Source organism: Gobio gobio (assembly GCF_949357685.1).
Source record: "Gobio gobio genome assembly, chromosome: 3".
Taxonomy (NCBI): domain Eukaryota; kingdom Metazoa; phylum Chordata; class Actinopteri; order Cypriniformes; family Gobionidae; genus Gobio; species Gobio gobio.
The window spans coordinates 26,831,974-27,318,291 of record NC_137099.1 but is presented as its reverse complement, the minus strand read 5'-3'; the positions used below and the strand labels follow the sequence as shown (position 1 = coordinate 27,318,291).

Below are 486,318 nucleotides of genomic sequence, written 5' to 3'. Positions count from 1 at the left end.
GCACCTGTTAGTGGGTGGGATATATAGGCAGCAAGTGAACATTTTGTCCTCAAAGTTGATGTGTTAGAAGAAGCATAAATGGGCAAGCGAAAGGATTTGAGCGAGTTTGACAAGGGCCAAATTGTGATGGCTAGACGACTGGGTCAGAGCATCTCCAAAACTGCAGCTCTTGTGGGGTGTTCCCGGTCTGCAGTGTTCAGTATCCATCAAAAGTGGTCCAAGGAAGGAACAGTGTTGAATCAGCGACAGGGTCATGGCGGCAAAAGGCTCATTGATGCATGTGGGGAGCAAAGGCTGGTCTGTGTGGTACGATCAAACAGACGAGCTACTGTAGCTCAAATTGCTCAATAAGTTAATGCTGGTTTTGATAGAAAGGTGTCAGAATACACAGTGCATCGCAGTTTGTTGCATATGGGGCTGCATAGCCGCAGACCAGTCAGGGTGCCCATGCTGATCCCTGTCCAACGCCGAAAGAGTTTGAGGTGTTGACTTGGCCTCCAAATTCCCCAGATCTCAATCCAATCAAACATCTGTGGGATGTGCTGAACAAACAAGTCCGATCCATGGAGGCCCCACCTCGCAACTTACAGGACTTAAAGGATCTGCTGCTAACATCTTGGTGCCAGATACTACAGCACACCTTCAGGGGTCTAGTGGAGTCCATGCCTCAACAGGTCAGTGCTGTTTTGGCAACAAAAGGGGAACCTTATAATGTTATGCCTGATCGCTGTATATTTTACCATAAATGTTTTGCAGGACATTCAGCAGTACATTTTGACCATGTTTCAAAGACAAAAGAAGTAATTATGAAATTACATAATACTCTGAATGTTTTGTAGAATGGTCAGTGAGTTAGAAAAAAGTCAGTGGGTTAAAAAAAATTGCATTTAATATGAATTTAAACAATAATATTTTTTAAAGGGGTCATAGAATGACATTTTTGTACAAGTTAATATGATTCTTTAGTGTCTAAATGAAAAGTTTGTAATATACTTTAATTAAAAATTCTCATTAGTATTGTAAGAAAACACTCATTTTACCTGGTCAAAACCAGCTTAGTTTTCAGCAAGTCATTTCAGTGTATGTGACTTTAAATGATAATGAGCTTTGAATTGCACTTTGCACGGTGTACGCCCCTCCTAAGATTGATGATTGACAGCAGCGTTTCAACTTTGAATTGCCACTGTGTATGAAATGTGCTATACAAATAAACTTGCCTTGCCTTGCCTTTGCTGACCCCGCCCCCTCTGCTCTGTGGGGCGTTCGGTTCGACCCGACACAACACCACAACACACTAGGAGTTTTGCCTTGACAACATTTGAGGGTATATTTTCGAGAAATAATGGCAACGGGAGTCTCTGAGGACACATCTGAGCAACCTTATCATTTTGAACCGGAGTCGGACCAGGAACAAGATGACGAACCCATCGAAGTTCGAACAGGACGTATCTGAATGGTTGGTTAACGTCAAGTCACTTTGATCTATCTTTGTACTGGCAGAGTAGTGTAACGTTAGTTGCTATGTGTTTACTGATGTATATGTTAGTTCATTGACAGATTGATGTTATGTTATAAGATTTTTTTTTTACATTACTTCTTAATCTGTAACAGACACCGTTATAAACCATGTACAAAAGTAAGCTTAGTGTAGTGTTACCACGTTAACTTTATCACCCGAGTACACAGTTTGTAATAACAAACATAACGCGTTGTTCATTATAAACGTGGGATTATGAATTATATTGAGAACGTCATACACAGAAAGCATGCCGTAATGTAACTTACCCTGTAAACTTTAGCCTCATTCGTCGTGAAGCGTGCAAGCGATTTGCAAAGATTAATATAAAGGTTAATAAAACGTTACACTCACTTCTTCCTGAAGTGCAGCAGGAACACGATCCTTTTTTCAAGAGCAGCTTATTAGCAAAACCTGCTTTATACTGACGCTCGTTTATAAAGCAGTCTGCTGAGAAATGATTCGCGCAAACATTGACGTTGATCGGGGGGGAATATTCCCTTCTAAAACAAAACTCAGCAGCCACTGGGTCTTCAGCGGTTCGGATTTAGGAACATCAAAATGACTGCTGTGTTCGTTATTACACCCAACAACACAACACCACAATCGCTTAGACGCCATTCTGCTCCAGCGTATCAACAATGGCGGACTGATGACAGCTCGCTCAGGGCGGGTCTGTGTTGAAACGCTGCTGTCAATCATCAATCTTAGGAGGGGCGTACACCGTGTAACGTCACACGATCAGACGGCTCGATTTGAGACAGGGGGAAATATATAAGGAGATTAAAAAAAAACACTGGATGTATTTTTATCATTATAGGATGGTTGTGTACAGGCACTGCCAACACACATTTCCGTATAATCAACTTGTAAAAGTGCATGTACCATTCTATGACCCCTTTAATTTCAGTTAAATTTACATTACATTCAGTTCGCACTTAAGTTTATTCTTTAAAGCATATTATCTGTACTTTTTAAAAGTATGTGTTCCAAAGTGTTCTTATTTTTCACAAGGGTATTTTCAATCCTCTAACACCACTCCTACCCTAAACCTACTTCTCAATTATATAAAAACCACAATAGGCATAATATATGTGATAATTATTTTAACTATACTTTTACGTAGAATTCGTAAACGTTTGAATGTCTTTAAAGTTCTTCATATGTAAAATGCTTACGTTTTAGACAATGTCAATATAAATAATGCATGTTTCATGTATGTATGCTAGAATAATACTTACCGTAAAAAATATCTGTGATTACTTATAATTTCATCATTGGATAATCTATGTAATTCAGAGTCTCTGCCTAGATAACTATCACTCAAAATGAGTAGATTGTGACTACACATATGTCAAACTGACCTCTGCTGGAGAGCAACTTTTTGGGGTCAGGCAACCAGTAGGGAGGAAAATTTGGGAAGGTGGGGTATTTGGCTTTGAGGAGGCCCACAAACATTTATCATGCTAGTCATTCTGTGCACACTGGGATTCCTAGACTGACCCATGTACTCCAGTCCTTTAGCAGTCGGAATGCATTTCAACTAGGCGGTAGCCAGGTCAAGGCCAGCAAGCTTTTGATTTACACCCCAGCAGTCCACAGTTCAAATGGCCTGCTGGGCTAAGCAGTATGCTGGAGTGTGACTGACAATGGTAATGAGTGCACCGGCTCACAATGCCTAAATTAAGCAGGAAACGACCCATATGTTATGTTCTGCGGAGGGTCACAGGCTCTATACAGTATAGGTCAAGTTGTTCCAGTTCTCCCATGGTTTGCCAGAATCCAATTGGTACCTGATGCAGAATGAGGAACAAGTTTCATCTTCCCAAGGCATGCGGAGGCATCAGACCGCAGCTGGGCCGGGATTAATCACTGATGCAAATGCAGCATAGGGGTTTCGTTTGAAGTACCATGTGCGATTTTAAGCAAAAAGCTGCATTTGAAAGGAAGGACACTGTTATCGTAAGCAATTCATGGTGTACTTAATCATTAATAGCTTCTGACTTAAACGAAAAGAGAGGGTGAAACAAGGGCTTAATTTACCACATGCTCCAGAGCCCTGACTATATAGAGAGAAAATTCATTTTTTGATTGGCTACACATGCACTGTGTTACATAAGCATGGCTTAGCGACCTCACACAGAAACCCAGAACTTTCTTTGTTCCTCAATAACCAACTTCATATATTTGAGTAAGTAAATTTAGCAACAGAAACCACTGTTCAACCAATAAATCTCATGATAGAAAACAACTTTGATCATAATATGAATTTGATTTGGTTCATAAACCAGGACTCCTGCTGTAAAGTAATTTTCCATTAAGCAATGGAAAATAATTTTCATACTGAATATTTATCAACACAAAACAGATTTATTGAAAAAGAGATGGCATGAAGTTCAGCGCATTTTCACAATCACAACATTTCTCTTTATTTCTGCAAACGTGAGTTGCTCAAGTGTAGTCATGCCTGGAATCAATAAAGATACACAAAGCATTCTGTAAAAAGACTTCAGGACTGAACAGAGCCTTGGAACATGTCGTCAGACCTTTGGCTCACGTTAGCAGTGGGCAATGAACCTTGTGCTGCTGTGGGATCATGTATCAAACACCTCAGTTACAGTGTACAGTCTTTATGATGTGATACCTTGGTGCAAACAAGTCCTCAGTGGATCCCATTATGAAAATGATACAGGCTTTGACATTGCTGTTTAATGTAAGCAGTGGTACTACTAACTTTTTTTTGTCTCTTATGCTTACCAAGGCTGCATTAATTTGATCCAAAATACAGTGAAATTATTACAATTCAAAATAGCTTTATTTTTTTTTTAAATACATTTTCAAATATAATTTATCCCTGTGATCTCAGAATTTTGCTGCCGAATTTTCAGCAGTAATTACTTATTCTTCAGTGGCACATGATCCTTCAAAAATCATTCTAATATGCTGATTTATTATGCTGCGATTTCATGTGCTTCAGTCACAGTCATTTTCTTTTTCCCTTTAGATTTGCTTTGAGTACGCAATCTTTCAGACTGATATTTTTGTTGTTGTTGTTGTTGGTTTGTTGCATCTAAAGGCAAATATCCATCAGTGTTGCATTTAACTGAACTAATTTCCTTGAATCGAAGTTATAAGAACAATATATGTGAGCCTAAATCCACAAATGCTTTGAATCATAGCACACAATAATTATGGAGTGAATAATATTCTTCCTATGCAGCCTGAACTAAGTTTCTGAATGGTTGAAACCAGATGTCTGAAAGAGAAAAACAAAATATTTGCTTTCATTCAATTTACAGGTGAATGATTCTAAATAAATATAAAATAGATGGGTGGGTGAATGGTGCAAATTCAGATTGTCATAGACAATCATACTTATATACCATTAACAACCTTGTAGCTCACAAAATAGGTCTGTATTTAACAGGTTATAAGTTATCGCTAAAAATTTATTCTCTAATTCATTCTTATTTGAATTACTACTTTTTTTCAGCAGCATATAGAGGGTTAAATCTGTTTTGTTCCAGCCTGCACTAAAATGCTGGTGGTGAACATACTGTTTTCCTGCCAAAATTATAGAAAATCACATGGCACTGAACAAAACCACAACTTAATAGTGTGAATGCTGCCTTGTAACATTTGTTTCCAATAGTTTGATAAGCTGAAAAGAATGATATATAATCTATTTAAATTTTTTTGTGTGATTCAGAACTAAAGGACCTTTCCAAGTCACAGCTAGAGCAAAACCACAAGATATTTGTTGTCCGAATCATCCAGTTTTTTTCCTTCGGTCTTGACTATGTCTTGCATATGACATACAGTACAGTATATAGTTGCAGACATGGGTCAGATAATATCTTTTTGTTATGTCATCTTATACAGACCAACACTTTCATATTTTTTCTGTCAGCTCAGTCCAGCATGTTCAAGCCATAATTCATTTTAATAGGTCACATGAAAATGTGTCCTTGACAGACAAAAAAAGGCATTTCAATCCAGACCTCTTTTTATAACTCATCCAGGACTAGTTCCTTGGCCATTGGGTGGATTTTTTTCTTTTCTTTTTTTTCTTTGCATGGATTGACTGAGAAGAGAGAGAGAAAAGTTGGAGAGTTTCATAATAAAACTGTCTGATATTTGCACAGCTTGTAACCAGTGGAATGTCAAATACTAATATTAAAAGTGTACATAAGAAGCCTAATTCCTCTCTAGTTTGTAGGTATGAAATAGATACACTTCAGATTATATTGTCAGTTTTAATATAGTGCAGGCATGACAGTTTTGGAGTTTAATAAGATTTTATTGTATTTTCTTAAACAACTGTAAAGCATAAAACACATCTGGCTGGCCGGGAAATGCAGTAAGACAAGCCAGCTTTCAATCAGACAGTGAGATCATTAACCAAATACAGATCACACACACATAAACGGACACAAACGTTCACACACACAAACACAGGCTACCAGTCGCCACTATACCTCTGAGTAATATAAAGGACATTCTAACACAGTACTAACACAAATATAAATCATTTACGTTTTGACTATATATTTAAAGACTAATTTAGGTTGATCTTTTGTGAATTTGTTACAGTGTAAATTAACACTATAGTTAACTTAAAAAAAAAATATTTTACTACATTTTTTATTTTATTTACTAAAGACACGCAGTGAAATATTAGCACTGAAAAGGTGTGGACAAGGTTGTTAATGGTATATAAGTATGATTGTCTATAACAATCTGAATTTGCACCATTCACCCATCCATCCATTTTCTTCATAAATTGAATGAAAGCAAATATTTTGTTTTTCTCTTTCAGACATCTGGTTTCAACCATTCAGAAACTTGGTTCAGGCTGTGTAGGAAGCATATTATTCACTCCGTAATTATTGTGTGCTATGATTCAAAGCATTTGTTGATTTAGGCTCACATATATTGTTCTTATAACTTAGATTCAAGGAAATTAGTTCAATTAAATGCAACATTGATGGATATTTGGTCATTATGGAAATGATGGAAACTGCGTCTGTGTTCTTGACTTTTTTTCAGGTGTTTTAATCACTTCCATGGTGTGTATAAAATCAAGTTCCTAGGCATGCAGACTGCTTCTACAAACATTTGTGAAAGAATGGGTCGCTATAAGGAGCTCAGTGAATTCAAGCGGGGTACCTTGATAGGTATCCACCTGTGCAATACGGTTAACGTTAGTGGTATTACAACAAAGTGGAAGCAATTGGGAACAACAGTAACTCAGCCACGAAGTGGTAGGTCACATAAAATCACAGAGCGGGGTGCGTAGAATTCGCCAAATTTCTACATCGATAGCTACAGAACTCCAAACTTAGTGTGGCCTTCAGTTTAGCTCAAGAACAGTGCGTAGAGAGCTTCATGAAATGGGTTTCCATGGCCGAGCAGTTGCATCCAAGCCTTACATCACCAAATGCAATGCAAAGCATTGGTTGCAGTGGTGTACAGCATGCCGCCACTGGACTCTAGAGCAGTGGAGACGTGTTCTCTGGAGTGACGGATCACACTTCTCTGTCTGGCAATCCGATGGACGAGTCTGGGTTGGGAGGTTGCCAGGAGATTGTGCCAAGTGTAAAGTTGGGTGGAGGGGGGTTTATGGTTGAGGGGTTGTTTTTCAGGGGTTGGGCCTGGCCCATTAGTAGGGTTGGGTACCGAAACCCGGTGCCATCTATATAATCGGTAAGTAACCGGACTGAATCAGAACGCAGATTTAGGTGCCATTTAAGTTCAAACGTGCTTTCACGCTTTGACTGGCACGAGGCAGAGACAGACTCCTCAGCGCCCTTCACATATCACAACTTTTCAGTGTTTTCAACCACATAATGTTTATTTTAGGTTTCAGACATTTAAATGCACATAAGTGCTAGCAAAAAATACACACTGATGTTTATGGAAGCGGCAATCCTTACAGACAGTTATAATTTGACTACGTGTTTTATTCACATCAGATACACATTATATACTATATAGTTTTCTTCTAGAATTCTTCTCCCAGTTCAGCAGTGGTCACTTACTTTCATGCATTTAGTGAGACGAGGATGAATATACGTGTTATAAATCTGTCAGATCTGATTCTCTGAGGCGCAAACTAACATGGCGGCGCCCATCGCGCATTATAGATCAACTAACACACATTCACTTACACATATTTGAAAATCAGAATATCAGATAGTTTGTGATATAGTGTGTGAATATTCTGAATAAAAAAGAAAAAACTAAATAAACCCGATACAGCTGAGCTGTCATACAGCATATTGCGGCTGCTGTGTGTCATGTGAGAAGCATGACGCGTCACCATGGAAATAATAAGGCTAGGGTAGGCTCCAACCCTACCCTTCTGTTCTAAAATATTTAGCCAGAGAATATGGTCATATTTCAAAATAAAGCTGAACCTTGAAGCTGGTTTGTAGCATACCGAGAATACAGACTACTTTGCTGTTATTAGTACTGTAGTGTAACTGTTATTTAGTGTTAAATTAGGCCTATTGTAGTTGGGTTAGGTGGCTTAGGTTTTACTGTGAATTTGTTAAAGTAAATTTTGTTTTGTATTTATTTATATTTATATACTTAAGTATACTTTAAACTTTTAATAAATGTTTCTATTTAAATAATTTAAAAAAATAAAAATAAAAAGCCATTCTTTAATGTCATCCACCTCTTTTTTTTTTTTTTTTTTTGTATCGGTTCAGGCACCATTTAGGCACCGGTACCGTTTTAAAAGTATCGGTTTTGCACCGGTATCGAGAAAAAAACCAAACAATACCCAACCCTACCCATTAGTTCCAGTGAAAGAAACTCTTCAGCATTCAGCATACCTAGACATTTTGGACAATTTCATGCTCCCAACTTTGTGGGAACAGTTTGTGGATGGCCCCTTCCTGTTCCAACATGACTGCGCACCAGTGCACAAAGCAAGGTCCATAAAGACATGGATGAGCGAGTTTAGTGTGGAGGAACTTGACTGGCCTGCACAGAGTCCTGACCTCAACCTGATAGAACACCTTTAGGATGAATTAGAGCAGAGACTGCGAGCCAAGCCTTCTCATCCAAAATCAGTGTCTGACCTCACAAATGCTCTTCTAGAAGAATGGTCAAAAATTCCCATAAACACACTCCTAAACCTTGTGGAAAGCCTTCCCAGAAGAGTTGAAGCTGTTATAACAGCAAAGGGCCAACTCCATATTAAACCCAACGGATTAAGAATGGGATGTCATTAAATTTCATGTGCATTTAAAGGCAGGCGTCCCAAAACTTTTGACAATATAGTGTAGCTACCACCATAGGCAGCGTGTGTAAGGCTTGGCAAGGCTTGAGACTAGCGTGGAATTTTTTCACCACTGACTGCTGCTGCTTCTGATTGCTTTTAGAGGGAAGAACTGCCTAAAACAGTTGGTCTAGGATTAGTTTTCTCCGTAATAATAGCATATCGGCAGAACATAATTGGTATTTGCACTCTTGAGAGCGCCAAAGGTTTCTATTTATAACGTTTTGCAGCGTTAAGCAATGTAGCCAATCACAAACATATCAATTGATTTCTTGAATGCAATGGCCAATCAGATGTGTTTAAATTAGAATCCACTCACTGCTCAAAAATGCAGGAGTTTTAGTGCTCAGTTCTGCACGCTTGCAAATCCTCTTGTTATAAGTTATAACTTCTAACAAACAAAGTTTAGAAATTATGGCTAAATAAGAGATTTGTTGTGCAGTCCGCTTCAATGATTATAGCAGAACTTTGTGAAATCACGATGAACTGAGGTGACAGCTTTTTAGTGATTATAAAGAGAGCGCTCTTTGCATGCTTGCTACACTGTCAAAAAAAAGAGTACAAAATTGTACCTTTTAAGGTACAAGTGTCCGTCACCGGGGGGGGGGGGGTACCCTTAAGGGTACATTTTTGTACCTCTAAGTCACTGTAGGCAAGTTCGGTCTTAGAGAGCTGATGTCCTGCAGAGTTTAGCTCCAACCCTACCACAGTATAACTCATGGCTCCCAGCATGCATTTCAGCATTAAGTATGTCACCATTGTTTAGATTCATATGCTGATTCTTGATTCAAAAAACACAAACTCACATAAAAATCTAAGAGTCAAACTGCCCAACTAAAGAAAACACTCATCACCACAATGGTGACCAAATATTTTCAATAAAACCAACTAAACCTTTGTTAATTCTCAATAAGAGCTTCTATAGATGTCTTTCAGGGTTGGAGTCAAACTCTGCAGGACAGCGACTCACTAGGACCGAACTTGCCTGCCAATGGTTTAATTGTACCCTAAGGACCAATTGTGTACCTTTAAAGGTACAGTTATACGTTTTGTTCTTCAAGGAACAAAATTGTACCTCCACTGTACCTTTTTTTCTGAGAGTGTAGGCAATATATAGTCCATTCAGAATCTTAAAGGGGTCCTATAATGCCCTCTTTTACAATAGTAAAATAAGTCTCTGATGTCCCCAGAGTGTATGTGTAACACCCATGGACTCTTTATGTTTGCTTTTTGTCCTGTCATGTGTTGTGTTCTGTTCATTTGCCCTCATTGTGTGTTATTAGTTAACTATTTACACCTGTTTCTGTTCTCCCTGAACCTTTTAGAACTTAATTTGTCTGTTTACTGCAACCACCCGTGACAGTATGTGAAGTTTTAGAGATTTTTTTGTTTGTTTTTTTAATCGTTTTTATTGATTAAAAAGTCTTTGAAATTTCACATTTTACAAGAACTAAAACCAGTGTGATGCAAGAAAAGATATATTTGATCAATATTTATGAGGATTTTTATTTGAGCATATCATTGTATGAAATGTATTAGAACATACAATATGAGAATTACCAGTAGGGCCTATGAACTCGATTGACTAAAGTGAATTTAATTAAATTTCTTTGCTCAAACAGTCTAAGTTTATGAAACCTACACATTCTTTTTCTAACAAAACATCAATAATACTCTGAAAAGTTTTAAAGAAATATATTCATTTTATTTGCATAAAATTGTACTTTCAGGAGAACAAAGATGGCAAACACAGGCCCTGTCCCAAATGGACCCTTCCTTCGAGTCCACACATTCATGATGCTGCTTTGAATGATGGGTAGAAGTCTGCGCTTGGCAAAAGTATGCATCAAGGTTGCATATCAGCCACTAAAGGGTTGCTTCTATAAACCTTCTATAAACTAAAATGACAAAGGGGACACCCTATACGGTCTTGTGGACTTAATGGACACACGCATGTGGTGGCCATTGTAAATCCACAAGACCGCAAGTGCACATGAAGTGTGTCATTTGGTACAGGGCCAAAGATGATAATCTCCTTTTTGACATACTGCCCAAATATACTAAGTTTAGTTAGTCAGAGGTTAGTCAGAGAAAAATCCTTCTGGATAAAGAAAAAAAAAATAAGAAATTGCCCTGCTCCATACGCCTGCATGCTGTGGGACTTCAAGCCACTGCAAAATCATTCATCATGCCTTGTCAAAATAATCAAACAGCCACTTTAACTCAAACACTTCAACATGCAGCAGCAGCTTGATGAAAGCAAGTTTCATTATGTGCAGCACTTGACTAGCAATGATACAGAAGAGAAAAAGGGTGACCTTTTGATAGCACTTAGCATGAACATTGATTACAAAACACTGCACAAGATTAGAGGAAAATGTCCCGTGGATCAAAAGTAATTTTACTACTTCAGTCTGGCCCACAAGTTCTGAAACTGCAATGAACTTTTACGTTTTTAATAGATCTTGTCACACTCTACTCATCTACAACCTTAATTCATCACAGAGTGGAGCAATGTAGCCTGCATTTTTTGCTGGTTTAAAGTGTTTTTGCATAATAGCAAAATTACAGAAACAATGTTTATTTTCTGCTTGCCAAGATGTAAAACCACCCCACTGCAAACATTGTAACATTTTTCATCTATTTTACATATTTCATTTAGTAGAGAATCGTTTATTTTCTAAATTTCTTTGATTACAACCTTGTCTGTTATTTTATGTTCCAGAGAGCGTGTGGCATTCCTTCTTTCTTGATACAGCTGGTTCCACATAGATTTCTATCTTTTTACCTCCACTTTTGTTAAAGATATTTTTTTTAAATCTGTAAATCACTCAACTTTCACGTTAAAACAATATAATCTAGAGCATAATATCAGATTAAAAGCTTTGTCCATATATCAATTTGATTAATGTAGTCCCAACAGTCCTGTCTACAGCAACAAAACCAAACACAACATCTATTCAGCAATACATCTTTTAAATGACCATGCAATGATGAATATACTCATATTGCATGCCCTGTGTAGTGTGGCTTTGGTTTAAAGACATCACAGTCATTGAAAAAAATGCAGAACAAATAAATGTGTGCACATGTGTGAGACAGTAGGTGGGGGTTACTGAGTGTCTGTTTTGCCTCATGTATCACCAGGTCGTTTGGCTGATGCCTGTAAACCCTTTTTTGCCACCAGGCAAACTCTTATGGATGCCAGGCTTTATTTACCCACAAAGCGATTCTCTGGAATGCCCTGGGTCACACTGGGTCACATTGCAGCCCATGTAACCCTCTATATGTAGTGGATGATTTTGTTGAACTTTGACATTTGCTATTCCAGACTATTCTATGAAATACTTTCTTGTATTAGCCCAGGAAACAGTAGTTAAGGGAGGAACTGCTACACATCCTTCATTTTAATAGAGAACTCCTGTATTCCTCTTATATTGTTCTGCAAAGTCTTTGTTGACGTTACATTTCTGATTTACCTACAAAGAGCAGATCTCAAGTAAAACAACTGGAACACAGGCAACCACAAAGACACTTCATGACATTGAAGCCTCACAGGTGAGAGGTCACAGGCATTTGTGCATTGCATGTCTTACACTAAACATTCTGACAATTTTACTGTGATATGAGTTGGCAAAGATCATTTTATAAAGATAAAGATTTTTGGTGAATATTTACTATAGGATTACATGCGTTAGCATTAGTTAATTCAATTGTTAACATAAAAATAGCAATGAACAATATTTTTTAGCATACAGTGTATATAAACAGTAACATTAACTTTACGGTTAAACAAAAACAAACTCGGCCAAATCTGGTTGCCAGAAATTCAGTAAAATTGGAGCCTGTATATTTTACAACTTATAACTTATGTGTCATTAAGGTATACTTTTCATTTACCAGTCTACTTTAACAATACCAACCTAATCAGTCTACCTGAATTGTTACCTTAAAATGTAGAGATAACCACCACGTGGGTAGAAAATCTAATGATGAATTTATTGAGTTCATCGCAATGGCCTGTCCACAAAATGGTTGTATATAGATTGAGTCAAACTCCATCAGAGTAATACACAATACTAAAATAATTCAAATAAAAATTCACTTAAAAAAACAAAAACAGAAAATGTAACACAAAACACCCTAATAGATTACTTATGACAAAAATAAGAAGAATTTTTGAATATAAAATGCAACCATATTTTGATCCTTTTACTGTTTTTCACTGTAAATAATCTGGTTTAAAAAAAAATGCAGTAAAATGATACATGATGCAATGTTAAACTATTTACAAATTTTCACTGTACAGTAAATGATAAGGTAACTAACCAATTTAACAGGTTTTAACTGTAGGGGGGGGGGGGGGGGGGGGGGGTTCTCTGAAAAATTACAAACAGCGTATGACCAGACATAAATTAACCATTGAACAATATTAGATGAACATTAGCATAGATTACCGGTAATACATGTTATAAAAAGTTGATGTTTTTCTACAGGTGCACTGTATGCTATTTAAACTTGAATACTGAAATCTCAGCTATTTTGAAGAGAAGCTAAATGTATTAATCTGTGTATGTTTGGGTCAAGAACAAATAGTTGGTAGCATGGTATTTGAGCATGGTTTTATACTTCACTAGCTTAATAAGACTTTGATTTACAGATTTGACTTCTGAAAGAAATGACTAGAACCTTGAGCATACAATTATTCTCATATAGGCACATTCACTCACAAATGCAGACAAAGTCTTCCAACATTACATAGTCATTCAGTCTATACTTCCATTGGTTACATGCTGACTCAATTACCTCCCAGTTCTCTGTATGTGTTGTTGAGGGGTATTTTTGAATTACGGCATGTAAGCAAAATCTCTATGACTACATGGAACTTAAGTTACATTAATACGTTTGCAGTGTGATTGAATTCTTCAGCTCAAGCTGTGCAGAACCGAGACTGACACTAACAAGCTTGTTAGGGCTGCAGCTTATTTCTCTCTCTAAACTGCCCTTTTCCTTCCCAGCAGGGGAGACCCAGTCCACATGAGTGCTAATGCCCTCTTCTGAATCTTTAGACCTCAAATCCCCCACTATAAAAAAAGAAAGAAAAATCTAGTTTAAAACACATTCCACATTGTTAGAAAAGTCATCTTTGTATTTATTTTGGTTTCATATAGTTAATGACTAAAAATGTCAGGTAGTGTCAAAAGTAAAAAGTTATAACACTTAAAGTTATAATATTGGTAGCACTTTATTTTACAGTCCCGTTCCGCATGTACATACAATGTGCTTATTACACTAACAGAGTAGTACTAACCCTGAACCCATACCCAAACCTAACCTTAACCCATTTAGTTATCTAATATTACTGGGGACTTTCTTACTCCATGGACAAATGGTCTGGGCTGCCTTTCCCAAATGCATAAACCTGCGAAGATTCAGGGGTCTAGTGGAGTCCATGCCTCAACGGGTCAGGGCGGTTTTGGCAGCAAAAGGGGGACCAACACAATATTAGGTGCTCATATTAGAACGTGTTGTACAAATCAGCTGTACATGGTAAATTAAGCTTAGTTTACTGCAGTTAAAGAATGGAGTATAATTGGAGTAAACCTGCAGAAATTCTAGAGCAGTTGTTTCAACTTATGTTTTTCATTTAAATCAACAATTATGTTTGTTCAATCAACAGAAAATCTAGTGCAGTTGTTTCAACATATGTTTTTGAGTTAAAACAACAATTATACTTGTTCACTTTCAGTCTAGTTGAGGACAAGAATACTAGTTAAAATGTCTTGTTGTCTGGACAATCTATTTATCTCTACAGAAAAAAACACGTTGAAATAACTGAATCGCAAAAATATTTTTTACAGTGGCATTGCCACCATTGCTCTCTATGATCAACTTAGCTCACGATGCTTTTGAGAAATGCAGCCCTGATATTTTATATATCTTGGTAGACAAACATTTTCAAATATTAATAGGTGAATATGTTTTGTTAAAATATTTTTTTCTGAAAATAATAAAGCAAGTGTGGAATGTTATTTTGTAATAATATATATATATATATATATATATATATATATATATATATATATATATATATATATATATATATATATATATATATATATATATATTACGGAGCCCCGCACATGAAGTGCAAGAAAAAAAAGTAAATTGTGCGCACAATTTATTAATTCGTTCCCTTGATTTATAAATCATGTGACGATTTACTACTTCGTTCCCTCGACTTGCTAAACCGTCCACGCGATTTACAAATTTGACCCCTCGATGTATAAATCGTGTGCACGATTTAGCCTACTAGTTTTTTTCCTGCATGTCATATAAGTGGCTCCATAGTATTCAATTCCTTGCATGTGTGAATATCATATATGTGTCATATCACTGACCCAAGTATCTTCTTCTGGTCTTTGGAAAATAACAAATTCCCCTTTTTGATGATCTCAGACATTTGAAGATATCACTGTGACCTTACTACAACTTAGTTTTACAAAGTAAAAACAGATTTATCTCACCGGAAATTTTGACTCTTTTACCCCAAGCTAGACCGAATATTCATTTCAAAGAAACAATTATGTGAAAAATGTGCACTTGTGACATTATGATTGCTGTGTGCCCTTTGGGAAACAAAATATTTAATAACAACTGCTGGCAGCATTTAAAGTTTGAATGAGCCAACATACCGTCCTGTTATTTGACCAAAAAGGAAAAGTACTTTAATGTCAAGAAATAAATGCGCAGAAGAACTGAACTTACACTAGAAGATGTTTAACTATCAAAGGCCTCTTGGTTTCTTGCCAGAGAGTACATCCATCCATTCTCCAAACCGATTTATCCTCTGAAGGGTCACAGGCAGAGATACATTTTCTAATTATTTATGACAGTGCCTGACATGTAAATCTCGATTTTAAAAAAATGTATTAGAGAAATAGTGAGGGGTAATGCAGTTGGAGATTGAGGAAAGAAAGAAAGAGAGAGGCACATAGTTTAAGAGAGGTACAGATGTAAGATGCTGAACTATACTGCAAGCTGGATCTCATTTTCTCATGGGCACATTAATGAGAACCTGCTGTCAGCTATGAAGGCTGAAGGTGAAGGTTATATCCCAAAACTGGTCTGATGACAGCTTTTAACCCTGCACTGCACCCTTATGAGAAAAACAACTGACCAGGGAAATACATACAATTCATGCTACACATATGAAAATAAAATGTCATAATTGTTTTTAATCTAAAACTATGTATTTAAAAATATCATGTCTGATGGTTGCAACTGTGTTAAGGCATACTTTGTTTATTAAAACATACTCAATCTTTAATTTTTTTTTCAATCTTTTTGGATTGTTCCTTTTGGAGAAAAACTAGCGACCTGATTACAATGCTACACTTCAACTATTACATCACAGGTACATTTTTTTAATTAGTTGTTCATTAGAAGTTAATAATCTCTGTCTGTTAAGCATAGGCCTGGTTTCACAGACAGGGTTTAGATTAAGCCAGGATTAGGCCTTAGTTCAATTAGGACATTTAAGTAGCTTTTATAAACCTGGTTGCATCTTGAGACAAAACAATGGCACATTTGACCTATTTTAAGATATGTATTATAAGTTGCGTTCAGTTAAAACAGTTAAAACATGCATTCTAGTCTGGGACTAGGCTTAAGCCTTGTCTGTGAAACCAGGGGTATAACTTTTAAATAGTTTAGGATAGTTAATATAGTTTTTCTTAGCATTCCTTCTACAGAACACAAAATAAGATATTTTGAAAAAGGCTGAAAAACAATTTTGGTGACCATCAAGTTTCATTGTATGGACAAAACAAAAACAACAACTAATAACTACAAAAAAATGTTTTTTAATAACATATTTCACACCTCAAAATATGCTAATTATCTTCTACAGAAGAAAGAAGTCATACAGGTTTGGAACATCATGAGGGTGAGTACTGTCAATGATGAACAACTCTTTGTCAAACCAACATTCCAAGTTTGTCATGACAAACATGAATGTATATTCTAGCTTCATGCTGTCTTTTTTTATCAACACTTGAATGTGGGGTTTTCAGCAACACTGATATTTAAATTGATATAAACCAGTTTTTAAGCTGTCTGACACAAGTTTAAGTTAAAGCAGTTGATGTTAGACTGTTCAACGGCTGAAGAAGAAAAAATCCACTGTCTGTAATACCCATGAAATGAGACTCTGATTGATGCAAGCTTTAGAAGACACTATCTGGTATCTAATCAATATTAGTAACCCCTCCACTCTGGCTAGACAGACGAATATTGACACATACACAAGCACAACAAAAGGGCAAACGGAGGACACAGATCTCCTACAGAGCAAAACTTGTCTTATCGTCATAGACACCAAGGGCTATCACTTTACAGCTAGAAACAAGCCTTTAACTGACTACTTCTTCCCAGCAGGATCCCAAAGATGGGAAACCCCAGCAGCTAACCTGTATTTAATGGGGGCCTCTGACCCTATGACCTTTAGAAGCCTTAGGGGAATTTCTCCATGAGGACTTCAGGAGATACCCAGTAAACCCGGTGACAAGAAAGATACAAAAAAATTCACCATGTGCCTTAACATTACAACATAATGTAACATATAGCGCTTTGTAAATGATCCACATGACACATTTGCCTTCAAAAATGTTCTTTAAAGAAAAGCTCAAACCAGAACAGAATGACAAAGCATATAGCCTATTGGCCTCCGTCATTCTCTTCACAATGCAAGTCTCGGGAAAACCCCAAACATGGGTCTTAAGGTAACATACGCCCATGCTATTATAATACACTCTTAAAAATATATTTTTTTATTGGCATCTCTGGTTCCATGAAGAACCTTAAACATCCATGGACCCATTCTATTCCACAAAAGGTTCTTTATACACTCTTAAAAAGGATAAAAAAGATTTTTGCATTGATAGAATTTAGATTTTTTTCTTAGTGTAGAACATTTTAATAATCTAAAGAACCTTTTTCTACTTTAAAAACCTTTTGAACCTTTGTCTTCACCTAATGAATGTTGTGGTTCAGATTTGTCCCCGTCAACTTTAAGCTTCCCTTAACTCTAGAAGGACGAGGGGTGGGAGGCTGTCTTGAGATGAGAAAGGGTTTGTTTGTGTGACCCACTCAGTGGCTTAAAACTGGACCGTACAGAGTGATGAATGATGCAGGAACCAGATCTATTGCAGGAGTTCAGTTTCACTCAACAGCTCTCTCTCTCCCTCACTCGCTCTCATTTTCTCCATCATTCTCATTCTCACTTCACACACATGCACACACATATATAGATGACAAATGTTAGCCATATTGTATAAACTTATGAACTTCTGATATTGTGCCTTAATGATGACAGATGACCGTGAGCGTGAAAAGGGTAAAGACCACAGCATTATTCACCAAAGTATATGAATTATGCATTAACCGAATGAAAGCCTTACAGCAACTCATAAATCAAGTGATCACGTTAAAAAAAAGAGAATGGATATCTTACATATTTTCGTATAAAATATTGTCATAGTAATATGACTGTGCAAGTGCTTTATCATTTCAAGTCATTTAAATAAGTCTATAAATCCTAACAATCTGCATTCATTGCACTTGAGCGTTATCTTAAAAATAGGTTATTTATTGTTTCTATAACATCGCTGCGGAAAAATATAACTTTTGTAATCTTTTTTTAGGGTTACTTCTTATGAACTAGAAGTACAAAAACAAGTATAATTTAGGGTAAAAAGGTGTTATTTTTAGGGCTGTCAAAGGTAATTTAAGATTAAAATAAAGCTAATATTAATTAAACATGTTTACCGTTAATTTAACGCACATGAAATGCCATTTTTGACATTATTACTGTTTCATTCTCCTTTCTAAAGACAAAAATCATGAGATTAATCATTAAACTTAAGTATACTAAAATCAATGTATGTATACTTGTAACTGTACTATTGCAGTCAGTAATTCAATACTTCTTGGGACTAAATTGCCACTTTTTAGTTAATAAAGTATATTGTCAAATGCACATTAAGTTTAACAGAAGTAAACCTTGAGTACACAACTACTTAATAGGCTACTAAAGTTATTTTCTCAAGTTTTGTATTGAAATTTGCAACTATATGGTGAAGTGAATTCTAGGTGTAAATCTAGCCCTCTTTTTTTAATATAGCTTAATCAAAAGGTTAAGTAGGGCCTAAAAGTATAGGTCAAATACTTAAGACTTTTCAGTAAACTGGTCAGCATAAAACAAGAAGAAGTTGTATAATTTTGTTAAGTATAGGCTATAATCTGAAAAGTATAGGCCTACATATAAAGTACAAATCTTAGGCCCTAGCTACTGTTAGTTTGAAAGAAGAAGATTTTTACGCAATTACGCAATTGAAAAGCATAATCTTTTTTGTAAGGGTATTTGGGTCCGTTTTGAACGTTCAAAGAAAGTCTCGGCGTGCAACTAAACGGGAAAAGCGCAAAAACTGTGGACATCTGAGCGCCTTCTCTCGCTCCGCCCAGACGTTCCTATGAGAACAGGTTGGCAGAGAAGAGAATTCAGTTATCCATAACTCCTCGTCAGACGCGTGTTCTGTCTCCGCACAACTGAAACAAAGATGCGCGCGTATCTGGCACTGCTGGTTACGCTTGCCGTGCCTGGATATCTGGATGCGCTTCACGGATTATACGCCTTCGATCATCAGCCCGAGCTCTTTCAGAAAAAGAGCAACTGCAAACCCATACCTACAAACCTGCTCCTGTGCCATGACATCGAGTACACGGACATGCGTCTGCCTAACCTGCTCGGACACGAAACCATGAACGAGGTTCTGCAACAGGCTTCCTCCTGGACCCCTCTGGTGCAGAAACAGTGTCATCCGGACACCAAGAAGTTTCTCTGCTCTCTGTTCGCTCCGGTGTGTCTGGATGATCTGGACGAGCCGATTCAGCCGTGCAGGTCGCTGTGTGAGAGCGTGAAGAGCGGCTGCGCTCCAGTGATGGCCGCTTTTGGGTTTCCTTGGCCGGACATGCTGGACTGCAGTCGCTTCCCTCTGGATAATGACCTGTGCATACCACCTGCTGGTGCAGATGCTTTAGTGCCAGTTACCAAGGAAGGTAGGAAAGTTTATTAAGTCACTTTTTAGATGCATGTTCACCCTTTACCTTCATTGCTATGTTGATCTTTCTTTTTCTTTTTTTACCCAGTTCCAAAGGTGTGTGATGCCTGCAAAGAAAAGCCTGATAATGACAATGAAATTGTGGACAGCCTGTGCAAAAATGACTTTGGTAAGGCTACAGTATGTTTTATGTTTGCTTTAAGCATCTGAATTAATGTAGTAGTATCTCTTCTTTAAAAATAAAGGTTCCTTGTTACCAAAATGGGTTATACAGCCTAAAGCCATATGAGGAACTTTAAAGGCATGGTTCAGCCAAAAATGAAGTTCTACTCACCCTCATGTCCAAACCTGTATGACTATCTTTCTTTTTTTTTTTTTTTGGCCGAACACAAATGAAGATATTTTGTGCAATATTTCAACTCTTTTTTTCCCCCATACAATGAATGTAACACAGGGTCACACTGGATGTGACTGTATGGGGAAGAAAATAAAAACGGGCAGAATTTTTCATAATACCTTCTTTTGTGTTCCACAAAAAAACGAAATGCATAATAAGAGTATTTTCATCACTGGGTGAACTAACATTAACTATCACTATTCCACAAGGGACGTTTTGTTTTCTTGTTTTTTTTAAAACCATCTGGTGCTTTAAAGAGCCCAATACACTAACTTGAGGAACCTATAATGTAAAAAAAAACCTGCTTAAACCAGCATAGGCTGGCTTACTGTTCTTCGCTAGCTTAAGATGGATTCTCAGCCGTCTTACTCTTCAGTAGACTATAGAGTGAAAATTATCTGCAAAGAATCATTGAGGAACATTTATTTTTAAGGGTTTTTTATATAGATTTAGTTTACCCTGAATTTAAGCAGTTGTTTATATCCATTGCCCTCAACCTTCAATCCTATTCACTCACTAGCTTTAAAGATCAAAGTCAAGGAGATCTCCTACATGAATGGCGACACCAAGATCATTCCAGAAACCAAGAGCAAGACTATCTACAAGCTGAATGGTGGAGTCACTGAGCGTGACCTCAGGAAGACAGTGCTTTGGCTGAAAGATGGTCTTCAGTGTGTGTGCGACGAAATGAATGACATCAACGCTGCTTATCTGGTAATGGGCCAGAAGATGGACGGACATTTAGTCATCACGTCACTGAAGCGCTGGCAGAAGGGTCAGCGGGAGTTTAAGAGAATTTCTCGCAGTATTCGCAAACTTCAGTGCTAGGATTGTTCACTGATCAGAGCACTCAAAGAATCTTGACAATGAAGACCTGTAACAGTCACATTATAGATAGATGCAAAAGTTCATTCAAAACACTAATGTCTGCTTTCCCAGTGCCATTTTGAGAACTGACCATTCAGTTCTCCGGATTAAGGGAGGTGGAGCTGTCAGATGTAACTGTCAAAAAGTACTTTGCATAGATTCAGCACAGTTCCAACTTTTCATTTCCCCTCATGACTCAATTTACTTTACCCGTCGTATTTACTATCCACAATACTCACTTGCAGAACAATTTCCAGAGAGATGTTTTATATCTTCTAGACTCAGTTTTCAAAGTTATTATTTTAGAATTGGCTGAGAAGAATGAGATGCTACATTATATGGGCAAAAGTATGTGGAAACCCCCTTCTAATTATCAAGTTTGGCTATTCCATTAATTCCAGTGAAAACAAACTTATATAATTAGATTGTTCACCCAAAAACCCTCATGTCGTTCCAAATCCATGTCCAAGATTTTTGTTTATCTTCGAACCACAAATGAAGATTTTTTTTCATGAACCCTAAGAGATTGCTGTCCCTCCATTGAACGTCCATTCATCCACAATTTTGATGCTTCAAAAAGTTTAATCATGCTTTACATGAGCAGATTTAATTTAGGCTTTTATTCACAAGCATTGATCAACGCACGTGCATAGAACACAACAAATAATATGGTAAACTTGGAAGCTCAACAGTACTTGCTTGTCGCACAAGAACAAACCTCACTGGGTTCCGTTTACCGTATTTGATTAGCTCTATGCATGTGCATTGATCACTGTTTGTATGTGAAAAAAGCCTAAATTAAAAGCGCTGTATGTAATTTATTGGCTGTACTAAAGCACAGAAATACCATAATATGTTTGCAGAGATTTATTAAGTTAACTTATGCTAAGTTCACATACTTGTTTCTCTGAAAAACTATGCTACAGCCAGTTATTCTACTTTGAAACATGCCTTCCGTTTCAGAATGTCTGTGTGATTCTGCCCATTCCCAATTTACCCAATAGTATTTCGACTCCCCGGGTTGTCATTTGGCGGAGAACACAGCGTATTGTAGCCACGGAATCCAGCAAACATAGGTCAGAGATCGCAGATTCTACCCAAACTTACAGTGTAAGGCTCGATTGCCTTCCATTGTCCATTGCGCTAATTCTTTTTGTGTGACTGCAGTACCGCTTTCAACCACTAGCTGTCAATATTACATACTGTACCTTTAAATCTGTTCATCATATAAAGCCATTGTGTCTCTTTAGAAGACTTGGAATTTACTGCTCGATTCATATGGATTTCTTTTTACGATGCCCTTATGAGCGTTTTGAAGCATCAAAATATTGGTTTAATAGACTTGAAATGGAGTGACAGGAAAGAAAAGTCTCGACAGAATTTTCCTTTTTGGGTGAACTATCCCTGTAATGCTGCATCATACTTTGTCATTCCAGACAATTTCCAAATTACAGTACCCATTTGCACAAAGCAATGTCCATATTAGAATTGATTTACTGAGTCAGCACAAAGCCTAGTCATGAACCTTATTGAAAATCTTTATGATAACCTTTGTTGCAACTACGTTAAAATCCACAGAATGCCATTGTATGTCATTGCAAGTAATTGTCCTCACTGAAATTACTGGAATAACCAGACACATTAATTAGAAAGAGTTGATCATATATTTTGCAAATGTGTAGTGTATGTGAGATGTTGAAATGGTAGTGAAGATTTTAAGGCCATACGATGAAATGCATGTCATTGCATGTAGCCAGTAGTATAATCATATCCCAAGCAATTTTGTTGGGTGTAGTTCATGTTTCCCTCAAATATGGTTAAGAAACTTTTTTTTTAGCATGGATTACATGGAATCTGCCAACAGTTAGTTTTGCTACAAGTACTTTTAAGAGCACAATGAGATAGCTGGCTCTATTCTCAATGTTTAAAAATATCATATGTGACGCTAGTCTCACGAGCATGATCATGTATGTTAATGTGAATGTTTTTATTTCTCCCCAGACAGTTATGAGAAGGCCAACAAATGCATTATTTCTTTAGCCCAGTGTTTTTGTCTCCTTTCTACTTGAGCCTGAATACTGCACTGTTCCTATGTTACGCCTTTTGAATTTTAATCAACAATTTTATACACATAGCCTAATATTGGGTTATTTCTTTTCTGTTTCAGTTATATTAATAATGTTGTACTGTATGGGTCTGTTTCTTGTTATGCTCACAAAGTTGTTTGCTGTTTTGTTTTAGCTTATGAATACCCAGTATTAGAGTCACATGTTGATAAAACCACAGAGACATGCTTTTCTCTCGGTCTCAGTGCTCATTTAGAGCAAAGTTGATCATTTGTACTTTATGTACAGAAGTTGGTAAGTAAATTCTTCTCATGGTATAATATCCAAACTTTTGTCATACTCTGTAAATATACAGGTTTTTATGTTTGTACATATTTTCAACACCTGTAGCATTTTACTTGTTCGTCACAGTAGCAATATGTTGTCATTTCATTAGTGTTAAGTGCATTTATTAACACCCACCGTCATGTAATGTAATTTGATCATTGATGATTTGTATCATTGATGATTTGTATCATTTTTCTTCGGCTGTCACACAATACAAAATAAGAGCAAATAAATTTAAGAAAAGAAAATCATACGTGGCTTTTTTATACCTAAAGTTTTTTAACATTATGCATATGAAGATTGTTTGATTTTAGATTAAACGTTTACTGCTAATACACTAACAAGACCACTAACTTTAAAACAGAACTTCAGTTAGTTGCAGGTATTTGTGGTCTTTTAGTGACCCCTAGTGATGGCACTGAATTCAGAAATGCTTTATAAGTAAATATGACTTTTAAGTAAACAGATAAGTAAATAGATACTTTTGTCTGTCTTTTTCATGATAAATCTCATGATTTTGGTCTTTAGAAAGGAGAATGAAACAATAATGTGTTATGTGCGTTAAAGTAACGTTTAATAAATTATAATTAATTAATAATAACTTTATTTTAAATTTAACAAGTTAACTTTGAAAGCCCCAAATAAAATACCTTAATTTTAAAACCTCCAGGGCAGAGATGCTCAAACATTTTTCAGCCCTGGGCCAAAACGAATTGTTGCATTATTTATCAAACTATTAAATCTCGCATTTTAACAGTAAAATTATGAATAAAATTAAAATTAAATGATCGCTAAATTTCAAACAAAACTGTTTAAAAAAAGGATGAATTAAAAATAAAGATGCTTCGTTGTTTTTTTTTGTTGTTTTTTTCTCCCATCTTTTGAAATGGCATTCCGGGCAAGACCAAAGATGGCAGTAATTCACGCAACTTTGCCCCACCACGGATAGTATTTGCCCCACAAAAAAAGTCTACCATTTGGTACACAGTTAACATACATTTTGCTTTATGTATATGATAGCCTATTTCCCACATAAAATAAGAATTCTAATTATATTATCCATTTCCAATAAACCGGTATCACAATCCATAAACAAGATTAGGCTATATCACAGTGACAAACATGTAAAATATCTAAAAAAGAAAACTTGGGACCAAAATAATTTGGTCTGTTACAACTGAAAAATAAATGCAATATGTTTCTGTTTCCTCTTTACAAAAAAATGGTGAAAACCCTTATTTAAACTTACACAAAAAAAATATTAGCTTACAAGGATAATATATGTTTATTATTTTAAAGAGAGTTTCTTTGACTTTATTAGGAATTACATATTTATATCTGACCACAGATTCTAAAAACAAATAGAATGATAATCCAGTTTCCACTTCAACATTGCATTAGGTAAAGGGTAAAACACTTTTTTCTTTCTGGTTTGGACTTGTCTGCCCTAGAGTAGACTGTGGGCTTTTGTACATTTCAGACATACCCTGCCATCTAGTGGCTGAAATGTTCTATATACATACTTGCGTTGCGCTTAAAAACACTGTAGATATTCCACAATAAATAGGCTGATTTTATAAGAAAAATAGTGTCAATTTACCAAGGAAGCAGATTTTACAAGACACCCAATATTGTGATTTTCATATTGTGACATAATGTGATCATTGAGGAGACCACACTGCTCATATCATTTCGTTTATACTAGTCATCAGTTTAACCACCACACCATTTGGACTAAATGTAAAGTCAATTAAGCTTAAAAAACTTAAACAAAAATCAAAAATGTTGCATACTGTCAAAAAAGTTACGTAGTTGACGTAGCCTACTAAAATAATTAAAATACTAAATTAAATTTAAATAAATATTAAAGATAACTATAAATATAAAAACTAATAGGCACATAGGCCTAACAAAATAATAATATATAAATAAATATATATTTAATAAATATATATTATTTATTATTATAATTTTTTTTAAATAGGCCTACATAAAAAGACACATTTAAAATATGAATAAATAGTGTATAAATAATAATAACAACAACAACAATAATAATAATAATAATAATAATAATAATAATAATAATAATAATAAAATATATAATGATAAAATATGGTTCTGATTTATATTTGAGTTGTTTCTATAGTAGTAACTGTACGATGTATTGTTAATCGGTGTTGGCATTGTTGTTTTGACCGCTAGGAGACAGACATGCTGTGGCTCTAGTATATCTACTGACACACACGTCCTCTTCCGGGTGTGTTTGAAAAGACTTTCACTGAGCTGTGGAGGGACTCGCTGTGTATCGAATGATACACACAGCAACTCAAACTCAAGCCAAGATCATTTTTATGAAACGAGCTGTGCGACAGGAAAGAGAACAGTTGTAATCGGTGTGCAGGTGAGTGAACAGAATCAACTGTTGCATCGGTGCTCATGTATGTATGTATGTATGATGGCAGGCATGATGGCTTCAGTTTGCAGGGTTGATCCCTTGCCTTCTCTGCCACGGGAAAAAGTGACTTAAGGAAATTCAGTATGCTATACTGTCTACTTGTTTTATATTCGGTTCTGATCATTTCACGCCTTAGATCAGGAAAGCGTAGATGGGGCTTAAAAACTGAATGTCAACTATATTAATTGTATCAAATATGTTCATGATTAATAAAGGAAGCATCATTGATATAAAAACGACATTGAGAATACGAGGGAACGTTTATTGCGTTTTGTAATACATAACTCGACTGAAGTGCTTCAGGCAAAGGAAGTAACTCAATCGCAACTTTGTGACGTGCGGGTTCAACAATGAAGCAACAGTGAGAGATTGAATTCCAGGAAGGAATAAGACAATGTAATTAAACAACAACAACAACTTGTGTTTAAAAAGCGGATGGTTTTAAATATACAACTTGTTTTGCTCTTGGTCTGCAAGTGTTGTGCCGTTGCTTGGCATTGGAAAGCAGAAAAGCGTTTACGTGTCCACGACGCGAAATAACGAATCCTACTATGGCAAAGGAATTATTCATGAATATTAATAACGTCATGTGACTGAGCGGTCCAATGAAGAGTTAAAACTAGCGTGACCTAAGTAAAATATTCCAATGCGAAGCCTTTGCCGTGATAGGTTTCTTAATTTCTTGTCCATCTTATTTTCTGAAGGAACAGTTCATGCAGTTGTCTGTGGCCTACTTTTACCCTCCTTCTGTAAAACTAAATTGATGCTTAAACATTAAAAAATATTTTATTTCAAATTCAGTTATTGAATGAGTAAATTATCACAAATTAAACACTTATGGTTAATACGAAAATTAACCATGGTTTTATTATATTAAAAAAGTAGTAGGCTAACCATGTTTTTTGGCAGATTGATTAGCATTTGTATAACCCCAGTTTTAATACAAATACAATGGTTGAAGGTAAGGTTAATGTTGCAAAACCATGGTTAATTCACGTAAGGATGGTTAAACAATTTTCAAAACTAGGACACATTTTCATTGCATGCAATAAACTCACAAAATTGGACTTACTGTAAATGACACTGTTGAGGCAGCATTATAATAGTATGTAGTTGCTTTTAGTATGACTTTTTTTATATTGTTTGCTGGATATGAAAATATGTAGACAAGACATCAATAATTAAAGGATATTTGAGCCTTGGTTTGTAGAAAACATCAACATGTGTAACTGGAGCGTCATTATACAAACCTTTAACCTAATTTTCTTTAACCTAACTCAACTCTTACTGATACATGATCATCATGGGAGAGTCTCTGTGTGCACACACATGGATACATACATTTAATTATTCATTCAGATCCGCATAGCTTCTCATGAAAGAGTTTGGCTAATTGGCTAAGTTTAGTCTGCTTTTTAAGTAACTGTAATCCATAAAGTGTCTTTTTGGTTAGCTGATGCATTTGTTTCCTGATTGCCTGAGTTTGTATTTCTTTGTTTAAAGGAATGCAGGTAGCAGTCTGAAGTTTATAAGAAGCACTGTATTTGGCTTTCTGTCAAAAAAAAAACATTAACTAAAAGGCAATTGAACTAACAGGTGTTGACTTCTAATAATCACAGTTGGTTTGTACTTAAAGTACTTGTTTATTCCGTGATGTATAATGCCAGAATCCCTTCCTGAAACATCAGCCTCTGGAGAATTCTAACATTTACTTGAATTCAGCACATGAAGGAAGAAAACTTGGTCAGTTGCTCACATGTTTGTTTACTTTCAGGAATGTCAGAAGCTAGTTTTGACTCTGAGAAGAATGCCTCGCAGGATAATCTATCGGACCCTAAAGAACAGGGCCTCCAAAATACTGCTGAACCTCTGAGCCAATCAGAGGCCAGAAAAAACAGCCTGGATGAAACACACATGACTGAAATTGACATCAGTGAGAACAAGGAAGTTGGAAACCATTATACACTTAGGGAGGATTGTAATGAAGAAGAGGATTCTCAGGCCCACAGTAAAACTAGTGGAATCATTCAGGATAATCCTGATTCTGAAACAACGAGCAGTGTGGCGACAGAAGCTGAAGTGAAGGTGACCGTAATGATACCATGAGACCTGTAGCTTTGCTTATGCTTAATCTTGCTCATACATGTTTCTGTGATTTCAGGCATGAAATTATAAGTGTAAAATATAATTTAAAAAAAAGTGAATTTAGAAGAACTGGACCTTTGCCTGAATGCTACAGCATTATGAAGCATATTTCTCTTCTTCTACTGTATGTCTTTGTGAGGTGTCCTTTATTCCTTTATGCGGGTGATGGTGCATTTCTTTAGCCTATTCCGGTCAATTTTGTTTGGTTGTTGCTGTTATTATTGCATTTATTTTACTTCGTGCTCTTTAGTTTACAGACTTACAATTTTGTCATTGCAATGCATTGTGGTGATGTGATGCACTTTACACACTTTTTAGAAGAGTGAGTGAGGGAGTGAGGGAGTGAGGTACGTCTATATAATATAATATATGTATATTTACTTCAAAAAGTCATTCTAGTTTGTGTATTTCTAAACAGGATAGTATAGAACCCATTCAACCATTACTGGTCATCAGCCATAACAAAAAATTATCAACTTAATCCGTAACATAATTTTAATGTTGTGCATCCCTATTTTGTATTAGTCCAGTGTCAGTGAACCGATCTTAGCTAGTTCATTCCTCTAAATGTAACCATAATAAATTTACAGTGGAAACCTAGCAGAGAAGGAGCGCTATTATTGATCTTCTGAAATAGTACAGCATCTCCGGATCCAAAAAGAAGTAAAACAAAGATGTGTGTAAACCGTTTAGTTGATTATGCACAAGTAAGCTAAGTGATCATTATACATTCAACAGCATATAAATTAAAACTAACGTTAGTGTAATTTCACCGATTTTCAATCTGCTTTGTATTGATTCAATGACAGGTAGTATATATTAATGAACAATATTTACTCGTTCTCAGTCTTACATGGACTGAGAAATTCATGTTTATTTGTCACTAAAAGTCAGCCAGATGACGCAAAACGCTCAAGGGCTTTCGTGAAAACTACAGATTATACTTCCGCATTTTTATATCCCCGCCAACGGACAGTCAGATCGACAGAGAGCTATTAACAGAACAGTTGTTGTAAGCTTTATAACTGATAATTGTATCGTACTTGGTCTACTCTTTAAACAGCATTATGGTAAAAATTGAAAATTATGGCAACCGCGCTCTTACCTGTACGTAATATTGTTTTGCTTCGGAGGTTGAGCGGAACTGACAGAACGGTAGTTTCTTTCAGTTTTTCCCCTCTGTTTGTCCTAAAACACTTTGTTCGTGGTCGTCCAGTTTGAAATGTTGACTACAAACACTGAGGTTTTTCAGATTTTCCTATGCGGCTTTCTTTCCGTATTTACGATTCTTTGCACCCTTTAGCCATGCACAACCTACAACATGCTGGATCCTTCACTGGAAACTGAAAGTAACTTGTGACTAAAAGTTTGCTAAGCAGCATTTCGTATTAAAGCAAGGCAGTATTTGACTCTGGTAGGCTCATCCATAGCAGACTGGTGCAAGTAGACTTGGACGGCAACATGCCCAGTGCATTATGGGTGTTTTGTTTTCCACTTATTTATCAAAATATAGCCTTTTTTCTTTGTTTTCTCTAGTCAGGTAACACTGATTTAAAAATATAAAATAAATCCACCTTTTTTTATTGAAAACACATTTTGTCAGCAGTGCAATTACACTTTAACAAATTAAATGTTGAACCCACAAACTAGGTGCTGGTTACTGTATGATGATTGAAATTGTGAAATGGCCTTAAAATTACTAAATAAACAGCAAAATGTTACATTTTCGAATAAATGTATTTAATGCACGCTTCATGATTGTTTCTGGCAACACTGCCATCTGCGGTACACCCTTAGCATGTTTGCCAGGGTTTAAAGCGCCAATTGCAAGTAACAATCGGTGCTGAAACTCCCCAGTCGCACTGTAACGTTTTTTATGAATTTTAACAAAGCATGGTTGTGAGAATGTGATGTGGCTTAGTATCATCATCAAATCACAACAGTTGTGATGTAATTATATTAATAAGTAGTCTTGCGCACTTCATTTTCGATTCACAATTTCAATTCTCATTAAATCTACTCTGCAAGTTATGGTATCTTGTTGGGGCAGTCGTGGCCTAATGGTTAGAGAGTCAAACTGGTAACCTGAAGGCTGCGGGTTCGATTGTCAAATAACTGAGGTGCCCTTGAGCAAGGCACCCAATCCCCAATTGCTCCCTGGGTGCCGCAATGAATGGTTGTCCACTGCTTCAGGTGTGTGTGTCCACAGTTTGCAGTGTGTGTTCACTACTCACTGCTCCCTCCTAATGTATATACTTGGATGGGTTAAACGCAGAGGACAAATTCCGAGTCATGTCACTTTTTTTTTTCTCTTTAGCTAATCACATGCCTGATTACTTCACTTTTATCTGTCAGCATGATTGAAATAGTTCTTCCGTTTGTCCTGATAAGGAAATGTTAAATGACTCATTCTGATAACTGGAAGGTTTGCTTCGAGCATTTATTAGACCTATGTCCGATCAGCTTGCTGTTGTTTCTGTAGCTCTCGTTGTTAATGTCTCTAAGCAACTGAACTCCAGGGGACTCTTCTGCTGGGCTTCACTGAGGCACTGCTCATCAATGGTGCTTTAATCATCAAATGTGATGATGACAAACCCTGTAGCGTTTGGAAATAGGGGCTTCTAGAGTTGTGACTGCAGAAGACAATCCAGATTTGAATAGCTTATAGAGTTTCTTAAAGAAACCAGTGAGAACCACAGTTGTCATTTGATTCATCTTAGAGAATTTATAGTCGCTGACCTCCTGGCCTGATGGCATCAGATGGCTTTGAAAGATTCATGCGCTGTTATTGGACACTGTGTGCTGTTTTCACTGGCCAGACAAACAAGCGATCAGTCTTAAAGATTCAAATCACTGAGCCTTTCCGCAGGACACAAACCGTAATAGCTTTTTTGTAGTTACACATTAAGCCACATGCAAGGACACTGGAAAATTCATACCATATTTAAATAAGGTGTTATGTTGCATAAATTACAAAACTGGAAAATTCATACCATATTTAAATAAGGCGTTATGTTGCATAAATTACAAAACCAAATAGTGACAGCAAACTGTATTTTGCATTTGTAATTTACTTTTATTTGCAAATGTAGCTAAAGTAATGATTGTTTTTAAATTTTAATGATTGTTTGTAGTAGGGAGGTAAATCTGTAATATATCTGTATCAGCCAATTTCCATATTGGATATTTAATTGTCTAATGACAATTATTTCCACCACATACCCTCTTTCCAAAATAGACATGATTAGTTTGACTGATATTTATTGTACCAGATATTCAGTACTTTATCTGTTATCAGTTATCTTCTTACTCTTCCACAGTATAACATGAGGCGGTTCACTCATCACGGTCTCCATTTAAGGGTGCGCCGATCAGGATATTTGGAGCCGATTACCAATCATTAGATGCAGTATTGGCCAATACAATACAGGATACAGATCACCGAAACAAATAATACTATTCTTAACAACAATGCATTTTAAATATAAAAAATTAAGAGAGGAGAATGAATTGACAACTCTTTATTTCTTGGCAAGCAACATTACCTCACTTGGAGGTGATTAGGAACAACTTGGAGCTTAACAAATATAGCATTTCTGTAAAATAAATAAATAATTGACAATTACCATCGCACACCTGTTGGTAATAGATAGGTGCTTGGGAAAGAAGATAAAAAAAAATCTCAATCTCAAACGCTAAAGGAAATCCCGCACATTATCAATACTTGCAAAAGATATCTCAACTTTTAATAAAAGTTGACCACTTCCGGAGATAATCAAAAATGCGTTCGACTGGATTGCTTTTATAGTGTTGTAGAACACTTATGTGGTCAAATGTGTATGAACAACCACAAAAGACCACATACTCTCGCCTACTGACCTATTACTTAAAATTTATGGGAAGCATGACAAGATTTAAACTTCATGCTTGGTAATTTTTTGTCTTCAAACCAAACTTGGGACAATGTTCTCTCACCATTCCTGATTTCTAACACGCACCCACTGACCAAGTTCAGCTGGTCTTGCGGGTGTCAGAGCAGAAACGGAAGCTGCTGCTCTCGGTATGTTTTTCCGTTTTCTCTGGGCTTTCATATGTAAATTGCGCGATCTGAAAAGGCCAACATACATTTACTCGCCCATGGACCATCCCCTTGAAGAAATCAGGACAAAAGAGACACCAGGTGTAAACCGGAATGCGTTTCCTCGTCTACTTGTTAACAGGGCCTTATTCTCCACTCTCACTCATGCACCCTGTCAATGGTCATTTGTCGGATCGGGTCTGGTCGCTATAGCTTGTGTATTTATTTTGAGTGATTGGATTGTTGTGCGTCTCAAATGTGTCTTCTCATGTCTTTTTCAGTAAAAGTGCATGAAGTGACCAAGTGTCCTTGGAAGCTTTTCTGTCTAGCTTGTCATGTAAAAAAGGCCTGTGGTCTTACTGTAATGCAGTGGACTTCAACTTTTTATCAGAGCGTTTAAAGACTATCCACAAAGCTCATTAACAATCTTCTTAGCCACTTGGCACAACTTTCTAATGCAATGTCACGCAGGCTTTATCTTGTTAATGAGTTTTCGCTTACTATCTCTCTCACATTTTCTCGTCATTGTACAGAGGAGTTAAGTCGGGTTAGAATTTATTTATTTATTTGGTAACACTTTACTATAAGGTTTCATTTGTTGACATTAGTTAACTACATTAGGTTAACATGAACTAACAATGAAAAATACTTTTAAAGCATTTATTAATCACAGTTGATGTTAATTTTAACATTTACTGGTACCAGTACATTACTAAAAACAAAAGTTGTATCAGTTAATATTATTTAATGGACCTGAGGCAACATGAACTAACAATGAACAGTTCTATTTTTATTAAATAACATAAACAAAGATTAATACTATAACATTTGCCTATTGTTACTTAATGTTAGTTAATGCATTAAACAATGTTAACCAATGTAACCTATGTAACTGTCACTCACTTGCCGTTTTTGATTTTAGATTATTTTTATTTCGCTTGTCATTCAAATGCAGATAGGAGCTGAATTTTTCAGGTTATCCTGGGCTATCCTGTTTAGCCTATGCTTAACTCCACCATCCGTCACGTGTGTGTGTGTGGATGGGTTGCGGGAGAATAAAACATGGGACGTGGGACACCAGCAAAATAGAAATATCTAAAAATAAAACATCTAGAAACAAATACATTGTTATTCATCTATTGCACAAAACCAACAAGAACAACTATACCTAACAAGAATAGGCAGAGTTTCTAACGTGTTTGCTGCATTGTGCAATGTAGCCAATGTGTTTATTTCTAGAACGCAATGTCCAATTAGATGCATTTAAGATAGAATCTACTCACCGCTCAACATCAGAGTTTTTGCTCAGTGCTGAATCATGTAGACCTATGCTGAAAAATCCTCTGATTATAGCAAAGAGAGTGTAGACATTATTGGAGATTCATTGTGCAGTCATTTTCATTGATAATGGATCTCTCTAACTGAGATTTTTAGTAATTATGAAGGTAGCTCACTTTGCGCGCATTCTGCCACGCAAAATCATGCACGCTTTTGCTTTTACGTTTACATTAAATTACTTGAAACAGTGTCATGGACGTACAGGGGAAAAAAAATCTATTTATACTTTTATGCGGGCGGGACAAAACATGAATGTTGCGACTGGGAGCGGGAGAAGGTAACACATTTTTGCGGAAAAATCCGTCCCGCGCAGGTCTCTATGAAGGATCACTTGAGTTTTTGTATGTCTAGAGCACATGCGCTACTGTTCGGCTATTACTCTGACATGGACACATGCTTAATAGGGCCTACGTACTTCTCTGTGAAAACAACCTTTTTTAGAGTGTGAACGGTTGTGTTTTTCTGTACTAAAAAAAGTAATTCATCCAATTATTGATATGTGACTGACCCAAAGAGTGGAAACATGTCCACATTTCATTCTGTTAGAAACAATAAGACACAGTGGTATTAGTGGAAGTGCTGGTGGTGACTAGCTTTACAGCATGTATTGCTCAAAGTTAGTGATGCCATGGTTACTGTAGCTTTTAGGTCAATTAAATTGGTATAGTGCAGACAGTCTTTTATCCCCCAAGAAAATGCAGTAAAATATTGTGAAGTGTTATTATATTTTATAATTAGTTGTGTGTAACGGTACACAAAACTGACGGTTCGGTACGGGTTCAGTACAGCAGTTGGCTTTTTATTTATTTTTATTGGTTTACTGAAAAAAACATGTAAACTTCACATTAGGCAATTTTGCAATAACTTCTAAATCTAATTATAAAATAGTTTTTTCTCCAATTCGTTGTTGAAATAGTCATTTATACACAGTGTCTGTCATTTTCATGACAGGTTTATTTAAACTAGTGGTGGGCAAAGATTAATTTTTTTAATCTAGATTAATCTCACTGTAATCTTGGAATTAATCTAGATTAAAATGGCTCATTTGAATTCTGCCGAAGGCATTCAGAATATGTGTGCTCGTAAGTGATCGTTTGTCTTTTTGTAGTTTGAATAATAAATAACTTCAGTCCCTTTAAGACCTGACGCACGCACGGATCCCAAACACTGTTCCTGTGAGTTGGTTACGACTGTGTTTATGTTAAAACTCACCAAGATGGGCATTGAGATATTTTTTGAGTGTATTTGACCATTAATAAGGTGGAAAAGGAGCTAATTTTTGCACTTGTATGTCAGAGGCGGCTTTATTACGGTATGTGTGTGTGTGCATTTCAGATGCGAGCGCGAAATTTGCGGGAATTAGTAGAATTAACGTTATGTGCAATCCCGCTCAATTCAGACCGGTCATACACAAAACTAACACGCTGTCATGAAGAATTATACAGCAGAACACCCGTTCGCAATGTTCAGAGAGTTAAACAGACTGAATGAGAGGAGGCGGGTGCGTGTCAACTCGCTGTCGGTCGGAGAGGAGAGTGCAGCTGGAATCGATACTATAGAAAATGAGTATTGTATCGCTTCAGATATTTCAGTATCGATACATAGCGAAATAGCGATATTTTTGACAACACTAGTAGGCATACACACAGGTTCGAAGACTCGTTCTCTCGCCCCCTACAGTGCAATTCGGCTAGGTATACATCCGCGCTAAAATATCAAGGTGGAAGTCATCATAGCTTGCGTAGTATAGACCCAGCTCCCAACCCAACTTTGAGAATAGATTAACGGCGATATTTTTTTATCGCCCGATAAGAGTCTCACGTTAACACAGCACATTAACGCCGATAACGGCCCACCACTAATTCAAACATGCATGAAATAATCAAGACATCAGTTTAAGTAGAATAATGAATATATAGGCTAATATGTCATATATTTAGTGAAAGAGTTGTTTTCTCTAGTGATCTAACAGCTGTGGATACTGAATGACTTCTGAGGTAAATGTGATGCTACATGACATTGTTTAGTTTACAAGCAGTTATATTGAGGTCTTTCCGCCGTTGAAACACTGATTGAGCGATTACACCACATATGATACGTGACAGTAAGTTGTAATGTATCCTCAACATACCTTCAGATGTTCATTCATGTTTATTCTTAAAGGTCCCATGGCATGAAATTTTCATTTTATGAGGTATTTCAACATTAATATGAGTTCCCCTAGCCTGAATATTGTCCCCAAGTGGATAGAAATGTTGATCGGTGTAAAACCGAGTTCTGGCTGTCTTTCTCTGCCTTTGAGAAAATGACAGGCCAGACTAGCCAATCCTGAAGTCTCCTGCTTTGACGTCCAAGCAGGAACGGTTTCCTCCCTTTCCCCCGCCCAGAGAATCTGGCACGCCCATGCAAACACTCGAGATCATTAACGTTACTTGTGAACGAGTGAACACTGGCAGTTTCTCAGTGTTTGGATGTACAAATGAAAACAGAAGTCTTTCTTCAGTTCCTTCTGATCTGTGATCATTGATTTCTTATGTGTAGCTAATTATTTATTATTTGTGGACATGCAGCGGCTTCTCTCTCTCCCGACAGAACGGTGTTTTCGTGTTTTCTATCTTGTGAGTCAGTGTTTTTGTACGTCCTCGACACGTCTATCTGTTCTTAAATGTGCATACAGTCGGGAGTTTCTGCTCAACATCAGCAGAGCCACATCTTTAGAGATAAACTTCAAACACGCCGAAGCTCGGCCTCCAACATCCCCGACCCCCAGTACTGCATCTGGCCCACAGCGGAGGCACCAAACGCGGCGTGAGATTAAGCAGAAGGAGGGTAAGCGTTAGGGTATCCGGCTAGGCTAGCCAGCTTTCCCCACAATAAACTGGATTACATTCGATTACAGCTGTTGTGTCTTTGTTTGCGCTGTGTAACGTCACTCAATGCGCGTCAATGACGCTATTCATATGATTGGAACATATCTAGAAATAATGCTATATTCAACACTTACTAACTCGTTCATCTCGCTGTAATGGTACATTGCATGTGTTACAAAGTTGGTAGAATAATGATGAAGAGGACTCGGTGTGACTGGGACTCGTGTTTATTCAGAACTCTCAGATACAAACACAATAAACTCGCGCTGACTGACAGCGCTCTCATAACGCAGTAGTTACTATAAATAACTTTGTTAGCAATCGCTTCGTCTCCGTGATGTCCGGTTCGCGAACGAATCATTCTTTTGAATCGGTTCTTTTTAGTGAACCGAACCAGTTCACCAAATCGGACTGAATCGTTCTAAACGGTTCGCGTCTCGAGTCAGCGCTGATCCATAATTTACTAAAGTTACTAACTTTCTGACATGAGTGACAGCCCCTCCGACTAGAAATAAACTAATAACCTGAAGTATATGCTAGTAACTACAACAGTTCACCCTGAACTGAGACATGCTGAGAGAACTGATGAGAAGTGAACACAGGTCCATCCGTCTCTCTGGCAGACTCGTGCCTGCTCGTGCCTCGTTAAACCACGCCCCCTCCGCTCATTTAAAATGCAAAGATGTCAGCCAATCACAACAGTGGGCGTTTTTACTGAAGTCTCACAGCAGACACGCCTCTTGAAGCAGGGCATTCAGCCACAGGGCAAACAGCAGTATAGAAAAAATGCCTTTTATTTCTAAATTATGACATTTTATGATGTAAAAATCATACTAATAATATAAGTACACCTCAGGAAACACTATAAAATAATAGAAAAATGCCATGCCATGGGACCTTTAAGGAAGAGATGACCGATCGCCTTCACAGATGATCGCGGTCGCGCGGCCACTTGAACAGTGATCAGTCACGCCACAGTAAAGAGTGTCAAAACGGCATTTATCGTTTGGTTTCATGATGAAATGGACTGAATACTTAATATGTTCGTGTGGGAACTCGGATTGAAGTGTGTTCCGCTTAAAACAAGCCTGTTAACTGTTAAAGATTGCATTCTGAACGGTTTGGTACATGCGGTGGAGAGGAGAGAAAGTGATCGAGCCATTTCAAATGATGGGGATTATTAGGAGGCCATGATTGATCAGGGGTCACGCTGGGGTTTCACCTCTACTCATTTACGAGATGTGCCATGGGATTTTTAATGACAACAGAGAGTCACAACCTCATTTTAACATCTTATCCAAAGGACGGTGCTTGTTACAGTATGTCCCCGTCACTATTGTGGGGCATTAGGACCACCACAGAGCACCCCCTGCAGGCCTCACTAACAGCACTTCTAACATCAACCTAGTTTTCCCAGGAGGTCTCCCATCCAGGTACTAACCCAGGCTCAACCTTGCTTGACTTCAGTGGGCAACCAGTTTTGGGCAACAGGGGGAAAAGGCTGTGATGAGTTTCTTATTCACTAATAGTTCTATTGCCCTGTTGCCGTTTAATAGTTATACCAAAGCAGCAGCTGACCTAATTCATTTTGTTCTTTATAGCTGTATTTTCTTTGCTTATGGTGGTGCGGTTATAGCTTCACAAGCCCTGACAAGCCACGGTTGTGCAAAGCTTTCTGGTGGTGGAAGCGCTCTGCATTTTAACTCTCAGCTTGACAGATTTAATGTTGTTTTCATGTCTTAGTAATTGTGTGTGTGTGTAATGTGTATTGAAGGTGGCTATGGCAGAGGAGGCCCACAGAAGCCCAGCTGCTCAAATCTCAGTCACCAGAAACGGAGAAGCAGACAAAAGTCACGAAGAAGGGTTTCAGAGGGTAAGACATCCTGCATAGAGCTAAACCCATAATGCACCACTGGAATTTTTGTTTAGTTTTTTGGTCCTGAACAGATGTCAACTAACAATGGCACCATTTGAGTGTTTAGGCTGTTGAATGTTGAATGAATGTTTCCAAAGTACTATGTACTGATGACACATAATGACAATGACTTAAGTTGTCTCATGACTGTAGTTATGTTCTTAATTATTGAAAAGGATGAACAGACTATTATATTGTTACATATAGATCAGCAGTTACATTTTACAATAAGGTTTCATTTGTTAGCATTAGTTAACTACATAATTTAACATACGAACTAACAATGAACAATACTTCTACAGCATTTATTAATCTTAGTCGTTGTTAATCTCTAAATTTCCTAATACATTACGATCAAAAGTTGTATATATGTTATTGTTTATTACAAATCAATGCAGCGATGCTCTGATTCTAGAACCAACCAAGGAGAGGGTTTGAACCGTTGTTGCTATTATTGTATGTTATGGATTATGTTGGTTTTCCCAGCCCCACCTCCAGTTCCATGTATCCGGGTTAGCATTTACTCTGAGCTTGACTTCTTTCTATTAGCTCATAAAAGTGTGCCAGCATCCCAGCCAAGTGTGTCATTTCTATAGCAACAGTCTATATACTCTTACTGACTTTTGTTTTCACACTTAAAACTGTGAGGAACAATTCAACAACAGCTAAGAAGTTGATAAGCTTGCTTATGGAAATTGTCTTCAGTGTGGGCTAATACAATGCTATATCAGAAATATGTACAATAACAAGTGCAGAAAAAATATCATTACGATGTCCAGAAATCAATTTCAATTGTGCATTGGGTTTAATTTATGAACATAGAACTCGCTTTTTTTTACGTGAATACATTTATAGATCTGCAAAATTTGCTTGTGTATCCTAATCGCCTATGGTAGAACTTTTGTTAGGCTTGTCAGAGAGGTTCTGGGTTCTAATCCGCCCTCCGTGTAGTGTTTTATTTTTCTCATCAAAACCAAATTGTTTCAATCAGTGAATGTTCATCAGTGATTGTATATCAAGAGCAGATTTTGTTTTGTGATTTCACCGGAACGAATAGAGAGTCTCCGCAACCGCATTAAGCAATAGATTGAAGCACTCGTCTGTGTGCAGACTGTGCATGAGCGCCAAGAGAACACTGTATCCGCACAATGGATAACAGCGGCAACAAGCACTTAGTTCGATTTTTTTTTAAAAACACATTTCAGCACCATTTAACAAACAAACAAAATGAATGCACTCCTAGTTAATTGGAGATGTTTTATTTGTATTAGGTACTATATCTGTGCCACAAGATGTTTAAAAAAAGTGGTGGGGACAATATCGCCCCTGGCAAAAAGTGGTGGGGACATGTCCCACCTGTCCCACCAGCAAATTACACCTATGAGTACTAGTCAGGTGAAAGCACATATCATTTTGATTTGAATTATAAGAGCATACTTGTTGCTATAAAAGGAGGGAAGAAGTGCTTCCAATCATTGTGTTCTTGTGTTAGCAATAGTTACCTATAAAGAAAGATGTTTAGCCATTGCTTTCATCAAAAAGGCCTTGCATACAAGGAAATTGCTGCAAAGATCAAGAACTTGCATCTGCAAACAGTGAGGTGAAGTCTTTTGGGCAAATATCAAGGACAGACTGAAATTCTGTAGAAGTACAAGGATTGGACTGCAGAAGACCGTTGCAAAGTTATTTTCTCTGATGAAGCCCCCTTCCGACTGTTTGAGACATCTGAAAAATCAATTGTCTGGAGAAGAAAAGGTGAACCCTTCCATGAGTCCTGTGTCCAGTGAAGCATCCTGAAACCATCCATGTGTGAGGTTTCTTTTCATACAAGGGAGTCACTCACAATTCTGCCCGAAAACACTGCCATGAATACGTGTTAATGGTATCAACACGTTTTGCAAGAGCAACTTCTCCCAGCGATCCAGGAGCAATTTGGTGATGATCTGTGCATTTTCCAGCATGATGGAGCATTATGTCACAAAGCAAGAGTTATACTGAAGTAGCTCAGAGATTATTACATTGAAATTTTGGATCCATGACCAGGCAATTCCCCAGATCTTAATCTAATAGAGAAGCTGTGGTCAATCCTCGAAAGGCGAGTGGACAAGCAGAAGCCCACAAATTATGATCAACTCCGAGCACTAAAAAGGCTAGAATGGATCGCCATCAGTCAGGTTTTGGCCCAGAAGCTGATATCCAGGAGGCATGCCTGATGGGCCAAATCCTGACTGATGACGATCCAGAGGTTATGAAGAAAAAGGGTCAAAACTGTAAATCTTGACACAGCCTTTAAAACTATGGAATGCTTATCATGTGAAGAAGAAAAAGAAGAATCTACAAATACTGAAGTGAAACAAAATTTATGTCAGTGTCTAAACTTTTGGCCATGACATTATGTATGGAACCTGTTTCACAAGTAATTTTGAAAGATGCCTTGCACCACTTTTAACCATGTTATAATAATGCATTTGGTGTTGCCAAATGCATACAATGTGAAACAATGGTTCTAGAACGAAACGACGAGTTGTTTAGCAACAGACAGCCAGTCATAAATTAATTAGTGCTTCCTTCATTAAATATTCATGAACTTTGTAGTCACAGAAACTTTCTCACACACACACACACACACACACACATTTTATTTAGTTTCAGTGTCTGGGGGGGAAAAAAAACATTTTGATGTAAAAGAGAGACCTCATAATTAGTTATATATTTGTGCATTTAGGGTGACTTAAAGCACACAGAGCAAATTTGCTTGGCCACATTTTCCTGATATGATGCCCATTGCACATTGTATTTGTCTAATTTGTTATTGACCTCATAAATATGCAAATAAGAACACTAACCATGAGTTTACAGTGTTTAGACCATTTTAAGAGTGAATATTTGTTTTTGTTTTGTCTTTGTTTTTTGCGATGAAATAAGTAACTTGAAATTTCGACAGATAAAACTGAAATGGAAAAAATGGAAGAAAACGCACTGTACTCTGAAAATGCTTTGTTGTGATATCTTTCTTGAATGTCATTTAATTTTTTTCTTTCTTGTTTGTTGTTCTCTTTCATTTCTCTCAAGGATGTGCCACATAATATCTCCTCTGGACCAATCATGTCACACTCCCACAATTCAACTGAAAACTATGCAATGTCTGAGGGAGTGGTCCAAGTTGGTCCATACACAGGTATAGCACTAAGCATGCTTTGAACATGAATATAATTTGCTTTTGTCCTTCTCACAAATACAAACAGTGACTCAGCATGCTACAGCTGACTAGTTTGCTTGCGCACAAATGTATGCGTTCACAATTTGCTCCGAGATGGACAAAATGTTAATCATTCCTCTCATTGTATTAAATGAAATCAGGCTTGTTATTCTTCAGTCATTAGGTTCAATATCTTCTCACTATCCGGTTAATCTAATTTAAACCATTTGTTTGCCTCTGTTTCTCTTTGTGTGTTGTGGAGAGAGGGAGAATTTGAATTTGAAAAGAAAGGTGTTCCTGTCTCATTACAGAGTCGTCTGTGATCTTCTTTTTTCTTTTTTTTCATCTGCTTCACCCTTTCATTATTTCATGCTCGTCTGCTATGTGAATTAATGTGTGGGACAGAAACCTGGCAACCTGTCATTAGCCGGGTGTAATTGCTGACCACCCCTTTTTATTATTCCTGTATATTTCCCTTGTCACTTGTTAGCTTAGAAGGGTATAGAGCTTGTTTCATCTCCTTGCTGCAGTATCACCAACTGGCAATGAAATCAGTTTGAAACATTTTATTTAAAGGGGCCATATTATGAAGTTTTGTATCATTTCAGATTTTCCCAAAGTGTTCATTTTGTCAGGTATTTTTTTATTATTTAGTCTTAGTCTTAGCCCTGTGTCAAAAGTACTTTTTAGTTTTGATCATATTTAGTCAACACTGTCCTGTTTCTTTTTAGTCGACATAGGCCTGGTTTCACAGACAGTGCTTAGATTAAGCCAGGATTAAACCTTAGTTCAATTAGGACATTTAAGTAGCTTTTATAAATGTGCCTTAGAAAAAAAAACATTACTGGTGTGCAGAGACAAAACAATGGCACCGACATATTTTTAGATATGTCAGTGCAAGTTGCTTTCAGTTAAAACAGCTCTTAGTCTGGGACTAAGTTTAAGCCTGGTCTGTGAAACTGGGGGTAAATGTCTGAGCATTTTAGACTAGTTTTAGTCAATGAAAACTTAATTGACATTTTCATCATTCTGCATAATGGTAAAATTGATAATGCCGATTATTTTGCTCAAAATTATAATGAATAGAAATGTATTTTTACATTTCATTAGAATTATTGCACTTCACCTATAAGCACAAATCAAGAGAATATCAACTCTTACGCATGGTTTATTTTACCTCATCTAGTTTCCTGGTTTATTATTGGCTATTTATCATATAGGCCAACTGGTAAAACAAGAAACTTCACTCAAAAATTGAAACAGTGAAATTCCTAGTAATTTTACGTTAATGTTTTTCTATTAAAACAACAGTATTGTGTTAGAGATTGCATAAGTGCATTTATTCAGCAACCACAATCGCAAATATAGTCAAGAGAGCCATGTTTGGATTTATCACAGTGAAGGTTTGATCGCAGGTTTTGTCGCGGCAAACAGACCAACTCAATGACAATTTAATTTAAGCAGAAAATCCCAAATGGAAATCGCTAAACTGCAGCTTACTTGTCGGGAATTTTCATATCATCAGGGCTTCTTCCACATTGTAGAGAGAAAGTGTGCACATGGTTGCCAGATTGCAAATAATAAGTAAAACACTGGGTAGAAAACGTGTTCTTTTAACAGCTCTGATTGGGGATTGACATTTTTTAAATCTGGCAATATGCATGAAAGCTTGTAGCGGCTTCTGTAATGCTTTGTCTACTCCTTTTGTTCAACAAAAACAAATTGTGACAAAAACTAAGTTTTTTTAATTTTATTTTTTAGCTACATTACATAGTCTCATATTTTTTGTCAGCCATATTGCGTGTTGATATAGTCACAGTTATCGTTTAATGATGTTGGTCTCGTCTCGTTATCATAAACGAATATTTGTCATAGATTTCAACTAAATTAACACTAGGTGATACTGTATCTTTAAGACATCCTTTTTTTTCTATTTAAATATATTTTAATGTGTAATTTATTCCTGTAATGGCAAAGGTTTAAATATCAGCATTACTCTAGTCTTCAATGTCACATAATCTTTCAGGATTTATCCCTCTGTCCCTTTTCTCTTTTGTAATATCTCATATATCTCTCTTCTTTTACAATCTTTCAGCAAATGTCCAGCTTGCTCACTCTCTATGAGTGTCTACGCCCCCTGTTGGTGATTGGCTAAGAGATTTGTGATGCTCACTGGATCAGTCAGACCCACTTTGTTTTTTCTCCTGCCAGGATTATGTACAAACACAAATTTTTTTTTTCAGCACACACAACCGACATCTAGAAAATGTTCACAAAATTGTTAAGGTCAGGTGTGCCGCACAAGTCCTGAAAAGTGAAGCCAAAGCATTTCAATCGCCCTCTGGTGGCTGGCAGCAGTATAGGTTTTGAACCCAGCCCTCTCCATGTCATCGAATGGGACGAGAGCCAAACTAGTTCTCATCTCACAGACCTATGTTCAATAGGTTTGGTTTTAGTTCGTTCTTTTGGGGGGTATAAGAGTGGCCTTGATGCCACGGTTCCACCTCAGGATCACTACTGTGCAGACTCAGGCTCCAAACAACGTTATCGGCAATGACCATTACTGGGATGTTTTGGCTTCATTTTCCAACAGTGGAAGGAAAAGGAGACACGCTGTCCATCTTTTCTTACAGTCAATGATTTAGGTTTTGATTTAAATTTTCAATAGCGTTTCTCAGAAATCGCTTAATGCATCCTTCCTGAATAAAATATTTTTCTTTCCAAAGAAAAACTTACTGACCCTATACTTTTGAATGGTAGTGTAAATGTGGGTGGTCAGTTTAATGCGCTAGTAGTTGTGATACTATATCCATGCTCTGATTGACCTGTTTTTGCAGCATACTTTCCATGGACATTTCCCCCTCAGTGGCTGTATTTTACAAGTATTTTTTATATAAATTATAAAAATTCATCACTGACCATTTTTAGGGTCGCCATTCCAGGCCACCACACCTACAGTTGTCCCCAGTCCTGCAGCAGCCAGCCGGCTAGCTCGCAGCATCAGCGATAGTCAGGTGGAGACACAGAAAGGTACCACATACTGTAACAGACGACGTCACGCATGGATCTCCATTCCTTCTGCAATCTATCCCTTACTAATGCCGCACTGTCAGTTTCAGACTGTACCATCAAATACTTTATTCTAGTAGATTCCAATGATGTCTGTTGAAATGTTCAATCTTCAAGTGATTTAAAATTGACATCACTTCCTGCTTTTGAAAGGTGTCTTGCAGCATTGGTAGTGCATTAGATTGGCAATGTTTAAATTTATGATTGTGTTCTTTGAAACTCTGTGATCTCCAAGCCTGTTCTCTTCCTTCTTGTTTCTTCCATGTTTAATAGGCTGACCACCCTGTAACCTTTTGCCTTCCTGACTGATCCCGAAAGATAATCAATAATTTCCTATTTTTCAGGACTTTAATGCAAAACAATGCACTGCTTTTGTCGATTCCCACCCTCTCTGCCACCTTCTGATGTTTTCAAAGAGACTATTTTGTCTTGTATTAGTCTTGTGCATGTTTCTCTAGGTTTTTTGTATTATTTATATACTATTTTAGTTTTTATTAATATTTAGACTTACCATTTAATTTTATATTTTCACTTTTCACTTTAATTTAAGTAATTACATTTTTTACAAAATTGCTATTGCCATTTTATTCATTTTTTTATATTTCTTAAGTTTTTATTTATTTGTATTTCAGCTTTAGTTTGTTTTATATCAGTTATATTCTAATTTTCACTTAGTTTAAGTTTGTCATCCTAATATATATATAATATATATATAACTTTTTTCAGCTTTATTTCAAATAACAAAAGTTTTTTTTTATTAGTTTTAGTTTGTTTTTTAGTCTTTTATGTCAAATGCATAATTATCTTGAATGTAAATGTTGGAGTTTTCTCTACAGACTTTAGACTTTACAGAGTCATTTTAGCACATCAGATGACATATTTTGGGGTTAATCATTTATGCCAGTGAGTCAAAATAAGAGTAGAGGGGTAATAACGTACAGTAATCGCTGTCATCAGTAAACAGATGTCATTCTGTCATCAGGTGCTTTGGGAGAGCAGCAGATGGGTGGAGCAGTGGTCCTTGCTGATGACATGAAGAGTCCTGCTATAGAGAAACTGGAGCTGGTGAGGAAGTGGAGCATCAACACTTACAAAGTGAGTGATTCCTACAATACTTAGGGTTTCCGCTGGGTCTTAAAATAAAAATTTTAGGCCTTAAAAAGTCTTAAATTCTCTGAAGTATTGAGTTCTAGGTCTTAAATAATTTTAAACAGGTCTTAATTTTCCTACTTCCATGTAACGCTACCTCTAATGTTCATTGAAATGCTCCCGCAGCGCTTAAGAATGTTTTTTTTAATCCTGGGTGTTGGAGTTCTTTCTTTCGCTAGTCCAAATATAATTTGCTGTATTACTACTACAAATGAGACCAACATGCATCTTGTATTGCAGCCAATCAGCTTTTGTCTTTCGGAGTCAGAGTCTCTTTCGGATTGTACCACAGACACATAACAGATTTTATTCTTCAGCTAATAGTCTTCCAGCTTTTCGCATTTCCACGATTACTGAATACAACGAAAAACCAACGATGCATTTTTTGAGATCCTGCATAATTTGTAATTTCACTGCGAAATAATGCCAAGATACCAAAATAAACAAGATTTATGCACTTTGTTTATTCTATGTCATGTGTGACTATTGTGAATCTAACATAATACATAATACAGTAAATGTGGTATCCTAATTATGAAAAAAAACAAAAAAAAAAACACGTTTCTTTCTTTCCAGAAATTACCACCACAAATTCAGTAATTTTGAAAAAAAAATATCCTGGTGGGATTGAGCTATGGGAAAAGTGCAAGTTTATTGATAAATGTTTATCGATTTGTTAAATTTTAATACATTTATTTACTTTGCAAGTAATTTTGTGACTGCATTTCCTTTAAAGGTCTTAAATTTCATTCATAATGGTCTTAAAATGTCTTAAAGTCTTAAATTAGAAACCCTGAATACTGGTTATGAAGGCACCTGTGTTCAGTTAAAATGTCTCAAGAATCCATGTCAAAAATGTCTGGGTTTGAGGTAATTGGATTATTTTTGTAAAACAGTTATGTAGTGCATAGCACTTTGGAGTTGTGGTCTGTATGAGTTGAAAGTATGTGTGATACAATTTTAATCCAACTCAGTCCTGTTCCCCACTATTCTCTCCATCATTTCGTGTCCCTGTCCACATTAATAAATAAAAAAACAAGACTGTCAAAATGTGGAAGGGTTTCTATATCTCTCCTGTGCCCATTGTAGTCTTTTGTAGCCTTGTAAATATTTTTCTGTTCTATTTCCACTTTAATTAACAGATTTTGTATCGTATACCCTTTCCCACAGTGCACCAAGCAAATTCTATCAGAGAAGTTAGGTCGGGGCTCCCGTACGGTTGATCTGGAGCTGGAGGCTCAGATCGAGGTTCTTCGTGACAACAAACGCAAGTACGAGCATGTTGTCAAACTGGCGCAGACGCTGTGCACTCAGCTGGCGCAGATGCTGCAGACGCAAAGACAGCTAGGTGATGCGTTCGCTGATCTTAGTCTCAAGACACCCGAGCTACATGCAAGTATAAAAACTATGTTCCATCTAATGTTGTATCTGCTACAGCCTCTTGACTATTATATAAAATGTCATCAGAATCAGTTGAGTTTTCATTAAAACATTTATCATAAGCATCTTTATAGGCTTTTAGTTGTTCTAATTACATATTTTTTCGCAGTGGAAAGTGAGTTTGCTAAATAAATTTGAAAGTTTATATAGATTTATAAGTTTTGAAACATGCACACACATTTGAACCGTGTTTTCACACTTGGTTTGTGTCAGTGGTCTCAACCAATAATCTCAGACCATCTCACAAATGTTTTTAAAAAAAAAAATTTTAATGGTAAACCGTAGTATTTAAAAAATAAAATAAAAATAAAAAAAAAACAGCAGTGCTCACTTTTAGGCTCTCAAACTTGTTACAGTAACACTTTAGTATGGGGAACAATTCTCACTTTTAACTAGTTGCTGATTAGCTTGCATATTGGCTGTTTATTAGTACTTATAAAGCACATATTAATGCTTTATTCTGCATGACCATATTCTACACTCCTTAATATCCTACCAATATCCTACCCAATACCTAAACTCAAACGATACAACTACCTTACTAACTATTAATAAGTAGTAAATTAGGCAAAAGTCGTAGTTAACAGTGAAAATGTGTTCCCCATACTAAAGTGTTACCCTTATTATTACATATCTTTAGGTCATGTGATACACAAAAAATTTAATTATTCTACTAGGTAGTAAAAAAAAAACTGCTCATCATAGAATAAAGCTTTTAGCTAATGTAGCATATAATTTATACATCCATACAAATACATAACTAAATATCCTGTACCTATTTTAAAGATGCGTCCAAACCTGGCTACATGAATAACTAATTAAAACAAAAATTTATTAAATTTAAATATACGTACAGCTCTGGTCTGTTTTAAACCAGCACTTTACCATCAATGTAAAATATACTGATTTAAACTAATTATTCTGTGTGTGTGTCTATATGAGATATATGCAATAGCCACACAGTTAAAAACAAACAATCATCCCATGATTGTGACATTTGGTTTGAATCACTATAATCTGACACACTTGCATCTCTGAAAACTACATAGATTTTCAGCTGTTTTATTTATAAGAAGCTTGCTATTCTGACAGTATAATTGGATGCCTTCCTAAGGTATAATTTATTAATGGACTGTTTTAGATATTCTTTGGCATTGCCAGAACCACCACAAATATTAAATGCTTTATGACTAGACTAACCAAACGAGCATTGATCACTTGAGGAGTAACATTTCGTTTGAAAAGTTCCATTGCTTTTTCTGTGGGGTTTCACTGTCTGTCTAGCTGTCTGTCTGTTTTTGTGTTTGTATTTTACTGGCGGCAAATACGCATTTAGTCTCAGTGTGTTTTATTTATGTTTTTCAGGAGGAATTTGGCTACAATGCTGAAACCCAAAAACTCCTGGCGAAAAATGGAGAAACCCTGTTAGGAGCTATCAACTTCTTCATCGCCAGTGTTAAAACTCTAGTGGATAAAACTATAGAGGACACCTTGATCAACATTAAGCAATATGAAGCAGCGAGGTCTGAATATATCTTTCTAAACCACTCTATACTACTTTTATATTAATATATTGAGCAAAACATCCTCATTCTGCAAGGCATGTGTTTTTTTTTTGGCAGGATTGAGTATGATGCATATCGCACAGATTTAGAGGAGCTGAATCTGGGTCCACGGGATGCCAACACACTCCCCAAGATTGAGCTGTCTCAGCAACAGTTCCAGATCCATCGTGAAAAATATGAAAAGATGCGCAATGACGTCTCGGTCAAACTTAAGTTTCTGGAGGAAAACAAGGTATGTGAAATGTATCTTTTGAACTCAGCGGCATGTAAATAATGTATTTGTCTTTTGTATATCTTAATAGTTTATATAATATAATGAATGATACATTATGTTAACATGGTGGCTTATTCTGTATGTTTGGTGCTTTTTTTTTTGCGCTATATTGACCAAATTGAAAGATTAATAGAAATTGCCAAACATTGACCAAACATGACTGCTGAAATGAGTTTTTCCAAACACTGATACTTCCTTCTTCTCTGCACTGTCTAGCTGGATTGTTCTGTACATACAGTGCTAATGTTAGCAAAGTTCAGTGTCTGTACATTTAAAGCTCCTATTTGTAAATGTGATGCTGATGTTTGTGATCTTTCAAAAAACTAACTCTGAACAAGAGAGTTTAGTTAGATCAAACTCTGAAACAACTTTCATTTTTGGCTGATCTAACTAAACTCTCTTGTTCAATGTCCTGGGTCACTTGGAAACAATGCATCACATTACAGAAGTAAAATATGTTGCAAAGGCCCTTTCAAGCTGACTATTTCCTGTTGGAAAACAAAGATTAACTAAAATTAAGGCACCTTTATTATTCAGTTGCTGTCAAATAAACACAAAAATGGCCGGTTAGCAGTGGATTTTTTTCAATACCCCTAAATTTTTTTTATTGTTGAAACATAATTAAAATAGTTAATTATATTAAAGGCACAGTATGTACGATTTTGGGATTTAAAATATCCAAAAACCAATAGAACAGTGTTATATATTTTGTTGACTTGTGTACTTACATTATCCCAAATGTTTCCAAGAATGTTTAAATCCAGAGAAATAAGTGATTTTAAACAGGACACGGACCATGTCTGTGCTCACATATCAATGACATCATACTCGATTTCCGGTTTTATTTTGTAGAAACCATGGAAACACCAAAGATACTTTAATGTGTTATGTTTTATTAGACAGGTGAGCAATTATTTGGATACATTTATAGACAGAAAACAAATCATTGTACAGTAAAACAGCATTTTCTCCGTCATACAATATGTTTTAAATCAATTGTATGCCATTTAGCAACACAAGCCATCCAGCATTTATTAATATGATATTCTAATATCGATTTAGCTGACTGCAGTGTGCAACAAAAGTATCATAGCAGCCATGGAGCGAACGCACAGTAATGTAATGTTATAACATAATTTTCAACACACTCAAATGTATCTTGTATGATAAAGCAGTGCTGCGTTACCCCACATACGCTGGACCGGAAGAAGCGGAAATGGCGACTGTGGCATAATAAAAGTTCCGCTGCTGTCGTTCCATTAGCCATCTCTTCATCTACCTCATTCAGCTCCCATAGCACTCAGCCCTCCTTATATATATACAGTATATATATATTTATAATGATATAGCCTGACAAGCCAGACCTCACCATTGGCAGGGCTCAATCCGAGGGGCGGGACAAACAGTTGTCTTTTCAAATTCCCTCTGCACGCAATTGGATAGTGACCAGAGAGTAACGTGAAGTGAAGCTAGTTGATGGATTAAACGTTCGCCGTATCCGGTCGGCAAAACTCTGAACACATCTTCCTTTCTTAAGAATGACTTCAGTGGCGTTCTTTGTTCTTTTCTCAAATAGCTTAACTCAAAGAAAAGCTTAACTCAAAGTCGCGGCCAAAGCCGATTCGAAAGACTGCTGTTCGCCAGCTTCTTTGCTTACGAGTAGCACGTGGAACCGCCGCAACTCTGCCGTGACATGCCGTCGTTATGTTAAGCCCGCCCACCGACTGTACACATGATGTGATTGGCCTGACCAGAGTTTGGTTTTTCCAGCTCGCAGGTCAACCAAGAGTTGCTAGACTATCACGGCAGATTAGATTTGCTGCCGCTAGGGTGCGTCTAGATTTCTAGGCTATATATAATATATTATATTTACAAAAAATTTTCACAAACGCCTGTTTCACACATACTCCGTTTGCAGTGCGTATTCGGTGCATATTTTTTTCCGTTCCCATGTTAACGGATTACAGCTTTCACACTGCACGCGGATGCTGTCCGTCAGTCTGTTCCAGGTGCGGTGCGTCTGTAGCAGTGCGGCGATCGTTTCCGTACCGAGTCTAAGTGACAGCACATTGTTCGCATTAAAGTAAACATGTACTGACGTGAAAATCTAGTAATTTTACCACAGATGCATATAATTTAAAATATACTCTTTTTCAAAGTCAACACATGGCTTTTTTTTCTCGGGTAAAGCGAGGAAACGACACCTTACCTGGCATTTAGGTAAAAAACTTGAAATAATGGATAGCACTCGTACGTTCTTGGAGGTAGAAAAACAAAGATCTTTATGACCTGCTTTTAAAAGGGTTTAAAAACGAAAGAAAAGACGAGTCTGCTGTTTTTGTATAGCCTATTGTAAGTTTTTAATTTAAAATGTTTATAGGCTATAACCTATGTTTAAATGTTTTGCCACTTGTGTGAGCTAAATCTAAAGTAGCCTACTATATAAATATGAAGTAATGAATTGAATTAAACGTTGTTTAAATGTAGGCTACTACGTTAAAACATGACATCTATGAAAGTGTAAACAAAGAGAATTGCAATTCTGACAAGCCATGTTCAGTAATAACCTTTGGATTTGAAATAAATAAATAATAATGAGTAAATGCTGTGTTTGTGGTCTATAACCGCGGATCAGTTGCGCGCTGCAAACGCAGCATATTTGAAAGCACAACAGCGCGTGCTGCTCCTGCACCGCATACGCACTGCAGACAGAGTATGTGTGAAACGGGCGTAACACTTTTTGATGTTTTGGCTAATAGTAAGTTAACAGAGTTTTATTTCTAATAACAATAAGGGCCTACATTATAAATTTACAGTTTTTCTTGGTGTTCCTGTTAAATTTTGAGAAAAATTGCATCCTTGATAGAATTGATCTAAAAAATACTGATGGTTTTTTTTTTTCTTCCCCTTTTCAGTACTTTGAGATATGAATTACATTCTCATGGTGTGTGTCACTGAGAGTTTTCATTCCCTTTTCCTCAGGTGAAGGTTTTACACAACCAGCTGATTCTCTTCCATAACGCCATCGCAGCGTACTTTGCAGGCAACCAACAGCAGCTGGAACAGACCCTTAAACAGTTCCACATCAAACTAAAGTTACCAGGAGGAGAAAACCCTTCTTGGCTGGAGGAGCACTGATTGAGTTAGGCGGTATGATCCAGAGCGGAGGGCAGAGTACAGCATACCTAAATATGTGCACTCCTAAAGGAAACCAAACCACCCCCCCAAAAAAAGCAAAAATGTTTGTATCACTCCATTCCCTTTTTACTCCTTTCAGGACACTAAAACCTGTCAATAAATTTCTAAGACAGGAAACCATTTTGATAAAAGAGAGAAATATTTATCTCCTCTCTTTGTCCTTGTTATTTCTAACTTTACACTTGAAGTTTAGTTTTTAAATAAATGATTTTTCTTCTGTCAGAGAGTTTGCACTCCCTTGCACAACAAAAAAAAAAAACAATCTTGTTGTTTTTGAATCAAGTTACCAGCACTTTATGGTATACAAAATACAGACAAATGAACAGGAAGCAGAAAGAAATGAGGCACCCTGTAAATGTTGTAGAGCCTTTAATGTCGTTTTTCCACAAAGATGATTCAAAATCAAATTGATCTTGGAATAAAAAGCATATGAGACCAGTCTGAGACATAATTCTAGACCTGTCTTTTCACCCTTTTCTAGACCTCACTCGGTCCACCTCTTCTAACCATGCTGATGTAACTGCATTGTTATATTGTCATCAAGTACAATGGCATACATTTCCACACTGCTGCCTTCAAGGGCATGTTGAACTAAAAGGTTGGCCATTTTAGTTCAAACTTGAACTTTTGCTATGACGCATTTTACTGTTCTCACAATTAAAATTAAAAAGGGCAGGATAATATGAGGTTATTATAAATGTTCAATATTTGGCTTTTTATCTTTAAAGTTCACTACATTTTAAAGTGAATTTTTTTTGTACATCCCATGGGAAGGGGATAGGGCTTCATTTCTGACTTGATGTGCCTTGCTCTTTGACAATCATCAATTTTAATCATCTTCAGTGTTGTCAGGAGTTGTGAAAAACAAATATACTCTCAGTGCTATCCTACAGACTATAGAATGGACCAAAAAACACAGCCATGTGTGCAGCCCTGGATAATCACATATGCACATACGTAGACCAGAAACCTTTATTTAACTTGACATTTACAATCTGTGCTATCTTTCTTATTTAGTTTCATTTTTAAACAATCTCTCTTTGCATTCCGTTTGATTAATAACTTGGCCAGGAAACTATTTTGTACAAAATGTAAACCAAATTCATTTTTTGACATGACATACCATGTCAGCTGCCTCAGCTGTTTATATCTGTTTGGGTTTTGTTATATATATATATATATATATATATATATATATATATATTACACACACACACACATGTTGAAGAAAGAGTTTTTCTAAATAATTCCCTTCTGATTATTGTAGTAAGGGCCAAATAAATGTAACTCATAATACATAAGTATAACATTTGGTCAAATTAGATTAACCCAGTACCAACTAACCTGGAAAAGCCTTAGATTTGGACATTTAAAGAAATCCTGCCATGTGTGTAGCTGGGGGGAAATCAGAGGAAATTAACGTAGAACAAATTAATATAAAAATAGACAAAATACGGATGCCAAATGGAATAGAATGTTATGTTTTATTTCTAGCCTGAATACGAAATTATGTAATTGTTTATTCTTGGAGACTTTAAACATCCTCACACCTGGTTTTTACCTGGTCTTGCCTCCTTTCATTTGAGGAACTATCTTTAGTTTATGTGTGACTTTTCAGTTCTGTCTTAACAGCAGACAGATAACGATGTACAGTAAACATATGAGAACTGACTGACATGCATAGACGCAGCTATATATTTGTAAAATCATGTATTTTACTTTGGATATAAAGAATTTTGCTGTGTGCGTTTTTTGAGGTTTTGTTGATAAATAATGGATTGGGTGTTTAAGGGCAAATTTCTGAATGTTGAATCATGGGAGACAATAAAACTTTTAATAAAACAAGCCTTGTGTATGAATCTTCTTTTTTAACGCTTTTTTTCTATTTACACCCTTTCTGGTTTAATTAAAACATTCTTTGGCTTGTAACAGTTTCAGTTCACAGGATACATTATGACAAAATTTCTTATAAAGAGAGGACTGCATTCTGCCTACAGAGGGCACTGTTGCCTTTCTTAGTAGCTCACCTAGCGTTTTCATTGACTTTCTGCTAGCATTAGAGAATAACTTAGCCCCCATTTGCCCAAAACAATATTCAAAGGTCATCCTATCTAAGCTGCTTTGCACCTGTGCACTTCTGTTGTAATAAAAAAAATCTCAAGAATATAATGTCAGTTCAATGGTGTACATCTTTATTTTCTGTTTTCCTATGAGAAACAAGATTGTTAATCTTAAAACTGGGGCACCCCTGGAAGTTTGCCAAGGCCAGCTAGTGGGCCCTGCCCCCCTGGCTGAGAACCACTGGAATAACTTTCTATATATATTATTTATACACATTAATGATTATGATGCTCTGAATGGGAAGACTTTTAAGTGAGGGAAATGGTGCCGTGTGGTACAGTGTGTCCATCAGCACACATGAGAATCTATCCTCAAGTAGGTCTGCCCACACTCATAAAAACAAAAATTGTAAAAATGTTTACCTTTAGGGGTACAACAGTTTGTCGCTGGGGCAGTACCTACTCTTAAAAGGACATCTCTGTACCCTATTCACCCTTAAAAGGTGCATATTAGTACCTTAGAGTAGCACCTTAAGGGAATCTTATAGGTAAAAAAAAAGTACAAATGTGTCTTTTTAAGGGTACTGCCCAAGTGACAAACTGTTGTACCCCTAAATATACAATTTGTGCACATTCTTTCAAAAAAAAAATCCAAATTTTATTTAAGCATAACACCACACCAGATAATGTAACACACATTATAATGATAATATATTTAATAAACTAATGTTACTCATTCTGTGTAACTACAAAACATTTGACACATGCACATTTATTGTAATGCCTTGCCAGACCAATCCCATCATCTGTAAGTTATTCACATGAATCGAGGATCCACGGATACGGATTTTCATATGAAGAAATAAAAAAAAGCTAAATGTATGCATATCATTACATCGCTGCCACTGGATTCGGGGAAAATTATTTGTGCTCATACAGCAATTTGATAATATTGAATACATTTCAGTAAATAGTTCTAAACTTACCCTCAACTTACTGTTTGTATCTAGATAATTGGCCCATCATCTCTATGGTTGCCAATTGCCTGCATGTGTTTAATAAACAGCCAGCGATGCCGTATGTCAATATTAATATTTATATATGAGCAGTAGGCTATTATGTTACACTCGTCACCAGCGAGTGACATACGTCACATTTGAGCGGTCCCAAAGATTCACCTGAGCCAGTCTCAGCGCGCGCTGCTCATGCGCGGTATCGCGGCCATAGAGATCGCGGCACACACTCAAGCGCATGCGTAGTGTGTCCTCTGGCTGTAATACACTGCATCTTGGAGCGTCGCTGCAGCGCTGGGCGCGCAGAATGTCGGTGATACCGACACACACTTACCTACCCTCGGATACACGCACCTGCCGCAACAGAAAAAAAACTACTACATCTTTTCTTTTGATTGTACAGGGTAAGTTCTTTAACGCAGTTTAATGTACATGTTTAGATAAATACATTTCGTTTTGCTTTATACTCTTTTGTTGCTGAATGGTTTGTTTCTTCTACCGATGTCCTGTAGACTATGCGTATGCAATTCATTCATAGACCGAGTGAACGGGTTTATTCCGAAAATCATAATTGTAATATCATCCTCGTTATTCTCGCATAGAGGTTGGCTACAGGCAAATATTCCTGCTTTATTATGACACAACAGTAAAGGTTATTGTAATCATCTAATTGTATGTATCTATATATATAAATATATATATATATATATATATATATATATATATATATATATATATATATATATATATATATATATATATATATATATATATATAGCCTATATATATATATATATATATATATATATATATATATATATATATATATATATATATATATATATATATATATATATATATATATATATATATATATATATTGTGTCATAAAGTAGGAATATTTGCCTAATATGTGCGACCATGCGAGATCACGAGGAGAATATTAAAGTTATGCTTATGCTATAAATGTTACGAGTAGTGACTGACAGCTGTATTCGTTTATTGATTCTGCAATTTCGTCCGTCATTCTCTCAGTCTCCCCTTTGGGTATAATCGATCCATCCTGTGTTTCCGTCTCATTAACACTCAGGTTTTATTCTGTAGCCTTTCGTGTGATCGCTGTCACGCCATAGGACGCATCACCAAAGATCACAGTATTTCTGGTGTAACCTCGCTGATCCAATGAGTCAGTCAGCTCTTCTGTAATCTGAACATGTTGTTCAGACTTTAATAAGAAAAGTATACCACGGTTCCTGCTCAAAAGCCTTCAGTGCCTCTTTTATTTAACCCTTTTGTGCCTGGAACATGGTCTGTAAACATTACATCATCTGAAATCTGTCATAGTCACAGTACAAACGTGTAGGCTAATAACAGGAGAACTGTAAGTACAAATGTATACATTTGAAGATTTTTTGCTGCTTATCAGCTTTTCTTATGCCCCGCAGAGACCCTTGGGGCTGTTACTAGTGCTTTTGTGCTGCTGTGTCACAGATTGTGATGTGCTTTATTGTAATCCTCTGAAGCCAGCTTCCTTAGTGACCCATCCCATTTCTCATGGTGAGATGAATTGGAGACAATCCATTCAGGAGTTCTGGAACAAAGCTTAGGGAAAAGTTTTCCCTCAGGGTGAGGTCAACGGGGGAGGGTGGTTGTCTGTTGTCACATTACCACGGTAACACACCCTAAAAGTAGTGGAACTCCATTGGTGCAAACCCACCCCCCCCCCCACCCCACCCAAAGTACTGGCTTGACTGATTACCGTGGTAACACGTGATTGCGAATTTGTGGATTGTTTTGGGTTCTTACAGTGTAGCTATTGTAGTACTTCTTAAACGTAATTTATTTTAATTAGTTACCAAGTTGTATTTTATTTCAGCTTAATTTAAATTCACAAAAAATATTTGTATTAGTTTTAGTTAACAACAAAAATGCCGTCATGGCAGTTCCAGTTGTTGTTTGACTTAATCTGTCGCAACACTTCTAATGGTCTCTAAAGGGACTAAATTCAGCGGTAAGCCTAGCTCTTTCATTTGCACACGTAAACATCAGGTGTTTGGACTTCAGCTTCCCCTCCCTCCTTCTGTCACCATGGCCACCAAAGTGCATCCTGTCGTCCCACTGGCTGATTCACTTCCTTGTATAAAATGGCTAGAAAAACATTAGAAATGTAGTATTTCCTATTTATTTCTGTTGCTCTATATTAAATAACTAAATATATGTAATTATGCTGCATATCAAGATGTATTAGGATTGTTTTGGTGTTCTCAGAGGTTTGATTTACACCAGTGTGCTCTCTTTGTATGCACATGATGAGCCCATTTATATTGCGGTCATTTCACTGTCTTCTATTACTAGCTATTCCTATGGGGAATAAATCATTTAGTGGAGTTTGTAGTGGCTGTGGGAGACAGAAAATCTTGTCTGTTTGTGGTCAAAGGGCAAGTCAGACCAAGTGTGTGACTGTAATATGAGCATGCATGTGCTTTGCTAGTCCTCTCTAGTAATCAAATTGGGTCCATTTTAGCACGTGTGTGTATGTATGTGAGAGATTACAAACTAAACACTCATTCAGTTCACATTAGAGTGAAGCAGGTGAAGAATTAGTATAAATGGCCACCAGTCAATATGCAGCATCAGTGATTGACAGTGAGGACCATGTAGTGCAGACTCAGTCAGTGCACTTTTAAAGTCCTTGTCCCATGCAGACAGGATGATCTTCATGGCTCAAAAAAAAAAGAACCTGTATGCACATTCTGGGTTTCCAAGAAACGTAAAGAACACATTAAAATGTCCTTCTCATATCGCATTTGTTCTGACGGATGCTTTGGATTCATGCAGTGTGTGATGTACAGAAATTGTTGTACTTTATTAATTCGATCGTTCTGGAACTTTGCTTCATTGAGCTCTAGCATTCCTTTGTCTACTAAAGAGTTCTTAAAGCTCTTTAATTTCCCTGAGTTCTGTCTGATTATGTTCTGTGTACTTGTTAGGTGGTCTTTGTTGCTGCTTTATTTGCCTTCTCTAATGGCCCTTTGCGATCAATTGAGATCACTATAGGCTTTGAGAAGAAAGCTTTCTCATGCTGGATGCCTACCACCTCCCAGCAGCACTGCTTGAGTTAAAATATCAGTTTTTACATTTGTGCAATTATCCCCCGTTTTCTCAGACAAGGCTTAAACTAGTCCCAGACTAAAATGCATGTTTGAGCTGTTTTTACTGAAAGCAACTTGCACTGACATATCTTAAAATATGTTACCGCCATTGTTTGTCTCAAGATGCACACCAGTAATGTTTTCTTTTTCTAAGGCACATTTATAAAAGCTACTTAAATGTCCTAATTGAACTAAGGTTTAATCCTGGCTTATTCTATACCCTGTCTGTGAAACCAGGCCCTTATGTATTTATAATATTATTACCCAGATGGCTGGATGTCCTGTTTTAAGGGATTTTATTTATGTGTTTATTTTCTCCTGAACTTCTATTGAATGTGTTTCATATCTGATTCCCTCTTCATTTTATCTCCTCTCTTCATTCTCATATCTTCCTCTCAATCTGTATTTGGGTCAAGCCTCACCCCACCCCCCCAGCTGTGGTTAAATATGATAAGCAGAAGATTCATTATAGCCACCAGCGGAGAAATCACGGTGTTATTACGCTAAGAAAAAAAAACATTTAATTTGTTACATTGAGCATTGTTATTTCACCTATCCTGTAAAGAATTCGATCAAGAGAGGTTTATGATCAAAGAAACACTGCATACACTACATCTTGAGCTCAAAATTGTATATTATGGTGCTACCAGTGTTTATGTGGTTCTGAACAGTATGCTTATTACCAGAACAAACCCAGGTGAAAAATGCATTATAGTATATTTGTATTGTACTAAAAACATACTCAAGTACATTTTTAATGCATTTATAGTACATATTTTTCACTTGGGAAATCACAACCAATTTACAATTGTGTACTGAATAGTTGCATTGTTACGTAGTTTTTAAAAAATGCTTACACACTAAAAGTGGTACTTGAGGCCCACTCATTGAAAGCATTCACTCCATACTATATACCTAATCTTCAGACCAAGTCTGCAAAACTGCAAGCACATTATATGCTTTACACTCAGTTTGCAAAAATTGTAAAACAAACGCTAAACACAGTTTTCGACATTAGACCCATCATTTAAAACAGCTCTTGTTTCATTAAGAAAACACTGCCATTTTAACGCCACAATCATTTCCAGAATACCTACACGCAATGATCATGTGTGAAAACACTTATACTAAATTGATCAGTTAGAAATCAAAACTCAATGTTTTCAGAAAGAAATACATTTTTGACCCTTGCATTTCTGTTTATTTTGTAAATATATACTGAATATGCATACAAGTCACTTTTATTTCTGTTTATGTTTCAAAGCAGCTTCCCAATAGTAACACATTCAAATTCTGCTGTAAAGCAGCTCTAAAAGGGCCAATAGTCATTCAGTGTCGATCCAGTTCAGTTCAATAACTGTAAAGATTATCAATTGTACATACATACTGTATATACAGTGTATTTGTGCAAATACCTGTACATGTGTGCATATATAGTGCACATTTTGTCATACGTTTAGTTCTGCATGTATATGGCTAATAATCAACAAGTGTTTGCTCTTGCAATAGATGTGTGATGTTTTGCATGTTGTGTGCGTGTTTTGTGGTTTTGTGTGTAGAGTTTAGAGAAAAGGAGCCATGGTTTGAGGAGTGTTGTGTAAGCAATTTTAAAAAACTGTGAGTGTGTGTGTGTGTGTGGTCCTGGTAATCACCTACGTTATGGGGACAAAATGGATGACAATACCAGAAATCATTGACCTTGTGGGGACATTTTTTGGTCCCCATGAGGAAAACAGCTTATAAATCTGTGATGGGTAGGTTTAGGATTAGGGTATTTTTCACAGATCTGTCCCACATTGTGAAAATTAGCATCAGCTATAAACTCTATATGCTGCGCATCAGTTACAGGATTTGTATTGTAACTATGTTTGACTGGATTGTCCCTGTTAAATAAATAAATAACGCAGGAGGATGAGTAAATATCTGAGCACAGACCAACACCTCGCATATAAAATAAGGCTGATTCTGTAGTGACCTCATAAAAAGAATTAGCCTAAAAAAGTCGTATCAGTGCTCAACAATAAGGAGATTTTGAACTAGATGTTTTTCATGTGACAGAAATACTGATGAAAAAAATTTATAGAATTTAAATTCAAATATAAAATATTTCTGTTTTTCATCAAATCTTGTTACTTTACAAAATATTACTACGTTTTTAATTTACAATAGTTAAGCAGCTAGAAAAGTACATTAAAGCTATATTTATTTATTTTTAAATCTGGGGGAGAAAAAGAAGTAAAAAAAACATGAACTTGACTTATAGATGCTTTCAAAATATCTGCCAGTTATAACATTAAGGGTGTGTTCACTTGTGGCATGTTTGGTTCGGTTAAAATGAACCCTGGTGCGATTGTTCTGTTAGTGCGGTTCATTTGAATAAGCGTGAACGCTGCCATCTGAACCCTGATGCGCACCAAACAAGCGAACCGAGACCCCTGAAAAGATGGCTCTCGGTCTGCTTCCAAACAAACTCTGTTGCGGTTCGGATGAAATATGAACGCAACATGGACCAAAGACATGTAAACAAATCAAAATGCGATGTCACAAGATGCAACCCTAAAAAGGACAGAATGCTTGAGTATCCCTGGTTTATCTCATCGTAGTCACAATGTTGTCCATTACAGTTTAGAACAGGTGTCAGAACCACGTCTCCTTGCAGCAGATCTTTATTTGTGTATGCAACAGAGAAATTCCTTGTGCTATTTTGACTCTTTTACACATTTTATAAGCTCTTCATGAGTTCTCAACTGGTAGAAATACCATCACATGTACGCACGTATAAAAAGTGCATTTAGCCAGCACACAGCATTGGATATTCGGTAAGTTCCACCGAAAAATGTACATCCTAAAAGCGATTTTTGTTGTTGTTTTGTATCTTTTGCTTCGTTGGTAAAAATTACAGGGTGAACGCTATGCAAATGAGGACTAAACGTATCATTATCTTTTCTGGTCCAGACCAAAAGAACCAAGAACCAAGAACTACAAGTGTAAACATATTCTAAGTTGGTGGTATTTTTATTAGCAAAATTTGCAACAACAATATTCAATTTAAAAACAGTTTAATAGTATAGATAAATGTGGCCCCAGCTGCTGACTGGTACAGTAGTTTAATGACCCCTCATATTTTACACATACATGAAATTGCATATTTTACACTATTATAAAATCCTTTGTGATTATAACAACCTGAAGATGTGCAGGAAAGTAAAGAGAGAGCTTGAAGCAAGGTGTGACAGCTGGTAAAATAGATGATAAAAGCAGCCACACATTCACTGTAATATTTCCTCAATAAAATAAAGATGGTCTTTCTGGATATTTCCTACCCTAAATCTTAGAAAACTGCTGTATGCATTTTAGAATTAGTGAGTTGTCATTTTCACAACACAAGATTCGCACCTGCTGGATCACCTGCTGATGATCACATGGTCTGGCTGCTAAAGATGACGATTACCCTTTAATTAGCCTTTCTAAATCATCAGCTTTCAACAGCTTTAAACCATCATCATCAACCAACACAAAGCAGGGTGATTTTTAAGGACCCTGTGGGTGCTTGGACTTTGATATATGGCAGATTTACCGAGATACACTTGCACAAGCACCATTAAGACATTAATTCTTGAATCTCCTTAAGTATTTCTTAATCTCTGTGTGTTTCCTCAAAGGTTCTTTGTTTTTGGTGCTGTTCATTGCTCCCAAATATTCCACTGGAGGTATTAGATAATCTGTGTATGGGTTGTTGCCTCTGGCCTCATTACCCAGACACACTGGAAATCAATCTATGACCAGAGCGATTCAAACTGCGGTATCAATTGAATCAGGTAACAGGGTAAGACTTTGTCTGAAGAGTTGTGATAGGGTAGAAGATGTACCATTTGTCTGTGTTTGTGCGTAGACAGACCCAAGGGCAAGAATGTCTACTGTTATGTTATCTGAAAATGAATATGAATGCACTTTTGTGCGTCTGCTTCCTCTGAGGGTCTTCTGAAGGATCACAGCCACTAACTACCCTTCAGTATCACAATACTTCACTGAAAAAAAAAAAATTGGTCTTAAAATGTTGACAATAATACACTGATCAGGCATAACATTATGATCTATTATTGTGTTGGTCCCCCTTTTGCTACCAAAACAGCCCTGACCCGTCAAGGCATGGACTCCACTAGACCCCTGAAGGTGTGCTGTGGTATCTGGCACTAAGATTTTAGCAGCAGATCCTTTAAGTCCTGTAAGTTGCGAGTTGGGGCCTCCATGGATCGGACTTGATTGATTAGCATATCCCACAGATGCTCTATTGGATTGAGATCTGGGTTGATTTAGAGGTCAAGTCCTCACCTCAAACTCGTTGTTGTGCTCCTCAAACCATTCCTGAACCATTTTTGCTTTGTGGCAGGGCACATTATCCTGCTGAAAGAGGCCACAGCCACCAGGGAATACCGTTTCCATGAAAGGCTGTACATGGTCTGCAACAATGCTTAGTTAGCTGGTACGTGTCAAAGTAACATCCACATAGATGCCAGGACCGAAGGTTTCCCAGCAGAACATTGCCCAAAGCATCACACTGCCTCTGCCGGCTTGCCTTCTTCCCATAGTGCATCCTGGTGCCATGTGTTCCCCAGGTAAGAAACACACACACCCGGCCATCCATGTGATGTAAAAGAAAACGTGGACCACTTTTGATAGATACTGACCACTGCAGACCGGGAACACCCCACAAGAGCTGCAGTTTTGGAGATGCTCTGACCCAGTCGTCTAGCCATCACAATTTGGCCCTTGTCAAACTCACTCAAATCCTTACGCTTGCCCATTTTTCCTGCTTCTAAAACATCAATTTTGAGGACAAAATGTTCACTTGCTGCCTAATATATCCCACCCACTAACAGGTGCCGTGATGAAGAGATAATCATTGTTATTCACTTCACCTGTCAGTGGTCATAATTTTATGCCTGGTCGGTGTATATATACACTTTAGGTCAAACCAGGGGCCCTTAACATCAGCCGAACCCCTTAGATGTAAACTATTTACTTTAAATTTCCACTGAGACTTAAATTTAAATAACACATTCACATGTTCACAGTTCTTTGTTGTTGATAATAATATAATTATACACAATAATTAGTTGTTGTAGTAATAGTGCTAGTAGTAGTGGCCGTAGTAGTATGTTTTAACTCAAAGTATATTGTAAGAATGAATACATAAATATATTACTATTGTAAATTCCAATTGTACTGTAAAATAATATGAATATTTGATAATTATAATAATTTCACTCTGAAACATGCAGTGCATCACACTAAGTACATTATTTAGATGTTACATTAAAAAAATCATTATTTAATATTATTAGATTTTCATCAACTCACAAACTCTCGTTTGGGAAAACCTGGGTTAAATCTTAAACACATACCTCAGGTCTTTAGTGACCCAGGACATCATTCACTCCTCATTTATTTTTCAAAATTAGACATCTACCTTCATAGTATTCCAATCCATTTATTATAAACTATACAACAAGAAAAAATGATAAAAGAATGCCTTTTTTCCCATTCGTCATTTTTTTTTCTGCACAACAATAATTGAATCTTTGATGACTGAATAAGTGCAATTCACCTTTATTCCACAAGGTGGCAATGTCTGATAAACAATGATGAAGTGACACTTCACTCATAGTTACCGCAGGCAGAAAACAAAAGAATAGGAAGTATCATCAGCAAAACTTGAAATGGCTCAGTGATTTACTGCAGAGCAAGTACTGAACGCAATCAGATATTAGTATCACTGTCACTTGATGATGGATCTGGTAAAGAAGCTGTCAGTGGTCAAAATATTGAAGATGTTGAAAATGCATTTTTAGAATATGTTTTAGATCACAAATATGAGGCAGATGCTGAATGTTCTGGGAAATGAGCTCTGACGAAAACAGTAATGATGGTATAAAACATCTGCTCAAACTGAACCATTCCAAGCTCCTAAAGGTAACAAAATATGCTTTATTGTATTCTTCTAATATCAGGAGAGTTTTATATTATCACAACAGGTAGAGATCCATCCGTGTTAGATATCCAGGTTGCTAAAGTAAGTACTCAAATATGTACAATTGGCGGAACATTCATGAATTTAAGGGTTAAACCAACTAAACTAAATGTAAGGGGTTGATCAGGCAGAGATTGCTCCTTAAGATGTTTACTGTGTTGAACAGAGCCTTTGAACCAGAATAGAATGAGTTTTCTTCTTGGCAAATTTGGTATTCAAATCAAGTTCAAATTTAAGCATTTAACCTCCATTACGTTTATTAAATGATTTTGTGCCGCCATCATTTCTAAACTAAGACTAATCACTAACAAACAAACAATGAGATGTGTTAGGAGATTTTCTCAAAAGGAGGTCAGATCAGATTAATTTGCTAGACAGCCAAGCATGTGAACAGATGTCTAATGGTCTCGGTACAGTGTGTTTGTTTATTAACACTGTCCCATTTTTTCTAAATGTGCTCAAATATCCATGTCTGGAGCAATCAGATTTGTGATGAGGTAGTTTTTAAATCATAGTCCAGGAGTCCAGCTCCCAGTTCTGATTAGAAAGAGGCTTAGACGGAAAAACAGCCTCTTTTTTATCAGTAAAAGTACTGAAGTATTCTGCTGTCTAAATCTGTGATGGATCATGGCAGGCTGCATGCTTTATGTATAAAAATAAATAAATAAATACAGAACAAGGACATGCTTCGTTGTTTAAATATGCTTAAATACATTTTATTTGTGGCATAATGTGGGAAATCATACCACTCCAAAATGAGGTAAAAATTCAGGATTGGCAGCAGGCACAACAACATTAAATGATGTCACATATGTTTATGTTGTGTGAGAGAGAAAAACGTGAATCAAAGTACAGTACAAAACTTTCACGCATCAGAAAGTACAAAAATACATTGAAAAAGTAATCCAAATGAATCTAGCAGTGTCCTGAAGAGACACTATTGCTTTATATGAACAGATTTATTTAGACTTTTGTTCATATATAAACACTGATCAGTGAACACAGAGGTCATCAAATGATATATGAAAGCTCAACCCTGCTTGCTTGATGCGCGACAACAGTGACGTTTGTTGAGATTTGAGATGCCATGCTTTAGGCTTTACCATTTGGATTTAAAACATAGAATCTCAACTCTCAAATTAAATCTGTTCATGTAAAGCGATCTTGTCTCTTCAGGACACCGCTAGATTCATTTGGATTACTTTTTTAATGTCTTTTTGTATTTTTTGATGTATGAAAGTTTTGGTTGTTTTGACATTCAATGCATGAACATACAAAAATACCATAATTCCTGTTCAAGATTAATGATAGTAATATAACAGATTTTGATGACATATTTTGTGTGTGTGGGGGGGGGGGGGGGGGGGGGGGGATGGTGCTGCACATTGGTGGTGGTTGAGGAGATTCCCCCCTTCCATGTAAAGTGCTTTGAGTGCCTAGAAAAGCGCTATGTAAATGTAACAAATAATAATAATAATTATTATTATTATTATTATTATAGTGTCAGATTTAACTTAAAATGATTGTTACTTTAATGTGCCCTCAAATGGGTTTTCAAATTATAAATGTGATGTTTGTAAATGTGATGGTTATAATCGTTAACAGATTTGCTGCTGTGTATCTGGGTGCGTTGCTGTACACTGTCGCTGACATTGCAGCAAAGACACCACTGAGGTGAGGAAGAATGTGTTACAGAGTGTTAACCCTGTACTCTCTTCCCTAGCCAACATAGTACATGTTCATTTAGGATCTGGACACACATATATATCTATATTTGGTAACACTTTAGTTTAGGGTTCAATTCTCACTATTAACTAGTTGCTTATTAGCATGCATATTACTAGGATATTGGTTGTTTATTAGTACTTTAAAGCAAATATTAATGCCTTATTCTGCATCCTTTAATCCTATCTCATAGCTAAACTTAACTACCTTACTATTAATAAGCAGTAATTAGAGGTTTATTAAGATAAATGTTGTAGTTAATAGTTAGTTAATAGTTAGAATTGGTTCCTAATCTAAAGTGTGTCCATATTTGAATTGTATATTAAACAGCTGTAGATACTAAAATAAAGTGAGATGTTAGAACATCATACAGCATAACCCTTCTGAAGAAGATGCCTTAAAAGGAAAAACACACCCACTTTTACACATTAATTAATTATACATAGTAGCTGGTGCCTAACTCAGCTGAACCAGCATGGAAACAGAGTCTTCCTGTGACGTCAATTGTCTTTTAATAAATAAAAACCTAGAGGATCGAATGAGACCCTGTTAACAGGTTGCAGTATGATGAGCTCTGGTTTACAGCTCTTGGTGTCTTATTATCTGTTTCTAGAACATCTTTCACCACAGCTGTGCAAACCAATAACAACTGACCTTTTTGGGGTTCAGTTGCATCAACGTTGTTATATTAACATCTTCTGACTTTTGTCTTACACACCTCAGCATTAAAGTTGGTGTGAAATGGAAGTTGCTGAAGTCCTTTCAATAGGGAAATTGTTACGTATATCCGAGTGAAACGGCTTCTTGAACAAGAAAAAATGTAGGGCAGAACTTGATTTTGTACATCAGGAATTAATTTTAAACAGGAATTAAAAAAACAGGTTGTCCCAGTTTTCAGAGGGATATCAGATTGTGTACATGTTTTTATTGTACTTACCCTGTAGTTACACGAAACAAGAGGGGAACAAACCACTTTAATTTACAGCCCACAGATTCATACTTACCCTGTAACTACACAAAACAAGAGGGGTACAAACACCACTATTAATTTACAGCCCGCAGATTCATACTTACCCTGTAACCAGTCCTTCAAGAAAAAAATGCAGATTTTTTTTGTGATTTTTGCGGGCAAAAATCCTTGATTTTGCGGCACGTTTTCTTAAAAAATGCGATGGAATATGCGGGATATTTATGCAATTTTATGAGATGAAATTGTGGAAACTTGCAAAAACTGTGGTTTGATGAAAAAGAGAAAAAACAAGTGATTCCCCCAACACCCTGTTCTCACTAGGCTACTACCTTAATCTAAAGAGTCATTTCTTATTACTTCCTATGATAAGCAAGCATACTACACCACAGAAAGTGCTTGGAATATTTAAGTTCTCATCTTGTTTTATTTCAGACCTTAATAAACACATGGCTCAAACTTAAAAAACATTGATGAGTCAAACAAGTTCTGTAGCTTTACAAAAGGAATATGCTACAACTTGAATATGAATGTAAAAATTAATAAATAAAATATATATACAAAAATGTGTGCTTCCTGTTTTACAGAGGTAGCCATACAAAACAGACACCTGTTAAAATAAGTGCTTCCTATGCACAAAGTGCAATCTCTTACTGTAACGTTAATTTACATACTACAAATATAGCCTACTTACAACTGTAAGGTTTTTGAGTATGATTTAACCCACTGGTAAAAAAAGCGCAATCTTACAACTGTAAAGTTGTATCAACTCCTGAATGTCATGTAACACACCGGGAACTGCTTTGCGCTGTCTTTTGCACTTATTTTTGTTGGCAAAAGAGAATGATTTGCGTGCTTCATCATGGTTTCATCGCGGGGTTTGCAGCTTTTCAATTGTGTTCACGCTGCATAATTACGTCACTTCATAACATTCCCATGGCAATAAGGGGAAATGGCTGCTCTTGTGTGAAGTAAATGCAACATTTTTAAACTTTCTGCTAAGATATATGACTTTTTTGCAACAAAAATGCGGGGATTATGAAATCATGCAAGCCCCGCATTTTTTGCGTGCGGAAATCAGCAATGTATGTGGCGAAAGTGCACCGTATTTGAAAAAAATGCGACCCCCGCATAAATATGTGGACTTTAGCTAATTATGCATTGAATTATGCGATCACATAATTGCGTTTTTCTGGAGGGACTGTGTAACTACACAAAACAAGAGGGGAACAAACACCACTTTTAATTTACAGCCTGCAGATTCATACTTACCCTGTAACTACACGAAACAAGAGGGGTACAAACACCACTTTAATTTACAGCCCGCAGATTCATACTTACCCTGTAACTACACAAAACAAGAGGGGAACAAACACCACTTTAATTTACAGCCCGCAGATTCATACTTACCCTGTAACTACACAAAACAAGAGGGGTACAAACACCACTTTAATTTACAGCCTGCAGATTCATACTTACCCTGTAACTACACGAAACAAGAGGGGTACAAACACCACTTTAATTTACAGCCCGCAGATTCATACTTACCCTGTAACTACACGAAACAAGAGGGGTACAAACACCACTTTAATTTACAGCCCGCAGATTCATACTTACCCTGTAACTACACAAAACAAGAGGGGAACAAACACCACTTTTAATTTACAGCCCGCAGATTCATACTTACCCTGTAACTACACGAAACAAGAGGGGAACAAACACCACTTTAATTTACAGCCCGCAGATTCATACTTACCCTGTAACTACACAAAACAAGAGGGGAACAAACACCACTTTAATTTACAGCCCGCAGATTCATACTTACCCTGTAACTACACGAAACAAGAGAGGAACAAACACCACTTTAATTTACAGCCCACAGATTCATATTTACCCTGTAACTACATGGAATAACAAGCACCACTTACCCTGTAACTGGATAATTACCCCTTAATTAAAAAATCAGAGTGTCTATTCACACTAAGTGCAAATAACGTGCCTTGTTGGCAAGTGCTATTCGCACTAGCTCCACTAACAATACCTGGTTGGGCCAAACAAGATTTAAAAAAGCACTTGGATTTCAACATTGTCAGTGGCGAAATCAGTAAAGAGTATGGCTAATGGATCTTGATTTTGACGCGATTGAAATGGGTTCGAATCTGCCTTTTGCAGAGTTTTTTCTTATCTCTTTTCTCATCACAAATCACACCAGCAAAAAATGGATTTACTTTCAATAAAAATTACGAAAATATTCTAAAAGTGGAAATAAAGTGCCTAACGAAATGTTTAATAATAATAAAAGCATTTACTATTTACACATATTGCAAAGAACTGCTACTTTTATATGGTGTAAATAGAATATATCAACTTGGTATGCTATTTCACTTAGTAAATAGCATCTACAGCTATTTGCACTTAGTGTAAATATCATCTGCTAAGAAAATATGTTATTTTCACTTAGTGTAAATAGAATCTAGTTGCTATTAACACTTGGTGCAAATAGCCGCTGCCTTAAAAAAATACTTACAGTAATAATTTGTGAATTTTCCTGATAGTTACCCCTTTATTCACCAAATATTATATATTGTTCCTTTATACCTACACATACTTACTTTATAGTTACACTATAATTACCGAAAGTTACCCTGTAAATTCTCTTTACTTACGCAGTACTTTCCGGGCTGTAATCTAAAGCGTTACCCAGATTCCCGATAAGACTGTTCAGTCTGACTCAAAAGTGCTGTGGCCTCTCCCAGCAGACGGCAGTATGTCACTCCTGACAGTAGGACGAAAGACAAAAATCAATGCCATTTACTATGTTCACTCGATGTCTGTGATACAGAGACACCTGCATGACAAGACCTGAGCCATACGATCGTCTTGATACTATAATGTGCTGATCAATGTTAGCTGCCTAACAAGGCTCTTGTAAATTAAATATATCAAAATAATAGAAAATAAGCCATATCTTTTGTTTTCTTCTTCTTTGGTTGCATATCTTTGCAAATATCTGTGTGAAATACCTGCTTTTTTTGGATTGGTTGTTGCCTGGTCTCCTTGGCAACCGTCTTTGAAGGCTGTTTGATGTCAGCTGTTTTGCATATTCAAATAACAGATGTGGCACAAGTGAATCACCAGTATGAAAACTATTGTAATTATGCCATTCACTATTTAATGGCTAAACATTTACCAATATTTATTATATAAAATATTATACAAATTGATAGTGCAGCTCCTTTAAAATGTAAAATGAGAGAACAATGTTTAGATAATTTATACCTTGAGCAACGTTGTTGTACAGTGTTCGTAATGATTTTTCACACATTGTACTTAATTTTTTTTTTAAGGTGCATTCAGTAGTTCTTTAGCTAGATAACTCTATCATCTCTTCTATCACTCTTTTTTTTTAGTAAAATACACTGATAATACAAGTGAGTTTTAGAGAGCAGTTCACGTAATTATTAATTCCTATACCTGTCCAACAAAAAAGAAGCAACTTGAGTGTTTATTACTGTTTATGACCCGAACCATACACTTAAAGGGTTAGTTCACCCAAAAATGACATTTCTTCCATTAATGACTCACCCCAATGTTGTTCCACACCCGTAAGACCTCCGTTCATCCTCGGAACACAGTTTAAGATATTTTAGATTTAGTCCGAGGGCTTTCAGTCCTTTGAATGTAAGTGTATGCACACTTTGCTGTCCACGTCCAGAAAGGTAATGAAAACATCATCAAAGTAGTCCATATGTGACATCATTTGGTTAGTTAGACTCTTTTGAAGCATCGACAATACATTTTGGTCCAAAAATAACAAAAACTAAGACTTCATTAAGCATTGTCTTCTTTCCGGTGCAATAGCAGATACCAGATAACACGTCACAGCGTCTTACGTCAGCAGTGTCACTGTGGCGTCGTGAACGCGGATTCAAACTAAACCGGAGGAGAAGACAATGCTTAATAAAGTCTTAGTTTTTGTTATTTTTGGACCAAAATGTATTGTCATTAATGGAAGAAATTTCATTTTTGGGTGAACTAACCCTTTAAAACACGTGCTATAGAAATATTATTAGTACAGTCTTCATTTCATGTAAGTGTCCATTCATGTGACGCTTATTTCTTAATGTGTACAACTTTTTAGATTAGCACCAAACTACTGTAAGCCACATGTTATGTAACTACAATATAATTAATGTTATGTAAAGGTAATTGTGAGTTCTGCCAAATTATTTTGCCACGAGACGTACAAATCCCTTGAAAGTGCCTTGTGTGCGTTTTCATTAGTGAAGATTTGATTCATCTGTCAAGATCATTTTTACAAATATCAGGCTGGCCCCAGTGCCTTAAGCCGAACAATAGCATTTGGCATTTTCCTACTGGGGCCTTTCCTTGAGTGTACAGCCACATCTCTTTTGATGTCTGTTACTTTCTCATTTCCTCTGTTTTTTGGTTCCAAGTTCATTCGCTTGACTGCACCTCAGTAATTTTGATTTTGTATATGTGTGTGTGTGTGTGTGTGTGTGTGTTTTGTCCTTCCTGCAGCTCCAAGGGTTTGACCTCTGACCACACCACAGTGGGCGAAAGCTTGGACGTAACAGCTTGGCATTATGGGACTAGGTAGAAAAAGTGAAGACAAAATATATGAGAATGTCAAGACATTGGCCTAAGAAGATTGCGAAACACCATCATCCCTCATTATTGTCAGAGCCATGAGTCAGTCGACAGTTTTGTAAAAAAGGATCAGTTCTAAATTTGTTGCACTAATTTCTAATTAAGGATGAACGCTGCACATATTCTGCTTGAAGAAAAACTCCTTATTTACACGGCTGTTAGTTGTATTAGCGACTATGAATGAGAGAGACCTTGGGACTCCAACAGACACCACCTAGAATCAAACAAGGAGGCTGTCCCGATTTGTTTGGTGTTTTATAAAAGGGTCTTGTGGAAACGGGGTGAAAATTCCCCTCACAGCCTGCCCCTCTGGGACTGGTGTCATTGCTAATGTAATGCTTGTCATGGCCAGTGTGACTGCTGCGGAGGAGTCGGCAAGCGACTGTACTACACCAATAGTAAATCCACTGCCATTTGAACCTTCTACAAATGACCATAGCCATGGACATGACAGCACTTCCTGCCCTCCAGCAGTACCTCCACCACCGCCTCCACCTCCTCCACCACCACCCCAGGCACCAGGCCATCAACATGCTTCACGTAAGAAACGACGGGTACGGAGCTTCTTTTGGAAAACCATTCCAGAGGAGAAGGTTCGGGGTAAACCTAATATTTGGACTCTAGCAGTGAGACAGCAGCAGTATCAGATTGACGTAAGGACAGTGGAGGAGCTGTTCGGCCAGCAGGAGGAAGTTCGAACCCAGACAAGCAGTGGACAGCCTCGTCTTGGGAGATCCAGAGGTTCTTTTAAAGAGAGCAAGGATGAGGTAAGGCAACCTGAGTAGAACTGAATCATTGCTTGGAATATCTGCAGTTAAAACTTGTTAGACAGTGTCATTTATCTTGTCTCTCTCTACACAATATGCAAATGTTTTGCGCTCCAATGCAGCAGTAGTGAGACTTCCTATTTCAATTAAATTTATTTTTAAATGTGAATGAATGGCATGCCTTGTGTTAAGATTGCCCAAGATTGAATTTTAGCAAATACTGCCAGATATTAGAGATGCTTTAATATGGATATAATTGCTAAATACTAATTAAGTAACCTATACATTATCCAATAGTACATATACATACACTGTGCAGTGTAAAAAAAAACATATATTGTAATTTATGGTCAAAAAAAAAAAAAAGTGCTAATGTTAATATACCAAATTACTACAATCGTTTTTTTACCTGTACTGTCAACGCCCTTAAAAAAACAGGTGGTAAAAACAAAACCAAATGAATCAATGTTCATCACAAGTAGTTTTTGCACAAGCTGGTGTAAATACTATAGAAGGTGCACACAGTCATACACACAAATACTAAACACCATCATGGTAACACACGACACCTAAATAATGCAATAAACATTAATTTAACAACATTACAATGGCAGAAAACTATCTTCTCCCACAATCATGTAGCAAATGTTGGCCTACAATGAAAATCATACACATATATGGCCAACTTTCTTTTATAAAAGTATAATGATAAATACTTTCACAAATAAATAGTAAATAAGCATGCCATGGATTAAAAAAAACGTACAAACTTTAAGTAAACATTTGATGTTATTTGTGTTTAACAATAAAAATGACTACTAGACATAATTTGGGCCCCATGATCATTTGGCTATAATTTATTGGCTTAATTTTTATTTTACCTACACTGCAACAAAAAAAAATCAGGTCTCTAATTTTTTTTTTTTTTGGAAAATCTAAATTTTTTAGTTGGCCAAATTGAATTTCTGTGAATTAAATTGCTTCAATTCACAGAAATTCAATTTGGCCAACTGAAAAATTTTGATGTGATCGGTCACTAGAAAATTTTCAATTGGAGACCTGAATTTTTTTTACAGTGTATGATCCGATACCGATATCATCTCTACCAGATACCCGGGTTTGAGATTCTTCTTTCATTTTCACTGCCCTCTAAAGAGCTTCAGCTATAGTTTTTTTTTCATCTATTTGTGGTATTTGGAAGTCAGAGTAATTGATCCAGTTATTCTGTGGAAAGAATTCTAGGAAAAATTTACATCTCTGAACTATTTGCATTGTTCAGTGGTGTAAAGTACATCTACTACATCTACTAGGCCTGCTAGAGTAACTTTATTAAGTTACTTTACCGGATGTGTGGTCCTAGCACACATACATTTTTGTAAGTTTGCACAGACACTGAAATATAATTATATATTTTACAATATCTGAATTGACAACATGTAAAACATAAAAAAATTATCTACTGTATAAATAACTTTTAGGTTCATACTATAATATAAATTTTAGTGTATTTAATCCATAAGATTACTATGTTCAAGTTACATCACATTTTTAATGCTTTGGCATTATAACAGTTTATATCACTATTGTGTTTTTGATATTGTTAAGAAGTGTTTAGGTTTATGGGTGGGTTAGGGGCTTAAAAATATAAAATAGTAAAATGCTATAATATAAAAGTAGTAATAGGAAAAGTAATACTTGTTAATGTTTTAAATAAATCCAAATTGTCCTTTTCAGTTTATATTCATGTAAACATTTTGTACAAATACCTACAAAAAAACGGATTATTTTATATGATGTTTATATGTTTGTGTGTTAAATTTGTTAATAATTTCCTATCATGTAGGAAGCTGGGGATTTTCTTACTGATAAGACATTTTATTACATGTGTGCAACTCAATTTTCCACCTCGACAAAAAACAAACATGTCGCTATCCAAAGCATATGCTCCCGTGAGCTTGTCGTTTTGTGTCTAAGCGACCAGCTGTGTTTTTGTGTTGTTTTGTGTGGTTGCTGCTGGTCTTGGTAGCTTTGTAATTATCCACTAAGGCACCAAGTGTACCTGTGCAGATCTAATGAAGCTTTTTTTATTGTCTGTCTGAGGTGCCGTGGACCATGCGTGTGGCCTCGTTTGTAATTTCAGACACTGTCCTGCTAGGCCTTTGTCACAAATTGCATGTATCACACACATGGGTCATGTAAATGTGTGTGCTAGAGAGAGTGACAGATTGTGTGTCTGTATAGTTGCCACTAAAATGGCTGTGTCATGTTAGTTAGTTAGTTAGTTAATGATCTCATGGGCCAAAATGAGTCATCATGCTACTGAGGCTTTCCTGGTGCTGATGTTGTGTTAATGAAAATAACAAGTATAGCATTGTGTTAAGACTTTCAGTCATTTTCAAAACACAAATTAAGATATTTGTAATCAAACCTGAGAGATTTCTGCCCCTCCTCTTAGGGTTTATTAAAAATATCTTCATTATGTTTCAAAGATAGACGAAAGTCTTAAGGGCTTGAAATGACACGAGGGTGAATAAATGATGGCAGAATTTTCATTTTGGGGTGAACTAACCCTTTAAGATTCATACAAATAAATATTAATAACATGTCTAGAAACTGGAAAGAGATTAATTCCTGTTTTGCTTAGTTGGATTGATGTTAAGCTATTTTTTAAAGCACTTTATATTAATCTAAGAAACTGCCTGTCTTTCTCATATCATAAAAACCTATTTAAGGGGAACCAGTGGCAGTCCAGGTATGGCACACTTAAAAACACAACTTCTATAAAATGTAAGACATATGTCTAGTGGTTTTCATTTAGTGTGCCCTTGATATTAACTGTCTGCTTCTTTCTAATTAAAATTTGGAACCAAATGAACACTGTTTTACTATAAATAATAATAATAATAATGTTGAATCTTATCGACATATATTTCTTTTAAAAGTTGTTAACTTTCATGTTTCATTCAAGTCTGGTTTATTTGCTCTCAAGGCTTTCATTTTGGCAATATAGTTTAAAGGGATAGGTCACCCAAAAAGGATTCAATTTAGCCCATGAATTAGCCCAAGATTTACTCACCCTCAAGTCATCCTAGGTGTATATGACATTCCTCTTTCAGACGAATAGAATTGTCTTAAATAGTTATATAAAAAAAATGTCCTGGCTCTTCCAAGCTTTATAATGGCAGGGAAAGGGAAGTTGTTTTGAAGTCCATACAAGTGGGGGTTAATAAAGGCCTTCTGAAGCAAAGTGATGCATTTGTGTAAGTAAAATATCCATATTTAAAACTTTATAAAATAAAAAAACTAGCTTCCAGCGGACCGCTGTACACATCGATTTACGGCGAAAGAGTAAACCCTTGACCATTGAACCCTTGGTGCATGCGTATTCACGAATGCGGAAGCGCAGAGATAGCAAAACAAAACATCGGTCATGAATTAGAAGTCTAAAACGAGAATTTTTCAACAGAAATGCCGGAGGATTTCAATATAAGAGAAGAGGGGCTTGAGTTTGTTGCCCAGCCCTATCCGCGAGAGGTGTCAAAGCTTGCAATGCTCCTATACATCGCGTCGGGATACTCTTTTGCCGTTATTTTAGTTTATAAAGTTTTAAATATGGATATTTTTCTTACAAAAACGCATTGCTTCACTTCAGAAGGCCTTTATTAACCCCCGGGAGCCGTGTGGAGAACTTTTATGATGGATACATGCACTTTTATGGACTTTAAAACAGAACTACCCTTTCACTGCCATTATAAAGCTTGGAAGAGCCAGGACATTTTTTAATATAACTCCGATTGTATTCGTCTGAAAGAAGAATCATATACAAGAGTCATATACACCTAGGATGACTTGAGGGTGAGTAAATCATGGGATAATTTTCATTCTTGGGTGAACTATCCCTTTAAATTTAAATAATAGTTTCAATTTTGATATGCCCCACCTCATCTAAATCTGTAGAAATGCTGTCACACCCTCTTCATTTTCAGTTCCCCAGTGTCTCATTCTGTTTGACTGGACTGATTACATTTTTACATGTAAAATTCTGCCACTAGCAAATAGTTTTTTTTAGTTAACATTAGTTAATGCATTAGTTAACATGAACCAACCATGAACAACACCTCTGTTCAGCATTAGTTAATCTTTGTTAACGTTAGTTCATAAAAAATACAGCTGTTCATGCACTGTAAAAAAATTAAGGCCTCTCCAATTCAAAATTTTCTAGTGAGCGATCACATCTAAATTTTTCAATTGGCCAAATTGAATTTCTGTGAATTGAATTTTATCCATTGTGGCAACAGTCTGTTAACATGGGCTCAATTAGAAATAATATGTTGAGCCAATGGAAAAATTTAATTTACCAACACTGTAAAAAATGTCAGGCCTCTCCAATTTAAAATTTTCTAGTGACCGATCACATCTAAATTTTTCAATTTGGCCAACTAAAAAATGTAGATGTGATCGGTCACTAGAAAATTTAAAATTGGAGAAATGTTTTACAGTGAAACTGTGAGGTTGGTCCAATTAAATATTTTAAATTGTAGTAACAATTGTTTATTTCTCACTGTCCCAAAAGACAAAAATGACTAAAAACATAAATATATTAATCAAAATAGAACACAGACAACAGGGTTGACATTTTATCACATTACTTTATTTACAAGTCAATTCCAACACAGGATATTTGGTGAAAATACATTATTTTCAATAAGGAAAAACTCTGAATACATTCAAGAAGTCTTCTGCATTAACAGGATGTCTTGGTGAAGAAAACGCGGCACTGCAAGCTAAAAACCTGCAAATAAAAATAAAAACTAACATTAATGACAAAGCTCACCTGCATCACATCTGGCAAGAGACAGAACAGAAGTTACTTCATAATGAGGATGAGACGAATGAATACACATAAGAAAATCACGAGCTTGACGTGTTTGATATTAAAAGGCATTAACTCAAGCCCTGAAAGAGGCCGACGCCAAACGCACCGTATAACAGGCGCATGCCGCACATATCACACAAATGACTTAATTTACTTATTACCTATTATTTTATACATATAAGACATGAGGAAAATAAAACTATTGGCTATCATTAGATAATGATGTGGTAAACGAGAACACACTCATGAAACCAATGAATGCATGAACTCGTGTGATTAGGCCTATACAAAATGTCTTTTAAACTTCATACCTGGTCATAAAGCAAAACTCTGGAGAATAATGTCAGTGCTCAAAACTCACCAACGTCTTGTGACGGTGAATATCTATATTCTCTTGGAAATGTTTGTTTCGGTCTTCAGTTCAGCAACGGCTGGTTTGGCTCTGCAGCGCGCTCGCGCTCCCGCGCTCCGCATTTGAAATCTCCGCATGAACGGTTTTGCGCATGCGTATACAGTTTTTCGGACGTAGGACTTGTTCGTCCAACATGGATTTTTCACTTCGACTTCATAGATTGACTGAGCACAATTAAATATGTTCGGTGAATATACAATTTTAATTTTGAGTGAAGACCTTAAGCTATGATTAGTACAATGCAATTTTTTGCATGGGGATAATTATTTGGAAGTCATTTATTGGGCCAATATGTAATGATCAATTTTCACAATTTTTCCCCCCCAAATTTTTTTACAGTGTGGTTTGTTCATGTTAGTTCACAGTCCATTAACTAATGTTAACAAGATTTTAATAATGCATTAGTAAATTAACAATTAAAAATTAACATTAACAAAGATAAATAAATGCTTTATAAGTGCAGTTCATTTTTAGTTCATGTTAACTAATGTAGTTAACTAATGAACCTTATTGTAAAATGTTACCTTTTAACCTAATCTTGCACCATCAAAAATACTAGTTCTATTTATTTCAAAGTTGCATTCAAATTAACTTGCCACAGCAATCTCAAGGCCCAACATTTGAATGGGAACAATCCTTCTGGTCAGAACACACACAGCCTGTCCTTTGTGTATCTTTCCATCCGTTTTAATTAACCTCTCTATTCCTCTGTTCTCCCAGATCAGCATCTTGGACTCCAAGAGAGGAATGAATGTTGGAATTTTCCTCAAACAGTTTAAGAAGTAAGTTGCTAAGCGTCATCATGTGTAAACCTTTTATGCGTGTGCTCCAGCACAGAAATAGGATCTGGTGGTCAAGGGAAACCCGATGCTCTTGTGTGAAGATCAATAGCTTTCAGGTTCTGATTGATACTTGAGAGTTCACATGAGGATGCTGTATACATTCACTGTGAAAAGTACAGATAAAGAAAGACACAAGGTATGTTGTCGTTACTCAACGGACAACTAGACCAGAATAAAAGCATACAACAAGATAAGTTTACGTCAGACCTGTTGCAAGGTGAAATGGGCAATGGAAGGTGGATGTGTCCTGTGTAAACAGGGTTTTTGTTTATTTTTAAACAGGTATTTCAACATCCTCAAAGACTATAAATGATTATGAAAAAGACAATGTTTTCATGCGTAATCAGATTATATTGTATTTATGTTTGTCTGTGATGTTTGTGTGTATTCTGTGTATGTGAGTGGTCATGGACAGTAGGGCTGATCAGACACTGTGAGTCAAGTCACTCATGCAGGAGACAAGGTTACAATTAGTCCCAGACTTCCAGCATACATTTTTCATGTAAAGATGAATGCATTAAAAAAAGAAGCAATGTAATGATCATGTTTGCGCAAAGTTTTCACACATTTTTTTTTATTTAATATTCATATTTGACTGGGGATGGATATATAGATATACAGATAGATATATAGAGAGACAGACAGACACTTGTATGTAATTCAGAATTAGTGTGATTTCTGTTACATGCCCCTAACCTTACATTATGCTCAATTAAAATAAGGACATAGTAATTAGACACCTAATATGGAGTGGCACCCAAAATACCTGCACTGTATAAATATATTCATAACTCACAATGTCACTTGATAAAGGTTTGTATTTCCATCTTTCTGTAAAGCATACAATGACAAGGGTCCGACAAGGGTTCATCTCATCTACTGAGCTGATCAGACACAGCCAAAAATTGATTTGTCTGTTTTGTACTGTTTTTCTCCCTCAGGCCCAGTCATGAAATAGTAGAAGACATCCGTCTGGGCAACATTAAGCAGTATGGAACTGAACCGCTGAAAGAACTGCTCAAACTACTACCAGAAGCAGAAGAGGTGAGAACTCTGGCTATATTCACACTGTCAGTTTTTGGAATCAACAACCGCATTTACTTACAGGTGCGAGTCTTGAAATGTCCTGGTCACACAGCAACGTACAGTAGCACCTTGAATACTGTCTGTATGAACGTGTGATGGGAGTCAAGCCTGTATTCTCTTACCAGTAACCATAGTAACAGTGATCAAAGTAATATCAAACATGGCAACATCCACAAAACTGAAAAGCCTCATTACTTTTAAAACAACATGAGTTCAAATGGAGCCACCGCAGCCAAGTTAATTTGTCAAATCTTCATTCAAGGAACACGCCGACTTTTTGGGACTTTAGCTTATTCGCCGTATCCCCCAGAGTTAGATAAGTCCATACATACCATTCTCATCTCCATGCGTGCCACAACTCTGTCTGACGCACCCACTGCTAGCCTAGCTTAGCACAAAGAGTGAAGGTAAATGGCTCCAGCTAGCCTAATGCTCAAGTGATAAAATAACGCCAACATTTTCCTATTTACATGTGATGTGTATAGTTACATTGTGTACTAAGAACGATGCAGACATCCCAAGTCTCCCGGAAGTCTCCCGCATATTTATAGCGGCTCCCTGATGCCCGCAAATTTGTTAAATTCTCCCGCAATCTGGAGCGAGCGAGCAAGAGCGCGCATGCGAGACACAAACTGTGCACGCGCGCACGTCAGAGAGGGAGAGAGAGCGAGATACCTTGCGTGTGTGTGCTAGTGTGCACCTAATGAAGCGCATGTAAGACGGAGAAAATTCCTGATTGGCCTGTTTCGGTAAGTCAACCAATCAATTGTCAGTGTGGGCGGGCTTTTATCTCTTCTCCCGAACCGAATTAATCAGTTCAGTGTATCTAGAAACTGGAGCGCCATGGCAGAGGAAGAGTGCCCCAAAAAACGAAAGTATAAACATAATGACAATCTTGCACGCTGTACAGTTTGTAACTGACATGTTATGGTTGAGTTAAACAGGTTTAATTTCATGTGCATATTTTTTCAGGTCGGCTAGTTGCCAAGGCTACATGAAAACAACAAACTCCTTAGACCTGTTTAAAGTTGCAATGAAATATAAATAAAAGCAGGAGAGATACCTCCCTGAAATTACTTTTTTCAGGTTGGGATGTCTGACGATGGAAAATGAAAAGTTGCAATTTTATAGACCGATATGGCTAGGAACTATTCTCTCATTCCTGCGTAATGATCAAGTAACTTTGCTGCCGTACCATGGGTCAGCAGGCGCAATGAAATAACACAGCGCCTGAAAATAGTCCCCAGCACGCTCTCTGTGCAAGCAGGATGTCACGTTGGTTATGTTGACGGAAGTAAGCCTATTTTCAGGTGCTGCGTAATATCACTGCGCCGCTGCACCCATGGTACGGCAGCAAAGTTCCTTGATCATTACACAGGAATGAGAGAATAGTCCCAAGCCATACTGGTCTAGAGAATTGCAACTTTTCATTTTCTGTCGGTCTTGGTACACGACGTAACTATACACATCACAACATGTTAATAGGAAAATGTTGGCGTTATTTTGTCACTTATTGAGCAGTAGGCTAGATGGAGCCATTTAGCTAGTACCAAAAAGTCGGCGTGTTCCTTTAACCGACAGCAAATTAACTTTGAGTGCAAGGTGATGGCAAATTTAATCTATATTATAAAAAAGAAAAAACATTTCCTTGTACAATTAATCCAATCTACCGATAAATAAAAAAATGGTTCAAATACATTGTGAATTCCTAGTAAAAATGCTTTGTGTTTGCTCTGATATTTGAATGTGAATGTAAATCACTTAACTTATCTTCACTAGGTGAAGAGATTGAGGGAATTCAAGGGAGACCCAAATAAGCTGACACTGGCTGATTCTTTCATGTTCCTGCTGATTCAAGTGCCACGGTAAGAGATGCACAAGATCGGTCTTATCGATCAGATACAAATATACATTTTCATAATACCTAACCACATCATGTAAAAAAGGCATGTCAGCTATGATTGTGTGTTCACTTGTAAAGCTTCGAAGTGCGTATTGAGGCTATGGTACTTCAGGAAGAGTTCCTCCCGTCCTGTGCAGTCATGAGTCGTGATATTAACATTGTGCGTCAGGCTACAGAAGGTAAGAACAAACTAGACTACTCTTTGGAGGTTCTGAAGTTGTGTTAATTTTTACTTTAACCCTCTGGTGCTCTTCGTTTAGGGGTTGCATTGGTTGTCTTCCCGGTCATAAGTGACCGGACACCTAAAAATTAAACTTCCTCCACCTCAGTAAAACCAATGCAATTTTTTTTTCTTCAATAATATTTTTTCGTTTTAATTTTGTATTTTGAGATGATTTGATGGTATTTTTTTAATATTTATGCAATAATTATGGTCTATTTTTGCCATTGAAAATATTTTTTTGTAATTTACATTTTTATTTTATTTTATTATTGCAGTATTTCAGGTTAAAATAGAGACTAGGCCTTCAAAATAAATTTTTTTGAAGGCAGATTAGCGCCCTCTTTTGGAATTATTTAAGAAATCATGCAACCATGGGTGTAACCACTAGAGGTCTCTATGGAGAGGCTTGATAATTCCCTAGTTCTCTTTTGAACACATTTAAAGGTCCCGTTCTTCGTGTGTTTTTGAAGCTTTGATTGTGTTTACAGTGTGCAATATAACATGTGTTCATGTTTCGCGTGTAAAAAAACACAGTATTTTTCACACTATTTACTTATCTGTATACCGCTGTTTACACTGTCCTAAAAACGGCTGGTGATTTCCTTGTGCTATGAAGTCCTTCCTTCAGAAACACGTAACGAGTTCTGATTGTGCAAGCGGTTCCTGTGCTGTGATTCGACCACAGCTTAGCGCACGTGAAAGTGGTTCCTGTGTTGTAATTTGCCAGCAGCTTAGCGCACGTTGGAAAGGTCACGCCTCTTAACGGAGAGATGTATGCGTTCAATAATCTCTACAGCGTCCCTGGGAAAGCCAAACAAAGGTGATTTGACTCCTGGATGAAAATAACAGCGTCTCGATGACATGGCGATAAACACACTCAACGCAACAGTTCCTTTTCTCCACGCGACCGTCCGCTTCTCCACGTGGGGCAGCAACAAGACCACGCCCCCTTTTTTGCGTTTCTTTGTGGGCGGAGGTTAGTCTGTTCTACTGCTCTACTGACGTAATTAAAGAAGGAAGTACCAGGATGTAGTCCAAGCCAGCCGTTCGCTGTAGGCTTTGAAAGGGAACTTCTGTTAAATAAAATATCTCGCTTGGCATTGAACTTTGAGCTTTATAATTTTACAGGTATTATTTATGCTCTAACAGCAACATTACACACTAACTAAAGTTTGAACAATGGAATCGCGAAGAAGGGGACCTTTAATGTTTTTTTTTTTGATGGATTTGAATATATATTTAAAAAATCTCAAAGACTATTTATTATAAAGTTTTAGATTTTTTTGTTTTTGTTAGAAATATAGATTTTTTTCTGTGAATTTGTGTTTTAGCAGATTTCCCTTTCATTTCGTATGGTGGTCATTTTTGACCGAGTGGGAGTATTTTATTACGACCACTTAGCATGCTCGAATCATGCCCTACATTTTTTTTGTGTTTACATACCTAATGCTAGAAAAGTCACCAAGTTTCATTTCATTCTGATGAAGCTGTGATTTTTTAAAATTCCAAATGTGGTTCATAGGTTCAGTTTTTCATAGGTGTGTGTGTGTGTGTGTGTGTGTGTGTGTGTGTGTGTGTGTGTGTGTGTGTGTGTGTGTGTGTGTGTGTGTGTGTGTGTGTGTGTGTGTGTGTGTGTGTGTGTGTGTGTGTGTGTGTGTGTGTGTGTGTGTGTGTGTGTGTGTGTGTGTGTGTGTGTGTGTGTGTGTGTGTGTGTGTGTGTGAGTGGATGTGTCAATATCACACTCTTGATGTTTTAGAGTGTCACCCCATTACTGCTGTGTACTTTTTTCAGCATTGTGGCCGATTTGTAGATTGTACACACACAAATTCTGTGAATTTTTGTGTTTTTTTTTCAGATTTCCCATTAATTTCCTATGGGGGTCATTTTTGACTGAAGAGCACAAGTGGGAGTATTTTTTTATGACCACTTAGCATGCTCAAATCATGCCCCCAATTTTTTTGTGTGTCTACATACCTAATGCATTTCAAAATTTTCCGGTCAGAAATGACCGAAGAGCACCAGAGGGTTAATTTGGAGCAATAATTGTATTTTTTGTCAGAACATTTTGAGGGGACATTCATTCTGATTTTGACCTCTGTGGACCATAGGTTATGGGACTTTGGATGCGAAGTCATTTTTGAATGATCTAATAATGCTCTCTCTCTCTTTTGTGCACAAACTCCACAAACCATATAATTTGATGCATCGTTCCACCACTTCAGTGTTAATTTCGTTGACGAATAATTTGTCATAATTTTCGTCAACAACCTTTTTTCACTGACGAAAACTAAATATAAACTAGTGTTGGATGACAAAAACTATGATGAAAATCAACTGTCATTTTCGTCAACAAATAAAAACGAGACAAAAAATGTTAGGAAGGGACGATTAGGGAAGAGATCCAGTCAGAACTGATGTCCTGTGTAACAGATGCGCACATTTGATTTGAACGTGCTGATCTAACCGCTGGGAAACACGGCGCTGTTGCATGCTCTACAGGCTCACGAAACCCCAATACAGCGCTCCAGAGCGGCTCACAATCAATGAATAGCGCATGTTTATGCCAGGCAATTGTTTATGAACTAATGCTGATGAATAATGACAATGCTCACTTTACGATGTTTATATAGTAATATGTTTTAGACGGTTGTAACAACGCATATTTTATTTCTCTCATCTGAACTTGAATGAGCAGCTGCAACTGCAATAGTAAGGCGAGATTTCAAAATAAGAGTCAATGTGTATTTCGAGCTTGTTTATAATTAAAAGTCACGCATTATATATTCGTTTTTGGTTACACAATAAACTGTATTTAATTGAATTCCCATTTAATTCATAGTCAGGAGGAAAGATCAGTATTTGACACATATTCAATAAAGTATCAGGGTTATAATAGTTAACTAAAACCATTAAAAAAAATCTTCTTTACTTGAAATTAAATAAATGTTAACTGAAATTTAAAAAATAAATAAACTTATTTGAAGCTTTAGCTTAACCTGATATGGCCTAAAACAAAACAAATGATGTCAAAATGTCAGTTCAAGTGACAGTCGGTTATGTAATGCTTAAATGCTTAATGTATTACAATTTATCTAAACTCATTAGATTTTAGGAGACTAAATCTACTGTAGATTTAGTCGACTAAAATCGTATAATATTTAGACTAAAACTAGACTAAAACTAAAAACAATTCAGGTGACTAAAATATGACTAAAACTAAATGGCATTTTAGTCAAAAGACTATGACTAAAACTAAATCAAAATTCGCTGTCAAAATTAACACTGCACCACTTTCAAAGGGTCTGCTGTCAAGTATGAACCTATAAACAGTATAGTGAACTCAATTCTGAGTTGAGTGCATTTTGCTGAGTAATTTTCTATCACTCAGCTGTGCCGCAGAACATGACATCACTAAGTGCAACATGTTCCTGGATCAACATCTTCGTTGATCCTGGGACAACGTTCCAATTAACCAATCAGATTTGAGAGACAAGTTTACAGTTTACGTCAAGTTTAGGCTTAGAACCAGGGTTAGGTGCTTCTACATCAGTGTTATTCACCTATAATTTCCCTCTGGTTTTATGGATAACTTATGGGTAGGGTTAGGTTTAGGGATAGGGATATGGTTAGGATAAAAATTTCATAATATAAAAAAATATAGCACTAACATCATTACATTACTTATATTAATCCTGCATTAACTAATCCTTGCAGTACATCATAAACTACAATAGGTATACTATCAGCAATTTTTAAAATTGAAATGTAGCATTGAGTCTTTAGATTTAAATTTCTTAGACTGTAGACAGCAGGAAGGATAGTAATAGCATTTAGAGTGTTATGTAGTTTAACAAATGGTCTGTGGTTATTCAGTTTCTATTGATTATTCCACAGAACTAATGACTTGTGAAGAGCTCCATGCCATTCTACACTTAGTTCTCCAAGCGGGAAATATCATGAATGCAGTAAGTCTCTCTCTGTCTTCAACATTTTTTTCAGTTTATTGTCTTGCCAGTGTTCCCCATCCCTTACCCCTCATCTGTTCCTTTTTTGTGGACATTTCCCCCTAGTCCTCTTTTCACCTTTGCTCTTTCCTTTCAACTGTTCCTCTCCAAAACATTCTCTGACATTTTTAAATCAGGATGGGTGGTTGGCTTTTACAGCATTGACCAGACATTGACTGATGTTATCTGTGTTCCTAGGGTGGCTATGCAGGCAATGCTGTGGGCTTCAAACTGTCCTCGCTTCTCTCTCTGGCTGACACGAAGGCCAACAAGCCTGGCATGAACCTGCTTCATTTTGTGGCACTAGTGAGTAGGATAGAACCAGATGCACTGTAGCTTTCTCCAGATTTACTGAACAAAAATGTTTGTAAATGTGTTAGGAACCAGCCATACTAATAACAACAACATTTTTAAACTGATTTGATTTGCATTTTTCTTTAACTTTTCTCACGAAGGAAGCACAGAAAAAGGATGAGGCCCTTTTGAAGTTTCCAGAGAAGCTAACACATGTTCAGAGTGCAACCAGGTAACAGCAATATTAGTTTCTCAAAACTCAAAACACTTCTCCCATTAATAATTTCATTTATTTTATGAAACGTTTAGAAAATCTCAAATCGAGTTTTATTAATCCTGTATTGACTAATGGAATAATTCTGTAAAGGTCTGGCTACGAGACCATAGCAATATCAACTGGTTTAGCAACTAGTGCTAATACTTTTCACTTTTTCTTAGAAATGTAGTCATTATTTACCTTGAATTTGCAACAGGTCTCACCTTTCTATGATCCCTTGCTCAATCTTTCTCTCACTTATTTTGATTTTTATTATTGTAGAATTTCAGTAGAAAATATAGAAGGAGAGTTTTCCTCTCTCTATGTAAAAACACGTTCCTTGGAAGAGAAGATTCAGGATGACGATGAGCTGCAAAAGCTGCTGGATCAATTTTTGCAGGTAAATGAATCATTCCCCAAATTAGAATTCCATAGTAAGTATGTTTTTTGTACTAAAGGTTAGGTTTTTTTTATATTTCTATTGTCTTTATATTGTCATCTTGTTTTGCCATAATGATTTGATAAACTTTTTTTATGCCAATAAGAATGACTGACCTGCTTTCCTCTTATTTGTTAGAGCTCTGCACAGGCCCTACAGGACATTAAACATTGCAGACTGGACTTGCGCAAAAAGGGCAATGCCCTCATTGACTTCTTCTGTGAAGACAAAGACACCTTCAAACTGGATGAGTGCTTCAGAATCTTCCAAGACTTCTGTCTAAAGTTTAAAAAAGCTGTAAAGGTACATATCATATTCAATAACATGCAAAAATAAAAATAAAAAAACACAGTAAAGAAAATATTATAAGATAAAATAATTAAGAGTTTATCTGTCAATACATTAAATGAGAAGTTCACTTGAATTACTCACCCTCAAGCCATCCTAGGTGTATATGACTTTCTTCTTTCTGATGAACACAATCAAAGTTATATTAATAAATATCCTGATGCTTCCCAGCTTTACAATGGCAGTGACGGAACGGAGTCCATTGAGTTTGAATCTCAAAAAAGTGCATCCATCCCTCATAAACGTACTCCACACAGCTCCGGGGGGTTAATAGAGGCCTTCTGAAGCGAATCGATGGGGTTTTGTAAGAAAAATATCCATATTTAACACTTTCTGCATACGTTGAATACTGAAGGCAGTCTGCCAGAAAATAGATATTTTACTTTAGATAATTAAGTTTTAAATATGGATATTTTTTTCTTACAAAACCCCATCGATTCTCTTGAGAAAGCCTTTATTAAACCCCCGTAGCTGCGTGGAGTACATTTATGAGGGATGAGGGATGGATGCACTTTTTTGAGCTTCAAACTCAATGGACCTAGCTTGGAAGCGTCAGGATATGTATTAATATAACTCTGATTGTGTTCATCAGAAATAAGTCAAGTCAAGTCAACTTTATTTATATAGCACTTTTTACAATGCAGATTGTTTCAAAGCAGCTTCACAGTGTTAAACAGGAAAATAATGCAACAGAATCTGATTCGGCTGTACAGCCGCTCTAGAGAAAACGGTGATTTCATCTAGCTCATTTCAATTATCATAAAGTGACAATGTGGGCAGATCAGTAATTTAGTTGATGTATTTAATTTAGTTTAGTAATTAAATTTATTTGGATATTTAGTTGAAAATGTAGTGTCCCCAACTGAAGAAAGAAGTTAATATACACCTAGGATGGCTTGAGGGTGAGTAAATCATGGGGTAATTTTCATTTTAAAGTAAACTACTCCTTTAAAGCATTTAAGAATCATGTTACAGATCATATATCAGTGAACACCCTCATTTAGTGATCTCTTGTCCACTCTGCTGCAGGACAACCTGGACAGGGACCTGAAGGAGGAAGTTAGACAGCGACGTTTACGGGAACTAGAGGAGAAACGGTGTGCCTGGGGTGCAGCTAATTCTGAGACAGGTGATAGTGGGGGGTTTGGTCGCAGCAGCAGTGAAAATGATGTTGACATCCTAACCAAAGAAGGCCTCCTAGACTTCCTGCTTCAATCAAGACCTCAAAGCCCCCACAGTCCTTTGGGGCGCTCGGCTAGTGCCCGCCGTTACCAGCACACCTCTAGTGACCGCAACCTTCGTGGCTATATGGAGAAGATCTCTGGGTCTTCAGCAAGCGACTATGCCAAATTCAGCAGCCTGCCACGTTCAGGCAGGAACCATCAAAGAAAGACCATGGCATGGCTTGTCTCACAGGATAATAGGGAGCTGGGTCCACAGAGTCAGGTTTGCCAAGAGAATTTAGCAGCTTCACCAAAGGCTGAGACAGAACCCATCAGTCCTTTAGCTAGATACTCAAGTTTTGGCTATAACATGAACACTGATCCCTACAATAATAATAATAATAATTATACTACTCTCTCGGAAGGTGGAGTTACACCTCGATTAAGTAACTCAAAGAATGTTTATCAGGGGACATCTGGTCATGGTGTTGGACACATGAGTGTTTGTGTGGAGAAACACAAACTAGTTTCTGGCCTTCAACCCTTTGAGATAACCAGCCAGATCAATAATAACAGTAATGTTGCTTTTGACAACCAGTGTGAAGTGTTTGTAACAAGTCTGGAAAGAGAAGAAGACCCTCCCAAAGCATTTGTCCTTGATACTCCCCCATCTAGTAGGAGTTCTGAGGAAAGACCTAAGCCAGAAAAAGTATGGAATGACAAAATTATCTCATCACAGAAAGAGGAAGCGGACACAAGCACCTTTTCCTCAACAACTTGTGACACCCCATTGCCCCTTGATCCCTCTGTGTCCAGTAAGAAACCCATGTTGTATGCCATGGACTGCACTGAAACGGATTGTTCCATTGTATTGGACTGTTCTGAGATTGAGAGTTCTTCTATCATGAAAGAAGGTTCTGGACCACAGGATGCCAACTATCCAAAAGTAGTTCAGGACACCAATTCTCTTTCCTCCAATTTTGAGTCCACTGATAGTCACTTTGTGTCCATATCAAGCGATGAACCACTTGTAGGAAGGTTTTATCAAGCATGTCCAGAATCAATCAGTCCATCTGTAAATACTGAAGAGGCAGAGACAGATAGCTGTGACACAGCTGAAGGGCGAAGAGTTGGCGAGAAAGCAGTCCAGACCTGTATCCCCAAAACACTTGTCAAAACCAAGACCAAAGGGATTGCTCATACCAGTCGTCCTACAAGAACCCTCACATCAACTGAGACTCAGAACATGCGCAAAGTGGTGCCAATTACAAGGCAGAATCGATCTAGTAGCAGCATGAAGAAAGTGGAAAAACCTCCTGGACATGAGAGCATAGAACCCAGACGTCCACTTCGTGACCAAAGCATGCCAGCCAGGAGAGGCGAGAGACAAGGTAGACCTGCAAGACATTCAAGCCTTCCTCCAGAGGATCCCAGGGCACAAAGAGGAGTGACACCAAGCAACTCTCGGTGGGCAAGGGACTCGACTCAACACAGACCCTCCATCAAAAAAACAAACGTCAAACCTGTTCGTATCATTTCAAAACCAGCACCAGAGGAAAAGATGTGTCGTTCTACAATGCGCGCCTTGGCCCAATCTCAAGCCCAGACACAAGGTACCTCTGAAGTAGGTACACCTGACAGTCCCAACAACACCCTAAAAAGTTCTACGCCTTTACCAAGCTTTGCTCGCAACACTGTGGCATCTTCTTCCAGATCTAAAAAAGACATGCCCTCATCAGCCGTAACAGGAACACCATCAAAGAGCTTATCAAGAACTAGCTCTCAAAAATCGCCCGTCAGTAGAGCGGACTCTGTCAGTAGCGGACCTTTGCCAAGGAGTGAGGATAAACTAGGGGGGTCTATTAGGAGGGTTCAAAGTGTAAGGGCTTCCAGTCGGAGCAGTGACACACCTCCTCCACAGTCTGGACGAGAGCACTCCCTCAAAAGTAGCAGTTTTTCTGAGAGATCCACACAAATTAAAGACTCCATTGCGAGCAGGACCAACAAACCTACATGGAAGTAGAATGGACATATTATATAGTGGCTTAAAAAACTATTTGACAAGGAAGATCAAACTTTTTCTGCACATATTAAAGTTACTAAAGAGGCACAGAAGCCTCTTAAATTATTCTGAATGTATCTACGGCCTTTGAAATGTAGCTGAAGTTGTGTCACTAGATGCTCAGCAAGAGTTTTAATAATAACGTGAGCTACTGTCACCATTTGACAGCACATTTAGTAGCACTTCCACATCCACACAAGGATGGTTTTGATGGCCTTTTTCTTACATATACTTGACACATCATCAACTGTCACAGAAAACACAATCACAAATTGTACTTAGTGTTAGAGTTAACCCTATATTTTATAATCTATATTAATTCTACAAAGACTATGTGAGCTGTTCTCACAAATTGCTGCAGACAAATAAAATAGAAGACGATTTGTGACAACTTGCTTTATTTTACTGTAGCCTATATAGTAAAAGTAATGTAAATGTGATACTGTTTACTAGGGTAACATTTCCATTAAAAACTTCATGAACACTTAACGATTCATCCACATTTCACTTAACTGTTTTCTGTGCATGATGACAAATCACACTGAAGACTGTTTGATGAATATGAATGTTATCCAAATACACCTTAGTGTAGCTGATGCAATGAGTACTACAGCTAGTAGTTCGAAGATGCCTCTCCAGTGATGTTTTTGGAAATGATCAAAATCTTTGCTGCCCAGCTGCTCGTTTTCAATTTGCCTTTTTCATGCAGGGTACATGCCGCTGTACACTGTCTTGCTGCTGATGACACTGTATTTGTGACGTTTCTGTGAATATGCTGATAGCTCTTTCTTTTTAAAGCCATACTGTTAACCGGGAGTGGCAAAAACTGGTGCTAGAGGAAAGGCTGGGAAGTTTCAGTTCGGCCCAAACTTTTGAGAAAGCACATACACTGTATGCATCAAATGTTCTCACAGTATCTGCTTGAAATTAAGTTGACAGGTAGTCAAAAAAAAAAGTGTTTACATTACAAAAACATGTGTTGCTTAAAACAAACAAATCAGTGTTAGAATAAACAGTAACACTTTTACAGTACAGGTTCTAAACATTAATTCAATAATAAGCATGAAATAATATTTTTACTTCATTTGTTAATTTAGGTTCATATTAATTTCTATATATATATACTAATACATTTGTAGTTATTACAAATGTAAAATTAACATTAGTAAATGTTTTATGAACAAACATGAATTAACAATGAACAATAGTACATTATTAATAAATTAACATGAACCTATATACTAATACATGCTATAAAAGCTGCTGTTCATTGCTAGTATTAGAGACCTAATGCATTGACTAATTAGTTCAATTTGGTTTAACACATTGAACCGTATTGTAAAAGTGTTACTGGTTCCGCATAATTAGTGGTGATACAGTGGTAAAAGCTCTGCAATATGAACTAGACACCAGTACTTGGTGTACTTTTACCCTTCTGCTATGTGTTTACTCCTTTTTAAGCAACCACCATGTTGGTGAGGGCATAAATGATATACTCAAAATAGAATATGGTTATGTAAAATATTATTATAAATACAAAAATAAATATGTATGAATAGGTAAACACTAATAGATAGTTGTCAGCTAATGAAGTCAATACTGATTTCAGAGCATGGTAACAAAAAAAATAGCCTAAAATCCTGATTTCTACCTCTAGAATCATATTTGCCACCTCTGGTTCTTATATCCTGATGGCTCCCTCATCAAGTGAATCATTGGCTTTTCACAATGATTCTGCAGGTGTACCTCAGTTTCAAGGTCTTTTTATGTTCTTGGAAAGGTTTATGTATTGACATATCTGTATTTAGCACTGATTGGTTAACATGCTTTAGAATATATCCATGGCAACATGGTGAAGTCTGACACAATGGAATCATTGTTCCAGCTGTAGATAAAACTAGCAAAATTGGAGCAAAATCACTTTAAGCTATAACTTTAAAATAAAAATGAAAGTTACATTTGTCCAGTCAGACAGTTGGGCTTATATGTCAATGTGTATATTTTATTGATATTGCTTGAATTTTCTATTTTGAATGTCCTTTCCTCTGTGATTGTAGAATATACAATCAATATAAGCTAATCAATAAAATACATGTGAAAAAGATCCGTTTACCAACTGTGAATTACAATGATGTGTTCTTTTTGTTAAACTTCTGTGAGAAACTTTAGCTAGCCATGATTTGTTTTTGACAATGGTCGCTTTTTAGTCGAACCACACCCAATGTTTAGTCGTGTGGGTGTGTGAGAGCGAGAAAGAGATGCAAATTAAGTACAGTAAGGAAAACAATAAGACGGAACCTGGCTATAAACCACACAGATAACAGCAACTTTATCACAAAACGACAAAAAAAAGCACTCTTTTTAGTCTTTATTTTTTTTACACGTTACCGGCGCTTGACACACCCTTGTAGCGCAGGACAAAATCTCTTTTTTTATCCTACCTTTTTTACGTGTTGTCTACTAGAATGCCACCTGCTGTTGATTCTGTGAAGGAGCATAAACAGTACTGGGTAATGCTGGCGTGAGATCCTTTTCCCACCGCCTGACTTTTATGGTGGTCTCTATTCTAGCTCTAAGTTCCTATGGTGATGCTGTTCCAGTGGAGAACAATTTACCCTTAAAGGCGTTTTTATTTGTATCACTCTAAATATCAAACTACAATTTAACTAAGTGAAATCACCTCTGTCCATGGCACTTAAAGGGATAGTTCACCTAAAAAATACTTTTTTTATTACTCTACCTCATGTCATTCCAAAATTGTATGACTGCAGAACACAAAGGAAGATATTTTTTTAAGAATGTTGGAAACCAAAAATGTTTGTCTTCCATTGTATGAACATCATTTCTCAAAATATATTATTTTGTGCTCCACAGAAGAAAGAAGTAAAACAGTTTTGTAATAACAAGGGTGAGTAAATTATGACCGATTTTAAGACTTTTTTAATAAAAAAATATTTAACATTACATAGATGGAATTACACTGCTTTTGCATATCATCAGAGTTCTTATCAAATAAATGAATCAATTCAGGAAGCTAAATACTTTATACAGAGGTTAACGTAGATAATTGTAAATAATCATTCTGTATGTTGAATATCATACATGTTTGTCACACTATGAGGCTTGCTGATATGATTGGTTTGAGCTTGAACCTGGACAATACAATAATACAGTTCCTGGGTTAACAATAGTTAAGTTAATAAATGGTCAGTCCAGTTTACTTAACTACATGGATGATGCATATACATAGAATTTGTGTTTGAATAAGAAACTGTTTGTCTGTGAGGAAATCTTATAGATAAACAGATACAATGCTTGTGCTACAGCAACTAGCTTGCTGCACATTTCTGCGGTCAGACCAGACCAACTTGTTTAGATGAGAATATGGGAGCATGTTACTAGCAATGGCAAGGATATAGGATCAATTCTCAGAGAATATGCAATGGCAAAAATTAAAAGCCCACTTTCCCAGTCTTTTTGGATAAAAGCCAAATGTGCAAATGTAGCCTGAGAGTGTTCAATTGTTTCTGCACTGCTAAAGTAAGGTGTAATCATAGCACCTAATGAATCCAGAGAGACCAATAGTTTTATTCAAGAAATCAGAAAAAAAACACTGTCCTTCGGCAGTGATCTATTGCTAAAAGATGGCAATGCAAAAGAATTTGGCATAAGCTGTGATAGTTTAAGTTATTATTTACAGGACACCGAGTTGACTGTCCCCAAATAACAAGGTGTATATAAGAAAAAAAGAGTAATATAATCTTAGACAGCTACTGATACAGTACAACTAAGCTCCAGCAGGAGGAGCCACAGCATAAGACAATCAAAATGATTCAACCAAACCATAAACGACTAGAAATTGTGGAAACAGTCCTGCACCAAACTGCAACTGAAGTAAAAGTTGACACTGGGCCAAAATGCAATATAAAAGGGGGGATAATAACTTTATGGTGGAATCAAAATGAATGGCATCATCATCATCGAAAGACATGGAACTCAGGAACATGATGAAAATCTGAAAAAGTGCTCAACCCAGCACTGGTCATGAGAAGAATTGGACATTGTTGACAACTATTTCAAAGTGTTGTATTCTGACATAATGTGTGGAGAACTAAAGTGAAAGAGTAAACAAGCTGTATGAAGTTCCACTCCTCTTGTGTGCTTCATTATTAATAACTCCTGATAGACACCACAAGGAGGTCAACCTCAAGAAGGCATCTTAACATCTTTAGTGAAGGCCTAAAAGCAGATCTCTTCAAAATTACAGTTGTCTCACCCTGACATAAAAAAAAAAAAACATACTCATTGTACAAGAGGTTTAGTCAAGTAGGCTACAGTATGAATTGCATTATTAATAGTTTTTTTGTTTTCTTTCTTTCTTTCTTTCTTTCTATAAATAGGGCAAAAAGGAGCAAAATTGGCACTCTTGGCATTCCTCAATGAATCCGTGTTTTTGCACATTGTGTAAATGATTTAATGATTCACTCGTGAACATTCCCAATTGGTTGACAGCTTATTTTGGAAGCTGCAAACATGTGAAGTGATACAAACAGCACCAAACAAAAATGTGTTGTTCTCAGAACATTCAAAAGTCCAGTTTTTTAAAATGTTTTAAAAACTTTTTTCCCCCCCTGTCTTGGTTATGTGAACGTTAGAGAAAACATTAAGGGAATGTTAAATGTTATAATTTTGCAAACATTATGGGAACATTGCATTTGAATGTTCTCTCGCTGAACCATCTGAAACAAGTACACAGCTAACAGAACCTTCTCAGCTAACATTCTGGCAACGTTCTCTTAAAGTTAAGAACAAACGTTTTCCAGTAACCATAATAAAACATTTCATAACTTTCATAATGTTCTCAAAACATTAGCACAACATTGTTCATTAAATGTTTTACTTTGACGTTCTTCTAATGTTTTTAAATGTTACTACTTTTTTCAGAACGTTCAGGGAACATTCATAAGCAACGTTCCCATAATGTATTCATAATGATAAAATGGTTGATGTTCATGTCACAAAATCCACTGAAGGCAAGTTACAGTAAGATCCCATGTGCAGTTTATTAACCATGAACTAAACTTGTACAGAAAAATAAACTTACCAACAGCTGGTTTCACAAACAAAGCTAGACAAAAGACGATAGAGGGTATGCACGTGACGTCACCGTGAGTGGCAAAAAGACTGAGTGGAACTGTTTTTTTTAGCGTGAATGTCGCACAAAACACAGCTAAAATGGGAAAGAGCTTTGAGATAGATGTGACAAGAAATCTGAGGTAGGCCTTTATTTTTACAGACTGCCAAAAGCTTCAGAAAAGAGAAGCAAATTGATCACTGCAATTCAAAGAAACAACTGGATACAGGCAGCGAAACGTGGATTTGCAGTTATCGTTTTGTGTCAGTATTTAGAATTTTGGGGTAAATTTATACCCTATATATTGTATTGTTATATATTGTATTGACAACTCATCAGTTCAATATTTATGTTATATTCTGCATTATTGGGTGTTTTTAAATAAGCACTGACAAAAACTATTTAAGGGCTGGACGAAATGATGATGTGGCGGAGGGGGCGTGGTTTTGCGAGGTCTGCAGCGGGAGAGAGAGGGCAGAACCGAGCGGTGAGTAAGTTGGTCAAGTGCAGATCACAAACACCTGTGTCTCATTGCAGTAATTGGCGTGGAGAGACCGCATAAAAGCCGCTGCGGGACGAGAGAGAGGGAGAGAGAGACACGCACAACTGGGACTCGAGAGAGAAGGACACACGAAGAGAGGACCTGCCCAAACCGACGATTGATACGTAGAAAGAGAGTTTATGCTGAACGTTTATGTTGTGCGACGTGCACACCCTGTTTGTTTATTGAGCAACAAGAATAAAAAGAGTACTCACGAGTCCCAGTACGCCGACCCCGTCTTCTTCCTTCCTACACCCACAAGAGCCAACATTATACTGGTGCAGAAAGCCGGGAAGGGAGAAGATCGCCGCCGCCATGCAGACCCTGCCAAAGACGCCACTTGCGGACCTCGTCACCTTGCTTGCCGGTCTTCACCAGGAGCAACACCAAAACCTGCTGGCCATGAGGGAGGAGCAACAGAAGCATTTCAAAGCTCTCCTTCACGCCCAGCATTAAGACCGGGAGCTGTTCTGGAGCTGGATTGGCCAGGAGATTCGGCCCGTCCCCCCTCACATCACCGACTCGGCCGCCGCCCTGCACCTCTCGAAGATGGGCCCGGAGGATGATCCGGAGGCATTCATCGACCTCTTTGAGAGGTCCGCTGAGTCCCGGGGATGGCCGAAGGCGGACTGGCCGATGCGGCTCCTGCCGCTGTAATCTGGGGAGACGCAGGTAGCCGCCCACCAACTGCCAGTCCAAAATCTCCTGGCTTACGACGATCTCAAGCACGCGATTTTACAGCGGGTTGGCCGGAGCCCAGAAAAACATCGGCAGCAGTTCCGCACCCTGACCCTGGATGACTCCGGCCGACCCTTCGCCTTTGCGCACCAGCTCCGGGACTCCTGCCACAAGGGGCTGATGGCCGACGGAAGCGACGTCGAGGTCATCATCGATCGTATGGTACTGGAGCAGTTCGTTGCGCGGCTTCCTCGAAAGACCGCACAGTGGGTCCAGTGCCACCGCCCGACGTCGCTGACCAAGGCCATCCAGTTGGCGGAGGATCAGATGGTGGCGTGCCACGGGGTCGGCGAACCCCTTCCATCTGCTTCTCTCTCTCTCTCTACCCTCTTCTTCCCCCGCCCCCTTTGTCTCCAAGCCTGTCCCCTTTCCTAGGTCCCGTGGCAGCTTGACACCCAGGCGGAGGACCCCCCACGGTGGAGGATGGGCGGAGCCAGTGATCCACCGGCACCTCCCCGGCCGGCGCCGAGGGGAGGCGCTATGCTGCTGGATCCCTACCCTTCTCCCTCCGCACCCGCACTCTCTCCATGCCAACCTGCCGACCTACTTCCGGCCACTAGGGGGGCGGGAAGGTCTGGGCCGGCTTGTTGGCGCTGCGGGGATCCGGGCCATTTTATTGACCGCTGTCCGGTCATGGAGGTCGGGACGCTGGTCCGGGTCCCTGGCGTGCTGGATGTCCTTAGGGAGGTTTGGGAGGACGGACCTTCCGCGAGTAAAAATGAAATTCAGTATGTCCTGGACCTGAGAACAAAACTCCACACTTTGGGACGGTTATCAATGGAGAATTTGTTACAGGCTCAGGACAGACAAAAACAGCTGTACAACAGAGGGGCTAGGTTACGTCAATTTGCACCGGGAGATAAAGTGCTTGTGTTACTCCCTACCTCTAGCTGTAAATTGCTTGCAGAGTGGCAAGGGCCCTTTGAGGTCACACGGCGAGTTGGGGACCTCAACTATGAGGTCGTGCGATCAGACAGGGATGGGGCACGTCAAATATACCACCTCAACCTGTTAAAAAAGTGGTCGAGGTGGAGTCAGTGATGCTGGCGACGGTGGTGAGCGGAGAGGAGGATCTCGGGCCAGAGGCGGTTCAAAAATCCCAATCTCTCGCTCTGGCCCCGGGCGGGGATCACCTTTCGCCGTCCCAGCTCACTGACGTAAAGACATTACAGGCGGAGTTTGCCGACGTGTTTTCGCCCCTACCTGGTCGCACTGACCTTATTCAGCACCACGTTGAGACCGAGCCGGACGTGGTGGTTCGCAGTCGGCCCTACCGGTTACCTGAACACAAGAAAAAAGTAGTTCAGACTGAATTAGAGGCCATGTTAGAGATGGGGGTAATAGAAGAGTCCAGCAGTGACTGGGCGAGCCCAATAGTTTTGGTTCCAAAGCCTGACGGCTCGGTCCGGTTCTGTGTGGACTACCGAAAGGTAAACGCGGTGTCAAAGTTTGATGCGTATCCAATGCCAAGGGTTGACGAACTGCTTGATCGGCTAGGGACCGCTCGATTTTATTCGACACTGGACTTAACTAAGGGTTATTGGCAGATCCTCCTGTCTCCAATGTCCAAAGAAAAAATCGCCTTCACCACGCCGTTCGGATTGCACCAATTTGTCACCCTTCCACCCACCGCTGCCTACCTAGATGACATCATCATCTACAGCGCGGACTGGCAGCGGCATATGCAGCACTTGCGGGCTGTCCTGAAGTCGCTGAGAAGGGCGGGGCTCACGGCCAACCCAAAGAAGTGTGCGGTTGGGCGGGTGGAGGTAAGGTATCTGGGCTTCCACTTGGGTCATGGTCAGGTGCATCCCCAAATTGATAAGACCGCAGCAGTTGCAACCTGTCCAAGACCTAAGACCAAAAAAGAGGTCAGACAGTTCCTGGGGCAAGCGGGATATTACAGAAGGTTTGTGCCTAATTATTCGGACCTCGCTAGCCCGCTGACTGATCAGACTAAAAAGGAGGTTCCAGATACGGTTCAGTGGACGGAGCGGTGCCAGCAGGCCTTCACCCAGATAAAGGCTGCTCTGTGTGGTGGGCCGCTCCTTCAGGCTCCTAACTTTTCTCTCCCTTTTTCTCTGCAGACTGACGCCTCGGACAGAGGGCTGGGCGCAGTCCTGTCCCAGGAGGTGGAGGGTGAAGAGCAGCCGGTGCTGTACATTAGTCGTAAGCTCTCTAAGAGAGAGACTATGTACAGCACCATAGAGAAGGAGTGTTTGGCCATCAGGTGGGCCATTCTCACCCTTCGCTACTACCTCCTGGGGCTGGAGTTCACCCTCTGTTCGGACCACGCCCCCTTGCAGTGGCTCCACCACATGAAGGATACCAACGTGCGGATCACCCGTTGGTATCTAGCTTTACAGCCTTTTAAGTTCAAGGTGATCCACAGGCCGGGTGCACAGATCGCGGTGGCTGACTTCCTCTCCAGGAGGGGGGGGGGGGGGGGGGGGGGGTTGCAGGCCGGATGGCTCCCCGTCCTGAGTCGAGCGGTGGGGGTATGTGGCGGAGGGGGCGTGGTTTTGCGAGGTCTGCAGCGGGAGAGAGAGGGCGGAACCGAGCGGTGAGTAAGTTGGTCAAGTGCAGATCACAAACACCTGTGTCTCATTGCAGTAATTGGCGTGGAGAGACCGCATAAAAGCCGCTGCGGGACGAGAGAGAGGGAGAGAGAGACACGCACAACTGGGACTCGAGAGAGAAGGACACACGCAGAGATGGACCTGCCCAAACCGACGATTGATACGTAGAAAGAGAGTTTATGCTGAACGTTTATGTTGTGCGACGTGCACACCCTGTTTGTTTATTGAGCAACAAGAATAAAAAGAGTACTCACGAGTCCCAGTACGCCGACCCCGTCTTCTTCCTTCCTACACCCATAAGAGCCAACATTACAGATGATATATTACAATTATATAAGTGATCACCAAGGTTTAAACCTACCTATATTGTATATAACGCGTTCACAGGCAAATTTGCTTTATGTTCCATAAACAATGTATAACTAACGTTTTAGTGCTAATGTTTTGATAACATTATTAAAGGTTCTTTAATAGAATCTTCTAGAAGCGGATTTGTGAGGTCAGGCACTGATGTTGGATGAAGGCCTGGCTCGCAGTCTCTGCTCTAATTCATCCCAAAGTTGTTCTATCAGGTTGAGGTCAAGACTCTGTGCCAAAACTCACTCATCCATGTCTTTATGGACCTTGCTTTGCGCACTGGTGTGCAGTCATGTTGGAACAGGAAGGGGCCATCCCCAAACTGTTCCCACAAATTTGGGGTCATGAGAATGTCCAAAATATCTTGGTATGCTGAAGCATTAAGAGTTCCTTTCACTGGAACTAAGGGGCCAAGCCCAACCCCTGAAAAACAACCCCACACCATAATCCCCCCTCCACCAAACTTTACACTTGGCACAATGCAGTCAGGCAAGTACCGTTCTCTTGGCAATCGCCAAACCCAGACTCATTCATCGGACTGTCAGACAGAGAAGCGTGATTCGTCACTCCAGAGAACACGTCTCCACTGCTCTAGAATCCAGGGACGGGGTGCTTTACACCACTGGCTTGGATGCAGCTGCTTGGCCATGGAAACCCATTCCATGAAGCTCTCTACGCACTGTTCTTGAGCTAATCTGAAGGCCACTTGAAGTTTGGAGGTCTGTAGCTATTGACTCTGCAGAAAGTTGCCGACTTATGCGCACTGTGCACCTCAGCATGCGCTGACCCCGCTCTGTGATTTTACGTGGCCACTTTGTTGCTGAGTTGCTGTTGTTTCCAATTGCTTCCACTTTGTTTTAATACCACTAACAGTTGACCGTGGAATATTTAGTAGTGAGGAAATTTCACAAATTGAATTATTGCACAGGTGGCAACCTATCACGGTACCACATTTGAATTCACTGAGCTGATTTGGAGGGGTGTCCCAATACTTTTGGCAATATAGTGTATGCTTTGGTCCTCTTACTGTGAAAGCTGGTTGGGTTATCTTGCCTTAGAAATCAAGTTAAGAATTTACTATTCTATTAATATTCTATTAATATTACTCTGCAAAAAAGGTAGGCCTTATCTATGATTTATTTATATTTTACGCCCTCCACACAAACAGATAAATAATTCATAAAATTGGTCTTATATGAAGCATCCTAGTGAGACTCTGCAAGAAGACATGTTCACTTTGAGTGCTGTAGGCAGTGTGAATAATTATTCTCTCAACAAGACGGTTATAATTCAATGCAGAAAGGACTCTTAGGACTGCAGGGTATCTAAACGTAAGTTTTGTACATTTCTAATGCATGCCCTGCTCATGTTATCATTTTAAAGATGCATGAAAATGTTCCTCTCACAGATGTCATCCATCACATCTGCAAAGGTACAGCTTATTTGCTTGTCCTTCTTTAAATTATATGTAAATCTGTACTATGATTTAAATTAATCAGTTGATAAAGTGCACTTATTTTGTTCATGTTTTACATTGTATTTAAATTTAAAAAAATCCCTGCATCTAATTACATCTGTAAGTTATTTGAATAATTACACATAATTACACTGTTGACCCTATATCTACTTCCTAACCAACCCTTAAAAGTAACCATGCCATGAAATCTGCTACTAAACTTAACTGTATCTCACCTTAATAGCAGAAAGTATTGTGTATAACACAAAAGGCACTTACCCAATTTTGAGTTAAATGTATGTTCAAATGTTAAATGTATATAAACCCATGTACATGTAAGGCCTATTATTGTCTTTGATGCTTGTCTGGACAACTTTGGTGTTTATGTCTTAAATAGATTCAACGAGAAGGAAGGTCAGCTAAACAAAAATAATTGAACCTCTCACACTCAGTTATGGATGTAGATTTCTCTGATTATAACAATGTTGCTAAGTGTTTGATTCAGAGTGTAAAATAATTAATATACAATTAAAAGTTATAGTATATGAAAAAAATACGGTTGCAAACCTGGATATTTATTCATAAATTATATTCAGCTTGGTTTAAATACTGCCTGATAACTGAGAGACTAAAAATAACTGGTAAAAAACAAACAAACATGCCCATCACAATCTGTTTAAAAATTGAATGGACAGAAAGAGCTTTTTTTTGTTGCGCATTACATCGCTCTCCTAGTGTTTCTACCATTCAGCTAGAGACATAATGTTGTATAGCACTGATCATCTCTAAAGTCAGTCTTGCTTTACTTCTTATTTGTATTCTACTTTACAAAATAAATTAGACCACTTGTGTTTTCTTTGTTGTTTGTCAGTATTATGCTGAAAGATGTTGATTGAAGAAATACTGAACTGGGCTTTATTATTAGATACAAAATTACAAACACACTTTTGACCTCTTGACCTTCACCACCCTGTACTTAGGTACATTCTTGGAATACTGGCTTAAATTCTTAAAGGTGCCGTGAGTAATATTTATGAGGATCTATTGACAGAAATGCAATATAATATACATAATTATGTTTTGAGTGGTGTATAAAGACCTTAGTAAGTAAGTAAGTAAGCTTTATTTCTATAGCACTTTTCACAGACATAAAGGTCACAAAGTGCTTCACAAAATTAAAATATACACATAAAAGATTTAAACAAACACATAACATACAAATATACATATATACACGAAAACATACAAAACCATAATTGCTAATTAAATGCTTGTCTAAAAAGATGCGTCTTAAGGTGTTTTTTTCAAACACTTCTTACATAATGAACCGTTATGTTTTTATTACCTAAAGGATTAGTTTACCTCAAAACGAAAATTTCCTGATAATTGACTCACCCCCACCTCATCCAAGATGTTCATGTCTTTCTTTCTTCAGTCGAAAATAAATTATGTTTTCTGATGAAAATATTCCAGGATTTTTCTTCACATAATGCATTTCAATTGCAACTAACAGGTTGAAGGTCAAACTTAGTGCACTTTCAAAGGGCTTCGAATGGCTTCAGAGGCTCTGCATGATCCCAGCTGAGGAATAGGGTCTTAACCACCTGTCATTTTCTAAAAAAAAAGGAAACATTTATATACTTTTTAACCTCAAATGCGCGACTTCGATGTTGTTATTCTTCAATGCATATGACGTCATTACCTCGGAAAGGTCACGCATGGGACGCACGTGGAAGTACCGTCCCAGTGTTAAAACAAACGTGCAAAGACTAAATGAAATGCCCTTAACAAAAATAAAGGTAAAACAACGATGTCGGACCATTTTAAAGTTAGAGGAGAACATGAGATGGAGTTTTTCGGCACTGGGTCAGTACTTCCACCTACGCCACGGACGTGACCTTTCGGACGTGGTGACGTCATACACAGTGAAGAACAACAACACAGAAGTCGCGCATTTGAGGTTAAAATGGCGATGGTTTCGCTAGATAAGACCCTATTCTTCGCCTGGGATCGTGCAGAGCCCTCTGAAGCCCTTCGAAGCCCTTTGAAAGTGCATTGAGTTGGACCTTCAACCTGTTGGTTGCAATGAAATGCATTATATGAAGAAAAATCCTGGAATGCTTTCTTCAGAAAACGTAATTTCTTTTCGACTGAAGAAAGAAAGACATGAACATCTTGGATGAGATGGGGGTGAGTAAATTATCAGGAAATTTTCATTTTGAGGTGAACTAATCCTTTAAAATAAGCCATTTCTATCTACATACACCACAGGTCCCCTTACAGTGATGTCGCCATTTTGCGCTGTCATATTTCTAAAGTATGGACAAACTGCTTTACAGAGCGCTAGCTACTCTCTGCTGACGACATCTGTGTCCTGTGTCGGCCACTGTAGCTTCTCAATGTGCTTTGAAAGGGAGGGGTGTAGAACCACTAGATGCCGCTAAAATGTAATGCACCTTTAAAGGAATGCAAAAGGCCCTCCTCTGGTCTGTAACTTTTTTTTGTCTTTGTTATTAACACTGCTGGGTACTAAAGCTATGTCCAGCGTATGGTCAGTGTTTACAAGTTCAGATCAGAATTTTCTGATTAATTGTTTATTTAGAGAATCATAAACAATAGTATATGAGAAACAAACTATTATCTACTATTTTTAGGGATTTATTTTTATCTTCAATCATTGGTGCCAGGACAGATTTCCTCTAATTGTTTTCATGTTCCACACATAGCCTTGCGAGAATAAACTGATTCATCATTCTATCAGTACATCTCTTTTACTGCCCCAAGTCACTTTTCACACAATATTACCAGAGGACAAACAAGTCGTATACTGTATTTATTCCTTTAGCGCACAATTTTAACCAAAGCGACGTACAAAATATAGTGGCAAATGTACAAGTAAAAGTGCAATGTATCTTTTCAAATATGTTGTTTTTTTTTTTTTTACAGTAAAGTTCATCTTGTTAGGGTTTGATGAAAGGAAATCACTCCATTTTACTGTTAGATTGAAATATAAGTCCAAAAAGCCTCTGAAAATGTGTTAGTGTCATAAGTTATGTGATAATAAAATATACAAGGTATCATTTCTTCATAGGTGTAATTGTGCTGAATGAAGGACGAACAACTAAAGTATTAGAGTATTAGTACATTAGTTGACCAGTCATGCAGTTGCAGTTGTTCATGTATTTGAGAGATAGAGAAATACTAGGCCTATATCTTATAAAATATGGTCTAGAGGTGAGGTGGTTGAATAGGTGTCAAAAATGTCAGTCTTTGTGAAAGAAGAGAATAACAACAGATTGCTGAGAGCAGCGGCTGGTTGTGGAGTATAGAGAACTTGTTGCTGCTGGCCGCCAGCTTATTAGTGGCAACATACCAAAGCTATCAGCTGTCAGAGAGGTATAGGAAGGAAATCCAGATGGATGTTAATGTAGCAGTTGAGTGCCAATCTCAGAGGAAAGAGGACAGCAACGTGTCTAGCTTCTCAAAGTTACCCGTTAGCCAAGAGGACGAAAAATGATAAAGTGAATTTTAGGACAGTGGATTTCCATATGTTGGAAATGGGCAAACTTTTTTAGGTGAAGAGTAGCAGAAGTACAAACCTCTTCTCTTTAATTGTTCAACTCCAGGTTCTCCAGTCGGCAAAGTTGTACCACTAGATGGCATAATAGCTGTTAGTCTTGTTTGTACAGGACTGAAGTCAGATATTGTTGAAAAGTTAGCTTTACATTATGTTAATGTTTTCCCATGACCCTTCTTGCCATATTTTCCATTGTGTGCTTAAACAGTGGCATGCAGACGAGTCAAGCAGAGAAAGAATCAGAAACCAGTATCAGAAATAATCAAAATCAGTTTCATTGATTAAATTGCCTGCAAAGTATGGACTCAGTAGTATAATAACACCAATAGTAAAAAAAAAACTTACAAAAAAACACTAAACTAAAGCCATTACAACTCTTTGTCTAAAAGCTCCATTTAAATGTTTACAGCTTGAGTTAAACAAACAGCATCTTAATATAATTTTCTAATAATAATACAAAACATCTCCAGCATATGAACTTGTTTTATTAACGCAGGCCTATCTGATCACTTAACACTAGTTAAACAGAGAAAATCAAGTTTTCTTACTTATTTTAGCATTACACCAGGCAAAACAGCATCAACGAGTTCTTTTCAAATGATTTTATTTTTGAGCCAATCAGTTTAAAATAATTAATATTTAATGAGCTAGATAGAAGGTCACAGATTCCTTTGCAAACTGTTAAACTCAAGAGAAACGTAGGCTACTTTGACCATGGTTGTAAAAATACATTTCTATGCATTTTTATTAGGCTACATATGAAGCTATTCATTAGTATTACAGTCTTCTTAGTACAATCTTATGTCAACGATCTGCAGTTTGTCACATTTAATCATTTAATATATATTTTCAGTAGTATGGGTAGGCATTTTCTGATTTCACGATTTGTTCAAAAGACTGCCAATTTGTTTATTTGTTTGCATCATCTCTGGAAAGTCAAAAGTCAATAGCATAGTTCTTTAGTTTTGCATAAAATCAAATCATAATCAAACATTTTTAGGCCTAGTGTACGAACTACATGGCCTATGGGTGTGAATAGCAAGCTACATTTACAAGTGAATTGAAGTGTGTTAGCAATTGAGGAAAACAAAATAGGCTATGTTTACAATTTATTTTAATTAAAAAAACGTATTTATCGTATTTAACGTATTTTAGGCCTATCGTTTTTACAAATGAGAACGACCCCAAAAGGAGGGTTAGGAGATTTAGCTCACTTCTGGATACAACACACACACACACACACACACACACACACACACACACACACACACACACACACACACACACACACACACACACACACACACACACACACACACACACACACACACACACACACACACACACACACACACACACACACACACACACACACACACACACACACACACACACACACACACACACACACACACACACACACACACACACACACCTGAACTAACTGTTAAATCCTCTCATCTCATCCCTGCTGCTTGGTCAGTGAGAGTTTAACCACAAACCTCGCAAACCCCTTCACATTCCCCGCCCTCATTTAAAATAGACATTTGCGATTGGCCACAAGTCACGGCTAGTGAAGGTAACCCCGCCCTTATATTCACCAAAGCGTTTCCGATTGGTCACTTTCTACGGCTCCTCACTTTGGCTTTTGACAGTAGCTGACAGCACAGTGAGTTTGTTATTCGTGACTCACGCTTCATCAAGACAAAGATGAGTGGGCAGACAGAGACAATCTGACGGTTTTATTTTTCTGGAATTAATCGGCTTGAGCAGGAGTGCAGACATGGAGAACGCGTAAGTATTTTTAGTCATAGAGAGTGAACAGAAGGCGCATAGAGAGAGAGGCATTTTCCCAACGTTGTGTTGCTTTAATCTGCTATCTGCGATGCCAGCAACATGTGCATTTATAATTACATGATCTATGGCTGTGAATTTTAACAGACTTGCAACAGACTTCTATAACTTTGTATGGCACAGCGACAACCTGTTTTATTTGTTTCAGTGATTTATGAGCGTTTTTTCCCCCATTTTATAAAAGACATAACAAGAAAACATACTGTCGGTTCGTACAAGTTGTAAGTTTCTGGTGATATGCACTACATTATAAATATATACAAACTTCAGTTTTTATATTTTAAATAATGAACAGGGACTTTATGATTAAAATATGTTGTTATCAACCGAAGCTAAAGCAAGTTCAGATGGTTCGGGTCACGTGAATATTCACCTGTCTGAGTAGGCTACTGACATTTTCATAAATCTCACAATTAGGCTTACCATGTATCACTATTTACATTTATTCATTTAGAAGATGGTTTTATTGAGGTTTATTCACAAGTGATGAATTGTACCATACCCATATTTCCGATTCTGAATATTATACACAAGCCATTTTCTTTTTGTGGTAATTCATTGTAACGTGACAGCCCTGCTCCCTTCCTGCATGTCTGGAAAGAGTTTATCTACACATGCAGACTGTGCACTGACGCCTATTCAAGGAAAATATGCCACTCCGATATAAGAAGAAGTGTGTGTATGAGAGAGAGAGAGAGAGAGAGAGAGAAGAGAGAGAGAGAGAGAGAGAGAGAGAGAGAGAGAGAGAGAGAGAGAGAGAGAGAGAGAGAGAGAGAGAGAGAGAGAGAGAGAGAGAGAGAGAGAGAGAGAGAGAGAGAGAGAGTTCTGTAATGTTAATCTTTTCGACAGTTAGACAGACCTTGGTGGTGCTCCCTGCTCCCGGATTGTAAATCAGTCTGTGCATTTGCAATTGAATGATCACTGTAATGTAAGGATGCTGCCGCACACACACACACACACACACACACACACACACACATCATAGTTGTAATAGCAGTTTTCTGTAACACCGCACTATTCCAAGCCAGCAGTTTGTCTGAATTAACACATAGTTTCAGACAAGCATTATGAATTACTGTTTGTCTTAACCAAAATTACACTGTGATAAGAAATGCAGACTATAAACAAGATCATTTTGACTTCTTGGGCCGTGAAGCACACACACTGAAGCAGATGGGCCTCCTCAGGAAGCTGATTGGCGCAGTGTCCTGGTTTGCATACAGGAAGGCAGTGGCTCATGATATTTATAGTGGCAGAATGCTGTCTATAATTTTAACACTGAAAGAAAGAATTAACCCTTCAAAATTTTGATCATAGTGTATGCACCTGCTGTTCGCAACCTATATGGTTATTTATTTATTTATTTTCTTTCTTTATTTTCTTTTGTTTTGGTTGAACATAAAAGGAGACATTTGGAAAAATGCCCTTGCTGTTCGTTCCCATACAACTTGAACTATTATGGATAGTGATTTATACTACTTGATCCAAAAAAGGATTTGGTGTAGAAAAGATTAATGTTAAGTTATTATAAATCTGCTACAATATATCACACATGCAAAATGTTAAGTGATGTTACTGTACAGTTTCCTGCACATCTCTTCCTCTCATCATGTTATCTAGTGTGCTGCACTCATAGCTGTATGCAAATAAAGTTCTGTTCACTATTCTATCATGATTTAAATTGACACTTTAGCAGTTTTTAAGTATAGTTTCGGTATACTTATTTTTAGTATGTAGAGTATACAAATTGGTGTTTCTGGACAAAATGTACTAGACTTACCAATCTGTTTAAATGGAATTTTAAAGGGATAGTTCACCCAAAAATGAACAACTATTGACTAGTCAATGGTTGCTCTATCTGCTTGGTTACAAACATTCTTCAAAATATCTTCTTTTGTGTTCAGCAGAACAAAGAAACTCATACAGGTTTGGAACAACTTGAGGGTGAGTAAATTATGACAGAATTTTCATTTTTGGGTGAACTATCCCTTTAAGGCATGTAGATTGTTGCTGAGGTCAAATAGGTTTTATGTCCATTAGTTAAAACAGAGGAGTATTTGCACAAGTATTGTGACAGTTCACAAATTTGCCGGAACCTTATAAGAAAGATTTAAAGAAGGATTCTCAATTCAAGTTATTAAAATTGTCATCTACACTCCCCTAAAGGATTATTAGGAACACCTGTTCAATTTCTCATTAATGCAATTATCTAATCAACCAATCACATGGCAGTTGCTTCAATGCATTTAGGGGTGTGGTCCTGGTCAAGACAATCTCCTGAACTCCAAACTGAATGCCAGAATGGGAAATACAGGTGATTTACGCAATTTTTAGCGTGACATGGCTGTTGGTGCCAGACGGGCAGGTCTGAGTATTTCACAATCTGCTCAGTTACTGGAATTTTCACGCACAACCATTTCTAGGGTTTACAAAGAATGGTGTGAAAAGGGAAAAACATCCAGTATGCGGCAGTCCTGTGCGCGAAAATGCCTTGTTGATGCTAGAGGTCAGAGGAGAATGGGCCGACTGATTCAAGCTGATAGAAGAGCAACTTTGACTGAAATAACCACTTGTTACAACCGAGGTATGCAGCAAAGCATTTGTGAAGCCACAACACGCACAACCTTGAGGCGGATGGGCTACAACAGCAGAAGACCCCATCGAGTACCACTCATCTCCACTACAAATAGGAAAAAGAGGCTACAATTTGCACAAGCTCACCAAAATTGGACAGTTGAAGACTGGAAAAATGTTGCCTGGTCTGATGAGTCTCGATTTCTGTTGAGACATTCAGATGGTAGAGTCAGAATTTGGCGTAGACAGAATGAGAACATGGATCCATCATGCCTTGTTACCACTGTGCAGGCTGGTGGTGGTGGTGTAATGGTGTGGGGGATGTTTTCTTGGCACACTTTAGGCCCCTTAGTGGCAATTGGGCATCGTTTAAATGCCACGGCCTACCTGAGCATTGTTTCTGACCATGTCCATCCCTTTATGACCACCATGTACCCATCCTCTGATGGCTACTTCCAGCAGGATAATGCACCATGTCACAAAGCTCGAATCATTTCAAATTAGTTTCTTGAACATGACAATGAGTTCACTGCACTAAAATGGCCCCCACAGTCACCAGATCTCAACCCAATAGAGCATCTTTGGGATGTGGTGGAACGGGAGCTTCGTGCCCTGGATGTGCATCCCACAAATCTCCATCAACTGCAAGATGCTATCCTATCATTATGGGCCAACATTTCTAAAGAATGCTTTCAGCACCTTGTTGAATCAATGCCACGTAGAATTAAGGCAGTTCTGAAGGCGAAAGGGGGTCAAACACAGTATTAGTATGGTGTTCCTAATAATCCTTTAGGTGAGTGTACACTACAGTACTGTACATTTGAATAGTTTATCAGTATTATGTAGGTAACTCAAATCTCTTAAGACTAAGAGTTACGTGTACTTAACCAGCAAACATTGGTCCGACGACAACGTCATGTCGCTGGCCAAAAAGAGTCGCGGTAGGATGGCATAAATCGGTAAAATTATGTAATAATGAACATTTCCTAAAAATGCATTCAGATACGTCCGTTCAACTTTCATTTTGGAACTATTTTTCAACCATGACGGAACGTGTCGGAGGGACGCCTCTTCAACGGTCTCAAACGTCCAAATGTTTGCTGGCTGGATTTGGTATAAATTAGTGCTGTCAGTTAAACGCGTTATTAACGACGTTAACGCAAACCTATTTTAACGGCGTCAATTTTTTTATCGCGAGATTAACGTTCTTTTTGGTCTAACAAACTTTGTAGTTTTTTCACATGCTGTTGCAGCAACTAGTAACGTTAGAAAAACTACAACACCACTCCGGATGTAGCTAGACCGGAAACAAAACATCAGGCACGCTGCGGCTGCCCACACTTGTTTGGGCCATTAAAAGAGTAGACGTGGATGGCAAGCGTGAGACGCCGAAATGAGAAACGTATTATGCCATGGTTTAACTCAGGGGTCTTCAACTAAAAGTGCTTGTCTTGAGCGCTGCTTTCTGCTCTGATGGTGCATTCACACCGGACGCGAATGAAGCGTTTTGCGCGAGTGATTTAAGTCAATGCAAAGACGCAAATAGACATTCTGCGGCGCGAATTAAGCGGCGTGCATGTCGCGTCATTCGCGTCCGGTGCACCTGCATGCTTGACCGCGCGTCTGGGTCTGAACGCAACAGTGAGCATTGCAACGTTAACTGTTTCATTAGCCTACGTCAAAAGGCTTCGCGGTCCGGATTTGGACCGGAGTCCGCTAGTTGGCGACCCCTGGTTTAACTGCACTATAGGCGGAGTCCTAGTTTACCTTGCATGTGCACTTTGTAATTTTATTTTGTATCACCCTGTTTTGATCCCTTAGAAAGGGCTGTTGAAGGGGCTGTTTGTGCAACAAAGTATTTTTTTCACCCTTTTATTGATGGACAGTGTTACATTGTGTGAGCGATTATTTGCTCCAAGTGTGAATGACTGCTTCAAGTGAGAATGTTGGTGTGAAATCGAACACTACAGTATGCCAATGTTGTTTTCAATAAAACAAACATTTGAACAAAGCAAGCCGATCCACTTTTCTATGTTGATAAGAGCATTAAAATAAGAAAAAATAATGGGACAAAAAGAAATCAAGGGACATTTAGAATAAATAAAAATGTGCGATTAATTGTGATTAATTGTGAGTTAACTATGGCATTAATGCGATTAATCACGATTAAATATTTTAATCGTTTGACAGCACTAGTATAAATCAATATAGTGTAGGCATATAGTGAAACTGACAAATATTACAGTGTATTGACCCGATCTGTCTACCCACTGCCCTCATGCTGAAATCATAGACTCAAAGGTTGTTGAATGATGCATCAACACTGTAGGGTCATCTCGTTGTCTTTTAGGCTTTTAAGAAATAGGAATTTAGCTAACCTGAATAAATAAAATTGCCATTCCTCTTAAGATAGGTATGGTAGGATGAATGAGCAGAATATACTGTTTTACTATTGCTTTGCCTTTGTGGTTTCTCTTGTGTTCTTTGTGGGATGTCACACATGCCCTGGTTTAAAGCCCTGATGAGATGATTAGTGCTGCTGATGAAAGTGGTGGGGGAGGGGTATGGAGTCAAAATAGGGCCACATATATCTGCAAAATAACACAATGTTTTGCAAACAAAAAATATGTTTTGCAAAAAAAAAAAAAAAAAATTGCAAAAAAAATAGAATATTGAGAAAAAAATGCTTTTTTGCAAGTAAAAAAATAATAATTGCAAAAAAAAAGTTACCACTGAGAGAAAAAATAAAGTTTAGCAAAGTAAAACTTGCAGCATTGACTTTGCATCACCTTTGCGCCGCTCCTTTAAATCCGCGTTTCCGTCATCCGTGCCTCTGCGGCGCAAGCTTTCCTTTGCGCTTCATTTTTCTTTGCGCCTCGCTTTGTGTCCCTGATTTGACGTGGGGGAGGGGTCAAGAGGTTGGGGTGTGTACAAGGGACGAAGACGCGTCCTTCTCGTTACGTCATCAGCGCGAGCCCCAGACCGTATGGATCTCGAGACCTCTGTGTGTCATTCTGCTGCATATCATCTAGCTGTCTTTGAACACAAGAATATATTGGGCATGATTAATTGCATACATTTTTTTAATCATGTGTTTTTTTTTAATTAATGAGTTAAATTGACAGCTCTACTTGTAACACTTTACCCCAACACTGATGATGTGTCAGACAGATTCAAGAAATGATTCCTGATGTAGTTTGGTTAGTTAACATAGCTGAGAGCTGCATGCATGCAACTTGGGTATTTATAACCCTTACACCAGAATGCTAGACATCGATGGATCATCCTCTGCATAGAAAGTGAATGAGATTGGGCAAATTAATTGAGACAGCGAGAGATCAGCACAGTTGCTCAGCCTCAAGGGCGAGTGGCCAAATTTAAGTCAGATTGTATTGATTGACGTAACGAGAAGGACGCGCCTTCGTCCCTTGTACACACCCATGTACACACCCCAACCTCTTGACCCCTCCCCCACGTCAAATCAGGGACACAAAGCGAGGCGCAAAGAAAAATGAAGCGCAAAGGAAAGCTTGCGCCGCAGAGGCACGGATGACGGAAACGCGGATTTAAAGGAGCGGCGCAAAGGTGTTGCAAAGTCAATGCTGCAAGTTTTACTTTGCTAAACTTTATTTTTCTCTCAGTGGTAACTTTTCTTTTGCAATTATTATTTTTTTACTTGCAAAAAAGCATTTTTTTCTCAATATTCTATTTTTTTTTTTGCAAAATTATTATTTTTTTTTGCAAAACTTTTTTTTTTTGCAAAACATATTTTTTTTTTGCAAAACATTGTGTTATTTTGCAGATATATGTGGCCCTATTTTGACTCCATAGAGGGGCCGTGTAAAAAGTCGACCCTGTGTGACATGGATGGTGATGGGCTGTGAATGTATGGCAAAGGTCACACATGTCTATATGCTGTCTACTGTATGTGTGCACCTAATTTTCCTTTTATATTTTTTGCTCACTGAAGTACTTTTAGTTGTGTGTTATGTATGTGTATATTTATTTATATATTTATTTATATTTCCATTGCATTCATTTGCAAATAGTCCTGCAGTGTGACAAATTGATTTTTAAAAGTTCAAATATTTCATGTAGCTTTTAATTAATATGAAGTCATAAAAGCTGCAGACTAATTAGTTATAAATATTGCAATGCAATCGATGAATCGCGATTAATCACATCCAGAAAAAAAGTTTGTGTTTACATGATATATGTGTGTGTACTGTGTATAATTATTATTTATATATACACACTCATTTATGTATTTAAGAAATATTTGCATGTATATATTGTATATATTTTAGTGCTGGGCAATCAATTAATCGTGATTAATCACATCCAAAATAAAAGTTTGTGTTTACATAATATATGTGTGTGTACTGTGTATAATAATCATGTATATATAAATACACACACATGCATGTATATATTTAAGAAATATTTGCATGTATATACTGTATATATATTTAAATAATTTATCTTATACATAAATTTAAATATTTCATAAATAAATATAACATATTTTTCTTAAATATATACATGCATGTGTGTGTATTTATATATACATAATTATTATAAACAGCACACACACATATATTATGTAAACACAACATTTTATTAAATTGGATACGATTAATCGATTGTCCAGCACTAGCTATAAATGAATATATCTACTATGCACCAAAATTTTACTAAAACACAGAAGTCGGAAAGAATGTTTATTTAATAATCAACTGATTTATTGAGTTGTGCAAACAGTGAAAATGTACTGTTTTCACTTATGTAAGTGAAAAATCTAGCCACTACCATATGATTTATGTTCAGCCCAAATTGCTTGTTTCTCCATTGAATCTTTCCCTGGCCTGTATAAAAGGGTTGAATCGCTCTCTTTTTTACTGCCAGTATGCGCTTTCATAATAGTATGATCTATCTTGTTTTTTCTGATAGAAACAGATAGATAGACAGACAGACTGATGGATGGTTAGATACATAGATAGATAAGTGCTTGCACTAATGTACACAGCAGTGGTGTAGTGTAGTGCAGTGCATATTGTGCATTCGTACTGTAACATGTTTCTTACCATACAGTACATCGAAATTGACAGTTGACCTTTTCCCAGGCATTGATACAGCAGTTTGCTCCCTTCTGTCATCCCACCTCTTTCAGAGGCCTCAGGGCTGCTTCTTTGACCTCTCTGATCAACCTTTACAAAGTCATTGATTGGTTCCTCTCCCTTGCTGTCTATCCTGCTGTATACTAACAAACTGCAAATGCTCACATCAAATACTTTCTACATACAATATGTTGAACTGTAGTGGTTATACTGCAAAAATTATTAATTGGTTTTGAATATGTAGTTTAGATGTTGTTACTTTACACAAAAATCAAAGTTGAAAGTCTGTAAGTAGGCTTCAGAGCTGGTGAGGGCAGCAGAATGGTGAATGCTCCTATTATTGATTGTTAAGGAAGATGAATAAGAGCCAAACACATGTTTGAAACAAAATATTTAGCAAAGACACTTACAGTAAAGCACAATTACCAGTCAAATACCTGATTTCATATCTGTATAAGTATGGCCTTACTCAAATCCCTAGCTGTAAGAAGTGAAATAGGTTTAGTTTTCACTTCTAAAACACAGAGCTTTGTTTTTGCTTCTATTGTTTTTGGACTGATGTGGTCAAGGTCTTGGTCATCACCATGGTCACTGCTCAGTACTATTGTGTGAATCCAATGTGGTCAATTGCCAAAGGCGGGTCATAAACAAAACAGCTGAGTTCAGTATCTGGAAAGCCCTTTGATGGGCTGGACTGTTTAGAACATCATCATAGCAGAGCTGAACTGTATGTTGAACAGATGGCGGTAATGCTTTGTTATAGCTGTGTTCTGAAGAAAACTAGGATTTCTCTCAGTAAGAGAGTGAGTAAACCCAACAATGAAAGTTCTGTTTAAAGCAATGCATATTATAATGTGAAATATTGTACTGTCTTGATAATGATTTGTCATGATTAACTTTGCTTTTGCTTTGATTATGAAGGTTTATGGTCAATGATGCTAAACTATCAAAAAAGGTGTTGCTGTTAGAGGATTTATGCATTTAATATTATTTTGAGTGATTGGAAAATTAGAGCCATTGTAGATTATAAAACAGTATATGAATTTGTCTTTCCTTTTATGCTTCTGTTTTCTTAATTATCACACTGTACCTGATTGCTTGTTTGTATACAAACTTAGGTTGTTACAATAGCAGCATTTTAAAAGTGGAAATGCTAACAATTTCGACACCACAAAACTAGTTATGTAATGAGTTAAACATGTATAGTTAACCCAAAATGGTATAATGGTCAAATGGTCATAATTTACTCAGCCTGATGTCGTTCCAAACCCATAAGACTTTCATTCATCCTCAAAAGATATAATTTATGTACATTGACAGTCCATGCAACCAAAACTTTGATGCTTCAGAAAGTTTATAAAGAGATTCGTAAAAGTCATCCATATGAATCGAGTGGTTTAATCATGATAATTTTTATATGATGAATCGATTCAATTTAAGATTCTATTCACATATAAACATTGATCAACACACATACTGTACATAGAGCACATCAATTATGGTAAATGGAAGCTCAGACGTGTTTGATGAAAAAGCAGATTAATTTTGTCTGCATTTAAGGTAGGCCTTAGATTGATGCAATGTTTTTCATTTTTGCAATCTTTTTTATTATTATTATTGTGTGAAACAAAGCTGTTTTTTCCCATACATTAAAAAGTGAATGGTGGCCACATCTGTTACTGGTCCACATCCACTTTCATTGTATGAAAAAAATGGCTTGGACATTCTGCTAAATATCTCTCTTTGTTTTTCACAAAATAAAAACAAATAAAAATATATATAAAGGTTTGGAATGATGTGAGGTTTTATTGATTCATTTATTAATTTTACATCAATTTGATCTGGTTTTGATCACATCTCTAAATTAAAACAATTAAACAAATTCAAATTCATAAAGCTTTGGAACTGTACACATGTTTATTTAGTTGTGAGGTTTTTCAGTCCCACAGCATCCCTCTTATTCTGACTGCCTTACGTGAGTCAGCACTAATGATGCATGCTGACAAAAGCAGCTGTATCTCATTGGCTTGAGCTTTCTCATGCTCTCTCTCTCTCACACACACACACACACACACACACACACACACACTCGTTTGCCTCTGCATCATTGTTCAATCTAATCTCCTAATGCCCTATTGGCTGAGAAACAGACTAACATTGGCGGCATCTGCACCTTCATCCCCTCTAAGTCTCAGAATTACATCACAATCCCACAATGCTTTGCAAAGAGTACTGCAGTGAGTTAGCATTTAGAGAGAGTGAGTGAGAGTGAGAGGTAAAAGGGAGGGAGGGAAAGTGAATGTTTACATGGTGAATTTATGAATGACGTAGAGCGTGCACGAAAGAAAGGTGTGGCCTGATTAAAGATCCAGAGAGAGCGAGAGACCAGTAATCCTTCTCCTCATGTGCTAGTTTGAAATGAGCTGTCATCTCTTTTCTGGCTTAGCTGCGCTCAGATTTCCTCTCTGCTCAGCGCAGACGTGAAACGCAGCATTGCTGGGTATCAACATGTGGGATGGTGCCTTGAGAACAGCTGGTTGATGGTAGGTTTCAGTGGAGCTCTTTCTGATACTGTTGATGCTCCATTGATTCTCTTGCTTCTGATAATACTCAACGACATGATGTTTGGGCACTGCTATGTTGGCCAGAATGTAGGCTTCTTCTTTTGTTCTTATACAGTAATGCTTTATTATTGCTAATTTGTTTGTGGAAAAATGTATATCTTCATAGATTATATATATTTAGGGTAATCTGTTCTTGATACATCTTTATGGTTGGCATAAGGACTACAGTAACTGCATTATGTTGTGACTTCTGGTGCTGTTAGTCTGGTGTGTAGTGTTAGCTTAAAAAAGATGTTTATTTATAGGGGTAAATTCCTGTTGTTATTCAGTCTGGTATTAAAATCAGATGTCATCTTTATCATGCACTCTTTGATGTGACAGAGGAATTCTGCACAAGGCTTGCTTATATAAATATTATGTAACAGACCCGAGCAGGGATGGTGTGCGGAAAATGACAGGGGCTTTAAGAGTCTAGGAAATGTGTTTGTTTTAGAGTTGTCTGACTATTGTAATATATACCTACACTGGTTAATGACTTGTAAACATAGACACTTATTGTTAAAATAAATAGAAATATAAGAAGTTTAAATGTGGGACCTAAACTAGATATGTAGACCAAGCCAACACATATGGCATGAGGCTGCTTTCGGTGAATGAAGGAGAATCTTGGCTAAAATGGTTATGTGAGTCTGATGGATTGGGATACATGCATAAAGTTAGGGGTCTACACATTTGTTTCCTTGAAAGTGAACCCCAGCAAATGATTAGTTTGTCAACTTAATACAAAATAATTATGTGTGAAAAAGAAATAGGCTTTTATTTAAGCCTTTACCAAAAAGAATGCAACTGTTTTAACTTTACAATGTTAAAAAAAAATTGACATTTTTAAGTTACATATTGAAATACATGATTAAAAAAAATGATATTGAAATGCATGATTGCTGAAGCATTTATCACGGTATACAATATTATCACGATATTTAAATAAGTTGCACAAAAAAGAGTTGTCATACTAAAGCAGGTTTAATAACTGAAAGCCAGTGATTATAGTTTATATAGTTATAAATATTAATATTTTTCTTACAAAAATGCATCACTTCACTTCATAAACACCCTGGAGCCGTATTGATTATGGATGGATGTGCTTTTTTGCGCTTCAAAATCGAAGGTAACATTCACTCCCATTGTAAAGCTTGTATTGGCTGAAAGAAGAAAGTCTTAGGATGGCTTGAGGGTGAGTAATGGGATGATTTTTGGGTGAATTAACCCTTCAACCGACAACAGCTTTAATATTGGGGTAGAAGCAGAGCATTTGATTTGCATGTAGAACACAAAACTGACGGGAGAAGCTCCAGTGGAGAAAAGTGACTGGATCTAGAACCTTCAGATGACACACAGCTCATATCTCAGTCGCTGTAAGTTACCGAAACCAAACATGATAACCCGCAACACACAGCACAGAGTGTCTCTTGCACTGTATGAGGTGACAGACAATTTGTTGTCCAGTCTGGTTTTGTCACAGCGCATTTACGGGTACAAGTTCGGTTATAGAATGCAATTGTCACCATATTGTGTGTGAACGTAATCGTATTAAGGACTCAAATAGTAGTCGTTCAACTAACGGTTCGGGTCATATTGCGGTTTTTGAATCACGGATCGAATATTTTTTTGGGTCACCAAATTTTTTTTTATATAAAGATAAATACAATGTAACAAAATTACAAATAAAGTAAGGTAAAGTAAGGCTCTGTTTTCAGGTACAGAAATGTAATAATTAGGCCTAAAAGTAAACTAACACTATAGATAAATTAAATATAGATTAATATTTGTTCTTCGGTAAGCTGTGTTTTGTTGTTTGATTAACATTAATGACAGACAGCAGCAGGTATTTATGCTGTCACTTTAAGACCTAACACATAGATCCTGTATAATGATACACATCCGATTTCTTTCTCAACTGTTTACGTTCACTTAAGAGTTAAGACATATCTGATGCTATTTTGGCATCATTTTGTGTGTCTGTGACCGCTCATGTGCAAAGAGATGCAAAAAAGGAATCAGTTTGTTGTTCTGAAACGCCCCTCTCTGTGGCTGTACGCACAGATAACAGCGCGTGAGTACAAAATGTATTCCTCTTTCGCATCTTCTTACATTGGAATGGTTTTAAATCGCTTAAATGTGTAAATAGGCACGACAAAATGTGCAAAAGATAAACTTGTACTCTATGATGGTTAAACTTTGCAATTAAACCGCAAACCAGTGTGGGGCCTGGTCCGAATGGATCATGGATCAACTATGATCCTTTAACCCCTATCAAATACTGGACTGACAACCGTATTCTGCTGCTGTGTAAACATGGCCCATGTTTTTTTCAGCATCTTCCACCATGAGCTGATTTGACACCACGTCAAGTTAAAAATAGTTCACCAATTTACATCAATGTCAGTTCCCTTTCAGTAGGTCACGTTCGACGACGAATTGGGATCACTTCAGAGAGCCCCTATCAGCTTCAAGATATAGAGAACAGGCCAATGGGCCATTGGTGTGCGAGATTTGCATCTTGCGCTCCGCCCCACGCCGCGGGTATAAACCGGAAGCTAGAGCAGCGCACTTTTGTCATTCACTTCGGAGCCGAACGGCATTATTTCGAAGAGTTCAAGACTACTCAGCAAGTATTGAGAGTTATATTACAGAGAACAACGAGGACGCTCGTGCTGGCGTGACGGCACATCACAGCGCGAACCGCGTGCTCACCGCTACAAGCAGCAAACAACTGCTGTTCTCACAGCACTGCAAATTTCGTTGTGTTGTTGGTACGGTGAGGGCGTTTTCCAGTGAGTACAGGCGCAGGCTGCACTATCCCTGTGTCCTGTGTCTCCTCTGGGAGCTCCGGACGGTGATGGACCTCGTCCTACGGGTGACGAAAGTCACCGCCCGTTCCCTCGGTCAGGTGATGTCCACTCTCGCAGTCTGGCTCAACCTGGCCGACATGAGGGAGACCGATAAATATCGGTTCCTGGACTCCCCCATCTCCATCTCTCGAGATCTTTGCCCAGCAGTTCTCGGCCGCCCAGAAGCAGACGGAGGCGATTAAACATTCACACAAGCGGCCTTCCCACACTCGCATACCCCCTCAGCGGAAGCAGGTAAGTGTTGCACAGCGCACTCAGACCCCACTTCGGGCCACTCCCACGCCGTCCGAGTCGGGTCCCTGCATGCCGCTACGCTCCAGGTACGTCGGTAAATCTCAATATCTCGAAGCTGATAGGGGCTCTCTGAAGTGATCCCAATTCGTCTGTGACGTACGTCTCCGTTCCCTCCTTCAGGGAACGAGGGTTACCATACGTAACCGAGACGTTTTAAAACAATGAACACAACAGGTCAATATACATTTGCATAGATATTAGGGTTCACTATCTGTATGTTTCTATCTATGTTTTATTTGCAACAGTGTATGGGAGTTAATCCACTTCTGCTGTGTTCCGTTTAGCTGCTTTTAATTGAAGATATTTGTCCTATGTGAACGCCCCCTTATGCTCTGGTTCAGATATTCAAGGCCTCCTTAATGTTGCTATGGTGATATGGTCTCAGTGAAGCTCTTTTCCAGTAGAACGAGGGGGTGGATGCCCTTGAGGGATCCAGCACTGTGGCTGTGTCCTGCTTCTCTCAGTCTCACTGATCTACAGTATTTGTGACATGCCCTACATTGCAAGCTAATCTGCACTTCTTGTGAATCATATCTAATGTTTCTATTTAGTTTTTGGCCGTTTTCTCATAAGTTGCTTGTTACATCTCTAATGCCACTGTCCCACTGGCCATTTTTCCAGTTGTGATATGTGCAGTTGTATGATATGTACAGTATAGCACCTTGTTATACACAGTCAGGAACACCTCAAGGTCTGACAGATGCTCCCACAATTTACTCTTATTCATGTTATCAATTTACTCTTGATGTTTATGGCGTGTCAGGTTTATGATAAAATGGGCATTGATGATGTGTAAATGTTGGGTTCATGTGTATTCATGCGTTCAAAGGCAGTCATCTGTCTCATGTCAGACTTTTGCAGAAGTACAGAACAAACTGTTTGCTGCTTAGTTTCAACTGTGGAAAAAGTTGTTTGTGTTACTAATATTTATATACTATTGTAGTAATTTATTTTTTATTTAAATTTTTTACTTATGTGCTCTTGTCATTTCCATTAATATATTATATTTTAATATGGTTATAATTACTGTAATTTTTATTTCCATCTTAGTCATTTTTATTACCTCAACCCTCATTACCAATGACTTTGCAAAAATTTGGCAAACTTAGTGTTGGATTTAGGAACTGGTCAGAAATGGTTTACATGTAACATGAAGCTCACACTATAGCTATGCTTAAAAAGACAGTGTTATTGATTTCAAGAAGAGCTTAAGATCATCAGGATCAAAGAAGAGTGTCAGAGGCAGAGCAAAAGGGAAAACACTTTGCCTTAAAGAAAAGAAAGAGGATACTCTACACAGGAAATGATAGCAATTACAGAACAAATGGGTTTGAGTGCAACCATGCTGGTATTGTGGTAATCTGAAGCATTTTAATCTTAGAGCATAACATTTCCATTTCCCTCATCACTAAGGGGAAGACTGGATAAGACAAGCTGTTCGCTTGTCTTTAAGAGTACATTTTAGTACTTTAAAACCTTTTTTTTATCACTGTATTTGTTTTCATGATAAGGTATGGTATTAATGTGAATGAATTTTCACCAAAAAGCTTTTTTTTATTTATATATACTAACAACCATCTATACACAATGAGAAGATGATGCTTTGCTAAACTGTAGACTTGAATAGATTTCCCAATATGTAAGAGATTTGTTTTTCACTCCAGTATCCAGTGCAGACAAACCCATCAATTTTCTCTTTATGAGCTTCCATATCCCACATCAGAGCTTCATTTTCAGTATGTTATGTAGATATTGTCCAGAAGCCTGTATTTAGAGTTTGACTTTCACTGAGCACATTGTGGTGAGTGGATTGACGCACAGATGCATGATTCTGCTCTGCTCAGCAGTGAGGACATCTGGCCTGTTCTGCTTGGCTTTCTGCATTGTGTGCATTAAAACAGACAGCTTTTAAAAGCCTAATGAAATATTTACTGCTATGGCTGTTTCCGTTTTGATAACATCTTAGGAGTACTGTAGAATGCATCTCTTAAAAATAAAAATAGATATTTACAAAACTGGTGAATGCCTCCAATCTACACTGCAACAAGATAACCAAGACTTGTTAAAGGTGTCCTTAAAATGCATTTTTTTGCCTTGATTTTTACTATGTAAAAAAGAAACAGCCAAAAAAAGAGAGAAAAAAAGAATGATAACATTAAACATTTATTAAAAATAAAAAATTCAGTCATAACCTGAGCTTGGGTCTTGTGTACGCATGTAGGATTGGTACCATACTGGTCGTTGATTAAGCTCAGTTCCAAGTCGTCTAAAGGCCTGCACGCACCGGGACGAATATCGCGCGCGCTTATCGCCAGCGTTTTTCGTGACGTTTTTCGACGCGTCTTGAGTGTTCACACCCAAGCGATTTCCACTGGCGATGCGCCGAGTGAACATGATCATTCAGTAGATAGCGCTCCTGGTACACAAGGTGGTGCTGCGGCACTTAACACTTCTGACACTCGCTTGTCACTCAGAAGAAGAAGAGAAACGGTATTTACGTGCTTGCCAAAACCAAAGACATATTATGTCTATGGCCAAAACCATTCACACACACTTTTTGCTAACTGGCAAGCAGCATTAGCAGTTCATCTTCTTCTTTGTCTACTTACTACTTCTTCGTCGTATCAATGCGTGCTTGGCAAGACGTTTTGTGCTTGAGCGCCACTAAGTCGTGTTTTACTGTCACTTCAGCAGCTCCAGGCACGTGAACAAAAGCGCCGATCTCATTGGTCGACCAGTTTTTAATGCGCCGAGTCAAAATAAAAAAACGAACCCGAGGCTTTTTTTTTTTAAATGACGCTTTTACGCCTGCCGTTTTTCACGTCGGTGTGCACACTCACATTGGCGGCCTTTCTGTAGTCACGAGACGTTAAACGTCGGCGATAAACATGTGCGAAAATCGTCCTAGTGTGAACAAGCCTTAAAGGTAGTGTAGGTAAGATCTGGTTAAAAAACTTTTTTTCCAAATTTGTTTAAACTTTCTTTATATATCAATACATAATTAAAAAGTAAGTACTCTGAAAAAGAAAGTATAAAAATTGAGTGTCTGTAGACCTCTCACGACTGTTTTAAAGACTCATTATTTCCATTCACTCCACCTTCTCCCTTCTGGGCTCTTTCCAAAGCCACGCCCCCAAAACACATGAATGCGCTACGCCGACCACGATCAGCTCAGCTGAAAGACGCATTATTTACCTGAGACGAGCGGAGAAGAAGGAGCGGAGTGCATGTAGTGAATGTCCGAATCACATGTAATAAAAAATCTAACTTTATCATTATGAATATAAACAAATAAGATGTATTTTAGTACTCACTATCAAGCTAGAATAACGATACTGGTAAATTTTAAAATACACACACAACACAGTGTCTACAACACACACAGATACAAGATAAAAACATCAGTAAACATAGGTACAGAATATAAAAACAAACCAAAGGCGGAAATAAACGTGCAGGTAAAGTTCCCGGTGAACATGGTAAAAGAGTTTAGACAGAGGGTAGTAGCTAAAGCTGACTTAGTTCTAAAAAAAGTTCCTGGATGCGGTGTACTAGCTTTTACACAAGCATTTTGTTATCTAAAGTTACATTTTGCGAAATTCAACACGACAGCGATCAACTTGAGCTAAGCATATTGAGTATTTATCATTTCTACTAATGACTCGCTAAGTGTATAACATTGTAACTTTATGCTAAGTAATGTTATGTTAGCTATATTAGGCAGCTACGTGTGCTAGTGAGACATGCTTCATGAAAACATAAACCAAAAAAATGTATAATCAAAATGAAAGATTACCTGTCCAGCAGAAATACAGCCTCTTGAACTCCTCAAATCAAACGGGTGCGCCAGGGTTGCCAGGTTTTCACAACAAAATCCCCCCAATTGCTACTCAAAACTAGCCCAAAACAAGCCCAATCGTGTTTCTCCGGTAAAAATCGCATTTGGGGGGTAAAATATGTGTCTTTTTTGTAGGCCTGCCTGCTACAATTCGCAAATCCCGGGGCAAAATATCACATAATTGGGGTCGCTTCAACCCGCGGACATGAAAAACAGCCCGCGGAAACAGTGTTGAAGTAGCCCGACTTGGCAAACCTGGGGTGTGCGCATTTGGGCAGATCCTTTAGCAAAAGCGGTGGTAGCCATGGTAGCGAGAGAGAGTGACAGGCGCCCAAGCCAATCACTTGTTTCGTCCCGGACGAAAATAATGAGCGGTGTTTATTGCAGATTAAAAAGTCTTGAGTCACTCGATTTTTATACTCTCTTTTTCAGAGTACTTACATTTTAATTATGTATTGACATATAAAGAAAGTTTAAACAAATTTGGACAAAAGTGTTTTAGATCATTCTTACCTACCCTACCTTAAGACATCGCTGGATAAGCCCGGTTTCAAGTCGTCACTGGTTAAGCCCAGTTCCAAGTCGTCACTGGTTAAGCCCAGTTCCAAGTTGTCACTGGTTAAGCCAAGTCCTCGCTGGTTAAGCCCATCTCCAAGTCATCTTTGTTGTCCAACACCAAGTCTAAGTCATTGCTGGATAAGCCCAGTTCAAAGTTGTCCAAGTCGTAGCGGTTAAGCCCAGCTCCTAGTCATGGCTGGTTAAGCCCATCTCCAAGTTGGCTTTGTTGTCCAACACCAAACAACATATTTGATCTTAGAGCGTGCCTACACTGCAATCCATGCCAACGCTCATTGTTGGGCAAGCTACTCTGAAACAAGCTACTCGTAAATTAAAGTAGTTAAGTTACATTCAAGTTACATTAAGTTATATTCAAGCTACCCTTCTGAAAAGGTAGTTAGTTACACTACAAGTTACTACATTGAAACTACTTTTTTTTTCCCTTTACTTTTTACAAAGACATTGTTACAAATAACTGAATAATTGTCAATGAAGAATGTTATTAAAATATTTGGGTTTAAAACATAATGCAATGCAATTATGATTTCAACGAGTATGGGGTGAATTCAGGTTAATTGGGACACTTTTTTCCCAGTCATTTCAATTGCAAAAATTGTCTGAATCATTTTACATAGTAAACTATCCGATACACACAATACTCAAATATAGCCTATATCTCAAACTGGCTGTCAAAGTGCAAAATTGCTACAAATTTAACATCAGTGCAAGAACAAAATGTATGCAACTTGAATGAAATACTCAGGAGTCAGGATTAGTCAAATGCATGTTAAACTCACAGCACATGATGGAGCACGCAGAATTTTGAATTTGTGTTTGAAATAGAATTTTTTTATTGTTTCATTTAAAAGTCGACATTTCAAGCTTTCTATTCACACATTTCTTAGGTCTGCGAGACAAGTAGCCAATACGCTGTGTTTCGGTTAATTTATGAGATGCGCTCCAGTACACGTGCAATGCAAGTGATCGCGCTGTAGGCACTTTTCCTTGTCAGGGTACAACAGGGTTCTGGAAATCTAAGCTATTCTTGCAGTTTGAGATTCTAAATGAAAGGATTTGGACGATGACTGGTGCTCGTTTATATGTGAATTACATTTAACTAGGGGTCTTTTACAAGAGGAGAACTGAAACCATTTAGCTGCACGCAAGTTCAAGATAATTTGTGATTCATAGAGTTCACATCTGAAAGAGGGATACGTGTGTTTTCTGTGCATACATTCAATCTATGAATTACACGCTGTACGCACATTTGAGAAATTATCGTAAGATCATCGCCTTGGCTCTTCCGCTCCACCTTAGTCGGTCATCTCTAGTATGCTATCACTCTGTGTGTTGATTAAAATTCTTTGTTATTAATTTGTTCTGTCATGCATTTTTCATCTTGGATTTCGCTCACGCAACCCCTGACGGTTGTCATGTAAGGTTCATTTAAAGTTAATATTTAAAACTAATAATAAAATAACACTGTTAAATAATTTTTTTTGCAAATCTCAAAATTAATAGGCCTTCATTTTTCATACTGTACATTTCAGTTGCAATGACAAAAATTACTTAAAAAATGTTTTCTTTAATTTTCATATTTGAGCATGATTATAATTATTATTAATTTTCTTGTTTATTCACTAATTACTTACTACACAAAATAGTGACGAATTTACTATACTATCAGCCATAACATTGAAAATAATTGCTGGCTTTTTATTGGCTTAATTATTTCATATTGGCAGATTTGGCACATCCCTAATCTTGTGTGTGAATCAATATGTCTTATTACATTTTAAACATATATGAAAACGTTACATTTATTTAATCCAAATTAGCAACAACAACAAAACTAAAAAACACAAGCGATCATAAGGAGCTTATAATGCAGTGCTGCAATATCCAGAGTTAACCAGTAAACATTTCGTTTAATATTGTGCTGTATCTGTGACATTTGCACTCAGATCAGGTCACTGTCCACTGTCAGTTATGGGTGATGTTTTACCCTTTAAATTATTAATTTGATCCATTTGTCCTCTTACACAAGTCATGACAGCATGCTTTAATTTTTACTCTACCTTGTAATGGTGAAAGCTCAAGATTTCTTGAGGACTGGAATTTCAGTGTTGTGACGTGATATTCGCTGCACCTAGCATCCTATTTGTGTTAATTAATGCAGTGTTTTTTCACAAGATATAAACAGCTATATCATGTGTGCCTTCTCACAGGAAAACAATATCTTATCTGTTATTTTTTCATTTATTTATTTTAACTCCTTTACCCTCTCCCCAGGGCCCAGGCTGAAGAAGTGTGGGAGGTCTTTGATAGAGTGTTAGGATGGCCACTGAAGCTTCAACCCTCCCAAGTCCTGTGGTGCGTCAGATCAACAAACAGTTCCTGATTTGCAGTATCTGTCTGGATCGCTACAACAATCCCAAGGTCCTTCCCTGCCTTCACACCTTCTGTGAAAGGTACTTAATTTCTGATATTCCATTATTCAGTTGCTTATAAATACATTAATGGCAAAAGTGTAATTACACTGTATTCAGCACAAACTGGGCTACCATAATATGTGAGCAACATGTATGCACATGCTTGTATTTTTGAGAGAAAAATGTTTATGCACGGTTTTTGAAAAAACAAAAAACTTTTTTTTTAAATGAAGGTCTCAAAACACACAATAGATATGTGTTCACAAGACTTTTGACTCCATTTTGTATTTCCATAGAGTTTTTTCTTTATACTGATGTGAGAATCATTGAGCCTACTCATTCACATAAAACAATACACTGATTTAAAATTTGTAAGACAGTTTCTCTTCACAAAGCCAATATGCGAGGAGGCGTGATATCTATTGAATAATAATGAGATAGCACCTGAGATAACAAAGGACATAATAGCCCGCATTAATGAGCTGCATAATGAATGAGCTTCAGGTAGGCCTATGTGACAGAGCAACAGAGCCAAGGAAATATATTTTTTTGTAGTTTATTTTATTTGGAATGTAGTCAACAAAGGCCTATTATATTTTAAATCATCAAAAGATTTGACTACACTGCAAAAAACAGAAAATGAATAGGGTGACCCTTACGAAAATAAACCATGGTTTTACTACAATAAAACCATGATTAATTTTCGTAAGGGGATAAGTGCTATTCTTGATTGGTCAGGTGCTGCTGGAAAAGATGTGTTTTTAGATGTTTCTTGAAAATGGCTACAGACTCGGCCGCTCGAATTGAGATAGGCAGGTCATTCCAGCAGGGGGTGCTCTACCTGTGGTCTGTGTGGGTCCTAACGTCCCAGTATAGTGATGGGGACACTATACTGTAACAAACACCGTCCTTCGGATGAGACGTTAAACCGAGGACCTGACTCTCTGTGATCATTAAAATTCCCATGGCATTTCTCGTAAAAGAGTAGGGGTGTAACCCCGGTGTCCTGGACAAATTCCCTCCATTGGCCCTTACCAATCATGGCCTCCTAATAATCCCCTTCCATTGAATTGGCTCTATCACCCTCTCTCCTCTCCACCTATAGCTGGTGTGTGGTGAGCGCACTGACGCTGTTGTACTGTGGCTGCCGTCGCATCATCCAAGCGGATGCTGCACACTGGTGGTGGTTGAGGAGAGACCCCTGACATAGTTGTTCAGTGCTTTGGGTGTACAGTAGTACATATGAAAGCGCTAAATAAATGCCTCATTCATTCATTCATTTATTCAAACAGCCCCCTCGAGGACTGATCGTGTATGATCCTAGCCCAGTCAAATAACACATATATCATGTGTGTCATCAGGTATCAAATAATGCTGACACAGATGAACACACTTCCAAAGGACTTAGCGCTAGTGCTTGCCATAGTTGCCTAATTTAGACACGTCCAAACAAACAGACTCCTGAAGACAAGAAAGAGGATGACGTATTTCACAGGTGCCCTTTTATACTCATGGTCGCACCAGTAGTGACTTCATAGGCTGCCGCCTGCCAATGTCAAGTTCATTGTCGTGTTGAGACTCATGTTTCAGACACAGGTCATGCCGCAGGTATTCCCCATAGCGCCCTCTAGGGGACACAGTGCGAGTTCCCTTTCGAAAGAGAACTCAATCACTCCCATTTTAAATGTGTAAAGTACATTGGAAGTGTTTACAGAGTTTTTGACACATCGCAATGCTATGATTTTATTTGTTGTCTTTAAACAACTTTTTTATTTAAGCCAACTTGTGATGGTTCTGGTGTTTGGCCAGCTAAGAGAAGATTTGTCGCTGAAAATTGTATCGTACTTTGTCTGCTCTTTAAACCGCATTATGGTAAAAATGGAACACTTTGGCAACTGCTTTCTTACCTGTACATGACGGCATTTTGCTTTGAGAGTTTGGTGGAACTGATGGAACGGCGGTTTCTTTCAGTTTTTCCCTTCCGTTTGGCCTAAAACACTGTGTTCGTTATCATCCAGTTTGAAATGTTGACTACAAACTTTTTTTTTCAGATTTTCCGTTGTGGTGTTCTCCATATTTACGATTCTTTGCAACCTTAAGCCACAGCCTACAACGCACTGGATCCTTCACTGGAAACCAACTCACTCTCGCTAAACGTTTACTCTTTGGATTTTGCCACTCAGAAACAATATAAGTCAACATTGTGACCAAAAGTTTGCTGAGAGGCATTTTCTACTAAAGTATATAACTCTAGTAAAACCTATCCAATAGGAGCAGACTGAGAGTGGCCTTGAATGGCAACATTTCCAGTGCATTATGAGTGTTGAAGATTTCCTACCTGTTTTGCAAAAGAGAAGACAACAGCCTTATTTCTCTGTTTTCTTTAGTCAGGAAGCACCGATTTCATTTTTTTTTCACCTTTCAACTGCATAGGCAGCCAAGTTTTATTGAAAGCCCATTTGCCAGTGGTGAAGTACCCCTTTAAAGCTGAGTGGTTTGTGGTTATTCAATATTCAGAAATCCTTAAAATTCTATAATATTACCATGAAGAGCCAACATTATGCAAAATTAACTGAAAGCTGAATAGGAAAACCGACACATTTGTAAATGCATAAACAAATGCACAAGTGTGAAATACTGGTCCAAACATAATATTAGTATTGGCCATAAAGTGTCACTGTTCCATCTATCATCAGAAAGGAGTAACAAAAATGAGAAAGAGGGAGAAAGATTTTAGAAAAGAGGGATGGGATAACAAACAATGCCTTGCTTTCTGTTCAATCCATTTCTGTTTCAGAACTTTAATCAGAGTCTGAACTGTGAGGAGTATAGTGTACTTTTAAAGTTTTCTAAGCCGTTTGGTTTTGGTGTTTGTTTAGTCAAGCACTGATACTTTTTACTAAAGCTTGTATACTTACATAAGAAATTAGATCTGCTTTAAAAACTAGAATTTCCTATGGTTAATACATTTTAAATTGATACAATATGCATTATATTTCCTGGCTTTATGGCTGTTGTAAATTTATGAGCCAGCAGAAGGTGCTGTTGTCGATACTCAAAGGCTTTGAATTTTTTCCGGTACAATCAGGGAAAAGCTTCAGAGCTTCATGAGGCTTTATTTCCACCAGTGTTGCCCAATTGGGCAGTTTTGAATTTAATTGTGTGTGTAAAAATTGGTTTGGCCTGGTTTGGGGTCAGTTTGGCGATTTTCAAACATCTAAATGTTATAGACTAACAAAACTCAAACTCAAGTGTTCATCTACTCCATAAAATCAATCATAAAATGACATTACTAAACACACACACCCACTGCAGACTAGGCTGAGATTGGCATTGTTGTTGAATGGCACACACATTTAGTCAAACAAGAGCAACAGCAGACAGACTTGATGATTCATGAGTGACAGGCTTTTAACGTGATATAAGGAGTCTGATTTTGATTCCTTAGAATAGAATTCGTAGCTGTATATTCAATTGATCGCTATGCCAAAGTGGCATAAATATACAGTAAGTTGTAGCTACAGTAAAGAATGGGAGAGTGACTCAACTCTAAAAACATGGATTACACCTGTGCTGGGAAATGACTCGAAGGCTCTTTGTAAATATAACTGTAATTCTGAAAGCACAGTTGAATGACTTAATTGCAATTGAATATGGGGTGACACTGGCCTGACCAGGACATCTGCAACTTTTAAATTATCCTGCACTCCAGTATACTCGTCCCAGACAGCTGAAAGAGGTTTTAATCAATGATTAATCAGTTTTGACTCTGAAAAGTTCTGCATTTTGTTCTACAATGTGTACTTCAAGACTTACTAGTTATGTTTGAAGTTAAAGAGCAGGGTTTTTTTTTGAGAGCTATTGGGCTGGAAATCATCGACCCGATCTGGCTACACTGATTTCCACTACCAGAGAAGCAACTCACACAACATCAGAAGGGAAAGGTACACAGCATCAGTGTTATATACTTCTCTTATATTTCCTAAGAAGTACACAGGAGACATGAGTAAATGTCACGTAACATAGGAGGGTGTAAGGGAACACAGAAAGATCCATTCTCATTTTGTAAAAACACCACAATCGGTATACAGGAGGTCCTGCAGTATATAAAATTGAAGCTGCATCTCCCCATATCACTGTGCTATGTGGCATTTCCACTCAGCAGTACAATTCCTCTGGTTGGCCAATCAAGACAGGGGAGTGACCGGTAGCCATTATTGCTGACACTTGATGGCTACCAGACTTGTCCAGAGAAGGACAACAAAAGGGAAACAAACAAGCAGGAAGACACAAGAAATAACAGAGAAATATATCCTGGGAAATGCTGTAACATACATACAAACTTTGATATCAAGATAAATATTGTAAGCATTTTCTCTTGTTTTAAAAATATATAAACATGAATTTTGCTGTGCAAACTATGCACAATTGCATGTTGTTGTTGTTGCTTAATTTTATTTGCATTTAGCATTATATAGGATATTTACAAAATAAGTGTCAAGTAGTTGTTTTTATTTTGTTTTAATTTGTCTTATAGAAATCAGATCTGATATTTTTCAAATGATACTTTGTGTTAATATTATTCCACTTCATTCCACTTCAATATTATATTGTTGTAATTGAACATTTATCATTAGTTCTTTTAAGGCGGTTTGGCTAACCTTCAAGCATTTACGTTATACTCCACTAGGTTATTGCATGTTGGAGTTTAAAGTCACCATGAAATCATAACTGACATTTAAAAAATTTTATGGAATGTTGCAGTGTTTATTATTAATGATTTATTTGGTGCATCATTTTTTTTATTTTTTAAATGTGCCCCCTCGCAATGACATTTCTGATGTGAGGGCTGAGCAATAAAGTTATCCAATAGCCAGATGTGTCAGTCCTCCCCTCCAGCAACCCAGCACTCATATGAAGATATAAAATGTGTGTGGCCGCACTACTGCGCAATAGTGTGTGGCGTAACACGACTGTGACATTTAGTTTGCAATGTCACTTTTTACAGTCTAGTTGATTCCCAATGGACAAAATCAATTCCTGCCCTGCATTTTCTTCTTGTTCGATAAGCCGTTTCAAGAGAAGTTGGTCACAATTTCCATTTTGTGCTGACAAAAAACTCTTTTCCCTCCCTATTCTAGCTTATGCTACCCTAAGCAATGTCCAAAGCTTAGTATTTCAAGCACTTTTTGTGATTTTTCACCTCTTCATGATGGATCGCTTTCTGTATTCCTCAGTTGTAAGTCGCTTTGGATAAAAGCGTCTGCTAAATGAATAAATGTAAAGAGAAGTTGGTCGCAATTTCCATTTTGTGCTGACTTTGAAGGGGATTGACACTCATCTATTGGACAACTTATTGTTCAGTCCTCGTGCCAGTATACACATAATCAGAGATGTTATTGTGAGGAGGCGTGTGATCCATGATAAATCATTAATAATACTGCAATATTCCATAAAAAAACAAGAATTGTCAATTTAGATTTTATGGTGACTTTAATATGCACAATTATTAGTTTTAGAAACACTATATGAATGTCTTTCTGGTGAGAGCCAGTTACTGCCACATGTCATTTCAATAACCTGTTCCTATTGCTCCAGGTGTCTGCAGAACTACATTCCCGCCCACAGTCTGACTCTGTCTTGCCCCGTGTGCCGTCAGACCTCCATCCTGCCGGAGAAGGGTGTGGCGGCACTTCAGAGTAATTTTTTCATCACCAACCTGATGGAGGTACTAAAGAGGGGCCCAGACATTAACCTCAGTGAGGACTGCACAGACGCTATTAATGGAGTGGCCTCTGGACAACCACTCTCCTGTCCCAATCATGGAGGAAATGTAAGACTTACACAACAGCACAGGATAATTAAATCTCTAATTTACAGAAGCCTGCTTGTGTGGTATGTTAGGATTATTTTTCTCCTGGCAAGTTGCATTCTGTGCATTTTTGAATGTGAAATTGCTCGGGGAGTATATGTAAACATATAATATAATATAATATAATATATAAGAGCATTCATATTTAGTATGATATTAATTTGTCCCTCTCTTTTCATCAGGTAATGGAGTTCTACTGTCCACCATGCGAGACAGCCATGTGTGAGGAGTGTACTAGCGGCGAACACGCAGAACACGCCACCGTCCCACTCAAGGATGTTCTAGAACAGCACAAAGCCTCGCTACAGGAGCAGCTGGATGCTGTCAAAAACAGGCATGAAACATACGCTTACGTACACCTTGCACATGTAACATTGCTACAGAATTTTTAGTTGCATTATTTTCTGTTTTAGTCTTATTTTAAATAAGGCTGATTACGTGGTATGAAGACAAGCAAATTAATGCACAGTAACATCCTGTGAATTAGTCGTTTCACCTATTACACCAAATATGTCATCCAGGGAGGCCTGTTTTATTAGATAATATAAAGTACATTATGTATATAGAAATTATGTATATACATAATTCATATATACACCGATCAGGCATAACAGTATGACCACTGACAGATGAAGTGAATACCACTGATTATCTCTTCATCACGGCACCTGTTAGTGGGTGGAATGTATTATGCAGCATGTGAACATTTTGTCCTCAAAGAGCGCGTTTGACAAGGGCCAAATTGTGATGGCTAGAAGACTGGGTCAGTGCATCTCCAAAACTGCAGCTCTTGTGGGTTGTTCCCGGTCTACAGTGTTCAGTATCTATCAAAAGTGGTACAAGGAAGGAACCGTGGTAAACTGGCAACAGGGTCATGGGCGGCCAAGGCTCATTCATGCACGTGGGGAGCGAAGGCTGGCCTGTGTGGTCCGATCAAAAAGACGAGCTACTGTAGCTCAAGTTGCTCAAGAAGTTAATGCTGGTTCTGATATAAAGGTGTCAGAATACACAGTGCATGGCAGTTGCGTAAGGGGCTGCATAGCCGCAGAACAGTCAGGGTGCCCATGCTGATCCCTGTCCACCGCCACAATCGCCAACAGTGGGTTCTATTTCAATATTTTTGAATGTGTCATTTATTCCTGTGATGCAAAGCTGAATTTTAAGCATCATTACTCTTAAAAACCGCTGCTTGAACATACAAACCATGGTGATGGGAACAAACAAAAGCTTTCAATTACAGACAAATAACTTAAATCACTAAAGGACAATAAATTCATTAGCTCACTATCAGAGAGCTCCATGAACTGAACTAAGTGTGTCAGATACGAGAGACTTACAAAAGGCAGACCAGTGGGACCGAAAACCACAAGAATAGTTTGTTATTAAAATTATTGAAATGTTTAAAAACAATGTTCCTCAAAGAAAGACAGGAAGAGATTTGGATATTTCACATTCAACAGTGCATAACATAATTAAAAGATTCAAGGAATCTGGAGGAATTTCAGTGCGTAACGGACAAGGGTGCAAGCCTAAGCTGAACATCTCCGGTTACGTATTTAACCTAGGTTCCCTGAGAACAGGGAACGAGACGCTGCGTCAGCTTGACGCTACGGGAACGCCCTCGGCGTGACAGGTGTCTGAGCTACAATCGAATCACATCAGTCCTACTGACCGGCGACAGCCGATGACGTCATCCAGATGCGACCAGGAAGTATAAAAGGGCGCCTCTGCCAACATGACACCGCCCTTCGTCTTCAGGGACTGTTTGGCAGGCAAACCCTGAGGCATGGCAAAGCGACGCAGCGTCTCGTTCCCTGTTCTCAGGGAACCTAGGTTACATACGTAACCGGAGACGTTCCCTTTCGAAAGGGAACTCGCGCTGCGTCAGCTTGACGCTACGGGGAACGAAATACCAACGCCGCCATGCCGAGGGGAGTGCATGCCCACTGGCAGTGACAACTGTCAGAACAAGCAAATTCAACTGAAATGCCTGAACCACCCCCCCCCCCCCTCTGGTCACAGAGGCTGTCAGTGACAGCATTCCCTTCGGTCATAGCCCAAGCTATAAGCCTGAGTAGGAAGCTTCGAACACTTAGAGAAGTTCTACCCAGGCCGCTCAAAGGCCTGGATCCAACCCATTCGAAAGAAGGGGGCTCCTTTAAGGGAATGTGGCTAGGGGGCCCTAGGGCGCCCCAGCCAGCCACTACTGCCACCAAGGAGGCCTAGCTTGGTGCCTCTTTTTTTAACGGGCGCTTCAGCCGGGCCATCCCTGTCTGTTTGATAACAGAGCCTCTGGGTACTCGCCTCTTGGAGAGGCATCCAGTCCAAGGGACTGCAGAATGGCAATGTCCTCCTCAGACTGGATCTCAGAGACGGGAATCCTGGAGTGCAGTACTCCGCATAGCACTTTCTACCCTTGCCAGCGAGCGGAGTTAATCTGCTCGATCCTAGGATCTACTGAGCTATTATCAGATAGAAACACTCAGGAGGCCAGACTGGCCTAAGAACTGATCTAATTGGGAGGCCACCCTAGGGGCCTACGACCACCCGATCAGGCCCAGGCAGCTTCGGCTCACATATGACCCTCCGAAAGGAGGGGAGCTTAAAGGGGGCTGCCCGGTAGGTAAACCAGGTTGCAGGCTGAAATCCCCTCCTTGGGGACCAAGTAGCAGAAGCGACACTAGTCGCGCCAGGGTAAGACCTTACCAGATGCTGCCGGCTAAGGGCCAGATCACTGATAGCAAGTCACCACTGGCTGTCAGCGTTACGCCAGTTAGCAGTCCTCATACTGAGAACCAAAGACCCGTTAGGGAGGCCTAGTGAGGCCCATTGTATAATAGGAATATATGCCAGAGAAGCCTGAGAAATCAGGCTCAGGAACTCGCTTAGAGGGAGGCCTAGTGAGGCCTACTACCTGATCGCAGTTGAAGCCGACTGTCAAGGTAGCTGAAAAACGGAAACTCTTTTTCTCAGGGAGGCCTAATGGAGGCCTACTACCTGATAGTCAAGCTACAACAGTTAACCGAGCATCCTGACTCGGGAAGTAACCCTCAGGGAGGCCTTGTGAGGCCTACTACCTGATAGCAAGCTTTGCTAACTGCCTGAGCATCTGGCTCAGGAACTCATCCTCAGGGGGGCCCTGTGAGGCCTACTACCTGATAGCAAGCCCTTAGGGCCTGTTTAGCGAGCCTTAGGGGAGGTTTTAGTGCTTAGGCCTACCGTCTGGTAGCAAACTAAGCCAGCTGCCCGAGCACCTCTGACTCGGGAACTCACCCTTGGGGAGGCCTGTTGAAGCCTACCACCCGATAACAGGCTTTTTAGGGAGGCCTGTAGAGGCCTACTACCTGACAGCAAGCATTGCTAGTTCCCCGAGCATCCTAACTCAGGAACTCGCCCTCAAGGGAGGCCTAGTGAGGCCTACTACCTGATAACGGGCCTGCAGGGAGGCCCAGCCTGCTACCTGCAGGCGACTCGTGCTAACTGTTTCTCATTTTGATGGTCCAGGAGCCCAGAAACATGCCCTCAGGGAGGCCTGGTGAGGCCTACTACCTTATGCTAAGAGTTGGATAGGCCTAGTAAGGCCTACAACTTGATAACGGGCCCTCAGAGGGGCCCAGCCTTACAATCAGTCTACAGGGAGGCCTAGTGCGGCCTACTACCCAGCAGCAGCCTAGCAATTTGTGTGCTAGCTGGCACGGCGACTGGCAAACAGGAGCCCTCATTCAGGGAGGCCCGGCGGGGCCTGCTACCTTACGACCAGTCTTCAGGGAGGCCTAGTGCGGCCTACTACCTAGCAGCAGCCTAGCAGTTTGTGTGCTAGCTGGTACGGCGACTGGCAAACAGGAGCCCTCATTCAGGGAGGCCCGGCGGGGCCTGCTACCTTACGACCAGTCTTCAGGGAGGCCTAGTGCGGCCTACTACCTAGCAGCAGCGTAGCAGTTTGTGTGCTAGCTGGCACGGGGACTGGCAAACAGGAGCCCTCCTTCAGGGAGGCCTGGTGAGGCTTACTACCTGCCAACGGTTCATCACAACCCACCAAGTGACTGAGCCCAAGCCTGCGCCCTCATGGGAGGCCTGGTGAGGCCTGCTACCTCATGCCAAGTCTTCAGGGAGGCCTGGTGCGGCCTACCACCCATCAACAGCTTAGCAGCCCATGCTAGCTGACACAGCGACTGGCGAATGGGAGCCTCCCTTCAGGGAGGCCCGATGGGCCTACCACCTCACAGCAGGCCTGCAGGGACGGCTTCCTGGTGGCAGGAGTGAAAAACTGGCTGTTATAACCTTGGGCTGACAGTAGCTTCCTCTGCTGGCTGAAAAAAATTAACATCCAACTGCTAACTAGGGTTATTAGTTGGGAAATTCTGCTACTTGAAGCCGACGTCGTTGGGGAGCAGTATATACCGCAATACACATGGGGCCGAACATTGCAGAGGCCTACCAAAGCTGACTACCTATTTTCCAGGTTGCAGCTAATAAAATTGCCAAACTCCCCAACCGTCGGGACTCACTCGCAAGGAGGCCTGTCTCTGAGGCCTACTACCTGATCTGGAGTCTACTGCCAAGACTGCCCCAGCTGGCTACTCACAGCCAGCTGGTCCTGCAATCCATCCCAGCCTAGCTGGGTGACCCATCCTGGAGGCCTCCAATTCCTTCTGGAGCCAACTGTACAATGGTGCAGTCTTATCGGCAGTGCCTACAAGCACTGGAACCTAATCACATTGTCCATAGCAGGGTACTCGGCAAACCAAACGCCCTGTACCCCCTAAGCGGGGGGAGTACCACATACGCCACCCACCTCATGAAGGTCCTAGCTTAAATAGCGGCCTACCATACCGTGCGAGGGCATAAGCCATAGCAATGCTCTGGCTACAAGGGAGCTCACGACCAAACCTACATAAACCAAAAAAGGTTGCGAAGTGCTGCTCGACCCAAGCCATGGGTGAGGCAGAATGATACAGAGCTAGGATGGAGGTACTCAAATCTACCCTGCCTTGTCAGGGGAGTACTATCAACTGGCCAGGGCATATACAGGAAGGGCCAGCGCCTGCCAAAAAACTGGCGGCTTCTAGAAACTAGCTCTGGAAGGCCGGGCTGAGCTATGCATACGGAATTTTCGTATCTGCATGAAAAACGCCTCAACCCTGCCCCACGACTACTGGCTAAGTCGCTATCAATTCTGCACAGCACCAACCTGCATTACTATAAAAAAAAACAGAACGCAGGTAAGGGGGCGGGCCTTGGCTGGACTACTCTACATAAGAGGAGGCTACGTTAGGGACAATAATAATGCTAGATTCAAAAATTTGGAACAGCTACCCAGAGAGCAAACGCTTCTTGGCGTGCACCTCCGTAATCCCTAGAAAGCCTAGGCCAATCTAGATCTGTACCCGAGGTCCAAAAAGGGCCGCTACTATTGCACCGTGCAAAAAGGGGCACTCGGGTAGAAGTGCCAGTCATTAAATAGATCTGGCTCTAGATCTAACTGTAGTTCTAGCATGGTCTGATCCTGAATTCTCCGGAAATTTACACTGAGAGAAGATACAGACCACCTTACCCTGAGGCGGCTACCAGTTAGCAGCTTAAGAGAAGGCTAGGCATTTTTTCCTCCTAGTATTAACACAAAAACCCCCTTTTTTAATTTTTTTTATATATAACCGCTACACACCCGCAGGAAATGAGCGGTATTCCCAGCGCTAATTCTAACGCATCTTTATTGCCTTTTAGGTTTGGGAATAAAAAGGGCTGTACAGCTCTCAACGCATGTACCATATATAGTGTTCGCTGGCTTCCACTAGCAATACTGGCTTATTTGTACAGGGCTTAAGCAACTGTTTTTTGTTAAAATAACATTTTATCGTTCTAGCCAACCCAACAGGGGAACTACAGGCCCTTTTAAAACTTGTATCCCGCGATCCCCGAAGCCCTCAACAGGTAGCGTAAGCTTACAGAAAATATGTAATAATTTCCCTTATAGGGGACTTACCCGCTCGCCTGCGGCACGCCATGATATCCAACCACAAGCTTTATTCCCACATGAATGCTTAGGTGTACTACTACCACGGGGCTGAGGGGGCGCACTCACCAACCTGGCAGGCCGTCAGAGTCTGACGTAGCTCTTTCTCCGCTCATCATGGGCCCGCCCAGCCTGGTGTTAAAGCGCCTGGGGAGAAAAAACTAGGAAAAGGACGCCCTCCTTACTCAACGCACCCTTGGGGGAGGAGACTTGTCCCAGCGTGGTCTTCTTCGCTGGAACCGGCCTTGCCCGGCATCCTTCCTATTCCTAGTGCGGGAGTCCCGCCTCTTCTGCGCCCTACTCCGCCACTGAGGGGGCGCACGAGAGGCGACACTGGCTCGCTGGTCCTGTTGCTGACCCTCGTGCCGCGATGGACCAGGGCCTCCCGCCTGCCTGGGCATGCATGATCTGAATGCCGCTGAGCGCGCCCTCGCCTCCCTGAACCTTCCCACCACCGCCTCGACGGAGGTGCCAAAGAGCTCAGAGGGCGAAACCGGGGCATCGAGGAGAAAGGCTTTCTCTTTCGCCCCGATGTCCGCAAGGTTCAGCCACAGATGTCTCTCCGTAGCTACCATAGCCGCCATCGCATGCCCGATGGCGACTGCTGTCTGCTTGGAAGCACGGAGAGCCAGATCTGTGGTGAGGCAGAGCTCAGCCATCACGTCAGGGGGTAAGCCCTCCCCCTGTTCGAGATCCTTCAGCAAGTCGGCCTGGTATGCCTTCAGCACCGCGGTGGTATGTAGTGCTGCAGCGGCCTGACCTGCTGACGTGTATGCCCTGCCGTTTAAGCGCGAGGTGTTTTTCAGCGCTTTAGACGGCAGGGTGGGAGTTCTCAGTGTCGATGGCCTCCCTGACGCGAGATAGTTCGCAAACGTCTCGTCAATCGGAGGCATCGACACATACCCAGACTCAGCCGATCCTTCAACATCAGCGAAGTTTCCACGCTGATGCCGAATTATCCGGGCCGAGTATGGGTTCCTCCATGCCCCCGAGATCTGGTCGTGCAGATCGGGGAGGAATGGAAGGCTCCCCAGAGGTGAAGGGTTATGACCGGAGTGAAAGCGATCATCCAAGCGACCGGGACGCTTGGGTTCTCTCCTAGCGCGCTGCCAGTGTAACTCCAGCCTGTTGGCGGCGCGCTCCATAACCTCCAACAACTCTGCATACACGGGGCAAGATGGCTGAGAGGGTTCGGCCCCAACTGATTCATCACCACCCTGCCCAGCCATCCTCTGCTCGAATGGAAGAGCATCAGCTGACGAGGAGGAAAGATCCGACTCCTCCCCCGTCAGCCGCCCCTCACGACCTGGCTGGTCGTCTGTGAGGATTACACCCTCCTCCAGACGACGAGCCAAGTCCATCTGGGAACCCCAAGACTTCCGTCGCCGCTCAGCCTCGGCGTGAGCGGGACCGTCCCCAGAAGCTGGCCCCTCTTCCCTCGAGAAGAGGGCCAGGCGAGACTGGAGCGTTCGGATGGGGAAACGCTCGCAGTTCGCGCAAGAGGCTCCCTCGAGAACCTCCCGCGTGTGCTCTTCCCCCAGGCAGTACACACAGAGATTGTGCGTGTCCTCAGGCGTCAGATACCTGGGTCACGGATCCGCGCACTTTCTAAAGTGCCGGGTTTTCTGTGAGCACTTCATCTTACTAATGCGATTCTTTTTCTTGTAACACCAGACAGAACAGTCACTGAAGACGAAGAAGCGGTGTCATGTTGGCAGAGGCGCCCTTTTATACTTCCTGGTCGCATCTGGATGACGTCATCGGCTGTCGCCGGTCAGTAGGACTGATGTGATTCGATTGTAGCTCAGACACCTGTCAAGCCGAGGGCGTTCCCGTAGCGTCAAGCTGACGCAGCGCGAGTTCCCTTTCGAAAGTGAACAACCATGATCTCCGATCCCTCAGGCGGCACTGCATCAAGAATCGTCATTCATCTTTGAGCGATATCACCACATGGGCTCAGGACTACTTTGGCAAACCTTTGTCAAGTACCACAATACGTAGTTACATCCACAAATGCCAGTTAAAACTGTACTCTGCCAAAAGGAAGCCCTATGTTAACAGTGTCCAGAAGCGTCGTCGACTTCTCTGGGCTCGGAGGCATCTGGGATGGACCATCACACAGTGGAAACGTGTACTGTGGTCAGATGAATCAGTATTTGAGGTATTTTTTGGGAGGAATGGACGCCGTGTGCTCCGGACCAAAGGAGAAAAGGATCGTCCAGACTGTTACCAGCAACAAGTCCAAAAGCCAGGGTCTGTCATGGTATGGGGTTGTGTCAGTGCCCTTGGCAAAGGTAACTTGCACTTCTGTGAAGGCACCATTAATGCTGAAAAGTACATAGAGATTTTGGAGCATAATATGCTGCCTTCAAGAAGACATCTTTTCCAGGGACGTCCATGCATATTTCAACAAGACAATGCAAAACCACATTCTGCACACATTACAAAGTCCTGGCTGCGGAGGAAGAGGGTACGGGTACTTGACTGGCCTGCCTGCAGTCCCGACCTGTCTCCAATAGAGAAAGTGTGGCGCATTTTGAAGCGCAAAATGCGACAACGAAGACCCTGTACTGTTGCCCACCTTAAGACTTGTTTGCAGGAAGAATCGGACAAAATTACACCTGAAACACTTCATCACCTGGTGTCTTCAGTCCCTAAACGTCTTTTAAGTGTTGTGAAAAGGAATGGCAACATTACAAAGTGGTAAATGCTTTACTGTCCCAACTTTTTTTTAAATGTGTTGCAGGTATGAATGACAGGAAAGGATGCAAATTTACAAATGACATGAAGTTGACCAGACAAAACATGAAATATTTTTTGTTCATATTGTCTGCAATGAAATGCAAGTCAAAGTAAATTTAGAAATCACTTCTTTTTTTTTTTTTGCGATTTCCATACTGTCCCAACTTTTTCTGATTTGGGGTTGTAAAATAAGTAACTTCTTTTCTTTAGACTGCCAGAAATTGACTCTGCACTGGAGGTTCTGTCTGAGATTTTGCTGCAGCTGAGCAATCAGAAGAGTTCAATAGAAGAAGTGATTCATGCTACTTTTGAAGAACTTCAGAAGACCCTCAACGTACGGAAGAGTGTTCTGCTGATGGAGCTGGAGGTCAACTATGGACTCAAACAGAAGGCTAGTACACTTATATAGAGGCTATCATTTTTAAAATGACATCATTGGTTCTTACCATCATATCTTTCCAACATTTGTTTTGTTTTAAATGTTAAAACAATGTTAAAATTGCCTTAAAGGCTGATATACTCCTGGCAAAGTTCTTTTACATTCTTCGCTTAGAGGTAAAAAGAAGTTTGAAATACATGAGCAGCACTATATTGTTACCAAACATCCCGATGCGTCCATGCGAAATTACCAAAAACAATTATGTTTTAAAATGTTTAATTGTTTTGCTTCATAGCAGGGGGATGACACTCTGTGACTTGTGTCGCATTAGCTATGTGAACACAGAAAAAAAATCATGGACATGATTAGGATATGTTAAAGGGTCAACTTCACGGTCAAAAATGGTACTCAGGAAATTAATGGGAAATATGAAATTAATGGTAAAAATCTTTTAGTGATAAAAACTACAAATCAGTCACTGCAGAAAAAAAATGCACAGCAATGAATGAGTGACACTTTAAAATATCAAGAGCAAAATAGGCATACACACACACACACACACACACACACACACACACACACACACACACACACACACACACACACACACACACAGACAGAGAAATTAACCAGTAAGACTGCATCCGAGTAAGACTGCATTTATTGAATTAAACAGAATAAAATACCAATGAATTGCAAAATATTTGTATAAACTAAATTATCACTGTCAATTCCTTATTTTGTTCGATTTTTTAATTATCAAATACTGAGTATAATTTTAATAACAAAAATGCTTTCCATATGTCCCTTTCTAACAAAATGTTAATGTTTGATTTAGTCATAATGAAAAATCTGTTACTTATCTAACAAAAAATATCTAAACCTTGACAAAAAGGAGTTTTTAGAATGTCTTAATATATATATAAATGCAAAAACTAATAATTAAGAAATTATGTCTAAAAAAACGAACGGGAATCCAATCCATTTTTTAACACCTCCGGATGACACTATTCTCACTTTAAAAAAGGATTTTAAAGGCCTTCACTCTATTTTAACGTGAAATATTGCATTTATTGAAACACACACACACACACACACAATTTATATATATATATATATATTTCTTTTAATCCATAATATATGGAAAAAATTGCTCATCAAAATGTTATAAATATGTATATATAGTGTATTTATTACATAATTACCATGGACCAATGGTTGTTTGAAGGTGTTTATTAGCCAGAGCTATCTTATCTAGAAGGTTCACTTTGGACAGCTGTTAAGAACTGAAACAAACAACAAGCAAACTGTGTTTTGGTCTGATCTTGAAGTATATTGTTCAATGCAGTATCAGAATATTTCTTCATTTACATTATCACCATATTCAATTGAGATTGACTATTTTACATACCTGCCTCTTTCTTATTAAGTGGGCAGATCTCGATCCAAATAAGCTGACGAGTAGGATAGACTTGTTTATTCTCTGCACTGTTATTTTGCACCCATGCAAGATCTTGGCTCTTCCCATTTCAGTCACACTTGCTGTGGTGGATGATTAAACAAATGAATAACTCTGCCCATGCTTCAGTGTGGGTCTGACATCAGTCCTGGCAGCTGGCAGTGCGTCACATGGGAATGATTAATCTGGAAGAACCAGACCAACTACAGTGTCAGCCTTTAAACACAACGTAAACAAAGGCAGCACAGCTAGTCGCTAGCAGGAACAGATAGTTTGGGGCATTGTAATGGAAGAGGACTGTGATAAACAAGTTGAGGTGAGGTAATTCTGAATTCAAATTTTTGTGGAGTTTACTTTAGTTTTAGAATCAAAATGTGTCAAGTTTTTCCTCATTTGATATTCTTCTATGACTGAACATGATGGCTTTATCAAAGCATGGATCTGTTAGCATTGAGTACATTTGGTCCTTGTCATGTTAGTCTGACTGAATCACCAGACCTTTTTTCTTTTATATAATGGCTTCATAAGTACCAGATTTGGTAAATGATTACCTGTTGTGCATGTCAGGAATTGATGTTCATTTAGAGGTGACTTTTATGTTGTCCAGTACATGCTTGTAGCACTGATTAACTGCTAACATTTGTTTGTTTACGCAGACATTGGGGTCCACAAGTGAAACTGATTTGTAGTTTTGCCCCAATTTTGCATATTTGACAGCACATATTTGATTTTACAAAACCTAAGTACAAAACATTATGATCATGTTGTCCGGCGTGATGATGTGCGAATGTTCCAGAGAGCCTCTTGTGCTTTAATGGAAGCAAAAACATCCGGTCTTCAGTACAAAGGAGTTAAGATGATCACACAGTTGTTGCATTTGATTAGTGATCTAGTAATAGTGCAGATTAAATATTTCCTCTTATTCCGTCTATCCTTTACATTTTCTAAATCAGACTTTCAATGTGGACTCAGACTTTTGGACCCCACTCTATGTGCAATTCATATGGTTTGTGTTGCTGTGTCTGTGTGGCTGCAGATCTAAATATATGCCATTGTGAACAAACTTTTTAGGCTCAGTTGGATTCAGGAACGCTTATTTGTAGGGTGTTGGGCCATTGAATGTGTATTATTGTACATTTATGTGTATGAATATATATTTGTATGTCATTGCAGGTGTTGCAAGCTCAGCTGGAGTCGTTGCTGCAGGGGCAGGAGGGCATATGCAGCAGCTGCAGTTTCACAGAGCAGGCTCTTAATCACGGCTCGGAAGCTGAGGTCCTATTGGTCAAGAAGCAGATGAGCGAGCGTCTTGATGAGCTGGCCAGTCAGGAGCTCCCACTTCGGCCAGAGGAGAACAACCAGCTGGACTTCTTGGTCGAGACCGATGGTCTTCGCAAATCCATCCACAATCTTGGTGCTATAGTAACCACCAATGCTGTAGCCGCAGAGACTGTTGCCACCGGTGAAGGCCTGAGGCACTGCATCGTGGGGCAGCTAACCTCTGTGACCATAACAACAAAAGACAGAGACGGTGGACTGTGCCGGACAGGAAATGCTCTGCTCATAGCTGATCTTTCTGCCCCTGATGGCACCATAGTAGGGGAAGGCGAAGTCACAGATCATAAAAATGGCACTTATGAGTTTGTATACAGGGTCCCGTGTGAGGGCCGCTTTACGCTCTCGCTGAAGCTCTATGATCAGCATATTAAAGGCAGCCCATTCAGCATACGTGCCAACAAAATGACAGACATCTCCCTGACTTCAGACGGAGGCAAGAAACGTCTCAAATCTCCAGGAAGCAGCCATGTGAAACAGCGTGCCATCAAGCGCCCTGCCAGCATGTACAGCACCGGCAAACGGAAAGAAAACCCAATTGAAGATGACCTCATGTTCCGAATCGGTATGATGAGCACACTTTCCTTTTGTCTGAATCCTGTCCTAACAAATTGCATAAGAAATGAACACTACTACAGTCAGGTCACTGTAAAACGAGATTGATTTTATTAGCATAAACTAGTTTGATTAAAGTGTAAAGAGGAGCAAAAGTAAAAAAAGATGACACAATGTAACCTTCACTCACTCTCTTATGCTGAGAAAAGTATCTCTTTGTTATAGAGCAATAGCTTTGAAATTCCCAGATGGAAATTTGTATCTAATGATTAGTGTGTGTCCATATATTATAAATCTATACTCTTAAGAAACAATTAAATTTCCAAAATTGGCAGATGATGAACAATAAAAAAGTATCATCAGTTCTGGATGAATGTCCTTAGGAAGACAAAATTACAATAATCCAGCATTTATTTCATCCTGAATGAAAAATGTAATGTTTATCCATATTTTATGCATTCATCATCCATATTTTATTGTATTTTTGTCCCAAAGGAACAAAAGGCAGAAATAAGGGTGAGTTCACCAATCTGCAGGGAGTTGCTGCTTCTTCTGTTGGCAAGGTCCTGATAGCAGACAGTAACAATCAGTGTGTTCAGGTATAAAATTCTACACCTATCTCTTTTTACTACCATTCTGTTGGTTGCTTGATGCCTTTTTCATTTAAATGAAAGAAACATTTAAATTAGCAAGGAAGTAAGTGTCTAACTTTGTTTTTTTAAGATGTAAATTGTTATATTTGTAGATATTTTCAAATGATGGACAATTTAAGAGTCGCTTTGGAGTGAGGGGCCGATCACCAGGACAACTTCAACGGCCAACTGGTGTCGCTGTGCACCCCAATGGTGACATCATCATTGCTGACTATGATAACAAATGGGTCAGCATTTTCTCCTGTGATGGCAAGTTTAAGGTATCTGCATCTGCTTTTTATTAAATTAGTTTTATTAAAGAAAATGGTAACTTTTAAGAATGTATGGTAAATAGATTTTTACCAAATACTTGTTAGTATCAGAAATATTTGCTATTGTCATGTTTTTTATAAATACACATAAAAAAGGAAAAAATTTCAATTGAATTTTGACACTTTCTTCTGTCTTTTTTCAGACTAAAATTGGCTCAGGGAAGCTCATGGGTCCTAAGGGTGTATCGGTTGATAGAAATGGCCACATCATTGTGGTTGACAATAAATCTTGCTGCGTCTTCATTTTCCAGCCCAATGGGAAACTGGTCTCCAAGTTTGGCAACCGAGGCAACAGTGACAAGCAATTTGCAGGTACTTACCTTGGTTACATATTTGCACGTATTCAGCCTTCACATGCTATCCTAATTATTAGAAGTTTCCTAGTCAGAAATTGGACATGAATGGCCTCATAATTAAAGCTAATTTTGATTTCTAAGTTTAAGAATTGGGCAGGCCACAAACTTTAAACATGGCAAAGGAGAGAACCAATGCTGTGACTGCTAAGTTTTATTCGTTTTTCCCATAACATCTATATAGCTTTATTTTGCCATTATAGCCATTTGATGCATATTGTATGTATTTTGCACAGTGAAAATAGCATTTATTTGAAAGAAATCCCAGAATCTAGATAGCATGGTGAATGTATACAATAGCGTAGGTAATGGTTATGTGGTGATGATGCTACATTTATACATTTTAGCTTTAATAAGATTTCAATAATAGGCAAGAATGAACTTGGCATCTTCCACGATTCCTATTCGTTCTGACAAAACAGCACTTTAACACAGTCATAATTACTACTTCAGAAGTATGAATTTGAAAATTTCAGATAACACATGAAGGCAGCATTGTTACGTCCATGTGCTTGCTGAAATTGCTTCAGCCTTCAGCTCAGTATCTAAAATATCTCAGTATCTACAGTATCTAAAACGGTGTTTTCACTAGCTATTTTTTCAACCATAAGGAGAAGCCACGTATCATAAATGTTATGGTGATTATGTAACCAAGCACTTTTATGGGACACTTAATGACAAAAAAAGAATGGGAGACATTTCATCAAAACTAACAGTGACTATTATTGAGTAGACCAATGGGATGAGGGGTTTAGTTTACCAAAACTCTTTTTCTTTCCTTTCCATAGGTCCACACTTTGCAGCAGTGAATCAAAATAATGAAATCATTGTGACGGATTTTCATAATCATTCTGTAAAGGTAAAATATCGTATTAAAAATATTGGAATGTAAACTAATAATATACACCGATCAGGCATAACATTATGACATGTGAAGTGAATAACACTGATTATCTCTTCATCACGGCACCTGTTGGTGTGATATATTAGGCAGCAATTGAACTTTTTGTCCTCAAAGTTGATGTGTTAGAAGCAGGAAAAATGGGCAAGTGAAAGGATTTGAGCGATTTTGACAAGGGCCAAATTGTGATGACTAGACTACTGGGTCAGACCTTCTCCAAAACTGAGCTCTTGTGGGGTGTTCCCGGTCTGCAGTATCTATCAAAAGTGGTCCAAGGAAGGAACAGTGGTGAAGCGGTGACAGGGTCATGGGTCGCCAAGGCTCATTGATGCATTTGGGGAGTGAAGGCTGGCCCATGTGGTCCGATCAAACAGACGAGCTACTGTAGCTCAAATTGCTTAAGAAGTTAATGCTGGTTTTGATAGAAAGGTGTCAGAATACACAGTGCATCGCAGTTTGTTGCGTATGGGGCTGCATAGCCGCAGAACAGTCATGTGCCATGCTGACCTCGGTCCACTGCCGAAAGCACCAACAGTGGGCACGTGTACACTTTTTTATGGAAACGGTATTCCCTGGTGGCTGTGGCCTCTTTCCGCAGGATAATGTGCCCTGCCACAAAGTAAAAATGGTTAAGGAATGGTTTGAGGAGCACAACAACGAGATTGAGGTGTTGATTTGGCCTCCAAATTCCCCAGATCTCAATCCAATCGAGCATCTCTGGGATGTGCTGAACAAACAAGGCCCCACCTTGCAACTTTCAGGAGTTAAAGGATCTGCTGCTAACATCTTGGTGCCAGATACCACAGCACACCTTCAGGGGTCTAGTGGAGTCCATGCCTCAACGGGTCAGGGCTGTTTTGGCAGCAAAAGGGGGACCAACATAATATTAGGACATAGTGTTATGTCCATTAGGTCATAATGTTATGCATGATCTGTGTATTGTCATGTCATATTCCTCAAATGGGCTGTCTAAATTAAGTTAGCCGCCATTGTGGTTACTTTTTGAAAAACAGCTCCCTCATACCTGTTAAAATTAATTCAAAAACATAATTCTTTTTAAATATTGATGTGTTAATGCAGATTGTGTCATCAAATTGCAGGTGTTCAGTCCAGAAGGGGAGTTTCTACTGAAGTTTGGGTCGAATGGCGAAGGAAATGGGCAGTTTAATGCACCGACAGGTGTGGCGGTAGATGCCAATGGCAATATTATAGTGGCTGACTGGGGCAACAGCAGGATACAGGTAACACAGGCTTAGACCACCTGAATATTTCACAAAATATTTGTGATTGATTCACCTAAGACTTTTTATTGGGGCCACCAAAGTAAACACATTAGCTTGTGAGATTATTTAAATATGCTGAACACTTTGATGACTGGCTGTACACACATATTTTAGTCATGTAAGGTAAAAGATTGTAGATTTAACATCTTTATATCATCCATCTCCATCTGTGGGACTCCAGGTGTTTGACAGCAGTGGATCCTTCTTGTCCTATATCAACACCTCCGCAGACCCTCTGTATGGCCCGCAAGGACTGGCTCTCACCTCTGATGGCCATGTTGTGGTGGCAGACTCTGGGAACCACTGTTTCAAAGTATACCGTTATCTACAATAGCACCTATTCCTTAAAGCTGTTGCCCTCGTGCCAAATGGGACCCTCATATTGCATAGAAATTGTCGTCGTAGCCTTGTTTGTGACACCCTCACCTTGTAGAGAACTACAAACTGAAGGAAATGAGATTCTGTTCCATGATCATAAAAGTCTGCAAACCTAAAAACATTGGTTTTGCGATTCAAAGGAAGTTCACCCAAAAATATAAATTGTCTTTCACTCTTTTTACCTTATGTTGATCTAAATCCATATTCATTTCTTTTTTTCCATTGAACATGAAAGGGACATTTTAAATAATACATAGGCCATTCTTGTGTGCTTTAGTGAATTGCAACCATAAAAATGTGCTCTTTATTCCAAGCCATACAAAAAAAGCTCAGAGGAACGGACAAATTTGCTATTCATTGAAAATCATCCATTCCACTGTAATCCATTCCATTTTTGGGCTCTATGGAACAAAGTCACGATGATTTGGAACAACACAAGGGTAAATAAATGATAACAGAAATACAATTTTTGATTGAAACTTGCCCTTTAAGAACGAAACTATATAGATTTAGGTTATGCTGTTCTTCACTTTTGACTCAAAAACTGCTATACATTAGCAGTTCATGTTTCTACTGCGTGAATCTGAATGTTCTTGTTTCAACACTCAGCTGATTAAAAAGGGAACTCTTCAAAGAATTGGCATGTATAAGAATGCAAGTGATGTGATTCCAAACTGCTATTCAATTTTATATATCTACACATTAAACAAAACACAAATAATCCACTATGGTGTGCCAGTATCAGCAATATTTGGCTGGATCTATGTTTAAAAGAGATGTCAAGAATATTTATATTTATAACTTATACCACAATATATGTGCTTCTCTGATCATGACTGTGATGTGCACAACTGTGGTTGGTACAGTGTTTGTATAATGTAATTACTGTACATCTCTGTAATCACTTTAACCCATAATATGCAAGAAACAAATCACTTGATGTTTAGATAACCAAAAACGACATTTTTAATATCACGGCACTGTTTAAAAATCTGCCATTTCATTTGTAAAAGATGCTAATTCATTCATCTTGTTAATTCGTGCCATTCAGAGAATTGATTAGAAAAAAATCAGTGATGTATCACATGCGAAATTCACCAAAAACATGTATAGTGCTAATATAATGGGGCCCTGGTTAAACGCTTATCAGAAGACATGCATTAATTAGTGATCATGTGTTGTGAGAGTAGTTATTTTGTGTTGTTGACAAATCATGTTCATACTCTATGCTTAAACTGAAAAAGTGCCCTGGATTCTTTTCAAGTGTACTCATGCCAAACAGATAAATGCAGAAAGTAAATCTTCCTTGTCTCACTGTATGTCTGTTTTCCTGTACAGTTCTGTTGTCATACACATGGAACTAGTGCTGCTTGTTTGCACAAAAAATACACTATATATATCACACATTCCAAAATGTTTCTCTCCCACAAATACCCACAAACCAAATTTTTGTAGCAATAAAGCTTGAACCTTGAAAACTCCTTTGCTGTATTAACTTTATGCTTTTTTGGCATAAAACACCAATTATGCTTTTGCATGCATGCATTGCATGCTTTTGAGCAACATATTCAGTTGACCAGTGTTATATTGTTATTTTTGCAAAGCACATGAATAAACATTGTATTATTTGAGTTGTTCTGAATATATAGAACCTCAGATGGAAACAGAAGATGCAAGGTTACACATTATTTCGATGGTCCACTTTGCAACTATGTCAACTAACTCTCATTAGAGTATTAGTTGAGTTTTAGTAGACTATTAGGGGTACAGCTTGGGTTAGTAGAATCAGTTGACATGCAGTTGCAGCGGTACTTATAATTACTAGACTGTCTAAAGTGGACCATCGAAATAAAGTATTACCCATCATAAACAAATTAACTTTTATGAGTATTTAGAACTTTCAGGGCATGGGCACTCAGGGCACTCATGTCAGAAAGTTAGTAACTTTAGTAAATTATGGATCAGCGCTGACTCGAGACGCGAACCGTTTAGAACGATTCAGTCCGATTTGGTGAACTGGTTCGGTTCACTAAAAAGAACCGATTCAAAAGAATGATTCGTTCGCGAACCGGACATCACGGAGACGAAGCGATTGCTAACAAAGTTATTTATAGTAACTACTGAGTTATGAGAGCGCTGTCAGTCAGCGCGAGTTTATTGTGTTTGTATCTGAGAGTTCTGAATAAACACGAGTCCCAGTCACACCGAGTCCTCTTCATCATTATTCTACCAACTTTGTAACACATGCAATGTACCATTACAGCGAGATGAACGAGTTAGTAAGTGTTGAGTAAAGCATTATTTCTAGATATGTTCCAATCATATGAATAGCGTCATTGACGCGCATTGAGTAACGTTACACAGCGCAAACAAAGACACAACAGCTGTAATCGAATGTAACGTTAATCCAGTTTATTGTGGGGAAAGCTGGCTAGCCTAGCCGGATACCCTCACGCTTACCCCCCTTCTGCTTAATCTCACGCCGCGTTTGGTGCCTCCGCTGTGGGCCAGATGCAGTACTGGGGGTCGGGGATGTTGGAGGCCGAGCTTCGGCGTGCGTGAAGTTTATCTCTAAAGATGTGACTGCTGATGTTAAACAGAAAAGACTGTATGCACATTTTAGAACAGATAGACGCGACAAGGACGTACAAAAACACTGACACACAAGATAGAAAACACGAAAACACCGTTCTGTCGGGAGAGAGAGAAGCCGCTGCGTGTCCACAAATAATAAATAATTAGCTACACATAAGAAATCAATGATCACAGATCAGAAGGAACTGAAGAAAGACTTCTGTTTTCATTTGTACATCCAAACACTGAGAAACTGCCAGTGTTCACTCGTTCACAAGTAACGTTAATGAGTGTTTGCATGGGCGTGCCAGATTCTCTGGGTGGAGGAAAGGGAGGTAACCGTTCCTGCTTGGACGTCAAACCAGGAGACTTCAGGATTGGCTCGTCTGGCCTGTCATTTTCTCAAAGGCAGAGAGAGACAGCCAGAACTCGGGTTTACACCAATCAACATTTCTATCCACTTGGGGACAATATTCAGGCTAGGGGAACTCATATTAATGTTGAAATACCTCATAAAATGAAAATGTCATGCCATGGGACCTTTAAATTATAGCATTTCTTCCTTTCACTGTCATGATCTGAGTAGCATGTTAGAGTATTTAAACAATTGTTATTATTAAGTTAAGTTAAATCTTACAGTAATTCACAACACAGAGTCAAATACAAAACTTTTTTTTTTATTTTCAATGTTCAAACTTGCAAAACATCTAGAAAAATATACAACAAAATGCTGAACCTTACCACAACAACAAACATAAAAGAAAGAAGAATATTCACATTTTCCCCCATTAGAGATAAAAGCACATTCTTTTTTTCCTCGTTATTCAAAAGCACCGTTTCCTCACATATCCCCACAGTAGCCTGAATCGTTGGAGAGCTGAGAGTTGGAGCTCCGGTTTGAAGAGGAGTTCCATATGTCCAAATTCATGTGTGGTCCAAAGGGATTGAAGCTGGAGTACTGTTTTCCCGGGCAGGCGCCGCCTGGTTCACGGCTGAAGGGTGCAACGGGTGTGACAGGTGAGATGGGCGAATGGGGTGAGACAGGAGCGGAGCGCTCTGGGTGGAAGTGGTTCTGGTAAGGCTCGATTTGAGGTGTCCAGATAGAGCCAAATAGACTTGACATGGGTGACAGACTTCTGGTTCCTGAAAAGTATGGCTGGAAAAGAAAGATAAGGGAAAATTGCAAGTCTTTGAGAAATGAATGAATGAAGAGCTATTTATATAATGCATTTTCAAATGTACTACTGTACACAAAGTGCTTTACAATCATATCAGAGGTTTTCTCCTCAACCATCACCAGTGTGCAGCATCCACATGTATGATGTGACGGCAGCCACAGAACAACGGCGCCAATGCGCTCACCACACACCGGCTATAGGTGGTGAGGAGAGAAAGTGATCGAGCCATTTCAAAGGATGGGGATTATTAGGAGGCCATGATCGATCAGGGCCAACAGAGGGAATTTGGCCAGGACACCGGGGTTACACCTCTACTCCTTTATGAGACTTGCCAAGGGATTTTTAATGACAACAGACAGAGAGTCGCGACCTCGGTTTGACGTCTCATCCCAAGGACAGTGCTTGTTACAGTATGTCCCCGTCACTATAGTGGGGCATTAGCACCCACACAGACCACAAGTCACATGTATCAAAAGGTGGTTGAGCTGCAAGTTTTAAGAGATAAAGTGTCATTTACTAGTTTAAATGTTAACATGAGACTATCTCTTACAACTTTGCAGCTCAACTGTCTTATGATACACTGTTCGCAGCTGCACGCGCTCTCTTTCTGATAACGCAGTGTACATTTTTATTTAATACGGTCCTTTGAGCTGCATGTTTCAGACAGTGAACCAGTGAATCACTTACACGTGAGCAGCTCATGATATGTCGTTTTTAGCGACTCAGTTCACAGTGAAACGCAGCAAACGCCATCTCTGCATGGTTCCAATCCTGAGTGGCGACGTCACTAACCACATCCTACCAGCACGGTTCAGCACGTGCTGAGATTTCCGGACCAAGAACAGTTTGTTATTCGTGCCGTGCCAAATCAAGCTTTAGTGGAAATATAACTGAAACTTACCGCTCAGTCCGACAGTGGAAAAGCGGATTTTGATTACAGTCAAAATTAAATTAACTTAGATACTGTTTAAATTAAATGCCTTTAATTGTGGCATTTTTTGCCTACGGTACTGAAAATGGTATTAAGACGAGACACTACAGGCAAAAACATAGTTTTTCACGCATTGGTCAATTTTGAGATTTTGGCCTACTTGACTTTTCATAGTGTTGTTTCAGACTGGAGGAAAGAAAACATCCAAAATACACTTTTAAGCATTTATTTTATTGCACTTTATCTATTTGCATTTTCTCATGCATCTCCACTTCAGTAGCACTTGCACCAAACGTTAGAGTTTTATTGCTATCTATATTCTGAACATTAGCAGAGAGGTTTGTATACCCGTATATATCACGTACCTGACTATAAACGACATTTACAACATGTCAACAAAATTAAACGAATTTTGTGCCTGGCTATAGCAATTTAGTTCGGATTTCTATTCTGAAAATGTATGTAAATTAGTGCATATTTAATTAGTCAAGGCCTCATTTGCATATGAAAACACAACATTTCAGAAATGTAATCAATCAACTAGGGAAGTATGGGAATATCAGTTACATTTTTCCTAATTCATCTGGTTTGATTTGCCTCAAATATCAATATATTTCAAAAGTATTGTTTCAAAGTAAGAAATTCCACTATTGTGACAACACCACTGCCGTATAAATTATTTTTTTGAAAGTGCTTGACAAAAACAAACACTTGTTTAAATCTCACCTTGCTGCCCACACAACTGCCAGTGTCCCATGTGGAGTTCATGTCATGAGCTCCATTCTCTCCCCAGACTGGCTGATGGCTTTGGGTCATGGTTTGGCTTTCATGGCATGGGAATGCATTTTGGTAATTGCCGTTACCTTCACGGACAAAACAAAGAAAATGGTCACATCCTTCGGTAACTACGTACTACAGTGAGAAATTTCTCATAGGTGTCAGGAAACCCCTCACCTGTTGGCATGTAGTTCGTCTGATCACTATAGGGATACTGACTGGTACACTGGCTGTTCATGTTGTTCCACGGGAAGCTTCATAATATCAACAAATAAGCATTTGTATTTATCAGTGGATGGACATGAATGAAGTCAAAAATAAAATACAAAAGAACTAAAAGCCTGAGACATACCCGTCATATCCTGATGAGGGACTCTGAGGGACAAACGGAAGGGATTCGGTCATGTTGTACCTGAATCCATTGGTCAGGGGAACGGAGGCGGCTGACCATGTCTCTTCAATCACATTAGAGCCAATTACATCTGTGGAAACCAAAATGCAAAATCATATAAATAAAATGTAAGATCATACACTTAACCGGAACGATCCTCTCTATAAATGTAACATGTGAATGTCCCTCACCGATGTTCTTTTCCACACCTGCAGCTACATCAGCGAAGCTGTGAGGGAGTACAGGGTCAGGACAGACTTCTGGGCTTTGGCATGGTTCCCTGACGTATAGATTGTTCATGCTGTGTACAAATGTATAAATAGATTGTCAATCACTTTTAGATTTCCCTAAATCACTTAAGTAAAAAAAAAAACATGTATTAGTTATTTTACCTTTGGGTTTTGTAGGTATAGTTCATGTAACATTCCCGATCTTTTGGATATGGGTTGTACTGGATGTTGTCCCCTAAAAAAACAAACACCAAAAAGCAATTTGGATTAAAATGTCATTCATAACGATTTCCCTTCAGCAGCTGCATTCACACCATGTCATAATTACCGTAGGCTCGAGATGACAATACGTGACGTTCTATTCGGAGCTGTTCACATCCTCGGACTGGGAATTATGCGTTTCTATAGCACCACAATAAACAGCCATATTTTTTTCAGCGTGCATGTTAACCAATGAGTGCATTCACACCAGGACCAGGAGCATCATGTGAGCATCAAGCAGGAGTGTCGCATGAGCAGCAGTGAAGCGGGGGTTTCGGTGCAGAGTCTATTTTTGCTGCGCTGCTGACGCTCAATTAAAGTGAAAGCACACTTTTGATGGACAAAACAAATATGATTTCCCACTAAAAGTGCTCAAAATGCACAGAATAAGCATGTCTAGTGTGTAATAACAAGAACTGGAGTATGTCAGAAAAGAAAATACAAGATTTACCCATTTAAACTTGTTTTTAATTATACAGTTTGGGTGAAAGTATGGTGTATTATAAAAAAAACTACAGTACTAGCCATAAAACAAGCCATAAAATATGATATATAAACTTTATTTTAGATTATTGTGTAATACACAGGCAGGTAGGCCTATAGGCACTACCCAAATCAAACCCATAGAGTCTTGTAAACATATTAAAGTATGACTGAAACGACATGATCGGAGCGGTTTTCTTAGTTGTGTTTTTTGTTTACCATTTATATGCAAATCTTGCACACACCCTATATGTTAACAAACTTTCAAGACTATCAAGTTTATAAATGACCAACTTATATAAAACAAATTTATAGGCTAGTTGTCTTTGTAAAGAAATGCTCACTTCTATGTAGTCTAGCTTTGGAGCCGCTGCATTAACGCTGTACAAACGCTTCCAGCGTGAATACTCTCGTGCGTCTGCAGGTGCAGTGATGGCGCAGATGTGAAGCTGACGCGAAGCTCAAACTTGCGAGTGAAACGGTTGTCAATGCCTAAATGAATTTACAGCGGTCACGTGGTACAAGTAGCTCTCAGAAAATTCTCATTTTACAAGCTCCACGAGAACATGAACACGTTTTACAAGTAGAAATCTCGAAATTATGGTAATTTTAACTTGCCGTGAATGCACATTTAGTACAAAAGTGTGTAAGTGCAAGTGTGTGATCTCTTACTCCTGCAGGGGTGTCTGTTGGGGTCTCTTTCTCCCTCTATGCTGCTGGCACTGCTCCAGCTACCCCAGGAGCCTCGGCTGGCTCTTACACTGCCTGATGAACTGCTTGAATCAGAGCCCGACTCCCACTGCAAACGTCGCTCTGGACACTTGCGCCTCGGTCTGACTAAACACGTGCCTGTGTTTGTGTAAAAAGAAACTGATTATCAAAACGGATGTGGAGAGTTACCTCAGGTCAGTTCACACACACACTGAAGACTTGAAAAAAAAAAAAAAAAAAAAAAAAAATTATATATATATATATTATATATATATATATTATATATATATTATATATATATATATTATATATATATATATATATATATATATATATATATATATATATATATATATATATATATATATATATATATATATATATATAAATTGAAAACAGTTATTTTAAATTGTAATGATATTTCACAATATTACTGTTTTGCTGTATTTTTGATCAAATAAATGCAGCCTGAGGGAGCATAAGAGACTTCTTTCAAAAACATTTACAAAACTTTTAATCATTTAAAACCATTTAATTTTGTCTTCAACAACCATAGTAACATTAGGATGTTCAGGGACACTGGTATGATGTAATTCACACATACAGCAGTGAGACAGGAACTGCTGTACATCACTTCCCTACCATTGTGTTTGAGAGGGCTGTCTGGGTTGGCTCCTATTTTAGGTAGTTCAGGTTTCATGTTTCGGGTTCTAGTAGCGTTGCGTGGAGGTTCTCTCTCACTCTCTGTTATCATGACAACACTGTTTTCAGGAAGTCTGTTGGATTGCCAGAATGAAAGAAAATAAATATACCATAATAAACAAATACAGTAGTAGTAACATCTTATAAATATCTTATGTGTTTTATTTAAGTTTCTTTATCAGCTTCACAGGCTACTTCACAGAAGATACAGACTCAACATTCAATAAATACAAACATTTTAATAAAAACATCAACAACAAAAAAAAGTGTACTGGTAATACAAATTGGGACCCACTTTATATCAGGTGGCCTTAACTACTATGTACTAACATTTAAATTGATAATTTAATACAATGCACTTATTGTGTACATACATGTTTTTACATTGTACTTACATTTTTAAAATTACCTGCATGTAATTACATCTGTAATAATTTCTGTAGTTACATTTATAATTACACTGTTGAAAATTCCCTTAGACCTAACCCTACCCTTATACTTACCCATACCACCACACCTGTCCCTAACTTTACCCGTATCCCACCTCAATATCAGTGTTTTGCAATACAATATGAACACAATAAGTACATTGTACAAATTTTTTGTAAGTAAGGCCACCTAATATAAAAGTGGGACCAAAAATTGGAAATATTTCTGGATCCATCTTACAAGTCCTTCAAAGTTTCTTCTGATAAAAATAGTTCTGTCATGACATAAAAAATCAGGCAAGCCAAAAATATATGTTTACCAGTAAAGAGAGAGCTACAATATTGGCATTTTGATGTCGTCATATTAGACTTATTTTTTTGATTTGGGTGATTTAATATGTTTTAATTCTCATGTTTCAAAACATCATTTGGTAGCACTTTACAATAAGGTACCTTTAGTTAAAGTTAATGAATTAACGAACAATGAGAAATACAGTTGTTAAAGTATTAATTAATCTTTGTTAACATTAGTTATTCAAAATAAAGCTGTTAACATTAGTTAATGAACCTGAACTGACATGAACTAACGATGAACTGACGATGCAACTTTTGATTTGAATAATGTATTAATAAATGCCGAAATTAACATGAACTAAGATTAATATGGGATTTAGAAGGCAAGGCAAGTTTATGTGTATAGCACATTTCATACACAGTGGCAAATCAAAGTGCTTTACACAGAAATGGAATTAAAATATTCGTGAGAACTATTTTTCATTTTAACAAATGGAACTATTGTAAAGTGTCTTATTGCAGTCAATAATTGGTTTAAAAAGCTAAAAATCCAATGAATCATGATGTTTTAATGTAGTGCGTTTATAATAACGGAAACATAGTGTGTCAATGTTCTTTTGCGCAGGGGGGGAAATTGCTGAATCAAAATCCAGTGAAACACGATTTAAATCAATCTGCTGTCAAGATTTAAAGCTCATCTGTGCACTACACAGACACGTACCCAGGAATGAGCTCAGCTGCCTTTCTGCGACTCCTGCCTGTGTTTTTCTTTGCTTTGGTGTAGGTGGCAGACACTCCAAGTTCTGCATCTTTCTCCGGTCTCTTCTTCTGACTGCCGCCTCTTTCTATCTTCTGAGGGAGGGGCACAAACAATTCATTTTTCTTAGTGAGGTTTAAAAGAAAGAACTGCAATACTGGGAACCTTTTGTTAAAATGTAAAATCTGCACAGACAGATTTTAGCAGGGTAAAACCAAAGGTGATGCTCTTGTGCTGTATTATGGCTCTTACCTCTTCATCTACATTAATGCTTTTTTCAGCATTGATTTTTCTTTTACACTCCTCGTTTTCCATCACTTCATCTGTGACGTTTTCAGGTAATCCAGGAAGTGTTTCCATAGGAAACATATCAGCTGGCAAAGCCTTGTCATCCATGGATTCTCTAAAGTGCTTTTTCTTCTCAGCAGGGAGAAGGGTTTCGTCTAGAATATCATTATTATTGTTGTTGTTATTACAAACTTCTGGGTCAGACTCAAAGGTGTGGTCTCTATCTTCATCGGTTGAAGGGTTGCAAAAGTCCGAGGTAGCAGAAACACTAGCGGCGGCAGTTGCAGGGCTATTTTTATATTTACTGTAGAGGAACGACACCTTGGTCTGCTTTTTTGGAGGCTGGGAAGAACCTCCAGAACTTTTCTTGGATGAGGACTGTGACCGAATCGTCCCATTGGCCACAGCTGGAGATCCCCTCCCCTTGCCTTTGTCAGAGGGGTGGCTTGTGTCAGTGTAGTTCTTGCAGCTGCCTTTTCCTCTACTAAACAAACAAACAAACAAACAATTTAAAAATGGCTTCAACGCACACAATTGGCTATATTAAACAGCTAACAAGAATCAAACAAATTTTTTTTAAATATATTGCAATTTGACCTGTGATATGATCATCGTAACATTACATATTGCTGCTTGTATTTCCATGTAAAAAAAAGAAAAGAAAAAGAGACAAAAACCACATAGAAATATTATGTGCAAAAACCACAGACAAACAAGCAATGCCTTTTTAAATAATAATAATAATAATATTTTTTATAGCAGCACTGACCGTAAACTAAATCGCTGTAAAACATTTTATTGTGTGGGATTTCCCTTTTATTTGGATTATTTGTGGAGCCCTGATAACAAAGGTTGATGGTGACTCACCTGATACCATTTGAGGAGCTGTGGTTGACACTGCTATTTTCACGAGGTACAGAGTTGTGATTGCTACGTGGACTTGGTGCGGAGAAGTCGCTCAGAATGTGCTGAGCTTGATGGAAAGCCATCAGACACACACCAGCTAGAGAGGAACTGCAGAGAGAACATGTTTGATATTAATGCATAGAATCCACTTCAGGTTGCATGCACATGGCAGCATTTCATGTAGTTTAAGTATGTATATAGGCTGCTAACCAGGTGAAGACCAGTGTGATGACCCAGAAGGACTCCTCCCAGCTGGGTCCTGGTACCACCTGAGCACACAGGGGCAGCATGTGGTGAGGCAGAGTCACATTGAGGGTGAAGTGGAAAATGGAGCCACGCTCTGTTACCAGAGTCAAGTCTCTGATCACCCACGAAGACGTGAAGTCTGGAGTAAATCTAGAGAGATACAGAGAGAACGATTGAGACAGGGAAAAAATAAATTGACTAGACAAGAAAAAAAAACATTGAGAAAAAAGGATGATGGGGTTTACGGTGTAATAGAGGGGTGCAGGATAACGTATTTTTGTAGGCCAAAACCCAGAACCGAGTTAGCATTTTAGCACTTCTGGTTTTAGTTAATTGCCTAAAATAAGGTGTTTTCACTTTTTTTCCTATGATATAAAATTCATATGTAATACCTTCCTGTGATTTTTTTTTAAGTCATAAGTCGAACAGGTAAACTCATCTACTGAGCCTCGTTGTGCTTATAATCATGCTCCATTATAACTATTATAACAAAAATATAAATGTTTTTAAAACAAAACTGAAAGAGTTGTCAGAAGCTTAGTGGTGAAGTTGAAGTCATGTGACCACAGTGTATTTCATTTATAGCCTACATTTAGTTTTTGACTTCTGCCGATTGCATTTACACTTAAATTCATAAAAGTTGGGTTAATTTGTGAAGATTATCACGATGAACAAATGTGTAAGAATCATTAGATTTTGTTAGGTCACAGACCTTATTAGACTAGCTTCCAGTATGGTCTACAAAATACATCATCCCTGCCCTACTCTATATAAAAATAGGCAGATGGATTAAAGGGATAGTCCACCCAAAAATTACATTTCGGTCATAATTTACTCACCCTCAAAACCTGTATGACTTTCTTTCTTCTGTGGAACATAAAAGAAGGTATTTTGAAGAATGCTGATAACCAAACAGTTTTGGTACCCATTGACTTCCATTGTATGGACAAAAAATACAATAAAATTCAATGTGAACGGAAACAGTTTGGTTACCGAGAACGAAATGCAGGTTTGAGATGACATGAGGGTGAGGACATCATGACCAAATTTTTATTTTGGGGTTGAAATATTTTGGGGTTGGAATATCTCTTTAAAAAAACAAGCAGGAAAAAAAAAAGAAAAGCAGACAAAAAGGCAGAGAAATGTCAGCCAAACTGAATATTAAAATTAATTCTCTTCAATTATGAAAAAGCATCATTAGATGCTACTAAACACTTATGTATTTCTGTGATCTAAAGTTAATGAAAAAGTTTAAGGCAATAAGAGCGGTAATTAGCAAGAAAAGGGGAACCTAAAATGGGCTTTGGGGCCATCACGTTGTCTCTGATCAGTCAAGTACTTTGGGTCAAAATAATATATTTTCAATTCGTCACTGTATTTTCAATACAACTCCCAGACAGCTTCTCAAACAGCATATACACGATATCACAAAGATTACTTTTGATGTGAATGCAGGTACATGAAAGATATGACATTATCTATGTTTCCATACAATTGGAATATTGCATAAAACATTGGCGAAATAAAGTTTTCATCCAGTGAGTCGAAGAGAAAAAAAATCATAAATATCACTAAGAAAATCGGAAGTTGATGCAGTAGAAGACAGAGAAGCCACTGTATATAACAAATTTTATATATTAAAAAATATTAGGTCTCATTTTGAAGGTTGCATCATCCGGAGGTCGCATTCATCATTAAGGCAGCTTCATTTCAGTAAACTGACGACTACATTCCAAAGTCAAAGAAATTGTAAAAATGTACGCCTCACTAGGAATAATGCTCAATTTCATAATGTTTTTTTTCTGAAATGAGACATCCTTTATGACACATGCAGCCTCTGGAAGACGCAGCCTTCAGAATAAGACGCAGCTTGCGTTTCATGGGAAAAGTAGAAATCTATATAATACCTATAGAAAGCTATCATTTACCAATCCCATTCAATGACAGTGGCTCTGCTGATATAACAACGTAATATTGCCAAAAAATTGGTTGCTTGCAAAAATGTATTTAAACTGAATACCCTGTTTTTTTTATGGTCGTCAATTCAAGCAAGGCGAGGTATGGTTACAGAATCTACCAACAGCACTAAACAGACGCAGAACATAGGATACAAAATGTTTACGGTCCTAAAGTTATTTGTAAAACTTATTTTATATAATCTCGAAAAACATTCACGACAAAGGGAACGCATAAGATCTGCACTATGCTTAGACACTGATACTGAATAGTTTCACATTAGCACCCTAAGACTTACGCAATGGTGATTTCTGAGGATGAGTTGTAGTCCACTCTGAAGGCTCTGCAGTGCTGCACCTCAAATCCATAACCCTGACATTTATATCCATTAATGTTCATAGATACTACAGTCAACGGCAACTCGCCAGCATTCTCCACTTTAAAGCTTTTCTGGATGGCAAACAAAGGCTTACTTGATCGTAAACCTATGAAAAGACAAGAAAGAGAATAAAAATGCAGTTAATGCATTTTGTATCATTGTTTCCCCTTTCGTTATTATTTAGCTGTCTTTTAACACATATAACAACTTTCTACTTTCAATTGAGCATATTTCATTGACTTCTGTTTACAGTAGCCATCATTTTGTTTATTAATAATTTATGGCCATGTATAACCATAATATAGAAGATATATGTGGTTCTGCAAGTAATTCACATTAAAAGTCATTAATGTGGTTAAACAGCTGGAGTTCTAACGTGCACCTAAAGAGACATGGTGGAAAAAAATATGAGATGGGAGGAAAAAATATTTAGAATCTTTTGCTTTTCCCTCTAGAAACTAGAAAAAAAAAGTTTAAGAATATCTAGTGCTGGGCAGTATACCAGTTCATACGAATACGGTTTCTGCGCAGAGCGCCGTGATGAGATTAACAACGTTCCCCACATGAATCATAGGCTATAGCACATATACATAATATATATATATATATATATATATATATATATATATATATATATATATATATATATATATATATATATATATATATATATACACATAGACAATTCAAAGAAGAATGGGCAAACATTTTATTGCTTTATTCTTTCTGTGTTAAACTGACGTGAGTCATCTGTTCAGAGACTGTAGTGCTCTTATTTGAACTGAAAATATCCTTAGATTTTTTAAATGTTCCTTTGCGTTGCTCCCTTTTTTTGGCAGTTTGTTGTTATATAGGGTTAGATTTTTTTAAATGCTTATGGTGCCCTCTCTCTGTGGTCATATTTTAATATTCATGTGCCTGTAATGAGTCTGTTGCAGGTCTGTGTTTTATTGGTTGTTGTCTCCCCACAGCATCATTTTATGGGGCTTTGCAAAACTGTGTTAACTCTAGTGTGTAATTGTTCTACAATATTCACTCATCATGACAGTAAAATAGGGCTTTCTAGTCAATCTACTGCAGTATTTCCTCTCTCAATTAGTAGAACATGTGGTTAACAGAACACCTGGTCATGCATGGGGGGAAAAAATACAGTCATATACTGCGAAACCGATATAATTTAGAAAAATACTGTGGTATAAATCTTTGGTCATATCGCCCAGCACTAAGAATATCTTGGTAATTCAATGTAACCAAAATCACTGAGAACAATTAATTTGAAAACAATCACTATTTATAACAGTCCTAATGTACTTATCACCAAACAATCAGAAGGGACATGTTAGGAGTAGCTCAACTGTCTCTCACCATCTCTGCACTCCATGAGATTAGACTGGGGCACGTTGAAGCGCAGTGAGGCTGCCGGCCCCGGAAGCTTCCCTCCCACCCTCAGGAGCTCCTTTGCCCCAAATCCATTAACCAGAACCATGTCAAACACGGTCAGGTTGTTCCTGTTAAAAGAACAGATAAAGCCACAATTACTGTATGATAACATCAAGCAAAAATACTAAAAGAAGGGGGGAAAAGAAACAAGACAAAAAATGTCAATAGTGTAACAATGCACAGCTCACACAGAAGTCCCAAGAAACTACAGATGAAACTGTATGAAAATTTCATATCACAATTTTAGAGACCAAAATAATCATGGTTATCAATTTCATTGTATTGCATTGTATCAACTTTTTGGTTTTCAACAATAGTATATATAGTACTAGAATGTACATTTCCTGAAGAAAATGTGAGTGGTGCTTGCAGTGGCAAAACTCTGCACTCGTTGCTAGGGTGTTTCTAGGCAGTTGCTAAGGTGTTTTGGGTGGTTGCAAGGCGGTTGCTAGGATGTTCTGGATGGTTGCTATGGTGTTGCTAGGTACTTGGTAGATATCTTTTTTGCATCGCTTCGCTTCAGAAGGCCTTTATTAACCGTGTGGATTACATTTATAATGTATTGATGCACTTTTATGGACTTAAAAACAGAAACAGCCATTCACTGCTATTATAAAGCTTGGAAGAGCCAGGACTATTTAAATAGAAAATCTGTCGGATTTACATCACGTAAATTCATCCTCGTCTCACGAAAATACAAGAAAGTAAGTGACCGCTGCTGAACTGGGAGAAGAATAGAGTAAACTATATAGTATATAATGTGTATCTGATATGAATAAAACACGTGGTCAAATAATAATTATACATGTTATTGCCGCTTCCATAGACACATCAGTGTGTATTTTTTGCTAGTAATTATGTGCATTTAAATGTCTGAAACCTAAAATAAATAGTAGGTGGTTGAAAACACTGAAAAGTTGTGATATGTGACGAGCGCTGAGTGCGTCGGTCTCTGGCTCGGTGCCAGCAAAAGCACGTTTGAATTTAAGTGGCACTGAAATGAGGCACCGAAATCTGCGTTCTGATTCGGTCTGGTTACATACCGGTTATATGGCACCGGGTTTCGGTACCCAACCCTACATTTCACAGAGCAACTGTAAATGTGACCACACTGCGGCGAGAAGCAGGGCGGGGCCGAGAGCCAAAGCCGCTTTTCTACCGTCCGACCAAACGGTTCCCATTGCGCAACCATTCCATTCCATGCCGATCCAAGCCAGCTTGTACGGTTCTGGTTTCATTTTCCACAGTGGGGCTGATAACGGAGCTCTTTGGAATGTAATAAAAAAGCGAGGGTTGTTGCCTTGGTAACACAACGGTTTACTGATGATATGAAATGTACATAACGACGCATTATGGAGGATGATCAGATATTTCTTTTAATTTGATTATTAATTTGTGTTTACGTTGCTCAAATAGAGCACTTAGCCAGCTACAGAGAAACTGGTAACCAGGCAACACACAAATGACCAATCCTGAGTGGCGACGTCACTTCACGGATTCTACCAGCACAATTCAGCAGGTTAGACAACTGCGCAGAGAATTCCGGGCTAAGAACGGTTTGTAATTGTGCCGTGCCGCACCAGACTCAAGTGGAAACATCAAGTTATGAATCATTTTCCCGGACTTTTCCAAGCATATTTTTTTTCAACCATGCAGTCCTGTACATAGCAACATCCCGACAAAAAGCTAAACTTTTTTCATTAATCCATTAAACAGATTTGAGATAAGTAAACCAAACCAAAGTCATGTAAATATCTCAGTTACAAGTCATTTGGGGCAGAGAAGTACCTGATCAGGAGAAGTGAGGTAACAGGCTTGTGTTCTGTGGGTTGGTACGCCACAGAAACAGTCCTCGACTCCCACGGCTGAAGGAGGAATCTCAGCACACTGCCTCGCTCACTTTCCTGTTTGCAAAAATATAACCAGACACTATAACCAGAGTTACCACAAGACACACTTACTATACAATGTACACTTAATAGTACTTAATAATGCTATTCAAAAGATCATGACCTCACCTTATGGTTAGCAGCCAACAGCAGAAACTCTGTTGTAGTAATATTCACGGACAGCGGGCTAATATTAAACCTAAAACATATACATACATGATGTGAATTGAAATAAAGCTGAAATAAAATATAAATATTTAATGAAAAACTTAAGTGAAAATGTATTATGTTTTGGCATGTAAAAGCCTATAGACTTTAACAGATGTAATGTTATTAGATTTCATTTTATATAAAAGGACACTGTACTGTAATTAAGGTTTTATAGGAGTGTGCGTGTTTACAGTATATACCATTTGGTCAGCATGTCCAGGGCTTCAAGCGGTACTGGGTATGAGGAGAGGGTTCTGATCTCCACAGAAACCACAGAACCCGTAGGGTTTTTCAGAGTGAAATTCTTCACCTAAAATAAAAAGTGCAACAATCTTATGGTCCAAATAATAGTCTTGCTAAAATCAAATTCATGATTTAAATAATAGTTCACATGATGATAATAACTGCATGTGATGCATAAAAAGTTGATTTCCATTTGAAGATTCTTATTAAAAGATACTCCTTTTGTGTTTCACAGAAAAACCTGTGGGTAAAGTTCAGATCAAAAGATCATTATTAGTGCTTTGCATACCTTACTATCATTGACAGGTGTGGCCCCAAAGTCCAGGGGTGAAGAGTGGTCTGCAGGAAGTCTGGGCCACCTGAACAACACACACGCGCACGCACACGCACACACACAAACATAAATATTTACTTCATAAAGCAGTATTTGCATTTAGGCATACAAAATGGATAGTTTAAATGGGCAACAAAATTAATGTACAGTATTTGTCTTCATAGGTATATCTATATTTGAGCACATCTGCATGTTTACCTGCAAGAGAGCTCTTTGCTACAGTGCCAATGGCCACAGAGTGCAGAGGCCAGGCTGCTGTCCACTCTCCAGAGAGATGAGGATGATTCTGGGTGAAGGGATCGCTGCCACTCGACACGTCCTGCACAGGAGGATATTCCATAGTTTTAGACTGTAGCATACTAGTTTGTGCATGTTTTGTGTGTATGAAGTTGTTCTCAATCATTTCAATCCATGTATAATACAAGGTTACTGTAAGTGACTATACAGTAGTCTAGAACAGTGAGTGGTCCTCAACCAGGAGGCCTCAACAAACTTCCAATAGGGCCTCAAGACTTAAAAAGACCTTTACCCTCATGTCATCCTAGGTGTATATGACATTCTTCTTTCAGACAAATACAATCAGAGTTATATTAAAAAAGTCCCGGCTCCACCAAGCTTCATAATAGCAGTGGATGGCTGTTTCTGTTTTGAAGTCCATTAATATGATCTATCCATCATAAAAGTGTTCCACATGGCTCCGGGGGGTTAATAAAGGCCTTCTGAAGTGAAGTGATGCGTTTGTGTAAGAAAATCCATATCCATATTTAAAACTTTATAAACTGTAATCTCTAACTTCCGCTAACTGTCGCACGTGCGTTCACGAGAGACTGGCGTTCCAGCGTATATGACGTAGGATGCAGGCGTAGCGTAAGTTCCGGTGATGAACACGGAAGTGCAGAGGATAGAGCAAAACAAAACTTGGTTCTCGCAAGAACTAGCATATTCTCACCGGAGCTTGGAAGAGCCAGGACATTATTTTTTTAATATAACTCAGATTGCTTTCATATGTCATATACATCTAGGATGACTTGAGGGTGAGTAAATCAAGGGAAAACTAATTTTTGGGGGAACTATCCCTTTAAAAAATGATTTACGGGTATGTTTGCACGACACTGCTTTGGGGGCCTGAAAAACAAGCTTTTGAAAATGGGTTTCAAAGCACAAGGTTTTGAAAACGATGCCTTTACCGTCTCCATGTAAACAACAAAAATCTTATTCTGTGAAAACTGTGACATCATGCGCATGCGTATTACGTGTTCGCGGGGTGTTTCTTGACAAAGTGACATTCCAACTACTTGCATAGAATGCATAATACAGCCGCCGTAGTTATTTTCACAGATCTGTGAGAACGGGGATTGTTTTGACAATGTTGTAATCTGTTTTTAGTACATCGTTGTCATGTAAACATAACCTAAAACAAGACAAAGCAAGCATTAAAATAAGCTAAAACAACAAAAAAAATCGAAATATTTCTTACTTAAATTTACCCCCTCAACTATTTGTTTCCTTTGTAACTGTTCCCACAGTCTTGTGTGGTATATGTGGTATAGATATATGTGGTAGCCCAATTTAAAAATTCCATGGGCATTTTATAATGAATAAATATTTTACTATTTATGTCTAAATTATATAACAAAATATACATTTAACAAAATCTTTATCCTTAATCCTTATCACAGAATCAGGTTTTTTTTTGTTGTTTACATGGAGACAGTAAAGGCATTGTTTTCAAAATCTTGCACTTTAAAACCCGTTTTCAAAAGCTTGCCTTTCCAGGTCCCCAAAACGCTGTAGTCGTGTAAATGAACAGCCAAAACACATAATACGTTTTCCGTCATGATAGACTGGAAGTCATGTAAATTCACTTGGTAAAAAGCATGGGAACTTTGAGGAACATTCAGCTGCTAAAACTGGCGAAAACGTGAAATATAATTATTTGATTTACTTAGAAAAATACTTAAATGTGTGCAGTTGTGTTTGTCTCACCTGCTTTGGACATATGAAGAGGACAGAGCCGTTCACACTCCACAGCAGCCTCAAACGTAACATCTCCCTGCTGAGGAAAGGAAGTGATCAATTCAGACAATAGGAGCAAAGAAGATTGGCAAACGAAAGTAATTTATAAATATGACCGCAAGTAAGATCATGCAGCATAAGCATGTATTCTCTTTATCGAAACCATCATCAGGTTTCTGTCAACACAGCAAGAACCTTATCTCTCTGTTTGGAAGCATGTTTTTTCTTATTTAAGTGTGTTCATGCTGATGTAGTGAAGCTTTACCTTTGAGGCAGAAGAATCTGTCTGGAGGTGAAGCTCCAATGGGACCCCCACACTGGTTGCTATAGTAATTGTGGTTCTGAGGTTGATGGGTAAAGATTTGCTGAGTAGCCGAAGAGACAGAAGCTTCCAGCTACCAGGGCTCACTTCCAGGGACTTTGTAAAATGTACAATCTATAAGATGGGAAAATGTACATCTTAATAAAACGGCAAGGTCAATTTTTTTTGACATATCCTATTTTTGTGAGCTTGATTTCTGTGTAATATTCAAATTAATGAGTTTAATCTACCCTTTAATGTGTATTTTAAGCGCTACACTGATTAGCTGATTATAGTTCTGCCACTAGTTGACATCTTGGGTCTTTTTTGACTAGTCTTAGATCACATGATCAGTTGCACTTGGTTCCAAACAAGGCGATAGTATGAGAAAAACACCTCTTTCCACAAACAGTTAGCTTTGCATAATATCCCTCAATATTTGGAAGTGAATATAAAGTCACTGACCCACCAATTTCTCAATCCCTCTATTTCCCAGCAGAATAAGCAGAACTAACACAATTTAGTCTCCAAGTGTCCTGCAATCCATTCTGCTCTAAAGGCATGTGGTCACTGCACATTTCAGTCTCTGGTGTTAAGGTGAGCATTACCTTAAAGAGTTTATGCTGGGAAAGTGAGATGTTAGTGATTCTGAAGGTGAAGGGGAAGGGGTTGGACAACCAGAGCTCGACATGCTCTGAGCCCCTCTGCTTCTGTCTGACCTGAACTAAAGAACTCAGCTCAGCGTCCGACCATCTGAAACACACATAGAGAAACAACATGACTAGAGCTTGAGAAGAACTGCATCAAAAAGCATGAACACAGCATTTACTGTCACAGAGGTGAAGGGAGTACACACAGCCATTCAAAAGTTTGGGGTTGGTAAGACTTTTAAATGTCTTTGAAATGTTTTCCAAGGCTGCAAAATTACAGTCAAGACAGTAGTATTGTGAAATATTATGAAAATGTATAATATTGCCATTTATTATGACTATTTCTATTTTAATATATTCTAAAATGTAATTATTTATTCCTGTGAAGGCAAAGCTGAATATTCAGAATCATTACTCCAGTCTTCAGTGTCACATGATCCTACAGAAATCATTCTAATATGAGGATTTAGTGCCCAGGTAACATTTATCATTTTTATCAATGTTAAAATGTTAAATAGAAATCTTTTATGAAAGTCTTTATGGTCATTTTTTTTATCAGTTTAATGCATCCTTGTAGAATACAAGTATTAATTTACTTCAAATAAATAAATAAATTAAAATCTTACTGACCCCAAACTTTTGAATGGTAGTGTACATATGCAATACCATCATTAAAACTAGCAAAACAATATGGTGCTAGTTTTATAGTTTAAAATAAGCGTAATTCTGGGCCAAAATGTATATAAATGTATTTCACTTTAGATAATGCAACTGATTAAAGCATTAATTTAATTTACAGCAAATACGCTGTTAATATAGAAATCTTTACCTGTGTGTGCTTTCCAGCAGTGGATATAAATTCACCGTTTTGTTTGCTAATATCTGCAGGCCGAACTGACTCTTACACCTTTTACTTTTAGCTGACAAAGAGCCTTTAAAAAAATAAAAGGAAAAGACAAGTAAATAAACATGGCTAACATCATAGCATGTCCAGTGTGAACTATCATAATACACATGAGAATTTTAGGCTGAAGGTAAAGTACTGACGTCTACAGAAAAGTGAAGCCACTTGAGTGAAGTTAGTAGAGGAAGGATTGAGAAGCACTTCAGTGAGTTCTACGCTGCTGTCTGTTCTTGACAAGAGCTGGATCTCCTTAAAAAGACACAAGACATGTCATGCAACATGATCCACATGTTTATACATTTTATCTGATTGTATGCTAAATTAACCACAACAGAACAATGTTATCCTCTGCACACATACCTTAACAAAGAGCTTTTTATCCCCTGAGTTCAACATGAACACTCCTATTTTGGGATCTGCTGTGGATTAAAAATAGTTAGTTATAAAATATACCTGTACATTCTTGGAAAAGAGAATATACATTAGCAAAGCCACAAGGTGGCGCTGTGATACCAAGGAAAGTTATTTTTTGGGCGGTGGTGGCTAAGCAAATGACAACAACATTTTCAAATCCAGGTAGTAGGTGTAACCCAAGATCTAGGAAGTTATGGTTCCCTTCTGTCCTATTAGCTATGCTTAAATGACACTTTTCAGGGTGGTATTTTTCTTGACAATTTTATTTATTTATTTAATCACTAAAAATATTCACAAATCATTCTAAATTATTTAAATGTATTAAAAGTTATCAAGTGATCATGCATCAGATCCTTAACGAAGCAAAAATATTTCTATATTTAATCATGGGAAGTTAAATGGAGTTAATGCTCAGATCTAACAGTTTATTGAAGAGTACAAATAGGTTAATGGTTTGGCAGAGATAAAATTTATGACAAGGAGATATCGTTTTTGCCACATCTGTGGTATAAACGAAAAAACTGACTCGTTGAATGCAGAAACAAGGTGCTTTGAATCGTGGCCACATTATCACCTCAGAGTGTGCATTCATATTCAATAATTCAATGGTATGTTACTATATAAAACAGGGTGTAAACTAAAAAGCATATTTTTAGTGGTAAGTACAATAATGCATAAAACTGCATGCCATAAATTCAAATGCATATACACTAGCACTCAAAAGTTTGGGGTCAGTAAGAGATTTATTTGTTGTTTTTGAAAGAAGTCCCTTATGCTCACCCAGGCTGCATATATTTGATAAAAAATTAAGTAAAACCAATAATATTGTTTAATATTATCACAATTGACTGTTTTCTATTTTAATATATATTTAAATTAATTGATTGAGAATGGCAATCAATTTTCAGCATCATTACTCAAGTCTTCAGTGTTACATGATAATTCAGAAATAATTCTAAAATGCTGATTTGGTGCTAAAGAAAGACTTATTATTATCAATGTTGTGCTGCTTAATATTTTTGGGAAACTATAATAAAAAAAAATCAAGATTCTTTAATGAACAGGAAGTTCAAAAGCACAGAATTTATTTAAAAACAGAAATGTTTTGTAACATAGTAAATGCCATTAGTCATTTTCATTTTTTCTGAATATAAGTATTAATATTTTTTAAATCATTCTGACTTTTGAATTCATTGTATTAGAAATCGCTACACTAATATAAACTGGGACAGTAGTGTGTTTGCATTGACAAAGCATCAGTATCATACATTGACTGATCCTAAATCAGCCCCTAGAACATTTAAAGATCAGTCTCCTTGTCTCTTGTGAGCCGTTTAGCATCTAATAAGATCAGCGGTTAAATCAGATCACCATCCATTAATGCAATGGTGCTGTAAAGCAGGACCACTGATCCTTGTTAAAGGTGTAATCAGTAAAAAAAGTTTAGATGTAAAGTAGTTAATAATAAGTCGGACAACTACAGTTATAATGTACAATTACAAGCAGCTTTATTCTACACAGAGTGGGTTCCCCATCATGGGGGTGGCCATGTTGAGATCACATGACCAGGCATTTAAATATTTGGTAAACACGATTTCCTCACACTATTGGCATGAATATTTCTCTCACACAATGACATATGTAAGGAACATACAGGCGGAGAGTAGTTGAAAAAAATCAGTTTTTCCCATGACACATTTGTCTGGCTGACCTTACTGTAAAGAGATAAAAAGGTGAGCAATATGATGCATATATGTCTGCCTCAACTGTTTGTTTACATTGAATCTGTTGTATTAACTAAATCAATTATACACCCACTATAGTTATGTAGAGTGTGATATTTTTGTGCCTTCTCTTAAACAGAAAAAAAAAAAAACGTATTGCTGTGGTTCTTAAGGGTGTTATGACATTTTTACAGCCTTTGTGTGCAGTTTTATGATCTTGCCTAGGGCCCCACAAACCCACAGGTGAGATGCATCAGTCCAAACAGAAGAGTGTGAGTGGAAAAGCATTAAAAATCAAGCTGACCTCACATGAGGAGCGTGAAAACACAATGGACACAGTGGCCACACCACTAAATGCCCATAGACACCATACATGTGTTTGAACTCAATCCAAGAATTTCCATTTTAGTGATGTGTGTGGAATGAGAATGATAACAAAAATGCTGATAGGTGTCAAAAATAAAGTCAAACACCACTGGGGTAAATAAATAAAAGCCAATTTAAATATCACTAGGATGAGTCAAAAATCATGTCAAGTACGTCAAGTGTCTGCAGCAGACAACAAATATGGGTTTAGAATGCAAAAGCACCAAATGGAAAATTAAAAAAAATATATGGATAAAAGTACAAATTGACATACAGACAGCATCTTCTGGTGATGGGAGGACCAGCAGCACCACAATATTCTCCAGGATGTATGGCTTGAGTTTGTCCAGGTGGGTTGGCCTTTCCACTCTTTCAGAAAGACTGATCTGAAGTGCAATTCTGCCCTCTTCAGATACTAAACACCAACCCTGTGAGGAAAGAAAGATATTTCATCAACATGCTACACACTCGTCAACACAAAATTACAAGAATGCAAAGCGTTACAACTAAACAAGACCTGCCCTGTCTGAACATTCACTCACCAGATAACTTGCAAACCAATGCACCTAAAGCTGTCATCTCACTACATGATTTTAGGAGGAAGCGTCATTAAAAAGAATTATATTTCGGTGTGCATGTTTTCTTTGAGTGGATTGCTGTTAACAGCCCTATCAACACCCTACTGAAATGTATTCCGACATGTGGTTCCAGAACTTTTCCCTCCTGCATTCAAACTTACAATGGGAAATTCATGGTGATGTTGTTTCTGTGTACAACACGGTAATGCTAAAAATAGTAAATTAAAAATACATTTATTCTGGCCTTGATGCAACAGCAACAACAACGATGGAGGATATCAGTCGGACGTGAGCTTTTGTTACTTTCTGGATATTTTCTTGGTTTTATGCTGCTAACAATGGAGCTGAAAAGATGATTTGCATTCAGTTCCTGATTCTTTCTCTGTTATTCACTGATGCTTAGTACAGTCTGTCCATGAGCTCAAAGTTTTACGTAACAGCAGTGGCTCGGAGCATGTGACCAAATGCACAAATCTTATTGGTTGGTCAGTTTACTTTGCAGAAATTAGAACACCTCTCCATGAAAAAATATTGCATTGATGCCATTCAAATGTTTTGAGTCTGAACACACATATTAAAGGGTTAGTTCACCCAAAAATGAAAACTTCTGTCATTAATTACTTACCCTCATGTCGCTCGACACCCGTAAGACCTTTGTTCATCTTCGGAACACAAATTAAGATATTTTTGGAGGCCTTTCTGAGCCATCGGATTTCAACAAAAATATCTTAATTTGTGTTCCGAAGATGAACAAAGGTCTTACGGGTGTCGAACGACATGAGGGTAAGTAATTAATGACAGAATTTTCATTCATTTAACCCTTTAACCTGTCATCCAGGCGTTAAAAAAACTCCCCGAAAATGGGATTGCTTCACACATTAACAGTGTACAGTCAAGAACTAAGCTTAATACTTAGCTGAAAGATCAAGTTCAAATCACGTAATGACATACCTTTTCTCAATAAGAATATTTTAAAATTCATACCTGGGGCTGATTGTAGAACATTTTTGGTAAACTGCAGTCAAGCAGTAGACCTAAAATTGTTATATTAGAAGCATCTTCCTGCAGGGGCAAAAGAAAAAGAACATTCAAATTCATCAGTTTCAAATTTACAAGCTTTATTCAGACTAAATTAAATAACCGCAAAAAATAAGCCAGTTACATTATTTAAAGGTCCCATGGCATGGCATTTTTCTATTATTTTATAGTGTTTCCTGAGGTGTACTTATATTGTTAGTATGATTTTTACATCATAAAATGTCATAATTTAGAAATAAAAGGCATTTTTTCTATACTGCTGTTTGCCCTGTGGCTAAATGCCCTGCTTCAAGAGGCGTGTCTGCTGTGAGACTTCAGTAAAAACGCCCACTGTTGTGATTGGCTGACATCTTTGCATTTTAAATGAGCGGAGGGGGCGTGGTTTAATTAGGTCTACGACGCACGAGCTGCTGCCAGAGAGACGGATGGACCGGAGTTCACTTCACATCAGTTCTGTCAGTCTCAGTTCAGTGAACTGTTATAGTTACTGGAATATACTTAAGGTTATTAGTTTATTTCTAGTCGGAGGGGCTGTCACTCATGTCAGAAAGTTAGTAACTTTAGTAAATTATGGATCAGCGCTGACTCGAGACGCGAACCGTTTAGAACGATTCAGTCCGATTTGGTGAACTGGTTCGGTTCATTAAAAAGAACCGATTCAAAAGAATGATTCGTTCACGAACCGGACATCACGGAGATGGAGCGATTGCTAACAAAGTTATTTATAGTAACTACTGAGTTGTGAGAGCGCTGTCTATCAGCGCGAGTTTATTGTGTTTGTATCTGAGAGTTCTGAATAAACACGAGTCCCAGTCACGCCGACTTCATCATTATTCTACCAACTTTGTAACACATGCAATGTACCATTACAGCTGTCGAGATGAACGAGTTAGTAAGTGTTGATTAAAGCAGTATTTCTAGATATTTTCCAATTATATGAAAAGCGTCAGTGACGCGCATCGAGTAACTTACACAGCGCAAACAAAGACACAACAGCAGTAATTGAATGTAATCCAGCTTATTGTGGGGAAAGCTGGCTAGCCTAGCCCAGATACCCTCACGTTTACCCCCGTCTGCTTAATCTCGCGCCGCGTATGGTGCCTCCGCTGTGGGCCAGATGCAGTACTGGGGGTCGGGGATGTTGAAGGCCGAGCTTCGGCGTGTGTGAGGTTTATCTCTAAAGATGCTGCTGTACAGTCTAGTACAGACTACTCTGCTGATGTTGAGCAGAAACGACTGTATGCACATTTAAGAACAGATAGACGCGACGAGGACGTACAAAAACACTGACTCACAAGATAGAAAACACGAAAACACCGTTCTGTCGGGAGAGAGAGAAGCCACAGTGTGTGCAAGAATAATAAATAATTAGCTTCACATAAGAAATCAATGATCACAGATCAGAAGGAACTGAAGAAAGACTTCTGTTTTCATTTGTCCATCCAAACACTGAGAAACTGCCAGCTTTCACTCGTTCACAAGTAACGTTAATGATCTCGCGAGCGTTTGCATGGGCGTGCCAGATTCTCTGGGCGGAGGAAAGGGAGGTAACCGCTCCTGCTTGGACGTCAAACCAGGAGACTTCAGGATTGGCTAGTCTGGCCTGTCATTTTCTCAAAGGCAGAGAAAGACAGCCAGAACTCGGTTTTACACAGATCAACATTTCTATCCACTTGGGGACAATATTCAGGCTAGGGGAACTCATATTAATGTTGAAATACCTCATAAAATGAAAATTTCATGCCATGGGACCTTTAAGATAAGACTCTTTCATCTGTAGCAACTTAGAATACACTTTAAGACACAAGCATAGCTCTGGATGTGTGGTAGTTTCAATAGTGAACAAACAAAGTTTCTTAAAATGTAGAGGATTCTAAATAAGGAACTGAATACATCTTTAGGGGCCCAGTGCAGCTTTTTTGTTCATTCTTTACGTGTTCTCCATTAAAGACACTTAACTTTCACTTCCTTGACCTCTTCAGGCAACATGAATAATTCAATACATTCAAGACCATCAGTCAATAATGAGACAGGCCTCTTTAAAAGACAGGTAGTCACCTCTGCCTACCAAGTGCTACTGAGTATACATTCAAAATCTAGTGGATTACCAAGTGATTTTTCAACAGTTTTTCAGTATTAAATTTATACTTTAAACAGTATCAATTTAAGTGACTTCAATTTAAGAGATTTGAATGCGGGAGGTGTATGTGACTGCATCTGTGAACATTAAACCAATCACCAAAAAACTGTAACTGTCATTTACTCACCATCATTCATAACAAACCAGCACGACCTTCACAAAAGAAGATGCAGAATCCAAATATGACAACAAAGTTCTAATAAAGCAACATAAAAGTAGTCTGCTGTATATTATTTGTGTGCCATATTCAAAGTCTTCAGAAGACTGACATTTAAATTGTTATTAGCTGAAAATCTCATTTGTGCAGTTGCATATTCAAATATGCTGTGCTGGTTACACGAGAACCACAAACCTGGCACACCGCGTCTTCATAAACAAATGAGATTTAAGAGCTAATGCTGATGAGAAGATGTAAAAGTTTTATTTTCATTTTTTTTCTTTTTTCTCCTTTTTGAATATGGCAGCCTCCGCCAATCATCATTACTTTTACTGTATGGAAATGAGCGCCTTGGAGATTCTGCTAAACTTCTTTTGTGTCACACGGAAGAAAGAAATCCATACGAGTTTGGAAAGACATGAGAGTAAATAAATGATGACACAGCAAACTATATTTTAACAGCAAGTAGCTCGAGGGGGCTTATCCCTGTAAAAAGTTCATGCGTATTTTACAAAAACTACAGCAAGACACTGATTGTCCATGGTGAAACATCATGGCACTACAATATGACAGCGAATCTGTGTGAAATGTCAGAGGAACCGGTTTAATTGAGCACCCTTCTTCCAGGAGAGTCAAGATTTGAGCAGTTGTCGATCGGTGAAACATCCCCTACTGTTATCAAGTTGTTTTGAGTTGGTAAATTCAACACATACTAGAGTATCTTGACACTTAGTTAAATTACAAGTGAACAGCAGGTTTACATCATCTCTACTCAAGAATTTATCTGGTCAATAATCTGGTCACTTTTAGCTAATCAGGTAGAACCAACGGCTTGAATCGCACTACACATGATCACATTAAGCCTGAAAGTCAAGAGAAGTGTGCGGCAGGTTTGCTCCTGGTATCAAGAGCTTTGAGGAAAGGATGGGGGTCATTTTTCCCACCAGATAAGTCAGCTGGATCTCAAGAGGAATAGCCACTTATATTCAGTTGTCATTCAGTATGAGACACTGCAGTGGCTTCATCCAAACAGAGCTCAAATTAAATATGGCCGCTACAACAGGAGCGCGTCTATATTTAAACTTGTTTATGAAAGCCAAGACCCAGCAGAACACCTATACGAGATAAAACAGACTACATCTACCTCTGCCAAACCATCAACACTGAGAAGAAACATACAGTGGTCTTGTGATGCAGGTTTAATAGTGATATATAGTTAGTTACATAAATCAACCATGCAGCAATTACTATATTTTAGTTAGTTAGTGTCGCAAGTTTTGACAGTTCTGGGGTACATGTATCTGCAGTTGTATAAAAGATGGGTAAAGTATTATGTTTATACAACATTAAATGCATTTAATAAAAATAAAACAAATTGCCAAACCCAACTCATTCACAATTGTCTTGGAACATAACTGAAATGTAACGTCTATCTTGCAAGATAGACAATTTGATTTTCATTATTATTTTTTATTAAAGTTCTAAAAGACTTCTTAACTTGAGTGATGCATGTTTAAAACGCCATGTCATGCACAAGATGCTGCAAAAGACGCAAATGCAATAGTCAAATTAATGTTTACAGACAAAAAGAATGGAAAAGCAGTAGAATGCAAACGTGTTCCGTGTGAACAGCCCCATATGCAGTCATTTTTGCTTTCTGTGCTGGCCATAAGAAAAGAATCAACACAAGAGAGAGACTGCAGTCAAGTGGGTTTGGTTGGGTGTCTCTGCTGTTTAGGCTTTTTTTTCCATGTATGATGACCTGAATATGTGTGTGTGTGTGTGTGTGTGTGTGTGTGTGTGTGTGTGTGTGTGTGTGTGTGTGTGTGTGTGTGTGTGTGTGTGTGTGTGTGTGTGTGTGTGTGTGTGTGTGTGTGTGTGTGTGAGTTAATGGCTCTGACAGTAATAGGAGACAGGAGCACTCAGCTGTCGCTGGACCTCATATGTCATCCAGCACAAAGGAAAGTAAACTAAAAAAAACATCTGCACGTGTAAGCTCACAACTAAGCAAACAGTATATCCACATGCATGATGCTTACCTGAGTTTGTGTTAGATTAATGCTTTGTATGTGGGGAAATATCAGAATGCTATCTTTTCTTTGGACGTCCTTGACTGATCGCCCATGGACGCCAACCCCAAAAACCTAGGAGAGAGAAAGAGACAACACACATTTCATGATATAAGAATACCGTCATAAATACATACGTGTGAGTTTCTGTTCCTAAATATTTTAAAAACTTTTAATAAAAAGGTTTGTTTAAATGCTTGAATTATTGAAACTTTTTTACTTTTCTGACCTGTATTTACTTTGTTTCATTCCAAAATAGGAACTACATTGCTATAATGTTGCTTTTTCTTCTTGGTTCAGTTCACTTTCACAAGGCAACATTTTAAAACAGATCAAAATGTGTTATATGAATAGTTCACACAAAAATGTTAATTTCCTGATTATTTACTAACCTAAAGGCCATTTAAAATATATTGACTTTCATTCCTCAGCTGAAGAAAAATTAAGGTTTTGGAGGAAAACGTTCCAGAATCTTTCTTTTTAGATTAGATTAGATTCAACTTATTGAATGGTGCCCAACGTAGACAAATCCATATTTACACAGCATTAAAGGGCTCCACACGACCCCAGCCGATGAATAGGGGTCTTTTCTAGTGAAACAATCAGTCATTTTCAGAAATTAAATTTTTTTAAATAATTTTTAACTACAAATGCTCCAGCTCGTTCACAACCTCTCTTGTGATGTGAGCACGTTGGGAAGCTCAAGCATGCAAGAATTCTTTACAAGTGTGGAGAATGGTGATTGCTCTGTATTAGTAATGGCTTCAATTTATTGTTAGAAATGATCCGTTCGTGTATCCTGGATGTAAACTCTCTCCATCTTAGATGGCCTTGGGGTGAGTAAATAATCAGGAAATTGTCTTTTTGGGGTGAACTACTCCTTTAAAGTCATATGTCAGCAAATAAGTGATTGGATTACATTCACACTAAATCAAATGGTTCCAGAGGTTACTAGAAATTGGAGTGTTATGGTGTGGATCAAATTAGATGTGAAAACTAAACATAATGCTAAAAAATACTTTTATTTCAAATAAATACTGTTCTTTTGAACATTCTACTCAAAGAGTATAAAAAAGCATCACTGTTTTTACAAATATATTAATCAGCCACTAGAAAAATACTTCTTCCTGTGATTTTGCCATCACAGGAAGAAATTACATTTTAAAACATATAGAAAATATATATATATTTTTTTTTTACAAAATTACTTTACTGTATTTTTGATCAAATAAATGTAGATTTCTTTCAAAACCATTTAAAAAAAAAATCTTACCAACCCCAAACTTTTGAACAGTAGTATAATAAAGATTTAGTAAGCGTTTCAAAACTTTTGAATAGTAGGATAAGCTGCATTTCAATAGAGTTTTGTTCATACGTGAAGTATGAACGCCATGGTGTTATAGCTTCTATCATATCACCAGGAATTTATTCATAATGAAAACATGACTACAGAAGACATTTGGAATGTATGCAACATGACCTGAATACTAATATATATGCCAGTGCAGATTGCTTTGGTGACTATTTGTTTGATGACAGTCATAAAGCATCACACTATTCTGGTTATTTCAAAGGAATCTGCACCATCAAGCTTGTTGCTCATCACTATGTACTAATACATAACTGCCATACATTTCCAGAATGATCCAGTGTGACCTTGACCTCGATCTCAAATATTATGTCATATGCCCAAAATGATTGGCTGAAACGTGCACTTTGGTTGAGGGAGGGAAAAAAAAACAAACATTCTTAAGTGCTCACTATGGGAATACCATTTACAACTGTCATTCTGCTGCCAAGCTAAATAAACCTCTTTAAAATGTGAATACCGTATATATGCCATATGTGCCCCTAAGTAAAATTGTGATGTGTACATGAAACCTCTAAAAAGTGTAAAAGTGACTCTGTAATGCTATAGTTCTATACAACTTGCCTGGTATGATATCACCCCATGGTTTGATGTGTTAATAAATAAAGAGATTTCTTCATTGCCCTCCACTGTGGGGAGGAAAATTATTTTAAAAGATGTTGTCCCTCTGGGTGGAATTACCTGTAACACAAAAGAAAATACAATCTACAAGAAACGTAACGACAAGAAACACTGGATTACACATACAGTATATGGGACAATGAGACTGTTTAAATTCATGTAGAGGAAGAGGGAGAGCAGACCAAATGTGAAATGGAGTGCATACTTACCCTTCTGTGGAAGGAAGGCATGTGAAAATGTCTGCTGGATGTAAACACAGAGAGCAGAGAGACTGGGAACTCTGGGCTGGGATTGTGGATATTTACGGTTTCAGCTCTTGGCAGCCCCACCGGCCTGCAGAATGACAGATCCACATGTTAAAGAGAGAAATACTGCATTATAGACTCCAAAATCACATTCACCAGAATGTTTCGGTTAAAGCGTGTCACTGTGAACACAACCATTGTGAAACAGAAAAGCTGATCTAAATGACTGATACGTCAGGGAATGTTATGCTTATATGAACATTCTTGCCTTGAAGCAGAACTTTGTTCAAAAAGAGATAATTTATGCAAGTCTCCAGACAGAAACGGCTGACTCTCACAGCGCACGCTTCCCTAAAGCATCAAAATGAGAACGGTTCAACTGTGTTACAACACTTGAGTAAAGATGAAAGTAAATGTCATTCAAAGCCACACACATCTATTAAAAGACTTGAGTTGACCTTTCAAAGCTGATTCTAACCACAGAAAGCTTAGCAGCTCGGCTCTTTATGTTATGATGTTCCTGTGGTCAAAGGCCAGCTTCAGAAGAGGTGTGTGAATATCAGCATGTGAAACACGGAGGCCAATAAAAACGCCTTAAGATCCAGATCAGACCAGCAATGAATCTTAAGCGTTCATAAGTGTTCACACTACATCTATAGTTACCAAAACTCAACAATAGAACTCAAAAACATTAGACTCATTTAAAAAAAAACGCAATTTAACCTATAATAGTGATTTCTGCAAACAAAACATTTAGTCTGAAACAAAAAGTTTTGGACGAGTAACATTTAATAGCCACTTTTCCAATTAAACATTTTGACTATTTCAGAGTTTATCTCATGCACACAACATGGATAAGCTACAACAGAGAAAGATGTCAACCGTGACAAAAAAAATGAAGAGTGGAAATACATAAAATTTGTTCTAATAAAATATCAAGAAGGGGAAGAACAGTTGCTAAAGAAATTAACTACGGCTGTTTTAATGTATCACATGATAATGATATCCTGAACAGCATATCAAGAACAGATTACACAGTCACTCAAATGTAATTACCAAAACAGTATTTTCGGTTTGTAGCTAAAAGAAAACTTTTCGGTAAAAATAATTTGGTTACACTTTATTTCAAGGTGTCTTTGTTACACTGTAATTATACATTTAAGTACTTAGTAATATTAATTAATTACATGTACTTACTATTGGGTTAGGATTAGGTTTGGTTCAGGGTTAGTTGCATGTAATTATGCATCATTTATAGATATTACTTTATTAATTACATGTAACATATGTAACAATGACACTATAAAATAAAGTGTTACCAAAAATTAATTTTGCCGCATCACCGAAAAATTTAATTCTTATTCAATTTATAATATAACAATGGCATAACTTAGAAATGTAATGGCTTAAACAACAACAACGATAATATAAATAGTAATAATAATAATATAAACAATCATATTGTTATTTTTAATGTATGACATAAAATATAAATACAAGATATTATTATTATTGTTGTAGTTGTTTTATGATCATTTAGTTATTATTGCATAAATAATAAGAAATTAAAACAATAAAAAATGGATGTGCATATCGGTTTTAAGTCATACAAAATATAGTTCGCAATAGCTTGCAAGAGGTTCCCAAAATTGAAATCCAATATAACTTATAATTATGTAACAATGCCTGAGAAATGCCATTCCAAGTCTAAGCGGTTGTCTCTGTGTCTGTGTCCTAATGGAAGCGGCGATGGGAGTATGAGGGGTGTGTGTGAGTGTGTTTAAGGCAGATAATAAGACGTAGATGGTGGTGCAGAAGCACTGATGAAATTAGCAACCAGACGAAACAAGGGCACGTTTGTTTCTCCCTCTCTCTCTCTCTCCTGCAGAAAGGTTATGCAGTAGTTGGTGTTGCATCATTGCAGGAACAAGTATTGGGGAAAAAAGGCGTAGGCTATTACCTACCTGTAAATACATGTGCAAAGAAACATTATTATGCAATACACCTCTATGTATCTAGAGCAGCTAGTGTCAAAATATCTGCCCAAAAGTGGCCAATCTTTAGGCTTTAATTCTGTATAAATGTTTTATAATATACACATTACATGTATATGGGGCAATAAGATATTATATAAATATCATATGGTATTTGTATGTTATTTAACAAACTTTTTATAATATAACAAATATTGTTTTTTTGTTTTGTTTAGTTTTTTTGGTATATAGAAGACCACTTAATCCAGTCATCCAATCATCGTTATATTGTTTTTCTCTTTTATTTGCATTTGTGGCCTTGAGAAAATTCTGAGGGTAACTACTTTCAGCCTGTAATGTTTGGATAAGGTTACTGATTAAATATTGAATAACATTTTTTTAAATAACCTTCCCATCTCTAGTCACTCGCATTTACAATATTTGTATTGCGCTTGAAAACTAAAGAATCATGAATCAAATGGATCCACTGTCAACAAAGATTTACAGCCCTACAAAACATAAAGCTGTCAGGTTTTTTATAAATATTTAAGAGACACTGTGTATTTTTGAACATATATTGTTTGAAGATTCCCCAACCTCAAAAGTGTTTATTTTGTTTCTTTCTATTATGTTATTGTTTGATAATCATGTAATCAATATAATGCATAATATTAAAAGAACATGAAACTAGCTAAGAGCGAAGATGTAGAAAGGAGAATAATATGATATATGAAATTTAACAGTTCCTACCATACCTTGTCTTACACAAGTAATGATACCCTTTTTTGACATCACTTATTATATTGTCTGTGCACTCCTTTCTCTGTTGCACTACTTATTATTGACATGTATGCACATGCTCGAAGCATTTCAAGTTTTACAACAATACACACTTCTTGTTAGGATGAGTCATTTCTTCATTAAAAACATTGTTCAGATTATAAAAATAGTAAAACCTTAGTTATGCCCAGGCGAAAACACTTGACACCTTGACAGTTCATAAGGAAAATATTGGTAATTAAAATTCTTTGCATTTGAGGAAAAGTTGCACATTCATTTTTCATGTGCCATGACTTGTGTGTGTGTGTGTGTTTACTTCTAATACTTTAAAGCTCGATGCAGCAATGACATGAAATTACATGCCCGTGACCTTATTTGAAGCATTTAATATAAAAATTCTTTGGAAACTTAACTTTTTATTTATTACATTTTTATAAATGTTTACACAGAAATAATATTCACTTCTGCAAAATGACTTCACTAAGGCAAAAACAAAAACATTTTTTTTTAGTTTTCAATGTAAATAAGCATTTTCATTAACAAGTATTATCAATTGTATTTATTAGTTGTTGCAGATCTAAAATCACACCAATAATATTTTGCGCACACAGCTGTGAATACTGGCTCTGTGTTGTCCTAATGAAAGGTCACAACCTCCAGTAATTCTTCCACCAAATGGGACTATCAGCATTGGAACATCTACAACTTTCCAACTCTAGCTATTTCTTAAGGTAAAATCAGTGCAGTAGAGTCCAACCTCTGCCACTGTTCTTCCATCAGAAGAAAATAAACTCCAGCCATATTTGGTCATCCTGTCTGCAGAGTTCAGCCACAAGCCAAGTTCAGCTTTAAAATAGAGCAGACTTCAAAATACCCATTAGACTGTGGCAAGTTGAATATTAACAAATAAAAAAAAAAATTCAATCCTTGATTTCTAAATATAAAACTATATATGTTTATAGCAATGCAATTACAATGGAAGTCTAGAAGGCAACCGCTAGTACAAACTGTCGCATGGTTTTGAAAGTTTAACCAATACTAAAATTCTTATAAATTACAGCCAATATTTCTACACATCATAATAAACATACAGATTAATAATCTTTGTATTATATAAAGCTGTTTAGTTATATTTCACCCAAAACATGCCTTTTACGATGAGGCAAGTCTGGATAAATATGAATGAATATTTTCCTGTGAAATAGTCTTATTTTAAACAGCATGCATGTTCCCCTGCAATCTTTTCACATCTGTAATGGCATTTCACTCCACTTACAGAGTAGATCTCATATAAAGTTTATATGTTTTTGCTACATTCATTGCCAGTGAATGTTCAAATGCATAATTGTATGCACATGCTCCGTAAAGAAAAAAAACAAAACGCACTTTTTGGTCAAAATGACAATCTGGTAATTCAGTACTATTAATTAAACAACAACACTGACAAAAAAGCCTTCCACATTTCAACGTTTAAAAAAGTTTAGCCTAAGGCTACGTCTACATTAATCCGGATAGATTTGAAAACTGAGTTTTCGTTTCAAAACGCTCTCCATCCACACAAGCGTTTTCCAAAAGTTTCTCATCCACACTGAAACGTCAGTACACACCAAATTCAACTTACTGCGCATGCGTAAAACCTCAAAAAGCTCACTGACATGATACAGACATCATAAAGTTATCATACAATTCTTCTGGCAGGATCATTTTATTTAGCAAAATATCTCACCATTCACTGATGCGTCCAGGTCGCACTCGGTCAACCATTATTATGTTTGGTCTAAAACGCAACTCCACTCGTGTTTTGCCACAGGACAGCAAATGCAAGTACATTTTCTGTCATCCTTGCAGGACTGTGATATGAAGTGTGCAAAGTAACATATTTTAGCAACTGTGTGAAAGTGAATTTTTTTTTCAAATGTATCCGCTTTGGAGAGCATCGTTTTCAGAGCATAGTTAATTATATGCTAAAGCCCGCCCGCACGTTGACAGGATTGGTTACAAGGCAGTTTGTGACGCAAGAAACACCAGTGATTTTAAACTGTGTTTTTGAGACTGTCTTTGGTTCACTGCAGTTTTGAGAAAATACTCAGCATTCATAAGTGTTGACTTATGAATATGCACATGTTTTTTTCTTAAAGCATATTAAACACCACAAACACATACAAACAACATAAAAAACCTGATTTTCACCAGAGGGGGGCATTAAATAAAAAAATATCCATTTAATATGGTATGGTTTGAAAAAATGGAAATATATTTCCTGGCATTGCCATTACTTACTAAAAAATTGTATAAGCCTATTATGGACAAAGTGTGTGCTGATATTTGTGGGTAAAATGTATAAACTGTAAAACTCTTACTGTAGACCGAAGTCCAGTGTGGGCGGCCGAAACTGGAGCCGTCTCCCACTCTCTTGCACATAAAACGAGGAGCTGAGGAGGAGAAAAGTAAGAAATGTGAATGTCATGCAGATTGATGCTTTTTACATGAAAGAGTGTTTTAAAAAAAATACAAAGCAAGAGAATCAAAACCATCAGGAAGGCTTAAGAGCTACTCTCTGGGGAAGGAGGGAAAACTTTGTATGATATGCTGAAAAGTGGTGACATGAACAAATCAAAACAATATGACTATGCAGCCAATATAGTATTATACTATGTAACCAAGCATTCAAGATAACTGCAGATCTCATGATGCAAAAACATTATTCAAATTAGCATTGAAAACTAATTTTGTTGTTTGTTTGTTTTTTTGCCTGGGCGAACATTTCACTACTTCGACAAAACAAAAGTGAATTTACTTTTCACACAATGTCATCGTTTCACATGCATGAAAGTTAATAAACCACAAACAGAGCATAGTTTGTTGGCAGTCTCAGGGAGTGACTTCATTCCTCCTGAGAAACACTCGTACTGCATTTACAACACATGAGAATAGTATGCTTTAGTATGAGCATTAGAGAAAGATAGAGAAAAGCTAAATGAACATCCATCAGCTATCAAGACAACACAAAACACAAACTCCAAAGTGAGCTATCATAAATAACAAACACCAGAGAAATTTAATGAAAAATACAACACAAGTGTGGCAAAAGGGTGACAGGAAACTAAAAACAACAGGAAGCTAAAGTGGACAGCAGGGCAAAGCAGACCAAATTATCAACACCTTTGTTTATACTTTCCTAATGCTTAATAAATTGCCCGTTTCTCTGAAAACACCTACTAATGCAGGTGAACAGGGAAAACAAAAAGAACTATGATGTTGTTCTGAGAAGTTTTGTTGTTGAGTTTTGATGAAGCTGAACAAGTTTTGGTACTGCGTGATGATAAACGTCCTTGTGTTTAGTGAAATGAAAAAGTGTCAAATTTAATTTTCCGATTAATTGCGCTGTAGATTCTTAAAATCCCAAATCTCTAAAAACAGATAAAACTCTTTACATTCGATTTTCATGAAAACGCATCCCAGAGAACGATCTACTCGGTAACCATGTGTTAATTACCCCTAGGTTCATTTTTCACCGGAGTTGTCCTTTAACTTCAGGGGTTGTGTAAAATAAATATATTTAATACATAGAAGTTTTTTGTCTATGTATATACACTGCCCGGCTATTTAAAGGAACACGCCGACTTTTTGGGACTTTAGCTTCACCGTATCCCCCAGAGTTAGAGAAGTCCATACATACCATTCTCATCTCCGTCGTGCCATAACTTCTGTCTGACGCACCCACCGCTAGCCTAGCTTAGCACAAAGACTGGAGGTAAACGGCTCCATCTAGCCTACTGCTTAATAAGTGACAAAAAATGGTAACATTTTCCTATTTACATGTTGTGATGTGTATAGTTACATTGTGTACTGAGACCGACAGAAAATGAAAAGTTGCGATTTTCTAGACCAGTATGGCTAGGAACTATACTCTCATTCCTGCGTAGCAATCAAGGCACGTTTTGCCGTACCATGGGTGCAGCGGCACAATGATATTACACAGCGCCTGAAAATAGTCCCCATCACGCTCTCTGTGCAAGCAGGTTGTCACGTTGGTTATGTTGATGGAAGTTAGCCTATTTTCAGGTGCTGAGTGATATCATTTATGTTTTAATCTAAAAATCGTTTATATTGTGCCTTTAAGATTCTATGATTTGATCCTTTTTGCAGTGATTATCATGTTTCTTTCTATTATGTGTGAAAATGATTCCTCATGCTCCCTCTCAACCATTTTTTAACAATTTGAGCCTGATGAATATTGACAGTCATCCTGGAATATGGCCATGATGTGTCTTCCTACATGGTTGTTTAAGATCTGAAAAGCTATACACTCGTCCATCAATTAGGGTTGGAAGAAGTGCTGCCAAACATATAACATGCTAGAAACATCGACTTTTAAGCAGTTGCCTATTTTAATCCAAACAGCTTTTTTTTGGCCAGGCAGAGTATGTAGACAGTACATTTACATATTTTCCCAAATATTTTAACTGCAGATGTCACTGCTTTCAAATATTATCATGATGTCCAAATTTAGACGGCTCCCTGTATCAGCATTTCTTCACTGCAGAATCTTTAGCACCATGGCAAAATAAATAATTACATTCATATTTCATCTTAGTTATGAATGAGAGTTCACGGTCTGTTATTAAAATAATGCTATATGAAATTTGTTTTTGTCCTTGAAGGCTGCATGCAAAAAACAAAATAAATCCAGTGTAGTGTGATTCACAAACAAATGACTCATGATTGCTTGTAGTGAATTAACAACACCACAAGCTGAGAAACCGGATTCCTGAAACTAATGACTCTTCTGAGCTGGTTCTTTTAATGAATACTTCAAAAGGACAAATTACACAAATATAATCAAAGCAAATAAAAAAAGCAAATGAATCAAAAGCTTGATTCTGTGATCTATGACTCAGCTTGTTCGCTGGCTTCCATATGCTGTGTTTTCTGCCAACTAGTGATGTTGAAATACTATTGGGTAAACTTGCGTTATCGCACAGACCAAAACAAAAACAGACATTCCGACACGGAACGCACATTTCAAAGTAAAATAACTGGATGTATCATTAGTTTTCAGAGAAACGAGTGTGTGAACTCAGCATGTTTCCTAAATATCTGCAAACATATTATGGTATTTTTATGCTTTAGTACAGTCAAAAACGTACCTACAGCACCCTTAAAGCCACACGTCTCAAAGCAATAATAGCTCATCTTGAGGAACTGTGCAAATATCTATCATAACCAGCTTGAAATAACTATACATAATCTCATTTGTTTTATTAATAAAATGCCAGACCCATCTTTTATTTAATTATTGTTTTTAATGTTCAAAAACTGAAGCGCTAGGGGGTTCTGGTGAGTGAACAGACCATCTGATGAGTCGTGGGGCAAACCCTCCTCTCAACACACTGGCAGTGGCTTGTCCGAGCTTTCAACAGATGTGATCTTTGACATGAAGACGCACATATCAGTGGCCTTCATAAGTGATTACCAAAAGAAAGAGGAGAACTCTAGTTATGAATCACTTCTGTACCAGTTCCAGGAAAGAACATATGAAACAAACCAACAATACTTGTATGTAGCATCAGAGCCTCAGAGAGCTTGTTTATAACTCTGAACAGCTTTCAAAGTTCTCCATAAAAGGCAAATGAACAAAGTAAATCAAACCTGGAGAACCTGGAAGAGCATCAAATATGGACTGATTTATAAAAAATAAAAAGCAAAATAAAAAAAAGAAAGGTCACAGGTTCCTGGGCCTCATATACTGGCCATCATCACACTGGTAAAACATGTCCACATTATTAACCTTTATGGCAGTCACCTTAATCTAAATTCTCGATTACACAGAACTCAAGTCGCTCAACTATAACTGAGTGAGTGTATAATAGACACTGGGTAGATCTGATACCGGATCCAAAAGTTCATCAGCCGGCCGTGTTATCAAATGGCAGCTGACGGGTGGTGAGAGCAGCTATAGAACCCCTCAAAACATTCCACGATCCTGTCAAGAAATGTCATGTTGTACCCTGAACATATTACCTGGAGGTAAAACATAAACACTGTGCACTGGCTCGAAGAGTGAGTAAAGATTCACTGAATCACCACACAGCAACAAAACATTTTTTTGCAGATAATCAACTATCAAGTGTACTGATTTCTAACCTGTGGGTACATGCATCCGGTCTATGCTGAAACAGGAACTACAGAGTAAGAGTTTCAAGTGAGCTTATTTCTTCAGTTGTGTGTATGAAAGGCACTTTGCTAGTTGTCATGCCACTCTGTTATGGTTGGGAACTAAGAAACTGTTATTATTCAGAATCACTTCCGTTTTTTAACAATACCAGAATTCGTTAACTGTTCTCGTACAATAAGAGTAAAAAACAGAGCGCAACCCATGTAGTCTGAATCCTGAACAAATGACTCTTATGAATCAGTTATTTTTAGTGAATCAAACACATACAGTTAACAACTTTAATCTGCTAGTTGTTGACATGTAGTTTGAAGGGGTCATGGACCTCAGTTTATTTTATAATGTTCTCTAAGGTCCACTTATAATGTTATCCAGATTTTTACATAAAAAACATCCTAATTAAAGGGGTGGTAAACCACGATTTCACTATTCTAACTTTAGCTAGCGTGTAATGTTGCTGCTTGAGCATAAACAACATCCGCAAAGTTACAACGTTCAAAGTTTAAAGCAAAGGGAGATATTTGCTTTTAAAGAAATCAGTTTCTAAGGACTACAGCAAACGGCCAGCAGGCGACTACAGACATTCCTCCAGGGTTGGTGACATCAACAGGCTCAATATTTACATAAACCCCTCCTCCGAGAATATTAAATAAGGGGGGGTGAGGCCATTTTGCTGGAGTGTTGTTGCCGCGATGCCAAGGAAACGCTGTTATTTTCATCCGGATTGCAGGGCTGGGGTACTTGCTTTGTTCAGCCTTCCTTGTGGGACGGTGGTGCGTTGCAGAGCGTTTAACATACAGCATGTTATATGCACGTGTGTGTTTGAGACAGAGGGAAACAGGCCGCGGGGCTCCCGCTGCACATCTCACTGAGGAAAACTTCCACCATCTTCGCGAGTTCAATGCCGGATTTGAACAACGTCAGCTGCGTGAGACAAACACTGCCAGTGTGTGGATGCACGACGCACGCACTGCACATTTCACGGAGGAAAACTTCCACCATCTTCGCGAGTTCAATGCCGAATTTGCACAATATCATCTGCGTGAGACAAACACTGCCAGTGCGTGGATGCACGACGCGCGCGCTGCACATTTAATGGAGGAAAACTTCCACCATCTTCGCGAGTTCAATGCAGGATATGCACAACGGCTTGTCCTGAAAGCTGGATTTACAAACAGAAGCGGTTTACGGGCCACAACCTGTAAGTCTGATTTATTTTTCATCGATGTGTTTTCCTGTAATAGGTTGTAGCAAGGAAGTAAACAGATGACAATGCTGTTCTGCAAACCAGTCTGTTAAATGCTCATTCATACTTAACGTTATCCGACGAACACCTAACATTACAAACACTAATGTTAAAATCTCAACAGCGAACTTGGCATTAGTGTAAATGATTCTTTGATTAGAGCTTTTATGTATTGTTTATCTACAGGCTTGCTAAACATGGTTCTGTGTGTGATTTGGCTAACTTACTAGTAAAGCCAGTGTTTAGTGTTCGTTTTGGGTTAGTTCTTGCGACAGATATTTGGCTATAATCTAATTTATAATCTATAATATAAATTCTAAAAATACAAAAGTAAAAGTGCCATTCAGTAGCGATCACTATAGATCTGCAGTCTTTACTCTTGAGGACTGAACAGGTTCTGCTCGATCATCTTCACTAAAATGTTCTGGGTCTGATTCGGGCTCAGATTGGTATGGTTTTATTGACGCCATTGTTTCTAATACTGACCAAAGCACAGTCTACCGGTAAAGGTAAGGGCCGTGACGTTTCCGACAAACGTGCACTAAGCGGTTAGCGAATCACAACACACTGGGCCAGCTAACCAATCAGAGCCCATCGCGTATTTTTGAGGGACTGGCTTCATACAACCCAGAAAGCATCAGACCGTTTTACAAGGAGGGACAGAGCAGTGTAGAATAAAGGTAAAATATATGAAAAATAATTATCTTTTTTTTTAAATGAAGCATGAACACATTTTACATTGCACCCCACAAACACAATCAAGCCTTCAAAAGAATGTGTTTTACCACCCCTTTAAGAAGTAATAGGCTATTTTCTATCCTGTTTTTACCCTCTCTTTCGAACACTCAGTTTTGATGGCTGTGCATCGCATTCAAGACTTGGAAGCAAACGCCCACTGCTATGATTGGGTAATAGTTTTGCATATTAAAGTAATTTTCAACGTCCCTACCATTACACGTGTGAAATTGTTTTGAAAACTTCAGATGTTCAAAAATCTTTCGTTACATAGTTGAAACAACTGTTAAAAATTTGTGTATTACATTGTGTAGCAAATAAAGTTTAAGTACTTGGAGTTACCACAGTTAGAGTTGACAAATGGTAACTTGCGGTCTTTCAGTGACACATGGTAACATTGTTACTCACACTTGTGTGTTTACATTACTGATGGATCCAATATAGTCAGCACAGCATCATCTTTTATTTTCAGTCTTTCTAAAAAGCCTGCACTGGGGTCTTGTTTAAAAACTAATCCGCAGTAAAATAAAGTGAACAACCATACAGTGTCTTACTGACGCGATCTGGAACTTTGTTAAAAATACATTTCTTAATGTTAGGATCACAAGGATGGAAATGCAAAGACAAATTTTCCCCACAACTTGGCACTTAAAAAATGTCTTGTAAGCATCTCTATCATTTGTTGCTGGAGTAAACCAGTGCCTCGTATTTACTACTACATGACATGCGTGAACCGGTGGGCGGGGCAAAAGAGGCAGTGATGTAGAAGTAGATCTGCTTCTGCAGAGGTGGCCTTTTGTCGCACTATTATGTAACAATGTGACAAAATCTGAAGTGAGTCATCTTGGGAGTTTGGTTTCAATAACTGTATTTGGACTAACAAAGAAGTTTTGAGTTCTGAAACTTAAAGGATATTTTTATAGTACAATGACCGCTTGTATGTCAAAAGATTGGTAAGGTTTTGTAATGTTTGTGAAAGAAGTCTCTTCTGCTCACCAAGGCTGCATTTATTTGATCAAAATACAGTAAAAACAGCAACACAGAAAAATATTACAAAATAACAGGTTTTTATTTTTATTATTATTATTTGATAGGGGTGTAACGGTACACAAAACTGACGGTTCGGTACGTACCTCGGTTTTGAAGTCACGGTTCGGTACGGATTCGGTACAGCAGTTTTACAAAATTGCTTTTTATTCATTTTTATTCAACAGTGGTTTAATGAAAAAAATGGTGTCTGTCCTTAAATGAATTCAGTTATAACTAAAAGTTTCTTAAAGATAATGCTGTAAACTATATAGGGAGCCCTTACTTGCATATTGCTATTAAAGATTAACAACAGAGCCCAAACTATTAGCCTAAATTCAGTCGCTATTTATTTTTAGATATAATAATCAACACTCGCTTCACATAAGACAGTTTTTGCATTAACTTCTAAATCTAATTATTATTATTTTTTCTCCAATTCGTTGTTGAAATATAATCATTTAGTGGCTGTAATTTTCATGACAGGTTTATTTAAACATACATTAAACAAGACATCACTAACAGGCTAAGTAGTAGGCTATATAATGAAAATAGGCTAATAAAATGAATATATAGGCTAATATAGTGCATGTATTCAGTGAAAGAGTTAATCTCTCTAGTGAACTCAGCTGTGGACACTGAATGACTTCTGAGGTAAACGAATTCTACACGACATTGTTTACAAGCTGTTTTATTGTCTTTCCGCAGTTGAATTTCGTGATAAAATGGACTGAATACTCAATATGTTCATATGGGGACTCGGATTGAAGTGTGTTCCGCGTTTTAAACAAGCCGACTGTTAACTGTTAAAGACTGCATTCATAACCGTTCGGTACACGCGCGCACCGTACCGAAAGCCCTGGACCGAAACGGTTCAATACGAATACGTGTACCGTTACACCCCTATTATTTGAATACATTTTTAAATGTACTTATTCCTGTGATGGCAACGCTGAATGATCAGCATCACTTCAGTCTTCTCTTCAGTGTCACATGCTCCTTCGGAAATCATTCTAATATGATGACTTGGTGCACAAGAAACATCTTGTTGAAACAGTTATAATGCTTTATATTTTTATGGAAACTATTCATTCTTTGAATAGAAAGCTCAAAAGAACAATGTTTTGAAATAGAAATCTTGCTAAATAAAAGTATTATTATTTTAAATGTGCTTGACATCTCATCACACACACATACACAACTTTGCTGGCAGTAGCATCACTTCCCATCACAAAAGAAAAAAGTTGATGTTTGAAATAGAACTGCTCATTTCCTGCGTGTGCTGAAACAGGAAGTTGTAGGTAATTTGAATAATGCTGGGGGTAGGCGTGTACAAATGACATTTAGTAACTGATCGGAGTTCAACTTTGTTTTAATGTCTTAAGCTGTTTGTACTGTAGATCAGTGTACATAATGTGGTCTGCTCGAAGAGTCTGGTGATGAATGAAAGGGGGAGGGGCCGAAAATGCTCTCCACATCCAATAACTATTAAAAAAAACAATGTGCATCAAATGAGTAGAATTTTTCAATACCCAAGAATTAATGGCATTTTTATATCCATCTGAATGAAACGCACATTTTCATGATGATTTTAAAAGATAAAACTTACATAACATGCCTTCCCTGAACAATGGAAATGCATGCCGTTTTTTAAATCCTTTAAATAGCAAGAAAAACGCTGTACTACTATCAGCAGTGTGTATCTAGCATTCTCAGCTGGAGTTTGTTTTGCAAATAAAATGTATGTTCAATTGGATTCTTTTCTTTTCTCTTTATGCTTCAGCAGTGTGTTTTTGGTTATTTATTGTCCCATGAAGTGCAGACATGTGTCTGCTGATATTTTTACGTACATTGGTCAAGGTGCATCTGTAAATGTCCACAAAACTATTTCAGCAGTTTATGAAAGCAAATGAAAAACAGAATAAATGGAAATCTGCTGCTTCCAATCCTCTACAACAGTGGATCTCATTACATTTATTTGAAACACTTTTGATGGACTCTAGCCTGGTGGTTTGTCATATCTAACAGGACTCAACACTTTCAAGGGAAGCAATAGATTTCAACCAAAATTCAGTGGGGATCATAAGAACGGTCCTTTCAAATGGCAAAATCCACAGACTAATATAAACAAAAAGAACATTATCAGCTCTGTTTTCAATAGATCTAATGGATTTAGATTTGGCACGACTTTGTGATAGGTGACCACGGTTACTGGTTGCTACACAACAGAGGTTCACATGACAGAAGCAACAAACACACAAGCAATAAATGTGTTGCTACTAATTGGTCAACGTGACATAGTTGCCAAAACTAACACAGACACACAATCATCCCTCTACAATTCAATAGAGGATAATGGTGGCTAATTTGTTTTGGATTTTGTTCTTTTTTTCCCCAAGTGAAATACAGATACACAACAACACAAGCACACTGCCCTAAATATTAGTGTGTATGATCAAAAGAAGAAACATTGTGGAATGTTTTAGGCTTAATGGAATGTAGTTGATGCCAGGAGCTGAAGCTATTTGTGGTGTTGGCAGAGGGCAAAGGAAGGGATGAGAGGGCGTATCACAGCAGGAGGTGTGAAAATTAGCACTAGCAACCACAGAGAGAGAGAGAGAGAGAGAGAGAGAGAGAGAGAGAGAGAGAGAGAGAGAGAGAGCTGCAGAACATGCTCTACACTATGGCTTCACATTTCTGCTATTATGCCACATTTACGAATGAGTTCTGGGGTCCACTCAGTCAGACAGACTGCTCTAGATGGGACAAACACCCCATAGAATCTCTCCATGCAGAATTCTGGAGAAACATTATAAGGGGTTGTTAGAATTGGCCTCTAAAGTTATTCTGGATTCAGTACAAGTTAAGCTTAACACCGTGTCCTAACTACACGCGACGTGATGCCGCGACACGTGATAAAAGCTATCTTTTCTTTGTTAATAAGAGTTTTTGTTGCAACCAGCCGCGACGGTGACACACAATGATTCTATTTTAGAAACGGTTTCTATTTCTGAGATGGGATAACAACAAACAAAACATGGCAATGATAATCTCAGGTAGTGTTTATGTTCTTTATTTAATGTTAAAAGCGTGTAAGGTGACTTTGAATATCATTTAGTTTACCTTTACGTAGGCGTATTAAAAGCAACAATGGATAATTCACCTCAGATCTTAAAATATTAAACAAATGGAAACAAGAACGTTCAAACTGTGAACAAACAAGTATATTTATGACAAAGATTGTTTTAGTAACTCAGTATGTATTTTAGTAATGTTTAAATGGTGTAATATTTGTGAATTTGACTATGTAGGCTACTTATCCATTTCCTTGCGAGTGCCGCCAAGATTAATCTCTGGTGCAGTGTACATGCCGCGAGAGCCCGCCCACACGCTGTTTTGTCGCATCTCGTAGTAGCATCGCATCTTGTAGTCGCGTCGCATCTTGTGTGGACAGACAAGTTGCTTGTCGCTGGAATCTTATCGCGTCGCATGTAGTTAAGACACGGTGTAAGGGTCTTGGTTTAAAGGCACAACGAAATGGAAGTAGCAACCAATCTTATTCTTTTTATCGTAACATACATTCAAGTATAACGGATTGTCGTAAAAAAAGAAAAAAAAGAAAAGAAAAGTAGGGCAGGGACTTGGTTCTATGCGTCAGTTGTTGATTGGATTTTGAGACGTGGGTGTTGCACTCAAAAGTGTAGGCAGATGAACGTGAGCTTGACCAGTTGACCAGCCATCACTTGTTTTTTGGCCGATCTCTGTTCCAGACTTGCACACAAAACTGCATTGCATTCATTTACCAAACTGTCATTTGTGGAAATATTACGAAGTCTGTAAAAATGACGTTAACAAAGGCAGGACACGCTGAAGATGGACGCAAAGAGGAGAGCACAGACTGTACCAGTCACAACAAGCTCACTGTTTGTGATGCTTGAAATATTGGAAGAAAAATATAAATATTGAATTGGGGGTGGGTGTTTATTAGGGGTGTAACGGTACACAAAACTGACGGGTTCAGTACGTACCTCGGTTTTGAAGTCATGGTTCGGTACGGGTTCAGTACAGCAGTTTTACAAAATGGCTTTTTATTTATTTTTTATTAAACTGTGGTTTACTGAAAAAATTGTGTCTGTCCTTAAATTAATTGAATTATAACTAAAAGTTTCTTAAAGATAATGCTGTAAACTATATAGGGAGCCCTTACTTGCACATTATTACATTAATATTAAAGGTTAACAACAGAGCCTAAACTATGAGCCTATATTCAGCTGATATTCATGTTTAGTTATAGGATAATCAACACTCAAATAACACATTGTGTGCAAACATGTAAACTTCACATAAGGCAGTTTTTGCATTAACTCCTAAATCTAATTATGCAATTATGTTGTTGAAATATAATCTTAGTGACTGTCATGACAGATTTATCTAAACATAGCATTAAATAATCAAGACATCACTAACAGGTTAAGTAGAATTAATATATATATATATATATTAGGGGGGGCACGGATCACAAAACCCACGGTTCGGTTCGTATCACGGTTTTAAGGTCACGGTTTTCGGTTCTGTATGGTTCTTGTTGTTGTTTTTTCTTTGAATTGTTAACACTCCAGAAATGTACTTCACCATATGACATATAGCTTAATTATCCACAATTTAGGATACAGTATTAAAAAATTGTTATATCATGCAGAAGTGGTTCCTAACTGGCTGTCTCCTGCTTAAACTGTCTACCGAGTCCGACACATTGGCATAACATTTTTATGTTATAGGGACAGAGTGGAACACGGTCGCATTTGCAGCAGATATGCTGCCCATCATAAATCAAAGCATGAGACAGACAGGGGTTGGACGAGAACACCGAAAAATGTGACAGAATGGACAATATTCGTCTGTATTTGCAATACACGAGCCGCGGTTAAGCTGCGCGAGACAAACGCTGCCAGTGTGTGAATGCACAACATATGAACATCGCATGTATGCGTGTATTTCTGTTGCTCTTTGCACTGTTTATTTTCTGTTCAGTAACGCTGTTGTTAGTGGAGTGTTTTGCAAACTGCCCCATGTGTGCGTGGGATCGACGATGCTGATAATAAACCCCTGTGAAATATCAGATAGGGCCTACGTGAGTTTTGCTTAAACTTAGCTACAACCATTCAGGCCAGCTATCCGGCCTCTCTGTGTACGAGCGTTACAAACACATTATCAAGGCACGAAATAGCTACATATGCTCCCAAAATGTATTCTCTGCAACCTCAAAATTCGCACAGCACAAATCGACCGATGTTATAGTTAGATAGGACAGCGCTACTGCAGCACGCATCGCCGCACACGATCAGCTGAATATCTCTTCAGCAAACTGACGCAAATTAAAGTAAAAGTTGCAGACGCTCAATACACAATCATTATCATCATTAAAGGTAAAGAAACTAATTGATCAGTTCTTATGCCACTCTCTCATTTCGCGGTCCTTGAATTAACTGTTGATCAATAAAATGTTGGTGATGTGAACTCCTATACTTGATGATGTGAACAGGCATATAGCGTGGGAATTGAAGATTGGATTTATATCCGTTTTGTGGAGACACATTTATGTGGCCAAGTGTAAATGGAATGGTTATAAATCAGATAAATATCTGATCTGTAAAAACATGTGGAAGTGGACCAGCCTAATAGGCAAAGCAAGATCACTCTTTGGGAAGCTTGAACTATAGGAAGAAAAATATAGATATTGAATTGGGGAGGGGGGGTTACATGAATGTATCCCTGAACAAAACTGACTGTTTTCAGAATAGTTTCTATGGCATTTTACAGCGGTCCCCAAATAAACGCTTGTTTTCCATAAGCACCTCCTACTGTCAGAGAGTGAATTAGCATTTTTATTCAGTCCATCTGTTTTTGTTTTGTGCAGGTGTGTCTTATGTTACAATTTCACAAAACTAAAGTCAGAGCATTCTGTATTTACTCTAAGTCTTGAAATTATGCAATAATTTAAATAAAAAACAACTGCTCATGCTACATATGTGTATCTTTGTTTGGATCGTAATTAAAATGCAGTGGTTGGCTCACATTTCAAATGGCAATTTTTTTTAAGGTCAGTTTGGCCTGTTATAGAGCAAATAAACAACAAATTAATTTGCTTAAATAAAGAAAAAAAAAACGACAGATGGTCTCGGAAATAAAAAAACCTCTGAATCGGCCATGAAAAATCTATAGGTAGATCTTGCCTTTCATCAAGGCTGAGGTCAGGGATCTTTGGCTTGAAAAGGTTGGTGACCACTGATCTAGGCAATAGGTATCGGAATCAGACAATTTGCTTGTGTCTTGAATCGGCCATGTCTTTTGACTTGAAACGGTGAGCATTTTAACATTTACGAATTGGTCCCATTCACTTCCACACCAAGTGCTTTACTGTACCTCTAATGATTGCTTTTTTCAGTTCAAATTAATTTGTGATAGTAAACTGGACAAAAAAAAACGAATTGGGCAGATTTTATTATACAAATTCCAAAAATATTTTATGGACATATGTCTGATCAAGTGCAACATCAAGCTCCTAAAACTCGGGATGTGTATGAGAAACTGACTAGCTGAGGTTAGGCACAAGTGTGGCAGTATTTTATTTTATTGCACATAACTCTTTTTAAATCACCTTTTTCTTTAATTTTGGATTCATTGATTTAATTCATTATTATTTCATAGATTTATGTAATGCCTGAGTGCCTTATTAACCCGTTCCTGTCTTTCTCTACATTTAAAAATGAACAATATAGACCATAAAGAGCAGTCATTGCCGTGTGCAGTCATTGTGCCATGACTTCCTCCAACCAAGAATGTTTTATGCAATAAATAACAAATGTTCTCACATGAGCTAGACTCCATTTACTTGTGGGATAATGATAAGCATGGTGTAACATCCTGAAAGCACTGCTGGAAGAGCTAAAATGTTCTAAGATTTGAAATAGTGTACAAACAGTGTAAACGCAATCAAGAATGATCTACAATTAGGCAAGAATACTTCCAGTTACATTACACAAGATATGAAAACAACAGACCATCTAATGTCCATTAAATCATACTTCTCACACAATCATTTTAAATCTTGATGTGGATCTGTTCGCCAAAAAAACAATATTCAAATATTTTGTAAATCTTTAATCCAAAAACTGAGATTAAATGTTGTAATTAAAAACATTGCTTGCTTCCTATAATTCTCTGACAAAACTGCCAACCTTATTTTGTATTAATCTGTAATGGACTCCATTACTGGTGGTAGTGTGTGACTCTCTGATGTTAGAACCATTGTTTCCTGAAATCCTTTTTGTGCAGAAGGACTAGGACTTTCCCAAAATATGTTTCATACATACTAAATAACAGATGGTCTCATTTACCTCATGAGAAAAAAAAAAGAACAGACTCGAGAAAGAAATGTAAAGGTTTAAAAGACGAGTTCTGGGAATTAAAATAGTAAAATTAAGCTGTCAATGTGTTTGAAAATCATTTAATATTAAATTGTTATATCAACTATATCATCTTTCAATCAAATCCAAAGCGATGTAGTCAAGTGCTTGGTATCTTTGCTTTCAAAAGGGACTTCATAATAAAGAATAATGTTTTTTATATAAGCAGATAAAACAATCCATAAATAAACAATTAAAACATTTTAAAGCTACTCAAATCCATGTGTCCTCGATATACCTCAGATAACCCATAACACGGTCTCTTTCTCTGCATGCTGTAGATAGTCAATAATCTGCAATACACAGACAGATGCCGTCACAGCCCCCTGCCAATAGATTCAGAAGCGCAAGGCCAAAGTTCAAAGAGCAAACTCTGAACACCAGTAGAATAACATACTCTTCCAATACCACACACATGGAATAAGATTTTTTTTTCTCATGAAAATGATCCATTGCAGATATTTATTACAATGCAATCAATCAATGCTCTGCTATTGGTGCAATGCATGTGGAATAGCTTCTCAGGCCTTACAGTTTTCTGTCCTATGCAGATTCTCTTGCTTAACACTGCATTAATACTATCATAAGTCCAAAGCCCTTACAAGCTCAATGCCTGCTAATGTAAAATTTTTAGAGAGTTATACATTACAAGATAGCCTCCACATGACCACTATGTTTAGGGTGTACTTGTTTTTGGGGGGTGTACTTGTAAAAGAAAACATTTAGAAACATATGTAGAATAACCTTATTGGCCTTATTTAAAAGATCTGAGGGCATGTTCTGAAGCGCATGGCACAGGTGCACTTAGGGCGTGTCCGAATCCACTTCATCCAAAACCGGTCGGCACGCCAGGCACATGGTGCAAAAGGGTTGTAACTCGTCTCTTAATGAGTCATGGGTGTGTTTTGGGCATAACGTGCAATAAACCAATCTCCCATTCCCTTTAAAAGCCAGTTGCGCTTGCACCATGACGGATTCGCTATTTACATGGCGGATTTTGCGAGGGGAATGACTGAACGCTTCTCCAGAGAGGAATCCTTTTATTTTCAATATTTAAACATGTTTGTGTGCTGCTGCGCGTCCCTGTATGTGTAATAAGCATAGTGTTCGTTGTCCTATAGGCGCATATTACTAAAGCTCCCTTTAAATTACAAAAAATACTGCGCTATTGACTTTTGACCAACAAAAACCTGGTCTATGTTGCAGTCGTAGTCACAGTTTCAGTTGCTTCAAAATAGCAACACGCCAACAATGCACCTGAACACACCTTTTCAGACCAGCGGGCTGAAACTAGCAAAAAAACACTTGCATCGCGCCTGGCGTCGCATTGTATGATATGGCCCTATGAGTTTTTGACTTTTGTCTAGTGCACAAGTAGTGTGGTCAAACGATTTCACTTCTCTGTTCGGACAACCCACTAGCACTGTTCTGCTTGCCTGCAAAAGAATGTTACACTACTCCCATGAAATTACCAAAAGCATGCTGCATACATATATAATGAGCATTCTGTTGCGCTTCAAAGTAACAGATTCTGTGCCTTGGAATTAAAATGGTATTAACTAATTTCACCACACCCCCTTATTTGTTGTGTTTTTTAAATACCTTGGCTAACCTGATAATGCTGATGCAGCTACCAATAAGTGTGTAGAAGTATTCTCAGTTCTGTTTAACACATTGCCAACCTTTTAACTATAATTAAATACTCATAGTCATAACCGTAAATCCATAAATTTTCCCCATACCTGCAAGGTCATGAAAGATGAAAAGGGCGATCCAAGCCCACATAATAGACTGTAAAAACAAATATACATTTTTAGATTGTATTTTCATATATTAGTTTGCCATAATTAAATTTGTATTATCATTCATTATGTTTATTTATGTATTATTATAACATGAGTAGTATGACTATGCTATGCTATTCTTTATGCACTGTTGCAGGACGCTTGACAAATTTCATTTAAATTTGGCAGTTTGTGCTCATTCAAGAACAAAATTCTGACCTATCAGAGTGAAAGTCTCTGCTTCCTTGTTTTGAAGCCCAGAGTCTTTATTTAAAATGCAAAGTTTCCATTTGAAATGGAATAAATAAAACTAAAATAAAAAATTATGGATAATTGAGATTATTTTCTGCATTGAATATTTCGTTTGTTTGTTTTTACAAGCATTCAACATAGGCGTGTTCAATATCCATGTTACAGCAAGGGTATGAAACTGCACTTTGCTGTTGATACAGGAAGTGAGCCTTGTTGATGCTGTTGTGTTAAAAGCAGCCATTGTGCTTGGTGATAGACCCTGATTAGGACTTAACCACAGAGCATGCTGTTACCCATAGTCAACAATGAAAAGACAATGTGAACTATGAAACATCTGCTACAGACAGATAGCAGAATGAGATCTACAGAGTTGGGGACTGGTAGCATGAGAGGATGTGGCAAAGACAATGAAGTGAAAAAAAAGTTCCTAAAAGAGAGTGTGAGTGAAATTTGCATGCACAACCGCAGATGTTTTTAGTCTTCTTTGAATATAGTCAAATACACAAATTATCCACAGTTTATGATGGCAATAACTATCAAAATAAATACAGCTGGCTTGGAGTCCACACATCATGTTTTTCATACATTTAACAAACTCATTTCTTATCCTGCAGAATTCAAACCACCAATACATTAGCTGGACTTCCATCCATTTTTTTATGCAAATGTTTGGATATTGCAGAAATACATGTTGGATAGAAACATCAAGATCCAAATACTACTTCCAAAATTGATACTTAGCCAAATGTATATGCTTAGTTGTATATCCTGTTTATTCTGTAAGAACACATGCGCATGAACTACAATGGAAACGCATCAATCCCAAAAATGTCCTAGATGAGCGTCAAAAAATACTTTTATCTATTATTTATAGTATTTATACTATTATCTCCCACCTCTCATCAGCATATCAATGAAAGCCAATTACTTTTCCTGATGTATGTAGAGGTATGTAGAAGCATATCCAAGAAAAACAACAGAGGACCTGTTACAGAGCCTTGTGACACTCCATACTTCACCTGTGCTGTGTCACAGTTCCTTACTTACACAAACAAAATGGTGGCAGTCGACCAATATCTTTTTTTGTTATATGTTTTTTTTTTTTTTTTGCATGTATGGCTTTATTATAATAGGACAGCAGAAACAGTGTCAGGAAGTAGCAGGAGAGAAGGAAACGTGATCGGGAATGGACCACAAGCCAGGACTCAAACTCACCCAAAGCGAGTCAACTCATTCCACCAAAGTGCTCCCTATTTGTCTTAAACAACTTAAAGGGTTAGTTCACCCAAAAATGAAAATTCTGTCATAAATTACTTACCCTCATGTCGTTCCACACCCGTAAGACCTCCGTTCATCTTCGGAACACAAATGAAGATATTTTTGTTGAAATCCGATGGCTCAGAAAGGCCTCCATTGGCAGTCATGCAACTTGCACTCACAAGACCCATAAAAGGTACTAAAGTCGTCGTTACAAAGTCCATCTCACTGCAGTGGTTCTACAATAATTTTATGAAGCGACGACAATAGTTTTTGTGCGCAAAAAAAAAATCTAAATAACGACTTTATTCAACATGTCCTTGTATTCCATTTGGGCCTCTGCCGCGAACTCACGAAGCACCACGACGCATGCGCGAGAATATGACGGAGCGCCAGCGTTTGGGAATCCATGAAATGCACACTTTAGTCCCATTTTGAGCATTACGCCAAGACCGATCAATGTAGAATTCAACAGCTTAGATACGGCGCGTCTTCCTCTGCTTGTAAACAAAGCTCCTTTCTTCCGAGTCATGTGTCAGAACGGCGGCTCTATTCTCGCACATGCGTCGTGGTGCTTCATGAGTTCACGGCAGAGACCCAAACGGAAAACAAGGACATGGTGAATAAAGTCGTTATTTTCATATTTTTTTTGCGCACAAAAACTATTGACGTCGCTTCATAAAATTATTTCAGAACCACTGTAGTTAGATGGACTTTGTAACGACGTCTTTAGTACCTTTTATGGGTCTTGTGAGTGCAAGTGACTGCCAATGGAGGCCTTTCTGAGCCATCAGATTTCAACAAAAATATCTTCATTTGTGTTCCGAAGATGAACGGAGGTCTTACGAACGACATGAGTGTAACTAACCCTTTAATGAAAATAACTTTGGATAAATGCGTCTGCTAAATGAGAAAATGTAAATACATATGTCCACAAATGCCAATGTAATTCTCAAATCTGTTGTGAGAATGAGAATGTTGTGATCTATGTTGTCAAAGGCAGCACTAATCTTTAACTCTTTCCCCGCACAAATAGGGGCACTAATACGCAACTTCTGAATGAGTACAGAATCTCCAGATCAAAACAGATGAAGAAGACGCCAAAAAACAAGCGATCGCATGTAAGCAGATGCATATGTAAAATAACGTGATCATCAACATTAAACATCATATAAATCAAAACTATCTAATGTTACTGAATGAAATGTCGACCCAGGACGAGCTATAGGACTGTGCAAGCATTAGGGGTGTTGATGGACTCGATCTACTCCGTCTGTGTTTGATGATTGCTCTGAATCTGATCTGGATGTAGGCCTACCATTACAGTTTTGTGAAAATTATCAAAAACCCTGGCGGTGGCTGGCAACTTTTTTTTTTTAAACGCTGGCAGGGAAAGAGTTAAATGGTACAATAAAAGAGATGCAAGAGTGGTCAGATGATATAAGAAAACACAGCTGTAAACAATGTGTTTAGGCTTGTTCTAACATTTATATTTTTCCATAGACTTCACTGGCATTTTGTTTACATACTGTGCTCTTATTCATATTGCTATTGAAATGTAGTTAATAAAACAGTGTGTGTTGATCTTAGGTCATGCCAGTCACATGAATGCAAATGTAGAGTAAACAGAAAGCTGCTGTTCTCTAAGGCTTAGTTTTTGCCATGCACTGTTGAAACAAACCAGCCCTGCCTTCAAATAAATGTTTAGGGGATATACACAATAGACCACCAGAAACTTGTATGAGATACTAAAAAGGCAAAGTTTGTCCTTCAAGTTTTGGACATGAGAATTTAATACACTGTTATATACAACAAATTGTGGGTTTACAACAACATTATTGTATTAACAATACCTGAAGAGAAGTTATCAAAACAAAAATGCAAATAGGCGACTCTAGGAAAGTCTCAAAGGGATTGTGGTTAAGAGAAATTCTCACCTCTCCTCTCGAGGAACATTCTCACTGTGCTGCTCCTCTGCCTGGAAGGAAAAAATATATATTTTTACATTCAGTAGATTACATAACAGCATATTACATAGGTACAGTTACAGAGGTTTAGAGTAAAATGTTTGGGTTGCACTTCATTTTACAGTATGTGTACTTAAAGTTTACTTGCCTAAGAAAGTACTGGTAAAGATAAGGTAACTACATGGGTTGAGGTTCACTTTTTATCACCCAAAAAAAAATAAAAATAAAAATAAAAATACAGTTAAGCAGCACAACTGTTTTCAAATTGATAATAAGAAATGAGCAAATCAGCATATTAGAATGATTCTGAAGGACTATGTGACACTCAAAGGGTTAGTTCACCCAAAAAGGAAAATTATCCCATGATTTACTCACCCTCAAGTCATCCTAGGTGTATATGACATTCTTCTTTCAGACAAATACAATTTAGAGTTATTAAAAATGTCCTGGCTCTTGAAAGCTTTATAATGGCATTGAATGGTTGTGTCGTTTTTGAAGTCCATAAAAGTGCATCTATCCATCATATAACAGCTCCACACAGCTCTGGGGGTTAATAAAGGCCTTCTGAAGCGAAGTGGCGCGTTTGTGTAAGAAAAATATCCATATTTAAAACTGTATAGACTAAAATAACTTGCGATAAGTCGACTTGCACTAAAAGAGTAACCCCTGACACGATGTATAGGAGCATTGCACGCTTTGACGCCTCTCGTGGATAGGGCTGGGCAACCCCTCTTCTCTTATATCGAAATCCTCTGCCATTTCTCGTTTTAGACTTCTAATTCATGATCGGTGTTTTGTTTTGCTCTATCCTCTGCGCTTCTGCGCTTGTCAATACGCATGCGTCAAGGGTTACTCTTTTAGCGCAAGTCGACTTGCGTACTGCTGACCGCCGGAAGCTAGTTTTTTTAGTCTATAAAGTTTTAAATATGGATATTTTTCTTACACAAATGCGCCACTTCGTACATGTGTGGAGCAGTTATATGATGGATAGATGCACTTTTAAGGACTTCAAAAACAACACAACCATTCACTGCCATTATAAAGCTTTGAAAAGCCAGGACATTTTTCAGGGTATCTGCAGGTTTCACCAAGTCAAATTTAAGACTTTAAGATCCCGCGGGTACCCTGTTTTTAATATAACTCTGATTGTATTCATCTGAAAGAAGAATGCCATATACACCTACGATGACTTGAGGGTGAGTAAATCATGGGCTAATTTTCTTTTTTTGGTGAACTAACCCTTTAAGACTGGCATCACAACAATACATAACATTTTAAAATGTAATATATTCAAATAGAAAAAAAGTTATTTAAATTGTAATATTTTACCATATTACTGTATTTTTTAATATGTGAGAAATATATGTATTACATTCCTTAACTTTAGCATTGCAAGTAAAAGAAACCTGCAAATTCAGAGTACAAATATACTTGAGCTGAGCTTATTTTGAAAGCAACACTACTGAAATGGAACACTGTACGATTTCAACACATACAACCATACTATTGCATGAACTGCCTGTAGCACATCATAGGCAATTTACTGAAATAGCCATCTTACTGAGAGCCTTGAAACCATGACTGACGAGTGTCTCTGCGCTCAGTTACAACAGGGTATCCATAGGAACTAACTATAGCCCTCCAGGCATACAATAGATGTATATAGGGGCCACTTGGTTGCCTGGTGTCAGATGACTAAGTACACATTTTACAATGATAGGATGAATCTTGGCTAGAAAACATGCAGTGAATCTGTAGAATCTGTAGTAAATGCAGCATCCATCCATCATCGGGTGAGGGTGGTTCTCTTTAAATGGAATGCTGCAGGTCTACTCAATCACACTTGACATCTATATTGACTAAATGAATCAAAGTCTATTTATGGGTCTGCTTTTAACCGGTTGTCAAGTAGATAATTTGTTTCTTAAATAGAAAGCTGTGTGCGCATTTGACCTTAAATTATTATTATTATTTATTTTGTTCAAGTCCTGATATCACAATCCAGATTATTCATGAATGAGCAAATCATATGAATCTCATTTAACACATGCTAGTCATGCTAGAACAAACCTAAAACACAATCCAGCATGGTATTATTAAATCTAAACACAACATATTTTAAAACTAAAATAAAGCACATTTCCTTAAATAAAAACAGCTCAACAATATTTTAGAAAAATATTATTTTATATGCTATTAATAACATGGACTTCCTCTGATATAGACCCTAAGGGAAATACAGTTACCCTATTGAACTTCAGAATAATTCAGTCACACTGTAACCCACTTTCTTATGACTTTCCTGTACTGTTATTTTGCAGTTATATAATGAACCACAGCAGCATTAAACAGCAAGATCATTTAAATATTCCCCTGATGCCGACTAGAAGAACTAAAAAACTCAACCAATCTAATGATGTTTTTTTTTAACACGTCTATTTTTAACATGTCTACATAGTTTTTATATATCATTTTTTATTTCAGTTTTAGTTATTTTAGTACTAGTGGTGCAATGGATAACAAAACTCACGGTTTGGATCCTATTACGGTTTTTGAGTCACAGATTTCGCCTCAGCAAAAAGTTCAAACAATTTAAGACAAGTGAACAGTCAGTAAAACAATAAGAACAAATACACTAATTACAAGCATAGATAAATACAATATAACCAAGTTAGCAAGGTCTAATTGAAGTATTCATCTTTGTAGTTAGACGCACTGTAAAAACAAATTGGGGGGAAAAATTGTGAAAATTGTACTAAACATAGCTTAAGGTCTTCAATTAAAATTAAAATTGTATATTCACCGAACATATTTAATTGTGTTCAGTAGGGATGCGACAATACACTTAGTCCACGGTTCAATACATACCTCGGTTTTTAACCACAGTTTTCGGTTCGGTTCTGATGGCTTGTCACATCAGTTTTTTGCTATTCTATTCTTAGGCGACAGGAACAGCAAGAGGTTAAGGAGAAAAAAAAGACAATTTTTTTTTTTTTACAATACTCTTTCTTTATTTTACTTAAAAGAATTGAAAAACCTTACTTAAACTTAAAACTTTACTTTACACATTCCAAGTGTATTGTATAATATAAAATACATAAAGATTTACACTGACAGCTCAGAGCTGTACAGCAGCATATAAGTATGAAATTGAATGAATAAATGTAAAAATAAAACGCTACATAAACTTCACTATAAAATATACACTGATTCTTATTAAAGCTACTGTGTAAAAGTTTTTCAGTCAAGAGCAGTGAGTGATTTTCTCTTTGTCTTTTGTTGTTGTGTTAACATTAAAGGGATAGTTCATTCAAAAATGAAAATTCTGTCATCGAGAAATGAATACAGGTTTGGAACAACATTAGAGTGAGTAAATAATGACATCATTTTAGAAGTGAACTGTCCCTTTAAGGACCGCGTGTTCACTAGGTTGTCCTGCTGTCAATTTAAGACCTGCGTGCATCTAATATACAGACACATGCCGATTTTACTTTCACTTTAGACATAACCGACTGTGTTTATGTTAACCTTGTGTGTATTTGATAGTATTAGCGCAGTAAGACTACTTAGATCCGGTAATCACGTGTTTGGCAGGCGTTTAGTGCACACGCTCGGAAAAGCGCATGTTAAAACCGCGCACGCGAATGAGCCGGCAAGGCTTTAAAACGCATGCAAATAATGAACTTTCTTGACTGTGAATAACTATAGTGTTCCGTGAGTATAACTCTACCACTAACGTTTGATGTGAATGTATGTCGCGTTGTTCAGTATTGGGATTGAGGCAAATTATAGAATTTGTCGAAAAATAATTAATTCAATGCAAAACCAAGAATACCGCAATTCACAACCCCGTATTGAACCGTGAAGAGAATTATTGAGAATTGTGGCATCCCTAGTGTTCAGTCAATCTATGAAGTCTAAGTGAAAAATCCATGTTGGATGAACAAGTCCTACGTCCGAAAAACTGTATACGCATGCGCAAAATGTGCTTGAGGAAAACCGTTCGTGTGGAGATTTCAAATGCGGAGCGCGGGAGTGCGAGCGGACTGCAGAGCCAAACCAGCCGGAGTTGAAGACCGAAACAAACATTCCCAAGAGAATATTGATATTCACCGTCACAAGACGTTGGTGAGTATTGAGCACTGAATTATTCTCCAGAATTTTGCTTCATGAACAGGTATGAAGTTTAAAAGACATTTTGTATAATCATGAGTTCATGCATTCATTGGTTTCATGAGTGTGTTCTCGGTTACCACATAATTATCTAATGGTAGCCAATAGTTTTATTTTCCTCATGTCTTGTATGTATAAAATAATAGGTAATAAGTAAATTAAGTAATTTGTGTGATATATGTGCCATGCGACCGCGTCAGCCTTTCTCAGGGCTTATTGCCTTTTAATATCAAACACGTCAAGCTTGTGATTTTCTTATTCGTCCATTCATTTGTCTCATCCTCATTATATAATGAAGTAACGTCTGTTCTGTCACTTGCCAGATGTGATGCAGGGGAACTTTGTCCTTAATGTTAGTTTTTATTTGCAGGTTTTTAGCTTGCAGGGCCACGTTTTCTTCACCACATTAAGACATCCTGTTATGCAGAAGACTTCTTGAATATTCAGAGTTTTTCCTTATTGAAAATAATGTATTTTCACCAAATATCCTGAGTTGGAATTGACTTGTAAATAAAGTAATGTGATAAAATGTCAAACCTGTTGTCTGTGTTCATTTTGCTTAATATATTTATGTTTTTAGTCATTTTGGTCTTTTGGGACAGTGAGAAATAAGCAATTGTTACTACAATTTAAAATATTTAATTGGACCAACCTCACAGTTTCACTATAAAACATTTCTCCAATTTAAACTTTTCTAGTGACTGGTCACATCTACAATTTTTAGTTGGCCAAATTGAATTTCTGTGAATTACATGGTATCAATTCACAGAAATTCAATTTGGCCAACTGAAAAATTTAGATGTGATCGGTCACTAGAACATTTTAAATTGGAGAGGCCTGAATTTTTTTACAGTGTTGGTAAATTACATTTTTCCATTGGCTCAACATATTTCTAATTGAGCCCATGCTAACAGACTGTTGCCACAATGAATAAAATTCAATTCACAGAAATTCAGTTTGGCCAATTGAAAAATGTAGATGTGATCAGTCACTTGAAAATTTTGAATTGGAGAGGCCTTACATTTTTTACAGTGCAGTATTTATAGGTTGCTGTCACTTTAAGACAGAATGCACAGATCCAATATAAATGATACACATCCGTTTTCTTTGTGTTTACGTACACTAAAGACAAAACCAACTGTGTTTACGTGAATACTAGCCAAGACAAGCATTTTGACATTATTGGATGTATGTGTCCGTTCAAATGCAAGAAGACACAAAACAGGAATCAATTCGCTAGAACACGCCACTCTGTATGCGTGAGCAAGTACCAAATTTAATTATTTTTCACTTTTATTCCCCTGTTCAGTACATCAAGTTAAACTAAATGAAAATGATAAATGTTGAAACTAGCTGAAGTAATAGTATATTCCCATGCTGCATTACTTCTGGTTTGTCTTTGAACCTTTGCTGACACATTTAGTTTCATTATGACATTTACATGTGGCATAAAATATGCTTACTACATATTGTTACTACCTACAAAAAAAATTGTAAGTGTTACATTTCTGGGTTTAATCGTCTATTACTAAAGACCAGTATCCCCAGTGCCAATACTGGTACTGATGTCTTTATTAAATTGATTTTTTTCTCAATTTCTGGGGATTAATTGTTAATTATAACAATTCAACACCAACATTTTACAATACAGTGAAATTTAAAAATAAACAAATTACAAGCAATAAGACAAAAGAAAACTAAATTCAGTTGTTTTTCACAACTTATCACGCTTAACTTTTTTTAAACATCAAACGTGTCCGCTCTTTATTGTCTCATTCATGCATTTCAACACTCTAAAGTGTCAATAGTTCTGTGCTACGTGTATATTTGCATACATATCCTGATATATACACTGATCAGGCATAACACGATGCACTATGACCAGGTGAAGTGAATAACACTGATTATCTCTTCATCACTAGGGGTGCACCGATCCGATATTAGGATCGGATATCGGCCGCGATACTGACAAAATAGCTGGATCGGGGATCGGAAAAATTAACAGATCCACAAGCCGATCCAGGTGTTTTTTTCCGTCGCAGCAGAACCTACGTCATTCGTCAGCTTCACGTGTGTCGCATGCTAGAAGGGAGCGAGCCAGAGAGTCGGCTGTGTGGAGGAGATATTTCACGCTTGCCACGCCAACTAGTTCGTCGCTGTTTCGAGGGTATTACTGCAAAGTCAGGGTCTTTCCTGCATTGACATTTTTTTGACGGCCAAAGCCTAATTTGATGAGTTATTGTGATTTACGAGTGATGTAGAACAGATGCTGCGCTTGTGACTGAGTGACAGAGAGACCGATCTGAGAGCTCCTCCCCCGCGCGCGCTCTCTGGGTCTTCAAAATAATCAGTGTTCGCTCTCATATTTCACATATTAATCCAAATCAAAAGCTCGGAAGACCGAAACCATGTTGCACGTGACACATTCGGACAATTTTGTCCTTGAATTATCACTGGGTGTGAATTGCGCTCAAAAAACATTGACTCTTCTCTGACCAGCTGACATAAAGCATACTTTCAATAAGCGGGAGACAAATTATAACCAGTTATGAAGTGTTTTCTGTGTGTTGACATCTTTCGCGATGTTCTAACAGACGGGATTCGCACACAACGCGTCTGCTAATGTCCGATTCGTGACCTAATGACTCCTTTGAACCGAATCATTTTAACGACTGGCCAGAACAACTGATCTGTCCAACACTGAACTCATGAACTCAGTTTATTAATTTACTCAGAACGCAACTGAAATGAGAACACAAGTGTGCTTACCCATTTTAGCAAGAGTGGGTAGTAAGAATTATTTTTAATTATCAACAGTATTTCATCTTATTTCTGTTGACAATGTGTAGTAAAATAAATAGGCCTAGCCTACAATCATTTAATCTGGAGTGAGGTGAAACCAGAACAAAGTTGTTATTAGCTAGCTGAAAATTTTTATTAAATTGCATATGGTAGAAAATTTGACTATTTGTTAATTTGTAATGCTACTTTTTAATATTGATATGATTATATACCAAAACAATTATCTGTAGTGTAAAAAATGTTTGGTAACTGTCAGATTACTATTGTATGTTTGACCAATACACTGTTTTTTGTTTCCACTGCTACATTTTATTTATTTAAAGAAGTTAGATTACATTCTATTTTAGATTTGAATGCACAATTGTTTTTTAAATAAATAAGAATTCAACACCTTACATACATCTGTTATTTTGTCTTAGTTATGTTTAGTTAGTAAAGTCTGGTGCCTTTAGTCTCTTCAAGGAAGGTATAAGGTGGAAGATATACAGTTTATTATTAATTCAACAATATATCGGATCGGTATCGGGTATCGACAGATACACAAAGCCCAGGCTTCGGTATCGGTATCGGGACTGAAAAAGTCGGATCGGTGCACCCCTATTCATCACGGCACCTGTGAGTGGGTGGGATATATTAGGGAGCAAGTGAACATTTTGTCCTCAAAGTTGATGTGTTAGAAGCAGGAAAAATTAGCAAGCGTAAAAATTTGAGCGAGTTTGACAAGGGACAAATTGTAATGGCTAAACGACATTCAGGGTCAGAGCCTCTCCACAACTGCAGCTCTTGTGGGGTGTTCCCGCCCAGTCTGCAGTGGACAGTTTCTATCAAAAATGGTCCAAGGAAGGAACAGTGGTGAACCGGCGACAGGGTTATGGGCAGCCAAGGCTCATTGATGCACGTGGGGAGCAAAGGCTGGCCTGTGTGGTCCGATCAAACAGACGAACTACAGTAGCTCAAATTGCTCAAGAAGTTAATGCTGGTTCTGATAGAACAGTGTCAGAATACACAGTGCATCGCAGTTTGTTGCGTAAGGGGCTGCATATCCGCAGACCAGTCAGGTGCCCATGCTGACCCCTGTCCACCGCCGAAAGCACCAACAGTGGGCACGTGAGCATCAGAACTGGACCAGAGCAATGGAAGAAGGTGGCCTGGTCTGATGAATCACGTTTCCTTTTACATCATGTGGATGGCGGTGCGTGTACGTGGCTTACCTGGGGAACACATGGCACCAGGATGCACTATGGGAATAAGGCCATCTGGCGGAGGCTGTGAGATGCTTTGGGCAATGTTCTGCTGGGAAACCTTGGGTCCTGCCATCCATGTGGATGTTACTTTGATATGTACAACCTACCTAAGCATTGTTGCAGACCATGTACACCCTTTCATGGAAACGGTATTCCCTGGTGGCTGTGGCCTCTTTCAGCAGGATAATGCGCCCTGCCACAAAGCAAAAATGGTTCAGGAATGGTTTGAGGAGCACAACAACGAGATTGAGGTGTTGAATTGGCCTCCAAATTCCCCAGATCTCAATCCAATCGAGCATCTGTGGGATGTGTTGAACAAACTAGTCCGATCCATGGAGGCCCCACCTAGCAATTTACAGGACTTAAAGGATCTGCTCTTAACATCTTGGTGCCAGATACTACAGCACACCTTCAGGGGTCTAGTGGAGTCCATGCCTCGATGGGTCAGGGCTGTTTTGGCAGCAAAAGAGGGACCAACACAATATTAGTTATGCCTGATTGGTGTATACATGATATACAGAAAAATCTCTAACGATAGATCGTTTATGCTGTCACCTCGAGATATATATTTATATATATATATATATATATATAAAAAAACGTAAAGTCACCCATAGGATTCTGATGAGTAGTTTTGAAGCGTAAAGTTTGGACGAGATGGCCGTTGCCATCTTGGCAGCACGTCATCACGCGTCACTCCCGGATAACAGAAAATGGGCAAAAAGGCAGGACGTGGGCGGAGCTGAAGTGACGTGATGACTAACAGACAGCAGATAAATGGTTATCCACCTGTCACTCGAAGTGGCCACGCCCTTAATTATGCAGAACTTTAATGCTTTATATAATGTAAACGAATGGGTTATAAAATAATTCACCCCCCTCACAGTTGTCATGAAGGGCAAAAACATGTTTTAATCTGCTGTAAAGTTGGGCATTTTAACATGGGGCTCAATGAGATTCTGCTCCCTTCTGGAGCCTGTCCCTAGCAGCCAGTTGATGAATTGCAGTTTAAGTAACTCCCGTATTGGCTTCAAGAGAAACTGCCGCATTATATATATATATATATATATGAATGTTAAAAAGACAGCACTGTATAAAATTAAATACAGATTCATCTTTATTAAAGCTACAAAAGTTATTGAGTCAACAGTGATTTTCTCTTTTTTTGTTCTTTGATTTACATTAATGACATTGACATAATCTTTTACTTATTTTTAGAGAAAATACGTTTTAGGAAATATATTTTTCATATAAAATTTTTAAATAGTATTTTTGTGAATTTTTCATAACCAAAAACCCACATTTCTCTACCTTTTTTTCACTTCAGCAATAATCTGCCAAGTGTCTTCTTTAAAAAGAGACCAAACTTAAGTCAGTGCTCTAAACAAAGCATTCAAGATTTATGACAGTTTGAATTGGACATTTCATTTTCAGGTCTATGCTCAAAAAAGTAAATAATTGGATTATAACTAATACATAAATATAATTTGGTACCATAAAATCCCCTAAAAATAAAACATATTAAATAAAAAAAACAAATTAAAACACAGTACATCCATTTCATTTTTGTAATTTTTCACTGCCACACAAGGAACACCAGACTGTGCTTACGAGGATATTCTGCTAAACATAATTTTTACATAATTGTGTGCGTTTTTGTCCATTCAAGCATGAGAAGATGCAAAAGAGAACTCAAATCAGTACTGGGACACTTTTTGAGAAGTGGGTTTGGGTGTGCATGCATTTCACAATGCAGATTTAGCATCTTATTACATTTAAATGGTTTAAAAAGCACCTAGATGACTGTTGGAATAGGCCTACATGTGGACCATCTCTCGCTTTGCAGAGCTGGTGAGTGGAACCATATAGTCTGATCATACTGTAACACTGTAGGATGCCATGGAAAAAACTTATTTTGCTTTAATTATGTTACATATATTTAACATGTTAAATATTAATCACAGACATGAACATGCTCTTTTTGACACAGTCCTACTACATATAAATATTTAATACAGATTTATATGATAACACTGCATCCACCTCCACTACTGTCAAAGCCAACAAACTAAGCCCCTTTAAACAAACGGAGAACTATAAATGGAATTTTCCATCCCCTTTGATTGTAGCCATTCTCAAGCCATAAGACAGGTCGCTTGCGTAACTGTTAACCACTAAAATGGCAAATTGTTTGTCAACCTCTGAAGCAGCAGCAGTCTCTGTGCATGTTTGTGTGGCTTTAGCTTCCTGCCCCAAAAGGAAACATGAAAAAAAAGAATTTTTCAGACTTTAATCAGTCTCGTGTGCCTGATCGTGATCAACAACAAAAAAATCCACCACCACTAAAAACGGCACACCTTTATAACTGTGCCAGGTGTTGGGCTCAAATGCCAATGACACCATGTTTTGCATCGCTCTATGAGCAATATGTTAATTCAAATAAATATTTAATCATACAATCTATGCATTACCTCTTCTGCACGTTATTCTGTCGTGTTTTTCTATAAATATGTTATTTTATTCAGTGTGACCTATCATATTATTATTCTCTGTGGGCTGGAAGCATCTTATAGCAAATGCAAATCTGTGTGAGATCATACTTGGCAATAAAACTCTTAATTTCTAATAACTTTTAGTCACAGGGAGGGAAGGGAGGGAGTTTTTATTAATATTTTGAATGGGTTTTTAACTGTATATTTTCCATTTTAATTTTAAGTTTTAGCAACTAACTATAATAAGCCTGCCTCAAACTCACATAAGGCTTGTTATTAGATTAACAGACAAAACATTTAGCATTCCATGAGGTCAAACAAAGGTCATGACAATGCAAAGACATCAGGTATTTAAAGGGATAATTCACTGAAAAAAGAATTCCCTCCTTTCCTCAGTTCTAAAAATGTATGCCTTTCTTTTTATCAGTGAAACACAAAAGACAATGTGAAGAAGAATGTTAGGAACTCAGTCTTTTCTCAGTCTGCCATACAATGCAAGAGAAAGGTGACAGAGCCTTTCATTCTGCCTAGCATCACCTATTGTGTTCCACTGAAGAAAGAAAGTCATACAGGTTTGGAACACTCATTTCATTTTTGGTTGACATTTCCCTCTAAAGGGACAGTTCACCCAAAAAATGAAAATCGTGTCATCATTTACTCACCCTCAAGAAGATATTTTGAGAAATACAATGGAAGTCAATAGTCACCAAAACAGTTTGGTTAAAGGGGTCATAACGTCCGTGTTGTTTACATTATATGCACTTTTGCGCAGACTGCCAAAAAAACACAAACATTTGATGCAGTTTTACTCCCTGCCTGCTGTTTCGGCTCATGACCGGGATCTTTTATCGCTGGGACCGCTCCATTTTTCAGTTTCAAACGATCTGCAAATCCAGCGTCGAACTGGGCCTTGTTTATAAAACATTTGTCACCGAAATGCCGAAACAAACACATTTGCAGAACTCCGTTGCTGCTCCGGAAAAACAAACTGCGTACTGTTCCCGTAACACTGGATTCTTTGGGGAGCTGAACAAGGTTATCTTTCCCTCACAACCAAAGACACACTTCTTTAGTGATATTGTTGATTTCGTGGTCTAAAAACTAAATTACAGCGCTGCCGACGGCTTCCATAACCCGAACAAAGCTCGTTGTTGGGTGCGCACGCGCACTTCCGACAGAAGTGCCCATACCAGGAATTGCGCTCTATATGATGTCATACAGGGCAATACTCGGAAAAAAAACTTTCCGAAACTTATTCGAATCCTGTAGGAGTGTATTTGGCACAGAAATGCTCTGCCATACATCCAATTTTGGCCATGTTTAGCATGAGAATCCAACTCTTTAACAGTGTAAATAACTTATTTATTTATAATAACCCCCCTCTCCCTTTAAAAACATTCTTCAATGAATAGTGTTTCGCAGGGGGAAAAAGTAAGTCATATAGACATGAAGGTGAGTAAATAATGGAATTTTAATTTCTGAGTGAACTATACCTTTAAGAATCCTTTTAATACTTTAACAATCACATTATAGATTTTTTAATATATATGCTGCTTGGAATTAATGCCTGCTTGTTATTTGAGACGAAAACATGAGACCGTGTAAAAATGTCATTATTCTGTTCTTTCAGGATCCTCGAGTCCTTCCAGAGGGAGGGCATCCCTGTTCCCGCCTCCAGTCCACATGGAAACGCATTTTACCAAGCTATATAAACAATCACACCCTGCCCATATAAGCACTGCAAAAACCAATACACACTAAATCATACTGAAATATCCACATTAAAAGAAAAAAGTTATTTCGATTTTTTTTCGTGCCACCTTTGCAAATGTAACAGCAGCACATTGCACCCCGTCTCGCACGTGCCGAGTCTCGGCTCACAATGAAGTGAAGTTGCACTGTAATAAAAACGTCCAGCTTATGACGTCATATTTGTTTTAACCAGCTCACATACCTGCGATGGCATGAAGAAGTCTGCGTCCTCAGCCTGCCAAACTTCAACCACGCTGGACATCTGAGTCAGAGCTTCAAGAAGACAGAATGACAAACATATAGATCATAAAGCGAGCAGATCAACAGCAAACACCAGGCCGTTTCTTGCCTCTACACAAAAATACAGGAAATCAGAAAATGACAGTAGTGTTTGCCTTATCATGCGTTATCTAACGGTAATATGTTTGGTTTGCAGTAGTTGAACAGTAAGCAGTAAATGAACTGGCGTGTACGTATGACAAAGGCGTGCAATTGAACGGACAAGCTATTTTAGTCCAGAGCTCACACCATGACAACAATCCACATACATGCAGCTGGAAACACATTTAAATGTGCAATAATACTGTTAGCTCTTTTGCGAACATCGGATATACGCTCAGTTCCCATAGACTGCGGTGAATAACAGCTGTATGAAGCTAACGTTATATGAGCTTTGTAGCATAATGCATTAACACAGGAAATCGAACATAACCAATAACTGGCCAAAAACGCTTCAACCGTCTTTCTTCAGATTTGAATCAAAATATAAATCCGTATGCAGATAGATAGACGAATGAAACCCCGTACAAAATAGATCGGATTTTAGGCAAATACAGTGAATACTGTGCCGTTTTAGCATAACGAGTGCACTTGAATACTTGTCAAATCAGCCCTCGGCAGTTCCTCCGACATTTTCACACTCGCCTTGCATTCGTGAACTAACGGAATAAGACGAATCTGTCTCCCTCACCTTGAAACTGAGCTCCCCCGTGTTGAATGTACGGTAATAACAGCTGTAGAAGTCGCAGAAGGACATTAATCCATGTTTTTCTGTGTGTGAAGTCCCTTTGGCTCGCCATGCTGGCTGTGCTGAGCTCCCTGGCTTCACTTCTTTCTCTTTCTCTCACACCCTCCCTCCTTTCTCAGCAGTACCTATCTGAGAGTGAGTGTCGCCCACTACAGCCAGACAAGCCATCTACACTGCGAGCGACGCAGCCATCTACAACAACACTGTGCTGCAAGCGTGCGATGCATTCTGTTTGGTCGCGTCGCTAGCAGGGTAACTTAGATGGGGAGAGATGGTACACTTACTGCTGTAATCAGATGCCATATTTCTATAATATTCACAAATAAATGGAAGAACATTAACCCTCGAGATACCTAATATTTTGGTAATTGAAAAAGAAATAGGACAAGATATATATTAAATATTATATATCACATATCTCAAATGTATATAAGCCAATTTCCACCACATAAGAAACACATTATGACTTAAAAAGTCATTTACGATATGCAAATTCGAAAGTCATAATTAATTAATTAATATACTTAAACTTAATATGTAGACAATGTTAATAACATATGCTACGTCATAATTTTTTTAGATAATTTTCACAAAAGTTGTGTCATAATGACTTTTATTTAATAATTAAGATTTACCAAAACATGGTATTTCTTATATTTGAACCATTCCTTACAAGTACACAGAAATATACAAACACACAAAGCATCATCGCAGGTGCAGATCGACACCTAAATACCATGCACCTTGGTTTGATAAACCTGCTGTTTAAATGTCCTCGATTATGGATTAACAAAACTCGTTTTGAATTATAAACCATTAAAACGTCTGATTATATATTTGTCATTGGAGGGGGGAAAAAACTTGACGAAAATGAATATATATATATATATATATGTGTGTGTGTGTGTGTGTCTGTGTGATGCGTTTAAGTGCAGTTATGATGTTGCAAATTTATATGACATTAAAGTAATTAAAAATACACATATTACAATGTGCTTATACATGTACATTTATTAGCCATTTTTCATATTTACAAAAATGTGCACTGTGAAAAAGTAGCCACAAATAAAACAAAATTGCTAACAAAAAAAGTGACATGAACATGTGAATACTTTATAAAGAAACATGCATTCTTTTGCTATTCAGAATTGTTTCCCATAAACAATTATACCCTCCTTTAAACTAACTCTAACCTGTGATTCATTCCTTAAATCGACATGCACATTAATTCATTATCCTAGCTCCATCTGTGAAGCTCAGTTTCTCTTTCAACAGGTGTCCAAACAGTCAGTTTGGTTATAGGGTGCATCTCAGAGCAGCCAAGGGTTAACACAACACCTTCTCCACTTACACACCGGGGGCATTTTCACCATCGTTTATCCTTTTATGCTGACAAATCAATCTTGAAGTTTGCCTTGGACTAGACAAGGTTCAAATTTCAAGGGTGGGGCACTCCTGAGAATTTACACCACACGCTTCACAATGTAGATAGCTCACAGCCTTGTGTCGAACATGCAGAACTGAGAACAAACTGTACAACCGATGTAAGAGAATAAAGCTTATTGATTGTGCAGTGTTGAACAAATCAAACAATCACAAAATCCAAGAGGCTGTGAATTTTTGGTCAATTAATATAGTCAAAGTCCTCTGGTATTCCAAAAGCTTTGTCCAAGCGGTTGTTCTCGAAGCCAAACTTCTTCTTTGCCCAGGATTTGATTGCAAAAACATTATCTGGAAAAGAATGATTGTGAAAAATGACACACAGATGACACAAAAACCAATTCAGATAAATTATGAATAATATTCATCTTAGTCATTGTGCAACAAACTCAGAAATTGCATTTCTAATGGACCCTTTTCACACACGGTGATGACGTATTTAATATTTTAATTGGTAAAAAATGTAATATGCATTTATAAGGCTATACTTTGTGTTCTATTACCTTGGCAGTAAATAACAAAATTAATTAATGCTGCTGAGAGGGTGTTTATAATACAACGGATGACATCTCTCTTCTGACTGCTGGAATCAATTTCAATATTTTTCCCTCTTTTGTAAAGTCATGGAAATGCTATCATGGATTTTTTATCTTGCTATTGGAGCAAATGTAAACACACAAAATATATTTGCTATATTTATCATCTCTCATTTACTTCTATAGAAGTTTACGCAATTATGACTTCCGATTCTGACAACCCTGAAAATGTGAAAAGGGTCCAATGTGCAAACAGCAAGACAGTTAAGTGTAATTATACATTTGAAGAGAACAGGCACTGATTTTTCCTTTTAATGTTGCTCCCACTATTTGAAAGGCTCATGATTCAGCTAAAATCACATATTGCATTAAATCTACTGACATTATCAGGTTTGTTTTACGAATAAGGTAACAGTGAATCATCATCTCCGCATACAAACCATTCCATCGATGAGCTCATTCAGTAAATGTGTTTGCGCTTCCCTAGTGTAGAGTGTACATTGTGATTGACTCTTGGCTGAAATCTGATCTATTAAATGTAAACAGAACATTAAACCCTTCCCATTAAGCATGTCTGCTGTTTTCCCGAACATGCCTGCACCAAAAATGTTCGAACACTGCTCATCTGAGACCACTTTTGTAGTTACGTTTGCAGAGTGCATAAAGGAATTTCCATCCTGAAGTTAAGTGGTGTGCATGTCTGTGTCTGCTGCATTCCAGAAAAATCATGCCTGGGAATAACCAAGGGTTTGTACTGCACAGCATGAGTCAGGAGTTAGAAAAACATACAAGTTCATTTTACTCAGCCACAAAAGACTGGAACTTTGGCCAATGGCATCAAAGTCAACAACACTTCTGCATCACCTAGGGCTGCAACAACTAGTCATAATAATCTATAACAACTATAGATAATCAATAATGAAAATCATTAAAAGTCAACGTGTAATTCACTTATTTTATGAGAGTAGTAATTGTAAAGGGATAACGGTGTGTAATTGAATATAAATGTAAGACGTTTCTACAGGAAAATAGAAATGACAGTAACAGTTCCTGTGTCCATAGCGTATGTGTGTTCCTGCAGAACATTCCTCTTATCTGTTAGCATTGAGTTTGTGTTTTTGTTTTTCTTTAATATAAGTTTAATGTAAGGATTTAAACTGTCCTTTTGCGTAGTAACTATTTAGGCTATAGCACAGATATACCCTTACGAAAATTAACCATGGTTCTATTAGATAGTAAAACCACGTTTTTTTGCCATATTGATTACTATTTGTATAACACAATAACACACAAATACCATAGTTAAACTATGGATTGAAGCAAAACTATGGTTAATTTGTGGTTACCATGGAATCGCTACAATAACCCTGTTTTATTTGTTGATTTATTTATTATTATTTGTTTGTTTTATTCGTTGTAAAACCATGATTAATTTTTGTAAGGTATATTCATGTATGTTTTCATAGCACTCAGCTGACACGTTTGTTTGAAGGACAGCATTGTCAGTAAAAAAAATGGCTCTTTTATCCGATTAATCAAAAAAATAAATCGGCCAACTAATTGATTATCAAAATAATCATTAGCTGCAGCCCTAGCATCACCTTTGCAATCATTTCATGTGCAGACACACAAGATGTTCAGTCATATTTTTCAAAACACTGCACGTGAAAGAACAGCCTGAAACAACTATGTGCTAGAATAATAGATACTGTATGTGCAGATAAAAGATAATGTAAGGCTGGACTGATCTGAAAAAACTGGATTGTCAGGCTTGTCTGTGGCCTACATTTCAGAACCTTCTGTGGACACATCACAGGACTTGACATTAGGTGTGAGGCATGCAAATGACTTACCTGTCCACCTGGACACGGCCTCTTTTGCTGTAATGTTGGCCTTACCTAGAAAAATTATGAATATGTAAGCAAGGCCATATTCTGCAGGTTACATTGTGAAGTTCAGGGTTTAATTTTTTTCTTTTAATCGTTGTTGTTTTTTTTTTATTAAAAATTATAAAATATTATGCAGTCAATATTTTATAATGTCATATTCATACAGTAGCTGGGTTTCCATCCAAACGTGAAGTTAATCTTTTTAAAGTTTGCAAAAAAGAGAAAAAAACTAAAACAAATGTGAATTAGGTGCATCAAGTTGTTCGTGCAGATGACAGTGGTTTTGGTAACCTAGTAACCAACAGTAAATAAAACACCATAAGCAGCGGATGCAGCCGATTAGTCATGTTGGTCAAAATGTATTTGGCAAAAGCGTTTCCATCTCCCATTATTCACATTAACTCTTTTTTGCACACGTCAAAAACCACTCAAGTGAGTGTAAAAAATTTTTTGCGAATTAAGTTTTTTTTTTTTTTTTCAATCATTGCCATAAAAATTCATGGACAGTCTCTCGCGTATGGTGGAGTTCGGAGAGAAATAAAATGCACGGAAATTAATTAAATGCATATGAATGCAATTCACAAGCGCATATTGAACCGTGGATGTCGTACCAAACGGTTCAATATTATATTGAGAATTGTGGCATCCCTAGTATATATTAATTTGAACATCAACATTTAATAAAAACCTATTTTTAGTTGACAAGAATAAAATGTGTTAAAAAAAAGCAGAACTCCAGACTGCGACTAAAACTGTCGCATTTGCGACCAAAAATATTAATTTGCGTGTAATATTTTTGCAGCGATCGCCACTGGCGACTATATGAATTTACATGTTGTGGTTAAAAATTGCATGCCTTTTTACCAGCTTGTTCTGTGATGAGTAGCCCATAACATTTTTTGTCTTGCTGACATAATGAGACTACGCGCAGCAAAGTTGCAGTGGAAAAAAAACGAGCAAGCGGCAAAATACTCACAGTTTTCAAAGCCCTATATGTAAATGGGTTTATTTGTTATACAATGTTGTGAATTTTTTTGTGCTTTTGTTATTCACTGTCCGTGTTGTAGTGCATACATACAAAAAAAAGTGTATTCACAATGTGACTACCACATTCTGATTAGCATGTAACTCAAGTTCACGTGCATTTGCATCATTTCGTGCATCGTTTTTTATATTACGCTTATGTTGTGTTTATGCTTGTGTGATTAGATTGTTTTATATAATCATATTCTTTCTTGATTTTGTTTTTTGTTGTTTTCATCAACAGTATTTTTAATTAATACTAAATTATCTCAACATACTTTTTGTCTTGTCTTCATTATCATTGGCAACATAAAAACACTTCAATAACAGACGTGTAAGTCAGTAAATTCGTGGATGACATTTACAACATCTTATCTGCTAGATGCAGTTAGTGCCTTGTTAAAACGCAACTTTGCAGATCCTACGTGTGATGTGAAACTGAACAACTCAAAGTCCAGCAGATGGTTGTGCATCACGCTTGCAAGTCTCTCTTCCATTGAGTCCATAGATTTTCTGCTAAGACAGTTAGCAGACCCACTTTGATATGTAATCCATCATACTGAATGTGCTGCCCAGACCACTTCAATTTCAGAGCTAGATTAACAAATGCTCAAAAGCCATTCCCAGGCTTTGGGTCAAATCCAATCTGGAAAAAGGCAGATCAATCTGCAGTCTTAATGCCTTGTGTTCTCCCTGTGCATACTGACTTGACAGGAGCAGATGCATGACACTGCAGAGACACAGGGCAATATAACAGGTCAGGTGGTGAATGTAAACAAATACAAGGGTTTAAATAAATAAAAGAGTTCTCCAAAGTCACAACACTGGGGATAGAATGAATCTTTTCAATAGACAAGAACACGAGGGTTGGGAACGGTAAATAAGAACCACCTCCATTTAAAAAAAAATTATAATACTGTAATTGACCAATGCATTAAAGGTTCTGGAATGTGCATTCTTCTGGGATGCAGACTTAACACTATAATATAATGCACTCTTGCACTGACAATGTTTCCTGGACTACTATTCCGTTGAACTACAACACAGCTACTATATAAAGCAGCAACGTACAGAAAATGAATCCAGTGCATCCAAAACCGAGCACAACAGTCCTATTGCTAAAACAATGACTCTTATGAGCTGGTTTATTTTACTGAATCAAAACCATACAGCACAACCAGTCCAGTCTGATTCTCGAACTAATGACTCTTATGACCCAGGTCATTTCAATGTAGTCAGTTTTTCAAATGAATAACTCCTAAAAGTTGTTTTTTAAATTAATCAAAACCATAGAGTGCACCAAATCTATTTGATTTATTTATTTATTAACAAAATGCACTCATCATTTAGCAATTGAACAGAATTGTTTTTTTCTCAATAGTACTAAAAGAAGTTCAGGATTTATAATCTGAATATCATGCTTGTTATTCAATGAAAGGCACCAATACATTTGCTTTTATTAGCACATCCACAAAGTGTAATGACAGTGCTGCCATGTTCAGCACCCCAGAATTAACCAGAGTTTACTGTAGCCCTCAAGGCACAATCTCAGCAGCACTCTGGTACTGACTTAACATCCCCTGGGTGATCCAACTGGGACTCATACCAGTACCTTTTGATAACTGGCGTGGAGCTCTTGTTCACTAAAGTGAAGAAAACAAACCCTTCAAGATAAATTAAGTTGCCCTTGAATATGAAGGACTGTAAAAATCTAAACCTTGATAGGGTGATCAGCACTTATAATCACCCTGAAGGAGTTTATTTTGTGATAATGACCAACCAGTGTTGGGCAGTAGCAGGCTAAGTAGCAACACTACTAGCTCAACTACATGTTTCAGTAGCTTGTCAGTAGCTCATTTACTTTTAGTAGCGGTGTAGCGCGACCAAAAGCTACATTCAGTTTTGGGTTCTGACGAGAACGAGCCTGTAATGAGCGAAGCGGAGCGGTGTGATGCTCAGCTCAATAATCCGCTCTATGCCAGCGCGCTCCACTCACTGCTCACCGGTAAAACGACGTTCGCTCAAATCATTAAATTTCTCTGTACTGTAGCCTACTATACTAGTTGTAGCCATTAAACAATGTATTTTGTTTCATATTTCTCTTTAAATATTATAATGTTATTTTTAAATTTCATCTAGGCTATATTGATTACGAAAAGTGCAAAGATCCGAGGGGTTCAGAAATGATTTTGACCACTTCATTAAGTTTTGTAGAAAGCCTTTCTTTAAAGTGAATTTTGTTTTGTATAAATTGTATGTTAATTTTAATCAATGTTTCATCAGCTAATTGCCTGGATTTAATCAATAAGAAGCAAATAGGCTATAGCGGAAAATAATCGTGACATGGAGGCGCCGGAACGATCACTTGCATTGCTCTTGAACATGTCTCATAAATAAACTCAGCAGGCTACTTGTCTCACAGACAGAGTAATATGTGTATAGAAAGCTTGAAATGTAAATTCGAAACGAAAAGAAATAGTTAAGCAAAGCGCACTGTTCACATGAGTAGCTCATGACTGGCGTCTCATAGTGGTTCTGTTCAAAATACTGCACTTCATCACTGCATGAGTTTAACATGCAGTTTTAGACTAATCCTGACACCTCTTTGAAATCATAATTACATGGCATTATGTTGCTTGAAACCCCAAATATTATAACATTCTTCATTAACAATTATTCAATTATTTGTAACAATGTCATAGTAAAAAAAAAAAGAAGTAGTTTCAATGTAGCTCAGGGGCTGACTTACCATAAGGCAAAGGTAGGCGACTTCCTGGGGCCCCCGAAAGCCAAGGGCCCCCTAAAATGCTTTTTATATACAATATGCGTTCAGCGTGGATGCACAAGCGGTTGCTGTGGTGTTCATTACCACGACAACCGCTTTTGTGTCCGCGTTGAACGTGCATCTTATAGAAAGTGTAGGGCCATATGATTTCTGCGATTCCGAAAACGAACGCAGACGCGCAATTTCGTTTACTACTGCAGCACGCGTGACACTCGCCTTCACAATTCATTCACACAGAGACATAAAACAGAATTCATATTTAAATAGCATTTTTGCCGTTTAATATTCACATACACTAGTAGACCATATCGCGATTTGATTGAAGGGATTGACGGCCCCCATATCACTAAATCCGCCCCTGATGTAGCTAGCTACTTTTTGATAGTAACTTGTAGTGTAGCTAACTACTTAAAAGTAGCTTGTAAAGCTACAGTCTCAGAGTAGCTTGCCCAACACTGTGACTTACTATATGGCTACTTAAATAAATAAATCAATATGAAATATTGATGGAATACTGAATACTCTACTATGTGAGCAAAATAAGAGAGATCGCTGAATGTCCAGAGACAATGAGCAAAATCTCAGCGTTCCATCATCAGCATAAAAGGGCATTGCCCCAGTGACAAGCTGTTGTACCCCTAAAGGTACAATTTTGACTCCCTCTTTCTCTGTGCGTACGTAGAACGTTCGCCAACCAATCAGATTCAAGCATCCAACAGCCCAATAGTATTATTATAAATATTTGACCCCTGAATGCTAGAAGCCAATCAGAATCAAGCATTCTACAATGCTCTGAAATAAGATGGATATAATTTACTGGTAGATAACGGCTCACCCCAAGGTGTTATAAAACACACCCTAATTCATTTGTCTGTCATGTGAGCAGTTCTGCTTCCCACCGAACATCCTATCTAGCAACACAACAAAAAGCAGGTTGAGACAAGCCATGACTGAATTAATTAAAAAAAGACCAACCTTTAAGCAACCTTTTACAGCCACATTAACCATGACGAACACATTACTAGCACTAGTGCATGTATTCTAAATGGGGATCATGAACCCTATACCAAATAAATACAAATGTTTTGTCTGTTGCCTGTTGATTTGAGTGAGATATGTGCTCTGTGCACTTCTGTTAAACATATTTCAGAAAATCCCACCACGGAGAGACACAATAGTTCAGACTGTCTGTAAGCCAATTCTAAATGTGATTAAAATATAGACATAACAACAAATCCCTGGAGGCAGAAAAAGCATTGAGTATTTCTGCAGGGACCACTGACATTTTCACAACATTTAAAGTGGAGGGAGACTGCATGGATGGGGTGATGAACGCAGTGGATGATGTAAAGAGAGGTTACAAATGATGTTTTTTCTCAAGAGACGTGAGTCATTATCTCCACCAGCGCCTGCGAGAGATGATTATTCATGGCTGATCGGAAGACTGCCTGGAGAGGATCACAGAACATTCAGAGCTGGATTTGGTTGGAAATGCGCGATAGGTCAGGAATATTATAACAAGGCATTGAACATTTGTGTAGAACTTTAGCTATGTGTTGGTTGCAGGGTATCTATAGAATTTAAAATCAAATTTAAGACTTTTTAATACCTGCACAAATAAAATTAATACCACATGTATTAATATACAATATACATCTATTCCTATCACATGAAAGGCTGTAGTGATGAGCATTGAGTACACAGGCAGTCTGTTGATCGCGTGAATGCAGTGATCTCCTCATTGCAACGCATTTTCTCTCACAAAATGCTTTCACCACAACTAACAGCAAACACAATATTGATATGAATACAGTAAGAGCTTTGTGCAGCATAACAGCGTCATTCATTATAACGGCAGTTTGGGCAAGTGTGCAGACACACTCGCGACGTGTGATCGACAGCTCCGGACATTATAAAGAGTGTTCTTTGATCGCTCTCTGTAGTTTAATCACATAAAAAACGGATTTGTTTTATGCTACTAACAGAAACGATCGTTTTAGTCACTGGCTTGATTCACTGATGCATTACGCTTAGGCCATCAAGACAGTGATCATTAAACGATCTAGAAAGAAAGTCTGTGTGAACTTGAATGATTAGCTACACATCAGAAATCACTGATCACAGATCAGGCATTAATAAACACTGTTACTCACTGTTTGTCGCGTTGCTGTCAAATCCATATCGTAAAGTCTGTTTGTAAAGCCTGTGCTGACATAAACTGAATCCATTTTCTCCGAATGCTCTGGGCGGGCAAAGCGGAGGAAGGGGGAGGTAACCTTTCCTGGTATGACGTCATTACAGGAAAATTCCAGATCAGCTCGTCTGAGCTCTCATTTTCTCAAAGGCAGAGAAAGACAGCCAGAACTCTGTTTACACCCATCAAAGTTTCTAGCCACTTGGGGATCATATACAGGCTAGGGGAACTAATATTAATGTTAAAAAACCTCATTAAATGAAATTTTCATGCCACGGGACCTTTAAAGAAAGGTAAATAGATTAAATAAATATACACTCACCAAAAGAATTATTAGGAGCACCTGTTCAATTTCTCATTAATGCAATTATCTAATCAACCAATCACATGGCAGTTGCTTCAATGCATTTAGGGGTGTGGTCCTGGTCAAGAATCTCAACAATCTCCTGAACTCCAAACTGAATGTCAGAATGGGAAAGAAAGGTGATTTAAGCAATTTTGAGCGTGGCATGGTTGTTGGTGCCAGACGGGCCAGTCTGAGTATTTCACAATCTGCTCAGTTACTGGGATTTTCACGCACAACCATTTCTAGGGTTTACAAAGAATGGTGTGAAAAGGGAAAAACATCCAGTATGCGGCAGTCCTGTGGGCGAAAATGCCTTGATGCTAGAGGTCAGAGGAGAATGGGCCGACTGATTCAAGCTGATAGAAGAGCAACTTTGACTGAAATAACCACTCATTACAACCGAGGTATGCAGCAAAGCATTTGTGAAGCCACAACACGCACAACCTTGAGGCGGATGGGCTACAACAGCAGAAGACCCCACCGGGTACCACTCATCTCCACTACAAATAGGAAAAAGAGGCTACAATTTGCACGAGCTCACCAAAATTGGACAGTTGAAGACTGGAAAAATGTTTCCTAGTCTGATGAGTCTCGATTTCTGTTGAGACATTCAGATAGTAGAGTCAGAATTTGGCGTAAACAGAATGAGAACATGGATCCATCATGCCTTGTTACCACTGTGCAGGCTGGTGGTGTAATGGTGTGGGGGATGTTTTCTTGGCACACTTTAGGCCCGTTAGTGCCAATTGGGCATCGTCTAAATGCCACGGCCTACCTGAGCATTGTTTCTGACCATGTCCATCCCTTTATGACCACCATGTACCCATCCTCTGATGGCTACTTCCAGCAGGATAATGCACCATGTCACAAAGCTCAAATAATTTCAAATTGGTTTCTTGAACATGACAATGAGTTCACTGCACTAAAATGGCACCCACAGACACCAGATCTCAACCCAATAGAGCATCTTTGGGATTGTGGTGGAACGGGAGCTTCGTGCCCTGGATGTGCATCCCACAAATCTCCATCAACTGCAAGATGCTATCCTGTCATTATGAGCCAACATTTCTAAAGAATGCTTTCAACACCTTGATTATATATTATATATATATATATTACATATATATACATATATATATATATATACATATACATATATACACATTAGGGATGCCACAATTCTCAATATAATATTTTTTCGGTTTTGCATTTAATTATTTTTCAACAAATTCTATCATTTGCCTCCATCCCAATATACTGAACAACACGACATCCATTCACATCACACGTTACTGTGCGTTCACACCGCCGCCGGCGAGAGCGTCAAACTTCGCTCTGGCCGCCCTGCCATCGACGCTGTAGAAAGATTTGTGGACGCGCTGCCGCTCTGACGTAGATCGAATGCTTGGTCTTTTTTGAAACGGCATTTAAAGGGGCTGCAAAGCAAACATTCATGTTGACCGGCATTTGTGCTTACTGACCACAAGTAGGGTATAACCGTATAATATAACCTCATGAAATCATTTAAATGTGAAAGTTTAAAAAAAGCAGATCGATGGAAAGAACTTAACAATTATAGTTACATGTTTGCTAACGAAATAAACCAATTAAAAGCCATTTGTGTGGTGGATAAATAATGTTGCACGTCTTCTTATCAAACCCGCCGCACCAGCAGTGATCAACCTCCTCTATTTTGCTTGGGAACTAATGTGGTAGGAACCGAAGTTTACAGCACTGCGTTCTCTAGAATCATCTCAAGCGGAGCACTACTACATTCCCATTGGTTGCCACCGGCTGCCGTCATTTCTCGATGACAGAATTTTCATTTTTGAGTGAACTATCCCTTTAATGTTAATACAACAACAAAAGACAAAGAGAAAATCACTTGCTGCTCTTGACTGAAAAACTTTAATACAGTAGCTTTAATAAGAATCAGTGTATATTTTAAAGTGAAGTCTATGTAGCGTTTTATTTTTACATTTATTCATTCAATTTCATACTTAAATGCTGCTGTACAGCTCTGAGCTGCCAGTGTGAATCTTTATGTATATATAGGCTATATATTTATTTTATATTATACTATACACTAGGAATGTGTACAAGGTTTTTTTTTTTTAAGTAAAGTTTTAAGTTTAAGTAAGGTTTTTCAAGTCTTTTAAGTAAAATAAAGAAAGAGTATTGCAATAAAAAAATAGTATTTCTTTCTCCTTAACCTCTTGCCGTTCCTGTCGCTTAAGAATCCCTAATATACATACATATATATGCATATATATACATACATACACTGATCAGGCATAATATTATGACCACTGACTGGTGAAGTGAATATATATATTTAAAGTGTTTGCTTGAAGGCAAGGTACAGATCAGGATGGAACCATTTTGTCTCAAGGAAAAACCCTGTGTTAGTTTGTCTCTGGGGCAAGTCTTTTTCTGTACCAGCATACAGCTTGAAACAAAGCACTTTGAAACAAACCAGCTATTTTAGACTGCATGTGAGCATGCAACACTGAAAATCAATATTTTTGTGCATCTCCATCTGGATGGTGAAATGTGAACTATATAGCTCCTCTGTGCTAATTTTCAGGATTATTTATACATTATTTATATGCTATTATAGTTTTTGTTAATATTTTAAATTACCTTGTATTTTTTATATTTTCTGTTTTCATTTTTTATTTTAGTTTAATTTCTGTAATTTGTATTATTATTAATATTTTTTTAATATTTCTAAATAGAAGGGCTGCCCCCTTAATAGACTAACCGTTAGTTAGTTAAAAATCTTTAGTCGAGGGCAGCCCTACTAAATAGTATTCATGTATTTTTTATTTCAGTTTTAGTTTTATTTCCGTAATTTTAGTATTTAACCCTCTGGTGCTCTTCGGTCATTTCTGACCGGAAAATTTTCTGTTTTGAAATGTTAAAAATCACAGCTTCATCGGAATGATATGAAACTTGGTGACTTTTCTTGCATTAGGTATGTTAACACAAAAAAATTGGGGTCATGATTCGAGCATGCTAATTGGTTGTAAAAAAAAAAGTAGCGTTCATTGTCTTCTGTCATAAATGACCGACCATTGGAAATGAATGGGAAATCAGCAAAAACACAAATTCTCAGAATATTTGTTTGTACAATCTACAAATCGGCCACAATGCTGAAAAAAAGTACACAGCAGTAAAGGGGTGACACTCTAAAACATCAAGAGTGTGATATTGACACATCCACTCACACGCACACACACTTATACACTAGGGATGTGACGGTGAGGAAATTTTCCCACCGGTTAATTGATGTGTGACAACACCGGTAATACCGGTATCACCGGCGGAGGCTTTTAAATCACTAATTCTATCTAACCGAAAGTAACATGCACACGACTGCTCTGAACTGAAAACGCGCCAGTGCGCACACACCGTGAATGACAGCTCGTCTGTAAATGCGCGCTCTGTGAGGCCATGGGCGCGTCTCAATCAGTTCCCTAGTTCAGTAGTCAGGGCACTGATCAAGCATTGATCAGTCTATGATTGAGATGCACGCCATGAATGCACACTGTTAGTTCGTCAGTAAAGCCTCGTTTATACTCGACGCGCCCGCACGAGCGCGAGGGTGCGCGCGGCAAAAATAAATCCGCGCAGCAGCTGAAGTAAACAATGCGCGCTCTGTGCGGCCGTGCACATTTTACTTTCGGTTTTTAATTAGCGCCAATTCGGCTGCGGGTTGCTTGAATTGTGGGTTCATTAGCCTATTATTTTTAATGAAAAACACAACAACAAAACAAATGACAAACTCCCTTAAATAGGCGCTTTTACGTTTCGCTTTGAAACCAAATCTTCCGCGATCATCTCAGTCAGCTCCTCACTCTTAAATCTGATGAATGACTCCTGCCGAGACTCACGGTCGGATCCTGCTTTATTAAGCAGACACGTTCAGTTTTTATTTGTATTGTCTGTTCTCTAACTGAACTAAATTATTTTATTACTATAAAAAAAAATCAAAAAGACGGTTGGCGGTGCCACGGTGGGCAAGTGATGTAACCGGTGTTGAGTCTGGACACCGGTAACACCGACTATCGTAGCAAGCCTATTATACACACACACACACACACACACACACACACACACACACACACACACACACACACACACACACACACACACACACACACACACACACACACACACACACACACACACACACACACACACACACACACACACACACACACACACACACACACACACACACACACACACACACACACACACACACACACACACACACACACACACACACACACACACACACACACACACACACACACACACACACACACACACACACACACACACACACACACCTATGAAAAGCTGAACCTATGAACCATATTTGGAATTTTTTTAAATCACAGCTTCATCAGAATGATATGAAACAAATAAAAACAATACTCCCACTTGTGCTCTTCGGTCAAAAATTACACTATAGGAAATAAATGGGAAATCTTCAAAAACACAAATTCACAGAAAAAAATCTATATTTCTAACAAACAAAAAAAATATCTAAAACTTTATAATAATAAGTCTTTGAGATTTTTTAAATATATATTCAAATCCATCAAAAAAAAATCATTAAATGTGTTCAAAACAGAACTAGGGAATTATCAAGCCTCTCCATAGAGACCTCTAGTAATTACACCCATGGTTGCATGATTTCTCAAATAATTCCAAAAGAGGGCGCTAATCTAGGGCCTAGTCTCTATTTTAACCTGAAATACTGCAATAATAATAAAAAAGAAATGTGTATAATTTTCAATGGCAAAAATAGACCATACTTATTGCATAAATATTAAAAATACCATCAAATCATCTCAAAATACAAAATTAAAAAGAAAAAATATTATTGAAGAAAAATAAATTGCATTGGTTTTACTGGGGTGGAGGAAGTTACATTTTTAGGTGTCCTGTCACTTATGACCGGGAAGACAACCAACGCAACCCCTAAACGAAGAGCACCAGAGGGTTAAACTTATTTCAGTTAGTTGCCAAGGCAACATTTCTAATTTTCCAAATCTAATTATATATATTTTATTTCAGATTTATTTCAATTAACAAAAATGTTAAATGACACAACTGCTGATTTCTTAAGTTTCATCCATGCTTAATATTCAGGATATAACTATTACTCACGGATCTCCTCCACCACCTCTGGATCACATTCTTTGTACTTCTCCAGTTCAAGCTTCAGATGATCTTTCTGACTTTTCAATGCAGTGAGCTCCTTCAGGAGATCCTCTCTCTCATCCTAAACACACACAAAATCAGTAGTCAGACAAAGCCCACAAACATTACATATGTATAGTAATCTAGTTCAAAGAGACAGAGCTGAACGCACATTAACTTCACGTCCCACTTTGGCTTTGTCAACTGCTTGCTGAAGGGCTTTTTTGCGCTGATTTCCCTCTTCATGCTACTCAGACAAAAAAAAAAATCAATACAATACACTTCTGCAAAAAAGTATTTCCCTCAGAACAGAATGTTTTACATCTAAATTAATAGTATGATAGCATAAAGCAAACAAAAATAAGCAGATTCTGATAACAAAAATCAGAGGTGGAAAGAGTAACAAAATATTCTACTCAAGTAAAAGTACTATTACTTCAATAAAATTGTACTTAGGTACAAGTAAAAGTACCAGTCTAAAAATGTACTCAAGTAAAAGTAAAAAGTAGTTCATTAATGTACTCAGAGTAAAAGAGTTACTTTTTTTTAACAGCGGGGTGCGAGACTCTCCCGTGTAGGGTTGTAATAGAATGAGATTTTCACGATATGAAAACATCAGTTTCACAGCATCACGGTATTAATTATTTAATAAATAAACTGTATTATTAAATTATGGTTAATATTATCTCCAGTTAAAATGGGCATTAAATTAATGAAAACTTTTTCTGGGGGTTGAACAAATGCTTTATTCCAACAAACTTGAAACCATTTGTTGGTTTTGTTTATTAAAATTTCAATAAAACATGTCTGAACTAAATTAAATAAATTATTATTAATTAGATTAACAACTTTAAGAATAATAGAGTCCTATGAAATTTTTCTTTTTATGATTTTTATACAAATATATTACCAAAACGGTGGTAATCAAACAAAATGTTATATTAAATAGGTTATCTTTGGCGATTAGGGCATCAGGGACATGCACACTTACGCACCATTTAAAAAAAAATATAGCAATACAAACAATGTAGAACAGCTTGTTTACAGCGTGCGTCTCCCTCAGACTACAAACGAAGCTCTGTCGCACCAGATAACACGTCACAGCGTCTTACGTCAGCAGTGTCACTGTGGCGTCGTGAACGCGGATTCAAACAAAGCCGGAAGAGAAGACAATGCTTAATAAAGTCTTAGTTTTTGTTATTTTTGGACCAAAATGTATTGTCGACGCTTCAAAAGAGTCCAACTAACCAAATGATGTCACATAAGGACTACTTTGATGATGTTTTCATTACCTTTCTGGACGTGGACAGCAAAGTGTGCATACACTTACATTCAAAGGACTGAAAGCCCTCGGACTAAATCTAAAATATCTTAAACTGTGTTACGAGGATGAACGGAGGTCTTACGGGTGTGGAACAACATTGGGGTGAGTCATTAATGGAAGAAATTTCATGTTTGGGTGAACTAACCCTTTAAGTTATAAGCGTACCTTTATCTGCACAGAGGGATGGTGTTCCCGAAAATGTTCTATGTGTTTCCTCCTTTGCATCAACATTTTTTTGCTAATTTGATATCCTCTAGGAAAACACCCGGCAATTTTTTGTCTATATCCACAGTATTTCCATACTATCCAGGGGTTCACAACGGCGTTTCGCTTTCAGCTGGGTCTGACGTCTGTCTTGTCCGTCCGTCTCCATCTTTTTGTGATTTTTGCGTGTTCGTTCTCCCGCCCTTCAATTCAATGCAGTCGTTTCCGGATCGCGATTTTCATCCCTTTGTATCATTTATTTTTACCCAGTAACGGATGTGGTTTAAAATGTAGCGAAGTACAATACTTAAAACAAAACATACTTAAGTAAAAGTAAAATTACAGATTTTTAAAACTACTTAAAAAAGGAGAAGTACACAGAAAAACTACTCAATTACAGTAACGCGAGTAAATGTAATTCGTTACTTTCCACCTCTGACAAAAAAAAGCAGATATGTACATTAGGTTTCTTTGTTGGTTTCATTGTATTATTTTAGTGTCATGTGTTACCCTGATGATGTTTTGACCCTGTGCACTGTCTATAAATGTGTTAGGGATAGAATATGTGTGTTAGGGATAGAATACCGCCATCTGTAGGTTTGTGGAAAAACTTTAGGAATTATAGTTAAAGAGAAAGAGAGTGCAATGACCACATTATCCAATAGAGGTCCATAGGGAAGTTATGCAAAAGTTAAGCTGCCTTTCATCTTTCTTTTATTTGCCCTTTTCCCTCTCTTTCTCATGATTGTTCCATGTTGCATTTGTGCTCTAGTATTTGTCCTTCATTTATGTATGGAATTTTTTCAGATTTATGCCAGTTTTGTTGATTTTATTTGCCAGTTTCTATAAAAATGCTCTCTGTTGCAGTCATACACATGTGTGTGTTTGTGTGTGTGTGTGTGTGTGTGTGTGCGTGTGTGTATGAGACAGAAAGTTCGTTCCACTTTGTGTTTATGCTCTAGGACCAGATCTTGATATAAATGTAGACATTTTCAGATTTATACTGGATTTAGTTGATTTTTTTTTACAAACAAAGTAAAAAAAAAAGCATTTTTTACATTTTCCCATTCATTGCCAAAATCCAAAAAAATGCTCCAGACACCTGTGTTTGTGTTTGTGTGTGTGTGCGTGTGAGTGAACATGCTTGTTCCATATTGCATTTGTGCTCTAGTATTAGTACTTCATTCATGTATGAAAATCTTTCAGATTTATGCCAGTTTTGTTGATTTTATTTGCCAGTTTCTATAAAAATGCTCTCTGTTGCAGTCACACACATGTGTGTGTTTGTGTGTGTGTGTGTGTGTGTGCGTGTGTGTATGAGACAGAAAGTTCGTTCTACTTTGTGTTTATGCTCTAGGACCAGACCTTGATATAAATGTGGAAATTTTCAGATTTATACTGGATTTAGTAAAAAAAAATTGACAAAAAAAGTGAAAAAAATGTATTTTTTACACTTTCCCATTCATTTTCAATGTGGGGTCAATCTGACCCCGAGGGACTTAAACGGTAAAAAAATTTTTACACACCTTTAGAACAACCAAATCAAGCCCATATTTTTTGTGCATGTTTAGATAGATTATTTAGGAAAAGTCACCGAGTCTCATGGCCCTGAGATGAAGGGAACATTTTTAAAAAATGGAGGAAAAGTCCAGTGGGGTCAGCTGGACCCCAAGGGACGATTAAGGGTTAAATTAACTCTGATTCATCATGTGGCTCTCTGTTGTTGGTTGGTTGGTTGGTGATTTAATGCCATATCAGCTTCCTTATATATAAGGGTTGCAAAGACTAGTTGACTTTAATGCTCTGCCATGACGCTTTAAGCTTGATGTCGACTAGTCGCTGGTCACAGCAGGATAAGAAATCTTTGAAGTCCAGTTTTTTACCATGTTTCCAAACAGTTAAAATGACAAATAAATGCATAGTCCGAGAGCGCTCTACAAGATATGTTTGATAATACCATCTGGATGCTCAAAATTTATCGGGAGAATGCATGTTTTAAACATCCTATTGTAAACGCAAGTTAATCTCTGTTCTAAACTTATGCATGCTGCATTGTAACGCACACACATACAATGCACATCATGCACAGGTTGCGCGCAAGCAGAATCATTCAGTAGCACAGAAATGTTTTATCAACACTTTTCTGTGATTTATCAACAAAACAGCTTAGAAAGTGAAAAGTTCTAGCATATATTTCTTAGTAACAAAAACCCACAGCTTCACTATTAGTAAAGAGACGCTGCCAGGTAGAATGAATTCACACGCAATAGCTCTCTCACTAATGCATTCCTAGAAATGTAATCTTTACTGTGCTACTTTATCTGTATCTGATTTAGAACGAGCAAAAATCTGCAGGAAATATAACCACCCAAAGACAAAATAGCAGCAAAAAAATAAGCTGTTATGTATGAGCAATAGCCTTATGGGCAGCAATGTGTCATATAATATGCCATAGTTGTGCAGAAGGTAACCCACGTTCGAGTCTCGGCTTGAGGTTCAGGCTTATTAATGCGACTAGTCGACTCGACTTTCATCACATAAATGTCGACTTCTAATGTCAACCCCTAATACACATACACTATATTGCCAAAAATATTAGAATACCCCTCCAAATCATAGAAATCATGTGTTCCAATCACTTCAGGTGTTCCAATCACTTCCATGGCCACAGGTGTATAAAATCAAGCACCTAGGCATGCAGACTGCTTCTACTTACTGAAGAGTTAATAGCTACAGACCTGAAGACTTTGTATGGCCATTAGATTAGCTCAAGAACAGTGTGTAGAGTCTCATGGAACGGATTTCCATGGCAGAGCAGCTGCACCAAGTGTAATGCAAAGTGTTGGATGCAGATGTGTAAAGCACGCCACCACTGGACTCTAGAGCAGTGGAGACGTGTTCTCTGGAGTGACGAATCACGCTTCTCTGTCTGGCAATCCGATGGACGAGTCTGGGTTTGGCGGTTGCCAGGAGAATGTTACTTGCCTGACTGCATTGTGCCAAGTGTAAAGTTTGATGGAGGGCGGATTATGGTGTGGGGTTGTTTTTCAGGGGTTGGGCTTGGCCCCTTAGTTCCAGTGAAAGGAACTCTTAATGCTTCAGAATATTTAATGCTCCCAACTTTGTGGGAACAGTTTGTGGATGGCCTCTTCCTGTTCCAACATGACTGTGCACCAGTGCACAATGCAAGGACCATAAAGACATGGATGAGCGAGTTTAGTGTGGAGGAACTTGACTGGCCTGCACAGAGTCCTGACCTCAACCCGATAGAACACCTTTAGGATGAACTAGAGCGGAGACTGCGAGCCAAGCCTTCTCGTCCAACATTGTGCCTGACCTCACAAATGCGCTTCTAGAAGAATGGTCAAAAATTCCCATAAACACACTCCTAAACCTTGTGGAAAGTCTTCCCAGAAGAGTTGAATCTGTTATAAAGCAAAGGGTGGGCCAACTCCATATTAAACCCTAAGGATTAAGAATTGGATGTCATTAAAGTTCATGTGCATGTAAAGGCAGGCATTTCAAAACTTTTGGCAATATAGTGTATATAATTAAGACTCAACTTCTACCCACATTAGAGTTAATTTCATACAGTTTGTTGTTCGTACACTGATCCCATTCATTTTGCCATTTGTTGAAAAACGCATCACCTGTATTGTGATCAGTTATTAGTACATTTTAAGGTTAGAAGATTTTCGTAGAAATCAAGTAGATTGGTATATTAAAATAATATATAATTGAAATATTTATTTTATGTTCAGGGTTTTTTCCTGCATTGAAAATATTTGGCAGCCTCCAAAGATTATTTAATGTTACAATTCCTGCTGTTCTGCAGTACCCGCTGATAGCCAGCTGCTTTAAAAATGCTTGGGTAAGTGTTTGTGTAAGCGCTCTGTTAAGAGCTTCAACGGTTTCTATTTACAAAGTGTTTTTGCAGCGTTGAGGTTTGTAGCCAACACTGCACAGTGTACATGTCAAATAGCAGAAATGTAGCAGTGCAGATTAATGAGAGTCAGATATCAGAAAGAGATGCCCTTACTTGTTTCTCCAGTTCCTCTAATCTGCGTTTACGTGCATGCAGGGCTTTACTGGGGAATGCCCAGTAATAGTTGGAGGTGCCCACCCTCTCTGTGTCCACCATGTTATCATCCACCAGACTCTGCAACACCTCTTTCACTGACATGGGAGCTAAAGAAAAAAATAACTGTCACTTGCCCTTTCAGGCCAGTGCTGCATTGCCACTGAAAGTTTGAGACAATTTGACTGTCTCTTTTGACTGTTCATTTACGTTTAAAACTTGCAAACACAAGCATTTGGTTTTCTGTGGTGTTCTCAAGATCATGGCAAAATTACAAAATTTGCTGATTTGTCTCAAAGAAAAAAAGGATAACATGGATGATTTTGTCAAAATCAGTTCTGTTTTGCATCATATAACTGTATCAGGGATGGAAATTAGCACCCGCCACCAGCCAAATGCAGGTGATTTTGTGTTGTAGCGGGTAAACTCGCTTCACCTACCAGCCACCGTGGTGGGTAAATAATAATAGCATAGCCTACTGTTTCACCTGGACGGCAGACACTTTTAGGAGGCACACCTTCAAAAAAATGTCGCGTTACAAATCAAATTCACAATAAGTAGTAGAGCAGTTAATTTGCGCGTAGTTGCGTTTTAGCGGCTTTATTGCCATAGTGGCGGATAGGGTTGCCACCCGTCCCGTAAAATACGGAATCGTCCCGTATTTACAAGCAAAATGACGCGTTCCGTATCAAACCAATACGGGACGCGATTTGTCCCGTATTTTACACAGGTCCACACATAGTTCAATAAACACATACGGATTTTGCAGTGTGGAGAATACTGATAGCAAATATAAACAAATCAATTTCACAATAAGTAGTACAGGAGCTCATTTGTGCGTGATTGCGGGCTTTGTTGCCATAGCGGCGGAGTCTCGAGAACATGCGCTGTGCCGTGTGCAGTGTGCCTGAAAACTTGCGCGGTTTTTTAAAAAACATGTCGAGCTCGTGTCGCGTCCACCGTTTGAACGCAAGAGGATCTCCAGATATAGAACTGAATTAATATCAAAAAGGTATCAATGGGTCTGTCCAGTAACTCATGATGAACCTCAGGCCAACTGCACACTTTATGAGAAGCATTTCAGTGTCTCAGACTGACTGACTTTGGTGACAGACCGGTCTATGTGACACACACATCCGTGCTTCTAAAGGTAGGCCTATAGTTTTTTTTAATGGATAACATATTACTATAATATTCCAATACATTATCAGAGCTTGGCAGACAGAATTATTATTTTTTAGACAGGTTAATTAATAGATTATAGCCTAATAAATGTTATTATTAATTTATAATTTAGCTAGGCTATATCATACATAATAAATAATCCTGTCTTATAAAGTTTATGACATTTAAAAAATATTTAGATAAAAATGGGACAAATAATTACACGATAATATAGTCATAATTTAAGTAAATTATTCAAAGAAAATAAACATTTTTAAAATTCAAAAAAGTGATTAGGCCTACTGGTTCAGAATGACGGCTTAAAGGGACAGTTCACCCAAAAATGAAAATTCTGTCATCATTTATTCACCCTCAAGTTGTTCCAAACATGTATACATTTCTTTGTTATGTTGAACACATAGGAAGATTACTGTGGAAGTCAATGGTGCCCCCAAAGCAGCCTGGTACAAACTTTCTTCAAAATATCTTCTTTTGTGTACAGCAGAACAAAGAAACTCATACAGGTTTGGACATCATGAGGCGTCATAAGTGCACCAAATAGGCTAAGAGTTCTTTAGAATTAAATAAAATAATCAAATGTAAAATAATATAGCATGCATGTGTTCTGTTGCAAGTTCATGTCCTTGATCTTATGTTTTCTTATGGTTTATTATTGAGCTGTCAAGTTGTTAAGGTTGAAATAATCATTTCATGACGTATTCTTTATTTCTGTCCTTTATGCAATTGTTTTTTAGGCTATTTTTTTCCAGGGGGGGGGGGGGGGGGGTCGACGTGTCGTGAATGGGTGTCCCTTATTTTGCCACACTGAAGGTGGCAACCCTAGTGGCGGAGTCTCGAGAACATGCGCTGAAAACTTGCGCGGTTTTTTAAAAACATATCAAGCTTGCGTCGTGTCCACCGTTTGAACGCAAGAGGATCTCCAGATATAGGGCTGAATAGAAAAAAAATTATCAATGGGTCTGCCCAGTAACCCGTGATGAACCTCAGGCGAACTGCACACTTTGCAGAGAAGCATTTCAGTGTCTCAGACTGACTGACTTAAAGCAGCAGCGGTGACAGACACATCCGTGCTTATGGATAATATATTTATATAATATACCATACATTATCAGAGCTTGGCAGACAGAATTATTATATATTTTTAGACAGGTTAATTAATAGATTATAGCCTATTTAATGTTATTATTAACGTATCATTTTAATCATACATAATAAATAATCCTGCCATTTAAAGTTTGACATTTATTAAAAGAATATTTAGATAAAAATGGGACAAATAATTACATAATAATATAGTCATAATTTAAGTAAATTAATAAAAAATGAATCAATTTTGAATTTCAGAATTGTCAAAAAAGTGATTACTGGTTCAGAATGACTGCTTAAAGAGACAGTTCACCCAAAAATGAAAATTCTGTCATCATTTTCTCACCCTCAAGTTGTTCCAAAACATGTATTTCTTTGTTATGTTGAACACATTGGAAGATTCATTCCTACTACGGAAGTCAATGGTGCCCCCAAAGCAGCCTGGTTACAGTTTTCTTCAAAATATCTTCTTTTGTGTTCAGCAGAACAAAGAAACTCATACAGGTTTGGAACATCATGAGGGAGAGTAAATGACAGAATGTTTTAGTTTTGGGTAAACTATCCCTTTAGAGTGCACCAAATAGGCTACTAAAGAGTTCTTTAGAAATAAATTAAATAATCAAATGTAAAATAATACAAATTTTATATTTTATATTGTCGTGAATGGGTGTCTCTTATTTTGCCACACTGAAGGTGGCAACCCTAGTATGTCGTCAACACGCTTCAAAAGATGCCAAAACTAATAGTTTCATTGTTGGGACTAAAAACCTAAAACTGGAAGCCATAAAAGACCACGAATCATCCAAATGCCACATCCATTAATCTGCCCAACTCATTTAATGAAATGTATATCAGTTCATGGCTTGTGTGTGTATAAGAGAGAAAGAGAAAATGTCAGTATTTCATTGAGACTTGAGATTAAATAAACTGCTTAAGTATTGTAGAGCTTGTAGTATTAATTTTCACATGCAGTTACACATTGTCGGTTAAAAACAAGAAAGTAGCAGGTAAAAACATTGAGTGGCTGGTAGATTTTGAAATCACAAAAAACAAAAAAGTTAATTTCCATCCCTGAACTGTATAATAATACAATAAAGCTGTATAATGTCTTGCATTTTCCTACTGCTGGTTTCATTGTCCTGATGTGAATAGTTTTTTTTAATCCTTTTTTGGGTAATTGCCTGAAATACGGTCTGTGGTTAACACAAGCTCGATATTTTCATGCTTTATTCTACGACATAAAATACATCAGTAATCCACCTCTTTCATACGCCCCATGACGCTTTGCATTAATTATGGGAATAACTTCCTTTCAACTGTAAACAATTTAGGGCTGGGTATTGACACAAATTTCATGATTCGATTTGATTTCTATTCTCAAGCTTTCGATTTGATTCCGATTTCGATTCGATATCGATTATTTTATTTAAATATATCAGATAGAGTACATGGCAAATTTTCGAGGGAAAAAAAAAAAATATCTCAACTAATGCTGTAAACTATGCATAGACAGCAATTTAATTAACACTTTCCAGGCCCAGAAAGGTAGTAGAAACAATGTTAAAATAGTCCATGTGACTCCAGTGGTTCAACCTTAATTTTATGAAGCGACAAGAATACTTTTTGTGCGAAAAAATAAACAAAACTAACGACTTTATTCAACAATTTCGTTCTAGCCTGTGTCAGTTTCTGAGTCAAGTTGAACCACTGTACTCGCTAGGGCTGTCACTTTACGTTCGAAAATCGATTGCACAATCGATCGGACCAACCAACACAAGTTTCGAAAACGAAAATAGGGCATCGATTTTAACCAAATATGTACACTATTATTTTTGAACGAATTAAACAAATAAAAAAGGACCCGTGGAGGCAGAGCCATGCAGCTCGAAATCAAACAGGGGAAAGACGGCCTTAACAGCAATGGGGGATCTGTTTGGTGACATCTACACAAGGGGCTACGAAAGAGTGAATGACGTCGAAAGCGACCTCTTACAGGAGATGTTGATTTATGAAAAGGAACCACCTTTGCCAGCTGACAGCGACCCGCTTTTGTGGTGGAAGATTGGCAGTTCCAAATACCCCCACCTTGCGCAGCTGGCAATGAAGTACCTGAGTGTCCCTGGGACATTAGTGCGGTCGGAGCGTGTCTTCTCAACAGCTGGGCATATAGTGAATAAAAAACGCTCTGCTCTGGACCCCGAAAATGTTGATAGACTTGTTTTCCTGTCCAATAATTTGTAATAGAGCCTTATTTGCACGTTTCATCAGTAACGCCCGCATAGTGTCGGTTACGTTCAATTAAAAAAAACACATGGCCTGTTCGCAAGCTAAGTTCATTCAAAGTTTCATTTTGAACGGTTGAATAATTTCGTTAAATTATCATCCACACGAACTTCACATTCAGTGTAGGCTAGTAAATTTTTAAGCTTTATTTTCAACCTCTTTTCATGGGCTACATTTTGTTGTTGTTGTTGTTGTTGTTGTGGAATGTATAATCGTAAACACAGCCATGTTAAAGCCTGTAGCTAATGTTTTTCTTTGACGTTATGGCAGTCCACTCTGCTCCCAGAATGTTGCACTCCTGTTTGTCATTGTGCACAAAATAAATCATCAGAAATATTGCTGACTTGTGCGTCTCAAGCGCCCTCTTTACTTTTATCCTAATGCCCGTTAGTTGTCCGTGGATTGGCGTAGGCTATATTTAGCGTTGAAAATGAAAACGTCATTTAAAATCGATTTTAGAATCGATTCAATGAACACTTGTGTCTCAAAAATCGAACAGGATTTTTTTTCAAAATTGACAGCCCTAGTACTCGCATGGACTATTTTAACGATGTCTTTACTACCTTTCTGGGCCTTTAAAGTGTTAATTATATTGCAGTCTATGGAGGGATCAGAGAGCTCTCCGATTTTATCAACAATATCTTCATTTGTGTTCCGAAGATGAACGAAGGTCTTACGGGTGTGGAACGACATGAGGGTGAGTAATTAATGACAGAATTTTCATATTTGGGTGAACTAACCATTTAAATATTGAAGAACATAAAAAATTATAATGAATATGTAATGTGGTGCATATATTTATCAAAATGCTATCCTCATTTTCTGTTTATGGTCACTGGATATGGTTTTTCTGAGGTAAATGTGACATTACGTGACATTGTTTACAAGCTGTTTTATTGACGTCTTTCTGCAGTTGAAGCGTTGACTGATTGAGCGTTTACATGTGATGTGATATGGATTTCGGTAAGTTGTACACTATGTTTTAACATACCATAATATGTACATTTATGTTCATTTCTCGCTGTAACTGGTATTAAAGCGGATAAAATGATCACTTCACGTGGGCTCCGCACTGCCGCTTTTCTTGAACTGGGCGCTACTGTGATCTGCCACATTAAACAGCGACAAAACTGTATTTCTTTTGTGAATTTCATAATAAAATGGTCGTAATTTGAAATCTGAGACTTTGTTTCATATCAAAAGTAACAATGCGCAAAGATTATTGCGATTTATTGGATGGGAGGCGTGGTACAATATTCTGTTCATTCATGAACTGAAAACAGGATGACTAATCATTCTTGGGATTTAAGAATCGATATCTGTTCGTAAAAATGAGAATCGATTCAAATCGAGAAATCTATATATTTTACCCAGCCGTAAAACAAACAGCAAAAGGTTTGCTCTATGAACGCAATAATAAGAATTTTTAAAAACATTGAGAAGACATTATTCAACTTACCCTAAAACCATTGAACATTAAAACAACATTTAAAGTGTAAAAGCATTTTACTACAATTATTACAACAGACCATGAATAACCCCCGATTATTTCCACAGCAATATTACGGACATGTTATCACTGTAGTAATATATGTATGTCTGTATTATATAACGTGTTGACTTAATCAAAAATGTTGATTAGCTGGAACATTGAGAATATTTCAATGTGATTTCCATCATTTTGACAGTCAACAAATTAGGGCTGGGTAAAAAAATATCGATTTCTCTATTTTAATCGATTCTCACTTTTACAAAACAATATCGATTCTTAAATCCCAAGAATCGATTAGTCATCCTGTTTTCAGTTAATGAATGAAATAAACATTGTAGCGCACCTCCCATCCAATAAATCGCTATAATCTACAAATTACAAATTAGGTCTATTTTTTACGAAATTCAAAAGCATAAATACCGCTTTGGCGCTGTGGCGCGAGAACGCTCTCCCGCAGCTCAGCTCAAGAGAACCAGCAGCGTGGAATGCACATGAACTGATCTTCTCTTCCGCCTTAATCCCAGTTACAGCGCGAAGTAAACATGAATAAGCATCTGAAAGTGTGTTAAAAGATACAGGATAACTTACTGAAATCCGTATCATGCCACATGAAATAGCTCAAGTTCCAACCGCAGAAAGACTTAAGTAAAATGGCAAATAAGTAAACAATGTCGTGTAACGTCACATTTACCCCAGAAAAACCATATCCAGTGTCCATAAACTCATTAGTAAGTTTTAATCAGGTAGAAAAAAAAAACTCTAGAGAGGAGCATTTTGATAATTATATGCACCACATTATTCATTGTCATTTTTAATGTTCTTCAATTTAATGCATGTAGCCTATGAATAAATCTGGCAAGTTTTTATGACAGCCAAATGTTTATATTTCATAAAACTAATTGGAGTATAAATATGATTATGTAATTGCAAAGTTAATATTATAACTATTATTATTTTATTAAAAAAAACATAATTTAGTGTAATTTAAGTGTTTGTATACAAATCAGTTCATTTTTTACCTTCAATATTAGTAGGCTAATGTAGTACAACTGACTCCCATAGTTTACAACATAGTTCAGAGATTTGTTTTCCTTGAGAAAATTGGCCATGTAAGTTATTGTACCTGCTTTATATCTAAAGTAATCAATATTGAATTGAATCTAATCGAAAATCGAATTGAAAGCTTGTGAATCGAAATCGAATCGAATTGTGAAATTTCTGCCCTACAACAAATATTGTATTATATTATATTCCAGTAACACTGCTAAAAGAAATTAGAAGTGAAAAGGGGAGACAATAACATTTTAAATCATCCATATGAAAACAAACCTGGAAAGAGATGTGAGGATTTGGGGAGAAAAAACAAGAGATTCATTCCAGTAAATTATTAATGAGATATCATAAATTAAAATGGGAGGGTAGACCACAAATGCACAGTATATTTTGTCCTTTTCATACTGTTACAGAAGAATACAAAGGGGAATAAAAGGAAATAATCAGGAGGAAAAGAATGCAGTGTATGAAAAAAGCTTGCCATAGATATTCATGTTGAAAATAGTCTGAAAATAGAGGCTAAATAAATCAATTTTACAGCTCATTCAGTCAAACAGATAAGGATTATTTGTTAGCACAACCTTAAGATTAGAAATGATTTGTTTCAGTCTCTTTGGCTGCGTTCACACTGCAGGCTGAAACGACCCAATTCCGATTTTTTTGCCCTTATGCGACCTGTATCTGATCTTTTCATGACAGTCTGAACGACACAGATCCGATCTTTTCAAATGCGACCCAGGCCACTTGGGTATGTGGTCCAAATCCGATACATATCCGATCTTTTGAAATGCGTCTTCAGTCTGAACTGCCAGGTCACATGTATCCGACCCGCACGTCGTTGATGCGCGACAAACGTCATCATTGTAACTCCAGTTCCTTACTCCAGTCCAGTGGTGGCGGTAATGCACAAGAAATAGTTGCTAACCGCCAATAAAAGAAGAAGTATGCACCTGTTGCTAGCCAATACACTCCAACGCGTTTCTGCACTGTTATGGGCCGGCGCAGACGTGTCTCTTCCCGTGACAAAGTTAGTTGAAGGCGCTCGCAAACATAATTGAAGGTGGATCTGGTCATTCTGAAGTTACTGACGAATTCGGTATCAGTAAAGCCACTCACATCAGTATCCCACCACTCCTGGCTGCGGCTCCACACACACACGTTTCTCTGTACCGACGTTGCTACCACTGCTCCACAAAACGCCATGGCCAAAAACCTTGCTCTCCTCCTCTTTTTTAATTTTCTTCTTAACATGAGAAAGTTGTAATGGTGCTGGCTCCGTTGCGAAAATAACTTTAATAAAGCTAAACGAACTCCAATGCTGACACCCATATTTGGCTACTTCCATAAACAACAAGTGACGTCGTTGACCGTTGAGTACTCTTCTGCGCATGCGGGTCACTTCTGGGTCATTTCACGTTCACACAGGAGATCACAAAAGGTCGCATTTAATTGGAAATGTGAACGGCCTTGCAAAAAAAAAAATCGCATTTTTTCAAAAAATCGGAATTGAGCTTTAAGCCCTGCAGTGTGAACACAGCCTTTGACTGGAACTTCCTAAACCAAAAGTGCCTCCCATAATCAAAAACAGTATATTCATTTGGAAAAAGGTGGATACTGTGTTGTTGTTTTTTTGGTTCTTGAGGACATTAAATTCCTGCATCCCAATTCGCCTACTTATACTACGACCTAAAAGTATGTACTCTTTTTGTAAAGAAAAATTACACACTTTTGAGGGTGTAGCAGAAGAGTATGCAAGCTTTGGGACATACTACTTTGTCATCTTTAACGGACTCTGTCGCTTAGTTACTGTACATGCATCCCGTCACCGTTTAAACTGCCCTGTCAATCATCGTCACAGTTAAAATCCTCCACATTCAATTTAATTTCCTACCATATCGGAGAGAAATGTAGCCGCACGTTGATCTGCCATTCGTGGGTCTTTAATGCAGAGACTCCTCATGTGTTTGCAGCTTAAATATATTGATGCATTTAAAAGTTAATGGCCAAACGAATCATTACAAAAGTTCACAATGCTGCTGCAGGTGAAATATAATGTGGATAACATTGAATAAATATCTTTTCGTCAGGTTAAATACTCATAATTGATCACAAACCCCTTTATCTAAACCTATCTAGTTCTAATCGAATCCTCATCCAACTCGCAATGGGTTGTGGGCAATATCAGCCGTTAGAGTGTGCGTCAATCTGCACTAGGAATTCTGAACGGAAATAGTAGACCACCCGGGTATCTTTGGAATACTCTTTTCAACATACTACGATTTGGGACATACTAATTCTATTTTCGAATACTATTTAGTATGGATAGTATGCGAATTGGGACGCAGCAATAGTCACCACGGCGAATAGATAAACTCATCTACTCACTAGTTAAATTTTACACCCTCTGTTTTTATACTCACACTCAAGCAACTCAGACTAAGGAATTTTTTTTAATAAAGACTAAATGAGTAGTGAGAAGCTTAATGGTGATGATGCTGAAGTTGAGTGACAATGGTGTTTTTTTTACTTGTGGTGATTGTATTCAGGCTTCAAAATTCATAAAAGTTGAGTTCATTTGTGAAGATTAATGAACAAAATGTGCTGTGTAAGAATCATAAACTTTTGTTGGATACAGAGCTTATTTTCTGCAATAATCCAAAAGCCAAAGAAAAAAAAACAGGGTGATGCTAAACTTCCAGATTGGCTTAAAAAATGTGCCATCAGCAGTCTACTATTTAAAATGGCAAAGGAGACAAACCGTTTTTAATGGATGTCAATGGATGCTCTGCAAACAGCAATTGACATTGTAAAACACAAAATAGACTATTATTTTGTGCATCCATTGACATCCATTAAAAACGGTTTGTCTCCTTTGCAATGTCCCACTGCATTACCCTGGATGTTTGCCTTAAAGAGGCTCTGGTATTTGTTTGTGCTGATTAACAGCCCTTTTCTTATTTTAAAAGTTATACCACTTTATTTTATTATTAGCATTTAATTCAAGAAGATTTCAGCAGCATTGCAAGGTGCTTCTAAAACTCTAATACAGAACTTTTCCTGAATTTCAGGTCAACTGGCCTGCCTTCCTGGGCATTTCTACAACTAGGTTGGCGCCTCCTGTGGAAATCCTCTGCTTTCAACCCAAATCAAACATACAAGAATAATTTTTGATGATTACCATTACATACGTTCTAAACAAATGTGCAGGGTCAATTTGAGCTCCCTCAATCTGTGACATGGACTTTCAGTGTCAGGAACATAAACTAAATATTATTACAGGTTGATAAAACTTACTGATTCCTTTGGATTTGGGGGCAATTTTTTCTATATCTTTCAGTTGAAACACATCTTTCTGGAAGGAGGAAAAATAATCTTAATTAATATCATCTTCCAAAGTTTGAGAATCATCAGACAAGTGTGTTAGACATGAACACAATCACATATTTAGAACCTTAATGAATTCATATTCAAACAAGAATGTGAAATCGTGACTACTTACGGTTTCAAAAAATATTTCCATCATACGACTTCTTTTCTCTTCCAAGCTGAGTCCTTTCTTTTTAGACTGTGGAGTATAAAACATAAAGCCTTTGTATCAATAAAGTGAACATAACAACAAAAATAATTCAGCTGTCATTACTGAATAGCTGTGCGGTTTTTATTTGTTATTAACCCTTTCAGTATCATATCTTTGAGAAAAATAAAATAAAATGTTTCTGACACGAGTGGAACTAGAGGTGGAAAATTCGGACTTATTTCTGTTAATTGATTCTTTCAGACAGTTTGTTTCAAAGAATTGGTTCAAAAACGGATTTATTTCAAAGCAGCTTTTACGTCTCAAAGTTATTATGTGCTCCAGAATGTTCAGCACCATTTGTTGAACTGTCATCAAAACTCAAGTCTTAAAATATTTTAGGGGGGCTTTCAGGAATCAGGATGAAGGCTGACTTTAATAGCATTTGATTTTCAGTTTTCATAAGCATGATAGTTTAAAAAAAGATTGCCGAAGTACAAAATAATAAATAATTAATTAAAAACTAACCTCATCCTACTGTTAAAGAAACATATTTTTCATATATATAATGACTTAACGTACTAGTCTGAACTCAGAAGACTTTTTTTTTAAATATGTTTTGTAATATCATAAATTTGATGTAAAATAGCTTCCTAGCGATCTGAATGCTCAGTCATCATCGCATTTGGCTTCGTATTACAATATTAACGTTACATATTAAAACATGAATTAATTATAACGTTATACATTTTCGTCCAACAGCGTTAACATTCATCAAAAACTAACTTAACCTCGATGCAACTGCCCAAATACAACCCTCTATTTTGGCGGTCATAAAAACATTTTGACACATTTATTCACAGTTCAACGACGTACCTTAACGTTAACTAGGTTGATATAGTTAACGTTAATAGTTAGGTTGTTATAGATCTCAACACAATCTAGAAATATTCGACCTGTTTAACACAATTCTGCAAACCTTACTGCAGTTTATTCATATAAGCGACTTTCTCTAAACAATATGCGAAGTAATACTATAATTAAATGCAAGAACTTAAGCTCTTACCATGTTTGACACTTCCACAGCTTGAGTTTGGCGCGAGTTGTGAAGGAAAACTCACTGCGCGTGCGTGTTCCTTGAGTGTATAACTGCGCATGTGCGTTAGACCATTTTTGATCTGAGGAGGACATGGTGGTAGATTCGCAAAAAGTATAATGTAGTTTGTACTGAAAATATTACCCATTTAGTTAACTCTATATAAATTCTCTCTTATTCATTTAATTACTGCGTTGCCATGACTTTATGTGTGTCTCATGCACAAACAACATCAGGTTTTATGATTTAAGAGAGTGTTGTCTAAAGTAGGCTAGGATCAGTGGAAAAGTAAAAGGTCCCAAAGTATTTATATTTTGCTTCTCTATGTTTGCAAGGCTTTCCAGGATGTTGGGCAGAGCTAGCCTTATATGATACTGCCCCTCTTCATCAAGTAGGCTATTTAATTGCAGCACAATCTTGTTTTGTTATTATTAGTACAGAATATTCATGGATTTTTGAAGAGTCTTAATATCCATGACTCAGTCCTTAGCCATAAGAAAGTTACTAAGAACATTTGCCTGAGCAAATACATATTATGAAAGAGCCTGAAACTAAATAATAAGCTACGGGTCAGTGAAACAGAAAATGTTGATGTTAGCCTGGACATCAAACTGAATGTTTTCATATGTAAATGGTATGTATTCATTTTGTAACTCTACTACCCCCTCCACATGACAGCTTGATCCCTCCTAAATGACATCAAAACACGATGTTGTGCAAGTTGAGGCCTTTTTTCCACCTTTTTTACTTGAAACGGGCCTCACAAAAGAAGGGGCTTCTGCCCCGTCACCTGCTGTGCACCCTGTTTAGGGTTTAGAAAGGTAGATAACTTATTTCAACATTTTGTAATAATCAGTTATTTCTGGCATCATGTTTGACATCTAAATGCTAAAAAAAAACTATATTCATACTGTAGTCACAGTTCTTTTTGTAATTCAATTTGGATAAGTGCTAAGAGAGTTCATAACTGTTTTGACCAAGACAGATGTAGCAGTGTAGACTCAAACTCTTTACAGTCTCTTCCTACTTCAGTCTGTTTAAAGTCTTGCGTTTAAAGCTGCCTCTGTTTACTCAGCTCTTTTGGCACTTCTCTTTTTTTTCTCTGGTTTTTGGTTAGGTCACATACCATATATGCAGGAATGTGTTTTCACAGCTAACTGAGGAACAGCTTGGCTTGTGGTAACAAGCTCACTGTTTGATTGCATCACATCCGAGGGAGAGAACGAAAGGGTGGTGTTTTTTTTTTCGTAGGTAGGTGAATCAGGTCTGAAAGAGGAAGCAGGATGTCATGAAGGCGTGTTAGCCACCAGTCACTATGCAATGAGTCTGTGTCTGTGTCTCTGTCTACCATTAGTGTGGGCCAGTGCTTCCACCGAGGACTCTGGGAAATGAATCTGATACTATTCCTACTTTTGGCATTGACAGCTAGCCGGACTGGACTTGGTAGGTACTCACGGTAGTAGATCATTTTTCTTTATGTAGAATCCTATCTCTCTCTCTCTTTCTCTTTCCATTTTCCCCCATTCATCTAAAGTAACTCTCCTCTGTCCTGTCTGCTCTCTTCGTCAGGGTTCTCAGAAATCATTTTACACTGTAATTGGCCCCTAGGCAACACAACACTTGTGAAGTCATGTGGACATTAAGGGTGCATTCAAATGATCTGTCGTATCTACCACAATGGACGAGGATAAAGTTGAGGACAGGATGGTCACAGAACATTATAACTAGTTCTCTGACTCATTTTGTTGCTCTTGGTTTCATGCAAAGCACAAAACAGCTCGTCTTTGTGGACGAACAAAGATAACGTTGATTCAGGACAATTGTATCTTCCTCGTGGTTTATGGCATTCGTTTCCTTGTAACTGATTATTTGTTTCCTCCTTTTTACCTCAAAGTTCTCTTGTAGCTGAATGTGAATTTTGATATTAAGATTAGCATATGTTGTATTTAAGATGAAGTTGATAACAGTTTTACATATTAACATTATTTAATTTAATAGCTTTGAAATAAACAATATTGTGAATGTTGGCGAATGTTAGTCTCTACATATTAGCGTCTAAATATTTGAGATCTTTAAACATTTAATGAAATATATATATATAGAATTATAGGTGATATAATGCTATTCCATGTTCTTTCATTAAACATAAGTTAATGTTTAATGAATGAACATGAATTAACAATGTATACACATAGTTTTATGTTTTATATTATCATATGAATTATATGTACACTGTTTTTAGAAGAAGTCTGTTCTGCTGACCAAGGTTGCATTTATTTTATTAAAAATAAAAAATAAATATTGTGAAATATTTTTAAAATGTAAAATAACTGTTTTCTATTTGAATATTTTTTATAATGTAATTTTATTAAAATTGCTGAATTTTCAGCATCATTACTCCAGTCTTCAGTGTCACATGATCCTTTAGAAATCATTTTAATATGATGATTTGCTGCTCAAGAAACATTTATGATAATTATCAATGTTGAAAACAGTAAAACATTCAAAAGAACAACATTTATTTTAAATAGAATCTTTTGTAACATTATAAATGTCTTTATTGTCACTTTTGATCAATTTAATGCATTCTTGCTGAATAAATGTATTAATTTCTTTAAGTCCACCCCAAAAAATCTCACTTTTGAACGGTAGTGCAATGTTACAAAAGCTTTCTATTTCAGATAAGTACTGTTCTTTTCAACTTTCTATTCATCAAAGAATCCTAAAAAAAAGTTTTCAACATTGATAATAATCATAAATGTTTCTTGAGCAGCAAATCATCATATTGATTGGCATGACAGGAATAAATTAAATTTTAAAATGCATTCAAATAGAAAACAGTTGTTTTACATTTTAATATTATTTCACAATATTACTGTTTTTGTTGTTTTTTTTTAAATAAAAGCAGCCTTGCTGAGCATAAGAGACTGCTTCTAAAAAGATAAAAAAATCTGCAGTGTATAGGCCTATTTAAATGATTTTGTACCTAAACGTTTTTGTACCTGTCCGTTAACAGAAACTTAAGTGCTGTTTATTTAAAAATCCTTTTTAAAAGAAAGAAAAAAAAATCATGGATGAATTTCATGAGGAAGTACAAGGAACGTTTCTAATCTCTCAGGTAAATTGAGAGACTGATGCTAAGATAACAGCTTTCTTCTGAACTTCAACAAGTTTAAACTAATCCTCAGTGTAAAAATCAAATGAAGGTTCTTTACAGTCAGTTCTTAAATGTGTAAAGTAATTTAGTTTTATGTCATTACAGTTCAGTGTGAAGAAGACAAAGAAGAGACGGAGGCAGATATTGTCTCAGAAGATGCATGTGAGTGCTTTAGAACACCTCTTTTGTATTTTATTTTATGCGATTTGATGCAGACAAGCTTTAGTCCTGAATGGTTCATGTTCCAAGCTTATTTGTAGACATCTACTTTCTTGTGGCAATATTTTGTATGCCTGCCACAGTTGTCTAGAATGGGTTTATCCATCTAAGTATGAGCACTCACTTCCTCTCATAAATTAATCTGATCTGTTTACATTTAACAGTTGTAGTAACTCCCAAAGCAGAAGGTGAAAAAGACCCAGGTAAGAATTGGTGGTAATTACATTTGACACATCAGTATATGTGATGTAAAGGTATTTATATATTGTCATGTACAAAAAAAACAACAACACATTTATAATGTATACACTACTGTTCAAATGTTTGGGGTCAGTAAGATTTTTTTTTTTGTGAAAGAGATTAATACTTTTATTCAGCAAGGATGGATCAAAAGCGACAGTAACGACATGTAACAAAAAAATTATAATAATTATAATTTTAAAATCAATTAAGCAACACAACTTTTTTCATCATTGATAATAATCATAAATGTTTCTTGAGCAGCAAATCATTGTATTAGAATGATTTCTGAAAGGATCATGTGACACCGAGTAATGATGCTGTAAATTCAGCTTTGCCATCACACAAATTAATTTGCATTTTAAAATATATTAACATTGAAAACAGTTATTTTAAATTGTAATAATATTTCACAATATTACTGTTTTTACTGTACTTTTGTCAAATAAATGCAGCCTTGGTTAACATAAGAGATTTCTTTCAAAAACATTGCATTTTTACAAAAACATCCCCCAAACTTTTGAACATTAATGTATGTTTCAAAATAATGTTAATGTTAATATAATAGCCTTTTTATTTTCACTCTACTAAAGCCAATTATTAAAATATTATCTAGAAAATGTATTAAGCATATTTTTTTTTTCCTAAAGTAGCCTACTGTTCGATATAGAAAACCTGAAAAGAATCAGTTGCTGTTCAGATTTATTTGTAATGATCTTTTCACAATAAATATTGTTCTGAAGCATTTTGTTGCCATAAAATTTCGTATATATATCAGCCATTTCGTAAAATCTTTTCCTTTTCTCTCAAATTTTGTGAACCCTTTGTGGTCGACAGTTTGGAAACCTCTAAGCTAAATTAACTGTAAAAAGAATTTACTGGTAAATTTAAAGTAAAAGTACTGGCATCAAAAGCTGTTTATTGTGTAATTCAACAGTGTAAATATAGCTGTACTATGTAGCAAATATTAGGCCTATTGTGTAGTTCATAAGCCATATAAGTCATACATAATATGTATAATGTTTTAAGTGTTGATGTTTGTATTTTCACGATTCATTTATTTCTTTATAGAGAATCGGGATGTGGAAGGATCTGGAGATGGGAAGAGCCGGGGTACGCATTGCACTTTTCACATGCTTGACCTCAAACTGAAATAAGCAATTCAAACTTTATCTGATCTTATGCAATTGCAGCTAACTCGGTTAACTCGGATTTAGACTCCACACCAAACAGTGATGTTAATAATGAGGAAAAAAAGCCGACTACTAAGACTGATACAGACGCAGACACAGACACAAAGGATCTCATCTTGCCCTTCATCATACCCCTGCTTCTCACACTTGTCATCGTCGCTGTGATCGTGTGTGTAGTCATGATGTACCGCAGGGGAAGAAAAGTTGCTGGTATGTCAGGATGCATTCAAACAAATGCATACGCAAATAACCAGCTAAATGCATCAGTTACAGGGTGTTTACATGTGTTTCCATATTTAGGCTGAAAGACACAAATATTAACACTTCAGTGTAGATGAAACTGAATGGTGAATATGATAACGGTATGTTAGGAATAAATATGAATGGACGCACAGTAGTTTAAACCCACTGGGAGGCATTTGTAAACTCCAGATTCATTTCACAAATAAAAAATGTGGACACTCAATAATTACATTTTTAATTACATTTTTGCAACATAGTTTTTAACATCCATCACTCTGAGACTAAAAAAGTGTTCCTTACACTTCTCCTTACATTTTTACAGTTTGCTAGAAGTTCCTTTGAAGGCTACTGAAATTGAAGTCTTATAAATTAAGAACATTTCTGTGTAATGTTTAACTATTTTGTCATCTTTTTTTATGAAGGCACAAAAAAAGATCCTTATTTGGATCAAGAAGACCATGAAAAGGTGCCAATGTAAGTATACATTTTAAGAGCATCTTATATTTCTTTAAAACCTAATGCTGAAAATAATTAATTGGTTTGATAGAGCCAACTCAAGTTAAACAAACTAGTTCAAACATATTAACTTTTATGATTATTTATAACTTTCTTTTGTTTTCTCAATTTTAAGTAATCTGAATTGTTTCACTGTTTTGAGTTTTATGAACTAGTTTCTTTTCATTTAGACTTAAATTTAACTGAAACTGGGCTGCGATGGAATTTCTATTTCCCAGCATGCTTTGCCATGACACTCAAAAGGGAGAGAATGCTAAAATGAAGTGTTATATAATGTTTTTTTGTGCAAGATTAATGTTAAGTGGGAGATTTAGTTGTGTTTAATGTTTTGCTATGTTAGTTTAGAAGAGTTTGTTATGTTGGTTTTTTTTGGGGGGGATAGGTTAACATCGTGACGAGTGGAGCATGAGCTTATTTTATTTTGAACATGAGCTTATTTTGAGAACAGATATACAGTGTGTTATATTGCTGTACTCATTCAGCAAGTGCTATGCTATGCTAATGCTATCAAAGCATTGTTACCAATTAGCAAGGTAGCATTTATTGAATTCGCTAGTTAAAGCTAGCCAAGTTTCCATTACTAAAAATATTTAAGTTGATTATTTTAAGTTAAATGTATGAATTGTATGAGTAAATACAAATCTGCAAGTTCTGCTTACTTAAACTTTAAACTTAAATTTTAGTTGTTTGGTTAATATGTTGCTTAGTCCCTTTTATGATCAGAGTGAATCTGCAAAACTGGATGTTATCAGACCTTGAGCACAAAATCATAAAAAAAAAAAATATTGGATAATTATTCATTTAAGACCATGTACTCATTATTTATTTTCAATAATTTAGAAATTAAATTTTGATAACTACCAATAATAATTGAATTGGTTTTTACAGTCATATTTCCCTGTGTCTTTATTTAGTCATTTATTTATTAATCCCAATTATTTAGTATTCGCCTGAAATGCACGTATTTTGAACCACGTACTTTGAAAAATTCAAGTTTCGACATTCACAGTGAACATTAACAGAATCCCTGTACTATATAATATACACAATATTCACACTAATACATTTATTTACCCCTTGTATGTCAATTAAAAAAAGTTACTCTGAGGTCCTTAGAGGACAAAAATGTCATAAAAATGTGAAGCTTTTTAAAGTTAAAATTTGAAGCAATAAAAGTTTTTTGAATATAAAATATATATTTTATATATAAATATATAAAATATTTTATTGAACATGTTGAATTCTAAAACTGCTAAATATAATAAATAAGTTGTGTTCCAAATTTGAGATTGATATCTCAAAAAATTAGCTTTCAGTAAGATTTTGTTTGGGTGCATTACCAAATTTTCCCCTTTCAATGCCAGCAAAGCTCTGCTGGTACACTGTGGTTGGATTTTTGATTTGCAGTGCAGTAGTTTTTCTCTCTTAAATACTGCAAGCACGCACACACACAATTGTTTTTACTACACACATACAAACCACACTCTGACATCCATATACCAAAACACCCACACAATTATAGCGGCATAATTTATCTAATTGGCTCTATAATATGCAGGAGCAGAAAACAGTGATAAAGAGAGTATTTGCTTTATAGGCCAAACCTGAGAAAATGGCACCATCTTGTAAAATGTTTTTTTATTATTATTTTGAAGCCTTGTTAACAGAAGGAAAGCCTATTAACAAAGATTGTATCATTTTATGGTTAAATTGCCCTGGGATTAAAAAATTGGGGACTTTTTGGTCCTTAAAGGCACAATATGTAAGATTATAGCATTAAAATATCCAAAAACCACTAGAACAATGTTACATATTTTGTTGACTTGTGTACTTACATTATCCCAAATGTTTCCAATAATGTTTATATCCAGAGAAATAATTTTAACCAGGATATTGTGCATCGCCTGTCAATGACATCATACCCGCGCGTTACTCTCGGTTTTATTTTCTACAACCCCAAATCAGAAAAAGTTGGGACAGTATGGAAAACGCAAAAAAAAAAAAGAAGTGATTTCTAAATTTACTTTGACTTGTATTTCATTGCAGACAATATGAACACAAAATATTTCATGTTTTGTTTGGTCAACTTCATGTCATTTGTAAATATGCATCCTTTCCTGTCATTCAGACCTGCAACACATTTCAAAAAAAGTTGGGACAGGAGCAATTTAGGGCTAGTAATGAGGTAAAATTGTTAAATAATGATGTGATTTGAAACAGGTGATGTCAACAGGTGATTGTAATTATGATTTGGTACAAAAGCAGCATCCAAGAAAGGTCTAATCCTTTAGGAGCAAAGATGGGCCGAGGATCGCCAGTTTGCCAACAAATACGTGAGAAAATTATTTAAATGTTTAAAAACAATGTTCCTCAAAGAAAGATAGGAAGAGATTTGGATATTTCACATTCAACAGTGCATAACATAATTAAAAGATTCAAGGAATCTGGAAGAATTTCAGTGCGTAAAGGACAAGGGCGCAAGCCTAAGCTGAACAACCGTGATCTCCGATCCCTCAGGCGGCACTGCATCAAGAATCGTCATTCATCTATAAGCGATATCACCACATGGGCTCAGGACTACTTTGGCAAACCTTTGTCAAGTACCACAATATGTAGTTACATCCACAAATGCCAGTTAAAACTGTACTGTGCCAAAAGGAAGCCCTATGTTAACAGTGTCCAGAAGCGCCGTCGACTTCTCTGGGCTCGGAGGCATCTGGGATGGACCATCACACAGTGGAAACGTGTACTGTGGTCAGATGAATCAGTATTTCAGGTATTTTTTGGGAGGAATGGACGCCGTGTGCTCCGGACCAAAGAAGAAAAGGATCATCCAGACTGTTACCAGCAACAAGTCCAAAAGCCAGGGTCTGTCATGGTATGGGGTTGTGTCAGTGCCCTTGGCAAAGGTAACTTGCACTTCTGTGAAAGCACCATTAATGCTGAAAAGTACATAGAGATTTTGGAGCATAATATGCTGCCTTCAAGAAGACAAATTTTCCAGGGACGTCCATGCATATTTCAACAAGACAATGCAAAACCACATTCTGCACACATTACCTGGCTGCGGAGCGCAAAATGCGACAACGAAGACCCCGTACTGTTGCCCACCTTAAGACTTGTTTGCAGGGAGAATGGGACAAAATTACAACTGAAACACTTCATCACTTGGTGTCTTCAGTCCCTAAACGTCTTTTAAGTGTTGTGAAAAGGAATGGCAACATTACAAAGTGATAAATGCTTTACTGTCCCAACTTTTTTTGAAATGTGTTGCAGGTCTGAATGACAGGAAAGGATGCATATTTACAAATGACATGAAGTTGACCAGACAAAACATGAAATATTTTTTGTTCATATTGTCTGCAATGAAATTCAAGTCAAAGTAAATTTAGAAATCACTTCTTTTTTTTTTATTTGCGTTTTCCATACTGTCCCAACTTTTTCTGATTTGGGGTTGTAGAAACCATGGAAACACAAAAGACGCTTTAATATATTGTGTCTTTTATTAGACAGGTGAGCAACTGTTTGGATACATTCATCAACATAAAACTAATCTAAATTAATTATATAGCTCAACAGTTAGTCTTATTGTTTGAATTCATGTTTATTCAGAACTCTCAGATACAAACACAATAAACTCGCGCTGACTGACAGCGCTCTCACAACTCAGTAGTTACTATAAATAACTTTGTTAGCAATCGCTCCGTCTCCGTGATGTCCGGTTCGCGAACGAATCATTCTTTTGAATCGGTCCTTTTTAGTGAACCGAACCAGTTCACCAAATCGGACTGAATCGTTCTAAACGGTTCGCGTCTCTAGTCAGCGCTGATCCATCATTTACTAAAGTTACTAACTTTCTGACATGAGTGACAGTCCCTCCGACTAGAAATAGACTAATAACCTGAAGTATATGCTGTAACTACAACAGTTCGCTGAACTGAGACTGACAGAACTGATGTGAAGTGAACTCCGGTCCATCCGTCTCTCTGGCAGCAGCTCGTGCCTGTTAGACCTCGTTAAACCACGCCCCCTCCGCTCATTTCAAATGCAAAGATGTCAGCCAATCACAACAGTGGGCGTTTTTACTGAAGTCTCACAGCAGACACGCCTCTTGAAATAGGGCATTCAGCCACAGGGCAAACATCAATATTGAAAAAATGCCTTTTATTTCTAAATTATGACATTTTATGATGTAAAAATCATACTAACAATATAAGTACACCTCAGGAAACATTATAAAATAATAGAAAAATGCCATGCCATGGGACCTTTGAGGTCTTGAGGAACTATTTTGTGTACCTAGTGCAAAATAGATTTATTAAAAAGGAAATGAGGTTGAAATAGTAAAATTCCAATAAAAATACACACCTGCGCCAAAAGTTATGGAGTTGGCTTTAACACAGACAAAATTATCAAAAAAACGAAACTGAAAAAGACAAAAATGTCTATAAGGTCGCACAAGGGTTAGTGACTGTTGTGATTTGGCAATTCAGACTGTTCACATATATTCATAATGGGACAAAATGATGTTCCACAAAAGCTGTTCATGGTTAGTTGGTTCCTCTTTAAAGATCAAAAATCTGCCACAGGCCCACAGCAGACAAGAACAACTTCCTCATAATAAACAGCCCTCAAACGCACGTGTTGTTCTCTTCTTGTTCCCAGGCCCATGTTTGATGATGATATCCCATCAGTGATGGAGCTGGAAATGGAAGATCTAGAAAACTGGATATCAAAAGGTGACCACTAAAACATCTAACATCCTCTGACTCTGAGTCATGGTCCATATCTGTGCCTCTGCATGTCTCAGATATTGCACATTTATAGTGATTAATCCAAACCACAGGTGCTGGAGAGAATCACAATCTGGTGTTCTAATAAACATACATGATTGTTTCAAAATTAAAGCTAAAGGTCCTTTACTGACACTTAATTTGAACTTGAATTTCAACATGCTTCAGTTTTACTGAATTCAGTAAGTTTGTGCTTTGACCAGCAGGGGGAGCAATTGCATTAGAAACATTCAAATGCTCACAGAAACTTCCTCAGCTGCATGAAAGTTGCTCTTTAGGCAGTTTTCTGAAACGTATTCACACTTAAACAACACATTTTTCTTCCACCAGAACTTCAAAATTAAGGTTCAAAACGTCCTTCATATATATAGAAGTATGTATTTATTGAAGTTGTTTGTATTGTGAACAATGCTGTTAAAGTGTGTGAAGTGCTGTAGTTGTTTAAATGTATGATCTATTTCTATATGATAAGATGAATAAGTAGTGGAACATGCTTTGTTTAATGCTTTTAACATAAAGAATCTGTGTTTTTTCATCGTTTGCTTGCAGATGGAGGCAAGAAAGTGGACACAGGCCAAATATAATGAATAGCTTTTCAGTGAGTACACTAGACTTTTTATTCCCTCCTTTATGCAAGATGTAGTCCAAACCTGGGAAAGCTACACAATTTCTAGAACAAAGTCAGAGCATATTCACAGTACAGTATTGGCTTGGACAGCTGTCTAGCGGTTAGTAACAGGAAAGCCATTGTACTAGCTTGCAAATATTTAATTTTCAGGGGAGATCTGTGACAGATGTTGTGCATTACTTGATTATTTACATTCACACATCATATTTCACTGCATTTCAGATTATTTCCAAGTAATGAAGAAGAGTCACATAAATGGTCGTAATAACATTTCAAAAACGTACAGTATATGCAAAATACACAGCAGCCGTTGGGTTCATCAGTAACATGAAACTTTGCCTTTTCTTTTGGGCGTTGAGGAGGGTTTTTTCCAAAGACATTTGAAAAATAATGGGGGTCCGCAAAGCTGGACATGGTAAAACTCTGCCCATTTTTATGTGAAACACAGAGCAGTGGTGCAAGACAAAGCATGAAGAAATGTGTTTGCGTGTGTCACACCCTGTAATGTAATGTGTAAGGTATCATTTCCTGGAACTGTGAAATGACATAAGGTTACCTCTTACTTTACTTTCCAGTGGAATGCCCCTGTACACAACAGCATGTCAACTTTTTCCTGTTTATTAACTTTCCCGTTTATTACGACTGCAAATTTTGCCCAAAATGTGATTATTTTGTCTTGTAGAACATTTACAGTTTGAGCTGTGATAATATGATAAACATCTCTAATGGCTGCCTCTTAAATCTCCAGGGGAAAAAACAAAAAGACAATTGAAACAGGACACGCAAAAACTGCAAACTAACAAACAATAGCTTTTGTCTACAAATTAATGTTTTGTCTACGTTCTGCTGCCACTAGAAATGGTTGCTCTTTCAGATTTCGTTAACACTTTACAATAAGATCTCATTTGTTAACATATTAATGCATTAACTAACAATGAGCAACATCGTCATATAGTGTTTATTACCTTTAATGTTAGTTAATAAAAAGGTTTATTTTCATGTTAGTTCACGGTGCTTTAACTAATGTTAACAGATTTGACTTTGGATCTTAAAAATGTATTAGTAAATGTTGAGATTAATCAATGCCGTAGAAGTATTGTTCATTGTAAATGTAGTTGCTTACAAATAATACCTTATTGTAAAGTGTTACTCGGATTTCTTTCAGTCACAATAAAGTGAACAGAGTAAAAAAAAAATATGGTAACACTCTATTTTGATGGTCCATTTTAAACATTTTACAAACTATATAGATAACTTTGCAACTACATGTCAACTACCAGTCATTAGAGTATTAGTAGACTGTCTGCTTAATAACTGCTAACACTTTATTTTGATGCTCCCCAACAGACATTCTACTATAAATCTGAACCCTAACTTCTATCTATCTATCTATCTATCTATCTATCTATCTATCTATCTATCTATCTATCTATCTATCTATCTATCTATCTATCTATCTATCTATCTATCTATCTATCTATCTATCTATCTATCTATCTATCTATCTATCTATCTATCTATCTATCTATCTCTATCTATCTATCTATCTATCTATCCACACACATACATACATACAGGTGCTGGTCATATAGAATATCATCAAAAAGTTTATTTATTTCACTAATTCCATTCAAAAAGTGAAACTTGTATATTATATTCATTCATTACACACAGACTGATATATTTCAAATGTTTATTTCTTTTAATTATGATGATTATAACTAACAACTAAGGAAAATCCCAAATTCAGTGTCTCATCAAATTAGAATATTACTTAAGACCAATACAAAGAAAGGATTTTTAGAAATCTTGGCCAACTGAAAAGTATGAACATGAAAAGTATGAGCATGTACAGCACTCAATACTTAGTTGGGGCTACTTTTGCCTGAATTACTGCAGCAATGCGGCGTGGCATGGAGTCGATCAGTCTGTGGCACTGCTCAGGTGTTATGAGAGCCCAGGTTGCTCTGATAGTGGCCTTCAGCTCTTCTGCATTGTTGGGTCTGGCATATCGCATCTTCCTTTTCACAATACCCCATAGATTTTCCATGGGGTAAAGGTCAGGCGAGTTTGCTGGCCAATTAAGAACAGGGATACCATGGTCCTTAAACCAGGTACTGGTTGCTTTGGCACTGTGTGCAGGTGCCAAGTCCTGTTGGAAAATGAAATCTGCATCTCTATAAAGTTGGTCAGCAGTAGGAAGCATGAAGTGCTCTTAAACTTCCTGGTATATGGCTGCGTTGACCTTGGACCTCAGAAAACACACTGGACCAACACCAGCAGATGACATGGCACCCCAAACCATCACTGGTTTCCAAAGGAAATGCTAAATTTACTTTCATCAGAGAACATAACTTTGGACCACTTTTTTTCTTTAGCACAGGCGAGACGCTTCTGACGCTGTCTGTTGTTCAAGAGTGGCTTGACACAATAAATGCGACAGCTGAAACCCATGTCTTGCATACGTCTGTGTGTAGTGGTTCTTGAAGCACTGACTCCAGCTCCAGTCCACTTTTTGTGAATCTCCCCCACATTTTTGAATGGGTTTTGTTTCACGATCCTCTCCAGGGTGCGGTTATCACTATTGCTTGAACACTTTTTTCTACCACATCTTTTCCTTCCCTTCGACTCTCTATCAATGTGATTGGACACAGAGCTCTGTGAACAGCCAGCCTTTTTTGCAATGACCTTTTGTGTCTTGCCCTCCTTGTTCAAGGTGTCAATTGTCGTCTTTTGGACAACTGTCAAGTCAGCAGTCTTCCCCATGATTGTGTAGCCTACAGAACTAGACTGAGAGATGATTTAAAGGCCTTTGCAGGTGTTCTGAGTTAATTAGCTGATTAGAGTGTGGCACCAGGTGTCTTCAATATTGAACCTTTTCACAATATTCAAATTTTCTGAGATACTGAATTTGGGATTTTCCTTAGTTGTCTGTTATAATCATCAAAATTAAAAGAAATAAACAATTGAAATATATCAGTCTGTGTGTAATGAATGAATATAATATACAAGTTTCCCTTTTTGAATGGAATTAGTGAAATAAATCAACTTTTTGATGATATTCTAATTATATGACCAACACCTGTATGTGTAGTCTACTACTCTAATGAGAGTCAGATAACATGTAGTTGTAAAGTTACTTATATAGCAGAATGTCTAAAGTGGACCATCAAAATAAAGTGTAACCAAAAAAATAAATTTGTATTTGGATATTGAACTCATTAAACCCTTTTAAGTCCACTTAAGTTGTGACCCTAACCCTAACCCTAACCCTAGTTCACATTCACACTGTTTTTGGAATAAATGTGAATATAATAATATTATTATGATCCTTCAGACATTTCTGATTATCAATGTTGAATTTTTGTGGAAACCATGACACGTTTTTTTCAGGATTCTTTGATGAATGGAAAGTTCAAAAGAACAGCATTTGACACAATCCAGAATTAAATGATTTAATTAAGTCATTAAAAACTAATAATAGTATATATACTGTGGCATGAATTCATTTCATGTTTGTGCATCCCAACTGCTTTGTGAAGTGAAATGACACAATTTTTTCTTTTCTAAACAAACACTGAAAAGTCAAGACACGAATACACTTTTAGTGATACATTGACTCTTGTCAAGTGGCTAGATTGTCAAATAGGTTTGAAGTGGCACTAACAGAATAATAAACAGCAGCATTGTCTGTTGACCTCCAGATAATCAGCACAGAGGTGCGAGCGGCTCTTACACAAGCACCCAACGACATTCATTTGCTTACTAATGCAGACACAAACACAGACTATGTCCTTCTGTCAAGTTTGTTTTGATGAGGCTGCGTACGAGGAACAGAATAGCCGTGCCTGCTGACTTTTGACCCCCGGGTCGGTGCTGCCAGCATCGACATCTGGTAGTCATTACAGCAGGCATGCGTGGAAGCACGGCTCAGACCGGGCCAGAAATGAGGAGGGCCTCTTTTTTTCCCCTCTTGCGTACTCTCTGTCTCGCTCTCCCTGGGAACACCAGAGGGTCAGAGTCCACAAGCCAGGAATGTAAGCTTACGTCATGCAGACTGTGTTTTTCCCAGGATCGGATTGGTATCATAGCGCTATGGGGGAGCAAGCTACACAAAGGCTAGGTGATGTCAAGAATGACAAATTAATGTTTATATAAACATAAACGGATAATATCTGAGGCCACATCAGCAGAAGTATGGACTGCTCTGTTTATGCTGCATTGAGTTTAAAAGGAAACTAATCTGATCTTGAAACTGAAATTCTTTGCAGTTTTATGTCTTAAAGTCACCATGAGATCAAAATTGACAATTCTTTTTTATAATGGAATATTGCAGTATTTATTATAAATGATTCATCCGTGCACATTATTATTTTTTTTTATTAAAAAGACTCTTGCAGCGACATCTCTTCTTGGATGACGTGTGCACCGGTGCAAGGGCGGTACAACCTGTCAATCACATGACATCACAGGAATAGCAAACCACAACCATTCAACAATACAATCAATTCTCGATGGACAAAATCAAGTCCCGCCCTACATTTTTTTTCTCAAGAATCCGTTTCACTCGGATATACGTCAAAATAGGGACAATCGCAACTTCCATTTCATGCCGACTTTAAATGGAATAATATAGCGTTGTTGAAGACTCTACAACACACAAATGTACAACAGTCTATAGATTTGTCCACAAATGTCCACAGCAACATAGTCAGCGTAGTTTGGTACATATTTGCATTAATATTTTTTTCCCTCACTTGTTTTACAGGTACCTGCTGTGGACCTGATGCTGTTTTCAGCAGCATCCTCATGTGTCCAATGTTGCACAGTTTACATATTGAGGTATACTTTTGAGGTACATTTGGATCCTTATAAGGGAAATGCTTTAAGGGCATGCATAATGTTATAACTTTATTTTAAAAAAATATTTGTAAAATACTAAAGATTGTCGTGTGAAGAACATTGCCGTTTGAATGAATCAAAAATAGTGCTGTTAAAGCAATTCATTGCGATTAATCGCATCTAACATAAAAGTTTGTGTATATATATATATATCATATATATATATATGTATGAGTGTGTGTGTGTGTGTGTGTATGTGTGTAATATATATATATATATATACACACACACACAAGACCCTGGACCCAAAACCAGTCATAAGGGTCAATTTTTTTAATGACCCTTATTTATTCATCACCTGAAAGCTTTCCATTGATGTATGGTTTGTTAGGATATGACAATATTTGGTTGAGATACATACACAAAGAAATAAAATCGCCTTTAAAGTTGTCCAAATGAAGTCCTTAGCAAGGCATATTACTTCTACTAAATACATTTTTTATATATTTACAGTAGGAAATGTACTAAATATCTTCTTGGAACATGATCTTTACTTAATATCCTAATGATTTTTGGCATAAAAGAAAAATGGATAATTTTGACCCATACAATGTATTGTTGGCTACTGCCACAAATACACCCGTGCAACTTATGACTGTTTTTGGGGTCCAGGTTCACATTTTATATATTTACAAACTTTCATGTTAAATGCGATTAATCACGATTAATGGATTTGACTAAAAAAATGTAATAAACACAAATGTTTTTCTGTCTGTTGCACTGAACGGGATACAACAGTTCTACTGGAAGCTGATATGATCCTCTGTGTACTTTTGATATTGATATTTTCACCACTTTTGATGGAATACAAACATTGATAAACAATTTAGTTTTTTCATCGTGTAATAATGCTTCGCCACAGAATTTCAGATATAAAGACGCATTTCATCATTCCATTTAAATTAGACATTATCATTTTAACCTTTGTAAATTTCATTACATTTGTTTTTGTATTCTTTTTGTACATTTTTCAGTATTGCAGGTGTGTGTTTACAATTTATATATTGCCATATCATTAATTCTTGAGAAAACACCAACACATTTCCTGCTATGTTTATATATTAAAAGAGGAACTAACTGTTATTATTGTTCTTGCCTGAGTTCATGTGTGTTTTTCTCATTACATACTGCTGATAAGATTTTTTATGTTTTTGAGAGAAGTCTCTTATGCTCATCATGGCAGCAGTAAAACCAGCAATACTGTGAAATGTTACAATTTAAAATAACTGTTTTTTATTTGAATATATTTAAAAATGTAATTCATTTCTGTGATTTAAAAACTGAATTCAGTGTCACATGATCCTTCAGAGATCATTCTAATATGCTGATGATTTGGTGCAAACATTTGGTGTAACATTTCCTATTTTTATCACAGTATAAAGTTGTGCTGCTTAAAATGTTTGTCAAAAACATGATTCATTTGTTCCATGATTTTTTGATCAATAGAAAGCTCAAAAGAACAACAATTATTTGAAATAGTTTTTTATTCATGTACCATTTTACCCATAATACTGCATCTAAATAAGTTGGTAATTTCAGTCCACTATAGTAAAAACACTTTATTCATCTAAATAAACCATAATCTTATCCACATGAGCAAAAAGACCATATTTCATGCTGCACTTATTCAATAAAGTGGACTCTTTTTTTGTACATAGCTGCCTTCTACTGAGTGCATTCTCTAATGCCAAAGGTCTGCTGGAATACTATGGGAATATGAAAGAACATTGTTTACCTTTGAGTGAAACCTTTTACCTTTTAGGCAAGAGCAGTCGTGCTGTCATGTGGTCCAGCAGAACCGTTGCACTTCAGTGTAACAGTGGTGGAAAACAACACCAGATGGAACTCATTAGATTGTTCCTTTTCCAGTCCTGTCTGATCTGTTTGGATTTAAAACCCTGTTGATCAGGGTAATGCGTGCAGATACATGAAGGTTTTGAATGTGTTGACCTGTAGGCTACTCGTGCATTAATGATTACAGATTGCTCTGTTAGTTGTTATTATCCATCTAAAACAGTTGAACTTATATTTGTTGTGCTCTTAGATTGTAGGGTTCTTGGCAGCTTATCTGTGCATTCTGTTTACACTGTCAGGCTGTTTTTGTTGTTGTTGTTTTTTTACTGCTGCATGAGCTAGGCTATGTAAAGTATTTTCTCTGACAGATTCTCTTTTGAAAAATGCACAAACAACATAACAATAGAAACAATGTAAATTAATAAGGTGATAAAAAATATTATTTAAAATATAATATTGATTAATAATAATAACTTTTTAAAACCTAGAAAAAAAGGATGACGTTAAAAAAATAAACATTTAAATACTGTATTTTCTGTTGAAATTCCTTTTAGCTTGACCACTGCAGCATCTGTTCCATGCTCCTCATTCTTTAGCGCATCGGTTTCTGGTAGATTAAGAACAGTGAAGCAAACAACAAAGATTCATCTTAATAATGCCTTAATCGTCAAGAAATAAAAACGTAATTAAATAATAAAACCTAAAACAGGACAATTATGGACATCTCAATATATTAATTTTTGGCACAATTAAGAGTTATTTATTAACAACAAAATGTCAAAATAATCAACAGTCAATTTTCAATAAGAACTTGCCATGGAAGCTTCAACACATCAGAACCAGACAATTTATACAGTAGAAAAGAAATGCAGGCCTATATGCTGCTATGTTCTGTATCTTTAGAAATGCAATTACAGAAGTTACAAGGAACATTTTCTAAATTGTGTTCTAAAACATTTAACAGTATTTTCATGAAATATATTAGCCTACGGGTAGCAAGTTTTGATTATAAGATGTCTTATTTGTTAGTGCACTAAGAGAAAAGAACTAGCTGCAGTATTTTTTTAAAGGAACATCTCATTGTTATTTTTTACCAGAAGGTACTGCTTTTATAACAGTGAAGGATGACCGGCAAACCGTGTTTTAAAGTGAAACCACTGTTCTCTAAAATGTTTTTCGGCCTCCACCAGTCCGCACTCCACAGGCATGGGTAACGTAATTACGTTTTATTTAAGCGACACGGATCGCGAGCGTTGGTGACGTTCCTGGACGACACGGTGACGCCATCATTGGTGGACAGGGAGTCGTACAGGAATCGGTTGGATAAAGGCGATCGCGCTTTAACAGAGAAGCATCGGAGTCGTGTGCCGTATCCCTAGCGTTCTTCAGATCGGCCACATACTAGTCCAGGGGGATTTTAGTTTTTGCAGAAGATAAATAATTCATAAAAGCTCTCCCTGGTTCATGGATTAGAAGGGTCCGCGTAACGCTCCGACTTTATTTCATCGGATGGAAATGTTTGGTTTGTGCTTGTAAAACTTCAACTCGTTTTCAGAGGATCGTTTCATCTTTCTTTCGGGCTAACCGGAGAGGAGAAGAGGAGAGACCGGTGACCGTAACTGGACTCTGGATAGGATATCTGGGGGAACTTACTGTCCTTCTATACACAGGAGATTTTTTTCTTCGTCTTTCCATCAGTTTCCAGGGTAAATACACGCATCTGTCTAATAAAACATCTTGTTTAAACACACAGTGTTTTGCAGAAACGCAAACTTGACCATGCCAGTCTGATATTGTAGGAGTAAAGAGCCATGTGATCAGCTTCAATACCAACATCATCCAGTTATTGGACATATGAAGCTGATTGCGTGGTCCTTTCTCGTGTGAATATACGTTACTATTTAAAAATGTACCGCTGCTTATGATATGCTTATGTCCATAATGCCTATCTGATGTATAGAAGCAGGTTGCATGGTATTTAAAACTTCAGTGTTTCACTGATAACAGAAATCACTCGCATAGACTATTCCGCAACTGTTGTTATTGCAGGTAAACTATTTTAACCCAAGATATAGGACACATTAAATACACAGTGTTTAGTTGAGTTTTGTAGCTGCATAAAACAAACATAATACAGGGAAAACTTAAGAAACTGCCATTTTGCTTTTACACTGTTTTGCTTGTTTGTTGTTGTGCTCATATATTGATTTGACACGCACTTCAGATTCTTATAAATGGGTCAATTTTCTCTTGTTTGATGAAAATGTAACTTCACAGCAGATAAAAACGCTGTTGTTGCCCTCTAAATGCATTGGATGGATTTCTACAACGTTTATACATAACGTTATACGAGATCGGTTGTCGTTTTAGATTAGAAACGATCACTAAACTCATAAGTATTAGTTGTATTAATTCTGTTTTTCTCTCGTTTCGCTGCTGTTTAGCCGGTTAGCGACAGGAGGTTTAACGTTAGCTTAAGCTAACACTATTAGCACACACATAGCTGGACAATCGAAAGACAAGCTGGTTAATAAATATGTTCATCCGTTTGTCCAATGTAATGACATTTTTAATACAAATTGCTCTATTTTGTGCCCGTGTCACCAATGGCAGCTGGAACATCTGATAGCGGTTAACCTAGCACGTTAGCTTAGCAAGCTAACAATCGACGTTCAGCCTTTGCCATCGCCGCCTCCATTAAGGGCTTTAAATCCACGTGAAGTACCCGCCAAGATCCGTACAGAGTTTTCTCTTTTTAATAGGCCTTTCGGGAAATATTAACCGGGTTGGCACGTTGTGAGTGTGAAAATATTAATTTGTACAGATTTATGGGTAGCGCGTGCACGGTGCGAGACAAGCACATGTTAGCACCGACTACAGCCGATGCAAGTTTGTCAAATGATAGTTTTATCTCTCTTAAACTCTTCAAGAAGTTTGTCTAACAGCGTACACAAAATGATAACAATCACATAACTCTTAATCCATCTCTGCAACCTCAGGGGATTGAACAAGTGAAAACAACTACACTATATGAACACATGGCTATACAAAACGTCTTTTGCACTTATAGGCAAATGCTTTCCTTTTATAATAACTTATAAACCTAGGAGTTTGGGGCTCCTATTTAAGCCCAGAGTCTTGCGTTTGAAAGTTTCAGCATCATCTGTAATATTATGTAACTTGTTTTACAGGGTTTGTAATGCCATCTATTGCTCCATGTGTTTATGTAATATCTGTTGTCAAATAAAGTTTTGCTTGGAAGGAGGAGGGAGGGAGGTTTCTCCAGAGAACAGACAGAGGTCAGTTTGCAAGTTTATAAACAGTCTCTAAGCAATGTGCCTCTAGTTTTAATAGTTGTTGTCACCTGTTGTAAAGTTAAAGCATCAGTACGGTGATGCACAGACCTTTGGGTTTGCTAGATTTGGTTTTTGAGTTGATTAATTTTGTAGGTCACTCTGGGATACAATGGAAAGGGTTTGATAAAATTGGAAGGAAGGGGAGAGAGAAAAAAAGCAGGAAATACAGAGGATAGTGTGCAAGCTCTTTCGTCCTTTCACACCCTTTCCACAACATCCATTTCCCCTTGAGAAACGCCAGAATCACCCTCCTGCACTAAAGGAATGGGTGAAGTGCTATCTGTCTATGCTAATATTTTGAGTTCTTTCACACTGTGGCCTTTACACTTAAAGAATCAGACAAGGTGTAGTCGTTTTTGTGTCTCCAGTATGGATCTTTGTGACTTGCTGAATGCTCTTAATGTTTTGACAAGACACAAAGAGAGCATACAAGAAGGCATGACCAGATTGGGAGATGAGAGAAAGGAACCGGGTCATCTGATGAGTGGCTCTTTGAACAGAATATTATTATTTTTTTCAGGCCAGGCAATTCTTAATGGCACTCAGCTAAAATCAGAGCAGGTCTGCTGTGTGGTTTTGATTTAAAGATAGTCTTGGTTAAAAGGGTTGCGGCAATCAGCAGCCTTTCACTGCAGACTCCCTTTGTATTCTCTGGACTCCTCCAGGTGTTCACTAACAGTGAGTTTTCTTGAAGTGCACTCGCATTCTGCTTCTCCTGTGATGGAAGATGATTGATTCTGTTGCTCAGTTGAAAGGCCTGCTATTTGTTCATACATTTGAGAGTAAAAGGGCTTATCCAAGTCTTCTAATACTGGGAAATCTTCTTGTATATCTGCTGATAAATCAGCTCTTTTAATTCACTTAGCTGTGGATTTCGGCTTAAGGCAAGTGCATACAAGACAAGCATGGATAGCTTTGCTTATTTCTGCTGATTTGGAACACCTCTTCTTCATTTGTTTATTACACAATTGTAATAACATGGCTTAGCTGGTTACTCCTCATCTACAAGTGACAGTGCAGACAGTATGTCAGCCCACCAAGAATAAGTATAGATGCAACTGTAATGTTAACTATATTAGTTTCCATACAAACGGATGATGTTCTGTGTATTAAAAAGTGTGCATATGTTGTATTCCACTTTAAATTCTCAATCCGTTTACATTTTGTGGATCCTGATTGGCTGTCAATGTTTTTATCTTTCATCAGCTGGAATTAGCCAACAATATTATGACGGCGTGTTGCTTTTTTTGTGTTATACTTCTGTGCATTCTCACAGTATTAGTGATTATTGCAACTTTATAGATCTAGTTCTTGGTGTGAACATTTAACACATTTGCATATTTACCATAATCAAAAATCGTTTACACATTACAATAAGTTTCCATTAGTTAACATTGTACGTTTATTTGATTAAAAAATACAACTGTTGAGTGTTAGTTTAACATTGTCTGGTGTGGTCTATTAAATATTAACAGACACAAAAAAATCGGTAATGTTAACAAATAAGACCTTATTTTTGAAATGAAAGGACTTTTTGGAAACACTTTACTATGTTTTTGTAGATGTTGAAATTAACTAAGATGAATAAATGCTTTAGTTTAGGCAAGGCAAGTTTATTTGTATAGCACATTTCATACACAGTGGCAATTCAAAGTGCTTTACACAGAAATGAAATAAAAATATTCATAAGTGAATTAAAACAGTTATAATAGGAATGAAAAGAAATAAAAAATAAAGTTGAAAACCCCTATCTGTGGTGGATGAAAGTTTAGAGGTTACTTCTCATTATCAATTCATGCTAACAAATTGAACTTTATAGTAAGTGTTACCCAAAAATCAGTGCAGAAAATAATAATAAAAAAGGTTGCAGATTTCTCATTACCTTTTATTCAGATATCCCAGGATACTCTCTGTGGACTCGTATAGGGAAACGTGTGAAGAGGTGTGGGGGAAAAGTCCAGGTGGTTCGTGTCTAGTCAGACTCGGACCTAATAGGTATTGAGGAGGAACGGTGTGGCTGTTTTTTGGCTGAGCTTCAAGATGCACCACGGTTGCAAATTCTGCTGTTACATCTTGCCCCGCAGCACTGATTTAGTTTGTTCATTGTCTTAAAGGGATGGTTCACTCAAAAATGAAAATTCTGTTGTTTACTCACCCTCATGCTTTCAAACTAAACACTTTTTTTTTTCTTCTTCTGTGGAATATAACAGATGATTATATATTGAAGAATGTTGGTTCCATTGTATTGACAGAAAAGGCTGCAACACAGAAGAAATAAAGTGATACGGGTTTGAAAGGACATGAGGGTGAGCAAATGTTGACACAATTATCAGTTTTTGTCCCTTTAATCTTTGTGCTCTCGAAACCATATCCAAAACTCATAAGGTAATCTTTTCACTTGTGCTGGGGAATAAAAAAGGCCATGGTCATGTGACTGTTATGTCTTCTGCTTTACCGGAGGTGTGAGTTGCCAGGGAGTGATGCTGCTTTTTCATGTTCTCTCACAGCAATCAGACACAAGCAGAGGATGGGGATTCTTTCAGGAGGGAATTCTACAGGGAGTTTGGTGAAATCAGTTCTCAAACGCTCATGCTTTGAATTAGCACTTGTCGTCTACGACATCCTCTCATATGACCATTAAATTTGTCCAATGAAAATGCTAAATAAAGTTTTCTTTTTTCCTGCCAGACCCCTCCCCTCTTTTTTTTGGGTAACACTTTGTAATAAGGTTTCATTTAACATTAGTTACTAACAATGAACAACACTTTAATCTTAGTTGATATAAATGTCTATATTTAGGGAAAAAAAACGCTGTAAAAATAAATTTCTCATAGTTAGTTATTTAATGCATTAACTAATGTTAACCAAGCGTCCCGCACACGTCCTGAAAAGTGAAGCCAAAGCGTCTCGATCGCCCCTCAGATGGTTGGTCCCAGTATACCTCATAAACCCCGACCTCTACATGTATTCTAACGGGACGCGAGGCAAACTAAACAATGAAATTGTACTTCAAATCATTTCTTTCCAAAGCTGGTTTCTGTCATTTAAGGTAGTTTTTATCACACTGATGTAAGTGCAATTGTTCGTTTTTTTATTTGGTTATTTATTTGATGCTATAAAAAACAGGGAAGTGACTAGAGATGCTCCGATCAGCATTTTTGGGTCCGATTACCGATCACCAAGATCATGATCTGCCGATCACAGAATGGCAGGGGAATGGCAATCTTTTATCTATAATCTTGCAGAGTTTGCACCATTTGTAGAAATGAAACAAACTCTAAATGAACTGAGTCAAGATCTTGAAGAACCACCAAGTGTTTATTTTAGAAAATGAGATAACTTAAGGCTACTGTAGACCATCTTTCCCAAATACATGTATATAATAAATGTATATAATTATCTCACCTAAATATTTGATCATGCAGTGCATTTTTGTTTTTAAAATCAATTTTTCAGGTAGGTCTAACATTAGTATTGAGGTAAGAAATACTAAAGACATTTAATAAGAAATCAAATGTAAATTAATATTGGTCTTCCCTGAATAAATTAAATTAGATTAATCCTTACACTTAAGGTTGCAAAAGTTAGTCATTCAAGAGCAGTGAGTGTCATAAAGGTTCATCAAACAGCACAAGACAAAGAGAAACTCAGAGACAGCAGCAGTTTATTCAACTGCTGTCACTTCAAGAGCGAACACGGATACATGCAGTTGCACAAACGTTCACTCGCGAGTCACGACGGGGTTTACGTGCATACTCGTCAAGACGGTCATTTAGTACATACATTTGTGTGTATCTGACCATTTCAGCGCAATTTGTACTCGCAAGCTGTTTGTGTGTGTGTGTGTGTGTAGACCGTGCGAGTGCTGAGCGGTTTGAACACTGGCAAGACTTAAAAATAAATGCAAATGATAAACTTTAGTGACGATGCGACACTGCCTCGATTGTGCAAAGTGGCAAATCCTGTGTCAACTGTGCAGCTCGATTTTAGTGCACATGCGATGCGCTGATGTGAAGCCATTTGAGCATTTTGAAAGGGAGACAGAGCGCGCGCACGCGGTGATTCACACGCGCTTTTTGTGAACTTACGTCCCACAGAAAGCTTTCAAATTACTGCGTAAGTTATTTAATATAGAAATATGAATTGTACCTCACCTTCAGCATTACAATTGTTTTACCCGCGCTGGAAAGAGAATGAGACGGTGTCGCTGCATATCATGCCCTCGCTCTCACGGCAGGTGCGGGTTTTATGTGTCATCAGCATGAGATCGGCCTTTTTGGAGACCGCCGATCAATCATCCCAAAGTGATTATCGACCGATCGATATCGGTCGCCGATCAATCGGAGCACCCCTAGAAGTGACGTCATGATTGACACCACCTTTGAGTGAAGTTGTCACTGAGTCAGGGCCGGATTAACAATTTCCTGTGCCCTGGGCAACAAGACTCAAGGGCCCCCCTGCCCCTGCCCCAAAGCATCAATCGCAAAGTCGCTATCACCAAGAGCATATAGCCTATACTTCTATACTAACAAATCAGGCTTCTGCAATGCTCAGTGGCGATGTATGTAATAGCCTCCGTATAAAGTGCATTCAAGAGACAGAACACTAATGATGCACTAATGTTTAACATAACTTTTTACAATGAATCTTTCACAGAACTTGGTGGCTGCTACAGAGTAATTATTAAAAGTTTCAATATAGCCAATCAATTATATTTTGACTGCAACAGTGAAATAAAGCAGACCGCTAGTGAAGCCTTAACTTAAAACCAGAGATTTTTTATTTCTAAAATGCTACAATGTGAAATTGTGGCTATTTTTTGAATATGTTTCACAATGTCGACTAATTTCAATTCATTTTCTCTTTTAAATTTTCTTTTAGCGCTCCTGTTTAAATTTCAGACAGTGTTGACTGATTGGGTCGACGATTTCAAGCCCAAAAGCTCACTAAAACCCACCCAATTCAAGAAAAAAAAAAAACGCCCAAAATTTGAACTGCCAAAATAATGTTATATAATTTTATTGCCATGTCAATCAAGGCTAATTAGCACAATTTTATCTCCTTAAAACTAAATAATGTTAAAATAAAATTAAAATAAAAAACATTTATCAGGAAAATGGATCAAAACAGGGCATTTAAAAACAGTCATGCATGACTAATGGTGCGTTCACACCGGACGCGTTTCGCGCGAGTGATTTACATGTTAAGTCAATGCAGAGACGCGAAATGGCATTCTGCGGCGCGATTCGTGCGATTGAGGCGGCGAGAAGGACGCGACTTGAGCGTTTTGAACGCGCGAAACGCGCGAAACGCTCAAGTTGAAAAATCTGAACTTTGGCGGATATTTCGCGCCGCGTTAACCAATCAGGAGCTTGCTCTAGTAGTGACAACAATGAAGAGAAAATCTGTATATTGATATCTGGTTCAGACAATATGATTATCACTGTGATAACATTAAATTACATGAAACACAACCCAGTCTCTTTTTGTTAAATGCAAGTTTATGTATGATCAATAATACAAAAGTATCAGTAATGTATAACAAGCTATACATGAAACAAAGCAACAATGCAGTCAAACATTCAAAGTCAGTGCTAGTAGGCTAACGTTACAACTGCAACGTACAGTTATAGCCTAAAAATATAAAGTAATGAAACTTATCTTTGCCCTCAGCCTAAACGATTTGCCAGGGAACAAATTATAGATCCATGAGACCAAAGATCGGCCGTTACAAGACGAATTATAGCTCGAGACACACCACAGAGACATCAGAGCCAGCGGGAGACGGCAGAAGGACTGGCCGAGGAAAGGTTGCCCTCGCCGGCTTTCACGTGCGCTGAGCGCGCTGTCCGCTGGAGCTCACAGCTCCGACAACGGCAGATAAAATGTTCAAATAGGCACTGTTTATGTAAATAAACCACAGATTTGAGCTTTAAACAACTACATTATCGACTGAAAAAGTCTTAAAATTACGTTTTGTCACACATTAACAGTAGATATGAACAAAAAAAAAGACATGTAAACACAGCCCATGTCAGCCATTTCTCAACGAGACGAGCTGCTGGCGGAAGCCCCGCCCATGACGCGAATTCGCATCTGTTGTGCAGTGAATGTCACACGCGATTCGCGCGAGTAAACTCAAAATGTACACGCGTCCACCTTCGCGCGATTAGCGCGAATTATTCGCGCGAATCGCGTCCGGTGTGAACGCCACATAAAATGTCCAAGTGGAAACGGTCAAAATCACGAAATTAACCGATGATTTTAACCCATGGAAAAACACATGCATCATTTTCAAATGTCAACAGTAAGAATAAACTAATTTAAGTGCAAAAAGTGCCCAATATAATCGGAATAAACAACGTAATTAGCAGGCATTACGCACACTTTACTGCACACACCACAGCCAAAATGTGTCATTCACTGATACTGTACAATAAAAAATTAACAACAATAATGCGTTTACCTTAGTGCTTTAACTTCAGACAGAACTACAGTAACGTTATGTCTTTCGTGAAGTACATATTTATAGAACATAACGCAGAACTTAACACAGTCAAAATGGATTAATCGTTGATTCAAACCTCTTTCAGCAGCTGTTGGGACAGCGCAGTCTGGACGGGTTAAAAGGTGCAGATGTCCTGATCAGGCCAGTGTGCACACGATGATGGACAGGACTCATGTGGCGTTCACACCGGACGCGATTCGCGCGAATAATTCGCGCTAATCGCGCGAAGGTGGACGCGTGTACATTTTGAGTTTACTCGCGCGAATCGCGCGTGACATTCACTGCACAACAGATGCGAATTCGCGTCATGGGCGGGGCTTCCGCCAGCAGCTCGTCTCGTTGAGAAATGGCTGACATGGGCTGTCTTTTTTTTGTTAATATCTACTGTGAATGTATGACAACGTAGTTTTAAGACTTTTTCAGTCGATAATGTAGTTGTTTAAAGCTCAAATCTGTGGTTTATTTACATAAACAGTGCCTATTTGAAGATTTTATCTGCCGTTGTCGGAGCTGTGAGCTCCAGCAGACAGCGGCGCTCAGCGCACGTGAAAGCCGACGAGGGCAACCTTTCCTCGGCCAGTCCTTCTGCCGTCTACCGCTGGCTCTGATGTCTCTGTGGTGTGTCTCGAGCTATAATTCGTCTTGTAACGGCCGATCTTTGGTCTCATGGATCTATAATTTGTTCCCTGGCAAATCGTTTAGGCTGAGGGCAAAGATAAGTTTCATTACTTTATATTTTTAGGCTATAACTGTACGTTGCAGTTGTAACGTTAGCCTACTAGCACTGACTTTGAATGTTTGACTGCATTGTTTGCTTTATTTCATGTATAGCTTGTTATACATTACTTATACTTTTGTATTATTGATCATACATAAACTTGCATTTAACAAAAAGAGACTGGGTTGTGTTTCATGTCATTTAATGTTATCACAGTGATAATCATATTGTCTGAACCAGATATAGAACCAATATACAGATTTTCTCCTCATTGTTGTCACTACTAGAGCAAGCTCCTGATTGGTTAACGCGGCGCGAAATATCCGCCAAAGTTCAGATTTTTCGAATCGCGCGTTCAAAACGCTCAATTCGCGTCCTTCGCGCCGCCTCAATCGCGCGAATCTCTCCGCCTCAATCGCGCCGCAGAATGCCATTTCGCGTCTCTGCATTGACTTAACATGTAAATCACTCGCGCGAATCGCGTCCGGTGTGAACGCACCATCAGGAGTCATATACTATTTAAATTCAATCATTCAACTGTGCTCTTGGAGTTAGTTATATGTAAGAGTCTTTGAGTCACAGGTGTAATCCACGTTTTAATGGTGCGTTCACACCGGACTCGATTTGCGCGAGTGATTTACATGTTAGGTCAATGCAGAGACGCAAAATGGCATTCTGCGGCGCGATTGAGGCGGCGAGAAGGACGCGACTTGAGCGTTTTGAACGCGCGAAACGCTCAAGTTGAAAAATCTGAACTTTGGCGGATATTTCGCGCCGCGTTAACCAATCAGGAGCTTGCTCTAGTAGTGACAACAATGAGGAGAAAATCTGTATATTAATATCTGGTTCAGACAATATGATTATCACTGTGATAACATGAAATGACATGAAACAACCCAGTCTGTTTTTGTTAAATGCAAGTTTATGTATGATCAATAATACAAAAGTATAAGTAATGTATAACAAGCTATACATGAAATAAAGCAAACAATGCAGTCAAACATTCAAAGTCAGTGCTAGTAGGCTAACGTTACAACTGCAACTTACAGTCAGTTCCATGGTTTAACCCACTGGACCACCATTTCACTCACCAGCTTAGGTCTCTCCAGCGCTGAAAAGCTTTCCTAATATTAACACGGGTCTTAAAGCTCTTTCCTGATCATAATCCTTCATTTTCCAGTGATATTCTTATTGATTTCTCTTTTGTAATGTCTCTCAGCCATCTCTCTTTCAGCAGTCTTTCTTCAAATCTCCCTCTTGCTCACTAATGCTCCACGTCATACTAATGCTGATTGGCTACAGTGTCAGTCCGACCAACTTTAAAACAGCGTTTTTTTCAAATATCAAATTGATTTCAAATAAACTTAATGTTTTAGGTAGGGATGTGCAAAACTACATATTTTAATTGGCCATTTAGTGGGTTGTCTGAAGAACTTGTCAAAGAAGGCTTGTTAAATTGTGCTGTCATGTCCATCCGCTCCCGATTGGACATGTGCTTTGTGCCTTAAGAAACATTCCTTTAGTAGCGTAACTAACAGACTTTCAGCAGATAAATGGGCTAAATATCTATAACCTGCAGCCTCAGTACTGGCTCCAGTCTAGATTGAAGCAAAACTTCCTATGTGCATCCCGGACGCAGAACAATGTGCTTTAATGTAACCTAATTGAATGTCTTAATGTATTGTTAAAGGTGATGAATTTAATTTTGTACGCAACCTTTCTAAAACCAACCATAACAGTAAGCGTGTGAAAACAGCTGCTTAAATTATTTTTGGTTTTGTTGTTGTTTAGCTGGCTAGCAACTAATTCCGTTAGCACACCCACAGGACAGTCAAACTTATGCTTTTTCTTTTCTTTAGTTTATACTGATCGAGTTGACTAGCCAGTAATTGACTAGTTGGTTGTTGATTGATTAGTTGACTACCCTGGCCTGTGTTTAGTTTAAAGTAAAAGTGTGCTTTTAAGAGCTCTGGACACAAACACTTGCCTTGTCAAACACTGGTCTTTTGGTTGTCTAAAGCATTGTGAAATATTCACAGAGAGAAATATTGATGTTAGTATAATGAAACCGCGCATGACTGATCATTTTTCTTCTTGACTCTTATGTTCCTATAATTGTAGCCAAAACAAAGTTCGGTAGAAAATCAAAACAAGACACTGCAGACTAAAGCTTAATTTCTCCACAGATGTCTCTTTAATTCCTTTGGCGACATTTGGAGAGATTATTTTTGCTCTTTTATATCTCTGTTTTTTATGTCGTGGGTGTGTGCCCTTGCTGTATGGGTGGTGAATTCCTGTGTTGTTCTGTGAATCTCACTTGTGAACATAGCCTCCCTGCCCCACTTCTGATGAATTATGGAGTGTTTATCTGCTTTGCTGTAATGAGATCTTTACTTTCTTAATAACTTTTCTTCAGACTTTTCTTCAGTCTCCATTGGGTCTTTGCAGACTGAGAAATTTATGGCACCTCATTCTTTTTTAGGTTTTGCATGCCTCTAAAGTTGCAGCACTCTCTGTTTTCAAGAAAATTAGGCTTCATTTGTTGAGGAAACAGTACTTTGAGTGCTATTAATAGTGTCGACTCTGTGAACAATGATGATGCATTATCTCCCTTATTCCACCTGTTGCTGTGCCAGAAGTCTTTTGAGCATCGACACCATTTACCTGCTGTGTGAAGTTGTTTTAAACACGCTGGTGATGAAAGGGTGGGAGGGTGTTTCTTCGCTTTCACTGTTCATAGTTAATATCTCTTTCCTGTATGTGCAGGTTTGTCACAGCAGGCCAATCATGTGACTAGAATCACTTGACTGATTCCATCCTCTATTCAAACCCCACAGATGACTAAAGCTGTTCGTCCAGTCTCACAAAACATCTATGATGGCTGTGAAGAAATTGGGAAATCGGATTTGTCTTGTTCTGTAGTGATGATCTCCTCTAAAAACTTCATCCAGGAAGAGCTTGTCTTGTCACAGGTAATCTGTGAATATAGATGTAATCCTCACACCTGGTCTTATCTCACTCCACTGCTCTTTTCATTAGATCTCTTCAAGCATTTAACGCTGAAGTGTGTAGTTTCAAATGGAATTGGGTTAATGACATGATGTTCTATTTTAGGGATGCACAAACCCCCCCCCCCCCCCCCCCTAAGGAAAGTATTTATTTGCTCTAAAACAGGCCACACTGGCCTTAAAGGTGCACGATGTAAAAAAAAAAAATCAGTAAATTATCCAAAAACCACTAGGCCAGTGTTACATATTTTGTTCAGTTGAGTACTTACAATATCCCAAATGTTTCCAACTATTTGTAAATCCTGAGATCCGATCGAGACGCGGAGGCTTCAGTTTCTGAGAGGAGTACTACAGGCTTGAGTGCAGACCACAAGTCCCAAGATTCCGCGCTCAAACGTGGTGTCATCAAACTACGCCTTTGTTTTAAATAGGCGACCTCGAGTGGACGGAAAAGTTACATAGTTCAGCTTTGAACAAAAGTTTAATTTGAAATTGGAGGCAACCACTGAATTTAATCACAGTCCAAAGAACAGTTAGCCTGAAAAATAAATAAATAAGTAGATTGTATAATTAAGATGTATAAGGAAGAAAGAATGGTCTGACTGATTTTAGTTAAGTAAAATTATGCTACATAAGACACCTATAAAAACAGCTGACATACTGAACGAAAATGCAAATTCACTCTCTGACAGTAGGTGGTGCTTATGGACAGGGTTCACGCGGGGTCTTAAGTCTTAAAATGTCTTAAATTTCAAAATCTAAATTTTAGGCCTTAAAAAGTCTTAAATTCTCTGAAGTATTGAGTTCTAGGTCTTTAAACAGGTCTAGTTTTAAACAGGTCTTAAATTATCCTACGTCCATGTAACGCTACCTCTAATGCTCATTGAAATGCTCCCGCAGCGCTTTTGTGTGTGTGTTTATTCCGGGCTGTTGTAGTTCTTTCTTTCGCTAGTCCAACTGTAGTTCGCTGTATTACAACTACAAATGAGACCAGTATGCATCTTACATTGCAGCCAATCAGCTTTCATGTTATTGGCGCGGGTCTCTTTCGGATTGTACCACAGACGCATCAAACTGATTTTATTCTTCAGCTTCAGTTCTTCCAGTTCACGCGATCGTGAAAGCGAAGGTGAACCTTTCTCACCTGCCATCTTGCATAATGACCAAATAAAAGTATGATACGTCCGATAGCACTAAAAAGAGTTAATAAAAGCGATGTAAACCACAAACTCAATTCGGTAGACACACAATGTCAGAATGGCTGTGGATTTTGTGCACGCGTTTGCCGCCTGTCAGTTTGCACAAGTGTACCGAATGTGTCTATTTCTAGGCTTACTCTTAAACTATCATACACACATTAATATCCCTATGTTCTGTCTTGACTCTTGAGTAAAAAAGTTTGGGACGTGTGATCTCCCCATTACTGTAGTTCTTAAAGTGAAAGCATACTAATATAGCCCATACCCGATCCTGTCTGTGTGTTAATGTTAAACAAACAACAACAACAGGGAAAAAACGGTACTTCAACTTAAAGCACTGTTTGTATCCGTATCTTTAGGTTGTATTTATTTGGCCTATTGTAATTGGTTAATAAGTTCTTATTTTATTAATGACCGTTTACTTGAGAACTTTTTACTTATATTAAGCCTTTGCTTACTTGTAAGATTTTGGTCATATTTCCCACCCTAAGCGATAATGTGATTAAAGCTAGATAGCACACCACTGGACCACTTTTTTGGTAATACCAAACAAGATTCATGCATTTTGTTTGTTTTATTGTCATGTGTGATTATTGTGCATCTAATTTGGTAAATGTGGCATCCTATGAAAAAAACAACAAAACTGGAAATGACCACCACAAAATCAGTAATTTTTATCTCAGAAGGAGGAAATTATATATATATATAGATATCGATATCGATGCTCCGATCAGCATTTTTGGGGCCGATTACGGATCACCAAGATCATGATCTGCCGACTGCCGATCACAGAATGGCAGGGTAATGGCAATCTTTTATCTATAATCTTGCAGAATTTTGTATAGAAATGAAACAAACTCTAAATGAACTGAGTCAAGATCTTGAAGAACCACCAAGTGTTTATTTTAGAAAATGAGATAACTTAAGGCTACTGTAGACCATCTTTCCCAAATAAATGTATATAATAAATGTATATAATTATCTCACCTAAATATTTGATCATGCAGTGCATTTTTGTTTTTAAAATCAATTTTTCAGGTAGGTCTAACATTAGTATTGAGGTAAGAAATACTAAAGACATTTAATAAGAAATCAAACGTAAATTAATATTGGTCTTCCCTGAATAAATTAAATTAGATTAATCCTTACACTTAAGGTTGCAAAAGTTAGTCATTCAAGAGCAGTGAGTGTCATAAAGGTTCATCAAACAGCACAAGACAAAGAGAAACTCAGAGACAGCAGCAGTTTATTCAACTGCTGTCTCTTTAAGAGCGAACACGGATACGGTTACATGCAGTTGCACAAACGTTCACTCGCGAGTCACGACGGGGTTTACGTTCATACTCGTCAAGACAGTAATTTAGTACATACATTTGTGTGTATCTGACCATTTCAGCGCAATTTGTACTCGCAAGCTTTTTGTGTGTGTGTGTGTAGACCGTGCGAGTGCTGAGCGGTTTGAACTCTGGCAAGACTTAAAAATAAATGCAAATGATAAACTTTAGTGACGATGCGACACTGCCTCGATTGTGCAAAGTGGCAAATCCTGTGTCAACTGAGCAGCTCGATTTTAGTGCACATGCGATGCGCTGATGTGAAGCCATTTGAGCATTTTGAAAGGGAGACAGAGCGTGCGCACGCTGTGATTCACGCGCGCTGTTTGTGAACTTGCGTCCCACAGAACGTTTTCAAATTACTGCGTAAGTTATTTAATATAGAAATATGAATTGTACCTCACCTTCAGTATTATAATTATTTTACCCGCGCTGGAAAGAGAATGAGACGGTGTCGCTGCATATCATGCCCTCGCTCTCACGGCAGGTGCGGGCTTTGTGTCATCAGCATGAGATCGGCCTTTTTGGAGACCGCCGATCAATCATCCCAAAGTGATTATCGACCGATCGAGATCGGTTGCCGATCAATCGGAGCACCCCTAATATATATATATTATATATATATATAGTGAAATCCTGAGATTGAGCTATGAGGAAGTGCAAGTTTACTAATACTTTGTTCTAATTTGAATAAATTAATTTGCTTTGCAAGTAATTTTTTGATTCTGCATTTCCTTTGTACATTTTTTTTTATTGAGTGATATAGGTCTTAAATTTAATTCCTAATGGTCTTAAAAAGGTCTTAAAGTCTTAAATTTTGCTTGGTGAAACCTGCAGAAACCCTGTATGAAACAACAGTTAAATAGCATTCCTCTGTTACTGCTGTAAACAAAGCAGTGCTGTGCTTATAAACAGGCATTATACGGAGGTAAGAAGAAAAGATAATGGCATCTCAACTTGTTTGAAGTCCGTTCCTTTTAGAGATGCATTAATATAAACCCCCTCCCCCAATTACATTTTGGGAAATGATTGCAATGCACTTTGTGCACAAGTCCGGAATAGAGATAGACGGAAATAAAACGAGAAAACAATTGTGTGTTTTGTCCAGACTGATCTCATGAAATAGCGTATGTATGACACGCCAATTCGCTATGCCATTTTGGCGTGCTATCAAGACGCATAATCGCTTTTTTAGCGTGTTCATCAACGCCGTTTCATTCTATCCCTCTACACTGCTCCTACCCCTAAACCTACCCATCACACACACACACACACACACACACACACACACACACACACACACTGCCCCTGCCCCTGCCCCTAAACCTACCCATCACAAGAAACATTCAGCATTTTTACATTTTAAAAAAAGCATCATTTATTATGTTTATAAATTCATTTACATACACGCGGAATCACACGGCGGACACATACACGCGGAATCACACGCCGTACACATACACGCGGAATCACACGCCGTACACATACACGCGGAATCACACGCCGTACACATACACGCGGAATCACACGGCGTACACATACACGCGGAGATGATGTTCGCTTCGGCATACACATACACGCGGAATCACACGCCGTACACATACACGCGGAGATGATGTTCGCTTCGGCATACACATACACGCGGAATCACACGGCGTACACATACACGCGGAGATGATGTTCGCTTCGGCATACACATACACGCGGAATCACACGGCGTAGACATACACGCGGATAGCTCAAAATGCGTACAGATAACACGCCATTTGGCTTTAGAAAGTGGCGTGTATGTTTATGCAAAGTCATGATGTCATGTTGGTTTTGTCACACAAACCAGCTGGTACCAATTTATGGCTGGTTGACCGGTGCATCTCTACTCTTATTTTTTTACTCTATTTTTTAGGGATGGGGCCGATCCGATCCAGTATCGGTATCGGGACCGATACCAGCGTAATTCACGTATCGGATTTTCCCGATCCAACCTGCAGAGAAATCCGATATCCATGAGCCATGTCTGTGCTTTAACGTTGTCTGCTGAAATAACTCCAAAAGTGATTCCCGTCAGCTTGTCTGCTAGCTGGCTGCTAACTATGGAATGGATTTCCTGAACGGAGGCGCGGCTCAATGAGACCATAGAATGAGACGCCCCCGCTCAGGAAATCCATTCCGCAGTTTGCAGCCAGATAGCAGGATAGCATTGAGCAGCATTGTGGCTAGCCAACATGTCAGCTGTGTGGAAATACTTCACACTGGAAACACAGCAGAGCGAAACAATGTTTGCAAAACTGTAATTCACGGAGGTGGAAGCTCCTTCGCGTCATACAACACAACGAACGCAATCAAACATTTAAAAAAGCAGACAAGTTCAGACAAGACTAGGTTAATTTTTAAGAGATAATAATCAGGGTTTAATATTAACAATCGCCATCTGCGGGTGTATTTCGGCTGTGGCTTGTAACGCTCACAACAAGGCACTTAGAACTTATTATGGTCTTCTCAAAAGCCATCTGTTATAATCGCGTTGCGCATTATAACCAATCACACGGGTTTCTATTGAGTTTATGAATATGATAATCAGAGGCGTTCAGATTAGCGGAGTTTTATTCAGAGCGCGCCACTCTCACTCACTGAAATCTACACTCAAAGCAGAGATGTGTGTGCGATGCACGCAGGAGATTCACTCATCATACAGTGATTGACAGTTTTTGTTCTATTTCAGCACCGAAAATAGTTTCAAACAAACACAGCAGAACCATAGCGCATCTAATATGAGTATGACTGGCATAAAGTTGGCTTGACGTTCGCGAAATTAGGGGCTGTCTCTAAAGTTACATAAAACCCGTTTCTAACTTAAATGGCATTTGAAGAGAATGACTTGCAGTCATAAAACTGACTGTAACGTGTTCATCTAGGTGTCCGGTATGATGCACACCTTTTGGATTTTTGATATTTAATCAAATAAACTGTCAAATCATATGAAAATATATGCTTTATTTCACTAGGATACTGTTTGGGCTCTTACACAAAATATGCTAGATTTAAATGTGTCATAGCTGATAGAAAACTGTAAATATATTCTCAAGCAATATTCTCATCAGAGATAATATTAGAGATATAATATTAGAGATTTATGCATTATGCGTTGCCATTGACGACGGCCATTATAAGGAAGGAAATCCCACAGAATCTAGCTTAAAGTGCTTAGAGCTGCTTGATTTATTTGTTGTTTGTTGATTTTCAAATATAAAACTTGTTGAAATGTTTTAAGTGTCTGCATCTGGTCTTTTTGAACACTTTCATCTTATTTGAACAAAACCGTGATAATATTGATAACCGTGAAAATTTGGGTCACTATAATTGTGATGTGAAATTTCCATACCATTTCATCCCTAATACGTACATATCATACTTGCCTGTTGAGAGGAGTTTATTTCAGCATCATATAAAATCAACAATAATGATGATGATAATAATAATATTAAAGCAAACACAGCTCTGGTATCGGAATAGTATCGTTATCGACCGATATTCAAATTCAGGTATCGGGATCGGAAGTGAAAAAATGTGGATCGGTGCATCCCTATTATTTTTTTATCTTAAGGATATTCTTAAGGAATTCTCTCATTTGTGACCCTGTCTGTGAAAACCCAGCTAAAGTAATTTTTTTGTCATTCGCTGTTTTATACATAAAATCATCCTACATAATGTAAAGAACATTCTGTGAAAATATAACCTTGATATCTTTAATATTGACTGAGTAAGATCATGTAAAAAGTTAGCTGAATTTCGGCCTCAGAAAATCATGATTTTGAGAAATTCCAATTTTAAAATCAAGCTTATTTTTGAAATTGTAAAACATTTTAACCATTATTATTCTGATAATGTGCCATATACCACATTAAAGCTAAGATTCTCCCATTTTCAGTGATATAGGACACATTTATGGGAAAATTCTTAGTTTTGTAAAACAAGTCTATTTATTATGATGTGCATGTCCAAATAGCGTGAAACATTGAAACGAATGGGGGCACCACAAGAGCTTGATTTACCAAGTCAGTTCACTCTAATGATTGGTAGGCTATAACTTTATTAGTAAAATGAAATCTCAGTAGAAAATGTCATTAATAGGCCTATATATATACATTAATATATAAAACATCCATAGAAAATCTCACTGTGTAACATTTAGAGTAAATCCAGGACTAGGCCTAATGCCCTATAACAAGTTAACAGGTCAGTCTCAAACTTTGTGCAGATAGTTAGTCAAAACTGTGAATCTTCACTTGTCTCACAATTCGATTAGATTATGATTCATTAGGATTTTTTCATGGCTCATTGTGCTTAACAAATCTTTTAGCCTACATGAAGCACGTCCTGCACTTTATGTTCTCATTCATACATGTTCTATTCGTGATTACAAACCGAAACCAAAACATCAGACTCAAGAGCATTGCTTCCGAAGGACACACACAACTTTTTTATATTAATATATAATACGGGTTCTTTATTTAGCCTACAAAAAACAGTAGGCCTATATCAATCATTATTAATTAAACTATCAGCTGTTCTGTTCCTTGCGCTTCACTTGCCGCGGCCGCCCTGTCAGAGAGCGAATTCATAAACTCAGCGCATCAGCATCAAAAAACCAAACTATTTAGACACTTAGCAGCCATTAAATGTCTTTAAAATAAGATGGATGTATAGGCAGATGGTGGAGTTAGGAAACAAATAAACTGTTCCTGAAATGTTTCGGTGATGGCACAAAGAAATCCACACAGAAATCGGAACCCGGCTTAAGTCGCCGTTTTCTTGCCTTTCCCAAAACTGATCTGATCCTTGGTCGTGCGGATTGATATTATGGTCTGTTTACACTTTGTAATTGTAAAAAATAAGTTTCTGAACCGAATGATATAAGAATCAGCAGTTGTTTCTGCGTCGAAAGTAAACATTAAATCAATATTTTTAGAAGCCCACGTCCGGTATTTTTTGGTGCAAAATAATAAAACGTATAGGGATGGGCAACAGTGGTCGAGTAATCGAGTACTCGAACGTGACAGCGATCATCGATCATGAGAACGATGATCGCCCTGAAAAAATATTTGTCTCTTTTTTTTTTTATTGGTTATTGAGTCGTTTTGCGCGGTACCGGAGGTCTGATTGGTTAGCGTTATACAACACGCTTCCTCCTGACCGCGGCGAAATAAAGTGAAACTGAGGCGTGCACTGCAGTGATGTCTGGAATCGATCATTGAATGGTTAGTGCAAGATGTGCAGCGCCAATCTGTCATAGCCTACATAGCATTTTAATGAGAACACGATGGAAATTAGAATGCTGTAAATGATCTGTGCTCAGTTCCCCGTGTATCAGCTGATCCACAGAGAAACTAGCGAGAACACTCAGACTAGCGCGTGAAGTTCATGTGCGCATTCGTGTCCTTTTCTGCAGATGCACGTTGTAAGATTACTTTTATGTTGTCTATATCTGATTAATCTAATATAAAAAGCGTTTGGTTGAGCTTAATAAGCTAGCAAAGCGCTGCCGTTATACCGGCTGTTGTTCATTCTCTTCAGTTTCAGCTCAAACGCATATTTCAAGATTCAAGATTCAAGAGTTTTATTTGTCACATACACAGTTATATACACAATATACAACTGGCAGTGAAATGTAAACAGGTCCGCTCCATGGACAGTGCAAATAACAGTTACAAGAAATTAAATAGAAATAGAATAAAATTAGAATAAAAAGTATTAACATAAGTAGAATTATAAATAAATCAAGTAAAAGATAAAAATAGGAAATAAGATAAAAATAAAAATATAAAAAATATGTGGATATGATAAGTGAGATAAACTGTAGACTTAAAAATAAGTGGTTAACATAAAATATATAATATGTATATATAAAGAAGTATAATGTGCAAGGTTTATTACAGGTTGTTACGCAGTAACAATAGGGACGTAAAGTGCAGTGCAATTGCAGTATGTGGATGTTAATGTTAAAAGACTGTATGTTTATGTGTGTGCGGGGGTGAAGTGAGTCACGTGACTGAGTTCAGGAGTCTGATGGCCTGGGGGAAGAAACTCCTCCTGAGTCTTTCAGTCTTTGCCATCAGGCTACGGAAGCGCTTACCAGATGGCAGCAGGGTGAAGTGAGAGTTTGCAGGGTGATTAATGTCTCTGATGATTTTAGTAGCTCTACCTCTGCAGCGTTTGGTGTAGATGTCCTGCAGAGACGGGAGAGCTGAGCCTGAGATGCGCTCGGATAAGCGCACCACTCTTTGCAGGGCTTTGCAGTCGTGACTGGTGCTGTTCCCGTACCACGCTGTGATGCACTGAGTCAGGACACTTTCTATCGCCCCTCGATAGAAAGTTTTTAGGATGGCTGGTGAAACCCTGAATTTCCTCAGCTGGCGCAGGTGGTACAGTCTTTGCCTGGCTTTTTTCACCTGTGTCTGGATGTGTGTAGTCCAGGTCAGATCCTCGGAGATGTTCACACCCGGCATTGTAAGCGGTGGTGCGCGAGTTTACTGCAGTGCGAATTGAACTGTCCACCCACGGTTTCTGATTAGGGAAGGACGTTATAGTTATTGTTTGTGTGGCTTGCTCTGTCAGTGTGTTGATAAAGCAGAGCGCCACTTCTGTGAACTCGCTGACGTCTTCAGAACTCGCGCGGAACATGTCCCAGTCGACGTCATCAAGAGCTGCCTGTAGCGTGATCTCTGAATGGGATGACCAGCGTTTGACTTCCCTCCTCACCGGGGGCTCTTGAACGAGCCTTTGTTTATATTCCGGTGTGAGGAAAATGGCGGCATGGTCCGATTTGCCAAAAGCTGGCTGTGAACGAGCTTTGTAGGCGTTCTTAAACGGAGAGTAGCAATGATCCAGTGTGTTTGCTCCTCGTGTGGGACAGGAGACATGCTGGTGAAAGTTTGGCAATACTTTCTTTAGGTTTGCTTTGTTAAAATCACCCGCGACGATGAAAGCAGCGTCGGGGTGTTTGTTTATGAAGCCGCTGGTCACATCATGGAGGGCAGATAAAGCCAGCCCCGTGTCTGCTTGTGGTGGAATATAAACGGCAGTAGCGATGACCGAGGAAAACTCCCTCGGCAGGTAGAAAGGCCGGCACATGAGAGTTAAATGTTCCAAGTGAGGCGAGCAGGATCGCGAAAGAATGGAGATGTTCCTAGGATCGCACCATTTCTTGTTTATCATGAAACACACTCCACCGCCTTTAGATTTCCCGGCCTCGGCTGTTCTGTCCATCCGAAAAACAGAGAAGTTCTCGGACGGCGTCACGGCTGTATCCGGGACCGCTGGCGTGAGCCATGTTTCGGATAGACAATAGATGTTGCAGTCTCTCATGTCCCGTTGAAAACTTATCCTGGCTCTAAGATCGTCCATCTTATTCTCCAAGGATTGGACATTTGCGAGCAAAATGCTCGGGAGAGGAGGACTGAATGCTCTTTTTCTCAGTCTGTTGCGGATCCCAGCGCGTTTCCCGCGGTGTTTTTTGAATCTTCGCCGTCGACTCGAGTGGCCATTGTTCAACTCGGCGTCCCGGCGAATCTCAGATGGAAGATTGGAGAAAGTGTCCTGAAACAGGTCAGTGTAGCGGTAACCAATTTCCAGAAGTGTTTTGCTGTCGTAACCGATCAAAGTAGATGATCTGTTGGAAAAAATAGAGAGTAAAAGAGAGTAGAATAATAAATAAAAGCAAAGTCTTAGCGGAGCGACCTGAACGGCGACCGAGCACGGCGGCGCCATCTTGTCAACCTTTCATGCTCGACATGATGGTTTAGAGACAGTCATATTCTTTTTAGATCGGCAATTTCTTTCTCAGAATCATTGATATTAATAACCATTTTCATAACAGTTTTCATTATCTCAATGACGGACAAGCCCCGCCCCCTGCACATGCCCCGCCCCCGAGTACTCGAGTACTCGTTTTTGAGACCTATCGATGATCGAAATGAGAAATTGTCAAAAATGCCCGTCCCTAAAAACGTAGCGTCAATAAAATCATTAATTTCAGTATTTATAATATTATAAATGAAAAATTGAGTACTGCATCTCAAAGCCCTTATATAATCTATCAAAGCCCTTGTATAATCATTGTATAATCATTTACAGCAATAAACACAAATTGCCTGTTTTGGTCATTTTTATGGCTATGACTACTTTGACGCTCAATATCTCCTAATTAGATTATGCGACTTTAGCCGGGGTTTCACAGACGGGGTCACATTTATTCAACCTCATGCCATCCCACATGTATATGACTTTTTTCAGATGAACATCATCACAGATTTTTAGAAAAATAATCCATATAGAGTTCATAAAATGCAAGTGTTCTATGGGATGCTTCAAAAACCAATGAAAACATTGGTAATCCATAAGGGTGCTCATATCAATTGGGCTCATTTCTTTCCTTCATATCGGGTCACTTTCACTCCTTCTTAAAAGCCCAAACTTAACATCCAAATCAGTGTTGTAAAATGCAGTCCACTGTTGCTAAACTGCCTGGTTTGGTGAGTATTAGCTTAAACCCAATCGGTTATGTTATAAGTGAGCATAAACAGTTGGGAAATAAATTGCTTGTGTAACAGTATATTGGATCCATGCATTTTGGTCTTAAAGTGATAGCGGCCTGAGCCTAATACACTTGCTGCCCACTGTGTCTTTTAAAGGGATAGTTCACCAAAAATTCGTCAAGCCCTCAAGTTGTTCCGAACCAGTATGAATATGTTTCTTCTGTTGAACACAAAAGAAGATATTTAGAAGAATCAGGGTAACCAAATTAATTTCCATAGTATTTATTTTCCTCCATACTATGGAAGTCAATGGGGATCATTAACTCTTTGGTTAGGATAGGAGAAAGCATTTTAAACATCTCAAATTATACTCTAAAGTTTAGAATATTTCTACCTCCCTCGAATCCATCCTTACCTACGGCCCAATTCCAGCTTTGCTCTGGCCCTCAGAGATTGTATGTGCAGAGCTTCTGGACACTGTAAGCAAGGGCAGTGTCAATAATTCAAAGCTTTGCCATCCAGCCCTTGGCTCTGATTTGCATAAAGGAGATCATAGGAAGCTGGGAGAACATTACACCATTTGCTGGATGTAGTGGTACATGTAGTGAAATCCTCCTTTACCAGCTTTACCCGCTGAAGCATCCTGCTAGCCTGCCAGCTGCATCACACATTTACATTTTGCTTTCCATGTGGTCTGGAAAAATAATATTTCTCTTTGGTTTTCAGGTGCTACACCTTTTGAAATTTTTTTTTTGATTGAGTGTTTTATTTGAACATGTAAAATAAATAAATAACAATAACTGGAAGAGAATATGTATGTACCTAAATCATACATTCCTACATACTTACAATATAATAAAAAATATTTATATATTTATATATGTTTTATTAAGCACATTTTCAAGATTCAGTGCTATATTTAAAAAAAAAAAAAGAAAAGTTTTCCAGTATCCATTTGAAAAACTATCGGTTGATTAATCGGCAAGTACAGTCCAACCTAGTTATCGGTATCGGTAAAATCCACTATCAGTCGACCTCCTAGTTTTTAATAATTTCATTATTAAAACTATATTCATGTGAATGGGGAATCGTTTTGACAATATTGTTGTCTATATGTGAAAAAACGATTCCTTTTTTAGTGCACCATTTTCATGTAAATGGACCCTAAGGACGGAGAATAGGCTAATCACTTGTTCTCTGGCAAAAGAAACGCAGCTCATTTTTATTTATTTTTTATTTTATTTTAACCCACAAGCAAAGCACAAAAAAATTGTATCCCTTTCAGCACCTTTAGTGTCTGAATTCCCTCACTTGTTTTCATTCACTACTTTTAAGTGGGCTATATTAGTGGACCAATGTAGGGAATAGTGATTTGAGGGTATAGGGGCCGATTTTGAGCACCGCTCTAGTGATCCTGAGGACCTTTTATTAGCTGGTCCAGGTGTGTGTACCTGTTAATTGGTGTTGAAGCTGATGCAGTCAAGTTCATTATTGCGACATAACACATTCAAGCCTGAAACATAACGTGGCCTCAACAAAATAAAATAATTATATTATGAACAATAAACCCAAATAACTACATCTGAATTCAAAATAATGATTAAAATGCATCACTTTCTTATAGATGGTATCACAACAAAATCTTTTTGTTAAATAAAGCAAACCGTGAAAATTGAGTGGTTAACTTTACACCGTTCTTTACAGACATGCTTTCCACATATCTTGTATAAATTATAGAGATATTCAATATTATAGATCAGTGTTTCCACAATGTTTCCAAAAAAACACACCTCTTCCTGCATAAAGCTGTGTTCAGTTTGTTTATTTTCAGCTATATTATTTGGCAACTTGGAGTTTACAACTTGTCTGGAACGCATGATCAGTGGAACACTTTGAGATCGGAAATGGGAATTTTCTACTTGAGTTCCCCATTACTGACAGCTGGAAATTAGACTTGCCTGCTCTTTCATAGCGGAGAGATTTCACCCAAAAATAACATTGTCTTTTACTCACACACATGTCATTCCAGGCAATGCGTGCATCATTTTCTTCTGTGTAACACAAAGGAAGATAATTTCCATACAATGCAAGTCAGTGGGGTCCAGTGTTGTTAGGACCCTAATCCCTTTCAGTGTATTGACAACAACAATTCTACATTCTTCAAAATAACTTTTTTTGTGTTCTGCAGAAGAGAAGGTCATACAGACTTGGAATGATATGAGTGAGTGAAATGTTTTGGGTGAACGATCTCTAAGTTAGAGTAGATGTAAAACTGTAGAATATGAAAACAGTAGTAGATTGCAACAGATTGATTTAATTCTTGTTCTTCAGTGGAACTAACATTTCTCAGATGTTGCATTATTGAATTAAAGTAGCTTACCTGTCGATTCTGGATAATGTCTGCTTGTGTATATTTTGATTTGTGAATACTTTGGAAAGTGTTCAAGCATTACAGAAGAGCTTTTTCTCTGTCCATGCATGCTGCTGTATCCACTCTCTCTCAAAATATAAAAGGATTACCTCCACCAGGGTCTTTTGCTTTAGCTCTCAATATGGCCTGTGAGAGGTTGTGAAAGGGTAGCCCTCTGCATTGTCTTGGGCTCTTTGTGTCCTCTGTGTCTTGGTGGTTTCACCCTGGGACCCAACAGCTGCCCTGCCCCCCACCAACTCCCCCGAACATCAGCACAGGGAAAAAAAAAAACTAGTTCCTTCGCTTGGCCCTGTATTCCATGAGACCAAGTGCTTTCACAATACTTTACATGAACTATGATCAACAAATGTGAGATTTATCAGTTTTACATTGGTTTTGGACTACAAAAGAATTATCAGGACTCCTTGTCCATTTCAGGAAAAAGTCTGCATTCGTTTAAGTGCCCTTTCACATGGCATGGCTGCTTTTGATTACCATACGAAAAAATGCAAATATTATCATAGAAGTGCAGTTGTTATAAAAATGCTAGATATCAAGAAAGTGTATCAAGAAAGTGTATTTTATATAGTGAAAATGTTTTTGATTTTTAAAACCGGAAAAATAAAGGTAAAAGGCACACCGTATTGATGCAAATACTTTAGCTTTTACTTTAGTTTTAATAATATAGATGCGTTTTAGGATGTTGATGGTAAATGAGAGGGTATTATAGCCTGTTTGCCTTTCCGTTGCTAATAACATAAAAGCAAGCGCTATATTTTTTCACAAACCGTTTACTTTCTTTGTTTAACAGGTCTATATAATGATGTATTCGATATGATTGTTTAACAGAGGCCGTAAACTAATGAAGACAGAAGAATGTGAGCGCTGTGTGATCAGTCGCTGCTGTTCTCAGGCACTGGCTTTTTCAGCGCCACCCGTCAAAATAAAAGTCTGGCACGCTGTCAAAACACATCGGCCAATCAGAAAAACTGATAAAAAACAGAAAAACGGCAGTTCAATACGCGCTTGTGAGTTGCTTTTTTTCCGGTTTTGCATTTAATTAAGTATTTTTCTACAAATTCTATAATTTGCCTCCATCCCAATATACTGAACAACGCGACATCCATTCACATCACACTTTAGTGGTAGAGTTATACTCACGGAACACTATAGTTATTCACAATCACGAAAGTTCATTATTTGCATGCGTTTTAAAGCCTTGCCGGTTTCATTCACGTGCGCGGTTTTAACATGCGCCTTTCAGAGCGTGTGCACTAAACGCCTGTCAAACACGTGATTACCGGATCTAAGTAGTCTTACTGCGCTAATACTGTCAAATACACACATGGTTAACATAAACACAGTCGGTTATGTCTAAAGTGAAAGTAAAATCGCATGCGTGTCTGTATATTAGATGCACGCAGGTCTTAAATTGACAACAGGGCAGTGAACACGCGGTCCTTAAAGGGACAGTTCACCTCTAAAATGATGTCATTATTTACTCACTCTAATATTGTTCCAAACCTGTATTCATTTCTCGGTTACAGAATTTTCATTTTTGAGTGAACTATCCCTTTAATGTTAATACAACAACAAAAGACTAAGAGAAAATCACTCACTGCTCTTGACTGAAAAACGAATACAGTAGCCAAGAATCAGTGTATATTTTATAGTGAAGTCTATGTAGTGTTTTATTTTTACATTCATTCATTCAATTTCATACTTAAATGCTGCTGTACAGCTTTGAGCTGCCAGTGTAAATCTCTATATATATTTATTTTATATTGTCCAATACACTAGGAATGTGGACAAGGGTTTTTTTAAAGTAAAGTTTTAAGTTTAAGTAAGGTTTTTCAATTCTTTTTTTAGTAAAATAAAGAAAGAGTATTGCAATTAAAAAATTGTCTTTTTTCTTTTTAACCTCTTGCTGTTCCTGTCGCTTAAGAATAGAATAACAAAAAATGTATGTGACAAGCCATCAGAACCAAACCGAACCGAAAACCGTGGTTAAAAACCGAGGTATGTATTGAACCGTGGAGTAAATGTATTGTTGCATCCCTATTTACCCAACATTTAAATATAAATGTGTGTGTATATAAATATATATATATATCGATTGACAAAGCTTTCAGTAGAATTAGGAATTGACAGTGGGCTTGTTTGGCCAAGTGGATCAGCTGATGCAGATCATAACTGTTTGATATGTTTTAGAACAGAAAACAGCTTCACAACTTTACTTTGAATAGTTGTAAACACAACGGCGGTTTCCAGGCAGACCTTTCAAGAACCCAACACACACGTCTTCTGCAAATTCTGTAGAATACAACCAATCAGATGACGACTTCAAAACTACTGAAGTGTTTCCCATTTTGTGTGCCTTATGCGTCAGACGTTCAGCCAGTGGTCAGTGGGTGTGACGTCTGAGGCTGAGACTAGGTAATCATTGGCTGAGCTTTGAGTGGTCTGCAATTGAAAATGGAAACCGTTGAAGCTGTATGAACTTTGAGTGATGCTTGGGTAACTCTAGCTGATGTTTCGTTCCATAGGGTTTAACACATTGTGGAACATCATTATAAGAAATAAGGCCTTTAGAGTGAGCTGTCTTAGTTCTCTTATGCCAACTCTTCTGTCTTTTGGTTCTCTGAGGAAGAACTTACACCCCCATCTCCTGCCCAACACAATCTTTATACACACACACACACTGACTGCTGTGATGCAGGACACTTCTTTCAGAAGAAGGGGGCCCCAGTAAAGGGCTGTTTCCATGGTAACACCTGGCTGTATGAATGGATCTTTGGGGAATCGTGGTCAGTGGCATCCCAGCATCCTCCACTGGCACTGCAGGATGATTCCGATTCAATCAAGCAACCATCTGCAACACACTTGCCTTGTAAACTCTTTTGGGTCTCTAAAGATGTGTTCACACTTGGCATGTTTGGTTCGATTTATGTGTTATACTGTTAGTGCGGTTCATTTGAATAAGTGTGAACACTGCCATCTGAACCCTGGTGTGCACCAAACAAACTCGTGCAGTTCGGAAGAAATATGAACGCAACATGGGCCAAAGACATGTAAACGGGACATTGTCACAAGATGCGACCTTAAAAAGGACCGAATGCTCAAACATTCCTGTTTTTTCTTGTCATAGTCGCAATTCGCAGACATCAGAACTGCGACTCCTCGCAGCAGATCTTCATTTGTGTGTGTGCTGTTTTGACTACTTTACACATTTTATAGACACTTCACGAGTTCTCAGCTAGTCAAAATACCATCAGACTACACGCATACAACGAGTGCATTTAGGCCAGCGCACAGCATTGTTTTGAATGTTTAATTTCCGTCGCAAAATACAGGGGGTTTCAAAAATTTCAAAATGTCAACCATTGCACAAATTACAAATGGTTTAGTGAGTCATTGAAACTCTATTCCCCACCCTTTCAAGTGGTAAGCGTTTCATTCATGGGGGGTTGGTGGTTGCAGATATATTGTGATTTCAAATCGGGTCCATCTTTTTGAACCGCGCTGTATACATAATAAATGCCGACCAATCATGTCCCTATGCCTTTAGGTTTGGTGTCAAAATGCCACTGTGAACGGCAAGTGGACCAGGAGTGTAAATATTTATTTATTTAGTTCGTTCCGGACCAAAAAAACCAAGCAAGTGTGTGGACACACCCTAACTGTATTTCAAACTTTGGATGTTTGCTGTCATTCTGAGAAGTTTTCAAGAATGTTCCTCTCCTTGAAGCCAAAGCCTGTTATGCTTTTTAAGTAATAAACTCGCATGTGCCAAATCTTGCATAATTTAGAATTCTTGAAGGAGCCTTTTGCCTTTAGCACAGTTCTCAGAGCTCATGTGAAACAACCTTTCACTGGTTTGGAGGAACTTCATCTTTTGGATTCCAACTTTCCTTGAATAAACAGATAGTCCAAAAAACAGTTTTTCCTAAAAATTCACCCCTAGAGGTGCTTCTCTGTCCATCGATTTCTCTGAACGTCTGCTTTTTCGTTGGCCTACATTCACATCATCTTTCTACCCTGTTGACACTGAATTATTTACTGTGTGCATCAGAATTCTCAGGTGCTGGAGATCAGACTGCATGTGTGTCACTACAGAAAGGACAGGCCCATCAAACCTTTTGTTGCGTGTAGCCACATGCAGCCCTCTTTTTGCACCAGGAATCTTGTTCCTCAGTCTCTGTCATCAGGAACAGAAGTTGCAGTGCTTGTCTCTAAGGATTAGGGCTTGTTGTATAGAGTAAGTTTTGTCAATTTAGTACTTGTACATGGTTGAAGAAATCATGTCTCGTAATATAGGGGCTTTGTCTTTCAAAGTAATTCATACTGCAACATTTTACAACACCAAACTCCTCCTTGACCATTTATTAAAATATTATCCAGACCATTTATTAAATGTTTTAATGTTTATTTAAAAAAAAAAGTGAAATGTAAAAAAACCCCCAATGTTTATCAACTACACATTACTGTACTGACTGAACAATCAGTCAGTAAACAATCAGAAGTTGATATAAAGCAGCACTAGGGAACTTTTCAACCTTTTATAATATATTTTCAAACCTCTTGTGATGATACATCGACTTACAATAGGTTGAATGACACGCCTGCCATAGCCTGACGGGGTCTATATCGTTTTTAATCGTACTTTTAAACTTTGGGTTTCGGGTAGTAACCCGAGAAAAAAAAGAACTACACAATTCGACTGCTTTACGGCATATACGTCACTTCCACCACCACCCCCACTTCCTTAAATTCGGACGTGCGAGCCCAACTATCATTTGTTTGCCGAATGTTATAGTCATGGCCGAAGCAGCACAGAAAAATAAGAAAGCAAAGGTTTTGTCGGAGGAAAGCAAAAAGAGGAAACGAGAAAGTGATCGGATTAAAGGCAGGATGAGGATCAACATTGGCCCAGCGTTTGCTCGTTGGCGTGAGCTGAAGGAGGAGGGGCTACATTCTTGCAAGAAAATACATAAGACGTACAAAATCATATTTTAGGATACCTAACATGTCTGTGATATTGGTTTATTTGTCTTGCCTCAAGCTTTAATGCAAATCAATTTTTCAAATTTGCAGATTCATCTATGGTAGCTTGATATTACAATATTGACGATATATGGTTATTACCTACCACTCAAACATTGAATTGAAGTAATATAGATTCTGTAAAACGGGAACCAATAGACTAGGCTACTATAATGACGCTGGCTTGTAAACGTGAGCATTGCGATCATTTGGCGTTTGAAAAAAATAAAACCCATGAAATTATATTCATATGACATGCTGAAACATATGCCACTGTACCTGGGATGAAGACATTTCACACGCGATGCAAGCAGAACCATCTATGAGCAGAACACCTGCATGTGAACTCCTGCAGTGTTCAGGGCTATCATGGTTGTCATGTCAACAAATGCACGTGCGATGCATCCACTGATGTAGAATGACAGTTTACGACCGTAGTAGAGGACAATACTGTTTCCCAACTGTAGGGGGACCCCGAGAGCAAAACCTACCTAGTGCTGCTTTAATAAACGCTCTGATTCATTGAAGTACTGATTTAAACTGGACTAATTCTATGAAGGAATCGTCACGCTGATTTAAACTGATTAAGCCTGAGTTCTTATGTCTTTTTGAACAATTAATTTGCTCATGAATTAGACTAAACTGGCCATGTTATGGATTTTTTTTTGTGCACTGCTTGCATGGACAGCTCTATAGGAATACATGTTTTCTTGTTGTCTTTTTAGGTTACATACTTTTCTTGTTGTCACATTCATTTCCGACTGCAAACTCAAATTCACAACTGGGTAAAAATCTGATATCTTTTGGCATGGTACTGTAGAAATATTAACTGCTTTATTGCCATGAACATTTAACAGGACCGGCTACAACACCTGCACCATGATTAGCAACTTGACCCACTCTGATGATAACCAGCATGAACTACTTTGGCTTATGAAAATTAGCCAATCATAATACGGATTGTTTTACATATCACACTCTCAAAAATAAAGGTTCCAAAAGAGAGGTTTTCGCAGTGAAGCAATAGAGCAATTCTAAGTTCTTCAAAGAATCTTTCAGTGAAGTTTTTTTTTTTTTATTAGTGTGAAAATTTTTATAATCTAAATAACTTTCCACTATAAAGAACTTTTGCGCTATGGAAAGCTTTCATGGATGTTAAAGATGGAACCATCAATGCCAATAAAGAACTTTTTTACTTGTATTACTTCGTAATAAAATAAATAAATTTCACCTTAATGTCAATTATGTTGGATATTGGATATTTGGCTTCTCAAGTTCTGTCAAGGGAAGTTATTCTAACACTACGTTGTGATAACTAATTGCAACAGTCATTTTTTCCAGTGTAGAAGTCTTAAAGGTGAACTTCAGTGTAAGAATTGAATGCCACATGTAGAATAAGCCCCCTTTAAAGCGCTCTCCATGTGTTGGGTCCATATGTCTGAGGAGATGTGGCTGTATGCGGAGTAATGGGCATCTGGTGGCTCACTCAGACTGACTTAAGGACTATTAGTGAAGATAATCCTATAGAGACAGGGAGTTTATCCACAAAGCCCTACAGAAAGACAGTCACATTCTCCCTCTCACTTTCTGTCTTCATGTTTTGTGGTTTATTTTTCCATTTTTTGTAGTTTATTAGCATGGCAAAGAAGTTGCCTTTTGATGTTTTTGATAAATATTAAATCGTATTTGAAATGGGAATACAGCATATTTGTCCTTGTTTCATAGTAGTCATCTGTTGTCCACGTAGCACACGCATCCATTTAATTTTGACAGTGAAAACCGCAGTTAACTTTTATTATTACTATTTGTTACTATTGTTAACACATCATCCTGTGTCATTAGACAAGTCACGTGATTCAGATTTGTCAATCATGGCCTTCAGCAGTCACATTTTTGGGATTGCTACTCCAAATATCTCAGGTTGACTTGCAGATATATACATTTTATTTTGTATTGTTGCAGCATTTTTTTATTTCTGTGATAGACAGAAATCAAACACAAGCAAAACTGACTGATCATGTTTATTAGGGGTGTAACGGTACACAAAACTGACGGTTCGGTACGTACCTCGGTTTTGAAGTCACGGTTCGGTACGAGTTCGGTACAGCAGTTTTACAAAATTGCTTTTTATTTATTTTTATTAAACAGTGGTTTACTGAAAAAGAAAAAGTGTCTGTCCTTGAATGAATTAAATTATAACTAAAAGTTTATTGAAGATATTTCTGTAAACTATATAGGGAGCCCTTACTTGCACATTAATATTAAAGGTTAACAACAGAGCCCAAACTATTAGCCTAAATTTAGTTGCTATTTATTTTTAGGTATGATAATCACTCAAATAACACATTGTATGCAAACATGTACACTTCACATAAGGCAGTTTTTGCATTAACTTCTAAATCTAATTATACATTTTTCTCCAATTCATTGTTGAAATTTAATCATCTATAGCCTACACAGCATGAAATAATCAAGACATCACTAACAGGTTCAGTAGAATATAATGAATATAACGGCTAATATAGAGCATATTTAGTGAAAGAGTTGATTTCTCTAGTGAATAAAATTCTGTGGACACTGAATAAACTGCCTGAGGTAAATGTGATGCTAACGTTACATGACATTGTTTAGTTCACAAGCAGTTATATTGATGTCTTTCCGCCGTTGAAACACTGATTTAGCGATTACACCACATATAAACATGACAGTAATGTAATGTATCCTCAGTATACCTTCAGATGGTCATTCATGTTTATTCTTTAGGAAGAGATGATCGATCGTCTTCCCAGATGATCGCGTTCATGGCCGCTTGAACTGTGATCAGTGATCAGTCACGCCACATAGAGCGTCCAAACGGCATTTATCGTTTGAATTTCGTGATAAAATGGACTGAATACTCAATATGTTCGTGTGGGAACTCGGATTGAAGTGTGTTCCGCGCTTTAAACAAGCCGAACGTAAAATGTTAAAGACTGCATTCATAACCGTTCGGTACACGCGCACACCGTACCGAAAGCCCTGTACCGAAACGGTTCAATACGAATACGTGTACCATTACACCCCTATTAATTATATTATTTATTATATTATATTAATTATATTATATAGTTCATCTGCATAGATACAGAAAAAAAAAACCTGAAAAAAAGGCTTTTTTAAACTCTTTTTGAGCACAAAACATCCTTTTAGTACTAAGAGAAAGACTTGAACTCTTTACAAGAACAGGTACAAACTTCTTTCAGTAACAAAGTGAACAGTTAAAAAAAAAAAAATCTGCTTCATAGGCCAAATTCTCACTCATATTGAATGGGTCAAAACAGTGAGAAAATATATTTAAAAATAATATTTAATATATACTTAAATATATTTATTGAATAACAATATTAAACAAAAACCAGAAATATTAATACTATTTTACTGTAAAATAGAAAATCAAGTATTTAATAAAAATAATTTGGTACAACCTGTAAAATTACAAAAGTGATATTAACAATACTGTTTAATTTATTCATTTTCAAAATGTTTAAACATCAACCTTTTATTTTGGTGGATTTTTAACAAATAAATGTATGCACTGCCCCAGTTTCAGAAAGAAGTAATTGAGTAATAAGCGGGATAATATGCTAAAAAATCATCTGTTAGCCATGCAAACAAATAGTCAAATCTTGCTTAAAAACATGGTTACCATGGTGCATCTAGTAAGGCATATGGGTCAAAGACGAGACGTCACAATTTTGGTGTCCGCATCAAATTATGTTTACAAAAGTCATTTTATATACATAAAAAACATGTTAAATGCAAGTAAACTGTCTACTTTACTATTTCAAATAACTTTTGTCAAAATAAAATGTCAACATTTAGGGGAAATAATGTTCCAAAGTGTAAAATTGTCATTCAGCGTAATGGTCCGGACTTTGATTTTGCCATTACATCTTTAAATAAATGTATAAAATAACAAGTAAAAAAATATATTTGTTTTCTTGGCATTTTCAAATATGTGTTGGCTGTGTTATATTAAAAGGACTATGTCTTACTTATTTTTTTAAGTATTTAAATAACCAGGGGACTTTTGTCCCGAAAATCCAGTTTGTAAGAGATCATTCAGTGTAACAGGATCAAGAAGCCATTCTGAAATCATATAAAAAACAGATAGTCATTCGACAGTCTGTGACATCATCAAAAGGCCCCCTGAAGACCATGTGGTGCTGCAGAAAAGTGAATTCATTGCTTTTAAATATTTGATAATTCCACCTTTTCATGGTGTGGTATCCTAAGTTACAAAACCGCACGTCATTCAGTGAAATGCCAAAAAAACATTTATATTTAGAATTTTTTTAAAATAAGTAGATGTTGTGAATAATTGTGATTAACTTTACTGGTCAAGCTCACTTTTTGATATAGATGGCCAGCTTATGGCCTGCAATATAAGCTGAAGTAGAAGTTTCGTCATTTAGGGTAATGCTTTTTTCATTCAGTGTAACCGATACATTTATGTAAAAAATTAAACAATATACTTATTCTAACCTGTAATCATTCAAATATATGAAATAATGTGATCATACAAAATGTTTTATTATATTTTAAATGCTTTTCACTTCCTTACAAAAACTTCTTGCTGGCAAATAGGTAAACCTAGTGGTTTGAAGGATAGTGGCAAAGTATAAAGATTTAAAAATTCTTTTAATATGCCATCAAATGATTCCTGTTTTAAATATGCCTAATAAGATTTTCTGATACATAAATATTGTTACACTGAATGACATTTTAGTGGGTGTCTTCTGTAAATCATGGTAAAAAATGTGTGATAGTCATTATTTTTTGCTAAAGAAAATATAAAATTAAACAGGACACATTCTAATGTACAGGAAAAAACTAAATTTAAAGCTGTATTACACATTTATTTTTTTGATGCTTGAAAAACCCTGTTTCGTCTTTGACCCATATGTATTTTGCTATTTTTACCTTTAATTATATCTGTCTGCCACCCTTTGAATGCAGACAATAACAATCATCCTTTCCCATTCATCCTCTTGAATACGGTCGCAACAGATGCTTGATTGTTGAAATACAGCACATACTGTAGACAGTCTTCCTTTTTTTTCCCCCCCAGAAGCCATAGGCAAAACCACTCTCTAATGTATTTGTGGCATCGTTTTTTTTTTTTTTCCTCTCTTTTAAACCATGAATCAAATTGGTGTTTGCCTAGCTGGAGAGTTGCCCTTGGGATATATGCTAACTGGCATCTTTGTGTTCCTGTATGTGCCATATGTGTGTGCGTCTGTGTGTGCCTACATTTACTTAACCAGCCTGTTTCCTCTCGCCTGTAGTCTGTGGCTCAGCACATCAAAGGCTGTCTCTCTGCAGAGCCTGAGATAACAGCGTAGCATAAACCCTGCTGCTCCGCTAAGCTTTTCCAGAGTCTTTCCACTGCCCTCGGGCGCACCCACTACCTCTTTTGTCTGCCTGAAGCCTTGGGAAAGATGTGCGTGTGTGCAATGGTGTTTGGCTGGCTGCGCACCAAAGGTAGTGTTTGTGTGGTGCCGGCGTTTGCCAATATTTCCTCCGTCTTATCCAACGAGAGGCATGTGCGTGAGGGCACGTGTCTGTTTGTTTGCTGACCTACCAATCCTCTGTTGTCCTCTCCGTCTGGATAGCTGTTGTTCATTCTGTAAGCCAGATTGCTTTGCTGTCTTTTGCTCATGTATATACAGAAGCTGTTTCTTAGCCTAGTGAGTTGCCGGCTTGGGTTTTTGGGCATCATAAGAACATTATTTTGTTTGGCACTACAAATAATGTGCCTATGATGCCTAAAATGCTGTTTAGTGGGAACGTCAAAGGTTCTGATTTTATTTTACTTTTATGTTATTTTAAAATGTTCAGGCTCCGTTGGAGTGTTAGAAGTTGGGTAAAAACTAGATTCCGATCTTGTGGGTGCTTTAGCCACTCATGGAAAAACACACATTTAATATTAAACAATCAAATTGATTGAGATTTTCTGATTGGTGTATGTCACATTTTGTGTCCTTGCGGGTTGTGATACACAGTTATACAGTTCTATTAAGCGTTACAACATAACCCACCGGCAGAACGATCAATCGGCGCATATGGCTCTGTGCATATGAATGAATTTGAGTTTTAATGTAGCCAAGAGAGATTTTCTATCTAATTTGTATTACTATAAATTATTTATGAATAACTGTATAATGACATATGGGCTTTTCTCAGATTTCCACAATTATTATTATTATTATTGTAAATCTTAATTTTTTTAGTTTTTTCTTAATTTAAAAAAAATGTAATGCACATTGTAAACCTGAATACGTTGGCAAAAAAAAAAAAAAAATGATTGCCTCATTTTTTTAAAGTTAAGACATTTTCAGATTAAGCAGAACTGGCAATTTTTTTTGTAATCATACATTTTAATTGCTCTGAAGTAAGAGTCAGATAATTCATACATTTAACTTACAAATATCACGTAATCTCATTTTTAGTAGTGAACTTGTCTAGCTTTAACTAGCTAATTCAGTAAATGCCACCTTGCTAATTGTTACACAATGCTTTTGTAGCATTAGTAGCACTTGCTGAATGAGGACAGCAATATAATACATTTAGCATATCTGTTCTCAAACTAAGTCCCCATGATGGTAACCCTAAACCAACATAACTGAAACTCTTCTAAACTAGCATTACAAAACATTAAACACTACTAAATCTCCCACTTAACAAAAAAAAAAACAATATAACACTTAATTTTGGTATTTACTGTCCCTTTTGAGTGTCATGGCAAAGCATGCTGGGATATAGATATCCTAGCCCAGTTTGTTAAATTTAAGTTGGCCTAAATAAAAAACACGTTCATAAAATACAAAACAACGAAACAATTCAGATTTTTTAAAATGTGTCAGTTTTGAGAAAAAGAAAGTTCTAAATATTCATAAAAAGTTAATGTGTTTGAACTAATTTGTTTTATTTGAGTTGGCTCTACTCAAACTAATTAATTTTCAGGGTTTATGGTGTACTTTTTCATAACACTATACTTTATATTACTTTTTGTGTTAAATTGCAGAAACCTAGTTAATGCTGCTGCTTGAGTGTTTCTAATATAACGGCTGAGGGAGTGACGGCAAATTTAACATTTCTCCCTTCTGACCAATGTCAATATCTCTATACTACTTTTTTAAGGTCATAGAAATGCTTTCTTTTTTTTTTTGCTATTGGACCAAATGGAAATGCAAAACTAATACCTGCTCTCCCGTTCACTAGTATGGAACTATGATCTATGGAACTACTAAGTATGACACCATCTGCTTCTGAGAACCCAGGAAATGTGAAAAGGGTCTGTTGATTATCTAGAATTGAGAAGTTATGGTATTGCTTCACACTACTTAGATTGTTGTATCGTAACAACCTTGTCTAGGTAGGGAGATCACTCGTTTTTGAGACACGGTCACTGTCTCTAGCACAATAGTTTTCCAATATTTAGCGGAGAGTGCATTTCACTACTAGTGTTCTTTTAAAAGTGAATGTAAGGAGCTTTTTGGTATGTTAATGGCTGAACTTCCCCCACACACCTCTTTGTTCATGGATCCATTATGTTTTGCTGATCTTTTTCCCTCGTGAGCTCTGGCCAGTGTCTTATCCTTCAGTCCTGTTGGTCATTGTGAGGGGGAACTCTGGGGAAGTCTATATGTGGCTTGGTAGGAGAGGAGACTCATGTCCACCTTGCTTTTAAGTGCAGCACCTTCACAGCGTCTCTCAATGTTACAGTTTACTCAATGCAACAAGTGCACTGTTTGTTCACCACTGGATGCCATTATTAAAATCTGGGGATTCGCTTTCTTGAAGTTCAGATGTTTGAAATGTATGTTGACAGGAGAAATATTGCTAAAAAATCTTCAGTCCTTTTAATGTCTACATTTTTGAGGGAAATTATTATTCAGTGGGAAATGTTAGCTTGGATTTTACCCATTGCATTTTTATTGATTGGAATCATGTTAGGCTATAGTGTTATTGTTTAATATTTTCCACACCAGCTTACATAAACGTTTCAGCAGTGGAAAAAGTTATGAAAGATTAAACTTTTGTATTGTGCTCTAAAAATGTGCAAAATTGGACCATGGACATTTGTTAATGCAATAAGTTTTGATTTTGTTTCTTTATGTAATGTACAGGTCGTTTCATGTGTTAGACTGAATATGAAGCTTGACTATGAAGTTTTGTCCATCAGAACACTTTCAGATAAGAAATCTGTCACTAGCTGCATTTACTGGCACCCTAATAATCTGATTGTATTAGGGCTACTAACACAGTCGGAATAAAAAAAGTCACGTGTAACTAGGGCTGTGCCAGTGTATATGACATTCTTCTTTCAGACGAATACAATCAGAGTTATATTAAAGTCCTGGCTAATCCAAGAATTATAATGGCAGTGAATTGTTGTCTCATTTATGAAGTCCATAAAAGTGCATCTATCCATCATATAACTGCTTCACACGGCTCCGGGGGGTTAATAAAGGCCTTCTGATGCGAAGTGGCGTGTTTGTGTAAGAATATCCATCTTGGAAGAGCCAGGACTTTTTAAAATATAATTCCGATTTTATTCATCTGAAAGAAGAATGTCATATACACCTAGGATGACTTGAGGGTAGGGATGTGACGGTGAGGAAATTTTCCCACCGGTTTATTGATGTGTGACAACACCGGTAATACCGGTATCACCGGCGGAGGCTTTTAAATCACTAATTCTATCTAACCGAAAGTAACATGCACACGACCGCTCTGAACTGAAAACGCGCCAGTGCGCACACACGTGAATGACAGCTCGTCTGTAAATGTGCGCTCTGTGAGGCCATGGGTGTTTCTCAATCAGTTCCCTAGTTCAGTAGTCAGGGCACTGATCAAGCATTGATCAGTCTATGATTGAGATGCACGCCATGAATGAATAACAGTTCGTCCCCTTGTTTATACTCGACGCGCCCGCACGAGCGCGAGGGTGCGCGCGGCAAAAAATAAATGCGCGGAGCGCGGAGGCTCGCGCTGCGGAGCCAGGCCAAAGTAAACAATGCGCGCTCTGTGCGGCCGTGCACATTTTACTTTCAGTTTTGAATTAGCGCCAATTCGGCTGCGGGTTGCTTGAATTGTGGGTTCATTAGCCTATTAGTTTTAATGAAAAACAAAACAACAAAACAAATGACAAACTCCCTTAAATAGGCTTCTTTCATTACGTTTCGCTTTGAAACCAAATCTTGCGCGATCATCTCAGTCAGCTCCTCACTCTTAAATCTGATGAATGACTCCTGCCGCTGCCGAGACTCACGGTCGCGTATCTGCTTTATTAAAAATTATTATTATTATTATATTACTGAATTTATTATTCAGTTTTTATTTGTATTGTCTGTTCTCTAACTGAACTAAATTATTTTATTACTATAAAAAAATCAAAAAGACGGTGGGCGGTGCCACGGTGGGCAAGTGATGTAACCGGTGTTGAGTCTGGAGACCGGTAACACCGGCAACACCGACTATCGTAGCAAGCCTACTTGAGGGTGAGTGAATCATGGGCCAATTTTCCTTTTTGGGTGAATTAACCCTTTAAGATTTAATTTGGATTGTAAGGGGTGGTTTTGATTTCATGAATACTTCAATGTTTTTGTCAGTCTAGACCAGTGGTTCTCAAATGGGGGTACGTGAAGGCACTCCAGGGGGTACGGGAGATTTTAAAATATACATATATTTAAAAAGTAACATCCATGCAAAAATCCTTTAAAAATAATTATTTAATAAATATTTCAGGAAAATATAAGTTCATAAAATTAATTTTATATTCAGTTTAGGGATGCTCATTTTGGTTAATTTTCCTGACCAATAACCGCCGCTCATTATCTGAATATTAGCCATTAACTGATTTGATTATTATTTTGAATTGGCATTAAATAAAAATGCAATTGACGAGTGTCTGTGACCCGTTAAAAAGACACTTTTTTTTTTCACGTGTATATTCTACCGTACAATTGCAAACCGCAGCATAAAGAACAGATCAACAACAACAGAACCTGCTGGATTCACACATTAACAGAATAAAATATAAATAAAAAACATAAAATAAATAGGCCTATGAGCCTCTGATGACTGCGCGTGCCTTGTCCAGCAGCGGGAAGAACATGCGTGACAATGTTTACTTTAGTAAACTTTACCAAAAGCACACTACTTTCACACTGCTTTCACGGGGGGTACATCACTGAAAAAATGTTCAGAACCACTGCTCTAGACTGTGTGTTTACACAGAACTTCTCTCGTGGAGATAATAATTACAGTTCTGTGGATTAATTTAGATGTGTATTAGTGAAATAAAGGTTATATAGTAGATGTTAATATAATTTAAGGAGTTTTAAATGTGTGGATCTTTTTTAAAAACTGCATACGGTGGCCATGCTGGAGCATTTCCTGATCATCAACCCGGTGAGTGAATTGCACTATGAACGCAACTTCACTAGACTAATGATGAGCATAGACAACAGAGAGAGAATTAAATTCAGCGCTTATATTTCCAACATATTCATTCATCAATGTTTTATTTAATGTATGTAAAGTTACGACTTTATTGGGACAGAAAAGATTACGGGACTTCTTGAGTTTGTCTCTATTTTTGTAGCGCCAAGTTTAAACTACATGTCATTTATGTAACTCATTTGTGCATTAATGACCTTTGAACACCATTGTTGACTCATCTCCCCTGAGACGCAATGCGCAATTCCATTTATCAGTGAATCCGATATTTTCAAACCAATATCTGATTATGGGAAAATGCTTCCATACCGGGATAAATATTGGTAAAACCGATTATCGGTCGATCTCTACAAAAATCAATTCCGATTTGAAGCTTGTGGAATATAAACGCGCACATCAACCTGATAACTTTATTCAGCTTTCATGTAAACACGGTTACTATGTTATCTGTGTAAACGTAGCTACTGATTTTTCATTTGATGCCATATCATTTTTCATGAAGCAGAATGAAAACATTTCCGGATCGCACACCCATGGTCCTCTGGCGCACTCTTATTTCTAACTAGATAAGAAACACCTGTACGTACTCCACGGTTACCATGGCAACCAGGCCGCCAACACTTGATGTGCTCTTGATTTCCTGTGGGACTTCACTGCTTTTTAATCAACATGGGAATCTGTGGTACCTTTGCTTCCTCTGGGAAAATGGTCTGATTACACAGGAGAAACACTGGAGAGGTAGTAAAGTGCCATTTTATTTTGAGCAAATCCACTGGTTCAGGGCATTCTCGGTTAATTTTTGTTCAGTTGAAATCTCAATTATAATATGCAGGCTTTTTTTTAATTTTATTTATTTTAGTCCATTACTCCAGGTTTCCAATTCAATTGAACACTCAAATTAGACCTTCATGGTTGAGTTTGTTGCTTGATGTTATTTGATTTTCTGTGAAATTATTCAACAGTGACATTTAACATTTACTTTTATTTTCAATCTATTGAATATTTAGTCTTGTAGCTTCAGGTTGGCATGGGAAGTACTTGAGTGTATCTCTTCATCTGCTCAGAGTTTGGGTTGCTTATGTCCATTTGGGAATGCAATATACGCAGACCATTTTAGTAAACTTGTAATGAGAACTTGTCAACAAGAGAAGGGCTTCCTGTGGGTAGAAAGGATTTATTTTTTGTATGCTGTTTTGTAGATCAGTGCATCCTGTTACTAATGCAAAACTTCTTGACATTTTCGATATATCACTTGATAGAAACTAGCCAAAATAGACAAATGAGCTGATTGTACAAAACCATGAGCAAAACTATGTGAGGTATCTGAAAATGCATCCCAGACTAATAAATACAGGTTATAAATTCCATGCAATCAGAATAAACATGGCTTTGTGTAGTGTATTTATTAGCTGTTGAAATGTGCTAGCTAAATGTATTTCAGTTTGTACAATAAACAATTGCATTGTCAGTATAAAATCTAGGTCCTGTAGCAAAACCAGTTGAGAACCACTGCCATAAATCACTTCAAACATCTTTAATGTAGAGCCTACCCCAGTTTCATCTTCACTATCATAAATTATGCATTGCTAAGTAACAATGTATAATGTTTAGAGTGTCCCAATCAGACTTTCAGGAACAAACAAAATTGCTTTGGTGTCAGGTGCAGATGCTTGTGCTTTCAGAGGCTAATATCTAAGTGGTGGCCATCAGCCCGACTTGGGCAGGCTTCAATCCCAACAGGCCGCTCTAGGTCCAAGATCAGTGATGAAAAGATTTGATTGGGCTTGACCACAGGATGTGGAGAAACTCAGTGAGATTCTCTAAACTGTCTGTTTACATTAAAGCAAGAATTTAATGAGGCATTTGGTGCATGTCTACATAATAATTGTTTGCCATTGTATGGTTCCTCTCCTCTGGATCAGCTGATCTCTGGTGCATTTGCTGAGTATACAACCAGAATCAAAGTCAAGTCCCTTTCACTCGGTGGCCACCTTTTGAAATTCCTCTTGGGTCATGCAAGTTCATCTCCTTGAATGGGGAAACCTCAAATTCTCCAAAGCTGTTCACCAAGTTTGATTAACTTCCATATTTGAAATCACCAATGAAATCTGACAACCACTGTCTCATAAATGTTTATTAATGGGGTTCTTCAGCGCTGGGAAGATGAACGTGTATTTAAACTGGGTCATTTATGTAGTAGAAATGCAAAATTATTTTTTAATTTGGTGCCTTCTAGACTGAGAAAAGACAGAATTTATTTTTTTCTCATGTGGATGAAAGACAACAACTCCCAGAATGCACTTGCTTTGCTGCCCAACGAGGCCACGGCCACTGGTTATCACTTGCCCACCATGACACCGCCCCCACCGTTGTTTTGATTTTCATAGTAATAAAATAATTTTGTTTAGTTAGAGAATAAACATTACAATTAAAAACTGAACGTGTCTTTTCAATAAAGTGTGAGTGAGCCGAATGAAAGTCACGGAACCGACGCAGCAGGAGTCAGATTTCATTCATCACGAGAGCGATGAGCTGAGCAGAGCTGAGGTAAACACGGCAGACATTCACGTGTCCAGTCTGGCGCATTTTCAGATCATGCCTAAATTCATTTTAGGGCTGTCATTTTTTAGAAAAATCTAATTCAAACGGATATTAAATATCAAGCAATGTATTTGAATATATTCGAATATCTACGAGCGTCCCAAACCCCATATGCGTTTGCACGTGACAAAAACCTGTTAAAACCTGTGTTTAGACCTGTGTTCTCCCGACCCGCACCCGTATCCGACACAGTTAGGATGTTTTTCACCCGTTTCAGCAATATTCGCGGGTACCCTGCATGGCACTTTAAAAACCGGATAGTTTATTTATAGTTCGATTACGGATATTTCACGTAATGTTCGAATGCATATTCGAATATCGAATAAAAAGTGACAGCCCTAATTCATTGAAAAGTTGAAACACTCACTTTGCTCCGCACTGCTCCAAGCCGTGCGGCCATGCGCATTTACATTCGGTGAGAGATCCCACCCCTATGGGCGGGTTGATAACATGTGGAACTAGCTCCTACTACTGGCTGTAGTCTCTAGCCTCTGGCCAAAAAATTCCTCCGATGACGCAAAATGACGATATTTGCGCCATCGGAGGATTTTTTTAAATGCATAATTCTCTCGTCCCAGGGGGAAAGTACGATAATTCAAATATACTACCGGGTTTCTACTGATACAAAGCTTAATGCTAATCGCTGAAGTAACCCTTTAAAAGCTCAAATCATAACAAAAAAACCTGCATTTTTCAGGCTGGACCAGTCAATGCGCATGCGCAGTCATAAGCGTGCATCTCAGAACACTGACTGTTTCTATAGAACCGGAGCTTCTAACAGCAGCTGCAGTGACGCACTGACTTTATCAATTGGCGATTGACTCTCTCGCTTAGAAGGCGGACTTATTCCGCCATATTGTGTGTTGCACTTTCTTCCATTCATAGTAATACAAGTGCAGCGTCTTTGTATACCTAAAGTCTTTGGCAGCACTCAGAACAGCAGATGAGAGTTCAGTTGAATGAATGCAAGTATTAGTTGTACATCAGACATCAGGTTAGTGTCTAGACCGCAGACAGTAGGGTTTGCAGTGTCTATTCCCACAGTTCTCAGGACCAAATTGGACAATGAGCACCAGTGTGTGTCCAGTGATCTGGGGAGGGTTCTCAAAAAGCTTTTCGTCTGACCGTTCTACCTTTCCTCAGAGCACTGAAAGAAACCCCTGTTCTCCTGTAGAGTGGGAGAGAGACGGACAGATTCAGAGGAGACTGTCTGACTTTGAAAGGTGCTTCGTCAGGAAATGAGTGTCTTAAGATTAAGACCGACACCGAGAGCGACAGCAAAAACATCTCTGTTCTGATACCTAGTGAAATGCCCTGCGGTCCACCCACTTCAAGTTGTCTAAGTTTGGAGGCATTCTGTCCTTTATTGGACAGATGTACACTAGCGCCATTGTACAATGTGTATGTGTTTAAACGCAAAAGTACTGTATACTCTGTTTTTTGGTACCGGGAGTTAATGGGAGGTGCCGGTACACTAGAATCACTCCCATGTACTGTGAACAGCAAAACAGACTTGCCGTTTGATTTTTTTTTTATTTTAAATTTTTTTAGACTGTTTATAGTCAGGTAAACAACATGTACATTATGTCACCGTTCGTTCATCAAATCTGTGGAAGCATGTGGCCAGTTCGCCTGGCCGAGAACAGGCTCTGGCTCCAGAACATGAACTATTCTGGTGGAAAAAGGCTATCAGTGTGTTGAACTCAAGAACCGTATCAGTCCAATTTGTGAATCTTGCATACCAGCTTTGTGAACTAAACCAACAGATTCATTCAAAAAGTTTGATTCAAAAGAACTATTGTTTCACAAACTGTACAACACTACTTCTCTCATTATTTGTATGATTCTTTCATGGTGTTTTTAATCTTTTTTTTTTAGTTTTTTTGTCTTCAAGTGAAGTACAAATAATACAATGACATGAGAGTGAGTAAACACAATTTTCATTACTGGATGAACATAAAACTGCTATTGCAGAGTCACTTCTTTAGATCAACTGTTTGGAGCAAATGGGGCAATTTCCCAGCAATCAGCCCTGGAATTTGCTCAAGCTTTCCTCCATGTTACCTTTATTATTTATTTGAGCAAATATCTGAGAACTCTTCCATCGCTTTCCTTTCCCTCATCATTGGCTCTCTTTTTATGTGCTTATTGCTTCATTCAGCCTAGCTCACTTGCAAGATGCTTTAAACTCAGAAGACACTGTCTTGAATTTCAGCCACTGAAATTGCTGTCCCACACCAAGGTGGAAATGTAATCTAGCAACACCCCCCCCCCCCCCACACCACCACCACCACCACCACCCTTCACTCCCTCCTTCTTCACTTAGAGTTTCAGGAGAATTGATGACTAGCTGTTGATGGATTTAAGGACAATGGAGGCTTTCCATTTTGCGAATGGCACTGAGCTGTACTCTGGGATTACCTCTGTGCATGCTGCCAGTCATGGCCACAATATACAACTACATTGTAGTTCAAACAATGTTTCATGGGCTCTACTCTTTTTTTAGTTTCTCATGGCTGTAGATTTGTAGAGATTTTAAGGGATAACTGTTGTGTTGTGGTTCTCAAATGAAATATGTTAGTCTAATGAATGTGGGTCACTAAAAAATTATATGCAAAAACATTTTACATAGCATTGTTAGAGTCATGACTTTTGTAGTCCTTAAAGTGCCCCTATTATGCTGTTTTAACTGTTCCTAATTACATTTTCTCATAATATACTTTGCACATCACCTCATTTTTCAATGATTCTCAAACGACTCATCGGATGAATCAGTCTTTCTAAATCCTTCCTTTCTGTGAGCTACTCTGCTCTGATTGGCCAGATGGCCCAGTCTGTTGTGATTGGTCTACCGCTTACAGCACTTGTCGGAAGCTAAACGTCCTTTACCATAACTGAACTTCATCTCCGGAGGCTGAAGTTAAGTACACGCTGTAAAGATAGTAATGATGACATTTCCAGTATCAATCCGAGCGCGAGTCTTATTATGAAACACTGGAAGAACTAGCTATTTAACCCAAACCTCCATTGCAAGGATGACTTGAGCAGGACATTTCTTAGTTAAACGCTACTCATTTTGAGGTACATTTGAGATTTTGCAACTGTAATTCCTCACCATCAGCATTAACAAGTGCGTGTCCATCAACAAACCAACATGTATATTTCTAATTTATTGTGGTGCACATGCAGGAACTGTATCAATAGCCCCTAGGCCTGTCACGATAACAAATTTTGCTGGATGATAAATTGGCCAAGAAATCATTGCGATAAACAATATTGTCGTTCTGAGACCATTTTCATCTAAAATAATGATAATGGCATAGGGCTGTACGATTAATCGAAAAATAACCGAAACCGACATTCAGAACCTCTAACCGACGTGTTTTTCCCATGTCGGTTATTTCGGTTTTCACGTGACTCCGCCCCGTCAGTCACATCAAGTGCAGTTTGAAGGCACACAGAGATGCAGGAGCAGTTATCTGTGTTTATAGATACCCAGAATCACTATAGTAACTGCATGTTTTACACAGTTTATACAGGTCAGTTAATTGCTGTTCTTATAGCCTACACACACACACACACACACACACACAGACTGCGCGCGCAAGCCCCGAAGCCGCTTTCACTTTCGTGCTCATAAAGTTTGTCAAGTAAATGTGTTTAAAGGCTTGCCAGTTTCAACATTTTAAAGCGATTGTGAACTATTCAAAAACAACAATACGGAAAACTTCTCCGTTCAGTGTTCAGCTTTTTTCAGTGACACAGAGAGCCGAGCCGTGTCGTGTCTCTGAAAACGCGCGCGCCCTGAAGGCAGACCTCTTTCACCTGTGTGCTCACAAAGCTTTGTCATTTGTATGTGGTTTAAGCCCTGCCAGTTTGAACATTAAAGCGAGTTTCAACCATCAGATGTGTATTATGTTGAACTAATGCCTGATATATTTTGACAAACGAACACTCGTTTGTGACAGAAGCTGTGACTAAAGTCACTAAAGTAGCTTAGAAACTCAACCGTTATAGGCATACATTTTAATACCTAGAAGTAAGTACAAACCACAGCTTCATAATGAATAGAGACAGTAAGAGTAATTCACACACACAATCACTCTCTCATTAATGCATTCAAATAAATGTAATGTAGGCCTACAGTGTTAATTTATCTGTATCTGATGTACAACAAACAGAAATCTGCTCCATAGACAATAACTGCTGAAAGTGAACCGTTTCCTTCAAGTATTTTAAAATCACAATGCACTTTTTAATTAGAAAAAGCTTAGACGCATTTACATGTATAAGAGCGTGATCATATAATGTAACACTCGGCAAACATTTATATAAAAATGGACGCTGAAAATTATCGCGATTGGAAAAATCGAGCTAATTTTTTTAATTGTGCGATTAATTGATTTATTGACTATCGCGACAGGCCTACAGAACGCGCTGACACAAGAAGTCTACTTTGGGCCAATCATAAAGACTTCTGAAGATGACAAAAGTACTCTGCGCTGTTTACAGTAAGTTTTTTTTTATTGTTTTTCTATTTAAAAAAGATATTGTCAAATTGAACCGATGGTGAAACTAAAGCATTTCTCTTCATGCGGGCGGATGAAGACAAATGCGCAGTGTTTAGAAATAATTTCTGATGACTGACGTCACAGAATTTACTGGTAGTTTGCTGTTGATGGGTGAATGGTTTCTTACCGGTAAAAAGCCAGAATGCTGTTGCTTGTGTGAACAGCATATTTGTGTATTTACCGGTAAAGTCATTCTGGTAATTTACCGGTATTGCTGTGTGAAAGGGGCTAATAACAGCGCATAACCGGGCACTAACATGAATGACTGATGTAACATTAAAGTTTGTAAAACAAATCTTGCTCCATCCTTTATCTTTACTCAAAATGTACTCATTCATAGGCACAGCTTTAGGTAATAATGGCCCACAGATCCATTAGACGTAAAAATGTGGGTTAGCCAGAAACTTGAACAACATAACACGCGAAACGAAATATTTTGAACACCTGGTAGAAAATTTATACATTAATCATATTCATATTTACATGTTGTGATTTAGAGTGTTTTGCTTTCATTTGTCATCTCCTTTGACATGATTTTGCTCAGCAGTAGCTCTGTTTTATGACTGGTAGCAACCAGCGTTACAGTGCTAATCTGTCACCTATGTGACAACCAGATAGTTACTAGCACTGGATTTGCTATATTATCATGTGTACAGTCTTGACATGATATTTGTATTTCATTTTTTAAATATCATAATACCGTTGTTGTGACATTCCTAATTTAAATTGTTCTTGAAATAGGGTTTTAAAAATCCTATTAAAACAAAATAAATATAAAATGGTATTTCAGAGAACTTGGCACATGCATTTAGATTTTTTTTCATAATTTTTTCCCCATATTTTTTTATCTGGGCACTTATATCATTGACCCGTGTTGGTGTCAAGGTGTATCGTATCTATTATTAAGTGCAGGCGTTTGCTACAGTGCACCTGGTTCCTTTTTGCCCACAGTCTGCACAGGGAAAACAGACGGCAGAGTCTGTTTATTCATTTTCTCAGATCTAATGAAGACAAATGGCTTTTTGCGACTGCTGGCCCATCTGGATGGCGATCATCTCAGAGGAGGGAGATGATAAGATTACATGGAGAATAAGAGACACGCACTTTCCCCCATCTTCCCCAGCCTTTTCCTCCCGTTTCTGAACAGATATGCTGTTCAGACCGTTTGGGTTTGTTTTACCTCTTCATGTCTTGCTCTCATCAGTCTGATAGAATGGATGAAAATTCTCTATGACAGAGATGTGTGGGGCACTTACAATAACGGTACAGTGGTAAAAGCATCTGAACCTCTCCCAACCGTACAGCCATATGTTTAGCAGACTTTTTTCCTCAATGGGCTCTTTCTAGTCTCGTCTGGCTCTGGCTTGAAATAAGAGATGGTCCAATGGAAATGGTACATGTTATCTGCTCAGTCTATTACTTAATGCACTTCTGTGGCCTGTTAACTCTGATCTTGAGGTAGATATTTCCTTGATAACCTCAACCAGCCCTTTCTAGGAAGAGGCAGTTAATGAAATGTGATTGGTTAGATGTTTATGTCCTTTGAGGTCTGACATTGGCTCTTGAATATACAGTTTCAGATGTTGTCATGGGTTTTTTTTTCCAAAATATATTTTATCTCGGTGTTTGACAGCTTGCATGTGTCCCTTTCTGCATTGTCAGGGAAGGCTTTGCTATTGAAATAGCTCGTTTTGACACTGGTCAGTGTTTAGTCTTAATGCAGAATCTTGCTAGCCGGCCTCGAAACAACTCTATCGATTCATTTGGACAACAAACCTCATGATGGACTGTTTCTTTTGTTGATGTACTGAGGGATTCTGTGGAGTGCATAGAATTATGTACTGTATATACATTGAATTATGACTGATTATATTATTAGAATTTCACCACAAGGGAGAAGTTGTATCATCTTTGGAATTCCTCCCTCCCTCTTTTGTCTCTCTCACTTTGTTCCACATTTTTTCTCTGTAACTGGAGTAGACACTCGCTGGCCCAACCCAACGCTATCTGAACCTGAACGCACTGTAACCTGAGCCTAGCCGTGGATCTCTGTGGTGGGCCTCACGGTGGAGCTGTGCCATGGGCCACATTGCTTGACTTTATATCATTACACATACTGTCAGGTTTGGCCTGCTCCTAATAAAAGCTCCCCTACTGTGCTGATTTCAGATCAGGTACTCCGCCCTACCCCAACCCAACTGTCTTATGAGAAAAACATGTCCTGGCTGCCTTGAACCAGAGTACCAACACCTCTATGAAGAGGAGCAGGACGGGCGGAGGAAGCAAGAGTGCATTCCTTCTATGATTTATGAATGCTGTTCTCCTCTCGCTCCTTCTGATTCACTTCCAGGTGCACACGTGCCAGCACTCCTCCTGTGCTTCTGATCGGAGAACAAGTTTGCTCTAGATCTGTACAGTGACACATTGTCAGACAGATTATATTGTGTGTGTTCTTGTTTCTAATTCTTGTAATGGAATTTTGCTTTGCTCTGTTGTTGTTTTATGTCTTGCTGTATGATGTTATTTCCTAGTGTAATTAAAAAGCATTAGTGCTTGTAAGTGCAATTTGTCTTGGTCTACTGGCAGGTTTTTACATTCGTTTTAAACATAATTTTTTGTGCAGGTATTTACATTTCTTGTTTCAGAAAAAAACATGTACAGATTAAGAAATATGGTAGTGTTTTTTTTCTTTTCTTCCCCCCTCTGGTATATAGTGAAGTATTGTTCTTCACTTTTTTTTCTGTAGAAGACATGCTTTTGATCTGTGTGGTCTCCAGATGTTGCGTCCAAGTCTTGGCCCACTGTCTCAAAGCCTACTGTGTTGTAATTCAACATGCTATTTAGGAATTTTAAAACAAAATTCCCACCAAACAAAATGAATGTTAACTTTCCTAGCTAATACTATAATTTATTATTATATTATACTTTTGCCCTCTCAATTAGCTTTACTAAAGAAAAAACTAAAACTGTTGCTGTAGCTACTCACAACTTGGCTTCCCTAACTCACAAGTAGCTTCCCTAACACTCCACATGGCTTATCGGATCTTAGTGGATCAAATTCTCAGCTATCCAAGCCAAGACTTGACACCCTGTTTAATACTTTGTGCATCCATGTATGTCCTGTATATCAACTTGATATAAGAGCTCCCCCCTCCCCCCAAAAAGGACTATGAGAACACGTCCGACGAAGAAACCCTGTGCTACAGATTTCATACATTTACAGGAACACTTTGACAATCCTTTTCCCATCCCTCTGCTGCACTCGCACTACCTGCTAAGGGTTTGTTAGAGTGAAAGAATAATGTCAAATAAAGAGTTGGTTATACAGAGTGTGAAACCGATAGTGAGGGGGCTGAATTCTGGAAACCTTATTATAATGAATGACATAACAATAATTTCATGAAATTGACCTTGTTGTGGAGCCTTTGTACTTGAACTTGAGTCTTGAATTTGATTCCATACATTGATGAAATTCCTTTAAACTGGCACACAAATGCGCTTTGAGACCCAGATCCTGTCATCACATCTGGATATTTAAATTTTTTTATTTCGGTTTTTGGTAGAGAGAGGTGTGAACTCTTCTCTGGAGAGGAGTGCAGTATCAAATGTACTTGACCCAGACACCAAGTGTTGCTTTCTCTTCGAGAACCCCAGCTGGGGTGGCAAGGTTGTGATTTTGTTTAGCACTTATTGCTGCTCTTGCACATCTAGACTACTTTGGCTGGGAATATTCCTTATAGACCTGTACATTTCAGGGAAGTTAATTCTCAAGTTACATGTGGGAGTCCCACTCCTTAACAGTTGAAAACAATCATACTTACAAAAGAGTGCAGGTCATGTTCTGCACCATGCATTTCGATGGTAGCATTTGATTTTTTTTCTTTTATATTTAGGAATGCACTATTACATTTTTCATGTGAACTGACAGTAAAAAAAAAAAAAAAAAAAAATATATATATATATATATATATATATATATATATATATATATATATATATATATTATAATATAATATAATATAATATAATATAATATAATATAATATAATATAATATAATATAATATAATATAATATATAATATAATATATAATATAATATATAATATAATATAATATATAATATAATATATAATATAATATATAATATAATATAATATATAATATAATATATAATATAATATAATATAATATAATATAATATAATATAATATAATATAATATAATATAATATAATATAATATAATATAATATAATATAATATAATATAATATAATATAATAATGTATAATATGTAATATGTATATATGTGTGTATATATATATATATATATACACATATATACATATATACACAAAATTGCATAGAATAGTGCAGATTACCTGTAATGGGGGACGCATAGAATAGTGCAGATTACCTGTAATGGGGGACATTTAGAGGTTGGCAGAATGATTATCCTGTTTTGGTGTTGTCTTTTTTTGTCATACCTGAATATACCGGTAAAAATTCTCCCCACGATAAGAATTCGTCTTCCCGTGATTAATAACGTTAAAGCCTAGTTGATGACGTGACCTATTCGCAGCTCACGTGCAGAACGAAAACAACAATTGCGGAAGCTGCGGAGGAGTTTATCGCTAAACAAGGAGCTACATCTACAATCTGGAACCTACAGATATATTTTCACTCGCTGAGCACTTGGACTGAGCGCTTGAGAGACTCGCTCTTTTTAAGCGATCGGTAAAGTTCGCTATTTCAGTTCATCTCAATGAATGCAGTAGGGCTGTAATCTCCAAGTCGATTAATCGATTATTAGTCGATACGTTCTGGCTTGACCAAAATTCTGATTGGTTGATTTTTTTTTTTTTTTTTTTTGCCGCGTTCATTTCATCAGTTTTGCCGCGTTCATTTCATCAGTTTTGCCGCGGTCATTTAATTAGTTTTGGTGGAAAGGTGGAAAGCACTAATTGCTAATGGGGGTGTTTTCAGAGCACCCCTTTTTCACAGGTAACAGTCTGTCTTCAGAACACCCCCCTTGTTTTCACTTCTTTTGGATTAGCCCAACCCACTGGAGAAGAGAGACAGATTTAAGTAGGCTACTTTGCTGTATAGGTCTATTATTTTTTTTAATTGTGAGCATTTTCCTAGTCAGTCCTCTTCTACCATGTCAACAAACATACGACAAACATGTCATATCACCTAAAAACGGTAAGCTAACTTGTCTGTGTTAGGTTGACCCATCTGTTTTGAGTTGCCCCATCCCTTTTATTACTGTGCAAACTGCAAATTTATTTCTAGTATTATTTATTGGATTTGGGCACTTTATTATTTTATTTTTTATTTGGAGCCTAATGCGCGATGCACTGTTTGTATTAGTTTTGAGCCTATGCTTTATTTTTCAGTTATGCACTTTATTTCATTTCTGCTCTTGATCTGGGTTGTTTAATAAATATTCCTTTTTTATTAAAGTGGACGTGCCTTTTGTGTTTAAGAGTAAAAGCTTTAAGTTAATAGTCTATTCGTGTCTGAGCCGCGAAGCTGAGCTGAGCTCCTGTTCGAGCTGCACAGAGCGGCTGAAATGATAGTGTCTGTCAGTAAATATAATACATATGACAAAAACAATTGTCTAAATTATGTTGCATGTTTTTCCGAAAATATAGTACTATATGGCGCAGGTGCATGTGATGCAACGCTGTCAGGGCCGACAGACTCGTGTGTCACTCATTTCAGTGAAAAATAATCAGGTCAAAAACGATTTAATATACTGCAAACAGCCTACTAGTTTTTTATGTTTATTTATAATTCACTTAGGCAGACAACAAGGCCACCAAGTACTGCGCACAGTGCGCAGCTAATTAATTTAACGTTTTTTTCCCTAACTTAATTTTTAATCGATTTTTAGTCTCAAATTTCAGTACTTCAGTCGACCAAGATTTTATTTGGTTGATTACAGCCCTAGAATGCAGAATGTATTTGACGCACAGTAACACTAGTGTGAGGCACCTGACTGAGAGCGCTCCGTGTTTCTCACACACTCAAAGAGAGTGAGAGGCGAGAGAGTCTTATACCACGCAGAATTGACATGCTACATGTAAACAATATTCTTTGTTGTATTTTTCTGTTAAATAATGGCGTTCATTTGGAATTGTTCAGCCATTATGAACAAGAAACTAATGCGCAAACAGCAATTTCATTGGCTGCCGCTCACCTATTTTGATTTCAGCAAACCGGCACGAGCGAACGCACACAACGTGATTTAATATTCATAAACCCAGCAGCTCATCAATCCTTAGTGCCGTCTGTATTCTTATTAGTAGTATAATTCGTAGCATTATCATATCAGTAGTATTGTTCTTTTTTTTTTTTACAGAAACACTGAATGACCAACAATGTCTTAAGCACCACTACCAGCCCTAAGTTCAGTTAAAATGAAAAATATACATTCAAACGTTTTCATTCGCACATGATTACCAAGTTTGAGTTCAAATTACTTAAATTCTATCATTAAATCATTATTGGCATTTTTTTTTTGTAATATGAAGGTGGGATTATTATATTCATATTATATGATATATCATATTTTTGTAATATGAAGTTGGGATTATTACTTTTGCGGTTTGCACTATTTTTGCCACTGTTTGCTCCATGAGGAATATGAATACAGAATCTGTGTTTACATTTCAAACTAGTCATTGATTTTGAGTTAATATTGTTTGTATTACTGTGTGGTGTTTTTCAGCACAGTTGCACTATTTAAACATTACCTGCTCTTTTTTATAGAAGAAAAGTATATCTGCAACTTTTCCTTTTCTGTTAAGGCTTTTTATAGGAGCCTATTTGATGATGTACGCTTTACTTCAGATCATTGTTTGTGTTTCTGAGTCTATCAAGAATGCATACAGCTCTCACTTGTATCCAAAAACTTGGGGAATGGTACTAAATTTATATTGTCATTAATATCATTATCACAATAAATGATATATAGTCCATATCGCCCATCCCTACTGAGAAATACATTTTTCCTTAAGCTTTTGACATAAGAGGTCATCATACTATAAGAATATCCTGTAAGTATTTCAAAACTGAAAACTTCCCTGTCCTTGCTTTTAATCAGCACTTTTCACGATTAGTTAACCTTGAGAGCTATAATGGTAAAAACATGTTAAAAGTTTTAGAAAGAATTACACGTTAATACTTAGCTATTTTATATGCTAAGATGTCAGCCAATCACTGCAGTGGGCGTTTTACTTTGAAATCTCACAGAAGACCCGCCTCTTCAAACAGAGCGTTCAAATCAGAGGGCTAAAATCAGGGTAGGAAAATTGCCTTTTATATCTAAATTATGACACATTTTTGATGTAAAAATAATACTAACATTTTATAATTGCTCCCCAGGAAACATTTATATAAACAAAACATTGCAGTTCATGTTCCCCTTTAATGTTATTCCATTATTTTACTGGTACATATTTTATTCCCTTTTGTTTTCCTTGTCTGTGTTTACTCAGCTGCATGTTTACTCCTAGTAATGATGGAACTTCTAATGAGCTCAAAAGGATTTCTGAATAGCACACGTATTCGCACACTTGCACCCTCTTGCATTCATGTGCTTGTTTCTCTAAATGAGCCTAGTGTTTGTTGGAGGTTACCGTATTTGCAGAACAGATCACCACCAGGTGCATATCAGTTAGTCAGCATCAAGTCTGACTGCATTACATGTTAAAAAAAACTTTCAGTATCCGTGGGAAATTACTTTGACGTAACCGCTTGGCTTTGTCGACTGGGCATTATTGTCCAGAATGTTTTATGAATTTATTTATTTTAATGCATAAAGTGTTGTATTCTGGCAGTGCTATCTTTGTATGCAATGTGATTTTTAATTTCTGAAACCATGTCTTTTTTTAAATGGGATGGGAAAGACAGATTATAGTGGAGTTAAAAAGTAGGTACACTGATTTGTTTATGATATTCATTTTAATATAAATACTTCAAAGGCATCCATGACATTGGAGATACAGAAAACAATCTTTTTAAAAAAAATTGTTTATTTCTGTTCAACTGTGAGAAGTGTGTGTTGTTCAACTTTCGTCTACATTCAAGGTAAGATGTTTAGCATCTAAAACTAGCCTTTTGTAACTCCTTGTGATTCTCCAGGTGACTTCCATCTGGGGTTGTCAGGAGACCCTGTCGGCCCATATCTCGAAAATCTCAGGTACCACAAATGTATTTCCTCAGTAGAGGTTTTCTCAATAATGTTGACAGCTCATGTTCTCAGTGTACAGCAATGATAGTGTGCTAAACTGCTCTCTGCAAGTAGTTGGAAAGAGTATTACATAGCTGCTTTCAAAGAACATGACCCTCCTTTGCCCTTTGTTTTAGAGTGTGCATGGGAACATAACATTACATCACTGGCCCAAGATTAGATGGGTGCAGTGTCACCACTGGAGGGTTCTGTTTCCCTCTTTGATTAATGTTGGCAAAACTCTCGCTGCGTGTAAGAAAGTGACAATGTTTCAGCCAATTTGAAATATAATTTGCTGTCACAGCAAGAGTCAGTTGTTAGGGCCTTGCAGGCTAATGTAACAACAGCATGCCTTTTATTTTAATGAATTGGCTTGGCTTTACTCAGTTTTTGCTGTGCATATAGGCCACGTTCACACAGCTGCAGAATGCGGTGGTCAGTGCTGTATATGATTCCTTAATACAGTTATGTTCACACACACAGTTTGGTTATTTATGAGAGTTACAACTGCATTCTATAACCTGTACATTTTTAGGACTCTCAACTGCTTTCTCAGAATACCCGCGCTGTGTGAATGCAACCAGACTGGACAAGTTGTCTGTCACTTCATACTGGGCGAGAGTGCCACTCTGGTGTACAAATGCATATTTTCATGTGTAGTTTTGGTAACTTGCAGTGACAGAGATGTGTCATCTAAAGGTTTTAGATCCAGTCTATCTGACTGTTCTCCACCGGAGTTTCTCCCATCAGTTTTGTGTTCTACGTGTGACTCAAATGCTCTGCTCTCCGTCCAGATATAAAAGCTGCTGTTGGTTATGGACCGATTAACTAGCGGCTCGATTGGACTCTTGTTGTATCGAAAGTGATAATAAGAATTTTCAGTTTTGTGTAGGTCATCATCTTTGATATTACTTGGTCGCTGGTAAGAGAATACAGGCTTGACTCCCATTGCACGTTCATACAGACTATACGCTTCTGTAAGTTTCTGTTTGAATGGGACATTGAGACTCACACCTGTTAGTAAATGAAATTGTCAATCCCAAAAACTGATACACGTAGTGTGAACATAGCCATAATCTTGGATGAGAAGTGAATCTTGACATGTCCCGTGTTTGCACCTCTACTTTTTGTTTGTTTAGAAAGCCTTTAAATGGATTTGTGATTTATTCTTTGGAATTGTGTCTCTAGATTAATAATTTGCAGTGAAAGTGACGCGTAATAAAGAGAGTGGGTCAGTTTTAAATTTCATGTACACTTTATTTAGCTGTGAGCTATGTTCAGAATCAGCTAAGCTTTTCATGTGTATGAGCTCCACTGTCACGCTTAAAGGATTAGTTCACTTCAAAATGAACGTTTCCTAATAATTTACTTCACCCCCATGCCATCCAAGATGTTTTTTACATGTCTGGACAGTGGCTTCTCTTATATGGCAAGTCTGAATCATTTGGAATTTTAAACTGATTCACAGATTATTCTAAAGTCTATGAGATTGTTTACTTGAGTTTTTATTAAAAATTCCTCCCTCAAATAAAGCACTATTTATGGCTCAAATTTTTCATCCATCTTATACACACTATATACATTTTGATTTAAAAAGAGCCATGCATATTTATTTCTTTTTTTGCAAATAATTAAGTGATTTTTCTTGTAAATCGTTAATTGCGTTCAAACTAATATCAAATTTGTAAAGTTAGAACTCATGTGGATATTGATTTGGCAGCTGTACTGTACTGTTTTGGCTGTTATCCAAAGACTGTTCTTTTGTTTGTGTCTCATCTAATATTCATCACTCTTGCCCAATGCTGTCTCAACCCCCCTGTTGTTGATTTTTCTTAAAAGTTCTTGAGAAAAATCCCGGTAAATTGCTTTAGTTTCAAAATGAGATGCCTCTGTTTCTAGTTGCCTGTAGATGTCCACATATCCAGTATTGCTGTGCTTGAGGTGTGCCCCCCCCCCCTCCCCCCTTGGTGTCTTTGTCATGTATTAAGCCAGCAGGAAGTTGCCTGCCCTCATATTACCTCTGGGATCAGAGTGAAAGTTGTTGGAATTCGGGTATGAAAACATTTCTTTTGGTGTAAGTTACAATGAATGGTGTGTATGAGCTGGTTTCCTCTCGGTGGCCCCTGCATTCTCTGGTCACGCCTATTGTGTGTTATCGAACAGCATCATGGAGTGCATTTCAGGTCATTCTTATTTTCTGTGTAGTTTGGATGTATGCATGTTCATTCCGATATCTCCTATAGAGTGCTAATATATTTTTGTTGGCCAAAACCCGGAAACGAGCATTTTAGCACTTTCGATTCCGTCATCCTAAAGCCAGTGTTTGTTTTTTGTTGTTGCTTGAAATAAGGTCTGTGGTTAACAAAAGCTCAAGATATTTTCAGGTTTTCATGTCTATGACATAAAATCACTAATACCCCCTTTTATAAGAATCATAAACTTTTGTCCAGAAGCCAGTAGACACATCCTTTTGAGTTTTTGTTTTGGGAACCAGGGTGACGCTTGCTTCTGGGTTGGCCTACAAAAAAAAACTTCTTCACTGCAGAAGTCTATATCAGTGCTGTCAAAATGCCTAATGTTTGACTGGAAAGGAAATGTCTCTTGGTTGTTAAAAAACAAGTATGATATACCATGCCAAACTATTTGATTGAATACACACTCAGGCATTTAAAGTGAAACTTGGCTTCCACTTAAGATTTAAAGCTTTAACGGGATAGTTCACCCAAAAACGACAATTCTGTCATTATTTACTCACCCTCAAGTTGTATGAGGTTCTTTGTTCTGTTGAACACAAAAGAAGATATCTTGAAGAATATGGGTAACCAAACAGCTGACGGTAGCCATTGGCTGCCATTTGTATTTTTTTCCATACTATGGAAGTCAAAGGATACCGTGAACTTTTTGGATACAAACTTGAGCAACTTTGGAAAAACTTGAGGGTAAGTAAATGATAACACAATTTTCCTTTTTGGGTGAACTATCCCTTTAATAACAAAACTCCATTGAGTCAGCTGGAAAATCTCAGTGTTTGCACAGCGTGTTAAACTTATGATTTTTGATTGTTTTTGGCTAGAGATCTAGTTTAGATCTAAACTCTTAAACGGTTTAGTGTCAAAATGAGCATAATTCCATCCGAAATGTGATTTCCACTGCCATGAATTTAGGTGACTGGTGGCAATGTGATGTGGTTGTGTTCAGTGACTTTGTGTCTAAAATTATGGAAATGACTACTACAGGGCATCAGACAATGCTAACTAACTAACTAACTAACTAACTAACTAACTAACTAACTAACTAACTAACTAACTAACTAACTAACTAACTAGCTAGCTAGCTAACTAGCTAGCTAACTAACAATGCTAACTAATAATGCTAACTAATAATGCTAACTAACTAACTAATAATGCTAACTAACTAACTGCCACCAAGTTACAGATTTCACTATTTCATTCGTCTCTCCTTACATGCATTGATGTAAAAAGTGATTCATGGAAAACTCTATCAGACATTGTCACCATTCTGAGTGAGATTCTTCAATGTTGACACTAGTTCAAACTTATCATATACTATATTAGGCCCTGTTGTAAATTTTGTATACAAACATTTCCCAGCAGAATGTTTAAGTCGTAATGTACTGGAAGTAGCAACCGATCTTTTCTTTCTATTGTGATGTACAGCCGAGTGGAAGTAATTATTAAAAAAAGAAAACAACGTGGCGTAGTTGTTGATTGGACGGAAGCAGATGTGAATGTGAGCTTTCCGGTGATTTGTAAGAGGTGGAGTTTACGCAAGCAAAAGGATTGGATAAATTCAGCATATGTCACCAATTTACAAAGTAAAAAAAAAAAAAATTCCACATACATGGATTAAACCTTCATAATATGATCAATGCATGAGGAAAATGTGTTTTTCTATTTCATGTTGACTTTTTAATAGTAGCAATCAAAAAAATATTTATTTATTTATTTATTTTACCAACAATTACTTATTTATCTAATTTTCTTGAGCTATGGTAAATTGAGCAGCCCATCAATAATGTTAGTATATCCAGTAGTTACCTTTAGCCTACCTAAAACCTATAGACCTATAGGTTTTTATTTGAGAATGATGAGTAACAGCACTTTCTAGTCTTTTTTTTCTCAGAGATTGTGTACTAGAAATGAGGTATCTCGTTTTTCTATAACACTATTATTTTTTAGTGGGATTTTTGGATAAAATCTATGGGTTTGTTTGTTTGTCCTTTATAAGAGCAAGAGGAATTGAGATGGTCTTTAATACATTCTTTCTCTTATTCACAGAGGTCAGAGGTGGAGAACCACATTTTAAGGACTCTCAGCTGCCATATACGTGTGAATCGTAAGTACTGTAGTACAAATTTTACCTTCTGTTACTAAAGAAAAACCTGCAGAAAAACCTGCATTCAGAACTTCACTACCGTTCAAAAGTTTAGGGTTGGTAAGACTTTCTTTGTTACTGTAAGCCTCTTATACTCGCCAAGGCTGAATTTATTTGATCAAAATTGAATTCAGAAATATTTTGATTTGCAAATTTAAAACAACCATTTTCTATTTTAATATATGTTAAGATTAATTAATACTGCCGTCTTCAGTGTCACGTGATCCTTCAGAAATCATTCTAATTTGCTGATTTGCTGCTCAAGAAACATTACTTATCAATGTTGAAAACAGTTGCAACTGTGATGCATATTTTATGCGATGCAGACATGGATGGTTCTGAATCGATTCACAAATGTCAAAAAAATAGTTTTTCTAAATGTTAATAACGTAATGTTGACGGAACGCAAAAGGCGCAACTCTGAAGCGCGGGAAGTGCAGCGCCTGGACCGTCTGTGGTGTGCATATAACAGAGATGCATGATGGCTGAGCGAGAAATCCGACCGGCACCCTCTGCATTAAAAGCTAGCGTATGGAAGCACTTTCGCTTCTATGAAGTTAAAGGGGAAAATGACCTGGACAAGAGCCACACTATATGCAACTTGTGTCAAACTAAACTAAAATATTTTCGAAACACGACAAACATTAGAAACCATATTACATGTTTCCAACGCTCGGTTGTACCGGTAGTTGCTGCCAACCAGAGGACCACAAATGTTATGGTCAAGGATTTGCGTCCGTATTCTCTGCAGATTTTAATTTAGTGTTCAGGGGCCTCATTTATAAACGTTGCGTACGCACAAAAGAAGGCGTACACCGCTCTCTACGCAATAATTGGTATTTATAAAAAGCAAACTTGACGGGAAAATGTGCGGTCCTTCACGCAAGCTCTGACCCAGGCGTACGCACAAAAACGGGTGAAATGAGAAATGGCGACACCGTCGGCAGATGGAAGAAACACGTGAAAGTGTGTGAAACCGTAGACCGTTGTGTAAAAGAAATGGCAATACTGCCTCTCATAAATAACATGAAGACTTCACAAAGCAAGTCTTACAATTAACAGCCTACACGCGAACACCCGTTTGATCGATCTGTAGTGTAAAACAAACAAAATCAAACGAAAATTACAACAGAAATGCAAATTAACACATATTTGCAAAAAGAAATGTGAAATATGTTCTGCAATAATATTGGCATGTTAAGCAATTCATCCTCATAAATAATATGGTAAACAGAACGAAATAATCTACAAAACGGATATTCTTGTCAATGTGTCCGTCTGGCAGAGCAGATATAGATGCAATTAGATAGACAGACAGATAGATAGATAATTAGGGAGATATATAGATAGATAGATAAATAGATAGATAGATGTATTAATTGTCCACTGGGGAAAGTTGTTTTCATAGTAAAAATGTATTCATCAGCTACGAATCATGGTATTCATGCATATGCATTTAGTTTGTTTTATTTTTGATAAAATAACATATGACGTATGTCTCAACCATTCAGAAAACTGCAAGAAATTACATTTGCACTGAACTATTTCCCATTTCCACGTTGATAATAGGTATAGGGATTAATAGGGATTCCCCAATAATTGCCGCCAGTCTCTCATCAAAAGGGGTCAACTCCGGTGTCCCCTTTTCTCCCACCCGTGGCAGACACACTCTGGCGATGGAACGCTAGATGCTTTTTTTGCCTCGACTTTGATTTCCGATCATTTCTTTTTTTATTTCGTCCACGGTCCGAGGTTGTGAGGCTACAGCATTTATGGCATCTGCAACCTTTTGCCACTCAAGTCAAGTGCCTTTTTGGCATTAGTAATGCCCACAATGTGCCCTCCAAACAACATTTTTCTCCTCTTTTCCTCCTCGCTAACGATAACTTCTACGTCACATTGAGTTAAGTTTTTTTTTATTTCCTCTCTGTGTTTGTCATGATTTTGCAATCGATGAATATTAACTTGTGGGCGTTTCACAGACTATTTATGGGCAACTATGGGCGTGACATGAAGCCGCAAAAGCTGCGCTACATTTAGAATTGATTGTGATTTATGAAAACTGCGTAGGATGTGCGTGCGCACGGTTTTATAAATCCGAATATTTCTGTGCGTACGTACGTCCTATGTTTCATCCGTACGCCACTTCTGACGCAAATCCTTTGCAAAGTTTTATAAATGAGGCCCCAGATGTTAATTTCATAAAAACTGTTTTTGATTGTGCCATACAGCATTTAGTTTTATGTCATAAGTCTTAGACTCTATTATTTATTTGTGTATAAGAGCAGCTGTATGGTACTAGTTATTCAAAATATGCTGAAGTCCACAATAATTACTTTTGTTTGAGAGCAGGATGGTACAGAATTCAATATTTTTGTATAAAAGCTGTGATTTTGGTACAGCAAAAGGTTTATTTTATTGTCTCAAGGATTATATTGCTCGTTGCACATAACAGAAGGGTGTTGGTTATTACTTTATGTTAAAATATGCTGAAGTCTGTAATAATTTACTACAAGTATGCTGCTACAGACACTTTTCCTGTTGGTTCTTTGCAATGTTGGGACATATTCTGGCAAATGTAACCTTCCTGACCTGTTGACTGGTAAAATCAGTTCCATTTGTTTTATTAGTAAAAGATATTGGAAGTAAATTCATCATGGGTCATTACAAATACTTTGCTTTAAAAGTACCAAGTGAGAAAAGAAAAAAAATCTGTATAGAAAAAAAGATGCATCGATAATCGTTCTATCATCGCGTCGCAGCCCTCTGAATCGTAATCTAATCGAATTGAGGTGCCTAGAGATTCCCACCCCGAATATGTTATTACAGTATTGATGAATTGAAAGTTAAAATAAATGTCTTTTTATAATTTGATCAATTTACTCTGCATCCTTGCTGAATAAAAGTATTTAATTTTCTAAAAAAACAAACAAACAATTCGTATAAATTTTTTGAGTACTTGTAGTGTATATTGATATTATTTTATTAATATTTGGTTTTGTTTGAGCTTATGGGCAGTTTGGTCGCAATTAGACACTCTCAGCAAGTAGTGGTGGAGATTTTGATTCATCCCAGTGAATCAAATCTTGATTCGTTCACGGATTCCTTCAGTGATTTTGATGCATCTTAATTTAGCTTGTGCTTTGAATTAAGTCAATTGAGCTTTGTTTTATTTGTTTATATTTGTTTATATCATAAAAATTAGTTTCCTTGTTGGTTCTAAACCATTACCAAATACCTGTGCTATTTAAACCTTTTTGTGCAGCACCATAACGTTTGCTACAAATGTTTTTGTTGAGACGAGCAGTCCATTCAGAACACTTGCCACCGTTTGTTGTCTTCTCCCGGATGTGATGGCTGTACCATTCACAGGATGAAAGACAGAAGGAAAAAAATAAAGGTGGAGAACCACCCAGCCCCCCATTGTCCTTGGTGTTGAAGCAAGGAAGTGAACTTTCACACTTCCCCTATGTCGGTTAAGTCTCACTGTGTACAGCCCTGAAACACTAAAGAGGGATTTTTGTGCAACTTTATGTTCAAGGGTACATGTTTGTTTTTGTGTGTCTGCATTCGCTTGGGGGGTGTTGTGTGCTTGGCCGGTCTTGCAGCTGGTTAATAATGTATGTCTCGTCACGCTTTTGTGAATTAAAGGTAAACTGATATGGTGCAGAGGGGGGCAGCTCTTTCATTGATGAATTTTTAAAGAGCTGCACTGCTAGAGGCCACTGGGCTGTTTATAATACCTTGCTTTAAAAAGATGTGTTGAGCTGAGAGAGAGTCTGCGATAAATTGTAAGAGAAGCGACAGGGGTAGAAAGAGGCTGACGGCCCCTAATATGAAATGTTATATATCAGTGATGAATTATACATGAGCTCTGAATGCAGTGTGAGCTGCGCAATATGATTTGATAAGGTTTTTTTTTCTGTTCTTTTTTTTTCTTTTGATAAAATCTGCAGTCAGGACAAATGGACTAAAAGAGTGTGAGTCTCAGGGTGATTCCAGCGCATAGTATGGGCTAATCCAATGTGAAAAGGCAACATTAAATCCAAATTTACCCTGTGCTTTCTAAATAAATGTTGCAGGTCTTACTGTTTATGGTTTATCTGTGCCCATTTTAAATATTAAACTGTCATCATTTACTCACGCCCAAGATGTTCCAAACCTGTATGAATTTCTTTCTTCAGCTGAACACAAAAGATATTTTGAAGAATGTCACTAACCAAACATTTTTTCCCCCCAAAATATGGATGTCAATGGGGTTCATCAACTGTTCGGCTACCCATATTCTTCAAAATATTATCTTGTGTTCAGCAGAAGAAAGAAATTCATACAAGTTTGGAACAACTTGAGAGGGTTAGTAAATGATGACATAATTTGTGCTATTTTTAATATGCTGCATATCTACAGGGAGTGCAGAATTATTAGGCACGTTGATTTTCTGATCATATTTTTTTTCCAGGCACATTTGACCAATTCCAAACCACAGTAATCCTAATAACTACTATTGATTTAGTATTTAATAATGTATAAGTGATATATAATTGTTCATGAAGGCTGGAAATGAAAATCACCTTATATTCAGGTGTGCAGAATTATTAGGCATGTTTTCTTTTACAGATAAATTGAGCCAAAAAAGAGATTTAACTCAGACTGAAAAGTCAAAAAGTATTAAATGCCCATGAGAAGGATGCAATACTAATGCAATACTAGACATTGCAGTTAAGGCGTGACCATTGGACAGTGAAATGCTCGTTGGGTCAGCAGGGTCAGACAAAAACATGTGGCGGAGAAAAGACACCTGTTAACTGCAAAAGAATTAAGAATTAAGGTGAAGAATTAAGGGTGAAACCATCAGGAACCCTTTAGTCTCCAGCGCCACCATTTTCCAGAGCTGCAACCTACCTGGAGTCTCCAGAAGTGCAAGGTGTCAGGATCTCAGAGACTTCAGTTAGGTAAAGAATCCTAAAAAATGACCCCCACTAGATAAGAATCACAAGCTGAAGTGTTGTAAAATACATGAAGAAGGTTTTTTTATAGGCTTTATGGACAGATAGGTTGAGAATGACTCTTGAAGGACCAGCACCACATCCTCTAGTACCACTGTTTGAAGAATTCATCTTCCAGAATCTGGCAGTACGTTTTGGGAGTTCATTTTTAGTCCATCTCTGCAAAACGGACTTCAGGATGGACTAAAATGAACTCCCAAAACGTACTGCCAGATTCTGGAAGATGAATTCTTCAAACAGTGGTACTAGAGGATGTGGTGCTGGTCCTTCAAGAGTCACTCTCAACCTATAAAACCTATAAAGCCTATAAAAAAACCTTCTTCATGTATTTTACAACACTTCAGCTTGTGATTCTTATCTAGTGGGGGTCATTTTTTAGGATTCTTTACCTAACTGAAGTCTCTGAGATCCTGACACCTTGCACTTCTGGAGACTCCAGGTAGGTTGCAGCTCTGGAAAATGGTGGCGCTGGAGACTAAAGGGTTCCTGATGGTTTCACCCTTAATTCTTCACCTTAATTCTTAATTCTTTTGCAGTTAACAGGTGTCTTTTCTTCACCACCTGTTTTTGTCAGATCCTGCTGACCCAACGAGCATTTCACTGTCCAATGGTCACGCCTTAACTGCAATGTCTAGTATTGCATTAGTATTGCATCCTTCTCATGGGCATTTAATACTTTTTGACTTTTCAGTCTGAGTTAAATCTCTTTTTTGGCTCAATTTATCTGTAAAAGAAAACATGCCTAATAATTCTGCACACCTGAATATAAGGTAATTTTCATTTCCAGCCTTCATGAACAATTATATATCACTTATACATTATTAAATACTAAATCAATAGTAGTTATTAGGATTACTGTGGTTTGGAATTGGTCAAATGTGCTTGGAAAAAAAATATGATCAGAAAATCAACGTGCCTAATAATTCTGCACTCCCTGTATATGCATTTGGGTTGTTGACATGACATGGCATTTTCATTGTCACACAAGATACACATTTATATAATTTGTATTTTCGTCATTTAAAATGCAATAAATGGTTAAACATTTATTTGTCTTGCATGGACCTGTTGATATAAAAACTGCTTTATTAGATCTTTGACATTTTTGAGCCAAATCTCAAAATTGTCCTATGGTGATTTGTCTCAAGCATGGTTCAATAAATTACAACTTTTATCAATTTAAAAAGCGTACAAATGTTAATGAATACCTCAGGCACAATTTTACAAGTGTCTATCAGTAAATGGGGAATTTTTTTTTTGTCCATATACAGTCCAACCAAAATGTATTCAGACACCTTCATCATTTTCTCACATTATCACAGTTTATTCGCTATAGTAATACATTCGCTATGGTAATAAAATATGACAAGAACTTAGTTAAACTGTGTCAGAACAAATTCATCTTGATAATGTCAGATAACTTTGATAGAAAGGTATGTAATGGATTACAATAAACCAATCAGATGTCAAATTTAAGTACACAATGAGAATACCAATTTAGGTCAACCAATTACCAAGCAATGCTTAATTTTGTTCAGTCTGTGGTGTAAAAGGTTGCATTAGCAATTATAGAAAAAACACTTAAGCAAAACATGGTCAGGTCAAAGTGTCTGAATAATTGTGGTCCCAAATGTGTACCTTTTTTTGGTAATTTGTTAGGTATAATGTGTCAGTTTACTCTATTTTACTATCCTCACTTACATAAATGAACTATAGGGTCCTGCACCCTATAGTAAAAAATTATATCTGGTGTCTGAATAATTTTTTGACTGTATTTCTAAAAGCATATGAACTTGATACATTTTGTCACTGAAAACCATGTCCTCCGGTGTGACACCATATCCTGATTTTAAATTGGGCAATTCCACTGACAGGTTTAATTAGCTGAAGGACCCCATTCAAGGTCATGTTACTGAAGCCCATGATATGCACATGTCAAATTAACTTTTTTGCGACACCCCTATATTCTTAATTGTTGCTAAATCACACCATAAACATATTTCAGTAAAAGTTAGTGACCCCTTAAATGTTCTCAGACTTCACACTACGTTTTTCTTCAAAAGTTGTTTAACAAAAAAAAATTTTTTTTACTGCATTTGTGTCAACTACCCATGTGTATTCTATGCATATCATAGCCATACTTGTTATCAATATATTTAGACGTGTACATACATTTGCTGATACATACTGTATTTTATATTACAACCCCAAATCAGAAAAAGTTGGGACAGTATGGAAAACGCAAATAAAAAAAAAAGAAGTGATTTCTAAATTTACTTTGACTTGTATTTCATTGCAGACAATATGAACACAAAATATTTCATGTTTTGTCTGGTCGACTTCATGTCATTTGTAAATATGCATCCTTTCCTGTCATTCAGACCTGCAACACATTTAAAAAAAAGTTGGGACAGAAGCAATTTAGGGCTAGTAATGAGGTAAAATGGTTGAATAATGATGTGATTTGAAACAGGTGATGTCAACAGGTGATTTGTAATTATGATTTGGTACAAAAGCAGCATCCAAGAAAGGTCTAATCCTTTAGGAGCAAAGATGGGCCGAGGATCGCCAGTTTGCCAACAAATACGTGAGAAAATTATTGAAATGTTTAAAAACAATGTTCCTCAAAGAAAGATAGGAAGATATTTGGATATTTCACATTCAACAGTGCATAACATAATTAAAAGATTCAAGGAATCTGGAGGAATTTCAGTGCGTAAAGGACAAGGGCGCAAGCCTAAGCTGAACAACCGCGATCTCCGATCCCTCAGGCGGCACTGCATCAAGAATCGTCATTCATCTATAAGCGATATCACCACATGGGCTCAGGACTACTTTGGCAAACCTTTGTCAAGTACCACAATACGTAGTTACATCCACAAATGCCAGTTAAAACTGTACTGTGCCAAAAGGAAGCCCTATGTTAACAGTGTCCAGAAGCGCCGTCGACTTCTCTGGGCTCGGAGGCATCTGGGATGGACCATCACACAGTGGAAACGTGTACTGTGGTCAGATGAATCAGTATTTCAGGTATTTTTTGGGAGGAATGGACGCCGTGTGCTCCGGACCAAAGAAGAAAAGGATCATCCAGACTGTTACCAGCAACAAGTCCAAAGGCCAGGGTCTGTCATGGTATGGGGTTGTGTCAGTGCCCTTGGCAAAGGTAACTTGCACTTCTGTGAAGGCACCATTAATGCTGAAAAGTACATAGAGATTTTGGAGCATAATATGCTGCCTTCAAGAAGACATCTTTTCCAGGGAGGTCCATGCATATTTCAACAAGACAATGCAAAACCACATTCTGCACACATTACAAAGTCCTGGTTGCGGAGGAAGAGGGTACGGGTACTTGACTGGCCTGCCTGCAGTCCCGACCTGTCTCCAATAGAGAATGTGTGGCGCATTTTGAAGCGCAAAATGCAACAACGAAGACCTCGTTGCACGAAGTACTGTTGCCCACCTTAAGACTTGTTTGCAGGAAGAATGGGACAAAATTACACCTGAAACACTTCATCACCTGGTGTCTTCAGTCCCTAAACGTCTTTTAAGTGTTGTGAAAAGGAATGGCAACATTACAAAGTGGTAAATGCTTTACTGTCCCAACTTTTTTTGAAATGTGTTGCAGGTCTGAATGACAGGAAAGGATGCATATTTACAAATGACATGAAGTTGACCAGACAAAACATGAAATATTTTGTGTTCATATTGTCTGCAATGAAATACAAGTCAAAGTAAATTTAGAAATCACTTCTTTTCTTTTTTATTTGCGTTTTCCATACTGTTCCAACTTTTTCTGATTTGGGGTTGTATGTTAATAAAGCGACCATACATATTTAGGAAATGATCACATGCCTGTCATGTTTATGACAAATATATCTTCTGTTTGGAAAAGAATCTTAGTTGTTCTCTAGCTATACTTAACTAAAAAGTACAAATTCTTAAACTCCTTGAATTCAAGATAGAATGTGTATGATATATTTGATCAATCAGGAACTAAAAGAAATTTTCAACATGCATATATATTTCAACAAGCATGTATATAATCAACTTCTATAGAAAGCATGTCACTTTCAAGCAAAGCTTCTTGCTCAGTTTACATTAAAAACAGTTTTATTTAGGAAATCTAAAGATCACTGCCTTTGAGATTCTGTCAGCAGTGGGTGTTCCATTATGGTCTTGTTTGATCAGTTATTCTTTTACATAAATATGTTATGAATGGTATGAAAAGATGCTGTTTTGTCTTGTGGAAACGTCTTTAGCGATATCAAAACCCATCCAGATTGTCTTGAATCAGTTACATAACTGCTAACACTGACCAGAGTCTCCATTGTGCAGTCTGACTGTCAAACTCTAAACCTCTGCAGTGTTTCCCTTTCATTTAGTCTGTTCTTCTATTCATTCCTCTTTAATAATTCAAGCTTTCTCTGTGTGGTTCACAGGAGAAGCCACTGACGGCAGCCATTTAGTCTGCACGATTCCATCGTGCTTCAGTCCAACTGTCCATTTTTAAACAGCTTTAACCCCTACACCACACCACCTCACTTGTTAGTCCAGCTTTGACCCATTTGTGGGTCAGTGGGTGCCATCATGAGTCTGACATGGCTGAGGTTTCTGTTGTGTTTGTAGTCCCAGTCGTTCTGACATCAGCTTGTCTACATCCTTTGTTCTCATCTTGGCTTACAGCAGTCAAGTCTTCAGGGGTTTTTCAAATGAGTTCATTTCTCAGGGTCTTTACAGTATGTGATGCAAGATGCATGTAATTTGAATTTAAGGTGCAAAAACAAAATGCATGGCCATTAATCTTCATGAATTTATCTGGTAGAGAGGAGTGAAGACTTAAACTCTAGGGTGAAATTCTCAGATACACTTGTTTCTCAAATTTTCTCAACTCTTAAGAAGCAAAAATTGTAAAAATATCATCTTTATTCCACAAATGCTGTCAATTGAGCAAAACTCGTACTGAACCTGGAATGTTCTTTTAAGGCACAATAGGAATGTTCTGACACCGCAGCTATTTTTAGATCTAAAAATACCCAACAATGCTTTCTAGTTCACTAAATTTCTCCCCCCCCCCCAGTCCATTGAAAAATGCCCAGTTTTTCTCCGGTCAGTATTCTCATTCACGTTTCGGAAGTGCTGCTTGAAAACAGGAAATACATTCAGTGAACAGCAGTTAGCCCACCCTGCCCGGTTGTTGTGGTGACAGGAAGCTATGATTTCAAGCTGGAGCGCTTATGCAGGGCATTGTTACCTTGGTTACAACGTGATTAGTTCAGAGCCCCACTAGAGGGCAGTATATACAGATACATACAGGTCCATGGACAGAGTTTGCCTCTGTAAGCAATACTGTGTTAAAATCCTTCATATACTTTATTATTGCTGTACTCATACTTATTCTTGTCACCACTTTTATTCAGATAATTCTCCCATGCACTGCATAACATCCAGACTCCATTAAAACTGGACTGATCATTTTTAATCTTATTATTGTTTCATAAACGTTCTACTACTTTTTAAAAAGTAAATATTTCATGTTTTATATTTTTATATAGTTGTGTTTGTCAAATTATGTCAAATTATATACAGTAGTGGCCAAAAGTGATATTCGGTATATAAGGAAAATTAAAAATGTTATGTTTTATAAGAATTTGAAATATGAGGGAAGAACAAAATACTAAACTTGGTTAAGGTATTTATCTGACAAAATTGGAAAATTACAGCTACATGTTTTATTTTACTATGTAAAAATATGCACAGGAAAAAATAAACATTGTAACTGATCAACAACAAAATCAGTTATAGGTTGTTTTTTTTTTTTGCATGTATTCCCAATTTCTTTATATGACAGCCTGGACAAAAATTAGGTATGACAAAATGTGGCATTTATTGCGTTATCACAAATAAAACGTTTAACTCAAAGGCAAAGCACAACTATGCAATATGTTTACAAAATCTTTAACTTTTTTTAAATCATTTTTTTTCACACAGTATTTGAAAAAAGGCTGAAGGTGTTGTGTATTCATATTTAGTATACATTACATATTTACATTATATTTGTTCTATATAGTATATACTGTACATATTTATTTATTAAGCTCAATAAGGCTGGATTTAGTTGTGAAAAATATTGTGAAACATTACAATTTATAATAAGTTTTATATTTTAATGTAATTTATTCCTGTGGTGGCAAATCCAGTATTTTTTGTTTTAAACTAGCCGTTCCAGTCTTCAGTGTCACATAATGAGCCTTCAGAAGTTTATTATTATTCATATTGAAAAGTTGTTGCTTTTCGGGAAGCCACTTTTTTTAATAGATTGTTCAAAAGAATTTCAGTCAGTTAAATTATATTTGTATAGCTCATTTCACAATAAACTTTAATAATGTTAATGTTTATAGTATCTTAAAATATTTATGCCTTTAGTCACATAAACATCTTTTGTAACTGTATAAATGTCTTCACTGTGTCTGAATTCATGTATTAATTTCTTCTGAAAAAAATTACTGCCCTCAAATTGTTGAACGTCAGTGTATTTTTGTTAATTTATAGCATTAGGTTGTGTCCCGAGCACATTTACTCATCATGCTCTCACGATCTCTTGCTTCACTTGCTCCCTCTACATTTGTTCTTTACTATGACAGCTATTGTATTTTTAAAATTAAACCATATAACACAAGGAAGAATGTTGATATTAAGCATATTATACCAAAATAGTTCCAAGCATGGTCAACTGTTGCATGTCTGAGCAACACTGTAGTGTAGTTTCGCTACTGAATGAAACCGTTTTAAATGAATCAATGATCACTTATTGTCAACTACAGACATGACTATGTACTGTAGGAAGTAACTGAAACCCCATTTTTACATTCAGTTATATTCACAGTTACATACAGTATTTCATTTTATTCCAGTGAGGCAGTGTATTTTTATTTTAAACCCTTTTTTCTTTCTCATTGTTTTAGTCGTAACTTATTTACCTGCCACCTAATATTCTGAAACATTGTTGCCTTCTGTGATGCTCTGAAATCGATCAACCTTCTAATGACTGTAAACCCGTTTAACTTTAATCCTCATTAACTGGCAGTGTGCAGTCGTAGATGAGCGAGCAGTGGAGACGTTAATGAAATACCTATCTGTAACAAACTTAATGAGGAAAGGAGAATATTGAACGTTGTGTTCTAAGGTATCACTACTTTTTAATGGAAGGGATGCAATTAGTATTGCAATCAGTATTATTCCCCAGGCCTCAACATGTATTGGAAAAGCTGGCTCAACTTTGAGGGAACCTTTTAAACTTAAGTGAAACTTTATTAAGCACTGAATAATTTTCACAATTGAGAGAGGCTGATGTTTTGTTTTGCATATAAATTACTTTGTATGAATGATCACCTCTTCTGAAATCACACATGATTTTGCTGTGTTGTTAGGAGCACGAGGCCATGAATCTTCATACAGGCTTGTGATTGAGTCTCAGTTCGTGCAGGTGTTCTGATGAGTCACATTGGCCGCAACATATTGGCACGGTCTGTCTAATAAATGGCAGGTAATGATCCCCCCTCTGCTCTTGGCACTCTCTTGCTGTTGAGTCGCCACAAACCACTCATTTTGATGTTGGCACTAGCAGGTGTGCTTTCATGCCAGCCAGAATACCAGCTGACTGTTAGACTGAAGCCACCCATTCATGCAATTTTGGCACAAGTTATTAATCAAGGGAAATCATATCACGGAAGGTTAGAGGCTCATTTTGTTAGAAAAGGAATTTGTCTGTGGCTTTCTTTGCAACTATGATTTTCTTTGCCGGGCAATCCTTAAACTAGGAATTTGCATAACTACATAAATCAAAATCTTCTAGCCTGTAGGTGGCTTAAACAACTAGTCGATTTACCAATCTTTACTTTTGTTCATCTTCGGAACACAATTTGAATGAAATCGGAGCGATTTGTTTCTTCATTGATTGTCTATTTACCCAAAATTTTCATGAGATCTTAAAAGAAATCCATATGAAAAGAACAGTTTAATCCAAGTTTTCTGAAGGGACTCGGTTGCTTTATATGATGAACAGATTTAATGTAGGCTTAAATTTACATGAATGAACATTTAATCTGTGAACATGCATGGATCACTCAAATATGGAAAAGAAAAGCACAACCGTACTTGCTTGATGCATGAGAACAAACCTCATTGGAACATTGTATGGGTTTGGAAAAACATGAGGGAGAGTAATTGATAACAGAATTTTCATTTTTGGTTGAACACTCCCTTTGAACTGGCTTTAAAAAAAAAAAGTATACTGTTGTCTGAGGTCAACTTATGACGTTTGCGTGGTTTTTACATTCAAAACCATCATAATAAGTAATAGGCTATTTTCTTCCCTGGTTTTGAGGCGCTCTCATGGAACACTCTGTTTTTATGGGCGTGCTACACTGAAGACTTGGAAGTAAATGCCCACAGCTATGATTGGATAAGCTTTGCATATTATAATGAGCTCCGTCTCCCCTGTGAGTACACGTGAGGAATTGTTTTGAAAGCGTGTGGGAAAACGGCTACCAGAATTATTCTTCCCACAGGGCTAGCAAAATGTCTTTATCAAACAAACACAATGATTTATCTCTCATCCACCTGCAATTACCTGAATGCACCTGAATGGGGTTCCGGAAAAAATGTCGTTTGGGGGGTAAAATGTGTTTTTTTTTTTCTTTTCTTTTTTTTCGTCAGGGTTGCCTGCTAAAATTCTCATTCTTGGGTCTAAATATCACATAATTTGGGTCGCTTCAACCTGCGGACAAGGAAAAACATGGCAACACTGTGCAGTTGAGTTCTGTTGACATTTGACAACTAACGTTATGTGTCGCTCTGTTGCTGTGATTGGTTGTAGGTCTATCCAATTCGGTTGAAACACGCCCCATAATCACAGCCCAACGGAGCAGCATCAGATTCATATTCTGACTAGAATTGAGTATAACAATGTTAGGCTATGCATTCATAATATTGGAATCTGAATGAAGCTTATGCAGCATGTTTATTGCTTGGAAGTTGGATCCGGTTTAGCTCCATGTAGCCCTACGTTATTTATCTATAACATGTCATGCACAAATCGGTGGGTGAGGCTACAGAATCAGGCGTTCGTCTTCAGTTAAGGCAGTGTTTCACAACACTCTGACGTCACAGGGAGGCACATTCCCAGATCAAGAGTTTTGTCTGAGCCAGCTGTCAATAAAAGCTTTTCTTTGACTAACAAGGAAGTTTTCAGCTGTGAAACTTACAGGATATTCTTATATTACATGACCTTTTATATTTCAAAAGATCAAGGGAAAGTTGAATCCCTTAATTCATGACCCCTTTAAGCACAGAATAATTAGGCTGCTTTTGGGTTCAATTGACCCCGTTCAGACTGAATTCATAGGGAAAGTTAACAAATAGAGCACACTTGTGTTCAAAAACAGCTGGACGAAGAGGAATCAGTAATATTATTGATTTAACTGCACTGACGCTATTGATGAGAACACAATTTGAACTGAATTGTGCTGGATAATGACACTATTGCCTTGTAGAGCTGCTTAATTTGAACTGGCTGTAATTGAACAAGTCATTCGTGATTGTGGAATTTTACAACTAACACTTTTTAAAAATTATTTTAACACAATTTTGTATTAATGTAAAGCTGCTTTGAAAAAATAGGTATTGTATAAAGTGCTATATAAATACATTTGACTTTGCTAGAACTTTGCTGATGTTCTCCTTGGTCACACATTTTTTGCATACAAACTTTCGCAGAGTTTCTAAACGAGTGGTTCCATATTTCCCCGCCCATGACTGGTGGAGATCTGCTATATTAGCATAGATTCCGCCCTGAGTGAGCCACATTAGTCCGCCATTTCGGTTTCTTCACTAGCAGCTGGAGATGTCTGTGGCAAATGATTATTATTATTATTATATATATATTTTTTTAAAGGTTCTGTTATTGGAAGTACCAACGAACATAAGAGTCTCCTGGCATCTGAGCCACTGAGGACACCGTGGTTGAATGTAATTTATGAAGGAAATGTGCCAAAGTCATTAAAGTGTTTTATATGGTTTTTTTTAAAAAAGGTGAAATTTCCAAATAAATTTTAACCAGAAAAATCGGTTACACCCCTACCCCCCAAATTGTACAGCCCTATGTACCCTATGTATTATTATGCTCTTACATTGTCATTATTTTGGTGACATTAAATGCTCATAACATGACGTAATATAGTTTATCGCAATCACTTCTGGGACTTTTTATCATCCGATAACAGAAGTGACAGACGTATTACTGTGTACCTTTTATTTTTAACATACAGGCTTATACGTTAGTAATCCTCACTAATAGGCATGTCATAAAGGCAAGACTAATAGGTCTTGGTAATTTAACAGATAACTAGTTGATCATCAAGGCTTTTTCCCATTTTGAATTTACTCTGCAGCATACTAATCCGTGTCAATGTATCCACGTACAGCCTTTTCCTTTGCTGTGTTCAATTCACGTCGAAAATTTGGATTTATTAAAACCCCTCCAGGTTGTTTGAAAATCAAGTGGTGTCTGTTTTAAATTGACCTTGCGCGTCCGTTTTATAAAATACTTTTTTCCCTTCATATTCTGAACACTAGCCATAGCTGTCTAAAGGTCATTTGAAGTGGTTTTCGTTGAATGTATAATCACCCAACATAACTTTTATCTGGCCAGTTGCCTCTGCACATGGTCTATTGCTTTTGTTCGCCAATAGTCTTGAGTGTTGGGATATCAGGCACTGCCACATTCCTGATTACAGGAAATTGATAACTCTCACCTGAAACAATGACTGTTGTTTAGGTAAAACAATGGTTTAATGTTTTGGGAGAAGTTGCTACCTTCTTCCTGGGTTTCCTGATATGATTCAAGCTAAATGACTCTGTGGTATGTTTTAGTTTTTTTTTTTACTCCTGACAGCCTTTTGGTCTTATGCTATATTAAAGAAGTGGAAAAATTGTCTAGTTGCTTTCTTATAACTAGACCTGGATCTATTGGCAAATACTACTAGTAGACATTTTTAGTAAGAATATCTGGAATAAACTGTACAGTTACTAGTTTATTAGTGTTTTTTTTTGGGCCAAGGATCACTATTACAGTTGTGTATACTTGTCCTATTCAAGTTTTTATTCCTATTTATTAAACGTTGGTGCATAACTAGTCTCATATTGTGTATCTACATGTCCAAGCATTCAGTCCTCATCAAGAGATTAAACAGTCAAAATAACATAGACTTGCGTTAAAGAGAGGACACAAGCCATATCTTTGAGGATTGACAATTTTGACTTGGGCCAATAAGAAACTCAGAACATCCTAACACCCACCAACAACACCTTAAAGGGGTCATGACACGAGAAATCAAATCTTCTTTCATATTTTGACAAATAATATCCCCCCCTGTCCTGAATTGCGTTTTTAGATTTTATGTTCGTTCAGAGCATTTGACTGCAGATTTTGTAAATGAGGCACCGTGTAATGGACAGTTTGCAAAGAAACTGTTTTGACAGATAGAGCAGCCAACTGTATTTGATTTGACAGCAGGTACATCGTAAATCGTAAATAAAAAATTTCATAATCCTTTGTTTTATATGGATAATGTTTTCAAAACACTTACTCGCGTGCTATAGTGAGGGAGGGTTGATATTTTTTTCCAATGTAATGACGTTAGCCAATCATATCAGTGGCCGTTTACCCTTGAAACGGCATCTGTTCTCTTCATGATGTGTATCTTGAAGGAGGGTAAGACTAAATATCCCTCCACAGCTGATTGCAAACTGGCATTCAGATCTGCCTCCATTTAGTTAGTATTTAATTCACCAGGACGAAATCAAGTCCCACTCTACATTTTTTTCCTGTTCCGTAAACGGTTTCACTTGGATATATGTCACAATAGGGAAGAAAAGGCAATCACAACTTTCCATTTTATGCCGATTTAAAAGGAGCCACCCCTTAAAGGTCCCATGGCATGGCATTTTTCTATTATTTTATAATGTTTCCTGAGGTGTACTTATATTGTTAGTATGATTTTTACATCATAAAATGTCATAATTTAGAAATAAAAGGCATTTTTTCTATACTGCTGTTTGCCCTGTGGCTGAATGCCCTGTTTCAAGAGGCGTGTCTGCTGTGAGACTTCAGTAAAAACGCCCACTGTTGTGATTGGCTGACATCTTTGCATTTGAAATGAGCGGAGGGGGCGTGGTTTAACGAGGTCTACGACGCACAAGCTGCTGCCAGAGAGACGGATGGACCTGAGTTCACTTCACATCAGTTCTCAGCATGTCTCAGTTCAGTGAACTGTTATAGTTACTAGAATATACTTCAGGTTATTAGTTTATTTCTAGTCGGAGGGGCTGTCACTTATGTCAGAAAGTTAGTAACTTTAGTAAATTATGGATCAGCGCTGACTCGAGACACGAACCGTTTAGAACGATTCAGTCCGATTTGGTGAACTGGTTCGGTTCACTAAAAAGAACCGATTCAAAAGAATGATTCGTTCGCGAACCGGACATCACGGAGACGGAGCGCTTGCTAACAAAGTTATTTATAGTAACTACTGAGTTATGAGAGCGCTGTCTAAACACGAGTCCCAGTCACGCCGAGTCCGTCTTCATCATTATTCTACCAACTTTGTAACACATGCAATGTACCATTACAGCGAGATGAACGAGTTAGTAAGTGTTGATTATAGCATTATTTTTTAGATATGTTCCAATCATATGAAAAGCGTCAGTGACGCGCATTGAGTACACAGCGCAAACAAAGACACAACAGCAGTATTTGAATGTAATCCAGTTTATTGTGGGGATAGCTGGCTAGCCTAGCCAGATACCCTCACGCTTACCCCCCTTCTGCTTAATCTAACGCCGCGTTTGGTGCCTCCGCTGTGGGCCAGATGCAGTACTGGGGGTCGGGGATGTTGAAGGCCGACCGGTCAGTGCAGCCCGAGCCTCGGCGTGCGTGAGGTTTGTCTCTAAAGAGATGTGAGTCTGCCGATGTTGAGCAGAAACTCATGACTGTATGCACATTGTAGAACAGATAGACGCGACGAGGACGTACAAAAACACTGACTCACAAGATAGAAAACACAAAAACACCGCTCTGTCGGGAGAGAGAGAAGCCGCAGTGTGTGCACGAATAATAAATAATTAGCTACACATAAGAAATCACTGATCACAGATCAGAAGGAACTGAAAAAAGACTTCTGTTTTCATTTGTACATCCAAACACTGAGAAACTGCCAGCGTTCACTCGTTCACAAGCCATGATCTCTCGAGCGCTTGCATGGGCGTGCCAGATTCTCTGGGCGGAGGAAAGGGAGGTAACCGTTCCTGCTTGGACGTCAAACCAGGAGACTTCAGGATTGGCTCGTCTGGCCTGTCATTTTCTCAAAGGCAGAGAAAGACAGCCAGAACTCTGTTTTACACCAATCAACATTTCTATCCACTTGGGGACAATATTCAGGCTAGGTGAACTCATATTAATGTTGAAATGCCTCATAAAATGAAAATTTCATGCCATGGGACCTTTAAAAATGGGTCATTTCTGACAGAGGGTTAAAATATATTTTTCTGAATATTATTTTGGGTAAATAACTTTAACAACATCATGAAATTATTTTATTATGAATTATTTTAAAACATCCGTTTCGTGACCCTTTTTAGATTGTTGCGAACAATTTTTGCACATGCAAGCACCAATCAAATTTTCACCAGGAAGTGTAAAAATCTAGTAGTAGCTTTCTCTAGTAGATCACTTTTTTTCTTTTTCTTTTTAAATTGTCCCATTTGCTTTTCCAACTACCTTTTTTCTTTCACAAAGCCCTTTCACCCTTCCTTTTACATGTTTATAGAGAAATCTGAATGTCTCTTCCTACCCCTCTCTGTCTGTCTCTGTGAAATCCACACTCTTAGACCTTGGATCGCACCGGATCGATGTGAAAGCAGGGAGCTGACACAGTGAAAAGCAATATTCATAAATAATGTACATAGAACACAGCATGATCTTTTAACTCTTCTCAGTCCTTGCAGGCAAACTATTGGCCATCACATCTGTAAACTGTTAATCTAGAACTGAGACACTTGTTTAGTCACGATGAATGTAGCGATAGATCTTTTCTTCCATGCTTATATACATAACGGATTATCATAAAAGGAAAAAAAAATGCAGGTTGGGAACTTGGTTCTTGATTGGACATGGAAGATGTGCACTGCACTAAAAAGTGGAGGTAGATGAACGTAAACGTGCAAGGGCGGGGTTTAAGCTGACTAAATGATTTTGTCTGGATTTTAATGAATTTTTATTTCATGCACTTCAAAGTGATCCTTTGATCCTATTTGAGACTGTATTTGCTGCAATGACCTCTCACACATACTGTACACTGCTACTCTAATGAAGCATAACATAATGGCCTCTAAAGTGAATTATTGTCAGGCAGTCATGACTTGTACACATGAGTGATGGTGTTGTTCAGATAATATTGTTCGTTTGTTTAAAACTATTTTTTTTTTTTTACTTTTATGAAATATAAACACGAAGATTGGCCAATCAGAGATAATCAACATTGAATCAACTTGAGAATAGAATTGCTGACTAACTTTGCAAGGTTTTATCCAATCTCTTAACTCTTATGACTATGTACGATAAACCTGTGCATGATACTTCAAGGGTACTAATGGGACTTGTCATGACTATCATGTTTACACAGAGAAATCTCCAGCCACAAGAATTGCATTGGTAATGTATGACATCCATCCTTTGAAAACCACTTAAAAGACAATTTAAACATCTTAACAGCTCAAATAACAGACACTTGTTTGGAAGTATTAATGTTAATGCTTTAACAAAAATATAAGTTCCACATTTAGGCTTTTAAACCCCCAGAATGACTTTCCTCATTGACTTCAATTTTAAGTGCATTAGAAGTCTAAATTATTTTCTGTGGCAATCAAAAGCATGTTAGAGATGCTGTTGTTACAGTTGTACTTTTATTGAACCCTTAGAACACATTTAAATGTTGCTTTCTCTTTTAAAATGCTACAACTGTTTTCATAGGTGAGGTAAGGGTTTTTCAGCTTGATTATTGCATTGTCCTATAAAAAATGTGCTGGAAGCTGCACATCTTTGATATCATTATGCCGACGAGAAGAAGCCCCACTGTTGAGACTTTCTTTCTCTTTTTGTTTTATCTCTGATTGTGTCATGGTTGGGAGAATGAATGAGTTTCTGTCTATGTTGCTGGGCTTTGTTGATTTGGTCCATTTACTCTGGCACAGGGCTAAAGATTCCACCGAGAATACACTGAGTGTAATGAATCACAATGTCAAGACTTCTTATAGTGAAGCCCCATGTTTCTGTCAGTGAGGAGTTTCACTTCAGAACACAATTTTGGTGGAATAAGCAAGGTTGTAACAGGTGTTAGAAAGAAGTTGAAACGGGTTGCAAGAAAGAGAATGCAGGCCTAATCATAAGTGCAGTGCAATAAAGTGACAACTAATTTGCCCCAAACCATTAGCGCCACGCTTTCAGTTACTAAAAAAAATCACACCTGAATGCAAAATTCACTGGAAGTTGTTAGCACCTTGATGCAATAACTGCAGTTCATTTCCAGGCTGGTGGAGCCGTGGACCTCCATGTCCTCTGCACGCTTGGTTGATTGCACCTGACTTCCTGAATACTGAGCAGAAAGACAGTCTCTTGCTGTGACCACATCTTATCATGGAAGCAGCTGGTGTCGACTGAAAAATTGAATCTCGATTCAACACGTTTCCCTACAGAACCAGTACAGACTTGTCCAAGGTGGCAGTCAGACTTCATGAGTCTGTTGGGTCACTTTGCAAAATAAAGCTGTTGTGTTCGTTCTCACAATCCAAGACCGGCTCTGTTTGAATCTTTAGGGTCTTAACCGTTTGATCCCATCACGTATACCTGTAAGGCGCATGCCCTTTTTGATATTGGTTATGATGAAATGTGATTCGTCCTGATTATGCTTCTATTTATAGTTTTCTGGCTGGTTGCCTGGAGCTTCATGTTTTGCCCACCTCTGAGACACCACGGTGCCTTGCAATATCTTCCCTCTCCGTTCCATCAGCCAATGGTGTGATCCCTACTGTGGAATCTCTTTATCATCCTTCATATAATTTGCTGATGAGTCAGGCAATTTGCATATCTCCCACAAGGCCCAAGGGAGCCCAGTCTGTTCGCTAATCAGGTTGGATGCGTGAGATTACGTGAGGGAGCTCAACACTTTGAGAGAAAAGGTTAGGATGGAGACGGACTGTCATGATGCGTTTGGGCTAAAAATGGTTTGCTCAGGCAGAATTGCCTTCATTTCGTTTTGCCCACAGCCTCTCGGCACCTTTATCGGTGTTATTTCTTCCCCAGTTTCCTAAATTGACTGAGCGATCATGCCTCTAGCAAAATGTTGATGTTGATCTCTTTAATTGACCTTTTGCTGCAATGTTATTTGTAATTTCAGTCATTTCTTTCATAATTCATCTCTTTCATAACCCCACCTATAGTAGGTGATTGAGACATTGAAAACTTTGTTCAGGATCAAGGTAAAGACATTTCTGGCAATTTGGTTAGGAAACAAATCTCAATAAGAAGGGTAGCTGTAACTGCATTAAAACTCTGGCCATATTTGGAATGAAAACCTTGCATACTGCATAGTTTATGTACTGTATACTTTAATCAGTTTTAAAACAAAATAGAATTTAAACCTGAAACACAAACATAAATGTATCTCTTTTAAGTGTAATCCAGTTTTTTTTCTTTTAATAATTGTTGGCTGTCCACTCAAATAATGAGTCATGAAAGAAGTTATGCAATCTGATATTGCTTCCAGTCCATTCATCAGACTGAAAATGAGAAGTTGAGGACATTGCATTGTTAAATATAATATTCTGCAAAGGGTATGCTTGATGGTATACTGCACTACAAATGGAGTAGATCATGTTACATTGTGTACAAATTCTGCATACTGTAGAAAGTAGTCTGGTGCTGTGCTATTCTGAACACACTACAAATCCAGATGCATCAGACGCTGGTTTGTAACTGGAGGCAGTCCGGCTGCCGAGATGAGCGTGAGGAGGAGAGACAGAGGGAGGGGCTTCCAGAGCTGCTGTTCATCGAGATGCTAGGAAGAGCGGACTGTGTCAGAACGAGGGAGGGGGTGGGAGAGAGAAGGAAGAGATGCAGCTTCATCACAAGCAGCTGAGGGAAGTATAGGGAGGGTAAGCTTGGCCTGTTTGAGAGCGGTACTCTCTGACTACCTGCTCCGAAGCCATCTGAGGATCACCACCCACCTGCGGGAACAACCGCATCTTCAGGCTCTATGTTACAGGCATGGACAAGCTTTCGGCACTTGCAGGAGCTCCACAGGTATCTTCCCCCATACTGAACAACTAAAGACTGATGGGATGAAGACTTGATATGAACAACATTGTCCTAAGGTGAACTCTCACAGGGTAGTCTTCTTGACTGTTCAGATGTCCCAAGAACTCTTTCTAGAAATCAGGTGAGAGGCTGTAGACCTGTGACTTCTTTGGCTCTGGCGAAACTTTACTTTCCATGGCAGTTTTCTTCCTGGAACTGCAGATCGCTCTTTTGACGCAACCACTTGTGACTCGAGCTCTGCTCCCAGTCTGTCACCTAAGCTGACAGTACGCTCCTTTAAAGTGAAGGCCGTTGACTGCTGAGAACCTCTTCCATCAGGACTTGTCATCAGTCTTCTCTTTCAACTTTTTTTTTTTGGTTTCTGATGAGCAAGTCAATGTGCGGTTGTGGCTGCAGCATCATCTCATCACTGATGAAGAGGCTGGGCCGCTCTACTTGTTGCTCAGACCTGCTGTCGTGCAGCCACACTTCTGAGCACCTGCAGCGCCTGGCTACTGGCTGCCCACCTCAGCACAAGGTAACCTACAACTGAAAGCAAAACTTGTAGTTCTGTAGCGGAAATGTTTGAAATATGCTGCAAGAATTCTTGGTGTCTTGTTGTAGACTAGTTGCAAAAGTTATGAATGGAGTAGATGCCATTTTTGATGAACACCAGGCTATGATGAAGGATAAATGTACTTGTTTGTTTAATGGGTTGTACTGTTTTTTTTTTTACCTTGGTGTCGATAGTTCAAGTAATGGAAATGAGAAAATTCCAAAAACTTTCTAGTGGACACAAAGGGTTGAGAGAATTTAAGGTGACCTTGAACAATCAGACAACCTTTCATTCCACTGCCCGAACAGACCATATGTTTAATATTTCCAGCCTTATTTTCATTAGTCAACCCAGACTAAGTTTTATAAATAATGGTCAGTTGGTCCATCTTTTTTTGCATTTTCAACTAGTTGTCACATAGTTGTTCTCTGAGAAAGGATCTGTTAGCAGTCTCTTGATGAAGATTTCAGTTTGTCTGGATCAGCACAGCAGGACTGACCTTGCAGTAGTGTCTCCATTGTTATTTTGCCATTAGAGGGACTGGGGAGACCATGCAAGTGCACTGCAGTAATTGATTTTGTAATGGAACTAGGTGATTTAATGGCTGTCCTGCTACCTTGACAACCATAGAGCTGTCTTTGAACAGACATGTATTCTTAATGGACATCTGTTAAAGGCTGTCTGCAGCTGATTTTTCGCTCCCTGCTTTTGAAGAGAGTTTTTCGCAATAGAAAAGTGGCATATGAGTTCATGGACCCTCATGTGGCCTATAGTCAATATGGCCTGCTCTGATTGTTGAGCAGTACTGACAGTATTTAAAGGCCCTGGATTTCAAAAAGCTCTGGCTCTGAGACATTCACTTTGCACATCATCGATCTGATGCATCATGGGAAAATATGTATTCATTTATTTATTCAATGTTTATTTAAAACATTAGATAAAATGCTATGAAGGGAAAAAGCTTTTTTTAAATTATTTTTTGACTTGCCTTTTATATAATCTGCTGTGTTGAGAGTATGGGAAATGGTATATTACAAGATTAACTTATTTTGTCAGTTATTTGGTCTCTCCTCCACAATAGGCACAATCATTTAATTTTTCAGGTAAAGACAATTGATCCAAAATTTATTATTAGAGAAATAAACTTTTTTAAAGTGAAGTGCTTGCAGATTTTAAGCATTGGCACCATACAGCACATTTAGTCACCTGTTCTTCCTTGTAATGATAAAAACTCCAGAAAAAGGAGTGTTCTAAAAAAACGCTGATTGGAAAGCTGAAAAAGGATGATTTGCTTTCACGCCATTTGTCTTCCTCTCTGTGGCTTTCTGATTGCTATGTAGGCAGGTAGTGGTTTTCTCTCTCTGAGTGAGACGTTTCTCCCTCATCCTGGGTAAGCCTCGTCTTGAAGGATTGGGTTACCTCTTTTCAAACTAGACCGAATCCTTTCATGGCTCTGGTATTGATTAATACCTTCCTCGATGAAACGTAGACTCAAGGGCACAAAGGAGACATTAGTCTTGTATTTATAGAATTACCAGGCTGAATGCGTCCTAGACTCTGCTATTGCTCCCTATGACTGCTGCAAAAGTATAATTACTAGAGATTAGAATCCTCTTTAATATCACACATTAACACAGGACGACATGATAAAACTAATTGCTTAGCTGGCAGGAAGTTTTATTCAGACTCAGCCTTGTGAGTTGTCATTTTGACATTAGGCTAATTTGATAGCTAAATTAGATGAGCTTTTTACGGTCACTTTTTTTGACTGGGTTTGCATGGTTTTTGTCTTGCACATAGACTATAAATTAGACTAGTTTGTTTTTCTCGCCCAACAATATACCAATAAAGGCTGCCCCCTAATAGTTAACTAAATTTTACACGATTAATCGTTAAAAGATCGCAATATTGGTTCAAACACCCACGAGATCTTATTCCTAAATGAGCACGATTCGGCTATGTCTTTTTATGCCCGTTTTACATCGCAAGCGTTAGCGGAGCGTGAACAACGCGCGTTTTGCCGCTGTCCATGTTAATGAATGAGAGGGTCAGCTCTCGTGCTGCTCACGCTCCGCTGGTGGTGTGAAATTGTTTAAACCAGGGGTTCTCAACCCTGGTCCTCGAGGGCCACTGTCTTGCTGAGTTTAGCTCCAACCTTGATCAAACTCACCTGCCTGTAGCTTTCTAGTAATCCTGAAGAGCTTAATTAGCTTGTTCAGGTGTCCTTGATTAGGGTTGGAGCTAAACTCTGCAGGACAGTGGCATTCAAGGACCAGGGTTGAGAATGCCTGGTTTAAACCAAAGACTTTAGGGACTTTGGCTAACCTTTTGAAAGTACAATCGTCACACACTGCAACATTCAAATCTGCGTTGCGCTGGCATTGATCCAGAGAGAGCAGCTGCCATAAATGAAGGCTACAGTATGAAGCAGCTTCACAGCTTTTTAACCACACATTGTCGTTATTTGTGTTACAAACATTTAAATAACGGGATAAATGTGTACTGGGATAAATAATCTTTTGAAAGTATTTTGACATTGTATGTATTGTTTTGCCTATCGTTACGCCAGGAGGTGCCAGCAAGTGAGTGTTTAAAAAGAGTTGGTCGTTGAATCATAATTCACAAACGCTGATTCAACCAATAACGAAACAAGTCTTGATGAATGAGACATTGACTCCATTCAAATTATTTATTAATTCGTTCAAATGAATCTTTTAAATAGACTAAAGCAATGACCATTTTGTCAGAACCTCTAGTTTTCATGTATTTTTTTCTTTTTTTCTTTATCTTCTTTTCTTCAGACTCGTGGGAGAATCGCGATCTCCATTTTACACAAAAGAAATTGTGCAGCTCTAACCAGTCGGATAGTCACTAAAAAAAACTCCACAGGAATTTATGTCACTCAGTGATTGTTAAAGGGATCATGAAGAGAAATAAACTTTTCATTCAGCCTTTGATAAATATAAAAGTTTGTCGTGATATAAGAATATCCTGTAAGTTTCTGAGCTGAAAACGTCCTTGTTAGTCACAGAAAAAATTTTATTGACACCAGGCCCAACAAACGCTCAATCTCAGAATGTGCCAACCTGTGACGTCAGAGTGTGGTGAAACACCACCTCAACAGAAGTACACCTGATTCTGTAGCCCTGCCCACTGACTCGTGCAAGAACTGTAATATAAAGAACATGGGCCTTTGTAGAGCTAAACGGATCGCGCTACCGAGCAATAAACATGCCGAAGATAGCTATATATTGCACTGTGCCTGGTTGTGAAAGAACGCAGTCGGTGCAAAAGCTTCCTTCGGATTCTAATATTATGAATGCATGGTTGAACTTTATTTTTAATGAAGATCCAGCTCACGTGGGTAAGACATTGCACGTTTGTTCCTTCATTTCACCACGGATTTGTTTGTAAACAAGAGACTGGATTTTCAGACATGATGAGAACATGAATGAATGAAGCAACATACTTATACGAGAATTATTATTAACACTTACTAGAATTGCGTTGTTACAGATCATTTGATATCTATTAATTATGTGTATGTGTCTAACTGAACATAACTTAGCATGCTGTCACAGGCTGAATAATCCTTTATTTAAGGTATTGTTTGTTCATTGTGCTGCGTTTCGTGATCAGACTAGAACATGTATGGGCCAAGGCTCGCAAAGCCCAACGTCCCGGGGCTATGTGTTTTCCAGACGGGCTACCAAAACGTAAGCTTGTCGGCAGGTTGGTGAATCTTAAATAGTAAAACAACATTCCTTTCTTTTAGAGATGCACTGATTGATCGGCCAGGGATCGGAATTGGAATTATGGATGACTAGCCAAACGCAAAAACTGTCACTTCATGAGAATTTACCGTTTCATTTGAGAAAACTGTCATATCATGAACACAGACACTTAAGGGCAACGGCAACCCGTCTTCACGGCAACCCGTCAAAATAAAAGTTTGGTTTAAAAACATTTAAATTGACAGAATATATTGGGCTACTGTTGTAGCCTACAGTAGATTTAGCGCCGGCTCTATGTAATAATAATACATCTCTACTACTAATAATAATTATGCTTAAATGGTTGATTATTTTTCACTTATAAACAATGTTTACTTTTAAACAGCATACAGCCTTTAATTGTTTGTGTATTATTTACTTATAATCAGGGCCTGAAATTAACTTTTTTGATTTAAAAATCCACCCACAGTGACTTTTTACCATCCACTTTTTTTTCCCTCCTGTACATTAAGCCTGTTCACGTGCTTGTCCGGATTTTTGTGTGTGTTGTAAATATAATTTATTCTGAAGAAATATTCTCAACAGTGTTCAATCAGCTTTGACATATTTAAATTTGCATATCTTTGATATTTGTACCTTTTATTAAGAACATTTTTTTTCCCATAATCTTATCAAATATAGGCTATGCTTTTAGCTTATCTATAAATTAAATTAGAATAATAAGACACTGTAGGGCTGTTACCAATCAAATAAAATAATTTACACTGAAAAATTACTGCATTAAAATTTTTTATGAGATTGTTTTAAATATTTTTGAATATACAAATAAGAAAAGTTGGAAAGAATGTTTAAACATGAAAGTAAACCACCAGTAGGTGGCAGCAGGTGACCATCTTAATGAGTGAGTCATTGAGTCGATTCCTTCAAACGGCTGATTCATTCAAGAATGAGGTAGTCGTTTATGAATAGGTCATTGAATCTTTGATACAAACGATTCGTTAAAAAAGCGCTGAATCATTTAGTAAAATGTTAATTTCTCCTCGAGAGGCTGCGCGAGCGTCAACAGCGCAACATTGTTACCGTCAGTTTATTAGGCTATTATCCACTATCGATCGCCACTTACGCTAAATTAATGCAGAATCATTCTTACATTTTGTTGATTCCCTAGTTTTTTGTTATTGACGTTTTAATCTGTCTGGTAAAATTCTCTTTCACTTGCCCCTTCAGAAATCCACTTGTCCCACAAACATTGTTCTTGTTCTCATGTGTACTCACGGGGGAGATGGAGCTCATTATAATATGCAAAGCTTATCCAATCATAGCTGTGGGCATTTACTTCCAAGTATTCAGTGCGGCGCACCCATAAAAACTGAGCGTTCCATGAGAGAGGCTCAAAACCAGGGTAGAAAATGGTTTTACTCACTTACTTATTCATTATGATGTTTTTGAATGTAAAAGCCACGCGAACGTCATTAGTTGACCTCAGACAACAGTATAACATTTTTTGAAAAGCTAGAAATGTGCGCTAATATTAGGCGCATATATCTAAGTACTTCTGTTGAGTTTGGGAGCTAAATTTGTACCACACTTACAAGTTTAACTTAACTTCCACCTCCATGCCATCAGAGCACATCTTCTCAAAGGCTGGCTTCATTGTAAGCAAGACATGGAGCTCACCTCTTCCTGACAACATGGACAAACTCGTGTCCATTTCTCATAATATGAGAAGACTGAGACTGGAGGGGAAAAAAGAGTGACTGTGAGTCAGGTATAGCCTAATTGTCCATATTGTTGTAGTGTTTTCTGCTATATTTTTAAAGAGAGCTTTGTGTGTGCTGGAGTGCTAAATTTATATTTTAAGTGCTCATTATTATGGTTTATTTTTCAACTAATCCACTAATGGCTTAAATGAATATCGACTAGGAAAGTCGGTAGCACTTTATTTTACAGTCCTGTTCCCTAAGTACATACTATGTATTTACAATAACTGGGTAATACCTAGGTACCAACCCTTAACCTTAACCCATGTAGTTACCTTATATTACCAGGACTTTCTTACTAGGGATGAATGGTATGAAAATTTCATATCACGATTATAGTGACCCAAATTATCACGATTATCAATATTATCACGATTTTGTTCAAATGAGATGAAAGTGTTCAAAAAGAACGGGTGCACACACTGAAAACATTTCATACGTTTTATATTTCAAAATCAACAAACAACAAATAAAACAAGCAGCTCTCTGCCCTCTTTTTTTTTTTTGAAGCAAGATTCTATTCTGTGGCATTGCCTTCCTTATAATGGCTGTCGCCCTTCAAGATACTTCTAATCAGTTGATGGATGGTTGCAGTCAGTTTTAAATTTGTTGCCTTAGGGAGAGGGATTTTTATACATGCCACACACCACCTGGAAGTACTTATAGGGTTAGTTGACTCAAAAAATAAAATTTTCATAATTTACTCACCCTCATGTTAATTCAAACCTAACCTAAACCAACTTTTGTTTATCTTTGAAACACGAGATGAAGATATTTTTAATGAAACTTAAGAGTTCTGGCTCTGTATTAATTAGCGTACATACTTCAGACCACATCAAATATGGTAAGCAGAGAACAAACCTCATTGGTACTTGTAAATAAAGCGTGCACGTTTGAGCTTCCATTTACCATGGTTATGCGTTGATCAAAGTTTCTGTGTATAAAAGCCTACAACAAATCTGTTCATAATATAAAACCATCGTGTCTCCTCAGAAGACTTGGATTGTGTTTTGAAAATGAACAAAAGTCTTACATGATTAGGTGAACTATCCTTTCAAATTTTCTATTAATCAAGAATGTAAATCCGTTCTTTAAACATAGATTTAACACATTTCACATTTGAGTTTCAAATTTTATCCAAGTTTTTCTTTTGGACATGTGGAATAATAAGAGTCTAAAGGATTTTCTTAAAGCCATATGTATCCTTGTGCACTCCTAAACATTGACAAATTTCACTTATGTAGTTTTAGTCTCTTTTTATTCTGGGAAATGGACCAAAAGTATTGACTCATCCCCGTTCTTCGATCGCATAAGAGTTAAATGCTGTTTAATTGGATGAAAATCTGTCTAGTGCAGGATGAGTCATGCATATTTTTGGTTGGTTTTCCCAGAAGAGAGAGGCTGTAAATTTGAAATCTGCTAAAAGTGAATTCTAATCTTTTTGAAGTACACTAACATTTAGATGGCTTGATTGCTAACATGAGATAAAAGCCACAAACGTTTGATTTCATGGGATATTTAATGAATTGTGATGCTCATAGTCTGGTGCTCCATTTGTGACCACATGATTCCCACTGGTTTGTTCTCTCCATCTAGGTCTCATTTATTTCCTGTATCAGTAAATGCAAAGTAGAATAGTTCTATGAAAATCCTTAGCTATAAAGTTGATCCAACGCCAGCATGTTCTGTGAAACAGATTTCTGTCTGCTTGGCTGTCTGCCTGTTCTGTTGGAGAGGTACTCTGGATTATCAATGGTACTAAGGCTTGCGTTTCAATCCTGACAGAGCCAGCATAGACTAACCCTTTGCAGTACTTCAACTGCACATCTGTGTCTTTTGTTCCGGGATATCAGAGCTTGGTGCTATGGTCTGCCAAAGCCATACAGACGCATCCACAACAGCATATGGTTGCTGGCTGGGCACATATTGCTTAAGTACTTAAATACAAAAAAGGCCTGGCTCTAGACACGGGCTCTTTGGCTAAGTGACTGGTGCAAGCTTTTAGTCAATACCACTGTCCATTTTTTGCCTGTGCAAAAATGTGAAAAGTAATGCTTTAGTCAATGTACAAGCTATATGTAGGTGAGACAAATCGTGATGTTGCACTCTGCTGAACACTCAAGGCTGTCTGGGATGGTTTCAGATCCTTAGGTAATATTAATGTTTTAAACACATATGATTAATTATTATTTATTCGTTTTCTGAGTAGGTTCAACTTGCTTGCTTTTTTAAAGTGCAGTGCAGTTGTAAATATTTGTGTTGACTGCTCATAGGTTGTATGGGCCAGTCGGAATTGTTCATTGCATTCGAGTGCATGTCGTAGCTGAACAGTGAATTGATTTGGAGACAGGAGCACTTCAGGGATTGCTTCAAATCTCTCAAGTTTTTTAGCCTGACGTCGTCATACTCAATTCTAGTCAGAATATGAGTCTGATGCTGCTCCGTTGGGCTGTGATTATGGGGCGTGTTTCAACCGAACCAGGAAAGACCTCAATTGGATAGACCTACAACCAATCAGAGCAACGGAGCGACGCATAACGTTAGTTGTCAAATGTCAACAGAACTCAACTGCACTGTGTTGCCAAGTCCGCGAGTTGAAGCGACCCCAATTATGTGATATACAGACCCAGGAATGCGATTTGTAGCTGCCAGCCCTGCCAACATAACACATATTTTACCCCCCTAATGCCTTTTTTTCCCGGAGAACCCCCCCTGGAAAGCTATTGGGCTTGTTTTTGGCTTGTTTTGAGGAACGTTAGCAATTGGGCGGGTTTTGTTGTAAAAACTTGGCAACCCTGCTGCACGCACGCTGGAATAAGTAGCCTAACGTTAGAAGAAAAAGATGAGTGTAAACGATCTTTGCCGGTGTTGTAAAAAAGAATTTAAGGATACACAGAGTACTTACCAACACAATCATCATTTCTGAGAGAAATAGTAAAGGTGAATGCATATATGAACAAGTTCTCCGTTTAGGATTAGAACAAACTCAACCCAAGCGCCTTTGATGACGTAGATGATTACGTTACTGTTGATCATCTGTCCATCATCGTCTAAAGCCCGCCCTGACAATTTCATTGGTCCGAACAGTTTCTGTTCGGGCATAATTACTTCTCTATGGATCAAGTCCAGACCGAACTGCCCGAGTAAAAATGTTGTGGGTGGGGCTAAGTTCGGCTGGCATCCAGGCTACACGTTTTTATCTGCAATATGCTCATTACCAGTGGAATTTTGGAAGGAGTCATGGTAGGATGTGCCTTCTCCAAAAATATTGGTTGTGGAAAAAAAAAAAAGTAAAAAAGTAAAACAAGATGTTATGATATATGTCTAATAGCATATCTTTTCACTCCCTTTAATTGGACGGCAACATTGATGGTCACCTGACAATGTGGAGCTTTTATGTAACTGATTGATGACCCTACCGTCCCTTGGGCCACAAACTATCATGGTTAAAACAAGAGAAATCGATTTGGATTGAGTATGTCTGTTTGAGATTTTCACTACAACTATTCAGCAACACTTTAGCTTGCTTTCAGGTTTAAATTAACCAAAAGCATTTCAGGGAACCATTTTAATGGATCAATCTGCTCATTTAAGTAAACCAGATCTGAGAGAGCATTTTTTGACGACCTTTTTGCTTGGATAAAAGCTGCATCTGCCACCATTACATTGATTTTTAGATAGAAAATGATACATTTGTTCTTATGCCAATTCATGTACTTAAACATTATTGGTTTAAAAACAAAATCCAATTACAAACAAATTTGTAAAAATTACAAAAAAGTTTGTTCCCTTTGCCAATTCATGTACTGAAACATTATTGGTTTAAAAACAAAATCCTATTACAAACAAATTTGTACAAATTACAAAAAAAGTTTTGTCCTCCTTTGCCTTGTGTACTGTGTAAACATCATGATCCTGCAAAGCCATATTTGTCTTTGCCTCATTTACATTTTTTCTTGAACATTTATTTTTGAAGTAACTGAAATCTTGAGAAGCTTGTTGCTTTCTCTTCATGATTTACAGATTAAAATTCGCATGGGCTGTCAGCTCATTTTTAATAGCAGTCTGAGCCCGACAGACAGGTGAACATGATCTGCACACATTGCCTGTGGGACACAAACAAATTTATTGCACTGAATTCCTTTGTTGCTGTGAATGGCGTCCTACACAGTTAATGACACTTTCTTTGTGTGTCTGAGAGGTTTTTCTGCTGACTGTGAAAACTGACTGTGCTTTTGGGACAACTAAAATTACATAGACAGTAAGAAGAGTAAGGCCTTTGAAAACATAAGGGTTGGAACAATATTGAAGTTTGGTTGAGACGTATAAGCAAATAATATATATGTTTTTTAAAACTTCCTAAAAGTTAAAATCAGTAGTTTTATATTATACAAGTGGATTTAGGCATTGCATTTTACATGGTAAATATAATTTTTACAGCTCTGCTACTAGGGCTGCCCCCAGACTAAAGATTTTTCAAGTGACTGGTAAACATCTCACAATGTTGCACATTTATCAGAATTAGAAATGTTTTGGCTTTATTGCCAAGTGTGCTTGCATAGACAATGAATTTACCTGAAGCTTGTAGTGCACACATATAAATATAATGAGACACATGATAACATTTAAGAATAACAAATATAAAAAAGTATAGAGACACAGATAGGTTTAGTCAGAATAAACATTTGCAGGTAATGAACATATTTTAAAAAGTATTGTGAATAATAATATGAATTAATGGGACTAAATTAATTTTACAAGGATATTTCACAAAAAGTGGCGCATTGCACTTGGAAGGCATGTAACTGTTCAAGAAGGAAATATCTTGTGGGAAGAAACTGTTCCTATGCCTAGAATGTTCTTGTGCCTAGTGATCTGAGGCATCGTCTGGACCGCAACAGTTCAAATAAGATTTTACCTGTCCTCTTTCTCACCCTGGAAGATTACAGGTCCTGGAGGGGGGGCAAGGGAGCATCAATAATCCTCTCAGAAGTCTGGACTTCTCGGTTGTAATCTCCTGATGACTAATTTGGTTGCTGATCCAAACCAGACAGTTATTGAAGTGCTTCGGACAGACTCAATGGAACTGTAGAACAGTGTCAACCGCTCCTGTGGCAGGTTGAACTTCCTCAGCTGGTGAAGGAAGTACGACCTCTGCTGAACCTTTTTCACAATGTCAAAAAAGTCCGAGCCACGGCTTTCAACCGGCCAGACTGGGCTAATAGCCTCGGATCTGTAGCACCGAACCCAAAACCACGCTGCTTTTCCATCCGTCGGGCCAGAAGCTCCGCAGCGCTTCACTAAAAACCGTTTACTTAAAGATTAAAACTCCATGCATCGTTGTTTTACCACAGTTTTACAATAATAAGTGGCACATTGTCAATATTGATACATTGTCAAGATTGCACATTAGTCCCACAGAAATAGTGGCATTTTATTTCACAGAAGAAAGAGGACACATGTACAATTACAAAGAGACGAGACGTACTGACAGATAAAAGAAATACACAATTGCGATAGCCTATATGATTTGTCTGATTTCTTCAAGCGTTCGTATTTACCATGTTTACTATAGTAATGGTTAGCATGTGTAGTCTTTTGAATTTGCATAAAATATTTCTGCCTTATACGGGCAAAAACCCTGGCCATTGGCCCCGAGGAGAGACCCGATCAAGCTCCGGAAGTGACAGTGGAAACGCAACTTGCCCTGGCACGCACTAGCACGCCTGCATTTGGCCCAACATTGGAAACACGGCTTATATGATTGTCCCACTTCAGGTCCTTAGAGATGGTAGTGTCCAGGAGCCTGAATGACTCCACTGCTGACACAGTGCTGGCCATCATAGTGAGTGGGGGAAGTGCTAGGGTGTTTCTCCTAAAATCCACTGTCCAAAGTCCACTTTGAGCATGTTCAGCTCCAGGTTATGATATGACCAACTGACTAATTATAATTTGGTTGACTAAGCCTCTTCTCGTCGACTAACGTTTTGTCGAGTTTTGGGGGGCAGCCCTATATGGCACATTTACATCCACTGAGCAGTTGAATATGTGGAATCAATTGTCACTAAACTCACCACATCACTGCTCCATCTAGCCAATTTTCCAGCCAGTAGCTCTTTTTGCAGTGACCTTGTCCTCTTTATATGAATGAGGACTGCTTTCCCCTCAGGGCCGTGAGTCATTCTACCACAGTAGAGCTGTTTACACCTGTGTGTCTCTGTCCTTTAGCTGATTTTACCTCTCCATTCTATGATGCCTGGAGTCGAGGTGGTGGACATGGACAAAAGAATAACATTTTTGTTTGTGTGGAAAGGTCTCGGGTATTAGCCTTATGAGATTTTTGGATCGTAAAATCTTTTGATGTTCTAATAAAGTAAATGTTATGAGATGTGGCACCTTTCAGTTGCATTAAGGTGACATCTGGAATAGCAGCTTAAGCCGGTTAAATACTATTGATGACAGCTGGTATTTAATGAACCAAAAGAAATCTAAAATATGTTCTTTTAATAAAGAACATTGTGCTTCCTCTCCTTCCTTTCTTCTTTCCTACTTCCTGCCATACATAGGATGGCTGATGGCCAATATAATGCTGATTATATAATACACAAGTTTCATTGATTGAAATAGAGATGTAAACAAACTTGCACAAATGAAAGCATTTTACATTCAATCACTGGCTAAAAAAAACACTCTAAGGAATTCAAATCTGATGAAGGAGAGAGTAAATGAATCCGAAAGTGCATACTAGGTACATTTGCTGAGAAGCGAACGTGTGTGTGTAGTATGATTACAATCCAGATGTACTACATGTCATTTTGTCACGTTCATGTGACTTACAGCATCCATTGCGTTGCTTTTGTGCCAATCACAAATCTTCTCCAGTGGGAATCTTCTCATGGGGAAAAATAAAGTGTCCATTTGGTTTCATGATTCACAGTCTCGGCAGAAGTAGTTGGTCATCCATGTATTTTTGGCTGTTGTTTTATGAGTACTAGGGCTGTGAGCGATATTGAAAAAAATTGCGATATGCGATCTGCTTGTTAAATAATGCGATATGCGATACGATATTGCTTAAATCTATTTCTTTCCCCAACTGATATCGTTCACCTAAAGCATAACCGATTGTGTTTGCATGAATAGTCATCAGAACAGCCATTTTGACATAACTGTTTGTGTATTTGACAGTTTGAGTGTGTAACAAGACATGGAAAAAAGAACGGCTTGTGCGCACGTTTCGGTGTGTGTGTCAGACAGCGCGAGACTGCAAGTTGTTTCTTGCAAGTTTCTGAGTTTAATAACTCTTTTTAACGTCAAGCAAGTCACATAAGTAACAGTTGTGTGCCCAGTCTATTCTCTGCTATGCGTCGACCTAAAACGTACTCTTTTCACAATGTTGAAGTAGCCTTTTAAAATCATTCAGATATTGCGTACCCTTGTGATATGCATATCGCGATATGTACATTTCGATATATTGTGCAGCCCTAATGAGTACTATGATTTTGGACATTTCACAGAATGTTTTTTCGACTGTTTTTATAGTAGGGAAGTTTGCGTATTCAGATGCAGGGAAAGCCTTAATCGACTAAGCGCACATCACCTCATCACCTAAATATTATACAGTTAATTGACATCATATTTCAGTCTATCACTATTCCTTACTTCCTACTTCATTTAGTCTCTTCCTTCCTTAATAAACATATTACAGTAGCACAGAGCACAAATCTCTTTAATGCCAATGTGTAAGGTTTCTATATATGGAAATATATTGAGTCTTTTCCAGTATGACGCTCAAGCAGTTCAGCTATTCATTGCTTGTCGATGGATAGTCTTTTCAGCCTGTTCTGCTTGGCCACTCAAGGTCACAAAAACGGTTTTATTCTCTCAAACCATTTTTCTCGAACAAACCAATCCCCCATTGTTCCTGTAGCTAAACTACAACCTTTAGAAGTACCAACTGATGCTTCTAATAAGGGTTTTCAGCAGGACATCTGTTTAACAGCACAGGGTGCAGATATTTACCCACATTTCTGTTCATCTTTTGTTCTTGTGTATCTTTCAAATGGGCTTTTGCCAATTATTCTGCTGCTAACGGCACAAGGGGAATTGGTGCAGTTTTGAGTGAATGAGTAATTTCTGATGGTGATGGGTTTTTCCTTTTATTTGGCTTGGTTCTTATCATAAAGAGCCATCCAGGTACTTTTGAGGTTAATAAAAAATAACCCTCTGTTTTCCTGTTCATTCATAATGTTTCCTGTAACTGAGGTGTCCAAGAGGAGATGACAGTCGGGCAGATTTGTAGGAAATGACATTGTAAAACCAATAATACCGCTACTCTCTCCTCCTCCCTTTCACCTCCTTTGAAAACGTTCTCTCTGAGAGGATGTGCCAAAACCCATTTTGGCATCACCTTCCACTCAGCCCCTTTAGATGTAGATAAATGACCTGCTGCTGAAGTGTATACAGTGGTAATAACTAAAGAAATGATGCACCTCACTCCCTTATCAGACTGCTCGCCTACGCCAGGCTGGCTGCATTCCCCGGGCGGGAGCCAAGCCAAATGCTTCTCTTTAAGGCAATGCTTCCATTTTTCCACATCAGAGTGCATGTCTGGAAAGCAATACTTATAAGCCTTCTGGAGTTTTCCCTGTGTCATCGCATAAACCGCGCTGGATTCATCAGTCATGTAAATGCTTTTGATGCAAGAATTTGATGAATTTGTTAGACTTGTTTGTTTCAAGTCCTTCTCTAGTTCCCTTGGATTACACTTACCACTGAGTTCAAACCAAGCACTTTGGGTTATTTTGCGGTGGTGAAAATACCAAGCCTGAATCATTCGGATATTTTCCCAAGTGATTTGAGGGTCAATGACAAATGAGTGTCAACAGTAAAAAAATAAAAGCGCTTTTAAAAATCAAGTAAAAAAAAAACAAAAAAAAAAAAACATGAAGCAAGTTCGTAGAAATGAACTCTTTATATTTTATGTTGGTTTCATGTGGTTTAAAAAAAAAAAAAAACTTTTATACTGTTTTCAAAATGTCATGTGATGTAATCATATAAAAGTATAACACATTGTCTTACATGAATACATGAGTGTACATACTCATTAATTCCCTAAGAAATACTATGCTAAACTATAATACTTTTTCTTTATTTTGTTGTCTGCTGCTTGCTCACGATGCTCAAGTTCATGTGGTTTCTGATTGGATGTTTTGATTATTCATTAGCTGGGGGGAAAAAATATTCCTTTTCTCTAATTTCTATATAATTTTTTTTCTTAATTTCCTCCACACCCTCATATATATCAATTTATTTGAATTCAGTGTATTAAAGTCATTCTAAATATAAATAACATTTTCAGTATAAATAAGTAAATACATTAGATTTTGTCCACCTGAACAAAAAAAACCAAAACAGAACAAAATGAAGATCCTGTCATTGACCTTGGAATATCTAATAATGCTTTATTACTTGGATGTCTTTAAACATGTGTCTAGTTTTTCTAAAGTATACTCCGGCTGTCTGTGCCCTGTCCACATGACGTAATTTGCGAGTGACTTGAGCACTTGAAAACAAACTCCACTAGATAGTGCGCATGTGCTGAACACTTCTTTCACACTCACGGCCGAGGGAGCATACTTTGAAAGGCTTGTGCGCCCAACTGTGTGCAAGATGGAGCGGAACGCGGAAAACAAAATATACCCGGACCTTTGGTGGTCTTCAGCATCCTACTTTACTACTGATGACAGAATATAGACTTATTCATCTTCAAAAATGCAGGAACTTACGGCAAGAGGAGACGGGAGCTGCATTCTGTGCGAAGCGTATTAAACCAAATTACTGTTGTTACGGCAGTTTTCATACACTTTAACAGTCTCGCCTTCAATGCAAATGAGGCTTAATGTAATCGTGTGTGTGTTGCCAGTTAGATTGCAGTAGTGTCACTTGATCACACACTGGTTCAGTTGTGCAGTCTAACAGCACTAATTGTGTTCTGTGTCTAATGCAGTTGCACGAATAGACCAGCATGCAGGACATGAATACTAACAGGAAGCCCAGCACCTTCAAGACACAGAACAGCCCATTTTACCAGGCGCTTTGTGCTTGGACTGGCATGCATCTAACACTTTGCTAAGTAATTGCTTTTTAGCATGTTGATAAACTAACCAGGTTTCAGTTTGATCCCCAAAGGATGGATGGGTTTTCTTATAGAGCTCACCTTGTTCAGCCTCTGTGGGAAGGGAAATTGAAATGTCTATTTGAAGTTCATTGCCACATAATTATTTTCCAATTAGATCTGTGCTGATTGTGCTCTGAACTTCTCGGTTATAAAGGAAAGGATTCGGTAATCAAAAGCTCATCTAATCAGATGCTTTAAACCATTTTAAATTGCCCTGAGATCCCTCTGCCTTCATATATATGCTGTGATTAGACCTAAATTCAGACCTCTGAGAGAAGTAAATGCATAGATCCGATGGATGAAGGATATAGCAGTAATGGATGCTTGCGTTAAAGAACAGGGACAAGGTTTAGCAGGTTAGAATGGTTCTGTTAGCCCCTGCTGGTAGATGCTGTAACTAGACCATCTGGGATTTGGATTCCTGAAAGATTTAATCTTTTTGTTTTGTTTGTTTGAGTTGGATCTTTGTAGTGAACCAAAAATGTACAGTGAGAATTATTGAATTTCTCATAATTTGCCAACAGACTTGTAAGGGCAATAAATACTATAAAGGCTTGTTGGCACTAACAATGGTAACTAGAAAGATAACGATAACTATAACTATATTTGCATCCACATCAACAGATAACGTTCTGTTTATTATAAGCGCACGGTGCAGTTATGTCATCTGCCGCTCGGGTGGATTCTAATTGGCTGGCTATGTCATTCATCAGCTGGAATAAAACATTCTGAAAGTGATTCTAACAATGCCATGTCTGTGTTGCTATCATTATAGTTGTGGGGTGGACAGTGGACTTCCCTATTCTCATAAAATTATCGAAATAATTATATGAATTATTCTTCTATAGTTATCATTACTTTATAAGATTGACAATTTTATAGTAATGTACATTAATGAATTAACAAGAACATGGCCACTTGTTACAAAAATAAACACTGAGAATTTAGTGTTAATCATGTCCTTTAGTTCAAAGGTACCCTCTTCATGGTACCCTATATGCTTTTTTAATATTGTTTATTTTTATGAAAACAATAATATCATGCAGTCAGTCAGCCTCTCATCTCTTATTGTCTCGGCCCATCTGTGTGCATGCTCCATTATCTTAATCAGGTCTCTATCAAACTCACATCCTCTCACACTCCTGGTTGATTACACAACACATCCCTGCTTTCACTCATACCGTTATCTATCATTTTACTGGCCTCTCTTTCTGCACAAGGTTTAATGAGGACCCCCCCACCCCCCCCCCCCCCCCCCACACACACACACACACACTCTCATAGTCATTTTTCTTAATTTTTTTTACTTGCCCAGCTAACATTTCAGTAGTCCTAAAACCATCAAAAAATGTAAGACTGAAGACATGGTACCGGGCAAATAACAGCTCTGCCAATGAGCCAGAAACTCACTCACACTGGTGTGCCATCATACTGTAACATGATATTATTGTGTACGTCCTGCTGCAGGCATGTGGTATAGTCTGGATTTTAAACCCTTGTACATGAACTGCGCTTATTTGGCAGTGATGCCCTCTGCTGGCTTTTTATTGTCATCAGTGATTGTATTTGATCTGTTGAATCAGCTATTGTAGTGTCTATTATCTAAATTCTACTTGACTAATGAATCCGTGTTAAACAAGACTTTTTGTCTAGACTGTCCGTTTCGACAATTGCGAATTGTGATTGGTTTGTAGTCTTCCTCCACATAGCTGTGTATAAAATCCTGTTCTAATTGACTGAGATAAAATACAGTTTGGAGTCAAACAATTTTTATTTTTGTTTTTGAGAAAAGGCTCACCAAGGCTGCCAAAATGATTTGATGAAAAATACAGTAAAAAAAAAACAATAATATTGTGAAGTATTATTGCAATTTAAGATGATAATTTGTTTTCTGTTCTGATATTTTTTAAAATGCAATTTATTCATGTGATAGCTGCCATTACCCCAGTCTTCAGTCCAGTCGCATGATCCTTTAGAAATCATTCTGATTTGGTGCTCAAGAAACATTTCTTTAAAATGCAAGTTGAAACTGAATAGAACAGCAGTATAAAAGCAAATAAAAATAAAAGTATTAGTATATTTAAAAAATATATATCTTTTGAATGGTAGTTCGTTTGTGTATTATTGTACAATACATTTATGCAAACATGCATGTTTTAACATTAGTCGATTATATTTTGGCATTAACTAAAAAATTAAGTTTTTTTTAATGAAGACAGTAGAATTGAAATGGAACAGTAAAAACAGAAACTTGAATGACTGAATGAAACTGAATGTTTGTTTGCATGTGTTGAAGTGATACTGTTGCCGTGGTTTCCAGGCCAAACCAAGCCTAGTAAATGATCAGCTGCCAAGCAGGAGAGGTGCCCATTGTTTGAGGGTTCCTCATATTGCATGGATGCAAATATCTATTGTTTTATTTCACAGGCATGAATAAAAGAATGAGTTAACTACTTTCAGCACGCTCTGGATGCAAACCGGAGAATGGCGTTTCTTTTTTTGTATAACCAGCCCAAACACATGCCTTATTTAGCCTTTTTATGTTGATTTCATGGTGATTTAAAAAAATGTTTTGTCTCCATCTCTCTTTCAGAATGCCAAGTCCTTGTCCTCCTCAGACAGCCTAGCGAAGGTGCAGGAGGTAGCAAGCTGGCTTTTGGAAATGAACCAGGATCTGCTGTCGGGGGGCAGCGGCAGCAGGGCGGCCCAGCAGCAGAGGCCGGGGGCAGGTAACAGCACCTCCGGCCGCACACCTCAGCCCCAGGCGGAGCACGTCAACCAGGTGCTGGAGGAGCAGGAGCAGGAGGCGCAACAACAGAGAAGAGAACCGGCCGAGGAGGAAGAGGGCAGACGAGAGCGGCCGAGGGAAGGAGAGGAGGAGCCATGGCCTTCCGGAGGCGAACCAGTGGAGGAAGGACGGAGGAGTGAGGTGAACGGAGCAGAGAAGGGCGCCCAGTGGATGTGGGAGCAGCGGCGGCGGCGAAGACGGCATCGCGAGGACGACGATGAGAACGAGGAAGAGGAGAATAATAATGGCGGAAGGGATGGACAGGTCGGGGCAGGACTTCGTTCAGAGGAAGACGACGACCGGCCGGAGGAAGAGGACCATGGCGACGAGGAGGACATGGACCAGGACAGCGATGAGTTTGAATTTGAGCATTCAGAAGAGAGTGGGAGGGAAGAGGAGGAGGAGGCTGACGAGGAGGAGGAAGGAGAGGATGGCCTCCACTCTCCCTCTCTCAGGACCAGTATGTCGGACCCTAATGATAACACGGACCAGTCCTCTGGACGACTGCACCAAAGCTCACCCTCGGTCTTCAAGAAAAAGGTAAGCGACCGAAGTTCACTTTTCCAATTGGTTATTACAAGTTCAAATATTTTTCTGATTAAGTTGAATGTAGTGAGATGTATCTAATGCGGGCAGATGATAATGTTCTTGAGTCAGGGCTTCTGCAATCATGGTGTTTGTTTCCCTCTACTGGTCGCTTTTGGCTTTACAGCAGATAAACAATCATCTTGTTGGGAGAATTGATTTTATGACGTGTGAACTGACATTCATAACCCGAACATCACATCCCTGACTAAATAAAGGGATATGCTTTAAAACAAAAGGCTGGTTTGCGATATGTCAAAATATTATCTTGTATTGAATGTGCTCAGGCGCATCTGGATTAGCTTGATGGTTTTCATTTGAAAAGTAAATTGCTATTTTTGTTCTCACATTCTTGGATTACTTGGGTGATTTCCCTTTTTTCCCCCAGCCGAACACCTGTAACATAAAAAAAACCATGAGATTTTAAGTTAATATTTCAAGACATTCCTATATTCATGGTTTTCTGATGTCAGTTAATGGTCACATTGACATGCAAGTAAACAAATACAATATTTAATCTTTAAGTGTTTTATTTTATTTTAAAATTATTTATCTACAGTACAAGGCAGCACAATTTAGTCCAAAAATGATATTATGATTTTGTCGTATCAGTTCAAATCGCAATATAAACATTTAATCTCATAACAAAACATCACTTGTAGCTGCTAAAACATCCTGGCAATTTTTTTTTATTTTTTATAAAACATTCTTTATTGCTTTTAAAAATATATATATATATATATTTAACTAATTATAAAATGATGAGATTTGAATATAAGAATAATTTTGGTAATTTTCAAAAGGTTTTTATTTTTATTTAGCTTTTATTTTGGTGGAAAACTGAGGGAAGACATTGTAAGTCTGTAATTTGTTGACAAGTTTAAATGCGCGGTGAACCCGGTGTACATTGCATTCCCAAATGCAAGTTATAAGCGACATGCAAAGAACATGCGTGTTTGTGTGGAGCAGCGTTTACTGTAAACCGAGCCGCTAGGAAACACTGAGAACACCGGATCATGAGCTGCTTGCGTGTAAATGAACAGCTCATTAGACTAAATCGCATTTTGGTTATTACACTAAACCATATTGTGATATTTCAATTTTATTCAGGTTACTTGTGCAGCCCTTTTTATTTATTTTAATTTTAATATAATTTTAATATTTTAAAATAATTCGCTTTTCGTCAACTCTCTCAACCCCCTGCAGTTCCCTCACAAAGCAGTGGCTTTAAAACTTTTTTGTCAGCCGAACCCCTTTGACCAAAATAATTTACTTGAAGTACCCCCTGAGATTTGAAGTATATATTTCAATAATTGAATGCCATATTTGCATGTTTACTTCAAAAACATGTATTATTTTGTAAATAAGTTTTATTTAGATTTTTTAGATTTTAATATTTAGGCCATTTGTTTAATTTTTAATGATTTAAAGTGATAGTTCACCCAAAAATGAAAATTCTGTCATTAATTACTCACCCTCATGTCGTTCGACACCCGTAAGACCTCCGTTCATATTCGGAACACAAATGAAGATATTTTTGTTGAAAGCTGATGGCTGAGAAAGGCTTCAGATAGGCCTCCATTGGCATTCAGTACATTTACACTCCCAAGACCCATAAAAGGCACTTAAAACGTTGTTACAAAGTCCATCTCACCACAGTGACTCTACAATAATTTTACGATGCGACGACAATAGTTTTTGTGCGCAAAAAAAAAAATCAAAATAACACCTTTATCCAACTTGTTATTGTCTTCCGTGTGTGCCTCCACGACGCATGGTCTTGCAGGTGTCGAACGACATGAGGGTGAGTAATTAGTGACAGAATTTTCATTTTTGGGTGAACTAACCCTTTAATTATTTAATGCATTGACATTAACTTACTAACCCCCTGCAATTCCCTTGTGAACCCTCAGGGGTTCCCGAACCCCCTTTTGGGAAACCCAGAGTTAAAGAAATGATTGTTAAAAATTAAAATCTTGCCATGTACTCACCCTCATGGTATTCCAGATATCATCTGGGTCAGATTGGCTACTTTATAGTGTTCTGTTGAAAAAGTTCTGAGGTTTTAAACAGCAGGCTTGTATTATGCAGCAAGCTGTCTGTTATTACTTGTCGTTGACCTCCAATGGAAAGTGTTTTTGACTCTTTGACTAGACTGGTTGTTCCTATATGCTTAAAGTTTGAACATAATGTAAAATTCAACATCTGTATGGAGACGTGTTTTGATGTTTATTGGGTCAGACGCAAGTAACCTATGAATCCAGTCTGGTCAAAAAGAACGTCGCAGACATAGAGACTGACTGTCCAGCCAATGGTTGTCATTCTGCAATCACCATAATTAATGATGCATGTGTCTGGATCTGAGACGTCTGGCCCAGTTTTTTTGGCCGCAGTGGTTGATCATCAAATGTAAACATCCAAGGCCATAAACATTCACTCCAGTAGTGTGTGTGTGTGTGTGTGTGTGTGTGTGTGTGTGTGTGTGTTTTGGCAAGCCATGTTGTATACACAAGCAGTTTCATTCAAACGTTGTGGATTTTATTAGTCAGCTTGAATCAAAATAGAGAGATTGGGTCTGTTTTTGAGCAAAGAGCAAATGCAAATGAGCGGAGATAGAGAAGAGCGAGGGGAGGGAATGCAAGAGCGAACAGACCCTCCTCATCCTCATGATGTAGACACGCTTGTCATCGCACTGACAGAAGGCGACCCGCAAATCCTTACACCGTTTGTTTCTGTGACTGAGCGAAGTCTCTCTGAGCTGCCATGGGGAATCGCAGTATGAAGAAGGTCGCACTGTTACTGGTGAGTGAATCTCCAGAGAACATCTTATCACATCTGTGTGCGGAGAGTGTCTCATCCGGCTTTTGAAAGCCCTGTGTTTTGGATGAGAACACTGTTTATCTGATTGAGGCAGTCACAGCAGGGTTGAAGTTCGCAGAACAGTGATGTTCTGGAGTGTGCCTTTTCAAAAGGACGTCAACGTTTTGTCAAGGGTTTTTTTTTTTTGTACAACATTGGTTCATTCTAGTGAGCTGCCTGTATAGTAGGGATGGGGTCAAAATGGTCGACTAGCTGTCCTTGCTAAGTATTAGATTGTATTAGAACTGTTTTTTTTGCTTAGTTTTTATTTTTGTAGTGGTGATTTAATTAGCCTGTTGACAGTATGCTGTGCTCTAGCTGGAAGCACATTGGATTTCGAACTGGTCTCTGGTCACACTATGACCAGACTGCTATGGTCTCTACAGAAAAGTTTGGAGAGAAAATGTTATAATAATAATAATAATTCACAATCTCATTTGAAATACTTGTCGGAAATATTGAGACTAAGCAAATATTTGATTATTTTATATTTATAGTTTATTATTGACAATCTTTAATATCTTCAGGTAAAGTCAATTCGCTGTTATATGGTTCAGAGTTCATATTTTTACTGAATTAACATTTAGTTGATAACAGTGTTTGAGATTGTGTTGAGCTGTGTGTGCATCTCATTGCAACTGTTGGATATTAGGGTAATATGTTTTCCTTTAGTATTAAGAGGCAAATCATTCTCATATGTAGTGGGCTTTGAAAATCAAACAAAGGTAAAAGAACAAGGTTTATCTTGCATTTTGAAATGTTAAACAATCTTTAGTTGCCTTGACAAGAATTGTTGAATTATTTTAAAAGCCTGTTGCTCATTAGATGAACAAAAGGATAGAAGTTGTCAGTTAACAAGTTGATTGTAATAGTTTTTTTTTTTTACAGTGAGCCTAATTATTCAGGGCTGCCTTAAAGGCAATTAGTTGACTAGTCAACCAACTGATTAGTAATTTATTTTGAAGTAATTGTGAATATTAACATCGGTAACACTTTAGTTTAGGGTCAAATTCTCACTATTAAATAGTTGCTTATTAGAATGCATATTACAAGGATATTGGATGTTTATACTTATAAAGTACATATTAATGCCTTATTCTGCATGGCCATATTCTACATCCCTTAATCCTACCACTAAACTTAACCACAACAAGAACTATCTTACTAACTAATAATAACCAGTAAATTAGGAGTTTATTGAGGCAAAAGTCATAGTTAATAGTTAATAGTGAGATTTGCACCCTAAACTAAAGTGTGACCAAAACATCATTACTGTATTTTTTGGTCTAGTGTGACTTAGGCCATATTTACATTACATTTTCCAGGTCACCCAATTCCGGTTTTCCCTCCCATGTGGCACAGATTGGATATGACCTACGAATGTCTAAGCAGGAAAAAAGCACATGGATATCGGATATGGGTCACTTTTAAAAGATGTAAGCTGGTCATCAAACAAATCTGATTATAGTCAGCAAATCAGAATTGGGCATCAAGACCTGTAGTGTAAAGGCGGCCTTATTGACTCAATAGTACAGAGCACGTCTGTGGCTGGTGTCCTACTCCTCTTGGCTAGATCAAGATTTCAAATGTCAATAGGAATGCTGAACCTTTGTAAAAGAGGTCATTATAAAATATTTTCCTTGAGAAAATGTTGTTCCAGACCAGTGTGTGGGAATTATGCATTCAGGGCTTTTCATAGTATGCTAATGTTGAGCTCTTGAAAAGGCTGTGATAGAAGTAACTGGGTTTTAATGTCAAATTTGTATTCAAGAGCAATATCCTGTAACTGATAGTGTTTGCATTAAGCTCAGTAATGATTGAATTCCCTCATGCAGTGTTAGAGAACAGACAAAAGAAGTGAAACACAGTACTTCTGCAGCATTTTCTCATCTGACGTCAGAGTCTTGACCTCAAGGTTGAATTTAGCAGCTCCACACAAACAAACTTTTAATGGTAGGAGGTTGAAACCTGACCTTTTCTTGCCTTGTTTGGTTACTGATTAGCCACATTTTCACAGATCCCTAGACTGCCTATTTAAATTTGGGGTTGTCACTCTGAAAAACTCCCAAGAGTTGTAAAATAAATGTTTAAATACTGTGTAAAATCACAGATGTTAGTTAGATTAGATGTTAGTTAGATGTTAGTTGAATAGATTCCAATTAATCAATATCCACATTTAATTTCAATGTAAAAAACAAACAAACCGTAGTTTTGTTTTTAAGCACAGACTTGATTTGTTTTGGTAGTTCAGTAATAAAAATAGCTGTAAAAGCTTGTCTTTAACAAGTGACTTTGCATTTTGGAAATTGCTTAGCTGGTTAGAAAATGTTTCTGAGCACCTGTGTTGAAATGTCTGCCTTACTGAGTGCTTTAAAATGTTTGCCATTCCTTTTGACAGATGTAGACATGCTCCAAAATTAAATAAAACTTTTTAAAATGCCAGGGAATGGTGAAGGAATTTAATGACCTTGTTTTTTTATTTATTTATATATATATACATACAACTATTATTATTATTTTTTACTACTGACTTTGGGTTCACAATGCTCACTCCTGTCTTGTGATTCCCCCCTAACTATCTGCTCAAAGTTTATGGACTTTTTGTGCTTTAGAGAAATGGTTAATTATGCAGAAAGCTGGTGAGTGCCAGTTGTTCCCTTGTGTTCGTTCATGGTTTATGTAATATATAAGGTGTAATTAACTCAAGGATGTTATGTGAACCGTGAGCCTCTTCAGATCTGTGCTGAACCCTAGCCATGGGTTTTATGGATTCAAACAGACTATTGAATCAGGCAGTGTATAAACAATCTGAAAAATGAACAAGCTGTAAGAAAATGCCCAAAAGGCATTCCTTAAATTAGGTCATTAAATAAACATGAGCTAATTAGAAATATATATTTTCCCATACCGCCCCACAACTTTTTTCCTCTCCTTTTTCGAGAATCTGGTATCATTGGGACTAAATTGATGATTTTAAAGTCTGCAACACTATAGATGCAGTTTAATTTCAGTATGGTTAAAACAAGCTGCTTTCACTCAATTTTTCTCTTTAAAGTCATTGCCGTCTGAGACTAATTAAGGGAATTTTAACGACAGCCGATTAATTGGGTTTGAATCATACAACCCTCTGAAGTTCTTGCAGTGTCATTTTAGGTCACAATCCTGCACTGTAACTACTTCTACGACAGCAGTCTGATGACAAACAGATAGGAATACAGCAATTGATGTGGGTTTGTGAGAGAAGAAGAGACATTCAGTTAAAAAAAATTGTTAGCTTGTCTACACAATATCGAGTCATATAGACTGGCAGTGGCATGAAGAAATACACACTTGGCTAAAGGCGGTACAGTTGTTTGAAGACCCGCATCGGACAACCACATTAAGAGTGCCAAGTGTATTTAAACAGCCTGTGTGGGTTCACAGATGGTCTTCAAAAAAGGGAAGATGAAATGGACATGTTGTGTCTGGTTAGTTGATGTTAAGCCTGTGTTGTCGTCAAGTGGAGTAAGAGGCAGGCCTAATCACTCTCTGATTTCAAAAAGCTATTGCGGCATCAAAAGCTCTACTTTCCTTTTTTTTATCTCGTCTCAGTCTTGTGTTTACAGAGGCATGAAACACTTGCTGCCCTCCTGTATGTTCAGAACCACTCAAGAGCTGTGTACATGGTGTTTACTGTGTCATTTACACTGGAGAAGTCATGTTAGATTTACTTGATTTAATTTATTTGCAGGTGTTTCTGGATATTTCTGCAGTCTTTGGCATTGAATTCTGAGATTGGGAATTGGGAAAATGACTGCAGTTATTGTCAGCTTTGACATCAGAAATGGCCTAAAACTAGGCAATTAGCTATCAAAGACAACATAACATCTAAAGTGACCCTATTTACTTTAATTTCCAAGTGTTCATCGTCTAATAATACCATAGCCTACTTTTCCTGATCCAATCGTAACCCAGTGGATAAAATGATGTCCTACTCTTCATTATTTCCTGCTGTTATTGTTGAATATGCAAATATTAATGTTTATTTGCATTTTGGGAAGATGAAATGGACATGTTGTGTCTGGGGCAGTCGTGGCCTGGTTAGAGAGTCGGACTTGTAACCCGAAGGTTGCGGGTTCGAGTCTCAGGTCTGGCAGGAATTGTCGGTGGGAGGAGTGAATAACCAGCGCTCTCCTCCACCCTCAATACCGCGACTGAGGTGAGACCCTTGAGCAAGGCACCGAACCCCCAACTGCTCCCTGGGTGCCGCAGCAATATGGCTGCCCACTGCTCTGGGTGTGTGTTCATGGTGTGTGTGTGTTCACTACTGTGTGTGTGCACTTGGATGGGTTAAATGCAGAGCACAAATTCACACGTCACTTCACTTTTTTTTCCACTTAAAAATTTAGTCATGTGCTTCATTTGGATGGTGTACTGCCTGTGGTTTGAGGGGCAAGTAGTGAAGAGAGGGGTAAATTGTGCCCTTTTAATCTAGTATACACATTTGTTGTTTGACCATATCATTTAAAAGGGGACTGTCCCATTTTTTCACCCATTTTCACCTTTATACTAGTTTATAGTGATAGTAAGCTTTGCCTTCAAATGCAGGAAATACTTTTACAAAATGTACATTCTACAAAAGTACAAAATGTTAATACAACTACTAATACAAATTGTTTTCATATTCTAAATATTAATCGGTTTTCTTGGATAATTTATAAAATAATGATAAAAATAGTTTGAATGACATTGTGCTTTTTTATGGTCATTTTTATTTGAAATATTAATCATTCACCATCTCCTGATTCATATTACACCTTGACCTGACACCTCTCATACCCATTTTTTTTAACCTTATATTAAAATTTTAAAATGTAGTTTTAAAATTCTAAATTTAGATGATAGAAATGAACATCATACCATATAATTTTGTGTATTAGCATTACATAATTTCTACTTGAGGACAGCTTAAGTGTAAAGTGTCACATCTTACCCTGCCCTCTATATGACAAGAGTAACGTGTAGATTTCAGTTAGGTAGGCCAAGAAGCACAAACACCCACTTTCTCCTCGTCCCCAGGTGAGAGCAGGAAAGCACTGGCACTTTCCCGCTCTGGGATCATCTGACTGGCACCATCTGTCAGGCTCGGAGCCTGAAGCAGCTACATCACAGGAAGAGCGCTCTGAATGTTTCATACGCACATCTCATTATGTATGCCCTTTCTTGGGACACAACACCAAACAGTCATATGGCACAGCTCTGTCTGTACCACTGTCTGCTTTACAGCGGTATGTTTTTGTAGCGTGAAACTAAGAGAGTAAGATCAAACTTGTGTAGACATGTGTGTCTCCAATTCTTGATCTGGGTCAGTACAACACATATAGATTAGTCCTTTATTCTTATTTTAACAGTGAACTCTAAAGCTTGTATATACGGTACTTTCTTATACTTGCTTCTGTACTTACTAGTAAACCAGTTAGACGTTAAATTTTGGTCGTTGTGTCAATGCTGGGTGGGTGTCCATTCTGTGCTATTTGTTTGCTTTTAAATTGTTAAACTATTTACATATGCATCAGACTGATTTCTTTGGCTGTTGCATTGTGCTTCAGGTGCTTCAACATTTGGCAACATTGAACTTTTCAGCTTTAGGATGGTGTGTCAAGGTAAAAATAGCTTGTTTTAAAAATGGGTCTCAAACGTGCTTAAAAACGCATCTCAAGACCTCTGTGTTCTGTTCCGTTGAGTTATATCCCTCTATCTGGCTGTTTGAAAGGAAAAACACGTCTTTTCTGAACACTCCAATCCTCTGGGGTATTGAGTTCTGCCCTGGACTGAAAGTCAATGTTAAAGCAACAGTGACTACGTTTACATGGACAGCAGTAATCTAATTATTGACCTTATTCTGAATAAGACCATATTCTGATTAAGGTGTTTACATGAGTTGCTTTTAGAATATTCCGTTCATGTTCCCGTTTTACATGTTATAGAACATAGCTCGATTTATGGCACGTTATTACGTCCCGATGCCACACTACGCTGTCCAACGTCCAATCGTAGCGGGTCTGTTAAAATTCAATGGGCTCAGACAACCCGCTGTAACTTTACCTGCGGGTGTTGCCGTTGGACAGTGTTACTTTAAAAACAAGTGATTTTTATTTTAATATATATAGAAATTGTGGCATCCCTAATATATATAAATAAATAAATAAATAAATAAATAAATAAATAAATAAATAAATAAATAAATAAATAAATAAATAAATAAATAAATAAATAAATAAATAAATAAATAAATAAATAAATAAATAAATAAATAATTAGGGATGCCACAATTCTCAATATAATATTGAACCGTTCGGTATGGCATTCATGGTTCAATATGCGCGTGTGAATTGTGTTTTTTTTCGGGTTTGCATTTAATTCATTATTTTTCTACAAATTCTATTATTTGCCTCCATCCCAATATACTGAACAACGTGTGACATCAGGCTGCATTCACATCACACTTTAGTGGTAGAGTTATACTCACGGAACACTATAGTTATTCACAATCACGAAAGTTCATTATTTGCATGTGTTTTAAAGCCTTGCCGTTGCCGGTTTCATTCACGTGCTTATGCACGGTTTTAACATGCGCTTTTCCGAGCGTGTGCACTAAACGCCTGTCAAACAAATGATTACTGGACTAAGTAGTCTTACTGCGCTAATACTGTCATATACACACAAGGTTAACATGAACACAGTCGGTTATGTCTAAAGAGAAAGTAAAATCAGCGTGTGTCGGTATATTAGATGCACGCACAGTGACAGCAGCGCAGCCTATAGTGAACACGCTGTCCTTAAAGGGACAGTTCACCTCTAAAATGATGTCATTATTTACTGACTCCAATATTGTTCCAAACCTGTATTCATTTCTCAATGACAGAATTTTCTTTTTTGAGTGAACTATCCCTTTAATGTTAATACAACAACAAAAGACAAAGAGAAAATCACTCACTGCTCTTTACTGAAAAACTTTAATACAGTAGAATCAATGTATATTTTATTCTTTTTTTAAGTCTATGTAGTGTTTTATTTTTACATTTATTCATTCATTTTCATACTTAAATGCTGCTGTACTGCTCGGAACTGCCAGTGTAAAGGCCTGTTCACACCGGGACGATTTTCGCACGCGTTTATCGCCGACGTTTAACGCCTCGGGACTAAACAATGGGCGCCAATGTGAGTGTTCACACCGACGCGCAAAACGCCAGGCGTAAAAGCGTCATTTTAAAAAAAACGCCTCGGGTTCGTTTTTTTATTTTGACGCGGCGCGTAAAAAACTGTCCGACCAATGAGATCGGCGCTTTTGTTCACGTGCCTGGAGCTGCTGAAGTGACAGTAAAACACGACTTGGTGGCGCTCAAGCACAAAACAGTCTTGCCGAGCACGCATTGATACGACGAAGAAGTAGTAAGTAGACAAAGAAGAAGATGAACTGCTAATGCTGCTTGCCAGTTAGCAAAAAGTGTGTGAATGGTTTTGTCCATACACATAATATATCTGTGGTTTTGGCAAGCATGTAAATACTGTCTCTCTTCTCCTTCTGTGTGACAAGCGAGTGTCAGAGGCTTAAAGTGCCGCAGCACCATCTTGTGTACCGGGAGCGCATCTACTGAATCTGCACGTTCACTCGGCGCAGCGCCAGTGAAAATCGCTTGGGTGTGAACACTCAAGACGCGCCGAAAAACGGCACGAAAAACGCTGGCGATAAGCGCGCGCGATATTCGTCCCGGTGTGTACAGGCCTTTAATCTTTATATATTTATTTTATATGATACAATACACTAGGAATGCGTACAAGGTTTTTTTTTTTTTAAAGTAAAGTTTTAAGTTTAAGTAAGGTTTTTCAATTCTTTTAAGTAAAATAAAGAAAGAGCATTGCAATAAAAAAGTCTTTTTTCTCCTTAACCTCTTGCTGTTCCTGTCGATTAAGAATATAATAGCAAAAAACTGATGTGACAAGCCATCAGAACCGAACCAAAAACCATGGTTAAAAACCGAGGTATGTATTGAACCATGGACTATATATATATATATATATATATATACACACACACACACACACACACACACACACACACACACACACACACACACACACACACACACACACACACACACACACACACACACACACACACACACACACACACACACATACGTGTATATATATATATGTATATATATATATATATATATATATATATATATATATATGTATATATATGTGTACTATATGTACTATAAGTATATTTGTATTTTGTAACAAGCTATGAAAATGACAATGTTGCTGGGACTCCAAGGTAGCATTTTGCCTACCTGGCTAAATGGGGAAACTGGTTCTCTTTGCCATTCCATGATGCTTGAGCGATTGCCCAAGTCACGTGACATGCACTTGGAAGACAAAAGTTAGTGTATGCTTAGTAAATAATATTATTATAATAATATTTAGTAAAAATACAGCTCTTATTAGTTGTTAAAAGTGTACTAATTACTATTTAATGTAATGTCAAGGAAGAAAAAAAAAAGCCCTCCGATAATGCGACTAAAATAGGCATACTCCACATGTCTTAATTCGATTTGCTTTTACTTCGAGTATGACTTTAACCGGATTAAGGTAATTAGAAATCACTGTTTACATGGTAGCTTCTTAATCAGAGTATTGTCTTAATCAGGTTAATATCGGCGTATTGTCGTCCATGTAAATGTGCATAATTACTGAATATACCGACCACTTATGATTTTAAGAACAGTCAAGTCAAAAGTTTTTATATTTTTGTTAATTTTATAAAAAATCCTCTAAGTCATGAAAAAAAAAGAAACACTGTTGAAAGAGATATCTGAGATATTGCTAAAGAGGAAAAGGTCAGAGGAATATAATTGGAAGAAGAATTGTTACAATCAGGCAAGAATTATGACCCAAGTTAATATTAGAAAAACATTCTAGAGCTGGAGCACTGGCTGTAGTCATTGCCTGTGTGTGTTGCATAGTGTGTTTGTTATTTCAGGGGTGGAGTAATGAAGGGAGGGTGTGTTTGTTTGGGTGTCGATTTCAAATAGTCAACGGTGTTTCCCAGAAATCACTTGCTGCACCTTTTTAATATATATATATATATATTTTTTTTTAAATCAATACAGCCCATTAAAGTTTTATAACAAATTATAAAATGGTACAGAATAAAGCCATTGAGTTATAGTGTAGATTTTTGGTAGTTCTTTTATATGAATCTCAAATCAAAAGTTATCATTGCATTGAGTTTCATTGATCAGGAATGCTCAGGAATGCTAACTGTGTGGATGTGACTTATGTGGCAGCAGGGCTCATTAATTTAACCTGTTCCTGCACACGCATGTGTAGGCGGACTGTCACACTGTCAGGGAAGCTGCGTTTGTCTCGTTGGCATGTCGTGAGGTACAGGCGTCGTATGTAGAGCTGTGAATTACCGCCGTGGGTGTGTGTGGTTTAAGACACATCATTGAGAGCTGACATGGTGTCATGAAAGCTTCTGCGCTGAGCTCCAAGAATCACATGCTAAACATGTTCGTGAAAACAAGCATTTTGTGAGGTTCATGCTTTCTTATAGTTTCACATTTTCAGATGAAAATGTTTTCAAATGTACTTGTATTTAGTTTTTATGGATATATTTCTACTACTCTGTTTACATATCAGTTGAAGGACTAACAAGACATTACCATATTTCAGATTTACATTTGAAGTTAACAAGTTCTTTTTGGAAGGAAGCTACATCTGTATCTTTGTGATCAGTATCTGTAATCTCACTGGCATCACATGTCATATTGCCATTATGGGATGTTTTCTCCTACACAAGTACACAGGTGAGATTCTATCATGTAATGAATACTGCAAATCACTAAAAATTTTTTTATTTTGGTTAATTTTATTTCTGTTTGCAAATGATGTGAAGCATGTATTGTTCTCTGAGTCCACCTTCATGGTCTTACGCTGTGGAGAAGCCCCAAAGAGGCTTAAAGGCACAATATGTAAGATTTTTAGATTAAAATATCCAAAAACCTCTAGAACAGTGTTATATATTGTGTTGACTTGTGTACTTGCGTTATCCCAGATGTTTCCAAGAAAATCCAGAGAAATAAGCCCTTTTTGTTTTTACCAGGACACAGACCGTGTCCGTGCTCGCCTATCAATGACATCATACCTGCGTAGGTATTTTATTTCCTAGAATAATTTATTTCGTAGAAACCATGGAAACACCAGAGACGCTTTAATATGTTTTATTAGACAAACTGTTTGGATACATTTATAGACAGAAAACGAATCATTGTTATATAGCTTAACATGATTAGTCTTATTGTTTGAATCTCGTTTTCTTGATTTACCTCGAGTACCATGTTTTACCATGACTAAAATCGATCTAGCTTACTGCAGTGTGCAACAGGTGTCTCATAGTAGCCGCCGAGTGAACGCACAGAGTAACGTTAGTACATAATTTTCTACATGCTCAAATGTATCTAATCTGATCAACAGCGCTGCATTACCCCACTTACGTTTGACCGGAAGAGGTGACAGTGGCATAATAAAAGTTCCGCTGCTCTCCAGCTGTGTGTTGCTCTCGTCTCTCATTCGCAATCGCTCCATGTTGTGCTCCCACAATACTCATCCCTGCTCTGCTTCATACTACAGAAACGTTAATAATCTCATCCATGAACATGATTTCTGCCTGAGTCCCGTCCCAATACTTTTTCACCGGCTGTGAGGTGAAGATGACAATCTCTGCGTCATCCAGCTACGCCTTTGTTTTGAATAGGCGACCTCTAGCGGCGAAAAAGTACATCTTTAACTCCCGGATGGTTGCATGCCCAGAGTGAAGCATGGGGGTGGATTCTGGAGGACCCATGCGCACCTAATGGTTCAAACATTGTACCATAAATTAACGTATTTATTGAAAGTTTATTGAGAAGTACTTAATTTCAAGTAAATTAATTGGGTCTAATACACACAATTGACATGTGACAGAAACTTCCATTTCACTTACCATGACTAGCACTAGAATACACTAGACTAGAACTAGCACACAGGCAGTGGTAGACACCTGTTCTCTGGGAAACTGTTGGGTGAAGCGGAGTCAAAGGTCATGTGAAGCCTCTTCACAGTTGTCTCTCTTGTGCACTAATGAGATTGAAGGAATTTCTCCTTCATACTGAGCTGTTTTTTGTTTTGTTTTTCGAGGTAGGTTTTCACTGAGGATGCTCACAAAATTGGTAAATATTTCAAGTGAGGTATCATTTTACCACTGTCCAGAATGTTGTTCTCTTGCTGTTGTTCTCTTGCTGTGTCTAAACGTCATAGAGTGAAGTGTTCAGTGTTGAAAGTCTGTGTGGGTCTGTCATTATGTGCTCAATAGGGTTGTTTAATTCTTCTGGAATCTGGATGAAGGTTGGTAGCACCATTCATATTTATGGCTTTGATCGTTTGACTTCTGTTGAGCAGTTTTCAGGCTAGCGCACTGATTCATGTACTCTAAACTCTTCTTCAAGGATCTGAGTGTCATTCACCAGACAGAACTGAAGGAAACTAACACAAGGTTTACACACCCACAGCCTCATGCATCTATAATCTCTGATGTCTTGCTTGAATATTTGGCTTTTTTTATATTCAGTATTTATATATCAGGAGTGCTCTGACATTGTCTGGATGGGCAGATGACTCCTTCCTCTCTACCTTACCTCTGTTTCCTGTGAGGTGGAACTTTCTTGTGAGGGCCCTTCAAAATGTTGCCTGGCAACCTTCATTATCAGCCCACCCATCTGCTCAAAGAGTCACTGGAGTGTAAAAGTTAGATGATGAACAGGTGAAGAGTGACTGGATGCTGTTGCAATGAGGAAACTTGTGCTACATTTTTTTGGATAACAAATTGAGGCAGGCTCACCTGTTTTACTTAGTATTTTACATTTTATGTCACCGAACTAAGAGAATTCAATGCCTGACATGCTACTGCATTTCTAAATCAAGGTCTTTTATTTGGAATAATTTTCTATTAAAATTTTCCATTTGTTTTGCATTTTCATGCAGTTCAACTCTTAATCACATGAGGCCGCCAAAGACCCAATTTCAATTTGAGTTTTGCCTTGATTATCTGATTCTACATCAGGTATTTCAAGTGAAGATGCAGTATATTGAGATGCATGAAACTGTGAAAACTTTCCTGGGAGAAGCCGCAATAGCAGCTATGCAGCTACAATCCCAGGCCTCTTGGTTAATTTGCTATTTCAAGGTTCGAACCAGCTGTGGCAACATTCTCAGATGTCAGAGCTCTTTCTCATTACATTCACACTGCAGCTGAATGTGGACCAGATTTAGATTTTTCTCATCGTGTGATGCACTGTTTTTCAACTGCAAAAATTCAAACTTTCTATGTAAAGAATCTTAAGAATCATGTGACACTGAAGATTGAAGACGACCCTTTGCCATTACATTTTACATCATTTTTTTCATATAACATTTTACAGTGTATTGAACTATTAAACTAAATGGTAACGTTAATCTAAATGGCAATATTTCACAATATTACTGTTTTTACTGTATCTTTGAGTTTCTCCTTGTCGGTCTCAGTCTTCCGGGTTCTACGTCAGAACGCCAGCTCACCATTGGCTGACACTTTTCACGTGAGCGCTGCAATAATGAGCTGGCGTTCTGTCGTAGAACCCAGAAGCGGGTTCTACAGCAGAGCAAAATGCTCTTCTCTAGGGTGATTTTTTTTTTCAATGGCAATGGAAATGGCAACCGGAATGAATCGCCCACAGGGCTTGCAAAATGTCTTTATCAAACAATGTTATTTTTTTTTATTACTTGGCCCGCTCGATTTGTGAATATAACCGCGAACCATGCACGCACACGCGCACATGCACGCGCTTGCGCCCTTCAAATATCAAGTCAAGAGAGTGAACGATGCACATCAAGCAGGCAGGCCGGGCTTACGTTTTGGTAGCCCATCTGAAAAACATATAGCCCCGAGATGTTGGGCTTTACGAGCACTGGCCCATACATGTCCGAGTCTGATCCCAAATCGCAATGAACCAACAACACCACAAATAAAGGATTCTTCAGCCTTTGACAGCGTGCGAAGGTATGTTCAGTTAGACACGTACACATAATCAATATGATCTGTAACAATGCACTACTATCACATAAAAAAAAAAGTGAAATGTCTTCCCCACGTGAGCTGGATCTTCATTAAAAATAAAGTTCATCCATTCATTCATAATATTGGAATCTGAATGAAGCTTATGTTGTATGTTTGCTGCTTAGAAGTTTGATGCGGTAGCTCTATGTAGGCCTATATCATCTCAGGCACGGGTCAGTGGGTACAGAATTAGACGTTGTTCTTTTTCTGTTGAGGTGGTGTTTCACCACACGATGACGTCAAGGTGTGGCATATTCTGAGATCAATCGTTTGCTGGGCTTGGTGTCAATAAAAGCTTTTCTTTGACTAACAAGGAAGTTTTCAGCTCTGAAGCTTACAGGATATTCTTATATTACCATGACCTTTTATATAAAAGCTCAAGGGAAAGTTGATTTCTCAATTCATAACCTTTTTAAGTGACTGTATAGTCTACAAGCTGTTTTATTGTGGTCTCTTCCCTGTTGTAACACTGAGCGATTACATGGATTACAGGATTCATTTCGATAAAGTATAATGTATTTTTCAACTTCTGATGTTCACCCATGTTTATTTCATGCTATAACTAGTAGTAAAGAGGAGATAAGATGATTGGTTCATGCATGCTCTATCCGTGTTGTCGCTTAAACTGAGGTGGCTACTGTGATCTGTCACGCCGTATTTAAGAGCAGCAAAACAGTATTTGTTGTTTGAATTTCTTAATAAAATCGACAGATTTTGAAGTTGACCTTGCTTCATATTAAAAGCACAAAGCTACAACTATACAAGAGAGCACTAAGCTTTTTGTGATTATTGGATGGCAGGCGCACTACAAATGTTTAGTAAAGTTTTGTTCACACACTGACGGAAAACAGCACAGACTAAAATATTTTCGATTTAGGAAACCATATCATTATCGATTTAAAATCAAGAAATTAATATTGTCAATCCAGAGCTAGTGTCCACACAGCTGACATGTGTATCTTATCCACATTGTGTGCACGAAAATAGACGCTTGGCCCTAAAACCGTAAATGGATATTTTGGCCGAAAAATGTCATATTTTGGTGCATCCCTAATTTGAATATATGCAAATAAATGCAGCCTGAGTTGAACATAAGGAACTTTCAAAAACATTAAACTCTTTCCAACCCCAAACTTTCGGTCTCATTCAGACAACTGTTTCAGTGCTTTCCTAAATGTTTAAAGATTAAATTATATCAAATCAGCTTTTTTGCTTCCTTAACTCATAATAAATCAACTGTTATCAGCATCATAAACTTTGCCTTAATTTTTCCTAATGAACATGCCACCACAAAGTTTTACACATGGTCAGTTGAGGAGAATCACCAGTTCAGAGCAGTTTCTGATATGATAAAAAAAAAAAAAAAGATTAGAGCAGATTTTTTTTTGCCAGGTGTGAACAGTCTGAGACCTGACACAACCTAAAAGTGATTCAACAGAAAGGTTCACAAAAAGGTTCAACAGTCATATCCAGATCCAAACCTTAAACTTTTCAAGAATAAAGCAGAACTTAATTTGGGTTTGATTTTTGTTAAACTACTTTCTGTGCTCTTAATAAAACTGTGGAAAGAAAATTTGATTCAAATCCTGCTCAAACAAAATGACGGTTTTATGAACAACCAAGTGTTCAAATGCCCTTGCAAACTGTCCATGTGGAAAACTCTTGTGTTAGAGCTTCACCGGAGGATTGCCTTTTGTTCAAAATGTGCTATTGTCATAACTTTGTCCCTAAAGAACCTTTTGAAGAACTTTTTCCTCAAGCAGCTTAAGCATAAATGATTCATGAGCATTTGAAATTTTAATCGCTCATTCGGTTGTTTTACTCTCAAATGAGTCGACTGCAGTTTTTGGCTTGGTCTGGGTGTGAACACTTACTATAGCTATATACTGTATGTAGTGTCATTCTCACACACAATAGTTTATGATATTTTATTATTCCGTTTTGGTGCTGTAGATGAAGAACGTGTGCTGTATTTCTTTTGTCTCTGTAAAAGAGCAATTTTGTATTTCTATTTTTTATATTTCGTAGCTGGACTTTATTAGTAGAATGTATGTGGATAGCTTACTGCAAAATTATTTTATTGTCCACCAATTAAACTAAAATAGATTTATATTTTCATGATGTCACCCAAATTCCCCTCAACTCAACATGCATATCCTCACTTGATGTCATCATCAGTGGTTTTTATTTTCAGACTGCGAGTGTATCGTGGTGAAGTTGAGAGTAGATCTTATTAATTTAACCCACATGTATATGGTGGGCTGTCACACTGTCAGGGTAGCGACGTTTGCGTCTGTCATGAGTCTGGGGCTGTATAGGTGTCATGTGAAGTGCTGTGAATTACTGTCTGCCGGAATGTTGGTTCATCAGGGCAGCGACGGGAAACCGGTAACACTTTAGTTTGGGGACCAATTATCATTAACTAGTTGACAATTAGCTTGCATATTACTAGCATATTGGCTGTTTATTAGTACTTATAAAGTACATGTAATGCCTTATTCTGCATGACCATTCTACATCCCTTAATCCTACCCTATACTTAACCATGACGACGACAACTACCTTATTAACAATTAATAAGCAGTAAATTACGGGTTTTTTGAGGCAAAAGTCATAGTTAATAGTGAACGTGTTCCCAAACTAAAGTGTGACTGGGATTTGTGTGTGTGTGTGTTAATGTACTTTTTGCAAGTGTATGGAAAATTGGGTCTTTTCACGTGGTCTGCTTTTCAAGACCCCTGTGACCTTAAGAAATGCCTCATGTCCTCGCTTCAGGAGACTGAAGGGAAAGTGTGTCAGAACATGTGTGTCTGTCTGTCTCCTTGACTGTAGGTCTAATAGAAAAGTGAAAAAGGCTAAGACTAGCCCTCATGTATTTTCTATCTTTTGTGGAATGCAAAATATTTGAAGAATATATCTGTGTCCATATAATGAAAGTTAGTGGGGTCTGACAATGTCGTAAAGGTAGCATAAAAGTAATGCATACAGCGCCATTGATTTTTATCTTGGTTCAAAGTGATTAAAGTGATGACAAATTATATAATTGGTAGTTGATCAATGGTTAAATCAAATATGGTGTCATGTCAGTAGCATCAAACCATGTAATTCACTTCAAGTTACATGACATTCAAGAACCAGTGAGATTTTCAGATGTTGATCTATTGAATAAAAGCAGCCAATTACAATTCCCTTGTTGTACAGCCTACCGAAGTTAATGAAAAGTTAATGATGATGATAATCAAGTTGTACCAGCTGCGCATGTTCAGTGCTGTTTGCGAGTGTCACATGCAGGTGGTAACCTACAGCTACTGCAATGGGATTCAAGCAGCTGTATCTTGTTTAAGGCAACCAAAAAACATTTTTAGAACAGCAGCGGAAATGTAAAAGTAGGATATATAAACTTTAATATAGGCCTATCCTTTTATTGAAACTGGTGCTTTGCTGTGTAAAGAGACATTTTGAAACGTTTCACCCGCTGGTACTTTCGCTTTTGGTGTAGAGACCCTTGTGATAAATAAATGTGTTGTATTTATGATAATCCGCGCAGATTTCAGTTGATAATAAATAATAAACGCGCGATAAGTCGCAAAAGATAACTGAATTACTGCCCTGATCGGTGATCTACCCTGATCGGTGATCTGCCCTGAACGGTGATCTGCCCTGAACGGTGATCGGCCGATCAGTCTCACGTGTCTCCGATTTTGAGCCGATCCGTCTACATGCGGTTGTGAGCACAAGCACGAGCGCGGCCGCGACGCTGACGTCACAGCCACGCTCGCGCTCACAGCCACATGCAAACACTAGAAGACACTAATTATGCCATTTGTAAAACTTGTAAGGTTAAAATAAACCGTGGGGGGACCACCAGGAAAGCGCACAACACAACAAAGCTAATTAGACACTTAAAACTCCATCACCCTGCGGAACTGCCCAGTTTGAAGAAGGTAATGTTAGTAAAGCCAGAGCTCAGTGCCAGCCACAGGTCAGCAGCCTCTCCTGTCTTTCCTTGGTATAAGCAGCGAAAAGACCAAAGCAATTACAAAGAAATGATGGACTTCGTGGCGCTGGGTGACCAGCCGAACGCATAAACCGTCACTTCATGAGAATTTATTTTTGTCATATCATGAACACAGACACTCAAGGGCAACGGCAACTCGTCAAAATAAATAAAAGTTTGGTTTAAAAAAAAAATTAATTGACAGAATATATTGGGCTACTGTTGTAGCCTACACTAGATTTAGCGCCGGCTCTATGTAATAATAATACATCTATACTACTTATAATAATTATGCCTAGATGGTTGATTATTTTTCACTTGATCTTTTTTTTTATAAACAATTTTTACTTTTAAACAGCATACAGCCTTTAAATGTTTGTAGTATTTACTTATAATGATTATCATCATAAATAATAAACTTAATACATAATTTTGTTTTTAAATGGTTAAATAATAAAAAATAAAAAAAAATATATATATATATATAAACATTTAGCTGTGGTACCGAAATTGGTACCGAGTACTGTAAAAATTATGGTATTGGTACCAATTACTGGAATTTTGGTACCGTGACATCCCTAGCTGGCAACATTTATTACCCAAATTACTGAACTATTATTTGGAGGAGTCTTTTGACTTTTGTAAGACAAGTAAAAAAGAAAAAAAGATAAATTTATAATGTTTTGTTTCATAAAGCAACTGATTTTCAGTTATTTCTACTTCTTTCCAGGCACAGAACTCTTATTTTTTGAGAGTTGTTTAAGTGAGAGAAGATCCTGTTGTAATGTTTAATAATTTATTTTAGAATAAAAATAAAATTTTGCTGTGGATTTTTATTTGTATATGCTGTCAATTATAGTTCTTAGAAAGAAAATCGGAATCGGCAAAAATCGATATCGGCCGATCTCATTAACGAAAAATCGGAATCGGCCAAGAAAATTGCAATCTGGTGCATCTCTAGATTTGGCCGTTGTTTATTTTCAATTTTCATTTTAATTTGTTTTAGTGTGCATTTGTCATTTGTATTACGTATTAAAAAAAAATCTGTTTAGCTTTAATTTATTCCAGTTTCAGTATTAATTTTAATTATTTCATTTTTATTTTATCTTTTATTTATAAATTTTGCAAACAACGTGACTCTTGTTGATCTCCTTAGTGGTTTCTTTATAGTGGAAGCCAAAATGGGTTCACACTTCAGCTCTGGCAGGAGCCGGAGTAATTGTATCGTCTTGTGAGCTGGGTTTGCTAATGCTAACGCTAGTGATGCACCCTTTTGCTTCTCTGCATCACAGCTAGTTTACGTTCGGAGATAACACTATCATCGTGCGGTCAGGTTTAAATCGAACACAAATCCACAGAGACAAATCTTGGATGTAAACAGATAAACAAATATCAATACAGTGTTTTTGAGAATCGATACAGTAGGTCAAACATATCACAATATTCATGTGTATCGATATTTTCTTACACCCCTAGTAATTTCTAGGTAAAATATTATGGTAATGTGGGAAGTAAAAAACTTTTTTTCTTAGATTTGGGTTTTATTTTCTAAAAAGTAGCCTGTGTTTTCCTTTTGTGGGAAGTTTGAAAAACAGTTTGATCTGTTTTGATCTCTTTAATGAAAATTCCGATTTTCTTCCTTTCCAGACACTAGTTTCTTCCCCCAACAGCCCTATAGAGACTATATTTAAAAAGCGACGGGCATGCAGAATAAAGGATTCCTCCTAACAGAAGGCTGTGCCTGACATTCTGCAGGAGCCAGGGTTAAATCCCTTGCATTTTTGGCATTCCCAGCAATTACCTTGTGCCAGTCATGCTAACGGGCCGAGGCTCAGCAGTGCACATACGGCACATAGTTGTGCGCCATGAGATTAGGTGAAGGCTTATGTGGGTCTGTATAAAGTGAGAAGACAAAAGCTTTTGGGTTTCCAGGGTAGGGCTAAAAATGAGATCTGCCCTCTCGGTCAGTTTGACTCTAGTAAAACCTGTGTCTCTGGATCATAGAACCGCTTTATATTCCACAAATGTACATTTGTACTAGAGAAATTGAGATCCTAGAACTGAATTGAGACCATTGATGTGTATCTATCTAGTTTTACACAAACCCTACTTTACGATCTCAAACCCTAAATGTACTTTTCTCCAATCAACCCTTGAAGTGGACTTGGATGTGGACACTCTCTAAAAAATACTGGGCTGTTTCAACCCATGTTTGGGTCAAATATGCAAACCCAAATGTTGGTTTAAATTTTTGAATATATTTTTTACACCCAATGGTTGTTGTTTTTTTCTATATTTGACCCGAACATGGGTTGAAACAACCCAGCATTTTTTATGTAGTATTCATTACAGTATAAAAAGTAACGTAGTTTTGTTTGTTTACAGCAATATTTACAGTTTGCTTTTCCCAGTGGTGGTGAAGGTGATGTGATCTTCAGCATAGACAAATCTGACAGACTCCTACTCAACCGTCATTATGGGTTGCATGATGTAACAAACAAACATAGATGGCAACACCATGAACGAATGACTGTTATGATTGGTTCTCTTAATGAATAATTCAAAACGTCAAACTGTAAAGTTATTCATTCATATCATTCAGATGAATTTTTCACTGAATTAGTAAGAGCAGCTCCTGAACTGGAAGTTATTACTTTCCACAAAGTGTTGTGTAGGCAAGGATTGTGAAACCTAAATCATGTTGTTACTGACTGCTAATGTGACTTTATATTATGAAGGGTGGATTTAGGCACCCCAGCTGCTTAACATAATTCTGTTGGAAACACTGATTTACAAGCCTTTAAAATTTTCATAGTTGTCAGATACCATATGGAGCACGACTGCTGTCAGTCTACTGATGTCCATTTTAGAACAGTGACTCTTAGACGGTTAAAAAGGCTGTTTAAATGTGTGCTCTTCTGTATGCTCATCCTTCTTTTATTAGACATGCTGATTTAAACTTAGTTAGTAATTCTGTCTGTCTATTCATAATGTAATATTTCACAATGTTGGCAGTCAGTTAGCCTATAATGTTCTTTTTGTCCGTACTCAAGTGGAAGTTATCATCTAATCAAACTTAGTGTTTTACTCTAAAGGTTGAGATGTAAAGTAATATGTCTATCTCTGAGGGTACATTGCTCCATGTTGAGCTAGGGGAGTAGATTCCTATGCTTGTGTGCTTGGATGGGGGCAGTCCAGTGCAGGACAGCTGCTCCAGGGCCCAACAGACTCACTCATGACATCAGACCCTCGGATATTTTAAAAGGGGGCACAATCCAGGGCAGCGGACTTGGTGTGGACACTTAGAGCTGTTGTGTCTTTTAACTCAAAAACATTCTAGTAAGTTGGCTTCTTGGAAAATTCAGTGATTCAGCCACTGACGAGAGTCCCACAAATTTGCCTTTTCTGGGATATGACCTACTAGCCCTGGGTTGGCAATGCTGCGGCATTGCCCCATTCCCCGTTTCTCGTCATCCAGCACGAGGAAAAAGATGACCAAGTCCTCGGGCAAGGAGAAGGCTCCCCAGGCTCTCCCGGAGAGCCTGGCACTGGATCTGGCTGACCCCAAGGAGGTCACCAAGGAGCCTATACCCCCACAGAAAGTCCTCAAGATCTTCAGCATCAACATCATAGCTCAAAGTCTGCCCTTCTGTCGCAGACGGGTGAGTCCCAGGAGTCTACACACGACTATGCCCTAAAGCATGCCTATTTTAATGCCCTTTGCTTTGGTCAGATTATTTACTTTACTACATTGTTGAATATTTATTGTATTGTCGGGATGTTTACTTGCGTGCGTAAATGAATAGATGTATTTCTGGTCAAAAATGTCTATTTCTTATCACATTTGCGGTGACGCAAGTCTGTGCTGGGTATTTTAATTATGATTTTAAAACCATACTTTTTTGCTTTAAGCATTTGGATCTTGAAAAATACCGGTTTATACCCATTCTTTACTAGAACATATATATTTACTTGACACCTTCAGTTTATGTATGCAAGATTTTGTAACCATTCCCCAGGAAATTTCAGTCATAGTGTTGTGCTCTCTGGTGCTGTTTAAATTGCATCAGCAACTGGGATTGTGAGTCATCGTTCAACCTTCAGCCTCCCTGTCGTTCTTAAACCAACAATAGCAGTAATTGCTTGGGCACACTCAGGAGACCCAATATAGCAGCGCCGGTTTGAGCATGTCATACTGCTACATTGATGTCATTTTAGTGCTGCTTTTTTAGAAGTTACATGTATTATTCAGCAAAGTTGCTCAGGGACATTGACAAAAGGGTGTGCTTTAGTAAAAAAACATTTAGGTAATCATATTGACCAAGACAGATAAGGGAGTTTAAAAAGAAAGTTCTTTATACTCGTTTATCTGAATCGTCTTGTTTTTTGCTGCATGTTCAAAAGAAAATTGTCCATTCTTGTTTGCATAGCTTATTTCTCATGATTTCTTTAGTCGCCACTAAGATCCCATCCGGTGACCTTAAAGAGACTTGCCTGGGAGTTCCTATTTTTAACCCTGCCCAGATCCAGAGAAAATGTATTGATTGGCTAGGAAAGCAGCTGCTCACTGATCTACGGAACGTCCCACCAATCCCATAATACAGCGACACGTGTGCTGCATAGTCAAAGCGGGAGCGGCCGGAAAGACACTATACATGACAACTCTTTTCATGGAGAACTCATTGCAATGTAACACCTCGCCAACTGGCTTAATATTCGACCTTCCGGAATCGGCCATTTTGTTAAAAAATAAGGGCATTAGGGTACAGCAAACAAACATGGTTGTGTCCTCGTGGGTCGGCTGAAGATAACAAGGAAAGTCATTTTCCTCATCACTAACTCAGAATTTGAGAAATTTCTTTTTATAGACATTTCCATATATGGCAGCCTCTATTGTAGTCTTAGGTGTCTAATGTCACTGGCTTTTGCATTTAGCTTCAAGTTATTACCGTTATTACAGATGCTCTCAACCTTAAGCATCCTTTATCTGGAATTTGTCAGAGTAATGAAGAGTTAAATGAAGGAAGGCCCTTGGAATGATGGATATGTGGAGAAAGTGTCTTGAAATGTGCTATCGTTAAAAGGTTTGGTGTCAGTGAGTTCTTTATTTATTATTTTATTCAGTAAGGATGCGTTCAATTGATCAAAAGTAACAGTATAGACATTTAATGATTACAAACTATTTCCATTTCAAATAATTGTTGTTCGTTTGATCTTTCTATTCATATTCATTTCCATATAAATATAAGTAGAAATGTTTCTGGATGACCAAATCGGCATATTAGAATGATTTCTGAAAGATCATTTGACACTGAAGACTGGAGCAATGATGCTGAAAACTCAGCTTTGCCATCACAATAATAAATTACATTTCAAAATAAATATTAAAAATGTACTTTATTTTCAAATGTAATAATTCACATTGTTAGTCTTTTACTGGATTTTTGATTAAAGAAATGCAGCCTTGGTGAGCATAAGTGAGGGGGTCCCTCGAAAGGGAGTCATTATATTTGGAGGTCTCTGACAAACATTTTGAAAACCCTGAGAATACTGAATCTAGTTGTATATCAATTGTCCATGGTAAACCTATTCATTTAAAAAAACTACAAGTGAGCGAAAAACACTATCTCTTACCCAAGGCATTTATAATGAAACCTGGCCCTATTAGCCATCACATTGTTCAGTACTTAATTTCTCACCCACCACCTGTGTTCTCAAAAGACTGTGGATGTGGTGGGAACCAACCAAATGATAGCACAGGGAGAAAACCAAATAAAATGGTCTATATCACTAATGTGCACATGTTCCTTCCAGAAGATTAACTTCCTCAAAAATTCCTCTTGAGGCTTGTCTTTGTTCTTGGTGAGCGGCCTTCAGAATTAATGCTGTCCCTTCACTTTCTACTTTCCTTGTAAAATCAGGCCTCCACTGAGACTGCAGAGTCTCTTAAATCGAAAGGAGGAAGAGAAAAGAGCAAAAATAGATCTCTCAACCTCAACACCACAAAACAGGCATCCCCATGCCTAACCAAATGAGCAGCTGGTTTAGACACCACCTTGCAGAAGTGACTTGAGATCCACCAGCTGGCCCCAGTGAATGAAATTGCTTGAATTTTCTCGTGGTCCCCATAGGCCAATATAAGATCCCTGAAACTCCGTTCAGCAGGTTCTGCAGAGTCCACTGAGCATAAAGAAACTGCTTATTTTATCATTGTAGAGAGGAAATAACAAAAATGTCCCACAGAGAGGAAACTTGGGTTGAAAATATTTTTTTGTTCATATCCAAATATTCTGTAAAACCTTGTATGGACTTCGTTTCATGGCAAAAGACAAAAAAAAGTTCACTCAGTTTAACTTTTTTATCCCTTACTCTTACTCTTATGTCATCTCAGAGACCCTCTAATAAATATGGCAGCCGAGTTTCCAATGAAGACATGCTGAGGAGACAAAAAACATGTATTTTCCCAGGCCTGGTATAGAAGACAGCTCTTTCCGAAAAGACCCCCAGGAAATGAACTTGTTTTCACGCCAGAGCACTTGGGTGCGTATTGCTTTTCTGTTCCGGATCTGCTTTGACATTTGGGTAAAATGATCTGGTCCTGCCCATCGATGCTATGCCACTGCCATGGTCACCATCAAGAGCCATTTGCTACTTGAGCTCTTACCTTTGGCCTGTAAGTCTCACTATGCCAGTTTCCTTAAAGAGATAGTTCATCCAAAAATGAAAATGATCATTTATTGACTCCAAACTCATTTTTTAAAAGAGGAATACAAAAGGAGAATTGAAGAATCTTTATGCAGCTTTTTCCATATTTCCATGTTTCTCAAGCTCCATATCCTAAGTTTTCCAAAGTTTTCTGAAGCCATATGATGTTAATTAGAGTTTATTAAATTCTCCATAGCTCTCAAATTAAATATTGCATTAACTTCGACAAATGACATTTTTTTTCATGAAATGCACGAACCAGGGATAATTTGTTGTGAAAAATTCCAACATTTTCAGTCAGAATTAATCATCCTTCCACTGTAAATAAAACACTGTACAGGTTTGAAATGACACAGGTGAGTAAGTAATGACTTCAATTTTTGGATCAACTGTCCCTTTAACTTCCTTAACCCATTCAAGCACTGGGGTTTGTTAATGCTGGTGTGGGTAATAAAGAATTTGAAAAATTGTGGATAAAAGTTTTCTTACAATGGAGTCATAGTGCTCTGGATTCTCAATGACAACATGAAACGGTTGTTTTAATTAGCAACTTTTTTTAAAAGAGTACATTTTCAAAAAAAAGCATCTTGTCTACGGTTGATTGCCAGAGCTCTGTACTTTAAAGTCTCTTTAAACAGTCTCCTTTATGTTCTGATTGTGCAAGAATTTCTGTGTGCTTTTAAAGTGAGCCATGTGCTAACAATCTCACACACAAGAGCCCGGCAGCTCATACAAACAAATTTAAGTGTGGTAAATGCTACATGCTGCACACTTCAGGCTTCTTTTAAGCTCTGGCTTTGAGGATTGTCAGTGTACTAGGATTTGTTTTGAAGTGTTTGTTTCTATGCACTGTGATAAGTTCATGGGCTTTATTTTAGATGGAGACAAGATGGTGCTTGTCTTCATGCATGTGTAAGCTGAGGGGCAATGGTCTCATGAATCATGTTGGATCAAGAGGCAGATGTGTCTCATTTGGAAAATCCACAACCTTCCTTTTTTCAAGATGTATCAATAAAATGGATCACAACATTTTGATGCTCCTATTTTATCACCAGATTACTTGCCGAGTTGTGCACAGACTCAGCTTGCATTCTGTAGTGCTGCCTTTACAGGAGATCATTTATCATTTCCTATACCTGCTCTGTGTTTTGTGTTGTCAGTCTTTTCTAAGCAGTTAAGCAAATTACATAGTTGATGTGCTATTGTACTATTGTACAAAGTACTAGTAAGTTATTTAAAGTGTCTTATTTGTTTTTTATTCCACTTTATATTCTTCTGCAGAACACGAGGACACTAAAAATATCTGGTTTGGTGAATTCAGTGCATTAGCAGTATACATTGTGATTTGCTGATCATTTTAAAGGTTCACCAAACAGTTTGTAAAAACAAACAAAAATACTTTTTTTTTTTTTTTTTTTGGTTGGTTGGTTGAATTGTTCCTTTAACTAGGACAGGATATAGTATTCGGTCACTCTGGGTAAATTTAGTACATTTGGTGGGAATTCCTGGGGTATAATTTATAACAAAATGAAAAATTTACCTTAGAGATGTAGATTGTTGCACAGTGATTTCAAGTTAATAAATCAATCCTTTTATGAATGGCTAATTTAAATTTCTTGTCTGATTCTCTAAAAGGAATCAGATTCTACAACTCTATTTTAGAACAGAGAAAGATTTCAGGGGCACAGCCTCTCTTTAAGTAAACAGTCTGTTATTGTGCTGTGGGCATAGAAAATCAACCCGAGGCTCATTCCCACTTCATGCCGGTCTGAAAAGGGCAAAAGTAGTGTTCACATTTATTGAATCTCTAGCCATTCTATCTTGGCATGATATCAAGTGAAAATGGTTTTACCTATGACTTTTCTTCACCTAGTTGTGCATGGGCACTGTTTGAGTATCCAGTCAGCTGATGTGTCCTCCCGCCCTTCTGTGCCAGCTCCTATGGGAGGAAGATGATGGGATTGCATTGCCCTTGAGCTCCAAATAACGCTGGGTGAAGGCATCTGCCCAAAGCTATTCTGAGCAGGTCCATTCCAGCACCGGACAGACAAACAGAAAGTGTTAGGCAAAGAGTATTGCGGCATTCTCCGTATGGGAAGGCTGGACTCCCACCAACAAGCATTAAGGGATGTCAGCTAATCTGTCCCATGTTGTCAATATTATTTTGTTTGTGTAGCTTTGTGTGGAAAAAATGTAGATGTCCACACATTTGTCGAGTCATGACAGCACACAGAAGCTGAACTACTACTGAAGCTGAAGGTAAGTGGTGTATACGGTGTCATTGGTGCAAGCCCAGCTGGCGCATGATAGCCGCAAAGCCACAAAGAACTGCTGACAATGCTTCTCAATTTGCCCTTTGACGATTTTGGGCCACCCTCGGTACCAAAAGCTCCTTCAATTCAAAAAAAAGAAGAGGAAAAAAAACCTGCTGAACTCAGACAGCAACTTTTACCATGTGTTTGAAGACCTCCCACCTGCTGCAAGGCTGCCAAGAGGTGCTGACATTTCTTGCAGAGCTGGCAGTGCGGGTGAGAGGCTTTCTCCTGGCCCCTGGAATGTGTCACAAGCTCCCACCATGTACCGAGAGCCAGGGGCCGTAACTGAAGATGGGGCTGCTCCGTTTAAAACACTCATGCGTTTTAATATCCGGGACCATTGCATTAATGAATATTTGTGCTAAACATGCTTTGTCAGCAGTGCACATTGTTGCTGTTAACAGCTTGTAATCTGAGTCTGGTTATCAGGATATCTTGAGAGGTGGTAGTTGATTACTTTACAATAGCAGGTCAAGCAGCAGTTACCCTGGAACAACGTTCCTCAATGGATGACCTGACCTGACCTGATCAAACCTCAAATAAACTTTTTTTATTTGATTTTTTTATTATGCTTATTGTTGTGATGTTATCCATCCTGTTAATCTATCACTGACACGTGCTTTAAAAAAAAAAAACTTTTAAGGAATAATTAACCCAAAAATTAAATTTGTCAACATTTGCTCACGCTCATGTTGTTCCAAACTTTTCTGACTTTCTTCTTCAGAAGATATTTTGAAAAAGGTGGTTAACCAAACAGTTTTGGTTACCATTGGCTTCCATTGGTGTTGGACATTTTTTTTTTTTTTTTTTTTGCAATTTTCTTTAATTCTGAAGATCTCGATTAGCTTGCTCAGGTGTCTTTGATTAAAGTTTGCAGGCCAGTGATCCTCAACAGATGGATTTGAGGAACCCTGGCATATAACCAAATAACAGCAACTTCATTGAGGCCACTTACATAATCCTAATCTTCATCAAGTAAGATCAATTTTGCCCATTTATCACTGCCAAATACAGCTGTCTTGACATGTGCCTAAGTGAATAGGATGTGTCTTTTTGAACTGGAGCAGACTGGGAGTTAAGCCCAGAACCTGGCTAAACACCATGTCTGGTCTTCATTGCTAGTTCTTTGGGAACATTTCTCACCTTTCACTCCCTCCACCCTTCTCCATCACTCTATCCTCCCTACCCATGGCTACTTGGCTCATCTGCGGTCCAGCAGCAGTCAGTTGGCCATGGTGTAACTGACGCAGCTGTCTACATGGTTCATTTAATTTGGGCATAAAGCCGTATGCCACTGCTTGTGTGGTCCAGCCTAGATTGCCCTCTAGTTTGAGAGAGAGAGACAGAGAGGGCGAGAGAGAGACGGGCAAGCTCTCTGAATTTAGTGAAAAAACAGAGACAGATTTATAGCAGACACTGGATCTGGGAGGCGTTGCATACCCACTACGTGCCCCACTGATGACTGAACATGTGTAGCAAGCCTTTCAAACTGACCTCTATTTCAGTCCCATGATTTAGTCTCCAAGTCTTGCTCAAAACAGTGTTGTTGTCAGTGTGACACCACCACTGAGTTCATCCATTATCATATGACTCTTGCTTTATGGCATCCTTGCTTTGTTTTAGTTCCTCAAGAAAGTTGTTGCAGTCATTGAAAAATGTGTTTGAAATGTCAATTTGGACTTGTCATTGTCTTGAACTGGCAAACAGTACAATGCACATGCAACATCACACTATCCTCCATATGCACAGACACTAGAGCGATTAAGAGGTCCTTCAACATGCTCGGCCCTTGCTTGGTTTTTATGTGGCCCTTTTCTAGCCTTATTGTTTGAGTTTGGAGAATGGATAATTAGGGCCGAGCTTCGATGGTGTGAGAGACACACACACACACACACACACACACACACACACACACACACACACACACACACACAGCATCATACATTATTATCAGTTTAAAATTATATTTGTGTATGACTAGTCTGTACTATTTCTTTACAACAAAACGCTTTGCAGGTCCATCATCTCTAGTCACAGATCATAACTGTAAAGCCTATAATATAAAGCTATTAATTTTCCATCCAAATAAATAAAATACAATTCTTGTGTGGCTGATTAAATATATTTAAATTAATTAAAGTTCTTACCATGACAACTTCCTCTGGAAGGTTAACTAGGATTTGCTGGCCACTGCAGTTGCCACAAAGGACTGAATGGCTTCGCTCGCACCTTTCTCCGCCACCATTACTGAACGACAACTCAAACTAGCGCACAACATCATTCTCAGCCACTCCCTCTGTTCACTGATTGGCCGGAGGAAACCAGCGGATATATATACTGCAAACCCAGACGACATACTGAAGGATAATGAAAATTGAACAGAAGTACGTTAGGAGAGTGGAGCCAGGCTAGGGCTTACCCCCCTCTCTCACGGGTATTTTCACAATGATTGCCCGGAAAGAATCCGACTCAACTGTCGACAACGGCAGCATGTCCTCAACTCTATATTTAGTTATAAGAGTTTGCGGTGGAGAAAAATCTAGTTTTGGTTGCTTTGATGTCGTGGCTCTGTCTCCTCCTTTGGAGCTCATGTTATCGCCTGTGTTCTTAGACATTCATTTTGTGGCGGCATGTGAGGTGCTTCATTAGATTAGAATTACTTGCCACCGACGTGGAGAGACTCTTTCTTCCTGGGCATAAGTTGCACATTACATAAACATTCTTGCCTTTTACCTCAATGAGGGAAAAGTAGTGCTTATACTTCCAGTTTGCGAAAGCTACCTTTTGAAGTCGTTGGACTTGCCATTGCTCTGACTCCTCCTGGTCTTGTGTGTGTGTTTGTGTGTGTGTTTGTGTGTGTGTTTGTGTGTTTGTGTTTGTGTGTGTGTTTGTGTTTGTGTGTGTGTTTGTGTTTGTGTTTGTGTTTGTGTGTGTGTGTGTGTGTGTGTGTGTGTGTGTGTGTGTGTGTGTGTACCCGCACTTACTCTACCTAAGCCAATCATCATTATTTGTGGTTGTCTCCCACCCACCAATCATCTTCAGTTATGTGTCCCAAACAACACGCGCACACGAACCAGAGAAAAAAACAGGGGAAACGGTTACAGGGGAAACCAGTAATTCCTTTGATTTTACTTGTTACTGAAAATGTAACGCAGTTTATTTATAATGCCATTATTCCCATCACTGGTCCTCAACTGGTGACTCATGTCGGTGTTATTTTTTTCTTTGTATCAATATTATGATAGTATTTTCTTTAATTTCAGTGATTCTAGTCTGATGAACTTATCTATCATGACTGCATTTAGTAGAAGTGAAGTTGCTGCGTTCATGTTGAGTTAGTTGCCCAGCTCAGGAAACTTGACTCGGATTCCTAGATTGATCAAGAACGCGTATCATGTGGGTGATGGAGCGCTGGCATTCTCTACGCCTATTTATAAAACCTGTATATTAGTCTGCACATCCGATAAAACATGCACCACCACCCCTACCTGATGGTTGAAGGTTTATAGGTATAATAATTTAGTGTCCAAGAATGCTGGATGATAATGTATCATGCTTAGTCCTTTTTCCTACTTGATTCTGATTCCATTAGTGGGATCTTACTGGCTATATGTACATGCTCACCTTTTGTTTCAATCAGAATTCATTCATTCAGATTGATGAATCCGAACGTAGTGTTTACGTGAATGATAAATAGAGCTTGTGTTGTGCGTGTTTATAAGTCACAAGCTTCTAATCCAATTTTTTTTTTTTTTTTGACGTGGACACTGCAGGAATATACAGTTTCCCGCTGTTTGTAAATACTATGCTTAATTATGCTTAATAACACACATTTTTGACATTTTATATATTTAACAAAAACTGCAGCTTGTTTTGCTTGTCATACATTACATCATTGCACATGTACAGTCCTTTCCAGTTACGGTTTTCAATCCGATCAAGTGTTTCCATATTCTCCCGATCGAATCGATTAATGTGTTTACATGAAGGCTTTTCAGTCCTATTGAGCCGTCAATCTGATTACTAATGGATGATTTGGTTGCATGTAAACGTAGCCACTGAGTTGAGATGCTGAATAAACGGTTTGGCAGTATGTGCACGAATGTAACCCATTGACAAGCCTGGTTATTAATAGGTTCCTAGCATTACCAACCTCACTGGAGCGTTGCACAGTAATCTTTCCATTTCAAGCCGATCACAACCAATCATTTCAAGGGCCTTGGTCTTAAGAGGTGCGTCACTTCAGCAGCACAGCACAGCATCTTTCCTTACAGAAGGTTTTGTTTTTATGCAATATACTGTAAATCTTAACACTTATTAACTGTTTACCAAACATCTTACCAAATACCTTGTGTTTTCACGGCAATTGCAATGCATTTACATGGATGGAAGTTTGAAAAAGGGAGGAAAGTGTTGTTTATCAGGTTTTATGCTAATGAAAAGCTACTAGGCATCCTCTGTTTTCATCTTTTCACATATCAGCATTCCCTGTTGTATGGACGCTGAAATTAATCTAGGATTAGATTTACCACAAGTAAGTGCTTTTCCTATAGCAGAAGTGTATTTCATGTACATGAAAAAATTGTAGCCATAATCTTTGAAAGATATTCTACTTGCAAATACTTTAATTATTTGTATCTATTGCCTATCACTTTAGATTAAGAATGTTGAACAAAATAAATAATTGATATCAAGTAGGCCTACTAAGATGTGCTGCAAAATATTTAGTAATATGAATACATTTGAGTTAACTTTATTTTCCAAGTCAGGTCACTGAATATAAACGTTCAAGTTGTTGTGTTGTATAACCATGTTGAGTTAAATATTCATGACTTGCTCATCCAGCACATTTCGAGAACCCTTTTACTGCTGACTTGACTTTAGGAGACCAGACTTGCTCAGTCCGCAGATTACATACGTGTCAAGTGATCCATGCTTTTAATATGATAATAAGACTGTAGAGAGATGTTACACAGCCTACTTAGTGATTCGGTCAGTAGGCAAGGTTATGTTTTATCTTTATGTAACATCTCTTTATATGCATTAAGCAGCTCAAAATGTACAGGTTTTTCAGTTTTTGTGCATAAGGGGACATTAAGACATCCGGTGCTAGATCACATGTAATATCAGTATGATCAGTGACATGCATTGGATTTTTTGGTAAGAGATGCACTAGGAGTTATTGGCCATTGTTACGAACCCTTCTGTTAAAAGTGGCTACGTAAGGGTTTCACAACATAAAGAAGGACACGTGAAACATGAGTACACTGCCTTAACATTTATTATACTCACGAACATATAGAAACTCACGAAACACGTATCACAGACACAAAAACATACTTCACTTCAAATAATATGAAGGTAACAAATCTTAACAGGACGAACAGCAAAGTAAGTTAACTAAATCAAAAGAAAACGGAAAAAGCTTGTTTGCTGGTTCTCCTCTCTCCTGCCATGCTCCGCTTCAGTGCCGTTGTTATAGTGGATCCAAAACGACTCCAACGAGGTGCAGGTGTGTAATGACACACAGGTGCGGACCTAATAATGAGCTCAGACACAGAGAAAAAAAAACAGAGTCATGACGTCATTACAAGGAGAAGAAAACACGAGACACAAACCGTAACACTCCCCCACTTAAAGAAAGAACCAGTCCTCTTTTTTAGACAGGTTCTGGATGGAGCGAACAGTAAAAGCAACCAAGAACATAGTTACAATAATACAAACTTATACACCTACGTATATGAAATTATACATTTACCCTAGCCCCGAGAAAGGGCATCTGCCATGATGTTTTCAGTTCCCTTCTTGTGGTTGATCTCCAGATTATAACATTGAGCCATTAGCGCCCAGCGCATCAAACGTTGGTTATGATTGTACATTTTATTTAAAAAAACCAACGGATTATGGTCCGTGTAGACGATGACAGGAGTAGAGCTGTATCCAACGTATACCTCAAAATGCTGCAAAGCAAGCAACATAGCTAGAGTCTCTTTTTCGATAGTAGAATAGTTCAACTGGTGACGGTTGAATTTAGCTGAAAAATAAGATACTGGATGGGAGATTCCATCAGCACCTCTCTGAAGGAGAACGGCTCCAACTCCGGTCGCGCTGGCGTCTACCTCAAGCTTGAACGGACAAGCTAGGTCAGGAGCAGACAACACCGGAGCACTGCAAAGGAGAGACTTCGCACACTCAAAGGCACTTTGACATTCATTAGTCCAATTAAAAACAATTTTAGAGCTGCACATCTTCGTTAAGGGAGCGACTACAGTAGAAAAATTTCTACAAAAACACCTATAATAGCCAGCCATACCCAAAAATCGTCGCAACTCTCTCCTCGTAGAGGGCACAGGATATGCAAGAATAGCGGTCACTTTTGCGTCGACCGGACGTACTTGACCGTTTCCAACCTGTTTCCCCAAGTAGGTAACGGAGGCTTTCGCAAAATCGCATTTAGTCAAATTTAAAGTCAAAGAGGCGGCTGTTAATCGGTCAAAGACATTGTGCAAGGTAGAGATGTGCTCAGTCCACGAAGAAGAATAAATAACGACATCATCAAGATAAATATTACAGTTTGGAACATCACCCAAAACTGTAGACATCAACCTTTGAAAGGTAGCGGGCGCGTTTCGAAGCCCGAACGCCATACGCGTATACTGAAGAAAAGAATCGGGAGTCACAAATGCGGAGATCTTAGAAGCACGTTCAGTTAATGGCACCTGCCAATAGCCTTTCAAAAGATCTAATTTCGTAATGTACCGGGCAGTGCCAAGGTTGTCAATACAATCCTCTATTCGAGGCAACGGAAAGGCATCCGGCACAGTGACAGAATTCACCTTGCGAAAATCAGTACAGAAACGGAATGAACCGTCAGCTTTGGGTACTAAAATGCACGGTGAACTCCACGGGCTATTACTCTTCTTGGCGAAACCATTTGTAACCAGATAGTTCACTTCACATTTCATGATCTCCCGTTTACCTACTGGTGAACGATACGCATGCTGTTTTATGGGGAGTGCGTTACCTACCTCAATGTCATGTTCAATGACAGAGGTACCAGTCGGAACATCACCGAACAAGTTAGGATACTCTTCTATTAAGTAAATCACATCCTGACGCTGGTCGCTAGATAAATAAGACAAATGAGATGATAAAACTTTTAAAATCTCTGAATTATTTAGAGGACCACCACTGAACATCTCCGTTGACATTTTCAACCCATCATCTACATCTTCAGCACCCCTGGTACTGGACAGCAAAGATACTCGTTCCACATTTAACACCGGCTGTACCTGACTCTGGGACAAATCAGTCCCCTCAGTCTTCAAAGTTCGAGCTACATATCGTTTCAGCATATTTACATGACACAAACGTGTCTTCCGTCGTCGTTCTGGGGTGAGGACTATATAATCAGTGTCACTCAGCTTACTCTTAATTACATAAGGACCTGCAAATCGCGCAGCCAACGCAGAACCAGGTAAAGGAAGCAACACTAGTACTTGTTCTCCAGGTGTGAAATTACGCACAACCGCGCTCTTGTCGAAATGACACTTCATTTTCTTCTGCGAAAGAGCAAGAGCTTCTTTCGCTACAGCACAAGCATTTCGCAATCGTTCACGGGTACGAGAAACGAAATCAAGCACATTATGTTTCTCAGTCACACCAGTGGAGAAAAATTCATCTTTCAGTACTTTTAAAGGACCCCGTACATTATGTCCAAAAACCAACTCCGACGGACTAAAACCAAGTGACTCTTGTCGCGCCTCACGCAGTGCAAATAAAACCAAAGGGACTCCCTCATCCCACTCATTCCCTGCCTCCAGGCAATATTTTCGCAAACTGGACTTCAGCGTCTGATGCCATCTCTCCAGTGCGCCCTGCGATTCAGGATGGTAGGCACTGGATGTGACATGTGACACGCTCAAACCTTTCAACACATTTTGGAACATTTTTGACAAGAAATTAGTTCCTTGATCGGTTTGCACAGTTCTCGGCAATCCGAATGTCGTGAAAAATTTGATTAGAGCCTTAGTAACGCTTTTGGCAGTTATATTTCGCAACGGAATTGCTTCTGGAAACCGTGTGACAGCGCACATAATTGTCAAAATGTACTGAGAACCGGATTTAGTTCGCGGCAGCGGACCGACGCAATCTACCAAGACGCGTTCAAACGGTTCACCTACAGCCGGAATAGGACGAAGTGGAGCAGATGGCACAATCTGATTGGGCTTTCCTACTACTTGGCAGACATGACAAGACTTACAATATCGAGACACATCAGCTTTCAACCCAGGCCAAAAGAAATGCTGGAGCACCCGATGGAAAGTCTTATTTATACCAAGGTGACCAGACCAAGGATGATCATGGGCCAAGCTTAAAATATGCTGTCGAAATTTCGAGGGTACCACAATCTGATGGACCACGTTCCAATCATCCGAATTCTCATTATTCGATACTCGAGCATTCCAGCTACGCATTAACACCGTGTTGTTCCAATAGAACTGATGATTAAACGCAGGTGACTTTGTGCCAGCACTTAAACGACATTTCTCCAACGTATGATCACTTTTCTGTGCTGCAGTAAGAACATCGCACGAAACAGGCAAAAATACGTCAGGATCGGGACGAACAGATTTTTGGATCGAATTAACATCCCCATGCTCTGCCACAGCATTTTTCTCAAAAATCTCTGCAAAAATAGACTCACCTAAATTCACTTCATTCTCCTTACCGAGATTTTTCGCCTGAGCGCGTGTCGTAACTGCACTTAAAGCAAAAATATTTGGGAAATGTTGTGTGAGCGCATCTGATTGTTGATCAGTAACTGGGATTTTGGTAACATGCACAACTGGCATCACTCTTCCTCCAGCGAGATCATTTCCCATAATAAAGTCGATACCTTTCACAGGTAGGGAAGAACGAGCTGCTACATTAAAACATCCAGAAACTAATTCAGACGTCACCCAGACGCGATGAAGAGGGACAGTGATGAAGCCCATTTCTATACCCTGCACAATAGTGCTAGTATCACATTCAGAGCTTGCACAAAAAGGCAAAGTGTCAGACAATATAAAAGACTGAGATCCTCCCGTATCACGCAAGATCTTCACAGCTTTCTGATCCTTAACACAACCAGTCAATGATACATAACCGTCAAACACGAAAGGCTGAAAACACTCATCAGGAACTACTGACATCATGGTCTGTGGAGACACACTTTTTACTAAAACTGAACCGCGAGGTTGAGCTGAAAAATCCTGACGTTCATGCTTTCGTTTTAAAATTCGACACTCAGCAATAATATGTCCGACCTTGTGACAATAGCCACACTCTTTACGCATATTCGGGCTAGATGGACTAGGCCTGTCTTTAAAGTTAGAAGAATTAACTTCATTCTCTCTTTGTGAAGTGTATCCTAAATCACTTGCACGCTTTACAAACACAGGTTTATGAATGAGTGCATACTCGTCTGCTAAGACAGCTGCTTGCTGCACAGTAGTAACCTTTTGTTCGTTTACATATAAAGCAGTACGCTCAGGAACGCAATTCTTAAACTCTTCAATGAGCAAAAGTTCACACAAAGATTGATAATCCGCGACTTTACACGCCTTTATCCATCGATCAAAAAGTATACCCTTCTCACGGGCAAATTCGACATACGTCTGAGAAGCGGATTTTTTCGTTGAGCGAAAACGTTGTCGGTAATGTTCAGGTACTAACTCATAGGCGCGGAGAATCGCATTTTTTACGATCTCATATTGAACACTTTCCTCCAACGGAAGAGAGGCACAAACTTCTTGTGCTTTCCCTGTTAACTTGCATTGTAACATTAATGACCAGACCTCTGTTGGCCACTTCAAAGCAGATGCTATTCTTTCAAATGCCTGAAAATAAGCTTCAACCTCTTTCTCCCGAAAAGGTGGAACAATTACAACATTTTTCGCTACATTAAACGAAGTCGAATGATCAAAAGAATCCGTTAACACAGGTAAAGAGCTAACTATAGGTATCGCAGGAATATTTGGCACTAATGCAGCAGCTTCAACCTCAGAACTAGGTCTATTTTCGCAAGCAATTCTAGATCTTTCTGCGTCATCTCGACCAGACTCTAACTCTAACTTGCGCATTTTAATTTTCATCTCTGCATCAATACGGTGCATTTCAAGCTGATGCTGCAACTCATCCTTCCGTGCTTGAGCTCGGTCTTGCGCCTCAAGCTGTAAACGAGCTAAACGTACTTTTAAACGCAAATCTCCTTGATGTACAGGCGATTCATCGGTAGAGAGGGATAAAGGTTCAAATTTAGGCAAAGAAAGAGGTGGTAGTCCTACCTTCGCCCCTTCACCGGGACCCGGCGTAACTGGATTGCCTACAAGAGAACGCAGTGAGGTAGAAGAATGCAGTGGGAGTTGCTCCTCATCCAGAACAGCTGCAACTGCTTCTGCTGATTCAGGAACATCCTCCACTAAAGACAACACCCCAACATTAATTAACCCAGTTAACAAACAAGCTTTCAAGTCTTTCTTAAGCAATGTTTTAGAAACAGGTATTTCAAAGTGTCGAGCAATAAGGAACAACTCGTCCTTTCTACATGTTTCCAACACTGCAATACTAGGTTGATTTACAAACTCATTTAAATCAAACGTCGCCATAATAAATTGATGAGCAAAAAACAAACATAATAAATCAGTAGGCTACGAACGACTCCGGACCTAAACCTACCTAACCGAGACCTAACTAAGACCTCTCTAGTCTTCAGAGGGTACCAGTTAAGAGGCAAGCCTCTCCCCCGGAATACCTCCAAAAACAACAAACTAAAACAATAAAGAAAACAATAAATAGCAAACCGTAGTGAGAACCGGCGCTAAGCACGGCCCCCCTGGTTTACTCTAACTACCCGGAGATCGCGCCCAGCACCACTAACTTTATCTGCTCATCAAAAACAATTACCGTAATCTGTTATCTCGACGAGCCCCCAATTTATGTTACGAACCCTTCTGTTAAAAGTGGCTACGTAAGGGTTTCACAACATAAAGAAGGACACGTGAAACATGAGTACACTGCCTTAACATTTATTATACTCACGAACATATAGAAACTCACGAAACACGTATCACAGACACAAAAACATACTTCACTTCAAATAATATGAAGGTAACAAATCTTAACAGGACGAACAGCAAAGTAAGTTAACTAAATCAAAAGAAAACGGAAAAAGCTTGTTTGCTGGTTCTCCTCTCTCCTGCCATGCTCCGCTTCAGTGCCGTTGTTATAGTGGATCCAAAACGACTCCAACGAGGTGCAGGTGTGTAATGACACACAGGTGCGGACCTAATAATGAGCTCAGACACAGAGAAAAAAAAACAGAGTCATGACGTCATTACAAGGAGAAGAAAACACGAGACACAAACCGTAACAGCCATAAATGACATTTTCAGTTTTTAGCTGAAAGAGAAAAATTGAAAATTATGCCGCCCAGCCCCTCAGTGTTCAGCGCTCAGGTTTCACTCTTGCGCTATCCGTTATCGCTGCACGGTCTGACGTTCCACGCAATATCCCGCTGTGTCTGTGCGCAGAGTGCTGTTGCCCACGGCCCAAGCAACGCTTCACTACCACTCTTCGGAAAAGCGAAGTCCCCTCAAATAACGCGGCGACATGAAATTTCGTAGTAGTAGTAGTCGTAGTCGCAGGCCCGTCGCGACAAGGCAGGCAAACCAAGCAATTGCTTGGGGCCCCGAGCTGGCCTGGGGCCCCAAGACAACGACAGGTTAAGAATAAAATGAAACGACAAACTGTGTGAGCGCCCCATTGATAGTCAATGCAGTAAGTGCAATGACACTGTTATCGGGATCCCCCTTAAGGGCCCCCTCTCAGTAGTCGCTGACAGCAGCCAGCCAACCACGCGATCTCTGCTGCGGCAAAATACAAAACCTCCTCGGATTTGAAGCGGAATTTTATGCTTCAGGAAGCCAGAAAAGGAAAAAGAGAAAGGAAGAGGAGGATAAGAAAAAACAAGATAGTGGTATGTGATAAATTACACTGGATAAAATAGCTCTACTTGTCTTGTACAAAAATGGTGTTTGCAGCAGGTAGGCTAGCAAAAATATGTTTATGTTAGCTATCGTTACCTGCCTGACGGCAAATGCTGCTTGTAACGAACACTCAGTGCAACTTTTTTTTCGAACAGACGGAATGACATGAGATCGCTATAGCTTTGTAATAGGTTTTGATGAAAGTGGCATAGCATGCTATACTAACTATTAATAGTTAATATAGCATGCTATATTAACAATTATTATAAACATTATTTAACCAGAAAGGCAGAGGAACATTATTTTTTTCATAGCTTTTTCATATCTTAATGTGCTAGTGTCGGGATATACGGTAGTGACAGTTTGCAAATATGACATTATTTTTATGAGTTACCAATGGATCTTGAACAATTACTTTATTCTGTGGCAAGTTTTACACTGTTACATTTTGAAGTACAGTATCAGGACAACCCACATGTTTTACTGGTACTGTTTACATGTTTTACTGGTACTGCCCACATGTTTTACTGGTACTGTTTATTAACTATTCAACAAGGTATTATAGTCATCTGTTGCAACTTTATAATAACCATCCAGATAATGTTTATAGACAGTTTACAAACCAACTAGTAACCCTTAAGTATTCCCAAAGTGTTAGGAATATCTGGTCCGTCTATTTATGTAAATGTAATGTTTATAGATGTTTAAAAAATGGTTACTTAAAGGTTTACAATTTTTTTTTTAATGATACAGTGGTGTTTTTTGCTAATGTTTTCCAATTTTATGCACAGTATATGCAACAACAGTGTTTGCACTGTAAACCTTTTTATTTATAATAAGTGTGGGTGAACTTAAACTGTATGGCTATGCTGTGGTTCCTGTAGGCTTTGCGTGTGTGTGCGGGTGGGGGGTGCTCCATGTCCATTTTGTTTGGGGCCCCCACATTTCTTCAAACGGCCCTGCGTAGTCGTAGTAGTAGTAGTAGTAGTAGTAGTAGTAGTAGTAGTAGTAGTAGTAGTAGTAGTAGTAGTAGTAGTAGTAGTAGTAGTAGTAGTAGTAGTAGTAGTAGTAGTAGTAGTAGTAGTAGTAGTAGTAGTAGTAGTATACTTGTTTCTGTTTTCAATAGCCCTGCTGTTCTGTAACATGGTGTGGTATTAGCCGTGCTGGTCAACGCTGGTAAAATGACGCTACCTTGTCGTTCACTGATCTGCTCCCTGCTACGCTCTGCTCACATGCTCTCATAATAATAGCTTTGTAGGACTAAACATTATTTGGATAATTGGTCAAAAATAAATGTTAAATGTGATTGTTGCATAGAACTGAAAAAAATATATATATATTGATATTTAAAATTAATATATTTGCTGTCCATTTTAGTGTTACTTTCAATTAGAATGTGCTTATTTTATTGGTTTGGCTTGTAATTATTATTTTAATTCAGTTTCATTAAAAGGATGATTGAATTTCATTAAATGTCTAATAGTAATACAATTTCATATATATATATATATATATATATATATATATATATATATATATATATATATATATATATATATATATATATATATATATATAAGCTTGTTTAAAACAAATCATTTTTATATATATATATATACATATATAAACAAATTTATATATATATAAAATATAATTTATTCAATTTGTTGAACAATTATCAATTTGTTCATTTATGGGAGACATGGCTTAATCGGTCCTTTTCGCCCACTGAAACCTGATCAATGGATGGGTACTAGCTGCCTTTATGGGTCAATGATTCTAGGCAGCTTGTTGATGAAAAAAGTTGAACATATTGAGCAAAGACCTGCATTTATACACAAACTGAGTGCCAGCAGCAACTTGCTTCAAATCGCAAAGGTTAGCTTTGCCGTTCCCTTGTCTTGCATCTGCAGGTAGTGTTGATTTTAATGTCTAACAAAAAGCAGCTAGAGTTATATTGAAAGATCATTGTTTTTTTAGCTATAATGTGTAGGCCGTCTAGACGTATGCCGTTGTGTCTCAGTAACGGCATTGTGAGTGCAAGTCTTTATACCAAATTAAGCACCAATCCCCATCATTTTACTTCCCTAGTACAAAGTCTGGTCTTTACAGTGTGCAAATATTTCCCAAGAACTTCGAAAGTATCTGGTCTCAGATGATTTGTGCAATGCAGAGCAAAGCAAGAACACAGTGTCCTTAGACAAAAAATATATATATATTTCAATTGCGGTTGCCTTTGCAGATGAACATGAAGTTAGTCGCATTTGCATTTTCTTGCTATGTAATTGTTTTTTTTATGAGACTCTCTTGGGCTGATCTCTGAAGATCAATCATGAGGGATGACTTTGAGGTCTTTTGATTCTTGTGTTTAGTCTTATAGTCAGTCCCTTGTTCCTGATCTTCATCTCAGACAGTCTCTTTAGGCCCACATTACTCCCTACTCACCTCCTCTATCCTCAAAGAACACTGTGTTAGATTGAAGATGGATTTGAAAGTGTATGATATTGTGACAAATGTATCTTAATGCTTGTGCTTTGGGGCTCTGTTAATAAGCACAGCTGGGTTTAGTATATATAAAAGCATGCAAATGGCAAAATTGGTCAATCCTAAAGGACAAAGGAGGCGGGTGGATTCTTTAAAGCTTCTCAGATGAAGAAAACAAACATGTATATCACGAAAGTATGTATTAGATTGCAGATTTTATTGTTGCAAGGCACTTGGGTTTACTCCGTCTCTAATCTTGTTGGCTTCTAAGGTCAGAGAGGAACGGCTTGTGTGAGTGTTCAGAGATCAGAAGTGTGGAATTGGCAGACTTTGGCCGTTCTCAGTGCTTGGAATAATGTCAGGAGCACAGTATGTCTTCTCCAGGGTGGCAGAAGTGACTTCAGGCCAGATAACTGCTGTCTCAACCTCCTGTCTCTCTTGGAGGACATTAGTTCACTGAAAAGATCAGCTCCATTGGTGTTCTTTTCATTTTGTGCTTGTTTGCTGTTTGGAGACCTTGTGATATTTGTTCTGTACTAGTTTTTTAATCGCAGTTCTGCAAGTTTCTTTATTACTTTTATGATTCAATGACAGATAAAAAAGACAATATTTTGTTTAAAACATGTATCAAGCTCTTCGAAATTAGTTTTTTTTTAATATTAATGTTGGTTTCATATAGTTTTGAAAAAGTTTATACACATTTTCAAGAAAAGTTAACATTTAATCACCATATAAACTGTGAATTTAATAGTGCAATAACAAATTTCTGTACAGTTTGAATACGTGTCCGTTTTATTTATTTATTTATTTTACAAAATATTTTTCAAGGTAAAACATTTTTGCTAACAAAATGTATCAATTAATATTTTTTTATTTCTTGGAGAGATAAATTTTTTTATATATTATAATATTTTAATATTACTATTTTAAGTGATCTTGATGCACAGTCATGAGGATCTGCAGGGTTCCTCTCTACCATGTCAGACCGCCCCCTTTTTGTTTCTTTGTTTCTTGCATGTTTCTCCTTGTTAGTTGTACCACATGACTGATTTGGCAGACAAATGTTTTGGAAAAGTATTGTTCTAATAGAAAGATAATCATGTTTTTTTTTAAATTAAAATATCGAGGTTATCATAGCAGAACTCTGTTGAAGTCAGTGTGCACTATGTATGAGTTTGTGTTCAGTCATGATTTTACGTGTCATTATTTTTCATCAACTGATTAATGGGTAAATTTATTGTGGTGTTTATGAGGGACTAAAAGCAGTTTCTTTCACACTTGGCATACTTTTCCTGCCTCCTGTTCCATTTATATTAATGTTGTGTCAAACACCTTGTGTTTTAGTTTGCTAATTAAACTCCTTATGGAGTCTCCCGGGGTGTTTGTGTTTAAGTGGCCCATATCCGCACCCAGAGAAACACATTTTACTGCATTAGTCTCCCATCAGCATGCACAGACGCCCTGGCCTTTTGTTTATCCTGCTCTCCCCTGTTGATTTACATCCCTATCTGTCTTCATTCTGATGGAAGGGCTGCAGAGATTCGGAATACTGATTCACTGATTCAGAATGCGCCATCTGTGCCACTGATTATTAAAAGTGGTCAGTTTTTTTTTTTTATGAAGAATAATGCTTTCTGTGTAGATAACATTTGATGCATGCTGATTTTTTTATGGTGTACTTGCGTTCTAGATGTCACCAAGTTCAAAGGTGAATTGAGTGTGGTAAATTCTAATTTGTGCTACAGTGAAAGCATAACCCTTGCTAATCTAGTGATGTAATTGTTTTTTTTTTTTTTTTTTTTCTATGTTCACCCTCCACTTCTGATGTCATCGCTGGATTGGCTCATGGTAGGTAAGCAGAATCTTTTCTAATAAAAAGCCATACTTCAATGCACTACATACATTTCCCAGAGCAGTCAACACAGCTCTTATCTTAGAAGTGCAGTTTACTCTTGTGCACTATCTGTTGGTGAACAGCAGGTGGCAGTGTGGTCTAGCAGCTGATGTTTTCATTGAGATTGGCAGCTCACTACTATAACCTCTCTAAATGCTCCCATAATGATCGATCTAGCCATTGCTGTTCATTGATGCTGTTTTTTCTCACTATTTTAAATCTATCACAATTGTTCCACACTTGTTGATCACACTGTTAAATTAAATTGAGTGATGCCACTGGTCATGGTTGACCATCAGGTCAGAAGTTTTCTAGTTCTGAGAAGTGAAAGACATGTTTTTAATAATAATAAATATGCAAAAATTGTGCCTTTAGGGCTACAACAGCTCGTCATTGGGGCAGGACCTTAAAGGGACAAGCTTATTCCTTATACTAAAAGTTTCTAAAATATTCATAGTAGTACCTTAAGGCTGGAATACACTACATGGTTTTTGCCCAGATTTGCAGTCTGGAAAAGTCAATGATAGTTTCTGAAAATCAGAGGCAATCTGCAGATTTTGGCCAATCTGAGTTTCAGATTTTTAGTAGCGTATGATGGAAAGAGTTTTAAATCTTCAGACTATGATTCCATCCAGTCTGAGGATATCAAACATGATATTTTGAGCACACTATTGGATCACAAGCTTCTGTGTTTGTGTTCACAACAACGACTTCAAAGTCTGGTAGTTTGTGATCCTCAGTTGTTTACTGTATGATGTTCAGTTGTACAAAGACATCAAGTTTATGATGCCCAGTATTTTCAAATCTATTCAGATTTTAAAAGTAGTGAATTCAAGCTGTTACTGATACATTTTGCTACTCTATTGTTCTAATATCAGCATTGTGGGGGTAGATAAGGTACAAAGTTTTCTATTTAAGGGTATTGCCCCAGTGATGAGCTGTTGTTCAGTTTTTGCAAAAAAAATTCTAACACTGTAATGAATCAGATCATGAAATGGTTAATTTTATGATGGAAAACTGGGTTCCCTTTGGCATTTCCCTAACAAGCGTTTCATTGTTAATCTTGCCAAACTCATTGGTAAGAGTTTTTTCTGGATGTTAGTCACTGTGGTTGTTCCGTCACTACCAAATTTGAGAGATACAGACTTTCTGAAGAACATCTTTCAGACTTTAGCAATTGGTCAGTCTTGGCTTTTGGTTGAAGAACGCAGTGGTCAATTTATGTAGTCATGGCTTGAAATAACGTTACTGTGACTCTATGGAACTCACATAGTCTAGATAAGATAACACGCGTAGGTTCTTCGGGTGCATAGTGAAGGCGCTTGAGCTCAGGCATGCTGGCTGTTCTTGGCTTTGAATAAGGGTGCCATTGTTGGCATGGTAGAATTGTTCTGCCATGCACCGTGGAGGTGGCTGGAGTGTTGTGTTAACCTTGGGCTGTGAGTCACTGATCCAAGGCCAGGGAGCGATCAGATAACTGAATTTTCCTGCAGCGCACTTTGTGACAGCACAGTGGGCGCACTGTATTTTGGAACCCCCTGCAGCCTCTCCAATAGTTCAGACTAAGCAAGCTGAGTGGCCGACACGTGTCATGGGGGCATAAGTCATTGCCAGCGGAGGGGTGGTTGAGATGAGGGACCTTGGGAAGCCTGGCAGTGTATCAAAAGCACTGTGTCTTTACAAGATGTTGGTTAAATCCCCTTTCTGCCTGAATTTCTTTCTATTAGTTAATTTTTAAGGCTATTTTCAGCTACATCCTGTTAGAGAAGTTTTTTGTAGTAAAATAGAGGTCTATGACGCAAATACCAGCCTGTGAAACGGGGCTTGTCAATCCACAATAGTACCCAGAGTCTAACTCAGCAGACCATAAAAAGAAACGAACCTTAATGAATTAGCATCAGAACCAGCCAAATTGAATGGGAAAGTTGCGTTTAAGAGCTGTAAAGCATTTTAATGTTCTCTTACTTATAAAAGCTTTGCTTTTCCATTTTATCAGCCTGAAACAGAGCCGCAGAAGCCTTTTTTGTCAAGGCTAAGCTAAGATCCAGAATGTGGCGAACACTTTCTTGTCTCTCTTTTTCCATTCACATTCCTTTTCTATTCACGGTGATTAAATGGAGCCTTGTCTTGTGATGAGCTAAACAACAAAATTATTTAATGGCAGTAAAATGTCATTTGTTTACTCTGTGTACAAGTTGCAACCTACCAGCCCACATGAAATCCAGTTTGGAGTCAAAAGCTGCTTACTAATACATAAATATTTAATTGAAGATTATTTTTGAGATTCTGTCGTGGAATTAGTTTGGATCATTATCACGACTAATCAAGGGAGTAGGGATGGAAACCAGTTAAAAACCAGTTCATTTCTTTAACATATCCAAACGTCATTTGTTTCTGGTAGTTAACGTTTTTTGTACATGCGTTTTGTACACAAAAACAAACACCCAGCCATTATAGTCCAATTACCGAGCAAATGACTATTGATTGATTAAATATAAGTACAGCCAGTGTAGTCCAGCCGATTCATGAGCAAATGACTGCAGATGTGCAGATCCATTTACTGAATCAAAAACATACAACATGACCATAGTAATCCGATTCCTTAACGAATGAATTTTGTGAACTGGTTCTTTTCAGGGAATCTAATTCATACAGATTGATCAGTCCAAATATTTAACACATTCAAAAAATTTTACAAATTACTTTTGGTTTTCCAAATATTTCTTCCTCTAAAAGAATTGTTGTACTGGTGTGATCAAATCAAGTAACACTTCAGATCTGGAAAGTTGCTGTGTCATTGTTGTAGTTACATTTTCCTCTTCCCTTGTACCATTCTATGTCAGTGGAGATTGTGTTTGTGAGGTTGAATTTCTTCAAACTCTGTGACAAACCAACCAAGGACATTCATCTTCAAATCCAGTTGCTATAGCAGCAGACAGGCTTATTTTCCTCTGATCCGTTTAGATTTCATATAGCTGCATGTTTTAAAATGTCATTTTTGGGCTTTAAAAAATGCCCCCCCCCCCCCCCCCCCCTCATTGGTGTAGTAGTGCCCACAAAGCTAGCACCTTCTCAGTATCGTCCAATGTCAGAGCAACCACAACTGCATACTTGACCTCTAGCCACCAGTTATGGAGTTCATTGCCGCATTCCCTCCTGTTAGAGAAAATCAGCCCAACTGTTGTCAGTGTTAGGACAGTGTAGAGTCTGCCAGTTATCCGGTCTTTCCCTTCCCTCAGACGCTTGGGCGTTCCGGCTGAGCGCACATCACAGGAATCTCAATGAGAAACAGGTGGACTTCAAACGCTGATCTCTTGAGACGTTTAATGCGTTCTAGCAGAGAATTTACACCGTTTACTGTGGACCTTTTGAAAGCCCTAAAATAAGGGGCAAAAAAATGTCCACTTGTAACTTAAGTTAAAACAAATAATCATCTCCTCATGGTGCAAGTCAACCTTATTTTCTATTCATCTCAAGAACCATCTTCGTTCAAAGTGTCATCACATCGCCCGTCAGACGTGCTATAAACCACCCACCAGCATATTCACATCTGCTCTTTATTAAGTGGTTGTCTGAAAACCGCCCATTTAATAACAATACATCTCGAGTTTAGACCAACTCCTACTATACAGCTGTTTTGGATATTTCTGCTGTTTTAGCAATCACTCTTCTGAACTGTCAATTTGCATATTTACTTTAAAAAGCATAAAAATACGCACACAATATAAACAAATTGCACATTTATGTATTTGATATCTAAAGGCCATTATGGTCTGCAGAAGGAAGAGGTTTTGCTTGAGCAGTGTGGGGTAATTTGTGCAGTCTGCATTTAGCTCCTTCCTGTTTGATCACTGTTGTCTCTTATTTAGGTGCTTGTCTAATTTAACAAGCATGCTGTGTTCTACAAAGCAAAAGAAATTTGAAACTAAATTAAATCCTGATGAATTTGTCAATGTGTACTGCACTTTTCTCTGAGGGTCTTGAGTTACTTTTAAATTGTCAGTCTAATAGCCTTAACAAAGACATTGCAGTACTGTGGTCAATATCAAGTCAACCATACAATGAGGATATCTCATTGTATAAAAAAAAGAGAAAATCAAGGACAACCACCTATAGTGTGTTGGAGGCATGTTGGGGTTTACATAAAATAATTTTTAATTTCAACACTTATCCAGTCCTTTGCAAAACATGATGCTGGGAACTAGAAATCCACTTCCCAATTTCAAGTCCATTTCATTATTACAATATTACAATTTACTATTATATTATTATTATTATTATTATTATTATTATTATTTCAATCAATTAACACATACATTTGAGTTTAAATTACACACAATATTAAGTTGTAATGATCAACATTGTCAACAGAGCTCAACAAAATAATGTTTGCAACTTAAAATGTTTATTTAAATCAATAAATTAGAATTTTTAACTTGCAACCATGCATTTATGTATGTTGTGGCAACAGGTGCCCTGAAATAAATTTTATAGCGCAAGCCTGCCAGGATGCATTAAATTGATCAAAAGTGACATTTGACATAAGTGACATAATTTGTGTTTATAAAATTCTCAAATACATGCTGTTCTATTGAACTTTCTATTCTAACAATCCTGAAAATAATGTATGACACTTTCCACAGAAATATGAAGCAGCACAGCTGTTTTAAACATTGATAATAAGATGTTTCTTGAGCACCAAATAATCATTTTATAATGATTTCTAAAGGATTATGTGACCCTGATGCACTGTAAACCTCAACGCTCAAAATAATGAATTGGTTTGAGTAGGGCAAACTCAAATTAAACATTAGTTCAATCAAATTAAACTTTTTCTTTTGAGTTCATGAAACTGACACATGTTATGTAATCTGGACTTAAGGATTGTCTAAAAATATTTGCACCACCTGTGAACTGTACTTTGGCTTAACAGACCTGGGATCAGCTTTTGGATCCTCATTATTAGAGGTCAAAACTGCATAATAGCTTCTCTTTAACCTCTCTGAGACTTGAGGTCAGCAAGATGATAACGAATCTTATTATTTGATGCATAAGGGACTTCCTTTTCTTGATTTGATTACCTCGCTGTCTGAGCATAATCATGCTTTAAATAAACCTCTGATGTGATTATCCAGCTCTCATTACCAACATCATTATCCTTCATGCTTGTTTAAGATATCCTGAGTGAAAGATCTGCTTATATGTTATACAAAAAAGCATTGAACATCTTAATTTCAGACAGTCCTGATTACAGCTGCTCATGATAGTCTTGCTAACTCGGCTTGATCCAGGCTTAATCACCAATACCTCTAACCTTTTTCATATGAGGCAGCTTCTACAGCTCTGAAGTCGGTTATTTGCAAGAGTATATTTACTTTAAGGGTGCACCAAATCGATATCTTGATTGGTATTGGCACCTGTGCCGACTATCTTTTACATGGTGTTTTTTTACTGACAAGCTCTAAAGAGCTTGACCATAAAATGACTATATGGTAATACGGATGAACTGAATTATTCAAAAGTGACAGCAAAGACTTACAATGCATTATTACAAAATATTTCGATTTGAAATAAATGTTAATTTGAACGTCCTATTCGTAAAAAATTCTGGAAAAAAAGTAGGTTCTTTTGAGCAGCACAACTGTTTTCATCTGATGAGAAAGAATGACTTCTGAATGATCATATGACACTGAAGACTGGAGTAATTGCTCCCTTAGAATTCATATTTGCCTTCACATACAGGAATACAGGAATTTCAAAGAATTAGTTTTTTTTGTACGATATTACTGAGCCTTGGTGAGCAAAAGATCTTACCAACCCCAAACTTTGGAAAAGAAGCATGTGGTTTTTTAAAAGAATTTTTTGTTATTTCTATAGGACTGGGTTATATACTGGGTTATATGAGAAATATACTACATTGTTCATTCATATTTGTTTAGAATACATTAATGTGTAGTAATGTATTAGTATGTGTAAAAAAAAAACAAAAAAAAAGATTAGCCTGATAAATGCTATGAAAGTATTATTAATTGTGATAAACATAGACATAGTTCTAAAAATCGTTAGGAATAAGAATAGCAGAGTTCACACCACAGCTTTAACGATAGCTATACAGAGAAATTATATCGTTGGAATCACTTTCAGAATGATTTTATCCAGCTAATGAACGATAAACACATTGACGGCCAATCAGAATCCATCAAAGAGCTCAAGCATTTAGTGACATACAAGCACACGCTTACCACTTGTCTACCACTTGTGTGGACGCTAATATAGTTATCGTTCTTGGTGAGAACAGGCCTTAATGCATGTTAATGAATTATCCCTTATTCAGCCTTAAGTGTTGCCTATTCTAAACTGATCAAAAAGCAAAAACGCCAGTTAAGTGTTGGGAAAGAAAAAGTGGTGCCAATCAGCCTAAATATGTGCCATTTCTCTAAATAAACATCTCTCATTCATACTTCTGGGCACATCTGAGGAATGGCGTCCTGAGGATGTCCACAGGTCTGTTTGTATTGAATGTCTGGCATGTGGTCAGGTATCTGTTGTAATTCCTGCTGTGTGTCTGATGGACTCAAACCTCTGTGGAGCGAGAGAGTCATCCTGAGGCTACCCAGAGCCTTGTCTGCTTTCCAACCAGCTGTGCAGTCCATCTAGCTCAATGTCCCTGTTCGTGTATCTCTTTTCATATGTGTTCATGTCTTACTCATGAGGCCACCCTGGTGTAGGCTTATGAGGGCTGCTGAGGTGATATTAAAGGGATAGTACACCCAAAAATGAAAATTCTGTCATCATTTACTCATATACTAGTTCCAAGCCCATAAGACTTCCATTCATCTTCGAAACACAAATTCAGATATTTTTAATGAATTCTGAGAGATGTCTGTCCCTCTTTTGATAGTCTGTTCACCCAAAACGCAAGACGTTTCAAAATGTTCATAAGAACATTGATAAAGAAATTTGAATGCTCTATGTACATTCGCCGATGAATGTTTGTATGTGAATAAAAGGCTAAATTAAACCTGTTCATCATAAAAAGGCTTTCCTCAGAAGACTTTAAACCGTTTGATTCATATGGTTTTCTTTTGCAACCTCTTAATGAACATTTTGAAGCGTCAGAGTTTTGGTTGAATAGACTTTCAATTAAGGGTCAGAAATCTCTATTATATTTTCCAATCTAATATATAATCTATAATATCTAATATCTGTTCTGAAGATGAGCAAAAGTCATGGGTTACGCAAACAGGGTGAGTAATCATTTTTGGGGGAACTATCCCTTTAAGAACAACTGTCTTTGTGGAGGCTGTGAATACGTTATCTTTCGTCTCTCCACTTTCGATGCCGTAGTGTCACAGACATTGGCCTGATAATATTTATCTGTGCACACTTTTTGGAACAAAGTGCACTTGAGTGGAATGAGAGTGCATTGATAACACTAACAAGAGCGACACTAACATGAGCTCATCTAGGCCTTTTCTTCATCACGCTGTCATTTTCTGTTAGCTTCTGCGACCCGCAATGGATGTTTTGTCTCTTAAAACAAGCCCCCATCACTTGATACGGCACAACAAAGCCTAATCCCGTTTGATGAATAAACACTCGTACGCAAACACCTCAACCAGGGTTGTTACCGGTGTGTTGCTGAAAGCTCGGCATCCCTAGGGTCATTTCCCCTGTCAGAACCCGCTGAGAAACACCGCCTCAGATTCTTCGTTCAGATATTAGCTTTGACAGAGTAAACAGGAAGTGCACATGTGCACACGCTCTTAGTCACGCACAAACAGGCTTGGATGTGTAAACAGACCTTGAGCATCCTAATCCCGTAAATTTGAGTGCTGGTGAGAAGAATCCTCTAGAGATGCTGTTTTATTTAAATGTGTAGCACACACGCATGTGGGTTAGCCGAGCCCGAGATATGCTCGCATCAAGAGACATGGGATCTCTTTGGCACCTGGTTTTCAATCAACAATCCCACATCAGTCTCGTTCAAAAGGGCTATTTTAGTATCACTGTTCTTAGGCCGTTAAACTTCCAGCTTGGTATAAACAGTTGAGGTAACCGGTAAACACGGCAGAGAAACTCATGCTTTGACCTGCCAGTCATCTCCTGACAAAAGTTGTTGTTCAGTTTGGAATGTTTTCAGACATCGGGTGACACCGTAGGAGTGAATATACTTTTAGAGCTTTTCGGAGTTGCCTAATATGTGGAAGAGGGGAGAATGATTTATTGGTTTATATCTGTCAGGTCCAAATTTAATGAGATGTCAAAATTTTTTTTTCTTTATAAAGGATCTTTAAAAAATCGTACTGCTCTCATCATTAGGCATCATTAGAAGGGGGACTTCCATCATTTGTGAGTGCAGACATTCCAGACAAACTTGTTTAACAAGATGGATGCTTGTGTACAATGCTCATCAATTAGGACACTTGGGCTACACTCTTCAATGAATACTTTTATTCAACAAGGGTGCCCTTATTTGTCAAAAAAAATTGTACGGTTACAACTAAAACATTAAGCAGCACAACTTTTCAATAAGAAATCGAAAATAAGAAATGTTACTTGAAGTAGCAAATCAGCATATTCTGCATCTTGTCCACCGAGCGGTACACCATTTTTGTCCTTTCCATTGTCAGAATTTGTGAATAGTACCCAAATTCCAAACCATACCGTACCATTTTTTTGGGACCTGTCCATTGGGGAACTTGGTACAGTAGCCTGATACTAAAGGGTGGAGCTAGACTCACTGCAGAATGTTGATTGGTTGACAGAGAATCTTCACTTGCGCATACTACACGGGGAATGACAACACGAGGCGCTATTTTTTTTTAAAATACATTTGGACCACAATACCTTTTCTTCTTGTGACAAACAACCACATGCCAAGAAGCAAGAACAAGATCAGCTTTATGTCCCCAATTGTTGTCACATTCTTCTTTGCGTGAGAATGTCATTGATCGCTACTTCAAGTAAGGGTCCTTTTGGTGGTGGAAACGGAAGCCAGATCAGGTTCCAAATCGTACTGTACTGTCCTGTGCTGTTCTGTACTGTTCTGTACTGCTCAGTGGAAACGAATGAAAATGAAGACTTCTGAAAATTCTGCTTTGCCGTCACAGGATTAAATATTTCAAAATATATTGAAATCGAAACACTTTATTTTAAATACAATTTCACAATATATTTATATTTCACAATATTACTGTTTTTACTGTATTTTAAATAATAATAATAAATGCAGCCTTGGTGAGCATAAGAAACGACTTAAAAAACTTTTTTAAGAAAATGACAATTTACCTTTAAGAAGTACTTAATAATAAACAGTCTTATTGTAGAAGTTGGATGCTTTTGAAAAGATTTAGCTAGACTGCGAAGGATTAAGGTTCTTTACTAATTAAAACTTCAGAGGAGAAGATCTCTGGAGGCCAGACCGAAACTCAACTTAAGTCACTCTGCCTCAAAGTTTTGTCTTCTCAAAGTCATAGAAACTCATTCTTGCATATGGGGTGTTCTGGTTGGTATTCTACCCATGAGGATTTACCACTTTATTGTAATGATTTAGGTCAGGGGTGCCCAATGCTTTTCCTTGAGAGATCAGTTTCAACCCTGCTCCAACACACTTCTCTTTAATTAAGTGTTTCTGAAGGTCTTATTTAGCTGGTTCAGGTGCGTTTGATTACATTGGAGCCGAACTTTGCAGGAAGGTAGATCATAGTTCATATTACATTTATCTTTATTTGTTTAGTTAGGTCAGAAGTTTAATCTGTGGATTGAGTGACAGATAAGATTACCATGTCTTTTGCATTTTTCATCTATAGGAAAACCTCAGTCTCTTTTCGTTGTGCATAGTATTTACAGCCTCCTTTTAGAGTCTTTCCAACTGTTCAGTTCAGTGTTCTTTTCCTAATAAATGCACACTGAGTGCTGCCTCCCCCAAGTATTATCATGCCATTGTGTTTTTTCTTCCAGTTGCCCTCTTGAAAAATCAGGATATTAAAATGCATGTTATCTGGCTGCATCATAATTTGGCCGGATGGCCGGAAACCATGTGGCTGTTTGTGTCCCTACATTTCCACAACGGTTATTAACACACATCAGCACACAGTGAATCAGAGACAGATGGCTGGCCAATAGAAATAAATGAGGGCTGAGGGAGGGTGTAATTAAAAAAAGAAAAAATACTCTAATTATAAGTAGCATTTCCACCCTCGATACACAAATTGGATGGTGATTTTTTTTTTTTTTTTTTTTTTTGTTCCTGGAAGTTTTTATAAGCCTTATTACCAATTCAGGACTGCCTGCTTCATCATGCAACTGTTAAAGTAATTAAAATAGATATTGTTTCCATGATATTCGTCACAAGCTTTAAGAATTTTTGTACCTAAATGTTAGAAGATTTACAAGAGGAAATCTACACATATGGCTAATTTTAGTGCTTAAAGGTATCAGGTCTTAACAGTAATCATGGACCAATGTGCTGCATTGCATCGCCACTCACAATTTTACATTCATTGAGCTTATACAATATTTGTATTTATTTTGTCAACAAGATAATGTTATCTGCTTGGCTGACATAGAATTTTTTTTTGTCCAAGTAAACTTGTTGATAGTCTTGGAAGCATCAGTGAATGAAAAGAAGAAACTGAACAGCTGCACATCAGTAATATTCAGCATAGTATTCCAGTAGAAGTGTTGTGAATTTGAGTTACATTTTTAAAGCTGTATAATTACTTTTGTATAAACATTTTTTTTTTTTTAAAGTATAAAAATCCTAATAAACCTTACAAAGAAAAACTTTTCATGGTAATATAAATGTTGAGTAAATATTAAATATAAATGGCAAAAAAAATTATTTTTGTATTATATTTTATAGAAACTGGGATAATAATGATAGACAGTAATGATGTTTATTTTTTTTTAGTTTAAAGGGTTAGTTCTAACAAAAATGAAAATTCTACCACTTACTCACCCTTGTGTTGTTTCAAAAACGTTTTTTCATCTACACAAAGCAACACATATATATAAAGCACATCAAATATAGTAAATGGGAGCTCAAACAAATGAGATTTGTTCTTGCCCGTCAGGCACGTATAGAACTTCCTTTTTACCTTATTTGATGTGCTCTATGCCTAAATCAATGTCGATGTCCATTCAGAAATCTTGAATTAAATCGCTGAATTTGAGGTCTTTATGTACATTTTGATGCCTGAACATGTTGATTTACCCAGAATTTCATTAGATGGACAACAAATGCTAATTGTCTTATGGCGTTGAAGCAACATGAGGGTATGTAATTGATGACAGTATTGTCATTTTGCATGAACTGTCCCTTTAAATACTTTTAACAATCATATTCTTAACTGACTTCTAAATCCACTTTTTTTTAACGGTTTAATGATTTTCTCATCTGTCACAATCTTTGTATTATATGTAATTAATTTGATTAAATTGATTGACAGCCCTAAGTGGTACCTAAGTGTTGATTCAGTGTCTTAATGACAATCACAATACCGTATAGCAGTTTGCATTTCATTTTCCCCATCACCTCTAATACATATTCATAAAAGTCCTAGAGTTTACTCACGAGTGGACAGAAGGAGAGCACTACAACCCTCCGGTTGGCCAGACCTCTCCGTGTTGCCTGGCAACCATGCACCGATAGAGGGAGGTGGACAGCGTCCTTCTCGCTGCCGCCCACCGCCAGTGGCTATGGAGTGAGTGAGATCTGCTGCCCGCTCTCTCTCTCTCTGCTCATCAGAGTTTTACCGACAATGAGTGAAGGACGCAGCCAGCCTCTTCAGCAAGAAACATATGCTACGGTCCAATCAATAGAGCAGCGTAACCTTAGTGGTATGTGTGCTACATGTTAGATCTCACACCAACACGTTCCAGCAGATGAGTATCACAAGTAGCAGAGGAGTGGGCGGTCGGCTTCGTACTTTTTAGGATTTCTCTCGTTCAGAAATTTGTACTGCTCGTTCAGAGATGTGTACCCTCTGTTGTTGAGCACTTTAGGGTGCACGTATCCTGTTATAATACAATGCCCCAGGGCTGCTTATTTACAACCTTGTTAAATATCACTGCTTGTGCATCGAGAGAGAGAGAGAGGCAAGCGAGATGGAAAACAAGCTCACCGACAGAGGGTTTTCCATCTTTCAGACACAATGTCTTTAGAGGGAGGAAACTTGGTGTTTTTCAGGCCTCTTGTGTCCGGTTCGTAGCATTCAGGTTGTTTTTATTTCTCCCTTTCAGGGGGCCGTCTGTGTTAGAGGGCTTATTTGTTTCCTGAATGACTAATCTGCCAAGTTCATGCCTGAAGCAACGCTGCTGAGAGAGCCGTTGTTCTGAGCGCTGCCAGGGCGGGCCATGTAATGGTGCAGCCCAAGCTCTCTAATTTCCATACAGCTGTCCTGGTGGGCAGGTCTCAGTGCAGATATGCCAACACAAGGGAAAAGCTGTTACCTTTCATGTACATACACACTAACATGCTACACTGTACATAAAGGCTAATCGACACTTAGAAGTTAAAGCCAAAGCTTCGATTAAGAGATTGTGGGGACATCCATTGTAGATGAGCACCAAATAAAACTAATTTCAAGATATCATTTACAATCTACACTCTAAATCGACTGTGTCTGATGCTGAAGTGGATTGTAACCAAAGATGGAAATTCTGGCATCATCCTTCAAGTTGTTCCAAACAAGTATTACTAACTTTCTTCCACTGAACAAAAAAGGAGCAATTTTGAATGATGTACTGGTCTTTTTCTATACTATTACAACAAATGGGGACAGGAGCTTTCAAGAAAAACAAGTGAAAGTTCATGCGTCATAAGTCTTTAGAAGTTGTATGATGAGTATTGTTTGAGAAATGAATCATAATTTATGTCACTATTCACTAGCGATGCAAGAAACCATTTTTTCAGAACCGATCCGATGCCAAAAATTCTGAGTATCTACCGATACCAATCTGATACCAGCACAGTTTTGTTTAAAAAATCAATGTAGAATTTCTATACCTCAGTGTGTTGAACTGATAATCAATCTTTTGTGTGTTAAACACAATCTACTAAATACAGACAACTTCATTATAAACAAAACTTAATTAATGGATAATTCAGCAGCAAAAGAAACAATCTTGAGTGCACAATTGTATAAAATCTTTTACGATGTCTTCATGTACATTTTGAAGCTTGAAAATGTTGATTACCTAGACTTTCTATAGATAAAAAAACGAATGCTATTTACAAATATTTGTGTTGCAGATATGACCAAAAGTCGTATGCATTTGAAGTGACAAGGGCGAGTAGATAAAAAAAATCTGAAATCGACCCTATACCCTTATATAATGTACTGTTTGAGGGGACAGACATTTTTAGTGGTTAACGAAACCGTAGTGGACATTATCGAGTGCACTCATTCAGTCGCATGATGCACCTCAATAACAAGTGTAAAACCAATATTGTCAAATAACAAGTGTTGCACCAAATTAATCCCCACTTCTTGCTAGGAGTTCACAGCAATTCTTAGGTGTCTGAATTCACTCATTCATTTTCATTCACTCCTTCAGTGGACTGTATTAGTGCAGTAAAGTAGGGAATAGTGGATGAAATTGTAGAGGTCGATTTTGGAAGCAGCCACTGATTCTGTCAGAGTAGTTTAGTTCAGGTTGTGTGAACCAGATCAGCCAATTCATTGTTAAGATCTGATCTGAAAGCATGATTTGTTTGTGTTCCAAGATAGTAAATCATATGTTTAACTTAAAGGGGCACTTCAGCGCTGGGAAGATGAAAGTGTATTTAAACTGGGTCATTTATGTAGTAGAAATGTGAAATTATTTTTGAATTTGGTGCCTTCTAGACTGAGAAAAGACAGAAAAATGATTTTTGTCTCATATGGATGAAAGACAACAACTCCCAGAATGCACTTGCTTCGCTGCCCTACGAGGCCACTCCCTACACCGCCCCCAGCGTCGCTTTGATCTTCATAATAATACAATAATTTTGTTTAGTTAGAGAATAAACTACTATTAAAAACGGAACGTGTCTTTCAATAAAGTGTGAGTGGGCCGAATGAAAGTCACAGGACAAACGCAGCTGCAGGAGTCCGATTTCATTTATTATGAGAGGCAAGTAAGAGCTGAGGTAAGCGCAGCATTCATTCACAGCGAGCGTCCAGTCTGGCGCGTTTTCTGATCGCATATGAGCTAAACTTTCATAGGGTGCCCGAGGTCGAGCCGTGCACATTTACATTGTGCGTGAGATCTCTCCGCTGTGGGCGGGTTGAAAACATGCAGAACAGCTCCCTCTACTGGCTATAGTTTTTAGGCTCTGGCCAAAAAAATCCTCAGATGTCGCAAAATGACGATATTTGCGTCATCGGAGGATTCTTTCCAGAAATAAAACGCATAATTCTCTCGTCTCAGGGGGATATATCAGGGGGAAAAGTACCATAATTCAAATATACTACGGGGTTTCTACTGATACAAAGCCTAAAGGCCTGTTCACACCGGGACGATTTTCGCGTGCGTTTATCGCTGACGTTTAACGCCTCGTGACTAAACAAAGGGCGCCAATGTGAGTGTGCACACCGACGCGCAAAACGCCAGGCGTAAAAGCGTCATTTAAAAAAAACGCGTTAAAAACTATGAGATCAGCGCTTTTGTTCACGTGCATGGAGCTGCTGAAGTGACAGTAAAACGGTCTTGCCGAGCACACACTGATACTACGAAGTAGTAAGTAGACAAAGAAGAAGATTAGCGGCTAATGCTGCTTGCCAGTTAGCAAAAAGTGTGTGAATGGTTTTGGCCATAGACATATGTCTTTGGTTTTGGCAAGCACGTAAATACTGGGTGCATTCCATTCGACAGGGTCCCTACGCACTGTTCACTGCTCCCTACTCCCTGAGCATGGTATATCAGGTGAAGTGGACTTCGCGGACAATAATCGCTCATTTGGAACGCCCTGCAACGTCATCAAAGAAAGGCAACGACAGGGTGCAGATTATGATATAGCCTAACATAAATTAATATTGTAATTTACTTTACTTTCAAATTGAAAACCATATAATAAGCATATACATTTACAAAACATTGTCCATTAGTTTACTTATAACCTGTATTGACTATGAACAGATTTGAAGCTGCACTTGTCATTCAATATGAAAATACTTTGATTTGGTTAACTATGTATAAATGTAGGCTATTCTTAATCAATGGTCTTTGTAGCGGTCTCATCTCGTGCGCTTTCTTCAAGTGCAGCTGCACAGTAAACATTCCTGAGGTAAATAAAGTAAAATATAAAAATGACAGCCCTCAGGTGCTTCTCAACACTTTTAATTTGTTTACATATTCATAAAATATAATTTACAAATGTAACAGTTATTGCCATAACCATTCATAAATACTCTAGTTTTTATAATAACTATGAATATTCAAATGCATTTGTAAACTCCTCAATCGCAGAGCTGTTTAAAAACTCTTCCAACCAACGGCTCTGCACCATCATTAGTTCAGACAGGTGATGCACGCGACGCGCAAAGACATTTGGGTGATTTTCACTCTCTACTTCCTGTGAAGTGATGTATCGATGTTCCCTTCTTCCCTGCGCCGTTCGCAGTACCCTTCGGACTGAACATGTTCGCTCCCTTTGGATTGGAATCTCACTTAAGATGGCGGAATACCCTCTGAAGTCCACTTCGCAGTCCACTTGCGGTCGAATGGAACGCACCCACTGTCTCTCTTCTTCTTCTGTGTGACAAGCGAGTGTCAGAAGTGTTAAGTGCCGCAGCACCACCTTGTGTACCGGGAGCGCTATCTACTGAATTTGCACGTTCAATCGGCGCATCACCAGTGAAATTCGCTTGGGTGTGAACACTCAAGACGCGCCGAAAAACGTCACGAAAAACGCTGGTGATAAGCGCGCGCGATATTCGTCCCGGTGTGTGCAGGCCTTAATGCTCCATCACTGAAGTTACCCTTTAATAAGTTACATTTTTAGGTGGTTTTTTTTTTTTTTTTATGTTTCAGTTTAGAATTTTTCCTTTTATATTCTGAGTGTTCATGATTGATTTAGCAAGGCATGGGTTCATGAACAAGCCCATTGATTCAACTCTTATCTACCCGGCCCACGACAGAGGTGTGGAACAGTGATTATAAAATGAGAATATGCAAATGGTTGTGAAGCTGAGATATCAGCCTCAGTGTTATAGAAGATTTATCTCCTTTCATTCAGTGGCTCCTACCTGGCTGTTTTTAAAACCGAATCTGTCCAGTGATCACTGGAAAAAGCAGTGTGGCTTTGGTATGAAAATTCAAGGAATACTCCTACGGAAAATTGACTGCCGTTGTGGTATGAAAGCAAGACGAGCAGTCGACAGAGCGTCTATTTTTGGGAAGATGTTCTAACCTCTCCTTTCTGGCTCCCTGGATCATGTAGTGTCTTATCCTCCAGAGGAGGATGGCCAGCTGGCGTGAAAGATGTTCACTCTTTGTGGCGAGGCTGATGGAAGGAAGGGAAGTCATGTTTGTGCGGAATCTATCTTCAGTAGAGCAGCTCTGTACACTGTGCCAGTGCATGCTTGAGTCTTTCTATACACACGTTTATTGACACTTCTTGCCCTGTTGGACTTTAATCATCAACTCCGTATCCAAAACCAAACTGAGACAGGAGTGGGAGAAAGAAAGCTTGAGTAGCTGGTGCATAGACTGCGTCACTGATCTAGCATCTCTCATCACTTAAAGCACCACGTTCAGTTTGCATTTCTCAGCATGTGCTGTAGAGGGGTGCGGCCGGCCCAACACAAACTCCTTAATCAGCATCTCTAATTCAGGCCTGCTGCAGGCTGCCAGCGTCAATGTGAGTGCAATTCTGGTGTTTTATAGTGTCACATAGGTAGATGTTCAAAATGTATGAAATTCTGGTTGATGAAAAACTTAATTTGTAATATTTTAATAATTTTAATTGATCTCAAATAATGATGATAAAATTATCATGATTTACACTGAGGAAGCAATTTAAAAACTGAAAGAAAAAAAAATCAAGGTTCTATTGACAAAAAAACTCACATGCACACACATTTATATTAAATAGACATATAAATAACTATTAAATAGTATTTAAAGTTATGAGCATTTAAACGAAACCCAATAATCAAGATTAAATAATGAGATCCTTTTCTATCTGCTAATTTTCATCTCACCTTCTGTGAGTGGCAGCTTGTGGTTATTCAGATATTATGAATAGTCAATTAAAGTTATCCATCCTTAAGGGAACATGGATCTTTTTTTCAATTTAAATTCATAACGTTTCTCAATTTGTCTCCTGAATGATAGCGTGCAGTACTTATAGGCCTTCTCTTGGATGAAAAGAAACGTTTGTCGTTAAGGTCATGGTTTTGTCACCATTCCAGTTCTTTTAATCATTAGATGTTATTCATTTAAGAATAATGTTTTTTTGTGCATCTAAAACTAAATGTTTCATTTTTAAATGAAAGAATCTTCTGTGTAAATGCCTTGCCTCACCACTAGGTTAATACACTTTGACATGAAGTATCATTAGGAGAGGTTTTATTTTTAGCAGATGCTGGAGTGTGCTCTCAGAGGGCCCGGGCAGAGATTTGAGCAGAGACTTTTAGGATACTCTGTGTCATAGCTTCTTCCATGGGATAAATATATGACTCTATAACCTGTGGCCTTAACTTTCGCTCTTTTTTTTCTTCTTCTTCTTCTTCAGTTAAGTAGAATCTGAGATGCGTTTCATTATCTATTTTACCTGTATAGTTCTAACTTCCCCAGCAGTACACAAACATGTCAACTGTTACTTTACCAAATCCTCAGAATAAGCTTATTGAGAAAACCCAGAATAATTTAGGACTTCAGATTTCCCAATTGTATTCTAAAACATACACTTTTAATTCCAATTTTAATCAATTTGATTCATTTGAGAATTTGAATGTCAAAAGGCCTGTTTCAGTTTTTCCATAATTGTCTGATTGCGACAGTGGTTATCTTGCATTGTGACTGGTTTCACATTATTTACCATATGAATTTTTACAAATATTTGTGTACATTACATATTGACATACATGAAACAACAAAGATGTAAAAAAAAAAAAAAAAAAAAAGTAATTGTTTTGGTAAATGTACATAAACATGTTGTCAGTCAGTAAAAGAGAATACAATTATTGGTGATGAGCTCTATTATTGAATTATGAAATTGTTACTCTGTTATGAATTTGTTAGATTATTTCTTGCTGTGTGAAGACATGACAGAGAGAGGAGACCGCCACAATTGGTTTGCATTCAAGTCACGATTTTTCAAGACCTCAGCAAACTGACCCAAGACAATGGAAGTAGTTCATTATATCCCAGCTCTCACTCAAAATGGCCATTTGTGTTTATTCTGGTCTCTTTTTGTCAGCAGACTATAGAAAACTTGAGCTCATACCTACATTCCTCAGTTGGTTTTTGAATGCCACCACTACAAAGGAACTTTTAGAAACTACAAGACATGGTAAAAGCCCAATTACTGAATAAACAGAGACTTGCACCTTTAATGAGCAAAATATTCCTTTATTTCATTTATAGTTGGAACTCAAAACGGTGTTAAACAGTAGAGCCCGACCGATATATCGGCGGGCCGATATTATCGGCCGATATTAGGCTTTTTCCAAACTATCGGTATCGGCATTTATGATGGCCGATAAATGAATATTTTTTTAAAAATAAAAAACCGGACGAAACACCGCTCAAACACATTGAGTGTTGGCGTTTCATAGTTTGTCCACCAGAGGGCGCTCTACAACATGCCGGCTGGCAACACCACCAGCTGATCCAGCAGAGTCATGCTGAGCTTCAGCGCTCTGAGCGCTGCATTCACAACACAGATCATCCGCGAAATGCATGTAAGTTGGCAACGAGACATACATTGCTTGAATTGAATAACAGTAAAAAGAACATCCCCATCAGTTCTCTTAACTCAAATAACATGACACAATTTGTAACTGCCAAGTCCAGTTTTGCTGTTACATGTAAGCCAAGAGAGCTGGTAATTACGCTAGGTTACAGTTGACTGACTTATTTTACCTCGGACAATGTGACTGAATAAAATGTATTTCTTTAATAGTCTGACAGTTTGACATCATGAGACGTATCATCTCTCCCCTGCCCGTTATTTTGAAAAAGTATACATATTTCTAAATTATAACTTATCATAGACGCTAACCACAAAGCTAGCTAATGCCATGGCTATCAGTGGGAGACCGCTAACATTAATGCGCCTTGAAAAACACAACAAACTTATTCTGCCTGAATAAAGTAATGATTACTGTATTTATAACTAGTATATTTGTAGTTCCAGTCTCTGCATTGTAAATCGTAAGTTAGGCTCGTGAAGAGTGAACGAAAGTGCGTGACTTCGTTCAGACGCCGCATTAACGAGTCAAATAATGGATTACACGAGTCATCATCAGTAACGTTAGTAGATTTTAGAAGGCAGGCAGCAAATGATGATTGAAAATGGTTTGTGGTAGCTTGATGGATAGAATTAAAAGTGCATGTAAAGGGATAAGCAAGTTGACATTGTAATTATAAGGTGGCTCATATTTATACTGTATATAGTTTATGTTTTGCTGTTGTTGTTATTTATCAGAACTTCTAGAACTTAACTGAATATTTTTTTTTCCAGTCTTGCTAAAAGTTATATTTATAAAGCTTACCACATCTATTAATACTGGTAACTTTGATTTTTTGTTTTTGTTAGCCTATTGTGTTTTCGTCCAAACGACTTTAAGTTTCATATCTTAAGTTTGTATTTTTATACATTTTATTTATCAGAACTTTAATATATTTTATGTTCCTCTGTTCTGTTGTAACAATAAAACAAACAAGTTTATTTTTAAACTGCATTATCATATTATTTTAGAGAGGCTGAGGGATCATGAATAACTACAAATAACTGATGTATAAGGGAAATCTGTTTGTGTTTTTTTACGCGTTTCTGTTATTTTATTTTTTTATTTTTAATATATATCGGCTGATATATCGGAATATCGGATTTTTAAGTGACCAAATATTTGTATCGGTATCGGCCTTAAAAATCCTTTATCGGTCGGGCTCTATTAAACAGTGCGGGCATTGCGGTCTTCCAACGCTCTGTGTGGTCTATCTAGACGAGTGTTTCTCAGAGCTGTTGGATTCATGGGAGAGGAGGTTGATGGGGCAGTTCTGGTGAAGTCATGCGTGTTAACAGGGATACATAACCACGATTCCCCATGGCCGGCCGTTTAGAACACGAGGTGGCACGCAGTTCCTCTCCAACCCAAGACTCATTAAGAATACATGAGCACTTAACGTTCTGCTGCCACTGCCAGACATCTATTATTGATGACTGGCAGATTGCTCCCTTGAATAATATAGGACTCTTTTGTGTTGTTTTGGACCATGAAGCCTGTCTGTGGAGGTGTTAATGCGGGGAAAATCTTGACCCGTTCGACTTTGCGGAGAGAACTCTTGCACCCTCTTTGCTTCTTGTTACTTTTCTGAGATCATTAAAAAGAAAAAGTTATCTAACTGGTTTTCTCCAAACGATGTAGAACTTCTCGTTTAATTGTGGTTTAGTAGTGTTTTTTCTCTCTCTCCAACATTATATGTAACAAACTGTCTATCCTGGGTGGTTTAAGGGACTGTGTAGATGGATATCACAACAGTCTTAATTAGTGAATTTCCATGCCTGTGGTCCAGCTGTTTCCTTGAGCATAAAATTCAGCAGAAATTATAATCAAGTACCAAAAACACCCTGAAGGAGGGTATGATGGAGCTTTTTTCCATTTGCTTTTTTCCTCTCTTTATTTTTTTTTTTAAGTCTCAGAGGCCCACATTGCCCTCTTTCCCCATCCTCTCTAAACCTGGTTTATGCAAGGGTCCATGTGCAATTGACGCCTCTGAGGCGCTTATAGAAGTGTGCATTGCTTCTCCAAGGCTGTTTTTGTGTGATAATGCACGTCTGAATTTGTCACTTCACACTTGAGTTAGGACAAATTTTGTTGGACAAATTCAAAGGAAGGTTGGTCAAGTAGCTGAGTCTGTACTTTTGAGGCAGTGTAATGCACCAAGCTAGTGAAATTACCTTTTGCAACCTCTTTAGGAAGACGCATGAGAATTTGTCCTGAACCTTCTGTACAATTAACCTTCCCCACCAGCGTTTTTGAAAAGCTTTGCCAAATATTTGTTCAAGTTTTGGTCAAGTTTGTTCAATATGGCCCCCAGAATATTTTGTTGTATGATTATCTGAACATGCAATATATAAAAAGAACAGACCCCAAACGTTTTATTCTAGCTTCAAGGTAAGAAATCTGCATTTTTGTCAATACTACAGTACGTCTGGATCGGATTCAGAACGATGATCAAAACTTAGATGGAGTAGATAAAGTTCATAGACACCCCTAAAGCTTGCACAGTCCTGGGTCAGCATTTCATTCAGTAACACTAGGCAGTTTTTATTTATATGCTGTTTAATGTTGATGATCGTTTTATTTTACTTATGCATCTGCTTATATCGCTTGTTTCTGCTTCTTCACATGTCTTTTCGTCTGGAGATTCAGTACTCTTTCAGAAGATGCATAAAAGCGCCCCCTACCATATAACAGTTAAAAAACATGGAAAGCTGGAAAAATACTGACAATGGCTGGGGAAGCGTTGTCTCATAAATGACAAACATTTCCATCAATGGTGGGGAAGTGTTAATGAAATTATCCAAAAAATATATTCGGCTTGCTGCGGTCATTGATACACGGTGTTACTATTACATTACTTTCCCACTGCTACACCACCCCCACTGTTGTTTTGCTTTTTTATAGAAATAAAAACCATTTGGTATAGTTGGACAATGTACGCAATGTTTCTACTCTGCTCCATACAGTACGAGCTGCAGAGTTGCAGCACAGTTCAGGATTCAGATTTCACTTATCACAGGATGAGAGGAAGGTAAGATGACTGACTAGACGATGGTAGAGTATTTGGTGCGCAGCATATCCTGAGCGACAAACATCTTATCTTGTAAAAGGTGCAGTCAGTACCACTGCTCCCTATACACAAAGTACACATGATTGCAAATTCGCCATTGAAAAGTAAGTGCGCGTTCAAAAGCTATTTTAAAACATCGCATATTGATAGCGGCTCACTGATGCCCACAAATGATATACAACATCTCTCTCTCCCCACAGTGTTGTCAGTAATACCGGTGTTGTCGCAAGTCTATTTACCGGCTTGAAATTTGAAATCATCCCTACAATATATAGGATTTCAAATGGCTTTAATTTAATTTTTTTTAAATTAATAAGTCTTTATTATCAGCATATTTTCATCCTGCTTTTTTCCTCAGTGCCTCATTATGTCTCTTTGTTCGCTACATTGTGTTCCTCCCTCACCTAAGCCATCACCTGTGGTATTAGTTTGGGAGAGCCTGCTCTTGTCCTTTTGCAGTACACACTGACAGCAGGAGCTGAGAGGATTGTGTCTCTGCTCAGGACTGACTGCTCACTCAACCCTCTGGAGATGTAACCAAACACTTGATATCATCCCGTTAGCGGCTGTCACTCTTTGTCCTACAGGGCCTGACTAAGAGTAATTACTTCATCACACTCTCACATCTTGACCCAGAGTTGTGGGTCTCTCTTATATCTCAAGGGAGAGTGGTTTGTGCCTCTGTGCCTCAAGTGATTAATCTTGCTCCATATTCAAACCTTGTATAATTAAGTCCTGGATGTACAATTCAATTAAATAGTTTGCACCTTTCAGATACCAGCTTTCCTAGCAGGTTACACCGATTTTGAACATGCGCTTTCTGACTTTGAGTTGTTTTTCTGAAAACTGTTTGAGATAACGGAGTGAGCGAGAGCTCCTCCAACCCCTCAGGCCTGTCCTTAGGCTCATGCTTATGTTTACTCTTGCTGTTTGCGTGTGGTTAGCGTTTCAAACTTTTCCCACAGGCACAGCTCCATAATTGAGCTAAATCTGATCCTCACTGTTATTTTGAAGTCTGGTACGCTTGAATGAGGACATTGTAATGGGTTTTGTTTGTTGGTAAATGTTTTTATGAACTGATTTAAGCTCTGACAGCTGTCCAGAACTAAATTGACTAGACTTGAGTTAGTAGAACACCATTTTGTCAATATTTGTCCAACCAACCAGAGCAAGAACTTGGTTCTATTCAAAAATAAAAAGTAGAAAATAATCACGATCACCATAATATTCCTCTGTTTTAATCGCTTGATGTTTAAAGTTGCACTGTCTTTCACTTAACATCCGAGACAGGCCAGCCTTACTGTTGTGTTACATCATCTCGCTTCAACTGACACACCATCCAAAACAAAAATTCAAGAACTGTTTTTCTTTGCCATGGTGTTTTTTTTTCTTCTTCTGAAAGACAGCAACCAGTAGTACATTTAGCTATGATTGATTTTTACAGGTATTTTTCCATTCTTCATTCTTCAAAAGCCGCTGTTCTTGTGAAAAGCACCTCATGGTTGAAGTTTGACACTGATATCTGATCAGCTTTGATGCTGTTTTCTTGTGGAGGAGTAAGATTTGAAGAGGTGAAACAGGTTCAGAATCAGCATCAGCATACATGGATATGAAAGAGCTGCAATTGTGGTTTAACCGCATGGTTAAGATCCTCCCTCAGCGCAGAAAACTATGTATTATACCAGCCCGACTGGAGTGTCTGGAACAGGAGCTGGTGTAAGAGGAAACACCTTATGACAGCTGCAACAAGACTGAACATGCCCTGTGCAGTAAAGCAGTTTACGTGGTTCAAGCTAAAGGTCTACATTAAGATGAAACACTTACTGCAAGAGGTACACACATATCAAAACATGGATTTGAATGTCATTTACCTCAGTATCACCCTGACTGCCAGAATTGTTTTTCATGTCAGTTGTGAAGTGTGGCTGCTGCTACATTCTGTCAATTTGACTCTTACAACTAAAGTCTTGGCTGCAATGTGTATTGTATAATCTGATATAAACACTTGTTGATTTTGCACAGTGTACCATGGGTTTTACCTAAGATGTGCTGAGGGTTGGTACTTGAAAGGTTGCTTATTCCAGACAAACAATCACCAATGAACCATCACTGTTGCACCATTAAGGCTCTTGGTATAAATTTGTTCTTGAAGTTAAATTTGGTCTAGTGACTACCTACTTAAGAATGCATCTCACATGGGATGATTTCCCTGTAAATGACTGGGCAAACATCTTTGGCAAGTTTTGAACACTTGTTCCACCTGCATTCCTTCCGCATGAAAGCATCTCTGACTCACCTGTGGAGGCCATATATCACGTTAAAACGTGCAGTATAGAGCACAGGCTGTTTACCGTTCAGATCCTAAGATTAATTTCCTGAAATTCTAGCTTCTCCAGACATTTGCTCCATCAATTTTTCCACTGTTCTAACTCTAGAATATTACTTTAAATGCACGTAATCCATCACAAGAGTTTCCTTTAGAGAAGACAAAGTGCAACCAAAGTGCAAGGAATGTGCTAACAGAATGATATTTCACCTTCATCATCATCATAGAGCGAGCTGGAAATCTGTAGGATAGAGGTTAGAACTTGTAGCTGCTATAGGGGGGTATTTATTTTTTTCTTTTTAGCTGTGAGCGTGGAGCTGTTTGGTTCACACAGAGGTTTCAAGACCACAGCGGTCTCTCACCCCACAGACTTCATGTCTCCTTTCTTCAGTTTTAGATGCATTCATGAGAGTACAAAACATTGTTAGTGGAGCTCCAGGACTGTAATCTTGGTCTATTTTTATCTGTTAGTGGTAATCATCATCTTCTACAGTGTTAGTTGACCTTCCATCGCCGACTACTTTCTCATTTAGTTGCAGTCACGGATTCTAAAAAACGGTCGCTTCTCAAGTGTGTCGCCACAAAAACAAACAGCCCACAAAAGGTCAGCTTTTAATGAGACTTTTATTTTTGAATAAGGAAGATGGTCAGAGATGTTATATCCGGACTTGTCTGCAGTATCTGCACCATGTGACTCAAAGTGGGAAGAAAATCTTCAGTCAAAATATACACAACTGCAGTGGCACTAGGCACTCGGTTTACAAATCGCACATGCTCTGAGCAGACCCTAGGCAACTGTCTTCAGATAAAACATCAAACTTTATTCATTATGTGGAGTTTCCCTGTCATGCATTGACATTTCTTCACTAATTGTGTTGGCTACAAGATACTTGCCTCTCTGGCTTTGGCAATTCAAAGTTTCACATCCTTGGCTTAGTTTCAGAGTAATGGTAAGTAATACAATTTGGTCTTTAAACTTCATTCAAAAAGGAAAAAAGTTAGACTTTCATAGTGTTTCCAGAGGACATTGCCGGTTGCTCTTCACATGTCTCTTTCTTCACGTTACTTACGTTTAACACACTTTGAGGGGCCTGAAAATCATATGAAACCAGATCAGGGCAAATACTTTCTGTGGGAATCTGCTATGTTAAAGGTCACTGCACCTTTGAAGAATCCTGTCTTTCACTGCAACACAGAGGGTCAAAAGTGGAGCTTTTAACAGTTTGTTCTTTCATGTTGTGCTGGACTGACTGCTGGCCTCCTGTTATGGTTCACTTCAAGCTATCGGGTGGGGTTAACTTATCATATCTGCTCACTGAATTACTATAAGGTCAGCACCTCAGTTTTGTCACATTGAGGTTCTCTAGAACAGGGTGTCCAATCTTGCTCCTGGAGGGCCAGTGTCCTGCAGAGTTTAGCTCCAACATGCCCCAACTAGTCTGCTTGGAAGTTTCTAGTGACCCTGAAGGCCGTTCTTAGTTCATTCAGATGTGTTTAATTAGAATTTGAGCAAAATTTTGCAGGATAGAGGCCCTCCAAGAGCTGGATCGCACACTCCCTCTCTAGAATCAAAACCTGTCGCTGTGTAAGGTAATGCTTTAGGCTCCCTTCTCTGTCTGTCTTAAAGAATGCTGACAAACCAGTCTGTGACCAGTCAGTAACAGTTGCTATTACTGAAATCAAGGAGAGCTTCACTTCACAAACAGCTGGAAAAATAAAGCTGTAGCCACTGTCCCCACTAATTACACAACATTACCACTACAGGCAGGGTAAAATTACAGTCCCCATATAGGAAAACAACACCTGGAAGTTTTTTGTAGTTCTCCTTTCTGGTGTTTTAAAAGGATTGACCACAGCCTCCCTTTAGAAACTAAAGGACATTTATTTTTCCTTAAGACTACAGTTCTGCTGTTGATAGTAGATGCGGAACAGCTCTTTGTGGCTTAGCAGAAAATGGCTTATACCTTCTCTGTTGCTAACAAACAAAAATCTCTATTTAGATTTTATTGCATGATAAACCACATATGAGTCAGTATGTTTGCAAAGAATTTATGATGAGATAAGATTAGTGTAAAGGTCAGTGAGCATGTATGCTTGTATATTTTAGTTCTTGGAGCAAATTATACATTTGCATGTATGACTCCAGAAACTTAATTGATTCTGCCTTTGTAGGGTGCACATGACATACGAAATGGCACCGTGCTAATTGAGAGAAACCTGTGCATTAGACCATGATAATATTGTCCCATCTCTCATAAAGGAATTGAAGAGTTAAGAGACTCAAGCCCATTTGTATTCATTCTGATTGTAGTCATTTTAAAATTGTACGATGTTGCAGTTTCTGGATCCTATTTAAAGAATATTTTGTAATATTTATTACATTGCATTTGTGTTTACAACTCCATCTGAGGTTAATTGATTTTTGTAAAATCATATAAGCCAATCCCCTCTACTCTTCTGTGCTTTGCACACATCTGATTTAATTTACCCAGCATTGTTGTTCATCCAATTCCTAAATTGGACAGTGACCCTACATCATCTCTGTGTATCATTCCATCTCATCATTCACCCACCCATGATGTTGCCTGAGCGTCATTCTGCATGACCCAATCAAACGTGATGGATCAGGGTCTTATTGTCAAGTTGGAGGCTAAATACCCGGGTCAGGAGCAGATGGTGTCATTGTGCTTCGTAGGATGTGGCAGTCCGCAGGCGAATTCATTAACCTCAATGTCATCTGGCCGATTGGAATGTACATTTGCTCGCTTTGTACCGGTTGCCCATTCATGGGGAGGACACTGCCTGTCCTCCATTTTCTTTTCAAAAAGGGAAAATACAAAATGTGATGTTTGAGAATGCTTTGACACTTTAGTGTTTTATTTCAAGTTTCTTAAAACTGAAATAACTTGTTCATGAGTTTTAATTTAATTTTGAATGATTCAGGGTCATCACAGGGTAATTTTTTTTTATTTTTTATTAAACATGTTCCTGTTGGGTTGACATTTTTTTGTCCCACCCTACATTTTTCTGTCCTTTGGTGCACCACATGATTCATTTTTATGTTTACAAAATTAATATAAAATTATGCCAAACCACCCAAACAGGTTTTCTTTTCAAGAATGTCATTCTTTTTCTACATTTTTCTCATTGTGATATAAGGATTATTGTACCTCTCTGACTTTATATCCCACAATTAATTCAATTTAATAGATCCAGGCAAAGAATTAGCATTGTCATGGACAAATCTACTAGCTGTTTTCGCATTCACATATTTTCACATGCTATCCTCCTGTTTGCAGCATGTCCTTAGCGTCCTGCTTGGTTTGTGATAGTGTCTTAAGAAATTAAAATTTTCTTGGAACCTGCATTGCTGCTTCACTAAAACAATATAACATATTTGTGGGCCATCTATCATGTCTCTGACAGGGGTTGTTGCTTTAAGCATATTTATATCATTCTGAAATCCATGAAATTGGGAGATAACAAAATAGGCTTTACAACCCTAGCGTTCCCAGGAAAGCACCTGTTTTTTTTTTCAGTTGCATGTCAGGGAAAGCCTCTCGCCATGGAGTTGGTTAATTTTCCTCTGTGAACGCGGAGAGGTCAGAGCCTCTTCAGAAGACACGGGCAGGACTTTCTCACATGCCATACATTCCTATCCGCTGTGTAAAGTTTAGGAGGGTTTTTGTCTGCAAGGCAAGAGAAAGGGCTTTATACACACAAACTCCCAGTCCTGTGACCCCCTCCTAACCTACATACACTCCAGTTTGTTTAGGGATTGCCATGGTGATATTCTAACAGCCGTAAAATGAGTCATCATCACACCTGTGTCTTATATTAATTCCAACAAAAAACTAAGTTTGCCATTTGTAAAGGACAGAGATGTTACCAAGTTTATCTTGATACATTTCATATCTTTTCGTGCAGACTTTGTTGCCAAGGTTATTGCCGTAACGGCCCCTTATAGCTGCTCACTCGCTCTCCAGTTTCATTGGCTTCAGGACACAGATTCATTGGAACTTGTGCAAGATGAAGGATTTTTCTTAGCAATTCATCAACAAATTGCTTGGAAACTTTTGACAGGTGCAATTTTGTCCCTAAAGCTGCATGGTCACAGTAACTCAGTCCTCTCCCTGCACAACAGCATCACTGCACCTGATAGGATTAATTCTATTTTTATTTGTTTTTAACCCCCTAAACGCATACCTTGGGTCTTTAGTGACCTGGGACGTCATTCACTACCCTCCTTCTCATTCATTTTTTAATGTTAGACATCAACCTTCTCAGTATGAATTGATTATAAACAATATAACAATATATTTTTTGTAAAAATTGTAGTCTCGCTAATGACCCGAGGTGTGTAACAGTCTAAGTATATTTTTTTCTACACAACAATAATTGAATCTTTGATGACTGAATAAGTGCAATTCACCTTTATTCCACAAGGTGTCAATGTCTGATACACAATGATGAAGTGACACTATTCACACTCATATTTACCGCAGGCAGAAAACAAAAGAATAGGAAGTATCATCAGCAAAACTTTAAATGGCTCAGCGATTTTCTGCAGAGCAAGTACTGAACACAATCAGATATTAGTGTCACTGTCACTTGATGATGGATCTTGTGAAGAAGCTGTCAGCAATCAAAATATAGATTATTGAAGATGTTGACTGAACTGAAACTGAACTCTTCCTAGCTCCAAAAGGTAACAAAAATATGCTTTATTTTTTTCTTCTCTAATTGTTACACTAATTTCAGGTTGTTTATACCATCGGGTCACTTAAGTACGAATATGTAATGATGATTGGCGAAACATTCATGCATTTAAGGGTTAAGTCCGAAGAGAACAAACCAAGGGACCTGTTCTAACCATGCATTTGTTTTGTAAAAGGTTTAAGCTCACAAGATTTGTTTTCCAGTATTTGCCTTTTTTCAAGCATAATCTCACCCCTCGCAATGCTGAACAACCGCACACGTTGTAAATAAAATTCATTAATACGATTTTGTACACCTTCACTTTCATTATCAGGATGAGGCAACAGTGTTGTACTCTAAATGTGTTTCTCTGAGAATCCGTCTCAGTGGGGCAGATTAGGATGTTGATTAGAAAGTGGTTGCTAAAACTGCTAACTCAACTAACAACATGGTTACTTGTAGCCTTAACTCAGTTTGGTGTTATTTGGAGCACCTAGCCCTTGGCGGTCAATAGAAGGTACTTGATGCCATGCTGATTGTTTCGCAAGTAGATGCTCTATTAATCCTGTGCTGTTTCCTTTGTAATGAATGTCAAGCAAATGGCAGAGATCACATTTGCTCACACTTTCTTGATACAGTCCCTTTTTCATTTGCCTTGATTAGGTTTTAATGAGCATTGTTACACCAACCACAGTCCCTTGAGATTTTTTTAGTCTGGCTTCATCACACTTGCCGGTTTGTTTGATCTGAACCCTTTTTGGGGAAGTGTAATGAAATGGTTAGGGTTGAAGCATGACAACCTCTGATTAGTTTAACATGACTGTTCTGAGCACCAGTGCTGATAGATGGAAGATGCTGCCTGTTACCTGTGAACAAACTTTGGTGTGTTTGTGTTCTTAAGGTTCAGTGACTGTTCTCAGTTTGTCAGTGATGCAATGGATCTGTCTCAGTTGTAGATTGGTTTACTTTTACTGAAAATGCATTGTATAGGAAGATTAGACTTGTTAAAGGAACACTTTTTGGGACTTTAGCCTATTCACCGTATCCCCCAGAGTTAGATAAGTCCATTCTCATCTCCAAGCGTGCCATAACTCTGTCTGACGCACCCACCGCTAGCCTAGCTTAGCACAAAGACTGGAGGTAAACTGTTCCAGCTAGCCTACTGCTCAATAAGTGACAAAATAACGCCAACATTTGCGGCCCAATGATATTACACAGCGCCTGAAATAGGCTTACTTCCGTCAACATAACCAACGTGACAACCTGCTTGCACAGAGAGCGGGATGGGGACTATTTTCAGGCGCTGTGTAATATCATTGCGCCGATGCACCCATGGTCCGGCAGCAAAGTTCCTTGAATACTACGCAGGAATGAGAGTATAGTTCCTAGCCATACTGGTCTAGAAAATCGCAACTTTTTATTTCTCGTCGGTCTTAGTACACGATGTAACTATACACATCACAACATGTAAATAGAATGTCACTTATTGAGCAGTAGGCTAGCAGGAGCCGTTTACCTCCAATCTTTGTGCTAAGCTTAGGCTAGCAGTGGGTGCGTCAGACAGAAGTTGTGGCACGCATGGAATGAGAATGGTATGTATGGACTTATCTAACTCTGGGGGATACGGCGAATAAGCTAAAGTCCCAAAAAGTCGGCGTGTTCCTTTAATCAGTAATTAATTGGTTAACAAAAACAACTTAAATTGGACATAATGTCTGTACAATAAGTCAGAGGTAACTTAAGTCGTACTAAACACGTTTGGGTAAAGGTCATATGCTATTAAATAGTGATATCTGAATTTGTGTCATGAAAATGTAATTATGAGTGCTAAAGAACACAAGCATTTCTCATGGCTCTCTAACCCTAACCCTAACCCTGTTCTCAAAGGCAGTCAGGGTTTGTTCAGTATAGGAATCACTGAGGTGTCTGTTGGACATGCCTCGGCTTGTTCTGTGAGTCACAGGAACAAAACAGACAACAAGCAGTCACCTCTGTTTGTCACCTCTGTTATCTTTTCTTTGAACTGTTCATAATATCTTGAAATCTAAACAGGAGAGTACCCACAGGCGGGTATCTGATTTCTAGAGAACCTTTTTTTCCTCACATGGTTGTTAGTACGGTGTAACAGCAACATGGTTTCCATAGTTTGCGTAAGTTAGTCATTACAATAACTATCATTAACTAACAATCCGCAATACATCTGTTACAGTATGCATATATCTTTGTTAACATTAGTTTGTTAAAATGCTGATGTTAATTGTTAGTTCATTTTTAGCTCAGGTCCATTAAATATTAACTTTTGATTTTAATAATTTATTAGCTAATGGTAACATTCACTAAGATTAATCGAAGTTTTAGAAGTATTTTTATTGTTACTTCACGTTAATGTAGTTAACAAATGGAACCTTACTGTAAAGGGTTAGAGTTGCCAGAGTTTATTTGCAAGACATTTTTGTTCTGGTTATGGTTCTGATCCTCTCCACATCTAAACAGCACACCTGTGGAGTTTAGTGTAGATATTATTTGAAACATTTAATGTAGTTTTTTTTTTAAACAACCCTTGTGTGTCTGTATACGCTTGGGCGATCTTTAATCATGCAGTCCACACAAAACCACCCCGAGTGCAAATACACCTGCTCAGTCTGACGGAAATAACAAGAGGAGGCGGCAGGGAATCGTCTTCAGCGGCTGAGGGCGGGCTAGATCCGCAACAAGTGGAAGGTGTGCACCACCCGGTTTCGGTTGAATATAATCTCAGGCTCTTCCACTTTCGTCCTCTGGCTGCATGTACATGTTCACTGAGCTGCACCACTCACTTCCTCTTCTGCAGAAACCTGTCATCTGATCCCTGTGTATAGCCAGTGTATTCTCCTGAGAGCTAGCAATTCATTCAGTCCATTTTTGTTTCTAATAACATAATACAATTTATTACAGGCTCTCTTGAATAGTTGAATCAATTTTGTCAATTGCAGCAGATATCAAATATTATGAGTAATGACAGTTGTCCAGGGCAAAGCTGTATAACTGTCCGCTCGTTTGGGAAATTTGTTTCTTACATAGCCGTGTTCTGCCTCTACAAGTAAGTTAATAAATGAATTTCAGCTCAAATCAATATTTTATGTCCATTTATTTAAGCAGCCGTGTAATAAGCAGGATAATGTACCGGCAGCCAGTCATTATCACAAAATAAACACCAAGATTTCAGGACGAGGCTGAGAATTTCAATGACAACCTGTTCCCATGTACACTCAAAAAAAAAAAGGTTCTATATGGCACCAAAAATGGTTCTTGGCTCGTAATCATAGGGGAACCTTTTTTTAGTGCTATATAGCGCTTCAGTGGTTCTTCACCGGTTCTTTGACTAAGGTGCTATATAGCACCTCTGAAGAACCACTGAAGCACCAAAATTGGTGCTATATAGCACTAAAAAAGGTTCCCCTATGATTACGAGCCAAGAACCATTTTTGGTGCCCATATAGAACCTTTTTTTTTTTTTTTTATAGAGTGTAGTAAATCCAGTATTTCGTGTTGATTTCAGAAGCAGCATTGTAATATGGGATAATATACAGCAGAATAAGCTTCAAAGTGATTCCAAACTCTCTTCATTTTGACAGGGTCCTGATCAGGGTTTATTTATTTATTTATTTATTTTAAACCCTCTCCATCAGTGTTTAAACCTGTTTTTTCTGTCATAAGATGTGACGTAATTAAATGATGTATTTTATATAAATGTCTGATAAAATATATGGTAGGCCTATGTGTTAGGTTATATAGACTTTTAAAATTGAAATATAATGTAGGCTAATATAACTTTAAAAAATCTCAAACCAATGTAATTAGTATAAAGTCCAGCTTTTTGTGTTGGAAGAGGGGAGTTCTCTGAAGAGGGCAGGGTCTCTCTCTCTCTCTCTCTCTCTCTCTCTCTCTCTCTCTCTCTCTCTCTCTCTCTCTCTCTCTCTCTCTCTCTCTCTCTCTCTCTCTCTCTCTCTCTCTCTCTCTCTCTCTCTCTCTCTCTCTCTCTCTCTCTCTCTCTCTCTCTCTCTCTCTCTCTCTCTCTCTCTCTCTCTCTCTCTCTCTCTCTCTCTCTCCTCCCCTCCCGTTTCTCTCCTTCTGCTCGCTCAGTCAGTCCGCTCAGAGGACGGTCAAAGAGACAGACGGGCGGGTCGTTGGATTCCTCCTTTCGGCTTCATATGCATCCGTCCGTGGATGAGTATGTCCCTGTCGGATCTATCCGGGATTAATAGAGCCCTTATCGCGCAGATATATTTCCATAAATTCTTTATCGACTCTCAGTGAATCACAGCCGGATTATCTTCATCACCATCACCATGGGTTTCTACGGCACTTTAAAGATGATCTTCTATAAAGTGAGTAAACGCCGTTATTCGTGTTGGATGCACTGCGGCTTTTATATCGACACGGCCATCCGCCTTCTCTCAGGGGGCTCGCTTTAATGCCGCGACGCGTCAGGAACGCTCCATTATAAATCAAAGAAGCGTGTACACTGCAAGCGCACTATGTCGATTCGTACTGCGCGATGTGTAATATTCTAATACGAGGTGCGCGCGTGTAATGTACACAGCTTTGTTGATTATAATGTCAGCGTTCGGGTTTGTCGCGTCGCGCTCTGACCGCGTACACGGGGTAGATCCGTGCTCGTCTTTAAGGGTGCGTCGGTGAAATATGCGACTGTTCTTACGGCCACTGCGGAAAAATCTCCAGCTGACATAGAGAATCACCTTCCTCGATATTCATTCACTTGAACAATGTACTTTTAAGTCTCCTTTTATAAGAAGCTCATATGTAGAAATGGATGGGATGGGGTGGGTTTGGAGAACATAGGCTCCATCACTATTTCTAAACCATCTGCCCATCCTAACACACACACTGCACCTGCGCTCCCTACATCATACATAGGCTACATATCTATCCATCCCTCATACTACATCTTTAGAAGCGCTGCATCATTCTTAGCCTTACTTGTACATCTGATTTATTAGATCTTCTACAAGAGTTACATGCTTATTGATGTATAATTGACTCATATTTGATAGTTCAAATGAGTATGATGCGATTGTATTTCTGATACTCGTCTTCCTGCACCATTCAGAGTAAACCTGTTGGTAATATTGTTTTATGTAGCTTGATATGCAGCAGAACCCCCACTTGGGCACCTTTGCTGTGTGGTGATATGTGAATGATTTTTTTTAAGGGAGTCGTGTCAGCTTCTGCGCTGCCTGTTGAAGGGTGTGTATCCTCCACTGGCTGGCGGCAACAGACCACCCTACAGTGATTGGGTCACTGTGTCATTGCTTTTGACGGAGGAAACCGAGCCACATCTGGCACAAAGCGTACACTTTATGATTTTAAATTTGAGTGAAACGGATGTTTTAAATCAGAGAGCTTATCAGAAGCTTTCAGCCTCTGCAGTTTTCAGAGTGTCCTCTGATCTGAACAACATTTAAGTAAACTGCAGTGACGTTGACGGATACTCCCGGCAATCTCGTTGATTGTTTGGTTTTTAAAAAAAACGATACTCATTAAGGAGGTTTGATGGTGTTAGATGGGCAAAATGTGAAAATATGCTCATGATGCTCAGTTGCTAACATTCTCATTTCTTTTTTGATCCATCATTTTTTGATTGTTATGGTTACACTTGTGAACTATAGCACACTTTTATAGTATAAAATGCAAGAATTTCAGCTTTATACACAGTCATGACCAATCTAAGCAGTTCCTAAAATAAAGAGCTAGGTCATTCATTCATAAATCACAGGATTTATTCACTAAAACAGGTTATTTGCCAAGACTGCACCGGTTTCCATGAACACAAGCATTCCTGTTAACCACAGACCAAGCCATTTTTGCTCTGTGGTGTCAGACACAGAGAATGATTACACAGTGACTCATCTAAAATCAGATGGCTCTCACTGTGAACCCTAGAGAAAAGCGACAGTCTAATCCACTCGGTGAAATGAATGTATAAATAAGCAAATTAATGCTTTCACTTTTCAACTTTATTTTGTGTTAAGTGCTTTTTACCAAGTAGGCTTGACAGGTTTAGGTATTAGTAGTGATTAGCAAACGTGGCATTCCCTGCGTGTTTTGTGTTTACGTATTTTCATGGAGTAACCCGAGAGTGTCTTGACACTTTCGAACACACACCGGCTCTTAAGCAGTTACAGACGTCCACTTTCATACGTCTTCAGAGTCATGCCATCTTTTTACTATCTTCATTCATGCATGTTCGCTCACATCCTATCTGTCGATTTTGGTCTTGATGTTGCATTTCATGGACGTTTCTGCAGTACCCCCCCCCCCCCCCCCCCCCATTTACTGTGAATCTCGCAGCATGTGGTCTCTTCTGAAATCCAGACAGAGCTTCATTATCGGACACACACCCTTTTCAGCTCATCCTCACAAGTGTATTGAACACCTGACTCATCTGACATTCAGTTGCAGCAAATGTGATCACGCGAATGCTTTATTGGTTTCATGTAAATATCAGATCAAGGAATGGCAGTTTTACTGTAAACCAAAACTCTCAAGATGTAAACTGTATGATGATCTTAAAGCAGGAATGTCTGTGGTCATCTCAACACCATGAAATGTCATGAATGTTTTAAGCATAGAAATGCACTGATTGTACTGATTATATATTTGGCTGATAGGGGTGTAACAATATATCATATCACAATATATCACAATAAATTCAGCAATATGTATTGTGGATATAATGAAATGAAAATTACTGATATAAAAAAAAGAATTGGGTCAGTACTACATAACTACTGTATATAATGTTGAATATAATGTATAATAATGCAATGGGGTAATATTTGTGGGTCCTGATAATGCCAAATGTTTCCAGTAAAAAGTGTCCTACATTATTTTAGATATATCTAGTCAGTGACAGAGTGCAAGCATATTCATCTAGAATTATTCTCAGTTTCAGAGTCATGAATGTTTTTATTCTGGTGTCACCAGTGTCCTCTGCATTGGGTTACCAGCACCAAGCCTTTTCATTTCCACCCCAATTACCAAATTTAGCATTTTAATCAACAGTACATTCTTTGTTAACTTTTCCCCATATGTCTTTGAGTATTGCAGTAATATCGTATTGTGAGTTCATTATCGTGATATGTATCGAATCGTGACCTGAGAATATTGTTACACCCCTAGCTGATAGCCATACATAAGTAATTATTTTAAAGTGATTGCAATAAATGGCAGATGTTTTGTTAATATAAACAAAAAATTAATTACTGGAATCAATGGTTTTAAATGTTACATGTAGGCTTCAAATCATGTAATACAGTATGAAAATGTAATATTCATTTTGATATTTGCTGAATATTACATTTATCATTGTTACAAACAATAGTAGTAATAATAGTCTATTATGCTCACCAAAGCTGCATCTATTAGATCAGAATATTAGATGCATCTATTAGCTCAGAAATACAGTTGTGAAATATTTTATTATCAATGATCAGTTTTGAAAACTGGGCTCTTAATATATTTGCGAAAACATGATACATTTTTTTCAAGATTAGAATGTTCAGATGAAAATAATTTATTTGAATCAATTTAATGCATCCTTGATGGATAATAAAATCTCATTTAAATGTTTTGTCATTGCCAACAATATAGAGTTTATAGAATCTTTTTTTATAGACTTTTTTCCCATAGTAATTAGCATATTGTTGCGCATGTAAACAGACTGACTGTTGTTTTAGTCATTTCGGACCTGTTATTTGCTAGTGGCATGGTACATAACAACATTGTATATGTACTGTATGTACTTACACAAGTAGTGACAGTCTTCACTCATCACTCTTAATTTCTTCTCACATCCTTAATGACTCTCAAACCCTTGGCATAGCACAATTACTCATAATTTAGTCTATCACTGAGCTCCTCCTGAAAGTGAACTGCACAGATTCACTGGCAGCTCTGTACCCTCCTAAAATAGTTTTATTCAAATGTGCTTTAATACCTCATTGTGTTGAGGACACTGAACCCTTGTTTTTCCAGAGTAGATGCTCCGTAGCCAGGCACCAACTATGCAGCAAAACCAGGGCCATTTCAGCCTGTGCGGGGGGTGGGTGACATAGAAAGAGACAGTGAAGCATAGGGTTAGTCTTTTTTTCCCTTTTAAGCCCATATAAATTTAGGCTGTTGTGGAAGCACAGCCTGTCACGCCCACACAGATGTGTGTTTGTGTGTATGTGCCCCCCTTTCCAACTCCTCTGAGGGGTGTGCACATTTATCCCATACACCTCTTTGAAGACTCACATGACAAGCGTTAGCATCAGCTGTCAGACTTTCTTTTCTGTGCCATGTCACTATAAAGTGGACATGACCTTCCTTCCTCTGGCCTACATTTGGTGGCGAGGGAACTAGCACAATACCCAACACACACTCTAGTACAAAACCCAGGCTCTCTCTGTAACCTCTTAACATAGGAAGGAACGCAGGTGGCATTTAGTAGCATGATGTGGTTTTAAACAGGTCGATGAATGTTCCCTCTCATTACTGTCAAATTGCCTTGGTGGCTGTTGCTGTCATTGTTGTGCTGCCCTCTACAAACCCAAACTAACCAGCACCCCTCCTTCTCTTTGTTGCAGATGAAGAGAAAGTTGGACCATGGCCCTGAGGTTCGACCTTTCCCTTCAGGAAAAAAACCCTGTCCAAGGTAAAACTCTCACCACCTTGACCTTACCTGAAATTTGCTGAATGTTTTTGCCTGTGTTGCATTAAACCTTTAGTGAGCATGCCTACCAAATAGTACAGTAACAGGAAGACATAATTGTTTATATGAGATATCGGTAACAAGGTTTCTTTAGTTAGCATTAGTTAACTACTTTATTTAACATGAATTAGTAATGAACAAGACTTCTACAGCATTTCTTCATCTAAATTAATGTTAGTTTCAACATTTACTAATACATTAAAATCAAAAGTTGCGTTTAACACCATTTAATTCACTGTGAACTAACATTAACAAACAATGAACAACTGTATCTTTATTAATTAATATTAACAAAGATTAATAAATACTGTAACAAATGTTTTGTTCATTGTTAGCTCATGTTAGTTTAGTTACTAATGAAACCTTATTGTAAAGTGTTACTGATATATCTATCTCTATTATTTTTCTTCTATTTATATATATATTGAGAAAGGACACATTAAATGGATTACAAGTGACAATAAAGACATTTACTACGTTACAAAATATTTATATTTCAAACAAATGTTGTTCTTTTGAACTTTGTTCATTGAAGAATCCTGAAAAACAAAAACAAGTAGCACAGTCTTTTCAACATTGATAATAAGAAATGTTACTTGAGCACCAAATCAGCACATTAGAATGATTTATGAAAGATCATGTGACACGATAGATTGGAATAATGTTTGCTTAAAATTTTGCTTTGCCATCACAGAAATAAATGACCTAAACGCATTTAGTTTTGCTGCTTTGCAAGAGCTAATATATACATCAGGAAATGCAAATCTAGCTTTTATTTGCTCTCGCTAATGGTTCAGATAAGACACACAGTCACTCTAAAACCGCTTAAACATGGAATCACCACCTGAGAGTTTCCTTATTCGGCAAACCCAAGCTCAGCAGTCAGCTCTGACAAGTATTCATGCCTTTTGGTGTTCTCCTGGTTTATACTAGAATAGTACACGACCAACCAGGCTGCAGTTGCGCGCTGGGTAATTGAAGCATCTTGGCATCTCGGTCTCAAATCCCATTAAATATGAATCCATAATGAAACAGACCTCACTACGTGCTCGCCCGTACGCTTCCCGCTCTCCTCATCCGTTCGTTTCTTGCACCGGAGAAAGTATCCGTAGATGAGCAGAATGCAAGGAAGGACTGCTGAATTGTCTTTTTGGTGTTAGTGTAGGGCCCCAGAGACATAGAAGTGCAGAAAGGACTGCTGACATGGGACAACTCTGTGTCCCTTCCTCACCACAAGTGGAAAAATGAATGTGCTTTAGTTCTTAATAGCTTGCATATATTATGCTTTTGTGCACAGCTTTACATAGACTCTATCCTAATGAAATGAAACGAGAAAGGGTTTCCATGAATGAAACCAAGATAAACATTTGACTGAATCGGTTTGGAGCAGGTGGTTGAATGAAATCATGCCAACTGATTGAATTCTGAGGCCGAGGTAAATGTCCATGTTGTCTAATGTTGGACCACAACTGTGGCTCAAGTGGACTGTAGTGCTCCTCTGGCACCGATTCAGTCCACACTAACCACTTGGGTTTTGGCTGTAATTCTCACACTATTGTTCTGAAATAAAGCCTCAGAATTTCATAATAGCTTCATCCCCAGTACATGCAGTGAACATTTTTTTTTTAAATCTTCTTCCATAAACTACGGGCTTGCACTGTATCAATGTTACATTACTGCTATATAGATGTCTCATGTCAGAGTAAATTGTTAGAAATTCTTCACCAGAATGCCTTTTACAAATATTTTGTAGAATTATTCCGTGTGTTTTAAGGTGTCTTTTTCCCGCTCATGAAGTCTAATTAGTTTTCCTCTCTTTTTATCCTTCTCTCCTGAACCCTCACTGAACAGTCCCACAGGTCTGCCGTACCCAGCCACCCCCACCACGTTTGGGGGCTTGCCAGCGGTCAATGGGCAGGGTCGACAGAGACGGCGTATCACATCTATCCAGCCCCCCACGGGCCTGCAGGAGTGGCTCCGCACCTTTCAGGTGAGTTCATCCAAACAATTTGAGTCTGTTTGTTTTATTATTATTATTATTATTATTATTAACAATTTTCTGCCAATTATTATGGTTCCTTAGCCTACCTGTAGCCTGTTTATGGTTGCTGGTGAACATTCTATAGATTTCAACAAGCATTAATAAAGAATTTAACTCACATATGTGCATATATTAGCAATTTTATGGCATATATATGTGTGGGTCATTGACAAATAAAGCTTCAAAAAAGTGTTTTTTTATTTATTTTTTATCAAAACTAATATAATGCGTATTTTGAATCATTAAAGGTCCCATGGCATGGCATTTTTCTATTCTTTTATAATGTTTCCTGAGGTGTACTTATATTGTTAGTATGATTTTTACATCATAAAATGTCATAATTTAGAAATAAAAGGCATTTTTTCTATACTGCTGTTTGCCCTGTGGCTGAATGCCCTGCTTCAAGAGGCGTGTCTGCTGTGAGACTTCAGTAAAAACGCCCACTGTTGTGATTGGCTGACATCTTTGCATTTGAAATGAGCGGAGGGGGTGTGGTTTAACGAGGTCTACGACGCACGAGCTGCTGCCAGAGAGACGGATGGACCTGAGTTCACTTCACATCAGTTCTCAGCATGTCTCAGTTCAGTGTACTGTTGTAGTTACTAGGATATACTTCAGGTTATTAGTCTATTTCTAGTCGGAGGGGCTGTCACTCATGTCAGAAAGTTAGTAACTTTAGTAAATTATGGATCAGCGCTGACTCGAGACGCGAACCGTTTAGAACGATTCAGTCCGATTTGGTGAACTGGTTCGGTTCACTAAAAAGAACCAGTTCAAAAGAATGATTCGTTCGCGAACCGAACATCACGGAGACTGAGCGATTGCTAGCAAAGTTATTTATAGTAACTACTGAGTTATGAGAGCGCTGTCAGTCAGCGCAAGTTTATTGTGTTTGTATCTGAGAGTTCTGAATAAACACGAGTCCCAGTCACGCCGAGTCCGTCTTCATCATTATTCTACCTAACTTTGTAAACTTTGTTAACTTTGTAACACATGCAAAGTATCATTACAGCGAGATGAACGAGTTAGGAAGTGTTGATTATAGCATTATTTTTAGATATGTTCCAATCATATGAAAAGCGTCAGTGACGCGCATTGAGTACACAGCGCAAACAAAGACACAACAGCAGTAATCGAATGTAATCCAGTTTATTGTGGGGATAGCTGGCTAGCCCGGTTATGCTCACGCTTACCCCCCTTTTGGGCTTAATCTCGCGCCGCGTTTGGTGTCTCCACTGTGGGCCAGATGCAGTACTGGGGGTCGGGGATGTTGAAGGCCGACCGGTCAGTGCAGCCCGAGCCTCGGCGTGTGTGAGGTTTGTCTCTAAAGAGATGTGAGTCTGCCGATGTTGAGCAGAAACTCATGACTGTATGCACATTGTAGAACAGATAGACGCGACGAGGACGTACAAAAACACTGACTCACAAGATAGAAAACACAAAAACACCGTTCTGTCGGGAGAGAGAGAAGCCGCAGTGTGTGCACGAATAATAAATAATTAGCTACACATAAGAAATCACTGATCACAGATCAGAAGGAACTGAAAAAAGACTTCTGTTTTCATTTGTACATCCAAACACTGAGAAACTGCCAGCATTCACTCATTCACAAGCCATGATCTCTCGAGCGTTTGCATGGGCGTGCCAGATTCTCTGGGTGGAGGAAAGGGAGGAAACCGTTCCTGTGTGGATGTCAAAACAAGAGACTTCAGGATTGGTTCGTCTGGCCTGTCATTTTCTCAAAGGCAGAGAAAGACAGCCAGAACTCGGTTTTACACCAATCAACATTTCTATCCACTTGGGGACAATATTCAGGCTAGGGGAACTCATATTAATGTTGAAATACCTCATAAAATTTACATTTCATGCCATGGGACCTTTAACAATGTTTAAAAAAGTTTAAGTTGTTAAGTAACATTTCAAAGTATTTAAATTCACTTTGACTTTTTATGTCAAGCGGTACAACCAAATAGTTGTATGTGTATATACTGTAGTTGTACCACCTGACATAGAAAGTGTTCCAACCTACCCATACATGAAATTATCAGTTTTTACCAGTATTTGAGAGAGGTCTACAAACCTTTTCACTCTGCAATACGGATCAGTTGGGGTCCTTTAGATGATGCATTATCATGTTTACTGTTATTACCTTGTCAATTCATAATGAAAGAGCCATGTTTGCAGTTTGAGAGTACATTTGATAGTACAAATTGCTGGACAAAAGTATTTAAATTACCTTAACTGCTTTAAACAGCTGATATTTATAAAACTGTTTATATGAAAGTTTTCAAACCGAAAATGATGCCATTAGTATTTTTTATTAAGACACCATTTTAAATGGTTTTCTCATTTGTTTGGACAGTTTGAATAAGGTTTAAGATAACAAAACTTAAAATATGCATTATTTAAATGTACTAAAAATGTATTAAAACTACATAGGTTTTATATAATAAATTGATATGTCAAGAATTTTTCAAATTATTTTGAAAGAAAACAAGGCACTTGGACACACAAATATATCTGACCCGGATATATAATCAGAATTTAGATTGTTTTAATAAATTTTTTTATGAGCAACATGTTGCTACAGAGCCCTGCATGTGAAATGCATGTAAAACTTTGTTCTCATGATAATTAATTTGTTCCGAGGGAATGAGTTAAGTTGTAGGAATGAATTGTCAATTCGTGGCTATGATATCCTGCTTTTTCCCCCTGCATGTCAACTAAATTATAATAAAGAAATTAGTTAGTACAGCGTGGAAATTAGGGCATTTTTTTTAACTTAAAACCTGTCCCTGAATATATTTGTGGTACTCTGGGGGCTCTGTACTGTACCTTGATAACATGCGCTAAGAAACTTTTTCTGCTGTCTGGTTTTCACGGTAATTACTATTGCTGGTACTAAGATCTGGCAGAATCTAAATGAGATATTTAAGGACATGCGGTCATTATGAGTTTGCAACTGTTTATATCTTATCCATCTTACTAGAACAACAATTCAAGCCTCAACAGAAAGCAGAAGCTCCACCTCAGTCTGTGTTTGCTCTGCCTTACAGATAATTACAGGCTTGATCAGTCCTCGGGCTTAACGAAGCTGCTCTGGCATGAAATAGCAGATACCTGTGTTGACTGAAAGGATGAAGAAGCTTTCATCTAATGCTAAAAGTTTTGTCCAAGATATGTTCTTGCTTCTGAATAAATTGAGTCATGCTGGATTTCCGTTTACTTAAAAAAATCCTTTAATAATAATTGTGCAGTTGGGAATGTTCACGTAATTCTTCATGACGTCAAAGGCAAGGGTGTCTCAGGAGAGAATCGATAGTTTTGTGTAACATCCTCTCAATTGTGGTCTGTCTAGGCGGTTATGCAGTGGCTTCAGAAATGGTTTTGCTTGTTTGCTCAGTCAGTGCTTGAATTGAGTTACTTGTTTCTGTCCTGAGTTATTGTAAGGTTTATATCTGGAGGTGCAAATGACACGCCGTATCCCTATGAGTCAGCAGCTTCAGTATTGTTTACGTGATTCACATTAAATGTCTTACATCTGCATTCTACAGTGCAAGCCTGTGGGGATATATCTTAGTAGCATTAGAATTGCAACCTTTGGAGTCCTGACAGTCATGGAAAACCAATTTTAAATGTTTTTTTTTTTTTTTGAATTCATTAATTAGTTTTTCCCTGTTAGTTTTGCTAGGGAAGAAAAAGTTATAATATACACCGGTGGTTCCCAACCTTTTTTCCAGGAGACCCCTTTTTTAAATAATAAATCCTTAATGATCCCCCACCCCAAACACACTAGCTGGCATACATTTTATTTACTGACAGGGTTTAGCGCTTATAAATCCATGCTGCATGTTGTGCCTGCATGAGTCTGTTGCTAACTTTGCTTAATGCTGGTCAGTATTTACTGTTTTTTACTGAGTTTTCTGAGTTTTTCAAATCCTGATAATCAAATAAGCTTTTAATGATGATTAAAATATTACTAACCATTATACTATCCATCGGGATCATGGTTTATCGTCATACCGGTAATCGTTTCATCCCTACTTTTAACGCTTAAACTAGAGTGAGCATGGTGACCCCATGTAAATCTTTAGCGACCCCCAGGTTGGGAAAAAATTATTTTTCAAAAGTTTGCGGGGATTCTGTGAATAGAAAATAATGTAGAACAGCCTTTATTTTAAATTTTAAAAAAAATAAAATTTATAACATTTTAAATGTCTTTACTGTCACTTTTGATCAATTTAGTGTGTCCTTGTTGAATAGCCTGTGTTAATTTTCCCAAAAAATATAATAAAAAATTATTTATACCCCATACATTAATTACCAAAAATATTATTATAGAATTAAGCTGAAATTGCGCTTTGTAAATTAAAGGATTTTTAAAAATTCTTACCAGGTGATAGCAAATATTGTTGAAAACTCATGGAAAATCATTGATAAAGTTTGGGAAGCCTGTATCTCAAGATTAGTCTAATTAGTTGGCTTCAATTAAAGACAATTGAGCATTTAGATCAGATTTTTGCTCAACTGTTTAATGGTATCTCATTAGCTTGATCTGCTAAAAGTGTCAGTTATGCTTGCATAAACACATATAGACATAAACCAGCCTGTGACAACAATGCATGTGTGCGCTTCAGCACTAAATTCCCGGTGCTTTACCTCCCCACAGTCCTCTTCTGTACATCCCTCTTCCATCATAAGCATCCCTGAGCAATCCTCCTCCCTCATTTGATGCGCTTCAGAGCGGAATGACTTTGGCACAATCTCTCTGGTGCAGCACGAACTCACTGAGAGCGAATTAAGTTCTGAACACCATGAGATCAGCGAAACATTTTATTCAACGGGATCAAGTTGACCGCAGCTTAATATGGAGAGAACGAACCCTGGGAAGTTTCCAACAGCCCCAAGACATGAAGTCTGTTCCATTTGACTCACAGGAACCTTCATAGTTCTGTTCATACCAGAAGTTACCATTTCAGGGAATGGTTTGCTGCAGTATAGCCAGTAAAAAAAGCACTGCCAGCTCTAATTGAAAGCTCTAAATGTAAACGTGCACATATTCTTTATATGTTCTTGGTCACATGTGCTGACGTGTGTGTTACAGAGCTGGAGTGGCCCAGAGAAGCTGCTTGCGCTGGATGAGTTGATTGACAGCTGTGAGCCCACGCAGGTGAAACACATGATGCAGGTGATCGAACCACAGTTTCAAAGAGACTTCATCTCACTGCTGCCCAGAGAGGTAAATATTACCCCAAAATCACTCATCAAATGCCTGGTTTCACAAACAGGGCTTAGATTAAGCCAGGAATTAGACCATTACTGGTGTGCATCTTGAGACAAAACCATGATGAATTTAAGATATGGCAGTGCAAGTTGCTTTCAATTAAAACAGCTCAGACAAGCATTTTAGTCTGGGACTAGTTTAAGCCTTGTCTGTGAAACCGGGGGTTTGTGTTCAGAAATGTTCTTAAATGCTTAAATTTTCTCAGAATGACTAGTTAATAAAAACAAAACACTGATGTCCCTTAATTTTAATGTAATGCGGTCTTCAGGTTTCTGGCTCTTATATTTGATGGTGGTTCTGGAGATTAGTTGACAGACATGTCCTCTCTTACTCCTCGCAATTCTCTCAGCCTCTGTTCAAGAATATAGAGAGGAAACTACCTTCCCCCCCACCTTTCTCTGCTCTTTCTTTCTTTAACGGCAACCTGCTCTCCTTTCATCCTCTCTTCTTCCTGTCGCTGTTTCAGCTTGCCTTTCTTGTTCTCCATCACCTGTCATCTTGTCTCCCTCTTTCCCGGCTTTCCTCCCCGTCAAGGTTGTTTTTCTTCTGTGTCAGTGCAATAATATGCAGGGTGTGTCTGTCTGCCTGATTGAGGCAGATTGTGGAAAAAGCTCCTAGGCTAATACTGTACACACAGTGGAATCTCAGGCTGCAGCCTTTCTGATTGATTGCATAAGGAATGGTGGGACTGTTTGGACATGCTCTGTGTTCACTGAGATCTTAACAAAATGGCAGCACACTTGACAATGGGAGAACAGAAAAAAAAGAAAAGAAAACAAGCTCTGATTAATCCACTACTGTGATTGTGAAGACCTTGGTCATTTAATGGGGTTAAAATGGCAAAATATATATATATTTTTTCTTTTTACTTCAAAAAAATGCATTTATTTTTATTGAGTATTGGAGCAACATAATTGTAGTCTACTCTTTCTCTAACCACATTCCCCACCCTCTCCTGATGTCTCACTCTTTGTCTGTCTTGTGTTGTAGTTGGCCTTACACGTATTGTCATTTCTGGAGCCAAAGGATCTGCTTCAGGCGGCTCAGACGTGTCGTTACTGGCGCATTCTAGCAGAGGACAACCTGCTCTGGAGAGAAAAATGCAAAGAAGACGGTGATTTCACTGCTCTCCACAAACTTTGGAAATTCTTCCATCAACCACACATTTATTAAGTGGTTGTCTGATTGATGCTGTTATAATAGTAGAATCATGCATTGAATCAGTGTTCACTAACATAGAAAACATCTGTTTTACAGGTATTGATGAGCCCTTGCACATAAAGAGAAGGAAGGTTATGAAGCCAGGGTTCACACACAGTCCCTGGAAGAGTGCCTACATCAGACAACACAGAATAGACACCAACTGGAGGAGAGGAGACCTCAAATCACCTAAGGTATTGTGTTCACTTTTATTCTCACTCTTAAGGCCAAATTATTCTTCACTTTTTAAGCGTATGCAAGGGTCAGCGTACTTTGTACGCACAGGTTGCACATGCGCATTTAATGTTTTTGCAGTATTTACATAGTTTGTAACTCATTGCAGAGATTGCTTAAAAACTGTGCATGCGTTGAAAGCCTGTTTACGCGTACAAGTCAAAAGTAGTATACTTTGCAAGGCTGTGCGCATACGCTCACGTACGCGTAAAAAATGAAGTATACTTTCGGCTTTACTTCACGGGTACATTCCTGATAGTGTCCTGCAAAGTGGACTTCACTGGATATACACCCAAGTGTCTAAAAAGGCACTGCAAATGGCACAAGAAACAAGTGTACATCAATACATTACAGGAAATGTAAAAAAAAATTGTATTTTATAAATATATTATTTTAACTAGTGCTGGGCAATCAATTAATCTGAAAGTGAAAAAGAATGAAAGTTTGTGTTTGTGTTTATAAAATAAACTATATATATATGTGGGCGGCAGTGGCTCAGTGGTTCATGTAGGTTGTCTACAAACCGGAAGGTTGGTGGTTCGATCCCCGGTTCCACCTGACCAAGTGTCGAGGTGTCCATGAGCAAGACACCTAACCCCAGCTGCTCCCAACGAGCTGGATGGCGCCTTACATGGCTGACACCGCCGTCGGTGTATGAATGCGTGTGTGAATGGGTGAATGTGAGGCAAAATGTAAAGCGCTTTGGATGGCCGTAGGTCTGTTAAAAGCGCTATATAAATGCAGTCCATTTACCATATATATATATGGTAAATGGACTGCATTTATATAGCGCTTTTAACAGACCTATATATATATACGTATATATATATATATATATACAGTATATACATCCAAATATTTCTTAAATATATACATGGAGTGTGTATTTATATATATATATACATAATAATTATACACAAGACACGCATATGTAAACACAAACTTTTATTTTGGATGCGATTAATCACGTTTAATCACGATTAATCGATTGCCCAGCACTAATACAAACTACCGTTCAATAGTTTGGCATTAGTACGGGGTTTTTTATTTTTATGTATACTTTCATTCTGCAGGGATGCAATAAATGTATCAAAGTTTAAATGAATGCTGATCATTTCTAATCCTGAAAACAATGCATCATGGTTTGCAGCATAATGAGAAATGTTTCTTGAGCACCAAATCAGCATATTAGAATGATTTCTGATCATGTGACTGAAGTAATGATACGGAAAATTCCGCTTTGCCTTCATAGAATAGGAATAAATTACATCGTAAATTGATTTATTTGAAATTATATTCAAATAGAAAACAGTTATTTTAAATTGTAATATTTCACAGTATTGCCGTTTTTACAGTGTTTATGATCAAAAAAATGGAGCCCTAGTGAGCAGAAAAGATGCTTTTGCTTCTGTCCCCTTTTTTACTATAATCATTTTTTCTAGTTCCTTGTTACTGTAAGGCATAATATTAAATCACTTTTATCACTTAGTCAGATTTGGCACTCAAACTGATTTTTACTGCTTTAAGTCTTTGTTGCAAATCTAATTTAGAATTCCTTTTAGGAGACACCCATCAGCCTGTCACCTGGGGCTCAGTCCTGGAACAGATATGAGTGGAAATGTTTAAAGAAAACATCTGCACTAGCCTGTAAAGAGCTACTTAAAAATCCTCTTTAAGGCACAGTGGGTGCAAAAAAATTTTTTTAGGTTTTAAGTGTACACACGTGTGCTCAGCTGCATCAGAACAACAGAAGCAGTTATTTACCTGACGCGTTTGCTACCATGGTGACCATTAACCTGTCGGTTTTGTTCATCTATGTCAAGTTGAAAGCTGCTTTGCCATTTGCCACTTGCCACATCAGCAGTTTCACATCATTCTCACACATCACTGAAATACTGGCATTTCTGTTCATTTTGTAATTAATCTTCTCTTTCTTTCCTGTGCCTTTCCTCTCCAGGTGTTGAAAGGCCATGACGATCATGTCATCACCTGTCTCCAGTTTTGTGGAAATCGCATAGTGAGCGGCTCAGATGACAACACGCTCAAAGTGTGGTCTGCTGTTACTGGAAAGGTAAGGTTTTATTTATTTAGCTTCAAAGGTAAATGCATTATTGTATTTAAATGCATACATTTTAAATTTAAAGTGTTTAATGTTTTTTTATTTTTTTATTAAAGAAATGAACTATAGTATATTCTGTTAAATATCAGCTGTAGGAATGGTAATTGATTCTGCTGCAGCAGGTGATTCTGATTAAAATGAAGCTAAGTTTCATCAACCTAACTTAAGGCCACAGTCACACTAGACTTTGACCATTCTAAATTTCTACGGACACCGCAATGGTTGTAATATGACAACTTTCTTAAAAACATAATTCAACATAATACATCCAAAATTTAAGTTTGCGATTTTAATTAATCTAAAGGGTTCTAGAGTAACATATTAATCTTCTATTAGTCACATGTCTTCACAAGATATGAATTTGCAGGGTTATCAGTTAAAATGATTGGCTTTTAGTTCCCCTATCAGTATTAATGATGATCATTTAATTTTCTCAGTTAACACTGAATAATCAATTGATCACTGATTAAGAAACTCTTTTTGCAATTTTCCACAAAGTTTGGTGGCTTTGCATTTTCAAAATGCTTTCAGATATTTGAAGTGTACATGTACATACATGTGCAGCGGACTCCTCTCATTCTCTTCATCTTCTCACTCTCTCTCTCATGGGAGGTTTGTTTTCATTGAGCATCCTTGTACAACAGCACTTACTGCCATCTCAATTCATCCAGAAAACCTGCACATGAGCATCTTCATCACTTATTCACGTGAGAATGTGTGAACAGTCATGTTCTATTGGACACTGAGATGATCACTAGCTGCAAACAGTGATCCCTGTCTTTCTGGTGGACTGTCTCTCTCTCTTTCTCACCTGCTTTCTTTTCCATTCCCTTCCTCCTGCATTTTAAGGATTAATCGCGCTAGCTGATGCTGTGACATGGTCCTTGTGCTGCAAGTTTATAGCAGTTGTAAAATAACGTGTGTGTGTGTGTGTGCGCGCGGTTCACTCATCATGCAGCGCTGCCCTTTCTATTCCGACCTCCATTTTCATCTAGAGTCTAATGAAATCTCTCCTTTCGATGTTCAATATCATAACAGATACTAACATGTGCGTTATCCTCATTTGTTAGATTTTTCCATCTTCCATCCTCCACGTGACTCTCGCCTAGTCTGCTTTTCACGGAAGAGGATCTCAAATCATTCCCAAGGTTATCAGCCTTCAAGCTTCTGTAATCAAATCTAGCGTGCATTGATTGGCTCTTGTCTTATCACAGCGGAGATGTGATTGGTGCAGCAGCAACATGCTGTCTGATGAGAGACATCATCGTAGCAGATGGCAGATGCGCCATGATTAGGGTCATCGCCGCATATATGGCAGGCTGCCTTTTTGTTCCCATCATGCAGTTCTGTTTGCGGAGCTGTCAAAAAAAAGAAGCACCAGCTTGAAATTGCTTGTAAAGCTTGGATCAACTTCTGTTACCCAGAAATATATCCAAATTCTTTCAAAAAAGGCTAAAACAGGCATTCCAATCAGAGAGTGAGCATAGTTTGTATATGTATGTGTGTCTATAAATTTATAAAACCGTTCTAAAAACATTCGTATTGTACGTGTTCAGTTGGCCCGCGGTGGAAAACAATGTCATTATGTATTTGTAGTGCCAACATAAATCTACAAAAAAAAAATTATAAGATGGCAGAAGTAATCTTAAACGCAAAGATCCAATATTGCAATAAATACCTAATATCAGCCAATAAATTCAACAGCTAAAGTAAATTAAATTCAGTATTTAAATTATTATAATTTTAAATTGCAGGTATCAGCCGATAACGTGATGCCAGTATATTGTGCATCTCTAATATAAAGGAGATTATAGCCATGTGAATAGTGTCTCAAGTCTGATGCAATGCTTTAGAGAGTCCCGTGGCACTGGCTGTGGCCAATTAAACAGGAAATGCTGTGTCCTTTGAAGCGCCTGTCAGAGGAAGTAGAACAGTGAAGCAGGAGACAATGGGATTTAGTGCGACTTCTTCCCTTCAACTATACTCTTTCCTACTCTCTCTTTACTTCTGCAGTTTACTCAACTGTAAACTAAGTCTTTTTGAGTACACAATATACATTCTTTTTGTGTTTTTAAAAAAAAAGAGCATTTTTGCACTTTTGGGGTCTGCAGTCCTGATGCCTTGGCCACAGCCATAAATGTTATTTCGGCTGTGTATTCCACTCTGAATCTATGGATGTGGCCCCCCTCCCCTCTGTTTCGTTGCTCTGTTCTTCTGTTTCTGGTTCTCTTACAGTCTCTGTCTTTTTGACCTTGGGTCTGTTTACTTTTTCCTCTCGTTACACTTCAGTTCACCATTTAAGTGCTGTAAACCTCAGGAGCTCATGCAAGGCAGATACTCACCCTCCGAGACCAAAACCTTCTCGGGTTGGGATCGATAGCAGATCTAGACAAATAGGCTCCTTTGGGTCATGGGTCCCAAATTTCTACATCACCAACCCCCATATACACACGTACTCAGACAAACACTATGAACACAATTTTTTTTTCCAGTTTGACCTCTATTTTGTCTAAAGAATGAAAGTATGTGCTTTCTCTTTGTGTTGTGGTTGGATGTGTCATTGTCCAAATTTCTCTCCGTTCTTTGTTTGCTTTGCTCTGATATTGTCTGAGGATAAAGCCGGCCAAAGAATGTCATAGCGAGAGAATAGTTGGAATTCCTTTGCACACAAGTGCTCTTTTCTCATTAAACACCCTTCATCAGCCCATTTTGAGTTTATCGACTAAAACAGAAAATTTCCATTCACTTGTTTTTCACAAGCAAAAAAGAAAAGAAAAAAGTCAGTCCAAATGGCCATTTTGCTGCAGTCCATCTGTTGGAAGCAGCAGGTTTCTTTCTGTTTAGGTAAAAGGTGCCCTTCACTGCTGATCTGAGAGCAGATTAACAGCTTTTCCCATTACAGATAATGTTTATTGAGGGTTGGCAACACCACCACTATGGGCTGGTTCCCGCTTTCTGTAGAAGTGATTCATGAAAAAAAAAAAAAAAACTTGGATTGGAAAGGATATGAAATACTGGTTGCTAAAAGTAGTTTTTCAATCAAGGATATAATATTTATCAGTTAGAGACATGCAGTCTTGGCTAAGGTTATGATTCATTTACAGATGAGCCATACATAAACAAATAATTATGCAAAACCTCCACTGTTTTATTTACATGTCTTTTTGAATGATTCGTTTATAGTATGTTATTGGTCAATTTGACCCATTTCGGTTTTTATTAGTCAAATATTGGTTAAAACAGGTTGACTTTTTCTCATTTAAGGAACACGCTCATTGAACACTGTGTTGTGGAATGTGTACAAAATTTCTTTGCGGTTCAGTTTGACCCACATATTTCATTGTTAAAGGCAGCCTCTAGAGCTGGATTTTTTTTATTTATTGAAAGGGTAGTTGAGAAACTGAAATAAAACCCATTTACATATATGCATTTGGCTGTAAAAATGTAATATAGAGTTTATGAAAAAATTTTAAAGATTCCCCATGTTTTACATTGTGATTTGTGATGAATTTTATTGAATCGCACCATAATGATTGTACCCAGATTTTTAACCCAATACCAGAATTTGCCCATAAGAGCCATGTTTTAATGAACCACGCTTGTGAGAACAATTCACTAGACATGGTTTCTTGCCATTATGTAGTTGCTACATGTCTATTTTTAGCTGAATCAAGAACGCTGCCTAGGAACCACTGGCATAACTACTTTAGTATACTGGTTGACACATTTATACTGGTATTTTATTGATTTATACACAACCCCTAGCAACATTAGCCCAACATAAAAAATAAGTAGATGTCTGAGCAACGCCTGATATGAATGGTAGATAAAGATCTGATAGGCGTGCCATGGATTACAGACCATCTTCACCCGCACTTGCATGATAATGCTATTACTGGACCCCTTCCATAGTAAATGAATGGGCCTCATGCTGTGTGTAATAGGAAAGTGATTTTGAGGGAAGATTAGGCTCTAACACAGCATCCTGCTCATTTGAATGTGTGCCACGCTTGAGGATGTATACAGCACGATAAGCGTCTGATGAGGGATGAAATGTGACAGAAACATAAGCAAACAGATGAGCTGCTTTGGATTAAGATCAAGATAAGTACAGGGGCTTCTATGGACTTTGGTTTTATTGTTGTCTCCCTGGCATGACCAACAAAACAAGCTACAGTACATTGCGAGTCCGATTACCTGGTAAATAGATGAGACATTTTATCGATTACACCTTCACAGATTATATGTAGCGCTCTCTCTCCATCTCACTGGGAGCTGTCGGACTCGTCCACACTCTCCCTGAGTTGAGAAGGATTCATCCTAAAACTTCAGAGACGATCACCAGCACTCTGAAGCAATGTACGTTTCCTCTATGCCAGCTGTACGAACATGCCTGACATCTAGCAGCTTTAAAATGCCTATGGAATATTCCTCATATAGTGACAGTGACACTTGGCCAACATCTCTCTCTTCTGTCACGTCACAACCAGCCCAGGGCTAAGACGTATTTAATCTGGCTTCTCTGAGATGTGTCGACAGGATATACCCACAGCTCTTTTCACCTGTTCAGGGATGAGTGGAATGGAAAGTTTTGGTGACCACAAAAGATTATGTGGATGCCTTGAAAATAAGACCTAAAAAAATACTAAAAGGCTTTTCACACTGTGCTTAGAGCAGCATTTCTCACTTGTAATTTTGAAAGAAAAGCCTGACCTGGATAGCCCCGATTTTCAAAAGGCCTGGGAAAATCTGAAATGAATAAAATCATAGAGAAATCATGGACAATTCTGTAGTCATTAGAAATATTCCTTTTTTTTTTTTTTTTTTTTTTAAGTGTCTCTTTAAGATTAAATATTAAAAAATGATAAAAAAAATTTGAGATATGCAGTCTTGCATATTCGTTAGGATTAATTTAGAGGTGACTAGTATTAGAAAAATATCAAACTGATTCAGAAAGTGCCTGGCCTAGAAAAGTTATGGACGTCAATAAAATCCTAAAAGATCTTGGAGAAGTCATGGAAAATTCTGTAGTCAATAGAAATGTGTTTGTTATACTTTCTCTATATATACATAAATATGTCTTAAATAATTTAAATTGATTTATCTGAAAATGTGGAAACCCTGTAAACACTGCAAAACTTTGCTGGAAAGTTACAGCAAAATATTTGGAAACAAATAACTGGTCATAAACATCCTCAGTTCTTGCCTCATTAAAATTTCATGAGCATTTTGTACTATTTAGTTTCAGCACCTGAGGGGAAAAAATAATGTCGAACAGCGACGACAAATGTGTTAACTGGAATAAACCAGCAGCGGTATTATGTTTGTACTATATTTCAGAAGATTAAAGACGCCAAAGCAGATTTGTCACAATTTCCACAGACGAATCAACTATTAAAGCATTTACTTGCATGCTATCACCTCATGAATATGAAAATAAGAACATTAATCCGGTCTTTACAAATGTACAGTGTGGTATTTCAAAACGTTCCCAGGGTAAAGTATGAACTGTGCAGGTGAAACCCTGGCTTTAGATTGACAAATTGACAAAACCCGAAAGCCCTTGAGACCGTTTATGCAATGTGTTGAAAGCAGCTGCCGCTGGAGGTCACCTTTCGTGGAGATGTTTACGGTAGCGCGGGAGGCCTGGGTGTGACAGGACGTACTGTAGAGAGGAGTGAGGAGGTCACAGGGAGAGTATGAGCATATGCATCTGCTTCTCTCACTGTGAAAACAGCCCTCCAGCCTCCATCCTCCTGTTTACTTCTTGCTTTCATCACATCTTTCACTCATCCTAAAGCCTTTGGCTCCGTTTCACGCTCTCTCCTTTCGTTTTCGCTGCTTTATTAATTTCCTGCGACTCTCCTCCCCCTCTCTCGCTTCAGCCATGACTCAGACTGCACCTTTGGCTGACCACCAACTCCTTAACATGCAGACTGCAGCACTCCTGCCCAAACCATCCACCCACCCCTGCATCAGAGAAACAAACACACCCAAGCCGGAGATTACCTTCATATGCTGATCTTGCAAATGATATATTAGAAGATGTTCTTGAATAAGCTTAAACCTCTGCTCGGTTGAGGCCTGATGGTCTTAACAGCCCTACAAAAGATTTTGAAATGGGGTTTTATGGTAGCTGTAGATCCAGTAGATAATTAGCTCCGTCCCATTCATATTTAATGAGGTTAAATGCTTCTAACCCAGTGTTATTTTATATATTAGTACAGTATTTACTAATGCTGAATTAGCTTTTTATTTTAGGTTTTCACTTTCATTTATTTGACTAGTTTTGATTTTGTCATTTTTAATGCTTTCAGAATAAGTAATTTTAGTACTTCAACTTATTTTCAGTTGCTAATTTTGGTTTGTCTTTCATCTATTTATATTTTATTTTATTTCAGTTGTACTCCAGTTAATGAAAACTTTAGTTTGACAATAACACTGATCTAATGACCTTTTGAATAGTCAGTCTTTCCCAGAAAGCTTGGAACTGATGTAATATGGTGGTGGTGACCGCATTGCTAGGTTTTGTATGCAAAGACTCTGTTTACCCTTCTGTTTATGCAAACAGCCATCAGCTATTTATTGGCCCTAGAAGAGGTTTTGTGCTCACGAGAACCGTACCATGGTTATGGCACACTATAATTTCCTCTGTTTACCTTGTATACCCTCCTTTAACTCTTTTACAAAGCCAAGGCTCAACAGCTGAACTGTGTTAAACAGACAGATGTTCTTCAAACTCCAGTTCCCACAAACCATTGTAGTCTGTGGTTTGATGATGAAAAGCCTTAATAATAGTGCTCTTCCAGATTGGACAGGACTTTTTTAGTATGGAAATAGGGTTAGCAATGAAAACAGCTGCTCTAAACAGTCGGCTCACCATCTGAAACACAGAATGTGTGTGCCAATCGTGACCATTCAGGGATACGGTGGGTTTTGAACACAAGAACGAGGGTGTTGAAATAGGACCCGCTTCAGTCCGACAAGGGAATTGTGGATTTTTTGGAAGGAGACTAAACAAAATAAGCACTGGCACTTTACCACCCTAGCCACAATTTGCACGGTATCTTCTTCCCTAAGATTAGATGTGGACTGTAAAATGAGTGGAATTTGGAAGGGGTTACTCAAATGGATTTAAACCTCGATCCTTGGCTTCAAACGTTTCCCACCAGCCACTCAAACGGAATGCTAATCTCAATGCCTCGTGGGTGCCACAGACTTGCTCTTTTATGGTTTTTCAACGGGCAGATAAACAGACACCTAAGCCATTTGGTTTCAAAGGTCCTCTCACAGACACAGCCTGAGCAAGCTGTAATCGCCTGAGAACACGGTCTGAAAGCTCTCCGTGCTCACCGGCATTATTTAAACCACCCCAACATTCCATGGGAAAGATCCATCGCCTTAGTAACACATACTCATTATGGAACACAACGCCTCATGCATAATGCAGTAAGAAGTACATTAATATTCATGATTTAGCCTCCCTCCTTTTTCTCTCTGGCGTGTTATGGACACTACAGATGTGAGTGGAGTAGCTTTTGATCATAAGATAAGAAATTGGCTTTGGGCACGTTTTAACACTGGGATTGTTCAGAGACGACATCCCTGTCGTTTCTCCAGTTCCCTATGAAGAGACATTCTGCTTTTAACCCCTTCGTTTTATCATCCCCTTTGTCATTTTTGCAGGTACAGTAATGGTTTGAAATGCTTGTTAATTGGTTTGATTTCCTCAGTAGTTGCTCTTTTGTTCCATCAATTGCCACATACGGCGATGGAACAAAGCAAGACGATTAAAACGCTCGAAAGCCTTCGGTGTCGTGGAGGTTGGTCATCACTTCTAAAGATTAATGATGCATTGCGGTTGATCATGAATCGAGATGGAGACAGAAATAGGAGCAGCTGCATTATGAATTAAAGGCCTTGAGGTCCTCCTTTTTCACATCTCCTGGGTTTATCACTCCCGCTTTTATTGGTCATGGTTCAGAGGTTACGCCTTTGACACTTGCAAAGCTTTCCGCTCGCCTCATAACATAACAGAATGACCATAGGCACCTTTGATTCCATGTTTGCCTGAGAAATTAAATTGAATTCGGTTTAATTATATTTCAAGGAAATGGTCCTTAGCATTGTGGATTATTCAAAGGGATTTCTCTCATCATGCTGATCGATATCTAATATATTATATGAAATAAAGGGTGTTTCTTTTTCCATTAAATCCTGCTGAAGCTTCCTGCTTCAAATGGACTGTAGAGTTATTTATATTTATTTATATTATATGTTGATCATTTCTTGGGTAAAGGTCAAAGTGATGGAGTGCTTAAAATTAGTGCAGTCATTTGGTAATTCATTTGCAATTTAAATTCATTTGATTTACACTTGTATTCCTTCTCTCTTTGTCGCCAGTGTTTGCGGACGTTAGTCGGCCACACCGGTGGGGTCTGGTCCTCTCAGATGCGAGACAACATCATTATCAGTGGCTCCACAGACCGAACGCTAAAGGTCTGGAATGCAGAGACGGGAGAATGTATCCACACGCTGTATGGTCATACCTCAACAGTGCGCTGTATGCACTTGCATGAGAAAAGGTAACAACTACCACCTCCCAAAGGGCACTTTATATCCAGAATGCATATAGATTACTTCACTGAAGGTATTATTACAGTAAAGGCAGTAATATTTTCTATTTTTAATATATTTTAATCATTCTTATATGCTAAAACCTTTCTTATCAATGATCAATCAATCGTTTTTTCCAGTTTAGTTTGTGGCCCATCTTGTGGTCATATGACCGAATAAGTTGGATTAAATAATATAAAGGGTGATTCCCAGCAAAGGGGTAAATTATTTTGCTTTTAACGTATTAAACTGAATTTATTAATATATTTATATGAATTAAATACTTAATTAGATATATTATCCAAAAAAAAAAAAGTGCATGATTAATACATTTGGATTGCACTCTTAGCACAATTTTTTTTTAATAAATATAAAAAATATATATATAATTAATGTTAAAATTTGTTATTAAAAACATGTAATATTTGAATATTGATATGAATTGAATTGAAACATTGCTGGTGAAAAAAATAAATTGTAAGTGAAACACTGATGTAGAGTATCAGCTTTGGATAAACTACCATGCATGAGTTCATTTTCTTTCAAGTGTTATATAAAGAAAAATATATTATATAATACTTCTTTAAAGAGAATTCCCTTCAATAGCTTGTTAAACCGCACATTTCCCATCTGATTTCAGCTGTACACAATACACATTACTTGCATACATGCTTCTTTATGCTCTTTTGTGAACTACACAATTGCTCGCATGACAATATTCTCTGTTTTCAAAGCCTTTGGGCCAACTGGTGTGCATATTTTCCCTTTGTGTCAAGCTTGATTGCTTATTTTGTTTAGTGACCTCAGGCTTCATTCAGCAACAACAATAGTAGTTTCTCTGTTACTCTTTGCTTCACCAGCACCCATTTTAATGTTCATTTTGTTTGTTTTAAAATATATATATATCAAACTCATGTCCTAGGGGTCTGGTTTTATAAGCAAATAATGTTTTCCCTTTGATTTATGTAATGCTATAAGCTTATACATCCCTTGAAGGTACAAGCAATTGACTGTCATAGACTTCTGAATTAATGCCTGATTAAATTCTGCCATAAGTTGAAAAAGGAATCATTTCAACATTATTATGTGAAACTTTTAATGGAAGCACACACTTTATGATGTTGAAAAGTAAACCAGTTTTTTTTTCTCTCTCAGGGTGGTGAGTGGTTCTCGGGACGCCACGCTGCGGGTTTGGGACATAGAGACGGGTCAGTGTTTGCACGTCCTCATGGGTCACGTGGCAGCCGTTCGCTGCGTACAGTATGACGGCCGTAGGGTGGTCAGCGGGGCCTATGACTTCATGGTAAAAGTGTGGGATCCTGAAACCGAGACCTGCCTACACACACTCCAGGGTCACACCAACAGAGTCTACTCCCTACAGGTAAACATAGGCATTTACCTACACCTGACATACGTGCCCTGACTCTATCGCTCAACCACTTCACCTGCCTCTCAGAGGTCATATTAATGGCTGATGGATTTATAGTCTTTTAAAGAAAGAAAAAGAATCAAGCCATCTCCTCAAAGAAAAAAAAAAGTATTTCGGGTCATTGCTACAGTAATTTTTTGAGCAGCAAGGCAAGAGATCTTTACAGCCAAATCATTGCTCACTGCTCTAAAGGAACATGGGTTAAAGAGATATTTGACCTGAATAAGAAGCACTATATTCTGTCTATTCTCTTGAAAAGAGTTTCATGACCTACTGCTAACTGTGTTGGAAGTTTACCTGAGCCACACACCTTCAGTGACTCAGTATTATTTAATCATGAGTGCTATTAGGTGTAACCACAATAGGATCTGCAAAAATGGTTCAAGCACAATTATGTTTATTATTATATTTCATTTTGGTTCATAGTACAGGGTCAGGCTGCTTCTGCCAAATCAAAGTCATGTGGTGCAACCAACAAGAAGACACATTGAAAATTCAAATAGCAGATCATTTGTCCTTTTTATGGCATGGCAAGGTCATTATAAATGTCACGTTCTACAACCCCACAAAAAAAACTTTTTTTACCATAACATTTTTTAATGATTAATGTGTGCACTTAAGGTGTAAGGAAATCTTTAGATTTTTTTTTTTAAATGTTACACTGCATGACGATTCTTAAATTATTAATCTATTGTAAAACAACATTACTGCATTATTATTATTATTTTGTTATTTGTATCTTGGATTTGTCTTTGACCCAGCAACTGTGGGACAAAGCATTTGGGCTGTAGTCCCTACTAATCTGCATTTGTCCTCATTTGTTCATATATCCATCATTTGAAGAGCTTTGCAGTAATTACATAAAAAATAATCAAACATAGTGCCATTTAATGCAGTAACAATGGAATGGAAAATATCTGGAATTCACCCTCGTTCTGCATCTCATTGTGAAATGAATCAAATCCCTGCCCTGCTCAATACAGCTTTTATTGAATTGTTCTTGGGTTTTATTCTAGACACAGAATAAGCCGAATGACTACTCTGGGTGTTTAGCCACAGTCGTTTTCTAACATAATGTAATTTATTAATTACTGAACAATGATTTATTTAATCCCTTTCTTTCTACAGTTTGACGGCATCCATGTAGTGAGCGGTTCGTTGGACACATCAATTCGGGTGTGGGATGTAGAGACAGGAAACTGTATTCACACGCTCACAGGTCATCAGTCTCTCACCAGCGGCATGGAGCTCAAGGATAATATCCTTGTCTCTGGAAACGCAGACTCCACCGTCAAGATCTGGGACATCAAGACCGGCCAGTGCCTACAGACACTGCAAGGTGAGCAGAGAGAGAAGGATTGATCGCAACTCACTCAAAGGAATAGTTCACCTAATAATGACAATGACAGATCAGTGACTTAAAGGGATAGTTCACCCTAGAATCAAAATTAATTCATAAATTACTCACCCTTTCTTTAATACCATATGCCCTTCTTTCTTTTATGGACGACAAAAGGAGAATTTTTATTTTTTTTCCTACTTGGCTCGTCCATATAATGGTAGTGAATAGTGGATCGCATCAAGCGCTTTAAAAAAAGACGCAAAAAAATATCACAGAATGATCCCATGTGATGCATAACGTATATACCAAGTGTTCTGAGGGTATACAATATAAAATTGAATGGTTTATTAAACGAAAATACTGACCTTGACCGTTGGTCTTCAGTGCACAGCTACTGAACTAAGGGAAAAGACTAAATCAATCAAAGTAAAGGGAATCAGTACGTACAATTATTAATATTAAAGATGAACGAGAAACAGCAAGTGCTTTTTGCCATCGTGGCTATTTATCTGCAGCAAAAGCACAAGCACAAGCACTGAGCCCGAATGGATTTATTAACCCAGATAGACCAGAGTCGACACAGCAAGTATTCCCTTTGTTGCTGCGTGTCGCTGGCAGTGTGAACATAGCTTTATTTTTGTATGGATCATTGCCGTATTTATTATAAAAGATTTATCTGTAAACATTATTTTATTTTTAAATGAATGCACCCTTTTAATCTTTAATCAAAATGACATCTCTTCTCTAATGACATGCGTGAGGGCGTGACAATAATCCCTTTCCTCCAACAACCTGTCACTCACATGAGCAATTTGCAGCAATTAGCAAACGACAACGATCCAATCAATTTCTGATGTAAAAAATGAGATCCCATCCTAATTTGTTTTTTCTAGTTCGATAAGCCATTTTACTTTGGTAAATGGTACAATAGGGAATAAAATCAGCTTGCAATGTGTGTTTCATGCCGACTTAAAACGCAGCATTATTCTGCAAAGTCATTCATGTTAATCCGACAACAAAACATAGCTTTAACAAAGATTAATTTAGATTTACTTCATACAGTGAACACTATAGTGTTATTTTACATTTAGGGTTAATCATTACGTGTATGTACCTGAATAGACTACAGTTAGACCTTACTTTATTTGTATCTTTGTTATACCATATTTATCCTTGCTTGTAATTTGTGTATTTGATCTTGGCTTGTACCTTGGCTAGTATTTTTTGTTAAAGTTAGTATCATTAAAATTATTGAATTTCATTAAAACATTTTATCAAATTATACAGAAGTAAGATAATTTCAAATAAATAAATAAAATAAGATTTTCAGTTTTGTTTTTTGGCCAAATATGTATTTTTATATCATTCCCAGCCTCTCTTAGAATCTTGAGCCTTAAATCTTTTTGAAGGGTGGGGAATAGATGTCATGATGAAAGAATTGGAGGGGGTTGTGGTGATCTTGTTGGGGGTGCCCAGAGGGCAAGACAGAGGGAGATGGACCATATATCAGTTTGTAGGTCATTTAATTAGGTCATTGAGCATTTCCTGTTATCACGTAATGACTCTCGTTTGACACAGAAACACACATTTGACCCCAGACAAGATGCTCAACTCAACGACGGAGCTTTGAAATGCGAATGCTCATAATACACAGAGTCACTCATTAAAGGAAAAGGGTCTATTGTGTCACTCTGTGTAGTGTCTTGCACATCAATAGAGAGCGGCCATCTCATTTACATTCACACAGTTGACTTAAGCGCTCTATTAATGGGTATTCATGAACAAATTCATGCCTTTGAAATGGAAATTTTAGTTTTCATTCACTCATGAACTTCAGTCTGTCTTTGTTCTCAGGTCTAGATGTTTGATAACATGATTTTCAGTATTTGACTGTGGATTGCCTGTGATGTTGCTGTGATAGCTCACCACACCCCTCTGCAGTAACAGGAGCCAGTGTAGCACATCTCTTTTTTTGCTCTATATGCCTCGCTGACAGCAGTCTAAGCACTTTTGTTTAGACTCGCATGTTCCTTGGCCTATCAGAAAGACTGGCTCAATTCAATACCTCAAGGGCATAGAATCAAAGCCATTTATGCCACAGTATTTCCCGTAACCATAGTTACACATCTTCTCTCCGCTCTATCCATTGTGGCAAGTAGCTGCATTTCGCTTTCCTGTCTATCGATGCTTTCAGCGTTGCGATGTGTGTGATGAGCCTCTACATCTGGAATACCTTGTGGAAAAATACACAAATAATATACTTTAAAAGAATATACCCAAGTGCAAATTGAATGTAATGTTTTCCACACTTAAATGCATGCTATTTGGAGTAAAATGAAAATGTATTTGTTGAAATTTATATTAATGCAATTATTTGAACTTAAGAGTGCTTCTTTGGTCAATTTAGGTCGGACTCGAGCATATAATTATGCAATTTCATAATTCTGTTGTTTTTGAAATATGATTAAAGTGTAATGCTGTATATACTTGTAAGCATTTACGGTAACTAAAATATACTTTCATGTGATTTCTATTGAATCTTATGTCATGTACATCTAGTACGTTTCAAATATATTAACATTAAATGTAATATTGAATAAAACGCTGCAGTTAAGATGTTTATCAAGCACTTTAAATGTGCTTTAGTATGTTAGATACCAAATAAATATATTTTGTCATGCTTTAAAATGTATTTATTTATTAAATTTATTTAAAATGTATTGATTTATAACAGAGGTTCTCAGCTCTTTCCTGCAGACTTTAGACTCTATTTTAAACAAAAAACAATTGTGATTCTCAATTTCTCCAGAATTGTGCAGCTCGAATTACTAAGTGTACTTTTTATTTTTTTTATTTATTGTTTGCCCACAGTATAAAGTTAACATTAACATTATCACAACACACAACATAAAGTTCTATTCATGTTACAGGGTGTACAAAACCTAAAAAACAGGAAGTCCAATTTTTTTTTATTTTTATAATAAACCAACAACAGCCACAGATAAGCAGTTACATTGATTTAGAGCATCCTTTAAAAAGGAAATCAAAGGGAATTAGCAGAGATGAACAGAAGTCTGATATGCATGTTAAGGGAGTTCCTTTATATATTCCCAAAGGGGGGAGTCCATATCAGACAGAATTGATCAGATTTGTTTATGTTTGTCGTAGATAAGCTTTTCAAGTGGTAACCATGTTGCAATCTGTGGTGTCCACATTTTAAGGGATTGAGCCTGTGATGCAGACCAAAGTAGCAAAATGCATTTTTTAGCTAAGTATACCAGATAGCTGTATTGCATCTTTTTTTTTTATTTTAACAAAGTGTACTTTTGAGTGTACTTAAGTGTGTTAAGAAACAATCAAAGTGAAAGTGTACTCCAAGTACACTTGAGTGGCCTTTTTTCAGTAATATTGTATCATCTGCAAGTTTTTTTTTTTTTAATATACTTTTAAAGATTTGACTACAAGTGTACATTAAATACAATTAAATGTACTACTTTTTCTCAATGAACGTCAACTCCTAACTTATCTTTTCTTTCTTTTATATCGTTCTCAGGTCCCCACAAGCATCAGAGTGCAGTAACATGCTTGCAGTTCAACAAGAATTTTGTCATCACCAGCTCTGATGACGGTACGGTGAAGTTGTGGGACCTTCGGACAGGCGAGTTCATCCGCAACCTGGTCACACTGGAGAGCGGAGGCAGCGGCGGTGTGGTCTGGCGCATCCGTGCCTCCAATACCAAACTCGTTTGCGCGGTGGGCAGCCGTAATGGCACGGAGGAAACCAAGCTCCTGGTGCTGGACTTCGATGTGGACATGAAGTGAAGGGGGGTGAACTTAAAGGGGACTTGTTTGGAAATGGGGAGGGGGGGGAGAGCAACCTGCCCCGGGTCTTTCCGCGCCAGGACCGATCGCTCACTTCATGGCATCTCAACCTCCCCAATAAGTTGCCGCCAACATCCCTCCCCGTTGTGCCACGGTCCACGACTGCCGCCACAGTTCCGTTCACCTTCCGAAGGGGGGAGGGGTGGGGGCAGACGCTCATGCACCGCAGCATTCTGGGAAGGAAACTGACAAAGAGGACTTGGGAAGACTGGACTGTCCCTTTTCCTACCACTCAAGGCGACCTCGCACAGAGACTTGTTCGCTCAAGCCTGACTGAAATTCATACCCATATGTACAAACGTTATTTTTTTGATCAAAACAGTCGACACTGTATACATAAAAACCCTAACGCATCAACACGGACACAGAGTGATAAATAGTGTATACAAATTAAATTTTAATGGAGAAAGATGAGATTTGAAGAGCTTTGTACTGCGGGAGCGATTCGAGAAAGAGAGACAAAGGAAGCCAATTTTGTCAGTCCTCATCAACCTCAGCACACGCCAAATATCCCTTTCTTCCTCGCACGTTATTTTCTTTTGTATCCGTTTTTTTTTTTTGTGATTTGTTCCCCACAACTTTTTTTTGGTTTTCGCATCAACAGCTGTGAATTACAAGTTTTGTGCTTTCTTTTCAAGTTCAGCATTTTTTGTTCACTTCCTGCCTACTGTTGCAAACAACAGGTCTCAGTATTAAGCTAAACCCACTCTGCTGGTTCACACATTTTTGAGGTTTTCTTTTGTAGTGTTTTTTTTTTTTTTTTTTTTTTTTTTTTTTTTGTAATCCATAAGCAGTGCCTCTCTGGATCGGAGATGACCTGCATTTATTGTTTTTCAACCAGTCTGCTCTCATTAGTTCATCAGTGCTGGTGCTCTGTGAGAAATGGGAATGTTTTCCCATAAGCTCCTGGGAATATGTCCCCCCCCCCACCTTTTTTTCCCCCCAGTGCTGTCCATCCCAGTGGCCAAACTGGATTTTATGCTGCTAGACACACAGAAAAATAAGGTGGAACTTTAACTGGCTGTGACGTTTTAGTCCCAGACGAAATTCTAAACAAAAGTTACTTGTAGAGTTTGAACTTATAAAAACGACACAAACAAACGTACCAACAAAAGCAAGATATCGACATAACAGCTTCTCTTTTTTTTGCCACTGAAACTTGAGCCAAATGTGCCTCTACGAGGCGTAGAGGAGGGAGAATGTCTGACAAAGAGACGGGTTTGTCTGCTGAGATGAAACGACGGACGAGTAGAAACTATTTTGCGCGTTTGTGAGCATGACTGGGTGTGCGTGCGGGTGTGTGTTTGAGCAAATTGTTCACACATTCCTCGGGACAAAAGCTCTGCAGCCTGCTCTGTGTGGAAATGTATGCTTCGACAAAAAAAGAATACCGTTCTTGTTTTTAATTAGTTGAAAAACAAGATTGTTGGAACCGACGTTAAGTTACCGAAGAAAAAAGGTGGTCTTAGTGTACAGAAATGGACATCTGATTACGTTTTAAGTGCTAGAGCTTACCTGGTTCCGTTGGTAATGCTCTCATGACTTTTTTTTGTTTTGTTTGTTTTGGGGTTTTTTTTGTTTTGGTTTTTTTTTATGGTAAAGCAGCTTCATAGATAAACAGAACGTAACCGCATCCGTAGCCAAACAATTTGTCTCATCCTCCAAGTCACACAACTCAAGCTGAACTGTGAAAGTGGTTTAACACTGTATATTAAAAGAAAAAACAATCTTGTTCTTTCTCCTGTTTTTTTTTTTCTGTTTTTTTTTTTCTGTTTTTTTTTTCTGTTTAATTTATAATCTGGTTTGAGAAATCAGATGTTGGAGCTGTTTTTTTTTTTGTTTTTTTTTTTCAGTTTATGTAAACTGCCTGGCATAACAGACAGATAAAAAAAGAAACCTTAAAGGGATTGTGTATTTGTTTGATTCATTTAGAATTTTTATTTTCTTATAACTTAAGTGCAATAAAATGTGGTTTTTCTTTGTTCATTTCAACGATTTTGGCTTTCTGTGTTCCTCAATGTGTGAAAGTGTGTCATGTGTCCAATAAAGCTTCTATAGTTTGTTCCGCTTAAGAAAAAGGCATTCCAACCATGGGGCTTATTGGTTAATGTGATATTCATTTAACAAGGCAGAAACTCCTGAAATTGAACGAACAGCTGATAAATCATTTAAAGATATCTGCTGATGTCTCAAGGGTACATCAGTAACTTTCTAAACCAGTCAGTGTTTGTTTGTCATTTTTATGCAACCTTAAATTGTGTGCAATCTTTTTTTGCACCCTAGGCCTCCATTTGGCATCAGAAGAATGTAAATCTGAGCTCTTAGACATAACCAAAAAATTTTCAATTGAGGGATGATGTATTTC

The 486,318-nt window shown here is 37.8% G+C and overlaps 8 protein-coding genes across 19 annotated transcripts; 6 read left to right on the top strand and 2 right to left on the bottom strand.

Annotated features, from left to right (window-relative positions):
• The first annotated feature begins 19,373 nt into the window (after positions 1-19,373).
• On the top strand, positions 19,374-23,820 carry sfrp2 (secreted frizzled-related protein 2). The gene is made up of 3 exons (XM_079811897.1): positions 19,374-19,925; positions 20,016-20,096; positions 20,845-23,820. The coding sequence occupies exons 1-3, from the start codon at positions 19,427-19,429 to the stop codon at positions 21,150-21,152; spliced, it is 888 nt and encodes a 295-aa protein (XP_079668023.1). The 5' UTR covers positions 19,374-19,426; the 3' UTR covers positions 21,153-23,820.
• A 2,003-nt stretch (positions 23,821-25,823) lies between these two features.
• On the top strand, positions 25,824-52,723 carry arfip1 (ADP-ribosylation factor interacting protein 1 (arfaptin 1)). 5 transcript variants are annotated; one of them, XM_079812923.1, is made up of 10 exons: positions 25,827-25,988; positions 27,817-28,127; positions 38,248-38,346; positions 41,461-41,566; positions 44,516-44,617; positions 45,639-45,751; positions 46,976-47,197; positions 48,611-48,768; positions 48,868-49,042; positions 52,067-52,526. In XM_079812923.1, the coding sequence occupies exons 2-10, from the start codon at positions 27,819-27,821 to the stop codon at positions 52,220-52,222; spliced, it is 1,440 nt and encodes a 479-aa protein (XP_079669049.1). In that variant the 5' UTR covers positions 25,827-25,988; positions 27,817-27,818; the 3' UTR covers positions 52,223-52,526. The 5 variants fall into 5 exon arrangements, with proteins under 5 accessions (XP_079669050.1, XP_079669049.1, XP_079669052.1 ...); XM_079812924.1 differs by lacking the exon at positions 44,516-44,617 and having other exon boundaries at positions 25,824-25,988; positions 52,067-52,723; XM_079812925.1 differs by lacking the exon at positions 27,817-28,127 and having other exon boundaries at positions 25,849-25,988.
• Positions 52,724-55,657: 2,934 nt separating this feature from the next.
• On the top strand, positions 55,658-92,668 carry fhdc1 (FH2 domain containing 1). Its single transcript, XM_079811758.1, has 12 exons — positions 55,658-55,759; positions 71,773-72,668; positions 78,677-78,738; positions 79,740-79,842; positions 81,664-81,749; positions 81,866-81,966; positions 85,906-85,976; positions 86,214-86,321; positions 86,471-86,541; positions 86,848-86,965; positions 87,143-87,307; positions 88,382-92,668. Exons 2-12 carry the CDS (start codon positions 72,237-72,239, stop codon positions 90,536-90,538), a joined length of 3,474 nt encoding a protein of 1,157 aa, XP_079667884.1. The 5' UTR covers positions 55,658-55,759; positions 71,773-72,236; the 3' UTR covers positions 90,539-92,668.
• Positions 92,669-106,597: 13,929 nt separating this feature from the next.
• trim2a (tripartite motif containing 2a) lies at positions 106,598-151,537 on the top strand. 3 transcript variants are annotated; one of them, XM_079812683.1, is made up of 12 exons: positions 106,598-106,753; positions 126,963-127,141; positions 132,701-132,935; positions 133,157-133,308; positions 141,940-142,120; positions 144,741-145,467; positions 145,953-146,056; positions 146,203-146,370; positions 146,565-146,733; positions 147,563-147,633; positions 148,776-148,916; positions 149,140-151,537. In XM_079812683.1, the coding sequence occupies exons 2-12, from the start codon at positions 127,008-127,010 to the stop codon at positions 149,290-149,292; spliced, it is 2,235 nt and encodes a 744-aa protein (XP_079668809.1). In that variant the 5' UTR covers positions 106,598-106,753; positions 126,963-127,007; the 3' UTR covers positions 149,293-151,537. The 3 variants fall into 3 exon arrangements, with proteins under 3 accessions (XP_079668809.1, XP_079668808.1, XP_079668810.1); XM_079812682.1 differs by lacking the exon at positions 106,598-106,753 and adding an exon at positions 116,722-117,047; XM_079812684.1 differs by lacking the exon at positions 106,598-106,753 and adding an exon at positions 116,899-117,047 and having other exon boundaries at positions 132,762-132,935.
• Positions 151,538-152,567: 1,030 nt separating this feature from the next.
• On the bottom strand, positions 152,568-219,831 carry tmem131l (transmembrane 131 like). Of its 5 annotated transcripts, none has more exons than XM_079812918.1 (34): positions 219,631-219,831; positions 218,863-218,933; positions 206,168-206,208; positions 186,650-186,721; positions 181,501-181,624; positions 181,235-181,351; positions 179,272-179,376; positions 174,882-174,959; positions 173,594-173,747; positions 171,176-171,234; positions 170,959-171,064; positions 170,741-170,843; positions 169,870-170,014; positions 169,226-169,396; positions 168,931-169,000; positions 167,143-167,263; positions 166,900-166,969; positions 166,568-166,677; positions 166,287-166,356; positions 166,057-166,172; positions 164,194-164,336; positions 162,748-162,934; positions 160,458-160,643; positions 160,209-160,355; positions 159,306-159,825; positions 159,018-159,148; positions 157,515-157,648; positions 156,834-157,010; positions 155,580-155,652; positions 155,379-155,488; positions 155,149-155,278; positions 154,974-155,050; positions 154,746-154,882; positions 152,568-153,066 (listed from the first exon to the last, which is right to left on the bottom strand). In XM_079812918.1, exons 1-34 carry the CDS (start codon positions 219,737-219,739, stop codon positions 152,752-152,754), a joined length of 4,479 nt encoding a protein of 1,492 aa, XP_079669044.1. In that variant the 5' UTR covers positions 219,740-219,831; the 3' UTR covers positions 152,568-152,751. The 5 variants fall into 5 exon arrangements, with proteins under 5 accessions (XP_079669044.1, XP_079669047.1, XP_079669046.1 ...); XM_079812921.1 differs by having other exon boundaries at positions 159,018-159,145; XM_079812920.1 differs by having other exon boundaries at positions 168,931-168,997.
• Positions 219,832-220,679: 848 nt separating this feature from the next.
• On the bottom strand, positions 220,680-252,464 carry mnd1 (meiotic nuclear divisions 1 homolog). The gene is made up of 8 exons (XM_079812917.1): positions 252,403-252,464; positions 251,322-251,387; positions 251,117-251,174; positions 240,685-240,833; positions 235,290-235,364; positions 235,085-235,199; positions 223,517-223,561; positions 220,680-221,418 (listed from the first exon to the last, which is right to left on the bottom strand). The coding sequence occupies exons 1-8, from the start codon at positions 252,403-252,405 to the stop codon at positions 221,312-221,314; spliced, it is 618 nt and encodes a 205-aa protein (XP_079669043.1). The 5' UTR covers positions 252,406-252,464; the 3' UTR covers positions 220,680-221,311.
• Positions 252,465-253,635: 1,171 nt separating this feature from the next.
• On the top strand, positions 253,636-269,979 carry tmem154 (transmembrane protein 154). Its single transcript, XM_079812916.1, has 9 exons — positions 253,636-253,875; positions 255,695-255,751; positions 255,973-256,011; positions 257,120-257,161; positions 257,242-257,451; positions 257,907-257,958; positions 262,666-262,739; positions 263,343-263,391; positions 268,190-269,979. The coding sequence occupies exons 1-8, from the start codon at positions 253,821-253,823 to the stop codon at positions 263,375-263,377; spliced, it is 564 nt and encodes a 187-aa protein (XP_079669042.1). The 5' UTR covers positions 253,636-253,820; the 3' UTR covers positions 263,378-263,391; positions 268,190-269,979.
• Positions 269,980-397,849: 127,870 nt separating this feature from the next.
• fbxw7 (F-box and WD repeat domain containing 7) lies at positions 397,850-486,023 on the top strand. 2 transcript variants are annotated; one of them, XM_079812914.1, is made up of 11 exons: positions 397,850-398,245; positions 457,682-457,749; positions 459,658-459,796; positions 464,952-465,086; positions 466,122-466,245; positions 466,389-466,525; positions 468,523-468,636; positions 477,088-477,269; positions 478,456-478,681; positions 479,858-480,068; positions 483,625-486,023. In XM_079812914.1, the coding sequence occupies exons 1-11, from the start codon at positions 398,021-398,023 to the stop codon at positions 483,891-483,893; spliced, it is 1,830 nt and encodes a 609-aa protein (XP_079669040.1). In that variant the 5' UTR covers positions 397,850-398,020; the 3' UTR covers positions 483,894-486,023. The 2 variants fall into 2 exon arrangements, with proteins under 2 accessions (XP_079669040.1, XP_079669041.1); XM_079812915.1 differs by lacking the exon at positions 397,850-398,245 and adding an exon at positions 453,179-453,418.
• Positions 486,024-486,318: the final 295 nt, after the last annotated feature.

Excerpts from the sequence above, each read along its gene's own strand:
- tmem131l (XM_079812918.1), bottom strand. The coding sequence starts at position 219,739 with ATGGCGAGCCAAAGGGACTTCACACACAGAAAAACATGGATTAATGTC. Across the intron at positions 181,625-186,649 it reads ACACTGGACTTCGGTCTACA|GCCGGTGGGGCTGCCAAGAG; the intron begins GTAAGAGTTTTA and ends GTCATTCTGCAG. Across the intron at positions 166,173-166,286 it reads TGTTGGCTGCTAACCATAAG|GAAAGTGAGCGAGGCAGTGT; the intron begins GTGAGGTCATGA and ends TTTTGCAAACAG.
- fbxw7 (XM_079812914.1), top strand. The coding sequence starts at position 398,021 with ATGCTGCGGCATTGCCCCATTCCCCGTTTCTCGTCATCCAGCACGAGG. Across the intron at positions 465,087-466,121 it reads TCTCACTGCTGCCCAGAGAG|TTGGCCTTACACGTATTGTC; the intron begins GTAAATATTACC and ends CTTGTGTTGTAG. Across the intron at positions 480,069-483,624 it reads GTGCCTACAGACACTGCAAG|GTCCCCACAAGCATCAGAGT; the intron begins GTGAGCAGAGAG and ends TATCGTTCTCAG.
- fhdc1 (XM_079811758.1), top strand. The coding sequence starts at position 72,237 with ATGCTTGTCATGGCCAGTGTGACTGCTGCGGAGGAGTCGGCAAGCGAC. Across the intron at positions 78,739-79,739 it reads TTCCTCAAACAGTTTAAGAA|GCCCAGTCATGAAATAGTAG; the intron begins GTAAGTTGCTAA and ends TTTCTCCCTCAG. Across the intron at positions 79,843-81,663 it reads TACTACCAGAAGCAGAAGAG|GTGAAGAGATTGAGGGAATT; the intron begins GTGAGAACTCTG and ends TATCTTCACTAG.
- mnd1 (XM_079812917.1), bottom strand. Across the intron at positions 235,365-240,684 it reads TAGAGGAACTGGAGAAACAA|CATGAAGAGGGAAATCAGCG; the intron begins GTAAGGGCATCT and ends TTGTCTGAGTAG. Across the intron at positions 223,562-235,084 it reads AGAGGTGGTGGAGGAGATCC|GTAAGGCCAACATTACAGCA; the intron begins GTGAGTAATAGT and ends TAATTTTTCTAG.
- tmem154 (XM_079812916.1), top strand. The coding sequence starts at position 253,821 with ATGAATCTGATACTATTCCTACTTTTGGCATTGACAGCTAGCCGGACT. Across the intron at positions 253,876-255,694 it reads AGCTAGCCGGACTGGACTTG|TTCAGTGTGAAGAAGACAAA; the intron begins GTAGGTACTCAC and ends ATGTCATTACAG. Across the intron at positions 255,752-255,972 it reads TATTGTCTCAGAAGATGCAT|TTGTAGTAACTCCCAAAGCA; the intron begins GTGAGTGCTTTA and ends TACATTTAACAG.
- sfrp2 (XM_079811897.1), top strand. The coding sequence starts at position 19,427 with ATGCGCGCGTATCTGGCACTGCTGGTTACGCTTGCCGTGCCTGGATAT. Across the intron at positions 19,926-20,015 it reads AGTGCCAGTTACCAAGGAAG|TTCCAAAGGTGTGTGATGCC; the intron begins GTAGGAAAGTTT and ends TTTTTTACCCAG. Across the intron at positions 20,097-20,844 it reads CCTGTGCAAAAATGACTTTG|CTTTAAAGATCAAAGTCAAG; the intron begins GTAAGGCTACAG and ends TTCACTCACTAG.
- trim2a (XM_079812683.1), top strand. The coding sequence starts at position 127,008 with ATGGCCACTGAAGCTTCAACCCTCCCAAGTCCTGTGGTGCGTCAGATC. Across the intron at positions 142,121-144,740 it reads ACTATGGACTCAAACAGAAG|GTGTTGCAAGCTCAGCTGGA; the intron begins GCTAGTACACTT and ends ATGTCATTGCAG. Across the intron at positions 146,371-146,564 it reads CCTGTGATGGCAAGTTTAAG|ACTAAAATTGGCTCAGGGAA; the intron begins GTATCTGCATCT and ends GTCTTTTTTCAG.
- arfip1 (XM_079812923.1), top strand. The coding sequence starts at position 27,819 with ATGTCAGAAGCTAGTTTTGACTCTGAGAAGAATGCCTCGCAGGATAAT. Across the intron at positions 45,752-46,975 it reads GGAGCATCAACACTTACAAA|TGCACCAAGCAAATTCTATC; the intron begins GTGAGTGATTCC and ends CCTTTCCCACAG. Across the intron at positions 47,198-48,610 it reads TCAAGACACCCGAGCTACAT|GAGGAATTTGGCTACAATGC; the intron begins GCAAGTATAAAA and ends TATGTTTTTCAG.